Source organism: Petromyzon marinus, chromosome 22 (genome assembly GCF_048934315.1).
Source record: "Petromyzon marinus isolate PM22_M1 ecotype Great Lakes invasive population chromosome 22, UKy_Petmar_22M1.pri1.0, whole genome shotgun sequence".
In the NCBI taxonomy this organism is placed as follows: Eukaryota; Metazoa; Chordata; class Hyperoartia; order Petromyzontiformes; family Petromyzontidae; genus Petromyzon; species Petromyzon marinus.
The window spans coordinates 19104650-19636501 of NC_133688.1; the positions used below are offsets into that span (position 1 = coordinate 19104650).

The 531852-nt window shown below is 50.5% G+C and overlaps 7 protein-coding genes and 2 long non-coding RNA genes across 27 annotated transcripts; 4 read left to right on the forward strand and 5 right to left on the reverse strand.

Moving 5' to 3' along the window:
- Nucleotides 1-1253: 1253 nt before the first annotated feature.
- Nucleotides 1254-114270, forward strand: LOC116944866 (tenascin-R-like). Of its 6 annotated transcripts, none has more exons than XM_032958705.2 (27): nucleotides 1255-1461; nucleotides 65052-65348; nucleotides 68127-68439; nucleotides 71284-71562; nucleotides 73542-74156; nucleotides 77956-78219; nucleotides 82921-83036; nucleotides 83388-83532; nucleotides 93718-93984; nucleotides 94535-94729; nucleotides 95171-95260; nucleotides 96202-96465; nucleotides 97565-97864; nucleotides 99770-100111; nucleotides 101658-101780; nucleotides 102196-102342; nucleotides 102640-102762; nucleotides 103690-103845; nucleotides 104501-104623; nucleotides 104728-104871; nucleotides 105556-105686; nucleotides 106282-106414; nucleotides 106826-106977; nucleotides 107609-107705; nucleotides 108432-108593; nucleotides 109013-109176; nucleotides 110062-114270. In XM_032958705.2, exons 2-27 carry the CDS (start codon nucleotides 65241-65243, stop codon nucleotides 110164-110166), a joined length of 5058 nt encoding a protein of 1685 aa, XP_032814596.2. In that variant the 5' UTR covers nucleotides 1255-1461; nucleotides 65052-65240; the 3' UTR covers nucleotides 110167-114270. The 6 variants fall into 6 exon arrangements, with proteins under 6 accessions (XP_075924938.1, XP_032814596.2, XP_032814599.2 ...); XM_032958706.2 differs by lacking the exon at nucleotides 1255-1461 and adding an exon at nucleotides 61512-61743; XM_076068823.1 differs by lacking the exon at nucleotides 99770-100111 and having other exon boundaries at nucleotides 1254-1461.
- Nucleotides 114271-115183: 913 nt separating this feature from the next.
- LOC116944796 (uncharacterized) lies at nucleotides 115184-120776 on the forward strand. The gene is made up of 2 exons (XR_012942595.1): nucleotides 115184-118252; nucleotides 119688-120776. It is a non-coding gene; the product is annotated as an uncharacterized LOC116944796 (long non-coding RNA).
- A 7788-nt stretch (nucleotides 120777-128564) lies between these two features.
- On the reverse strand, nucleotides 128565-175451 carry LOC116944865 (tyrosine-protein kinase ABL1-like). Of its 2 annotated transcripts, none has more exons than XM_032958704.2 (11): nucleotides 175220-175451; nucleotides 144711-144884; nucleotides 143806-144101; nucleotides 141908-142180; nucleotides 139479-139563; nucleotides 138878-139055; nucleotides 138373-138557; nucleotides 137533-137685; nucleotides 136952-137041; nucleotides 136314-136469; nucleotides 128565-136048 (listed from the first exon to the last, which is right to left on the reverse strand). In XM_032958704.2, the coding sequence occupies exons 1-11, from the start codon at nucleotides 175449-175451 to the stop codon at nucleotides 134325-134327; spliced, it is 3546 nt and encodes a 1181-aa protein (XP_032814595.2). In that variant the 3' UTR covers nucleotides 128565-134324. The 2 variants fall into 2 exon arrangements, with proteins under 2 accessions (XP_032814595.2, XP_032814593.2); XM_032958702.2 differs by having other exon boundaries at nucleotides 144711-144887.
- A 4121-nt stretch (nucleotides 175452-179572) lies between these two features.
- TSC1 (TSC complex subunit 1) lies at nucleotides 179573-205040 on the reverse strand. 4 transcript variants are annotated; one of them, XM_032958692.2, is made up of 25 exons: nucleotides 204934-205040; nucleotides 201412-201611; nucleotides 200641-200744; nucleotides 200343-200495; nucleotides 198686-198830; nucleotides 197796-197950; nucleotides 197118-197191; nucleotides 196210-196367; nucleotides 195534-195652; nucleotides 194742-194889; nucleotides 193837-193937; nucleotides 192751-192826; nucleotides 192316-192387; nucleotides 191503-191625; nucleotides 190445-190631; nucleotides 189379-189669; nucleotides 188937-188980; nucleotides 187602-187768; nucleotides 186733-186915; nucleotides 186078-186188; nucleotides 185373-185495; nucleotides 184262-184449; nucleotides 183765-183896; nucleotides 183346-183497; nucleotides 179573-182614 (listed from the first exon to the last, which is right to left on the reverse strand). In XM_032958692.2, the coding sequence occupies exons 2-25, from the start codon at nucleotides 201518-201520 to the stop codon at nucleotides 182286-182288; spliced, it is 3444 nt and encodes a 1147-aa protein (XP_032814583.2). In that variant the 5' UTR covers nucleotides 201521-201611; nucleotides 204934-205040; the 3' UTR covers nucleotides 179573-182285. The 4 variants fall into 4 exon arrangements, with proteins under 4 accessions (XP_032814583.2, XP_032814582.2, XP_032814581.2 ...); XM_032958691.2 differs by lacking the exon at nucleotides 204934-205040 and adding an exon at nucleotides 204778-204922 and having other exon boundaries at nucleotides 183346-183479; XM_032958690.2 differs by lacking the exon at nucleotides 204934-205040 and adding an exon at nucleotides 204778-204922 and having other exon boundaries at nucleotides 179573-182611.
- A 207-nt stretch (nucleotides 205041-205247) lies between these two features.
- On the forward strand, nucleotides 205248-215054 carry LOC116944864 (torsin-2A-like). Of its 2 annotated transcripts, none has more exons than XM_032958700.2 (7): nucleotides 205248-205926; nucleotides 206121-206403; nucleotides 207233-207364; nucleotides 208974-209248; nucleotides 210801-210967; nucleotides 212333-212460; nucleotides 213256-215054. In XM_032958700.2, exons 2-7 carry the CDS (start codon nucleotides 206148-206150, stop codon nucleotides 213498-213500), a joined length of 1203 nt encoding a protein of 400 aa, XP_032814591.2. In that variant the 5' UTR covers nucleotides 205248-205926; nucleotides 206121-206147; the 3' UTR covers nucleotides 213501-215054. The 2 variants fall into 2 exon arrangements, with proteins under 2 accessions (XP_032814591.2, XP_032814592.2); XM_032958701.2 differs by having other exon boundaries at nucleotides 206124-206403.
- Nucleotides 214679-236554, reverse strand: LOC116944862 (tetratricopeptide repeat protein 16). Of its 5 annotated transcripts, none has more exons than XM_032958696.2 (14): nucleotides 236061-236554; nucleotides 229969-230037; nucleotides 228573-228769; nucleotides 227743-227833; nucleotides 226757-226900; nucleotides 225822-225922; nucleotides 224260-224389; nucleotides 222976-223190; nucleotides 221952-222199; nucleotides 219687-219828; nucleotides 218918-219083; nucleotides 217056-217243; nucleotides 215839-215968; nucleotides 214679-215633 (listed from the first exon to the last, which is right to left on the reverse strand). In XM_032958696.2, the coding sequence occupies exons 2-14, from the start codon at nucleotides 230017-230019 to the stop codon at nucleotides 215484-215486; spliced, it is 1953 nt and encodes a 650-aa protein (XP_032814587.2). In that variant the 5' UTR covers nucleotides 230020-230037; nucleotides 236061-236554; the 3' UTR covers nucleotides 214679-215483. The 5 variants fall into 5 exon arrangements, with proteins under 5 accessions (XP_032814587.2, XP_032814584.2, XP_032814588.2 ...); XM_032958693.2 differs by having other exon boundaries at nucleotides 229969-230040; XM_032958697.2 differs by lacking the exon at nucleotides 236061-236554 and adding an exon at nucleotides 235810-236054.
- An 858-nt stretch (nucleotides 236555-237412) lies between these two features.
- Nucleotides 237413-319182, reverse strand: MED27 (mediator complex subunit 27). The gene is made up of 8 exons (XM_032958687.2): nucleotides 318635-319182; nucleotides 315799-315943; nucleotides 268028-268158; nucleotides 254266-254359; nucleotides 247057-247164; nucleotides 241737-241778; nucleotides 240505-240582; nucleotides 237413-239665 (listed from the first exon to the last, which is right to left on the reverse strand). Exons 1-8 carry the CDS (start codon nucleotides 318835-318837, stop codon nucleotides 239531-239533), a joined length of 936 nt encoding a protein of 311 aa, XP_032814578.1. The 5' UTR covers nucleotides 318838-319182; the 3' UTR covers nucleotides 237413-239530.
- Nucleotides 319183-329578: 10396 nt separating this feature from the next.
- LOC116944859 (netrin-G1-like) lies at nucleotides 329579-424175 on the forward strand. Of its 5 annotated transcripts, none has more exons than XM_076068825.1 (9): nucleotides 329579-331677; nucleotides 346225-347319; nucleotides 349004-349478; nucleotides 370937-371580; nucleotides 380387-380559; nucleotides 381723-381743; nucleotides 396767-396934; nucleotides 405845-405979; nucleotides 416322-424175. In XM_076068825.1, exons 3-9 carry the CDS (start codon nucleotides 349164-349166, stop codon nucleotides 416603-416605), a joined length of 1740 nt encoding a protein of 579 aa, XP_075924940.1. In that variant the 5' UTR covers nucleotides 329579-331677; nucleotides 346225-347319; nucleotides 349004-349163; the 3' UTR covers nucleotides 416606-424175. The 5 variants fall into 5 exon arrangements, with proteins under 5 accessions (XP_075924940.1, XP_075924941.1, XP_032814576.2 ...); XM_076068826.1 differs by having other exon boundaries at nucleotides 329579-331667; nucleotides 346216-347319; XM_032958685.2 differs by having other exon boundaries at nucleotides 329579-331667.
- A 33019-nt stretch (nucleotides 424176-457194) lies between these two features.
- On the reverse strand, nucleotides 457195-474223 carry LOC142925644 (uncharacterized). The gene is made up of 2 exons (XR_012942596.1): nucleotides 474061-474223; nucleotides 457195-463542 (listed from the first exon to the last, which is right to left on the reverse strand). It is a non-coding gene; the product is annotated as an uncharacterized LOC142925644 (long non-coding RNA).
- Between the last annotated feature and the right edge of the window lie 57629 nt (nucleotides 474224-531852).

The following is a 531852-nucleotide window of genomic DNA, read 5'->3' on the forward strand; positions in this document are numbered from 1 at the left end:
GTTAACTCCCATTCCATATTCGTCAGTTTCAGACTCAGGTGAGGGAGTTATGCTAGAGGGTGAATGAGGCGCCCTATGATTCTTCCAAGAGCTCAGGATGGTGTTTCTCACCGAAATGTTAAATGCTTGGGGAATGGCGTGTTGGTGCCTGGTGATACCTTGGGGTTTAAGGCCCAGGAGGGAGGATTCAATGGGAGTCAATATCTCGGTGCCACACATCACGTTGAGAACCCGGTTTAAGCACGGGGGGCTGAGACCCGGATTTGAACGCAGGGTCACAGCGGTGATGGCTCAGGACGTGTTTCCTTGAGCCCGTTCCTTCGTCAAAAACACGGGTCTTTAACATCCACCTAACAACAGAAGGCGAGGCATTTGCTCAGTTCCCTGCAGAAATCCCTGGCAGCCTGCTGGGATAGAACCAATCTATTTACGAAACTATTTTAATGTTACCAGGTAAGGCCTCACGGAGCTACATAGCTCTTTTTTCAGAAGCAACCCGGCTACAAATTATCGTGGCTTATCATGTGGAAATGCATATCAGCCAAATACTCTAAACGCGTGATGTTGATTCTAAATGTGGAGTGGAAACCCGGACGACCCGGGAGAAAATTCCACGCGAGCACGGGGAAAGAGACACGCAAACTCCAAATATACAGCAGCAGGCGTCAGGGTCGGGGTCGAACCCACGACCTCCTGTATACCAGGCGAGGTAGTTAACATCCCACCACCGTGACGCTACCGATCGAGGTGATTCTGCCAGGTAATTGGTGACCATCGTGGATGCTGCCTCCATTGTTCTGGGAAAGGAAGAGTGGGAGTTCTCGTGTAGAGGTGGAGTTCATGTTGGATATTGAGGGGGGATGGTGGACGATGAGGTAAGGGAGGTGAGTGAGATGGTGAGTGAGAGAGAATGTGAGTTATGGGGGCAGGAGTGGGGGGATTCGGGGTGGGTGGGTCGGTGAGCGGGTGTGAGTAGGATGAGTGAGTGGGTAGAAGGGTGAGCAGGAGGATGAGTAGGTGGGAGGGTGAGTATGTATGACGGTTTAATTGGTGTGATGGTGAGCGGGCGTGTGGGTGGTGAGCGGGCGCGTGGGTAGTGAGCGGGCGCGTGGGTGGTGAGCGGGTATCAGGCTACGCAAAGGAGTGCGAGGCGGGGTGAGCGTTTAGGGAGGAGCCCGCAGTGCTGGATATCGAGTCGGACTCGCTGACCCAACTGCATCGTTTGCTGCTGCTACTGCACGGAGCTGGTAGCAGCAACATAAGTGGGGAGAGAGAGAGCGGGAGAGAGAGAGAGAGGGAGGAGGGAGAGAGAGAGAGGGAGAGAGGCAGGCCGGGAGAGGAGAGAGCTTGAACGGAGAAGGGAGAGGGCTGGAGAAGCAGCAGCAGCAGCAGGCGGGAGATCACTCATCGTCTCGCCGCCGCCGCGTGGGCTGCTCGTTACAAGACCGAGCAGGTGTAAAGGTGAGACTCACTCGCTCACTCACCTGCCTCCTTGATTCACCTGGGGTGCAATTTGATGAAGCGGATTAAGTGCAAAGTTTTGCTATCGAGTATTGCAGATGTGTGCGTGTGTGTGTGCTCGCTGACAAAGCACTTGGTCCAAAAGTCTGCTCAGGCTATACAGGGGATCTCTGTATTTGTCTGGTGTGCAATGGGTTGCGCACTGCGCTACGGATCCGCAGACCCCAGTTCGATTCCCAATCACGAGATCAGTGATTATTTTCACCTGTCATCATACGCTTTCCCTCGGCTAACCCAGCCTTAAAAGTACTAATTATATTCACAATAACCGTGTAATTTATGGATTAAAAAAAAAAACTTCCCTGAATTTCGGTACGTAGTTTCAGAAGGGTGCTGTATCGAGATTGACGTCAATTTTATTTAAATCTGCACCTTTGTGTGTGTGTGAGAGGAGACAAAGAATACCACGAGTAAACCCATGGGCAGAACACGCACAGGGCCGCACAGATGGGTTTGGCGATGCCCCAGTGCAGTGTGCGAGCATCAGCGCTAAAGGCAGGGAGACAAAGGCGGCCCTGCGTGGCGCAGCGCTGGCCAGACCAGCCCCTGCCTGGTGTGCCGCACTTGCCCGATCATTGGTGTACGCGAACAGTCCTTGCCCCTGCAGTCTGTGAAACAAACGTGGGATTGCGTGTATGTAATGCTGTGTCTCGTTGCCATTACCGTGTATGATAATACATCACATCGGTCGTGATTAAACCACTGCTGCATGACGTCGAGTTACGCGACGATCGTGCGTCAGTACGAGGTGAAGTTTTTGCTTAGACCGGGTGTACGCGTGTGTGAGTGTGTATCTGTGTGTCCCAGTGTGAGCGTGTCTGTGTGTGGGAATCGGTGGTGTAGCGGTTAGCGCGCTGCGCTACGAACCCGGCGACCCGGGTTTGATTCCTGCTCACGGTCAACATCAGTGACGATTATCTGAACCGGTCCTGGGCCTTCCCTAGGTCGATTCAGCCTCAAATGAGTACCTGGTGCGATGTGTAAACATCGCCACTAGGGAGACGAAGGCCGTATCGGCCTTCATAGGTGCTCGCTAACAGCACTTACCCCTACAGTTTTTTTAAGGCTATATGGGGGATCTTTGTCTTTTTAAAGCGGTAGTGTAGTGGTTAGCGCACTGCGCTACAAAACCGGCGACCCCAATTCGATTCCCGCCCCACGGCCAGCAAACATCGCTGGCAAATATATCTGAACCGATTCTTGGCCATCTATTTCGTGATATAAAGGCGGCCGGCCGTGGGATTAGCCACACCACCCGTTTTCCTTGCCGACTTTCAAAGGTGCTCACTAACAGCCCTTGCTCCAACAGTCTGCATGGTTCAACGGGGATCTCCGAATTTGCGTTACAGTGTGTTTGTGTGTATGCATGCGTGTGTGTGTGTGTGTACGTCTGTCTGAATGGTAGTTTCGTGGTTAGCGCACCACGAGGGAGGCAAAGGCGGCCGGGCGTGGTTCTGGTCAAACCCTCACTCTTCGTGTACCTTGCCGGCCTTCGTAGGTGCTGCTCGCTAACAGCACTTGTCCCCAAACAGTCTGTTAGAGCTTCACGGAGGGCGGGGGAGGGGAATTTCTTTTCAATCTTTGTATGTACACGTGGTGGTGGTGAGCTCATTACTCGATTTGCGCACGGTAATAAGGAGACGATAAATAAATGAGCGGAGGGATTACGGAGGAAGGAGGAACGCTAACCGATGGAGACCCGCGCGAAGCACGGGGCGAGCCAAGCGCGTGGGTGGGTGGGAGGCACTAAGCGCATTGTGCATTGAAACCGAGGCACCCCACTCACCAAATAATTGCCTTGCGCGACAAATTAAAGTGCCATTTGCATCTCTCTACCCGCCCCGTGTTTTATTTCTCGCCGAAAGCCCCATTCATCGTGCCCTCAGGTAAAGTGCCAATTCATTGGTCGATGTCGCGAATAAAAGGGAAAAGCTTTGGTAGAGGCGCAAGCCTCTACCAAAGCCGCTGATCGCAGAAGCCTCCTGCAGTAGACGGAGCTCCATGGCGCCCCCCCCTTCTCCTCCTTTGGTCTACTCTTCCACGCTGGAAGAGGTGGGGAAGAGTGCTTCATTTATTCTGCTGGGTAGACAAGAGGGGGGGTTTCACTGCCTCTCCCGGGAGGTCGAAACCACCCGGACTCGACATTGCAAGTCCGCTGCGCTGACCCCGCGTCACCCCACGGTGACGGCTCCCCCGCCTGATCGTGACGAGTACTCACGGAGCGGTGGAACAGCAGGCGACAGCGCGTTCGTGATTGGTCGCGACGGCGTCCGTCTGCAACGCTGTCATCTCTGGTGCGTGCAATGGCGCTCTGAACGAGCAGATGAATGTTAAAGAATGACAATACAAGGACACTGATTAGGTATGCTCGTGCGTGGATTGTGTAACGCTTGGGGAGAGTTTAATTATCGCTCGGAATTCTCCGTGAGTTGCTCGCTGTGAATGATTCTGTCGCTCTGATTTGTGTTTGCGAGGTTTGGGGCCACCCTGTGTTTTTTGAAGTTGGAAAGCAATGAAAAAAAATGAAGTCTGTCTGTCTGCATTAACAAATTTAATTTTGGATTGTCCATCAGCCTACTGGTCTTCCAGACCAGTGATTCATCGCAGAATTTGTTTGTTGAAAAGAAGACAATTCTGGGGCTGGTTTCGACATTTTGAGTCTCATCAGGAGTCAGTCCTGATAAAAGAAAAAGCTGTTACGTTATGGAGCCAAACCAAGTTAGGTTCACCTCTGGCATGTCAGCGATGCTGAACTCTTGAAATAATCATAAAGCGTAACCTTAAATAAAACTGTCTGAACCACCACCTTAATACTGAATATAGAATTTTGAAAGTAAAATCTACATTTTGGACAATGGATGTCCTGCAAAGACTAGAAGAACAAAAAAGTGAGGGAGATCATTTTGGCAATTACAGTCCGCGGTGGCATTTCAAGAGCTATGAATTGTGGGTAGTTCATATTGAGGACTGCCAGAAATTTACGACAATTGCCAGCCCTTGGCAATCTAAATCAAACATTTGCCACGGTTGTTTCTTTGTCCAACTTAAAAAAAGGATAAATCCCCCGCCAGATTTTGTGGAAATTCGTCGGAAAATAATTACACGCGCAAAAAAATAAAAAAGCCTGATGTTATTTCATTTGTTTGAGCGAATTATCCCTTAAAGCCCTCCCTTTGTGTGCGCGGCCTCTGTGAAATGAAAGTAAATACCGCAGATGAACGGGGCGAATAAAATAAAATAGAAAGAGGAAAGAGAGACCGACAGAGGGAGAGAGAGAGAAAAAAAACCACGCCCAGCCAGGATAAGCCGAGTGAAGGCTTCTTCTCATCACGGCAATGGGAGATAAATGGAGCTTTTGAGACCGCGGCAAGCACGGTGGCTTTGTGATGGAGATTCCATGGCGCGGCTCGCGAGCTCCGCTGAGCCGCGCCTGGCGTTTGGAGTGAGAATTGGCACCAACGTGAGGCCGGCTTCTCCCCCGCCCGCCCTCCCCTGCCCCCCACCCCACGGCCCCCACCCCATCCTCATCCCAACCCTCAACAGAACTGAAATAAGGTCAAACGTCTTCGCCCTTTGACGTCGTTTCGCAAATACGTCGTCGCTTTATTAACACCGCTAACCGATGTGGCGTCGCCTCAACCCCACACTTACGTCGCTGACAGCAGCATCATCATCCGTCCTTTCTCGTTATCCGTCGCCTCTCAGCCTTCGCCCCCACCTACTGCCCTGTAAATCGCTTCGACTTACGTCGTTTCCGACATTCGTCGTCGCATATTTCAGGAACGCATCCCCGACGTAAAGCGGGGTATTACTGTAGAAAATATTCATGGAGCATCGGTGCAAACTCTGGACCGGTTTGCACAGTTGCGAGTCTCTTCGGCAGAGTCATGCTTGTTCAACGAATGCATCACCAGACCGATGAGGACATCTCCTTCATGAATGGAAAATGAAAGACAACGCCCACAAGCAGTGCGATTGTGGCCATGCAACTCGAACTGTGGACCGTATCGTGAACCACTGCACAGGCTGGTCCAGATGTCTTGTGACCCCTTCATTTAATTCCCGAAAATGCAAAAATAGAAATATAATTTTCAAAGTGAGGTTTATTTAAAACTAAAATGAATGTGCAGAGGAAACAAATGTTCGGGGTCAATTAATTGGGGGGGGGGGGGGGGGAGGGGGGAGGATCACAAGAAATCTGAAGCACCCTGTAGTCTGCGCTCCTGTCACCGACGAATAACGAAACCACAACGAACTCTCTCCTGAAGCCCTCTCGCGGCGAGCAGACCTCGACACTGGCATCAGCTCCCGGACCACACTGCCATCACGCGCAACAACAGAACAAATGCTGCTGAATTGTCAGATGATGATGGCAGGAGCACCCCATTTAAACCACAGGGTGCCGTTCAATGCAAAAAAAAATTGTACTCGCCAGTAGCAAGGATAAAAAAAAAATGCAGTGCCGATTCTCTGTATGTACGTTGAACTTCTTTCGCGCCGTACGTAGCCAACCGTCCCTAGCCAACCGAGGTGCGGGGGAAGGACAACGAACTAATCACAAAAAGCAGTTCTAAAGAAATTAGTTTTCATTCTAGATTTAAAAGTGCATAGCTCCGGTGGCTTCTTAATATCGGAAGGAAGAGCGTTCCAGACGGCCACAGAAGCGCATCTGAAAGCGCGCGATGCGGTGGCCGTCTTTGTTCGGTGGCTTAGCCAAAAACCGCTGCTGCGAGGATTAACGGAGTTCGCGTGCTGATGATTTATGCACCTTGAGATCAGCGAGGGATTGTGGTCCATTTGTGGCAAGCACTTTGTGTGTAATGAGTGGTGGTGGCGGCGGGGGGGGCTGATGTGGGGTGATGACGATCGCTGACCATGTTCTAGCAAATTGAAGAGTGGAGAGAATTAAGCGGTAACAACAGCGCGGCCACGCACCGCAGCAGCAAGGCGTCAATCGCTGCACTCTCCCCCTTCCTGCCCCACGGGAGGCGATGGATGTTGTTGACGCCTCCTTTGGAACCGCATTGAGCGAGTTCCTTGAGACGCACGCGCCCAGCTGCAAGATTGACCACGAATCCCCATTTGGTAACGCTCACAAGTGCCAATGCCTTGCGGGAGCGGAATTCACAGAACTTGCTTCCCGTTTCCCTTCAAGCGACCTCGCATCCACACCGTGGCGAAGCATTTTCTCACCCATCCCCGCTCTAGAAAGAGAGAGAGAGAGGAGTGTTTGTCACGCGACAGTCAAACCGATTCATTTCATTCTCTCAAAGCTGTAATTTGCAATGCCAAATCCCATCCTCATTGTGATTGATTATTTTTCGCGCAGTCATTTGTGACCAAGCTGAGACCGTCAGTTCCGCTACACGTGAGAATCCGGTTTAGTCACAGGAGGCTGAAACCTGGATTTGAACCCAGGACCTCCGCAATGACCCCTGACCCATCCGACTTCATTGACCTCCCGACAGAGGGCGACTTTGATCTCTGGTGATTGGGCGAGCGGTAATCCTCTGCACCCCCCCCCCCCCGCCGCTTCTGTGTGGCCCTAAGGTCACCTGAATGGAGGGATCTCAGGAGTAGTTCTGTGGCATCAACTTCTGCCGGTCGTTCTGCATTGACGAGGGCTGCAACTGCTCTGCGAGAGATCCGAACGGATTCTGCATCTCGTGATGTCACACCAATCGGGATAGAAATTGGTGAAATGTTTGTTTTTATTATTCCGGCATGAATAATATATAATCAATCAAGCAGGCAGTGCATTGTGCGTTAGTAAAATGACAGATTATTAAACAAATCATTCGGTGATACCGCGTGGGCAGCAATGCACAAGCACGGATAAGAAACCCACTCAACGCATTTGTCAACACCACTCTGAAGTCATATGTGTGCTATGAAGAAGGTCCATTGTCCGAAACGTCTTAGGGCCACAGTGTTAATGACGACTGTGTCAAAAGGGCCACCCTGTTTTCTTTGCGTGACGCGGCGCACTAAACACACAAAGCGAGCTACGCCCTCCTCCGCCAAGCTCACAAAAGACTTCTTTTTGAACGACGAGGACGAGGAGGATCAGGAGGAGGCTCGCGCACCACATTCTAGTGGCAACCACAAACCTCCCTCTTGTGCCACGGCCCCACAGGGAGATGGGGGTGCGTCAGATGGTTTGGGGGAGAGGCCACGGAACGGAGATCCCATTATGTCCTCGCAGCACCTTGACCGTTTTGAAACCAGAAGCCACCACAGCTACCGCCACCACCACTGCCACTGGCGCCCTCCCAGAAGCTGTCACGGTGTGTGGCAGTGGAAAGGATTATGGGGATGGTCAAGATGAGGTGCCGGAATTACAAGTCAGTTATTACTATAAAAAAATATATTGTTGCAAAATAAATACGGTGCGTGAATTAGACTGAGTGAGCGAACCCGAACAGAAGACGCGGCCTCATTTTGCCTACGGGTGCCTACGCAGAGGGACGTTGCCTTGTAGTGAGCCCATATTTCTGCGCACGGCAAGCCAGCGGTTTAATGGTCCACGCGCTGCTGATGGGAATGACAAATTTGAAACCCGTCCAGGGCGTGAGTGCCTGCAACAAACCCTGCTGGAAAAGGTTGCTTCGGAAAGCTCAGAGGCTGATGGGTGAAATATGTTTGTTTTTGTGTGTGAAACAGGCTATTGTCTGTGAATGCCATGAGCCGGTCAGCTGAGTTTGATTCCCGGCCACGGCGACCATCAGTGACGAGTGACCTCTCGATGTCTTCCATGGCTCTCGTCTTAGTCAACTGGCTCTCACCGACTTGGTGAAGTATGGTCAAACAACTCTCACAACCGTCACAGAATGTGAAGGCTGGGAGCATCGCTATGGGAGTAATAGTACAGCACAACAAATGCATTTGGATCAACTGTCCTGTGATACCCACAAATTAGTTCCGCAGCAGCCTATAACACCTTGGTATGCACGGTGTCCCCCCCCCCCCCCCCCATCCAAGCAATATCCAGGCTCAACGCTGCTTCGCGTCCGAGATTTCAACGAAATTGGGGCGCGTTGCGTGTGATCTGGTGACATATATGCCGCGAAAGGTTACGTAAATAAACATAATTGCACGCGTGATAGTAATGGTTATTTGCAATCCTCATTCTATAGTCACACTGCTCTGCTCGGCGAGACGACACCTCCGTGAAGTGCGCAGCATCACTGACATGTTATTATATAACCCTATCGAGTTAAGCCCTTCCTGCGTTCGCCGAGCACCAGCAACATTTATTTATTTTCTTTGCTCATGCAAAGTTGGGTGGCAAAGCGGATATTAGTTTATATGCAGGGTACCCTGGCGTCTATGCGGCGGTGGTGGTAGTGGTTTGATGCGTTCCAACATAAAAGGGCGCACAAAGCGAAATCGCACGAGGAGTGCACACAGTAGACACACAGTACACACACACAGTACACACACACAGTACACACACAGTACACACACAGTACACACACACAGTACAAACACAGTACACACACAGTACTCACACAGTACACACACACACACACAGTACACCCACAGTACACACACACAGTACACACACACACAGTACACACACAGTACACACACAGTACACACACACAGTACACACACAGTACACACACACACAGTACAAACACAGTACACACAGTACACACACACAGTACAAACACAGTACACACACAGTATTCACACAGTACACACACACACACAGTACACACACAGTACACACACACAGTACACACACAGTACACACACAGTACAAACACAGTACACACACAGTACACACACAGTACTCACACAGTACACACAAACAGTACAAACACAGTACACACACAGTACACACACAGTACACACACACAGTACACACACACAGTACACACACAGTACACACACAGTACACACACACAGTACAAACACAGTACACACACAGTACACACACAGTACTCACAGTACACACACACAGTACAAACACAGTACACACACAGTACACACACAGTACAAACACAGTACACACACAGTACACACACACAGTACACACACAGTACACACACAGTACTCACACAGTACACACACACAGTACAAACACAGTACACACACAGTACACACACACACAGTACACACACAGTACACACACAGTACACACACACAGTACAAACACAGTACACACACAGTACACACAGTACTCACACACAGTACAAACACACAGTACAAACACAGTACACACACAGTACACACACAGTACACACACAGTACAAACACAGTACACACACAGTACACACACACAGTACACACACACACAGTACACACACAGTACACACACACAGTACAAACACAGTACACACACAGTACACACACAGTACTCACAGTACACACACACAGTACAAACACAGTACACACACAGTACACACACAGTACACACACAGTACAAACACAGTACACACACAGTACACACACACACAGTACAAACACAGTACACACACAGTACACACACAGTACTCACACAGTACACACACACAGTACAAACACAGTACACACACAGTACACACACACACAGTACACACACAGTACACACACACACACAGTACAAACACAGTACACACAGTACACACACACAGTACAAACACAGTACACACACAGTACACACACAGTACACACACAGTACAAACACAGTACACACACAGTACACACACAGTACTCACACACTACACACACACAGTACACACACAGTACACACACAGTACACACACACAGTACAAACACAGTACACACACAGTACTCACACAGTACACACACAGTACACACACAGTACACAGTACACACACAGTACACACACACAGTACAAACACAGTACACACACACAGTACACACACAGTACACACACAGTACACACACACCACAGTACAAACACAGTACACACACAGTACACACACACAGTACACACACACCACACAGTACACACACAGTACACACACAGTACACACACACAGTACACACACACAGTACAAACACAGCACACACACAGTACACACACACAGTACACACACAGTACACACATACAGCATACAGTACACACACCACACACAGTACACAAACACGGTACACACACACAGTACACACACAACACACACAGTACACACACACCACACACAGTACACACACACAGTACACAGTATACACACACAGTACACAGTACACACACAGTACACACACACCACACAGTACACACAGTACACACACCACACACACAGTACACACACAGTACACACACACCACACACACTACACACACACAGTACACACACACACCACACACAGTACACACACCACATGCAGTACACACACCACACACACAGTACACACACACCACACAGTACAAACACAGTACACACACAGTACACACACAGTACACACACACCACACAGTACAAACACAGTACACACACAGTACACACACACCACACAGTACACACACAGTACACACACACAGTACACACACACAGTACAAACACAGCACACACACAGTACACACACACAGTACACACACAGTACACACATACAGCATACAGTACACACACCACACACAGTACACAAACACAGTACACACACACAGTACACACACAACACACACAGTACACACACACCACACACAGTACACACACAGTACACAGTATACACACACACAGTACACACACAGTACACACACACCACACAGTACACACAGTACACACACCACACACACAGTACACACACAGTACACACACACTACACACACACAGTACACACACACACCACACACAGTACACACACCACACACACAGTACACACACCACACACACAGTACACACACACCACACACAGTACACACACAGTACACACACACAGTACACACACAGCACACACACAGTACACACACAGTACACACATACAGCATACAGTACACACACTACACACAGTACACAAACACAGTACACACACAGTACACACACAACACACACAGTACACACACACCACACACAGTACACACACACAGTACACACAGTACACACACACCACACAGTACACAGTATACACACACAGTACACACACAGTACACACACACCACACAGTATATACACACATACAGTACACACACACAGTACACACACACAGTACAAACACAGTACACACACACAGTACACACACAGTACACACACACAGTACACACACACCACACACACACCACACACACAGTACACACACACACCACACACACAGTACACACACAGTACACACACACCACACACACAGTACACGCAATGTTGTCCCACGTCGGACCGCATATGAGTTAATTTTAAGCCCCATAATATTGCGATTTTTGGGTAGAAACAGGTTAGCCGCATATACAGCGTTACATAGCACGAACCGAAACTGCGTAAAGCGAGGCCAACCCATACATTAATTATAATTATCAATAATCTATTAATGTTTTCATTTTAATCCTACCCCACCGTCCTCTCGAATCGCACCGCGTTGTTTTTTTTGTGGGTCATCTTGGCAGTGACCTTTCTTAATCAACAGCCGCTGTCGGAGGTCCAATGTGGTCGGGCCAGGCCAAAAAAAAACCCAGCCTCATCCGCGCTCGCGAATTCATTCAACTCCGCTTCTTTAATTGTTAATTACTCACGTGGTGGCGATGTGATTACAGCTGCTGCGACCGCGAGATTTTATTGACTTTCTCACAAACCGGGGGACGCCGCTGTATCTTCATTATAACAGCACTGCGGCCGGTGCTGTGATAAAAAAAAAATAATTGGGCCACGCTGATGCTGACTGGGCCGTCGTCTCTTCTCAAATTACGCCGGTAGAAATAACGAAGTGGGAGTTTTTTGTTTGCTTGTTGTTGGAAATGAACATATCTACAGGGTGCTTAAAACATATATTATTTTTAACACTTCTGAGAATTTGCAACAACACCACTCGAAATGTGCCCCCGGGGCTCTTGAGAGAACCTGGAGAAGATTCCAGGCCACGTGTTGACAACGATGGCGAACAAGTGGGAGACTCTTTGACTTTTTGAAGCTATTAACATTACATTTGTTATCACGTTACAGTGTATTACTATCCGTTCTTTTTCCATTAAGTGTTCACATTTTTTTGAAGCACCCTGTATTTATATCTCGAGTGCAGGAGGCGTTTCCACTTAAAGCCGCCCCCAATCCCACACGAACAAAAAAACAAATTCCACACCGAGGCAGCTAGCGAGCACCGCTTCAAGTCCGGCACGATGCAGCGGTGTCGCCAACACCACGCCCGGCCACCTTTGTATCCCCGCTGGGGGATTGTCACACACCGCGCCTGGTATAATACACACTGATCTAGCGGAAGGCTCGGTAACTGCAGATATCGCTCACCGTTCGTGATCGCGGTGGCCGGGATCGAACGCGGTTCGCTTGATTCTCAACTTGATGCCGCTAATGACCGTGGCAAGTGCTGTTTGCGAGCATCTTTGAATGCCTGGACGGTACACGAGGGGCTGGGTGGCCAACATCAAACACCCGGCCGCCTTTGTCTCCCCGCACCAGTAATACACATTTAAGGCCGAGTCGTCCACTGTTATTGGTCATGATCGAGAATCGAACTCCGGGCTGCGGGTTCGTAGCGCGCCAACCACTTACACTACCGCTCCCCACAATGTCAGGGCACACACGCGCGACGTCCTACAAAGTTCACATTTTCTCTGTGGATGACATCAGCCAGTAGCTACGTGCTTATGAACCACGTCCGCCCCCCCCCACCTTGCCCCCCCCCCAAACCATTCATCCCGCCCCTCCCCCCCAGCCATTGGGTGCGTGCCCTGGGCACGGTCCGGAGCATTCTGCGCCTGTGTGTGATGATGCCTGAGCTGACCGGGTCGAGGCTCGGGGCGAGCACGAAGGTGTTTGAATCATCACCGCTCCGCCGAATATTTCGCCCCGTACGGACTTTGCGACAGGCTCGAGCGGCAACCCACAATGCGCCCTACACACACACACAGTGGTCGCCCGAAAGCGGGCCACACGCTGTGGCACCTGCGTGACCCGGGCCTTCCCCGAGGTCGACTCGGCATTAATTAGTAGCTGGTGCGATGTGTAAACATTGGCACTGGGGCTGGGGGTGCGGTTATACGGGCATGGATCTGGCCACGTTAACCCATCTCGCGCTGTGCCAGCCTTAATAGGTGCTTGCTAACAAGACTTACTCCAACGGTCTGTACGGTACTTTGTCTTTCGTCGAAAAAAAATTGGGCTTAACGTGTGCGTTTTAATTGGTGCCTTGCGACAGTTTGGTCGAGATATATTACCGCTATAAGCACAGTAATGGGATTATTACCATCGCTGGCTTTCTGATTGGAAATAAGCGAAATGTCTCCCCTTTTACTGGTATAAATTACGTGTAATTGTCTCATTTACTAGACGATATATTATTCAATATTGTATTGTCATTCAAAAAACATTACGTGTCCTGGTTTGGAGTGGGATAAATGCGTCAGGGGATGTTGATAAAGGCGCAGCCCTCCAATGACTTACTTACATCACCGCTGGCGGACTACAGTACACGATGACCATCAATCGTATAATTTCTGCAAAAATATTTAATTGGAATACAAAAGGCGATTGTTTGAACAAAATAAAACTATTTGGAAACCGGATGAGTGACGCATAAGGGGCGCTACTACGGCATCTAATCACCGTGAAGCACGCGAGCGATGGAGCATGAGAGAATCTACGGTCGACGATTCGTCTATGTTGTATGTGATTGGTTCACGATTCGTCTATGTTGGATGTGATTGGTTCACGATTCGCCTATGTTGCATGCGATTGGTTCACGATTCGTCTATGTTGTATGTGATTGATTCACGATTCGTTTATGTTGCATGTGATTGGTTCACGATTCATATATGTTTGATTGGATTGGTTCACGATTCGTCTATGTTTGATGTAATTGGTTCACGATTCGTCTATGTTGCATGTGATTGGTTCACGATTCGTCTAAGTTGTATGTGAGTTGTTCGGGAATTCGTCTAAGTTGTATGTTATTGGTTCACGATTCGTCTATGGCGTATGTTATTGGTTCACGATTCGTCTATGGCGTATGTGATTGGTTCACGATTAGTCTATGTTTGATGTGATTGGTTCACGATTCGTCTATGTTGTATGTGATTGGTTCACGATTCGTCTATGTTGTATGTGAGTTGTTCGGGATTCGTCTATGTTGTATGTGATTGGTTCACGATTCGTCTATGGCGTATGTGATTGGTTCACGATTCGTCTATGGCGTATGAGATTGGTACACGATTAGTATATGTTTGATGTGATTGGTTCACGATTCGTCTATGGCGTATGTGATTGGTTCACGATTCGTCTACGTTGTATGTGAGTTGTTCGGGATTCGTCTAAGTTGTATGTGATTGGTTCACGATTCGTCTAAGTTGTATGTGATTGGTTCACGATTCGTCTATGTTGCATGTGATTGATTCACGATTCGTCTATGGCGTATGTGATTGGTTCATGATTCGTCTATGGCGTATGTGATTGGCTCACCCGACCCCTTGAATTCAGTCGGGGTGTTTATGTTAAACACCCACGTTTGCATAGCACGTAACACTGATATCAACATACTCACGGCCACCAGTGTCATCATCATCTTTGGCATCGTCATCATCACGAGCACTACCGTCATCATCATTGCTATTATCATTGTCATCACGACCACCAACACTTTTAAATATTCATTTTACAAGGTAAGGCCTACTGAGCTACTATGTAGCTCTTTTTCAGAAGTGACCTGGCCACAAATGATAGCTCAACGAAGTGGCGTATCACGTTGAAATGTATAGCAGCCAATTACTCTAAACGGACGTTTCAAAATTAAGTGGGAAGAACCGGAGGACCCGGAGAAAAATCCACGCGACCACGTGGAGACACATTCAAACTCCAAATATACAGCAGGCGTCGGGATCGGGATCAAACCCATGATCTCCCATGATCTCCTGTATAGCGAGCGAGGCAGTTAACATCTCGCCATCGTGGCGTCATCATCATGATCATCATCAATCACAAGTTTCACCATTTTCTTCATCACCACCATCATCAAACCTCAGTCGCGTCATTCCCAAGTGGGTCCACGAGAGCGTGTTGCGTAATTATTCATTCGCATCAGCATTCGCGTGGCATGCGCTCTGCTCCGCGTCGCGTTAATCTCAAACTTTCATCTCCGGCTCACCACCGAGCCTTTACACAGGGCCTCTGAATACGCGCCACCGTGCTGACCCGGGTCGTGAGCGTCCTGTTGGCAGCGGCACTCCACGATCCGAAGAACTATGTCCCATACCTGTCAACCCCTTAGCAGTGCCTACCTTATGACAGACCAAGTCAGACCTTATTGGTCACCTCGTGCCCTTATCAATCGCAACGTTCATCCAACAAAGTCCCATCGCAAGGGAGAAACACATGCTCTCCTTTGTGAAACGGTTGTACGCCGTATGGACCTGAAAACATAATTTCCAGGGAACAAGAATACGGGTAAACCGTATGGGTTGACAGCTATGGACTGTCCATGTCTCGATTCACAAGCGAATTCACCACGAAGCCCGCCACGATTGGCGTGCCAAAGTATGGAATAACATTCAGGGTTCCCTTCGCTTTATGCGGTCGTAGTAGTAGATGCATTCCAAGAAGAAGTCGTAAAAAGCGAAACCGCACGAGGAGACAGCTTCCTGCCGAGCAGCCCACGCAGTCCGCACAGAGTACACGTACGGTGTTGTCCCACGTCTGACCGCATAGCCGCATCTGAGTGAATTCAAACCGCATAGTACAGCGATTTTTTTTTCTGCATAAGTATATTAGCCGCATTTACATCGACAAATCGCGCCAACCGAACTCGCATAAAGCGAGGGAAACCTGTATAGCGACATAATGACAGTGGCAGGCTAGGGAGGGAGCGCAGCAGAGAGGACGTCTGTTGCACAGATGGAGCAATGATGATAGCTCTCGCGCAATGATAATAATAATAATTAATAACTCCTCTTCTCAGCTCTGTTACAATTTCTAGATGATCACCATGACCATGAGGCATGGTCTATCCGCTGCTCGATGAAGGGCTCACCATACCGCCACCATCCCTCACTGTCCCTATGATGCCCCAATCCGGGCACTTTACCTCGTCGCTTCCACCCCTGGAGTGGTCGCCCTCTCGAGGTGCCTCCTCTCCTTTGTGATCGCCGTTCCATGACCAGACTCGTCTACCGCCCATCGTCCCTCATAGGGATTCATTTTTAAACGGTGTCTGTCAGGGTTGGCGACCCAAAACGTATATCTACTCCCGGCACACCACATCCGGTATGCATCTCGCAACAGGCTCCAATTACAAATAACGCGCTTGCTGCAGTCCACTGGTTACTCGCGCAATATTCACTGAGAATATTAAACTAAACTATATTTTTTTACCAGGTAAGGCCCACTGGGCTATATGGGTTTTTTTTTCTTTCAGAAGCGAGCTGGCCACAAACGATGGGGAAATGTGCAGCAGCTAAAGACTCTAAACGCACGCTTTTACATAGCGGAGAGAAAATAACCCAGAGAAAAATCCACGAGACCAAGGGGAGAGAGAGAGACACGCAAACTCCGAATATACAGAGCAGGCGTCAGGGCCGGGGATTGAACCCACGGTCCCTGTATACCAGCCGAGGTGGTTATTAAAGCCCTGGTCCTACCCGAGTCCAAAACAGAACGCGATGCCTTCTGATTTAAATTGGTGCCCTGATTCACGCGCGCTCCTCGTTTTTATTACACCGAGAGCCATTCGCGTCACTGAACAGGACGGTCCCTCGTCGTGACGGTACGATGAATAACATGCTCATGAATATATACACATTTACATAAAGTGTGTGTATATATATCCGATCAGATGGCTCAGTGGTAGAATGAGCGGCTCACAATCCGAAGATTTTGCGTTCAAATCCTGGTTTTGGGGTGGACTCAGCCCATCATTCATCCGGGGTTGATAAAGTGAGTACCACTTTGATGGAAAAGCCAACAGCGGCTGTCCTATAGGTAGGCTCGCCCAAATCATAGGAATGTGGCATTTCCACCACTGTTTCAGGGCTCTAAACGGAAGGTGAGTGCCACCTCAATGCTCATCGGAGCAGGAAATGACTGACTTTTTTCTTTTTTTATATAAAATTTTTGATTGTCACTGCAGGGAAAAACATATCTTGATGTATCTGTCGGCTGACTGGCTTTCTTCAGCAAAAGATTGAGATTTATAGCAGATGACGCTTAAAGATCCATTTGTATAACATGACTTATTCAAAGTCCTGAAAGTTCGAACGTTGATACATTCTGTGAAGACCTCATCTTCAGAGAAAGTGGCAGTTTCATTGATTGTAGGGTTTTTTTTATTTAAATTACAGATCTGTGCCTTGGCTTTTGATTACGCATTTCATGAAGCATATGTCACAGGTTCTCAAATAATGGGAAAAATCAGGTGGCAAGGTTGCATAGCGGTAACTTGCGCGCCTCGCAGCTAGAAATTTCTGGGTTTGGTTCCTGACCCGGGCGCCTTTCTGCGTGGAGTTTTGTTTGTTTCCCCCCTGTTCTGCAATGGGTTTCCTCGGGCTTTTCTGGACTCCTCTCATAGCTAGTTCCGGCCGTTTACCCTGCAGGTTCTGTTTTGTTTTCTGCTTTACATACACGGCGCGCATCGTCGGGATCTACGGATGAAATGCACTTTGCAGACGTTCATTGTTATCATTGCCATTTCACTGAGAGGCAGAGGAACGCGTGGGATATGGATCAATCCGAGGTTAATGCCATCATTGGAACTGTTAAGAAATGTTGACAGAGCTTGGGCAGCACACGTCACGAGAAGGGACGATGGGTGGCTGTCGAGAGCACTCGTACGTACGTGTGTCTGTTGAACTTCTTTCGCACCGTACGTAGCCAACCGCGCTAATCGGAGGTGCGCTGAAGGAGTGCCAGCCAAGGAATGAAAAGTGTCCCAGAGGGCGACATATGGAGGAGATGGAGCAATTAAATGAGCCTGTGCGCAGGCTCTGGGTGGATTGTCGCATAATGGAATCGCGGGGGGCAGGTGAGGGGGGCGGAGGGTAGTCTTCATCCAGCAGTGGATGGACCATGGCTAGGATGAATGCTGTGGACACGTTCACGTGTACCCGTGGATGTATTCGTGGGATTGAGTCGTGGTCGGCTACCACGACCCAACGCATTTCACTCAAAATTGCCCTATTTCAGTTTTCTACACTGAATAAACTTCTCATTTTGCTAAAAAAAAAACCGTAAATGGAATATTTCTGCCGTCACAGCCTCCTCGCGTCATTAGTCTGTGATTTATGTTTAACTATTTTTTTCAATAGCAGCCTTCCGATTGCAGACGTCTGTGTTAGGGTGAAATTTATCAAACGCAGCCGACTTCGCCCTGCGTCTCACTGACCACATCCTAAACGCATTTATTAAACTAACATACGATGAATTAAAATCTCCTTCTTTAATTCTTATCGTTTGTCATCATTGTCACGAGTAAAACAACGTTGTTCTCGCAAAGGACGCATGCATTTATATCCATGTTATGAAATCGCAACCAACAAAATCGTACTTAAATAAATGAGCACTTATTAAAAAATAAATTTAAATTAATGTAATCGTAAACCCGCTATGTGACGTTGGGTGATCACACCCCGTGACCCCCGTCACCTCCATGGTCCCGGGTCCCTGCTGATCAGTCACGCTTCACGCTCTGATGCTGCCCCCCCCCTCACACGCTCCCCCCCCCCCTGCTAAGGAATTGCTCCAAGGCCTTTGGCCGCTACTGTCATTAATCGGCACACCACTGCGTGGGAGACCAATGCGACGTTTCCACAGCGCGCTCGAAGGCACACGCAGGCCGTGCCAGGGGCCCTTCTTTGGTAAGGCCCCAGGACCGCCCGTTTCTTGCAACAAAATCTTTACGAGCCATGCAGCTCCGCCGTGGATTCGACCCTCTCCTGCTCTAACCCCCCGCTCCTCCTTCTCCCAACCCCTACACGGCTCGAGAAAAGCAATCGCTCTCAAAGGTTCAAAAATGTGCTTGAGTTGGGTTGCACCATCCCGAGCTGAGAGCTCTTAGTCTGTTGTAATGTTACGTCACTGTTTCATTTAAACAACAACACCAACAAACAAACAAACAACCCCTGCCGCGATATTGACATGAAGCGAGAAGATGCCGTGAACCTCAACATCCCGCGTCTCCGCGTTGACCCCGTGGCACCGACCCCGATCCTGACGGCGGCCCCGGGTTGAACGCTTCCAGCTCACTCACGGGTAGCGAGCCACGTGGCCCAGGTGCGAATGTGAACCACGTGGCCTGTGCGGTGGCAGCTTGGCCCGGCAAGGCTGCCTTGGGGAATGTGGACCGGGAAAGTGGCAGAAGGCAGCGGGCTGGCTTATTCATGACCCACCCACTCTCGTGCCACGTTTAATTACAGACCCGCCTGCCTGACGAATCGTTTACTCACTTTACTGGGTGGTTTTTGCATGTTTGAGCAAAATCTGGGTACTTGAAGTACTTGTGTGAATAGCACTCAAGAAATCCATATGGATCAGTCGGCATCCCCACGATGTTTTATTATCGCCTCCTGATCACCTCGCCTCCCCGGAGGTTCGAAGCCTCATGCGCATCCTACACCACCACTGTCCTCCCTCCCTCTGCCTTGCGTGACTTCATCGCTCCCTCCAGACCCGCAAACATCTGGCCTTGCTCAGAACAATGCTTACGTGTGAGGATTCAAACGTCTGCCGGGCCGCGAGGTGGTCTGTTGATGGCAGTACAGCAAGTAGGTGTTGTTGCGAAACCATCTTCGCCGAGCTTTGTGGTATATATCCCATACGTGTCAACCCATATTGTTTACTCCGTATTCTTGTACAGGGAAATTTAGTTTTCAGGTCCATACAGCGTACAGCCGTTTCAATACGTGCAATTTTTTTGGTCTATTTGTTTGTGTTTCTCCATTGTGATAGGACTTTGTAGGATGAACATTGAGATTTGTAAGGGCACGGGGGGGCCAATAAGGTGTGAATTGATCTGTAATATTGTAGGCACTGATAAGGGATTGACGGGTATGATATCCTCTATGAGTGAGTGCTTCGTGGATGTCCTTGCACTTACCCCGGTTTCCTCCCACGTGTAAAATTGTCGTCGACGTGGAACTGGCCAAGCATCTCTCAATGCAGGGCCCCTTCTGAAAACAGACAAAAAAAAAGCTAAAACAATGAGGCTTGGCACACAGCGAGGCATTCCTCCAGAAATAAGTCGCGAAAACTGCACGACATTACGCTCGCCTTAACCCACTCAGGAATGCCGTCCATAAAACACACCGGCACAAATATGCGTGGCGTGTCGTCAGCCATCCTCTCTCTGAATTTCGCTTAAAATTCAAACGAGGGGGGCGCCGGGTCGGTAACATGGAATTCAACCGAACGGAGAAACATTTAGCGGTGGAATGAGACGCGAACCTTCATCCACCCGCCGGTCTCATCCTGCACTCCCCCCTCCCTGCACTCCCCTCCCCTGGCAGTCCCAAAAGCAGTAAAGGCATTCTCATTTGCATTTTAATCAAATTAACATGCGTCTGCAATTGATCCGGGCTCTCGTACACTGACAGGCTCGTCGCTCGTTCGCTGGGTGGCTCAGCGCTGAGTTTACAAACAGATTAAGCCCGGGTTGGAACTCTCGTGTCAAAAATAAAGCTGCGAATTAATGTTGGCCTTACACGACAGTTTAGTGGTTTTCGCAGCGTCGCTGTCCAGATCTCCCCGATGTGTTTTCGGGTTGTACCGCGTGTTGTACAACAATTGCGATGATGATGATCAATGGCGGAGCCAGGATTTTCAGGTAGGGGGGGCAACCCCTCCAGCAATGAAAAATGATAGAGGAGTTGTTAGTAAGTAAGGAGTTGTTAGTAAGTAAAGAGTTGTTAGTAAGTAAGGAGTTGTTAGTAAGTAAAGAGTTGTTAGTAAGTAAGGAGTTGTTAGTAAGTAAAGATTTGTCCCTTGCTTTTTATTCGACGCGTGTGCGGCGATGGCGCAGCGATCGATCGAGGGTCGAATTCGAACCGCGTTGTGTGATCGGCATCGCGCTCGCTGGGGGTGTTGATGCCTTCAGGGAAGTCGTGTGCTGTATACGCAACTGCGCACAATTCTGAGTCACTTATAACAACTGCTTTGCCGTTACTTATTGCCAATTATGGACTCTTGTCCTATCATCTCATAGAGTCCCTGGCACGTAATAATATGCTACAAAGTGGCAGTGGGGGTCGCAAAATGCCGATTTATTACGAATAAACCCAATGATCCGATCGAAATTATGGATTTCGATCGGATCATTGGGGGGAACGTGCCACTCCCCCCCCCCCCCACTGGTGATGATGATTCTAATAATTTGTATGAATTCATGGCGTTACAGGAAGTGAAACGCGCTCGCACAATGGCACTGCTGAGGTTGGTGGATCACGTAGGTTTTGTGAAGCTCTCTGAACCCGCTGGCAGCGAGACGATGGTGGTGGTGGTGATGGCCAGGTGGCAGTGGTGATGGTGGCTAGGTAGTGGTGGTGGTGGCCGGGTGATGGTGGCCAGATGGTGGTGGTGGCCAGGTGGTGGTGGTGGCCAGGTGCTAGTGGTTGCCAGGTGATGGTGGCCATGTGATGGTGGTGGCTAGGTGGTAGTGGTGGCCACTTGATGGTGGTGGCCAGGTGATGGTGGTGGCCAGGTGATGGTGGTGGCCAGGTGGTGATGGTGGTGGCCAGGTGATGGTGGTGGCCAGGTGGTGGTGGTGGCCACGTGATGGTGGTGGCTAGGTGGTAGTGGTGGTGGCCAGGTGATGGTGGTGGCCAGGTGATGGTGGTGGCCAGGTGATGGTGGTGGCCAGGTGGTGATGGTGGTGGCCAGGTGATGGTGGTGGCCAGGTGGTGGTGGTGGCCACGTGATGGTGGTGGCCAGGTGATGGTGGTGGCTAGGTGGTAGTGGTGGCCAGGTGATGGTGGCCATGTGGTAGTGGTGGCCAGGTGATGGTGGCCATGTGGTAGTGGTGGCCACGTGATGGTGGTGGCCAGGTGATGGTGGTGGCCAGGTGATGGTGGCCATGTGATGGTGGTGGCCAGGTGATGGTGGTGGCTAGGTGGTAGTGGTGGCCAGGTGATGGTGGTGGTGGCCATGTGGTAGTGGTGGCCAGGTGATGTTGGTGGTGGCCATGTGGTAGTGGTGGCCAGGTGATGGTGGTGGTGGCCATGTGGTAGTGGTGTCCAGGTGATGATAGTGGTGGCCATGTGGTAGTGGTGGCCAGATGATGGTAGTGATGGCCATGTAATGGTGGTGGCCAGGTGGTGACCATACAGAAAGTTGGTCCAAGGCGGCCTCTGTGGCCACCTCCGAGTGCTGCGTTACTCTGCGCCCAGTGGGGCTTCCTCTGTGTTCCACGTGAAACCAAACACTCATCAAAAAAATACATGTGCGTATGTATGTTGAACTTCTTTCGCATCGTACGTTGCAAACCATGTTAATCGCAAGTGCGGGGGAAGGACAACAACCATACATAAGCAGGGGCCTTCTTGAAAACGAGTCATGCTAATGCCATGTATAAATCAATGACATTTGCTGTATTATTAGTTGCCTATCTATCCCAGTGATGTATTAATGTCCTTATATGTCTGCTGGAATATTCGCTGCAGAAACTTTAAGCAGCATGGAGACATTTTCCACGATGTCGGCACCTATTGTATCCCACAGGGTACGTGATTTATGGAAGGTATGCGATCTCACTCCGACTAAAATATTAATCAACGAGATGTTTTTTTCTGCCACATTTCAAAAAAAGAAACACGATAATGAGCGCTAATTACTCCCGCTCGCGTGTGACCTTTAACGGACTGCTGGCGGGCAAGCGCTGTTGGCGAGCGCCTATTACGGCCGGCAACGGCGCACGAGTTGGTAGTGAGGCCCAGAAGCTCCACGCCGGACCGAATTTATCTCCCCCCCCCCCTCCCAGATATCCCCCCTCCACATATCTCCCCTCCCAACCCGAGCAATCAGTTGCACAAGCAAATTCGCTGTCGAAATTGCGCAGCTTCAAAACAAAAGTTCAAGTTGACGGGATCTCCTCCTCAAATGATCCAGTGAGGCATGAGTGCTCATCTCCAGTTTACAGCCCCGAGCCAGTGGTGGAAATTTCGCAGTCCTCCGGCGGGGTCGAGTCTATCTGCAGGACCACCACCACCGTCGAATTTTCCGCAGAGCGGTACCTATTTTATCGACCCACCCAAGCCGGTATTTGAACTCGCGACCTTCCACGATCGCGAGCAGCTCGTTCTACCGCTGAGCCACGAGGCCGGTGGCTGCGTTTTCCAAATCGTGCAACTTAATCAGCCTGCTAATGTCGCGAACAGCCTCCGGTTGCGTAGATATCCACGTTTAAGCGATTCCGTTGCGTGCAACTGAATTTCCTGCGCGTGGACCGACCTTTTTTTAGACGTAGTCCAAAGCGTCGGCATTTGGCGGACGCGCGCTGGCTTCAGTGATTGAGTTTGTTCACCTTCCGGTGGCGCTCCTTGAGCGTCGTTGATGGAGCGCAAGTGACGATACATTTCAAGTTGCCCCTCAACCCCCCCCCCCCTTCTCGTTAACAAAGTCACACGGGAGCTCGAGACGCGCAGTGTCACCGAGCACGTGCCCAAAACATCAGGCGGCCGGCCAGCAACAAACGGCACCGTCGAAGTTGCGATAGGTATGTGTTAACGCTTTCCTTGGCATGTGGCTACAAGGTAAGAGCCGGGGGCGGGGTGAGTGGGGGGTGGGTGCTGCGTCTCACCTGAGCCGCGTCGCCCGAGAGGCACGAGGAAGGGGATCGATGGAGCGGGAGAGCATCGCAGCGCATCAAGGGCAGTTCTCGCAAGGCCCATTGTGACGTCTCGCTGACAAAGACCCACGTGGTCAGCGCTAAGCCGACGTTGTCGATACCCTGGCGATGGAAAATTAACACACACACACACATATATAAAGTGTGTGTATAATGGGAGTCGTTATTGGGCAAATGGCCCTTCTACGACACGGCGTGGGGGGAGACATTCATCCAGCAGTGGACGCGCGTGCGCTTTGTTTATTTGAAGGCGTTTGAGTGTTGAGTTAATTTCGATTTGAAAACGGAATGGAACGCACGCGGATCGAAAACAGTCGCACACCTGACGTCAGAGTCAAAAGGCGCACGGGAAAAAGCGCGCGCTAGGTACAAGGTGCAAGTAAGTTTAACACGCTGTGGGCTTTCGCGGCCAATATCATTGACAATACGAAGGCTTTTGGGTTACATCTCGTGAATGTAAATGCGTCGTGAAACCCGCCACCACCCGACACAGCCAATTAGTAAGGTTCGTCGCGTAAACATAACGTGCCAATTCGTTACTCGTACAGCAACACCGGTGTGTTGGAGAGTAAACCCACAACATTTTGTTACGTTTTGTTCACGTGACAAAATCTTACTAATTGGCTGTGTCGGGTGGTCGCGGGTTTAACGACACATTAATATTAACGCGATCGAACCCAAATAACTTCTATTGTGAATGTCAAAGTAAGCTACGAGTTTTGGTTGAATGGAGAGTAAGGGAGGGTGGCGGGCGGTGGCGGAGTACTATAAATCTCATAAAGACGATCCAAGCTTTGGTGAAATATGGACAAGCAACTCCCACGGTCAACAAACCCCGTGGAGCGGCGAGAAACCGGACTGGACGGGGAACGTCTGGCCCGCGGGCCATATAAGGCCCGCGAAATCAATTGGTCTGTTTCAGCCATCACACTAGGGGTGAGTTAATTAAACGTTTGACCAAATATAATAGGCTAATTTGTAAGTTGATAATTTTGTATGGCCCGCGAATGATGTTATGAATATCCAAAAATGGCCCTTGGCAGAATAAAGGTTCCCCACCCGGGTGAGTTGAAGCATAGATGGTGAACAAGGGCTGTAAATAATTATTAATTATTACGCTATGCAACTCACGAGGGGTGTCCAGGGTACATGGCATTGCGATTGTCATTAAAATCTCGCCGTCAAAAACTCACTGACCCAAATTAGCTTAATCAGACGTCGTCCTCAGGGCGCAGACTTTCTTTGCAGAGAGGCAAATGTAGGTCGCACCACGGTAATTAATAATTCACAATTTAATTGTGTTTTTTTTCCTCAAAATTAGAAGACATAATCAATGATGGAGGGCGGGCGGTCGTGGCACAGTTTGTCTGAGCAGTGGACGGTGGATTTGTGACAATTTTTTTACGGTCAAAATTCGTAAAGCGTTCGCTCGCCAGCCCTGTGCACATTCTGTTCGTAGAGAATAACGTCTCGGCTGAGAAGCATTCAAAGGTGTGCAGCGGGCCTGGGTTCGACACCAGGTTTCGGACTGGGTTCTCAGGTGTGTCGAGGTTCATCGCCTCAGTCTCTCTGTGCCTTCCTGTTTATTATTTGTTCTTATTGTGAGTTCATCTTTGGGTCTTTCTGTCTGCTTTCTCTCGTCATGTCACCGTGTCTCGTTGTGGTTGTCAGTAGCGACCCTTTTGCCTTCTATACATATGTGGCTGTGTTTCTGTCTCTCTCCACGTGTCTCTCTATGGCTATCACTAGTTTCCCCTCTTCCCTTGTATATGTCTGCCTGCATGTGTGTGTGCGTGTCTCTCTGTCTCCGTCTCTCTGTGTGGTTCTCTCTCTCTCTCTGTCAGTCCCCATGTGTCCCTTGCTCTTTCCATGTGTCTCTCTCCAAGTCTGCGGCACACTTACCGCGTCCTGCACGGACCTCGCCCAGTACTGAGACAGCTCTGCTAATTCATATGAAGCTCCGCAGAGTTCGCAATATTCCTGTAATCATGGGTTCGAATCCATGGTTTTTGTGGACCCATGATTTACACCAGGAGCTCAAGTGTAGCGAGTTGGTGGTCTGAGCCCAGTCCCTATTGACTGCGGAAAAATCCATCAAATTAATTGGGTTTTTTCCAATTAATTCAGCCTGTCGCATCGTCGAGTGCTTTGTGTTGGGTGATTGATGTGCGGCAAGCCGCTGTTTATAAAGCTCAAAACTCTGCTTATTCTACTTTCAAAAGTATAACAACTCGGAGCGTTATGGGTAATAATGAAATGTATGCATTAACAAACGGCAGATCGAAGCTGGTCTAGAGTTTGGCAGTTTAAGCAAATGCCGTAATGAATCACTCGTGCTGACTGGATTTTGTGCTGGTTGAATGTAGTTTATGATGCAGAGAGACAACCTCCTCTCAGCTTTGTTACTCTTAGAGGTAGTCCCATCGTGTCATCTGCAGACTCTACTATCCAATGTGCGGCAGCCAGACGGCCCGTCAAGCGGTCCAGTCATCGGTAAGCTGGCTCGGGAGAGAGAGAGAGTAACACAAAGACAAAGATCCCCCGTATAGCCTTAACAGACTGTTGGGGCAAGTGCTGTTCGCGAGCACCTATCAAGGCCGGCACGGCACACGAGGGGGTGGGGTGGCCAGCACCACGCCCAGCTGCCTTTGTCTCTCTAGTGGCGATGTTAATACATCACACCACATACTCAGTTGAGACTGAGTCGACCTAGGGGAGGCTCAGGACCGATTTAAATCGTCACTGGTGGTGGCCTTGAGCGGGAATCGAACTCGGGTGGCCGGGTTCGAAGCGCAGCGCTTTAACCGCTACGCTACCGATTCCCACACACAGAGTGACACACACACAGTGGCACACACACAGACAGACACATACAATTCTGGGAGTTACGTAAAAAAATTGTGGGGGGCCCTGTTTGCGCATGCACACTGTTTTATGGCGCGATCATCATCGAGCCGCAGTGGGTTATAATAGTGCCCAAAATAAATCTTCAGCGTCTCGTATAGGCAAGAGGCGGCGGCGGCTTTGCGCAGGCTACTTTCCCTCGACGCTGGGGCCCGTCTGCCTTTGCGACGTTCGGTGCGTAGCGGACGCTTTAATCTCTCGCGCTCGAATCCGTGGTGGTTCCGCACTGCGACGGCGCGTCCACGTTTGGCAAGACCCCGCTTTAACGAAGGCGCCACCGCCACTCTCCCACGGAGGGCTGGCGCCCGATTCCAAGGTTTGATGAATTAAATTTTATTGAAGGGGGGAAACAACAACAACAACAACAAATGGCTTATTGTGGCTCCGGTGCAAGGGGTTAATCGCGGGGCTTCTGCCGCGTGGCAGCCCCTTGACGCTTGTGGCCTTTGGAGGTCGCAATCGGTCGCGATCGACGAGACGCGGATCGTTGGCATGTTCACCGGGAGGCCGACTGCGGTAGCGGATGAACATTTCCCCAGGCAAATCCGTGTGTGCGTGTGCGTTTTGTTTCAGGACAGTCAAGGTAGCACTTTTTGGGGGTTATTTTGGCACTCGCTAAATGTATCCATTTATTAATTTAGTTATTTAGTTCCGTCCCGGAAAAGTGCTGAATCGCTTCCTCTCGCCGAGAAGAGCGCGATATCGATTTTTAGATTTTTTTTGTCCCTTTCCCCTGTTGAGTGCACAATCTGAAAAATTCGTATCACACGGTTCACTCTGCGTACAATGAATCTTCCGATAGCGTCAAAGCGTTCTGCGCGTGTTACGCCCCCTGGATTGTGCGGTCTGTCTCGGCGATAATATATAATAAAATCTCGCACGCATAGAGAAAAATAAAACGAATAAATAATCCCACTCAGGCGCAGAAAAATTAAGAACACAAACGCAAATGAGAGACATTTTAACCTTTGTTTTAAACACAATGAGCGGCTCTCAGCGCCACGGCCGATGGGTGACACCCCGTGAAGGAATTGCGGCCAAGGGAGGCAATGCGGGCAGGAGGACAGTGGACGTGGAGACGGAGCGACGAGTTTGGCTCGCGTGCGGAGAGTGAGAGGTGGATCGCGATGGAGGACCGTGAGGGACTGGGGTAGTGTGGTTTAGGCATTCATCCAGCAGTGGATAGACACTGGGTGATATTGATGATGATGGGTTTTTAGTGGTAATTGTTGCACTTCTGTGGCTGTCTTAGAGACACGTGTTATCGGAATTTGCACAATGCAAACTTTCCACGTGTATCTGTACTTCTGCGGCTGTAGAGTAAATAGCTCTAGGTTAAATTTTTATTTAAAGCTTTCGTGACTGCAGGGATTCATATTCTTGGTTCTTTCGGTAAAGTCACGTAGAAGGGAAACAATAAAATAATAAAAATATAAAACAATAACATTTTCACGACGTTTCGACTGCAACACCTGATGATGATTGCTTAAAAAAATAGTTGAATTTTATTGTTTTATATTTTTATTATTTTATTGTTTCCCTTTTACGTGACTTTACCGAAAGAACCAAGAATATAGCTCTAGGTTACTTGATATTTCAGGAACAAGAGAAATGCAGCAACGCAACGCTGAGTTCCAATGCACAAAGGCGGCTGAAAAGGTTAATAAGGCATTGCTGTTGCATTATATGTATGTATGTATTATAACTTCTTTCGTACCGTACGTAGCCAACCGTGCTAATTGGAGGTGCGGGAGAAAGGCAACAAACTAAACACAAAAAGCAGTTTAAAAAAATAGTTTTCGATTTAGATGTAAAAGTGGAAGAGCGTTCCAGACGGCCGCAGAAGCGCATCTCAAAGCGCGCGATGCGACATTATTAACTGCCCACACCGAAGTGGTGGTAGCATCGGTGCCACTCACACTCACCTCTCCAGCCCTTGTGTTCACACGCTGCACGTTGGTGTAATAATTACCATACTTGTAATGTATAAAGCGCCCAAAAACAATCGTTCTCAGGGCGCTATGCACGGAAAGGCGGAAAATTGTTCAACATCAACCGAGGAAAGAAGGAGCGAGAAAGACGTTTGAAAGAAACTAAACAGAGAGAGAAAGCCATTTTAAACGGGTACGTTTTTAGTTGAGATTTGAAGATTTGTAAGTGTCTTGGAAGTCCCCTGGCCTCGTAGGGCAAGGAGCTCCAAAGTTTTAGGTACCGCAATTGCAAAGGCACCGATCACCCCCAAATGTGAAACCCAGACCGTGGGATAGGGAGCAATGCACGAGTCCATCATGTTCATGCTGAGTCAACCTTTGACTACTTCCAATATCACTCTCCAATGATGTTAGCCATGGCAAGGGTTTGAACTCAGGCTGCAGGGCTCATAGGATAGTTGGCCCGATTACATGGTTAACCACGGTCGATCCACTGCTGGATGAAGGCCTCCCCACGTCGTCCCCATCCCTCTTTAGCCTTGTGATGCCGCAATCAATTGTTGCTCTCGCACGTGCACTTATCGGATCGCTCCTCTCCCAGCCTCTCAGAGTCATTCCAAGAATGGATCTCTCCGATACATTTTCTTAATGTTTCCGGAAATAACAATAATAAACAATGGCTTGTCGTTATAAAGGAAAGCCTCGCTAGTCTCCAGACTCAGAAAGCTGATGCATTGTGAAGTTTGGTCATTTATATTCACGAATGAGTGATATTAATTGGCGCTCTATAAATGTAAAAATCGATTTAAAAAAACAATATTTGGTAGGAAGCCGCACAGATGGGGTGACTCTGAAACCTCCACACAGATAGCTTGAAGAATTCAGTGCGTGTACTACCATCTCATGGCCACCTTGCAGCCCAATCTTACAACGATCGCTAGCTATGCTCATCCAAACACCAACCAGGCTCAACCTCCTGCTTAGCTGCTCAAGTCTGGTGAGGGCCTTGCCACCCACCGAACAGTCGGAACCCGCAGTATCCCCATGGCCCATCTCGCACTCTGCCTTCCACGAATTCTGGCCGTCTCTGCAATGGCGAGGATCATGGTGGTGATGGGGAGACCTCGCTCCCCGTCACCACCATCACGGCTCCCCACACACACGCGGACACACACACAGACACACATGCGGCTGGCTTTTCATTAGCGAGTGGCAGATATAACATATCTGAGCTAAGATTGCCCTATTCATTATTCATACACGTTGTCTAACTTCTCATTTTGCCGCATGGAATTGTTTGATGTTTCCCGAGCAACTCGCCTGCGCGAGGTGCTGCGCATTTCCTTGCCGGATTTGTCGCCGTCAGCTGCTTTGGGGTCCGAGACATCTGCGATTGGATCGAATTCATTACTTGGCGACTCAATTTTGTTCCTTCCCTTTTTTGTCGTTCGCTGGCGTCCTGAAAAAATGAATTTCGTTCGACTAATAATTGAATACGCCGAGGACACGCGCGTCTTTCATTCCGTTCTTGCGCAAGGCTTTGTTTTGTGGCAGGGCGAATGCATTGTAGCGCACATTGTCACAAAAATAAACAAACTATAAAATACATGCATTAATAATAATTCATCAACCGGACCATCCTGTATACGCTCAATCTCGCCAGATCGTTGAACGCGAAGCAAATCTGGGCCTGGTTAGTACAATACTTGAGTGGGTGATCGCCCGGGCTTGCCAGGTGTTGTAGGGTTTGACAGCGAGTTGTGGGCCAGGAGGTGGCGGTGCTGAGTCTCTCTCCCTGGCATGCCTGGTTTGGGGGTTTCCCCCGGATTCTCTGCCTTCCTCACCCACGCGAAGCCAGACGCTCACTGCCGTCACGTGTCTGTGTGCTAACATCAGCAGCGAGCGGTGTCAGAACTTGTCCCGTGCCTCCCTTAGGTCCACTCGGCCTCACACGACGAGTGCACCGTTCGTTGTATAAACTTCGCCACTGGTGGAGGCAAAGGAGGATGGGAGTGGTGCTGATGGCCTCACCACCTTCTTGTGCGGGGTGGCAGCCTCAATAGGCGCTCGCTAACAGCACTCGCCGCGACAGTCGACATGGCTAGTGGTGGGGGGTGATGTCTTTGTTTGACCGAGCGAGCACGATGTGCCTGCGTCGTGGACATAAATGGAATTTTTTTTGTTATATATAAAGTCGTAAAAACCCACGTGAGCACGTGCGTGCTCGTTAATGCGAGGAGTGGCTGGGACGAAGCAGGCAACTGCTTCGGCAGAGGTGAAGTTTCGAGTCAATCTACGCCCAGATTCTCATTCTCGCTCGTCCGCTGTCGCTCATCAAACAACTCCCGCGCGGCGCGCGCCACGCAGACGAGGCTCGGTGGATCGCGCGGATTTGTGGACACTCCTCCTCCTGCCGAAGCCACGAGGCTGCACGGTGGCCAGCAGATGGCAGCGCAACGAGAGGATTGATCTATCCATGCCGAGCTTGCTTCACAAGCCCCTTCCTCACCACCCACTGGCTGTTATAGGCGCGCGTGGGTGTAAGCACAGGCAACCCGGACTCTAACCCACGCAGAGATCTCAGCGGTGCCGGCAAGGCGCCGCTGAGACCTCCTCGCTACGTGACCACCTCGGCTTCCAAACCGTAACGCATCGGGGGCCTCTCGATATTGCAGGGGTAGGAAGTCACCACCCCCCCCCTTCCTTGCCTTTCGGGGGCCACCCGCATCTGTTGGCGACACGCGAACAGTCACGCTCAGAGTCACGATCGCCAGCCGCCCCGCTCGCACTGGCCCCGTGCTCGCTCACAGCCGTGCCAGGACCGCGGCACGAGCACTCTGTATTCTCGCCGGGCCTTGCCGTATCCTCCTCCCCCTTTGTGGAGTACGGTGAACTTTCCTTCGCACCGTACGTAGCCACTGTCGTGCAGATCGGAGCATGCGGGGGGGGGGGGGGGGAAGGACAACACACTACGGATGCAATTTGTTAAAGATATATACGATGTTTCAAGATCTTAAAGTGTGGCCCAGCAACGTCACGTCTCCTCCTCCTTATAGAGAGGGTTTCAAGACTGTGTGCCCACTTGGGGGGAGGGGGGTGGGATTGCTCTCTGTAAATTGAAACACGTTCAACGAAACGAGATGCAGAGGGCCCCATCGGACTTCCCATTTGTCTGATTACTCGCGTGGCCACTTTAGGTTATTTATGGTGGGGGAATCGAATCGGGATTTGCGGGCGAATGAAGCAAAATCAACACTAAAGATGGAACAGGCCCCTTTTTGTGCATTTGCGCTCTGTATATATATTTTTTTAAAAGTGGCGATTTTGTAGCTCCTACTTCTCCACTGACATCATCCCATCGGGGTACGTGTAGAGAGTGGGTTTGGCATGTTACTAGCTGATGTCACGTATAAACAAATTGGGTGAACACAGGCCGCTGGTATAAATTAAGGAAAGTTTCCGACGACACGCTGTTAATTTGAAAAATCTGGATATTTTTTTCCTCCTCCTCCTCCCCTCTCCCTCTCTCTTGTTGCTGTTGGATGAGAATGAGCCGGTTGGTCGCGAGCGCAAATCAGTAGGAAGCGAGTTCACCTCTCTCCCTACCCGTGCATTTGTTCATCGCGCGCGCGTGCGCTCTCTCTCTCCTTCACGACGCAACGGAGAGCGAGAGAGGCGACTGTGATGCCTCGCGAAATGATGAATCCGCCCGTCGCCCTGAAGATTCATCGCGTCCGCAGCGCGCGGGGCGGCGAGACGCGGGCACAGTTATTCGTCGGTGTGTGCGGCAGCTGTTTGTAATATCCACCGCATTTCATTACAAAAAAATATATAAAGTTAAATATAGTAAAAAATATATATACACACACCCATAACACTGCAAGCAGTGTGCGTGCGGATCAATGCGTGGATTAACGCCGTGCCTTCAAGACGTCTGATTTACAGGCTGAGTTGAGCCCGAGACACGGAGCAGCAGGAGGAGGTGGGGGGGGAGAGTTTGTGGCGGGACGTGAACAAAATATACATTTAGCAAACATAAATAAAAAGCCCGAGACTTGACACACACACGCTACTGTCACTTCGATGCCGGACAAAGACAAAGGTCCCCCGTGTAGTCCTCACATACTTGTGGGGCAAGTGCTTTTAGCGAGCACCTGTGAAGGCCGGCACGGCACACAAAGGGGAGGGGGTGGCCAACGCCAGGCCCGGCCGCCTTTGTCTTCCCAGTGGTCATGTTTACACACCGCACCAGGTACTCATTTGAGGCTGAGTTTACCCAGGAGAGTCCCAGGAGCGGCTCATATAATCGTCACTGGTGTTGATGGTCGTGAGCGGGAAATGGACTCGGGTCGCTAGGCTTGTTGCCGCACGCTAACCACTAGGCCACCGCTCCTCAAGTTCCAGACAGCACAACCACCACCACACCCAGTCTGTCTTGGGGGTCACTTTCGCCGACAAGACTTCATCAGTGTGAGGACCGCCACACATCTGAAACCATTGGAGGTTTGACAGCAGCACGGCGATGATGATGATGGTGTTGGTGTGTTCACGCGTTGTGTATTGTCGGGGGCCGCGCTAAAGGCCCCCAGGGGTAGCCAGTGGCCCGCGGGCCTTGCAACGAAGAACCCCGATTCAGAGTAATACAAATGAATGCCATCGCCCAGCAGAGAGCCGCTTTAGCTGAGGCGCTGGGTTCTAAACCACGAGCACCGTTGTTACCTCGGCTACAGCTCCTCCACCTAGCGGCGGAGGGGGGGGGGGGGGGGGCTCAGCTCCACTGTCCTGGCCCCCAATCCCGCATCCCCCTCCTTCTCGTAGTAATCATGATAATAATTTACATTCGCAAGGCGCATTTCATCCGTAGATCCCACCAAGAGCGCTCCCGTGTATGGAAGGCAGGAAAGATACAGAACCTGCAGGGGGGGGCAGTTTACAGAAGTGAGTTTTCAAGACAGATCTTATATATATCTCTAACGACTCTGATTGCCTTACTTGCAAAGGCAAAGCTTTCGAAAGCTCGGGAGCTGAACTGCCAAAAGCCCGATCACCCCAAGGAGATGGGGTGATCGGTAACCGTTTTCAGAACGATTACCGGTTTCCAAAGTCAGGAACCGCTCACCGATCACTGTGGAATGTCAGTGCAGTAGCGGGGATGTACCGATTGAAACTTGCCACCATCGCATCAACTGCTACGCCAGGGGATGGAATCGAACCGACGGCGACTTCTGGGTGCCAATTCCAGCGCGCAAACCATGGCACTAACGCAGCAGCATCCCTACGACGTTCGAATCGGTAAACATTTACCGCCTTTTTCTTGCGGTCACCCGTAATGCAAAACAAAAAAAAACCCAAATTTTGCTACGACCAATTATCGTCTTGGAATTTCGCCACCGACATTTGCCACCGTGCAGGAATCGCCGAGTCAAGTGACCAGTTCGGTAGCACGGTGCGCTAACCACTGCACCACGGCTCCCACCACGCATAGATAGCTGCCGGCGCATGCACGCGCGAGCGCGTGCTTGTAAATCGCGCGTTGGCGCCAATGTAGATAGGGTCTAGATGGGGGGGGGGGGCGCGGAGTAGGTTGGGGGGGATAGATTGGGGTTGTAAGAAATTACCCGTGTCCTTGGCTGGAGCCGAAGTGCATCAAACCCGTTGCGATCAGCAGCCATATGAATTTTATAGCTTCCGCCTGGCCAGCGTTTTCATTTACCCTCCAAGGAGAGTTACTCGAATATTCCTGCAGTTCATAAATAGCTCTGTGTGCGTGTGTGCGAGCCGGCAGGTACAGTGAGGGAAAAAAAGTATTTGATCCCCTGCTGATTTCGTATGTTTGCCCACTGACAAATAAATGATCAGTCTATAATTTTCATGGTAGGTTTATTTGAACAGTGAGAGACAGAATAACAACAACAAAAAATTCCAGAAAAACGCATGTCAAAAATGTTATAAATTGATTTGCATTTTAATGAGGGAAATAAGTATTTGACCCCCTCTTAATCAGAAAGATTTCTGGCTCCCAGGTGTCTTTTATGCAGGTAACGAGCTGAGATTAGGAGCACACTCTAAAAGGGAGTCTTTTATACAGGTAACGAGCTGCGATTAGGAGCACACTCTAAAAGGGAGTGCTCCTAATCTCTGCTTATTACCTGTATAAAAGACACCTGTCCACAGAAGCAATCAATCAATCAGATTCCAAACTCTCCACCATGGTCAAGACCAAAGAGCTCTCCAAGGATGTCAGGGACAAGATTGTAGACCTACACAAGGCTGGAATGGGCTACAAAACCACTGCCAAGCAGCTTGGTGAGAAGGTGAAAACAGTTGGTGCGGTTATTTGCAAATGGAAGAAACACAAAAGAACTGTCAATCTCCCTCGGCCTGGGGCTGCATGCAAGATCTCACCTCGTGGAGTTGCAATGATCATGAGAACGGTGAGGAATCAGCCCAGAACTACACGGGAGGATTTTGTCAATGATCTCAAGGCAGCTGGGACCATAGTCACCAAGAAAACAATTGGTAACACACTACGCCGTGAAGGACTGAAATCCTGCAGCGCCCGCAAGGTCCCCCTGCTCAAGAAAGCACATATACATGCCCGTCTGAAGTTTTCCAATGCACATCTGAATGATTCAGAGGACAACTGGGTGAAAGTGTTGTGGTCAGATGAGACTAAAATGGAGCTCTTTGGCATCAACTCAACTCGCCGTGTTTGGAGGAGGAGGAATGCTGCCTATGACCCCAAGAACACCATCCCCACCGTTAAACATGGAGGTGGAAACATTATGCTTTGGGGGTGTTTTTCTGCTAAGGGAACAGGACAACTTCACCGCATCAAAGAGACGATGGACGGGGCCATGTACCGTCAAATCTTAGGTGAGAACCTCCTTCCCTCAGCCAGGGCATTGAAAATGGGTCGTGGATGGGTTTTCCAGCATGACAATGACCCAAAATACACGGCCAAGGCAACAAAGGAGTGGCTCAAGAAGAAGCACATTAAGGTCCTGGAGTGGCCTAGCCAGTCTCCAGACCTTAATCCCATAGAAAATCTGTGGAGGGAGCTGAAGGTTCGAGTTGCCAAACGTCAGCCTCGAAACCTTAATGACTTGGAGAAGATCTGCAAAGAGGAGTGGGACAAAATCCCTCCTGAGATGTGTGCAAACCTGGTGGCCAACTACAAGAAACGTCTGACCTCTGTGATTGCCAACACAGGGTTTTGCCACCAAGTACTAAGTCATGTTTTGCAGAGGGGTCAAATACTTATTTCCCTCATTAAAATGCAAATCAATTTGTAACATTTTTGACATGCGTTTTTCTGGATTTTGTTGTTGTTATTCTGTCTCTCACTGTTCAAATAAACCTACCATTAAAATTATAGACTGATCATTTCTTTGTCAGTGGGCAAACGTACAAAATCAGCAGGGAATCAAATACTCTTATTTCCTCACTGTATGTGTGTGTGGTGAGCCGTGGTGCCGTGGTTAGCGCACCGTGCTACCGAACACGACGATCCCTGCACGGTGGCAAATGTCCGTGACGCATTTCTAAATGTATCTTTGATGCGTGTTATTAAACGTCGTCACTGGGGAGACAAATGTAGCCGGGAGTGGTGCTGACCCCCCCCCCCCCCACCCACTGCAACTGGTGCTCGCTCGCTACACTTGCCCCACAGCAGTCAATGACCCCAGCAAGAAGGTGGGGGCACCCACACTTTACCCCACCACTCGCGATATGCGGACCGACCAAACGTGGTTGAACCCATTTACGCTGCTGGGGTGTGTGTATGTTGAACTTATTGCGCACCGTACGTAGCGAACCGTGCTGATCGGAGGTGCGGGGAAGGACAACGCAGTGGACAGGCGGGGGCTGGCGGGATGGATTTAAGAAACGTGCCGCGCTGTGTTCCACTGCCGCGCCGCGAGATCGAATCCAACCGCCGGCGACGTCTCGATCGCTCTGGGGCGCGTGCATCGTCCTCCTCCTTGTGAGTCTTAACGAGTCCCGCGCCGCGTGAATTATGGCCACGCGTGCTGCTGAGGCTGCATCTGCACCCTCGCCACCCACCGCTCCTCCCCCCCCCTCCTCCTTCCCCGCCCTCCTTCATACAAATCCCAACCCCGCCAACCCCCTCTCAGCCCCCACCGCTTCTCAACCAGAGACTACAAAGCGCCCGCTGTGCTTATGGGGGCATCAGCGATGGGTCTGGTGCATACATAGCAGTCGGCGGGCATTCACCCGCCCCATCCACCCACATTATTGATGTTAATAGCAGAAGCCATCACTCGCCGGGTTTTAATTTAGGAGCGTAAGATAATATTTCTGGCAAGAGGGGTGAGTTGGTGAGAGTTGTTTTTAGTGTAATATATCTTTGTTGTACGAGTCACGTGTTTTATTTCGTGCACGTGAAGGAGGAGCCCTCGATAATAACGATACATCTCGACTCTTTGTCATCAGTGAAGTAACCGCTCTACAACAGTGACAATTTTATCTGGAGGAGAGGAAGGACTGAGGGGGGGATCCCCCCCCCCCTACAATTCAGAGGCAGATCTTCAGAGTGGATCTTGAGGTTCTCAAGGTCAAGAGGTCATCGCAGCTGGGCAGTGCCACTGATGATTTGACGCCGGGGGATTCCACCACACGCAGGGGCTGATGGGAACACACGCGTTTCCTAAACGAAGCGCTCCTGCAGCACTCGTGTTAGCACAGAGAACACTCGTGTTAACACACAGAGAACACTCGTGTTAACACAGATAACACTCGTGTTAACACAGAGAACACTCGTGTTAACACACAGAGAACACTCGTGTTAGCACAGAGAACACACGTGTTAACACAGAGAACACTCGTGTTAACTCACAGAGAACACTCGTGTTAACACACAGAGAACACTCGTGTTAACACAGAGAGAACACTCGTGTTAACACACAGAGAACACTCGTGTTAACACACAGAGAACACTCGTGTTAACACAGAGAGATCACTCGTGTTAACACACAGAGAACACTCGTGTTAACTCACAGAGAACACTCGTGTTAACACACAGAGAACACTCGTGTTAACACAGAGAGAACACTCGTGTTAACACACAGAGAACACTCGTGTTAACACACAGAGAACACTCGTGTTAACACAGAGAGAACACTCGTGTTAACACACAGAGAACACTCGTGTTAACACAGAGAGAACACTCGTGTTAACACAGAGAGCACTCGTGTTAGCACACAGAGAACACTCGTGTTAACACACAGAGAACATTCGTGTTAACACACAGAGAACACTAGTGTTAACACAGAGAACACACGTGTTAGCACAGAGAACACTCGTGTTAACACACAGAGAACACTAGTGTTAACACACAGAGAACACTCGTGTTAGCAAAGAGAACACTCGTGTTAACACAGAGAACACACGTGTTAACACACAGAGAACACTCGTGTTAACACACAGAGAACACTCGTGTTAACACACAGAGAACATTCGTGTTAACACACAGAGAACACTCGTGTTAACACACAGAGAACACTCGTGTTAACACACAGAGAACACTCGTGTTAACACACAGAGAACACTAGTGTTAACACAGAGAACACTCGTGTTAACACACAGAGAACACTCGTGTTAACACACAGAGAACACTCGTGTTAACACAGAGAGATCACTCGTGTTAACACACAGAGAACACTCGTGTTAACTCACAGAGAACACTCGTGTTAACACACAGAGAACACTCGTGTTAACACAGAGAGAACACTCGTGTTAACACACAGAGAACACTCGTGTTAACACACAGAGAACACTCGTGTTAACACAGAGAGAACACTCGTGTTAACACACAGAGAACACTCGTGTTAACACAGAGAGAACACTCGTGTTAACACAGAGAGCACTCGTGTTAGCACACAGAGAACACTCGTGTTAACACACAGAGAACATTCGTGTTAACACACAGAGAACACTAGTGTTAACACAGAGAACACACGTGTTAGCACAGAGAACACTCGTGTTAACACACAGAGAACACTAGTGTTAACACACAGAGAACACTCGTGTTAGCAAAGAGAACACTCGTGTTAACACAGAGAACACACGTGTTAACACACAGAGAACACTCGTGTTAACACACAGAGAACACTCGTGTTAACACACAGAGAACATTCGTGTTAACACACAGAGAACACTCGTGTTAACACACAGAGAACACTCGTGTTAACACACAGAGAACACTCGTGTTAACACACAGAGAACACTAGTGTTAACACAGAGAACACTCGTGTTAACACACAGAGAACACTCGTGTTAACTCACAGAGAACACTCGTGTTAACACACAGAGAACACTCGTGTTAACACAGAGAACACTCGTGTTAGCACAGAGAACACTCGTGTTAACACAGAGAACACTCGTGTTAACACACAGAGAACACTCGTGTTAACACACAGAGAACACTCGTGTTAACACAGAGAACACTCGTGTTAACACAGAGAGAAGACTCGTGTTAACTCACAGAGAACACTCGTGTTAACACACAGAGAACACTCGTGTTAGCACAGAGAACACTCGTGTTAACACACAGAGAACACTCGTGTTAACACACAGAGAACACTAGTGTTAGCACACAGAGAATACTCGTGTTAGCAAAGAGAACACTCGTGTTAACACAGAGAACACTCGTGTTAACACACAGAGAACACTCGTGTTAACACACAGAGAACACTCGTGTTAGCACACAGAGAACACTCGTGTTAGCACAGAGAACACACGTGTTAACACAGAGAACACTCGTGTTAACACAGATCACTCGTGTTAACACACAGAGAACACTCGTGTTAGCACAGAAAACACTCGTGTTAGCACAGAGAACACTCGTGTTAACACAGAGAACACTCGTGTTAACACAGAGAACACTCGTGTCAACACAGAGAACACTCGTGTTAACACAGAGAGAACACTCGTGTTAGCACAGAGAACACTCGTGTTAGCACAGAGAACACTCGTGTTAGCACAGAGAACACTCGTGTTAACACAGAGAACACTCGTGTTAACACACAGAGAACACTCGTGTTAACACACAGAGAACACTCGTGTTAACACAGAGAACATTCGTGTTAGCACAGAGAACACTCGTGTTAACACACAGAGAACACTCGTGTTAACACAGAGAACACTCGTGTTAACACAGAGAACACAGCGAATAAGAACGTTGAGCGAGGTCGTAGGATCTTGCTGCTAACGAGACGAGACGACGGGAGGCAGCTACACAGTGGAGTCGTGCGAGCAAATCCAAAGGAGTGGCAGGAGGAGGAAGAGGAAGAGGTGGCGATGTAAGAGGGAGGCAGCTCAACGCCTTCCTGAAGGCGCCACAGTTGCGCTGCCTGGCGCGGTTGGCGCGGCGTGAGCCCTCGACACCCTGACGCTGACTCGGCGTGCGCGGTGCCAGCTCGCTCCGGATCAAAGGGCGCACTCAGCCGCCACCCTCCCCATGGCTGGGGTCCTTTCTCGCCCAACCATGCGTGTGTGCGCGTGCGTGTGCGCGTGTGTGTGTGTGCGCGTGTGCGTGTCTTTGTGTGGAGAGCGGTGGTGTGGCGGTTAGCGCGCTGCGCTATGAACCCGGCGACACGGGTTCGATTCCCGCTCACGGCCAAGACCGGTGACGATCATCTGAACCGGTTCCGGGCCTCCCCTGGGTCGACTCAGCCTCAAATGAGTACCTGGTGCGGTGTGTTAACATCGCCACTGGGGAGACAAAGGCGGTCGGGCGTGGTGCTGGCCACCCACCCCCTCGTGTGCCGTTCCGGCCTTCGCAGGCGCTCGCAAACAGCACTTGCCCCTACTGTCTGTTAAGGCTATACGGGGGATCTTTGTCTTTGTATGTGTGCGTGTCTTTGAGTGGGGAGCGGTGGTGTGGCGGTTAGCACGCTGCGCTCCGAATCCGGCGTCTCCAGGTTCGATTCCCGTTCACGGCCACCAACACCAGTGACGATTATCTGAACCGGTCCCGGTCCTCCCCTAGGTGGACTCAGCTTCAAATGAGTACAGTACCTGGTGTATAAACGTTGCCACTGGAGAGATAAAGGCAGACGGCCTTCATGCGTGTTCTCGCTATAGCTCGCAACAATCTTGGAAAAAACTTAAGTTCGTGACGTCACTAGCATGTGGCATCATTGGAACCTGTCCCCGGTCTCGCTTTGATCAACTCAGCCTTAAACGAGTGCCTCTTGTTGCGATGTACAAGCAACAACGCTCTGGAGACGAAGGCAGCTTGGACGTGATGCAGACCATTCCGCGATCTGATATGCCATATGGGTTTTTATTAAATGCTCGCTAAGAGGCACTTACCCTAGAATAGTCTATCGGACTACACGGGGTGGGGGTGGGAGATCTTTGTCATTGTGTGTCTACGTTTATATCCTTGCCAAACTGAGAGAAGGGAAATCATTTAAATGGAATAATAATCGTATGCTTAAATATGTTTCTGATTTAACATAAAATTCAGATTTTCAGATGACCAGCAATATACGACAATAACAACATTGAATTTGTACTTGTTATACCGGTGTGTGTGTGTGTGCGACAATTGTCTGAACCGGTCCTGGGCCTCCTCTAGGTTGACTCAGCCTCAAATGAGTACCTGGTGCAGTGTGTAAACATTGCCACTAGGGAGACAAAGGCGGCCGTGCGTAGTGTTGGCCACCCACCCCCTCATGCGCAGTGTCGTCCTTCAAAGGTGCTCGCTAACAGCACTTTCCTCGACAGTCTGTTCAAGGCTATACGGGGGATCTTTGTCTTTGTGTGTGTCGAGTTTCACGCCAGCCTCAGTCGGTGCTCACTAACTGCGCTTGCCCAAACAAACCCACTGCTGCGTGAATGCCTTCCCAAGCCGTTGTCGGCCACGGCGGTTGTTTGACCATACTTGACCACAATGGTCAGTGCGGGTTGGCGAAGGGTACGGGGTGAAGTGAGAACAAAAGTCTGGTTCAGATATCGCTCGACACTGCTGTCAGTATGTACGTTGAACTTCTTTCGCACCGTACATAGCCAACCGTGATAATGGGCGGTGCGAGTAGCCATGGCCGGGAATCGAACTCAGGTGGCCGGGCTCATAGCGCGATTCGCTAACCACTTACAACATTAACAACTGAACAAAACCGGAACAGAACCTGATACGTGCACAAAAAAATCGTGGAGCGGGGAATACCTGGAAATACATTGAGAGACGGAAGGGGAACGCGTGGATTACAGGGGACATCCTATCGACTGTTACGCAAAGTTGGATCGGGCTAGAACACGCGGCGGGCAGGTACACGATGGCCCAGACAAACGATGGAACGGCAGCCAAAGGCGTGACCGCTCCAGAGGTGAAGCGACGAGATTGGCCTCGCGTGCCAAGCGCCGGTTGGATCGCGCGTTGTGAGCTGCGGATGAACTTGGCCTTACGAATATTCATATATTTTTTATCGTCATCGTTGTGGCCATCGCAAGACCGTAAGAAACGGCTGACGGCTCAGGGAGGCTTTCATCCAGTGGCGGATTGACCGTGGCTGATTACGACTTTGCTCAGGGACACCTGAGCGGTCTACGCGTGGCGCGCACGTGCGCGCGGCGCTCGTGCGCGCGATCCGCTCATGTGCGTGGCGGAGTTCCCGTGCCAGGACTTCGGTGGCGGTCGGGAACTGGGGCCGCTGGCGCTTAAATCATCGCCTTGAGATGCGGTGACAGCTGCGATCCAATCGCCGTCTTCTAATTAAATCGGCACGGCCCTCCTCCACCCGCAAGCCTCCCTGCCACTACCCCCTCTCGGTCCACGTGGAGTGGCGATGCCTCGATTCTTGCCGAGCCGCCGCGTGCCGTACGCCCCCCCCTGCTCGGCTTTACCGAAGAGCGCTGCCCGCTGCTGGGTGGACCTTGAAGATCGCGCGTGGTGCCCACATTGACAGAGGCGCCATGGCGATTGGCACCGTTTAAGTAGAGGGGAGACTGATATGTCCATGGCAGGATATGGTGTGGGAGGGAAGCGGGGGCGGGGGGAGTGTCGGGGAGAGGAGCTGAGTTGACGCTTGCGGTGTTAAGTTGGTCAAAGTCATCGCCCAATACAAGGAGCTGTAGCCGAGGAGCCGAGGGGATTGGGACAAACACGAAGTGGTTTAGTACAACTCCGTGGAGGAGCTGTGGTTGACGAGGGGATAGGGCATTGGGATCTACGGATGAAATGCGCCTTACAAAAGGCAATGATGACGAGCTAAAGTCTGTTGTGAACCGCCCGCTAAGCAGCCAGGGGTCAACAGTTCCCGTTGCTGGCGTCGTCGTGAGCCCCACCTCGGGATGACACCCTGGCTGGCCCAGACGCGACTTGTCACTAATTTACAATCACAGTCCCTACAGCAACACTGGCAAGTCTTCTTTGGTTCTTTCGGTAAAGTCACGTAGAATGAGAATAAAATAATACAATAAAATAAGACAATAAAATTATCACGACGTTTCGGCCACAACACAAGCGGCCTTCCTCAGGTGAAGAAACAGGTCTATCCAGGAGACAGATCCCGAGTGGACCCCGTCACGCAAGGACTGAGTCTCATTAAGGCTGTGTGTGGGCGGAGTTTATTCTCATTCTACGTGGTGACTTTACCGAAAGAACCAAAGAAAATGAATCCTTGCAGTCACGAAAGCTTTAAATCGAAACACTGGCAAGGTTAACCTCGCGATAACTTCTTCTTATTCTTCCTCTTCTTATTATTAATATTCTCATTCTTGTCGAAGTCCTTGGGGGACGTTTCACACCGATGATGACGACTCCAAAAACCTCCTCTGCCGTGGCCTCAGCGTCTCACTCGATACGCGAGAAATGGCTCGGCCTGTTTATTGCCCCTACACTTCGTTGTCACGAGTAATCTTCTCAACGCAAGCTGCGTTTTTTTTTTACATCGCAACGGTCTTAAACAAAAACAATAGGATAACTTTGCAATGTTGCGACTTGGGAGGGGGAGGGTGGTTGGTGGTGGGGGGGGCGACAAGAACGGTGAAAATCAGCAGGGGTCAAGCCCCCAGACGTCGCTCCCGTGAGCGTCTCGATGCTGACGAACGGTGACGCGACGAAGCCGTGAGCCCATAAAGTCCGCCATGGCGCGTAGTTGTTGTTGTTGTTGTTTTACACACGCGTTCATTCTGCGCTACCAACCCGGACACCTCGATTCGATTCCCCGTCGTCGCGGCTAACGTCAGTGACGCCTGAGCCGGTCCCGAGCGCTCCTCCCTCCTCCTTCACCAAGTGGCACTGACCGCTGTGGTGATGTCCGGATAGCCCAGAGGTGAAGATGAAGTCAGCATAGCCCAGAGGTGAAGATCAAGTCAGCATAGCCCAGAGGTGAAGATGAAGTCAGCATAGCCCAGAGGTGAAGATGAAGTCAGCATAGCCCAGAGGTGAAGATGAAGTCAGCATAGCCCAGAGGTGAAGATGAAGTGAGCATAGCCCAGAGGTGAAGATGAAGTCAGCATAGCCCAGAGGTGAAGATGAAGTCAGCATAGCCCAGAGGTGAAGATGAAGTCAGCATAGCCCAGAGGTGAAGATGAAGACACAAGCGGTCTTCATCAGGCGGATGAAGACCACTTGTTTTGCGATCGAAACGTCGTGGGGTTTTTTTGCTTTTATTATTTTCAATTGATTTTAAAATGTTTACGTGACGTTACCGAAAGAACCAATAATATGCTGTACTATACTTCTAAGCTCCTACGTCTATGTTCACCGCTTTCGCAAAACTCCATTGGCCACCGTGGTGCAGTATAGTCAACCAGCAGTCATGGCCGGCAATGACATGGGGGCAGACATTCATCCAGCAGTGGATGAAAAACAGGGGCCCCAATTTATTTTCTATTACGTTGGGATAGAGTTTCGTGCGAACAGGCACGGCTTCTGCGGAATCTGATTGCACGTTTTGACTGAGCCGATCCATCCAGGGCCCTGTCAAGGAACTAAGAAACACATGGTAGCAAAGGGTTGTTGTAGCCAGGGCGGGCTCTGCGCTCGTTAGGGTCAGAGAGTAAAATAGTGAAAATAATTTGGCCAGCGAGATGACGTACAAGGAATTTGTAATCATTACTAATCAGCGGGCAGGAGAGAGAGAGAAAAAAAATAGAGAGAGAGAGAGAAAAACACCCCAGAAACGCGGCAGGAAATCTTTATGGAAATTGAGCACCAATTTACTGGCGCAGTGAGAATGCCAGACACAGCAATCGAGCGACAGCCTCCACCTCCCATTCGCATGAGCTCACGGAACCCGAACGTCGCTGGATATCGTCACGGCTTCTGTGCGAATTGAAATGAACGATTAAGGCGCGCTGCCGTTTGAGTCTGCGATCTCGGCGATACGCCCGTCGAATCGCCGTGGGTAATCATCCCTAATGTTTTTGTTGTTTTCGTTGTTGTTGTTGGTAACGCATTCCATTCCTTTTGCTCGACCAAACACTGCGGGGTTCTCGAAAACTCTGGTGCTCGTTTTATCAACCCCCCCACCCCCCAGAGGGATGATGGGCTAAGCCGACCCACGTGACCAGGATTTGAACTTCGAGCCCCCCTAACACTTGGCTGCTTGTGCTCATCTTCAATCCACCCATTGTGTGTTCGCTGTTCTAAGGCAACGATTGTGTCGATTAAAACAGTAAGAGGGCAATTTAATGAAGTGAATTCGGACTTTATTACATCATCAGATCTCAGAAGCTCAGCATGCTTTTAAGCCCGCAGGGTGCTTTGGCAGGTGACCACCATGCATAACAAGTGTTCATTAATTAGGTTTGTTTTGTTAACTTAGATCGCGTAAATGTGTCGTTAACCCGCCACCACCCGACACAGCCAATTAGACACATTTAAATTTACCCGATCTAACCCCCCAATAAAACGTTATTACAGCTAATATTGGTCGTGAAAGCCTCCGACGCGTTTTAACAAGTATCGCAGGCTGCTGTGGAGCAACGTTGTCAGCAGATGGCAATGCAGATACGTCAATGTCTAAGCTTCATGAACCTCCGACCAGCGCGGTGAAGTATGGTCAAACAACCTCAACGATGACCCGCACAGGACGTGGGGAGATCCCCATCCAGCAGTGGATTGACAAAGGGGGCTGTCCAGTGGTTGCTGTATGCAACTTTGGTTCACCTGACCCCTCCAACCCCAATGGAGGCCACTACTGGGTCACCTCAATGTTGATAACGCAACAGGAATCTATTCTTGAACAGGAACCGTCACCGTGAATCGCTGGGACAGAGGCCAACCGCTCCACCACTCCCGGGTAGGCGTTCTGGCATCATGAGATGCGGCCGGCTCCAGAGGATCCAGCTGTAGACGCAGCGGTGGCTAGGAGATGTTAACTCCCTCGCCTGGTATGCAGGAGGTCGTGGGTGCGATCCAGATTCCGAGCCCTGACACCTGTTTATTTGGAGTCTGCGTGTCTCTCTCTCTCTCTCCCAGTGGTCGCGTGGCTTTTTCTCCGGGTCCTTCGGGTTTTCCCTTCACATTTAGAATCAACATCACGCGTTTAGAGCATTCGGCTGCTGTCCAGTTTAACGTCATAAGCTACTTCGTTGAGCTATCATTTGTGATAGCCAGGTCGCTTCTGGGAAAAAAAAGAGCTGTATAGCTCAGTGGGCCTTACCTGGTAAAATAAAAAAAATAGATTGAGTTTAGACTGAGCATGCATGGTTGATTGCGACGATCATTATGGGTTATGCATAATGGCTTGTTTCGCTGCTTTGATTGATGCGTTATGGAAGGAGCTCCTCACGTGCGATTTGGGGGTGAATATTCCGGGGTTCTGCAAGTGGGGAAGGAGTGGGGGAGGGCTCCCCTACGGAGGAAAATCTTGATTTTGTTTCCCGTTATTGATTCTGGCTGTGCGTGAGAGCATGAATGAGCTCTGCTTGGAGGGAGGGGAGGGGTGGAGGGAAGGTGGGAAAGGGGAGGGAGGGAGGCTATGGGCTGGGCTGCCTCGGGCAAGAGTGAGTTTTCCCAAGGACACGAGAGAGTCAAACAGTTTTGAGAAGTGTATTTACATGTACAGCCTTTGATCATTCATCGCATTACTCGGGAGGTGAATCATTACGTAGCCTATTGTATTATGGGAAAGACTGGTCCCTGTCATGGGAATGTGGAATTTCCACCACTGGCTTATGGGTGCCAAGGTAGACGAGCGCTACCCGATCCTGATGCAATGTGTATGTGGTCAGCACACCCTGCTAGAAACCTGGCAACCGCGAGTTCGAGTCCCAGTCACGGCTAACATCCGTGCAGCGTGATCTCAGAGCCGGTCCTGGCCCTCCCCTGGGTGGACTCAGCCTTAAATGGATACCTGCTTCTGTCCGTCTACACACAACCAACACTCGAGGGGGGTGGGGAGGGGGGATAAAGGCACCCAGCCGCGCATTGTTCCGACCACACCATTGTCCTGACCACACCATTGTGCTGACCACACCATTGTCGTGACCACACTATTGTCGTGACCACACCATTGTCCTGACCACACCATCATCGCCTTGTGCGCCGTACCGGCCTTTATATTTTCATATAGCCAATCGCGACCAGCACTTGGCCCCAGGGCTCTATGGGAGATCTTGGGTGGGGGTGTTTTTGTGTCTGTGATCAGCATCTGTGTTGGCTACCGTTCGTGAACATCATTTCCTGGAGGCCCCCCCCCCCTCCAATCCCCCCGCCCACCATCCTTGCCCCCCCCCCCACTCCCCACCCACCCTGGTAGCCCTCCCAGGGCCACAATGGCCCAGCAATATTTTTGGTGGAAGTTGAGACAATGCTTATTCATCATGAGAGTTTACGGCACACACGCCAATCGAATTAGCGGGCAGTCCCCATAGATTTCTGCCAATATGCTACCCGGGCTTAAATAACAACACACACACACACACCACTTTGGCTGAGAAGTCACGAGGTTAGCCTAACGTCTCTATACTCCCGTGTCTATAAAAGGCTCTCGTTTCACCAGCAGTACTCATTTGTTTGGCTTGATTAACGCGAACATTAGTTGACAGCTCTTAAGCGGGGCGAAATGAGCTCATGTGCAGGTGGGTTCTTCGATTCTATTGGCGAGCGGTGGCGCAACGGTTAGCGCTAAGCTACGCTACGAACCCGGTCGACTCGAGCTCAATTCCTGCTTACGGCCACCAACACCGGTGACGATTATCTGAACCGGTCCCAGGCCTCCCCTAGGTCGACTCAGCCTCAAATTAGTATCTGGTGCGCTGCGTAAGCATCGCCACTGGGGAGACAAAGGCGGCCGGGCGTGGTGCTGACCACCTACCCCTTTGTGAGCCGTTGCCGGCCTTCTTAGGTGCTACTTCGCTAACAGCACTTGCCCACAAAAGTCTGTGAAGGCTATACAGGGGGGGGGGGGTTGGGGGATTTTTTGTCTTTGTTCTGTTCCACCAACGGACGATCGAGAGAGCATCTCGCAGCGCGAATTTTCGGTCACCGGTTTCAAACGGCGGCCCGCGGAGTTGCGCCACTGCCAGGGCCGTCCATAAGGGGGGAAGGGGGTGTGGGGTCCGGGCCAAACCCCACTGTGCGTGGGGGCCCTCTGACGCCTTATCACTAAAGCGGAAGTATTACATGGGACTCCGTGACATGGAAGCGCCCCCCCGCCCCCCCAGGGCGCGGGGCCCGAGGCAGTCGTACCCGATTCGCCTTACCACAGGGACGGTTCTGCCCACTGCCTGCCCACTTCGATCGTTCGCCAGCAGCGTTTCAGATTCATTCGGGTTTTTTCTCATGGGGGTTGGGTGGGGGGGGCTAGTCGTGTCGGTGTTGTGTCAGTTAAAAAGTATCGCCCTCTACCAGCCGACAGAGCCAATCAAGTCTAGTTGTCACGTCACGTGAGAAAATGTCGCATTTGGTTTGATTTTTCAACAAAGCGGAGGAAGAGTGTTGAAAAGTTAGCTAAACAGTTTTTTTTTTTACAAAATTATACGAAGTTTCGCTGGAGATTGCATCCAGAATCACGAGGTGTTAACAGAAGATCAGCTCTCTGGCGTGAAACAGAGCTTCGCGGTCAGAGTCCTGAAGGCATTAACGAATTATGACTCGTAATAGTGTCCGTAAAAGCCCTCGCATGCAACGAGCACTTCCAATATTCGACATGAGGCTATTCCGGAGGCCGTCGGCTGGCTCTCACTCACCAACCTGGACACGAAGTTGCCACCCTTGCCGATTGATACCCCACCGCACTGGGAGAACGAAAAACGATACACTTTTTATATGTTACCACGTCAAAAAGGCCCACTGAACTATGTAGCCACGTTTTCAGAAGCGACCTGGCGCTAAACGATAGCTCAACGAAGTGGCTTATCACGTGGAAATGTATAGCAGCCAAATACTCTAAAACGCGTTATGTTGATTCTAAATGTGGAGGTAAAAACCGGAGGAGCCGAAGAAGAATCCACGGGGCCACGGGGAGAGACACGCAACGTGCTTTGGTAAACATTGCAAGCGCATGTGAGATGGCGAAGGCTTAGGGAGGTCTCAATGCATCAGTGGATTGAGCAGAGCTGCTGCTGCTGATGAGGAAGTGGGGGAGACTTTTACATTCGTAGTAAAGGATAAAGGCGCAGCCCGGAAAACGCCCACTCATGCGCCCACCACACTGCACTTCACCACACTTCACCACACTTCACCCCACCACACGCAACCTGCCGATGAGCTACGTAACTGTGGTGTACCCATTTATTATTATGCTGAGTTGGGCAGAGGCGGAGGAGGAGGGAGGGGGGTGTTTTTAATACAATCGTCCAATGTTTCAGTCGAATTCATTCTCTTTCGTCTGCACACGTTGGGCCGCTTCGAGTTTGTCTGAGAATGTGGGCCACATTTCGGGAGCCGCTTACAACTTTCCCCGTCCGCTGTGAGCGGGTGGCGGTGTGGCTGGATGCCCCGGGTAAGTTGTCTATGTGTGCGTAAACCTCCTCGTACGCCGACTTTATATTCCGGAAACACAAGGCGCACTTGGAACGCGCAAGTGCGCCGTGCGAGACGTGCGCAATTTGTACGTAGCGCTCGAACTGTCAGAAGGCATATCCGCGCAGTTGGCCCGCTTTTCATAATCTCGGAAAGGGAAGAGAGAGAGAGAAAAAAAAACCCCGGTAGAATATTAAAATTCTGCTAGAGACGAGTTGTAAGGCAGAACACGCAATCCCGTCGTCATTCAAGGGCTTGTCTCCCCGCTCTCGGCCCGGGTCGGTGGCGGCTGCCAAAGGGTGCCCCGCGAACGTTCGGCAGCGATTTCGCTGGCATCTTCCCCCACGGTGACCTCTAACCATAAATGACCCCCGAATGCAGACCTCGCTAAAGCTAAGCGGCCTTCGAGCCTGCTTTTGCTTCGGTCGGCACGATGCGTCAGCGGGTGTCGTGAGCTGTGAAGGCCCCGAGATCCATCGTTGTTGTTGTTGTTGTGTTCTGCACTTTTGCTCAAACCTTATGTGCTCCCCGTACCCACGCTCATCAGCGTGGTGTAAAGTTTGGATTGGGGTTAACGTGACGGCTCCCATCAGACCTCGGGGGGGTGGGGGGGGGGCTAAGCACGGTTCAGCCTGGGTAGTGCTTGGGTGGTCGACCACGGATGTGGGCAGTGGGGCGCGCAGTGCCGTAACCAACCCGAACTGACAAGCGTGGTGAAGTATGGTTAAATAACCCCCTCCGCCTCAAATCACTGCACCTGATGAGTTAAAATGATGACGTCACCCTGCTGCTCTATTTAAGACCGGGAGCAAGTGAGGGCTTTACCATTTTGGCGAATTGCCCGATGATACTGGATGTAATTACCAGCGAAACGTCGTACTCAAATTTTAAATGATGTTGATTCACTCTTCAACACACCGGTGGGCTAAAGTAGTGAACTATTTGTCCTTTGTAAACGTGACACATTTTTTACTGTTTGGCCGTGTCGGGTGGTGGAGGGTTACGACAAATTTCTAAATAACGCGATCTAACCCAAAACCCTTTATTATGAATAATATTGGTCGCGAAAGCCTACGTGTTAAACCCCCTCGCTGTCTGCACGGCGTGGGGGGGGGGGGGTCGGCCCTCATCCCGCGGTGGGGGGAGGGGTGACACGCGCTCGGTATACACGACACGCACGCGCGGAGTAATCGTGGTCTCGGCTGCAGCGAACATGCCCTGGAAACCGTTCACTATTCTCGTTTGGAATTGGGATGCGTGCGATGCGAGCGCTTCGGGGTGTCCCCGAACAAACGCTCTTGCCAGAAACTCCCCCCTCCCCACCACCCCATCCCCCCAACCACCCCGCCCACCACCCCCCACCGTCCTCCCCGCCCACCTTCACCGTCTCCAACACCAACGCTTTGTGTCTCTCCCGACGGACAGACGGGGCAAAAAAATATATAATCCGGTCTCAAGGACCTCAGTTGACCTTGGCTTTGCTGACCGAAAAGCACGCGTGTTTTGGAAAGCACGAATGACTTCAGTTTTAACCTGAATGAGAATGCGCGGGCAGAGTGGCGTCAATGATTTAAAATGGGCCTCGCCATCGCAAAGAAGAGCTCAAGTGGCTTATCATCACGTGGGGAGTTTATAACAGCGGCGTGTCTCCTCCTCTCCGCGCTGCCTCTGGTGGTGGTGGTGGTGGTTTCAGCTCGCTCGCTCGCAGGGCGATCATGAGTGGGAATACAGAGTTACAGTCAAAGCAAGGTTCCCTCTTTAACACGGGTGGGTGGTGCTTAGGTCATCTTTCCAGCCCTGGGCAATTGGTGGATATTCCACAATCTTATGGCGGGGATGAGTATGCAAGAACGAAGGCAGAACATGTGTTTAATTGCGTGGATTTTTGTCTGGGTTCTCCGGTTTTTCCCTCCACATTTATGATTAACATGCGTTTAGAGTATTTGGTTGCAATACATTCCCACATGATAATCCACTCCGTTGAGCTTTCATTTGTGGCCAGGTTACTTCTGAAACATATCTGTATAGCTCAGTGGGCTTTACCTGGTAAAATAAAAAGTTTAGTTTATTATGTAAATTCGTAAATAAATCAGATTTTTTGCTTCGACCAATGGCTTTCAGTTTTAATATTTGTATTAGAGATATACGCGCTTAATGTATATGGGATTAGATACAGAGATTTGACATTAAAGTTATTACTTTATATTTGAAACACAGTGAGTGAATGTAAATTTGGAAAGATGATCGAGAAGGGCTACAAATGTGAGATTCGGCTCATTACAACAACAACATAAATCCAAAATCCCACATTTTCGAATTTGCATGGTTTCACTCACATGGGGCTCGGGTCAGCCGAAAGCTCTAAATGCCCTCGGTTTCGCGCTAACACTTGTACATATTAAATTCGCATCGTCACTGAACCAAGTTCATCACCTCCCGTGAAGTGTGACGCCAAGGCTGTTATAAAGGGAATATTAGTGATGATCTTTGTTTATAGCAAGCCTCGTACCACGACGTTCCAGATCACTTCAAACACGCTCAGATAAAACGCAAACACTTACAAAGATAAATGCTGTTGTGAAAACACTCGTGAAATATTGAACATGCATAGACGGAAGGAAAACATGAATGCGTCAGTAGAATTATCATAAAATGCCAGGACAAAAACAAAACGCTAAATTATAGAAATAGGCCCACTCCAGATTACTAATATGGTATATTGCACTGTTGTCGTATATTAACAATAATATTATTTTTCCGAACATCTAACGGCAGATCGTTTATAAGATGTGACGCTGGAAGTAGGGGGTGTAATTGGTCTAACAGCTGAGACATCTAGCAGAGGGAAAGAAGCGATGGCGGTGTGCGTGGTGGCGATTAACAGCATAGTGGCCGTGGTGAACTCTCGCCGTTGGCTCAGTAGTTTGTGACAAGACTGAACACGTTGTTGAACACATTATCTGGAATATGAATGCGTCTTAAGACTCGCAATCGGTTCAAAGACCCTCACGAATGCATTCCTTCCCGCCTGTCTTCCACGTGGGTGGCCGCATCAGTGGACTTCCCACTGGTGGAAGTTCGTGGATCCGGGTTGAGAAGGCTACATAGTCTGCCATATGCAGCGCGAGAATGTGTGCAGGTCGACTAATTGATCCTTGTAATACAAAGGCTTTGCACGCGGTGAGCGAGTAGCACCACCACGTGTCATCCCAACACGTTTGTAAGGGCACCCCCAGTGGTAGCTGTTCCTCTGCAGCACAATGCGGCTCGGCACGTGACCTGAAACCTGGCCAGTAGCGTGACTGTGCGGAATCCCGGTTGAGTAATGTGCAGCTCTTCCTTTTGCAAATGGCAAATTTGGACCATGAAGCGGGCACACGACGGACCCGCATTACTTTTTTGAAATGACACCAGCTGCAGCTGCAACGTCCGCTGGTCAAAGCCGGGGCAGCGCGTAATCTCACGATGAAGACGCCCGCGTGTATAACCGGAGCGGCCCCGGCGGATTTCGAACCGCGTTAAACCTCTGCAACGGGCGGCCGACGAGCGGCTGCCGCTGGGTCGCGTTCACCGCCGACCCCGAATCGAAGCCCTCGTCTCGAGCAGCGCTGTCGGAAAAATGTTTTGCGCCATTCGCCGACGAGCGCCAATTCGCCGTGGATGTCCCCGGGGGGGGGGGCCCTTGTCGGCTCAGGGAGGTCCGAATGCGCCTCCAGAAAACTTCGCCACTGCACGTGCGCGGAGCGAACAAAAACAATAAAGAGTAAAATAAATAACAATAAAATTAAAACAGCGGAGAATAAGAACACCCCCCACCCACCCACCCCTTCCTCCTCCTACTCCCCCCATCAACTTTGCCACGAGGCCCCTGGGTTTTAGCAAAAATCGGCGTAGGTCATGTTTCCCCGCGGCCAAGGATATGATTTCATCGGGAGCAGAATTCGGACAACACAAAAATGGGGGCGAGGACTTTAGGAGAACGGCGCACAGGTGCTTGTGATTAGCGTGACGTCGGGAATTAGGAGCTTTCCTCCAACACGTTGTCTTGTGGGATAGCGGCTAAGAAAATAAACCGCGAACCCTCGGCGTTTAACCTTTGAGGCTAAGCAATGATGTTGCGTACGGAACAAAAATGTGATTGCACGAGTATATTCAAATCTCTGCATCCACCACCGAAATCGCGCTGGCGTAATGGTTAACACACTGCCGGACTACGAAATTCCAGAGGTCTCTGGTTCGATTGCATCTCATGGCAGTTGAAATGACTGTGCGGGTTTCTTAAACCCACACCACCCAGAAGTATAAACGGGTTTACACCAAAGTGAGTCGATCAGCAGGTTTCCGTGCGGTGGGCTAAAGCGCGGGGACTCCCAGCTCTTCCCAGACTTCTGGCCATCGCGAAAGAGCGTGGGGTATAATGCACCGCAGAGTGGCTCTCCAGAGCTCCGTCTAGTGGAGGCCCTCTCGCCCGCAGAACCGTGAGCAAGCACATGCAGGGGCTGCACCTTCACAATGTTGGTGAACGGGCGCCACGGTGGCTAGGAGATGTTAGCTACCTGGCCTGGTCAACAGGAGGCCGTGGGTTCGATCCCGACCCTGACGCCCGCTGTATATTTGGAGTTTCCATGTCCTCTCTCCCCGTGGTCGCTTGGATTTTTCTCCGGGTCCTCCGATTTTTCCATCCACATTTAGAAACGTGCGTTTAGAGCCTTTGGCTGCTATTAATTTCCACACGATAAGCTACTTGGTTGAGCTATCATTTGTGTCCAGGTCGAGTCTGAAAAAGAGCTATATCGCTCAGCGGGGCCTTACCAGGTAAAATAAAAAATCTAGTAAAAAATAATATATAGAAAGCAAGCTGAACAACCAAGCACGTAAGCGAGCCTCTTTTTAACATTACGGATTGAATTGCCCTCTCGTGCGATATTAAGTGTCCGCGCGTCGATGACACGAGGACTGGCTTTTTGAGAATTTCTGTTCTGCCCATTCCGTTTCATTTCACGATGTTTTGGCAACGCACCATGAGTGGCACCAGCACCACGACCACCACCGCTGCCATGTCCGGCCGATTGGCATTGGCACAGCACCCACCTATTGGCACAGCACCCATCACGTAAACAAGCGACCCACAGCAGATATTTCACTTGGCGGGGACACTTCGTGGGGCTGGCATTAACGTTATCGGTTCTAATTACGTGGCCAGTAAAAGTGGAATAAGTTATAACGTTGTCAAATGAGTTAGTTAGCACATAATTCACTTTCACTGACCGCATTTGGAAATCGGTACTACTAAAGTTATACTGCCATGAGCGATAACCGGTTTACGGTCTACACCGTCCTTGGACTGTCGGGGTCGTTTTTAGGTCAAGTTGACTTAGGCGAGGGATGCAGCGGCGGGGCTGTGGTTAACACACTTCGCAGTCAGGAGTTGAACTCCTATCCACGGCTAACTATACACCAACCTTGTACCGCTGGCGATGTGGATGCAGAGCAAACAACTACAATTTCACATTCAGGCGATCAAGCCCAGGCAACGGCGCTCAGGAGCAGCGGGAGTAGCAACAACAACAACAACCACAACAACAACAACAAACCAACAACGGTTGGGTCATGTCCAGCGCCCTGGTCTCACCCGTCTCTACCTGTCCGAAGGGACGCGGGGCTCCGCGTTGCGATGAGCGATAGCTCTTTGTGGGCGGCTTAGCCGGGAGATGGGGTGGGGGAGAGATTTGCGTGCCTCCATGAATCTTTCAGCGCACGCCCGTCAATCTTCCTCCCCGTGCCAAGCACGCACCTCGTATCGCGTGTCCTTGCATCCCTCCCCGCTTACCTGCGCTTGAGTTACAGGTGGCCGGGGAGGGTTAGTGTGGATGCTGTGTGTGTGTGTGTTTAATAAATGATGAAAAGGAGGGAGGGATGGGGAGAGGGGAAGGCAGGAATGGAGGGAGGATGAAGGTGGCGATCGAGGAGGAACGTGACGAGAGGTAGGTGAGGTGTATTGCGTCCGCTGCGTAGGTTTACATTACGTTGTATGTATGTATGTTGAATTTATTTCGCACCGTACGCAGCCAACCGCGCTAATCGGAGGTGCGGGCGAAAGACAACGAGCTGGCGCACAGAAAGCTGTTCAATTCAGATGACGATTATTTAAAAGCGCATCGCTCCAGCGGCTTCCTAACATCGGAAGGAAGAGCGTTCGAAACGGCCGCCAGAAGCGCGTCCGAAAGCGCCATGCGACGGTGTTGCGGTGATCTCCGTCGTCTTTGCTCGATGGTCCTAGCCGGACGCTAATACCGCAGCGTAGAATGGTGAGCGGAGTTGGACCGGAAGGACGCCAGTTGAAGGAACGGGCAAGTTGATTAAATCCTGCAGAAAGTGGGGTTTGTGAACGCGGACATATATATAAAGCAGAGCTTTGAGCGTTATTTCATCGCTTGCGTGGTGGGTCTTTAACGGGGTACTCTGGTTTCTTCTCGAAATGGAATCGGCCAAACGTGTCAATGCAGGACCCTCTTTGAAACGTGTCTTGAGACTCGGCGAGTCCTCGCTGCATTATCACAACCGTGACCATAATATCTTGGTGGCCAGACAATGAATACCGGCTTGTTGTAAATCAGCAATGATTGTCTTATGCTTATCCAATTTCTGCCACGGGAATGTAGGATTTTCACAAATGGGTCTGGGGGTTCAGCAGAGTTGAGTTCCTCCCGATGTCTTGTTAGCCAGCAACATACATACCTACCTACAGCTCTCACCCTGAGCGTCAATCATCGTAAATCGAGGTCTCATAATAGATTTGGGTCAGATCGTGTAAATAAAGTGCGTAACCCTCATCCACCCGAAACAGCCGATTAATCGAGTTGTCTCGTCAATAAACGTGCCAATGTTTCAACAGCACCACCGATGCGTTGTTGTTGTTGTCGGAGAACGATCCACTCAACATTTAACAATTGGGTGCGAACGTTTCGCTGATACAGTAGTTCCAAACAACATCATCAGGCAATTACCAAAAAACATCGATTACGAATGATAAATATGGGTCTCGAAAGCCAACGTGTAAAATTTAGTAAATTAAGATTTTTGTTCTAATTATATGTACGGGCGAACACGATACCATGCTTGTTTGTTTTTACATATTTTGTACAAGGTTGCCACTGGTATATTGGCTCCACCTGCACTGAAATGGCAAAGCACGGCTCCGCTTTCTGGCTCAGGGCCGCTGTGTTTGCCGCGGTGATGTGCGTGCGTGTGTGTGTGCGCGCGTGTGTGTGCGCGCGTGTGTGTGCGCGCGTGTGTGTGCGCGCGTGTGTGTGCGCGCGTGTGTGTGTGTGCACGTGTGTGTGCGCGCGTGTGTGTGCGCATGTGTGTGTGCGAGTGCGCGCGTGTGTGCGCGTGTGTGTGTGTATGTGTGGGGAGCGATAGTGTAGCGGTTAGCGCGCTGCGCTATGAACCTGGCGACCCGGGTTCGATTCCCGCTCAAGGCCAACACCAGTGACGATTATCTGAACCGGTCCCGGGCCTCCCCTAGGTCGACTCAGCCTTAAATGAGTACCTGGTGCGGTGTGTAAACATTGCCACTAGGGAGACAAAGGCGGTCGGGCGTGGTGCTGGCCACCCACCCCCTCGTGTACCGTTCCGGCCTTCATAGGTGCTCGCTAACAGCACTTGCCCCTACAGTCTGTTCAGGCTATACGGGGGATCTTTGTCTTTTGTATGTGTGTGTGCGTGTGTGTGTGTGTGTGCGTGTGTGTGCATGTGAGTGTGTGTATGAGTGTGTATGTATGTGTGTGCGTGTGTGTGTGTGCTTCTTTGTAGCAGTCTCGGCCAGGTGACATTCCCAGTGTTTGATCGGACCGAGCTGGGGATGCACAGGGGAGTGAGTGTAGGTACGCTATTAATTATTGGAGTGTAGGTGTTAGGGTAGGTGGACTCACGGGAGATGGGAAGGGGGCTGGTGGAGAGTTTGGGGGGGGAGATGGGGGCAGAGAAGCATGGATGTATATTTGTTTTGTAAACCAATCTAAATTGATTCCCAGTCACGGCTTGCATCAGTGGCGAGCGATATCTGAACCGGTCCTGGACCCAATCCTTAATCAACCCGCACTGACCAGCGTTGTGAAGTATGGTCAGACAACCCCAACATCCGAGACGGTGTCGGGAGGCCTCATCTGGCAGTGAATTGACAAGGGGCTGGAAATGTGCAGCGTGTTGGGGGAAAGTGCGAGATGGAGACATTCGATAGAGAGGGGTGGGGGGGGTGTGGAGATACACCCACGTGCAAGACGGAGAGTGAGCGTGTTTGTCTTCATCGGCGGCGTCTCCACGACTCCGCGAGTGGCTGCCTGATGTCTCGCGTGGCTCCATTCGACACGCACGCAGGCTCCCTGGTGTCTCGCTTCACCACCCACGCCACGACGCTTCTCCAAAGCTCTGCAACCGACACACGCAGCAGATCCCGAACCCCATACACAGCCCACACACCCCACACACCCTACACCCCCCACACACCCTACACACCCTACACCCCCCACACACCCTACACACCCCACACACCCCACACACCCTACACCCCCACACACCTCACACCCCCCACACACCCTACACATCCTACACCCCCACACACCCTACACACCCCACAGACCCTACACACCACGCACACCCCACACAGCCCACACACCCTACACACCCCAAACACCCCGCACACCCCACACACCCTACACCCCCCGCACACCCCCACACACCCCATACACCCCACACACCCCGAACACCCCCACACACCCCACACACCCCACACACCCCGCACACCCCACACACCCCGCACACCCCAAACACCCCTCACACCCCCACACACCCTACACACCCTACACCCCCCGCACACTCTACACACCCTACACACCCCGCACACACCCCACACACCCTACACACCCCGCACACTCCCACACACCCTACACACCCTACACACCCTACACACCCCACACACCCCGCACACCCCACACACCCCCACACACCCCACACACCTCACACACCCCCACACGCCCTACACACCCCACCCACCCTACACACTCTACACACCCCATACACCTACACACCCTACACACCCCCACACACCCCACACCCCCGCACACCCCCACACACCCCGCACACCCCGCACACCACACACACCCTACACCCCACACACCCTACACACCCCACACACCCTACACACCCTACACACCCCACACCCCCCGCACACCCCCCACACACTCTACACACCCTACACACCCTACACCCCCTACACACCCTACACCCCACACACCCTACACACCCCGCACACCCCACACACCCCACACACCCTACACACCCTACACACCCTACACCCCCTACACACCCTACACACCCTACACACCCTACACACCCCGCACACCCCACACACCCTACACACCCTACACACCCTACACACCCGACTAATTCCCAGCCAATTCAGTGCCCATTGCTTGGCCATGTGAGATGCACGAGACATCACGTGGTTGCTCAGTTGAATCGGGGGGGGGGGGGGAGTTGGGAGTGGGGTAACTTGAAAAAATATTTCCGTAATTAAGGTTTAAATTTACACGGATGTAATTGGATTGCTTATTGTTGAGTGGTTTTCACATTGGTCTCTATAGCAACCGGCTGTACAATAATGTAATTTGTTTGTCCAGGAACGCCTCCAGGAATCTCACGACCCATTTTTAAGAGGGTCCTTCTACATTTGGGATGTATGGCCGATCCCATTCATGTGGATTTGGCATCACCGCAGTAACCCGAAGCAAACCCCCCACCGCTTGCGTACAAAGGGCTGACACTCCAAGCTCCGTACAGATGGATTTAATCATCTGTCCGTTATACAACTTTCTGGCCACCTCAATCATCGTCATCAGCAGCAGGAAAGCTTCACTGAGGGCCACATTCTCCTGAGTCCTACATTCTCCTTAGTACGGCATTCTCCTGAGCACGCGGGTCCCTTACAGGGTCAAGTTGGTGGCATTGCGTGACAGCCTCTGCGTGTGCGCGCGCCCCGTGCCAGTCTCAACGAGTAGTGCCAGCAGCAGGTTGGGGGTACCTGCAGCCTGTAGGGACTGTGTGTGTGTGACTGTGTGTGTGTGACTGTGTGTGTGTGACTGTGTGTGTGTGTGACTCTGTGTGTGTGACTCTGTGTGTGTGACTGTGTGTGACTGTGTGTGTGTGTGTGACTGTGTGTGACTGTGTGTGTGTGACTGTGTGTGTGACTGTGTGACTGTGTGTGTGTGACTGTGTGTGTGTGGCTGTGTGTGACTGTGTGTGTGTGACTGTGTGTGTGTGACTCTGTGTGTGTGACTCTGTGTGTGTGACTCTGTGTGTGTGACTCTTTGTGTGTGACTCTGTGTGTGACTCTGTGCGTGTGACTCTGTGCGTGTGACTCTTTGTGTGTGACTCTTTGTGTGTGACTCTGTGTGTGTGACTCTGTGTGTGTGACTCTGTGCGTGTGACTCTGTGCGTGTAACTCTGTGTGTGGGTGTAGTTTCCGTGGCTGTGCTTTCTGTGTCACCTAGCCATGGCTGTAGGGTATGGCAAGGTGAATTCCAGAATCAGAATATGTATCTATACTGGAGACATCCGATAAGCTATAAAGCTATTTTTCACAGATATCCAGAAAGTAACAGGTCAAAAGGTTACAACACAAAACATGATGGGGAGTACAAAGTATAGAGATGGTGAGCAAAGCACTAAACACCTAAAAAAAACTATTTAATTTTACCAAGCAAGGCCCACGAAGCTATTAGTTTCCTCTTCAGAATGCGACCTGGTTGTCACAAATGATTGCTCAACGAAGTGTCTTTTCACGTGATAATTTATATCAGTCAAATCACCCAAATAATCTCAACGCATGTTTCCAGAATTATCTTATCGCTCAAGAACGCGAGCGTGGAGCGCGGTGTTGGGAGGCGAAGAGGGATGTTGGATTGAATGGGGCTTGAGCCATGGACCTGTTTTTCGTTATAATTGATGAAATACGAGGGACTGTGAATTGAACGAGAAATGCATTGCATTCATTCGCCGCCGCATTGAAGCAGCGGATCGGAAACCTCTCATGACGCGCGACTGAAAAGCCGGCGAATGTCACCGCAAGCCTTCGAGTGAATTCACGGCGAGCGGTTAAGGAATTTAAGGGGAATGCATCAAGTTGAGCCGATCGTGTCTCTTGGCGCCACCCACGCCAAAGGAGTGATGTCAGGGCGGTGTGTGAGACCCGGGGGGGTGGGACCGGAGACCTTGGGTAGGGAGTTGACCGGCGGCTGTCGGGTATCGGGGGGCTGTCTCTCAGAGCTGTCGTGCGACTGAGCAGGAGTGGGGAGGCCACTGGGAAGTTAAATAGTTGGGAGAGAGAGGGAACAAAAACGTGGGGCACGCACTGACGTCCTCGACACTGGGACACCGCTTTAAAAAAAAAACCCTTTGTGATTGCGGGAGGAGACTTGCACTGCCTGGAGGTACGACCAAGCACGGAGCTCCATCGCAAAGTAAGTGCAGAGCTCCGTCAGAGGGCACAACACCGCGCTCCATCACAAAGCGTCTATTTATCATCCAACGCAGAGTAAATTGACGGGCTCCATCACAGACCATGCATGGAGCTTCTTCGCAGATTAGGCATGGGGATACATTATAGAGCATCCATGGAGCTCCATCTCCAGCACAGAGCGTGGACGGAGCTCCGTGAGCTGCAGGAATTCAGAATACCCGCAGCTATTGTCCACCCGACGGTAAATTCTGTGATTCTGGTGATGTGGAACAAATTTCTGTAATACATCTGCACAGAACGGCGCGTGTGTAAGATTCACGCATCACGTTCTTGTCCGTTGCAGCTACTGCTGCTGCTACTGCGGAAACTAGGTCAGTGTACCTTAGTTTGGCTCTATGAGCCCCGGGCGCGTCCATCCACATGCATTGAAGGCTGCGCCGCGTCGCGAGTGCGATTTGTGTGCGTATCGCGTGAGAGTGTGCATTGTGTTGTCTGTGTAAGTATTGTGGGGTCTTTGTCTTTGCATTGTGTGGGAGTCGTGCATTGTGTGAGAGTGTATGAATGTGGGGAGCGGTAGTGTCGTGGTTAGCGTGGTGCGCTACGAAGCCTCCAGTTCGATTCCCGGCCATGGCGAACATCATTAGCGTACATCTGAAACGGCCCTGTGCCTCCCCTAGGTCGACTCAGTCTCAAATGAGTAGTTGGTGCGGTGTGTAAACATCAGCACTGCGGGGAGACAAAGGCGGCCGGGCGTGGTGTCTTCCAAAACCATGCGCTTGTGTGCCGTGCCAGCCTTCATAGGTGCTCCCTTAACAACACTCGCCTCAGATGTCTGTGAAGGCTATACGGGGGATATTTGTCTCTCTGTGTATTGTGTGTGCGTGTGTATAACACGAGTGAACGCGCGTGTGTATAACACGAGTGGACGCGCGTGTGTATAACACGAGTGAACGCGCGTGTGAATAACACGAGTGGACGCGCGTGTGTATATAACACGAGTGGACGCGCGTGTGAATATAACACGAGTGAACGCGCGCGTGTGTATAACACGAGTGGACGCGCGTGTGTATAACACGAGTGGACGCGCGTGTATATAACACGAGTGAACGCGCGTGACTATAACACGAGTGTACGCGCGCGTGTGTATATAACACGAGTGGACGCGCGCGTGTGTATAACACGAGTGGACGCGCGTGTGTATAACACGAGTGGACGCGCGTGTGTATAACACGAGTGGACACGCGTGTGTATATAACACGAGTGGACGCGCGTGTGTATAACACGAGTGGACACGCGTGTGTATAACACGAGTGGACGCGCGTGTATATAACACGAGTGGACACGCGTGTGTATAACACGAGTGGACACGCGTGTTTATAACACGAGTGGACGTGCGTGTTTATAACACGAGTGGACGCGCGTGTGTATAACACGACGAGTGGACGCGCGTGTTTATAACACGAGTGGACGCGCGTGTGAATATATAACACGAGTGGACGCGCGTGTTTATAACACGAGTGGACGCGCGTGTGAATATATAACACGAGTGGACACGCGTGTGTATAACACGAGTGGACACGCGTGTGTATAACACGAGTGGACGCGCGTGTTTATAACACGAGTGGACGCGCGTGTGTATATAACACGAGTGGACGCGCGTGTTTATAACACGAGTGGACGCGCGTGTGTATATAACACGAGTGGACGCGCGTGTTTATAACACGAGTGGACGCGCGTGTATAACATGAGTGGACGCGCGTGTTTATAACACGAGTGGACGCGCGTGTGTATAACACGACGAGTGGACGCGCGTGTTTATAACACGAGTGGACGCGCGTGTGTATATATAACACGAGTGGACGCGCGTGTTTATAACACGAGTGGACGCGCGTGTTTATAACACGAGTGGACGCGCGTGTGTATAACACGAGTGGACACGCGTGTGTATAACACGAGTGGACACGCGTGTGTATAACACGAGTGGACGCGCGTGTGTATATAACACGAGTGGACACGCGTGTGTATAACACGAGTGGACGCGCGCGTGTGTACCCTGCGTTCTGTACACTGCGTTGTGTACACTCATCCAGATGGTTAAAGAACGTGGGCGTATGAATGATTAATGCGGAAAAGTGGAGATAATTGCTGGATAATTTCCCTAACCTTGCAAGCCGCCACTGTGTAATGTATCTCTCTATTTGATTCGGGTTCAACACAGGCCAAGTCAATGCATTTGTTTTGAGACTCAGAGTGCAGTACGTATCGAGAGTAATGTTAATGTGATTGAGGCTTACAAAGGTATACAGTATATACGCAGTACTTAAATACCGCTCAATCCACTGCTGAATGAGGGCTTCCCCAAGCTGGGCAAGTTCGTGGGGTGAACGATGATGTGGCCATACTTCACCAAGGTGGTTTCAGCGGATGGATAGGTGAATGTTGGGAGCGTGGTCATACTACGATGCAACAGTTGACTTCACTGCACTGACCACCACGTGCGACTCACCGCCTATAACACCTGCAGTGCAGGGTGGCCGCTCATCCAAGCACTAGCCAGGCTCAGAGATCCGAGATCTGACGATACCCGGACGCATTGCGGATAATTTACTCACAATTATTTGTTTTACAGTATTTGTTAAACTATCCAAACACAGTCATTAATCCATGGGTTAATTAGCAGGTTATCAATATGCAATGTGTTGTTGTCGTTGGGTTGAGTGTAAATAGTTGCTTTTAACGGGTGACCGCCATGCACGCCAGGTGCTATAGGATGCTGCGGAGCTACATTGTGGGAAGCGCAGGGGCAGTGCAGCAAAATGCATTGTCGTACGGTACCTCTATGCTCCCGTGTCTATGCACCTTGCCTTCGCCCCACCCGCAATGACCGGCGCGGGGAAGTATGATTAAGTAGCCACCACGACATGCGTGGCATTTGGATGCCATCATCCATCGCACGGATTGAACCGATGGGGCTGTGCTTTTACATGATCTTTACTTACACATGATGATGATAACGATGCTGGTAGGGATACCAACTTTTACCACTGTGAACCAAACCCGCGAATACTTCCGAAGTGAGCACCAGGTCTATAATCAACATTGTGCAGGTCACAGTAAAAAAAAAATCAACACAGCAACACCGGTATCAATCAAATCTCGGTACAAATGAATTCCTGCCAACACGAACACAGACGCCAATTCCCAGAATGTCCCGATCAAACCCGGGCAGGTGGCAACCCGTTCACGGGGATGACTGCGGTGACGGCGATGGTGATGTCGACGTGTTTGATGTTCATTGCCTCTGTACAGAATCACTGAAGTGAGCCAGAGCAGCTGAAACACCCAGAGACCTCGAACCTCAAGCGGGGAGAAGCCAGCCGCTGACCAAGGAGGTGCACGAGGCGATCCGGAGTGAGGGAGAGGTGGCCCAGGGGGGTGGGAGGGAGGACGCGTGCGGGGGGGGGGGGTGTGACGGAGAGAGAAAAGGAAGAGTGCGGCATGGGAGGCAAGGACGGCGTGGCGATGGCTGTGGTGGTGGCGACCACAGTCACGATGGTGGCAGTGCTTGCTCAGCTGCTACCGACTGCCGCGGGAGGAACTCTGGAGGTGCCATCCTCGTGCCCACCCTCGTGCCCACCCTCGTGCCCGCTCACGTGCCCACCTGTGTCTGTGTGCGAATGTGTGCACCCTTGACGGCCTTAACATGCGCCTCAAATTGTTTGTTGAAGCTATACTCAGGATCTTTGTGTGTACGCAGGTCTCGACGTGTGTGTGTGTGTGTAGGTCTCAACAGGTGTGTGTGTATGTGAAGGTGTGTGTGTGTGAAGGTTTTCAAAGCTGAATTCACGTGTGATTATGTTGTGTACAGGTGTTAGGGTGCGTGCGTGAGTGTAGGTGCACGATTAAAGGCGAGTGCAGGCGTGTGCAGGGGTGTGCAGGCGTGTGAACTCGTGCAGGCGTGTGCGTGTGTGAACGTGTGCAGACGTGTGCGTGTGTGAACATGTGCAAGCGTGTGCGTGTGTGAACATGTGCAGGCGTGTGCAGGCGTGTGAACGTGTGCAGGCGTGTGCGTGTGTGAACGTGTGCAGGCGTGTGCGTGTGCGAACTTGTGCAGGCGTGTGCGTGTGTGAACGAGTGCAGGCGTGTGCAGGCGTGTGAACTCGTGCAGGCATGTGCACGTGTGAACATGTGCAGGCGTGTGCGTGTGTGAACATGTGCAGGCGTGTGCAGGCGTGTGAACTTGTGCAGGCGTGTGCGTGTGTGAACGTGTGCAGGCGTGTGCGTGTGTGAACATGTGCAGGCGTGTGCAGGTCGTGTGAACTTGTGCAGGCGTGTGCACGTGTGAACGTGTGGGCGGGAGTGGTAGTGTAGTGGTTAGCGCGCTGTGCACGGATCCCGGCGCCCCGGGTTCGATTCCCGCTCACGGCTATCACCAGTGGCGATTATTTAAACCGGTTCTGGGCCTCGCCTAGGTCGACTCAGCCTCAAATGAGTACCTAGTGCTGTGTGTAAACATCGCCACTGGGGAGACAAAGGCAGTCGGGCGTGGTGCTGACCACCCACCCTCTCCTCTGCCATGCCCGGCCTCCATCGGTGCTCGCTCAGAGCGCTTGCCCCAACTATCTGTTACAGGCTATACGGGGACTCTTTGTCTTTGTTATACAGGTGTGTGTGTGTGTGGTGCTTCCCGGGAGGGGTGGTGATGAGACCCCGGAAAGTGATGTTTTTGAAAAAAAAAATTATTCGGGAAAATAAGTTGAAATATTTTCTATTATGGTGTCCGCAGGTTTGCGAAGGTGTGTACCTGTGCGTTTGCATATACAGGTGCCTGATAGAGCGCGTTTACAGGCAGGAAATGGGTGCGCTGTCATCTCCTTGACCGCAGCTTTGCCCGCGGCAGTCAACCGCGATCCAACTTCTCTGCGGTCAATTCTTTACTCTGGGGATTTACGTTAGGCGGGTAGCAGGGGCATTTCCCGTGCAGAACACTGCCCAGTTAGGTCAATCCCCAATTGCCCAGGTGATGTACACACTTTCGCTCACCCTGCCTAACAGTTCCAACGTTCATTTTTTATTCCCTTCATTTCAAAACGAGCGCAGACACGTGCAGCTTTCGCGCCTTCTGGATTCCGCGTGTGCAGGCGGCTTTGCCCGTGTGAGCGCGGCTCTTGGTTACATCCTGGAGAGAGAGAACACGCGGCCTCTGCTGCTTATCCTGCATAGCGGCAAAGCCACCGCATACCCGCAGCCTTCCATTACGGGATCACCAAGACCCCTTCCTAGCCAAAGAGGCATCCCCATCAAATAAACAAACAAACCAAAATAAACCCAAGTAAATGTAGGGAGGTTTTTTTTTCTTTTCTCTCCCATTCAATTTGGTTTCAACCACCCGCGAACGCCTGACATCACATCGGGCCGATGTCATTCAAGACGCGTTGCGCTCAATCTCGTTGGACGGTCAAGATATGCTCCAAGCAGGAGCTAAGCCCCGGAAGATCCCAGCCCGCCCCCCCCCCCCCCCCTAGGCACCACGGGTTGTTGTTGTTGTTGAGAGGCCACTACCGGGGCGACGTGGCGGGCAGCAGAGGGCGGTGCAGGCGCCGCGGACTCAACTCGGGACTTGTGCCGCTTCCCACCACGCCCTGGTCGCGCCGCCTTCACCGACCAGCGTCGATGGAGGCCCTCATCTAGCAGTGGAGTGAAAATACGGCTGCGCGCGCACATAACACGCGCGCACGTAGGTTGTGTGTGCCCCGAGTCTTTTTGCGACGCAAGTTTGAGGCATCATTAACCAGAAGGAGAAGAAAAAAACATATTCCTGAATTACAGTCCGACCACACCATTGCGTCCATCTGTGAGTCAGCCTGTCAGTCACGGTGATGGCGAGAGTCGTTCTCGCCGGCCCGGCAGCGTTCGAGGGACATTGTGGAACCTGTAGATGGGCATGGTTGTCATTAATCCGTGGATTAGCACGGTTGGCTACGTACGGTGCGAAAGAAGTTCAACATATGTACACACATACATACACACACACGTGCATCCACGCACTAGCCAGGCTTCAACCCTGCTTGGCTCCTGTCATCTCAAGAGCCTGGGTGCTTTCCGCGCGTGAGTTGCTCAAAGTCACGCGTGAAGGTGCTGTCTGTTTCTACTCTCGTTCGGAAAGCTTCGAATGGAGCGGGGGGGGGGGTGGCAGCCCAGGTGGGGGGGCATCCCAGGGGGGGGGGGGCAGCCCGGGGGTGGCGCCCAGGGCCACGCGTCCCGCGCGTGCTTCCGAGGCGCACGTTGTGTCTAGTTTGTCGTCCTTCCCTCCCACCCGCCACCTCCCTTAAGCACGGTTGGCTACGTGCGGTGCGAAAGAAGTTCGTCGTCTTGACGCCGCAGGTGCTCACCGAACGGCTGAGGCGCGACGTGGACTCGAGCGTCGAGACCAGCCTCGAACTCGGGAACGACGACGACAACAACAACAACGGTGGTGGTGGTGGTGGTGGCACCAGCAGCAGCAGCAGCGGTGGCGGTGGCTCCCAGCCGGTCCACGCGGGAGGGGGGCGTCACCCCCACGTCTACAACCACGTGTACACCATCAACATGCCGCCCAGCGCGCTCTGCGGAGCAGCGCCCCAGGATGGAGACGCCGCTGCCGACGGAGACAGCGCAGGTGCCGGGTCGGCGCCGATCGACGCGGGAGGTGCAGCGGGTGAGCCTCGGGGAGATGGGTGGTGGGGCTAAGGGGGCTACGTGGATCGTGTTTTCGTGTGTGTGTGTGTCTGCATGTTGTTGTATTTACGTTGTGGGCGAGCGGTAGTGTAGTGGTTAGCGCACCGCGCTATGAACCTGGCGACCTGAGGTCCATTCCCGCTCACCGCCCACACCAGTAACGATTATCTGAACTGGTCCTGGGCCTCCCCGAGGTAAACTCAGCCTTAAATAAGCACCTGCTGCGGTGCTTAACATCAGCACAGTGGCGAAGTGCTGGCCACACCACCCCATCGTGTGCCAACGAGGACCTCAATACGTGCTCACGAATGGTGCTTTCCCTAACAGCCAACATGGCTATATGGGGTGCACCTTTGTCTTTGTGCGCGTTCCTGTGTGTGCGCGTGCGTAAATGTGTGCGTGAGAGGGAGGAGAAGAATGAAATTCATACAAATAATAACATGTGGGTGGGTGAAGCGAGAGCAGTGAGGTCAGGGTGAGAGGTAGGGATGGGATAGTGTTACTGGATGGCTGTCGAGTGGGCTTCAACAAATGGGTGGAGTGGTGGCGCAGTGCTTTGCGCATCGCTGACGGCAGTGGCGAGTGATGCCTGCGCTGAGAACCTGCCTGGTTCTGGTTCCAGTTAGTTGGGGAAACCGTGAAGGGATTGGCATTGCATCGGCAGTGTCATTGCCCATGGGGGTGGACCAGCACAAGCAAGCAGTGCCGTGTTAGTCTAATCCACATTGGCCACCAATCGCTGCCCTCAAACAGAAAACAAAACGATCCTCCGCTAATGCAGCACTGTGGGGCAGCGACTCGCTGGTTAGCGCACTGCACTACGAACCTGGTGACCTAAGTTCCCTTCCTGGCCACTGCTGACATCGGTAGCGAGTGATATCTAAACCCGGTGCTGGGCGGTCCCCCCCCCCCCCACCTGCAGGAACCGCGTGTCGCCATCCCACGTGGTGAAGTATGGCACAACAACCCCGGGGTTGAGGCACGTGGTCAGTCAAGGGCGATAGGGTGGTGGGGGGAAGGAAGCAGAGGAGAGCGAGCACGTGGTAGTCGGTTACGAGCATTCCCCACGGTTCTCACTTCCACGCTGCAGAGCCCTCGTTAGCTGGTTGATGGGAAGCAGCCTACTCGTACCCCCCCCCCCCCATCCCCATGGGGTCCGTGGCGTAGCGGCTGCTGTCCCCCAGCCCTGCTCGCTACGCCTCGATGCACCACTGCTCACCTGACCGCACCGCAGGGACACAGCCCCGGGCTTGCCATTAAAATGACATTGGGTCATATTTTCCATCGTGGCTGTGTACATATATATATACACACACACACGGTATACAAAGACAAAGATTCCCCGTACAACCTTTAACACACTGGAGGGGCAAGTGCTGTTAGCACACGAGCGGAGCTCACCGGAGCGTTCCCTCCTCCGCTCGCCACTCCCTCCTTGCTCCTCGACCTCTGGCTGTCATCACGACTCGCAATGGGTGCTTTGCCTGCGCGCTTGATCGAGTAATCAATTGCTTCCTGCACCGGTGCCTTTTGCCAAATGCCTTCACGCTGAGCAGAGTGGAAATCAATTGGGGGATGATGCGGCACGAGGCGATACATTGGCGGAGTACACAAATCGATGCTGTTGTTGTTGTTGTTGCGAACGTTTGTCGCCATCGTTGGCGTGGTCCGCATCGCAGCCGGAAGCTTTCCATCGGGGGGGGGGGGGGGGGGGGGAGCCTTACGGACACCGGCGCGGCTCCTTTTCAATGGAAGCTTCGGTCGCAGCGGCCAAACGGGTCGAGAGAACGTGGACAGCCAATTGCGTAACGGGAACACCGTAGCAGCAAGGTGCCACGAAAGGAGCCGCTCAAGAATGAATTCAGGTCAAAAGCACTGGGGGCGGGAGAACAGTTGCACGCAAATCCGAGAGACACGAAGAGCGATCCAAAACGGGGGGGGGGGGGTGGTGGTGGACCGGCGTGGGCCCGAAATTCGCTCTCAAAGTTTCCATCGAATGGATCCAGCTGACCTGCGGAGGAACGTTGGAAAAGCAAACAGATGTTGGACGTTGAACGGGACGCAAAGGTTGCTTCCAGTTTTGCCAATTGACGCGCGCCAGATGCAGAACTCTCCCAGCTGTGGTCGCGTGGGTCGCCCCGTACCCGGCGTACCCGTCAGGACGGAACCTTGAAGGTCGCCGCGTCTGCTGCGCGTCGGCTCTGGCGGTCTGGGAGCGCGGGTAGAAGGCGAGTTGTGGTGACCGCTGTGGCTCCCTGATCTGGTGCAAAATAAGGGTTGAGCTCCATCTCAGAAATGTGAGCGCTGAAGCCAGTACGAGCTCACCATATATACACATACACACACGTAATCATGACGAATACATGGCCATTATTTCTCGAGCAAAGCCTTGCTGGGTCTAAAATACGGAGTCTACAATTCAGGAGGGCCCTGCACTTGGACGTTTGGCATTTTCCGTGCATGGATGATCCATCATCCATAATGAAGGCAGTGCTCATCATCCATTTACAGCCCTGAGCCAGCGGTGGAAATTCCACATTCTTACGACGGGGGACGAGTGTATCCATCAGACAATCACTGTTGACTTCCCCGCAAATGTGGTGTAAGTTTTATCGACCCCAAAATGATGGGCTGGGTCAACCCCCAACCAAGATATGGCCTCACAATTCAAGGATTGCGAGCCGCTCGCTCTACCGCCTAGTCACCGTTACTGTGGTGCATTCCCTCAATCGCTCCTCACTTCGCCCCCGCCCCCACCCTCTCTTACGAACCCCCACACCACCCCCCCCCCCCCACCCCCTCGACCACCCCCCGCTCCGCGCAGGCTCGGCGATGTTCGTGGAGCAGACAGAGGACTCGGACAGCCAGATCGTGTTCACGCACCGCATCAGCATCCCGCGCAAGGCGTGCGGCTGCCGCGGCGACCACGCCGTCGACCACGACGGCGACTCGCCGCTGCTGCGCCAGCTGCTGAGCCGTATCGAGCTGCTCGAGCACCAGGTGTCCGCGCTGCGCCAGCAGTGCACCGCCAACGGCAACAGCAACGGCTACGGCTGCTGCGGGGGCGGCGCAGGCGGTGCCGGAGCCTCGGCGGCCGCCGCAGGTAGCGGACGACGGCGACGCGAGCGGAGGGACAGGACGGGGAACAATTTCGATCGGGGGGGGGAGGGAGGGGTGGGGGCCGTTTTGCAAAAACCCGGCGCGCCGCATCCAGTCCACCGCTCGCCGCGGGTGAGGTTTGTCACTGGTTGTGGATCGCGTGCCACTTGCTCCAGACCTACCGGCAGCGCCGGGAAAGATGTTCAGTGAGAAACTGAGCCCTTCAGACAGAAGGTGGATGGATGCTCTGGGACGCCAGATCTAGGGTCTCTTAGGTCCAGGGGTTGAATATTTCCGATACCTCTCCCTTGTCGTCTCACCCTGCTGCCCGCCACACTCTCTCATATCTCTCAACTCTCATCTAGAGGTGTCAGACTAGGCACCGTACAGGCGGCGTAGACCATGCCCCATCGATGCTGCCATTGTCTCTTACTGGTGCTAAGGATTTGAACTTGTACCAGATACTAATTCGAGGTCCAGGATCTGATATTGATAACACGGGAAGACATATAACCAGGATTGTGTTGCAATGAACTACTTGGTCGTACAGATGTATCCGAGTTGAGTCACTACACGTACACACAAAGGTGCGGTTCCCACATATAGCCCAAACAGACTGTTGGGGCACCTATGAAGGCCGGCACGGTACACGAGGGGGTGGGTGGCCAGCACCACACCCAGCATCCCCAGTGGCGATGTTAACACACCGCACCAGGTACTCATTTGAGACCGAGTCGACCTAGGGGAGGCCCAGAATTGATTCAGATTATTGTCACAGGTGTTGGAGCAGAAATCAAACTCGGGTCGCCGGGTTCGTATCGCAGCACGCTTACCATTGCACGGCCGCTCCCCACATAGATACACACACCCACACAAATACAGACGCACACACAAACTCACACACACACACAGGAGCGCGCACACACACACACACGTATAGAGGAGTATAAACACCGAACACCCACAGTGACCTGGCGAGGGCTTCGTCTGGAGAGGAGGGGACTGATGCTCTGCCAGGCGTCCCTCTCGGGTTGCATTCCCTCGGCGAAACGCAGCAGCTCCCCGGGGTGACGGACATGGTCGACGCACTCCAGATCGCCGCTTTTGATTTCGCACCGGTCGTGCGCGAGAGTGGGCCGATGACAGCGCCCCCAGGAATGCAACTCCTGGGTCCCGTTGTGCCCGCCGCTGGAGCTCGGTGATGAGCCCGCGTGATCCGCGTGCGTCGTTCCAATACAAGTCCGCTCCGGTGGTGCTCGGGGGGAGTCTGAGCGCAAGTCATGGCTCAACTTTAGGTGCGTGTGTGTGTGTGTTTGTGTATGGTGGTGGTTATTGGAGGGGGTTATAGTAGTAGTTGTTACCAGCTCTATTCACTTTGCAGGTCATGACACAACTTGTGCGTACGTGTGTATGTTTGATGAGCATCAGTCAGTAAACCTATGGAACATGGGTCTGCCCTGTGACCTCCTTCCCGCGGGCGTTCGACACTTCACGTGGCCTTAGTGCACATAGACTGGCACAAGCGCCATGATGAAGTCACCGCCAGTTCGTGGTGAAAGGCGGTTGTTGTTGTTGTTGTGTAATCAGCAGTATCGTGGTGGTTATTGGAGCGGGTATACGAGTAGTTAGCGCATTGCGCTACAAACCCGGCGACCCGAGTTCGAGTCCCATTCACGACCAATAACAGTGGCGGACATTTGAGACCTAGAAAACTATATTTTATTGATATTTAGCAGAGAAAATACATTGAATGATTAATGTCGGGCCATATAAAAAAATGTACATTTCTGGACCGCCCCTCCCTCTGGGAAGTTTCTAGATCTGCCTCTGTCAGCAACCAATGATTAAACAAAATTAACCCCAACAACAACAGCAACAACATCGACAACACCGAGAACACCACCACTACCACCACCACCAACAACACTTACCCCTAACGGTTCTCCCCAACGCCCCCCCCCCTACCGACCGTCGCCGCCGCAGGCAACGTGGACTACCTTCCTCCGTGCAGCGGCCACGGCAACTTCAGCCTGGAGACGTGCGGCTGCTCGTGCGACGACGGCTGGGGCGGCGCCAACTGCTCCGAGCCGCTGTGCCTCCCGGCCTCCTGCGGCGACCGCGGCCGCTGCGTGGACGGCGAGTGCCTCTGCCCCGACGGCCACGAGGGCGACGCGTGCCGGCTCGCCGGCGCCCGCTGCCCCGACGACTGCGGCGACCAGGGCCGCTGCGTGGACGGCGAGTGCCGCTGCTTCGAGGGCTTCGAGGGCGACGCGTGCCAGAACTCCGCGTGCCCCGACGGCTGCAACGACCAGGGCCGCTGCGTCGGAGGGGAGTGCCGCTGCTACGAGGGCTTCTCGGGCGAGCGGTGCGACGTGGCCGACGGCCGGGAGGAGCCGGAGGAGCCGGAGGAAGAGGAGAGGGAGAAGCGGAAGAAGGATGAGGAAAAAGAGGAGGAAGAAGAGGAGGTCGTGGTGCGGGAGACGGATAGGCAGATCTTGGGAAGCGTGCTGTGCACCAGAAATTGCAGCGGCCTGGGCGCGTGCGTCGGCGGCGCGTGCGTCTGCAACGAGGGCATCCTGGGGGAGGACTGCTCCGAAGGTGAGAGCCACGGTGGGGGAGGTGCGCGGGTTTGGGAGCTTGGTCGACCCCGTGGGGGCGGGAGGCAGGGTAAAGGATGTGTGGCGTAGCTGTTGCAGGGACTTTTTTCAGTGATCTTTCATAACGGTTGTTATTATTATTATTATCATATTCTTGGGTCTTTCAGTAAAGTCACATAGATAGGTTCAAAGAAAATAACAAAAAACTACGACGTTTCGATCACAACACAAGCAATTGTCATCAGGAGAAAACATAGCGGGAGAGCTGCTGAGGCAGGCTGTTTTAAAGGTTTGAAATGGGTGTAGCCCAAAGGTCATAAGTGAAGTGGGCGGGGCTAGTGATGTTAAAGTGAGAAATTTGCATGTCAATGTAAGATCTCAGAGCCACCGCCACATCGAGGAAAACGCGCAACGGTGGCTGTGTTAGTGAGACATTTATCCTGTTAATGTAAAGACATTTGACCTGTTAATGTAAAACCAGAGAGTCGAAAATAACTACTAACATCGGGAGGTAGGATAGAAACATCACAGCCAGTTATGACTTAAACTGGTTAATAACGTCGTTCCATTGATTGCTCAGTTTGTACCGTTCTTCTTGGTTGAAATTGTCTGTGTCTATTATCATCATCATTATCATCAACGGGCTTTATCTGTCTGCTGCTGCATGAAGGCCTCTCTAAGCTTTCGCCATTCCCATTACTATGGCAGGGGTGAGTGTATCAATTGAGTGGTTACTTATTTTATCGACCCCAAAGGTATTCTGGGATGAGTGAAATCCAAACCAAGACTTGAACTCGCAAACATTTCGATGGCGAGCTGCTCATTGCAACATCTTATCACTGATAATCTTATCATTGAACATATACAGTAAACACTGAACATGTTATCACTGAACATCTGACCACTGAACATGTTATCCCACCAGGCCAGCTCGTTTAGAGCCTCGTGAATAAGGCGTACCACATCAAACTTGATTCACTCAGTCACCGTGCAACCAGCGTAGTTCACATTGAACGGTGAATCAGGAAAGGCACGCCGTGGCGAGGGGGAGTGCGTCACAAGAGACCTGGAGATCGGGGGACATTGTTCTTAACACGTGTCGCCTATCGAGCGTGACGGTAATTCTCGACCGAGGCTCCTTGGAACCACAGTGAGGCATTCGCTCGCTAAGCATCGCGAGTTGAGCGCTCGTTCTCAAACGCAAAACCACGCAATCCGTCAGCAGGTCACAAACCCGCTGCTTCGTCACGCAACGTACGGCAGGAGTTTGATTAGTAGCAAGTCCCATTATGTATTTACGTTTATAGTGGGGTTTTTTGTTGTTATTGCGAGAATCATCTGTTATCGTTGCAGCCACCTGGGATGAGCGGCAGTGGCTTTGATTGCCGAACGCGGCGACGGGAGTCCATCGTCTAACGATGACGATTTCCACTCCCCCCCCTTGCTCCCCCCATGCCCCCCCCCATCCCACGCTGTGTGCTTGCAATTTTGCGAGCCAAGCGTAAGATGAAAGCCGTCTTGTACTTTTGCCAATAGATATTTTTGTACAGCTAAATAATCACTTGTCCCCGAGGTAGGCTGCTGAAGGGGCAGTTTGCTGGTTTCGGCAGCATTCCGCTATTGTGAGCCGACCCCCCTCTCACTTTGTTTTGTCTGTTACGATGGGGGGGGGGGGGGGGGGGTGTTGGGGTTTTTTTTGTCCTGCTGCTTCTAATCCTTGAAGGATATTTTTTTTTTACGTGCACAATCAGGATAATTTACTGTTATAGAACACTGGGCCATAATGTGCCTCATTGATGGGTCCCGCCAGCGATTACGTAGTGGCACCCTCCCCCCCCCCCCCGCCAAAAAAAAGAAAGAACTATATCTGGCAGAGTTACTCGAACAGCAAGGAGCCACGCCGCCGGCTTCACACACCACCAGTAGAATCATAATCAGAATTTAGACTGGAGGAGGAATCCGATGAGCTGTGAAGCTCTTTTTCACAGAAATCCGGTAAGGGCCACGGGGTCAGCAGAGCCCTACGAGCGAGATTATCTCAAGTTCGGAAACGACGTTCACTCATCCTCCCTCCTCCTTCCGGGGTTGCTGCTGTTGGTGTAAACGGTCAGCGAGCTGGAGGTCACCGGTCCGATTCGACCTCCCCCTATCCACCGCCTCTGCCAAATGGGTTCTCCGCAGTTGGCCGACCCAAGGTCACACGCCGTGGGGTCAAGCCGTGGGTGTTTGCCACCTCTTCCGAGATGTATTCCCGCCTCCTCCGAGCGTGGAAGAGTAGGCCAAATAAGCCGCTCGGGGGGGGGGGGGAGGGGGGGAGGGCTCTCTTTCGAGCGCCCTCTATGGGAGGCGGTCCTCCCACCACAAGTCGCCACCGCGGGTGCTCTTGTCCGCGACTGGCGCACACCACCCGGCGTCGCCGTGGAAGCGCGACTCCTCGGGCAGGAGGCGCGCGATTGGCCCGCGGTTTGGCTGGGAGCGGTGCGTGCCGGTTCGCCAAGAATCTTCTGGGGTCGCCAGCCACCTCCCCCCCCCCCCGCCCGGGGAAACTGAGCGGTCTAATTAAAGGCACGCGTCTCGCTGGGGACGCGGGACGCGTAGGAATTTCTCGACCCATCGCCTTAATTGCGAGTCGCGTCGTGGCGTCCGATCCGCCGGCGATGAGCGATGGGGTCGGTGCACGCGTGGCATGGCGAGCAATTTTTTATTTTTTAATTTTTTACGGAAAACCTGCGCGGTGTTCGTGCGGCGGGCCCGGCCCGGCGGACCGGACGCGGTGGTGGGGGTGGCGGGTGGTTGGGGGGGGGAAGTTGCGACCTCTCAAACGGCACGCACTCTCGGGCGCCGCCAGGGAACGTTCCACTTGTGCCCCCCCCCCCCGTGCCCCTCCGGTAATGGCGCGCACCTGCACCGCTCGCCGAGCCGGCAGCTTCGCGGGGGACTCCACGCTGCTGAGTTGCGCCGGCTCTGCCGAGGAGGGGGAGGGGGGAGTGGGGGGGGCGATCCTCGGCCCAGAAGGTCGTAGCCCCAGGCGCGTTCCATTGTCAGACTTTGCCGATGTTCAATTTGGTGGTGGTGGTGGCGGCCCCTTCTATTCGGAACGGGGAGTACGGTGAGAAGTGTGGTGTGGGTACGGTCACTTAGTCTGAATGCCCGGCCAGGCGGTTCCGTTATTATGGGTTTCATCGCCATGCAACAAACACTTTTGAAGGGAAATGATGCTGACAGCACAGCTGGAGTATAAGTGGGGGACATAAACTAATAATGTCAATAAATGAATGCACATACACACACAGTGTCCCTGTTTCGCTTGTTCTCCTGGATTCAGACTCATCTTACAACAAAAAGAGTCCTGACCACTGCTTCCTTTCCTCGCTGAGAAGGGCACAAAGAAGCATGGAGGAGAGAGGCTTGAGCTGATCTAGCAGAGAGGTGATATTTAGATGAGAGAGGAGGGATTCAGGGCAAGGGGTGGCCACACAGATTTCCAGGTGGAGGCTTCGGCAGTTTTAGATGTCTCCTATGTATGTATGTATGTTGATCGTCTTTCGCACCAAACTAAACACTAAAAAACAATTCTAAAGAAACGAGTCTTCAATCTAGATTTAAAAGTGCAGAGCTGCAGTGGCTTCCTCATATCGGAATAAAGAGCGTTCCAGACGGCCGCTGAAGTTCGTATCGACGATGATGATGATGATGGCGATGACAACGATGATAATAATTGTGACGACAATGACTACGACCTCACTCTCTCCCTCTTTGTCTGGCCGTCCCCTCCCCCCCCCCCCCCCCCCACCGGGCAGTGCCCCCGCCGCGGAACGTGACGGTGACGGGCGTGACGGACCGCACGGTGGACCTGGCGTGGGCCCACGACCTCGTGGTGACCGAGTACGTGCTGCGCTACTCGCCCGTCGCCCCCGGCGGCCTCGTGCTGGAGGTTCGCGCGACGGGCGACAGCAGCAACGCGACGCTGCGCGAGCTGGAGCCCGGCGTCGAGTACCTGGTGACCGTGCAGGCGGTGCTCAACGGCCTCCTCAGCGTGCCCGTGTCGGCACGCGTGCACACGCGTAAGTGAACTCGGCTAAAAACAACCGAACCCTTATTTTATTTTTAACCTGGTAAGGGCCCAATAAGCTACGTAGCTCTTTTTGCATGAGCGACCCGGCTGCCACAAATGACGGCTCAACGAAGTGGCTTATCATCATGTTGTAGATTAATAGCGGCCAAATGCTCAAAATGCGTGACGTTGATTCTAAATGTGGAAGGAAAACCCGGAGGAGCCGGAGAAAACTCCACGCGACCAAGGGCAGAGAGAGACACGCAAAACTCCAAATACACAGCAGGCGTCAGGGTCGGGATCGAACCCACGACCTCCTGCACGTCATTGGGAGACAACTGCGACCTCATTGTCCATTCTCATTCCCAATGTGTTTTGCGTGCGTGTTCATCTGCACCCTTTTCTACGATCGTCACACGCAACAACAACAAACAACAACAAAATCCATTCTTCAAAACTCCCCCCCCCCCACCCCACTTTATCTCTCTCGCCGCTGCAACAGACGCAATCGTTTTCGCGCTGCGAAGTGCGATGATTGACGCTAACCGGCTTGGAAACAGGGCAAGGGGTTTTGTTTTTGTTGTGGAGGTACGCAGGGGGTGTGTGTGGGGGAGTAGGGCGGGCGGGGTGTGTGTGGGGGGGGGGGGTTAAAATTCGGGAAGCGAATGTCGTTAACCGCGCTTGCCCAAAGCCTCGCTTGAGTAGCCAGCGACGTGCGGGGGGAATCGTGACCCCTCGAACTCCGGAGTGTTTCATTACGATCCCGCCCGCCGTTTAAGAAAAGTGTCACAAGTAGAGCCATATGCCTGCGGGTCGCGGGGTCGCGTCGCGTTGGGAGTCGGTCGGTGGGGTGGGTGGGTGGGTGGGGGGCGTTTGTTCTCGTTAAGAAACGAAGAGAAGGAAAATTGTTCTCTTGAGTCCTGCGCTGAGGCCTTGCAGGCTTTTTCTGTTGAGGCAGCACCGGGCGGCTTAGGGCCCTGATTGTGAGGGCATTGTAACAACACTGGCCATCGCAGGGCTCTGCGGAGGCCGATCTAGGAACCTCCCAAGGGGCAATGGATTGGTGGGGGGGCAGTGATCTCGAAATGTCAAGCATTCTAAATGGGGCCCTACATTAATGCAAACACATTTAATGTTTTATTTTATATCTTTTCAAGGCCACGGATGTGTTTCTAAGCTCGTGCGCCACTGCTCGACGCAGTGTCACCAAAGCAATTTGTTTTCTCAGAGTCTATAGGCTTAGTTCGGGCTTTTCTGGGTAACGCAAAAACAAAGACATTATTATTATTATCCTTTATGTGGTATTAGCGTCCTCATGTGACTGCAGTGCAGGCTGGTAGTGATAATCCTGGGCTTTACAGACTCCGTCTCCTGTGAGCAGTGGGACAAAGCTTACATTACAATGTTCATACAATTGGATTAATATAGTGCCTGAACTCGCCCAACGGGAGGAGCCGTGGCACGGTCGTAGTTAGTGCACCACAACTGCTGCGACATGAGTTTGCTTCCCAGACGTGGCTAACGTGAAGTGATGTCTGAACCCTGTCCTGGTCACCCCCTTCACCAGCGTTCCGTGACCAATGTGGTGAAGTATGGTTAAAGCAGCCTCCATGACCAGGGATCGGCAACCTGCGGCTCCGTAACTTCGCGACATTATTTATCCCAGGACCACCGTCTCGTATTCACCACAGTGCGTTGCGACTCTTTAAATATTGAGGGTTTTTTTTTTCCTTCGAATTCTAACAAAAAGGTTCTCCTTGTTATTTTCGTTGCCCATGACCGACACGGTGCGGTGAGGCCCTCATCCGTCAGCGGATTGCCAAAGTGGCTGTAAACACGCAGCCGTATCATCGCACGACGCTGTACAAACAATCGGCGTCATACACATACACAAAGACAAAGGTTCCCCGTGTAGCTTGCATGGGCTCTTTGGGGCAAGTGCCGTTAGCAAGCACCAATGAAGGCCGCCTTTGTTTCACCAGTGGCAATGTACACACACCTGCGCTAGTCGACCTAGGGGAGGTCCAGTACCGGTTCAGATAATCACCACGAGCGGGAATCGAACTCAAGTGGCCGGGTTTGTTGTGCATCCCGCTACTCACTGAAGTAACACTCTCTACAGCAACACAGCATCATCGCAGCATCATCGCAGAACACGGGGATAAAGACAACAATTTTTTTTTGGAGAGGTGGAGGGGGGGGTCTCATCAGCAGTGTCAGCCTTATTTTGAAAAGTTCTTTTGAGGTAAATAGTTTCCAGACAGAGCCTGGAGATACGATCTCAAACAAAGTTGTTAACTTAATGTACGAGGTTAAAACAAACACGTATATATAGTTTTTTTTTGCGGAAGGTACAGCGGACCACATAACTGCACCGTTACGCGCCGCATGCATTTGCCCGCTGTAGAATCGCGGCGGCCGTAGCTTCGTGGCGGCTCTGACCCAGGCAGGAAAAAAAATACACAAAACTAATCCGACACGGGCAGCGTGCGTGGACCCCCCCCCCCCCACCAATCGGTCTCGTAATAAATATCCCCTTCCTACAGTCATCAAAGGCAAGTCTAGCTTATTATGCCTCGATGAAAAAATATAATCGGAGGTTAAAATTAATCGCGTAAGGCTGCTGCTTTTTCTCTCTCTCTCTCCGGATTTGGATGCAGAGAGGTCTGAGAAGTGTTGGGCAGCGTGGGTTTAACCGTCGGATGCAGATCTCAAATTTCCCACCAATTCCCCACCCTCGGCCCCCCACAAAAGACCCTGTCAGCCGTAACGACACACGCATGCACACGCACGGGGGCGGTGTTACATTTTGTAAGTGGACAAAGTGGTGAAAATATCCGTCGGCGAGTTTTTTTTATTTTCTTGGTATCAACGTTGACAATGAGGGGATGGAAATCGCCAAATCGTAACGATGACTGCGACCACCGTCCACCAAAACGCCGCGGCGCGACGGACCTTGACGACACGAAGCTAACGAGTGAAGGCGCAGGCCGAGAACGGCTTAGTAGCATTACTAGGGGCCGCGGTGCCCCGCGGAACACCACTCGTGGCAATTGGCCGTATAAGTCGATAGAGAGTAGAGTCTATAGAATTGATGACGTTGCTGATATCCTGACCCGATAGTTAACGATGGGGGGAATTGAAAAAGCTCCTCGCACTTACATTTGTACGTACGTTGAACTTCTTTCGCATCGTACGTAGCCAACCGCGCTCACCGGAGGTGCGTGGGGAAGGACAACAAACTAAAGGACAAGAAGCAGCTCTAAAGAAGCGTAGCTACTAAGTGGGCTACATTTTGACCGCTTTAGTCAACTAGGCTTGAGAGAGTGACGAAATGAAATCCACAGAGTTGGACTAAAATATGTCTGCCGTTGTCCTCGACTGGACTGAGACTAACCTCACAGTGGGTCTCGCTCGCTCGCCAAGCCCACAGAGGTCGTCTGGAGGTTTTTGGGTCTCTGCGCTGGATCATTAATGGGGGGGGGGCGCAGCGTTGTTGGCATGAGTACCTCTCAGCTAGACATTAATTTCGACGTTGAATCAGCATTATAAGTTAAAGAAAGCGAAATGTGTGCCTGTTACATAACAACTAATAAGCAGCAAATGCATTGCTCCCTCTGGGCCTTGTCCCTGTTGTCCCGTGCAGCTGGCTCGTGCCCGTTCGTTACTCGCCGTTTGTGGCCAGGTGGCGTGGAGGTTCGAGAGCCGAGCTGGCCTCGGAGAGAGCCTCAGTTCGAATCGCAGGCATCTGCCTGCGATTCGAAACGGGCTTCGAGAGCCGAGCGAGTTTATGGCTTCAGCCTGGTCACCAATGGCTGCACAATAAACAAATCGCAATTAAATGTGGTTATGGGCATAATTTGGCCAAACGTCAGCTATCAGAATGAAATAAAAATTACGGGGGGGGGGGTTGGGTCGGCTGTCACGTGACAAATATTTACTCTGCAGCAGCGTGGGGCGGGAAGTGCTGACCTCTACCGTGTGGATCAGAGGTCACGCAAAGTGACCTCGGGAAATGGTTCTGAGAGATCCCCTTCCGCGGGCCGTTGCACTGCTATGGGAGAGTTATGAAAGGATTCTTCATCTTGCGTAATGACTCTGACAGCACAAAGAGGATAATATTTAGGGGGTGGTGGGGGGAAGACAACAGAGAAAATGTACACACAGCGAACACGATTTAAACTAAACTATTTTTTTTATTTTACCAGGAAAGGCCCCCTGAGCTATATAGCTCTTTTTCAGAAGCGACCTGGCCACGACTGATAGCTCAACAAAGTGGCTTATCGTATGGAAATGTAAACTGGCAAAATACTCTAAATGCATGTTTCTAAATGTGGAGTGGAAAACCAGAGGACCCGGAGAAGGTGGTTGCATTCGTATATAAGGCCCTTTAGAACCTGACAAAACCCCAAACTGTTGCCAGTTCATTACGGCGGCCCGACTCAAATCAATCACGATTCGTAACGTTGCCTGTGTGAACCCAACTGTTAAAGTAAGACCCGTTTCACTTTCGTTGAGCACGTTTATACACGGTGCCTGCGTTAGACTTAAAGCAAATGGTCGTGCATCGCAGGGGACTACCGCAACCGCACGGAGAAAGCGGGAGCGAGAGCGGGAGAGAGATGAACCCCATCACGTCGCTCCCACTCCCCACGCGACGTGACCTCTCCCTGTGCCCCCCCCACCCCGCCCTCCCCGTGCGTTGCCACAGATCTGTCGAAGCCCGAGGGGCTGAGGTTCAAGTCCATCGACGAGACGGAGGTGGAGGTCGTGTGGGAGCCCTTCTCCATCGCGCTTGACGGCTGGCAGATTACGTTCCACCACGGGGTAACCGCGGCCGTCGGTCACTGCGCGTGACCCCTCGTACACGTTCCACCTGTCACGCAAATGCACAACCGTCCCTCCGCATTCCACGTAAAGCTCGATGCGTTTCAAAATATTGATTGCGTATGGTGTAAAACATATATATCATGGGCCCGTCATCGATAGTGATAATAATAATAGAGATCCTCACGTGTAGAAATTAAAACTTTTAGTCGGGAAAATATCTCGGGTTTAATCGGACCGCACCTTTGCATAAAAAATTTCGCAAGGGACGGAAGACTGACCATGAAGGAAAACCAACGTCTCCCCCCACGGGCGTCTCTCTCTTGCTCCTGCTCCCGCGCGGGCGTGCAGGCGGCGGACGTGGTGACGGACCTGCACGGTGGCGCGACGTCGCACTTGCAGAGCGGCCTGCTGCCCGGCGAGGAGTACGAGGTGCGGCTGGTGGCCGTGCTGGATGGCGCGCACGGTCCTCCCGCCGTCGCCACCCTCGCCACGCGTGAGTGCTGCCGTCCAACCGCCCCCCCCCCCCTGCCACCCTCGCCGCCCATTCACGGTCGCGTTCGCAAAACGATCACGGGGAAAATGTTGGGGGGTTTCGCTGAAATCCTGACACCCCGCGCGGCGATCCGCTCCGGGCGGCAGCGCGTGATGCGCGGTGGGTCGGAGGCGTAGCGGTCTGCTCTCATGATCATCGCGCGCACAAACTTGATGGAAACATTTACATGTTTTGCCGCCAAGGCAAAGCCACGAGCCGTTGCGCTCCCGCGCACGTGTTTGGCCGTAGCGCCCGTGTGTGTGTGTGTGTGCGAGACTGTCTGTGCGTGCACCAGTGACGATTATCTGAATCGCCACGAGGGGAGAAAAAATGCGGCCGGGCATGGTGCCGGCCACCCACGTGGTGCCGGCCTTCGTAGGTGTTGCTACTCGCTGACGGCACTTGCCCCAACAGTCTGCAAAGACTGCACGGGGGGAATCTTTGTCTTGTTGTGCGGCGCCGCACGGACTGACCGCGGCAAGCGCTCGTGCCGCAAAACCTAGTCCAGGAAACTCCGCGCTACGGGCCAGCCCCCCATTACTATGTAACCCACACACACGCCCGTGTACGTGTGTGTGGGGAGCGGTGGCGCAGTGATCAGCACACCGCGCTACGAAACCAGGAATCCGGGTTTTTCGATTCCCACTCGTCGTCTACATGGGTGGGGGAATATCCGAAGCGGTTCTAGGGCCCATGGCCTTAGGTACCTGGTGCGGTGTGAAGTAAACATCCGCAATGGGGATTCAGAAGCGGTCGGGCGTGGTGCTGCCCACCCTCCTCGGTGTCGACAGGTGCTCGCGAACAGCACTTGCCCCAATGGCCCATTAGAGGCCACGTGAGGATCATTGTCTCTATGCGCGTGCGAGCTCCCGCACACGCACGGAGTAGAGTCGCGCATAACGTACGAGCTGTGCCTGCACCGTCGGAATGTACCCCTCTCTCTGCCCAAAAACGTCAGCCCACCTTATATTTTCCTGTTACTGACGGAAGTTTATTTTATTTTCGTGAACAACTACAACAGCGGCCTTTTTGCCACTGAGCTGCGATGACGTCACCGCGGCGCTTGTGCCAGGCTCGGTGCACTTTGAGGCCACATGAGGTGTCGAAGGCTCACTGACAGGCGGTCACGGAACAGACCCAGGTTGCCATGGGGTGACTGACTGAGATGACCAGTGGATGCACCACCTGTGCTCTCCACTGCGCCAACTTGCTGCGTTTTAGCCGCCCGGCTATCCCCTTGCTGTTGTGAGCGTCGCTTCTCCGCCCTCCGTCGTTGCTGGAGGGCAACCGCCTCCAACTGCCCAGTGGCGTCCTTTGCTAGCCTCCTCCACAGACGCCAATCTGTAAACTGTCGGTAGCAGTCATTGGCAAGTCTATTCAGCTCTGAATCCTTCCCTTCCGCATCAGAACCATTTCCTCCTTTGCCTGTGCCGCAGTGACTTATCCCTTCTTTCCAGCCACACAAAGGACAGAGACAAAGATCCCCCATATAGCTTTGACAGACTGTAGGGGCAAGTGCTGATGGCGAGCACCTATGAAGGCCAGAACGATCCACAAGAGGATTGGTGGCCAGCACCATGCTTGACCACCCTTGTCTCCCCAGTGGCGATGTTTACACACCGCACCGGGTACTCATTTGAGGCTGAGTCGACCTAGAGGAGGCCCAGGGCCGGTTCAGATCATCGTCTCTGGTGTTGGCCATGAGCGGGAGTCGAACTCGGACCGCCGGGTTTATAGCGCGGCGCGCTAACCACTACACTGCTGCTTCCCTCTCTTTGTCCGGCCGCAAACGCGCGCACACGCGTGGCAAAAGGTGCCACGTATGTGATCGCCCATCCAAGCGCCGCTGTCCAGGTTCAAACGCCGCTTAGCTTCGGCCGCATTCCGGGTGATTATCCCGTGGGCGAGGGCACCTTAAATGGGCGCATTTGAGAGCTGCACTCTCCGGCTGCGTTGGAAAAACAAAGTTTGCCATCATATTTCGTTTTTTGGGATTTGCTACAAATCGCCAAATTACAAGATTGCCCCTCGTTAACCGCTGCAACAGGCACGGACGCCGCCGTGTTCAGCTGCTGCTGCGTACGTACGTATGTTGTACGTACGTTTGTACGTACGTTGCACTTCTTTCACACCGTATGTAGCCAACCGCACTAATCGGAGGTGCAGGGGGAAGGATGACAAACTAAACACAAAAAATACATTCCAAAGAAATTCGTTTTCAATATCTAGATTTAAAAGTGCACAGCTCCAGCAGCTTCCTAAACACCGGACATTCGTATTACCGATATTACATATAAAGTTCATGATGTTGTCACGGCCAAAGCTGCTGACGCCACCGCCCCTCATTGCCAACTCTTCATACCCTCCGCCAGATCCCGCACCTGCAGCACCGTGGCGACGTGACCTCCAACATATGCCCGAACAGTGTCCAACCAACATCTGCTCTCAAGCCCCCCTTTTTCTTCCCGCTGATCCGCCACACTCGAGGAGGCCGCTCCTTTTCCCCCGTCTCGGCAGTAAACCGCCGCTGCTGCGCGCACGCACGCACGCACGCGTTTGTCCGAACCCAGCGCAGGACAGCGCGCTTACCCAGCCCCGTGTTCACGACAGCACTTGGCGGTGCGAAAGAAGAAGCCGTGAAATTCCCAGCAGCCGTCTCCGGCGCCCGTGCTCAAATGCCGGTGACTTCCATTGCAGCTTGCGTATACTTAGGGTCCGGCACTGGTTCGTACAGTGACACGGGTAGCACTCCCGGCTCGAACGCCTCTGTTTATTTACCCTCAGACTTTACCTCTCGTCTCTCCCCCTTCCAGAGTGGTTTCCGGAGCCCTTTATTGCGGCCACAAGGAGGCCCATTTGATCCCAGCGGCCGAGAGCGTGGTCACGACGACACGGGCTTCAAGCCTTGGGCACGTTGCGGTTTGCCAAAATTTTAATCAGCGTGCCGCGCGGTCAGCGCTGCCTTATTTGTCAAGGGTAATCGCGGGCCGACGTCATTGGCGGCTGAATTTTCCACTTAGCTTTGTTTTTTATTTTTACTTCAGAAAACGAGGGTCGGGGGTTGCGTGGAGTGCGGCTGTTGGTGGGGGGTGGGGACAAAGTGGGGGGTGGATCAAGGGCCTGTGCCCTCCGAGACTTCCGACCTCAACTGCTCACGTCAATCCCAGATCTCGCGCTCGAGCCCGGCCTTGCCAGGCCCCGACTTCTCTCACGTTCACTTGGCAAACTGGTGGTGGCCCCGGGAGGAAATGCGAGTGGAAGGTAGGAGGCAGAGATCGCTCCTGCATACAGCGGAAATCGTTGAACCGGGGCAAGGGGGGACCGACTCCTCCACCTTGGCCGGATGAGTGGCAGGAGTTGGGGGGGGGGCTGACCCCCCCGTGTCGCCGTCGCTCTGTGACTTCAAACGTTGAGGAGGCCACAAATTCCGCCTCGACTTTTTTCAGTCTTAGATGGCACGTGTGGTTGGATTCGTTGATCGAAGCAAGGCGAAGGCAAGGGTGTGGTGATTATGATGATGATGCACCCGAGCTGGGTTACCACCACAACAGTTCATCTTCTTGGTTCTTTCGGTAAAGTCACGTAGAATGGAGATAAAATAATAAAAAAGAAAACATAATAAAATAAAATAAAAATTCTCACGACGTTTCGGCCACAGCACAAGTAGCCTTCTTCAGGTGAAGAAACAGGACTGTCCAGAAGACAGCGCTAGAGTGAGCACTGCCAAGCAAGGGCCACGTCTTTTAAGCTGTGTGGACGGAATTAACATTTGAATTGGCATGTTACCCAACCCCACCTCCGGAGGTGATGAGAGGGGGGTGCCCAAGGGCCAAAGGGGAAAGCCGGACAGCCAAGGTGCGCTGCTATGTCCTGTGCTATAAACTGGACTGCTGTGCAATGCAATATTATGCCTTCCAATCTAAACTACATGGTATAATATCATATCCATAGAAAAAAAATCCACCTTTGAATTATACAATGCGTTACTGTACACTACCCTATACTTTAGACTATAAAATATTAGACTTGTAATATTACATTATGTCTTATTCTGTCAACCCTAATGTATGACACACTGCTGTATATTCACTATACAATTACGATACTATATATTGCCTTATGAATTATGTTAAACATTACGATGCTGTACTATTTATTATTATACCACATGCTATAAACCATACCATTGACCGTGGTGTGAAAGATATCAAGAGGCAGTGCCAGCGAATGGACTGCGGTCTGAAGGTCACCATAAAATACAATCAATTAAGAACCGAAATGGTTTATAACATCTTTCCAATCGTTACTAAGCCAGAATCCATCTTCTCGGTTGAAATTGTCTCTGTGTTTGTATATGTGGATAGCCTCATGAACGAATCTCTCATGGTAGCCAGATGGCTTGCAAATAACCTCTGTCTTGGAGAAGTCAATGTCATGTGAGCCCACTGAATTATAACAATGATCTGCCACGGCTGAGGAGTTAGTCCTACCGTGTTTCAGGTCTGCTTTATGTTCGTGGATGCGGTCCAAGATATGTCGTTTGGTTTCTCCAATGTAGCTGCTACCACAAAGGCAACTTAGTTTGTAAACGCCTGGGTACTGTATATCTGGAACCACATCTTTTACAGACGGAACCAGATCACGGATTTTATGTACTGAGTTGAATCGGACCTGGATCTTGTGTTTATTCAGAATTTTGGAGATCATTTGTGTGACCCCAGCAATGTAGGGTAAGGTGATGGCTCCTCTAGAGGAACCTTCTTCGTGACTGGAGTGATGGCTTTGCGGATTGTGTAGTCGGAGTAACCATTAGCCTTGAGAGCTTGGTATACGTGTTTGAGTTCACTGGCAATGTGATCCTGATCGGAAATGCATTGGGCTCTATGGTATAGAGTCGGGATGAGGGAGTTCTTCTGGGATTGGTTGGTGGTGTGCATCCGGTTTTAAGTAAGCATCCGTATGGGTAGCTTTCCTGTAGACAGAGTGGCTCATTGAACCATCAGGTCTCCTTTTAATTAAGACATCCAAAAAGGGTCGCTTGCCATCTTTTTTGACCTCCATGGTAAATCTGATGGCTGGGTGTATGGAATTGATGTGGTCGAGGAATTGGTCTAGAGCAGGCAGGCCATGTGGACAGATGACAAAAGTGTCATCCACGTACCTCTTCCATACGGTTGGGCGTAGAGTGGCAGTCTGGATGGCGTCAGTTTCAAATTTTTCCATGAACACGTTGGCTACAACCGGAGATAGGGGGGAGCCCATTGGGGTGCCCTCAGTTTGTTTGTAGAAAGTTCCATTCCAGGTGAAGTATGTGTTGGTTAAGCAGTGTCTCACCAGGGGGGTACATCAGTGTGCAGTCCTTGATGAACCAAGTCTTCAATGATTGAGATGGTGTCAGGTACTGGAACTTTGGTGAATAAGGAAACCACATCAAAACTGACAAGCAGGTCGTCTGGGGACAGGGAAATGCCCTTGATTGTCGATACGAGGTGAGTAGAGTTTAGTACCGCAGAGGTGGTTTTTCCAGTAAAAGGTCGCAGGATATCAGACAGAAAACGAGCTAGTTTGTAAGTGGGGGAGTTGATAGTGGAGACGATGGGACGAAGGGGTGTATCTTCTTTATGTATCTTTGGAAGGCCATATAATCTTGGTGGTCTGGCTGCAGAAGGTTTCAACGAGAACTACTCTTTGGTTTTTTAGGTAAAGTCACGTATAAATAAGAAATAATAAAGTAACATAATAGCGTACGACGTTTCGGTTGCAACACAAGCAGCCATCATCAGTAACAGAAGAGCTAAATGTACGAGAGAGGGGAAACACATAACCTCAGATGTATATACAGACACCTAAGTAGGGGGAACTAACACAGATACAACAGGGGACACAGAGAGAGAAGCATACCAGACAAACAGGGTTTAGCAAAATTTTGTAAACCATATAAAGCAATACAGACGGTCAGTCAAAACACAATTAACGCATAATCCGGTTGATCACGCTATTTAAAAGATTGCTAAATTGCAAGTTAAGTATGAACTTCAAAATACAGACCGCACACACACAGACATCCAAGTAGAGCGCACCAGCACAGAGACAAGCACACAGTGAAGTCGCCTTAAATAGGCAGAGAAGGTAAGGCTGAGAGACAATGGGACAAAATTAGCATGAGGTATCATGGAGCAAAGTGGGGCGCGGCAGCACCCACTCAGAAGCAACAAGGCCCACACACAGGCAGAGACAGCACAGAGACACAAATCCAAGCCAAGACACAAAGGCAGACACACAAGCAGAGACAACACAAAGACACAGACCTCATACCTCCCCGAAGAGGTGGTTCAGACTTGATTTGAAGCTTTCGTGACTGCAGGAATTACTCTTTGTTTCGGTAAAGTCACGTAGAAATAAGAAATAATAAAATAACATAATAGCGTAATTTCTGCAGTCACGAAAGCTTCAAATCAAGTCTGAACCACCTCTTCGGGGAGGTATGAGGTCTGTGTCTTTGTGTTGTCTCTGCTTGTGTATCTGCCTTTGTGTCTTGGCTTGGATTTGTGTCTCTGTGCTGTCTCTGCCTGTGTGTGGGCCTTGGTGCTTCCGAGTGGGTGCTGCTGTGCCCCACTTTGCTCCATGCATACCTCATGCTAATTTTGTCCCATTGTCTCTCAGCTTTACCTTCTCTGTCTATTTAAGGCGACTTCACTGTGTGCTTGTCTCTGTGCTGGTTCGCTCTACTTGGATGTCTGTGTGTGTGTGTGCGGTCTGTATTTTGAGTTTCATACTTAACTTGCAATTTAGCAATCTTTGAAATAGCGTGATCAACCGGACTATGCGTTAATTGTGTTTTGACCGACCGTCTGTATTGCTTTATATGGTTTACAAAATTTTGCTAAACCCTGTTTGTCTGGTATGCTTCTCTCTCTGTGTCCCCTGTTGTATATGTGTTAGTTCCCCCTACTTGGGTGTCTGTATATACATCTGAGGTTATGTGTTTCCCCTCACTCGTAAATTTAGCTCTTCTGTACCTGATGATGGCTGCTTGTGTTACAACCGAAACGTCGTTCGCTATTATGTTATTTTATTATTTCTTATTTATACGTGACTTTACCGAAAAAAACAAAGAGTTATTCCTGCAGTCACAAAAGCTTCAAATCAAGTTTCAGCGATAACTGTTTGGTTTGATCAATTAATGCTGTTGAATCAGAAATTATTTTGTTGGTTTTGAGTAGTTCCTGAATTTTATTGCTGTATTCTATTTTGTCCATGACAGTGGCATTGCCCTTGTCGGCTGAGAGGATGACAATGTCATCTCTCACCAGAACAGTTCTTTAACGAAGCTGCATGGATTGTGTGCTCTCCCTTGCAGAAGCAATTGCTGCCTTAATGAGCTCTCAACCGACTAAAGTACAGTTGCAGATGTCGTATGTATGTATTATGCATACGCATGAATGTATGTATATGTGTGGGAATGCACACACCCATACATACATAGGGAGCAGTGGCACAGTAGTTAGCGCACTGCGCTACAAACCCAGTGACCTGAATTTGATTTCTCCTCACGACCAATAGCAGTGGACTGGTCCTGGCCTCCCTGGTGTGGTGTGTAAAAATCAGAAATGGGGAGACAAAGGCGGCCGGCAATGGCGTTGGCCACCCCCTCTGTGTCCTGTGCCGGCCTTCATAGGTGCTTGCTTAACAGCACTTGGCCTAACAGTCTGTTGGAGGTTATACGGGGGATCTTTATCTTTGGCTTTGTTTGCATGTGCCGCACTGGTGGAAAAAGCACCGATGATGGAGCATCTGCCATTGCATGCCAGTTGCTTTTTTGTCAATTTGTGGTGACTGTGTGTGAGAGTATGTGGGCCTCCGTGCGAGTCTCCGGGTCTCAATGTGAGGGGGGACACTGCCAGCACATTCCAGTTTCTCACACGGATCCACCTGCGTGACGGGAAAACCGCGTGGCATCCCCAAACGAAGGCAGCAATCAGCCACTGGCGGCTACCCACATTTACCCACGCACTACCCACGCACTACCCACACACTACCCACGCACTACCCACATTTACCCACATTTACCCCCGCACTACCCACGCACTACCCACATTTACCCACGCACTACCCACGTACTACCCCCGCACTACCCATGCACTACCCACATTTACCATCGCACTACCCACGCACTACCCCACATTTACCCTCGCCGCAAGCGACCCGGGCCAGTGAACTGACCGAAGCTTCACACCCATCTTGCCGCGGTGTTGAGAGAGGCGATGTCAGACGTCAGGTAAATCATCTTTCCCACAGGTTTTCCATCTCTTTGATAGATAAATCAGGAATCTAGCCCGGCAACCGGAGGGTGAGGGGGGGGGAAGAGGTCATAGAAGTACAATAAACTAGAAAAAAACAAAGATGACCTCGATTCACCGCCGGCTTTCATCTTCCACCTAAACACGAGACGAGCGGCGTTCACCTCCGCTCGCTCGCTCGCTCGCACCTGCGACGCCATGAATCACCTGCGCGCCCTGGAATGCGATCACGATACGAGCCGTTGATGTCTTTTTTTCCATCATCCGACACATCAGGCGGATGATGGACCCCGGCCCGCCCGCCCGCCCGCAAACTTTTCCGTCTCTCATCAACTTTTCGGCAGCGCTCGCGTGCCGTGCAACGGCGAGCCTTCTTCAGTCACGATAACAACGGTGCCGTGACAGCGATGGGACTTTTTCAGAATTCTCCGACTTTTTCCACCCCCGCTAACTCCCACTCGCTCCAGCTTACGAGGCGATTCAGAAGAAAAAAAACGACCTCGCGATGCGTGCAAAGCTGAAAACGAATCATAACGCGCACAAAGATGTGTCCCTTTAAAAGAAACAATACCATGAATCCCAGCATGCTTTTGCACGTCTAGACGGCGTCACCATTCCTGTGCATGTTCCACGCACATCCTTGGACCGTCCACCAGTTCGCAAGAACAAACTGGGACGCTTTTGTCGTCGTTGTTTTAAATACCAGCATGCTTTGCACGTCTCGATGCCGCCACCATTCTTGCGGACGTTCTGAACACAACTTAGCGGTGGCCATCACAAGGCTGCAAATGACAGCCGAGATTCCGACCATGTCCTAGCTGCCGAGGTCACCTTTTTTTTTTATTTCGCGTACGTGTTATCACAGTCGGCTTGAGCTGTTCTACTGCTTTGTCAATGACTTGTAATGTATACTGCTCATGATACGTATGCATCTATGCCAGTCTGTGCTTTAAAAAAAAAGTAAATATAACTAACGGCCGTGAATTCTCTCTGTGTTCAAACTCCCACTCTTACCTGCAAACCTGAATCCCCATTTCCTGCCCTCCATTGTTCCCACTCACACCTCCACCTGCTCCGAGTCTTGCATCGGCTCCCTTGCCCCGAGCTGCTCGTGCTCGCGTTCGCTTTTGCCGCTACCCGCCTGGAAAATGATCGCGATCCCCCTCCCCCATGCTTGGTAAACAAACTTCACCGATAAACAACAAACTCCACCGGTAAATAAACTCAATTGGTAAACAAATTCCACCGGTAAATAAAACTCCACCGTGGCGCGCGCTCCCTGCCGGTCCTGATTCCCGTTTCTCCTCCGTGCTACTGCCTCGCTCCGCGTCCATCCCAAGCGACGCTCCCCCCCACACGTGTAATCATCGCGTCAAAATCCCCTTCCGTTGCCTCTGCGAGCCCTTTCATCTCCTCTCGCCGCATTCCACACCTGACAATCGCCGTCCATTTTGAAACCCTACCCAATTCCACGGGACCCCCTTTGTTGCGTCGATCCTCTGAATCCCACCTCAATCCTCAAAAACCATCGTGTGTCTCTCCTTCAGAGACAAAAATCCCACGCCGAACATCCCACCCTTACACATCCATCATTAATTTTCCCTTCCGATCCCAGCCGTTCCTCAATCCCCTCTCTGAAACAAAAATCCCCAAAACATTGATCCTTTCTCCACCCCAAAAATTCCACCCTTATCCAAATCTCTCCCACCGCTGGCCTCCTCCCCATTTCCAATCCTGATCCTCATCCCGATCCCGGTCCTGATCCTCACCCCCTCCCCCCCCCCCCGATCCCAATTCCCGATCCTGATTTTAACCCCGCCGCTGACTCGATGCACGGACGCGTCAGCGATCGACGGCCCTCGCGCCTTCGAGGTGCGCGAGGTGACCGACTCGTACGCGCACCTGTCGTGGGAGCGGAGCCGCGCGCGCGTCACCAGCCTGCGCCTCTCGTACCGCACGACGGGCGACGCGCGACCCACCGAACTGGGCCTGCGGCCCACGGCCACCGAGTACACGCTGCAGGGCCTGCGGCCCGGCCGCCTCTACCACGCGATGCTGCGTGCGGAGCGTGGCCTCGCGCATAGCGGCGCCTTGCACGCCAGCTTCACCACAGGTCGGTGCGCGCGGACCACGGACGGACAGATACGGACGGATGGATACGGATGGACAGACTGATGGATAGACGGACAAATGGACGGTCAGATGGGTCAACTGATGGATTGATGAACGACCGGACAGACAGATCAACCGATGGTGGACGGTAAGGACTGACCGACGCATGGACCGACGGATTGATCGACTGATGTGGCTGTTGCCGAGCATTTGATTTTTCACAAATATTTTGTGGGGAAATAAAACGTGAGAAACAATGAGCACCCTCTAGTTGACGGTTAGTGCCGCTACGATGCTGCCAGTCGTAGGCCTCACGTGGCCACGAAATGAAAAAGAACGAAGTCGCGGGGCGAATTAAACGCTGCGCACGGTCTGCTACGTACGGCGCGAATGAAGTTCAACATGCATGGACACATATACAAGTCTCGGGGCGAATGAAACGGAGTTGCGGCTCGCTCATGGCTCACGCGCCGTAGGTTCCCTGCCCCGTGCTCCCGGAAATTACTTGTGACGGCACCCCCCCGGCTCCCCCCCCCCCGCTCTGTCCCCAGCGCTGGACGCGCCGCGGAACCTGAGGGCGAGCCACCAGGGCGAGAGCGGCGGCGGCCTGCTGCTCGAGTGGGAGAACAGCCGGGCCCAGGTGGACGGCTACCGCGTCGTGTTCGCCCCCATCGCCGGCGGCCCCCACGGAAGCGTCAACGTCACCCACCAGGGGCCCGACCTCACCTCCGCCGTCACCATCACCGGTGCGCGCCGACGCCCCGGCCCGCGTGCCGTACCGGGGAGGCCTTCGTTGGCGACGCCTACAGCGTCCGCAGCGAGCCTCGACCATTTCAGGATCGACATTTGGGTCGGGGCCCCCCGTGACGATCTGGCCCAGGGGTCGGCAACCTGCGGCTCCAAAGCCGCGTGCGGGGAGCTCTTTGGCTTCCCCCCTGTGGGGCTCTTTGGCTGCCGCCCTTGCGGGCAACCGTTTAAAAAAAATAACGAAAATTATTTAACGTAAACAGAATTTATTAAACATGCAAGGGGATGGGTAACTATAGAATGTCTCGGTGACGTCAAAATGTAACAAGTAAAACTGCATTGTCAAACTGCATTGTGTAATAGTGAGTGTAACTACTGTGACTCTGAGTGTAATGCTTCACGACTGAGTGTCACTGCTGTGAATGTGAATGAGCGTACAGATCTGATGCCCGGGACAGAGTATGGCGTCGGGGTGACTGCATACAGGGGCGACATTCAGAGCAAACCCTCGACCATCAACACCCGCACAGGTGGGGGGGGCACTCACACCATCCTCCCATGACCCGCTCCCCCCACCGTGGTCTCTCAGGAGGGCCCACCAACCCCCCCCCCCGCCCTCTGATACGAGTTGCCGTGGGCTGTAATCCAGCGCCATGCCATGGAGGCTAGGGTTGTGTGGGTCGGACAAACTCCAGAAACTCTTCCCGAGGGCATCGATGTCCTCATCGCCTGGCTTGCCCGTGTGCGGCAGGTGGGACGCATTCCGTTTAGTATGGGGATGGAGCGTTGTCTGCCTCGCCCGCGTGGATCATCTACGGGCACTTTGGTTTCCTCCCACGTGTGCAATGCGCCCGTCAGTGGTCGCCCTTGCAAAAGAGGCACGTGTGTATGTTGAACTTCTTTCGCAAAGTACGTAGCCAACCACAACAAACTAAACACAAAAAAGAGTTTCTGAAGAAAGGAGTTTTCAGATGCTGTTTCGTCTCCTGGTTAAATGATGGGCATGATAATGGATTCGTCAATGATTTCTGGGTTCGGCCACTCAATGCATTTGGTGAAAACAAAAATCTATTTTCGAATCGTAATAATTGGCTGTGAAAAGGCAACTGTTAAGTTTAATTATTTTTGGAGGTGGCCCAGCAACTCAGCGGTGGGAGGAACCTCAGGTTAAGCTGCCAGGCCATGAGCCGGCCCCAACAGTTGCCCAAGCCCTGCGTTTTACGATGTTTTCAGCCAATTAATGAGTGTTTAGATATACGTGCGGGAGGAAACCGGGCCACATGTAGAAAACCCACGCGTGCAAGGGGGCAACGCTCTATCCCATACTGGTGAGCCAGGGTAGTACGGTGCCCACTGGATGGGTTTTCACAAGAATTCCTAGAGGTGATCCACCAACCTTGCCACTGCCGCCTCCACAGCGCGTAGCCACCGCCGCCCGGCTGACCCTCGACCTTTGCGCGCGTCGTTGCAGAGATGGACAGCCCGCTGAACCTGCACGTGACGAACGCGTGGGACACGGGCCTCACCGTGCGATGGGACCCGTGCCGGGCGCGCGTCGACCGCTACGCCATCATGCACATCTCGGGCACGGGCGCCATCGGCGAGCTGGCCGTCCCGGGCTCCGAAACGTCGGCCAACCTGACAGGCCTCCGCCCGGCGACCGAGTACACCGTGGTGCTGCAGGCCGAGAGCGGCCTCGAGAAGAGCCGGCCCGCGACGCTGTCGGCGAACACAGGTGATGGCGAGACGCGCGGAACGATGCGGAACGGCGCGGAGCGGCACGGCGGAGCAGCTTTCCGTGAAGGCAGCGGTCGCCCGCTCAGCCTTAAGGGCCCGCGGTCGGTTGGGAACAATATCTTTCGTGCCGTTGTTTCCTGTAGTTTGCGACGTAGGTCAGTGTTGAACCGTCGAGGGAATTCTCTCCTCAAGGAATTGTTTGCAATCGATCAGAGCGCTTACTTTGTACATACGTGCGTTTGTACATTTATCTTCTTTCACACCGTGCGTAGCTAACCACGCTGATCGGAGGTGCGGGGGAAGAAACTTGTCACGTGATGTTATCAAGAGCAGATCCCCGGACTGCCCTGGGATGAAACTTAGGCCCTGTTAAAAGGCCTTGGTCAGGGTCGTAAAGAGTGTGTCGCCGGTGGGACAATTTGCCTCGGGTCCAGAGATACCCAACATTGTCTGCACTGCCTCCTAGAGACACCGTCTTGTAATAGCAACCTCTCATACACTCGATGGGTTTGCAATTGAAATTCGGAGCAGTGAATTGCCTTGACACGGTAAATGCATCTTGACGTTATTTAGCTTATTTTCTCATGAAGGAGTACATATTTGTCCTAATCCTGAGTGAGATAAAAAAAAGTATTTCCATTTAATTAAAGGCCTTTAAGTTTTTTTTTTACTCAATTAGGCAGCCACTTATTCAAGCAACACAATCCCGCCGCAGCTCAGGAGAAGCCCCGGTCGTTTTTTCCACTGCAGAAGCCGAGCCGTGCTGCTAACAACGCGCACAACGAACACGTCGGGACAGGTGTAAGTGACCCAGTGAGGGTGCCACCTCCTCACGCTGCTACCGCTTTACGTCAAACGCAGTGAACTTCGTTGCTGGGCCTGGCCCTGGCCCTGCTTGGCCCCCGAGCCAGATTCAGATGTCTCACGAGGCCAGCGAACCACGGTTTGATCCCGGCTCGTTGGAAAAGAACAAACAAACAAACCCCGTACCGCTATGGCCGCCGCGCTGGCTCGGCTCAGATGTAACCGGTGGAACAGAGGTGCGGCGAGGCGGTTACTGATCAAGCGTGGCTCGCGCCCTTGTCGCGCCGCGCCAGGCTTCCGCCCCGTGCAGACGCTGCACTTTTCCGACGTGAGCTCTAGCGGCTTCCGCGTTGCCTGGGAACCGCCCGCCGTGCCGGTCGACGCCTTCGTGCTGCGGGTGTCGGAGGCGGCGCCGGGCCCCGGGGAGGGCCCCGGGGAGGGCCCCGGGGAGGGCCCGCGGGTGGTCACCATCGACGGCGGGCAGAGCGACGCGCTCGTCTCGGGCCTGCTGCCCGAGCGGCGCTACGACGTGTCGCTGGTGGCCGTGAAGGGAATGAGCACGGGAGAGGCCGTGCTGGGAGACGTGGCCACAGGTACCCGGCGTGGGCCTACCTGTGCCGGAGCGCGGTTTCTTTGAAGCGTGCGGGGGTCCCAGCGGACGCCAGAAGCGAAAAGCGAAAGGAGGGTGGAAGGGGACTCATCGTAGTGAAGGAGCCGGAGGTGGGGTTAGCGGTACGGTGAGGGTCATGGAAGGTTAGTACTCGTGGTGTGGGTTGGCTAAGTTGGTTTAGGCGAGGAATAGTGGGAGGGCGAGTACTAGTGGTCGGTGGGATAATTGGTTTTAGTCAAGGTTAGTGGTATGGATAATACTAGTTGGTTGGGTGGATAGTGTTAGTAGTACTGTCTGGATGGTCAGTTAGGGTCAGAGTTAGTAGTATAGCCAGTAGTAGCTGGTTGGTAATTTAGGGTCAGGGTTAGCTGTCTTGCTAGTAGTCGTGGATGTTTGGTAAGTTAGGGTCAGGGTTAGCGGTATAGCTAATAGTAGTGCCTAGTTAGCTATTATTCTGGGTTGGGAGTAGGACCAGCCTTTGGTTGGATAGTTCGCTCCACCCAGCCCACGCTGCTGTCCTCTCCTCCTCCACCTCCTCCCCATCGACAACAAATGTCCCTTCCAGTCTTTGGCCACTTTCGACTCCTGGTGTTCACAGCGTCCCACCGTCGTGTTTGAAGGAAGACGCAACCCAAAACCCGACAGCCCTTGATTCTGATGTCGCTGCATCCGTTCACAACGCCAGGGACGGAGTGGGGGGAATCCTTAGAGAGCCACCCAGAGCCACGTCCGCCACAGCTGTGGTGACGCTCGTGAAAGTCAGGTCTCCGTGACCCCCGATAAAAATTTTGTTTATTTCACTCCCAAAACTTCCCAGCTCGCGTAAGACAAACTGGGGGCACGCGGTCAGAGAGCCGTCAGCACCTGGGCCCTCTGGATTTTATTTTGGTTGCGTCTCCCGTCAGCGTGGACACTGACTCGCATGCGGCAAAGGTCAGGTTGGTTGTGCATTGTAATCTTCTTGGTCAGTGTTTCTCAACTCCAGACTCCACCCCCACCCCACTACGTAACACGGTACAACTTTCCGTGATTGCCGTCCTTCAACTGCGTGCAGTGCGCAGTGGCTTAACCTGTATGTGAAAGTCCGGTCCGTGGAGCGGGGTTCGTCGGAGCTGGAGTCGAGAAGCGCTCACGTAATTGAACGGTTCTTTGCATGCACAGCGCTTACAATGTGCGTGCACGTGCGCGGACAACGTCCCGTGCGTATGGAGAATGTGCATCCATCGTTCAGTAAGGCAAGAAGAAACAACAGAAACAACATCCGTAACACCGTTGCATGGAGGATAACCGCAGCACCCTCCCGGCGCGAGCTACCCGCGACGGGACCGTCGTGACGCGCGGGCTTTCTCGACCAAATGTCGTCGTCAGGTTCCGTCGGGAAACATTGCGTGTCGTACACCCTCCGCCACCTGACGCCAGCCTGTTAATCAACTTGCCACGTGGTGAGCAAACGTGCGTCGGGCGGAGGTGGGAGGACGAGACTTTTACATTCACGCGAGCAGAAAAAAACGTTATCATGAATCACATTGGTCGCGAAAGCCTACGTGTTCAATCTATATATATAGCGTGTGATGCATGTTCAACTCATTTCATACCGTACGCAGCCAATCGTGCTAGGCTCAGCCGTAGTAGGTATAAATGTTTATTACCCACAAATTCCCCGCAACAATGACCAATTAGTTCTCATTCAATTAGTCTACGAATGGCTTGGCGTGCGAAGGTCGCGAGTCGACCCCAGCCCTTAATCCCGCTGTGGTTGATCAAAAAAAACTGAGCGATCGCTTAAAAGCGGCGATCGCCTCTGTGGCACCGAGCCCGGGCAAACGCGACGGGCTGCACCTCCCACGATCGTCGGCCTCTGCCGCTCTTTCCCCCCCCCCCCGCGCAGTTTCGGACGCGCTGCAGGGGACATTGCAGGCATATGACGTGACGTCTGACAGCCTTAAGATAACGTGGCCAGCCCAGGAACCGAGGCCCGACAATTACCACATCAAGTACCGGCCCATCGGGAGAACTGCCGGCGCCGCCGGTGGCGGTGCCGGCGGCAGAGGAGGAGGAAGAGGACCCTCCAAGGACATCCCCGGCAAGTCGTGGAGCCTCCTGGCGCCGGCCTCGGCGACCCGTGCCAAGCTGACGGGCCTGCAGCCCGGCACGCGATACGAAATAGCGTTGCACGGCGTGCGCGGCTCACAGCTCACGAAGCCCCTCGAGGTTGTGGCTCGGACTTCAGGTAACCGGGCCGACGTGGAGCGCATGCCCAAGTCCGACCGCGAAATCGCCCGCCCGCCTGCCCGACCCGCCTGCCCGCCTGCTGCCTGCTGACTGCTGCCTGCCAGTCAGCCGGCCCCATCAGCTGAGAACGCCTGTTTCTCTCCGTCTCTCTCTGCCTTGCGTGCTTTTCTTCCGTTCTTCCATCCCGGGCTCGGATCGGTGCATCGGCAGGGCGGGGGCTTGCGTAGTGCGCTGTGCGTGAGTGGCTGCGTGACATCTTTCAGCTAAAGCTGCCATTCATCGACGACATCACCGTCGTCGTCGCCATCATCGCCAACAACGATGAATGCTAACGCATTGGGACGATTCCGAGGTGGGGGGGGGGGGGTGGACTAGAGTTGCCACCTTAAGGTACAAAACCAACCGGGAGACATCATCCCTGGAGGAAGAAGAAGAAGAAGGATGTCTCGCAATGCAGGACGAGTGGAGAACCGCGTGTGAACAGTGGTGCAGGATTATGATGATGATGATTATTATTATTCCGCAGCTGACACAAAAAAACCCGACGATTTTTAACGTCCTTTAGGAACACTCGGATATTTCCAAGGGCAGCTGCCACCTTAAAGAGGAGGACGATCCTGTGAAAAACGGGACAGGTGGCAACTCTAGTTGTGACGTGACTGAAATCTTGGTCTCTTGAGAATGGCTTGGGTTCGTCTGTTTGAATAATTCTCTGTTTTTCTTTTCTGTTCTCAGCATGGTTTGCATTGCCTGTCTGGGACTCGTCTGGGTTTTTATTTTGATTAACTTTGCTCACCATCCAACCACCGCCGCTGCCTTGTTCATCGCATCGCAAATGCCGCGTTCATTTTCATATTTTTTCTTGTGTGCAGTGTGTGGTTACCCGAGCGTGCACACTCGGGTTTTGTGCCCCGAGATTTGTCTTGAGGTTTTTTATTTTGAACAAAACGAAAAAAAATAAAGAAACCATTGGTTGTAGTCGAGTGGGGTGGGGGGGGCTTCATTTGCCACGGGACATTTCCCAGCTTGTTGGTAGGCTGTAGGCGAGGGAATAGGCCGCGACTTGTAGCCACAGCCAGGGCGAGAGGTACGGTGGATGTGGAGACATCTCAGCGTCACGATGTGTGCTCGGGGTGGTAAAGGCGCAGAGAGCGAACGGGTCTCGATCTGCCGGGTTTGGAAGTTCGAATCCAGTTTGGGGGTTGGCGCAGCCCATCATTCTTCCATGATCGGTCAAAGAATTACCACTTTTGTTGGCAAATCAGCAGTCGCCATAGAAATGTGAAAATTCCACCACTGACTTTCTTTTCGGTATTACCAGTTGCACATTACCTACTGCATTTTTGGATAGAAAGAAATACGCTTGTTCGACTTAGAGAGAGGGACACGTGTCCATATGCATGGTGGACTGTCCCATATATCAGCTACTGCCTGTATATACAATCTGCTAAACAATGCTTATTTGACTCTATCCATTCCGATCCTGTTCACCGTCCCCTCCCTCCCCGCTGTCAAATGCCCCGTCACCTCCTCCCCTCCCGTAGCCCTGAACCCGCCGATGAAGCTCTCCTTCTCGAATGTGACCCAGACGAGCGTCACGGTGAGGTGGGCTGCCAGGGAGCCCACCCCCAGCTCCTACCAGCTGTCCTACGAGCTCGCGGGCGGAGGTGAGTCGGCCAACGCCGGCAGGTGAACGCCGCAGTTGGTGCAACCCTCGTGACTGCTGCCTCCATGGCGCTGGATTACAGGCAGCCACGTGCAGCGGCGAAGCCGCCACCGTCATCACCGCCGCCACCACCACCGCCAGCACTACCACCACGACCGCCACCACCGCCGTCGCCACTGCCACCACCGCCACCACCGCCACCACCGCCGCCACCACCGCCGCCACCACCGCCACCACCGACGCCACCACCACCACCACCGCCACCCCTGCCACCACCGCCACCACCACCACCGCCGCCACTGCCGCCACCACTGGCATACAGCAAGATAATTCCTTGTAACGCTCTGACAACGACGATGATTGGAACACAGCGAGCCTGCTCATTGTGTCGCTTACGCCGCCCCTGTCCCCCGTAGATGGGGATCGTGAGATGGTGTCGCTGGCGGGCGGCGTGACGGAGTACACGCTGCAGGACCTCACACCGGGCACGGAGTACACGGTGGGGCTCGCCTACCTCCCCGACCCCGACAACAACGACGCCTCCACGGGGAGCGTCACCACCGGTAGCGGCGCAAAACGGAGCACCGGGTCCCCCCTCCCCCCCACGGCCACGTAAGCGTCGGGATGGCCCGAGAGGGCTGAGCCCCCACCAGCCCACGCTGCTTCTGGGAGGTGGCGGTGGACGATTGAATGAATAACGAACGAATGAATCTGACATTTCAGAGTTTTTGCTGTCTGCTCGGTTTGTGCTTTCCCCCTCCTTTCCCCCCCCCCCCCCACCTCCCCCCCCCCCCCGTGCCAACTCGCCCACGCTCCACCCACTCCATCCTCTCTCTCTCACGCCACCGCCGCGACCCCAGTGCTGGACAGCCCCGTGGCGCTGCTCGCCGTGAACGTGGAGGCTTCTGAGGCGCTGCTGGTGTGGCGTCCGGGCCGGGCGCCCATCGACTCCTACATCGTCACGTACTCCACGAGCGGCCACCGTGAGCTCGGCCGTTGAGTGCGACTTGGGGGGGTGGTCAGGGGAAGTCGGGGTGTTGGGGGGCTGGGCCAGGTTTGGTTGGGGGTCACACCAATGTCTTCTGGGAGGGGGGGGGGGGGGTGTGGGGGAGTTTACCAGATGCGCCGCATTTCCCGCAATGGAAAATAAGTAGAATATTGTACCGCATCGCGATCCCGCTTCATAATTCAATGAGAGTCCTGCAGCGGTTGCGAGATGTTAACTACCTCGCCTCGTATACAGGAGGCAGAGAAGTTCGATCCCGACCCTGATGCCTGTAGATTTGGAATTTGCATGTTCTCCCTGTGGTTGTGTGGATTTTTTTCCGGATCCTCCGTTTTCTTCCGGTTTTCCCCCTCCAGATTTAGAATCGACATGTGTTCAGAGTATTTGCCTGCTAGGAAATTCCACATGACAAGCCACTTCTTTGAGCTATCTATGTAGCTCAGTGTGCCTTACCTGGTAAAAAACATTTGTTTAGTTTCTATTTTACATAGCAATCTGTGGTTGCGCTGTACCGTATACAGGGCCACCACCGGTCCCAATGGAGACAAAACCCAGAGACATTTCTCAGTCGGCACCAGGTCTTTATGAACAATTGGAGAATCTGCTCCGAACGTTATCGCCTTTTCTCCCCCCCAAGTAAGTTAAGTGCTCAATCCGCTGCTGGTTGAAGACCTCTCCAAATGTGTCGGTCGTGGGAGTCGTTCGACCATACTTCACCACGCTGACCAGTGGCGGGTTTTGTTAACGTTTGGGCGTCCCCCGTCACACGGGTTCAAGCACGTCCCTCTCGTGGCCACGGCGAGGGATCAAACTCTTCATGGCGGCGCTCGTCAGCCCGCCGCACTTTAACCGCGTCGCCACCGCCCAACGACACGACCACGGTTCGCGCGTTCTGTTCCGGCAGCGGGCGGAGAGGAGGAGGTGGAAACTCTCAACGTTCCGGCCCCCGCCCTCGAGCAGCAGCTGACGGGGCTGCGTCCGGCGAGCACGTACCACGCGACGGTTCGCACCGTCAAGGGGGCCCTGGAAAGCCCGCCCAGGGCCACCACCTTCACCACGGGTGAGGAGCGCGAGGCCCCCCCCGGCAATCGGAGCCACCCTCACCCCCCTCCACCCCCACCGCCCGCCGCTCCACCCCCACCCACCCCTCTACTCCCCCCAACCCCTCCCCGCCGATCCTACATGGTGATGCCATATCCGGCCCAGCTGTAGAGCGAATAGCTCTCAGTCATAAGGTCGCGAGGTCAATCCCTGGTTGGGTGGGTTGACTCAGCCCGTCATCTTTCCAGGGTCGATGAAATGAGTACCACCATCGGGGGAAGGTAACAGCACTTGCGCTACGGATAGACTCGCCCACGGCCATATGAATGTGGAATTTCCACCGCTGGCTCAGCAGGGCTGTAAGCGGGAGATGAGCACCAAATGCCGTGACGCGAATTTGAGCGGCAGGAGCTTTATTGTGACTTTCTCCTGATGTCTTGATCGTCACTGTCATCCGTGCATGGGCAATGGGCGAAAAATACCCTTTGGGAGTACTTGAAGTAACTGTTCGTGTACGGTAAAATATTTGCCACCTGTATGTATGCACGTTGAACTTCTTTCGCACCGTACGTAGCCAACCGTGCTAATCAGAGGTGCACGGGGGGGGGGGGTGGGCGCTAATTGGAGGTGCAATAGAAGCGCTGTCAATGCCGTGTGACCGCCCTCTCGTGCAGCCTCGGGCTCCCCGCTGGCGGTGACCTTTGGCTTCGTGACGGAGAGCACGGTGGAGGTGAAGTGGCTGAGCCCGACCCCCGCGCCCGACTGGTTCATCGTCTCCTACGTGCCCACCAACGGGGGTGAGAGCGCCGTCGTCTCTTTGCCACCGCCCCTCCCCGCCCCCCTCCCCCCCGCGGCATGTTACGTTGACCCCTTGTTGACCCCGGCGTTGCTGCTGTGTCAGGCGAGGTGGAGAGCGTGACGGTGGCGGGCGCGCTGGTGAGCCACACGCTCACCGGGCTCTCCCCGGGCACCGAGTACGAGGTGAGCGTCGCGTCGCTGAGCGGCGCCGTCGAGAGCGAGCCCATCTCCTCCTCCGTCACCACCGGTACGTGCGTGTGTGCGCGTGTGCGTGTGCGCACGTGCGTGTGTCTGTGTGCGTGTGTGCATACGCTCGGGTGTGCATGTAAGTCAGTGCACGTGTGTACAGTGCAGCTTGCGTGCCCAAATTTCCCGAATTCGTAAAACGACCCACAAATTGCTAAATTGGGATAAGTCACCTTGTGCCGCTGGGGGATGCCCTTCCAATTGTGTTGAGATGAGACAAAGTCACTCTGAGCGGTCACGTTGCCTCCTCTTCTTCATCGGTCGTCCATTCACTAAGGAGGTGACCGCATCTGCTGTACTTCGGCAAAAGTGTTTCTCGCCAATAGGCCCCCATCGGAGAGCCGTACAGCATGACAGCTAAAAACCTACACGTTCCTAGCTCAGCCATCCTTGTGTTCACTTTTACTAACGCAGCACTAGCCGAATCTGTTATTCCCCCGCACCTCCGATTAGCACGGTTGGCTACGTACGGTGCAAAAGAAGCTCAACATACATAATTTACATAAATACGACCCCGTTCAGATCATCGTCAATGGTGTTGGCCGCAGCTTGCTAACCATTGCGCTGCCATTCCCCACCCGCCCCCCCCCCCCAATACACGCACACCCCCACACCCCCACTTTGCACCTCCTCGCCGTCCCCTCCGCGTGTCTGCTCCCCGGTCTCCGCCGCCCACCTCCTGCAGCGATCGACGCTCCGCGCGACCTGGCGGCCGTGGAGGTGGCCGGGCAGAGCGCGCTGCTCACGTGGCGCCCGTCGCTCGCCAACATCACGGGATACACGCTGAGGGTGCAGGGCCCCGATGGCGACATCACGGTGAGCGACGCCGCGCCTCCTCCTGCGCCGCACGCTCGGCTCACCGGAATAAAGTTATGTTTTTATAAACTGAACTATTTTCTGGTATTTTACCAGGTAAGGCCCACTGAGCTATGTGGCGCTTTTTCAGGAGCGACCATCCTGGCTATCACAAATGATAGCTCAACGAAGTGGCTTTATAGCAACCATATACGTGAAATGCCTGTGTTCATTCTAAATGTGGAGGGAAACACCGGAGAACCTGGAGAAAAATCCACGTGACCACGGGGAGAGAGAGACACGCAAACTCCCGAATATACAGCAGCAGCAGGCGTCAGGGTCGGGATCGAACCCACGACCTCCTTTATACCAGGCGAGGTAGTTAACATCTCCTAGCCACCACGGAACCCTCGTATCAGGCCACCTAACGTACCGTGTGGCTGTCCTCCATTCGCTTACAACTTGCCCCGTTGATCAACTTTCTCTCGTCGCGTCCGAGACGGGCGCCACCAGCGTGTTGACGCGGCCCAGCGGGATCACCTCTGTCGATCGTACCAGAGGCTCACGGTCCACGGTTGTGGGCTACACGGGCGACCTTCGTATCGTTTCCGTGCAGGAGCTGCAGGTGGACGCGGGGGCCTCGTCGCGGCATCTCGACGGCCTGACGAGGAGCACGCCCTACAGCGCTAGCCTGTACGCCCTGCGCGGGGACGAGCGAAGCGCCGCCGCCCTCGCCGACTTCACCACCGGTACCGGGCGCGTGTGTGCGTGTGCCTGGTGCTGGCCACCCACCCCCTTGGGTGCCGTGCGAGCCTTCATAGGTGCTGCTCGCTAACAGCACTTGCCCCTACAGCCTGTTAAGGCTACACGGGGGATCTTTGTCTTTGCGTGTAGGTATGTGCGGGGATCGGTAGCGTAGCGGTTAGCTCGCTTATCTGAACCGGTCCTGGGCCTCCCCGAGGTCGACTCAGTCTCAAATGAACACCTGGTGTGGTGTGTAAACTCCGTTACCAGGGAGACAAAGGTGGCCGGGTGTGGTGGTGCTGGCCACGCACCCCCTTGTGCGCCGTGCCAGTACTTACCCCCAAAAGACCGTCAAAGGCTATACGGGGGAGCTTTGTTGTGTCTGTATGTCTTGGCGTGCGTGTGTCCCACCACAGACGGGCGTCTGATCCAGAACCCCCAGGACTGCGCGGAGCAGTCGCTCAATGGCGAGACGGAGAGCCGCGTGTACACGGTGTACGTGCGCAACAACGAGTCGCAGCCGCTGCTCGTCTTCTGTGACATGAGCACGGACGGGGGCGGCTGGATTGTGAGTAATGGTCGCACACGCGCGTGTGTGCATGCGTGCGTGTGTGTGTGTCTGCGCGTATACACACGTGTATGCGCCCTATACATGTCGGCCCTAGCTAGGATTCGTAGCGCAAATTAACCAACAACATTTTTGGGTGGGAAAACAATATATATGAAAATGTTCCCCTTGTTATTATAGATGTGGAGTATGGATGTGTATTATAGTTGTGTAACTCCATTATTGCGCACAATGGTAGCGGCAATGTGTTTAGGAGCCAGATGCCAATGTCGAGGTTTGCTGGCCACGGCAGAGAGAGTTCGTGTCATTTTGCTGTTCCTCATCCTCCGTTGAAGCAGCGTAGGCTACAGTGGGTTTACTGTGCGGGCCATAGTTTGGCTTGCATGGCCATTCAAGAGACCATGATGAGTCTTATTTGCCAGAGTGACCTGGTTCACAAAATTGACAAAAGCAAAAACAAATAAATTCTAGATATTAGAAATGAAGCAAATATAAATCGTAGCGAAAAGCAACTGCGTCACATGGGAAACTCACATATTTTTCACGGACTTGAATCGACGTGAATCAACGTTCAACTAACGGGGTGGCGTTGACACCCCCCCCCCGCCCCCCGCCGTGCCCGTCGCTATAGGTGTTCCAGCGGCGGCAGAACGGACACACTGAGTTCTTCCGCGATTGGAAGTCGTACGCGCGGGGATTCGGCGACCTCCGTGATGAGTTCTGGCTCGGTCGGTTTAAGCGCAGCCACCGCGGGTCACCGGCATGGCCACTGCTCCAACCGCGATAACAACAACAGCGAACAGCCATCAACAACCACCAAACGCGCACGCACGCACGCTCACGCACACAACCACTGAAAAATTCACGCACACACGCAAATACCGCTGCCACGGCCAATTATTTTCATAGACGGAACTCCACGGTCACCGTATGCTGTTGCTGTTGCGGGTTGCTCGTCACAAATAAAAGTGTTGCTGGCGACAATTGCTAGTGACGATCGCCATGAAGTTGAGAGTTGCCACCCGGTACATCAACCGTGTGGACAGCGCGTAATTCATCTGGGTCTCCCCCGCGCTGTTTTGCCTCTTTTAAACAGCGCCCGTGAATCGACACCATTCGTCGCAGGCCGCTGTTTGCTCCGAAGTACACCGCCGGCATGCGCGCTGTCTTTGTTCGTACTTTGTTAAAGTCAGGGGTGGTGGCTTGACGTAAAACTAACCCCAAGATCACTCCATTTGCACATTTTCATTACCGTCCTCACCACTACCGCCACTCTATTTCCCCATCAGCACAAGCCCGACCTCACTGACGAGAACGCTGAACGTCGAAACCGGCCCAGACTTTGCTTGTCTTGAGTCAATGCTGCTGAAACGACGCACTCCCAGAAGGAAGGCCGTGCGGACGAAGGGTCCTGTGCGACGTTCTGACGGCCGCTGGCGATCGCCGTTCCCCAGGTCTGGACAACCTCCACCGGCTGACGCAGCAGGGCCGCTACGAACTGCGCGTGGACCTGCACGACGGCCCCGAGGAGGCCTTCGCCCTCTACGACCGCTTCGCCGTGGCCGACGCCGCCGCGCTGTACCGCCTGCGGATCGGGGCCTACAACGGCACGGCCGGTAGGGGGTTGGCCCGGCACACGCACGCACCGCACGGCGCCACGGGCACGGCCGGACGTGGGTACGGCCAGACCCACAGACCCGGACGAGGCAGATAAGTTGATCAAGGTGTTTGCCATGGGCAAAGCTGCTAATGCCACCGCACCTCGCCAATATAAAACGGGCACTGCTGGATTGAGGTAACTCTGACCCTGGGATACCGGAGCAGACGAGAACGCCTCTCGGCGCACGTTGGAGAGCGTTACAGAAATCCGTGCGACGCGTGGCTTTAGATTGTTTAAGCGCGCGTTCAACGTGCATCCGTTTGTGACCCTCAACCTGCCCCCCACTGCACCCACTGCCCCCCCTTCCGGCGCTCCCTCACCTCCCGCCGACCCTTGACCCCGGATGATCCCCGGCGGGCCGTGCCGCGCCACCAGGCGACTCGCTGTCCTACCACCAGGGCCGGCCGTTCTCGGCGCCGGACCGCGATAACGACGTGGCGGTCACAAATTGCGCCATCTCCTACAAGGGCGCGTGGTGGTACAAGAACTGCCACCGCGTCAACCTCAACGGGAAGTACGGCGAGGCCAGCCACAGCCAGGTACGCGCGCCAACGCAGCCCGCACAGCGCGTGCGGGGAAACGCCCCTTGTGTGGCGCGTATGTTGAGCTTCTCTCGCGCCGTACGTGGCCAGCCGTGCTAATCGCAGGTGCGGCAGTGGGGAAGGGCAACAAACTGAGGACAAAAAGCAGTTCTAAAGAAATTCGTTTTCAATCTATCCACAGACCCTTATATCCGCCCCTAATATCCGCCAATTCTGCTATACCGTGGATGCCAGTCGACACGCGGATTCTTCCTGTTGTCGGTGTTTATTCGCGGGTAAGAAGAGTCACCCGGAAGGGGCTGCGGATTCTTCCCGTCTTCCCGTTAACCGTGTCCATGTACGGGTAACCGCACATGGACACGGTTAGCTGTGCAGGTATCCGTGGACACGGCGCGCATTATAAGATACGCCAATAGCGCCCTCCGTATCAACGCGGAGAAGGGTAGATTCGCTCTAATAATTATTTGTTCCACGTTTCGTGCGTTGCGCGGCGTCCCACGTTGAACAATCCAAATTCGTCGCTTCGGCAATGCAACGGAGTTGCGCATTCCTTAGCCGTCGTGCCCCGGACAAGGGTCCACAACTTGGGCGCGTCTGATCCTCCGCCCTCTGCTCTCAAGAGTTTGAATGGAGTTGCTCTGCGTCACCGAACCGCGTGCATCCTCCTTTCCCAGGTGTCGCGGCCGCCTTTGGCGGAATGGAGAAACGCGGTCCGCAAATGTCGCTGTGGCCGTCCGTGAGAATGACTTAACCGTGCTCGCGCCGGGCCGGTGCGCGCGACCGCATTGCTGCACGCGCGGATTGCGACACCGCTGAGCCCCGTCGCGAGAGCTCGCGCGAGCGCCGTCGTGACGCCGTGTCCGTGTGCGTGCCCCTGGGCAGGGCATCAACTGGTACCACTGGAAGGGCCACGAGCACTCCATCCCCTTCGTCGAGATGAAGATGCGGCCACACGGATACGTGCACCCGCCCGGGGAGCAGCGCTAAGCGCTCCCTCCTTCCTTCCCATCCCGACCCCCCCAGCGGAGCCCCTCCCCTCCCCCTCCCCTCCCACCCCCCTCCCCTCCCCATCCTCCCACTCACCCCACACTGGCTAGAGCACGAACCCATTCACCCAAAGGCAGGTGCACACCTGAGCGATCGTTTTTATTTTTTACTTTTGTTTAGCCATGGTGAGCATTCGGGAGACCAGGCGAGAGTCTCATTCGCCGAGAGTGACCTGGGGCATCAGTCTGCCGGTCGGGTTGTGCGGCGACTGCCGCCGTGTGTCATCCCAATTGAGCAGCGTGCGGTGTCATTTTCCGATTGAGGCAAATTTGTACCCTGACGCCGGCACTCGCGATGGCCTTGCTCTTTAACGTCCCACTTTGAGCGAAGCGAGACGGCGGCGTTGCAATCGTTACGGTCGGCGCGCACCGCCGCAGCGTTAACCAGGGTGGCCCGGCGGATTCGAACCGCGAACCTTCACGGCGAACGCGCCGCACGCCCGCCCGCCTGCCCGCGTCACCGCTACCAAAGTCGCGCAACTTGCGCGTCTCTGCGACCAGTTGCGAACAGTTGCACGCAACCGGGTTTCCTCGCAGTCATGACGGACTGGGTTTCTGCTCGGCGAACAGGGCAGCGAGAGAGAGCGAGCGAGCGAGAGAGAGGGAGCGTACGGGGCGAACGATGCAAACGGAGACGGTGAATAGACGCAACGAAAACTGTCGAACGCGTTGCATGGGGATTGTGACGATCCGTAAGTAATTGTGACTTGTGGAAGGGATGCACGGCCTAGGGTTTATTTGTAACTGCTCCCATATTTAAGTGGCATGCTGTGATTACAACTTCGTGGGTTTTTTTTAATTTGCGAATGCTACATGGTTGGGATACTCTATTATTCATCAGATAGTTTAACGGTTTATTCAGTAAATGAGTGGTCATGCATCTTTCACGACAGGTTTAGAAACACTTAGTCTATGGCATTATACAAATCCCATGTTGTCTGTGAGTGTGTGTGTGTATATATAATATACAGTCACAGAGCACTGCTGCCACTCGCCTATAGATTAAAAAGATAAAATCCACTCTCCATTGTCATTTGAATTCGAAACCAAAACAGGTTCCCAGTATGTCTCTTGAGCCAATGGTACCAATAACCCCTTATCGGTACGACCTAGGCTGGTAAATGCTAACAGTGATTTATTGCAGCGTGCGATCTCTAGATCACAAATATGTATGATAGCAAGGTCGACGTGGTAGCTTTTTTTTAAACGTGTTGTTAGCAAACGGTACCGTAGTACGTTTGAGAACCCCCCAAAAAACGAATGTGATGGTAATCATCCACGGAAGACGAAAATAAACAGGAAATGCATCTGCAAACGAGACGGGATCACGGTGGACACTGCCCATGGTGGACACTGGTAGTGTTTGTCACCCCAGGTGGTACCGACCAACCCCCATTGGCTCGTGGTCTAACGTCGCAGCCTCTGCGAATGAGTTCGCCTTGGAGGTGGGCCGCACGATGCACGGTGTCACGTTGCCGATATCGCCACGCGCGCTCGTCACTTCGCTTCGTCACACGCGGTGAAAGAGGATTCTCAACTTCGATACGGCGCAAGAACTTATTAGAAGTGACGACACCGATGATGATGACGATGATGATGACGATGATGATGACGCCGTCGGCATCGTGCACGACAATGTCCACTCGGAGACTCGCGGTAACTTGTCCCGCACCAAAGATGGGCGAGTGGTCATCGTTAAGTTAAAACCTGCACGCGTTGATTGTCCTGGAAAGTGGATTTGTTGGTTAGCGGTAAGGCGCATCGTTAGTTTATGGTGGAGGTGTATCTGTGAAGACTTTGTGTGTGCCCCAGCAAGCACGTGTGTGTGTGTAGCTTTTGCACGCGGTCGCTACTTAAAGCTTGGTTAGAGCCGGTGTTTGGTTTTTGAGCGAGGCGTCTGAATCAGTCTTCGGGTTATTCCGTTACCGAATGTCGGCTGTAGAGCGGGGCGTTATTTGTTTAGAGGGCCCGCCGATGCGCAGCAGATACCTCGTTGCGACGGGTTGGTCAACAAGGCGGCTGGACGTGACCTGGGTTTCGCCTGATTTTTTTCTCCCAGAACTCAAGTTGGAGGGCAAAGTAAACTGCTGCCCTATGAACAGCATAAGAGGAATGCTGCCCTCAGACTACGTGAAATAGCTGTGGACATCATCAAAGAAGCAGGAACCAGTAGGTGGAACAACATTTTAAGGACTTGTTTGTAAAATATTTACACAGGAAACAAAAGCAGTGATTCTTTGATTTTTCAAGTTACTCAAGTTCCTTGCGAGTCAAATATCAAGACCTTGTTACTGATGAATATGAAATCTATTCGTCCCTGCCTGGATTCTGACAGAAGAAATTCAGGCTAACCCGCGAATTTAAATGTCCCATGATATTTTGGGATATCGTCCAACATTCAAACTCGAGTTGACAAATTCTAGAGACACATGCCGCTGAGACGGAAACTTGAGCTTCAAACTCGTGTTATGTTGTTCATGGAAAATAGGCACTGGGTTAGATTCCCCTTTTTCTGGCCGTGATATAGTCAGGGCCAGGCTGAGATTGATTTGTACCTACCGCCAGCCCAATATTTTACTATCTTAATGATGCAGACTCGTCAAGTCTCGTCAAGTTTCCCAATGAGCTCGAATGAGCGTTCGGCCGTGGGCATCTGCTGTTGTCGTCAGTGCCGAGACATTTGTGGAAATTCCATATTGCTATGGCAGGGCCTTATTCTCTCCCTAATTATAAACAACCACTTTTGACTACCAGACGATAAATCGTTGAGAGGATGGGCAGCTTTCCTCTGTCCTCACATCCGAGGGGATATCTTTACCCCAGGTCTCCAAAAACCTTTCTGCTTCCCTGCCCAAAGAGAAGATGGTCCGAGTTTGACACAGACAAAGATTACAATTTGAATCCCTAAGTCCTGGCGACATTGCTAATGTCACATGGAGTATTCTCTGGGCCAGAGACAGTTTGGGAAACTTTTTTCTTGTGATGTGCATCAGCTACATCTCTGCCCTTTGAACTGATTCCTGCTTTGACTCGTCCGCGTGAACAATTAAAAGTCTTAAGCCTGTTATAATCTAGTAACACGGCACAAAACGAAACTCACAGTGACGTGAGTTTCGTTTTTTTCCCCTCAATCCCAGTTTGGACGATTTAATTTTGACCGTCATCAGTGGGGACTGTGCTTCATGTGTGCCGGGCCCATGTATGAAATGTATATACCGTACTCGATAGATTCTATCAATGCTCCTGCATCCTCACGAATACAGCTACGAGGATCTTTCTGTTACTTTTTTATTATTACTAGACTTAACTTTTTATTTTTTTAGTGCTTAGAGTTTATCACAGTTACACGTGTATGCAGTAGAGTAGAAACCCCAGGGCATTTTTGGTCATAGCGTATTATATTTAGACCATGTAACCCAGGTGTTGCTATGGCAAATGTGGTTGTCGGCCCTCAGAGGGAGTGCAGCAGGGGTGAGGGGAGCTCAGTGGAGGCTTGGGTCTGCGTCCCGGAACGTCTAATTATATTTCACGACTCGCCTGGGCAGTAATAACTCGCGCAAATGGTCGTGATTTCCCCTTTCTTTTTTACCATAACAGCCTCACAGCAATGGGACTGGTGTAATTCACTCGCGCCGCGTGTGTGTGTGTGTGTTTCGATGTCTCTAAGTCAAAGTTTAAACAACAACAACAACATCTCTGCTCTGACGTACAATGGAGGCTGCTCTTTGAGCCAGTGGTGACAATTACACATTCCCATGGACGGTGCCAGTCCATCCGTAACAAGAACCGACTTTGCAATTTCACCGGAGGTTGTGATGGGCTCAGTTGGATAATACATGGGATGTTTGTGTTGTCGAGTTAAACAGAAATGCCTCCCAGTGCCCCCCCAACTCCCTCCTGCCCCCCATCCTCGCCCCCCACGACCCTGCCGACAGGACAATTCGCCAAATGACGACGCGTCTCTGTGAAATGCTGCCGCGTTTTCCCCCCCGAGTCGTTTGGTGTCAACGGTGAACCTTGTGACGAAATAAAACGGATGAACGTACCAACTCTTCCCTCTTTCCGCGCGCTAACGCCGCCGCTGTGGTGGTCTCGTTCGTCGTCGTGAGCCCGCGGTCTATCCACTGCTGGCTGACGGCTTCCACGACGAGCAGACGGACAGGGCGATTGGCTGCGTTCTCCAATCCTTCCCCTGCCGTTCCTTCACCAGTCTCGACCGTCGGTCATGCATCGCGATCGTCGTCATCCCTTCTCGCCGCGATGTGCACCGGCTCACAGCCCCAATAACACTTTGCCGAAAGATCGATATGATGTCTATGCACTTTGGTGGCATGAAACTGCAATGAGTTGTTAATTTACAGCACGTACACACATACAAAGACAAAGATCCCCCGTATATAGCCTTGACAGACTGCAAGGGCAAGTGCTGTTAAGGCCGGCGCAGTACACAAGGGGGTGGATGGCCAACACCACGCCCGACCGCCTTTGTCTCCCCTAGTGGCGATGTTTACACATCGCACCAGGTACTCATTTGAGGCTGAGTCGACCTATGGGAGGCCCAGAACCAGTTCAAATAATCGTCACTGGTGTTGGCCGTGAGCAAGAATCGAACTCAGGTCGCCAGGTTTGTTGCGCAGCGCGCTAACCGCTACACTACCGCTTCCCAGTACACACACACACATGCACACACATGCACACACATGCACACACACACATGCACACACACACATGCACACACACACATGCACACACACGTGTACATCTTGCTCACAGTGTGCTTTCCCCTTCAAGAGACAACATGCAGATAATGATCTTTCACACACACACAAAACAAACTATCGTTCAATTACCCTAAATGTCAGGCTCGTTTGTTAAACCATCTTCAGTGTTCACCTTCGTCGCCACGGGTGCGTGTTTATTACTTACGAGCGTTTACTGCACACATACACTCGCTGCACCTAATGGGTGCTGGCCAAATTGTCTCTCGAATAAAGATCCCCCGCATAACCTTAACAGACTGTTGGGGCAAGTGCTGTTAGCGAGCAGCGCCTATGAAGGCCGGCACGGCAGCACGCACGGCCGCCTTTGTCTCCCCAGTGGCGATGTTTTTTACACACTACTACAGGTACTTATTTGAGGCTGAGTCGACCTGGGGGAGGCCCAGGACCGGCTCAGATAATCGTCACTGGGTGTTTGCCGTGAGCGGGAATCGAACCCGGGTCACCAGGTTCGTAGCGCAGCGCGCTAACCGCTACACTACCGCTCCCCAAACACACACAGACACATGTACACGCACACAACAACAACAACCGCCATTCGCCACTAAGTGGCGGTGACGTCACCACGACGCTTGTGCCAGGCTATGTGCACCCTGAGGCCACGTGAAGTGTCGAACGCCCGCTGGCAGGAGGTCACGGGGCAGACCCAGGTGCCACGGGTCGACTGACTGAGATGACTGGCTGATGCACCACCTGTGCCCCCTACTGTGCCAAACTGGAGCCAGTCATAAGCACACTGCCCAGGTATGGGAAACTCTCCACTCTCTCCACAACTGCCCCATCACCGATTGGGAGTTGTGGGGGTGGAGTGTCCGATGGTACAAAATACCCAGGCAGGTGCTTAGTTTTGGTGGGGCTGATGGTAAGGCCCCACCTCTTAGTGGCACGCTCCAGTCTCAGCAGCAGCGTCTCCAACTCCTCCTCTGACTGAGCAGCTATTACCAAATCATCAGCATACATAACGTGGTTGAGCAATAGGGAGCCATCCCTTGACCGCACCCGGGCATCGATTAGCCTCCCATTATATCTGTACCATATGGAGATTCCCCCGGTACAGCTATTGAAGGCTTCACGAACTACGTGGTCAAAATAGATGTTAAATAATGTGGGAGCCAGAGGACATCCCTGTCGCACCCCAAGGTGTACAGGGAATGGCTCTGACTCCCGGCCACGTAGTTTTACCCGGGCCCGCTCACCATCATGAAGGTCCTTAATGATCGTGAGCAGAGGGTCAGGTACTCCAAAAGCACGAAGAACGACTCAGAGCCCAGGCCTACTGATGGTATCATAGGCCTTGACGCACACGCACACACACACACGTACACGCACAAAGATAACGATCCCCCATATAGCCTGTAACAGACTGTAGGGGCAAGTGCTGTCAGCGAGCACCTATGAAGGCCAGAACGGTACACGAGGGGGTGGGTGGCCAGCACCACGCCCGACCGCCTTTGTCTCCCTAGTGGCGATTTTACACACCGCACCAGGTACTTATTTGAGGCTGAGTCGACCTAGGGGAGGCCCGGGACCGGTTCAGATAATCGTCACTGGTGTTGGCCGTGAGCGGGAATCGAACCCGGGTCGCCAGGTTGATAGCGCAGCGTGCTAACCGCTACATTATCGCTCCCCGACACACACACGTACACACACGCACGCACACACACGCACAAACGCATAAGCTTTTTCAGAACTTTCTTAATGGAGGGGACCCACGTGTTAATAATCCTTGCGCTATGCTCACAAATCTGGTCGACCCGATAAAAACACGCAACTCAATTCAAGTGTTCAACGCTGCCCAGCTTGAATGTGTCATCGGGCGACAATAACGGGACCCAGGGCCAGAGCCTGAAGCGATAACGAGGGGCCCAACGACACGCACGAAGATATAGACGAAGGCAAAGATCCCCCGTGTAGCCTTAACAGATTTTTGGGACAAGTGCTGTAAGCGAGTGGCGCCTATGAAGGCCAGGGGCCGGCACTGTGGCACACGAGGAGGTGAGGGGGGAGCATTTGAGGCTGAGTCGACCTAGGGGAGTCCCAGGAGGGGTTTCGTAGCGATGCGCGCTAACCGGTACACCACCGCTCCCCCACAAGTACACACACACACACACCCGGTGACACACACAACGCAGTGACACACACACAAACATAGTGACACACACACAAACACAGTGACACACACACAAACACAGTGACACACACACACAAACACACACACAAACACAGTCACACACATAAACACAGTGACACACACACACAAACACAGTGACACACACAAACACAGTGACACACACAAACAGTGACACACACAGTGACACACACACATAAACACAGTGACACACACAGTGACACACACACATAAACACAGTGACACACACACAAACACAGTGACACACACATAAACACAGTGACACACACAAACACAGTGACAAATACAAACACAGTAACACACACACACAAACACAGTGGCACACACAAACACAGTGACACACACAGTGACACACACACACAAACACAGTGACACACACACACAACCCTAGTGATGATCCCAGTTTGTTCCCATTAAGATGCTTGCGAGCCCAACGACCAGTGATTGTAGTCACTAATCGCATTGAAGCGGACATATCCGTTGGGCTACTTGTCCAATTCTGACTTGTGCTCGTTATCGCCATCATTATTGTTGTGTATTGTGTACTCAACATTTACTAGCGCCTTTGCAGTAAGAATAACAACAGCACTTTCCATAGTTGAGTTGTGAATAACATTGCACGCCGTAATATTGCAATTGCACCCTCATCTAACTCGCAGATCATAGTTCATATCTGTGGACACAACCTCCAACCCAACCATCCACGACCTACGATTAGCACGGTTGGCTACGTACGGTGCGAAAGAAGTTCAACATACATAGCACGGTTGGCTACGTACGGTGCGAAGGAAGTTCAACATAGACACACCACGTGATGGCGACCTCTATGGCATTAGAATTTGGGGCGAGCGCCCCACCCCACTCCCCCACTCCTCCCCCCGCCTCCCGCGGCAATTATCAGTGCTGTGTGTGTGTATGACATACACACACACAGCACTGACACACACACAGCGCGCGTGTGTGTGTGTGTGTGACATACACACAGCGAGATATATAAAAGGAAGAGGCTCGTGAGCGGCGTTGGACTTCGCGCCATGTAATGCAACAAACCACTTTGCCGGACCTTGCTACACCCCCGCAACTCTCCATCGGAGTACCTGGTGAGTGGGGTGAGTGAGCGAGTGGGGTGAGTGCCTGGTGAGTGGGCGAGTGGGGCGAGTGGTGTGAGTGGGGCGAGTGGGGTGAGTGGGGTGAGTGGGGCGAGTGGGGCGAGTGGGGCGAGTGGGGTGAGTGGGCGAGTGGGGTGAGTGGGCGAGTGGGGTGAGTGGGCGAGTGGGGTGAGTGGGGTGAGTGCCTGGTGAGTGGGGCGAGTGGGGCGAGTGGGGTGAGTGGGCGAGTGGGGTGAGTGGGCGAGTGAGGTGAGTGGGGTGAGTGAGCTGAGTGCCGGGTGAGTGGGGTGAGTGAGCGAGTGGGGTGAGTGGGGTGAGTGGGGTGAGTGGGCGAGTGGGGTGAGTGGGGTGAGTGCCTGGTGAGTGGGGTGAATGCCTGGTGAGTGGGCGAGTGGGGCGAGTGGGGTGAGTGGTGCGAGTGCCTGGTGAGTGGGGTGAATGCCTGGTGAGTGGGCGAGTGGGGTGAGTGGGGCGAGTGGAGTGAGTGGGCGAGTGGGGTGAGTGGGGTGAGTGCCTGGTGAGTGAGCTGAGTGCCGGGTGAGTGGGGTGAGTGAGCGAGTGGGGTAAGTGGGGTGAGTGAGGTGAGTGGGGCGAGTGGGGTGAGTGGGCGAGTGAGGTGAGTGGGGCTTGACTGCTCGTGTGGGAGCGGTAGTGTAGTGGTTAGCGCGCTGCGCTACGAACCCGGCGACGCGAGTTCGTTTCCCGTTCACGGTCGACACCAGCGACGATTATCCGAACCCGAATTGGGCCTTGCCTAGGTTGACTCAGCCGCAAATGAGTACCCGGTGCATCGCCACTGGGGAGACAAAGGCGGTCGGGCGTGGTGCTGGCCACCCACCCCCTCGTGTGCCGTGCCGGCCTTCAGAGGTGCTCGCTAACAGCACTTGCCCCAACAGTCTGTTACAGGCTATACGGGGGGAACTTTGTCTTTGTGACAGACTGCTGCCAAGTGTGACGAGTACGCTGGCACAATTAGCTCAACGTACGGATGTTTTAATAACACCCCCCCCCCTCCCGTTTCCGATTAAGTCCAGGTTTGATGACAAATAATTACAATCGTGTGCTGCCGCTACCTCTGTGCATTAACTCTGTTGCATCACTCTGTGTGTTCAGCGCTTCGTCCGTCGGTGCTTGTCGGGACTTGTTTTCTACTTGGCGTGATGTGAAGTCCTGTACTGCGATACATGTTGAGCACACAGAGAACCTACACAAGTCACACGGCTGACCTATAGACCCGCACAGAGATCTGTGCAGTCACACGGTGGACACACGAACTCGTAGACTCCCACTTAGACACAGACTCGCACAGAGACTCATAGATTTACACAGAGTGGCAGAGACCCAGAGACTCGCATTGAGCGTAATGTGATGGTAAGTTCGCGCACGTTCTGTTCTTATCACCCCGAACACGTGTGCCCCTTTCCAGCAGCAGCAGCCGCAGCCATGCACATCCACACGCACCTCGCCCGCATGGCTCTCCTCTCGTTCGCCACGCTACCGCTGCTGCCCTCTTGCTGCCCTCTTCGCCTGCCCGAGCCCCTGGGCTTCCGGGAATGTTTCCCTGCGGCCGCAGTTGCGACTCTCTCTCGCCAGCAAGGGGCAGTGATCCCGGGCGGTCTCCTACCCTCCTCGTCCACCTCCTCGTCGTCATCTTCCCCGGGGCATCACGCGGCCCGCTCCGTGCAGCAAAGCGAGGAGCCCTTGAACCACATCGTGAAGGAGCTGCGAGGGGTCGATAAGAACAAGGGCGGATTCAGGTTCCGCTTCGGCCGTGGAGGGGACAGAGATGATGATGATGGTGGTGGTGGAGGGAGCCGTGGCGGAGGAGGAGGAGAAGCAGCAGCGGGAGGAGAAGACGCCGTGATCCAGGCGTGGGCGACACGGCGAGGGATGAGACGGTGTCTCATGGTCCTCCTGCTACTGCTTGCCGCCAGAGATCGGGTGGCGGGGAGGAGAGGCGCGAGAGGGAGGAGAGCCAGGGACGAGTCCCTGGGATCCGTGGTCGGGTTCCTGAACCACAATCGGCAGAAGGGAGGGTTCAATTTCAGGTTTGGTCGAGGGGCTGTGATGATGGGATCGAGGCATTTCTGAGTGAGAGAGAGTAGTGTGGTGTGCACGCACGTACACACATGCATGCATAATTGAAGACAAATACAAAGGTTCACCGTGTCGTCTTAACGGACGTTTGGAGCAAGTGCTGTTAGCGAGCACTTGCCCCAAAAGCCAGCACCACTCCCGGCCGCCCTTGTCTCCCCAGTGGCGATGTTTGTACACCGCACCAGGTACTCATTTAAGGCTGAGTCCACCTAGGGAAGACCCAGTACCGGTTCTGATATTCGCCACTGCTATTGGTCCTGAGCGGGAATCGAACTCGGGTCGCCGAGTTCGTAGTGCAGTGCTAACCACTGCCCCACCGCTCCCCTATACATACACACGTACACACAAATGCAAAATACGCATGCACTTGCATGCAGTCTGTTGTCAATGATAAGTAATAAAACATACTCGACTTAAAGTGCCGTCAAATGAGTTTTATTGTTGAACGCAGTTGCTAAGCACGTGCACAAAACGCCAAGCGGTCAGCAACAGTCGGCCGTGTCAAAGTTCACAAGAGATACGACGAGGAGCTCCCCATCACAACACAAAAAATCTAGTGCAGGCACGAGAACGGGCCTTTTCCAAACACGTGTGCCACTGCGTGTGCACTGAAGGTGATGCCAAACCACCAGTTCCTGAAGAATTGCATCATGGCCATCACGTTCAAGGCGAGAGCTGTTTGTACTGATAGTGACCGGTATTTGTGTCTTTTGTTGAGACTCTCAAAGAGTTGTAACACGCCTCTTGAACTGAGCAGGGTTCGTTATGCTAACAGATGGCAAAGGAGACGGCTGGAGGAAATTCCAACGCCGAGCAGTGCGGTGGAAGAAGCGCAACGATAAGGGTTTGACCCGCAGTACGCCGGTTGGGTGGATGAGTGAGCGAGCGAGTGAGTGAATGTGGGTGAGTGAGAGAATGAGTGGGTGATTGAGTGAGTGAGAGAATGAGTGGGTGTGTAAGTGAGCGAGCGAGTGATAGAATGAGTGGGTGAGTGAGAGAATGAGTGGATGTGTGAGCAAGAGAGTGAGAGAATGAGTGGGTGTGTAAGTGAGAGCGAGTAAGAGAATGAATGGGTGAGTGAGTGAGAGAATGAGTGGGTGTGAGAGTGAGCGAGCGAGTGAGTGAGTTAATGAGTGGGTGAGTGAGTGAGTTAATGAGTGGGTGAGTGAGAGAGTGAGTGGAGTGGGTGTGTGGGTGTGTGAGTGACCAAGCGAGTGAGAGAATGAGTGGATGAGTGAGCAAGTGAATGAATGAGTGGGTGAGTGAGTGAGCGAGTGAGAGAATGAGTGGGTTGGCGAGTGAGAGTGTTGTTGGGAAAGTGGCATCACTTAAGCGCTTGTGCCAGACTAGGTGCATGTGAAGTCAGAATCAGAACATGTATTTATACTGGAGGAATCCGATGAGCTATAAAGTTCTTTTTCACAGATGTTGTCGAATGCTCGCTGGCAGGTCCCGTGTAGTGTTGAGGGGAGCATCGAATATCTGTGTAGAATGCGTCCACGATAGGAGTGGGCAAAACAATAAATATATATTTTGGTTGATATCAGTGTTTTGACATCGATGTGGCCCGCTCCAATAACATTTTAACATCGATTTGTTTCCGTTCCAAATTTTGCTATCGATGGTCCTTTCGGTAAAGTCACGTAGATATAATTTTTTTAAATAATAGAATACGACGTTTCGATTACAACACAAGCACAAGTCGTCAACAGGTAGAACTAAATTTGAGAGAGACAAAACACAGACACGGAGACACACAGACAGACACAAGCAGAGAGACAACACAGAGACACACAGAGAGAGACACACACAACATAGACACATAGACAGACACACAAGCAGAGAGACAACACAGAGACACAGAGAGAGACACACACAACATAGACACACAGACAGACACACAAGCAGAGAGACAACACAGAGACACACACAGAGACACACAGAGACCGTGTCTGTGTTTTGTCTCTCAAATTGAGTTATACCTGATGATGGTTGTTTGTGTTGCAATCGAAACGTCGTATTCTATTATTTAATTTATTTTCTAGCTACGTGACCTTACCGAAAAAAACAAAGAGTAATTTCATTCCACTTTTTAACATATTTTGAAAAAAAAACACTTCAGATTGCATTTTAGTGTTTGACCCTTCAACAGCAGCTCTGCGCCGTTATTATTTTAAACAAAGTTATTTTAATCGCAACTCAACGTAACCTGGCAAGTACGGTAAGTAGCGTAACTTAAACGTTTTTCAGACTTTAGATGGATCTGGATTCACAAACGAGGTGGTCTGGCCACAGCTGTCGCCGAGTTGGACAGTTTTCAGGATATTCCAGTTTCAGCAACAACAAAAAACCCATCACAACAATGTGGCCTTCGAAAATAATACGCATAAATCGGCGACGTTTCGGGCAATAGCCCTTCTTCTTGATCGCAGATTATTTTTTCCCTTCCTAATTAAGTGGGCCACGATGGATAACACAATGGTCGGACTCGTTTTACTCCTCCCAAACCATTGCTCTATATTCTATGCGTAATTAGGAGAGCATCGGTAGGCACCTCAATTGATTGAATGTGGGTGGGGGGGGGGAAGGGCTGGCAGCACCCATGGCGCTGTCTGTATATGAAGGTGAGGCTCTCAGTGCGCTACGGAGCTGTGTTAGGCCCATGGTGTTCCGTGTTGAAGCCCCCCCTCACCCACCCACCCCTCTTCTCGATGCAGGCTTGGCCTCGCAGCAGCGCTCTTCACGACATTTCAGAGAGGGGTCCCGCTTTCGCCGATAAGACATCTCCAATGTGTGAGAACCGCCACGCATTTAGAACCCAGTGGGGGTTTTCACATGTTGTCTTGTCGAGGGGGGGGGGGGGGGGGGGGGAGGGCGGAGAGCCACACTAGAGGCCACCAGGGACCGTCAGTGGCCCGCGGGCCTCGCAAATGAAGAACGCCAGCGCCTGAACGAGGTACGTGCGGGCTCAACCGGTCCAGACTTGGCCTAAGTTTTCGAGTGTGCGCATTTAATGGCGTTTTAAATAAAATGAGAAAAAAAATCGCGTGACGCTGGCAAACATTGAGGATTGATTGCAGGAGAGTTTCAAGAGTAAGTTGTGAAATGTACTCCGCAGTATAATTACACATTTGTAATTGGGTTGGCTGGTAGTCGCTAGCTCTTTACTCTGATTCTTTCGGTAAAGTCACAAACCTTCTGTCTACCATCAAATATTTGTCGATGAAGTCATCCAGATATATAAACACGGAGACAATTTCAACCGATAAGATGGGTATAAGCTGAGCAATCATTGGAAGGACGTTATTAACCAAGCAACGTCGTAACCAGCTGTGGTGCTTCCATTCTTCCATGCCGTTTGGCTGTTTATCTCCGACTCTCTGAGTTGCATTGCCCTGTTGGGTGCGTCTGCATTAACGGGCTGGGGTCTCACTAACATGGCCACCTCTGTTCCCTTAGCCTCGATGTATCGATGGTTCTGGCTGTGTAATGGGCTGTGTGTCTCACTTGCGTGGACGCGCTTGCCTCTCACAGCGCAGTTGGCAGCGCCGCAGCTTGTGTTACACATAGACATGACATTAACTTGTTTGCAAAAGCAAAACATGAAAGTAAGATTTGGTACAGTACACAATTCAAAAACTAGCATCTTGCACTAAAGCCGAATTGCCTAAATTACTAACAGAAGGTGTATATCGGATTAATTGTTTGTGTGGCAGATGCTATATTGGTCAGACGGGACGTAACATCAGCGTAAGACTAAAAGAACACCAAATAAATATTAAATTATCTCAAACACAACTGTCGGCAGTGGCAGAACATGCTTGTCAACAAGGACACTCAATTGATTTAGATAATGTTGAAGTGTTGTGTCAAACTAATTATTACTGGCCAAGACTAATTATAGAATCCATTGAAATTGAGAGAAATACAAATAACTTTAATCGCTCTGACAGCTACAGGCTTAGTGCGGCCTTGAAGCGTATTATTAAATAAAATATATATTACAATTCCTTATAGGGGAAAAAATACTAATTTATAACAATGGAATGATTACCAATCTATTATATAATTACAATACCCTCCCCCTCTCTGCCTCAAAGCACTGCACCTGATTTATTTAAATGATGACGTCACCCTGCTGCTGCTCTATTTAAGACCGGGAGCAAGTGGAGGGCTTCACCATTCTGGCAAATTGCCCGATGATGCTGGATGTAATTACCAGCGAAACGTCGTACTCAAAAAATTGTAAATGATGTTGAATCACTCTTCAACACACAGGTGGACTAAAGTAGTGAACTATTTGTCTTTTGATTTAAAGCTTTCGTGACTGCAGGGATTCATATTCTTGGTTCTTTCAGTAAAGTCACGTAGAAGGGAAACAATAAAAAAATAAAAAGAGCTCCAAAATCTTGAACAAACACAAGATCCAGGTCCGATTCAACACATTACATAAAATCCGTGATCTGGTTCCGTCTGTAAAAGATGTGATCCCAGACATACAGTACCCTGGCGTCTACAAACTAAGTTGCCTCTGTGGTAGTAGTTACATTGGAGAAACCAAACGCCATGTCTCGGCGGACCGCATTCGTGAACACAAAGCAGAGCTGAAACACGGTAGGACCAACACCTCGGCTGTGGCAGATCACTGTTATAATTCAGTAGGTTCACATGACATTGACTTTTCCAAGACAGAGGTTCTTTGCAAGCCATCTGGCTACCATGATTTGTTCATGAGGCTATCCACATATACAAACACAGACAATTTCAACCGAGAAGATGGATTCTGGCTTAGCAATCATTGGAAGGATTTGATAAACCATTTCGGGTCTTAATTGATTGATCACACTTAAGGTGACTTTCAGACCGCATCCATTATTTTTCGTCTCCCCCCTCCTCTTTTCCGAACATAGATGGACTCTTGATTTAAAGCTTTCGTGACTGCAGTAATTCATATTCTTAGTTTTTTCGGTAAAGTCACGTTGAAGAGAAACAACAAAATAACAAAATATATATAAAACAATAAAAAAAAAATTCTCACGACGTTTCGACCATAACTCAAACGGTCATCATCAGGTGTGTCGAAACGTCGTGAGAATTTTTTTTATTGTTTTATATATATTTTGTTATTTTGTTGTTTCTCTTCAACGTGACTTTACCGAAAAAACTAAGAATATAGATGGACTCGTCCATCTGAACAAACTGTTAAATCGCTCTCCGTGGTGCTAACCTTAAAAAACGCCACTTTTTTAATTTTCTTGTTGTGGGTTTCACACCTGATGATGATTGCGTGTGTTGCAGTCGAAACGTCGTGAGAATTTTATTATTTTATATTTTTATGATTTTATTGTTTCCCTTCTACGTGACTTTACCGAAAGAACCAAGAATATTTGTCTTTTGTAAACGTGACACTTTTTTTTTACTGATTGGCCGTGTCGGTTGGTGGAGTGTTACGACACATTTATAAATAACGCGATCTAACCCAAAAACGTTGATTATGAATATTGGTCACGAGAGCCTACGTGTTAAGCTGACATTAACTTGCTAATCCCCCTAATCTCCCTGCCTAATCTCCCCCATCAACATAGCGCTAATCTCCAATGAACACTGCTGTTGTGCGCATATGTGGGGACGATACTCTTATGCGGCGACGGAAGCTCATTTAATGCTAATCTCTCTCATTAATCATCCCCCATTAACACAACTGACGTGTTTGCGTCCAGAGATGGAAATCCTTTCCAGCTCAGGCCCCGCTTGCTTGCCCATCGCCACGTAAATAACCTCTTGTTGTTGTAACAGCTCTCGCTCTGGTCCAGCAGTTCCACTGCTGGATTATTTTTGTCCGCCTGAGGACGACCGCTTGTGTTGCGATCGAAACGTCGTGATACATTATTTTCTGTTAAATTGTATTTTTCTACCTACGTGACTTTACCGAAAGAACCAAAGAGTATGGATTCCTGCAGTCACGAAAGCTTTAAATCGATAGCTCTTGTTAAACTAATTTAAGAAACATCGTTCATCTTGCGTGTAATCCTGTAACTTAAAACAAATAATTGTAGCATACCATTTGCGTAAATGTTACGCGTAAAATATGATTCTGTCGTTTGGGAAGTTTCGTGGTTTTTTTAAAAATAAATTATTGGGTTTTGTTGTGTCGCCTGCCAGGAGGGGGGTGGTAGATGGGGAGGGGGGGTAGATGGGGAGGGGGGGTGGTAGATGGGGAGGGGGGGTGGTAGATGGGGAGGGGGGGTAGATGGGGAGGGGGGGTAGATGGGGAGGGGGGTGGTAGATGGGGAGGGGGGTGGTAGATGGGGAGGGGTAGATGGGGAGGGGGGTGGTAGATGGGGAGGGGGGGTGGTAGATGGGAAGGGGGGGTGGTAGATGGGAAGGGGGGGGTGGTAGATGGGTAGGGGGGTGGTAATGGGTAGGGGGGTGGTAATGGGTAGGGGGGTGTGGTAGATGGGGAGGGGGGTGGTAGATGGGGAGGGGTGAATGGGGGGGGGCTGCACGAGGAGCGGCTCGAGCCTCTGTGAGCCTCTGTGAGCCTCTGTGACTCAACGGAGCTGGGGAGGTTCCCTTCGGCATGCGCGGCTGTCCGTGGGGGCCGCGGTGCGCAGATCTCAAAGGGAGCGGTAGTGCAGCGTTGGCGCTGGAACGGGATGAGATGAGTCCGTGTTGCCTCTGTGTTCGAGCATGGATCGACCTTTGTATCGTTTAATAATCGGTCTGTTCCCGTTTAACGGAGCATTGGATCCCGTTCCAGTGTTCATTGTTATGGACAAAGGCACGCCAAATTACTCGGTGTGGGCCTAAAACATGAACACAATGTATCGTTCATTCTGTCGCGGATTCATCGTATTCTGAAGCGCAGTGCTACAGAACACTTGCGCGGATTTTGCGAGGGGGGGGGGGTGCAACGCCCCCCGTCCTCAAACTGGACACTTATTCAATAATTTTCAGTAGTTTACCATTAACATTAGAACATACCTCAATTAAATGCAAACCCCGATTCCTAAGGGACAAAGCGTACCCCCCCCCCCTCCCCCACACCTATGTCGGAACCCGATGAACAGAGTTCGATTCCCGCTCACGGCCAGTAACAATTATCTGAATCGTTTTCGGGCCTCCCCTAGGTTGGCTCGACCTCAAATGAGTACTGTACCGGGTACGGTTTAAACGTGGCCGGATGTGGTGTCAGCCCCACCGGCCGTGGCGGCCTTCGTAGGTGTGGTGCTCGCTCACACAGCACTTGCCCCAACAGTCGCCCACGTTGAGGCTGCATGGGGGGTGATCTTTGTCTTCCGTGCCGCAGATCTATTTGTGGCAGCCATCCTTGTCCGCGTACACGTACGTGGCAAGAGGACCACGATTTCATGGCTCGTCTGGAAAGTGCCTAGTTCCACAGGGTCCGAGTTGACCTGTGACATCTTACCGTGGGGCCTTGTTCTGAAGTTGTACACTCTGGGCAAATGTGATCGCGTTAAGGTGTGGAGGCGGCATAAACCACGACTTGTTACGATTGGGGAGTTGCAAAATGCAAGCTTGGTAGAATAACTTTCTATGGAACGTGTCACTGTGTAGCATTGCTTGATGGGTTTGTTGTTGGGTATCATCGTAATTATGTTCTGATCGCCCGGCATCTGTTCATTTAATCATTTTTAAAGCCACAGCTTTGCCTTTAAAACCCCGGGAGGAGAAAAAACTCTCACCAGGTTCTATGGCAGGGATGGGGAACGTCCGGCCCGCGGGTCGTATAAGGCCCGCGAAATCATTTGGTCTGTTACAGCCATCACATTAGGGGTGAGTTAATTAAATGTTTGACAAAATATAATAGGCTAATTTTTAAGTTGATAATTTTGTATAGCCCGCGAATGACTTTATAAATATCCAATTGGCCCTGCAGAAAAAAAGGTTCCCCACCCCTGTTCTATGGGAACGTGGGTCAAGTCATTCACTTTCATCACCCTCGGCAATCAATCCTGCAACCGCGGGACCGTTGCTATAAAAAATGCCCCCCCCCCCCTCTGGCCTACGAACTTAATAGGGTAATTTCCCAGGTAAAGCCCATTGAGCCAACAAGCGCTTTTTTGTTGTTTAACGGCGACTTCGCCGGCAGACAACAGCGAAACATTCCACAATGACAGACTTGCTTTTATTGATTAAGCCATCGCCGCCGATAATGAATGACAAAGGAGCGCGCAGAGACCAGTTGGGCTTTCCGCGTAGTTTAATTTATATGTACACTGACAGAAGGAACAGGGGCGGCGACACGCGGCTCGCCCGGAGTACATATCCGGGCGACCTTGTAAGGCTGCTGTGGGGTGCAGTGCGGGAAGGGAGTTGCAGTCCGTACAACATAATACTCTCGAGAAAACTCACTAGGAACTGCACCCTGGAGGTTTAGGGTTGAAATATGGATCGGGGAGGGTAATTGGGAAGGTCAGAATGTCCAAGATGCACACGTCTCGGGAACGTTGGATTTCTTCCGCGGGTACAGATTCAATTAATTTGCTAATTGGGACTTGCATGTCGTGCCGTGGGTGTGCATGTGTAATGTAATGGGGAGCAGTGGTTCAATCACACGGTGACCCGGGTTCAACTCCTGGCCAGGCAGCTTAATGGGGGAATCCGTTGTATGTACAGGAGTGCAGTGTGGTGCACGGTATGGTGGTATTTGGTGATGCAGCAAGTAGGGTCTAATATACTGAATGGCACTGGGGTATGTGTGTGTGTATCTTTACTTTAAATGTACAACGTACCAAATATTTTTTTACGTGTACGAATATGCAATAACCGATAAAAGGCATGAATTGTAAGTGTACAGTATATAACCTTGGCTATATTGGATGTGTACCAGGTAATGACAAATTGGTTAACCCAAAACATTTAGATTTGTCCTGGGAAGTCCTATGTAAATTTATGTCTGTCCTGTGAACTCCTATGGGTGAGCTTCATGTGGCCTTTAAGTGCACCTAGCCTGGCACAAGTGCTTTGCTACTTGGTGGCAGTAATATAGCTGCAGGCAATTGGGGGGGGGGGTCCTCAATCTGTCGCACCTGCAGGAAAAAGGATTATGCATCATTGGAGCTATCCAGTATGAGGAATTGAAAATCAGATTCTTACATGCATAGCTTGGCTAACAATCTCTATCATTGTCTATTGTTAAACCCACAATGGTTACCGCAGGGCGAAATATAAGTGGCATACTGGAGATGGGATATGCAAACTTGTCCAAAAGGAATTAAATCCAAGCCTCCGTAGACGTGGGAGCAAGGGCAGTAACTCTTCCATCACACTAACACTGACGCGTACCAGCAGTTTCACTTACACAACAATCCCTCGACACAATCGAATGATCGCCACGCGCTCTCAGTTATACACTTTAGCAACGATGAATTGTAAACCATACCGAAAGTTTAAGTTAACGCTATCACTCACACTAAAAAACAACATGTATAATACACAACCCGCAAAAACGAATTAATTAGGACAAGGATATCATTAGGCTACAGACAAGGATCAAAGCAAATGTACATGAAGTAGATGGAGCAGATTCAAACGTGTGCTTTCCTCTGAAACATCACAAAGTGGAGAGCTGCAGTCAACACTGAACTTGTGATGTCGTGAAAATCCAAACTCGCTTCCTAAAGGCGCAGACCTGCAAATGCCACCACTGCTGGTGGAAAGGCCTCCACCATAGGGAGTTAAAAAGCCCCCTCTCCCTGGCGTATATTTTGGCCTACTCTTCCACGCTGACCAGATATCTTGGAAGAGGCGAGTACCCACACTTTACCCACTAATTGACTGTCATTTAAACACTTTTTATACTTCTGGGTAGACATGGACAGAGGAATTTAAGATAATTGCACCATAGTTTGAGCTACCGCGCCTGGAGAATCAGACTGGCGCTGCCAACCGCCACACCGCTGCTGCAGCAGCGCGTCTGAAATTGGCTACAAGGCAACAACAATAAAAAACAAATGCAGAACCTTGACTACAAAGATGGCCCTCCAAATTAATCAAAGTCCGGGTACGCCAGAGAACTTGGGTGGTGTTCAGTGGTGACACTGCAGGGCAACGCAGTTATAGGCTGTCTGCAGAGGGCAGCACGGCAACTTAAGTTGCACTGTAGCATGCTGTCATGTTAATGCTCCCCAACCCTTCCACTCTGCATTTAGCAGCGTGGTGAAGTATGGTCAAATAGGCGTAATGTGACTTTGTAAGACGACCAATTCTCTTGATGGGTACAGCGTCGTGTTTATTTATATAAAGGAAAATGTTTTGGCCCTGCAATGGGGCTACGGAACTAGTAGTATGCTGTGCTATTTAACTTTGGCTTCACAACAATGCACACGCGCTGTGCTTGTATTTGCTTTCAACTCGAGCTGTGGGTCCGTGCGTGTGTATTTATATAATCCAACATTTTGTGCAGTCGATTACTCGGAGTCCTTTACAAGTAGCGCAAGCCACAGGAAAACTCCACGCGAATCCACGCCCAAACATGAGGCCGATGCCGAGAACACCACAAGGCCCTGCCCATCACCTCCCATCCAGTAGCGCACGTCGTGACCGTGGGGATGAGACTTTCCCCCACCCCTGCCCAAATATATGCATGTTTTTTTTCTCCCGATATTTAGCAGATCAGAGCCTCTGTAACTGATAATGGCTCAATGATTGGCTAGTCCAGCTCTACTGTCAACAAAGGGTGCATAAAAATGTACCACACTAGGTTCACGCAGGCGCAGGGTTCATTGCTTGGGTTCCGAGTAATTTTTAAACGGCGATAAGTTGCACAAACAGCGCCGTATTGGATGTTTGTACGATGAAAAGTTGTATTGGCTGTATAAACCCCAGACTAAAGGATATGTTGGTCTTTAAGTATGCACTTTAGGCTGATTGACTAACACTTCAATAAATCTTCCATAAGACACTATTTGCCGCCAATGACGTTCAACATGAACATTTCCAAAGCGCCCAATTACTTTCTGAAAGATATATCTGAGTTTAATATGATCCCGTTGCGTTAATTACCCACGCGATCTTAAGTCTAAACCAAGGCTAAAATAATTAATACCATTAACCTTAAGCTAATGTTAATCAGGGTTACTCGTAACATTATCCCAGACTTGTGGTATTTGCCATCTGAATGTCCATTGCGAAACCTCTTCCACAGCTGCGCTGAGTGTACACCTGCCCAAGGCACCGTCGTTCTTCAGACACAGGAAGCGGTTCTGAGCCAAATTGCCACTGGGCAACGCCAAAAAACGACGACAACAGAATTACCCCACATTGGGGCTTAGTAGACCAAAGCTCACCAAATCCTCAACCGGTGTTGCATCAATCCAGCCGTTCGGCGCTCTGGAGAGTAATCTGCTGTTGCGTTCAGAATGTCGCAGTTCGGATCCAAAGTCGGGGGTCGATTCAACCCATCATGCTTCCTTGGGGTTAAAATAAGTAATGCTTTGTGGGAGGTCAGAATTGGTAATCCCATGGGGATGCTGGCAGCTGCCATTGGAATGCAGAAATGTCACCAGTGGCTCGGGCGCCACCAATGGAAACGGCTCTTTGTTAATTTAAAATTAACTTTTAATTTAGTTTTCAGCCATTAGGGCACAAGGCTTGCAGAGATGCAACAGAGAGGGCTGGCACCACCTCGGGCCCCACAACAGGTTACGAACGCATTTCGGCTCAACATAGATTAAGGGATTATAAGTACTTAATTATTACGTTGTCATTTTCAAAAAGGCAAGGCAGCTCAAGGACGACGAAACGACGACGACGACAACAAAAATACCACGAGAAAGTCACATACTGCGGGAGAGAACTGGCGCGGAGACAAAACGGCGAGCGCAGTTAACGGGTCCCTGAGTTCGGGGTTGAGACGGCGGCGCCGCCCCCGTGCATGGCTATCGGCGTCCCCCAGCAAAAACATCGCGCCAACGCAAAAAAAATCGCTACTCCGTAGGCTGACTTAAGCGGGCGAGACTACCCCCCCCCACAACCACCCCTACCGACCTCCGTTGTGCACGGCGCAGCCCAAATTGCTTGTCGCTCTCCGATGTGTTTCTCGCTTCGGTGTTCAGAATGAAAGAAGCTCCTGACCAGGTGGAGCGAAACTTCTGCAGTTCCTGAAAGTGCTCGGCGCACGGTGCAAGACGACTGACATGGTGCCGGCTAACACGTCGCGGGAGGTACAAAACCGGACTAAACACTTGCGCTGTAATTGCTCTTATTGTCGAGGCAGGTATCTAGCATGGCGAAATATTGTCAAATCAGCCCCATGGGGGACTGGGGCGGTCCTCGGTAACAGCAACGTTTTAGGCGCACCACCATAGAAACCAGTGGTGTCACTGCAGTGTCGGCACGTAAAACATTTCTTTACGGGCATCGTACTGCAAAAACCTCGACTGGCTAGGGTAGAGCACCAAGAAAGTCACCTAAACAGGTTTCCTCTCCTTAATGAAGTATACATTTGAGGGATAGCCCAGGACACAGCCTCTGTTGTTTGGGTTTCGCCATGATCCAGCCAAGCATTGGGACAGATCTGTTCCCTAGTTGGCATGTGCAGGTGTGACTTGTATACCGGCCTACCCACCATAAGGTATTCAGTGTCCATGTGCTTATATAATCACAACTACAGTATCTGCTTTGTGCTACAGCCCATTATCCATACCCTAGGGGTGGCGGTGTCTGACGGATGAGTACCACCTGGGAAGTTTCTGCGTGAAGGATGGACGAGGCCTTGCCACAGGGAATGAGGGATTTCCACCCCTTGATGGTTATATAACCATGAAGGGCAAATGAGCACGGTCCAAAAGCTTGCTAAAGCTTGGCACTGCGTTAATGTTTTGTATTGTGTCAAAATGCGCAGGGCCCACTCGGTGTAGAGGGAGGCCCCTATTAATTCGTATGCGGGTCTTGAAGTCTGGCCCTCCATGGGTATGTGCAGCAAAGCATTCTACGCCTGGTGTACAGTCGGGAAAGCGCCGGCAGGCTAATCGCATCTTGCAGGAGTGAACCAAGGAAGATGGCACACCATGGATGTGCCTTAGGGAAGCCCGCACAACAAGCACTGTTCAGTACCTATTATTATATTTGTTTCTGTTTCCTTTGTCGAAAGGCAACTTTGTACCCGGCAGGTTTTTCCACGGCCGAGGTCCCAAATCGCTGCGTTCTCTTTACAATGTACCGGGCGCGCGCTTACAAAATGTAACATCTTCCAAATCATTTTGTTTTTGGCAGAGCACACCCCACGCATCACAGTACACCACGCACACCACAGAGCTGGGACGAACCCAGGCATTAAAACACGCATGCTCGTCTCGCTCGCAAACGCACACGCCCGCAGTGTTCCATACGCTTGCCGTTATTTCTGGGAATGCCGCAGGGTCGCATTCACGTGTAGGACCACAGAAGAGGCTGACGTGTACCACGTACCATCGCGCTGCCCTTTGCCCGTCTTCTCGAGTCAATGCTAGGCACAGCTGCCCATCCCCGGCACGTTGGTAACCGCGCTCACTGGCCTGCTGCTCGCATTGCAGTGCGTTCCACGGGAAGCATTCGCGTGAACAGTTTGAAAGGGAAAAACAAACTAATTTGGTACAGCAACGACAATTGCAAATAGCAGGGCGCAATTTTTGCTCGCACCGCGTCCATCAAGTACCAACAAATCGCCGCGTGGAGGCTCTCGCACTTGTACCAAATTTTCTGCTGCTGCTGTGGTCACGATGGCTTTCACAACCATGGGTTTGCGCCACCCACAGCAGCGGTGCCGTGGCTAGCGCAGATGGTCACCTGCAGTGATGGCTCTTGGGGGGAAGGCAGATGGCCCAACGGGCAAGTTCTTTGGGGCCACTTGGAGGTTACAGAGAAAGCTTGCTCACTCGCAAAGCCATTGGCTCAATCGTACAGCTGCAATTGTGCAGGGACCCGAAACACATTTGTATAAAAGTACAATGCACACAACCAGCTACCTGTTCACAATGTCCCGAATTTCCTTGGTGCAAGCTAACAAGCTTGTGAGAGCCTGTGAGCCCGTACCACCCACACCACCACCACCCTGCAGCTCACGCAGGCCGCTCTCCAGCTTGCCCAATGCGGTCAAAAGCGCAAACTTTCTTGCAGGCTGCGCCAAGTCCGCGTACAGCCGGCACCGTTCCGACAGCTTCTGCCCAGCCTCTAATATCGCCTGCGCTTGGGTCGCGCCGGTGGACAGCGACCTCTGCAGGCCGTCCAGGCACTCGACGACTCCCTCCTTGCTGCTGGCGGGCGGCACCAGGGTGGCGTCGCCAGCGTCCGGGCTGGGTGATCGCTTCTCGGGCGGCCTTGCGGTCCTGCGCAGGGTTACGAGCGACGCCTGCTGCTCTCCAGCCGCCGACGTCCCGGGCGGTTTTAACGGGAGCGTTGGCTTGGTGCCCGGCGGCATCAGCGGCTTTTTCACACCGCCGTCGCCCGAGGCATCGCCTGCAGTGTCCGCGCGCTGGGGCGACCTGGGTTTGACAGGGGCGGCGCCCGCGCTCTCGCCTGCGGTTTGGCCTTCGGCGCCGGGACTGGCTGGCGGCTTGCCGACAGGTTTGGTGGCCGGCGAGGGCGGCGGGGGCGGCGGGTGGGACGGCTTGGCTTTGTGCTGGGGCCCCAATGGCTGCGCTTTATCCCGGTCTGTGTGCGGTGGAGACTTTTCTGCGGGCGGCCTGGCCTTCCTCTGCAGGGGCTCTGAGGTGGGCAGGAGGCGGACGGCACCAGGAAACGTATTGTTGGTGGGGCCCCCTCCGGCCTTCGCGACGCCACCCGGCTGGGGTTTCCCCGCGGCCTCGTCGCCCACGCGCGGTTGCTTAAACTGCGTGCCCGGCTGCTTGCGCGTCACTTTGGGCGTCGTCCCGGGAGCGCTGGCCTCCCCGTCCCTGAACAGGCCGTTCTCCCCGTTGTCTTGGCTTCTCTGCTTCTGCAGAGGACATCGGCTGAAGAGCGCCAGCCTCTCCGCCAGGTCCCTGCACTTCTTGACCGGCTGGACCGCGCTCTCCACGCTGTCGGAGGCCCTGGCGCCGCCCACGCCCGGCGCTCGCTCCCGCTGGCCGTCCAGCGGCAGCGTGTGACACTTGCGCTCCATGTCGCCCGACCCGCCCTCGTTGGAGAACGACATGGATGAAGACCTGGAAAAACGGTCGAGTGATAAAGTCGCAACCGCCTGCTGCTGCTGCTGCTGTTGCTGCTGCTGTTGTTGCTTCTCCAAACGCTGCTGCAGTTGCTGCTGAACCACATTGTGCCGCGCCTTGCCATGCGGCGAGGCCTTGGGCAGCGGCCGCAGAGTGCAGAACGGAGAGACCGGCGCGAGCCGGTTCTCCTTCTCCCTGGCGTCACCGCGCGTGAACGTGGCGCGCGCGTCCAGGAATTCCTCGGACGAGCAGAGCGGCCCAAAGCTGCCATTCTCCTCGGCCCTCTCCGGCTGGCCGTCCGCGTCACGGAAGGAGCTGCTGCGCCTGGGAGGAGCCGGCGCCGTCTTCTTCTTCTTGGCCTTGAAGGACGGCAGGAAGAAAGAGGAGGCGGCGGTTGACGACGGCGGGAAGCCCCCGCCATGGACGTCGGAGTCGTCCAGGGTCGCCCCGCCTATTGTTGCCGCGCTGCCGCCACCACTTGCACTGCTCAGGACGTCGCGCATCTTCCGCGGCAGCTGTGGCGAACTGAAGCAGGCAGGGTCTGCTCGGGCAGGGCGGGACGACGCGGCACAGACAACGCATTACGTAGCTGTGACGTGGGCGCGCGCGTTGTCTGTCGGGGGCACTGTGGAGGTGACTCTAGGTGGATCGCACAATTGCTGCGAAACTGCCTTCCCACGCACGTTGACATCTCATTTTTAGAAGAGTTAACGCGTCTTGTGACTAGTTCAAGGTTCTATGTAAGAGCTTGGGGTGGGGTGGTGTGGGGGGGGGGGCAGTTGGTGTTGCTCTCGTGGTGGTGGTACCTCGTTTGGGGATGGTCTCTGAGGACGCCAGAGAGGCGCCAAGCGTCACGCCGGCGTCTCCACGTTCGGGCGGCCTCCTGATGGACCCCTTCTTGGCAGGCAGTTTGGGTGCCTGCATGCACGACGATCCGTTCCTCCCCAGCTCCTTCTCCACCTCTGCGCGCCACGGCGGTTCACAAGGGTGAGGTTAATCGCACAACGCCCGCGCAAAACCTACTTGTTCTCAAGCGTGCAAAAGTCCCGATAATTCTTCGTGCTTTGATTTTTGGCTGGACGGATTAGGAAGGTTAATGCCACGCCAGGAGGACTCTGTACCTCCATGTACATTCACAGCCCTCTGGGCAATCCACTGCTAGATGTGGGAATTTCTGCGCATGTGCCAATTTGAGGCTCATTTGACCACACTTCACCACACTGGAAAGTGTGGCTTTGAAGGTATGGTGCGTGCACAGACGTATGGCCCAACTGATGTTACTGCACTGCCTTCTACCAAAGGCTTAGCTCCACATCTTATTACCTATTACGCAAGGTGGCCACCCATCCAGCCTCAATGCTGCTTTAGCTTCAGAGATGTGACAATTCCGGATGTGAATTGTGGTCATCGGCAAGTATACGAAAGAAGAAAAAAACCACTGTACCTTCTGAGATGCTGGAATCATGGAACATGGTCTCGAACGTCTGGTGAATCTCAGCAAAGGATGGCCGGTCTGCTGCGTTCCACTGCCAGCCTACCACACGCACAATAAGGCTCACCCACCTTCTACAACCAACTCCAGCCCAGCAAGTGAAACAATAAAGATCCAGCACTTGAGTGAAGTTTGTCACGGGACCTACTTCTAACCTAACCTTGTCACTAACAGCAACAGAGATATTAAGATGTCGTCACCTCCGATCAAACTGCACACGAGTGAACCATTAGCGTTATCTGACAGTCGTGCAAAAAAAACAATCATTTTGAGTAAATACATTTCACTGTAGTTGTTAAACCATCGTGGATCAATGTCATGAGTTATCGTTTGGACAGAGCGTTCATCAGTGTCCTGGTCTTCTATTGGGCAAGCCCCTGCTCAACAACTTTTCGCGTTTTTGTTCAAACTGAATCGTTATTGCGAAAGTTCTGGCAAACCTTACCCCCCCCATACACCACCACATTCCCTCCTGTACAGTTTGTAAGCACGGTGTGGGGGGGGGGATGGGGGGGGTGTGTGTGTGTGCTCACAGGCTTGCATGAGCTGGTAGACGCGGGGTGGACATCCCTCGGGTTGCTCCATGCGGTATCCGCGTTCCAGCCGCTCGTAGACCTGGGAGAGGTCGACGCCGGGGTAGGGGGACATGCCGTAGGTGGCGATCTCCCACAGGAGCACTCCGAAGGCTGAACAAGAAACGGGTGCACAGACGGAGAGAGGGAGCGAGAGAGATAAAGATATATAGATCAATTGCCGAGTGCCTTTTAAACTGTTGAGGGACGTCCGCGAGTGGCTGTAAACGCTGGCACTGCGCACGTATTAGGGTGTGGTGGCACAAGCGTCGTGCCCGTAAGGTATATATTTTTTTTCTCCCCCCAGGGGGTGATGTTTGCGCTCCGCACCAAAAACGTATTCAGGCCGAGTCAACCTACTGGAGGTTCCAAGATCCGATCAGATATTTGCTGGTGATGTAAGCTGTAGGTCGATTCTCACTCGTGGAACAAACGCAGGGAGGCACGCACGCCGAGATGTAATAACCGGAGGAGATCTTCTTTGATTCTATTATTTTATTCTCATTCTACGTGACTTTACCGAAAGAACCAAAGAAGATGAATCCTTGCAGTCACGAAAGCTTTAAATCGAAATTTAACCGGAGGAGATTCGCACGCCGCTCACAGCAACATTTGCTGATGGAGCGCAATCGATGTTCCGACAGCTTTAGCCGCATTAAAACTTAAGAAAATGGACTACAACAAATGCCGGAGGCCTTAACAACCGCTAAATATAAATTATTTCCCAAACCTCCGATGAGCACGGTTGGCTTGGGAGGGTGCAAAAGAAGCTCAACACATATACATGCTATGACAACCCACCCCACACGTCGGACTTGATGGAGAACTTGTTGTAGGCCAGGCTCTCGGGTGCTGTCCACTTGATGGGGAACTTGGCGCCGGCGCGTGCCGTGTACGTGTCGCCCGTCATGAGCCGGCTCAGCCCGAAGTCGGCCACCTTCACCATGTGGCTCTCGGCCACCAGGCAGTTCCTCGCCGCCAGATCCCTGCGACGGAGACGGGGACAGGCCGGGTTTCAGCTGTGTGGTGGTGGTGATGACGATGATGCTGGTGATGACGATGATGGTGGTAGTAGGGGAGGGCCTGGAGGTGGCCACGTTTCTCTAGGCGGTCAGATGCGGATCTGGCAGCAGCTGTGATCCTAATGTTTAAAAGTGGGCACTTTCAAACATTAGGTGGGGGTGGGGGGGTTGTACAGCTGTGCTATAGCGAGAACTATCAGGATACTTCGTCTCACAACACGCACCAGATTACATTTTGTAAATGTGCCCTCCCCTTCCATCGGCCAATCACGGCCCTCGCCTACCTGTGAATGAAGTTCTTCTTCTCCAGGTATTCCATGGCAGAGGAGATCTGCGTGGCCATGTGGAGCAGCACCACGGCTGTCACCTCGTCGCGGTTGCACTCGCGCAGGTAGTCGAGCAGGTTCCCGTGCGTCATGAACTCCGTGACGATGTAGAAGGGCGGCTCCCGCGTGCACACGCCTGCGTGCACACGTGTCACAGGAGCAGGCATGCGCTCGTCAGCGGGGAGAAACGCAAGCGCCCAGGGACGCAACGACTCCACTCGTCCCGCCACTTTGCATGTTTACCGATCATTTCCCACGTGCAGCGTGCAAGTACATCATTTGCATGTGGTCAGGTGAGATTGGCGTTCATGCAAACCACGTGGTGTGTCACAATGCCAACCGTGCTGATCGGAGGTGCAGGGGAGGGAGAACAAACTAAACGCACAAAGCGGTTATCGCGTTTAAAGCACTCAAGAGTGTCTCGCCGCAAAGACTCTCATTGTTAACATTTGAAGGTGACATTCTGGTAAAGGCGAGCGTGACGATGGTGGTGGTGAAGGTCGTCCCGTCAGTCACATTTTTAAACACGATCCCGAGCGGGAATCGTCACATTGCTCACCGAGCAGCTGCACCAAGTTGGGGTGTTTGATCTCCTTCATCATGGCAGCTTCTTTGAGGAACTCCTCCACCTCCATCGTGTCCTCCTGGGAAAGAATAACACGGAGTGTTCGAGGTGGATGCATGGTACTGACCTCGCGCGTTACCATCGATACCCAGGAAACTCTGAAGTGAGCAAACTCATTCTCTGGAAGGTCCCCGCTAAGTTTTAGCAGTAGGAAGGGGGGGGGGGTGCTATGATTACATATATGTAGATTCCAGTTGAATAATATGCAGGTGATTTTTCAGCATTTGGATGTGTTTGGCCAATACCAGTTACATTCTAAGTAGACATATTTTTTTAGCTTTACTACCGTGATTATTGCAGCTCATTTTGAAAGGAAGTAAACCACAGAGTCTCTGCTGCTCCCAACAGCAACACCACTCTACAGGCGCCCTCACACAGGCCCACCTTCACGAGCGTTATGGTGCGCCGCGAATGGGCGCGCAGAGAATGGTTTAAAAGCTTTCAAGCCTAGTTGCGATGCATTTAAGTGTACATGTACAGCCCCATTGTCAATCCAGGGCTAGATGAAGGCCCCCCCCCCCACCACGCCCTAGGTGGGGGTCATGGAGGTTCTTTGACCAAACTTCACCATGCTGGTCAGTGGGAGGGGGGGGGGGGGTTGGTGACACGATTGGGGGCACAGATGTAAATGACAGTGTTGGTACAACCAATGGGTTTGGCTCCAAACGTGTCCTCTGCTGGCCATCAAGTAGTACCACAGTGGCCAATAGTAAACTGATATGCACGGTGGTTACCAATCCCAAAATTATCCTGGCTCAATCCTGCTTAACTTCCGAGGTCTAACAAGTTCGGGCGCATTCATGTAATTTGGTCACACTCCTGTCAGACTAAGGAAACAAAATCGCACGGTTGCGCTGTTGACACCACCATCACTATTCAGATGTCCACACCAATGCGACACCGTCTACGAGCGAGGATAACAGCAGCAGTACCCTCGCGAATCGCTGTGACCAATGTGTCAGCGGATATGACTTATCTGCCATACACGGGGCCTTCCGCAAGCCGACACGGATAAGAATGACTCAGTCGGGGGCATGTCAACGGCAGCAGCGCAGAGATGAAGACAGTTGGGGGCGTGGTGCTGAAACCGTCGCTAAGTCTCCTTCACGTTATGAGCTGCTAATAGGTGCTCGCGAAAACATCACTTGCCCCGACAGTCTCACTGTACCGAAAGAATGAATGGAATGAATAATACACATGCTCTGTTTAGAAAGCTGAGCCAAGTTCAGACAATCTCTCTTTTGAAAAGGAGGTGTTGGTATGAAAACGGTACATTTGCCAAACCACAGTTAGTCACCAAAAACCATATGAAAGGGTGAAGACTGCAGGAGCAAATTCCTAGGCAAGTCAACATAGGTAGTCACAAATCTGTGTCTGTTTGACACTTCCTAAAAAATGCCACAATTTCGGCAAATGAGATGTAATATAAAAGCCTGCCACTATTAATTAATGTGAACGATGTAGACATTTCAAAGAAAACAAATTTGGCCTTTAACCCAATAATTTGGCTTATATGGACGGACATACTTGGCGCCTCGCTTTCAATTCCCGACCACGGCTGTCAGTGGCGAGCCATATCTGAACAGCACTCCCCCTTCACCAACCTGAAATGACCAACGCGTAGTGAAATATGGTCAAATCCCACCCCCTTGACCAAAGTGGAGATGTGGTGAGACCTTCACCAAGCAGCTGACCGACAAAGGGAACTGTAGATTATTATTATGACTGCTTATTGTACTGAGCAGAGCTTAGGGGCAGTGACTGGTCTAGCGGGAGGGTGCTTAACACTTGTTGTAGCGGTTCACAGTTTGAATCCGGCAGCTGCCCAGGTTTGTCACTGCGGGTGTAGGAGCCGTAAGGTCCCCCAAGACTTAATTTGCAAGAAGTAGGCCATAGTGTGCATTCATCATGGTCCACATTTACAAAAATTACCCACAAGTTACTCAATTGGGCTTACAGGGAGCAATCGTCATACCCTACTGGGACATTTGGCAGGACCCTTTTAAAAATATACTTTATGAGACTCAATGAGGCTTTCCTAGGTAAACAAACGTAACAATTCATAGTAAAGTTTTATTGGGTTAGATGGTGTGAAATAGAAGTGTCACAAACCCACCTCCACCCAACATAGCCTATTAGTAAGGTTTGTTATGTGAACAAAATGCACCAATTAGATACTACTTCCGTAACAATGGCATGTTCGGACAGCAAACCCACAAGTAAAATAAAATGAACAGCCAACAAAATTTAAAACACATGTAATTATTAAACTCCCCGTCTACCAGCGACCCAGAAGAAGCTATTTCTGTGAGAATTGAATCTTCCCCCCCCCCTTCCCCCCCCCAATGCTCTGCCTCCCTCACCTTGAGAGTCTTGACGGCCACGGTGCGGCTGTACTTCTTCCAGAGGCCCTCGTACACCTCCCCGTACTGCCCTCCGCCGAGTTTGTGTTTCATGGTGATGTCGGTGCGCTCGATCTCCCAGCGGTCGTACGTGGGCGACACGCCGTACACCGTCGGCTTGGTGCGCTTGGGTGCCGGGTAGTGCAGCGGCACGATGAGGCCGTCGGCCACGCTCGAGTGGTGGTGCACCAGCTCGGCCAGCGTGCTGAAGCGGCTCTCCGAGCTCACGAAGTACTGTGGAGGTGGAGAGGTGCAAGGGGGAGGGGGGAGGGGCAAAAGCAAAGGTGCGCGGGTGAGCCAGACGCACACGCGAAAAGACAAACAAGGCCACAGACGCATGTGTGCACATCCACGTATAATAAATGCGATAATACATACACGCTTGCAAAAGGATCTTGACACTCAGCTCTATGAAATTCTCTTATGGCCCCACATGAAGCCACTATTTTACTATTGATAAAAATAAAAATTGCACTGCAAAAGTTTCCAAACATTTCCATTGATATAGTTCTTTATCCAGTGCAGGATATTACCTTGCATTGCAAAGTTTGGCCAAATTAATTTTTCAGCAGCGTTGTGCTTTGCTTTGAAGAACACCAAGATAAGCGGGGTGGGGAACCCACAAGGGAGGATGAGGCTCAGAGGTCCACACAGATGGGTTTATGAACCCACTTGCTGTCACAGCCTAGCGGGTTTCCGAGTTTCACAAGTCGGCGTGTAAATCCACCAACCCTACCCACCACAGCACTGAATTACAGGATGAGGCTCAGAGGTCCACACAGATGGGTTTATGAACCCACTTGCTGTCACAGCCTAGCGGGTTTCCGAGTTTCACAAGTCGGCGTGTAAATCCACCAACCCTACCCACCACAGCACTGAATTACAGGCGTGCGCCACCACGCCCGGCAGAACGTCAAAAGACAAATAATCCAGCTGCGAAATGAGCAATTTAACGTTACTACCAGCAAGGCATGCCTTCCCTTGCTCGGAGCCTATGATCAGCTAGTTCACACATTCGCGCACCAGCCCACGGCTGCAGGCCTGCACCGCGTGTCTTGAGACAAGCCACGACGAGCCTCCAAACCCGCGGAATTCATCGCTCACCCCGCGCCCAACAAATTGAAAGCCCCGCCTCTGCAGCTGCTCTGTGCAGCAAATGACATAGCAGGCTATCTCCTAGCAGCAGCAGGCTATCTCCTAGCAGCAGCAGGCTATCTCCTAGCAGCAGCAGGCTATCTCCTAGCAGCAGCAGGCTATCTCCTAGCACCAGCAGCCACATTCATCTTGACGTTTCCATGGCTTTGCACTGCTATACATCTTAACATTATAAAGTCCAATAAAAATTATAGCTACCACATTTGCAGTGAAATTCCACCCCCCCCACCCCTCTCTTGAGTGTGGATTGAAAAGTAACGCCGACTCTGGGAGTTTGACTCAAGGCTAAGAACGATGAATGCCTCTCGCGCCACTCTGCAGACTCTGAACTTGTTTGACCGTAAACGTGCGTTCACAAATTTGCGTTCCCACAGCCAGTGTCGGGTGGTGGGGGGGTTCGTGTCGGGTAACACTACTACGGAGGTGCGGTATACGTTTGGTAGATGTGTGTTAGTGCAGCACTCCCCGAAGATAAGTACAATACACACGAGTTGATTAATGGAGAGCAAAAGGTGGGACTGTGACCATAAGGTGGGTCCCTTGCAGCATGCCTTACAAGTCGCACACGCGACATCACCACACTGCGTGTATAACTGTCGCGGTGCTATTGTGGTAGGTGTCCCACCTTGCCATAGCTGGCCGTGTTGATGCGGTGATGGTAGTGGTCGTGGCTGTGGTGGTGGTGGTGGTAGCGGCGGCCTCACCTTGCCGTCGCTCGCCGTGTTGATGCGGTAGTGGTAGACGCGCCCCTCGCAGCGCAGCGAGATGGACAGCTGCCCGGGGCTGCTCTCCGACTCGCGCAGCAGGAAGGAGCCGTTGATGCCGCTGCTGAGCAGGTACTCGGCGGCGTTGCGCGAGATGGGGCCGTGGTACCACGAGTGCTTCTCCAGGCTGTTGACGGGCGTGATGTAGTTGCTGGGCACCCAGCCCTGGCCGTTGCGGGAGTGCACCTCGCACCACTCGCCGTTCTGGTTGTAGCCGAGCACGCGCAGCTTCTCGCCTGCAGGGGGAGGGGTCAGGAGTCGGGAGAAGATGGGAATGAGGACGGGTGTTTTTGACACTTTACTGTTGTGTTTTTTTTTTCCCCCCCATTATCGCTGTCTGTCCGCCAGTAACGAAAGGGACATAACTCTCGTAAAAGATTGTCCGATGTAAACAAAACCTTTGTGCAAAGTCGTGTCGCTATTTGGGACTTGGGAGAATGAAAACTGGCCACCTTCATAAAAGAAAGCGTTGTCCATATTTTGGACATGTAAGCCAGACCAATAAGGAATATTTGCAAATATGTCAATGCATTCTGCCTAATCAGTAACCTTTCCATTTTCGTAATGCTAATTAAATAGTTCCAAAGGAAAACCCACGCTGGTAAGTGTTACATAAGCCAGGCTTAATGCATGTGAAATCACCACAAGCGATACATACAAGTTGAAAGCGCCCTGCACTGTAGAAACGGCGTAAATACCAAACGCACTCCTGTCCTTGCTTGGGATCTGACTCGAACCCTTGTATGTACGTTGAACTTCTTTCGCACCGTACGTAGCCAACCGTGCCAAATGGGAGGTGCGGGGAAATGACAACAAACTAAAACACAAAGTCAGTTCTCCGAGACCTTTGGTGATGCTGAGCGTGTTGTCGCCACTCGCCACGAAGTCATAGAGCGCCACGAAGAGGTTCGTGTCGTCGGGGTCCCCGGGGACGGAGAGGAGGTTCTCCTTGGAGTTCCAGCGCACGGCCTCCCGGAGGCTCGGGCCGTCTCCATCCCCGTCGCTGGGCTGGTGCAGGGCTTCTGGCGGAAGAGAATGCGAAGGGGGTCAGGGGGCCACAGTGAAAACGCGGCGCGGTACACGGGGGAGGGGGGGGAATCGTAAATCGCCGATAACGGTTTGAGGGCCGAAGGAGGCGCCGTAGCATTGGGTGCGAGTCACAATGTGACTTCATGTCAAGCGGGTCTGTCCGTGTCAGCGATCCGGGAAAACAAACTTCCTCATCCTGCACACCACCACCTCTCGCTCTGGGTTGTGGCAACTAGTCACGTGCTCACTCCTGCCTACCGGTGACCTGTAAAATTTTCAGAGAAAAACGAATCCCCGGTCATAGGCGACGGTACAGCAAGGAGTTTGCCCACCTACTGTACCGCATTAGCCGTGTAACGATCCGTCTGAAAACAGGATTAACTGTTGCATCGCAAGTTCGTGAGACATGGCTACGACATGGAGGGCCTTCATGCGGCTGAGGATGATGCTGAACGATGCATCAATTCGTAGACCGAAATGAATCATTACACTCCGGATGTATAGATCGGGTGCGTGAGAATCGATGTATTATTTACGATTGCAGCGACTATATGGGGGTGATACACTCTTGTTACATTTAGAATCCGTGAATGAACCAAAGTGTACATAAGATATGAAAAGACAATAAAACAAGACATGGTGTAAATTCAACAAAATAAATGCTCAAATGTCAGCTTAATTTTACATTTTCTCTTATATAGCAGCATTAATGACCAATTCAGTACAGGCAATACGCCTGGTAGCTGCGTTCAAACTCCACACTAAGCAATCTCCACTTTCCACGACGCTATTTTTGTTACCTTCCTTCCTTCTTTTCCTTGAGGCCACCGGCGAAACCTGATAGGCGCTCGACTTTTTCCGAAACAGTTTCTTAAAGTAGTTCGACTCCAGCCTGGCTTTTGCGCAGCAAGACGGCGATGGTAGGAGTAGCCGCTGCCTTAACCTCATTCCCAGTGCAAGCTCCGCTCGACAGAGTTCCAACGGAGGTGCGGGCGGGCTCGCTCGCAGGAGAGCGGAGCGGCGTGACACGAATGGAGCGAGTGAGCTCGCTCGCATCCCTCGAATACCTAATACCTCACACAGCTAACGTCAAACCCACCCCCCCCCAACCTTCCGGCGGTACGCCCGTCGGACGCTGGCCAGGGACGGCAACAGATGTGGGACTTTTTCCATGGCAACCGGGTCAACACCGCCGTGCTCGTGGTTTATAAAAAAGAAAGACCTACCCACGCTCGCCCACTCCACCCTAAACCAAACCGCAAGGCCACCGCAGCTTGCAGAGGTCCACAAATCATCGCAGCTTGCGGAGTTCGACAAGCCAACCCACGCAGGGAAATTCTCCCTGGAAGTTTCACTCGGAAGCTGTGACATTATTCACTCCACCTTGCCGAATGGACTGTATTAGACGGTTATTTTCTCACCGCGTGGAAATGACTCCTGCGCACAAACCAGCCTTTCCCCAGGGTCACAAGGAAATAAAAAGCCTCCTACTCAATGGGCAGTCGTCGATTTGGTAATGGACAAAGAGAGGGTGAACGTGCAAAATATCCATTCGGGGAAACTTCATTCTGCATATAGAAACCGAGGGTCAGTTGCACAATTATATTGGCAACTGTTGTTTGCGAGCACCTATTAAGGCCGGAACAGCACGCAAAGGCGTTGGTGTACCCAACACCAAGCCTGGCCGCCTTCGTCTCTCCAGTGCCGATGGTTACATACCACACCAGAGACTCATTTCGGAAGTCACTGGAACTAAGCACTTTTAAATCGAGATTGAAAACTAATTTCTTTAGAACTGCTTTTTGTTCAAAAGTTTGTTGCATGTATGTTGACTTTCTTTCGCACCGTGCGTAGCCACTGTACCTAGTCAACCATGCCAGGCTAGGTGCACCGAGGCCACATCTCGCTGGCTGGCGCGCCTCCCCCGTCCCTTGTCTCGGCGCCGGCAGTGGCAGCGTTGCGGGGCGCGCGCGTCAAGTGTCACCGCATGCCGGAGCGCGCGGCATCGAGTCGGCCGCTCCCCGCACAAACCACTCCCTCCCGGGGAACACGCGCGCACGGACACGCGTCGCTCAACGCCCACGCTCACCGTCACACGTGCAAGCATCGCGACGCCAACGTTGACGAACTCTTGAACGCAGCCGCCAGTTTTTGTTTTCCAATCGCATATTTGATGTTTACGACGCGAGATAGCCGTTATTGGTATTTTGCTGCTTTGGTTTGGGAACTTAATGTTTTTGGCTGGAGAGTTCAGTAGCGGTGCAAGAATGCAGGGCTTTACGTCATACCATTGTTGGTTTCAAACAAGGGAGTCCGCGTCGATCGAGCTGGCAGCACGGGACTGGTTGTGATATCACTTGCCACCGGAGTTACAGCCATCGCTGGATATTAAACTCGCATCGCTGAGTTTGCAGAGCAGTGCGGCCAGCACTGCACCGTCGCTCTCACACGGCACACAAAAATAAAGATCTCCCGTATAGCCTGAACAGACTGTTGTGGCAAGTGCTGTTAGCGAGCACCTATAAAGGCCGGCACGGCACACGACGGGGTGGGTGGCCATCACCATGCCCAATCGCCTTTGTCTTCCCAGTGGTCATGTTTACACACTACATCAGGTACTCATTTGAAGCCGAGTCGTCCTAGGGGAGGCCCAGGACCAGTTCAGATATATAATCGTCACTGGTGTAGGCCGTGTGCGAGAATCGAACTCGGGTGGCTGGGTTCGTAGTGCAGCGCACTAACCACTAAACTACCACTCCCCACACATACAACAACAACTGCCATTCGCCACTAAGTGGCGGCGGCATCACCACGGCACTTGTGCCAGGCTATGTGCACGTTAAGGCCACGTGAAGTGTCGAACGCCCGCTGGCAGGAGGTTACGGGACAGAGCCAGGTGCCATGGGTTGACCAACTGAGATGACTGGCCGATGCACCACCTGTGCCCTCTACTGTGCCAACTAACCCCACACAAACACAGACACACGCGCACATCAACCCACCCACATGACGTCACCGACGCATACACACAAGTGTCACACTCAAATTGCACACCAACACACAAGCGTCCGGTCAATTCAGCGTGGTGAGCGAAACACAAATACCCACCATTGACGAGTGATGTTACTGAACACGAAATGAAAATCGTGTTAGACATCCACTCTTGCTTGAGCAACTTTAAACACCGCTCGGCACCTACGCGACCCCCCCCCCGCCCTCCCTTGTTTCGCATGATTCTCCCCGACAAATCGAGCGTGGTCACACAAAACACACGCATGCCCCGCCACTTGCTCAGCAACGACCCCAACGCTGGCCCCAAATAAATCAGTTTTCGCCTGGCGGGAAATAGCATGGCTCACCATCACATAATAGTGTCAAGAGAGCACTCTTTTTTTTTCCATATTTATTTCATCCGAATGGAATCTCCGCAGTGAAGTTTGCTTTCACAGAACGGCGGTTGTGTGAAACGGGGGAGTGGCGAGGGTGGAGGAGGGGGGCGAGAGGCAGTGGACGGGGGTCGATACACGAGGAGTCGAGTTCGACAAAGATATTCATTCATGGGCCAACGCAGCGCTCACGGAGCGGACAGACGCTGCCGGCAATCCGTCCGAGAGGGAATTCCGTTCAGTGAAGCCAAATCGATGAAATCGCCTATAACGAGGTTAAAATCTCATTGGAAAAATGTAGCCTCTATTGCAATCGTGTCCTAGATATAAAGACAACGTGTATACGTATGTATGTGGAGCTTCTTTCGCACTGTACGTGGCCAACCATGCGAATCGGAGGTGCGGACTGAGATCGTAAAGATCGATGGCTATCCCTGCAAACATTATTTTTTCCATGAATAATATAATATATTTTTTGGGTAAAATTCTTGTACCACCTCATTCGTATCGTTTCTTCTAACATTGTATCCTGTTCGTATGACGCTGTTTGATTCAGATTTACAAGTATGTTACATGAGCACATACTTGTAAATCTGCATACAATTTGCACGGGCGGTAAATAGTTATTTACAATAATCGATTATAATCGAATCAATTATAATCGATTCTCATGCTTACGAATCGCGAACGTTACATTTTAGGAACGTGGAGATAAACCATCAATTCATAATTTGCGAAAGCGAATTGGGAAATTCATAGAATCGCGGGGGGGGGGGAGGATACTAAACTTTTTATTTTTACCAGGCAAGGGCCACTGAGCTATATAGCTCTTTTTCAGAAACAACTTGGACACAAATGATAGCACAACAAATTTGCTTATCATGTGGACATTTATAGCAGCCAAACACTGAAAACGCGTGTTTCTAAATGTGCAGGAAAAAAACCCAGAGGACCCGGAGAAAAATCCACGCGACAAAGAGGAGAGAGAGAAAGAAACACGCAAACTCCAAATATATGGGCGCAGGGCCGGAATCGAACCCACGACCCTCTGTATAAAAGGCAAGGTAGTTAACATCTCAGCTTGGTCTTTGGAAACCCACCTGCTGTCCTGCTAGTGGATTTTTATGGGTGTACCATGCCACACGATACAATACGAACGATACCAATGGCATAGCATGGTTGCCATTGGCTCTGATGCAATGAACCAAGCCAGGCCCTCTGTAGCCCGGCACCTGGACCCCCCGCCCAGCACCCAAGGCCCATGGGTCCCAGAGTGCAGTCGCAACCAGCTAGACACTCGATAGACGATGCCACCGAGTGAAAAGTGGCCCAGGCCGCTTCTCGGCATCGGCCAATGAGGAGAGGACAGAGCCATATTAGGCGTTGCGCAAAAATTTAACCGGCTTCGTCAACGGGGCTTAGTCACAGAATCAGAGGGGCGAGGGAGGCTGACGACGGACGGAGTCACGCATCACAAGGCCCTGAGCAACGTTCGGACCTCCCCTCCCACTTCTGCTCGCTATTGGTGGTGGTGGCGTTGAGAAATATAAACATGAGCGACAAGCAGGGCCCTACATTCTTGGTTCTTTCGGTAAAGTCACGTAGATAGAAAACAAAATAAAAAATAATACTTTGGAAATAAAAGCAAAAAACCCACGATGTTTCGATTGCAACACAAGCGGTCTATGTGACTTTACCGAAAGAACCAGGAATATGAATTCCTGCAGTCACGAAAGTTTTAAGTCAAAAGCAGAGCCCTCTTGGTGGCAGCGAAGAACACGTGCAAAATTTGCGAGCTTACAGCTGCTGCCGAACGAAAGGCGTTCCCGACGAGCTTCCTTGCCAGTTTAGTTTCGGTTGCCGAACTTCATTATTGACAAGTAGTGAGGGTGCTGTACGTTAGAGGTTAGCTCTGCGTTTTACAGTGAACAACAATTACGATTAAATATTAAGTCACGACGACGGCAGTAATGTTCAAGTATAAACCAAAATATAATTTCACCCATGTTTTGCAATGTTAGTGCCTTAATCAACAAAAACATAACAAATGCACTCTTGTTCTTTCGGTAAAGTCACGTAGAAAGAAAATAGGTTAAATAATAGAATACGACGTTTCGATTGCAACACAAGCAATCGTCATCAGGTAGAACTAAATTTGAGAGAGAGACAAAACACAGACACGGAGACACACAGACAAGTAGAGAGAAACAAGCAGAGAGACAACACAGTGCGTGTGTGTATATATGTTGTGTGTCTCTTTCTGTGTGTCTCTGTGTTGTCTCTCTCTGCTTGTGTGTCTGTCTGTGTGTCTCCGTGTCTGTGTTTTGTCTCTCTCTCAAATTTAGTTGTACCTGATGATGGTTTCTTGTGTTGCAATCGAAACGTCGTATTCTATTATTTAACTCATTTTCTTTCAACGCGACTTTACCGAAAGAACCAAAGAGTAATTCCTGCAGTCACGAAACCTTCAAATCAAGTTTATAAGAAATGCAGGCTAACAAAACATTCATCTATACATTTCTAATCATTACAACCATTTAAAGACACTGCAGTGTAGGCAGTGCTGCGGTTAGGACACTACACTACGAACCTTGTGACCCGAGTTCAAATCCCAGCCACATATAACATCAGCGACGAGTGATATCTTAACCGGTCCTGGCCTGCCCCTGTGCCACTACACCAACCGGCACGGACTAGCATTGTGAAGAATGGTCAAACAACCACCATGACTTTAAGGGCATGGGCAGGGCCTGTAGAAAGCAACGAAATGACAGAGCTGCATAATAAGCAGGACTTCATTAAAAGCCAGGTGTATCTTTGTCAACGACACAGAATATCATTAGGCGCACGGCACTCCACATCCAGCACTGTACAGAACACCTCTGGCTCTGGCTGCCGTCTCTCGCCAGGTGCTTGCTCGTGTCCACCATCAACTCGAGAATATTCGGCGAAACAGAGACCGCACGTGAAAGCTGAACGCAAAAAAGGTCCCCGGGGTGCCTCTTACCTCCAGACTGCTGCGAAAACGACAAATTCCTCATGACACAAACTTGAACCACGTGCCAGCACAGGCCATGCTCCCCCACAAGCGGCTCCACACGTGCCCCAACGCGCGACCCGTCAAGCCCGCTGGAAGCTTTTGTGCCACGGCCAAGGGGAGAGTCACGTGCGCGGCAGACCTCCCCCACCCCTCCCCACGAGGGCCACATTGAACCCTCGCAAAGACCATCAATGGGGCCGCACGCTAATAGAGACACACACACACACGAGTGTGCGCAGTGACTCAAGGGGAGGGGGGGTGAGTGGAGGGAAACGGGAAATTTGAGAAGGAATTTTTACATGGGCCCCTACGGAATGCACCCAAAGCTAACAGGCATCTCATTCCGGAAACTAACATAACTTGATTTTCAGCAACGGTTACGGCTGAACAATGCGCGCCTCTGTCACGCTTTCTTTTATTTATCATCCGGGAAACATCGCTGTACTTACATGAATTAATAATCACGATTCCTCGTTCTCCGATTCACATTAAAGTCCACGTTAAGTCGTCGAAAAATATTTTGAGGAAGTGTGAATGTACGCGGCCGACGACCAATTCACCTGGAATGCACCCGGTTTCGTCGTATGTGAGATGCTCAGCAGGGTTTTTGTTTGGTATTGCAATAATTATTACATCTGCTTGTCCCCCTCCCACCCCACACCTCCGATTAGCCCGGTTGGCGACGTACGGAGCGAAAGAGGTTCAACGTACATTACCCAGGCATGCCTCATCGAGTCTCGTGGCTCTATCAGTGGGGTCCTCCAAAGTTCTTCGCACTCAGGGGAGATGCTTGCTACGTACAATCCCAAATGAGTCATTTGCAACCAAATAGCGTTTAGCGTCGGGACGTTTGGCCAACACCAGTTTACATCGAAAGTATATATATTTTTTATATTTATCAACGTGATCACTGTAGCTCATTTGACTCTATTGCCTGACAAAGTATTAATGAAATAACAAACTCGATGATTAAAGTTGTAAAGGATTCACTATTAGACAAGAAATTCACACTATGCTAAATGTTTTATCGAGCAATTTATGGCATGGTGATTATATTACACATAATAGAGGTTTTTTTTGGGTTAGATCACGTAGATATTTAATGTGTCGTTAAAACCCGCCACCACCCGACACAGCCAACTAGTAAGGGTTGTCACGTAAACAGAACATGCTAATTCGTTACTAGTACAGCACACCGGTGTGTTGGAGAGCCAAGCCACAACATTTACAATCTGAGTACGACGTTTGGTGGTCACTGCATCTCCGCCTCTACATAAGGAACGGAACAGCAAGACTTCTCCACAAATCTGGCTGTCGTCTGATGAAGCTAGTTGTAATTACTGGCAAAACGTCGTACTCAGATTATAAATGTTGTGGCTTGGTTCTCCAACACACCGATGTGCTGTACTAGTGACGAATTGGCCACGTTCTGTTTACGTGACAACCCTTACTAGTTGGCTGTGTCGGGTGGTGGCGGGTTTAACGACACATACATTTACGCGATCTAACCCGAAAAACCCTCTATTATGGAGCATGTGCATTATAAGTGTTATAGACTGTAACGATTAGAAACAACATTGAAGGCTTAAGTTGTCACCTGCCGTTAAAGAACTTTGCACACCGTAATATGGAGTGTATTCAGACGATAACGCCAATGAACAATCATAAATAAATATGAAAGATTTGAAAAGTTATGGGAAAATTACATCATTATTATCGTCTTATTGAAACATTTCTAAAATTACATCGCGTCGACTCTCGTGACCACGCTTGCAGGGCTTTTTTACGGTGCCAGAGGGCGGTGCTGATGTACAGAGTCGAATCGACCAGCAGAGGGCGCCCTCGGCCCAGCTAAATTATATTAACGTCAATTTCGCCTCGATGATGACGGTAGCAGTTGTGATTAAGGTGGCACGAAAACACAAGTGGTGGGCCACTGGGAGAAGGCTACAGTCTCCCATGCATGCAATATACTTATTGGATTTATGTTGAACTTATTTTGTACCATACGTACCCAACTGTACTAATAGATGCGGAGAAATAGCAATAACTAAACAAACTCTCCTGAAGACGTCGTCACGGCCAGCAGACCTCGACATTTAGCCCCTCAAAGTATTGCTAATCATGCTGAAAAATGGATGAGGAGTAGGAATTCTAGGAGTCCTTCAGTTTTCCTCCCACACTGAAAGCAACTCCTTGAGAGGGAATTAATTAAATAGCCCCGTGTAGGACGATCCTGACACTGCCCTCGAGACTCAGAGCCATATAAACGTTACATTAGTATCATGCTATCATTCATTAAATTGTCAAAGATCTTCATATACAGGGTGTTTTAAAGTGATGGACCCAATTTCAAAGCAGTATATTTCACGATGGCAACATGTTACAATTACACACAAAGTTAGAAACGGTTTAATGAACTATCAAGTTTTACTAACCATTTTATAAATGCTCTGTGTGCCCTCCACCTGCTGTACGGACAACATCGAGACGATAGTTGAATTCGTCCCAAACGCCTCTCAAAGTGAAGTCACCGCTGCCGTGATTCTGTTTTTGAGGTCATCCACATTAGTCGCTAATGGTGGCACAAAAACCCCACGGGTCTTTGACGTATCCCCACAAGAAAAAGTCGCAGGGTGTGATGTCTGGGGATCTTGGGGGCCAAGAGTGTAGCGCCACATCTTGTGGTCCCGTGCGACCTATCCAACGTTGAGGCAGTGTTGTCTTGCGAATGACTGAGGCTAGGGGCTGTTTGTGCACTGGGAGAGGTATCTCGCGGTAATCATTTGAAACTCTATGCCCCGCCCTTTCAAGTGGTAAGAGTTTCATTCATGGGCGATTTGTGGTTGCAGAGATATAGCGATTTCAAATCGGGTCCATCTTTTTTAAACACCTGTATAATAAAAAAAAACATCTTTTCCCAACTGAAAGATTTTTTTTGTTGAGAGGGCATGCCCCGACTTGCAGATCGAGCAATAAAATGTAACGGAGAGAAGGAACAGTTCGGCTACTACTGCCTCACTGCCATCTGCGAGCCACAAAGCGACAACGATTGTACAGAGTATACCGTGTACATGGCCATCGTCGTGACATGCCACATTTCCGAAAAAAAACATAACTTGGGTCACGGGGCGGCAGGTGCAGTGCATTATTATCCTTAAATGGGTCTAACTCCAAACAGTTCCATCTGAAAGGGGACATTTTTGGTAATCTAAACTAAAACATTAGTTCCTTGTACTTGAATTGCGTGTGTTTGAACTTCCACGTTCGCAACGCTCGGTTCTCCCATATTGGCAACAAACCTGATGTTTCCTACGAGCTACAAGTTTGTGCTGCAAGTTACCAAACATGCCAGCAACACGCCAGCTACACACAACTCACACACAACCTTGCATGCAACAGACACGCAACCCATGTGTATTCTAGATTTAAAGCTTTCGTGACTGCTAGGATCCATACTCTTTGGTTCTAATGGGTAAAGTCACGTAGGTGAAAATAAAATAACAAAAAAATCACGACGTTTCGGCCACAACACAAGCGGCCTTCATCAGGTGAAGGGACGAGACTGTCTGGAGGACAGCGCTGGAGTGAGAAAAGCCACGCTTAGATCACGACCTTTAAGCTGTGTGAGAAGAAAACAAAGCGCCTTGACAAAGGAATTAGCATATAATTTAGCATTGAAATGGCTCATTGAAATAGCTAAGTTAAAGTATACACATCTGCAGAGGCACCCCTTGACAAAGGAATTAGCATAGAATTTAGCATTGAAATAGCTGAGTGATTAGCTTGTAACTGGTCACAGAAATAGCTATGTTAAAGTCAGAGCATATACATTCACCGAGGTACCTAGTACAAATCAAACAGGAGAATTTAGCTAAACACAACCACGCTCAGACCGCGGACCTTTAAACTGTGTGCGAGCAAACAAGTTGTTCTGACAAAGAAATTAGCATAAAAATTAGCATTTGATTGGCCGATTTTAGAAAAGAGGTGGTGTACGTGCCGGTGGACTTGCCGTTTGGCGCGGGGGGGGGGGGGGAGAGGGGGGGTTTACCTATTGATGGTGTGAAAAGGGAATTTATAAGAGCTGCGAAAGTTTGGGGTACCACTACTTGAAAAATATACTGTACCATTGAAATTAGTTTAATGTTTAGTTCGATTTAGAACATCTTTCCAATGGTTGCTTAATTTGAAACCATCTTCTCGGTTGAAATTGTGTCTGTGTTTGTAGATCTGAATTGCTTCATGAACATATCTCTGATAAAAACCCGTGGGTTTGCAAAGAACCTTGGTATCGGAGAAAATTATATCGTGATCCCCCACAGCGTTGTAACAGTGATCAGCCTCGGCAGAAGAATTCGTTTTGCCGTGTTTCAAATCTGATTTGTGCTCGCGAATTCGGTCAGAGACATGTCGCTTTGTCTCCCCGATATAGCAATCACCGCAGGTACAACTCAATTTGTAAACCCCGGGGTACTGTAAGTCAGGAATGACATCCTTCACGGATGGGATCAGATCACGAATTTTGTGTACTGTATTGAACCGGACCTGGATCTTGTGTTTGTTTAGAATTTTGGAAATCTTTTTAGTAATGCCTGCTATATATGGTAGTGTGATGGTTTTGACCGGAGTATAAAGTGGTTGTTTCTGTATGGAGGGAGAAACAGCTTGGCGGATGGTACGGTCAGAGTTACCATTCCTTTTGAGGGCCAGGTGTACATGTTTTAATTCACTGGTCAGGTGGTGTTGGTCCGAAATGCAATGAGCCCTATGGTATAAAGTTAATGTGTAATCATACATGCTACACTACACGCAACAATCACACACAACCAACAACAATAATCACGAACCTACACACAACCTCATCCCTGATTAACACCCACGAACAGTTGGAATCCACTTGTATCGCGCAAGGCTGCTTAACATTACACCCACACGATTTAATTATTAGTGCAATCGCCGCTGAAGCATCACTAACGGTGTGCAAATAAATGCACACAGGCTGCCTGAGCAAAAAACGATGTGCTATATATTAACTTTCTACCTTTTCCCAGAAACGTTTCGTTCGTCCAGTCCGAGAGAGGGTGGCTAGGCGACCCCCCCAGCCCCCGCCGTGCTAGAGAAGGCCACGTGGCTAAGAGAGCAGAGGCGCTGAGCTGGCAGCTCTTGAAATTCTGCTGGGTCGGCATCCTATAAACTACATTTTTTTATTATTTTACCAGCTAAGGCCCACTGAGCTATACGTCTCTTTTCCAGAAGCGACCTGGCTGCCACAAATGATAGCGCAACAAAGTGGCTTATCGCGTGGAAATTTATAGCAGCCAAATACTCTAAAAGCACGTTGATTCTAAATGTGGAGGGAAACCCCGGAAGACCCGGAAAAAATCCATGCGACGACGGGGAGAGAGACACACAAACTCTAAATATACTGGCGTCGAGGGTCGTGATAGAACCTCCAGTATAACAGGTGAGGTAGTTAACACATCTGCATGTGAATAATCTGGGTTCTCAAGTGTTGTGAGTTGATGGTTTCAGCCCCGGCTAATAGTGACTGTACAAAACAACCCGTCACGATATGGGTGGGGGACATTTTCAGTCCTGAGATATTAAAGACTCGGTCATGTGATGAACATTCCTTTCCAGCAGGGTGGGTGGGAAAGTGCTGTCCCCTATTGTGTGTGGATTGCAGTATCACCATTTAATTGTCGTGGACCAAAGGTCATTTGAAGGGGTCTCAGTAGTTCTGTGTGCTAATTATATCCGAAGTGTGCTTGTTCTAGAAGTTGTCCTCTGGCTTTGTTTCTTTAAAGGTTACATAATATTGCATTAGTAGGGTAAAGTTTTTTTTTGTAAGTTGTACATAACATAATTTGGTAGAGATGTAATGTCTGTTATCATAAAGATCAGAGATCTGTGTTCAGTCAAGCAATGAGAAGGTGCATGTGGACGATACAAGTGATATTCATTGAAGTTAATAAACTTGGAAGTTCGGAATGAAATGTGGCAGGAAAGCATTGTAGGTCTAAGCATAAAAATGAGATTGCGATATGTGGGGCAAAGTGTGCATGGAGGGGGGCAGGTTCTTGAGACAACCAAAGGATTGGAACCCAGAGGTCAGCAACCAAGGGGAAGACCTGAAGCGAGATGGTGGGATATTGTTATGGCGGTACTTCAAGGTTGAATGCTAATGTTACAACTCCAGCATCGAGCATAAGCAAGCAATGTCGAGGTAGGTGCCATCAACGCCAATGGCCACGATGACTTGACCCACCTTGACCTCTGCTTAATGGACAATGCAAATGTGCCACTATGCATGGATGCAAAGCGAAAAGTAAAAAAACACTTAGTGCTGCATTTCCCTTCCGCCACGCAAATGATTTCTTAAAAAAAGTGAGCAACTTAACCGCCAAAGAACCAGAAAGAGTAAAATGGCATCCGAACAAAAACGAGAACTTCGTCGCAATCTGGGCCGAGCATTTCCATCCTGCCTCGCACCGCCACCTTCTCTGGGCAGAATTTGCTTCGACTGCAAATGTATGCTTTTCTAATGTGGGGCCATCATAGTCAAACTTGGGCACGGGTGCCTGACTGCATTGCTTCCCGTTTATGCTCTGCCAAAACAACGTCTCGGTCTCTTTGCTTCCCATTATCATCACCACCACCATCACCACCACCACCACCACCCATGATCTAGCCACTGTTCCAGATTCGTCGTCGTCGTCATCACCACCGGTCGGCAGCGCACAGCGACCTGATCGTTCAATGCATCGAGATGAGGCACCCACAGTTTTGCGGTGTTGGGCCAAACTGCTCAACCACCCACTTGCTTGCTCGCTCGCCCACCGACCTGCCCACCCACTCGCTCGCTCACTCGACCACCCACTCGTTCAAGCTACTTGCTGTCTGGGCCACCTATGCGGAACTTGCTGCCAATCATCTGGGTCACTCCTGCAAATGAGACTATCCTGGTCTCTTGAAGTCTAAGTTGGTTAAACAAATAAACTTGACAACTGCCAATCAGTTGCCAGTGGACTGAAAACGGAAATGTTCTGCAAAGCTTTCAAAGCATAACCACAGCGCTTCAAGTGAGAGCCATTGGGCTCTAAGAATGGTGCGAGTACCAAAAACGTAGTTTTTTTAGTTATGTTGGTTGAAGGCCTTGCCAAGCAACTCGTCGTTTGCCAAGGTCTCACGATGCCGAGTGGCGATTACGTCATTCCACCTCTGTAGGGAATGCGTTCCCTCCTTTGGCTGCTCTCAGGCGCTCTGTTACAGCGGCCGAATGATGCCTCCGTCAAGTCACTCTCATATAGTTTAGTTACGAACGAAGTGATTCACACCCACGGTGATTTCATGAAATGGCACACGATTCACGGCCGCGATTTGAAATAAGAATTGGTTGTTTTTGTCTTGTTTGTACCGCCTACTTTCGCTTTTCGGCCTGCATCATTTACATAGTTGTATTGGCTTCACCAGATTCAATGTACCACAAATTGCATACAACTTGCTAACAAAAAAATAACGATTCTCACGTGCGCAATTGGACACGTCTCTCACGTTCAAAAGCCAATTTGAATCAACCAATGAGTGCGTAATTAATATGCGTGCTTGCAGTGCACACGATGCTTAGTTGCTTCTGAATCCATATCCATATGCTTCGGAGATGGGCGTCAACGACGCCAAAGGCAGGAACGCGCCAGAGGACGTCCCATCGGGGGAGATGGAGCAACGAAATCAGCTTCCTTCCACAGTGCTGGATAATAAGCCACCTCCGATTAGCATGGTTGGCTACATACGTACGGTGCGAAATAAGTTCCAGATACATACATACACGTGCATAGACGTCACCGCCCAGCTAAAGGCGGTCGAGCTTATATATTATGACCCATAATGATGCACAGCAACACATCACGAGTTACTATGCAACGGCCGTTTAGTTTGGGGCCATCCATTGAGTACAAACGCATGGAGGGAGGAGGGGGTAACCCAAATGCGTACGGAGAGTCTACTGACAATGTACGCATAGGAAACGGGGAGGGGGGGGTGAAGCGTCGATAATAATTTGTCTACATTGGCCTTCAAATAAGTTAGATAGTCCGGCGGTGGACTGTTTGCTTAAACACGTTAATATTATTAATCCTTTATCGTTTCTGCGTGGATTAAATATCGGCCGTTCTATAGGATTCGGGGGGGGGGGGGGTGGTTAGGGGGTGTGTCAGGCGTACATACGCAGGTGTGGGGGGGGGGGTGTAAAAAGTACGCGTGCGTACAGGGAGGGGGGGAGGGGTCAAGTTGTCACAGATTTTTGCGTACCTACTAAATGGATGGCCCCTTTCTTGGTCTGCATCTTGCTTCAATACGTTTCACAGCAGGCTCCGAGCAAAGGGCGGTGGTGGTCCCAACCCAATCACAAAAGGCATGCCGTCTGCGTGAATTATATTTTTTTAACACTGAGCCATCTGCGTGGTCATCAGTGCATGTCTACATCACAATAGGGCGGCGTTTTGCAATTCCCAGCTGCCTCAATGTGTGCAGTCGCATTTCCATCATGAGCCCTTGTCAATCCACTGTTGGATGAAGGCCTCCCCAAGCTGCCACCACTTCATGATCCTGCGACGTAAGAATCCATCGAGTACCAGCACGAGCGCTGATTGCATCGCCCCATCTTTTAAATCGGATTTTTAGCGCACCAAAATTTTACAAAGCGTATGAAATTAGTGAAATATTCTTCGAGTGCTGATCAAAAACTGTTCGCAAGTCACCTGTAATTTGCCACTATTAGCAAGAGAGCACGAATGAATGGCGTATTCATGGTGGGCGCTAAGTGGCCCATCTGTGTCGTGTTTCCTGCACGCAAGTTTAACACGGTTTCATAATTATTCCTTTCTGTCCTTTGTCAGTCTACGGCTGAAGGCATCATCACGTCGTGTTGGTCAGAAGCGTTGTATTTACCATACTACGCTGGTCAGTTCGGATTGGTGAATTCCGGCACCATAAAAGTGAGGACAGTACAGTTCAACAATGTATTTTCCTGCACTCTTTGTGTATGGTGGCCAGCCACCCAAGCACCATCCAGGCTCAACCCTACTCAGCTTTTGAGACCCGATGAGATCAAATATAGGCAAAATTAAACCTCCTTGTTCATTTTTTTGTTCAAAGCTTTCGTGACTGCAGGGATTCATATTCTTGGTTATATTTTTATTATTTTATTGTATCCCTTCTACGTGATTTTACCGAAAGAACCAAGAAAATGAACTCCCTTGTTTATTGTTTAAAAAAAATTCTACACAAAATCAGAACATTTTTTTTTTATAATACAGGAATAAATATACACAGCCTTTGTTAATATGATGCAGGATGAAGTCCTACCCAAGCCGTGTTGGTCATTTCAGATCGTTTGACCGTACTTCTGCACGCTGGCCAGTGCGGATTGGTGCACGAGCCACTCTGCCACCACGAAGCCCTCCGCTTTCGCAAACCGACACAAATCTGCAACGGTTTGCGCCCTTTAATTGTTTGCTCAAAAACGCATTTGCACGAAGCTTGGCGTGTCTGCGAGGAGCCACTGGCAGCAGAGTAGAAGATTACAGGGGGGGGTGGGAGGAGGGGTACGCGGGGGAGGGGGGGGGTGTAGCGGCTGTTGACTGAACGAATACCCTTTGTCATCTTGTCATCGGTGAAAATAACGATCACTACAGAGGACTCTCACGAGCTAATTTGGGCTCCCCCGCGCCGAGCCTGGGAGAGAACCACCGACGACGACGGCGGCGGCGCTCTTAAGCGGTGCCCCCGCGGCGTCGGGGGGACCTTATGGCTCGGCGGGGGGGAAATCAGCCTCTCGCTTTGATCTGCTGGCGAGGCCCTCCCCTTCACCGGTCGGCGGCTCGCGGGCGCCATCCTCACTCAACGGCGCTCGGTCCGCTTGGGCGGCGGCGTGACAAGCGAGCCAACGGTGCTCGCCCGATCCTTGGTTCGCGCATGCCGGGGGCTCGCGTTGGCCTTGAAGTTCAAACGCTTCGATTTTCTCAACGTTGGGGTTAGATCTGCAGGCGACCGGGTGACGGCAGAGGTCACAGCGCTGAAGAAGCTGGCACTGCTTAAGTCATGGGTCTGAATCAGAATTATAGCCACCCGTAATGCCTCGGCAAGGTAAGGTAATTTACCCTTTTTACCGGGTAAAAGGGTAAAGGGCAAAGGGGTAAGGTAAAGGGTAGGGTAAAGGTAGCTCGGAAGAATTACCCGGTAAATGTGGTGCCTTGTTTACCGCTAAAAGCTCCGTGGCGCAGTCCGTGGCCTCCAATTAATAAGTAATATTTTTAAACACAACTTTTTTAAAAACACGCTGTTATGAAATCTACGTGTAATGGCAGAACTCCACGACTCCAGGAAGTGGACCCGAGCTTGCCACAACGTAAGGGACCGTGGGAAATTACAGCCAACGTCAGTTGACAGTGGACAATTAGACCCAAGCCGAAACATAACATATAAAAAAGAATGTTTAAAAATATTTGTATTTTATTTTTAATGATAGAATATAGTATTGTCATCAGTATGACATACGTATACCAAGTTTGCAGTCGATACCACGTTGAGAAGTGGGTTAAAATTGAGATACAATATTTGAGGATACGACAACAGAGTGAGTTTAAATAAAGCGTGTAAAATTGGAATAATCGAGAGTATTATATATGAATAAAGCACTCCACCTAGCATTTACCTGCTATAAACCTTTTTCATGTGTAGTACCCCAGTAATTACCCTGTAATCGGGTAATTTGTATGGGGTAAAGGTAAAAGGTAGGGTAAAGGTAGGCTCGTTGCTTTTAACCTTTTACCTTTTACCTTACCTGCTGAAGGGTAAAAGGTAGGGTAGAGTGATTGTATTGTGATAAGGTAAAAGGTAGGGTAAAGGTAGACTCGTTGTTTTTACCTTTTACCTTACCTTGCCGAGGCCTAGCCACCCGCGTGATTAAAGCGGGTTCTTGCGGAGCTGTACGTTTGATGGTCTCAAATTGGACTGCACAAAAAGTCCATGACATAAAACAAGAGCTCACTTTTAATTGAGTATATTACAGCTGAGGATTAATCGTAATTTTAGTTACATCGCCATGCAATCAACTCCTCTGACAGGGCATGTGGGAAGGTTCACCTAATGTGGATAAGCAAAAGGCCCTCAGAAGTAGTTATATGAGATCTTATACAATGAAATCACCCCAAATGCACCCATTCTCATCAGTTGTCCAAAGCAAAGCAGGGGCAAACCTGATTAGCACTTGAATGGGAGACTGCCTGGGGATACTGCGAGGTGTTGTTAGGCTACAGCTGCGAGGTAGCCAGGGGACGATGGCAGAGTGATCAGAGGATTATTGATTCGATCTGTGCAGAGATGTTAGTCTTAACCCTTTTATAAGAGTGGTTGGGTTGAGATGTCTTCCAAACAAGCAGGAATTGCCAAATAAAAAAAAACCCATATCAATGATGGACCCCTGAGGCTCGGTGAGCCTTTCTTGGATGAATAGAGAATGATTATTTTTTGCGATGATGGTAATTATCTAGCACAGGGTGCCCCTTCTGCATGAGTTGAGAATGGATGTTTATATTAATCTCGTGCCAACATGATACAAACCGGGCACATATATATTTAACAAATACTTCCAATCAACCCAATTGCTGCACAGTACACAACAGCAGTCTAGTATGCATTTATCTAAGCTGTTTAATGATTTAGTTTCCCCCCCTCCCCCAATAATGCATAAAACGGATGCAATAGGCTTCTGTGGGGCTATTTTGTGGGGAGCACAGGGCAATGCACCAAATTCCAATGTTGTACTGTACTAGATGCCTATTGCCTCTGGTCCGCCCTGCCTTTTTGTGCCAACCCACATTGACCGGCATGGTTGAGGTATGGCCAATAAACCCCCATGTCCCATACCGCCTGGGGGAGGCCCTCGTCCAGCAGTGGATTGCATGGCCGACGATGAAAGATTCGGCGAAATCTACGACTGTCTTAAACGAGAGCGGCGAACGTCCTCTCATTCAGCAGAACAGGGGCTGGCAGACCGCACGCTCGCCCTGCCACTCATTCCATCGGCGTCCTACAACGGGAACGGCAAGGCGAACGGGTGGAAACCTGCAAATTGAAGATAATGCCCACAAACAAATCCTCACGGCAGCGCCGCCGCCGCCGCCGCCGCTTTCGCAGCACACAAGTGTGCGCTGCAGATCGGTTTCACACACACAACCGCTTCGGCAAAAACGGCACGGCGTGGGCGCAACCGTCGGCAGTCGCACGCAGCCGCAGGCAGGGTGGGGGGGGGGGGTATACGGCGCTCGGGGTGGCGATGCGGCCCAGCGGGAGGGAGCGTTCGCCGCTCGTTGCGGAGGTTCGCGGTTCGAATACGACCGTCAAATACAGCTCCTCGTCGGCTTCACTCGCAGTGGACGTTAAAGGTTCCCGTGACGACACTCGTAATGGACAGGCCATTCGTGTGCCGGTTGTCATGGTCCTAGGTTGGCAAATTAGCAAAATTGCCAGCAAAAAACATCTCAATCGAGATTGCACACAGGATCATAGGAACTTCGTGATAGCTTTGCGCTATAAGAATGATACGAACACCAAATGCGCTTAAACTCTCGCTCGCACGTACAAGACGGCGATTCCCCATTCAGCCTTTATCATCATTCGCCATGATCGATCCACTGCTGGATGAAGGCCGACCCAGGATGCCACCACTTCTCACGATCCTGCGATGGAACAATCCACGCGGCACCTGTACACGAACTCAACTCCATCTCCTCGGTGGACTCTCTCTCGGGAGTGTTCATTTAGCATCACAGCACACGTATGACTTGCACAAAACGCAAACAAACAGGTTCTTACACACACATACACGCTTGGACGCGCAAGTCTTGTGAGCCAGGTGGCACAGCGGTGCTGCAAGGGCGGCTCGCAATTGGAAGGTTACGAGTTCAAGTCCTGATTGAATAGGGAAACCGTTTGACTTCATCCATTTTGTGAGCAAATGAAATTGAATGTAATGACGTACAGTATAGTTACATGTGTATATCTAATACATAACATCAGGGCAGGTGCTGTTTGCAAGCAAGCCATTAAGTCCGGAATAGCGTGCAGGTGGCTGGTGCAACCAACAACACGCGTGGCTGTCTGTCTGCCTCACCAGCAATGATGATGTTAAACAAAAGCACTGGGTACCCATTTAAAGCTCAGTCCACCTAGGGGCGGTCCGGATCTCTTTTACTGCCGCTGCCGTTGGTCAACGATGCCATCTTCATGCCTCGATACTTCCACCCATTCAAGTCGAGGGGTCGTTCGACACGACCGGGGGGTTGGCAACTTGCGTCTCGGCTCCGAGGCCGTATGAGGTTTTTGAAATTGGAAAAAGGCGCTTCTTGTTATTTTGGTTGCCCACCCCTGACCATGGAAGTCCAGTTCACCGTGGAAGTCCAGTTCACCGTGGACGTCCAGTTCACTGTGGAAGTTCAGTTCACCATGGGCAGGAGCCGCATTAGGCTCAAGGACTGCTGCTTCGTGACGTAAATTGAGGACCACCGTCTCATATTCACGTTGCATTGCGGCTCTGGAAATATTGGGTTCCTTACCAAAATTCGAAAAAAATGGCTCATGTTGTTGCTTTGGTTGCTGACCCCTGAACTCGATTGTTTCCTATCATCACCGCTACGTTCAAAATACAGTACAGCATCTGAAATACAGTAGAGCAAGGGATGTTTCGACGTTTCCCTCTTGCTTTCCACATCACAGCTCCGCAGCCTATAACACCTGTTATGCATTGTGGTCACCCATCCAAGTACTTTATAGGTTCAAGCCGGTTTAAGCTTCCAAGAGATGACGACAAGAGAATGGCGAACTGGTCATTGGAAAGTTCCGGTAAACTCGCTTGATGCAAGAGACAGACTGTTAACTTTAAACGTGCGAGTTCTTATCAGCTGCGCTTTCCATTCGTGCTCCCCTCTTGCCGGTCACGTTGCGAAACGGACCTTCAGGCCTGTGTGTAGCAAGCTGCGATCAAAATGGTACCGATTTCCGTCTCTTCCTAAACTCCATGGAAATGGAACGAGTCGTAGATGTAGAGAATAAATCGACGGTTTCTAAGTCATAGAATCCATAGACAATAAATGGGATTGATTTATAGACATCCTGCAGCCACTGCAACGTCTACATTGACCAGATCAATTCTTAAACAGATCCGTAAGCGGTAAGGGCAGAGTGGGTGTAGGCGGGGGGAGGGATGGGCGAGTCATTACATGCCTACTTGCCGCCGAAGTGGCACGTGGCCAGTAATTGAACCCAGGTCGCAGAGGTCAGAGCACAGTAAGCGAACGACGACATTAAGCAGATGGATAAAAAGGACGGAAGCGGTCCACTTCGTTCAGCCCAGTTAGTATAAATGTACGTTGAACTTCTTTCGCACCGTACGTAGGCAACCGTGCTAAATTGATTGCTGCTGTTAGCGAGTACCTATCACTGCCAACAGTCCTGTAACAAACTGGCCCACCATCCTCGCGAATGCACACGAATTGTCACAATTTGGGGTGGCGATTCGAATTGAGAATCGTTGACTTAATGAATATGGTAGCAAATGGTTAGTTCCTTCTTGTTGACTGCAGACATCCCGTTCACTATTTTTGTTTTCCCTTCCATGTGTAAATCCACTGTTGGATGTTGGCATCCGCAAGCCGAGGTGGTTGCGAGTGCCTGAAACATGTTTCACCACACGCTGGGCAGCGCGGATTGGTTAACAAGCGGTTGCCCCGGGGACCGGTTCAGACATAATTCGCCACTGATGCTCGCCGTGTCTGAGAATAAAACTCAGGTTGCCAGCTTCAAAGCGCAGTGCGCTATCTATAGCATCACACCGCTCCACCAGAATCCATTACATGCGAGATGTAAAAAAAGACTCGTTCGCATGCAGCATGTATTGTGAGCTTATGAATCATCGTCACACCCTTAATGGTCTACATGACAAACAAGCACATGATGAAGAATGTACTTCCCGCAAGACCACAACATACGTACGATATCTCTACGCTGCTGGCATAGATAGCTGACACACTACACTGTACCTGGACTGAGGCAAACGAGAGGGGTACCCATCCCAGATGTGGATCCCAATCTCAACGAAGAAGTATCAAAGGTATATCTGGGATCGTAGCTCTGTATGGGCTGGTACATGTAACAAGAAGGCAAAGATCTTCGATTATCCTCACAGACTGTTGGAACAAACGCTTTTAGCGAGAACCTATTAAGGCCTACAGGGTGCATGAGGCATTGGTGGACCAGAAACACACCCTGCCTGACCATTGCTGGTGTTACAACACAGCCCCGGGTGCTCATAAAGGTTTAGTCTGAACAGTGGGAGGCCGGGGAGAGATTTCCACACCTTTTGCCACTGATATTATCAGTCCCCGCAATCAGGGAAGCCCAAGGCAGGTTTCCCTGTTCACAATGCACTAACGACTGTGCCACCCATGCACCCACGCACCCACGCACCCACACACGCGCACACAAAAAAAACAAAGATCCCCCGTATAGCCTGAACAGACTGTAGAGGCAAGTGCTGTTAGCAAGCACCAATGAAGGCAGGAACGGTACACGAGGGGGTGGGTGGCCAGCATCATGCCCGACCACCTTGGTGTCCCCAGTGGCGATGTTTACACAACGCACCAGGTACTCATTTGAGGCTGAGTCGACCTAGGGGAGGCCCAAGACCGGTTCAGATAATCGTCACTGGTGTTGGCCGTGAGTGGGAATCGAACCCGGGTCGCCGCTCCACGCGCACCCACACACACAAACACACACAAAAGCTCGCTGCCAACACACAAACCAGCAAACGCGTGCTTCGGCAAGCAATCTCACTACGATACCCCTTCACAAAAGGCAACATGCCGAGACCAAGCCCCCCCCACCGCACGAACGCTGTACGAGCCCCGAGGTGGGAAACGGCCGTGCCATTCCGTGCGAGTCCCGTCGTACAGGCTGCTGTTACACATGTATGATTAAAAGTGAATTACGGCTAACAGCAGCCAAGGGGTAATAAAGCACTTTAATGCTGGGGGCCTGCGGCACAAATTGCCGCTAAATTATTCATGCGGAACAATAATAGCGACGTAACGGGAGGACGAGCTGCCAAAATGCGCCGCGTCAAGGATCTTTATAAAGCCAGTGAGTAACGCGCCGCAGCCTTCGCGGCTCCGTTATGCATCCGGCCCATTGGTGGCGCGTTAATTAACGCAGGAGCGGTGTTAATAATGAATTTACTCGCCTTGTTTTTTTCGGTAAAGTCACGCAGAATGAGAATAAAACAATAAAACAAAATAAGACAATAAAATTCGCACGACGTTTCGGTCACAACACAAGTAGCCTTCTTCAGGTGCCAACACAAGGAACAGAACTGTCGCCCCGACAGTTCTGTCAGTCACCAAAGCTTTAAATCGAAATGAATTTACTATCGAAAAGAACGCCACGGATCGGCGTCATTAATACTGCATGGGACGAGGCCATAGGCAAAAACTGTGCTCAGACAACTCTAACGCTTTAGAGTATTTTTATTTTACCCTCCCCGAGCACGATAGTTTTAGTTTTTTTACACGTTAAGATGTAAACCATTGCACACCCACCCCCCTCAGCTTGCGTGAAATCGGTAAGTGGACTGGGAATCTGGAAATGGGCAGAATTAACACTTTGCATAACTCTCTCAAGAAGAACCCCCCCCCCACCCCGGGAAAACGACCCATCTGTGCTGCCGCGATCTGCCAGTGTCTCGCACACAGCCTCTCTCTCTCGGGCTCAGAAAGGCTCTAAAAACCTTTGGTGTCCTTTCCGACCCTCTGAATACAACCCGAGGGGGGTGGGAGGGGGCCTCTACTGACACGAATCACAAAGTTCTTAATCCACTCCCTAATCCAGGCCACCTTTCATTGACCACCCAACGCTCTCCACCTCCCCACCCGCCCCCCTGCACGAGTGCTTCAAGCGACAATGCGGCTTCAAACAGCATCGGCGAAACTTCAATGGGGTTTTTGTTTTAATGTAACGCTCATTGGTTTGATAGGAAAACTGCCAATAAGGACCCTTTAGGAATCTGGCTATTGCCTTTGTGTGGCCCTCACATGTAAATTAAACGGACTGAATTCTACTTCTTCTTTGGTTCTTTCGGTAAAGTCACGTAGAATGAAAATAAAATAATAAATTGATAAAATAAAATAACACAATAAAATTCTCACGACGTTTCGGCCACAACACAAGCAGCCTTCATCAGGTGAAGGGACGAGACTGTCTGGAGGACAGCGCTGGAGCGAGCAGTGGGGGGGGGGGCGGGGGGGTGGCACGTCCCCCCCCCCCAATGATCCGATCGAAATCCCTCATTTCGATCGGATCATTGGGGTTTATTAGTAATAAATGGGCATTTTGCGACCCCCACTGCACTGTGTAACATATTAGTATGTGCCAGGGACTCTATGAGATGATAGGACAATAGCCCGAGTCCATAATTGGCAATAAGTAACGGCAAAGCAGTTATAAGTGACTCACAGAATTGTGCGCAGTTGCGTATACAGTCCACGACTTCCCTGAAGGCATCAACACCTTCAGCGAGCGTGATGCCAATCACACAACGCGGTTCGAATTCGACCCTCGATCGATCGCTGCGCCATCGCCGCACACGCGTCGAATAAAAAGCAAGGGACAAGTCCTGACTTACTAACAACTCCTTACTTACTAACAACTCCTTACTTACTAACTCCTTACTTACTAACAACTCCTTACTTACTAACAACTCCTTACTTACTAACAACTCCTTACTTACTAACAACTTCTTACTAACAACGCCTTACTTACTAACAAGTCCTTACTTACTAACAACTCCTTACTTACTAACAACTCCTTACTTACTAACAACTCCTCTATCTGTTTTCATTGCTGGCGGGGTTGCCCCCCCTACCTGAAAATCCTGGCTCCGCCATTGGTTGTAACTATGCAGATTCACACAATGAATCAAGATTATCAAGTGTGCTATGGCGTCATGCATCGATTTCGTGTGTGAACAAAAAATTTATATTCAAATAAATTCACAACGATGAACCACGACAATTCATCGAATCGCCAGAGAGTGACGACTCATTGGTGGCAAGTCCTTAGTTCAAGATAGAAAAGCTGGAATTTATATAAAATCAAACCATCCATCAGTTTAACACGTAGGCTTTCGCGACCAATATTATTCATAATAAAGGTTTTTGGGTTAGATCGCGTTTATTTATAAATGTGTCGTAACCCTCCACCACCCGACACGGCCAATCAGCAAAAAAAAGTGTCACGTTGACAAAAGACAAATAATTCACTACTTCAGCCACATTTACAGTTTGAGTACGACGTTTCGCTGGTAAATACTTCCAGCATCATCGGGCAATTCTGGCGAATTGCCCGAATTCTGGCGAATTGCCCGAATTGCCCGATGATGCTGGAAGTATTTACCAGCGAAACGTCGTACTCAAACTGTAAATGTGGATTAACTCTTCAACACACCGGTGGGCTGAAGTAGTGAATTCTGGCGAATTGCCCGATGATGCTGGAAGTATTTACCAGCGAAACGTCGTACTCAAACTGTAAATGTGGATTAACTCTTCAACACACCGGTGGGCTGAAGTAGTGAATTATTTGTCTTTTGTCAACGTGACACTTTTTTTGCTGATTGGCCGTGTCGGGTGGTGGAGGGTTACGACACATTTATAAATAAACGCGATCTAACCCAAAAACCTTTATTATCAAACCATCCATATTTAGATTGCTTTATGTTTTACAATATTCCTTTAAAAAGGTTCGACATTCCTCAACGACAAAACATCTCATCCCTTTTGTCAATCCACTGCTGGATGAGGGCCTCCCTACGCCGAGTATCAAGGGAATTATTTGGCCATACTTCACCACGGTGGTCGAGGGTTTGGCGAATGCATCGAGCATAAGCGTGGTAGCACAGAAGTATGGTACAACAATGGATGTTGCAGCACTGCCCTCTGCTGCCCACCACATAGTCCCTCTGCAGCCTATAACACCTGTTATGCACTGTGGGCGTACATCCTAACAAGCAAAAATTACATAACCCAATAAACAACAATGTGTTGAGGTCTATTTCCCAAAATCACAGGTGCATGGTTTTTATTTTTTGAAGCAGTCAATAAAAATGCACAGACACATGGAAATATTACACTTCCCTGTTCCAGCCATCACCCACAAATAAAATGTGCAAACCGCAACACAGTTTTCCAAACATAGCATATCTGATTTTTTGTCAGCTGCTAAGTTTTGCTTAATTTAAAACGTGTAACCAACTGAGAACGAGCAAAAGGTTAGTACTCATGTGCAAGAGTGGTCTGGGCCAAGGATGTAACAGAAAGGCAAACAAATACTGTAATGTGGCCTTTGGTTGACATTTCATATTCTAAGGAAGGAAATAAATTTATTTGAATATAAGTTATAAAAATGTAATGTTGTGGTGTAAAAGAAATTCCGATGGAAGTACAGATATTCGACGAGTCATATGAAGGTTGTGTTTCAATTTGTTGCGGCTACAACTGCAATAAGTAAATTTTAAATGTTTAAGTCGTTTATTCTTTTTTTGGTTCATGCCTTTATTTTCGCCAATCCAATTGTCGGAAAACATCCACCACCATCTCTGTGACTAACTTTAGGGGAAAGCGTGTCTCCCAACATGAAATCTCTATCAGGCTGTTCCATAAGAGGTTGTTTTGGGTTAAATCGCGTAAATATAAATGTGTCGTTAAACCCGCCGCCACCTGACAGCCAATTCAGAAGGTTTGTAGTTGGGTTTTAATAACGATGAAATACCTTGCCAAAGGAGGCTGGCAGCGTTGGGAAAGAGACACGTTGTGCAGCAAAACAATACGCACGTACGACGAGTTCACTAAACAAATGAAGACCTCTGATGGAGTGGCAACCAAAGGCGAGAATACGCCAGGGGGATGATTACTGCAGAGAACGGAGTGATGCAATCAGCTCGTGTGTGCGCGGGTGCTCGGTGGATTGTTGGCACCCCAGGACTGCGAGCGACAGCGCTGGCGTGGTGAGGCCTTCGGCCTTCAGCAGTGGATCGATGATCATTGCTGATGACGATAATGATGAAAATCCTCCGAGGATTCATTTTCAAGCTGCCTGTCCTTGAACTCACAAGCGGGCGTGCACACAATCTCATTTCGCACACTGTAGTCCAGCTATCTAGTATCCCCCTTTGTGAATGCTGATAACGAATGGTAATTTGACACTGGGGATTCGCGGACCATCCCGGAGAGCATCCAGGCACAACAGTGACCTCACTTCCCCTTACTTGCTCGTACCTCTCAATCAAATTCGACATCGATAATAAAGTAAGGGCCCCATTAGAAGGCGCAATGTCTCTTGCAAGAGGCATGAAACTTTAGTAGTGCAGCACTGTGAAGCCCTATGTGCTGTCTGCCAGCATCAAACGCAATCTCTGAAGCAGCAGTAGCAACAGCAGCAATTAAGGCGACATATAAAAGGGATCAAAACCTTTCAGAATAATCAAGCAGGTAATAGCCTATTGGGATGCAGTGTCTCTTCTAAGTGGGAGAAATAGTCGTGACGAGAGACACAATGTGTGACATACATTATCAGCCTTACTGAAACAACAGGAAACGCACAAAGGAAATGTAAGGAAAATTCACGAAACCTATACTGAGCCCATGTGGACAAGCTCTCTCGTTAGCGGAGAGAGTGAGGCAGGTGACTTACTCCTGCTCCATGTCTTCGTCACGCAATCAGAATCAACAGAAAATACTGCCAACAATGAGTACAAAATAAGAAAAGTAAAATCACTAATAATTCGCCAGAAGAATGTCTCTTGCAAGTAGAATACAGAAGCTCAGTGCGAGCTCAGTGCTCACTCAAGACACGGGTTGTAATGCCACATTATCAGACATGCTGATGCAACAGCACACACACACAAAGAAAACATATATAGATATAGAATACATACATCCTACATTGTGAGCCCATTAGGACAACATGTCTTGCAAGTGGAGACACAGGCAGCTGGCTTAGTACTGCTCCATGAAGCCAGGTCGGCTGTGGCACATCTTTATGCTATCTGAATCGACAGCAAAATACAAAAAGAAAACAAATAGTAAAAATAACAAAGGCAACATCAATTATGATTAGGCAAGCACACTGTGTCTCGTAATTGGGATATAGAAGCTAATGTAACTCGATTGTGATTTGAGACAATGTCTGCTCTCACTGAATATCATTCGAGTTACTGCACAAAAAGAATAGAGAATAGCAGAAACTAATCAGAAAGAAATAATGGTCAATTGGAACACAATGTATTTTGCATGCTGAAGGCGAAAGCCCCGATAAGCTAAGTACTAGTTAAGACATGATGTCTGCTGCTACATCATCAAGACTCAGTCAAAAGCCAGAGCTAATTAAAAAAAACGCAAATGGTAAGTTACCCATGCCATATTATGCAGAGGCAAATTTTGCAGCAGTGGGCAATTGGTGACGATACTGTGCTGATGAATCCTAATTTGGATGACACCGGTCCACAGTTATCACAGCTGCTCTCAGTCGTCACATTTGCTGAAACTTAATTGATGGTGATCTAAGAAAAGAGGACCACAAAGCACTTCTTTAAAATAACTCTAATAGCGTTTTGCATAATGGACAATGTGTGGCGCTGTTAACACATTTGACACATTCGCGTCTTGTTTGAAACGTATCGTCCATGCCTGTGCTCGTAAGAGAGGTATGGCTGAACATGTACAAGTTCTTGGATGGGTGGCCACACACAAATAGGTTGCTGTCGTGGGACTTCCAGGGGTAGATTGGTTGGCAGTAGAGGGCAGTGAAGCAAAATCCACTCTTGCACTGTACTTATATGCTTCCATGTGTGCATGCACATTGGTCATGATGACGATGATACACAGATGTTGTTGCTGCTTCTGTTAATTGCTAAGCAGATGCTACTGCTGCTGTAGATGATACAATATGCAGATGATTTGACTGCAGATATATTATGCCAGGTGTCACACACTTCCACAACTTCGAATACCACAATGCATAACAATAACAAAACCAACCAAGACCACAACAAGTGAGACACCACCAACACTTTTATCTTATCACCTCCGAATATCCGCTCCGCGAGGTCTTTCCAACCACAAACATTTTCTAGTCCCTCAAAGACCAACTCAAACCATAACCTTTACCCTGTGGTCAGCGGGTCTCCACTTTCATGTTCGTCAAAGTCTTAGTTTGGTTGAGACCCTGCAACATTTTCGCCGAGTCTTAGTCTGTGGGTGTAATTGCCATACTTTAAGAGTCTTAGACGGGCACGCATTCCCCCCCCCCCCCACCCCCTGTCAATGTTATCGGGACGGCTAATTAGTTAACTCAGTAAATGTTTTATATACATATACAGTGTAGTCAATGTGCTATGCTTGGTCTTCCTCAGTGCACTGCAGTCTCGAATAAAGTTACTTCATTATCTTCTTTGGTTCTTTCGGTAAAGTCACGTAGAATGAGAATAAAATAATAAATTGATAAAATAAAAAAACACAATAAAATTCTCACGACGTTTCGGCCACAACACAAGCGGCCTTCATCAGGTGAAGGGACGAGACTGTCTGGAGGACAGCGCTTTCCTCCAGACAGTCTCGTCCCTTCACCTGATGAAGGCCGCTTGTGTTGTGGCCGAAACGTCGTGAGAATTTTATTGTGTTATTTTATTCTATCAATTTATTATTTTATTCTCATTCTACGTGACTTTACCGAAAGAACCAAAGAAGATTAATCCATGCAGTCACGAAAGCTTTAAATCGAAATTTACTTAATTATCTCAGTCTGCATCTTCATTGCGGATAATTAATTTCATCCCGTCGCGCTTAGGTCTTTGGTGGATAGTCGCATTCATCATCATGCACGATAACTTTTCATGCACTCAGTCTACAGTGACTAAAATAAAAAAAATATATACGGTTGCCACCTCTTCTGGTTTTCCCAGGATCGTCCCTTTTTTATAAGCCAGCTTGCCCTCCGAAATCTACATTTCTTTCCAAGACATTAACAAGTCTAGATGTGTTTCGTCACTTGCATGACAATACACCACTCAAGATAAACACATGTACATGTGTAACTCCGTTCGGTATCTCCACATACAAATAAAAAATACTTGTTTAGTCAATCAGCCGATTGGCTTTCCAGATCAATATTATCCAGCAGGTGTGTTGAAGCAAGCAAACTCGAGACCTTTTTCAACATTACGCGTCTCACCAGCAAGTAGGGCTTGGCACAAACACACATGCTGCTGAGTTTTGGAACGCCAGTAGGCTGACGAAACAAACCAAATATTGGTACTGTGTTTATACGGAGACAGAAGAAGAGTCGTGTTTAGATTTCATCCACAATGATCCATAACCACGCATGAGTTTATATTCATGTAGAATTGCGGTGTTTTTGCGGCCTTTTTTTGTGTTCCTCTGAGGTGGAAATCCTAAGCGTGGCTAGTGTTAGGGCTAGGGTCGGGTTGACTCGTGTGGTTAGTGATACGGCTACGATCTGGTCGGCTAATTTAGTTACTGTTAGGGCTATTGTTTGGTAGGCTAGCGTGGCCAGTGTCAGGGCGAATGTGTTGTTGGCTCGTGTTAAAAGCTATGATCTGGTTTGCGAGTGCAGTTGCGTTAGAGCTTATGGTGTGGGTTGGCAAGTGTTTGTTGCCGTTAAGGTTACGACTACCGCGAGACATTTCCTCTTCCCAGGACATGTCTAGCTCGGTTCGCGTAGGACCCCTGGAAAGTCAAGAAGAACCCCGCTCAACTCGCCCGGGACCACTCACCATGCTCCTCGAACACATTGCACGGCGTCGCGGCTGCGGAGTGGCGCCCCGTGGCTCCGGGAAACAAGGAGGAGGAGGACGACGAGGAGGGCACGACGACGACGACGGAGGAGCACGAAGACGGGGTGATGATGAAGGCGGACGAGGCAGCCGCTACGTCTTTCCTCGCTTTGAAGGGCCGGGGCAGCGTGGCCCTGCGCGCCTCGCCGCCCTTCGCCTGTTGCTGCCCCATGCGGCCCCGGCCCCCGTGTTAAACGCCAGCAAGGATGCCCACCGCCGCCCTCGTCGGGATTCCGCGGTCGCCGCGGGCTTCGTAGCCGCGAGCGGTGGCGTCGCTTCGCGGGCAGCGGAGCGGAGCGCAGCCGTCAGCCCGACCTGCTGCGCGCCGCCATGTTGACAGCGCTCGCCGGACTTCCGCCACGAACCGGATTTCCGGTGCGGACCGCCGTTCTTGGAGCGTCGGTGACGTCCCGGAGGTGCAATCTAAAAGTCACCCCCCCCTCTCTCTCTCCCCCCGCCCCTGTGCCCCCGTCCCCCAACCCCATTCCCCCACCCCCTCCCCCCCAACCCTCTTCCCCCACCCCCAACCCCCTCCCCCCTATCTCCCACCACCCAACCCCATTCCCCCTCCCCCCCAACCCTCTTCCCCCAACCCCCTTCCCCCAAATCCCCCTTCCCCAAACCCCTTCCCCCCACCCCCAACCCCCACCCCCCTCCCCCCTATCCCCCACCACCCAACCCCATTCACCAACCCTCTTCCCCCAACCCCCTTCCCCCACCCCCCAATCCCCCTTCCCCCACCCCCCAATCCCCCCACCCCCCTTCCACCACCACCAAACCCCATTGCCCCACCCCTCTTCCCCCACCCCCCTTTACTGTGACCCCCCCCCTCTCACCGATGCCGGCATTCACAGGTCCTCGCTAGCAGCACTCGCCCCAACAGTCTGTTAAGGCCACACAAGAGATCTTTGTCATCGCAGCATCGGGAGACGCGAGTCGATCCACACCGCACGGTCCTGCGATGCCACTCTCCCTCCCGTCTCCGGGGCTGTCACGCTCTTTGGGGGCGCACGTTTCCCTTACTTTGACTGCCATTCCGCCACCAGTCTCACACCCACTGGCCCGGCATCTCCTCGGCAACGTGGTCCCCTGACCAAGGACACTTTTCTCAAGTCGACGTCTCGCTGCTATTTGTGTCTTCCCCCCCCCCCCGAGCCGGTATTGTTCCTCTCCGTAATTCCATTAATCTTCTTTGTGCAACCCTTCAGCTGGTTTACATATTAATACTAATAATACCTTTATTTTATTTCACGTCATGCCAACAGCCATCCCACAACGCTGTACAGTAATTATATTAAGGACCAAATCTCATATACGCGGTTGGCTATGTACGGCGCGAAAGAAGCCCAACACACATACCGAAAGCCTTCCTAACCAAGCAAAATAAACAAATTAACACACAAATTAATAAATGGCACCAAAACAAAAAGCACGAACAAAACGTTATCAAAGCAAATGAGTCCATTAGGTTAACAACAACGCAGACCGCAATTGCAACTTCCCAATATGAACGCATCATCACGCGCTCAACGATGGAGCATCATCACGTGGCGTCTCCTCCGCTACCCGAGTCGCCGTCTGTATTTCATATGTAGTGACATCGAAGCATTTAATTACAAACCCATCTCATAGGCCCTACATACGGTCGTGATCGTGGATGGAGCGAGACAGTTTTCCACATGGGGAGATGATTCATGGACGAGTGAACGCTTAATTCGGTGAAATATTTACGTCTTGAATTTATTTCCTTTATGTTCCGTGCACTATTTCTCAACAACATTTGGCAAATATAAATTGCCAGGAAATTTGCACAACGCCCACTTAAAACGACACTTAGTTCGCGGGCGTAAACATATTCAACACAACATGTTTTTCAGCCGTCACGACCATCAGATATGAACGCTCCACTCCTGGATGAAGGCCCCCCCCAAGTTGCCATCTCCTGGTCGTGCGATGCAACAGGATGTGCAGCGCCCACAAGTTGATTTAATTCACTCAATCTCAAGGATCATCCTCTGCGCTTCCTCCTTTAGCTAGGTGGCACTCCGTCGTAAGGAGTCTACACGACACAGACCGGCAACCAAAATGAGACAAGTCATTTTTTTTTAATTTGGTAATAAAAATAAAAACCCTCAATATCAAGAGCCGCAATGCATGTGAATACGAGACGGTGGTCCTTACAGAGCCGCATGCAGCTCCCGAGCCGCAAGTTGCCAAACCCCTCATCGAGACCATTAGCCACCACGCCAAAGCCAACGTCAGTCATATTCTTTGGTTCTTTCGGTAAAGTCACGTAGATAGAAAAAAGAATACAAATTAAATAAAGTGAATAAAAATAACATGATGTTTCGATCGCAACACAAGGGGTCGTCATCAGGAAAAGGGGTTAGCCTCTAAAGGCAAATTGTTCATAAAAGTTTGGAGATGGGCGTAGCCCAAATGTGTCAGCAGCAATGCATATGCAGCAGCAATGCATATGCAGCAGCAATGCATATGCAGCAGCAATGCATATGCAGCAGCAATGCATATGCAGCAGCAATGCATATGCAGCAGCAATGCATATGCAGCAGCAATGCATATGCAGCAGCAATGCATATGCAGCAGCAATGCATATGCAGCAGCAATGCATATGCAGCAGCAATGCATATGCAGCAGCAATGCATATGCAGCAGCAATGCATATGCAGCAGCAATGCATATGCAGCAGCAATGCATATGCAGCAGCAATGCATATGCAGCAGCAATGCATATGCAGCAGCAATGCATATGCAGCAGCAATGCATATGCAGCAGCAATGCATATGCAGCAGCAATGCATATGCAGCAGCAATGCATATGCAGCAGCAATGCATATGCAGCAGCAATGCATATGCAGCAGCAATGCATATGCAGCAGCAATGCATATGCAGCAGCAATGCATATGCAGCAGCAATGCATATGCAGCAGCAATGCATATGCAGCAGCAATGCATATGCAGCAGCAATGCATATGCAGCAGCAATGCATATGCAGCAGCAATGCATATGCAGCAGCAATGCCAATGCAGCAGCAATGCCAATGCAGCAGCAATGCCAATGCAGCAGCAATGCCAATGCAGCAGCAATGCCTATGCAGCAGCAATGCCAATGCAGCAGCAATGCCAATGCAGCAGCAATGCCAATGCAGCAGCAATGCCAATGCAGCAGCAATGCCAATGCAGCAAGGGCTGCCAGGAAATCACTGCACCCCGTTCCACACTGCTGAGGGTGGAGGTTAATTGACAGAAAACACAAGACATGACCCAAAGTGGTTGATGACATCTTTTCAATGATTGCTGAGTCTATAACCATCCTCTCGATTGAAATTGTCTGTGTATATATGGATGGCTTCATGAACGATTCTTTGATAGCTAGTCGGCTTGCAAAGTTCCATCATCTTAGATAAATAAATTTCGTGCGAGCCAGCCGCATTAAAATAATTATCAGCCACGGCAGAAGTATTGGTCCTACCGTGTTTCATGTCTGCCTTATGCTCACGAACACGATCCGAGACATGTCGCTTAGTTTCCCCAATATAACTTCTGCCGCAGATACAGCTTAGTTTGTAGACGCCGGGATATTGCATATCAGGAATCTTGTCCTTCACAGATGGGATCCGATCACGAATTGTATGCAGTGTTAAATCGGATCTGGATCTTGTTTGCTCATGATTTTGGAAATATTTTTGGTTACGCCCTATGTATGGCAGGGTGATGGTTTTGATTGGATCCTCAGATGGCTTCTTCCTCACGGTTGCGGTGATGGCTTTGCGGATTGTGGAGTCAGAATATCCATTCGCCTTGAGAGCTTGGTGTACGTGTTTGAGTTCACTGGTTAGGTGTTCATAGTCGAAGAAACATTGAGTTCTATGGTGTAGCGTTTTGATGTGGGAATTCTTCTGCGAATCAGGTTTTAGGGAGGAGTCAGTATGGGTTATATTCGTCCGTTGAAGGGGCACAGACTAGTGGTCTACGATATGGTCCGTCATTTGGGTTGCACGGCCAATCGCACCACTTGGTTTGTCTTTAATTTTCTATTTAAGATTGGCACATCAGCTTCTTGATGTTCCGATGCAGTTGATGGTTAGTGCCTCCTAAAATGCATGGCTCCAAACACTTCCACCTAATAAATTCAAATATCACTTAAAATTACGTGAAAAAAACAAGTCATACCGTACTGTAAAATGTATTGTAAAATGTAAGTTATGGTCCAAGCGCTATCTAAGAGGGATGAGTGCAATTTTCCAAGGGCGAACTGAAAAAGGCTTTAGCACCACACATGACAATTCAATCTTTATTTCAGCATCTCCAAGCAGATCAGTCGTATAAACACGTAAAAGTGCACGGCGTGTATTTCGTTTATTGAAATGCTTCCTTTCATACTGTGTGGGGGGGGGGGGGGGGGAGACTGATCACCGCCAGATCAGGTTTTTGAAAAACCAACAAGGATTGGGCGTGCAAAAAGGAAACAAAGAATTTAACACAAAAACGCAAACTGTCCACATGCACAAGGTCCGGTAGCAAACCACGTCCGTTATTTTTCAATCCCTGGACACGCTCAACTGCCAAAACGCAAGAGCAGACATTAAGCGACACTTAATAAGAGACCTGCACTATTGCAATGTGAACCTCCTGTTATGCAATTGTTCCGCACCAGCTCTGCTGCTCTACTTCCGTTGCTTGCTATCGCTCCCAAGTCTGCGCGTATAGCCGAGTCAGGCAGTGGTCCTGGATATGCTTTATCAACACAAAATGTCTCGGAACAACAATTTTCCCTGGACGCTTCAAACACCAAAGCAAAAACAGCTAATTCAAAGGTGAATAAGGGGTCTCGGTAAAAGTGGCAGAGGTCGGGCTATGGTTCGGGTTAGAACTTGGTTAAAGTACTTCACCCAGTATGTTTTCACCACCCCACCCACCATTCAAAAATAAGACTCACGTTAATCTTTTTCTACCCTGCTCCAATTTTGATCGCAACTGCGCTATCGGTAAGTTATGAGACAGAGGCCCATTCATCTGAAAGAGTAAGAATAAAGAACAGTTCCGAAAAGCGGATATCACATAACTACTTGAGATCTCTTCCAAGAAGTGACCTCCGGACCATGCACTCGCTAGATCACTGGAATTGAAGTTCATCGCAGGAGTTAAACAAGCGACCTCGATTCCACCTGGCCACCTTTTCACAATCTCACTTTTTTTCGTCTATACGAGAGGCGTTCACTTCATCACGGTTCTTTAATAAACGTACATCACGTCACGCGTGAGCGGTGGAAATTGCTGTGCCGAGGCAGATCGTGCCGAAGCACGGCAGCAGCATTTGCTCTCCTTCGCGCTCCTCCACGCACACGCAGACATCGCCGCGGGCCACGAGCGGCGGACCGTCCTGCCGGAGGCACCAGCAACTGGTGCACGGTCACGGCATAAAAACGGCCACGCAAAGAGCTATACTAAAAGAAGGCACTAACCACTTCCAGGCCCCGGGTTACTGGTCGGTAGTACAGCGACAATACCTCGCACACACCCTCAGACCTGGCTCTTGCATATCGTCGAAGAGGACACGTAAGGCCGAGTGAGTACGCCTGCTACACTAATTTTCCACGCTGTAGCCACGCACGCTTCACGTTCTCGTGATATACTGTCGTCGAAACAACTGGACGCCACTCCAAAGCCAGTAGAGGGCTCGTACGAATGGAAGTACTTGAGAACTGTCGTGTTGGACATAAGCCTGTGACGCTACGAGAGAAAAAAAATGTTTAAAGTGCAAAATCTTTTCGGCTCAGTCATCGACTAAAAGTACGTGGAGAGGCATTTTTTTTCCTTTAGCTTTTTTTTTGCTTGCAAGAGTTTGGTCGCCATGTGATGTGCAGGGAGGAAAAAGCAACATCAGGCAAACGGCTGCGCGGTAACCACTCCCGCGTTACGGCAGAACAGCAAAATATTAACGACACTGCAAAAAAAAAACAGCCAGCGCTTTAGAGATGACCCCCCCCACCTCCCCCGCAAAAATAAAAAAAAACATTAAGCGCACATCTTAAATACCGCCAGCCCAAAGTGAACAAACCCCCCGCCCCCCCCATCATCATAAGGAGAAAAGTGACCAACATTTGTAGAAAGCTGCATCTCTTGTACACAATGCGCACCCAAGGCGAGCCTTAGTGTTCAGAACACAAGGTCAACGACAAACTGCAGTCTGTTCCATTAACCTCCAGGGTTATCGTAATTCACATGTGCAATAAATATCTCCAGACACCGAGTTCAGTCATGTTATAAAAAAAACCCCCATCCTGACAAAAAAAAACAGAAAATCACACACAACCAGAACAATGCACCAGGTCATTACACCTTCACGTGTAACGTAACCTTTCCAACACAATTTTGGCACTTTCCTCCTTATATCAGCAGCATAAATGTTTTTCTAAACTTTTTTCAGTTTTGTATTTTTTTTTGCTTTTTCTCGGGGTTTTTTTTTTGGCAATTATTTCTACACAAGGTTACACCCCATTGGCGAGTGCATGCAAAGTTGGGCGCGACTACCGTAAAGGCTACGTCGAGTCAGGCATATGCGAGTGCGCGCGTGTGCGCGCACTGCGAGATCCTGCACGTTTTCCGAGCTGTGGTGGCAGTACCTCGGGAGCTACATTTAGTCAGAATGCCTCTTTAAATGCACCAGCCGGGTTAAAATTAGAAGCTTGGTTGGCAACTTCAACAAAATCGAGGTGGGGGAGGGGCACCACCTTCATTTGCCCTCAAAGAAGGGACAAGATTGGGATATTATTCCAAAATACAAAGCATATTTTACCGAGTTTTTTGTCGTTGTTGTTTCGTCATCAGTTACGGAGTGCGCACAGAGCACCTTATTTGTTCGTACCATTATTCGACAATGCCGCTTTTTAACGAGCAGCGCGCACCAGTAAAAAAAAAAACCCACCAATGTATTCCATCAATTTGCCACGAGGGAGACAAGTCAGGGAATGTCTGATGGGGCGCCGCTCGCTATTTCTCGTCGTAGTCCATGATTCCCCGCTGCTGAAGAATCCTGACATTCAGGGCGTGCTGCTGGTGCTGCCCACCCCCGCCAAGGTTCCTGGTGGTCCCGCGAGCGTGCGATGCGGACGCTGGCGCCGCCATGGAACTGGGCGGCTCACGAGGCACGCCGGCCGCCGACGAAGCGTCCGCGCTCGCGTCGTCCTCGCGGTTGTCATCGCAGCCGCCACCTCCTCGACTGCGTAGCAGCTCCCGCGCGTGCTGTCCCAGGAAGCTGCGGGACGGAGGGTATGGGTTGCTCGCGGCTACCCCCATCAGGCCAGCGGACGGCGGATCTGCTGGAGTAGTCGAGCAGACGCACGCACGCACGCACGCAAATATTAAACAAATAAATTAATGCGCATGTGTGGATTCTGTCTTGGTATATTTGTGCAGTCTTTGGTATCTGGGCTGAGAACATCAATTGGTTGCAACCGAGAACACCGTTTCATAACATTTGGCTGAAACCAATATTCGAACCCAGGATGTGCCAGTTCAGTACTCCCTCTTCTATTGGCACATCCAATCTGAGTATTTTTACAAAGGCTATATACCATGGCTTCACAAGACATGAGAATCTTGTTTTGGGGCAAAGTAGGACCTGGGGCAGGGATAAAGGGACATTATGTCAGTTGGTGCGCTGCGAGGCTACACTGTAACCACGTCATCTACATGCATCTTGACTTGTTCATTGCATGCCACGTCAGCAGCACGCTTGCCTTCTGAAGTTGAAAAAAAAACACCTGGAGCCTCCAGACTTGGCACGGCCTCGGCGTGGTTTGGTTACACAATGGAACAAGAGGTATCTGAGCAACATAACCACGTCCACTACAAGTTGTCGCTGGTGTCGGTACACCATGGTCCAGTCAACGCATGGCACCTGGGTCCGTCCCGTAAACTCCTGTCAGCGAGCCATCCGACACTTCACGTGGCCTCAAAGTGCACCTGGCCTGGTCCAGGCACCGCTTAGTGACGTTAGCGCCACTTAGTGGCGAATGGCGGGTGTTGTTGTTCGTTGTTGTCGTCCTACCGCTAACGAGGGGCACACGGGCATCGATGGGCGCGCCGGGCAGCAGGCTGGCCGGTCGTTCGGGTCCAGCGGCGACGGGCAGCGGGGTCGCCGAGTCTGCGTCTGCCACGTTGCCTCCGAGCGCCCTCTCCTTCCTGCACAGCAAACTGAGGCTTTACGATGACGACGAAGCATGCACGCCATCGCAAACAAAATGCACGGGGAGCAAAAAATAATAATAAAAGACAGACATCACGCGAAAACAAAACACAATGACCCAGAGAAGTCCCGTTAGAGCCCTGTTATAGTTATAGCAGCTTATGTTCACTACGGTATACAACTCAATGATTACTGCTCGTTTTGTTGCCGTCCGCTTCATGTTTTGGGGCCTTTGGAGCTGTGCTCAGGTGTTCATACGCATGTATGAACGCGAGACTCACGGGCGGTCTGTAAAACCAGCGGGCGATTCCAGCACCTCCAGGCAGCTGTAGAGTTCCAGCATGTGGCTCTCCAGCGCCTGGTTGATCCTCTTCTGCGCCTTGTACTTGCTCTCCATCGCCTGCTGCTGGCTCCTGCGAGAAGAGAGCAGCACCGCGCACTGAGAACCCTCCGCGCTCGCAGAGACGGTCAGTGTCTGAATCCGAGTGTTATTTAAATATGGAATTAAATTACATTTGCGACTTGTAATTAATCAGTGCCGAATGGATTGAAGCATCATGAGAGATAGTGGAAGCTTGGCTGAAGCATTCCTCCCAGCAGTGGATTGATCATGGCAGATGATATTACATGTTTGTGTATGGTTATTGTGGCCGAGACCATCAAGCCACTTCAGAACCAAGTTTTTTTATTACATGCAACCGTCCCGGATTTGAACCCAGGTTCTCAGTAGCACCAGCTCAATGCCCCGACTTCCGAGCCACCCGGGACCCCACCTCACCTGCCCTGGTTTTTGACGTTCTCGAGGAAGCGTTTCTGCTCCAGGAGGAGGATGTCCTTAGCCATGATGCTGTTCTCCAGGTCATTGATGCGCCGACTCGCCGCGTCCACACGCTGCGCCTGCTGCCGCATGCACTGGCGCGCCTTCTCCAGCTCGCGGCGGTGCGACAGCAAGCACATCTCCCCCTCCTGAGCAAGGCCAACGGCAGGAGGGTGGTGGTGGTAGGGAGCGGTAGTGTAGCGGTTAGCGCGCTGCGTTAGGAACCCGGCGACCCGGTGTCGATTCCCGCCCACGGTCAACGCCGGTGAGGATTATCTGAACCGGTCCTGGGCCTCCCCTATGTCGACTCAGCCTCAAATGCGTACCTGGTGCTGTGTGCAAATATCTCCGCTGGGGCAACAAAGTCGGCCGAGCGTGGTACTGGCCACCCGCCCCCTCGTGTGCCGTGCCGGCCTTCATAGGTGCTCCCTAACAGCACTTGCCTCTAGTCTGTTCAGCCTTTGGTAGTAGAAAACCAACTTTGATTCTTACCTGTGTATCGATAGCTCAATGTTCAGGTGCCATTTTATTCAGGGATGTGTAATTTTTGTGGTGTGGGACTATTAAATCACACTTTATTTCTATTTAGTCACTTGTTCACTTTTTTAAATCTATTTTGCACTCGCATCTTTTATTTGTATTGTTTGTTGTTGTTGTTGTAGTAACTTGCCGACCCGCCCATACTGGACGTCTGAAAAATATTTTCATAGCCCACCGGGGTCTTCCTCCTGCAGTCTAAATAAACATTACGATTCTTAAATAAAAACATGCGCTTGTCAACATCTGTTTGTTCAATTTACATGCTAAACATCCAAGCTGGACTCGAGTAACAGCTGGAATTATTCAGGACAAGCTGGAAAGGCTACCCGAAAGAAATAAAGCCACCACATTTTGCACAGGAATGGAGTTACTGACGTTTTCCCAACGCAGCTTCCGGAGGAGTCCCTCTAGAGCCTCCCCTGTTAGTTGACCCTTCCGCCAAGCAACATCACGAGCAAGCAATTGTTAGGCTCGCCTTTACCACGACCTCATTTATTAAGATGATTATTACGTACAGAGTGTGCGCGCTCACCTTGTCCGCGTAGTGGTTGATGTTGTGCAGCTCCTCGCGGTAAAGTTCGTTGAGCTCGCCGAGCACCAGCAGCTGCCGGTTGAGCATGTCCGCTTGCTGGCTCAGCGTCTCGCTGGACTCCAGCTGCGAGAGCAAAATCGCACGGTCACGCACGCAAGCACGCAGGGCAGAACGTGCGGTCACATAAAGGAGGAAAATCCCGGGCTCAAAACAAACGGCTCCTTTTTAAAGCACGAGACTTAAAAAAAAAATCGCAGTGTCATTACGGCACTCAATGCCACGACAACGGGTTTTGATACGTCAATGCACCGATGTCTTGAGCACTACGACGGTGTGCTCGACTGATTATTCCTGCTTGTTAATGAAGCTGCTTTACGCTCATCAGACAGCCTACGACTCAATGTAGGTAAGTAGAGGGCTGTTTGAGAAAAATCTGCCAATTGTCGGTGGCTTTCATCCCAAAAAGTTATGCGCCAATTAATCTTCTTCTCGGTGAAAATGCCACGTTCTTACGACAGATTCAGTTAATCCATAAGACAACCACTGCCGACTGCCCACAGTGGTACCTCGCTTATAATCATCTTGCTGCCTTTTGACTGCGAGCCATGCGCTCAACCACCGTGACCAATACAGTCCGGACACGTCTGATTAGACAAATTGTGCCCGACACGACATGAAACGGAACCTGCTGCTGTCCACACCCACCTTCTCCTGCAGACGCTGGAGCTCGTGGATCGTGTCGTACACCTTGCAGTTGGCTTTTTGCAGTTCCACTTTAAGCCGAACCACATCCCTGTAAGTCTCGTCCAACTTGCACTGCCAAACATGCACCAAACACGACATACTTTTTAGTTTCTCCCATAAGATCGGTATGACACTTAAGAGAACGGCAAACAGAATTAGATATCACAGAGCTGCCTCTCGGATATGGGATCCCGTCAAGCGAGCTCTGGTTTTACAAATATGTAGTTAAACCCGCCACCATCCGACAAAGCCAATTATGGGAAAATATTGGTCACGAAAGCCTGTGTGTTAAGCTAAGCACTGGTCTAGACAGTAGGGGTAGCAATTTTCCACCAGAATCAGTAAAAAAAAATAATCTCAGGACCTGTAATTCAGCCAAATTAAGTATTGGTTTTGTGCAGTAACAGCAGACTGGGATGAACCCATAAACTCACCACACTTCAGAAGGATGAATCAATGAGTGAAGTTTAAGGGGCACAGTAACCACGGTAGAAGCAATAGGAGAGTGATAATGAGGCAACTGACCGCCGGTGAGCAAGCGACTCTAAAAACGACGAGAAACTCTGGACATAAAAGTGCATGCAGGCTGGAATTAAATCAATCGATCATCGCCTACCTGCAGTTCACGGTTGCTGGCAGACAGACTGTCACGGTCGGACTGCAGGGAGCGCAGCTGCACCTGATAGAAGCCCATGTTCTGCTCCTTCTCCATGCGTTGCTGCTGGCTCCTCTGCTGCTCTTCTGTCAGGCTGCGACGCAGCACTAAGATCTCCTCGTCCTGCAGGCGCAGCTGGTCCCTCTGCAGGACGCGGTGCCACACGGAAGGGGTGGGGAGAGAAGGAATTTACGTACTTATGCATATTTATTTTTAGCGACTTGCTGACCTTTTCGATAATTTGCACTCCTGCAGTTCTTGTTGTACCTTGGAGGAATCCGATGAGCTGTCTAAATAAAGTCCGATTTTAAGCGCAGAGACAATAAAAAAAAACACGCAGATGCATGGTTTTGTAACGCCATTAAACATTTAGTTAGTGACGGCAATAATTGTAGCGCTCCAGCACAGGTACGCGCACAGGAAGGAGAACGTGTCGGTCACCACAAAACAGCAGAGCTCGGATAGCGGTCTTGTAGCACTGTTTTTTTTTCTCCAAGGGAACCGTTCCACGAATTGAGCAAGTTTTGTTCACGGTAAGACCTGAATAGCAATACAACTTTACGCTAACATTTTGTGCAGAATGAATTCTCTTCACAAGAGGTATCGTGAAGAGAGGTATTGTGAAGACGCCTCTCATGGTTGGGACAGAAAGAGCTAATGCATCATGTATGCGAGCTGAACTTCTTTCGCACCGTACGTAGCCAACCGTGCTAATCGATTGTAAAGAAATGAGCTCATGTATGTATAATCACTTTCAACTTCCGTTGGAAAATCGGGAGGAAAAAAATAAAGACTTCTTCCTATGCGTCTCCACGCGCTGCCACTCTTACCATGGCGGCGTTCTGCTCCTGCAGCGCGGTTGCAGTGATGACCTTGCGAAGCAGGCGACGGTTGCGCAGGGCGTGCTGCTCGCGCTTGTGCCTCTCGTAGAGCAGCTGCGCATGAAGCAGGTGCAGGCGGCTGTGCAGAAGGTGCATCTCCTCCGGGGGAACGGAGCCTGCGCGAGTCACATCGGCAACGGTCTCAAGTTAGTGATTTTTTTTGGTTGAAATTTTTTGTTGTTGTTCGTGTCAGGAAATGTACCCTCAAAAGAAAAAATACAAACATTATCTTGCAGCAGACACACCTAGGCAGCGTGTCTTCAGGCTGTCCAACACAAGTTCGAAGCTTGCTGAATGAGAAGAGCTACTTCTCAATGGCTTTCCGGTGTGCTACCGTAGTCATCACCATCAGCAGCAGCTATAATCAATCCACAGCTAGATGGTCTTTTCCAAACCTCCTAATGATCCTGCAATGTAAAAATCAATCTGGCACCTAGAAACAAGCAGATTTCATTGCTCCATCTTCCCAGTGGACGGCCTCTTAAATGTTCCATTCTCGCCATAGTACTTCGGTGACATTATCCCCATACATTACTTATTGAAGATGCAAAAAATAAACTACCATGTCAGAGTGTGCGTGGCTTCCTCCTCCAGAAGTTGGGAAAATGTAAGCAGTCGTGCGGTAAAGTGAAATCCACCACTTGCATCGACCAATCATCGCCCGCCACTTTTTTTGCAAAAGGTACAAATGGAATCCGTCTGGCGATCCCAGATGCCAGAGTAAATTTCCAAGCTCAAATTGACAGAACTAAATTCATCCACCGATTTGAAGATGCCGTACAAAACAAGAAGGCTGCCGTGTATTTTAACGCAACCATATTAAATTTTTATTTAAAGCTTTCGTGACTGCAGGGATTCATATTCTTGGTTCTTTCGGTAAAGTCACATAGAAGGGAAACAATACAATAATAAAAATATAAAACATGTTTATTATTGTATTGTTTCGCAACCATATTAGTTAGCGATGTCACTGAAGCACCGCTTGGTATGCCTCAAAGAAACTTTTAAACTCTTTTCTCTTCCTCACTTAGCTTCAAACTCGTCTTGGACAGCCCAGCAGAGTACATGGCGAAGGTATGCGTCGACGAGATCTAAATCGTTAGTTTGGCTTGTGTCTTTCGTTTCCACCACCGCCTACATCAATTATTACACTAGTCTAAACTCGGGAGATTAATATTCAAAAAGGCATTACACGTATTTTGTACTTTGCCATTTTTTTTGTTGGTGCCACGATGCATTTGCCAACATGTAGCTTTTCATTGAAATATATTCATCACGCCGCACCTCCAAAGTGTGTCCAGTCTGCCGCTTGGCTGGGGAGAGACAGCCTACAGGAGCCAGTAACAACACGAAATAAAAAAAAATTAGAAAAAAGAAAATATCCGGAGTGTAAAAACGTCATTTATCCATTGCAATGTGTGGCTAATTCAATGTACAGCAGTGTTTTGTGCCACATATGGGAAGGAACTGGAAGTACCTAAAGAAAACGACAACAATACAAGTGGTCAACAACATTCAAAAGATCAGCCCAGACAAGTTCACAATACACATTTTCTATCATCGACATCTCCTCGCCACCTCGCAGCCTAGTAATGAGTTTGGGAGTTTCACAAATCTGCACGCGATCCACCACCGACCACTGCCTTCCGAGCTCTAGGACCACAGGGCGTGCCCACGACCATGCCTGGCATTTAGCGGCGCTCGGGGCCAGCGCCGGAGCCCTCACCGGCTGAGCTCCTTGGCGTGAACGTCGCCACCCCTCTGCATGAGCACATCGATGACGTCGAGTGGCGACGGCGCCACTCCGCAGGGAGAGCCGCTGTGGTGGGAGCCGTCCAAGCCGCGCAACTCGGCCGACTTGTGGTCGACAAACGCACCCACCGCCGCTCGCGGGAAGGCGAGCGCGAACAGGTGCTCGTACGGGTAGCATGTTGCCGACACGGCCGCCGCTCGGCCACAGGCCGAGGCTGGGGTGAGCGCAAAAGAGGAGGTGGTTGACCTGTCCTGTGTCTTGTTACTGGAAAAAAGGAAATATTACAAATTCAAATTTCAGATGTTGCTTACCAAGATTTAGGAAATGGTATTCAAGCGTTCAACTGCCTGTGCATTTTTAAATGCGTAATAAAAGTTAACGCAAACTTAAAACATTTTAAAAAAATATGCCGATAAGCAACGATTTACCTCCCACCTACGCAATTTGAAAAAGGCTAGATTCCAAAATCACTGTCTGCTCTCACATGGTGTCATTACGCAGTCTCACCTTCGATGCGCTCCAGCTTTCTCCAGCTAAATGTTCTCATATCTTGAAGTGCTCCTCAATGGCAAACATCCTAACTTACCAAAGCCTCCAGTTTGAGCGAGCACCCACTATAAACAGATGTTGCACTGGCGTAGTGTGCACAAACTTGGAGTCAACTTTTATCCCAAGCTTTCATTCTCTTCACATATCTCAATTCCATAGGACCTCCAATCTCTATCCGCACATCTCACAACCACCACTTTTTTGCCATCGGCTCTTGCTGAAACCATCATCCACATCAGCCTCACATTCTGACTTGACAACTCCCCCATCGACCTATCCAAATCCCCCACCTCCAAACTCCAGATTGTCCAAAATACTGATACGAGAGACTCTTCGTACTACAAGCACATTAATGCATGTAGAACTTATTTCGCACCATACGTAGCCAACAGTGCTAATCGGAGGTGCTCATCTCTCAAGCGTCGTCGAATTTCTATAACCGAGAGCCGATAGAGCAAGAGAACATCGAGCGCGGCTCAGCGGGCTTCACCTCGTGCTACGAGACGTCTGGTGCACCGCCTGCGTCACGGCCGCCTCCCCGCCGTGGGTGCCCGGCACGGCTTGCGTGCCGGGCGGCGCCGCATCGGCGCTGAAGAAGGGCGAGTCGAAGCCGCCCCGGTGGTCGGCCGGCGCTGGACACATCTCGTTGATCTCCGATACCTCGTTGTTCACCGCCACTGCCAGACACGGTGAGGGGGGAAAGCGGTGCGATTCCGTGAAGAGAGGCCCTCGAACCACGCGTTTCTCAAAGAAAACATCCTGCGGCGTGGAAAATACATGGCACTACCAATATGCGTTGCATGCACATGTAGAGGACTTTGTCAATCCACTGCTGGATGAGACTTCACATCCCACAGATCGTAGGAGTTTTTTAATCTTACTTCAGCACGCTGATAATGATAGCTGCACTAGAATGCGAGGCATGGCGCAGGCATGGGGAGGCCTTCATCCAGCAGTGGATAGAAAATTGGTGATGATGAATTGCTGTTTGTAGGAAAGGAATAGAGTAACAGATAAGGGAGTAACGACATACCAGTTAAATGAAACGGCATTCTAGTTTGTAATATGATTGACTCGGCTAAAATATTCGTCAGTAGTATTTACACAAGGTGTACACGTAGAGCTCTTTTCGTCATCCACTGCTGAAGGAGGCCTCCCCGCGTCATGCACGTCATGGACATTCATTGATCATATTTCACTTGCAATAATCAGTCTGGGTTAATGAAAGTGTGATGGCAGCACAGATGTGACAGCAAAGAAGCACAGTACAACATATTATCTTGTGTGCACTACCCTCTGCTGCCCACCATGTAGCCCCACAGTCGATAACAACCAGCCACACATACAGCGTTCACCCAATTCAAGCTCAACCACTTCTACGATTCAATGCCTACGGTTCCCACCATCACAAATCCGCCATCACAAACCCGCACTGACTAGGGTGGTGCAGTGTGGTCAAATAACATTGACGACCCGCAAGGCATGCGGAGGCATGCTCAGGTTAGCAGAGGCATTCGCTGTGGGCGGGGATAGGAGCGGGGCACCCACCATCTTCACCATCCTTCTCCGCAGGGGCGCAGGAGGCCAGGTTCTCGATGACCATCTGCAGCTCTTTCAGGGACACCTTGCCCGGGCTGCCCACGGCACTCTCCCCTCCTCCTTCGCTCTCCGCTGCTCTCGCGTAGGCACAAACACAGCGACAAGCGTGGTCAGGCTGCTCGAGTGCAGGTGCTGGCGGAAAACAAATGCCATAGGCGGGCGTGGCAGCACACACACACGGCTGTGATCGGCGCTTTGACGCTTTGGCGGACAGTCAGATTGTGATCACAAATCTGGCTGTCCGCCTGATGATGCTACTTGTAATTACTGGCGAAGCGTCGTAAATGTTGTGGATTCTCTCCGACACACCAGTGTGCTGAACGAGTAACAAATTGGCCTGTTTTTTTCACGTGTCAAACCTTACTATAATTGGCTGTGTCGGGTGGTGGTGGGTTTAACGACATTTATATTTACGCGATCTAACCCAAAAAACACTATTATGGATGATATTGGTCACGAAAGCCTACGTGTTAAACATTCTAATGCAGAATTCTCACCGCTTGAGACTCAATAATAATAATGCAACTACATTTTACATTGGTCCATTGCTTTTCAAATGCCATGTGAAAAAATAAGACTGTCAGTAATTAAACCACATGGACTGTTGGGATTAAACAGCAGTGTTCTAGCCACTGTGAGACATGCAGTCTGCAATAACCGAGTTCCAAAAGCCACTCAACAGACAATTCCCAAAAGCCAATATCACCGTCACCTCCGATTAGAACGGTTGGTTATGTACGGTGAGAAAGAAGTTCAGCATACCTTGCTTTCCCACTTCAACGGCACTGCTCTTGGCAGCGTGGCGCTCAGCCGCAGAGTTGTTCAGAGATCTGTCTGCAGGGCCGGCACGGGAAGGCAAACGGACTCAGCGAGGAGGATGTGAGATGTAGTTCAGAGGCAGCTGTGCCGCAAAAAACAAGTTTGTTGCAGCAAACACTCTAGAAAATTATACAAAAATATATTTTTTATTTTACAAGGTAAGTCCCACTGAGCTATAAAGCTCTTTTTCAGAAGTGACCTGGCCACAAATGATAGCTCAACGAAGTGGCGGCTTATCATGTGAATATTTAATCGCAGACAAATACTCTTGAGCGCACGTTTATAAATTTTGAGGGATAAACCAGAGGACCCGGAGAAAAATCCATGCCACCAGTGGCGAACATGCAAAATCCAAATAAACTCCCAGTGGAGGCTTACCAATGGAGGGGGCAGTAACCTTGCCTGCACTGCCTGTCTCACTGACGCCAGGCCTAGGCTTTTCTTGTTGAGCATCCTGAGCAAACAAGAGTGAATCAACATCAGTGTAAAACGACACGTGACAATAACCGCACACAGGCAGCGTAAGAGATGCTGCAGATAACTATTGTGCACTCCAATGGTTGGTGGGACAGGTGGGTAGGGAGCCATGTGATTTGTTTCACAATTTGTTTTATTTCAGTTGCACATTATTTGCAGAAATATTGAAAAACGGGCTTCAGCATGGCCATCACTAAAATAATGAAAAAAATAGCATTTTGTTCTAACATTATTCCTGGAAACTGCATCTCACAACGCTGCACAATCCAAAACACAAAGAGGAATATAAATCAAGACGTTGTTAGCTAATTAATTCGTTGTATTTAATTTATTAGAAGTTAATAGGCAATGGTCGACACCAAAGAGAGAGTGGCAGCTAAAGGATGACTCATACCCAAGGATGGTGCACAACGTACAGATGAACTAATGAAAACAGCTCATGTGCAGAAGCTATACAGCTCATTGCAATGGGAGACCGAGAGATTACAACTAAACTATTTTTATTTTACCAGCTAAAGCCCACTGAGCTATCTAGCTATACTCTTTGGTTCTATTGGGTAAAGTCACGTAGGTGAAAATAAAATATAGGTGAAAACGCTCCCCATAGAGGTTATCAATTCTAGATTTAAAGCTTTCGTGATTGCTAGGATCCACACTCTGGATCCTAGCAGTCACGAAAGCTTTAAATCTAGAATTGATAACCCCTATGGGGAGGGTTTTCACCTATATGTTATTTTCACCTACGTGACTTTACCCAATAGAACCAAAGAGTATGGATCCTAGCAGTCACGAAAGCTTTAAATCTAGAACTATCTAGCTATGTTTCAGATGCGCCCTGGCCACAAATGACAGCTGAGCGAAGTGGCTTATTAACGTAGAAATCTATAGGAGTCAAACACTCAAAACACGCATGTCCATTCTAAAGATGGCAACGGATGGAACATGTTGCATGGAATCGAGGGGACCTCTGCTGCTGTGTGGTCTCACCGCGCAGGAGCCGGTGCTGTCGAGAGAGATGTGAACGTACTCGTCCGAGGGGGTCGGTCCAGGGGACGTGGTTGGGGTCGCTAAAGGGGTCCCCGAAATGGCTGGGAATAGAGAAGTTAACGCATTGGAGGGACAACTAAAAAAAAATAAACAGCTTTCATCTTGAAGATCCCTAGCTAGAATGTGCACTCCCCACCTATCTGACAAGCCTAAAGCACTTTTGTTTAACGGGCATTTCACAAGTTGATTCAAATGAATTCTTATGCTCAAGATACACAAGTCCAGTCATGCATGTGAGAATTTATTATTCGAGTCGTTCGCATTGTATATCATGCGTCACGTGACATCTGCAGCGACTGGCAATGCTACATTCAACCACGGAAGCAGCTCGTAATTGAAATTGAGAAGCGGAAAAAAATTGCACTGCAGATCGCCCACAGACTCATGTCCCCTTGCAAGCATGTATGTTGAACTTCTTTTGCACCGTACAAAGCCAACCGTGCTAATCTCAGGTGCGGGGGAAGGAAAACGAACTTAATACAAAAAAGTAAAGCAGACTCTGTATGCACACATACATGTGCACCACATGTGCACCAAAGGATACCATCCCAGACGATAAGCGGAAGTGACAGCGCAATGGCACGATCCCCATCGCCAGGGCCCCCCAAGGGCCCCCCCACCTCCCTCCGTCAAGACAAGGTAAAACATATATATCTGGTAGGATACTTAAACATCTAGCACACTTCCTGCTAGGGCTGTGGCTACCCGCCAACTCCCTGCACCTTGCAGCCTTACCAGGCGGTGCGGAAACATTCGGCGCGAAACTAATCTCTGCCTGCCACGTGCCCATGCGTTCTACTGCGTCCGCCCGCGGTTTCCCTCGCGCTCTCTCGTGCAGTCCGTACCATGCTGCGACGAGCTGCCGTGCGCGACGTCGCTCTGGTTGTGCACGGGTGACATGCCGCGGGACGACGGCGGCGTGCTCATCCCGCACACGTTGGCGGGGCTCCAACCCACCTCGCTGCACTCCGCCGTGGAGCTCAGGATCCCCTTCTGTGCCCCCCGCACAAACAACAGGGGCGACGTCTCGTGTCACTATCGGAGGTCACTGGAAGGGAGCTAAAGGAGGAATTTTACTCGATAGAGCAGTGTTCTTCATTGCAAGGCCCACGGGCCACTGGTGGTCACTGGTGACAGTGCGGCTCCTGACGGGCAGCCCCTGACAATACACAACATGTGAAAACACCCTCCATTATAATCATCGTGCTGTCAAATGTGTGGCAGCTCTCACACCGATGTCTTATGCGAGGTCATCGGGGAACGGTATCTCAACCACTCTTGGCCCCACCGCCTTCCCCCCCTCCCCCCACCCACCTTCTTCACCAACCCGCAGTAACCAGCGCAGTGAAGCATCGTCAAACGTGCATCACGTGGACGTGTCGCTGGCACCACGACGCCGATCATGACCGAAGGCGTAGCCGCAGGCCAACGGGATCAAGGTCACCCAAGGCATGGCAACACGATGTGAAAACGCGGACCGGTGGGAATCATGTCCAGCTGAAGCGACGGGGGTGTGGCGCAGACATGGCTGGAGAAAGCACACTGCCAATGGGTTAACCTGTCAATCTACCAGTTAATGGAGGGGAGCTACTGAATTAATGTTGCGTGTCAGGCCTGCATGAATGTTCATTGGTCACCTGGTGGCCCCTGACATCGCCTTCTTCCATTGAGAGGCGGCGCACCCTCATGGGCGTGGAGGAATGAGACATCCGCGACGATGTAGGTGTCGTGGAAATGGAGCCAGAGAGAGACGCTCCTGCGAGGGAGGGAGGGAACACGAAGACCCTCAGGCTTGTGACGATTCATTTATTGAAATCAATGCTTGCACCAGTCACTTTGGCCACTACTTATCGGCTTACGTCACACTCTACGCAAGGCCAATCAGTTACGAATGATGGAAGGCCTACATGTTAATGTATACTATAAGACTCAAAACTAATTTGAAATAAAGGCTTACTCTGCTCTACGAGTGAAAACAAATAAATCTCTGGGCTATAATTTTTGGGGGTGCAAATTGGAAAATGTTACCTTTTGGATTTTTATAAGGAAATGGGGGTGAAGTGGCAGCATAGTTGTTGGCGCATTTCCTCATGAACCCAAAATCTGATTAACGACCACGACTAACGTTCGCGGCGGTCCTTGGCATCTCCCCACGCCACTCCATCATTCCAATGACCAGCATGGTGAAGTATGGTCAAACAATGACCATAAGGAGTGGGAAAGGCTTTCTTACCCGGCAGTGGATAGACTATGATGGCCATAAATTATTTTTTATGTTGCCTTTGCAAAAGTAATCCCCAAACAGCGCCATACCCGACTGTAAGGAGACGTCGGGTGTCGCCTGGGACAGGCAGTGCAGAGGCAGCTGATCAGGGACGGGGCAGAAACCCTCCTCACTCGACGCCTCCTTTGAATCGAGCGACACTTTGGCGCACTCGATGACCACGTCCTGAGTTTCATACTTCTTCCACCTCGGAGAGAAAGCGGTTTTAGATGAACGTCAAGGGTTTTGTCGTTGGCGACGATCGTGACAATGACGATCACCGTGCGTGTCACAAGTTCAAATTATCGTCATTAATTAGAACAATTTACAGTCTTCTCGAACTTGGAAAAATCGTAGGTGTGTCCGATTCAAATCATCAAACACCATTTTCATCATTTTTCCTTTGTTCTTGAGGTCTGCATTGAACAGGAGACTTGCATTCCACTTTTTAACTTTTAAAACTTTCTTTCAATAGTAGGACACCGGCCTAACCTTGCAGGCTTTCTACAATGCGGCGAAACATGAACCACTGCTTGGCGCAACGACTCTTCGTCAGTTTAATACGTAGGAGTCTTACGTGACCAATATCATCCATAACAGGTTTTTGGATTAGATCCCGTAAATATAAATGTGGCATAAACCCGCCACCACCCGACAGCCAATTAGTAAGGTTGGTCACGTAAACAAAATATGCCAATTCGTTACTAGTACAGTACACCGGTGTGTTTGAGAGTAAACCCACAACATTTACAATTCGAGCATGACGTTTCGCCAGCAATTACAACTAGCATCAGCAGGCGGACAAGCCAGAGTTGGAGAAATCCTCCGGCTCTTCTTCGCCTACGCATTTCTGATGATCGCGAGTTTCAAAATATCGTGCATGCGTACCCGACAAACCAACTCCCAATGGACAGCAGCATTGTGAATGAAGGTGCGATGACAGCAGGGATAAACTTACTTGCTGGTGTCCATCTCGTACTCCTTGGTCCCCGTGACAAGTTCTGGATGTACCCGCACGCGTTCCACCATGGGCTGAGAAAACACAGTGCAGAACATGACAACATGGTTGGTGTTGACTCAACCCCATTATCCCCCCCACCACCCAAGCCCCCTGCCCCAGCTGTCATAGAAATGTGGAATTTTCACCACTGTCTCAGGGCTGTAAATGGAAGAGGCGCATTGCCTTGATGCCTTGACTTGAGTTTATAAACCATGTCTGCACTGGAGCCACCACGCCCCTGAATTAGCCCGGTATTGAGGACAGTGCACATTACAATGCATGAGACATCCATGAAAGGCTCGACAGGTGCCGTGTGTGGGCGCGTGCGTGGGGAGCGGTAGTGGACTGCACTACAAACCCAGCACCAGGGTTTAATTCCCGCTCATGGCCAACACCGGTAACGATTACCTGAGTCGGTCCTGGGCCTCTCCTAGGTCGACATAGCCTCAAATGAGTACCTGGTACAGTGTGTAAACAACGCCATTGGGGAGACAAAGGCGGCCGGGCGTGGTGCTGGCCACCCACCCACTCGTGTCCCATGCCGGCCTTCATTGATGCTCGCTAACAGCACTTGCCCCAACAGCCTGTTAAGACTATACGAGGGATCTTTGTATTTGTGCTTGGTAGCGCACTCACCAGGATGACCTCCGTGAAGAGGGTGCTGTTCTCCCGCATGCTGTAGTGCGCACGCAGGTACGACAGGAAGTTGCATGGGTACATGCCGTAGAGGCGGTGGAACAGGGCGTACACGCCGGCATGCAGGTGCACCACGCACACCTCCGGGACGTGGCCTGGTGGTGGTGGCATTAACACAGGCAGGATTTATTACGTAACTCATAATCATGTATCGTGCGTGTCATGTATTATACAAGTCTGTGTCAAATTAGCATCCCCCCACCCCCACCCATATCATAAGAACAGGGCCCTTGCCTGTAAGTGCAGCAGCTTCCCAAAATGGATTCAAGCAAAACAGACTCTGCCGATGAGGCAGCGAATGTCGAAACCAGTTCAGTTCGCTTTTCTTGAAACAATGCTGCCGCCTGGAATGCTATTCCTTCCGATATTAGGAAGCCACTGGAGCCATCCATTTTTAAACCAAGATTGAAAACTCATTACTTTAGAATTGCTTTTTGTCTTTAGTTTGTTGTCCTTCCCAAGCACTTCGAGTTACCATGGTTGGCTACATCAAGTTCAACATACACATATACAATCCAATAAAAAATGGACGCATAGTCGGTTGGCCAATCGGCACCGACTGCCACCTGATTCACAAATGGAAAATTAAAAACTCCAGTGTGCGACCGAGGTTGTCCAAAACAGACCACATAACATAACGATGCAATGCTCGATCGACAAATATGAAGGAGACGTCAAGGCGATACAAGTCCGTTGTTCCTGACGCGGTTATCTGGCTCGACCACCGAAATGTGAGATTGTAGTTGTCGATCTGCATCTACATCAGCCGTACGACAAGACGACCGCCTGGCACCTTGTGGTACAGCTGGGAACGGGGGGCGGGCACACACCGGCATTTTTGAGCCCCCACGAGGCGAGGCGGCTGAAGATGTCGAAGATCTCGTGCACGTGCTGCTTGACGGCTTGCGGGATCATGGGAAGCAGCGTGGCGAGCACCAGCACCCCCGTGGTCAGCACCACCTCGTTGGAATCCGTCTGCGGAGAAAACGTGGGTCGGCGTAAAATAAGAGGCCGCCTTGTGCAGCTAGGTTGCTCATAACAACGTTCGTCATTAATTATAATCAGGTAGGTTTCGAACTTGCGCAATTATTAGAGCAGTGTTCTTCATTGCATGGCACGCGGGCAACTGGCAGATCCTGGGTCGCCTTTAGCGCGGCTTTTGACGTGCAGTCCCTGACAATACACAAATGTAAAAACACCCCATCGTGCTGCTCTCAAAACACAATTGTTTAACATGTATTACTGGAAAAAGTGGCCCCCACCTCTGAAAATTATTGAAGAACACTGTTTTAGAGCAAGGCTACCACCAAGGTGCCATGGTTTGCGGACACTGTCCAGTCGTTTAGCGGAAGGGGACGATGTTGCTTACATGAAATTCAAATTGGGCAATTTTCAGGCAATTGCCAACATTTAACAAAATATTCACTGTCGCTCGGCACTCAATGCTTCACCAGGCCGGTCAGTGCAGGCTGGTGGGGGGGGGGGGGGTTGGGAAAGTGATGTTTGAGCATTGTACAGCACAATGATTAATTTTTCCACACAGATGAGATGGGGTGCATTGCAGGTGATGTTGTAACAGGGCCACTCGTGATGCGTATTTTGATAAAAACACAAACATACTTCACATGTACATCTCAGAGGTGGTTTATCGTTGCTATGCCGATATTGATTCTGGCTTTCAGAGTTTGGCAAACCATTCTATCCAGGTTTTGGCGCTGTGTTCACTCGAAGATGCAGCGACTGTGAATGTCAACATACCCATTGATGTTAAACTCTAAACACGAAACAATAATAGCTGTGGGCCGTTGATGTCACATGCCATAGACTGTGGCGATAGTGGCAACTTATTAATAGAGGTGATTGTCACGTGACAATACAGTGCAGCTTAATAATAATTTTCAGCCCTTTGTCAATCCACCTCTGAATGCAGGACTCCCCACGGGCAGCCTACATCGATCGTAGGGGTTGTGTTTTGACTGTACATCACCATGCTGGTCAGAGTGGGCTGGTGAAGGGTAGGAGTCTAGGACCAGTTCATAAATAACGTGCCACTGGTGTTAACCATGACCGGGAATCAAACACGGTGGCCCGGTTGGCATTGCAGTGCTCCATCCACTGCGCCACCGACTCCTACTTGGATACACTTACTTAAAAACACAATAAATGGAAGCAAGTAAAATTAATTAACTTTCACGGACAGAACAATATATCTAGCTCAACTACACAGCGTTACAGAGTTTGTGTTGAACCATTGCTGCTGAAATTATGCACTCCCAGAAGGGGCTTTGTGGTTCATGGGACATTGTAATAAGTGCTTTTAATTATTACATGGAGAGACAGATGTTGTGGAGGTATATTGTCTGCTCATCTTATGTTGTCACAGACCAATCGATCAACCATTGCACAACACACTGCAGTCCCCTCCATCGGAGCACAATGCCAATGTTCCGACAGCCTTGTTATTTCCTTCTGTAGGCACGTGCTTGCCTTTAGGCACTTGAGCAGCGACGCAAACACGGGAGCCCTGTAGATCTTGTGGATCCAGGACGGCTGCCTCCGCACGACATGACCCAGCAAGTTGAGACTGGGAAGCCGAGTGGCTGCCCGGGCCATGCACTCGTTCAATTTGTCCAGGAGATGCTAAAACACAGGGATGACAAACACTACATGTGGCTGTTGGACGGCAGGGTGGCGGCACAGTGGGTAACACTCGTGCCTCGCAACAAGGAGGGACCTGGGTTCGATTCAGGGGGGTGGGGGGGAAGATCGCCTTTTGCAAACCAACCTTGTCATGCGGCTCACGGACAGAACAGAGGATCTGCAGGGCCTGGTCCGAATTGTGGCTCATGTAGTAATCCACCAGGCTGTTCATCAGCCACGGACCACGCTCTGCAAAGAAAATCCAACGGCAAACACTTTCACACTCACATTCCACTGCGCAACAGCATAGCAAGTAACCACATTTCCCAAAGATGCTTCGATTACACTGCCCAAAAAACAAGTCACCCGGAATGCGTCCCGATCTCGTTTGATCTCAGAAGCTGGATAGCGCTTTCATGGGTGACCACTATGTAGTCTGCTGCAGGGCTGCATTGTCGTCAGGGGCAGTACAAGAAAATGTACCACTCCAATAACCCATGCTCTCTACTTTAATTACTCAGCACTGACCAGCAGTGAATTATGATCACATAAAAAATTGGATCTGCACTTAAATTGCATATATTCCCGAACCAATGTGACTAGACAAATGACTCGTGCGACGAACACTTTTCCTTGATGGGAGAGCAGGTACGTACGTATGTAATTTCTTTCGCACCATACGTAGCCAACCGAGCTAATCGGAGGTGTGGGTGGGAAAGTTCTTCCTTTTTAAACGACCGGTTGCACTGCTCCGAACGGATTCTTCGTCTCATGATATGATAGCACAATCGTGATGAAATCTTGGATTTTTTTTTAATCATCGAAGGCGGCGGTGAATCGCTACCTCCCGACAATGGATCAAAGTGGCCCGTGTTAAAAAACTCTGCTCGCCAACAGCACGACGCGCACCACTCACCGACGTTGAGGTTTTCGACGAGCAGACTGCGCACGTCCTCCGCTACCTGCAGCTCCGAGGACTCGAGCAGGCTCAGCAGCTCGGTGGCGTTCACCTGCTGTGTCGTCATGATGCCGTCCAGGGTCCAGCGCTTCAGCCCCACTCGGGTCAAATAATCCTCCCACGCCGCGATCACCTCCTCCGAGGGCACCCGTTCCTCGCTGCCGGTGACAACAACACCTCTTTTTCCAACGTACAACCAAGCTGCACCGGGGCCGTGCCACGTTGGCGTGGCTACGGCGGCACCCGGGGTTGTTTTCCCATTGCAGAAACCGAGTCGTGCCACGGACGTGACACGCAATAAACGCGCAATGTCGGCAGCACGTGCGCAGTGTATCGACCGATGTAACGCGTAACAAAAATGGATAAATCCTGCCCCCAGTCCTGCTTGGCGCCGAGCCAGATTCAGATGTCTTGTGTGGCCGGCATATGGCAATTTGGTTCTGGTTTGGGGAATAGCCAGTAGAAAGCCATTGGTGTAAGGGCCCTGCGCTGGCTCCACTCGGGATGGGCCAGTGCAAGAAGTACAAGAGTGCAGGAGGTTGGGATAAGGAGGGGGGGGGGGGGTGCAGTGGCAAGAAGCGCTCTACGACCTTGCCTTTCGGACGACCTTGCCATTAGGAACTTGACCATGTACAGTTGTTTGTAAGATTGCTTTTTTTGTTCGTGTTCTTTGTTGTTGCTGTAACCAGGTTTATATTGTGTAACCAGGTCCCCTATCTAAAATGAGCATTTATTTCCCAATGGGTTTTACCCGTGGAAAAAATAACCCAAACCAAATAAACAAAATGACGCGTCACTCCTGGTTATGTGCAATACAATGGAGACCGTAAGAGCCGCTCGCAGAACAAAGCATTGACGAGTTGCGGTGACATCGATGGCACTGGCCACCTAGACCTCTTCGCTTCACTTGCCTTGCAATCGACGGCTATGGAAAATTAATGTATGCCCCCCGTGCCATCCGTTCCACCATAAATGGGTCTTGTGATGCAAATGCGAACGGACGCTATACACATTTCATTGTATTACCTTTCCTACACGGGTGACCTTAAAAACACCCGTCTTACTGGAGGAAAGAAGCTTTATTTACTGAGCGCGACTGCCAAATGAGCAGCGGTAAGGTCGGCGCGGTCATTCGTAGCTGCACGAGAAGACAGTAAGTCCACGGGGCTCCTCATTTAAATACCAGGCTGAACTGGGAGATAAGATCAGTGCTCAAGAAACAGGCCGAGTTTTTGAACAAAAATTACATCCAAGTGCAAAAAGCCGGACTTTGCCCTTAAACTAAAACGGCAAGTGAGAATCGCGCGCTCGCACATATTAACCCAAATGCATACTTGAAAATAAAACATGATATTCAAATGCAAATAAACAGAACGAACACAGAATAGACTTTGCTTTTTTTCATTTGCCGCAGACTATCTCTTTCTAAAAAATAAATGTGCTCAATTTCTATACAGATGAGATGCGGTCACATTTAGAGGCTATATAAATCCAAATTGTATTCTAAAAATAATATCAAAAGCATACCAAATGCATCATTAACATTGCCTCGTAATTTTTTATAGATGTTTCAGGTACTGACCCTTCCTCACAGCTGAGAATGGGCAGAGAATGACTTACATTTGGAAGTGCATTTCAAAGATAGAGCGTTGGTGGACTGTTATCCGGCGATAAACGTTTAACATGTAAGGCAAAGTTACTGACAATGTGGGGAAATGTTATTCACGGGCACCAACGCAAATACCGCCGCAATTTTTTCTGTGTTAATGACGGTCACCGCTGTCGATTTGAACATCAAAAGACCCAAAAGAATGTGGAATCACCCCCAATAAAGGAACTCAAAAGCCACCCCCGGCACCGCTGAATAAACTAGTCCCCCCCCACCAACACCACAACAGACTTCACACAATAGTATGGTGGTGCACAAGCAACTGTACTCGGATCATGTTGTCGATTTGCTCTCCAACACACCGGTGTGCTGTACTAGTTGGCATGTTTTGTTTACGTGACAATCCTTACTAATTGGCTGTCAGGTGGTGGCGGGTTTAACGACACATTTATATTTACGCGATGTAACCCAAACAAAAACCTGTATTATGGATATAGGTCACGAAACCCTACGTGTTAAACTGACAAGCAACAACATTAATACTTTTAAACAAATGAAGCACCGGAGTGCAAGGACCATCACCGAATGTTTAGTGTCAGAATTGCAGTTTGTAGCGTCTATCGATTTGGAGTGAAGCGGTGGAAGTGGTTAACAATGTCGCTAAAACCCAATTACACGAGTTCGATTCCAGGCCACAGCTTACATCAGTGACGAGGGCTACCCGAGTGGGTCCTTCCTCTGCCCCGTCTTCACCAACCTACACTGACCACCATGAAGTATGATGAAACAACTCCCATGTGTGACGAGGCGTGGAGAGGCATTCATCCGGCAGTAAACAAAAGGGCTGCACGTGCATTGCAAATGCTGCAAAAAAAACACTTTGGGGCACAAGACCTCTACCTACCCTTACTTACTAATATACAAAACAATTGGTATGGTGTTACTGCCTTGTCTACAAACCACAAGTCACCATCATCATCTAATATCTATCCACTGCTGGATGGCTCCTCAAGCAACCGCTCTCTCTCTCACGAGCATGCGATGTTAACGATCTACCAAAACCATCCAAGTCAATGCACAAATGCGGCACATAATATATTTGGCAAATCAACAAATACTTAAAGAAAACACACTTTACGAACTACGGCTAACAACAAACTACAAATTAGACGTTGAGAAAAATATTTCCCTCTCCCCTCTTCCCCCTCCCCCGTGTCCGCCGCGGCTTGGACGCTTCTCCTGACGCAGGCGATACAAACACCAGTGAGCCGTGGTCAATCCACTGCTGGATGAAGACCTCAAGAAGACGACGTCATCTCTCACGAGCCTGCTGCGATGTAGCGATCTCCCAACCCACCCATAGCAGAGCACAAGCGCATCGCTTACGAATGTACACTCGGTAAAAAAAACGAAATCAGACTTTCAAACAACGCACACATATACCGAATTAACACCTTTGACTTGTTAAATACTGCCAATCTGCATCGTTCTCTCTCCCGGGGTGTCTCTGGTCGCTTCTGCTGCACCGCTGCCATCACCATCACCATCCACTGCTGAACGAAGCCCTCCCCAGTAAGAGACGTTCTAACAACATATATAGAAATGTATCAAACAAAGTCTCCGCTCTCTCGCCGCGTTCCCTGCGGCCTGGCCGATTCTGCTGCACAGCTGACTCGACTAGAAGACACAGGCGCGAGAGACGGCGCCGCCGTTACCTCAACGCGGACATCTCGATCGCACTCGCAGGCTGTCCGAATCGACTCGGTGCGCTCTCGAACCCAACTGCTATCCGACGCCGCGGCCCGGAACGTCGGGCACCGAGCAAGAGGATGAACCGAGGGCAAAGGAGCCGCGACGCGCTGTGGCGTTACCTGCACTCCGGGACGCGGCCATTTTCATAGGCAGCTCACCGCACGGATCCCTGCGCCGGCCACTGAGGGGGCAAAAGTGACGTATTTTGATCTCGCGAGCAGCGGAAACTTGCTCCGTCGCATGTGCTGTAACGCCCCAAGCTGAGCCAAGTTGAGAAAATGCTCCGAGACGCGATGCACTTTGAGAGAAAGTTGCAGAAAAACAAGAAACTAGTTTTCTCCCGCGGCGCGACACGCGCGAAAGGTGGTGCGTGAAGTGGCTCCCGCATGACTTAGTTGTCCGTGGCGCTGCCTGATCGCACGGGCGCCGCTAGGACCCCCGAGAGGACCCCTATATCCCAAGCATGCATAGGCGGCCCGATAGTTGCCTACTCGGATTCACTCATTGCTCAATTTGCTCCGCACTCCGGCGCAGTGCAATCACCCTAATTATTTTAAGGCCGATAATAGCACTAGTTCGTCATTGCGCGAAAAGTGTGGGAGGGGAGGGGGACACACACACAAAACACGCGGTAACAGCCGCACTACATTTCTCCGCGGTGTTCTCTAAAGTTGCGGAAGTAAGTTCGGGTGTCAGAGAGCACGTGGGCGTGCCACGAGGTGTTGGCTCTGTCGCTCGCCACCGGACACTTTTCAATCGCCCCCGAATCGCTTCCCTCGCAGTCTCGTTGGTGCCGGCTTCGGTTCCCTGATCCCCGCTGGAATCCCGAAAGAACCCCCCCTCCCCCCCAAAGATCAACGCAAGTTCTGCTCGAGTTTATTTTAAAGCGCGAAAAGCCCGGGGCGTCGTTTTATTGCCCTCCAGCTCCGTGTGGTCTTAATCACGGAAGCCGGGCCGCTTAGCCCCCCTTTTTATTTAGAATCCAAGAAGCCTCCTTCGAAGACCGGACCTCGCACCCACGGAAGGCGGACGACACCAGTAACCTGAGCCCTGAAGCCTGACCTTCGACCACACGGCCCCCTCCGAAGCCAGAACTCCGAAACATTGCACGCGTAAGCCAGCACCCCCTCCCCCCCGAAGCGGAAAACAACAGCAGCAGCAGACGTCGAATCGGATGTCTTCGAGTCCTCCCCGCAAGCCGAAACGAAGGCCCAAAATCGGACCCCGCATCCAGGAGATCGTCGACGGTCCGACGCTCGATTGGGAATTCCAGGACTCCCCATAACTCTCCCCTCCCTCTCCCCAGCAGCAGGAGCATGCTGGGCATGCAGCGATGACTGCTCGCGCGCTGCTGGCGCTGGCGATTTTCCCGTCCCTGTGGAACCCCTCGGCGGGTGGCGAAACGACCCCGGGAGCTCCTCACTCCACGTGGGCCTGGACCGACCCCGCTCTGTGGTCCGGAGCCGTGGCCTCTTGGTTCAATGCCGTGCCCCAGAATGGCGTCGTCTACAGCCGCCTCTACTGCGGGGCGCGGGACTGCGTGGACATGGACGAGAGACGCTGCCAGATTCGCGGACACAACATCACGGGTAATCGATCGCTTACATCACTGGGGGGGGGGGTTGATCGGCCACTACTAACATCGCTTTGTACCGCATCATAGTATGACAGCACCACTGGTAACCTAAGTATATTAGGAGCACAAGCACTGGTATGGTAAGCTAAGCTTGTCATTATCACGAGTAGCTTCCCACGTTACATTTAACTCGTCGTCACATCACGGGTGTGAACCACAAAAGCATGGGTCTCTGATCTATATCATCATCATGATCATCTCCGCACCATGCAATACGTATGTATTATCAGACGCGTTGACTGCGCAACGACTGATAATGCACGCTTTCGTTTGGTAATTATGAACGGGGGGGGGGGGGGTGGAATTGAGAGAACTTTGGCCCACGTGCTTTATCTATAAGCGCAAGCACATTTAGTACGTTGGGTTGTACCTTCCTCTCGACCACACTTATTTAATCTAGCTGTGCAGAGCTTTTGAGTGTTTCCTACCCCGCCCCCCCCGCGTGTGTGGACTTTCTCTGTACATTATTCAGTTTGCTCTTTATTCCATTTGCCTTGCGTATGCCAAGCACTGATGCATAGAATTGGCCCAACATCCTATTTTTCTGGGTAAACCAATGACATTCAATCGTACCCTATTCACCGAATCTTGATACTGTACACACTCATTTCGTGTATTTTAAAGCAAAAGTTGGGACTTTTATAATTCGGTGGGCGTGTGGCCAAATTTGTATTACTGTGTACAGGTTTGGGGTGCGTCCTATAAATCCGGAGAATACGGTAAATCAGTACAGCGTGCTGCATGCTGGCCCACGTGACAAGCCCCCACCTGTAATCTCACAGTCGAGGTCCTGGCGGACAATGAATTGCGAACCTCGCCGTCGGAGACCTACCCCAGCTTCCTGCCGGCACCCAGCCTTCGTACCCTGCTCGGCTGCCTGGACCACGACTGCCGCATCAAGTCCGACCTGCCAGGTGACACGGCTGCTGCCTTCTTCAACAAGTCAAACCGAGCAATGGAGGATGACACATCCCCATCAATACTACACCACCCCCCCCCTCCCACAGCCAGGGGTTATTTCACGTTCCCCCACGGTGACAATTTCAATTTCCTGATGTTTAATAATCCTGAAAGCGTCGACTTCCATCATTTTCAAATGTCTCCAATGTATCGGTGTCTTTAAGGCATCACATTCTCAACCTGTCATCAGCCGTGCTCAATCCTCTGCTGGATGAAGACCTTTCCGAGTTGTCGACATCAGGCGACACGGTGGCGAGATGTTAACTTCCTCGCCTGGCATATGCAGCAGGTGGTGGATTTGATCCCAACCCTGACGCCTGTATATTTGGAGTTTGCATGTTCTCCCCGTAGTCGCGTGGATTTTCCTCTGGGTTTTACTCCATATTTAGAAACCATGCATTTAGAGTATTTGGCTGCTATAAATTTCTACATAAGCGACTTCGTTGGACTACCATTTGTCACCAGGTCACTGCTGAAAAAAGCCATATAGCTCAGTGGGCTTTACTGGTAATAACAACGTTTATCTCCCACCGTCTTGTGATGTAGCAAACCATCTAGCACCTGCAGACAAGTTGAATTCATAGCTCCATCTCGGCGGTGTACGTTCTCTCAGGCTAGCTGCCACTCTGATTTAGCGTTGACCACTGTCCAACATCCCTTCTTTGCGTAGTGTCTTGCGCAAGCTTCACTTGCTCTTCTTAGAACAGTCTCCAGCTATAGGTTGGTTAAAATATTGTATTTGGTTCTTTCCCATCTGAAGAAGCATTTCACATATGGGCCAAATGCACATATTGCTGAAATGGCTGTAGAGAATCAAGATTGCCAGAAGATGGCAGTGGAAGGCAGTGTTCGTATTGTTGTTCAATTATCACATTTTAAAAAATATTTGAGTGTTATTCCCCTCCCTGTGCATGCAGCTCGCCGAGTTGCATTGGCTTCCGGTTGCCGAATGAATACATTATAAGGTCGCACTCATTACAAACCAAGTACTTGTCACTAATGAAGCACAATACCTTGCTGATCTCGTCAAGGAGCATAAACCATCACGCGAACTTCGGTCATCCTCGCAGCGGCTTTTGTTTAGCCATCAAACAAAGACGGTCACTGCATCGCGCGCGTTTCAATGCGCTTCTGCAGCCATCTGGAATGCTCTTCCGATATTAGGAAGCCACTGGAGCTATGCACTTTTAAATCTAGCTTGAAAACTAATTTCTTTCGAACTGCTTTTTGTGTTTAGTTTGTTGTCCTTCCCCCGCACCTCCAATTAGCACGGTTGGCTACGTAGGGTGAGAAAGAAATTCAACATGCATACCTTTTTCCGGGCACTCCAGTTTCCCCTCCATGTCCCCAACGCTCATTCATGGAAATGGCCTAACAACGAACGGTGATGCTGTCATGCCTGCAGCGTGAGCTCCACCGCAGGCCGCACGGGCAGCAGCACCGTGTGCACAAATTAAAATTAGGACCTTAATAAATAAACAGGGCTGCAAAGTGGGGCTCAAGATAAAGAACCAAAAAACAAGAAACCCACTGTGTGACGTTTGTTCGCCTTGCCCGTTTCAGGCCTGCGGCGTGAGCTGCACCGCAGGCTCCATGGGCAGCACCTCGCGCGCAGCTCGCTCGAGAGGGCAGCGTGGCGATTCTCGCTGGCGCGCAGGGACGGCACGAACGTCGGGCCCCGGCTGCTGATGCTGTTCGGTGGCAGCGGCACAGGGAAGTCGCACGCGGCTCGCACCCTCGCTCGGCACCTTTACAGCGACGGCATGAGCAGCCAGTGCGTGCACGCGATAGTGCCCAGCCTGCTGCTCTCGGGGACGGAGGATCGCCACGCACACCGGGTGAGAGGAGCGGTGTTTCGGCACAGGTCGGCTATGGCTAGCAGAGATGCAACGTTTTTACATCGATTCGTCAATTTTATTAAGAGAGGCATAGTGCCGCTGTTTTTAAATACATTGTACTCACCACAGAGAACTGTAGCGACACGACCGCACTCTACGATAGCTGGCGCCCAACTCCGCCACACGCTCTCCCGCATGGCCTTTTTTTTACTTCCGATTCCGTTCCGATGATGTACACATGCGTACACGTACATCATTGGAACGGAATCTGGTTAGAACAAGCATACCGTATGTGTACATTGCAATCTTTTCTTACGTGCCTGATTCGACGCGTGTCATAAACATGAGAATTAATTATGATTCATTGATTCTTACGCAAGCGATACATATACAAAATTTCGCAAGTAATAATAATCTTTACAATATAAATGTGTTGCTACGTCGAAGTGGACTTGGGAACAACTAAAGCCGAGAAACTACCAACGATACAAATTATTTAAGGAATCCTTTACTCACGGTGCACGCAAACGTTATGCAATTGTGTGCATGCTTCCTGGTACTAATTGGTTCACGGAGCAGACAGTTGTACACAGCAGTTAGAAATTGAGAACCATTCTACACAATTACATGGAGTCAAGTGGAAATGCGTCATGCATGGGCCTTCAAAATAACGGAGATGTACAAACGTATGGGAGAGAGAGTGGACACCGACCTTGTGACAAGTGAAACAGAAACATCGGCGCCGTACGTTGGTGTGTGTTGTATCCATAGGGGGCTGCCAGCGGGGGATGGGGGGGCAAGGGTGGGGGCAGGGGGTGGATAGCAGGAATACAGGAGGAGGTCGGTGCTCCCCATAATTGTGTTTTGAGTCAAAGGTCGAAGCGACGAGCGACCACGTGCAGCGCAACCGAGACAGTGAAAGTTGAACGAGAGGGACTTAATTCTCGCGTGGAATGGTGACGTTTATTCTAATTGCTATGGGGCAGAATCGCTGTTACATTCCAAACAGTAAGTATTTGTGGGGTGTTTGTCCCCCAAGATAATTAGGTAATTGTATTTTGTCAACATTTAAATCGATTACCACGAACACGGGAGCCAAACTTGTCAACACGTGCCAGTTAATCACACTCCCTGTTAATGTACAAATAAATACATGCCTGTGTAACACCGCATGTAAACAACATCAGCCACTGTTTTTCATCGTTGGCACGTGGAATTTCCCTTGTAATTGCCCACGAGATTCGTCAAAAGTAATTATCATTACCCACCCACGAGTAGATTATTTTAAAAGATAATCCTCAAAAATGTCTTGTCATTTAATTTACTAACAGAAACTGAATATGCCCGTACTATTTTATTTCACGGAAATATATCGAGTCCTCAACACGGGTGGAGTACGTTCACAGGAATAGTAGCCATGGACGTTAGCAATAGAAGAGTGATAAGGGGACAACTGATCGCCTGTGAGTGTGTGTCGAGTGTGAATCGGCGAGTGCTCGATCGTCAGACCTCAGTGCAGTGATGTGGAATTCTATCTTCTCCCATGCTACAGGAAAGACTTGAGACTCTGCTGTTGGAGGGGGTGCAAGTCTGCGAACATTCGCTCTTCATCGTGGACTCGGTGGAGGAGCTGTCTGTGGGGCTGTTGGACGATCTGCTGTTGCACATTCTGGATACCCCACAGAGCGCCTACAAAAAGGCCTTGTTCATCTTCATAAGGTTCGTTCGTTTCTCAGTCCCCTTGTCCTGGTGAGGGTCGCGGCGGCAGCATGTTGAGTATGGTGGTCCACACCTCCCTTTCCCTGGCGACAGACTCTAGCTCTTCTCTGGGGAATTCCCAGACATTGCCAGGCCAGCCGAGCGACATAGTCCTGTCAACGTGTCCTGGGCCGGCCTCGGGGTTTTCGCCAAGTGGGACGTGCCCAGTAGAGTTCCAGGGGGAATCTACCGGGTGGGGGGGGGCATCCTTACCAGGTGCCTGAACCACCTCAACTGGCTCCTCTCGATCCGGAGGAGCAGCGGCTCGACTCTGAGGCTCCCCCCATATTACCGAGGTCCTGACCCGATCACGGGACAGTGAGCCCGGCAACCCTGCGGAGAAACCTCATTTCGGCCCTTGGTACCCGCAATCTACTTCATAAGGTTTGAAGTTGAAATCGTCTCTCTCTCGTTGCTTGTCCTCACTTCTGAAAATGGATGACTAAATGACCATAATATATCCGTTTAATGTATCTGTTACTTAATGTTGTAATTTTACTCTGATCAGTCCAACAATAGTATGCCAGAGCTGACTTGAGCTGCAGGGAATTTAATATTAAACTTTGATGGAACGTTAATTTATATTTGTGCAATATTTTACATTTTTCGCTTGACAGTTTTATTTTTTTCCTGATTTATTTTTTCTTCATTGTTTTACTTTTGGCATTTTGGTGACTCGGTCTCTCTCGCAAACTACTCTACCTTGGTCTCTCAAGTTCTCTCACCTGGTGAAACAAATTGAACTTGCAACTTGTAAAAGGGCTGTTAAAATAATCGCATGTGTTAGCAATTTATTTTTGGGGTGCCGCGGTGGCGAGATGTTAACTACCTCGACTGGTGTACAGGAGGTCATGGGTTTGATCCCGACCCTGAAGCCTGCTGTATATTTGGAGTTTGCGTGTTCTCCCCGTGGTTGTGTGGATTCTTCTCCGGGTCCTACGGTTTTTCCCTTCACATTTAGAAAAACAAGTTTTTGGCTGCTGTAAATTTACACGTGATAAGCCATTTCATTGGGTTATAATTTGTGACCAGATTGCTTCTGAAAAAGAGCGATATAGCTCAGTGGGCATTACCTGGTGAAATATAAAATTGTTCAGTTAAATAGTTTATTTTTCATAACAGGGAGATGTTTTGGGGTTAGATCGCGTAAATATAAACGTGTTGTTAAACCCGCCACCACCCAACACAGCCAATTAGTAAGGTTTGTCACGTTAACAAAACATGCCAATTCGTTACTCGTTCAGTGGTGTGTTGGAGAGTTAAACCCACAACATTTACAACTAAACGTTGTGGTTTGAATTTTTTTGTACGTTTGGCTGTGTGCAGCAGTAACATCGGGACGTCGTTGATTAATACGCGGACACTGGAGGTGCTGCAGAGTGGAAGGGGCCGTGCGGAGATAACGATGGAAGAGCTGCCGGACAAACTAAGGCAGACGATGCGACAGCACCTCGGTAAATGGCGTGTCGTGCGTGTCGTGCGTGCGTGGCCCTTCAGTCCACTGCTGGATGTGGCACAACATTAACGCGTGGACAACTTGCCACCTCTGCGGTGAACACTGCCTTGGAGGAGGAAATATATGGGGCCGTGATTTGGCGGGCGGCGGTGGCACGTTTCACCGCTCGATGCGGAGGTTTGCGGTTAGAGCCCCACTGGCACATTATTAACCGTAAGAATATACGCGCCGTCCACTTCACAGTGGACGTTAAAGATTCCGTGACGTTCAAAAAAGTGTAACGTCAATTTATGTTTGCGCAATATTTATGATATTTTTTTTTTACCCGGTGACGTCAATTCGATTGCCGTTCACGATTCGCAGTCGGCGGTGAGATGGTGCCTGAACCAGTCCTGACATCCCCCCTTCATCAGTCGGAACTGACCGGCGCGGTGAACTCAAACACATCTTGTCGAGGAGCATAGACCATCATTACGTGAACTCCGGCCATCCTCACAGCAGTGGCTTCCGGCAAACCGTCTGGAACTGTCTTCCTTACGATGTTAGGAAGCCACTGGGAGCCATGCACATTTAAATCAAGATTGGAAACTAATTTTTTTAGAACAGTTTTTTCTGTTTTAGTTTCTTGTCCTTCCCCTGCAACTCCGATTAGCACAGTTGGCTACGTACGGTGCGGAAGAAATTAAATATACATGCATGTACACACATCGCGATGCTCATCTTTAAAACACCGGCCTGGGATTTCCGCTGCCCTGCGAGTCTTGACGGGGGTCGTCGCTTCCGCTTGCAACAGGTGACGACGCGAAGAGCTTGCCGCTGCTCCGGCTCGTGACGCCGGTGGTCTTCCTGCCGCTGGAGCCGCGTCACGTGCAGCTGTGCGTGTGCGACGAGTTCCTGGCGCGCGGGCGTCACCCGAGTCCCGACCTCGTGTGGCGCCTCGCCTCCTCGCTCGCCTACTGGCCGCAGGGCGAGGGCCTCCTCGCCGTCGCCGGCTGTAAGCACGTGGCCCAGCGGGCGGCGCTGTTCATGCACCAATGACCCCACCCCACCACTCCCCGCCTCGTCGCTGTTACCTCTTCTCCAACAACTTCATCGACTGATGTTGCTGTTGTTGCTTAGTCAATCTCTTTGACCGGTCGAGAGCTCCGCGACGGACGATGAGTGTTCTGCAAATCAGGATTGGGATTTTAAACTGGGGCTAAATGACCCCCATCGCCGCTACTTCACGTCACTGATTCTCCGTTCAACCAAAGGCACGCACCGTAAAGATGAAAAACAAGTGTAAGCAGCAATAGGACTCTTCGATCGTAACGGTCGCACTGTCAGAGTAGACTCGTCACCACCGGGAACGGCAGCTCAAAAAATAAATCTCTCTCCTGCCACCATCGCTGTTACTCTGCAGCGCCTTCAACCAGTCGAGAACTCGGAAGAGCAACGCGTGTTCTGCAAGTTGGATGCAGGACGTGGGATTTGAACTTGGGTGAAATTGCATGTGCATTGCATCGCTACGACACAGTGTCTCCAATTCTCTGATGAACCAACACTTTGTGAAGACGAACAACTGGAGCAGAGAAAATAGCATTCAGAACACCCGAGGTGTTCGAATAAAATTTGCTCTTGACTGATTAATTACTGTGATCTACCAGTGGCAGAGCTGCATAACTCTATGGAGAAAGTCTCACTGCTGCTGTTATGGCTATGAGCACTCTAAAGTTGAAAGGTACATCTCTTTCATTGAGGCTTGAATGTTTTTGGTAAATCGCATGCTAAAACTTGAATCAATCACTGTGATTACTTGGTGCATAAGGGTATCGTAGTTTATACACTTGCAATGCAACAAGACGCCTCTGTGGCAAGATGTTAACTACCTCGCCTGGTTATACAGGAAGTCGTGGGTTCGACGCCTGCTGTATATTTGGAGTTTGCATGTCGTGTGGATTTTTCTCCGCGTCCCTCCGCTTTTTCCTTCCACATTTAGAAATATGTGTTTAGAGTATTTGGCTGCTATAAATTTCCACAAGCCAGTTCTTTGAGCGATCATTTGTGGCCAGGTCTCTTTTGAAAAAGCTTTATAGCTCAATGGGCCTTACCTGGTAAAGTAAAATGTTTAATAGTTTAGTTTTTAGTTTAAAGGCAAGTTAATATACTTTAATGGAAAGTTGATGTTTCTGGTTAACTTGAAAGCGATGGGTAACAATGAATTTGAGGAAATGATATCTTTCGCGTACATTTATTCATTGTAATACCATAGAAGGATAAAAACAAATGAAATAACAATCCGTTTCGCAACAAATTGCTAGATAAAATTGCTCTAATTTGTTTCGACAGTTCTTGAAAGTCTGTGGGATAGCCTCTTGGTGAGAATTGCCATTGTTTCATCAGCTGTTCTGCTTACCCTTGCATGGCCAGAGAGGAAGTGGTCAGTGGCCCAGAGGTCTGGGTCAGAGCGCCGCTAGGATTCTGAGTTCGATTCCATGAAACCGCCTGTGATTAAACATGGGTACTTGATTCAAATGAATTGATGGTTTCAGGCTGGGTACGTATGATTCCACACCAACCACAATAAAGATCACACTACGTTTGGACCTGCAATTTTGGTGAAATGCCTCTTGAGAATTAAAGATTGGTTTAGCTGTTGTACAATGAACGCTGCTATTTTGCACAACAGGTGGGACAGTCCTGTCCCACTGCTGTGTCGAACTGTTGAGGTCACCTGCAGGGATCTCACAGGGAGCTCTTTGGTGTCCACTTCCGTGGGCCTTTCTGTAACAGGAAGAGTCGCACTGCTCTCCGACAGATCTGAATAGTATGACGCCAATGGCACGAAGGTACAATTTGAAAAGAAAAAGTGTTTTGTTGTACCGTGTGTTGAACGGCCTGCCGTTTCGCTCCACCACCTGGGAGCTTCATCAGGAACAGTTGCGAGAATGCATCGGTGAGCTATACGGCACGAGCGCGAAAAATTGAACACGGCAACAACAAAAAATCGTCCTACACTTTGAGTTAAGTGAGGCCTGGCCTTCAGCGGTGCTGGCTGAAGGTCCTCCACATGTACGGCCGGTCGGTGCCGCTCGCTTGCGTGCCGCTTGCTTCATGCACGACCCTCAGTCTCGGCACCGCGGGGCTCAGAGATGCTCTCACCATCAGCGCTCTTCTTACGTCCACATCTGCCTGCAAAGGATGGCGATCCCCAAGTTGATTGATTACAATTTAAAACGGCTCAACAGCCGAACACGGTGAAAGTTTGCGCGAATATATATTTTTTGTATACCGTGTCCATGCAATACCTGCATCTCTCAACTGCGTACGAAAAAACAGCAATAAGAAAAACCAAAGCTCGTGATGCAATGTGAAAAAAAGATCCCCGTAAAAATACCTTTTTCTTCTCCGCCATCAGTTTGCGGATTAGGCGAGAGTCCGGAACGCGGGAGGTGACGCCGTTTGTGGCGTCGCCCGTGCCAGGCAGTTGGAATGTTTGGGGAGTTCCTTCCCCCGTTGTTAAACCGCTGACAACGACAGGAAAAGATGTAACGCGATGCAAGCTGCTCTGTAGCTTAACACTGGAGATGTACAGCGGGAGAGTTGTTTTGTAAACCCGTTTCCCCGGACTGAATGTCATTTTTCCCCCACTCAAAAAAAAATACACTGCTCTGACCCAAAGCCAACAATTTATACACGTACAGGCCTTTTGCCAATCTACCGTCGGTCATGGGGGTTATTTGACCATACTTTACCGCACTGGTGAAGGCTGAAGGAGCATGTATGTGAGAGCGTGGGAGTGCAGTCGAACAATTCATTTTGCTGTACTGCCCTCTGCTGACAAACCACATAGCACAGCCTTCTGACGAGCCTTGCTATGCTCGGCGGTCGCCCACCCCAAGCACAGCCCGGGGACTCAACTTCTGAGACCACCGAGCGCATTGTGATGGCGAAATGTTAACTACCTCGCCTGGTATACAGGAGGGCGTGGGTTCGACCCCGAACCCTGACGCCTGCTGTCTGTAGAGTTTGTATGTTCTCCCTTTGGTCACGTGGATTTTTATCCAGGTCCTCCGGTTTTTCCCTGCACATTTATAAGTAACATCACGCGTTTTAGGTTATTCGGCTGCTATAAATTTCCACGTGATGATGATACGCTATCATTGTGATTGCCAGGTCGCTTCTGAAAAAGAGCTATATTGCTCAGTGGGCCTTACCTGTAAGAGGTTTTTGGGTTCGATCGCGTAAATACAAATGTGTCGTCAAATCCGCCACCAACTGACACAGCCAATTAGTAAGGTTTGTCACGTAAACAAAACACTCCAATCCGTTAGTAGTACAGCACACCGGTGCGTTGGACTTTTAAACCACAACATTTACAATCCGAGTACAATATTGGTCGCATACGCGTTAAACTGACGGGCCTTACCTGGTAAAATTAAAAAAAAAATCTTTATTACGCGTGGGTTTGGTCATCCGTGCCACCGTACGTACAACAAGATCCACTCGCTGCCGACCGACCACATTCAGGATGGCTTATGAGACGCTGTGTTGGTAGGAGAATGGGATTGGTGGGGGGGGGGGAGTTGTTCGGTCGCTGTGAGTTGCATTTACGTGCGATGGCCGCGTGGTGGCGCCAATGCTCTGTCCGTGCTATCGCCCGGGCCAGCTGCTTCTCGTGCAGGGGACCTCGCGGTAGCTGCAGTGGCTGCTGCTGCTGCGGCGGCGGCGCGAGCGAACTCGCTCGCCATGACGTCGCCCACCGACTTGCCCGGAAAGAGCTGACTCAGCATGGGCAGTACCTAGCGGGGACCCGGTCGGTGCGAGGACAATCATCCACTCTGGTTTATTCGGGGAGGTGGGGGAATGGGCAAGACCTGGCGGTTCATCATGTCAGTAAAATCGACTTTACACAGAGAGAAAAAAAAACTAACATTCATTCATAAGGCTGTGGCCTTGTAAAGTATATAAACGGGTGACGTTTCGGGCAATGACCCTGGCGGCCACCTTACGGCTCGGTGACGAACGCAGGTCCTCCGTGCAATCCACCGACCCTTGTACTCCGCGGGAGTGGATTCCTGGATACGCGGCGCTGCTAATTTTGGTGCGGCCGTCGTTAACTTCTCACGTTAATGCGTTGCACGTCGCTGTGGAACGTTGCGTTTTGTTAATGAGCCAGCAGATTTGTTTTCCCTTAACGAGCAAAACAACGTCGCTCGTTACTCTTCCGTGCGCGCGCGCGCGCGTGTGTACGGACGCAAATAAGCAAACGACGAAATGCGTTACCTCGAGGGTGGGAGAACGCTTTTCCTCCCATTATCGATTACCCATTTCACTGCAGCAGAGATAACCTCGGCTCATATGTACTAATCGTTGCACAAGCAACGGAGAGCCAAAAACAAGGCGAGAGAGAGAGAGTTCGGTTCAGTGCGTGTGGACGTTAGGAATCCTCCGGACGTCAGCGTACACGCAGGAGGAGTAGGCCATTGCGTGCCGCCCCCACGACCCAAAGTTGCCAATTTTTAATAATAAAAAAAGTGCCCGCAAATGATACAATTCGACCTACACGTGGCAGTTGTCACCCCACACTGGCTCACAGACGAATGCCTGATTGCAGTCCAGGCGCTACATCACCTTGTGTCCAAAAGGGACAACTTCCCACTAAGGGGGGGGTGCCCTTTAAATTATTTGAGGTAAATATACGTGATGCAAGTCGCGCGTGTTGCCTGTAAAACACTACGAGATGTCCCGGCGTAAAGAAGGGCGTTATGTAAACAAAACAAATCATTATTACTATGATTAATGTAATTTATTAAATACATTTTAAGTGCGCCAGAGGTGGATCTAGAAACTCCCCAAGGTGGGGTGCTCCTGAAATGAAGCTTTTTTAAAAAATAGGCCCTTACATGAATACTAATAAACACAATTGCATGCATTTTCTCTGGTAAATATCACTAACATACCAATTTTTTTAGGGGGGGGGGGGGTGGAAATCTCCCCCATGGTCCCTCCTTCGGTCCACCATTGCATGATTGGGGCGCGATGGTGGCAAGATGTTAACTACCTCGCCTGGCATACAAAAGTTAATGGGTTCGATCCCGACCCTGACACCTGTATATTTTGAGTTTGCATGTTCTTCCCGTGGTGGCGTGGATTTTCCTGCGGGTCCTCCGGTTTTTCCCTCCACATTTCTAAACGTGCGCTTACAGTATCTGGCTGCTATAAATGTCGACGTGATAAGCCACTTCGTTGTGATAGCCAGGTCGCTTCTGAAAAGAGCTATATAGCTCAGTGGGCCTTACCCGGTAACATAAAAAAAGTTAATCGTTTAGTATTCTAGAAGTGCCTCCATCACTATAAAAGCTCCACGTCTCACGAATCAGTCCGGCTCGGGCGAGGTTTCATCTGCAGCCTCACCTTCTGGTTGTAGCCTTAAGTCGTCCCGTAGGGTATAAATAGAGTAAGTAAGTAGTTACCTTCTGGTTGCTGGGCTGGATGAGCAGGGCTGTGACAACGTCGAGTCTCGCTCCCGCGCTCTCCTGCATCATCTGGCGCGCCATCGCACGCTGCACGTAGGCAGCGCCCAGCCCCGGGTGGTTCCGGATCGCTTCCGTGCAGCGCCGCTCCGCTTCCGCGTATCGCCTGGGCAAAGGAGGAGCAGCGGTTTTGAGGCCAGGGGTAACACGTGGTGGTGCTGGATTTTTAATATCCTATTACTTGAGGTAGTTGTCGTGGGAAAATCTGTCTTGGAATCAGAATCAGATTATTTATCCCTGAGAAATCCGATGCTCTTTTTCACCGGTGTCCAGTAGGGGCGAGTCACAAAGTTACAACAATAATCAATACAAATAAATGAAAGGAGTGCAGAGTATAGGAAAGGTAAACAAATCACTATAAGTCAGCTAAAACTAAAATATTTGGAGTTATTACTTTTTAGAAGCGGCCTGGCTACAAATGACAGCTCAATGAAGTGGCTTACCACGGGGGTGCTCACACTTCACCTCACCCCGCCACACGCGACCTGCCGATTGACCGTGGTGGAGCCACATAGTCCACTGGGATGGACAGAGGAGGGGGGGGGGGATTTAAGAAACCTGCACCGCGTCATGCCGAGCAGATTGAAACGGCGGCCCCTCAGTGCGCCAACCAATTCGCTGTGGCAGAACAATTAAGGGGAAACGCCACGACGCTAAGACTTACCTTTTTTAAATACTGACCGTGTCACCACCGATGCAACCGACTCACTTTTCCTGGTGGTCCATCACAGCCAGGTCATGGTGCACCAAGGCGATCCTCTCCCTCAAGCACGAGTCGCCTGGGTCCAGCTCGTAGGCCTGCTGGTAATCGGCGAGCGCAAACCCCAGCTCGTCCATCTTGTAGAAGCAGTCTAGCGGTAGGCACAGATGCACCAGTTGGGCACGTGAGCAAAACCAAAGATCCCCCCGTATGGCCTTTTTAGAATGTCGATGACAAGCCCCGTTAGCAGCATGTGTGAAGGCTGGCACACCGCACGAGGGGGTGGTGTGGCCAGCACCATGCCAAGTCGCCTTTGTCTCCCGAGCGCTGACGTTTACATTTTGCGCCAGTTTCTCATTTACGGTTAAGCCCAACTCGGGCAGGAGCGGGACCATATCAGATAATCGCCACCGACGTTAGCCGTGGCCGGGAGTTGAACTCGGCCCGCCGGGTTCGTAGTGCGGTTGCCCTAACTGCTACTCTGCCGTCGCAGCACACTCGCGCACGCAAATCACATGGGCGCGTTCCGGTGATCCGCGGACAAACGCCGAAGCAAAACACTTAACATCACCGCTACTCACGTCAGCCTCAGGTTTGATCGCAATGAAAAGTTACGCTAATGGATGTCACGGTGTTGGTCTGACTCCTTTTAGTGTCAAGTTTACTCTTCTTGGGTTTCTTTTTGAGGCTGAAAAACAGGAGTGATGTCAGGAAGGCTCAGCTGTACTCGCACGGAATATGCGGACAACACAACGCGCCTTCATAATTCATGAAATCCCGTGCTTGTCAACGGAGGAGACACATGCACAGCACGCATCATCCTTGCCGACTTTCAAAGCTTTTTCCCCTCGCGTGGTTTCCTCCGTACATCCAATTCTTGCCTACGTCTGTGGAAATGTAAATTTGATACGGTGCGCCACACAAGCACACGCATGCGAAAGGTGAGCGTTTGCTTGCATTTAACCTCCGCAATGAGCTTCATCGCCAGACGATGGGCTTGATAATTAAGAGCAGCACAATGATGTGCATGGAGAAGATCGTTTTCAATCTGCATACCACCCAGCTATCGTATGCGTTTGCAACATGGAAATGGAACGAAGGCTGAAAAGAGAGATGAAGCATGGAAAGATGCATTCTTGGAATTGCACTGAGAGACAAAAAAACAGGGTAGCATGTGAATTGAGTAACAAAGGCAGGTGGGTTTGTGTAGGACTCATTTCTAGAAGGGATGATGACCGATGGACTTGACTGGAGACTTAACAGCAGCCACAGGAGTGAACAAACCCGAGATGACAATCACTGTGGAGATGGGAGCAATTCTACCAGTTCGTGTGCAGAAGATAGATGAGCACATAGCACAAGCGCCGTAGCCACCTATGACAAGCTGGTGTGCATGGGGGTCACCCATCCGAGCACTGAAGGCTCAACCCTGCTTAGCTTCCGGGATCTGAGGATAATAAGGCGCATTCCAGGTAAATTGATTGTAGGCAACGATGATGATCATAATCACAAAGATCGTCACGAAACTTCATCTGTGTGATTTGGCGATGACATGACCCAACGGTAGCTCGTTCGCTACTTGTTGCAGAATTTTTTTACGGTTCGAATCCGACAGGCCACCCTGGTTATTACTGCAGGTGTATTAACCGTAAAAATACACAATATACAGACTACAAATGGCGCGAAATACTCCACATACTAAATAATCATTACGACCAGTGGGTCGGCCATTTATTCGGAGCGAGGCTCTAGGCCAGAGGTTGGCAACCAAAACAACAAGAAGAGCCATTTTCGAATGCGATAATAAAAACAACTATTTCAAGAGCCGCAATGCAACGTGTATACGAGACGGTGGTCCTCAATAATTAATGTCACGAAGCAGCAGTCCTTGAAGAGCCGCATGCGGCTCAGAAGCTGCAGGTTGCCGACCCCTGCCCTGGTAAACTGGACTTCCATGGTCAACTCGACTTCCATGGTGAACTGGACTCCCATGGTAAACTGGACTTCCATGGTGAACTGGACATCCATGGTGAATTGGATTTCCATGGTGAACTGGACTTCCATGGTGACCTGGACTCCCATGGTAAACTGGACTTCCATGGTGAACTTGACTTCCATGGTGAACTGGACTCCCATGGTCAGGGCTCGGCAAACAAAATACCAAAGAGTATTTTTTTCGAATTTCAAGAGCTGCACTGCAGTCCTTAAAAAGCCGCATGCAGCTCCAGAGCCGCAGGTTCCCAAGCCCTACTCTAGGGGTTTAGGCAGACCGACCTCCACGGTTTCGGTAGAGACTCTTGGCCCCTTTCTCAGCGCGGATGGCCCTGTTGAGCAGCACCACCGCCTCCTGGAAGAGGCCCCGGCGGCAGCAGTGCACGGCGAGGTCGTTGTAGGCGATGAGGAGCTGTCGTTGGGCGGCTCGCTGGGCCGTGCTCTCCGGGTCGTGCCCCGCCGCCTCCATCCCCGCCAGCAGCTCCTCGGTGGCGCCTGCAAAGTCTTGCAGCTGGCGCAGCAGGGCGGCCCTGCCGCGTGGCAGAGCGTCACGCCAGCGTTAAGCCGGGTGGTTTTTTTGGCGAACCAAAAGCACGGCACAACTGAATAACAATACCTTGCTTGAGGAGCATGAACTCGCAGCAGTCGAACAAAGACGGTCACCGCATCGCGCGCTTTCAGATGCGTTTCTGATATTAGGAAGCCACTGGAGCTATGCACTTTTAGATCACCTAGATTGAAAACTCTTTTCTTTGGAACTGATTTTTGTGTTTAGTTCGTTGTCCATCCCCCACATGTCCGATTCACGCGGTTGGCTACATATATACAAATCTCGCCCGACCACATGTAGACGATGTCCTTACACGCTGCACGTGGGAAATGATCGGAAAACACGAGCGACGAGTTTGAAGCTTTGTTAATGAGAAAAAAAAACCTCTTAAAAATACATTTATAGCACGATAGTGATGTCACGGCATTGACAATGTATGAAAATATAATGGACTCACTCGGTGTTAAGAAGTCAATACTGATCGAGTTTAAATTCGTTTTCTTACAAGTGAAACTTCACACTTGTCAGAGACAGCCTCAGACACAACCTTGGTGCAAATCAACAGCCAAATTAACGTTGGGTTACATCTTCCGTGGATTAACAGCAAGTACACGCGTACACCACACCTCTTTAAAATGCATTTTCTAACGGGCCACTTCATAAAAAAAATTAGCGTGTGTTGGCGGGCCACGTGATTGCACAACACGTGCTAGGACCCGCGACGGTCCCGGCAGCGAAGCCAAAACGACGGCTCACCGCAACACGCGGTGCTCGGGTGCTCCGGGGTCGCTCTCGACGGCGAGCGAGATCTTGGCCAGCGCCTCGCGGGGCCTCCCGCGCAGCGCCCCGGCCACGGCCTGCGCCCGCGCGTCCTGCGCTCGTCTCCGCAGGCTCTCCAGCAGTGCCTCCGCCTCCGCGCGGCCCGGCGCCAGCCGCGCCGCTTCACGAGCGTCCTCGTGGCACCGGCTCGGCTGCGGAGGGGAGGGGGCAGAAGCGTGACTATCTTGGGGGCAGGGGGTGCCCTGGCCCCCGCTGGTGGCCAACGCTACGAGTTGGGGCGCCCATGACAGCCAACATGAGATATTTTGTCAACGGTGGAAAAGAAACGTAATGTAACGAAGCGTCATTTGCTTTGAATGACAGTAACTTGAGTCAAAGAATATTGGGCATTGAACTCCGTTTCTGGAATATTTATGTCATTAGATACGCATCGATTATATTGCAAAGAGGCACTACTACAGACCTGTTGTGGCTGCATTTTGCAAAGACGGAGCACCCCTACAGCCACTAAATGTTCGAGACCGTGAGCGTAATGACGTCATTAGGCAAAGAGGAGCCACGATATAGCCTCGGTACAACCGTACGAGACAAATCAGATATTGGGGCCCCACCTGACCGATTGCCATATCCCCCTGAGATAATGGAGCTACCATGCCACTGGGAAGAGGGCCAGGGCAAGGGGCACAGCAGCAGAGTTGGCCAGCGCCAACTGGCTGTGACTGCTTGGCAGGCGTGTGGTTGTTGCAGCGTGCGACCGTGAAGGTGGTGGCCTTAATTCAGCGGTGGATTGATAATGTACGTGTATTTATGTATGTTGAACTTCTTTCATACCATATGTAGCCAACCGTGCTAATTGGAGGTGTCGGGGAAGAAAAACCTAAACAACAAAAATGTTCTAAAGAAATGTGTTTTCAATCTAGAAGATTTTAAAGCGCATAGCTCCAGTGATATTCCTAATATCGGAAGAGCATTCCAGAGGGCCGCAAAAGCACATCTGAAAGCGTGCGATGCACTGACTGATGATAATGCTGCAATGTTGTGTCAGGGGTGGAGCTCTAGCGCAGTGGTTAACCCACTACGTTGTGAACCCGGTGATCTGACATCAGCGGTGAGTCATCTAAAGCGGTCCTGGGGTCCACCCTGCTTCACCGACCCGCACTGACCAGCACGGCATAGTACGCGGTTGACCTGCACGGCGCTGGGAGGTCCTCATCCAGCAGTGGATTTATACAATTCGCTGGGCGCGCGCTCGTCACTTGCATTGTTGAAGCGGTGGTGCAGGCGCGCCCGCAGCACGTAGAGATCGGCGTTGTCCGTCTCGGCCAGGAGCCAGCGGTCCACGAGCTCCAGGCAATCGCCGTAGCGGCCCAGCGCCGCCAGGCACGCCACACTGCGACGCAAAGGCGCTACCACGGGTTAAAGTGGAACCGGCGGCCCCTAATGTTTGACCAGATTGGCTCCCGCTGAGGTTGGGGCCGCTTGCAACACCCCGCAGGATTGGACCCTCATTACTCAGCCCTCGGGGATCATTTCTCTTGCTGCCAATGGTTCCCCAAATTTCCCTCCACCCTCCTGACTTTTCAGATATATTCGCTTATTCATTCGGACAGGGTAGACCCATTAAAACTGCACGGCTAGTCTTCATGGCGTTGCTATTTTTAATTTGGGGAAACATTTAATTAGTCTGATACTGCAGGCAATTCATTTAACTATGACATGCAATCATATTGCCATATTCTTGTTGAGAGCATTGTGGGGATTTTGAAAAGAGCTGATAGGCTGCTCGTTTGCTATACCTGGGAAATATTTCCTGCGTCCATCTATCTGTCTGATGACCCTTCATATACTTTAATGAAAACTACAGAATTCTGCAAAACTCTTAGACCAATCGCCATGGAACTTGCCACACTGCTGACGAATACCAGTTCTTGGGTTAAAATTGGCAGCAAAATACTTTCACAAAGTCATTTTTAAGAGCGACACTGTGCTGCTTGCTAGCGTAAATTAGCACACATCAGTTAGAATTTAAGCACACGGGTGTGAGCGTGTACACTTGATGTGCACCTGTACACGTGTGTGTGTGTGTGTACTGAAACGCTAGCATAGTGGTTAGCGCGCTACGAATCCAGCGACCCGGATTCGATTCCCGCTCACGGCCAACACCAGGGACGAATTATCTGAACCGGTCCTGGGCCTCCCCGAGGTCGACTCAGTCTCAATTGAGTACCTAGTGCAAGGATGCTGGCCACCCACCCCCCTCGTGTGCTGTTCCGGCCTTCACAGGCACTGCCCGCTAACAGCACTTGCCCCAACAGTCTGTTAAGGCTATGTCGAGCAGGTGCCATACCAATACCCTGGCTTGCCGGAAGAAGGTGGAACAGTAAAGTGAGGATTGATATCATCCAATCCACCCACGTGTACGAACACTCATTAATGAGCTAAAAACATCTAAATACATAGAGGACCATAGAGCTCGGGGATCTGTTGGCACCGGATCACTGCCCTGGCTGCTGCCTTCCAGCTTGTCTGTGAGATTCAATTGGCATGAACGATAATGCTATACAGTATATATATTTTAAAAAACTAAACATTATTTTCAAACTCAGATTCGCACATGGATGGAACTCCTGCAAAATCCAGGCGTGTCAAAGTTAGTCCTCTCCATTAAAACTACAAAAGCTTTGTGCAACTTAACTGCTGTTGCTGCATTATAATGGATATCTCAAGACGTTTGAAATAAAACACTGATGCACAATACATACAATATTAAAAGATTCCATCATGAGCATAGGACATGGTCAGAGAAATTTCAGTCAATGTACCATCTCATCTCGATGGGGAGGCTGCTGGGTTTGAGCTCCGTGGCTCTCGTAAATGCCTCCAGAGCATCCAGATACAATTTGTGCTCAAAAAGGCCTTGGCCCTGTTCACAAATACAAAAATGGGACATGCTCATTGTGTCACGCACACCCCCGAGTTAAAATATTAACTTTAAGCACCACACACACACGCACACCTATAATACACAGAGATGGTGGGTGGATCGTGGTGAGATCGCTATTTACAGAGAGACTGCCAAAAATGCTCGCCTCTGTAAAGGTGGCCAGATGACAGTTGAGCAAACGGGTTCATGAACCCATCTGTGTGAACCCATGAGTGTTATCTCCTCGTATGCATGGGTTTTTTTTTCTCTTTTCCAGGTACACCGGGTCCCTCTCAAATGCAAACACGCATTAAATGTAAAAGTGGCAAAAAAGAGTCTTAAGACTCAGTGACGTTCTTCCGGATGAATAAATCAATAGCTGTATTACAACAAAAAGAGATTGACAATTCAATATTAAATGTTTGCATGTTGAACTTCTTTCACATGTCACGTAGCCAACCGTGCTAATCTGAGGTCTGGGAGAAGAACAAACTAATTACACAAAGCAGTTCTACAGAAAACATAGAGCACGAATGTGTGTAAAGCATTCTATAGACTCATATTTACTATCTGTGTTGTATATTCTAATTATATTAGCTACACAACATATCCATTTATTGGCGTTTGTATTGATGAAAAATGAAAATTCCCAACGTAACGTATGTGTACGTTTAAAACACAAAGCACAACACAGGTCAGAATTGCATTCATTAAAGTCGACCTCAATTGCTTGGCACAAATTGGGCTCGTGTGACATTGATCCAGCTTCAGCTGATGCTCAAAACGGCATAATCAAGTGGCGTGAGATCTTAACACGGGGGGCGACAACCCTACGTGTATGCAGTAAATGCTGGCCAGGCGTCCGTGGATCGGAGCTTGACCCCGAGAGACGCTCAGTGCCTGCTTGTATCCCAGGATCGCCGACTGGAAGTCGCACAGCTCGAGGTAAGCTTCGGCTCTCTTCACATAGAGATCCGTCTGGGGTGAGCACACAAAGATCAAGGATAAAGATACCCCCGTAGAGCCTTTAACAGAACTGTTGGGGCAAGTGCTCTGAACGAGTAGTATGTTGAACTTCCTTCGCACCGTACGTAGCCAACCGTGCCAATCGGAGGTACGGGAGAAGGACAACAAACAATGCAAAAAAGCAGTTCTAAAGAAATGTTTTTTCAATGTAGGTGACGATTTAAAAGTGCACAGCTCCAGTGACATCCTAATATCAGAAGGAAGAACGTTCCAGACCGCTGCAGAAGCGCATCTAAAAGCCTGCGACGCAGTGACCGTCTTTGTTCCATGGTGTCGGTGGCCAACACCACAGTCAGCCTCCTTTGTCTCGCCAGTGCTAATGTTTCCACACCGCACCAGATACTACTTTATAAGGCCGAGTAGACACAGGAGGGGGGGGGGGGGGGGGCAAGCCCAGGACCAGTTCAAATACTCGCCACCATTACTGGCCGTGAACAGCAATGGAACTCGAGTGGCTTGACTCGTAGGGCAGAGTGGAGCTCACGGCCGCGCCGCACACACAAACTCGCTACGACACCGACATGTGCACGTGTAAGTAGCAGATAACGTTTGTGGATCATGGGTGGAAGAATTTCACACCAATTTCAGAATGTTTTTTTTTTTTATAGCTTTATACATCGCTCACTTAGCCATTATACCGCATTCATCTTTGTCGGCAAATGCAATGAACATTACTTTTAAAGAGCTAACTTTTTTTACGATAATTAAATGCCACGAAAATTATCGTTGAACTTGAAAAGTGAGAAAGTGTGTTCCCGAGAAATATATTCTTATGTAAATGGCGAATTACTTGCCTGTTGTGGGGTGAGGTTGATAGCTTTTGTAAAACACAGGACAGCCTTCTCATACTCCCCATGGTTAAATTCCTCAAGCCCCTTCATGTAGCTGCAAGAGACCGATAACAATTGAACATATGGCATGGTGAGTGTCTGCAGAGTCGTATTTTTTTAAAGTGCCATGACTAAATCCTGCATTCAATAATGAATGCAATGTCCTGATAGAACTAAAATATTTTTAGTGAAAGAAGTGCACTCATATATGATTGCATAAGGTTGTACCTTCTATATCCTTAATTCAGCACAGAACGTTTGTCAAGTGCACAAATGTTAACTTGAGTTTGACAAAAGCTGCCATTGGCTATTACACTGGGTTCACGTGTATCGATTTAAAGCTTTCATGACTGCAGGGATTCATCTTCTTGGTTCTTTCGGTAAAGTCATGTAGAAGGGAAATAATAAAATAATAAAAATAAAACATAATAAAATAAAATGTTTTATTTTTATTATATTATTATTTCCCTTCTATGTGACTTTACTGAAAGAATCAAGAACATGTATTCCTTCTTGTAGCTGCCAACACAGGGATCTCTTATTGCCTTTTACTCAAGGTCTTTGCATTCCCTTCTTTCATGGATACTTAGGCGACGTAGATTTCAAAATATAATACCTCTACATAACGTAAAAATAACAACACCTTTTCATTCACTGTGTCTTGGCACACGTTTTGCTTTGTAACCAATATTATAAACGCATAAGGGGCATTGGGTATGCAGAAAACTGCCACGCGAGATGTACATTAAAAACGAAATCGTGGGGAAATGTACGATACCAGAAACACAACTCACTGCTGTCTGGCCTTTTCTTCCAAGACGTTCTGCATGCTGGGTCCTGCCCTTTGACCTCTGCCATCATCCAGCAGGAAGACAGCCCCGGAGCCGATGAACTGCAGGCGATTGCGAGCCCTTTTCCTTGCTCCCTCCAGCTGCTCCTCAGAAACCGCCGTGGGGAAAGTGCATGGCGGGGCGCCTTGTTCGTCTTCAGCCTCATGATAAACAAATAAAAACAATCAAACATAGGCTTACACAAAATCGTAATATAACATCGCAAAGTAAACCCGTAGTAGTAATATACATACACACGCACAGGAGGGTCGTGCAGAAACATCCATTTTCGTGCTGTACCTCTATGCTCTTCGCCTTCAGCAACCCACGTTGAACAGCGTGGAGAAGTATGATCAGATACCTCGCATGACCCTCGCGGTATAAGAACGCTCGCATCCAGCAGTGGACTGACACTTGACAAATGCCTAAGAGGTATATATTGTGTAGAACGAACTCATCTACTCATATTCATTCTGGAAAAAAATACCCACTTTTTGCGAAAACGTAATATAAGGTTTCAAAACACATTTGCATGCGTGTAGGTGTACGCACAGGTAAAATATGCTAATAGTCACACGACACTGACAATGTGTATGCTTTATATTCTTGATACAAAACATAACATTGTATATTTTGCAAATAGGAGGGGTCACATAACTCGCTGTTATTTTCACATTTTAACACATAACTCATACTATTTGTAGTGGATTCATTGGTGAAGTTTAATTTGTGAATGTTTTTAGCGAGAATATTAGATTTGTTTCTGTGTGTGTGTATAAAAGAGCCTCATTTGTACCATGTAGGATTCAAAGGAAAAGTGGCTAATTATGTCCTTAATAGCCTAATAACTTACAGAAATGTCACATTGAATTAATTCTATTTGGTCGTATCTGAAAGTGACAACGCAAGAAGTCCAGCCACTACACTTAGATGTACTTAAAAAATACGTTTGAACTAAGTGGAAATATTGAATATTTAATTAATTAAATCATTATGAGAAACTGATTTTTACTTAGGATAACGTTCATTGGACTTTGCATACATTGAATTCACCATCGTCAGTTATGACCAATGCACTGCTAGAAGCCATTGCCATCACTCACTGTCTAGCGATGTAATAATACACCAAACATTGTAACACGTAACTCATTTAGTATGGAAATAAGACATCTATTTTGGAATTAATGTGCGATAAACAGATAATTACAGTGGTTGGAAACCTGTCTACATTTCTTCTGTCTTTACAAATGCAGCTGGGATTCATGGAGCCGCCGTGTCCATCGGCCGATGGATCTACGTTGTATTTTTATTTTAAGGTGCTGAAATGTACCCTCGCACGATTATTATTTTTTACACATACCTGTGTACTGCAGCTCTCCTCTCCATTGTCCTGACGGCGATCCACATCCATAGACAACCCTGGTACGGCCTTCTGCAAAATGTTCAAGTTGCTTTTAAACTCGAAGTCAGTGATTTCTTGCTAAAATGAGTATGGAGGTGGTGCTCATCTCCTGTTCACATACCTGAGTCAGTGGTAGAAAATTCTGCATGCCTATGGTGGGGGCATGCCACTCCATAGCACAACCACGGTTGACTTTCCCACAAAGTAGTACCAAATTTACCGACCCCGGAAGGATGATGGGCTGAGTCAACCGACCCAACCGGGATTTAAAATTGCAACCTGATTGCAAGTCACCAACTGGGCCGCTTTTGTTCCTTGTCCACGTGGCACGCAGCCAGCACCGCTTCGACACTCTCAGTCGTGGTCATCGTCCAGCATGGGAAATTAACCTTATCAACGGAGACCCTCCAACAACTCATGTTCAATTAAGTCACACAAAGGCAATCAATTGTTGCTATTGACCAATTATTCCGACTACATGTGGGTTGTTTTTTTGCGTGCTGTGCAATCTGGGCTTGGTCATTCAATTCTCACAGCTGTTGGTGTGAAAAGCTAAAATGCAGGTGCTTGGGAAAAAAAATCCACTTAACTAATGCAAACGGACATTGAGGCCAAGGAGTAATCCGTCTCGTTCACACGACGCGCCATCAATTAATCAATTACTCTATTTTACACTCGTCCATTCTAATTAAACCAACAATAACCATGTACAGGGAGGCACCCGACTTAAATTAACGAGATATATTCCGCAAATTATTGAATACATACTTTACAGACCCCTATGTTGATTAATCGACGGCCGTGAGGGTTACCATACTTCACCACGCTGGCCACAGATGAGATATCACTTCGTCACTGATGCGTGCACGGTGAACTTCTTTCGCACCGTACGTAGCCAACCGTGCTAATCGAAGGTGCGGAGGTGATGCTTGCAGTGATCTAACCACCGCTCTACCGCTCCCCTCCCCCACTAGTAGATAGAATACGGAACTGTGTTGCTTAAAAGTAAACTTACACAGACAATTCTTTGCATCTTATTTGTATATTAACGATATACTTTTGTATTCTTAGCTCTTTCGGTAAAGTCACGTTGAAGGGAAACAACAAAACATATATAAAACAATAAAAATATATATTTTTTTAAATATATATTTTGTTGTTTTGTTGTTTCCCTTCAACGTGACTTTAGCGAAAAAGCTAAGAATATGAATTACTGCAGTCACGAAAGCTTTAAATCAAGATATACTTTTGCGTGGAAACTCGGACCCATATCTTCAAGAAAGGGGCCTTGCTCATATCTGGCAGTTCACCCGCATTGATTCAAGCTAGACTGACATAATGTATGTGCTATTATGATACAGTATATCATGTTTTTGTATTGTTTGTTGCAACGTTTTTACCCGCCTCTGCTGGACATCTCTTTAAAAAGAGCTTTATAGCTCATCGGATTCCTCCAGTATAAATAAGTATTCTGATATGCACCATGAATTACATGCTATCATTTACATGCAATGAGGAAGGGCCATAGCCCGAAACGTCGTTAATTAAATGTGTTTTATTATTTATTTTAAAGCCACGGTATTATTGACGATTGTGTTGCGTGTTTTGTTGTTGCTAACAGCAGAGGGTGCTGCTGAGTCGTTCAATATCAACAACTCTTAAATTTTGACTTAAAAACTTTCGTGACTGCAGGAATTAATATTCTTGCTTCTTTCGGTAAAGTCACGTAGATAGAAAATAAAAATAGAAGATAAAAAATAAAATGAAAAAGTAAATAAAAATAAAAGCAAAAAACCACGACGTTTCGATTGCAACACAAGCGGTCTTCATCTGGCGGAGAGAAAAGAGGGGGCAAGCCTCCAAATGCAACTGCTTCTAAGGGCTTTCACCGTGAGCAAAGCTGTGTGGTGTAAACAGCATGGGCGGGGCAGCCAGCGCCAATGGAGGAGGAGCAAAGCACCACAAGTAGCACAAGTAAAGCGAGTGCGTTAGACAATGGGGGGAGGGAGGGCGAAGAAACCAGATCCAAACATTAAAAAGTTAGACGTTGACAAGGTTAAATTTCGATTGAAAGCTTTCGTGACTGCAGGGATTCATATTCTTGGTTCTTTCGGTAAAGTCACGTAGAAGGGAAATAATAAAATAATAAAAAGAAAACATGATAAAATTAAATTCTCACGACGTTTCGGCCACAACGCAAGCAGCCGTCCTCAGGTGAAGAAACAGAGCTGTCGGAAAGACAGCTTGTTTAGCAGTGTTCATTAGCTGTATCTGCGGCAGCAGTAACATCGGGGAAACTAAGTGACATGTCTCGGACAGTCTTCGTGAACATAAGGCAGATCTGAAACACGGCAGGACCAACACTTCTGCCGTGGCTGATCATTACTTTAATGCGGCTGGCTCACGTGAAATTGATTTCTCTAAGACGATGGTACTTTGCAAGCCGACTGGCTATCAACAAATATTCGTTCACGAAGCCATCCATATATACAGACACAATTTCAACCGAGACGATGGTTTTAAACTCAGAAATCATTGGAAAGATGTCATCAACCACTTTGGTCCATGACTTGATTTGTGTTTTCTTGTCAACCTCTTTTCTATTCTTGGTTCTTTCGGTAAAGTCACGTAGAAGGGAAACAATAAAATAATAAAAATATAAAACAATAAATAATATAAATATTGTTTTATATTTTTTATTTAGTTTTTTTTTATTATTTTGTTTCCCTTCTACATGACTTTACCGAAAGAACCAAGATTATGAATCCCTGCAGTCAAGAAAGCTTTAAACCAAAATATATTTTCTCTCCGCCTGATGAAGTCCGCTTGTGTTGCGATCGAAACGTCGTGGTTTTTTGCTTTCATTAAACACATTTTTTTTAATCCACGTGACTTTACCGAAAGAACCAAGAATATCAACAACTGTTGCTCGCTGGGCAATGTGAATTCAGAGACGAATACTCTTTGTCAATGCAAATAACCAAGCTTGTCCGACATATGCGTTTCCTACACCAAAACATAGATTTATGTACAAATATGCGTGTGTGATGATGGCTCTTGATTGGAATAGAGCACGACCACTCAAAGGTTGTGCATAAGAAGCATGGCCAGGTGGATGCATGCTCAGAACCATAAGCAGGTTACAGACCTAAAACTATTCATCATAATGTATGTTTGTACTGGAGGAATCCGATGAGCTGTGAAGCTCTTTTTCAGAGTTGTCCGGTAGTAATGATAACAGTGACCGTGCTTGGGACAGGCCACATCGCCAGACGGAATGACGATAGTCAAGAATTATAACAACGGAGTGACAGCCAAAAATGGAACGCGTCCGAGCACGAACTACCACAGAGATGTAGTGACGAGAGCAGTTTGCGTGCTATGTGTGTTGAACTTCTTTCGCACCGTACTAAGCCAACCGTGCTATGTTGACCTTCTTTCACGCTGTACATAGCCAACCGTGCAATGTTGAACTTCTTTCACGCCGTACTAAGCCAACCGTGCTATGTTGACTTTCTTTCACGCCGTACACAGCCAACCGTGCTATGTAAGTTGAACTTCTTTCACGCCGTACTAAGCCAACCGTGCTATGTTGACCTTCTTTCACGCCGTACATAGCCAACCGTGCTATGTATGTCGAACTTCTTTCGCGCCGTACTAAGCCAACCGTGCTATGTTGAACTTCTTTCGCACCGTACGTAGCCAACCGTGCTAATCGGAGGTGCGGGGGAAAGTCAACAAGGTGCTAAATGGATCGTTGCATTGGGCCATATCGTGAGATGCCGGCAGTGGTTTGTTAGGGGGCTTTCATCCAGCAGTGGATTGCTCATGGCTGATGATGATGATGAAATCATCCTACTGCGAAGTGAATTTACGAACCCCGGGAGCGGTTCAATCCAGTGCAGGTCAAACAATTTAAAATATATATTTTTAAATTCAAGTTTTCAAGTTTCATTTATTAGGTGTGGCCCTGTGAGCAATGCGGCTCTCGAGTCGGGTACAACCGCGACAAACTAAATATGAACAGATAACGTCTTAAAGCGACGACGCGCAACAGCAACATCCTGGATAAACCAGCAAATCTTCCAGAAAAAAAAACCCACCGTATTACAACGCTGTGTGCAAAAATCCCAGTGTGATGCAAGACAAATAATAACAACCATAAGACAATTTAGATTCAAGTTATCAGGCCAACTCCGCACTTCCGCACGAAACATGGCTTAATCATGTTTTAGAAATCACCAAAATAAAGCTATAAAATACAATGTAACAACAGTAATCATAGGAACTTTTGATTCAAATTTAACAATAAACGATATACATAATATGTACGAACAAACTTGCAGCCATATCTGTCAGCATGACACTCCCCGTGTATGATGTGTGAGTCAATGGTAGTGAGTGTATGATGTGCGAGTCAGCGTATGCTAAGTGAGTCAGTGTATGATGTGTGAGTCAGTGGTAGTGTGAGTGAGTGTAAGATGTGTGAATGAGTCAGCGTATTATGAGTGAGTGAATCATTGTATGATGAGTGAATGGGTCAGTGGTTGTGTGAGTGTATGATGTGCGAGTGAGTCAGCGTATGATGAGTGAGTCAGTGTATGTGTGAGTCAGTGGTAGTGTGAGTGAGTGTAAGATGTGTGAGTGAGTCAGCGTATTATGAGTGAGTGTATGATGAGTGATTCATTGTATGATGAGTGAATGGGTCAGTGGTTGTGAGTGTATGATGTGTGAGTGAGTTAGCGTATAAGTGAGTCAGTGTATGATGTGTGAGTCCGTGGTAGTGTGAGTGAGTGTATGATGTGTGAGTGAGTCAGCGTATTGAGTGAGTGTATTATGAGTGAATCATTGTATGATGAGTGAATGGGTCAGTGGTTGTGTGAGTATATGATGTGTGAGTGAGTCAGCGTATGATGAGTGAGTCAGTGTATGATGTGAGTCAGTGGTAGTGTGAGTGAGTGTAAGATGTGTGAGTCAGCGTATGATGAGTGAGTCAGTGTATGATGTGAGTGAGTCAGTGTATGATCAATCTGTGATATGCAGCATGGATAAGTATGAACGTTAAAAAAAGACTTTCGCTCCCGCCATCAATGGGAAGATCGTGCTTGGCGAGAGAAGCGCGTAGCGGTTTGAAGTCTTATCGATGCTCACTTGTGACAGTGCTGTTTCTTACTGGCGGCTTGGCGTTTTTGAGCCTTTAGGCCTGTGCTTCAGCAACTCTTTAGAACAACAGCCCAGGGTGCTTTGTCAAAGTATGGTCAAATGACGCCCACTCCCAGGGTGCTTTGTCAATCCACAAAGCACCCTGGGGGAGGTGGGCGTCATTTGACCATACTTCACCACGCCGGTCAGTGGCGTTTGGTGACGACAAACGGCACGTAGAAGTGCAGTACAACGATGGATTTTGCTGCACGGCTCTCCGCTGTTCCACAACTTATCCCCCCCCCCCCCGCAACATTTAACGCCTGTTATGCGCTGTGGTGGCCCTTGATAAAGGCACGGCTCTACGCAGCCTTCAACCACGCCGAGCTTCCGAGATTCGGCAACATCGGACACACTGTATCGTCCGCGCGGTGCAATAACAATTACAGCCTTGTATCGTCTCCACTGCTGGATGAAGGCGTCCCTCCGTAACCTTCCCGAGCAAATCGGCGACACGGCCACGCGGCGTTGCCATCGTCCAACCTCGCTCCCTTTCCTTCCCGCACCGCGGCTGATTTTATCGCTCCATCTCCGCGGTTTGTACGTCTAACACCCCTGCGCCCCTGCCTCTCTCTCTCTCAAGACACTGCCACTCACCGAGAGATTTTCTTCTCGTTAATAAATGACGACAAAACCCCGCGGGCTAAGCGCGCAGCAGCATCGCAATCTTAAAAAAAAAACACGAGCTTCGAGCGCCGCCGACATGTCACCGCGTCGAATGCGCGTTGTCGCCCTACATGTGGTGTACGTGCGCGACGATAGACAGGCCCTCGCCCCCCTAACCCTTAACAATTTAATTGCTAAATTGTAGAATGTGTGCGAAGTAAGAGGAGGGTGCGTTTACTTGCCCGCTCGAATTGCTAGGCCGCGCCGCCTTTCTGGTCGCCATGGAGACCGCCAACAACCACGGGGAGAGCAGCGAAACGCGTTTAGCTTTTTTATAATTATTAATTGCTAAGGGTTTATTTTTATTTTATTTTCGGGGGTTGCGTCGCGTACCGAATCGCGATCAGTTGTTTAACCAGAGCCAACACGTTTGTCCACAACATTGCGTGTCCCTGGCCTTTAAAGGGAGTAAAATATGTAACGCGGGGCGACGTTTCGGGCATTGGCCCTTACGCGTGTTGTGGACGATCGTGTTGCTGTTTGTGTTTTTTTATGCCCCGCTGTGTATCACCACCGCCAGGTAATTTGTTTGTTGGTGACCCAGGTGAGAATTATCTCACGTGGATAAACAAATTACCTGGTGGTGATGATGTAACACAAATACAATGGAAACCTGCAATCAGAATCAGTATTTATACTGGAGGATTCCGATCAGCGACAAAGCTCTTTCCCCCCCCCCCCCCCCCCACAGATGTCCAGCAGACGACGCAAATATACATCAAGAGCGGATCAGAATTAAGCGTAAACTCTGGCTGCATTCCAAGCCCAACAAGTGTTTGCCCAATTATTTCTGAATATTCATCCCGTTGTGCCTTCACAAATGAGTCTAGATTTGTACAAATATAGCTCTGTGGCTGTATCCCTCAAACACAGTTTATAATCAACTTCAATGCGACTTGTTTGACTGTAATAGGCATGTAACGATGAGGATAGATTATCCGTACGATGCTTGCAATAAATTACATGGCCCGTATCAAGACTTGCACAAATTGTGTGCATTTAGCCTAATGGTCGGAAATTAATGATACAATATGGAGCGAAGCTTAATCATTATTAGAATGAATTGTAGTAATTTAGGGGGGGTCCTGAAATAATGTTGATGGCACTGAAGTACGTTTTTAAGTATCTCCCCCATAAATTACGCCTAATTTACACACTCGACAATCCACTGTTGATAGTTGTATCGTATATCCGCCACAGATGGCCAGACATTTAACAATTCTTTAAACTTTTTATTTTACCAGGTAATATACCCACTGAGCTATATATAGCTCTTTTTAATAAGTGACCTGGCTATCACACATGATAGCTCAACGAAGTGGCTTATCATGTGGATATTTCATCGCAGCCTAATACTCGAAACGCACGTTTCTAAACGCGAAGGGTAAAAACCGGAGGACGAGGAGAAAAGAAATCTCACAGACCACGGGGAGAGAGAGACACGCAAACTTCAAATATACAGCAGCAGGCGTCAGGGTCGGGATCGAACACACGACCTCCTGTATACCAGGCGAGGTAGTTAACATCTGCACACTCTAAACAAGACCTTTATTTTGTGAGACAATATGGTACACTGTGTGTGATAATTTGTTTTCCAAGACACTCGGCTCAGTGACTCCCCATGAAAGGATTTGATGGATTGACACGATTCAAGGTCACAATGTGATTAACTTCCCCACCCAATTATTTTGGCATTGTGATTCATGTAGAATCCATAGTGGTAGCAATAACGGAAAGATTTTAATAAACAATGATCGATTCTTACACCTAACACAATGTCCCGATTATACGATTTAAATTTTTTTATTCCCCTCTACTTTTAATTTAAAAAGTTGGGGGTACGAATTATAATTTCGGTATGCATGCGAGTGTGCATGTGACCCGATATTTGTATAACTTTATTGATACGGGCATAAGTTTGTGCATCTCATCATTTGGTAAAAACGCGTGTACATCATCAGCATGTCGCAACATTGGAGGTCACATCCAGCCGCCCAGTCGTCGAGGACGTCAGCCATACGGACGCCTCGATGGCAAATGGTTAAAATTCAAGTGACTGCGTTCGGGGCGAGCGTCGGGCTGGGAACGCAGTGTCAGCGTTGGGCGTGATTGGCACGGCGGTTTTGTGTTAAATTTAAAAAGTGTGCACGCAGTAAATGGACAGCGATTGGTAAAGCAAGGGCGGAAATCACGTAGAATTGGTCAAACAAGAGGGAGGGGGTGATCATTTTGGACCCAGGAATGCAACCCTGTTTTTCGCATAGGGTCTAATATTTGTCAAACGTGGTTTTGTCCAACACATCATTTTCCAGGAATGTAACCTCTGCGTTCGGTGAGGTTTGCCTTTAATATTCTGTGCAAGACCACAAAACAGGTTATACGATTGCTCAAACCACTTTAATAATTCATGCTTCATAAAGGAAATCACACACAGAAAAATATGGCCACGTGGTATATTTATTAAATGCAGAACGCTGCCTACAAAATATTAACAATTTGAAAGACCCAACTCCCCCCCCCTCTCCCCATCTGTTACTAATTGAGTGGTTACCTAATTACCTCCAAGACTAACAATTCCCTATCACAATTACTACGCGCTGCCGTGCCAGGCTCCAATGTGAATGCATGCGCGTCAGTTTCTACGAGGATCATCAATATAAACCTCAAGTTATTGTACATTGCTTTAAAGTGGATGCTGCCGTGGTGTGATGGTGAGCGCACTCGACTTGCGATCCAGAGGTCGCCGCTTCGATTCCATCTCCCAGCAGCACGGCAGTTCAAGCACTGGGCAAATGTGTCTGTACCACAGCTTGACGATTGGTATAGGTAAGGTAAAAGTGTTGAGGTACTCCCACATGTTATAGCGCACTGTGCCAAATAATGTGCTATGAAACTGGTTACTTTAACCAACAAGCACTGTGGTCAAGTTATGGTTAAATAACCCCAACGACCGACAAGGCGTGAACAGGCCCTCATCCAGTAGTCGGTTGACAAAACGCTGTACATGGACAAAAAAAATACAGTAAAACCTTGGACTGCGAGCATAATTTGTTCCGGAAACGTGTTTGTAATCCAAAGCACTCGTATATCAGTTGTGATCACGTGACGCTCGGCAAACAAAGCGTATACGTACTACTCGTACTGCAAGACCTCGATCGTTTATCAAATTCATATTTACTTAAAATTTTTGCTCGTCTTGCAAAACACTCGCAGACCAAGTTACTCGCAATCCAAGGTTTTACTGTACCAGAAAGTACAACATTTACCGCGTAGGTTTTATGCGGTTGTACCTTATAGGTCTCCGATGTGTTTTTGGGTTGTACCAAATGTTGACTGGCATGATGCCCGACGTTTCCGTGCACCAGCTAGCGAAATACGCCCACTTGCCGGCCATACGTCAGAAAGCTGAGCTCAGCGAAATGGAACCAGCAACTTCATCAACAATGGCCAACACTATACGACTGACGGTGTAGGTGGGCTGCTCAATTCAATTCCCCAAAAAAATCTCCCAGCAGGTGGAACGAAACATCGGGACATCGCGCTGAACAACACTCGGTACAACCTGAAAACGACATCGGACGGCTGAGTACAAACGTATCTAACCTGGGTTCAACATTCTACCCCAGAGTCCTCCCAGACGCTCAGGTGTGTGCTACTGGCGGCAGGTGTCGTGGAAAGCCTCGAGGGTGCGGAAATCTCTCCACGTTGGCGGAAGACCATCCTGCAGCTGCTTGCCGCAGCGTTGACACGTGCTTTGGAACAAAGAGATGTAGCTGTGCATCCACATCTGCAAGAAACAGGATACAGGTCAAAGGTTATCTAAGCGAGCAGGTACAATCGGAGCTTAATTTCCCACTCGAAATTTTCCGAGTCACTTGAGAGAATAGTCAGCGGAACGTGACGAAAGTAGCCACTGCCCATAGCGAAAGGTATACTGGATGTGGTGTGCCAGGTGCGGAAATATTTTTAGGATCGTCAACCCGACCGAAATGTATGTTACAGGGGTTTAAAAATATATGCAGGGTTGTGAAAGTGCTATTTGTAATAATGAAGAGAGGTGCAGACCTGGCTAGGAGGGAATTAAATGGGATAATCCAATCGGCATTCACACCCTCATAATACACTACGCCAATGTTTGAAGGTGTCAAAATTAAACGAGCAACAAACATTATGGAAAGCACATAGATTCGGTAACGCCTTCCAACAAGCGTTTGCCCTCGGAAGTATTTAATTAGCGGCAATAATTATACTTCACACCAGCACAACGAGATCACGTTGCAAAGATGGCTTAACGTGCAATGACGTCATCGGGAGGTTAGGAGCGTGCATGATGCGTGACAGAAAGATGATATCACCTGCAATGATGTCATTGCCTCAACTGATAAGGATAATCCTGGATTTTTTTTATCACCAAGCTTTGGACAATGCTTCCATCAATTCGGTCCTGTTTTCTTTCGGAGACGGTGCTCATTGGTTAACAACTTTATTCTAAAATTCTGTTCATATTGGTTAATCTTTATGAGAGTTGTCTTGCTTACCCACTCTATAGACAGATGGATGGACGGACAGAGCTTATGCATTAATGCTCTCAACCTTCATTAAAAAACTGTTAAAAACATTCCTTACCATGAAAGAGCGGATGACTACTTCTGGCAAATGTGGGAGCTGATAGTGCAGAGAGGCAGCTGTGGCATGATCAGTCACCTGAAACGATAATGTTAGGGTTAGGGAAAATATATTGACTTTGTTTCCAGGCACTGCTTATCAAAATAAATTGGTTACCAAGCCAACACCAACAATCCAAAAAAAATCCCATATTACAAGACAGACACGGCAATGATTAAACATTCAGTGTGTTGACATTTCCAACAGACATATTTAGCGCAAGGTCTGCAATCCTTTTAATTAAATGGACAAGCAGAGTGAGTTTTTGAGCACAATGAACAAAAATAACCTGAGTGCCTGAAAATATATGAGCGTTCTCTTTTGCTTAGCAAGGAAATTGGTTGGTATCTGTTTGATTTTTTCATTCAATTAAATGTTCGCATCTAAAGCAAGATGACACATTAATAGAAGCATCGTCCGACTTTGAAAAAAAAACAGTTGGTGCATCTCCAAAAGGAACTTTAAAGCTGGACACGGATAAGCCTTCTTTTAATGCATAACACTTAAACTGTCTCCGCAAACCCGCACGAGAGTAATTATGGAAATAAAACGATGTTTCCATTGTCAAAATATATTCTCACGCAAAATGTACACCGTGCTTCCGACAGCTATAAATATAGCCGAAGGAGATTTTTTTTACAAAGCTACAATCCATAAATTACATTTTCTTGTGTGTGTACGGCAATTTCTTTGAAATGACAGAATATTTCAAAGGGCTTTGCAAATGAGCTGAAAGTATTTTAAAAGTGATGCAATGAGTGGCAGCCGCAATAATGCATGTGCACAAACACAATATTTTTACAGCGGTGGAAGTAATAACAGACGCGTCGCCAAGTCACAATCGCACGACGTCTTTTTCCTCTGGATTTTGTGATAAATTAAAACTTCGAGAGTGACGCACAGCATTGCCTCCATAATTACACCGCCGGAGTTGCAATTTACGAAAGGGAAGAAAAAAAAACTCCGCTCTGCCCTTCTGCCGCGAGTGCATTGTACAATTTTTCCGGCTTTGAGATAATACGGACACTTGCTCTTTTAACACATTTTCTGAAATGTAAATGTGTAAAATGTGTGTGTGAGCTCAGGCTTTTGTTCTAAAGATCAGCCGATACTATCTGCTGATCATCTTCTCTCAAAAAAGTGTACACATAACGGAAGAAACGTTTGAGGAAAGTCATAATAAAAAGGCATACCTTTTGAAATACCAGGTAACGCGATTTGGACCACAAATCCAACTGTGGTTGGGGCGGGGGGGGGCGATAATGACAGGGTTCACCGCGGGGAGAAGCAATGCAAACAATGCAGACAAATCAGCTGGGAGAAGCAGCCACTCCGGCAATCAGTGGCATCGTTATCGAGCCAGATTACGCGGGGGCCAGTTTGATTCCTGCAGCCACTCGATAATGTACGGACACTTTTGAAAAAAAACAAGAAATAAATAACACCCCCATCTTCTTCTGAAAAGTGAGCACTTAACAGGTGAAAATATAAAAAAAACACAATCTTCCACTGTGGCGTGATCGTTTCAAAGTCAAATATAAAACTGGGAAATAGCTGGCAGCTAAATTACGTGCCACACGAAACGGCTTTTTCGTGTAGAACAAAAATAAACAATAACCGTAATGTGTTGGCTGTGGTTTGCCAGTGCAAATTAACGGGAAAAAACCTCCACCTCACTCGGTGTGTCGTTAACACTGCCCCCCCCCCCCCCCTTTTGACAGAAAACACAGTCTGGTAATATTTTGAGCTGTAGATGTTCTTCACATTAGATAGATAAGGTACATCTTATTTACTTCAGCAGGAATGGTTCAATAAGCTGTTAGGCTCTATTTGATGGGCATACTGCGACATTCACATTTTTTTTGCCCTTGGGAGGTCAGGAAGTTGGCGACGACGAAGACGTTTAAGTCCTGGCTGAAGACCCCCACCACCTGTTTAACACGGACCCTCTCTCTCCTCTAGATCCTATCTCGTCTCTTTTGCTTTCTCTCCCCGGTTACATCTCACCGATTTTCCTCCTTCATACGCACGGTGCTCCGAGATCAATTGCTAAAATGGCGCCTTATGAATTTAATTCAGAATCAGAATCTTTATTTCGACTGGAGGAATCCGATGGGCTATGAAGCTCTTTTTCACAGATGCTCAATAGGCACGGGTCAGCAAGATATAACAAACAATAAAATATTATAACAAGGTACTGTAGTGTTAATGACATGCATTGTGTAAGTTTTTTTTTAAAATAGATAGCCAAGCCTCCCTCGTAGAACATAAACAGTACGTTAAATCAAAGGCACAGGTTATATTTTGATTCATTGTTTTTTTATAGTTTAAATCTCAATTGAAAACGCATTTCTTTACAACGGCTTTTTGTGCTTCGTTTGTTGTCCTTCCCCGATTAACACGGTTGCCTACGTACATTGCGAAAGTTCAACTTACATACATACATGAATTCTTCACTTGGGTCATGAAAAAGTGGTTTAGTTACAGTGAGGGGAAAAAAGTATTTGATCCCCTGCTGATTTTGTACGTTTGCCCACTGACAAATAAATGATCAGTCTATAATTTTAATGGTAGGTTTATTTGAACAGTGAGAGACAGAATAACAACAAAATCCAGAAAAACGCATGTCAAAAATGTTATAAATTGATTTGCATTTTAATGAGGGAAATAAGTATTTGACCCCTCTGCAAAACATGACTTAGTACTTGGTGGCAAAACCCTTGTTGGCAATTACAGAGGTCAGACGTTTCTTGTAGTTGGCCACCAGGTTTGCACACATCTCAGGAGGGATTTTGTTCCACTCCTCTTTGCAGATCTTCTCCAAGTCATTAAGGTTTCGAGGCTGACGTTTGGCAACTCGAACCTTCAGCTCCCTCCACAGATTTTCTATGGGATTAAGGTCTGGAGACTGGCTAGGCCACTCCAGGACCTTAATGTGCTTCTTCTTGAGCCACTCCTTTGTTGCCTTGGCCATGTGTTTTTGGTCATTGTCATGCTGGAATACCCATCCACGACCCATTTTCAATGCCCTGGCTGAGGGAAGGAGGTTCTCACCCAAGATTTGACGGAACATGGCCTCGTCCATCGTCCCTTTGATGCGGTGAAGTTGTCCTGTCCCCTTAGCAGAAAAACACCCCCAAAGCATAATGTTTCCACCTCCATGTTTGACGGTGGCGATGGTGTTCTTGGGGTCATAGGCAGCATTCCTCCTCCTCCAAACACGGGGAGTTGAGTTGATGCCAAGGAGCTCCATTTTGGTCCCATCTGACCACAACACTTTCACCCAGTTGTCCTCTGAATCATTCAGATGTTTATTGGCAAACTTCAGCCGGGCATGTATATGTGCTTTCTTGAGCAGGGGGACCTTGCGGGCGCTGCAGGATTTCAGTCCTTCACGGCGTAGTGTGTTACCAATTGTTTTCTTGGTGGCTATGGTCCCAGCTGCCTTGAGATCATTGAAAAGATCCTCCCGTGTAGTTCTCGGCTGATTCCTCACCGTTCTCATGATCATTGCAACTCCACGAGGTGAGATCTTGCATGGAGCCCCAGGCCGAGGGAGATTGACAGTTCTTTTGTGTTTCTTCCATTTGCGAATAATCGCACCAACTGTTGTCACCGTCTCACCAAGCTGCTTGGCAATGGTCTTGTAGCCCATTCCAGCCTTGTGTAGGTCTACAATCTTGTCCCTGACACCCTTGGAGAGCTCTTTGGTCTTGGCCATGGTGGAGTTTGGAATCTGATTGATTGATTGCTTCTGTGGACAGGTGTCTTTTATACAGGTAACAAGCTGAGATTAGGAGCACTCCTTTTAAGAGTGTGATCCTAATCGCAGCTCGTTACCTGCATAAAAGACACCTGGAAGCCAGAAATCTTTCTGATTGAGAGGGGGTCAAATACTTATTTCCCAAATTAAAATGCAAATCAATTTATAACATTTTTGACATGCGTTTTTCTGGATTATTTTGTTGTTATTCTATCTCTCACTGTTCAAATAAACCTACCATTACAATTATAGACTGATCATTTCTTTGTCAGTGGGCAAACGTACAAAATCAGCAGGGGATCAAATACTTTTTTCCCTCACTGTACGTTGATAATATAATTACTATTTTTGGCCACTGGGTTTTCTCTTGATTGCTTAAAATTATTGCTCCCCGCTTTGTTCACGTGTAAATATACAAACTGCCTCGTGGATGCATGTCATCAATATCAGCTATGATCTATCAACCGCTGGTTGAAGGCTTCTCCCAGGCCGCCGCCATCTGTCGTGGTCTTGCACTGCAACAATCCAATCCAACACCTATCTACACATGAGCCAAGTCCATCGCTCCCACCTCCACGACAGACACTCTGGGGAATGTTCCCCTTCCTTGGGCTGCCTCTCCGTCACTAGCATCGACCACCGATCAGCATCCTTTCGAGCGACGCAATCCTGCCCAAGCCCACTTACTCTCAACCAGTCGACATGACGTTTATAGCTTTCGTATGTTCTCTAATTCATGCGTTCCACTTCCTGTCTCTCGGTGGAATTCGTATAATTTTAGTATATGTATAAGTGCAATAGTAGATAATGAAGTGAGAACAACGACGATGATCATGATACCTATCGCATTGTTTCTCATGTGGCTGATGCTTCTCTAATTTGTATTTACACTGTGTACGTTGTTATTTATTTAGGATTAGTGACTTGCTTACCTCTTCTCTACTTTGCACTCCGACTGTAATTGTTATATTGTTTGTTGTTGTAACTTGCTGACCCAGCCCTACCAGACATCTGTGAAAAAGAGCCTCACAGCTCATCGGATTCCTCCAGAATAAATATTCCAAATTCCGAAACGAGCCACTCAATTCCCGTTCGGCCGTGATGCAGGCACGGCCAGCAGGTGGGGGCAGGGAGTCGCCATCGAGAGACGGGCTATCGCCTCCTCAATAAAGACCCAAGGGGAACTTCCGGGCGACAAAAAGGAGGAGCGGGTGGCACGAGGTCATCTCCGAGGCGCCAGAGGCCACGCGGCAAATTCCTCCCGCGAGCGAGAGGAGAAATGGCCGTGTTCGCAAACACGGCGGAGTCGCTACGCAGAGCGCCCACGAGGAACCCAGCTCTCCCATCAATCAGCTGCCCGGAGGATAAATATAAATACTAGGAAACCCCGAGAGGGGAAGAGCCCTGGGCCAAAGCTTAACCTGCATTTACAGCCGCAGCGCCTCCTCAAAGCTACGGCGGCACGCGCTGAGTGTATTATAATTTATTTTAAAGTTAATCAATTTCAATTTAGCCGCTACCGCAAAGGTAACGGGGCAGCGAGGGCAAATGTTGGATGTACGAGACGCGCCGGTGGGTGGTGTGAAATGAAACGCCGTCGCTGAAGCGGGGGTTGGGTCTGACTTAAATGGTCTGTGCCATTACAACGATAATTGGTGCTAAACAACTTGTGTAAATCTCTGGGACGTGGCGGGAAATTTATTGCGGGCAATTTTTCATTTTAAAAAACATCGCAGCAGGCATGCGCCCAACCTGACAGATGCTTGTCTGGCAATGGCACAATATTTGCATGACCTTGATATGGAGGTTTTTCACTCCAACTCCAAGCGTTAACCCCTTCAACTCATGCCGCACGGAATGCGGTGTTTAAATTTTTATTAGCGGTTCTCCGCGTAATTATTTTTCCTCAATAATATGTAGCGTGCAGCGATTAGAGTGCAACACTTCAGATAAACCGGTGACCAAATTACCATTCAGAAACGTGCAGAAAGCACTCCACTTGCAAAAGAGGCAGAAATTAGCTTCTATTCAGGCCACCCAATACATTTTACAGATTAATTTTACAGGGCACCGATACATACGTTTTTGCTGTGAAGTTGACTAAAAAGACCCTGTGAAATTATCTCTAGAATCAAGATTGCATGTGTGTGTAAGTTATAATCAACATACCAATTGACATTTTTTCAAAACAAATTTGCAAACAAAAATTTATAACTTCCCTCGCATATCCACTCAAGTCTCCTTAGGAAATCAGCTCTCGCCTGGTTATTGTGCACCGCGTTCATATAAATAACTCTACTACGCGCACAATCGGAAAACAAATTCTCCCAGTGGCAATAACACAAAAATCACAAACACCATTGGTGAATGGCTTAGGAGATTAATGCAATCACTCTCATCGGACCTCTTAATTCGTTTGCTGAATGTGACACAGAACACGAAGGCGAATGGCGTGTGCGGTGCGGGACTGGGTGCAAAACAACGGTGGCACTGGGCCATCGGAGGCTTCCACACGAGTGCAGCCAAGGTCAAAGTTGTTGCACACTGGGCCGTGAACCTTCAAGGGCTTCACGCCCACGTCAACGAAAGCTGCATTCACAAAATTGACCTCCTGGCCACCGAATAGCTTAGTCTAGAAGGGCCCTCCCCGACAGTTCTCCCTGCCCCTCTGCCCCTCACCCCTCTCCGGCTGGGGTAGAAGGGCCGGGGGCAACGTTGGCCTCTTTGTTAATGCGGCCCCGGGGTCATACCTTGCCATCTTCGGTTTGAATGTTCTCGTGAAGAGCCTTGACAACGACACGCTCCAGGATGAGGCTTCGCATCACCACCAGCGCTCGAAGCACCTTCCCCAGGGAGATCTGCCGACGCACGTGCACACACGTCAGTGCGCACGTGCATAGGCACACACGGGTGAGCACTCGCATGCTCCCACGCGCAGGTACGAAGACAAAGAACCCCCCCCCCATAGTCTTAATAGGCTGTTGGGGCAAATGCCGTTAGCAAGCACTTATGAAGGTGGGCCAGCATCACACGCCTGGCCGCCTTTGTCTTCCAAGTGCTAATGTTTACACAAAGCACCTGGTATTCATTTAAGGCCCAGGCGACCTTGGAAAGGCCCAGGATGGTTCAAATATTTAACACTGTTTGTCATGTCCCACTCCACCCATACGCACGTACGCACGTGCCAGCACGCATCCACACACGAACACATGCGGACATGTGACCGCCAGCGTGCACCAGTTAACATGAAGTAGAATTCATCACAAAGGCCAGCGGCAGCCTCTTCCCAGAGGGGGATGAGGTGCACCTTGGATTGGCGAGCATGGATAATTCCCAGCCACGGCCGCTACCCACGGCAGCAACTCCGATAAACATTCGGCGCAGTTTTAATGCAGCACGAGGGTGCATTCTAAAAATAACTTACAAGGTTTCCCAAACACGCAGTTTCTCATTCCCATTTCAGATGAAAGCACGTACGATGCAATTCGAATGATCGTGCCCTTTGACGCAGCATTACTTCGTGCGAAATTCATTTTCTATCCATTATGCTTCCCGTTCGGGACTTTAAATGCAGGTGTTTTAGCACGGATGACCTTGTCCCTTAAACAGACTGCACGAATGAAGACGTGATGAAATACAAAAATATATACGTATGTAAATATGATAACGTGAAGAACACAGCGGTGGCAAGGCCAACTCAATTTGCTGCTGCTCCCTGTGAAATCTGCATGCGCATAACACATCCACCGTAATGATCGGTGAAAAACGAGTATCAGAAGTACTTAGTTTCATACAGATTTTAAACAGATCCCAGGGCTAACGTGTGCATCGTAATATTTCCCATTTCGGCACAGCTACACGGGAGAGCACGCGCACCCACACGTGGTCCCAGTAATTGCCATAATTGTGATGCTGCCGATCCAGCCAGAGGGGTAACATACCAAAAGGCGTGCACATAATCGTAGAATGCACACACTCAGACTCGTAAAATGCTGCGTAACAAGCGCAGTCCCTCTCGTCGGCTGGACCAGTTGGTAAACAGACGGTCGTGGGATTTTAGCGGCGCACGCGTGCCAAAGGATGATTTCGAAGAAAAGATACAATTAAACAGGAACGGAGTTTTGATTTAAAGCTTTCGTGACTGCAGGGATTCATATTCTTGGTTCTTTCGGTAAAGTCACGTAGAAGGGAAACAATAAAATGATATTGTTTTATATTTTTATTATTTTATTGTTTCCCTTCTACGTGACTTTACCGAAAGAACCAAGAACAGGAATGGAGTTAACGAACAAAAAAAATATTCATGAAAAGGTCTGGCGGATTTCCACAACAGCGTGGTGGTTAATTTAAACAGGGTCGGGGGGGGTGGGTGGAGGCGCTCCGTAATAACGCGCAGCTCTATTCAACGCGTGGCCTGTGCTGCCAACCGGCGCGAGTAATAATAATAAGCTGTGCCGTGAAGGCGAAAAAAAACCCACCACGACTTTGCCAGGCTTGCAGAAGGTCACGCGGTAATCCGGCGGAGCTTGCCTCGCTACGCCCCCGTTATTAGCGGCGGCGGGCGGGGGGGGGGGAGCATTGCGCTTGGCAACAATGCGCCGTGAACCGTGACAAATCCAAACGCTTCCATTATTGGAGAGATTACGCTGCAAAAGAATTGTACTTGCTTATTTAAAAAAAAACGCAACAAGAATAACAAAAAAGAAACCTTCAATTGACGAGAGGGGCCAGGACGATGTGCAAATAAAATTTCGGGGAGAGATAGCCGTGGCACAAAATGCAACCTCGTTGTTTAGCCGATCAAATCACGCGCAAACGATAAGCCACCCCACGTGTCGCGCTGAATACATTCTCCCCCACATTAGAGAAAAGCGGGGTTAAAAATGGAGACGGGTGCAACAGCTGCGTAATTATTCGCAACAGCTGTCTGTTTTCTTGCGTATTTAATTCAAGGAGGGCGCGTTATTCTTCGACCTTGTAGGGCAATTAAAACCTCAACACTTTTGACGAACAAATTGATTCGTGGTGCCGTGACGATTTGAGAGGCGGTGACACGTCCGTTACGTGAAACGTCACAAGTGGCGGACCGCGAGAGCCGGCGGCGGCTCGGGGAGGGCCTTCATCCAACAGCGGATTGATCAAGGCTGACGACGATGGCGTGTTCAATGCCGGTGTTGTTCAGCGACTGCAGCACTCTTAATGTGCCCCCAAACGACCAGACGTATCAAACAGAGAAGGGTGCTCTCCCATTAAGGGTCTATCTGGATTATAATGTCTATTTATGCATTTGTAGTGAGTTCAACTGAGTCGCAGACGCACTTCTTGGAGGCAACACATTAATTAATACCAACACACGGGGTAACTGCCTCTTAACAAGATAACAACCTATGGTGGTGGACCACCAGGCTAACTGCACTAATTTACACAGTAACTATCAACAACGGACCAGACCACAGATTGGGTCCAGGTCCAGGTGTTGGTGACCCTGTAGGACGTAGAACGCAGAATTAGATTCTTCAGGATGAACAGTAGCCGGTCGCTCTCGGGGACCCGGCCTACAGTGAGGGGAAAAAAGTATTTGATCCCCTGCCGATTTTGTACGTTTGCCCACTGACAAAGAACTAATCAGTCCATAATTTTAATTGTAGGTTTATTTGAACAGTGAGAGACAGAATAACAACAAAAATCCAGAAAAACGCATGTCAAAAATGTTATAAATTGATTTGCATTTTAATGAGGGAAATAAGTATTTGACCCCTCTGCAAAACATGACTTAGTACTTGGTGGCAAAACCCTTGTTGGCAATCACAGAGGTCAGACGTTTCTTGTAGTTGGCCACCAGGTTTGCACACATCTCAGAAGGGATTTTGTCCCACTCCTCTTTGCAGATCTTCTCCAAGTCATTAAGGTTTCGAGGCTGACGTTTGGCAACTCGAACCTTCAACTCCCTCCACAGATTTTCTATGGGATTAAGGTCTGGAGACTGGCTAGGCCACTCCAGGACCTTAATGTGCTTCTTCTTGAGCCACTCCTTTGTTGCCTTGGCCGTGTGTTTTGGGTCATTGTCATGCTGGAATACCCATACACGACCCATTTTGAATGCCCTGGCTGAGGGAAGGAGGTTCTCACCAAAGATTTGACGGTACATGGCCCCGTCCATCGTCCATTTGATGCGGTGAAGTTGTCCTGTCCCCTTAGCAGAAAAAAACCCCCAAAGCATAATGTTTTCACCTCCATGTTTGATGGTGGGGATGGTGTTCTTGGGGTCATAGGCAGCATTCCTCCTCCTCCAAACACGGCCAGTTGAGTTGATGCCAAAGAGCACCATTTTGGTCTCATCTGACCACAACACTTCCACCCAGTTGTCCTCCGAATCATTCAGATGTTCATTGGCAAACTTCAGACGGGCATGTAAATGTGCTTTCTTGAGCAGGGGGACCTTGCAGGCGCTGCAGGATTTCAGGCCTTCACGGCGTAGTGTGTTACCAATTGTTTTCTTGGTGACTATGGTCCCAGCTGCCTTGAGATCATTGACAAAATCCTCCCGTGTAGTTCTGGGCTGATTCCTCACCGCTGTCATGATCATTGCAACTCCACGAGGTGAGATCTTGCATGGAGCCCCAGGCCAAGGGAGATTGACAGTTCTTTTGTGTTTCTTCAATTTGCGAATAATCGCACCAACTGTTGTCACCTTCTCACCAAGCTGCTTGGCAATGGTCTTGTAGCCCATTCCAGCCTTGTGTAGGTCTACAATCTTCTTCCTGACATCCTTGGACAGCTCTTTGGTCTTGGTCATGGTGGAGAGTTTGGAATCTGATTGATTGATTGCTTCTGTGGACAGGTGTCTTTTACACAGGTATCAAGCTGAGATTAGGAGCACTCCCTTTAAGAGTGTGCTCCTAATCTCAGCTCGTTACCTGTATAAAAGGCACCTGGGAGCCAGAAATCTTTCTGATTGAGAGGGGGTCAAATACTTATTTCCCTCATTAAAATGCAAATCAATTTATAACATTTTTGACATGCGTTTTTCTCGATTTTGTTGTCATTCTGTCTCTCACTGTTAAAATAAACCTACCATTAAAATTATAGTCTGATCATTTATTTGTCAGTGGGCAAACGTACAAAATCAGCAGGTGATAAAATACTTTTTTTCCTTCACTGTATATCTTCTGTGGCGTGGCTGGGCCCCGCCCTTGGCCACGACCACCTTCTAGAATCCTCGAGCAGGATCTCGACCCTGACACGTGACCACCCCTAGCCCCCACCTGAGGGCCCTGTGTAGACTTGACCGGTCACGTCTCCTTCGGGGTCAGCCAGAGTGCCATGGCCCTTAGTAACCCCATTTCCGTGGCCGGCACTCTCACATCCTATCCTGTCGGGGTCGGCACTGCACGCAGAGCGTGGCTCCATCCAGCACTGTCAGTCAGCGCTCACCGAGCCCCTCTAGGGCCGGTACTGCACCCACATGTCCGTGGTGCCTGCGATGTCAATACATCGCACGCCGTGCCTCTCTCGGGCCAGCATTACACAGTGACATCCGCGATGTCACTACACATTGACTTTCTCATGGGATAATGATGAGCTCCAATTTAGGCAAACGTAGCATTTTATATGAAGGTGGTCTTCTTCAAAAGCAACACAGATTAGGCACAATGAGTCAATCCGCCTCCACCACTCCCAATTCGATGAATTTCCACGTTCGATCCAATAACCAATTCTCTTTTCCTCTATGTTGACATTCTATCTGAATGTAGCGGTCACTGTTGGCTACAGAAAAAACACCGATTTATACGCACGCTACCCGCTTAATGTATCGTGAGCTTAAGCATCGGTATTAATCAACGAATCGTTACAATCTTACCAATAAATATCACTGATCAATCAATCAATAAGGAGGTCTCAATTTACTGCAGCTCGGGCCACAGTGGCACAGAGGTAATGCTTGTGCCTCATAGCAAGAAAGTCCTGGGTTCGATTCCCCATCAAGAAACATTTTTGCATGGCGTTTGTACATTCTCTCCCCCTGTGTTGCATGGGTTTCCTCCAAGCATACCATGTTACTGGTATTGGCCAAAAAAACACAACAATGCTGAAATTTTACCTGCACATTACTCAACTGGGATTACACATAACAGCGATATCTCTCCCCCGACTACAAACACTTGGCAGGACCCTCTTAAAACAGAAACCTGAGACTCGGTGAGGATTTCTAAGCGTAATATTAATAATAATAGCATCGCCTGTAAAATGTGTTCTTCAAATTTCATTCATTTTAATCTTCCAGCCAGTTTCCGACAAAATCTTGGAGCACGAGTTTGTTTTTGTCTACCTTGCATTCTCTTACCATTTACCATATTTCACCTCTCGAGAGTGACCATTGCATTGGTCTCTATGGATTCCTTGCCCCCATTTACAAACAAATCCTTAATTTCGTTCCAAGCGTGCGTGTCCCTACCTAATCATCCGCGAGATAAAAACAAACGCGGTGCTCCTTATAATAATAAGCCCCGTTACACGCGGCTCTCGGCCGAGGAAGGCGCCGGCTGACGTCAAGAAATTTGCAGCTGGAAGCTCGCGGGTCGTACACGGAGGAATTCTGCGAACTGCGTCATTTCAGTCGATGCTCGGGTCCAACCGTACGAACGGTCAGGCATCGCGCAGTCCAAACCCACCGGGACGGCACGGGGAAGGGGCTACCGGCCCACCAGTCGCGCATCTGCCACCGCTACCTGCCACCCCTGTGTCTTGCTTAATTAAAGGCAAACTCACCACCGTGACCAGACTCGACAATACAGCGGCTCAACTTCCATTCTCATCTCGGGAGGGATTTATTTCTTCATATATATTGTATATGATTTTTTTTTTTGCTTTGTGTCCCTCCACTTTAATATGGCATGGTCTTTCTTTTATTACAAAAGGACGCAGGGTAAATAATGAAGGGACTCGGGTACACAAAGGTCGTGTAGCCGCACTGATTGCATCCACACCTTGGCCGATACACAAGGGATGATGAAGGTTAACGCTTCCGTAACAATGTTCTCGCACGGTGCCCAGGCCATGGACAGAAGAGCAGGAGGGGTGGGGGGGGGAGTAAAGAATGAGAATGAGGAAGAGAAGAAACGATAGCGGTGGGCAACAAGCAAACGGCCCACGAGAGGTTTGTAACAGCCACCTTCCCCCATTGGCTGAATTGTCAATTTAAACGTAGCGTTCGCACGCCATTTGCCTAAATCGCACACATCACAATCTTACATGCGCGATTTAAACACAGGCCTCGCGAGCGTCACAAACCAAAAGTGAATCGATGAAATCGATGTAGTTACGAGGAAGCATTGGCCCCGCTCCAGCGATTCAATGAGTTTATTCAGACTCGTGATTCAATGCAAGAGTCAATAATTTAGAATCGAAAATATTCCACCTCATTTGTCGTTGCTTCTTCTCTCCGTCCGGTTCGTACAGGCTGTATTACCCTCCGCTATCGAAAATGTATCATTTGCACACCATTTTCAGAATCTCTGCAAGCATCGTAAATAAACTGACTTTCAACAAATGCGATTTCAGTGGACGCATCTCTTCAGCTGCCCCCTCTCACAACATGGAACTGCCTTACACCCCTCATCCGTGCTGCTGACTCCATGCTCCTGTTCAATATATACGCACAATATAGTACCGTCTAAATGATGCAAACGTCAGCCTGTGGTTGTGACCACATCTTGAGATGTAGTTGTATTCAGGCACCATATAAATACAAATCGTACGAATCAATTTAAATCGGCGGATCGCGGCATGGCTGCTGCGCTGTGCCCTGCGTTAAGCGACGTTAATGGTTAACGAGTTGCCGATGACACCACGAACGCGCCCAGCGATCCGAGGAGCTGACGAGCGCTGGATTTGGGCGGGCGGTGCGCGAAGGGGCGCTCTCGGCCTCGGGGACGCCCCCCGAGAGGAGTGGAGCTCACCACAACGATGGCCGATGTTCCGCTGGGCCTCGACAGCGTGAAGGACATGTCGCCGAACAGACGATCCATGCGTGTGATCACCTCGTCCACGTACCTGACCGCGCAAACGCGGCGCACGCACAAAGACAAAGACGAGCGCGCTCGCACAGACGTACAAATGCAACGACTGTCATTTCGCCGGTAAGCGATGTCACCACAGCGCTTGCGCCAGGCTACGTGCGTTCCTTTGTGGCTGTGGCAAGTGTCAAAAGTTTGCCGGTAGGAGGTAGATGTCACACTCAGGTGTTATGGGTTCAGCGGTTGACAAGGCTGGCAGGGACGTACACGCACATGTGCACATACACGCACACGTGGATAAACGCGGAGACACAGGCTCATACACAAAAATGAAAAATACACAGAACACTTGCAGACACACACAAATTTGCAATGCAGAAAGCCACAGTCACAGACACACATATACACACACACAACACATCAATAACCAGTTCCCAGTTGACCCCATCACTACCATCTCCTGCCTGCCCATAACACCGCAAACCAAAACGGGCTGAAAATCAGCTCAGTGCCCACTTCAATCAGATTTAAATTCATAACTGCACCCTTTCCTTCCCAATCATGCTGTTCGTGGTGCCTGCCAGCAAATTGGAAGCTTACGGGTGGACATGCGCGGGCCATTAGAAGTGCCGGCTCAAAAGATTCTTGCTCGCGGTTTCCAGGGCCCGTCAGTGCGGTCCGTGGGCCGCTGCCAGGGGAACACGGAGGCCGCCGGTCTGTACGGGGTAATGGGTAGACGCACCAAACGCACGTCGCAACTTCTATTTTATGAAGGTCGCCCCTCCCCATCCTGGGCAAGTGCTTGGGCGCAAAGTTCAACAAAGCCCCGTTAATCGCCATGCCCTTTGTACCACTGCCCCCCCCCACTCCTCCTCCCGCCCTCTCCCACCAGTTCCCTCATTTCCACCATCAAATGAGAGATTTCCCCACCCCCCCCTTTGGAAAATGCGGCAAACTTCTCAGCCGGACCTTGACCCGAGGGATAATCGAGCGTGGAGCGGAGGTGTCCTCTCCCCCGGTGCAGACTCAATCACAGGCATCCTTAAATATTGATGAACGCCCGCAGGGGACTGCGAAGGGGTTTGAAGGGGGTGCGCGCACGTGCGTGTGTGCGTCGTGCAGGGGGATGCTGGAAGAGGAGGCGGCAGGGTGGGCCGGAGGGTGGCACGGGGGAAGAGCCCCGTAAGAGATGGGAGTTGACGGGAGGCGGATAACGAGGGGAGTTGTCGAGCTGAGGATGTTTGGCATGGGGACGCCGCGGGACACGGTCCGGAAGGCTCGGTTCCCGCGGGACTCTGTCTGCGTGCGCGCCTGCGACCCACGGCGCTGAACGCCTGCGACTCGCCGGCACGTGAACAACGACGGGAGACAGACGGGCAAGGAAGGAAACCTGCGGAGCCAGATTTGATTTATATATATATTTTTTACACATTTAGAGATTCTGTATTGGATGCAAGTAAAAAAAAAAGTGAGTGGGCTTGGGAAGAGCAACACTGCGAGAAGGGATGATGGTCGGTTGTCGAGACTAATGACGGAGTGGCAGCCGAAGGAGGAAACGCACCCGAGAGCACGTGCACCACGGAGAGGCAGAGCTTCGAAATCGGATCGCGTGCGGGGAGCTTGGTGGATTATTGCATTGTGGGATCGTGACAGATGGCGACGGGCTTGGTGAGGCAATCGCCCAGCAGTAGATCGATCATGGCCGACGCTGATGACGACAAAATCTTTTTTTTGTGCGCAAAATAAAACTTTTGTGCGCGCGCCTTTCGGCGTGACCCCGGTGGCCTCTGGGGAGTGGGAATGAGAGGCTCAGCTAAACCCGTGGGGACAAGGCAATCTGGGATCTTTAAAAAAAAAGTTACTAAAATCCATCAAAATCCAAAGCAATTAACCCTGGGGTCCGCCCCAATGCCGCCACTCAAAGTCACGCGCGATGCCGCATCCTCACGAAAGCTGTCGTTTGTTTCAAGGCGCACGCGGCGCGTGACAATTGGTGATGCGAGGAAGACATCTTTTAAAAAATGACGGTAGTCTTCCGAGCACCGCTCCAGAGGCGACATATTTGTGGCCCTGCGCTTCCAACGATGGCATCACGAACCGCTCGGAGGAACCAACAACAAACGGACAGCATTTTTATTTTTTATCACGTGGCATTTCTCACCGTTTCCTAGATCGGTCAACTTCCCAATCGATATAGCATACAGTCCCCGTTTTGTCAATTCACTGCTGGATGAGGGGCCTCGCCACGCCGTGCGCGAATCGTGGCGGTTATTTGACTATACATCACCGTGCTGGTCAGTGCGGATTGGTGGTGAAGGCGGGGAGAGCATAGACGTGGGCAGCATAGTAACAAACTACGGATTTTTCCGTTCTGCCCTTCGCTGTGCGCAACGTTGCGCGGTCGGTCACTTTCCAACGAAACGAACTTCCTTTCGCCCATGTAGCTGACATTCCGTTTCCGTATCCGGACATTGTGACGCGTCGTCGCACGGGAGCTCTGCTCATGAAGAGAGGCGAAACCAAAGTTTCCGCGACAGCGAATTAGCAACAAGTGCGGACGCGTGTAAATACCGTTCTCTACATAATACAGTTTTCTTTGGGTTAGATCGCGTAAATATATACATTTGTCATTAAACCTGCCACCCCACCCGACACAGCCAATTAGTAAAGCTTGTCACGTGAACAGAACATGCCAATTCGTTACTAGTGTAAAGACAGTACGGAGCGATAGAGGGACAGTATGGTTCCCCGGGACCATGGATACTAATGGACGTGCCGATGATGATTGGCGGGACGAGCGTTGACAGGGTCACGTGAAGGGGAGCACGGGATCCAATGGCGAGAAAGTGTAATAAGGGCGGAGATCGTCTCCATCGTCTTCGAGTTGTCTTGAGACTAGAGCTACGCTATCTCAGAACAGAGTCGTCTAACTACCCAAGTGTATATAGTCACTCGCGGTTACTCGTTGAGTTGTCAGCGGACTTTATTCATAATAAATATACAGAAAGACAAGACGGTGTCTCTGACAGCTACTTTACACTAGTACAGCACTAACCGGTGTGTTGGAGAGCCAAGCCACAACATTCACATTCCGAGTACAACATTTACAATTTGACAAACCTTACTGATTTGGCTGTGTCGGGGGGTGGCGGGTTTAACGGCAAGTTTATATATTTACGCGATCCAACCCAAAAAGCCTGTATTATGGAAGATATTGTTTGCGAAAGCCTCCTACGTCTTAAACTGACCGTTCTCTACGTTTCAGGAGAGTCAACCTGCGGGACACCCGGACGGCATCTACGCGACGTCGGGTGTCGTTTCACCGCACGGCTCGAGATTCCAAGTAAGCCGTCCATTTGGTGGGGCAGCGTCAGTTTTATGACAACACTTTGACCTCTTCTGCTGCAAGCCGCACAACCGGGGGACATCTCCAAAACGTCGTCGACCTCGAGCGAGCGAACGTTTTTTAGTTTTTTCAATGCGTAGGCAACGCCAACGCAAGGCGCTCGCACGCTCTCTCCCGCTCCGGTTCGCCGCGAGATATGAACGCGCACGTGTGCGCGCGTTCGCTTTTCAAGTGGCCAGGGTAGAGAGCGATGCAGAGGCAGCAGAGGGCGCTGCGTTAAGGAACGAACAAACGAACGGGATGGTGGCGTTGGCGCCGTTTGCCATCCGGTAGCGGAGGGGCGTTGGTCAACCGTCGACAGCTGAAAACGGCGGCTTTATTAATTAATGCGGCTGGATGTGCGAGTATAATTGGATTTTAATGTTTTATAAGCTCACGCCATGTTTTGACACCCCTTAAACGCGTCTTTGTTAACCGGGTGAGTAAACTGCCGGGCGAGCTTTTAATGTAAGTGCCGAGAGTGCAGATCTGCATGATTGGGCTGCTTGCGTCCTGTAAGGGAAACATTTGTTGTACATTGTACGGAGGCGTTTAAAAATATAGGGTGGACCGTTACTCTGATGTGCAGCCAATTTATTAAAATGGCACAATAAATTGTACGCGTACACGGGGGAAAACTGACGCAAAAGTTTCGTGAGAGCCACATATGAAACAACGAACAAACACGACCAATAGCCCCTTGCATTACCTGAACACGATAATTAAATTCCATCATATAATCATAATAGAGAAGGGAATTTCAAAAGCCAAGGCTAAACAATGGGTTGGTTCAACTGCCGAGAGAATCCCCCATGTGTTCAACGCTCTCCTGCCCCTCCTCCTCGTGCACGCGTACAACGGTACATCGTGAGCACGCATCCTTTTGGCCCCAATAAAGTACTTTAAGACGAGGAACGCTCCGAACCGCAATCGTTACGCACGCTACTGCCACCATTTACGCATTTGTCACTTTTACCGCCCGATAATAAACGAGACCCCATTAAATATCCAGAACGCAGTACATCTTCCCCGGCACCGTAAAAGCCACGCGCAGGCGCACGGGCGCGTTACGCTCGCCTGTACGCGGGCGCCGCATCGACCACGACCGGTTGGGAGCGAATTGACCCCCCAAAGTTTCCTCAATGACTGGGACGCTAATTGAAGTGCCGATGCCCTCGGTGGATGTCTGAGGGCGGTGGGGGCAGTGGGGGGGGGGGCAAGGCGGTAAGATGACTGTGATGTCAGGATAACCAGATAATAAACAAAAAAAACCCAGCGTAGGTCAACTCAGATGTGGTAACAAGTCACGAGCGTGCGCGCTCACACACTCACGTGCACGCTCACACACTCACGTGCACGCACACACACTCACGTGCACTCACACACACTCACGTGCACGCTCACACACTCACGTGCACTCACACACACTCACGTGCACGCTCACACACTCGCGTGCACGCACACACACTCACGTGCACGCACACACACTCACGTGCACGCTCACACACTCACGTGCACTCACACACACTCACGTGCACGCACACACACTCGCGTGCACTCACGGCTAACTAATCCCGCCTTCTCCAAACACACCCGGTGTAAATATGCCGAGCTTAATTGGCTTTTCGGCAGAAACCCCCTGCATTGCACGGGGAAGAAGGGCTCCCCCCCCTCCCCCCCCCCCTGCTCGCGGCAACCGGTGCGCGGCGAGCACGGCTGCCCGTGCCCCCGAGGTGCCTTAGGCCCCGTCCCCTTCGGTGGCCGCTCTCGCGAGGCCTCGAGCGGCCAGGCCTCGTCGACTCCGAAGCCGCCGCTTCACATCGGGGCTTCGTAACCGCGGGACTAACAACGCCCCCCCCACCCCTCACCCCCCCCGATCGCGGCACCGATCAATTTGCGGCACAGCTCAATTTGCTGCTCGTGAGCGGTTTGTGTGTGTAGCGGGGACTGCGTATTTGTATTGTTGGGAGCCTGTGCGCGTGTATACGTTTCACGGTGTTTGTGTGTGTATTGCGGGACATGCGTGTGCATCGCGGGGCATGTATTTTGTTGTTTGTGTATCGCGGGGCATGTGTTTTGTGTGTGTTGTGTATCACGGGGCATGTGTGTTTAAGTATAACGGGTGAGCGCATTGGGCTATGAACCCGGTGAGTTTAGATGCCAGGGACGCCTAACATCAGTAGCGACCATCTGAACCAGTCTAAGGCTTCCCCAAGGTCGGTTCAGCCCGAAATGAATACCTTCTGCAGGGTGTGTAAACATTAAAACTGGGGAGACAAAGGTGGCCGGGCATAGTTCTGGCGAACACCACTACCCCATCCTGCGCTGTGCCGGAATTAAATAGACGCTCTCCAACAGAACTCTCCCCAAAAGTACCATGCAGGCTACACGGGATGCATTAAAACCACGTTAAAAGCATGTTAGAAATGTGTTAGAACCACTTTAGAACCACGTTAGAACCGCGTTAAAACCACGTTAGAACCACGTTAGAACCGCGTTGGAACCACGCTAGAACCACGTTAGAACCGCGTAGATGGTGAGGAGTGGAGTGTGGCAAAACAACGGTGTGGTTCGTGGAGGTGTGACCGCTGAGAGCGTCTCCAAGGAGGGTTAATCACGAGAAACACGAGCGCATTTGGCAAACGGCGGAGCGCGTGGGAAGAGCGTTGATCTCGCTCGGCTTGTTCAGGATTAAAAACGCTAATCTGAGTATTCGTTATACTGCCAGTGTCTGTGTATAGTGCGGATAGTATAGTCATGCCACAAGACATCGATTGACAATGTTTTAACTCTGCGTCCATGCGTGACAAGCAAACTGTGGACGTTCTATGCAAATTGCATGATAACGTTACATCCATGCTAAATGGGCTGTGATTAATCATGGAAGCCACAACAGTAGATGGCGGTACCGCAATGGGTGCAGCCCACGGATTGATCTGGTCCAATCACTTGGATGGATGGAGTGTACTGGAACGTATTTGGCGGTACATCGGTGTGCGGTAAAAAAAAAAAACAGCAAATATTTCACAATGATCATATACTTTTCCGTGATTCGCAACCCCGGTCAGAAAATCTTGCGGGGTGGTGGTGCGTCAAAATCAGTTCTTGCGATGTCGGAAGATGAACGTCGGTTAAAATAAAAAAAAATTTGACTGTTTTTATGAGGACCGCTCTGTTATGCTGCACCGGTGTACCGCCAATGCATCCATTTGTAAATTATAATCTCTCTGTCCAAAGCTTTTGAGTGTCTCACCCTCGCGTGTGTGTTGGGGGTTTTCTCTCCGCTCTCTCGTTTCCTCTCACATGAAGCCGAGCTCTCACTATTGGACTTGGCCAAATATCCCCAATACGTACAGGATTCTCCGACAAAAAAGAGTCTTGAGACTCCGCGAGCCTTCCACGGGTAAGTAGTTAGCATCGTAAACAATTATTACATTCAGCCTGTCAATTAACCGACGTCGAATGTATGCGAAACATGCTGACGACTTCACGTGTAAACTGAGACCACGGAATAGAAGCCGTAGAACTAGGCTGCACCAACAGCGGGGAACAACACACCAACACGCGTTTGCGACGGGGATCAACACAGGCGCACGCGCGCACACGCCGGCAAAGCGTGAATAATCACACGCGCTTGTTGTCTTTGCAACTTTACAATGCAAAAGTGTATCACCGTGGATTGCGCCCGAAGCGTAAGCTATGTTAATTGGCAACCAGACGGGGTTCTCACCTGGCAATCCTCAAAAACGCCTCATTTACGATCAATGCCTGGCCTGCCAAAAATTAATTAGTGAACGCCGCCACGTCTTTATTTATTCACCTCCCGTACGCCGGCCCAGCAAGGAGAACGTGACGGGTGCTTAATGCCGACGCCGCCGCCGCCACCTGCGAAAAACGAAAATCCACGGAGCGATGGATTCGCGCGCGCGCGCGCGCGCGAGCAGGGCAAAGCGCGCAGAGGAACAATAAAGCATGTTTAAGTAGGCACCTCTGAGTTAGCGCCTTAATTAGTTTTAAATCAATCTCCTGAACTTTAAAAACAATCAGCTCGCGGGCTTTAGCATTTCGGCGTCGGGCTGAGGCCCATTCGATCGGACAGAGCAGGAGTGGCCGACGGAGAGCATCGGCCTAAATCAAAATGCATTTTTCCTGCGAGAAGTGAAAAAATCCATTAGCGCCAAGTCAATGCAAATTTACTTTATATGTAAATAGCATTACGGGCTGCCGTGTGCGCGAGCGGTGTGCGGTTTAAATCTTCATTTTGCATGAAGGGTGACAGCGGTTAAGTGAAAATAAAATTACGCGATATTAATGCATTTGGTTGAAAGCAGAGGTGGGAGCGTGGGCTGCGACGAGAGATATGAAAGCAGTCGAGCAAATCGGATAAACTCGAGAGCTCCTCCGGCTAAATCGATTCACAAACACTGCCCAGCAGTTAATAATGTTTGAAAGTACTTAACTTGCACAAGCGGCTTTTTAGCAGCCGTGTATTATTACTGATGGAGGCCCTGTGTGCGCACGTTCAAATACTGGCCACTCTCAATCGACTGCAATATTACAAAAATGTTAACTTGTAATGCGCCGCTGTACGGTATATCGCTAACGTATGAAGAATGCAGAGACAGAGGTACCAAGGAACCACAGGCAAGGGGGATAAACAGCCAGGCGCTGAGCTGGCGCCAAATTTCCACCCGCCCCCAAGTTCTACGGTCCTCTACAGTGAGGGAAAAAAGGATTTGATCGATCCCCTGCTGATTTTGTACGTTTGCCCACTGACAAAGAAATGATCAGTCTATAATTTTAATGGTAGGTTTATTTGAAGAGTGAGAGACAGAATAACAACAACAAAATCCAGCAAAACGCATGTCAAAAATGTTATAAATTAATTTGCATTTTAATGAGGGAAATAAGTATTTGACCCCTCTGCAAAACATGACTTAGTACTTGGTGGCAAAACCCTTGTTGGAAATCACAGAGGTCAGACGTTTCTTGTAGTTGGCCACCAGGTTTGCACACATCTCAGGAGAGATTTTGTCCCACTCCTCTTTGCACATCTTCTCCAAGTCATTAAGGTTTCGAGGCTGACGTTTGGCAACTTGAACCTTCAGCTCCCTCCACACATTTGCTATGGGATTAAGGTCTGGAGACTGGCTAGGCCACTCCAGGACCTTAATGTGCTTCTTCTTGAGTCACTCCTTTGTTGCCTTGGCCGTGTGTTTTAGGTTATTGTCGTGCTGGAATACCCATCCACGACCCATTTTCAATGCCCTGGCTGAGGGAAGGAGGTTCTCACTCAAGATTTGACGGTACATGGCCCCGTCCATCGTCCCTTTGATGCGGTGAAGTTGTCCTGTCCCCTTAGCAGAAAAACACCCCCAAACCATAATATTTCCACCTCCATGTTTGACGGTGGGGATGGTGTTCTTGGGGTCGTAGGCAGCATTCCTCCTCCTACAAACACGGCGAGTTGAGTTGATGCCAAAGAGCTCTATTTTGGTCTCATCTGACCACAACAATTTCACCCAGTTATCCTCTGAATCATTCAGATGTTCATTGGCAAACTTCAGACAGGCATGTAAATGTGCTTTCTTGAGCAGGGGAACCTTGCGGGCGCTGCAGGATTTCAGTCCTTCACGGCGTAGTGTGTTACCAATTGTTTTCTTGGTGACAATGGTCCCAGCTGCCTTGAGATCACTGACAAGATCCTCCCGTGTAGTTCTGGGCTGATTCCTCACCGTTCTCATGATCATTGCAACTCCACGAGGTGAGATCTTGCATGGAGCCCCAGGCCAAGGGAGATTGACAGTTCTTTTGTGTTTCTTCCATTTGCGAATAATCGCACCAACTGTTGTCACCTTCTCACCAAGCTGCTTGGCAATGGTCTTGTAGCCCATTCCAGCCTTGTGTAGGTCTACAATCTTGTCCCTGACATCCTTGGACAGCTCTTTGGTCTTGGCCATGGTGGAGAGTTTGGAATCTGATTGATTGATTGCTTCTGTGGACAGGTACCTTTTATACAGGTAACAAGCTGAGATTAGGAGCACTCCCTTTATGAGTGTGCTCCTAATCTCAGCTCGTTACCTGTATAAAAGACATCTAGGAGCCATAAATCTTCGTGATTGAGAGGGGGTCAAATACTTATTTCCCTCATTAAAATGCAAATCAATTTATAACATTTTTGACATGCGTTTTTCTGGATTTTTTTGTTGTTATTCTGCCTCTCACTGTTCAAATAAACCTACCATAAAAATTATGGACTGATCATTTCTTTGTCAGTGGGCAAACGTACAAAATCAGCAGGGGATCAAATACTTTTTCCCTCACTGTATATACTCAGGTGTTATTGCCAAATTAATGAGTGTTTATTTTATACCTACGTGACTCTACCGAAAGAACCAAAGAATATAGATGTTTACATGCGGGAGGAAAACAGAGCACCCGAAGAAAACGCATGAGTGCGGGGGTCGGGGCAATAATGTATTTCATGCAGACGGAAGAAGTGGAGTCCACATTTGCCAAACCACCTTCTCCTGGTGAGCCAGGGTATGGTACCTCGAAATCAGTGGGAAGGGAATATGACAACATTTACGCGAGTCATCGACCCAAGGTGAAGACCTGTCTACACCAATGTGACAAACACAAGATTCTACACGTCTGCAACCGATATCATATCGCAGGCCCACACCAAATGTGTCATAATTCCATCTCCCCTTTGGTTGTCTGTTCACATGCGCTGCATCACTACCTCGGTTGGTTTTATCGAACCAGCTGTCCGACTTTAACAGCCTCCGCGTTATTCAAACTGTGCGTCGTAGTGACTCAACGTTATTCTGGTTGATGTGTAACGGGTGATATCTTTAACCTGCGAATTAATGTTCTCTAATCCACTGGGCTCCTCTTGCTGTCTCTCAATGTAATTCCAGGGGGTGCGTCTCTCTCTCCATGCTTCATGCAAGTCACAGGCAACGTACTGAATGTTAATAAAAAAAAATAAGGGGGGCTTGGGCAGGGCATATGGCTTGGAAAGGATGATGAACAGTGGTAGAGAGGCAGTCAAAGGAGAGAACATGCTCGAGAGAACGTCCACAATGGATACGGAGCAATGAAATAATTTTGTCTGAAGCAGCTGGGTGGATTGTTGCATCACGAGACCGTGAGAAACGGCTATGGCTTGGGTAGGCCTTCATCCAGCACCGGATAGAACATGGCTAATGATGATGATGCAATGGTTGGCATTGTGCACCAATTAAAGTGTTCTTCCTGGTTCAGCAGTTCTACTGCTGGATTAGTTTTTCCGCCTGAGGATGATCGCTTGCATTGCGATCGAAACGTCGTGATATATTATTTTGTATTTTATTTTTCTACCTACGTGACTTTACCAAAATAACCAAAGAGTATCTCGTTTCAGATTCCACCTTGGAGGGGGGGGGGGGGTCAAGATTTGAATATTATATTTACTTGTGTTTTCTTTGCAACTGTACCATTTACCTGTGCCATCTAATCTGTATTGCCTTTTTCATTTGTACGGTCAACTTCATTCTGCTCGTTTTGAAAACTCATTTTTTGCACAAAGCGAGCACCACAAGCGCAATCATAGTCAGCCATGATCAATCCACAGCTGCATGAAGGCCTCACCGACCCGTCACCATCTCTCACGGTCCTGCGATGTTGCAATCCACCTAACACCACCTGCTCCAGAGGCGATTGCATCGCTCCATCTCCGCGGCGGTGGCGCAAAAATCATTGAGCGCCCACGACCAACTACAGTTTGCTCTCAATAGCAACATCCACTTTCTCCGCCACGCACTGATGCTCCTGCTGATTTCATTACTGCAGTCCAGATCGATGTCAAACATTTGTCCTGCTAGACAAACACTGCTGCACTCTCCATATTTTATTTCGATTATATTATGTATTACAATTTAGAGCCGTTGAGGGTACAGCTGTTACTGGCATATGCAGAGGCGTTCGGCTTTACAATTTCGCAGGGCTGAAAACTAATCCACCGCTGGATGACGGCCTCCCCAACGTCTATGTTAGACCATGTCGGTGTCGTTGCTGCTGCTGCTGCGAACAATGACATTTTTAGTTCATTGCACAGATCTATTTTATTTCACTAAAACAGAACTTGCATCCTTCTCTCGGCCTCCACTGTGAGAGATATTTGTTGTCTCGATGGGCTGACATCATCATCGCCGGCCATGATCGACCCACGGCTGAATGAAGGCCTCCCCCAGAGCTGTCGCCATCTGGCCATCGAACAAAGATGGTCAGTACATCGCGTGCTTTCAAATGCACTTCTGCAGCCGTCTGGAATGCTTTTCCTTCCGATATTAGGAAGCCACTGGTAGATGTGCACCTTTTAAATAATCATCATTTAGATTTAACTAATTTATTTAGAACTGCTTGTCGTGTTTAGTTTGTCGTCCTTCCTCTGATTAGCACAGTTGGCTATTTACACGGTGCAAAAGACGTTCAATATAAACTTCTTCGGGTCGTGCGACGTGACAATCCACCCGACCCCTGCGCCCTTCATTGCGATGTGGCTATCCCCAAACCCTTCTTCTTACAACAAAGCCCCGCGCGGCACGCGAGACCGGGCGCCGACAGTGACGTGACGAACGTTAGCCTGGCACCGGCGATTGAGCGCGGGGGTGGACTGGGTTTCCAATCCATGACCTTTCCTCCCGCAGCAAGCCACCCTCTGGGCGTCACTGCCACCGCAGTGAGGGCCCATCAGCCAAATGGTCGAATCATATCAACCGTTTTATCTTCAACAGAACCCCCCACCCCGCCCTGGATAATTTTGCTGTCCTTCTATCTGAATGCTTTTAATGTGGCTGTTTAAACCGACCATTGAATCATCACCGTTACCAACAGGCCGTATAAGGGATTCACGGCCTACCTCGAAGATTGGGTGAATTGTCACAATTCAGGATCGCGATTTGATTCAAGAATCCACTACTTTTCCATCTCATTTTAATTCTCATTATATTCTCCGTAATTTGTTTCATTTCAGTCACAAACTTGTTACGTGCCGTCATGGGGCATTATGGGTGAATGCGTATGTTTAAGATGGACTCCGTTCTAGTCCGTATTATACAGGCATATATTATCGAGCAGCATGTGTTTGGGAAAGCCAACTCCTGACCGGTATTTTCAACATTAGTCCGCCTGGTTAGCACTCAGAATGTCCGCCATATGCAAGGGAAGTGCAAGGAACCCTGGGAAATCCACGCAAGCCAGCGAGGCGGACATTTTGTTTTGCTCACAACTTTGGCGGCAAGGCCGGGCAAGAGTTAAGAAAGGGTTCCGCGTTACGGCGTCGGGCCGATGGGCCGGCGTGTCGTCCGGGCGTGGCCCCGTGCGAGCGGGCAGAGCGGATGGGACAGCTGGGGATGGCACGGGTGCCCCCACGCTAATGAACCCATCAGGACGGACAGGCCTATTTGTCAAATCACACCGCGGCGATCGATGGGGCATTGATCGTTTGCGCCGCTGAATTAACGGTGTGACGGCCTTCCTCCTGACGGCCCTCAGCGGTGCTCACCCAGCCTCTATCTCCCCCACTTCATGCTCCTCCCCCCCCCTCCACCCCGCATGCCCCACCCCCTCCCCGCAGCCCCTCAAAACCAACCGGACTTGCCACGCGTTTTCACTCGCAGCAAAAAACGTACATCACTTGATTCAATTAGGGCTCATTAACCTTTAGCGCATTAGCCGCGAAAGCTTGCGAAAGAGCGCGTATGTGCGCGGTGGTTAGCACAGATATGCGCGAGCGCGCATGTACGCGTGTTTGCACATGAGCACAATGTAACGCGAAGACGTTTGCGTTCGTTCGAGGTTAAGTGGCTTCGAGTAAGCGGTAATCAATGCTGCACGCTGCCAACACCGCGGTAGCAGGAGGGGTACTCTTAGGCTACGTGCGCACACGTGGGACGACCGATAACTCCGTGCGCGTGTGCGGTAAGGAGTGCCCTGAACCCACCGGCCCAAGTTCGATTCCTGGCCATGGCTAACATCATCTAACGTCAGCCCCCGAATGGCAAACTAATTCCGAGTTGCAAGCCGGTGGTGCCGAGTCACCTTGTGCAACACAGGGACAGCTGCCGCCCCGGGGTGCCCTTTTATGGTGCCTCGGGACCTTATGTCAATTATAACAATAATTCAGGCGCTTGATAATAAAAAAAAATATTCATAACATGCATTGTTGCTTGAAGCATTTAGGCAACGCCACACGAACGCATACAACTGCCATAAAACCGCACCCAACATGCGGAACGAAGCATCGGCTCCCTGCCCGACGGAGCAGCTACTCACTGGGTGGGCATGGTGAGGCTCGTCGGCTGCACCTTCATGCGCCGCTTGGCCGTGACGATGATCTGCGCCGAGGAGCGCTTGAGCGACTGCTGGTTGAGCAGACTGCACGCCAGGTTCGCGTGCCACTGGAGCTGTGGACACAGAGGGGCGGGCGGGGGGGGGGGGGGGGGGGGGGGAGAACCGGCACACGCGATCGCCAACGCGCACGGGACGACACGCGCCTTCGATTAGCACGGTCGGCTATGCACGGTGCGAAGGAAGGTCAACTTGCATACACACGACCCGACACTGCACGGTCAGAGTCTTAATGAATACGAGCTAACGCATTTCCAGGACTGGAGCTGGGTTGTAAGCGCTTGGGGAGAAAAGGAACGAATGCGAGGGGATACCGAAGTGGTGCAGCGGTGCAGCCGACCAACCTTCCCTCATTCGTTCACAAAGAGAATGAACATTGTGAGAGACGCCATGGCTATGGGCAAATATGAAGAGAACAACGTTCTGCGTTGCCACCTATAAGGATGCACACTTTCGTGGATCCACCTATTGTCTTTGCACACCGATATTTGCAACCGGCATTTGTTCAAGTGAGCAAACGCTCGACCGGTTTCAACCTTCTGGGTCCCTTCAGCAGAGTTGGGCCGAGAACGAGGGTGGCTACGGGGGTGGCTACGGGGTGGCTGCTGCCGAGCGCCGCCTGCACCCCCCCCCCGCCCCCCCCGTGTCCTCGACGTCGGCATGGGCGGCTATGTCAGAAGGTCGACGCGTTTTTTTTACGACGGCAATTAAATCACCGCGCGAGTTTGAATGGCGTGATAATTTGACCCCAGACGGTTTACACGGCGGGTTTAATAGCGCGAGGCACGGGTGCCTGACCCCCCCCCCTCTACTGACATGGAGAGGGAGCGGCTGGCGTGCGGAGGGGGGCCCCCGGTGCCGCCAGGCGTGCCGACGAGCTAGCGCCGCTGCTGGTGGCGTGGTGGGGGGGGCGGATACGACGAATCAATGGCAGCCGCTCCGAGCCGCGCGCCATTCTCTGTGCACTGCTGGATGAAGGGTTCTCCGCGTTGACGCCGCTCCGCCCGCTGCGCCGTGCGGCTTCAAGCCAAACTTATCGTTGTCAAGCGCCCCACCGATTTTGCCATTCGAGGAGCGCGGTTTTCATCACCGGTGTCAATTGATCAATTAGAATTGTTTCGCGTGCTCGTGATAATTTCTCTTGACAGCTCTTGTTCAATCCACTGTGGGTTGAATGGTTTCCCCGTGCCGTTTCGGTCACGGCGGTTCTTCGAGAGTACTTCACCACGCTGGTCGGTGCAGTTTGACTCAGGAAATGGGGGCCCGGGACTGGTTCAGATATCACTCTCTACTGACGCTAGCGCGGACCACACAACAAAGGCTGGATTTGCTGGGTTCACATCGTAGTAGCGCTATTGCACCACCACTCTACCCTGCGTTCACGATACATGCGTTGAATCGTGCGCGGAGGCACCAATTATTGAAAATGTATGTAAATTAGACGCATTTGTAATGCAACTTACGGAACAGGAAGGAACAAATGAGAAACAAACACAGGTAAGACAAGAAGCATTAATTCCTGAATTGAATCACAGCTCCGAGCTGTGTCAATTCATCAAATCGCAGTGGTGGGGTGGATAATTGCCAGCCCAATGACCATGTGCTACGGTCCGTGACTTACGAGTGAAGTGCAAGACTCAACAATAATTGCACACACACGCACACATCTGAAAGGTGTTTAACACGGCAGCGACTACGACACGACAGCCGGCACCTTTAAAATGACCGTCTCGCTTAGAAACACAACATTTTATTGTTTTTGCTCGCGGGGGAAACACAGGGAATAAAAAAATATATATATTCCGCGTCACGGATTCGATCAGAAAAACGCAACGGTACACAATGTTCCACCCCCCTTTTTATTTCTTAAAAAAAAAACAAAGAGGCACACTTGGGCTCAGACAGATTCCTTGCAAGAGGTTACCACTACTGTCGTGCCGTTTTGTGCAAATGAGGGCATCGGAGGTCGTAAGAGGCTATTACTTCGGCTGCTAAACAGCCGCACTAAATCCACATTAACCCAATGTTGAAACGAGGGAGGGGTGGGGGAAAGGAGGCGGAAATAAATATGCTCACCAGTGCTCAAACCTTAGCGGCTCAACAACCCCGTTCGGTGACCCCCCTGAGCGGATCTCCCACGCCTCTCTGGACGACTCGCCCGACCAAACTGCTACCGCCCCGTGCCCACCAACGCGCCTTAATTGCTTCCTGGCCGGCGTCTGTGGCCGCGAGGTTAATGAGGCGAGCGTGTTGTTAGCGACGTGCAGGCCCACCGGCATTTTGCAGGGAAAGCCCCGTGGCCCCGTGAACGTGCCAACGCGGGAGAGCCTGCATCTCTAAAAACGATTAAACTACGCCATTTTTTATTTTACCAGGTAAGGCCCACTGAGCTATAATAGCTCTTTTTCAGAAGCGACCTGGCTATCAGAAATGATAGCTCAACGAGGTGGCTTATCCCGTGGTAATTAATAACAGCCAAATACTCTAAGCGCACGTTGATTCAAAATGTGGAGGGGAAAAAAATCGGGAGGACCCGGAGAAAAATCCATGCAAGCACGGGGAAAAAACGCAAACTCCAAATATACAATTTAACACGTAGGCTTTCGTGACCACTATCATCCATAATAGAAATGTGGCTGTCGCCTGATGAAACTAGTTGTAATTACTGGCGAAACGTTGTACTCAGATTGTAAATGTTGTGGCTTGGCTCTCCAACACACAACCGTTGTGCTGTAGTAGTGACGAATTGACACGTTCTGTTTACGAGTTGGCTGTGTCGGGTGGTGGCGGGTTTTAACGACACATTTTAATATTTAAGCGAATAAAAAAAAAACCCTATTCCAAATATACAGCAGGCATCAGGGTCGGGATCGATCCCACGGCCGCCTGCATACCAGGCGAGGGAGATAACATTTCGCCATCGTAGCGCCGCGCAGCGCGGGTAAAGTATGTCAGGCGGAAAGCGTAACGGACGAGTCGATCCCGCAATCCGAGTGGACCCGTGCCCTCGCGCAAGGCTCGCGCTGAATTCCGTGCGTTAGGATGATTTGCAATGCATCCTCAAACATATGCTAATTCTATGCTAATTATATTCCCATTGCACGTATGTTGAATTGTGTTTGCTAGAATCATTTATTTTCGGTTTATGGAAATGTTATGCTTATTAAATGCGAACGTTAAGGCTAATGGTTGCTAACGTTTAGCCTAATGGGGCAAACAAACCTTTACAAATGACATAAAATAAATTCAATATAATATTCACAATACATGGACAGAGAATTGTTCTTTTCTATTCATGTATGCTTATATACATTATACTATTATGAAATGTATACATTTCGCATCTCTGCGAAAACCCAGAATCGATTCATTATTAGAATCGTGAGAGTAAACTATAATGCATCGACTTCTCAAGAGAGTGCTCATGAGACACTGTATGTTGGCACCGTGGGGAGCATAGGTCGTGCATCTGCCGTCTGTCAACCAACCCATGGAACCTGGATGTGTCCCCTGACCTCCTGCCAGAAAGCCTTCTACACCTTCACGTGGCCTCAAAGGGCACCTAGCCTGGCACAAGCACCGTGGTGATGTCACCGCCACTTAGTGGCAAATGGCAGTTCGTTGTTGTTGTTGATGAAACCAGAAGCCCCCTGCGTGGCCGATGAGTTGAGGAAAAACAATTATTTGTCATACGGAGAGACAGATACATGTAGACATATTTTGTCTGAATATCGACGTCTGACAGAAATTATTTGGTACTGCTGCATTGCCAGTGGTACACAAGCACAAATAACAAAACAACTCAACACATTTGCCCGATGTTTCAGGCAAGGGCCCTTCTTCATGGATGTGCTATAATGAAGGGCCAATTCCAGAAATGTTACCTATTGTATATTTTCTTTTAAAGCAGTCTTATTGACGAATGTGTTGTATTTCATAAAGTGAAGTGAATCATTAAAATCCCCATTCATTATGTGCATAGATGCACCGCCCTTTATTTCAATCCACTGCTGGATGAGGGCCTCCCCGTGTCGTGTTTGTCATGGGGGTCATTCAACCATACCTCATCACACTGGTCAGTGCACGTTGATGAAAGTGGGGAGAATGTGGCAGCATAGAAGCTGCCCTCTGCCGCCCACGACCGTGGTGGTCACCCACCCAAGCGCTATCGGTCATAGGCCGTCGCTTACGACCCAGGCGGAAAACAGGGTCACACTTCAGGAACGAAGTTTCAAGGCGACAAAGTTGCTCCGTGACTTCGCATCACTTCACCGCATTCTGGCAAGTCAGTTGCCTGGCGATGGCGAAAGAGGGACCTATATTAAGGAACGATGCCAGCCGACCGGTGTTTGTCAAAAGCATTAATCTCATCGTGTCCTCACGCACGCACGAAATGCGAGTCGCGCAAATTGGCCGCGCGCCCACGTTATTTTTGAGAACATTTACAGTTCTTAATTAAACTGCCAACACTTTCCGAAGATGTGTTTTTTTCTCCCCCTAAACCCCCGTTGGAGATTTTGTACGCTCTGATTAACGGGGGCATCACAAACTAGCAAAAAAAAAGTGTGCAGCCAGCAACCTTGGCCCACGAGAGGCTCTAATGGTAATACACTAAGACGCTGCTCCTGATATGGTCAAATTGCCGTGTCCTCTCAGTCGTGTAACCATCCCCGACCCTGAGACAGTCAAACAGGCTGGGCACGTTGCCTGCCAAAGCGGTCAAATCTAAACGAGGAGCGATGTGTGGGGAAAAAAAAAATCGATTCCGGTTACCCAAATGCCTGTGAACTTTGGTTATTTATACCCAGGGCACTGGAATTACCGGGGCAGCCTCAAGAATCAAAGCGTGAGCTCCAAGCAAATCTCAACATCTCCAAGGTCCCACAAACCAAAACTCCAGCGATTGTTGGAAGCACAAAAGGAATCCGTGATTTGACACGCAATTTGCTACTGGCCACCGCAATGTGGTATGGGTCAGTCCCGTGAACCTCCTCGTCACCGAGCCTTGGACACTTCACGTGGCATCAAAGTGCACCTGGCCCGGCACAGACGCCGTGGTGACGTCACCACCACTTCGTGGCGAATGGCGGCTGTGTTGTTGTTGTGGTACGGAGCAGTGTAGGCCGCAGAAGAGATGTTGCTAACACCGGGGATTGCTTTATTTTGTCTATTTTCCCTTCATTTATTGGAGCTGTAATCAGTGAAAGTGCTCATTCGGAAACACTCACAGAGTGAGCAGTGCATTACACTATGTGTTGGAGAACAGCCCAGAGAAGGAGATATCAAACTACTTCTGAGATCCCTTTAAGCGACCTCTTTTGTCCATAAACTACGGGGGTGTTGCACTTTCCTTCTGTTCGTAGCATGGCAGTCAAACTGATTTGACTTCTTACTTGAACTCTCACGCGGAATGCAGCAAAGTAAAAGCGCAAAAAACTGGATATTGAACATCGGGAGCGTTTCTCCGAGCGGCCATCCGCGACTGGGCCGAAACCGTTCCAACTCATGGCACCTGAGAACTCGGGTGAATGGTGGGCGGCTGAAAACCTGGACTCATACCCAGCATGTCAGTGGTGCCGCCTCCGAGCTCACGACTCCTGATCCGCCCGGCCAGTTCAGCATCAGGGACCGGCAAACGCCAGCCCTCGGAGTTCCCAGCCGTCAATGGTCTCTCGCGCCGCGGTCACATTCGTCCATTTAAAGCTACTGGCGCCGTGACGATACTACAGAGGGGATGTAACAAGGGATCCATTTATCGCTTCAAGAAATTTTAAGGATGCGCATGCATCAGGCCACGCACATATGAATCGATCCATCTTGAATCCACACGTGTTTGCTGTCATAAAGTGATCTCTTGATCGAATGAGCATTGAGGCGGTACTCATTTCGTGTTTACAGTTCTGAGGTCAGTGGTGGAAATTCCTCATTCCTATGCGAGGGCCGAGCCAATCCATAGGCAAACACACGTGTGTTGATACCACTACAGATGTAAGAAATTCACACCACTATATTCTACATTGCAACCAGAAGGGCAAAGAAAAAAAATCGATTCGTGACAATAAAAAAACGATACGATTCAATAAATCAAGGAAGCGGCGAATTCGTTGCATCCATGTTGCGTGGCGCGACACGCGTGCTGTTGGCATGAAGAGAATGATTGCGGAGCGGAGCGTTGATTGCATCTCGAGCATCTCGACCCAGCGTCGCGTGCAATGGGACAGGAAAGCCTTTTCCCCCCACCAACATGATGGAGCTGCCCCCACCACCAAAGCAACCCCTGCCCACCCCCACCCCCACCGCCTCCCCCCACACCCCCCAACATGCCCTACCTTTTCTGCGGAAGCTCCCACCAACGATCAAGGCACAGGACCCTACGGAGGGAAAATTCTGCAACTTGTGCGAAGGCTTTTGAGGCAGTATTCTTCGCCCCCCTCCCACCCCCCCCCCAAACCCTGTCCCCCCCCCACCCCCCTCCACACCACAGCCTACTGCCTCCTTGCCGACACAACTGCAGTTGTGTGCTATTTTGGAGGGAGGTCCCTTGAGGTGCAGGGGCTGGGTGGAGAAGGAGGAGGGGTGTTTGTCATTGTTCCAATTGCTTAAGATTCTTGATTTTTTTTCCCCCTTTCCTCTCCGGAGTCCCCCCTGAGGGTCTCTTCTTTCCCTCCATCACGTACGGCGAGAAATAATGGCGATGGCCAAGGGTGCCGCAAGGTCACCGCGGCTGCTATTGGAATGAAAGCAAAATGCTCGCGCGCGCACGCACGCTGGCAAAATACGCACACACGCGGGACAAGTCGCAGGCAATTAACAAAAACCGCACAATTGCAAAGGAATATAAATGCAATAATATCATGAACCAGAACGACTTTCACGAAACTTCAGAAGGGTACGAACGTCCTACAGCAACTCAGGCCCTTTACAAACATGAAAGTAAGCTGCCAATGTGCAGCTTTGGGGGGGGGGGGGGAGTAGGGCGGTGGGCGGGGGGGTTTCTGCCTACCTCGGGCACACACGGACACACACACGCACACAGCCAGGCACAAAAACATCCAGAATTCTACATTTTAAGCAGAGACTTGGCAGACATGTGGGACGGGTGGGGGGGGAAGTGGGGGGCTATTGGCTGCGGGCAAATCAGGGCCCTCGATCAATGTGCCTTTTTAGCCGGCGATCCGGTGGGGAGCGGAGTCATGAAAATTCATGTGCGGTGGTGGTGGTGGGGGGTGTGATAGAATTAGCATTTCAAATCATTTATAAGCCAGCACACTCGACCCTCTGCAAAGGCCACCTTCTATTGACACAAAATGCGATTGTTGCTCCCAAAATATGCCGCCCACCCCCACCGCAGCCCCGCACACATTCGGGAAAGGTTGCAGAGGGCAGGCGATGCATTTAGTTATTATAATTGGCCCTTGTTAAGATCGTTAAACGGAAACCTTGAATCCGCCGCTAAGCAGCCGCGATGGAAGCCGATGTCGGCAGTAAAAGTTTACGGGTTGTCACGACGGTTTAATGGGTTTTTACAGTTGAGGAGCACCATACAACACTGTAACGTTATTAAAACGCATGCAAATTTGGCCGCAAATGTTATGAATTCTGCCAGACATCTGCGCTCTGCCGTTTTACAGTTTATTACTTGTAGGGCCAATAAAACCCTGCGAGCCGTATGGACGGATCTTGGCTGGGGAGTCGTGGGGGTGTGGTGGTGGGGGGGTCTGAACGAGAGGGTGAAAAACGAGATGAAAAAGTGACGACTCTTGGAACGGCGAGCGACAATCGTGGCAACCAGTCGGACCGCGAGGAAGGAAAGCATCATTGCAGGCCGAATACACACACAACACAAAGATCCACTGTCTAGCCTTACCCAGACTTTTGGGGCAAGTGCTGTTAGCGAGCAGCACCTGTGAAGGCAGGCGTGGCACACGAGGGGAGGGGTGACTATCACCACCCTTTGTCTCACCAGTGATAACGATTAATCTTCATGTAATTATTCAAATTTGGCCAAAATTTCGACCACGACGCCGGCAATCCTTTTTAACGGCGACGCTGCAGTATTTATTTCACGGTTAACGCACCTGCTGCAACGAGCTGCGGACCTCTGCAACAAGCGGCGAACGCACCACCGCTGGGCAGCGCCACCGCCCCAAAGCACACCTCACATTTCGCACGCTTCTCATATAAGCAACGCGTTACAGTGGTCGGCGTGCTGGGGGTGTGGGAGGTGAAAGGAAGCATACTCTGGATGTAAGCACTCCTGGCCTTGCTCCCTAGGGGTGTTATTATAATCCAGCTTCAGCTAAAATCAAAACACACATTTCGACTCGCGCGCTGCTCGCACGCGGCTATATAGCACACAAAAAACAAAGATCCCCCGTATAGCCTTCATCAGACTTTTGGGGCAAGTTCTGTTAGCGAGCACCTACTAAGGCCAGAACGGTACACAAGGGGGTGGGGGGGTGGCCAGCACCACGTCCGACCACCTTCGTCTGACCAGTGGCGATGTTTATAAATCGCACCAGGTATTAATTTAAGGCTGAGCCGACCTAGCGGAGGCCCATGACCGGTTCAGATAATCGTCACTGGCGTTGGCCGTGAGCGGGAATCGAACTCGGGTAGCCGGATTCGTAGCACAGCGCTATAGCACACACGCACACACACAGACATACATGACCACCGAAAAACAAAGAAACGTTGATATACACAAGGTCAAAATCCACGGTAGCCGCACTACGGAATGGGGACACAGAAGCCGTCTCCCCATAAAACGAGCTTCATTTTGGCTTTAACACTTTGTAAATGGCCTCGCACAGCTGGGCGGCGCAATATACGAGCGGCTATTCCAACACCATGCTTAATGAGCCTGCGTTGGTCTTGTCACATTGTCACTGTGTAGCTTCGTGCACATCGAGAGTAAAAAGTTTGTACAGTGGAAGCAAAGCACTCTTACTTAAAGCCATGGAGCGACTCATTGATTAACATTGATTCTTAAGCGCACAATACTGTACGTATATCCAACAACGCGCGCAAAAATCGAAATTTCATGAATTATGCCAATTAAACGCCACTTTTACCGTCAAGCTTATGTGGCGAATGAGACCGTGCAAAAAGTGAAAAAAACAGGTACGATGAAGACAAGACAAAATGTGAAGATATAATTGAATCGAAACCCTTCCACAACGTTTCGATCGCAACACAAGCAACCGTATTGGAGAAAGTAGGGTGAATCATTACCCAAAAGCCTGTTTAATTAGATTGATTCATAATATAATTGCATGCATCAGTTTATGTTTCATCCATGTTTCGGGAACGTTTCCCTGCCAGGTTAGCCCAGAGGGGACCTCTGGGGGATGGTTAACCCATTCAGTCAGAAAAGCCAGCAATGATGGGAGACCTCGAGGCTGTAATTGGACACAAAATTAGCTGCTTATTTCCAGTCCGCGCACGCCGCCAAATTCACGGATTCAATCTGCATCGTAATGCAGTTCCGAGCTCTCTTCGGGTGGGAGCCGAACAAAGTTTCACTTCGACACCCCGCTCAAGCGCGTACGCGAGTGTCACAGACTTAGTAGCTGCGAATAAACGTTAAACCATTTACTCGCTCCTGAATATTTAATCTCAAAGATTACTTTTCTCTCTCTCTCTCCCCCTCTCGCTCACTTGCGCGAGTCGCACGCATGGACGTAAATGACGGAGCTCGCCGGTGACGACGGCGGCGGCGGCGAGGATGACGGAGTCGCCATGGTGGCGGCCGCGACCGGTCGTGGGGAGCGCGCGGGGGTCTCGAGCCACTCGCAGCGGCGCTCGCGGATTAACCCTTTCCCGTTCCGATGACGTACGTGGTGCAGGTCATCAGCTTTTCTTCCGATTCCATTCCGATGACGTACGTGCACGGCATCAAAACGGAACCGGAAGAAGAAATCAAATAAAATTACTTTATCGATACCGAGACTCCCACAAGGCCAAGGCGGGAGGGCTTATGGCACAGTTTGGCGCCGGCTATCGTCGAGTGCGGCGGTCGTGCCACTGCAGTTCTCTGCGGGGAGTGCAATATCTGTAAAAACAACGGCGCTACGCCTCTCTAAATAAAATTACCACCGAGCCGCTCGCGCGTTCCATCTCGGAGAAAGGGAGAGCGTTAACGTGTTCACGCACACGGGACGGAGATGAAGCATTCGCCAACAATAAAACAAATCCACCTTCTACACAGCAGGGGCGCGGAGTCGACAGCGAAAGGGCCGGACGCGGCCCGCAACTTCCTGGTTTGCAACGCAGCCCGGAAACGATAATCATCCATTTAATTGAAGAGGCTATGAAACAATTGATAAATCCTACGTCTTCACCTATATTATATGCAGTTGAATAATTACCCCCAGACAATCGACAGCCTACTGTGCTATGGCAGTTTTAAGGGCTCATCTATGGCACAGTGCTAAAACTCGTGGCTCACAGCAATACGGGGCCTGGTTTTGATTCCCGACCCAGGAACGTTTCCGCGTGGACTTTTTGTACATCCCCCCCCCCCCCCCCCCTGTTCTGCACGGGTTTCAGCCTCGTTCCCACAGCTAAGTAAGACACACAACATAACTGGCGTTGGCCAAACATTCCAATGCTGAAAAATGCAAGTTATTTATAACTCGGGGGGGGGGTACACGTAGCAACATCGCCCCTCTGCTGCAAAAACATGGCATGTGTTGTAATTGCCGGGTCTTGAAAATTTAATGAAAATACTAAAAATGTAATGAAATTTAAAAAAAAATGCGTAATTGTCTGAAATTATGTTAATTGATGAAAGTATGCGCATACATTATGCTAATTAGAGAGATATTCGTATTTAATGTATGTGAATGTATGCGATTATGCTAATACTCACCGTTATGATAATTAAGCCCTGCCTCGTTGTCGAGGGTAGTATTATCAATCGGGATAAGACAATGAATTGTATGAAGTTATGCAGGTGTGCTGTAAGTATGCTAGATTAAGCTCGGCTTCGTCGTCTAGGTTGGTAATATCAATCGGTATAATACAATTATTCTCGCTTTAACATTTACTGATTATGTATTAGTGTGTTTATGTCAGCTCTCCAAATTCAAATCTAACCGCAGGATACAGTTCTTATAAATAAGATTGTTACGCATGGACTTAGGAAGGTACCATTCTGACACTTCTATGTTAAGCAATTTTAATTTCTAAACAAAACCTTAACTCTCTAATATGCAAACTCTCATGCTTGCAATTGTCAACACAGTACTCCTGAAGATGTTCCCCTCATTGATCCATACATTTAACCCTCAATGATCACGTTTGTTAACTGGGTAACAGAACAATTGATTACTTCCTCAGAGTAACAGGAGCATATACGGCGATAGGAACAAAAAGTCCTTAAAAATGCAACGATATTCATACGAAGGCAATAAAGAAACATGTCCCGAAGGCAAGAGTAGTTATCAATTAATTAATTGGTAAGATTACGCAATTAACGAAAACGAATGAGTAAAATACTTCTAAATGACTGTATTCATGTAACTCGATGGGCAGCAATGTTCTTCACGATCAGTTGATATTTAACGCACCACCTTGGAACGGCAACCCTTCTTGAAACACAAAGATAACTTTTTGGAACACTATTATTTGTCCCGATATGCGTGTTGTGTGTCTCCTTTGCCACTTGTTCAATTCTTTGCGTAAAGCAGACGCCGGGCGATGCGTTGTGAGGGTGTGAGTGTGGGGGAGGGTCGTACAAACGGCGTCGTTCTCTCTCTTGCTCGGGGGCGGCCACAGTTTTGTACCACAGCTGGCTGGAAGAGTCGGGACGACGCTCGCCGTCGGTGCGCGATGATCCGTCGTCAGATAGCGCCCGCAGCTCGTCCGCTGGTCGCCGTTCCTCACTCTTGTCATGGTTCCCAGCTGGTGCTGGTCGGTGTGAGCGTGGGTCGAGCCCACAGCGCTCTCGCCGGCGCTCTCCTCTTCCTCACGGGCGGCTGGTCAGGCTCTTTCCCCTGCTCCATGCTCTCTCCTTTATCGTGCAGTTTCCAGCTTCACATGGACAGCCGCCCTTAATTCAGGGCTGCGCTGGCTCTCAGGCTCTTTCCACTGCTCCGTTCTCTCTGGCGATGCACGATGGCTCTCGTCGCTCATCCGCTGCTGCTGGTCCTCTGCGATGCTCGCTTGGTCGATGCTTGGCGCTTTCCGCCCTTTCTCCAGGTTGATTGCTTGTCGTCGCTCGGCACTCTTTTTCTCTCATTTCTCTTGCTCTCTCCTTGATCGTGCAGCTGCCAGCTTCACACGGACACCCGCCCTTACTTCACGGCTGCGCTTTGTCGTTGCTCAACTTTCGTGCTCTTCACCCCTCTTCCAGGGGGGCTCTTGCTGTGAGCTGCTCGTCGCTGGCTGGATCACTCACTCTCAAAACTTGAAAATTGTATTTGCACACCTCTTACACAACTCTGATAGCTCAGTACAATACAGCTTATCGCAATCCTCGATTCCGCAAGCGACTCAAAACATCAGAATGAATGTAGAATAAAACTTTCAGCGATACTCTGTCGGTTCATGCCGAACTCAGCTCTTAACAACGCATCGTCCCTTCTCTCTGTGAGACACGACACCCATGGTTGATCTCGAGGCCATGCCCCGGAGCCAGCCTGCCCCTTTGCAAGACTCTGTCGTTCGCAGCGCTCCTCCTTGCAGAGCTGTCCCAAGCCGAGCTTAATATTTGTGTGTCGTGTTGCTGTTTATATCTGAAAATGTCTTCCGTCTGCACGTCTCTTGCGAGAAAAAAACAGATGCTTACTCCGTCGTGCTTTCCTCTCGTGGCCGCGCCTGATTGCCCCCCCCCTCTTCCCTTGGTGACCCCGGGCAGGCTGCTTTACATCAAATTGATGTTTGTTTGAACTCCCAACCCCTCTCTTCGTGGTGTCTGCTAAGGGAGGGGACGCACCTTTCATACGTATTTATGGCTACCATGTGTTTGTGTCAAATTGTTGGAAGACAAAGGCGGCCAGGGAGGCTTTGATTTCATGGAATACATATTATCTTGTTTTGTGTGTTTGACCTATTTTCTTGTATCTCTTTTGAATTACCCTTGGTCTAAATTATTGTGATTATTATTTGGTTTTATGTTTAACCAAGATTTGTGATGTCATTAGATGTTACCTCCGGTATTTCAAGGGTTTTATTACTTTTTGCTCCCTGTCTGCATCCAGGGATCCGTGCTTTTTATTCAAGGTCAGAGATATAGCTTAGTTTGGACTTAAGTTTTCGTGATTGCAGGAACTCATGTACTTTGGTTCTCTTGGTAAAGTCACATAGATAGAAAGATATAATAAGAAATAATATAAGGAATACTGCAGTCTATAATGTCGACTTATTCTTATAGCCAAGCTTCAACTTTTTCCGTACAAAAAATATATATTAGTTATAATGTCCGTTTGCCCTGTGCTCTGTGTCCGTGCCTGTGATTCTGGATATTTGTTTGTGAACTGTCCAAAGCGCCAAGCAGGTTATGGCATGCGGTCCTTTGGCAACCTGGAGATGTTGCAGATCGTCGTCGTTAACCTCCTTTTGCCCCGAGTTTATTATTTAATGACCTTTTACGACCTCCAGATGCTTGGTGCTTGTGGGAGGTAGCGAGTTTGAGGGTGTTTTATTAATTTATTTTATCGATTATTATTATTAAACAAATGGCAGCATTATTGTTAATATTATTTTTTGGAAAAAGGCCTATATATACAACACATGGCCCTCTTGGAAAGGAGTCTTGAGACTCAATGAGACTTTCCTGGGTAAACAAGTGCAAAACAAATCAATAAATATGACTTTTATTTTCATTTAAAGCTTTCGTGATTGCAGCGATTCATATTCTTGGTTCTTTCGGTAAAGTCACGTTGAAGGGAAATAATAAAATATATATAAGACAATAAAATTCTCACGACGTTTCGACTGTAACACAAACAGTCATCACCTGATGATTTTATTGTTTCCCTTCAACGTGACTTTACCGAAAGAACCAAGAATAATAATAAACATGACGTTTGTGATTAGGGCACCTTACATTGCAGGATGTCTACCGCATCTAAAATAAATAATAATAGTAATAATAAAAAAGGTATGCAATATAGTTGCACCAATCGCAGTGACAATTTTGAAGAAATCCATAGCGTCTATCCCTTGGCACATTTGATGTAAACAGCCCATGCGGGCAAACATTCACCCATTGACGTAACGTCAGAGATCAAAGGGAGGGTCAGACCTGTCACCATCTGGTGATCAAAACGCAGATCCATCAACCATACTCCGGCAGAGGAGAAATGCGACACAAAAAGTCAAAAGGTGATTGGATTAGAGATCCCAGCCGGTGAGACTGCCAAGGATTACCAAGAACAATTGATTGTCCTAGTACTGCACTCCAAACGCCTTCCCCAGACACACACAACTGTGCCGAGATGAAACAAACAGCACCACCCCCACTATGTGTCTGCTTTAGGCTGCGCTGCACACAACCGGGAACAAACACATGCAAACTCCCCCCCTCCACCACCACCTTTTCGCCTTGCATGTGTGTTTCTAGACCGTGAAATTCACTCACATCCAAAGCCGATAGGGAAATGTTTTGATAGCAAGATTTGTGGTAACCATTGTTTCTTACTTAAAGCAAACCAGCAATCATTGTAAACAACGGCATGCGCTGCAGGAATCGTAAGGGATTTAGTGGATGCAGCACGCACCGGCCGGCACTTGTCAATTCAGTGAATCAATTAGGTCATCTCGAGCTGTATTGCAGGGTGATGTTAACAAGGAGACAGATCGGCAAGACAAGCCTAATATGACAGGACCCGCACGGCTTGTTAGAACGCCATTCTCAAAATTTCCCGACTGCCCTTAATGAGTATCACACATTGTTTTTCCTCTTAACGAATTTTCCAACACCATGGGAATGTGGAATTTCCACCACTGGCTCAGCGACGCTAATGGGGGTTGTGTGTCCACCCCACTGGTTGTTTGTTGTCATCGCTCTGACCTCTGAGGCACCCGGGGCCACCTTCCCTGCATTGACTGATTGACAGCTGGACAGTGACATTCACTACATTGACCACCAGCCAACGACCCCCCCTCCCCCCCTTTCCTTTCATAGCGCCACAAATAAATGACGAACACCCACACGCCTGACGCGAACGTTTCAACTGGCGTTCCCGAGCGAGGCAGAACATTCCGGCAAGGAATAATTATTCAACGTTTGTCTTGCAGAATGCAAATGGAGCCCTGCTCATGAAACCGGATTGAATCGTAATGTCATCGCGAACAAACGATGGATACCAAATGATTCTAAATGCCACGGAAGGAACGGGGCAAGGCCACCATAAATTATTTAGTTGCCGTTTAAGACGAATTTAATTAATCCTCATGGCGCGTAGCCAGCAGTCTCCCAACGTATGGGGTTTTTTTTTGACACTCGCGGTGAAACGCTGAAGTTAAGCGAAGTCCAATCAGGCGGCAGAAACAAATGTGTTCCGCAAAAAAAAGGTCGGCTTTGGGGTGTTTGTTTTTATTTCAACAGAATCCGTGGAAGCTAAGTAGGCTCACAGGCTTGTCCGCTCGCACATGCGTTCGAGGAGCCATTCATCAAACACACTGGAGGCCAAAAAATTACCAAGCCTTGTGGTCTTTGCAGGCGTTCGGGTTGAAAGGTCTGCTGCTGCACAGCGAAAAGAAAATATATACATATAAATAAATAAAGTTTTGAAAACAAAACAAGCTACGGTACCTATACAAGCGACACGAAACGCGACCTGCAATGCGATTTAATCATTACACGCCGCTCGCAACTTCGTTGGTAACACAACCAATAAGCTAATCTAGTGCGATGGCGTGTACGGCTGAAGCACAAACCCCACCAGCACTGCACGGATTGTTTGAATAATTAACAATGTTACCACGTCCGACAGGGAAAGAGACCTTTAAGCATGCACATTTTGTACCTTGTCACAACTTAACATTGAGTTATGCCTACCATGAGTTTAACTAAATATATACAGTGAGGGAAAAAAGTATTTGATCCCCTGCTGATTTTGTACGTTTGCCCACTGACAAAGAAATGATCAGTCTATAATTTTAACAGTAGGTTTATTTGAACAGTGAGAGACAGAATAACAACAACAAAATCCAGAAAAACGCATGTCAAAAATGTTTTAAATTAATTTGCATTTTAATGAGGGAAATAAGTATTTGACCACCTCTCAATGAGAAAGATTTCTGGCTCCCAGGTGTCTTTTATACAGGTAGCAAGCTGAGATTAGGAGCACTCCCTTCAAGAGTGAGCTGAGATTAGGAGCACACTCTTAAAGGGAGTGCTCCTAATCTCAGCTTGTTACCTGTATAAAAGACACCTGTCCACAGAAGCAATCAATCAGATTCCAAACTCTCCACCATGGCCAAGACCAAAGAGCTCTCCAAGGATGTCAGGGACAAGATTGTAGACCTACACAAGGCTGGAATGGGCTACAAGATCGTTGCCAAGCAGCTTGGTGAGAAGGTGACAACAGTTGGTGCGATTATTCGCAAATGTAAGAAACACAAAAGAACTGTTAATCTCCCTCGGCCTGGGGCTCCATGCAAGATCTCACCTCGTGGAGTTGCAATGATCATGAGAACGGTGAGGAATCAGCCCAGAACTACACGGGAAGATCTATCTTGTCAAGGCAGCTGGGACCATAGTCACCAAGAAAACAATTGGTAACACACTACGCCGTGAAGGACTGAAATCCTGCAGCGCCCGCAAGGTCCCCCTGCTCAAGAAAGCACATTTACATGCCCGTCTGAAGTTTGCCAATGAACATCTGAATGATTCAGAGGACAACTGGGTGAAAGTGTTGTGGTCAGATGAGACCAAAATGGAGCTCTTTGGCATCAACTCAACTCGCCGTGTTTGGAGGAGGAGGAATGCTGCCTATGACTCCAAGAACACCATCCCCACTGTCAAACATGGAGGTGGAAATATTATGGTTTGGGGGTGTTTTTCTGCTAAGGCGAAAGGACAACTTCACCGCATCAAAGGGACGATGGACGGGGCCATGTACCGTCAAATCTTGGGTGAGAACCTCCTTCTCTCAGCCAGGGCATTGAAAATGGGTCGTGGATGGGTATTCCAGCATGACAATGACCCAAAACACACGGCCAAGACAACAAAGGAGTGGCTCAAGAAGAAGCACATTAAGGTCCTGGAGTGGCCTAGCCAGTATCCAGACCTTGATCCCATAGAAAATCTGTGGAGGGAGCTGAAGGTTCGAGTTGCCAAACGTCAGCCTCGAAACCTTAATGACTTGGATAAGATCTGCAAAGAGGAGTGGGACAAAATCCCTCCTGAGATGTGTGCAAACCTGGTGGCCAACTATAAGAAACGTCTGACCTCTGTGATTGCCAACAAGGGTTTTGCCACCAAGTACTAAGTCATATTTTGCAGAGGGGTCAAATACTTATTTCCCTCATTAAAATGCAAATCAATTTATAACATTTTTGACGTGCGTTTTTCTCGATTTTTTTGTTGTTGTCATTCTGTCTCTCACTGTTAAAATAAACCTACCATTAAAATTATAGACTGATCATTTATTTGTCAGTGGGCAAACGTACAAAATCAGCAGGGGATCAAATACTTTTTTCCCTCACTGTAAGCACCACGAAATATGCCTTCTTCGTACATTTGTCCCTCCGCATAAAATATCGATGTTTTTGTTTTACGCATCCCATCAGCCTCATGGCCTTCTGAGCGTGAATAATTTCAGCAGCATTGGTTCAAAACAAGCAAACTCTCCCACTGGTTTCAACACACATTGTCCAGAGTCGATGACTAGTTTGTACCGTGCGTGGAGGTGAACGCGAAACCAAAATGCACGCATGGGGGGGGGGGGGGGTTGGGGGGGCTCGTTAGCCCGGGCGTCAAGAACACGGAGGTCCCCCGGTGCGAATCCGTGTTTCAGACAACCGTGATTGAACTGGATTCTCAAGGTGGGAGCAAAGTTGTAATGCATGTGTGCACGTTGAACTTCTTTCGCACCGTACATCGCCGACCGTGCTAATCGGATGTGCGGGGGGGTGGTGGGGCAGCAAGTCAAACACACAAAACAAAGTTGATCGTCTCCAATTACTGCACAAAATTCACATAATTGTAATGGAGTGCTTTACTTAAAGTGGCTTATTCCAGCTCCGACAATTAAAAAGAAATGTTTTTTATTGACACGTGTCGGCATTAGGGTCCACATTTTGCCAATTAAAAAAAAATTACCCACAAATTACTCAACTGGGAGTATACACAGCAACCATCACCCCCGACTGGTAGACCAATGCCCCTGTTCACTCTTACAAACGAGACTCATCCTCGTCCCTTGAGCTCTCACCCGGCTAAACATAATACAACGGAACTAACGAGCTGCCACGGCTTAAATGGAGGTTGCCTCATCTCGTGACAGGATGCCGATAGCACAATTTGAATATAATTGGAGCTAAAGATGGTATGGATTATTTTTATATATATTAAAAAAAAAACGTAATAAAACTGCATAAGCAATTTAGCAAACACAGGAACCTACAAAGCTAAAGTTCCCGGAAGGCCAGCCATGGCATTCCTGTCTGGTAAGATAAAAATCATCTTGCTGAGAAAAGCGTAATCTATTATGCATGGGGCTGGCATGAAATATTTATCAATAAGAGGTGGCGGAAGAGATGACCGTTTAGAATTTAGGGCCCCGTTGAGATCGCCTCGCCACGTCATTTCAATAGGGGGGGGGTCCACGGACCCCAGGGAGGGGGGCGGGGAGGAGGCGGTGGGGTGCATAGCTGCCAATGCAAGACGTCTTCCTCCTCCCGTGAGATAAGACTCGCTGGGAAGAAGAGCCCTGTTGGGAGGGCATCAAAAACACGCCCGGACTCCAGCACTCGTCCGTCCGGGAGGATTACCGTCTGGGAGGGAACAAAATCAAATAAAACTGCGTAATGCTGCTCAAGCGGTACCGGAAGGAACCGTAAAGACATAAAATAAATATATATGTGTACTATAATAATAAAGCAACACTTCAATTTGTTAAATAAAACAAACTTTACAAGCCCGCTGCAGCTTCTACGGAATGACAAGGCAAGGTGACTGATGATAGGCTCCAGCAGTTAAAGCGCACTTGTAAAACACACACAGCCACGAGTGTGCTCGCACGCATACGCCCCCTCACACACACACGATGACAAAGGCAAATATCTCCCGTATAGAAGGAACAGGCTGTTGGGGCAAGCGCTGTTAGCGAGCGCCTATGAAGGCCGGCACGGCGCTCGAAGGGGTGGATGCCCAGCACCACACCCGACCGCTTTCGTCTCCCCAGTGGCGATGTTTACACACCGCACCAGGTACTCATTTGAGGCCGAGTCGACCTAGGGGAGGAGGCCCAGGACCGGTTCAGATAATCGTCACTGGTGGTGGCCGCGAGCGGGAATCGAACCTGGGTTGCCGGGTTGATAGCGCAGCGCGCTAACCGCTACACTACCGCTCCTCACTCAAACACACATACGACCTTCACATACACACGTACAACAAAATAAATATCACATGCCATAATCCCGCAGCCCCCCTCAAGAATAATGATATTGCATTCTCCAGATTATATGACGCTCCAGAAAGTAAGACACTCTAAACTTGTGCTGGTCTTCGTAACATTAAATAAATCTGCTCTCTCACACACACACACGCAGCTACTGGATTATCAGACGGGCTCTTATACACACCCCCAACCTTCGCATTAAAGTGCAGGAAAAACAAAGTGTGTCTTCTAATCCAGAGAATACTGTTACATTACTGATGACAATTCCAAGCGTGGGACAGATGATTCCGGCTGTGAGAGTAAACCAACAAGAGAGAAAAAAACAAACAAGAGTATATTGCAGCTTCACCCACAGATGCTCACGGATATACACAGCACTTTGGGTCACACGTTTAAGCATCAGATCACTGCTCGCAGTACCCGGCCAGCCCTCGACTCCACACGCAAACGGCATAGTGAAGATACAAAGCGAGGCGAAACCAGCCAAAGGTTTGCCACATTTAAAGGAAGGCACAAATGACAAAAAAAATCAAGTCCAGCAATTTCCATATTTGTATAGCTCGTATCTTGTAGATAGGTCCCTAAAGCTGTGCGTCTGAGGCTGTGCGGAGCGAGATAAAGGCTTCATTAGGGCGCCCATGGAATGGAGCCTAGCAGCTCATTGGGTCCTGCCTGCTGAAAAAAAAATAGACTTATTTGACAAACGATACTCTCCTTTAACAGGGCTGTTGGCAAAGTGCTGCCCCCTGCTATTGTGGACCAGAAGTAGCTTGAGAGCATCTCGGAAGTAGTTCTGCGAGATCCGCTTCTGTGGGCTGCTCTCGAACACTTACGGCAGGACCGCTCGACAAGAAATGGCATCACGGCGCAGGTCTCTCCATCTGGGTCTGTGCAGGTTTGCATGTATTCAAACTCGTGTCCTTACATCTGAGGATGTGTCAACACTTTGAGTGGGCTCCTATGCCCATCTGGCAGCAACCCCCAAACCCGGTGCTAGAAATTCCAGATTTTCATGACAACATTTCCTTCACCAAGACAAATAGATGCAATATAACCATTATTTTCCTTTGCATTTTTCTTCAATACCAGCGGCACATTAACAGCTGCCTTGTGGCATGTAATGTGTGGTCACAGTGTGACGCATCCACTTAGGCCAAGCTGCATTAAATATTCTAATCACCACCGGAATCACCGCCGGCATTCTCGCAGCCTCAGCAACAGGAGCAGCGGTGGAGGAGCGGCTGCCGCTAACGCCGGCGAATACCAGACTCTGCTCGAGCGCAGTCAGGCTCAGCGCTGTTCAGAGATAAATCAAGCGGCGTGCAGGTTCGTCTCTGCCTTCTGAAACATGAAGACGACTTAACACGAGAAGGTTTTCAGAGCCAACACTGGGATTCGCAAATATATTTTTGGGTTTGGCCACGAAATCGTTTGCGTCGACAAGACCCTCCCTAACGATGCTCGATGCAGTTTCAAGCGAAACGGCGTACTTTAAAATCGCTAAATTTGGTTGTGAGCATCGCTTCAACTTTGTCGGTGCGAGCTGAAGCGATAGGAATAATTGGTGCGTTAAAAACTCTCGTACGCGCGACAATCGCATTCACGTGGCTGTGTTGGGTGTTGGACGGTCTTAAACGACACACAACTGGCCAGATCGTTACGTGGCCAAACGCGAAAATCTATTACGAGTCGTAAATAAGACATCAATATTAAAATTACACTTGAATAATTTAGCATATTTTTAAAGTACATTCATCAACTTCGACAACGTTTTCAATGCACAAACATTTTGGGGTTACGATTCAGGGTCATGACTCGAATATCGATTCCTTTTCACATTTCATTCTCACAACACCATTCAGCTCATTATCCTGAAAGGGGCCTTGTCATTCGCATACAATCTGCATAAACTGGAAGTGATTCACAATCTCACACGAACGATTCGGTACACATACCTGCATCCTGCACACGACATGCGTCACACGGTAGATGCCTCCGTAGATCTTAAGGACGCGGATCAACGTCGAAATTGTCCGATTCAACGACCGCAGATATTAACGGCGGCTCTGTTATATTTTGAACGGTGGCAAATGGGCGGTGAAATTCATGGTCACGATTCGATTTCATAATTCTTTCCTTTCGTCTCCTTTGATGTTGTGTTCACTAACCTACCTTATGGTAACAATAGCAGTACCCAGGAGAGTCTCATCGAGTCTCAAGACTCTTTTTAGGAGGGTCCTGATAGGTTTTTGCAGGAGGTGACAATCACTGCAATGTATATTACAATCAAGTAATTTGCACGTACATTTTTTAACATTTGACAAATTTGGACTGTGAAAAAAAAATGTACGTGCAAATTACTCAAAGTAGATATCATGGAGCTAACTCTTGAAGTGGCCTCTGATCCACGCACAGCAGAGAAAGCAACACTTTCCAATCGCTCTGCATGTGACAGCGATGTTCTTTGCAATTCTCAGAGCTGGAATTTATCCAAATGAAGTACAGAATAAAATTTTTACGGGGTGGTTTTTTTTTCCTCATGTGTTCAGTCATGGGTGACCAGCTGGACTGAGATCATCCACTCACTTCAGCGGCCGTCATGCATCAGAATCAGAATATTTATTTATACTGGAGGAATCCAATGAGCTTTAAAGCTCTTTTTCACAGATGTCCGGCATCGATGGGGCATGGCTGGCGATGAAGCCCGAGTGGCCCCTGATCAAACCCTTGAGGTGGCAAGCCGGGAAGATGGAAATGTGTGGGAAAATGGTGCGGAAAGCCCATGTGGCGAAGACATCACCGTTGATGACAAGGATGATAACAATAATATTAAATTAGAAAACAAAACAAAATAAATAAAGAGGCGCGTGGTGCCGATATCTCGTCGAGTTTGTGGGCGGCATGCGGTTATCGGCTCGGCGAAGGTCACGGAAGGTCACGGAAGGTCACGGGAGGTCGCCCTTCTCACGCCATGCATTCAAGGACGCACCAGGGAAACACAGAACGTCGTCGTCATATTTGAAATAAAAACAAGAAAGAATAATCAAGCATATTCGTGGATTTCGTAACGCTCTCTCCAACGTGCACTTTGTCCTCGCAAGAACTCGAATAGCGATAACGGTGGTGGATAGGGGACTGCCGTCCACAGAAAGCAGCGCGTCCGAAGACAACGATGAGATGCTTTCCACAAATAAACAACAATACCTTGCTGATCTCGTCAAGGAGCATAAGCCATCATGCAAACTCCGGTTATCCTCGCAGCGGCTTTTGGTTAACCATCGAACAAAAGACGGTCACTGTATCATGCGCTTTCAGATGCGCTTCTGTGGCCGTCTGGAACACTCTTCCTTCCGACATTAGGAAACCACTGGAGCTATACACTTTTTAATATAGATTGAAAACTCATTTCTTTAGAACCGCTTTTGTGTTTAGTTTGTTGTCCTTCTCCCGCATCTCCAATTAGCACGGTTGGCTACGTACGGTGCGAAGGAAGTTCAACATAGATACAGACCATGGGACTTGGATAGCGACTCTGCCGGTGGGAGGGCAACCTGGTAACCTTTTGACCAATGCGGCCGATTTTCAACAGGGTGGGTCCGTAACAGTAACACGACTTTAAATTAGTTTCATTCGTATCAGATCATATTTACGAACGTTATTGGGTCCCCCCCCTCCACCCCACCCGTGGCAGACATATAGACAGAGAGACGGATAGACCAACCGCATTAATGTTTTCAATCTTACATTAAAAAGTACAAACTTTTGGAATATTCATATAAATACACGGACGTGAAATGAAAGGCTGTGGCAATGTCTGACAGCTCACAGAGAGGCACTACGACAGTGTGTGCCTTCTGTAAGGTGATATTAAAAAATATATATAGAAATTAAACACAAGCAGGCAGATCTTGCCAGGAGCTGCGAAATGAGCATCATCTGTCATGGGCAAGCTTTAACCCTATGAGGACCAATCATATTGGGCATAGTGTGAATAGTTCATGTTAAACATTATAACCTTTAAATAATCAAACACCGTAACTGAATTGCTTAAAAGGTTAATGTAAACACGTAAAGGACAGAAGCAAACAATGCGCTCACCAACTCCCACCCTCCTCCCTCGGTTTAAGCTAAACAAAGCAGGGCTCTCGTTTTGGTCAAAATGTAGCCGGACGCATTGTCTGCGACTGCACGTGAGCCGGGCGTGCGATCCAGCGCTTTGGAGATAAGGGTTGGTGGACCACGCAGAGAGTTGCGGAACTCCCAAACCCGCTGTGCTGCAAAGCGTGCCCAGGATATTGTGGCAGAGGAAGCGCTTGGCAACCCTCACGCGTGATCACCCGCCTGCGTTATTGGCACACCATGGGCAGCCTGTCTCTCGAGTGACCCCTCTCATTCCACTCGCACATCCCATAAAGCATTCTTCCAGGTAAAATCCTAAAATAAAGACACTGATACCGATTCCTAGACGCTTGACGCAGTTTCACGCAGAACGTCGCGATGTATCCGACTGTTTAATGCGGTTGTGAGAATTGTTTCTTCGACTGGTGCATTATTCAACACTTGTGCGGGTGGCAAAATAATGTCTGGCTGCGTCGGGTGGTGGAGGGTTGCACGGTGAAAATTTGACCCGACCATTACAGGGCCGACCTAAAAAAAACTATTATGAAAGATATGATTAAATGAAAAAAAAATGCTATATTTACGTGATATATAAATTGGTATGTGTGTAAATATACATAGAGCAATATATATTGTGTACATCTGTGTTGGTTGACAGTTCCAAATACCTGATGCAGTGTGTGTTTATGTGACCACTAGGGAATCAACGGTGACCGAGCACAGTTCTGACCACAACACCCACTCTCGTGAGCCATGCTGGCAGTAATAGGTGCTCGCTAACAGAAAGTACCCAACGAGTCTGAATGGCTACACTCTGGTATGCCCTTGTCTTGTACATGCTTTGTGTACGCTCTGTAAAACATTTAAATTACATTCTACACAGAAAGAGTTAATTCCAGGCAGGGCACGATATCACCTCTCCATCATCATAAACAGCGAGACCTGTTTGACATTCTAATAAAGGTGCCTTGCCTTTGCTCGGCTGTGGTGGCAACCCGAGCACGCGCGCACACACACACAGACACGGCAGAAAGAATGACGGGTAGCGATCAACTGGGCGGAAAGTAGCGACCGACGGTGGATGCGTAGAGAGACAAGGGGAAGGGGCTTTACTCTGCAACATTATTATGGGCAGCGTGCCTCTCCAATACCCCCTTTCCAAGAGCAACATCCCAGTCGTGCCAGTGCAGGGCCTTTTACGGTACGGTTGTCCATTGGCTATTTTCCAAGCCGAGCCAGTAGCAAACCCAGAAACGTGTGACGTCAGCGGCATAGCTTGGGTTCTGCAGTGAAAAAACCTGGCGTGGGCCACGCTGGGCTGGCTCGGTACAGCCACAGCATAGCTCAGTACAGCCACAGCATAGCTAATTTGTACAGTGGAGGGGAATAAGGGGTAATAGAGAACAAAGACAAGCTCAACCAAAACAGAAACAAGGAAGAAAAATACAGCACATGCATGGATTCCATAAATCTTCTTTCCGCTTGCCTTCAGACGTATTTAATTGGCGATCGATGTTAACATTGTCTTCCGATGAGATGATAGCACGTGGTGCATGATGTGCAGCAGCACGAATTACGTGTGTAGGAATCGATGCGTTGAGGTCCACGTGGTGCGTTGTATGCAACGGGTTTCGTGTGGCCCCTGCAGCCGCTAGGTGAAAGCCCAATGGCGACGCGGATAATTCGAGGGGAGGGGGGGCGAATCATTACAGCGCTCACGTTAATACAATCAGTGCACGATTTTTTACAAACAATAGCTAAAGGTTCAGACTATATATTTTATAAGATTTTTGCCCATTTTTTCCCATCTTACATTCGTCCGACCTAAATTTTGACGCACGTTTTCTCACGATATATATTTAACAACAACAAAAAAAACCTTCATCATTAATCAAAATGTGAAATGCTAATTCGTCTCATCCTTCAAGCCGCAAATGAAACGGCAAGAGTGGAGCACTCATTTGCGTTTTGAACAGATGGCATCCATGTAACCCGCGTACCAATTTAAAATAAAACCTGCCTGGAACGCTCAAGACTTTAAATGCAGTCAAAATTCAATTTAAGAACCCGGTCTTAAAAACTCTATGATTTGCATGGATGTTCTAATTATAAATGCATTCCGAACACGCGTGTGGGTTTTAATATTAGAGCTGTGATGCAAGATTTATGAAAGGCTTATTAAACTGTATTATAGCTGTAACATTTTCCATTTATTTCCATATGTTCTCACTTTAGCGAAAGAGAGAGAGAGAGAGAAAAAAAGGCAAAAGATTTCTGACAGGCGATAAGGAATAAGCTCAGTTTTTCTTCTAAAGATAGAAACCTCGGGCTGCAGGTGTTAATTGGAATTGAGACAAGGGAACACACATTTGAAAGCGCAAGGAATACAATAACATTTGACAAAGCAGATGAAATGAAAGTAAACCGCGTGGTCATTTATAGTCGCACTTGCATGTTGCAAATTGGCAAGCCAATTACAGAGAAGCATCCGTTATCAGACTGTCATTACGGATTTTCAAGCGCCACCTCTAAAGTGCTAATCAAGCACCCCCCACCAAGCTCCCAAGCCTTTCCCCCCCCCCCTCCTGCCACAAAACCCTTGACTTCACAAGTCTAAATAATTGGCGGTCAAAGTTGTAAATTAAACATCACATTTTAATTGAAAAATAGCGGAGGGGAGAGAAAGGGAAAAACGGATCTCATTTGCCGAAGGGAAATAAAAAAAAACGCAGCGTGCGTGGCGCTGTAAACATTAACGGTTCTACCCAAAATGCTCTCGTTACGGTTCGACGTGCACCGCTATGGTCTAACAACCGACCTCCCTTATCTGTCGGTGGGGTAAAGTGTGGGTACGCCCACCACTTCCAGAAACGTCAATGGCCGGCGTGTGCCAAAAAAAGTATTCCAAAAATGTCCCCTAGAGCTGCCTCGCAGCGGAGGTCTTCCCCCGTCAACAGTGGCACGAGGCGGGTCACACCTTTACTTTTACCTTTATCTGTCGGAGCAAAGAACACGCGATCAAAACGACGACGACTGCTATCCAGCTCGTCGGGAAGCGTGTTAATGAGCCATCTCACACGCGTGACCCTACGAGGGCAGAGAGCAGGACGCCCTGCCCTGGCAGCCACACACACACACAAGCAAGTATACTGACTCGCGGATTACGATGATGATGGTAATAATAATAATAATAAAGGCTTCTACACCTTGGGAATACCAGGTCTTCGATTCCACGTTAAAAGAGACAACCTCCCAAAGACAAACGGCTCTTGCGTTGTTAATTCATAATACGTTTTCGGGTTAGGCCACATTATTTGTTGTTGAAAATCCCTGGATCCGCTGCCCGGCGCGGGCAAAATAAATTGTCACGTGTACAAGCGTTTAGCGTTGAAATTATGACAAATTCTCTCAGCCAAATTTTTTGTTGCGAGAGAATTGTTCTTCAACTCAAACACGACGAAATGGCGCGATATAGGGTTGTGCACGTGACAATTTAATGCGTTTGGCTGAAGTCGGATGGTGGAGGGTCAGATCTCTGCATGGCCAAACCCCGACACCAATAATGAACCAGCTGTTATCTTGGAGATACATAGCAAGGTCACATGGCACAGACTGCTTGACACAAGTTTGAAGGCAATGTTTCACCATCACCGGCTATTATCTATCCACTGCTGAATGAAGGGCTCCCGTGAGCTATTAAAAGGTCATCCAGCACCTGCGCACGAGATTATTTCATCGCTCCATCTCCACGGCGGACGTGATCGCGGGCGTTTTCCCTCCTTAGGATGCCACTACAATGTCAATCTCAAGCACCGACATGTCCTGCCCAAGCCCACTAAACATTTACCAACCGTCCATAAGATTTATATAATCACTTCATGTTCTCTAAATATAATCAATGTGTTCCACTTTTCATCACTCTGTGTAATTCCACTTCATATTATTTTTTTGGGGCACTCTTATACTTTTGTTCCACTTTCTCGGTGATAAAAAGATAAAGGCACCAGAGCTGTGTTGAAGACAGACAAAAACATTTTAGTGAACCCAAAGTGTCGTTATATTTATTTAGTGACCTGCTTACGTTTTCTATACTTTGCACTATCGTTCGGTTTTTTTTGTATCGGTTGTTGTATATTTCTTACTCACCCCTACCGGACATCTGTGAAAAAGAGCTTCATAGCTAATCGGATTTCTCCAGAAAAAAATAAAGATTCTGATTCTGAAAGATTCGAAGGAAAGTAAGGTTAACGTTGGAGGAGACACAATTGGAAAACGCATCGGAGCCGCGGGCACCTGAGGGCAGTTACCGGAGGAGGACCTGGACCAAAATAAAGAGGTGAATGAGAGCAAGTTGGAGTGATTTTGGGAAGTGCTTAAGTGATGTCATTGCCGTTTGACCGATGTGCCTTAAAACTTGCGGCAGAGCGAATTTGTGATGGAACGATTTGATGAATTGTTGCAATTCAGGGTCTAGAATCGATTCAATAATGAAACAACAAAAAATACACTTTGGTGGACAATGGTGAAACTGCTGACCAAAGTGAACTCATTGCATGCAACGTACTCAAGTAGAAACGGAGAGTCTCGCAAGATGGATTCAATTAATGTGTCACAAGCTTAGAGATTGAACGATGAAATCAGCTCGTGTGCAAGAGCTCGATGGATGTATAACATCAGAGGGCCGCGAGAGGTGGCGATCGCTTGGGGATTCCTTCATCCAGGAGTGGATTGATCATGGCTGATGGTGACGAACTGATTCTTGAATTGAGTCACGACCACGCATCATGTTAATTTGATGACGTCATTCGCAAGGGTAGCCCATTGTGCCGGCGTCAGGGTCCCAAATTCGCCAACATTCGAAATTAACCCGCAAATTATTAAATTGAGGATAAAACATCGCAATCGTCACCTCCCAACAGGCAGACTGATATCCCAGGCGACTCTTGCAAATGGGACTATCCTGGTCTCTTCGAGTACACCCCTTGTAAAAACAAAATAAACTTGAAACTTTAAGGTTTAAGGGGCAGGCATCGTGCCAGCTAAACGAAGAGAACAAATAAAATAAGGCGCATGGCCAACGGCGGCTGCGAGGCACAGGAGTGGAGAGTTTAAGTTTTACAGACAGGCAATTTCAGACCTGCCTTAACATCAGAGCCTCGGGCATCGCCCGCCGGTGCGTGTGGAACCCTCGGCACCCCTGTCACGCCGGCACGCTTTGATCGGCACGGTTCAGCAGACCATCGATCGCAGGCTGAGATCGCGGTGCGCTTGCCGATGCCACGGAAGAGACAAGTGAAGGGAAGCAACGGAGGGGCGGCGTGGGGCACGGGAGAAATCAGCGGGGTGGGTTGTACCCGGGGAAATGTCACAACACGGACGGCTGGCCGATCGATGGCACTGTCAATGGCTCGGATTTGTTTATAAAACCTAACCGAGAGGGCTTTGGAGGTGGGCAAGAACCGGCGCAAACGGTGGGAAGTGTGCAAAAATATACACGCACGCTTTATTTTATTTAAACAAATAAACCGGTGGATTGCAGATCGCCATCGGCATCTCGGTCCTCTGGTGGAGTTTAGAAAAATGCCATCGTTTCCAAGCGGCTGTTTTTTTTTTATTTAAGTAACGGCACGCGGAACAAAACCGCTGAACGGCCGCGGAACGGCCACATCAATCGGCCCCTCCGCGATACGACCGTGTGACCCAGCCGGTGGCGGCGCGCCGTTAAACCTTCACGCGGCAGTAAGCCACAAGTAGCCGGTGTTGACACAAGATCCCTGGCAGCGCCACCTCGTGCGCGCGCTCCACGGTACCCGACCGCACGCGGGTTCCAAAGGCACGACGCGGAGGCCTGCGGAGCGAGCGATCGTCCATCCAACCGCAAAGACGACGAAGCCCCGTCGCTTAGAAATAAAAAAAAACTCAGCAGCTCAGCAGGCACTGAAGCGCCCTGACATCTCAATACGGTGCTACTATCAGAAAGAACTGGGGGAAAGGCGTACGGCAGGCGAGCCGCGGTTGCCAGGAGGCAGCTGTCGACTCGCGCCGCCGAGTCGAGCAAGCCAGGCGGAAAATTCAAGTCCCGTTTGTATCAACGTGCGCAAAGTAAAAAAAATGATTATCGCCAAACAAGTCACGATGCCACCTTGTGAAGTTAATTCATTCGTGTTAGCCTTTGGATGCGGAGTGCATAAAAAATATATAAATCACGCTCTCCGTCGATAATCTGATGCCGGTAGGATTATCCAAGTGGGTGGAAACACAGCTCCCTCAGTTGGTAAATGGACATTAAAACAGCTGGGGGGATGCCTTTGGAAATGGCTACCACTGCTACAATGGTTACATAAAAACAAAGACAATTGCAATACGCTGTGCCTGACAGCCGTTGTACAGTTTATGTTTCACTTTTGAATAAAACTGTAATTCATGCACTCGAGTATCAAAACTGCTTTGAAGAGGGTCCTAACACTGAGACTTTAGGCCGATTCCTTCAAACAAAAAGTATTTTCAACGTAGCAGGAAACTCGTATAACTTGAACAAATACACCCACGCTTACAAGCATGAAGATAAAAGACACAAAGCGTTAAACACATGGATTCACAAACCCACTTGCTGTATCGCCATCTGTAGCCCAAACTCTACGCGATCCACCAACCCCCACCCTCCTCCAAAGTGGCGGATGACAGGCACGTGCCAATACGCCCGGCGAAGCCGTATCAGCCTACGAGATAAATTCGCAAAGGGACATCTTTTTTACATCATGGGATCTCCTTTGCCAGTACCAAAATGAAGAAAAGGTTTTCCCCTTTTTTCTCGCAAACAAAACTGAAACCTTTTTTTTAAAGAGACACCTTTCTTACGCGAGGAGGACAGAGTTCGGTGGAGTGCCTGTCGCACCCTGCGCGGTTCAGTGACACCACCGGGCAAATCGACGAGCGCTCGCGAGCAATGCACGTCGGCATTATTTGGGGGGAAAATCTCTAATAGGCTGATGTGGCTTTGGCAAGCCCTGTGTTCTTAAGCAGAGGGATTTCGGCCTAATCGTACTTATTGGCTGCGGGGCCGTATGGTGGCGCGCATTAAAATGCTGAAGCCTATAAAATGGCACACGTGACCCGCTCAACAGAGTATTAAGCCCACAAAGACAAAGATCCCCTCCCCGTGTGGCAAACACAGGCTGTTAAGGCGAGTGCTGTTAGCGAGCACGTCTGAAGGCCAATACAGAAACATGAGCGGGTGGTGCGGACAGCACCATGCCCGGGCCGCAGATGTCTGCCCACTGTTAATGTTTGTTTTACCGCAGCTGGTACTCCTGGGGGAGATCTTCTTTACTGAAGTTGGCCACGAGCGGGAATTGAACTCGGGTAACTGGGGCTCATGGCACCGTGCGCTGATCGCAACACTACCGATCGCCAATAAATCCTACACTCGTGTTCAAATACAGACACAAACGAACATGAATGCATGCGCTGGCATGCTGAGTGACCTCCCAGACAAATATGTTAAAGAGCATCATTCGCACAAGCAAGGGAACTCTGGAATAGTTTAGCCCCCTCTGGGGCTCATCAGTACAGTCAGGCGTGAAAAGCGAATAGTGCTGGTTTACCAAATGTTATTGACAAGGGTACTCTCTCTACACCATGGGGCTGTTAGCACAAACTCGCAACAACAATAGCAACAACGTATAAACCTTCGACGAGTACTGTAGAGGCGCGCTCCCAGCAATCACGCTGCGTGGGAACATCCTCGCGTAAAGAATCTCTTGGCCAAATCGGTTCATTTGCCACCGCAGTGTTTGGCGAGGTTTTATGTCTTGGGCTGCAAGATCATTGGCATGGAAGATCCATTAACGTAGGACTAATTTGGCATACGTTTTTAACGACTGTGCAAGCGCTTCGAGATGTAATGACATGTGAAATGTGTTTAAAAAATATTAAATTATGATTATGACAAATTTGCATGCATTTTAAAAAGTAACATTACAGTCTACGACTTGTTATGTTTATTACCAAACAAGTGTATGTCACACGAAACCAACTGGATTGTCCACTAAACATCTCATGAATTAATAATGTTGCAAATGCTTCCGAGAGAATGGCCTCCAAGGAGATGGAGCGATGAAATCGATTTGTGTGCGGTTGGTAGGTCGCTTATTACATCGTATGATTGTGGGAGGTGGCGGTAGCAGTGGTGGCTTGATGACGCCTTTACCCAGCAGCGGCTTGATCAATGCTGCCGATGATGATGATGGTGGTGGTGGCGAATACCAACAAAAACACGACCCCCTTTCCTAGCAAGCGCAAGACTTCACGTAAACAGAGAGTTAACGGCAAAATCCGAGATTTAAAATGGGAATCGTCGTCCATGCAAGGATCCGCTCGACACATGCTGCGGGCCTGTCAGGCTCGCCTTGTTTCACGTGAAGCATCACGAGCCGATGACAGGCACCAGACAGATAATTTACGAGCCGTGTCATGATTCACCCCATCCACAGTTCGATGGATTGTCACAATCGGAGGGGGGGGGGGGGGATACATGGTTAGATTGAAGAATCAATGTATGTTTTATTTTGTCTCGTTTCTATTGTCTATCTCCTCGTTTGTACCATCTGACCCACCCGTTACGTTCATTCTGTTCAGACTAAAGGTTAAAAAGCAAAAACAAGAATCAATTACATCCGTTTCATTCCACCGGTCACATTTGCTTTTATTTCCATGTAACAACAATAATAATCACAACATATTTAAAAGTCCACTCCCAGATGAAGGCGTCCCCATGCTGTGTCGGCCACAGGCAACGTTTGGTTGGTGAAGGAAGGGGACCCAGAAGTGGTTCAGATGTGGCCGGGAATCGAACTCGGGCTACCAGGTTCATAGTGCGGTGCACTCCATCACTGCACCACAATTTGCATGTGATTTGCATAGCGCATACAAATCGATCACAGCACGCACGTTATAATGGACGTACCATAATCAAACGAATCCATTTTCATTGCAAAATCGATCAATCATTTACATGTCTATATGGTGTGTACCAATGCATCAGTGAATCGAATGCGCATTGGCCGATGCGTGCAATGGGCTGATGTCACCGTGACGGCAACCGTTAGCCCTTCCAACCACTTAAATGTAAAAAAATATATTCAACACATGATTTGAACCGCGACCCGATATCGCTGGGGGGAGAGGAGGTTCAACGTTACATATTTGCTGTCTCTTAATTACTCTTCCTGGAATGCGAATTCACCCCTCTCTCTTTCTCCTCGTCGCCACAAGCATCCCACGCACCCCCCCCTCTCGGCAGAAACGATAAATGCTCGTACTGCGACGCCGGTGGCACAACCAGGAGAGCCATTCGCCACGTGCGGAGTCGACGCTCGTCACGCACGCGGCGCTTTCACGCGGCCGACTGCTCGTTTGGAAATAAAATCCTCGCAATCTGTTGACGGCAACGGAGCCATTATGGTTGCCACCTCACGGGGGGGGGGGGGGGGGGTCACGTGATAGCAAGGGGAACTTCTCACGGTACCAGAAGAGGGGAGAATTGCATTTAGCCATTTCTGATCGAGGAGGCTTGTTGTCACGCAACCGATGATAAAATACAAAAAAATAAATCACTAAACGAGGGGTTTTACTGTTCCGGGAAGACCGAGAGACTTTCCCATGGTGGCAGCTGCCTCCTCAACAACAAGTGCAGCGATCCCTCGGAAAACAGGGACGAGTGGCATCCCCAGCAACCGTGTGCTGCACGGTGGAAGGGGGGTTGTGCGCATGTGGCAGCGGCTCCAAGCGGTGCGCGAGCCTGCGGTGTTGACATTTCGGCACCAGCATTTTTTATTTTACTCCAATTAAAAGTAAGATTGTAACACGCGGAATAACAATATTAAGGAAATGCTTAAAAAAAAAGAAACATCTCAGTTTAACACGTAAGCTTTCGAGACCAATATCATCCAGAGGTTTTTTTTGGGTTAGATCGCGTAAATATATAAATGTGTCGTTAAACCCGCCGCCACCCGACACAGCCAACTAGTAATGTGGGTTGTCACATTTATATATTTACGCGATCTAACCCAAAAAAACCTCTATTATGAATATTAAGGAAACACGTCGAGTTCATTGGTGTGGGAACTCACGCCTCCCTGAACCCGCGACTTCAATTGGTACGGCCACACGGGGCCTACCACTTCGACACGACCCCGCACACAATAACTGTCCGTCACCGCAAGGACCTTATCAGCACGAATTGGGTACTGGAGGAGGAACATTTCTACCTGGCGACGACGTTGACAACAACGCCGCGTTTCTAACTCGAGCGCCTCGCCCAGTTGCGGCCGTCATCGCTGTGGCCCCTTGCGGCGGTTAGAAGACCGACGTGCGCGTCCACTGCCTCCACTGCCGAGGGTGTGCATCGCAGGCACGTCCGACACGAGTTTGCAGCTTCGTCGATGTGGAATTAAGACTTTAGGAGCTACCATCCAGTCTGTGTCTTTGTGGCACCCAAGAGACGTCACTGCCATGCGTTTCGACGTTGGCAATGCCATGATACATCTCGTGCACCTCAACCGTGATTTTAAAGTATATATTTTTTTTACATGAGCAAAACCTTCAAAAACTCGTGCTTGGACAGACCGGGACACACAACCTAGGTGTGCGGCTACAAGATAACAGCAGTTCGTCGCTTGGGTTGCATCTTCCATTAAGCCGACTTCAGGCTGACACACACAAGTCCATTAAAGGAGGGATTGAATGGCTCCCAAGTCTAATCGGTTATCACCCCACTGCACACACTTGATTATAGGAATTGAGTCATCTGATGTCTCATCAGCATCACTGCCACGTGTATAGCTATAGCGGACTCGCCGATCTGTCAATAATATTCCATCGCAACAAGTTTCATTTAGTTAGGCAGACGCGTGTTGTTAAAAAAGCTAGTTAACAAGTTCATACACCCTGGTCCATCAAGGGAGCCTCAGTTTCGTTTGGGGATTTCAGAGTACAAATAAACGTGCGCACGGTAACACACAAACACGCGTACAGATGCACGCACGTGCTCAACGCCCATGCGCTCTCACGTCCTAATGCGTACGCGATAATCGCGATGGTGCGCACCGTAACGTTATCGAATTAATTTAGCAAAAAATGTGGAAATTACCCCACAAATTAATAACCTAATTTTGCAACATTGCCCCCTACTCGGACTTTACCTGACAGCCATGCGCTGCAAGAATGGCGTGATTAACATGTGCCCAACAATTATCTATGATAATAAAAAATCAATGCCCTTTTTGAAGTTTTAGTTGGCAATCTAAAAACAGAAAACTATACGGCATTGTTCCGCTGTGTGGTAAGTTTCCAGAGGCTGGTTTCGGGCAGCACGTGCGGGCGGAAAGAGCGCAGACGCAATCAATCGGCTACTGCTTTACAAAAAAATTAAACACATGCCACGCTAACAAAACTATCGCAATAATTTTCACGAGGAATTTCAAAACGTGCATGCTCTTTGAGGGCAATTAATTTCATTCAAGAGTAGGGGGTGGCAAAAACTGTTAGAATGATTACACGAGGACATATTGGAAGGGAGGAGGGGGGCAAGATCATCATGATTTCGATAAAAAAAAAGAAAAACAAACTACAGTAAAAACCTTGGACTGCGAGCATAATTCGTTCCGGAAACGTGTTTGTAATCCAAAGCACTCGTATATCAGTTGTGATCACGTGACGCTCGGCAGTCAAAAGCGTATACGTACTGCTCGTATTGCAAGACCCTCGCTCGTTTATCAAATTAATATTTATTTAAAATTTTTGCTCGTCTTGAAAAACACCCGCAGACAAAGTTACTCGCAATCCAAGGTTTCACTGTAATTAGATCTCAACAGCGGATGTACGTCTCACGATGTCCGACTTGAGGTGGAGCGCCTTGTCTACACTTGGTGCCAAACTGTTCACCGGTAGATTTGTTGAAGAGCAGTGCGAGGTGGCTCCAGCCTACTTGGGCCATATTCTAATCACCGAATTATTATCGCTGCCGTTACAAACTGTGCAAAAAAAAAAGCGCCCTTCGTTAACGCTCAATAATGCATGCCTGCGTAATGTAAATGTGAAACCCGGACGTAAACGATGATTTTTTAACGATCTATCGATTCCCAACCCTGCGCTGCCTTCTGAGGTAGCTTAAACACCCGTTGGAAAATTGGCCCCCGGAACGCTGTACAACACCATCTTGTCTTAATAATTACACAAAGCTCGTGTAATTATTATTTACAGTTTTAATCGCGTGCATTGTTTTGCAGTACTGCCCCAGCAGCGGTGTCCCCAACACAAACAGCAAGGTATCGATAAAACCGCCCCTCCAGGAGAAGAAAAAATAACGTGACATTTCAGACAATGGCCCTTCTTCGTGGCAGAGAGAGAGGCCGTGTTATTGATGTGTTCGTTGAGTTTTCGCAACGCATCTATGCAGGTTAGGATAATTTAGGGTATTAAATTCTCGCCATGAGATTTTCTAGTCCCGATAGAGAAAGAGCATTTCACGTCTCAATTAAGCAACACAGGTAAAATATTGGAAGATACCTATTATTAATCATTTAGAAACTCGGGGACCATGATGCGGGAACACGGGAAAAACATTACCGCGGATTGAGAACTCACCATCACAGCAGACGGTCAAGACTGCGATGTGATTTGTCGAGGCAAAGCGAGAGCAGATGGCTGCGGATTTTGCTGCATGGTTATATTTATGAACACGCAGTGCATTAAAGGCGTGCAATGCACCTGAGCTTGCGCGTGCGTATACATGTCAGTGTAATTACAGTATAGATTTTTTTGAGCGCGCAAAGGACATGACTATTTTATAGAATACACGTGACTGCAGCAGGACGCGCGTCAGCGCTCGCACATTCACATTTGCCCGTTATTCCGGCGATCAATAATTTACACCACTCTTTGTATGTTATTTTGTTTAATACCTCAGGGGCACGCAGCGCCAAATATTTTAAGCTCGCTGAAATATCACCGCATTTGATTCCCACCTAAAGGGCAACGGGAGATGACTAAACTAAAATGCTTAACTATTTGACTGCGAAAAAAAATATGTGCATAATAGATTACGGCCCGTTTTTTTTTGTGTGCCCGATAAGCGATGCATTTCACAAATCTCAGTTATTTTACCCCGGGTGGTTTTACATTTTTTGGTCAAAATAAATTCTGCGCTCCCACGCCGCGACCTCACGTCGCAGTGGCTGTGACGTCACGTTTGGACATCGGGTTTCTACCTCCGAGATTGAACCCAAAAAAATTAAAAGGGGAGACGTCATTGGAAGAAGGGAAGAAGGAAGACGAAGCGTATCTCACACAAGCGTAAGACGGGAGAACTGTGCGTCTTGAATGGTGCATTATCATGCAACTGACAAAAAAAACCGCAAGTTTTAATGGCCCCGGAAATACCTACAGATTTTCCCAGGGTGGAGACCGCAGACGGGATACGATCCTGGGAAAAAAAAGAGCAGGGCGGGTGGAAACCCTTGGTTGGACGTCGGATAATGAAGCGCGTGGGGGGGCTTCGGGTGGGTAGCACGCGCTGCGATGGCGAAGACGCACGCTGGTAACACGGCGATGAGCGCCAAGCCCCATGTGCCCAATTCTTTGCTTGTGGACTCCCAAATGGCCGCATGCAACTCAAATTAATGGCCTTCATTATTTTGTTTTCGTTTGGCCTGGCCGTGTTTCGAGCCCATGGCGCTCTGGATATACCCATATTGGTATGTACGGGCCCTTTGTCAATCCACTGCTGAATCAGGACGTCTGCCACGCACAGCGAGGGTCGTGGAGCGGTTGTTGACGCTGGTCAGTGTGTGGGTTGGTGAATGTGGCAGCATAGAAGTTACGCACGCTATCCAGGCTCAAAGATCCTGCTTAGATTCTGAGATTGTGCCGAGGTCGGACGCATCCCCCCCCCCCCCCCCCCAATTCAATTAATTAATAAGAAAAATCTTACGAATGTTGATGTTCCCATGACAATCTTTAAGGCTTGTAGACATTGTAACAATAATCCCTGTAACCCACGGTGACACAAGAGAGAGGGATTTTTGCATTTTAATGTCCCAGCGGCTCGGGAGAACTTATGTGTAGCTCAATCCTACGGCTACTGAAATGCGTTAACTATTTTGTTATGTTTACACAATCTCTTGATGATAACACAGCATGCTGTGTTTTTTGTTGATCTACTACTGCTTATAATTCACAATTCAGTTTCAAGATAATTTTGTTTAACCAGGTGAGAACGCAAGGGGGCCAAGAGAGTCTCATTTGCCAGAGCATCCTGGGGCATGTCTGCCAGTAGGGGTGCGATTATTGTTGTGCATAATCCCGATCGAGTACATTTGTAGGTGTGTGATAGGAGGTTTTTTTTGGGTTACAGCACGGACATATAAATGTGTCGTTCGCAGGATGTAACAAAAAAAGCCCTCTATTATGGATGATATTGGTCGTGAAAGCCTACGTGTTAAACCTGTAGGTCATTTTCGAATTTTGGGAAATTTGGACCCCCGACACCAGCAGACAGCGGCCTACGCTTGCAAACTTGACGGCACAAGGTCTTTGGCGTCTGCTGTGACGCAGCCGGCGCGTCGCATTGTTATTACGGTTCGTAGACACACCGCCGCCGTACTAACCGGGGCGGCCGCTGGAATCGAACCGTGAACTACCTCTGCAACGAGGGGCGAACTCGCGACCGCTGGGCCGCGTCACCGCTGGAGCGCCAACCACTGTCGCCAATGACGAAATATCCACTGCAACTCACCAACAATCTCGTCTGGCCTCAGATGCTAAGCAACAATTGAGCCGGGATAGTGCTGGACGAGCGACCACCACACGCACAGCAGGCTGCGGTGATACGTCAGGCAGCAACAAACGATTTGTACATATTGTTTTATTTGTTCGATGAGCCTAAATTCAACAATTATAATACAATTAGCACAAATAGATACTGATTATTACGGACACGACGATTGTAAGCATGTATCGTGAGAGCAACAATCAATTTTAATTGATAAATGTGAAGTGTTATATTTTTCATTACTTCTGTTCCAACGTAATAAAAATTGTACCTGATCAAATGTGACTTTGACTGGGTTATGGAATGGGTTACATAACGGCATGGCCAGAAGGAGCGATGGCACATTCGTGAGCACACTGTGCCACGAGACCGGCCACCTGAGTTTGATTCCCGGCCGTGGTTAACATCAGCGACGGAGGATATCCGAACCAGACCTGGGACCCTGCCTTCGTCAACCTCCACTGAGCAGAGTGGGCTAAGTACGGCCAAACATCCCTGATGAAAGACACTTTATGGGGAGGCCTTCATCCAGCAGTGGAGTGATAAAGAGGCTTTGTAACAGCACAAAAAGAAAGCTCACGACTTCTGAACAACACCGGCAAAATTATTTTTTTAAGTCAAGACTTGAGCGTCATCTCGGTCCCAATTTTATTTCGAGCTCAGTTCTGCGTGGGCGCTTGTGGCTGTTTGGTGACAGCATACAAATTTAACAATGGTAAGGGTTAAGTGGTGTTGGATTTGCCAACTGCTGCAAGCAAAGCGAAGAGAGGAGGTGAGAAAACGACTTCATCTCGACGAGACAGATGGGCATCACGACCTGTCAAGCAAACTAACGAGATACTACGCATGGAGGGAGATGGAGGAGAGAAGAAAAAAACCCACTAAATATTTTGAAAAACCACACCTGCGACACACTCAGCGTGCAACGCTACACAGCAGAACTGACGAATGGAATCGAATAGGGAGAATCATCTCTTTAAAATGTGGACGGGCGCGTCATATACACTCTTGCGAAAACACTCCGTCGTGAACATCACAACATTCTAAACCCAATAGTAATACATTATTTAAAAAAGTAGACACGTGCGCGTCAGTACGCTCGCTCCCTCGCACGTGAAAACCCACTGAAGGAAACGCAGGCACAACATTTTAAACACCACAGCCGCCGCACATACGCTGCTGGCGCACGGCATTACAACGCACAACTCGCGCCCGCGCAAAGCACAAGAATTGAATAGTAGTGACCATAATAATGTTTAAAGTAGGCAAGTGCATGAATACGTTCCTCGCTCTCTAACACGCGCGCGTAGGCAGGCGCGTAACGTGCCGGCCCGCAAAAAAAAAAAAATCAGTGGCAAACACCGCCACCCCGCTGACAGCCACTCATGTATTTTTGATGCAACCAATAAGGGAGTGGGGTTCTCGCTTGCTGTTGACCAGCTGGAGGCCGGCATCCCGGCCAGCTGCTCTAAATAACACCACGGCAAAGAAGGAAAAATAATAATAAAACGAAAAAATTGATTGGTTTAAATAATAAATAAAATATAACGCTCACGACAGATGAGAGCAAACAGAGCAGTGCTTGCGGTATCACTCGTGCAAAAAGAGAATCGGTGAATTTCAGCTTAACCCCGCGGTTCACGGGCCACATTAGGTTAAATGTGCTGTCATGAGAATGTCGGTAATCCTTTGTGTGGCCCACTGTTAACATTATTACTACCGTTCAGGCAATACCAAGTGGTCTGTTAATGGTTAGTGTGCACCAAGAAATTCGTTAGCGGTTAGTGACCCATGCAAAGGGGTCAGTGTGGAGCAGACTTTGGTCAGCCTTATTCTACAAATGGTGAGGATTAACATTAACTCAGTTTTATTGATAAAATAAAATTCCCACATTTTTGTGATACTGCATTGCCAGCAGTGCACAAGCAAAAAAAATTATATATATAAATATATGAAAAGAAAAATAGGTGACGTGGGCAATGGCTCTTCTTTATTTGTGCACTACGAAGAAGGGCATTTGGCCGAAATGTCGCATGGTAGATGTATATTTTTAAGGCCACGGTGTTGTTGAAGAATGTGTTGAGTATTAGCAATACAATAATAATAGCAAGTATAGCAGCTCTGCAACTATAAAATGCTGCGACTTGTAACCGTTGCTCAGTATCCTCACCATCATTGCAATATCCTGTAACGCTACGGCAAATAAGTCCGGAATAAACCCCTCACTCGAGGTCCAACCATCCTCGAAAACGCCGATGTAACAATCAACCGCATCAGAACACCGACAGGCTGATAGGCACATCGCCTTCACGAATATAAAAATAAAGATACAAAAGCCACAGCAGTGTGATCGTGGCCATGCAAATCACTGAAGTCTGCTCTCTTTCAATAGAGGGGGAATAAGAAAAATTACACACTCTCCCTCCCGAAGCCCTCTTGTTGTGGCCAGCACACAACGACCTTGGCATTTCGCTCCTCAACACACTGCCACGCACGAGAATAGAATGGCATATCCCGACACGAGCGTACGACCAAGTCAGAGTTGAAAAAAAAATCCTCAAAACCTTGTACACACTGCTGACTACCGTGCGTTGGGATGTTGTGAATAACCAGACCATGTTAGCTCTGTGGAAATGAAGCGCATTAGCCAGGAGTTTGCATTTGCAATATTTAGCTTTCGTGTCAAGTTAAACTTCTTGTGCGCTGACAGCCGGTGCAAACTTTTAACTCCCGAAGGCAAAAAAAACTGACAACACCATCGCTGAATATTTACAATATAATGCTATTACCTTGTGCACAATGTGTAGCTCTCTTTAACCAAGCCCATTATGTCGCACGTGCACAGTGCAATGTGACACGGTAATTTAAGCAAAACTAAAAGGCAGCCTTTTTAAAATAAACTGCCAAACCTATCTCCTTCGTATTTGGTATTTCGCAAATCAAGGCACGCAATGCCAGTGGAAGATTTAGAAATGAACCTCAAACCTCTGAGAGCCTCGTCTGTGACACACTGGCACTGGTTATAGAAATGCAAATTAAAAATGTTTTCTCTCATTTCCAAACTTTGAACAAAGGAACATTTCATTAATTGGTCATGTATATGATCACAAGAGATCACTGGTGGGCCTGAACCAGTAAATTAAAACAGTAATAATTCCAGGTGGCCATTGAGTTCAGCCGGTTCTGGGCTAGGGTAATCCAATTAAATATAAATGCAGGCAGAGAGGAGTTTTGCAGAAGTTTCACTGCTTAAATTGAGCGTAAACATTGTATTGTAGAAGCTCGCAAACTGTGGCTTTAGATTTCAAGGTTGGATCTGTCTGGAACTTTTTGTCCGAACAGAGCTCAACTACCCGTTCATCCTCAAAGCCTCGAAATCAAAAAACAAATTTTCGCACTAGTTAAAAATGAATGGTCTGTGTGCTGGAGCCAGGCTGCTGCTGCATAACACCTCCCTAGTTATTCACACACGCCCATGATCCTCACTCACAATGAGCACTTGTTCATTGCGAGGACAGCCACAAATGCGCGGCTCATGTTATTAAAATCTGCTGCTAGCCAAAAAAATTTAACTTTTTTTTATTCTACCGCTATTAAAAAAGCAAGAATCCAGGTGCCTTGGAACACGGCTGGTATTTGTTACAGAAAACTGGCTGCAAAAACTATTTCTTACGCGCCAAGAGATGAAGTAAATCCCCCAATCTCATATTTATTTCATTCGTATGAAAGCAAAAGGACGGATGAAGCGTTCACAGGGCAATTCCACACACATCTCTCCCGCTCTCTGCGCATATTTCCTGCTCAGTGCAGTCACTTGCAGGCACGCAGCCTTGATGTGTTTTATTCACGCACAGCTTGCACGTGAGATCTGTGATGCAACGGCTTGAAAAAAAATGTAAACGTCTCAGACGAGCAGAGAGGGTGGCCAAATACAGATGCAATGGTCACGATGGGGGGTCTCTTTCGTCGGCAAGATTCACACCGCTGGCAAGTACATGGCATGCAAGGCATCACCTCCTCCCAATGTGTTGAATTGTCACTGTTCAGAGATCGCGAAGAATCAATGATATTTTTTATCTTGTGAATATTGCGCTTTCTGTGGCCACAGGAGTCGTAAGGACCGATTATGTACAACATATACAAATAGAAAATAACTTTATTATTGGGACAAAATCATTTTGTCTCGTAAGATTCCATTTTTACTGGTGCGTCGTTACATGCCTACCGAGCAAGTCGTGAGTCAGATTAAAATTGACCTTAATCGATGACATGATTTTCATTGATTTAAATAGATTTTAACTGATGACGCTTCGCATGTCTGCTAGACATGTAACGATTACAACTGATTCTCACACTCACGATGCACCCATCATTTATTGTATGGAAGACTTAATTATTCATGACATGTGCATATGACACGGATGTCATATTTAGATTCATTAAATGAGCAAGACAGCATGGAAGAGTAGGTCAAATACCCTCTAGAGTTATCTATAGTGGAAGCTCTTCTACCAACAGGGCTGCACCCTTACCTTTTCCTTTTACCTAAATGAACGCGACAGAACAAACAGCTGACAAGAGAGAGGACAACAAATCGCAGACTGTACAAATTAACCGAGAGCGAATAAATTATCGGATTAAATCGTGATTATTTATGTAATTTGAGGGGGGCTAAAGGATTACACGGTGATAGGTCTTCTGTCTGCATCAGGGAAGATTTCTTGATTAAGTCAACATTCCTCCTGAAGGCGAGAAACCCCCTACAAGCCACGCCCAGCGTGACGCAGCTGGGCGTGGTGATGACATCACCAAGCCCGGCCCATCACCTGTCGTCAACCGACGTGACACGTGGGCAGCAGAAGCGAGGTCTTTTTATAACCAACAATTTTCACGTTACTCTGTCAGCCAAGTAATTGAACCGAAAACCCGGCCGAGCAATGGACTACGTGAACCATCGGGAGAGGCTGTCCCTATCTCCGTGTACTGACGGGCATCTGCTTCAAGGCAAAAAAATGGCTCTCCACTGCGCTCTCATCCACGAGGACCGTGAAAACTGGCCAGGCCCTTCCCTGGCTGCACGTGCGAATACCTGCGTGACCATCCCACGGGGCTCATTACCGAAAATTTCCCAGCGCTTAGCAGCCATCATTTTTCTTCTTACGGGGCAGCCCCCTGCTCGCCTCTCCTCCTATCTCGGCATTTTGTTCAAGGGGCATATCGAGTTGTCCCTGCGCCCGTCCGCCCGTCCGCCCGCCTTTTTAAAACATTCAACTTTAATTAAAGGCCACACTCTTGGCACGTAAAAAAAAACGTTAACCCTTCTGTCAATACTGTTATGAATGCTCGCGTTACGTTCAGTAGGTGCGAGGAGGATTTGTTTTTCGGGATTCCCACCCCCCCCCTCCAAAAGCCAATTTATCAATTGAAGTTATTTATTTGTTCATTAAGTATTTAACAGGGAGAAAACATCCAAACTCATTTGTAGGTGAGAACAAAATTATTAATTGATTTGATTCCCACCACCATTAGCTTCATCTACACAAACACCCGTGTCTCTTTCAGGTGTCTGCAATATTCTGCACGTAATTTTCACCCTCTTACCAGCTCTACTAACTTCCCTACAAAAACCACACAGCTATTGATGTGTGACACCTTCAGATAAGTCAGCTGTGTTTACAACGGACACTAAATGAGTCCGGAAGTGTGTTCAAACTAATGCCGCCGATTAATGTGTCAAGTGCAAATATCACCCGATGGTTCAATGCAGTCTTTTAGGGGGGTTATTATAGATGGGTCAAGTGTTACGAGCAGAGGTCAAGGGTTCATTTGTTCCTGCAAGCTCCTTCCCGATGCTTTGCCTTACTTGCCCCAGTGTCACTTGAAACGATTCGGCGCTGCATAATCTGAACACATTTGGTCAGCTGCAGTGGGTAATTGTATTCAATATCCGGAGGGAATAATAACTAGAACTTTATACTTAAAAATTTCGTGACTGCAGGTATTAATATTCTTGGTTCTTTTGGTAAAGTCACGTAGATTGAAAACAAATCCTAATTAAAAGCCAAAAACCCACGACGTTTCGATCGCAACACAAGCGGCCTTCTTCAGGTGGAGAGATGAAGACCGCTTGTGTTGCGATCGAAACCTCGTGGGTTTTTTGCTTTTAATTTCAGTTTTCTAGCTACGTGACTTTAGCGAAAGAACCAAGAATATAACTAGAACCTTTACAAATGATTGTAGTAACAGGGTGATGAAGATTAATATATTTCTATACTTTACATACAGTAAATAAAATGTTTTTGAATCTTCAGAATCAGAATATTAAATCTACCCTGGAGGAATCTGACGAGCTAAAAAGATATTTTTTACAGATATCCATAGCCACGAAGACTCGTTGGCGCAGTTGTTAGCGCACTATGCTATGAACCCAATCACCTGAGATCGATTCCCAGCCATGGCGAACATCAGAGGCGAGTGATATCTTAACCGATCCTGGGCACCAACCCTCCACTTCACCAAAACCCACAACGAACAGCGAAATATGGTCAAACATCCTTCAAGGCCGACTAAACGTGGGGAAGCCTTCATCCAACAGTGGAGTGACTAAAAGACCACAAATAACATATCGACAATAGTATAATCTAACAGTTACAGCCCTGAATAAGCTGCAATTAATTAATGCATAGTTCAGGGCAGTTGGCTTTAGCTCTGCCCCAATCTCTATCAGTGGCAGTCGTAATTCCATTTCTCCAAAACATTAAATATCTACATACATATCCTATTCAACTAATCATGTAATGGAATTATTTTCTCGACTTTCAAGCGCACAGCCGTGTAAAAATGTTACGTGTTTTTTTTATGCAAACGCAGCAACTTTCCAAAACACAACTTGGGGACGTCAGCATTATTTTATTTCCCGGATGCCAAAGCAAAAAAGGAGCGAGCGGCTGGGCGGGCGAGCACATTCTGCGCACGTGGCCACCGTACTCGGGCCAAATTAACGAGTCTCTGTGGCTGTCGGCGACACCCCCCCCCCCGTCACCCGACCGGGGCCAGGATGATCAATCCCTGGGAGGCAGCGAACGCTCGTAATAATGGTCGGGTTAAAAAGGGCTTATAAAACTACTACGCGGTGCAATAATTCCGACGGTGGACCCAATCCTTCACACTAGGCCACCTGTTTGGTACCACTGTCAAGGGTGGTCATTGATCCGGGGAAGCTGGGGGGCATCGATCCACCCATGTCAAGACGACCGTGGTTGTGGGGGGGGTAGCAGCTTCTGCATGTAAATGATGAGGAGGGTTTCTGTTTCAGCTATGCGTGCCCCTCAGCACAAGCGGTGCGCGAGGAATACGCTTGTACAAGCGCGGCTGCCAATTATTAAGGTGGTGGCGCTGCAAAGAATCTGCTTACAACCGGAAAAGCTCATTAGCGACATAACATCCCAACAAAGCAGCATTAAAAAAAAATGGGACAAGCGTCTGCTGAGCGCGTTCACCGAGAATTATTTAATATGGCAAACGAACAAGCGCAGTGTTGTTAGATGGCTGCATGGGTACCGCACGCTGCTGGTTGAGCTTTCCCATCACTTTGCAGAAAGATATAATGCAGAAAGGGAGCTGCAGGATTTTTGTTATTGATGTTTAAATCCATTCGTACGCAACCGTGAAGAATTACAGCGACGTCAGGTCAGTGGGTTTTGCAAATAAAACGTTCATATGTGTTCATGCGCCAGACACAACAATCAACAATCCTTAATAAAACATTGGCGTTCGGTCAAGCCGCATTTTACCAGCTGAACGCATTTATCCAGCCCGTCCGTCGACATGCACTCCCCCCCCCCCGCGTCACTGAATGGATTCACGTTTATTCGTCGGCGTGAAAAGGGGTTAACGCGCGAGCGCATGAAACACGGCAAAATTATTAAGCATCCGAGACACACGAAGCCGCGGCGCCGCAAGTGTCTCTGTTACAGGAGCACACGGTAAATTAACTTCGGGAGCAGCGACTTCTCCCACCCCCACCTTCTTCTCCCCCCAAAAAACAGATTATGTGCTTTTGGAATACTTTTTCTTCTTCTATTGCCGGACAAGTGGTTTAATAAGTCCCCGATATTTATTGGCCGGACACCTTTTCTCATAAAACATATCCCCCCGGGACACCCTGCCCTGCGAATATCAAGTTATCTTGAACCTTAATGCATGAGTGATGTTTGAGAATGTTTTCTTGTTTGTAAAAAAATATATATACACGTGCACTTCAAAAAAGGAACCATATTTATATAATACTACTTTGGGTAATGATATATTTATTCTAAATAGGCACGAAATGATTGTTGGATTTAAAATGACAACGATCACGATAACCACGCATGTGAGATTCAGTAATTTTAAATGTACGCAACTTAATCGCTCAGGGTAGGTCGAAGGATAATGGAACAGATGAGACGGAGGGTACCAAAAGGACAATACAAACGAGACAAACTAAACAAGTAGTCAATGACGAAACCGATTTGACCTACGAATAAAGATAATTCACCAACCTGTGGGATGTGGGGTTGTTACAAGGTTTCTTCACGCTACATTTCCACCACAATCACAGAAGCCGAGCCACGGTGAGCCATTACCAAAAATGACTGAGCATGGCTCATTTCTTCTTCTTCCAGCGCTTTAAGAGCCACGTGGGATCATTGGTTTCCAACCCGCCCACCCCATCCTTCGGTGCTCTAAGCCTTCCCCCTTTCCTCTGCAGGTAAGGGGATTGTAAACGTTTATTTTTTTTATTAACATTTAACATATATACTTGGGATGGATCAAGCTATCTGAAGCACGAATATTATTACTTCTATAATCAACCACGGCGTTCTTACACAAACCACAGTCCTGGAACGAGAATTGCCGCTGAACACGAGTCTAACCGCATGACAATTTAGGGCCAAATCAGAGGCCTGTTGGGGTGCTTGAAGCGTGAAGCACCCTCATAGAAACGAACCAGGCAGCCCAGCTAATGAGAGCCGCAGTGCCAGCTCGGCACTTGTGCCTACCTACCGTGGGGAATCCAGGCCAAGACCACTCGCTAACCGAGCTCTACTTTGCCTTCCAGCTGTCAGGGGAAACGTGGAATGTCATGGAGCAACATGGCACGTATGAAGTGACGGGTCTGTCCGTACCTTGTTCGACCACTTGTGAGCCTGCAGAAGTTGGCTGTAGATAGGAGTCTTGTCCTGCACGGGATCAAGGCTGAGGAGGCCACTGTTGTGCAGGGGGTGGCTCTCCGACGGACGGCCGACGAGGTTGCACAGACGGTCCAGGTCACTGTCAGAACGCCAAGAGCGACGCGAACCGTGTGACAATCTCAAATAATTTCATTAAAATCGCGATCTTAAACATCACCTTCTTCTCTTCATCTATCGATGAACGGACAGTTGGGCAACATTAGTCATTGAATGCTCACATCATTACAAAATAGTAATAGCATGTTTAAAATACTCAGTGATTAAACAATAAACAGGTACAGTATCCATCATCATCAATCATATTCCATTCACTGCTATAGAATGTTCGAGCCATACCTCATTTTATATTAAATTAAGAGCCTTTAATGTTGAAAACGTTGTAAATGATTTCCACCGAGGGCAACCCCTTTGGTGAAAAAGCCATCATTATTATTTATCCAAAATGTCTTAAGGCTTGTTTTTATGACGGGTACTGCATAAGGATGATTGTCCAATACCATTATGGGAAGAAACTCGAAAAACCAGAAAAAACCCATGCATTTGGTGGCGAGATATGAACTACTTTGCCTGATATACAGGAGGTCCTGGGTTCGATCCTTACCCTGATGCCTGTATATTTGGAGTTTTAATGTTCTCCGCGTGGTCGTGTGGATTCTTTCTTCGGATCCTCCGGTTTTTCCCTCCACATTTAAAATATTTGGCTGCTTTAAATGACCACATGATAAGCCACTTCGTTGAGCTATCATTTGTGGTCAGGTCGTTTCTGAAAAATATGTAGATAGCTCAGTGGGCCTTACCTGGTAAAATGATATAATATAAAGGAAAATAATAGTTGGGTGACACTCAGCCACTATCGCCTCTGTCGCCACATCTCGCAGACCAACATCTCGCGAGCCCTGGGAGTCACTCATCTAAGTGCATAGTAAGTAACCAAGCTCAACCATGCACAGCTTCCGAGACCTGACGAGATCGGGAGAATTCATGGCAATTTGGTCACGCACACATTATCTTAGGTAACAAATAAAACACCGCCACTGTCTGGACGTAAACATACCGCAGCCTGATATTCGCATGGATGTGTGCCAGAGGCGCCACAGCCGGAATGTTAAAATGGGTGGCCCCTCTGACATAAACACTTGACTCCCTGAACTTAAAAGCAATATAGGAGGCAGGATGGTGCTCAGGGCCATCACTGATCCCCGTGTCAACCGGATAAACGGTTTATATCGAAATGAGCGCCTATTTCACATTTTCCTCCAGGCGAAAAAATATTCTTAATAATCTATATGTATCATTATCACTGATCGCTTGAGCGCAATAATCAATTGCAATAAACCAATCAATTCCGTCGGGTCCTGCCCTAACCTTCACACACGATGACCTTGCGGCTTCCAACCCACTTTGCGGGCGTGAACCCTTAAAGATCCCGTTAAAATAACTGTAACGGGGCCACGGCCAACGAAGCCAGTGACACGTATTGTTTACACAGTACAAGACTGCATAATATCTGACCTGTAAATTTGGTCCTGTTTGTGGACACCATATAGATCTGAGAAAAATGTAAACAAGATTTTTGTTTGTTTCTCTCTCAACTAGCTTTAAAGGGGGCCGCTTACTCGAGATGATGGATTACATTTGTAATTTCATAAACAAGTTCATAAAGCCTTTCATCGACGACAGACAGAAGTTTTGCAATAAATATAATAATTAACCTGTTCTTTTTTTTACAATTTCTATCTACTATCAGACACTAACAACTACTCCAAAAATGTGTATTTTTTTCTGCAAAAAAACGAATTGTTGAATTGATCCAATGTGTTTTATATTTAAAGACGTACCCATCGGAAACCGCTCAATTTAAAGATTCCGTTCTTTTTTTGATTAGAGAGAACAAACATTTATGAACTTAATAGTCTATGAGGGGAAGCTCATAAAATGCGTATTTTTTTCGTTCAAACCCGGTTGAATCCGAAATATCTCAAAAACAATAAAAGATAGAATGGTTCTCGCTTTAATAGTATTTGCTGTTTAAGGCTCTATCAAACGAAAAAAACCGCAATATATTTTGAACGGCGGATTCTGAATGACACGCACATGTTTATGGGGCACTTAAAATCGAGATTTGAGGGGCTTAAAATGAAAAATCTCGGATTTTCATATTTATCCTGTTCTTTATGTCCTAAAAACTACCTCTGAACCAAATTTCAGCTTCATACCTCGTCGAGAAGTACCCTAGAGGTTGTTGAGACGTCCAGGTTAAGGTCTTCTTCATTTATATAGAAGACGGATACTCAAAGTCAGAGTGACTGGGGACTTGTATCGGAATTATGGATGTTGACCGGTAACCGTCAAACTGATAACCGTTGTAACAATCGATCACCCAATCTCGAGATTCAGGCAGCCCGTAATCATTATTTACAATTCAACGTCAAGTTATGAAGGCGCCGATTGGCACGCGCGAACGAATGAAGAAACCGCACGGGTGCCTAAGCCACCGCGTGGTAAATCATCTGCCTTCGTTTCGGAGTTTAAAAATTACAACGTTTTAAAAAGTGTATTATTGATAGACGGGGGCGGGGGGAGGGGGAACCGGTAGTTACGGGTCACGCAAAACAAAACAACCCACACGACTCTAAACAACCTTAATCTAACCCAACACACCACAAAGCACATTCACAATTCGCATCTCTCGCCACGCACTACGGCGTCGTCAACTTGAACGAAACGCTGCCACCCCCCCCCCGCACCCCTCCCGCCTATCTGGACGCACTTGAGGTCTCTGTTGACCCCGTTGAGGTTCTCCTGGAACTCGAGTGCGAACTCCTTCTCGCGTTCCTCCAGCGTCTCCCTGCTCCTCATGCCGTCCTTGAGGCTGCTGAAGAGGCGGCTCACGCTGGAGCGCAGCTGGTGCACGGACGCGATGGCCTGGGAGAAGGCGTCCAGTCCGCCGGGGACGCCCAGCTGATCGCCCATTGCCTCCTTCCTGCTCACGATGAAGACGATGAAGTCGATGATGATAAGGAGGAGGAGGACGACGCCGCCTTACAGTTGCTTCTCCAACTTCCTTCTAGCTGCTGCCGCTCTTGCTTCTCTAGAGCTGTGGGTCAGACTACCACTGTGGCCCCTGCTTCCCACGTGGCTTCTCCCGCTGCTGAAGATGCCTCTCCTGCTTCTCGTCCGCCTGCTTCTTAACCCTGCTTGTCCCTTCTACTTTGCCCGTTGTCTCCTGCTCCCGCTGTTTCTCCTGTAATGTACCGCTTCTCCTACTTCCCGTTTCTCCTGCGCCTTCTCTTGCTTCACCGTCTGCTTCTAGTGCTGCTCCCTCCCCTGCTTTTGCTACCCCTGGTTCAAGTGTCTCACCTACTCTCCGCTTCCCACCTGCTGCTCTTCCTGCTGCTCTCTGTTAATATCACCCCTGCTGCTGCTCTTCACCGGTGTTGCCTCCTGCTTCTCCTCTTGCTGCTCCTACTCCCCTTGCTCCTCCTGCTGCTTCTCCCCCTGGCTCCTGCTCCCCCTCTCTGCTGCTGCTCTCTCCCCTGCTGCTCTCCTGCTGCTGCTCCTCTCTCTCCTGCTGCTGCTCCTCTCCTGCTCCCCCTCTCTGCTGCTGCTCCTCTCTCCCCTGCTGCTCCTCCTGCTGCTGCTCCTCTCTCCCCTGCTGCTCCTCCTGCTGCTGCTCCTCTCTCTCCTGCTGCTGCTCCTCTCTCCTGCTGCTGCTCCTCTCTCCTGCTGCTGCTCCTCTCTCCTGCTGCTGCTCCTCTCTCTCCCCTGCTGCTCCTCTCTCTCCCCTGCTGCTGCTCCTCTCTCCTGCTGCTCCTCTCTCCTGCTGCTGCTCCTCTCCCCTGCTGCTCTCCTGCTGCTGTTCCTTTCTCTCCTGCTGCTGCTCCTCTCTCCTGCTGCTGCCCCTCTCCTGCTCCTCTCTCCTGCTGCTGCTCCTCTCTCCTGCTGCTGCTCCTCTCTCCTGCTGCTGCTCCTCTCTCCTGCTGCTGCTCCTCTCTCCTGCTGCTGCTCCTCTCCCCTGTTGCTCTCCTGCTGCTGTTCCTTTCTCTCCTGCTGCTGCTCCTCACTCCCCTGCTGCTGCTCCTCTCTCCTGCTGCTGCTCCTTTCTCCTGCTGCTGCTCCTCACTCCCCTGCTGCTGCTCCTCTCTCTCCCCTGCTGCTGCTCCTCTCTCTCCTGCTGCTGCTCCTCTCTCTCCTGCTGCTCCTCTCTCCTGCTGCTGCTCCTCTCTCTACCCTGCTGCTCCTCTCTCCTGCTGCTGCTCCTCTCTCCTGCTGCTGCTCCTCTCTCCTGCTGCTGCTCCTCACTCTCCTGCTGCTGCTCCTCTCTCCTGCTGCTGCTGCTCTTAACGTTTCTGCCGCCGGTTCCTCGCGGCCTACTCGGCCCCGCGTTATATTTCCCACTGCGGATAAACGCGCGCGCCTTCCTTCGTGATTGCCCATTGGCTCTTGGGTCGGGACCGCTCTGACCAAGCCAACCAATGGGGTCGCTTCGTTGCGCATCCGCTCTAGCGAATGCAACGGGCCTTCCTACTCGGCTAGATCGTCCCCAGCGATCATCCTGTACGCGGTTCAATAGACTTAGCTTGAATATTAATACACTCGGGGTTACGTCTTTTATATCTTTGCTGCCTTAACATAACCGTTCTATTCCCGGCATAATTACCACGTTTTTTGATAACGAAATGGATCGTAATTGCGGGTTGTAAAATATATAAATTGTTAATGAAATGCCACGCGGTGACGTCACTCGCGGCACCTTTAGCCCAAGTTAAAGTGTAACAACAACAAAACATCAATGAACGTTTAACTTTTAATGCATAACTGTCAACCCTTTATCAGTGCCCCTACCTTATTACACAGGCCACTTCACGCCTTGTTGGTAACCCCGTGCCCTTATAAATCTCAAAGTTCTACATTGGGGCAAACTTAACATATCTTAATGTTCGACGGCTTGTGCACCAGATCTTATTTATTCACGATGTACTTACAAAAAAATCCGCAGACTACCTGCTGGATCTCTCTGTTTCAAAGAACAAATTTGACCTCAGGTCTTCGCTCATCTACCAGCTTCACATTCCTTATTGCCGTACAAAAACCGGAGGAAGGGCCTTTGCTATTGATGCCCCCAGGGTCTGGAATGCTATTGCCAATAAACTGCAACTTGAATCACTACCTATGAGATCTTCACTCAAAACTGCTCTAGAGGAGTTGTACACCCCTGCTGCCACTGCTATTCAGTGGCCTAAAATAAAATAAAATGTTTCGCTCCGGATGACCGCTGCAAAGTATTATCTGTATTTTGATTTAGTGTGCTGATCTTAAAGGTGCATTGAACAATGTGATACTCCGACTGGTGCTCCTGTTGTTTGTGGAGTGACTCATGCAGCCAGCTGTGGCTCTAGGGTTTGGTGTTACATGCTATTTATGTAGTTTATTGTTAAAAATTCGGTCACTGTTCCTATGATCACTGTTACATTGCATTTATGGCTTTATTTTGGTGATTTCTAAAAGTTTTTTGGTTTGGCCATGTTTTTGTTTATTGTTGTACGGAGTTAGACTGATGGCCTTAATCTAAGTTTTCTTGTTGTTTGACTTGCATCCCACTGGGATTTTTGCACACAGCGTTGGTGCACGGTGCTATTTCAGGAATATTTTGATGTTTTTTCCTGGATTTTCTGTTTGCACATGCACAAAGTCACTTTAAGATGTTTCTTGTTCATGTTTTAGTTTTTTTGTTTGTTGCGGTTGCACCCGATTCAAGAGCCAAATGGCTCACAGGGCTATACCAAATAAATTAAACTATGAAACTAACTAAACAAAGTCTCATCACAATGGAGAAACACAAACAAATAGACACAAACAATTTTTTTGGGACCTGAAAACTCAATTTCCCTGTACAAGAATACGGGGTAAACCGTATGTGTTGATAGCGATGTTAACGGGGTAGACGCATTACATTTCACACCTGATATCGCGTCTCCATTATTAAGTACAGTATCTATATTACTCTTTGGGTCTGAACCATCTACGTGACTTTACCGAAAGACCCAAAGAATATGAATTCCTGCAGTCACGAAAGCTTTTAAGTCAAGATTTAAGTATAATCTATTTTAACTGAGCTTGGAATCATAGTTGTTGACGCATATTTGTGTTAAGCCGTTCCAAATGTCTAATTTTGCCTCTGTGTGTTATACTTTAACACCTGCTATTGACGTCTTTGTTAATTGCGGAGAGTGTTTGGTAAACCCAAACCCATCATTCCTTCGGGAAGGATAAAATAAGCACCACTTTGTGAAGTCAACAGTGGTCTTGTGGACAGACTGACCTCCCGCCATATGAATGTGGAATTACCACCACTGGCTCGGAAGCGCCAATGGAAATGAGTGCCTCTTCTGTACTGCCGCATTAAATGATCTGCGTGCCCTAACTGTGTGGGTGGGGAGCGGTGGCATAGCGGTTAGCGACCCGAGTTCGATTCCCGCTCACGGCCAAACACCAGTGACGATTATCTGAACCGGTCATGAGAATCCCCTAGGTCGACTCAGCCCAAAATTAGTTCCCGGTGTGGTGTGTAAAAACATCGCCACTAGAGAGATAAAGGCGGCCGGGAGTGATGCTGACCACCCACCTCGTGTACCATGCAGGGCTTCATAGGTGCTTGCTAACAGATATATGGGGGGCTGGGGGGGGCTGGAGGGGTATTTTTCTTTGTGGGGAGCGGTGGTGCAGCGATTAGCGCACTGCACTGAGATCCCGGCGACTCGAGTTCGACTCCACCACCAATTGCAGTGCCAGCGAATATTTGAACTGGTCCTGAGCCTCCACGAGGTTGACTCAGCCTCAAATTAGTGAGTGCCTGGCGTTATAAGTGAACACCGCCACTAGGGAGACAAAGGCGTCTGGGCGTGGTGTTATTAGGTGGCACTCTTGAGGGCCAAAAATCCAAGCGGCCAGCAACAAACAGCGCTACGCATGTTGTAAGAGACCAGGCGTCATCGGGATTCTTGTATGGAGCAAGGTTCGAGAGCGTGGGAACAGAGATGATGAGGATGGAATTCCTAAGCGGAGCAGTGCGAGGGCAGAATCAGAAAGAAAAGGCCGTGGACACCTGCAGTGTGGTGCGTGTGTTGTTGTGGGGAGCGGTGGTGGAGCGGTTAGCGCGCTGCGTTACGAACCCGGCCACCCGAGTTCGAATCCCACTCATGGCCAACACCAGATAGATTATTTGAACCGGTCCTGGGCCTCCTCCTTGAGTCCACCAACGGCGATGGTTGTGCCGTTCAGACCTTCATAGGTGCTACTCGCTGACAGCACTTTCCCCAACAGTCTGTCCAGGCTATACGGGGAACCTTTGTCTTTGTGACCTGCAGTGTGGTGGTTGAACAGAGTGCGGATGAGACGAAACTGGAAGACCAAGCCCTCAACACGGGTGGAGGAAGCAATGAGTGAATTTCACAGGAACGGTAGCGATGAAAGAGCCATAAGCAGGCGACTGACCGCCAGTGAGCGAGTGTGACAGAGCGAATCAGCGTTACGGATCTATAATTCTCTCATCAAACTGATGATGTTTAATAAGAGCGGTGATGTGTGTGCTTATTGGCAGAATTGATCGTGCCATGCAAAAAAAATGTTGCAGGGCCGATAGCTTATAAGGGCCGCCACATTACGTGAGCGATTCATTAATTTTGCAAAAAAATATATAAATTACAAGAGAAGGGTGTGTGCAGGGTTGAGGTTGGGGGGTGGTGGGTAATGTGCACTAATGTGACTTTGTAAATTTTAGCTTGAAGACTTGTCATTAAAACGCAGAGATAAATTAAAGTCAGACCTCTCGGTTCGCATCCCGCCTGCCTACGTAATAGCGGCCGGTCCTTTTTTTTTCCTTCTCCAAATGACACTTTGCGTGCCGCGTGTTAACAAGAACGTGATGAATTGTGCATCGATTGCTTTGCTGCGCGTCCATTAATCACAGCACACCGCACTTTGTCATAAAACAATACACTGGCCCTGACGTGTGAGTATAATGTTTTTTTTAAATTCAAGGACGACCAAAAGCCAACCCTGCCAAGAGACCTCCGGTTTGGTAGAGGTCCCCTTTGCCCCAAAGGGCTGGAAGGAATGTTTGCTTTCAAAAGCAGAGGAACAACTCAAGGACAAATTCAGTACTATTTGGTTCTTTCGGTAAAGTCACGTAGATGAAAAATAATAATAATGAAAATAATAATATGAAAATAACTAAATTAAATCACGACGTTTCGGGCGCAACACAAGCGTCCGTCATCAGGTGGGAAAGCATGGACTGCTGCTGATGCAGACTGTTTTAAAAGGTTTCAAATGGGTGTAGCCCAAGGGTCATAAAGAAGTGGCTGGGTCTAGTGATGTTAATGTGAGAAATTAGCATGTAACTGGGCGCGGAAGTAGCTATGATAATGTGAGAGAATAGCATGATGTTAATGTGAGGAATTAGCATGCTTTCCCACCTGATGACGGACGCTTGTGTTGCGCCCGAAACGTCGTGATTTAATTTAGTTATTTTCATTATTTAAAATTTTCATCTACGTGATTTTACCAAAAGAACCAAAGAGTATGGATCCTTGCAGTCACGAAAACTTCAAATCTAGGACAAATTCAGTGTTTATTTATACAAAGAATAACAATATATTTTTGTTCAAGTAAAGGTAAAGGTGCAGGGCTGAAATTGTTTTGTCCAGAGCACTGATTTCATAGAGGCTTATAATTGAGCTCGATATACTCTTTCATGCTGACCGGATTTCTTGGAAGAGGCAGGATTCCTCACACTTTCAGAATCAGAATATGTATTTACACTGGTAGAGTCCTATGAGCTATAAAGCTCTTTTTTGACAAATATCCAGTAGGGGCTGGTCAGAACGTTACAACAACAATGCAGAACAACACGATATGAGTGCAAAGTATAGGAAAGTTAAATAAACAATGCTGCTGAAATCATGCAGTCCCATAAGGTCTCGCAGCTAATGGATTGCGTAAGAATTTGTGTTTTTACTTAGAGAGACCTGATATGTGAAGCAGACAGTCTGCCTGTTTCATTATTTTATTATTCGATGTCGGGATTGCTTGGCTTTGCTTTACATAATTTTAACATCGAGGTTAGCGGTCGTGTGCACAAAAATGCCTTAAGTGACAAGCTCCCACGGTCTTTAACCTTAAAGAGAACAATTTATTGTCGGAGGAAAATGTCACATGTGAAGGGGTTTAATGTAGCTGGCCAAAGGGCTTTGCCGAGCTGTTACACTGAACCCTACTTAAGCGTTCAAAAACTGCCGACTCGCTCCGGAAGATTAAAGGACAACATCGTGAAGTGAGAGAGTTACCTCTTCACCTCGCCTCTTCTGGAAGAGGCGAGGTGAAGAGGCGAGGTGTACGCAGAATCGCGCTCCGTGTCTCGACTCACGAATACAAATATGTTTTGGTCCATCAGCCCCTTGCCTTTCCAGACGAATATAACGCAGCATTTTGTTCAAGCAAGCAAACACTGGAGCGGGTTTATTTTTACCTTCCAGGTCTCATCAGCGGTTAGGCCTTGTCCAACAAATGCTGCTGGATTACCAGATGTGATTGGCAAGAGCATTCCATATAAGCTATGTGGTTCCGTTCAAGGCGAAAAAACCTCCAATACCGCACAAAGCAAAGAAGACAAACCTTTAACATGACCGTTCTTGTCAATTTGAGTGGCAGTCTACATACATATACTCGTAACGGTAATGGGCTGTGCCCATTTTATATCGGCATTAGCATCACAAAAGTGTTCAGAAATTGAGCTTTCGGAGAATTTCGACGTCATACTTTGAGTTAGCTATGCCATATGTATCAGAAACGTAAGCCCTGACATAGCATACGGAAGACAAGCCGAAGAGTGCAGAGAAAGCATGGATAGGGGGGCATTCCTGCAGGAATTCCACTGAGAGACAAAAAGAGGGAACGCGTGGAACAGGAAACGAACACAAATTCGAGACACCGTATTGAAGATGAAGACAATTGGGGCTTGGGTAGGACACGTCGATAGACAGGATCATGGCCGATTGGACGAAACTTGAACGGCAGCCAAAGGAGGCAAACGTGCCGAAGAACACAGCCAGCAAGGATGTAAATCAAGAGATGATATCTGCTCACGAGAAGATGCCAGGCGGTTTGTGGCATCGTTGGGACCGCGAGAAAGTATGTCTGTATGTAAGTATGTTGAGCTTCCTTAGCACCGTACGTAGGCAGCCGTGCTCATTGGAGGTACGGGGGTGATAGTGTGGGAAGGCCTTCATCCAGTGTTAGATAAATAATAGCTGCTCGTGGTGGTTGCGATGATGATGTTCACAGGAGGGGAAAAGTAAAAGCTCAGATGTGGCAGCAGATGAGAGTACGCACGCACCAGCAAACACCGAGCTGGCAGTACATCATCCCACTTATTCATTATTAATTGTGCTTGAGTATTCATTCATCTGTCCTGTAGATTAAAATAACTTAAAACGCACATGCACGCACACATATACACATGCACGTGTGCATACAAAACACACACGAGGACGCTTGTTTCACTGCGTATGTCAGTATTGTTATTGGGTGGAGCGGTGGCTAAGTGATTAGCGTATTGCGCTTCGAGCCTGGTGAGTTCAATTCCCGGCATTTGGTAGCAATAATTTGAACCGCTGCTGGGCCTCCGCTAGGTCTACTTAGCCTTAAACGAGTACCCGATATGGTGTGTAAACATCAGGAATACAAAGGCGGGCTTGCGCGTGGTGCTGACCACACCACCATCTCATTGCACCATGCCGGTATCCACAAGGTGCTCGCTAACAGCACCTTGCCCCAACGGTCTGTTGTGGACTATACGGGGTATCTTTGTCTCCGTGACTACAAGCGCTTGCCCCAACACACAATGCAACCGTGTATTGTGCTGTGTGCACGTGCTGTCGATCATCCAATTATTACTTCCACGGGCTCAAGCCTGCTCAATGTTTGAGTCGCACCTCCCACGAGCACGGTTGACTACGTACGGTGCGAAAGAAGCTCAACATACGCGTGCATACAACACGGATCGGATTTTTTTTTATGCGACGCATTCCAGGCAGAAGGCTCTGCGGTGCTTCAATAGTTTTAGATCTGTGCCACTTCCCGCGAGGTCACGCAAGTTGCTAATGACGCCTTTTATTATGTACTAGCTTCACTACCCGGCTACTTGTCTTGGATTAATACACGGCGTACGCGGGTGCTTGACGTCATCAGGCACACTGCGTGACGCTGCCGCATGCGGGTGACATCACAGATGTGACGACACCGCCCACTTGTCGTGCATAATATATCCATTATTGCGCCCCCCCCCCCCTCCTAAAAATAAATATATACAAAAGTGTATTTTTATAATGTTTGCATTGTGTACATTCTGGAAGCTACCCACATGCCAAATTTCAAGTTTGTTGCATGTCAGGAAGTACGCTAAACATTTTTAACAGACACACATATTCACAAATTCCCTTTTATATATATCGATGATGCTTCCTGGTGACATAATAGCACGGGTGCTTGTGATGCAGTGGTTGGTGGGCTCTTTAACGAACGCTTTGCTTTTGAAGCTCGCGTTCGCAATGGACAGAAATGAGGTGTCTACTGCGTTGTAACCGATCATTATCGCTCAACGGTACGTTGCCTTGCTCCTTCCACTGCTGGTAACGCTGCCTCGTGCGTCTAACCTTCCACACATCGTCTCCGATGCTGTTTCTCGTGTCTGGAAGCGCCTATTGCTATGCGGATTATTGACGGCGGCATAACAAGTTGGATCATAGCACAGTACAATTATGGGTTCTACAGCATTGCCCTCTGCCGCCCACAATGTATTCCCGTGGCAGACTATAGCACCTCTTAATGCAAGTCGTAGCCCATTAGAGTACCACCCAGGTTCAAGCATGCTTAGCTTCAGAGACCTAAACGACTTGAAGCATTTCAGGTGGCTGAATTGATTCGTCGATATAGAGAGACACGTACGCCCACGATACTCACCCCGCATAACGCGCGCAACAATTATAGTATTTGCGACTTGTGCAAATGATACAATATTGTTGCAATTAGCCTAATGGCCGTTCACAAAATGTACATTTGAGCCAGAATAATTTGATAAATCATGTAATTGAGATGGTAACAAACATTGTCAAAACATTAATTAAGAATGGAAGTGGAACCCTGAATCATTATAATTCATCACATCATTGGGTGGTGGGTGGAGTTGTTATTTGCCCGGTGTACGTACACCAAAATCTGTGACCAAATCAACCAGAATCTGCCTGCTCAGACCCCTGAAGCTCAGCAGGTTTGAGCCTGGATAGTAACTTCGATGGGCGACCAGCCGTGCACAAAACATGTGTTAAAGTCTGCCCTGAGGCTACCCCGTGGGCAGCAGAGTGCAGTGCTGCAACCCCCATTGTTGTACGTCGAGAAGTCCAACGTATGTTGAACTTCCTTCGCACCGTACGCCGCCAACCGTGCTAATCGGAGGTGCGCGGGGGGGGGGGTAACAACAACAGACTAAACACAAAAAGCAGTTGAAAATAAATTAGTTTTAAATCCGAATGATTTAAAAGTGCACAGCTCCAGTGGCTTCCTCATATCGGAAGGAAGAGCGTTCCAGACGGCATCAGAAGCGCATCTGAATGCGCGCGATGCAGTGATCGCCTTTGTTCGATGGCGAGCCAAAATCCGCTGCTGCTGCTGCGAGGCTGATCGTAGTTCTCGCGATGGTTTTCATTCCTTAACGTCTATGCTCCGTGCCCCCATCACTCGCTGAGCTGCGTGGTGAAGTATTGTCAAATCGACCGCCACCACCCGCATAGCGTTGGATAGGTGCTCCCCATCCAGCGATGCATTGATAAAAAAAAGGCGGCACGTGCACGAAGGCAATAAACACGCCACGTGTGTTTATTGCTTGTGTTGACTTTGGATAATCCCCTCTAAACCCATGCATGTCATATTATCACCCAACCGCGGGCCACACAGAAGAGATTGCGAAATTGTATTTTCAACTGACGGCTCTAAAAGGAAAACACACTCAAGTGCTTTATATGGAAATTAATTATATATATTTTTATATATCTTTTATTTTTTATTTTCGGGAGTTGAGATTTGAACTGTATTCACTCCGCAGGGCCAACATCGTATCCCGAACTGGAGAGAAAAAATGGTAAAATAACATGGCCGAGATTAAAACATAGCCGACCTTCCCACTGACACGCTCCCAAGGTTATTATTTTAAATTGTCAACTCTCGTGCCGGCCACCAGTCCAGCCTTGGGCGCGGTTTCACACTCTCTGCGCTCATCAGCAATTCCATGGCTTGCTATGCAGCATATGCACGGTTGCCTTGTTTGCACCTCCGATGGGCACGGTTGGCTACGTACGGTGCGAAAGAAGTTCAACGTACATACCTCTACGATTGTGTTCCTCATTAAAATGCTTTATTAGCCAGCGTATGGATCAGAAACAACGGACCATAACAAAGTAAAATTGAACACAAGCTGAAAAGTGCGCAAAAGAAGCATGGTGAGAATTGCTGTTCGCAATTATGCTAAGAGCCAGCGAGGGGAACGCTTGGATTATGTATGCAAGCAGGATGTTAAAGACAACCATATAGTAGTGACTTACACAAAGTGGGCTTGGGGAGGAAACCTCATGGCCGTAAGACATGGACTTGCAGTCAAGGGAGAGGGACGCTCCAAACTTACGTCATCTCTGGGGATGGAGCAATAAGAATTAGTCAGAATCGTTATTCATACTGGAGGAAACGCTTTTTGGTGATCGGGCTTTTGTTAGCGTGACATCCAGGCTATGGAACGCCTCAGTCAAGGGAGAGGGACGCTCCAAACTTACGTCATCTCTGAGGATGGAGCAATAAGAATTAGTCAGAATCGTTATTCATACTGGAGGAAACGCTTTTTGGTGATCGGGCTTTTGTTAGCGTGACATCCAGGCTATGGAACGCCTCACCACTTGAAATCAGACAATCAGAGTCGGTAGATATAGTCTGCTTCGAAATCCCATCTCTTTAAAGTGGCCTTCATTCTTTAGTCTGATCGGTTGCACTGGTTATGTTTTTGTTTCCTGCTTTTCATGCATTGTGCATTGGCATCCAAGTGTGGAATGCGCATTAGAAATTGGAATTATTTATTATTACATCTCTGAGGCTGGACCGGTGTGATTATTATATGGCAGGAATCGCGATAGCGACGGCTTAGGGGGGAATCCTTCATCCAGCAGTGGACCGATCATATCGGACGGCGATAGTAACGCTTACGCCAATAATGAAGATGTTAGGCTCAATGGGGGCCTTACCAGTTGAAATAAAGCCCGAGGCTGTGTGGGAACACTGGCGGTGAGCACGATGGAACAACAGCCAAGCCTCCCAACATCGACTGCGCACACACACGCATCTTTAAGTGCAATTCTCCAGCCACCACTACAGCCAGTGTTGCAAACACTCCAAGAAGATTATCTCTGCCCTACTTGCAGCTACAGTGAAATGCGTCAGAGGTGCCGACTCATCTGGTGGCTGAGTGTTGTGGGCGGGGACGCACGATGCTTTGGGAATAACGGGGATGTGGAATAAGAGCTGACATGGCACGTGGCTACATAAACGAGGATTCGAGTGGGTGATGGTGGGAGTTATGCTCGTGATTTTTCGTCTCCATCCTCCTAAGCGAGACTTCTGTCTGTGGAAGGGAAGAACCACCACCACGCCCTCCCTCCTCCCTTGCTGTCACCCCAGTCACCGCTGTGTCTCTGTGTTATCCTTCCATCTCATCGCTTCGGCATTTCTTCTATTCCTCTGATCTCCGTGGTGATGTTTCATGATGTTTCCCTCCTCGCTCCGCACCGTACGGCTGTGGTAATGAGTGGTGACGCACGGCAAGATTAGGTGGAAGGGCGAACTGGTGCTGATGGTGTTGGCTGATGGTGGGTGGAGGGGCGGGTGTGTGTGTGTGGAAGATGAGGAGGAGGAGGCTATGGGCTCGTAGTGGGTGGTAGCGGTGGCAGGTTGACCAAACCTTAAATGAATGCCTGGTGCTGCGCGTAAACATCAGTATTCGGGAAGACAAAGGCGGCCGGGGGTGGTGTTGGCCACTCCCCCTTCGTGTGCTGTTCCGCCCTTCACAGGTGCTCGCGAACAGTGCTTGCCCCAACAGTCTGTTAAAGGCTATACGGGGGAATTTGTATTTTTCTTTGGTAGTCGTGGTAGTCGTGGTCGTGGTGCGAGTGGTACTTGTTGTGCCTGTCTGTGTCACGGTGGAACTAAAAGGAAAGGGTGTGGGGTGGGGGAGGATCACGGTCGAGTGCTGCGGTTGTGGCGGCTGGTGCACGGTAAGACGAAAGGGAAGGGCGAGTGATGGTGCCGGATGATAGTGGGTGATGGGTGCAGGGAACGTGTGGGGGAGGGGGAGGGGAAGACGAGGAGGGAGGAGGAGGACAGGGAGGCGGAGGAACGCTCCAAATTAATCACTCACTTTGTGCAGCGACCTGCCTGCCTTGCCTGCTGCCTCGTTGGCGTGTTTGCGTTGCATGCCAGCATCACGCGCACGCGCACGCACACACGCACGCCGGGAGGAGAGACACGATGCAAGTCCGGCAGCTTAGACTCCCACGTGCGGTAACCCCTGAAGGAGGCACACACAGGCTTGACCGTCACATCCATCACTAGTGGCTCTTTAGCGAGGCGGCCAAAGACGGCTCCTGTGTGGATAAAGGGCGCGCGTAATGCCACCGTCAACGGCAGCGGCCACGGTGTCAGAAGAGCAGGTGAGTGTAGGTGAGTGTGTGTGTGCATTCTGTGTGTGGCCGTATGTGTGAGTGTGATGCGTATAACACATCGGAACTCGGGAGACAAAGGCGGCCGGGCGTGGTGCTGGCTACCCACCCCCTCGTGTGCCGTCCCGGCCTTGATTGGTGCTCGCTAACAGCACTTGCTCCAACAGTCTGTTACGGCTATACGTGGGATCTTTGTGAGCGTAGGTGAGAGTGTGAATGTGTGAGCACGTGTCTGTGTGTGAGTGTAGGTTCGAGTGAGTGTGCGTGTTGATACCTGTGCACGTGTTCGTGTGAGAGAGAGTGTGTGTGTATTGTGTCTGCGCACGTGTGAGCGTGTGCACGCACGTGTGTGTGTGTACGTGAATGTGCATGGGTATGTGTCTGCGTACGTGTACGTGTTCACGAGTTTACGTGCATGCTCACGTGTGTGCACGTGTATGTACGTGTGTGCACGTGTATGTACGTGTGTGCACGTCTATGTGTGCGTGTGTGCACGTGTATGTGTGCGTGTGTGACCCGAGTTCGATTCTCGCTCACGACGGCCAACACCGGTGACGATTATCTTGAACATGTCCTGGGCCTCCGCTAGGTCGACTTAGCCTCAAATAAGTACCTGATACGGTGTGTAAGCATCGCCCACCAGGGAGACAAAGGCTGTCGAGAACGGTGCTGGCCACCCATCCCCTCGTGTGCTGTGCCAGCCTTTTCCCCGCACCTCCGATTAGCGCCGTTGGCTACGTACGGTGCAACAGAAGTTCAACTTACACAATGCATACATAAGTGTTCGCTAACAGCACTTGCCCAACAAGTCTGTAAATGCTATAGGGGGATGTTTGTTTTTGTATTGTAATGCACCCAACAGAGTCATGCTAAAAAATATACTGTCGAGGAATTACTTAATTGTAATGAATTTCAGTGTATACAGAATACTGTCTGCAGGGTGTGTATGGCGAACGTGTGTCTATATAATACTCCAGAACAACGCCTTAGCCTTAACCGTAAAAAAAAACCATGTAATTGGCGACGTTTCAGGCAATGACCCTGCTTCAGAGCATACTTTATGTGCTACATGAATAAGGGGCATAACTCGATGAAGGGTGATCGCTTGAAACGTCGCGTTTAAAAAATTCTTCTAAGGCCACAGTGTTATCATTTAAGAATGCGTAGTTTGTATTTGTTATTTGTGTTTGTGCAGCAGCAGCAACACAATAAGTTAAATTCTATAGAATATCGTAACCGCGTAAGTAACCGATTATAATGATCACGGTCTTGAAGGGCGAGAGATTTCACGCGTATTTTAGTTTAATCGTTTTCATAATCGATGACCGGTTCCGAGGGCCGGGAACCGGTCATCGACAGTCATCACTTCCACAGATCGGCACGCGAGAAGCCGACAAACCGCACGGCGGCCCAAGTTTCCGTGGTTTCTCAGTGGCAAGGTGAAGGTGCGAGACGTGCGATCGCTCGCCACGACTGGGGGAAGCTCGAGAGCGGCGTTTCTCGACTCATTTTCAGAGGCGGGATGGGGCCACTTTCGCCGATAAGACGTCGTCGAGGGCCAGGGCCGCCACACATTTAAAACCATTTCGGGTTTGGACGGCAGCGCGATGGTGGACAGCATCACATTTGTGTGGATTGTCGCGGGCCGCACTAAAGGCCACCGCAGGGTGCCGTCAGTGGCCCGTGGGCCTTGCAATGAAGAACCGTGCCCTCGAGGGTGTTTGGTCTACTCTGCCACCCTGACGGGGCTGTCTTGGAAGAGGTGGCCGTACCCACGCCTTACACCACCACACGCGACCTGCCGATACACAAACTGTGGTGAACCCATCTGCACTGCTCGGTGGACCGAGGCAATGTAAGTTGGAGGGGGGGGGGATTTGTTCAGCTGCCGCATCGGAAGATAGGAATCGAACCAGGTGGCTGATGTTGTCAGTGGACGTGAGCGGGATTCGAACTCGGGTAGCCGGGTTCGTAGCACAGTGCCGATCCCCATCTACTCCTACTCACACAAACACACACGTGCTGTACACACACACGTGTTGTACACACACACACACGTGCTGTACACACACACACATGTGTTGTACACACACACGTGCTGTACACACAAACACACACGTGCTGTACACACACACACGTGCTGTACACACACGTGCTGTACACACACACACGTGCTGTACACACACACACGTGCTGTACACACACACACATGTGTTGTACACACACGTGCTGTACACACAAACACACACGTGCTGTACACACACACACATGTGTTGTACACACACGTGCTGTACACACAAACACACACGTGCTGTACACACATACACACGTGCTGTACACACACACACGTGCTGTACACGCACACATCGGTCAATCCTTCTGTTCAATCATCTCCGCTTTGATTAAGGCCCATTGCCCGAAACGTTAGCCCTCGTGTGTTATATAGTTTAAGACACATTTTGTTATACATAAATATATAACTGTTGCAGAGCAGTAGGCGTGCAACAATTTACTTTCCTGACGATTCGATAAAAAATAACTTTCTCACAGTTCAGAGTCGCGATTTGACTTAAATATACCAATGATCTTTTTACACGATCCTTTTTTTGTTGTTCGTTTGATTTTTAAACCACAGCTGCTGAGCGCGGTGCCCAAAGGCCAGCAACAAACAGCACCACCAGAGTGTTGACGGAGAAGAAGAGAGTGAACGACGCTTCTTGTAGTGAGCAATGGTTGAAGTGAGCACGCTTCAGGCAGAGAGAGAAAGACGATGATGGGAGAAGGCGAGAGGCAGAGAGAGAGAGAAGCGGTTGTGCCATACTCACACCATCTATCCTGAACGCGAGTTATCACTTTTAATCGACGAGTCGATGCATTGTGACGTCAGTGCAATGCGGTCATAATGGCAGCTGCTGCGGTTTTATTTATGTATTTACTTCATGCGCGTGGAGTCGGTTTAATATCAAATTTCATGTGAAAACTCGTCCCAGTTTGGGATTAGGAGATAAATGTAATCCAGTTCGTCCAGAGGCCTTCATTGCAAGGCCCGCGGGCCACTAGCGGCCCCTGGTGGCCTTTAGTGCGGCCTCTTAGGTGCGGCCCTCCGACACGATGCAACGCGTGAACACACCAACCCCATCACAGTGCTGCTGTCAAACCCCCAATGGTTTCAGATGTGTGGCGGCCCCTCACAACTGATGATGTCTCGTCGGCGAAAGTCACCACCCCCACCCCTCTCTACAAATTGGTAAAGAGCGCTGAGTAGAATCGCCTTCACTGAGTGCAGTGAAGGCGATTTTACTTCCCCGTTCGTGTCACGGTTAGGGCAAACGTCTGAATATTTATCTACAAAATGTAGGAATCCGATGAGCTATAAAGCTCTTTTTCACGCATGTTAGGGCGCTGCGTTCAATTCACCGTCACCACGCATTCCACCAACCCGCACTGACAATCGTCGTCTTCTTCTTTCGTACGGCTGATGTGTGTTGAACTTCTTTCGCACCGTACATAGCCAACCGTGCTATGTATGTTGAACTTCTTTCGCACCATACGTAGCCAACCGTGCTATGCACGTTGAACTTCTTTCGCACCGTACGTAGCCAACCGTGCTATGCACGTTGAACTTCTTTCGCACCGTACGTAGCCAACCGTGTTAAGCCGAGGTGGGAGTAGATGCAGACGCTGAGCGACAACTACAATGTCACATTGAGGTGGTCAAGCCAGACAACCGCGTCAGTAGTTGCCGAGTGTATCGTCGCTGTGATGTCCCCTTCTTCGTATTTGTCGACCGGGCATTGCGTCGTTACACGTTGTACGGTCCGTTCTGGATGACCACAGTGTTTAATTTCCAGTTGTGCATCAGGCATCCACATCTACCACGTTTTGTGTAGTGGGTGCGGCTTCGGGTGGACCAGGGGCTTCGTGTAAGATCAGAATCAGGGATCTTCTGCCTTGGGTCTTTCGCAAGGTGTGTTTTTGTGAGTTATTCCATTCAGCTTGCTGGTGGAGTCAAACAACTCCCATGACCGATACGATGTCGGGAGGCGGCTTCATATCAGTGGGTTGACAGAGGGATTATGCACGGCATGCGGTGTTGTTGGGGGTGTAGTCATGCATCGATGCATGACTTCATATCGATCCCGAAGCTCGTGATACATGCATCACATTGCACGCGGATGCATCGACGTTGTCAGATGTGTCTCTGTTGTGCACACGAGATTCGCGTGACCCCTGCAGTCACGAGGTGCTGCTCAATCCACTACATTCACTGAACAATGTTAGGCAACGCATTGGTGTAGCGGTTACGAACCCCGCTCACGGCCACCGACACCAGTGACGATTAATGATCGGAATTTGTTCCTAGGTTGACTCAGCCTCATATGAGTACCTAGTGCGGTGTGTAAACATCGCCACTGGGGAGACAAAGGCGGCCGGGCGTGGTGCTGTCCACCCGCCCCCTCGTGTGTTCTGCCGGCCTTCATAAGTGCTACTCGCTAGCAGCACTTACCCCAACAGTCTGTCAAGGCTATACGGGTGATCTTTATCCTTGTGTGTGTGTGTGTGTGCGCGAATCGATCGGTTGTGACCCAGAGGGCCAAGTGGCCCCGCGGGACAGTCGCTCTGCGGCTCGCGTCGAGGCGGGGGCGATGGTTGCGTATGGGCGATCAGCAAATAATTAAGTTGGCACAGATCGAAAGGATCGTTATTTCTCTGGGAGACGAGCTTGAGAATTCTGCCGTGAGCCGTTTTTGCCTCTGCTCCACCTCCCCGCCACGCCACTCCACCTGCCTCCGCGTCCCAATCGGCGTCAGGCCACGTGGACGCAACGCAAACACCAGTAGCATGTATGTATGTGTGCTGAACGTCTTACGCACCGTACCTAGTGTCCGTAGCCTGGTGAGCAGGGGCGTCCAAAGGAGGGGGGGGGGGGGGATGCGGGGCCCGAGGCAAACCCCACCGTCGCCTTCAAATTAAACCGAGAGTATCACTTCAGACACCGTGACGTCCAAGCGCTCCTCCCCCCCAAAGTGCGGGGCGCGGGGCGGCTGACCCCAATTCGCCGTGTACCCTAAGAGACGGCTCTACTAACGGGTATCAGAAGATTGCGCGTGCTTTAATTGGGGGGGGGGGGGGGGTGATACGTTCAGGCAAGCTGGCCACTCTCACCCCGACGACCCAAGTCCCAGACAGGCACAACATCTTCCACTCTTGCCTATGATCGACATTGCCTCTTTTAATATGGACGAAATAAATAAACGACGTTGGCGTGTCCTTGTTGTCCCCCAGGCATAAGCCCGCGTCTCGCCGTCACGTTCGGCCATGGATTCATTTCTCGCTGAATATATATGATGTGTTTGTTTGTTTCTCGGAGAGGAATGGAGGAATGCGTGCTGCATAGGTGGGCAGAACCCGACTTGGTAGCCACAGCCGTACAGAAACAGGTACACTGGGTGTGGTGTGCCGGGCACGGAAGTATACATTCATCACTGGCGTGCATTTTGAAATCCACTGCAATTTAGCGATTTAAATTTTAAATGAAACGGCGTTGTTTCCTCCACTACCGTCAACATTAACCATGTCATAGCCACTGCATACAGAACCTCAACGTCCCTCTGTCATGTAGTAGTAATAATAATACGGCTGCATTCAAGCAATCAGGAGCCTAATTAACGTCCTTTGTAAAATATGGCCCCACAGGACACGGCAGTGTCATAAATAATGACAGGGCCTGGGAACGACGGCAGCTGTAGCCGCAGCGATAACAGTTGTAGCAGCAGCAGCAGCAGTTGTAACAGGAGCAGTTGTAGCAGCAGCAGTGGTAGCAGTAGCAGTTGTAACAGCAGTAGTTGTAACAGCAGCAGTTGTAACAGCAGCAGTTGTAACAGCAGTAGTTGTAGCAGCAGCAGTTGTAACAGCAGTAGTTGTGACAGCAGTAGTTGTAACAGCAGCAGTTGTAACAGCAGCAGTTGAAGCAGTTGCAGTTGTAACAGCAGTAGTTGTAACAGCAGCAGTTGAAGCAGTTGCAGTTGTAACAGCAGTAGTTGTAACAGCAGCAGTTGAAGCAGTAAAATTTGTACAGTGAGGGAAAAAAGTATTTGATCCCCTGCTGATTTTGTACGTTTGCCCACTGACAAAGAAATGATCAGTCTATAATTTTAATGGTAGGTTTATTTGAACAGTGTGAGACAGAATAACAACAACAAAATCCAGAAAAACGCATGTCAAAAAAGTTATAAATTGATTTGCATTTTAATGAGGGAAATAATTATTTGACCCCCTCTCAATCAGAAAGAGTTCTGGCTCCCAGGTGTCTTTTATACAGGTAACGAGCTGAGATTAGGAGCACACTCTTAAAGGGAGTGCTCCTAATCTCAGCTTGTTACCTGTCTAAAAGACACCTGTCCACAGAAGCAATCAATCAATCAGATTCCAAACTCTCCACCATGGCCAAGACCAAAGAGCTCTCCAAGGATGTCAGGGACAAGATTGTAGACCTACACAAGGCTGGAATGGGCTACAAGACCATTGCCAAGCAGCTTGGTGAGAAGGTGACAACAGTTGGTGCGATTATTCGCAAATGGAAAAAACACAAAAGAACAGTCAATCTCCCTCGGCCTGGGGTTCCATGCAAGATCTCACCTCGTGGAGTTGCAATGATCATGAGAATAGTGAGGAATCAGCCCAAAGCTACACGGGAGGATCTTGTCAATGATCGCAAGGCAGCTGGGACCATAGTCACCAAGAAAACAATTGGTAACACACTACACCGTGAAGGACTGAAATCCTGCAGCGCCCGCAAGGCCCCCCTGCTCAAGAAAGCACATATACATGCCCGTCTGAAGTTTACCAATGAACATCTTAATGATTTAGAGGACAACTGGGTGAAAGTGTTGTGGTCAGATGAGACCAAAATGGAGCTCTTTGGCGTCACAACTCGCCGTGTTTGGAGGAGGAGGAATGCTGCCTATGACCCCAAGAACACCATCCCCACCATCAAACATGGAGGTGGAAACATTATGCTTTGGGGGTGTTTTTCTGCTAAGGGGACAGGACAACTTCACCGCATTAAAGGGACGATGGACGGGGCCATGTACCGTCAAATCTTGGGTGAGAACCTCCTTCCCTCAGCCAGGGCATTGAAAATGGGTTGTGGATGGGTATTCCAGCATGACATTAACCCAAAACACACGGCCAAGACAACAAAGGAGTGGCTCAATAAGAAGCACATTAAGGTCCTGGAGTGGCCTAGCCAGTCTCCAGACCTTAATCCCATAGAAAATCTGTGGAGGGAGCTGAAGATTCGAGTTGCCAAACGTCAGCCTCGAAACCTTAATGACTTGGAGAAGATCTGCAAACAGGAGTGGGACAAAATCCCTCCTGAGATGTGTGCAAACCTGGTGGCCAACTACAAGAAACGTCTGACCTCTGTGATTGCCAACAAGGGTTTTGCCACCAAGTACTAAGTCATGTTTTGCAAAGGGGTCAAATACTTATTTCCCTCAATAAAATGCAAATTAATTTATTACATTTTTGACATGCGTTTTTCTGGATTTGTTTTGTTAGTCTGTCTCTTACTGTTCAAATAAACCTACCATTAAAATTATAGACTGATAATTTCTTCGTCAGTGGGCAAACGTACAAAATCATCAGGGGATCAAATACTTTTTTCCCTCACTGTAGCAGCAGTTGTAACAGGATCAGTTGGAACAGGTGCAGTTGTAACAGGAGCAGTTGAAGCAATGGAAGTTGTGGCAGCAGCAGTTGTAACAGGATCAGTTGTAGCAGCAACAGTTGTAGCAGCAGTAGCAGTTGTAACAGGAGAAGTTGCAGCAGTAGCATTCGTAACAGCAGCAGTTGTAACAGGAGCAGTTGTAGCAGCAGTAGCAGTTGTAACAGTAGCAACAGCTGTAGCGGCGTTTGCAGCAGTAGTCGTGGCAAGAGTAGCAGCTATAGCAGCAGTAACAGCAGCCGTTGCAGTATTAGCAATATCACTCGCAGCAGCTGCAAAAGCAGCGTCAAAAGCAACAGCAGTAGTTGTAGCAGAATGTGGCAGCAGCAGCAGCAGCAGTTGCAGGTCCTAGCAGAAGCCGTAGTAGCAGGTGCAATAGACGCAACAGCACTAGCAGCAGCGGTAGCAGCAGTAACAGCAGCATTAGAACCTTAGGCGGCAGCAGCACTAGCAATTGTAGCAGCAGTATCAGCAGAAGTTGCAGCAAGCAGCAATAACAGCAAAGTCAGCAGCCGCAATAGCAGAAGCATCATCATCATCATCAGCTATAACAACAGCAACGTGTGCATCAGTTGCAGCATCAGCAGCAACTAAAGCAGAATCATAAGCGGAGGCAGCAACAATAGTAGCAGCAGCAAAGTCATCAGCAGCATCGGCAGCAGACGTTTTCAAATCTCACATCTTTGTATACGTCTGCGTGTGTGTACATTGTGTGTGGGGAGTGGTGGCGGAGTGGTCAGCGCACTGCACTACGAACCCAGCCGCCCTAGTTCGATTCCCACGGACGAGCAATATGTGGTGAATATTTGAACCGGTCCTGGGCTTCCCGCAGGTCGACTCAGCCTCAACTTAGTGTAAACATCACCGATGGGGAGACAAAGGCGGCCCGGCATGGTGACGACCGCCCGAATCCCTCGTGCGCCGCGTTGGCCTTCATATGCGCTCTGAAAGAGCACTTTCCCCAACATCCTGTGCAGGATATAATGGGGATCTTTGTCTTTGTGTGTGTGTATATATATGACACTACCGCACCCCATACAACACTCTGGCTGCATTCGCCACGTGCAATCCATCATTTCGTAAGCCCACCCCTATAATGAGAATAGAATGTACACACACTGAGCACACAGTGGCACAACGCGAAAACAGCTGATGTACACAAACTGCACCAGGCACTCTTTTGCGGCTGAGTCGACCTTAGGGAGACTCAACGCCCGTTCTGATGCTACTGTAATTGTCACAAGCCGCCGATGTGAGCCTTACGCTGGGAAGCCTCACCAGACTTTTTGGTGCAAGTGCTTTTGAAGCGAGCGCCTATGCAGCCCACCCACGAGGGGTGGACTGCACACGAGGGGGTGGGTAGGCCAACGCCACGCCCGGCCGCCTTTGTCTCCCCATTTGCCGACGTTCACACGCCGCGCCAGGGAACGCACACACGCGCACGGCCGCTATCAGTGCGCCTCTATCGCCGCCTCCTTCGTCGCGAGTGGAGCGGCGGAGATGAGAGAGAGAGAGACGCCGTGCGGTCCGCACAGCAGCGCGGGGCTGGGGCGCTCCGCGCTACCGCACGTGGGGGAGACAAAGGCGGCCGGGTGTGGGAATGGATCGGGCCACTCATCCACCGTCGCGTGTCGTTGGATCCGGCCTTCGTTTGGCGCTCGCTACAATCATTAGGCAACGGACATTCTGTTTAGGGTTATAAGGGGTTGGGGGGAATGGTCGTGGACGTGGTCTGTCCACTTGTGGTATGAACCCCGGCGACCCGGGTTGGTATTCCCGCTCCTCTAGGTCGACTCAGCCTCAAATGAGTAACCTGGCGCGGTGTGCAAACATCGCCACGAGGGAGACAAAGGCGGCCGGGCGTGGTGCTAGCCACCCACCCACTCCCTTCGTGTGCTGTGTCGGCCTTCATAGGTGCCACTCGCTAACAGCACTTGCCCCGACAATCCGTTGAGGCTATTCGGGAGATCTTTGTCTTTTTGTACACATCACCTGTTGCCTGAACGAATTCACCCGAATGTGCAGGTGAATGAACGAATGAACGAACGCGCAGACGAATAAAAGCGGACCGTTGAATGATTTGCCGGTTGTATGAATTAATTAACGTGGTGACGAAGGGTACCGACAGACGCACGGACGAATTAATAAACAGTCGGACAGACGAATAAACAGGCGGACATACGAATAAACAGGCGGGCAGATGAATAAAGAGGCGGGCAGACGAATAAACAGGCGGGCAGATGAATAAACAGGCGGTCAGATGAATAAACAGGCGGGCAGATGAATAAACAGGCGGAAAGTTGAATAAACAGGCGGACAGACGAATAAACAGGCGGGCAGATGAATAAACAGGCGGTCAGATGAATAAACAGGCGGACAGACGAATAAACAGGCGGACAGACGAATAAACAGGCGGGCAGATGAATAAACAGGCGGGCAGACGAATAAACAGGCGGATAGACGAATAAACAGGCGGACACACGAAAAAACAGGCGGGCAGATTAATAAACAGGCGGGCAGATGAATAAACAGGCGGATAGACGAATAAACAGGCGGACAGACGAAAAAACAGGCGGGCAGATTAATAAACAGGCGGGCAGATGAATAAACAGGTGGGCAGATGAATAAACAGGCGGGCAGATGAATAAACAGGCGGACAGACGAATACACAGGAGGGCAGATTAATAAACAGGCGGGCAGATGAATACACAGGCGGGCAGATGAATAAACAGGCGGGCAGATGAATAAACAGGCGGGCAGATGAATAAACAGGCGGACAGATGAATAAACAGGCGGGCAGATGAATAAACAGGCGGGCAGATGAATAAACAGGCGGGCAGATTAATAAACAGGCGGGCAGATTAATAAACAGGCGGGCAGATGAATAAACAGGTGGGCAGATTAATAAACAGGCGGGCAGATGAATAGACAGGCGGGCAGATTAATAAACAGGCGGGCAGATTAATAAACAGGCGGACAGACGAATAAACAGGCGGGCAGATGAATAAAGAGGCGGGCAGATGAATAAACAGGCGAGCAGATGAATAAACAGGCGGGCAGATTAATAAACAGGCGGGCAGATTAATAAACAGGCGGGCAGATGAATAAACAGGTGGGCAGATTAATAAACAGGCGGGCAGATGAATAGACAGGCGGGCAGATTAATAAACAGGCGGGCAGATGAATAAACAGGCGGACAGACGAATAAACATGCGGGAATATGAATAAACAGGCGGGAAGATTAATAAACAGGCTGGCAGATGAATAAACAGGCGGGCAGAAGAATAGACAGGCGGGCAGATTAATAAACAGGCGGTCAGACGAATAAACAGGCGGGCAGATTAATAAACAGGCGGACAGACGAATAAACATGCGGACCGACGAATAAACAGGCGGGAAGATGAATAAACAGGCGGGAAGATGAATAAACAGGCGGACAGATGAATAAACAGGCGGGCAGATGAATAAACAGGCGGACAGATGAATAACCAGGCGGGCAGATGAATAAACAGGCGGGCAGATGAATAAACAGGCGGACAGACGAATAAACAGGCGGGAATATGAATAAACAGGCGGGAAGATTAATAAACAGGCTGGCAGATGAATAAACAGGCGGGCAGAAGAATAGACAGGCGGGCAGATTAATAAACAGTCGGTCAGACGAATAAACAGGCGGGCAGATTAATAAACAGGCGGACAGACGAATAAACAGGCGGACAGATGAATAGACAGGCGGGCAGATTAATAAACAGGCGGGCAGATGAATAAACAGGCGGACAGACGAATAAACAGGCGGGAATATGAATAAACAGGCGGGAAGATTAATGAACAGGCTGGCAGATGAATAAACAGGCGGGCAGAAGAATAGACAGGCGGGCAGATTAATAAACAGGCGGTCAGACGAATAAACAGGCGGGCAGATTAATAAACAGGCGGACAGACGAATAAACAGGCGGACCGACGAATAAACAGGCGGGAAGATGAATAAACAGGCGGGAAGATGAATAAACAGGCGGACAGATGAATAAACAGGCGGGCAGATGAATAAACAGGCGGACAGATGAATAACCAGGCGGGCAGATGAATAAACAGGCGGGCAGATGAATAAACAGGCGGACAGACGAATAAACAGGCGGGAATATGAATAAACAGGCGGGAAGATTAATAAACAGGCTGGCAGATGAATAAACAGGCGGGCAGAAGAATAGACAGGCGGGCAGATTAATAAACAGGCGGTCAGACGAATAAACAGGCGGGCAGATTAATCAACAGGCGGACAGACGAATAAACAGGCGGACAGATGAATAAACAGGCGGGAAGATGAATAAACAGGCGGGAAGATGAATAAACAGGCGGACAGATGAATAAACAGGCGGGCAGATGAATAAACAGGCGGACAGATGAATAAACAGGCGGGCAGATGAATAAACAGGCGGGCAGATGAATAAACAGGCGGGAAGACGAATGCACAGGCGGGCAGATTAATGCGAGGGATGGGTGACGAGCCCAACGGACGGCGAGGCGCGCCCATCGATCGCGGGCGCGGTCAGAGAGAGACAGCGCGTGGCGGCTTTGCGGATGAGTTCTGCTGAGCTACACAAAACAGGGACATGTAGGGGGGGGGGCACTCCTTGTTTGTATTCATTATCGCGACACGCGCTCCTACCCCCCCCCCACCGCGTCGGCCTATTGGGATCCGTGGCCGTTTGTAGTCCGCCACAGCGCGCGTGGCAAGACGCAGAGGCAAAGGGGACGCTCGCCGTGTAGCCCTCGGTAGACTGTTGGGGCTAAAGTCAGTGGCGTAGCTGCATTAGCAGCTCAGGGGGTGAGGCAGTCGGCCAGGTGGTGGTGCCCCAATATTTGATTTGTCTCGCACGGTCAAATGAATTGAAAATTAAACGTAAAAAAATACCTAAATCAAAGCATTTTCGTAATAAATAAAAAAAGGAAATGTCAACCGCATTTTTAGATTTTGTTGTTCTTTTAAACTTGAAAACAAATCTCATGGTGGTTGTCAAGGAGGCCCAGACTCGTAGCCTTGCGCAGCAGGGGGGTGGGGGGGGGGGCAAGGCCCCCCCTGCCTGCCCCTACCCTAGTCACCCTTCTCGAGCATAGTCTGTTAGCGGACACCGATGAAGGGTCCCGAACGGCGTACGTGGGGCGTGGATGGCCAGCGCCACGCCCGGTCGTCTTTGTCTCCCTCGTGGCGATGTTTACCACACACCGCACCGGGTAATAATTTTGCAGGGTTGCTGAGAGACTGCAAGTAGGTGGTACGTGCCGAGTAGCCACGGCCATGGCGACTTGTATCCTCGACGTTGCGTGCCGAGCACGGAAATATTTTACAGAGTTTCTGCTACTCTGCATGTAGGTGGCACGTGTCTAGGCGAGATGTGCACTCGACGCGGCATTCCGGCTGCGGAAATCTAATAACCCTGATCCGTTCCAACTGCAATCGTGCTCTTCGTCGCTGGCCGCCTGGCGCGGTTGGGGCCTTTAAGCCCTCTGTGCCTCCGCAAACCGTGATTTTTAAAACAAAAATAAGATAGAGCGAGTTGGTGGTGGCGGTGGTACGCGTCGTTCCGGAGCCGCCGAGTAAGTCTCGGCGCGTCTGGCTCTGTCCGTCCGTCCGTCCGCCGCGGCCATGCGCTCACGCGGCGCTCGCGACGTTGCGGGCGAGAGACGGGCTGCCAGGATTAATTAAACAGCATTGCATCTCATGCATTAATAATGATAATAATGACGACGATGGTGATAACATAATTACTGACCCCCTCCCATTAGCCCCCCCCCCCACCTCCTCACTCGACTCCAACCAACCTCCCACTCCCCATAATTCCTCCGGATCGCCGGATTATCATCCCTCTCGAATTTGCAGCCCTGGCCACCTTGTGCCGGCGAGCGTTCAGGTCGTCTTCATATTCTTCCCCCACACTCCTATGGCATCTGAACAAAACACCAACAGCAGCAACAGGGATACAGCTGCATGTTAGATGCTGTAGGCCATTCTGCAGGGCTTCAACTACACGTTTAATGCTGTAGGCCACTCCGCAGGGCTACAACTGCATGTTTCATGCTGTAGGCCATTCTGCAGGGCTACAACTGCACGCTTAATGCCATTCTGCAGCAATCCCCGGCCTGTTAGGTGACCGCAGTAGTCGGCTGGTGGCCACGTTTGCTGCTGCACGTGGCTGCCGGTAATCCTCCAGCACTGTGGGGGCAGCAGAATAGGGTTGGTGGATCACGCGCAGACGTGGCACTGAAACTCCCTTTCGATCCGTGGGCTTCCAGTAGGTGCAATACCATTGGCTCGCCAGCAGAGGGCAGCAAGTGGACTGATCACCATCTGTTTCCATCGGTAAAAGGATAGAGTGTTGCTTCCCAGTGCAGGACCCTCTTGAAAAGGTGTCCTATGTCTTATAATAATTGTTATTATTATATAATAAATTGTGTGCTTGATGCTGTAGGCCATACCACGAACTCTGGGGTGGTAGCTGAGTGGAGAAGTCCGCTTGTTCCAGCTGAATACTGCTCCTCATTTGAGGCACCAACTACTCATTTGAGGCTGAGTCGACCTAGGGGAGACCCAGTACCGGTTGTGATAATGCGTCACCAATGTTGGCCGTGAGCAGGGGAATCGAACTCTGGTCGTCGGATTCGTAGCGCAGCGCACTAAACACCGCACCACCGTTCCCCTAATCAAAGCAACCACACATATACTGTTCACGGAACATCGAGTGGGTGGGCGGATGATGATAATGACGATGATATTGACGGATGGTGGTGATCTTGATGAATGGTCCGTGCGAGTGTCGACAGGCCGGAGAGACCGAGACAAACGCGACAGCCGCCACGTCCGTGACTCCACAAGTGTCGGAGAAATTCTGCACGTGTGGAAGGAAGGTTGCCCTCTGACCCGACAACTGCCGGGACTCATCCTTCGCAGTTGATTATCACCATCATTAGCCAAGACGGCTGAAGGAAACAAATTAGCCTATCATTTGCATTCACACGCACACACACACGTAAACACTAACACAGACAAAGATCCCCCGGGTAGCCTCTAACGGACTGTTGGGGCAAGTGCTGTTAGCGAGCACCCGTTCACTCTAAACACTAACAAACACTCGCGCGCACACACACACGCATTCATACATTCAAGCACTCACACACACAATCAATCACAGGTCTACACACACACACTGACAAACACAAGCGTACATACAACCACAGACACACACACAATGTAAACACACTCATACACACTTGTGCACACACACTCAACAAACACGCACGCAAACACCCGCCCCCCACTCTCACTCAACACACACACAACACACACACAACACACACATCACACACATACACACACAACATACACACAACACAACACACAGCACACACACACCACACACACAATACACACTCTCTCTACCCACCCCCCCCCCAAAAAAAGTATAAAAAAGTCTAAACAATACGAACTCTGCCCTCACTTTGAAAATCAGTGACCTATCCATAATCGCAGCTTACATAAGCAGTCTTAAACGTGGATTTAGGAACGCTGGGCTTGTGGCAGTGCAATCTAAACCACCCCCGCCGCCTCCCTCCTCCGTTATAAAGGCAGCCAGCCCTGCTCCGGCTCTAGGTAACATCATCATCATCATCGTCGTCGTCGTCGTGGGCATGCACTTGGATATTCCAATCACGGTAATGGGACTCGGATCCTCCCGCCAGCTATAAGGGGGTCAATTGGCACGAGACTTCATCATCCCCCTGGGAGCCGGTAATGGGGTCAGTGGCCAGCAGGAGCACTCTCGGCGGAGGGGAGCCCGGCGCACGCGCTCAGCCGCAGCAGCAGGAGCAGCAGCAGGAGCAGCAGCAGGAGCAGCAGCAGCAGGAGCAGTCACACAGCAGGTAGAGCCAATGGAGCAGCATCACGCACGCCGAGGAGTTGAGACGGCCCACATGTACAGAGTGCTTAAAAAAAAAATGTGAACACTTACATGGGACTATCGTCTTCTTATGTAAAAAGAACGGATAATACATATACACTGTGACGTGCTAACAAATGTAATGTTAATAGCTTCCACTTGTTCGCCATCGTTGTCAACGCATTGCCTGGGATCTTTCTCCAGGTGGTCTCCAGAGCCTGGATGCACATTTCTAGTGGTATTGTTGAACATTCTCAGAATTGTTAACATTTTTGAAGCACCCTGTATATGTTGAACGTGTCCATAATATACATGTAAGAAACTCAACAGGTCTGTCAATAACGCTGCGGCCTTAAAAGGATAAATGTTTAAGACCGAAGCAGGAGGATTTTCTCCGCAACTCTGGCTGTCGGCAGATGATGCTCGTTGTGATTGCTGGCGAAACGTCACGGTACTCGAATTGTAAATGTCGTGGGTTCACTCTCCAACACACAACCGGTTAGTGCTGTACTAGTAACGAATTGGCATGTTTTGTTTACGTGACAACCCTTACTAGTTGGCTGTGTCGGGTGGTGGCGGGTTTAACGACACATTTGTATTTACGCGCTCTTACCCAAAAACCTCTGTTATGGATAAATACGTATAATAGACAATGACCCTTATTCATATATATGTACTGTATGTTGAACTTCTTTCGCGCCGTACGTAACCAACCGTGCTAATCGGAAGATGGGGAAGGACAACAAACTAAACACAAAAAGCAGTTCTAAAGAAATTAGTTTTCTGTCTAGATGTAAAAGTGCATAGCTCCCGTGGCATTCTAAGGGCACACAATGTGCTTGTGTGTGCTGTGTAGAAGAGCAATTTCCAGAAAAAAGTCGCCTGTTAGACTTCATTACTTATTTTTCCGCAGAAATTTGCTCTTCCACACAGCACATACGAGCACGTCACGTGCTCTAAAGAAGGGCCATTGCACGAAACGTCGCCTGTTCTATTTCCGCGGCAGTCTCTTTGACGCGCATGTTGAGTCTTTGCTTGTGCACCACTTTCATCGCAGCCTCTTTGTCGCACGTCAAACTTCCTCGTTCGACAACACGTGTGTGTCTGTGTGTCTGTGTGTGTGTGTCTGTGTGTGTTTGTGTGTGTCTCTGTGTCTGTGTGTGTGTCTGTGTGTGTGTCTGTGTGTGTCTGTGTGTGTGTGTCTGTGTGTGTGTCTGTGTGTATGTTTGTGTGTGTCTGTGTCTGTGTGTGTCTGTGTGTGTCTGTGTGTGTGTCTGTGTGTGTCTGTGTCTGTGTGTGTCTGTGTGTGTGTCTGTGTGTGTGTGTGTCTGTGTGTGTGTCTGTGTGTCTGTGTGTGTCTGTGTGTGTGTCTGTGTGTGTCTGTGTGTGTCTGTGTGTGTGTCTGTGTGTGTCTGTGTGTGTGTCTGTGTGTGTCTGTGTGTGTGTCTGTGTGTGTCTGTGTGTGTGTCTGTGTGTGTCTCTGTGTGTGTCTGTGTGTGTGTCTGTGTGTGTGTCTGTGTGTATGTTTGTGTGTGTGTGTGTCTGTGTGTGTGTGTCTGTGTGTGTGTGTGTGTCTGTGTGTGTTTCTGTGTGTTTCTGTGTGGGTCTGTGTGTGTCTGTGTGTGTCTCTGTGTGTGTGTCTGTGTGTCTGGGCACTTCTTCAACAGAACTCTACGACTCGCAAATCGCTGAGACCACCACCACCACCACCGCCGCCACCACCACCACCATCACCGCCGCCACTGCCACCACCGCCAAAACAACCACCACGAAGCACCACCACCACCACCACCATCCTGGAGCCGTAACGCTGGCGTCCTCCTCGTGATGCTGGGAGTCGTGGCCAACACTGGACCTCGAGTCCCCGTCGTCCGGGTTCGAGTCCCGGTGCGGCTCGCTGTGGCTTGGCCCACGCTGCTGCTGCTGCTGCTGCTGGGTCTGTGTCTGTGCGGCCCCCGCCGGGCGCTGGCGCAGTACGACGTCTGTAAGAGCACCGTGAGCTGGGACTCGAAGCTGCTGGCGCCCGCCTGGGAGTACTCGGCGTGCCAGCCGCCCACCGCCGACCTGGGCCGCTTCGTGCGCGTCAGCCTCGAGCCGCCCGACATCACCTGCGGGGACCCGCCCGAGCGCTTCTGCACCCTGGTGAGGGGGCGGGGGGAGAGGGCGGGGCTGGGAGGGGTGGGGGGGGGCTGGGAGAGGCGGAGGGGGGGGGCGGAGGGGGGGGCTGGGAGAGAGTACCTGAGAGAGCGGGGGGGGGGCTATGAGGGGGGTTGGGGGAAATGCGCGCGCTGACTTTTAGCCCGGCTTGTTTTGTTTCTCCAATATATGCGGCTGGTTGTCTGCAGGGTAACAAGAAAAACCCCGAAATCCCTTTTATAGCAGCAGCGCAACTTTATACTTCCTTAGTATTGTGACCCACCTCTGCCGCAAAGCATTCGGAGAGGACTCCCTGTCCTGTGTACGCTGCTGCTGCTGCTGCTATGAATATTGGACTCGGGGGTGTGACGGCGAGGGCCGAGCTGAATGTGGCCCACAGGTGTCTCGATGGTGCAATCGCTCTCAGCGAGGGGAATAACCCCAGCACGCCGCCCTGCGTTGATTTCCATATAGAACCCTAATGGGCGAGTGAACGGGTCAACACACACACACGTGCACACACACACACACACGTGCACGCGCGCACGTGTGTGTGGAGTTGCGGGAAGCCGCGCTACGAACCCGGCGACAGGAGTTCGGTTCCCGCTCACGGCCAACGCCAGTGATGATTACTTGAACCTGTCCTGGACCTCCCCTAGATCGACTCAGCCTCAAATTAGTCCCCGGTGCGGTGTGTAAACGTCGCCACTGGGGAGACAAAGGCGGCCGGACGTGGTGTTGGCCACCCACTCCCTCGTGCGCCGGGCTCGCCTTTCATCGGCGCTACTCGCTAACAGTCTGTGGAGGCTATACGGGGGGGGGGGGGGGGGGGTTCTTTGTCTTTGTGGTGGAGTGTGATGGCTGCAGACCCGGGGGGTAAAACACGTGGTGTGAGTTCACCTCCATCGCTCGGTTCATCGGATGGCGCTGATAACACTGTAGCAATTTTTATTCTTTTTGTTATTGGGTAGTAAGTGTTATTTCCTAATTGCTTATGCCTCAAAAGTACAGAAAATTGCTATTATTCCCCACAAACTTTGCTTTCGTGACCATATGTTGATTCATATGTTTTGATTAGTTTGTTGTTTTTTTCTGACTTTGTGAACGCAAAAACACAAATTCACCCGTTTTCTCATTGAAAAGAGGTCAATTTCTATACATCTCTGTCCTGGTCACAGAAGCAAAGTTTGTGGGGAATAAATGCAATTTTCTATACTTTTGAGGCATAAGCAATTACGAAAATAACACTTACTACCCAGGAACAAAAATTGTGTTACCAATTATAATTGGTGAGAGTGGCCACCACTCGGCCCCCCCCTCCCACCCCCCCTCCCTTCCACCCCTCCCCTCCACTGGGGGGTTTCGCAATCCTGACGAGGACGATAAAAGGGTACCGGCGAGTTGCGATGATTGCTCCCAGGCTCCGAGTTTGGCGTCGTCAGCGCAGATTATCGGGCGCAGCTTCCTAATTGACGATGCACGCTTCTATTACGGGCTTAATCGCGTTAGGAGAGCGCGTCCTGCGTGTTTGCCAGATGCGATGCCTCATGCCGCGCGTGTTGGTAGCGGAAAACAAACACGACGCACGGTACGATACACTACACGCAGCACTATACACTACTACAACAACAACCGCCTTTCGCCACTGAGTGGCGGTGACGTCACCACGACGCCTGTGGGCCAGGCCATGTGCACCTTGAGGCCACGTGAAGTGTCGAACGCCCGCTGGCAGGAGGTCACGGGACAGATCCAGGTGCCACGGGTTGACTGACTGAGATGACTGGCTGATGCACCACCTGTGCCCCCTATTGTGCCAACCTGCTGTGCGTTAGTCACCCGGTGCTCCTCTGCCCTCCGTTGTTGTTGGAGGGTGCCTGCCTCCAACTGCCCAGGAGCGTCCTTCACAAGCCTCCTCCACAGAGGCCGATCTTGACACTGCTGGTACCATTCATTAGCAAGTCCACTCAGCTCCACATCCTCCTGTACCACATCACTCCAATTTTTCTCTAGCCCGTTTAGCCTTCTCTATCCGGCCGAACAAAAGCTGTTACGGCATGCAGTGGCTGGGCATGTGGGCTACATAACCCCACCAACGCAGCCTTGCCTGCCAAAGGAGCTCACCGATGGGACTTTGTCCAATTCTTTCCAGTATTTTTGAGCTCCTCACACATTGCAGCCTGGTTAAACCCAGGATGGATCGTCGACAGGCCAGCCTAAATGTTTCTGACTGGCAAAGATGTTTCATTCGGAGGGTCCACAATTCACAAGCATAGAGAAGGGAGTGCATTACCGTGGCCGAGAAGACCCGAAGCTTCGTGTGGAACGACAGATCAAGTAACCCAAATAAAACCTCTATTATAGATCAGGTAGCTTCCACACATCGTTACATAGCCAATGAAAATATAATGCCGCTCGACTGATTCGGAGTAAGACCTCTGCTGTCAAACTGGAGCTGGTCATGAGCGCACTGCCCAGGTATGGGAAACTCTCCACTCTCTCCACAACTGTCTCATTACCAATGGGCAGTTGAGGGGGTGGAGTGTCTGATGGCACAAAATACCCAGCACCTGGTAGGGGTGATGGTAAGGCCCCACCTCAAAGTGGCACGCTCCAGGTTCAGCAGCAGCACCTCCAACTCCTCCTCTCAGTGAGCAGCAATCACCAGATCATCGGCATAAATAACATTGTTGACCAATAGGGAGCCATCCCTTGACCGCACCAGGGCATCGATCAACCTCCCATTATATCTGTACCAGATAGCAATTCTTCCGGTACAGATATAGAAGGCTTCATGAACTACGTGGTGGAAAAGATGTTGAGTAATGTGGGAGCCAGAGGACATCCCTGTCGCACCCCAAGGTGAACAGGGAATGGCTCCGACTCCTGCACACGTAGTTTTACCCAGGCCTACACACACAACACTACAGACAGCACAATACACTACACACACAACACTACAGACAGCACAATACACTACACACGCTACACACAACACTACACACATAACACTACACACAACACTCTAAACGACAAATACACTACTGGATGCGGTGTGCCGGGAGCAGAGATACGTACTGCACTGTGCACTACAACAGCGTCCATCGGGAATGAATCTCGGTTGGCTTTGTATCAGCTCATTCCCTCTCATCTCTCATTGTTCGTCCGTTCCCCCTCTTGTGTGGCGAGTGTGCATTCTAGAGATTGCATTGTGGATTTGTTGTTGTTGCTTTTCTAACAAGTAAACAAACAAACATAAGCCCGTCTCTCCTGCTAAATGGATAACTCAATGGCAGCGCATCGACCTGGGTCTTGCGTCAGGGATGGCAGACGATGTGTATCTAATACAGCGGCCGAACAGGACCGTGTCTCTTGACGCTGTGCCGAAATAGTTGGGGCCATTTGTGCCTTGGAGAAAGAGGAGGTCAGCCACGGGGGCAGGGAGTCGGCAGCACGGACAGCCGGGGGTGAGGGCGTGATGTGAAGGGAGTTATAGCTAAAAGAGGCAGCGGTGGCGAGATGTTGACTACCTCGCCTGGTATACAGCAGGTTCGGGGATTCAATCCCGACCCTGACGCCTGTTGTACATTTGTAATTTGCGTGTTTCTCTCTCCCCGTGGCGGCGTGGATTTTTCTCCGGGTATTGCGAGGTTTTCCCCCCCTCCACATTTAGAAACGCGCGTTTAGAGTGTTTGGCTGCGATACATTTCCACACGACCATCCGCTTCGTAGGGCGATCGTTTGTGGCCAGGTACCTCCTGAAGAAAGAGCTACACAGCTCAGATAAATCCACGCGACCACGGGGTGAGAGACACGCAAACCCCCAATATACAGCAGCAGGCATCTGGGTCGGGATTGAACCTACGACCTCCTGCATACCAGGCGAGGTAGTTAACATCTCCCAGCCACCGTGGGTGCTCACGGTGGCGACAACAGCATGTTGTTGTTGATGTTGTTGTCGATGTTGTTGTTGTTTTGACGGCGCAGGGTAAATGGTCACGTGGCGGCACGGTGACTGTTTACTGCCTGCAGCGTTCTAGAGGAGGCAGGGCAGAAACATTACTCCCCATTTCCCTCTGAGAAGTGTCAGGCTCGGCGTATTAAAATGAACGACCCTGCGACGGTATTTGTTTTATGCCGTCGTAGGTGTCACGCAACGGAGCCCTCCTCGATGCCGGGGAAGAGAAAGGAGGAGGCTTAAATAACTATCTCCCTCTCCATCCCCTCCGTGCCGCATGTCACACAGCTCTCGGGTGACGAAGCGCAACGAACGGTGACTTTCAGTCGGGCAAAGCATAGGAGAAAGAGGAAGGGGGGGGGATTGGTGGTGGGATTCACGCGAACACAACAATCTCACACGGTGGTGGAGTTTCCAAACCAAAGCGCCGGCGACAGCAGAGAGAAGAAGCGGTTCGCTCCCCGTCCGTCACGGCCGGATCGCGCGTGCCGACGCAAAAAAAAACTAAAAAAAAACCAACAACAAAAATGACATCTCCCGTACCGTTGTCGCTTCCAACTATAAGAAAAAAAAACAGATTGATGGGCGAGGTGTATTGTATCGGGTTTTTTTTGGAAAAAAAAACACGAACAACATTTTTTGCGCCACGCTAATAATCCGTTAAGGAACACATATCAGTCGGCTGAGGGGGCAGCATAGCCCCGCAAATTATTTATACCGCTCGAGACAAATTTGCCTCCAATACGATCGTCGCTTAATTGCTGCGTGACAAATTAGCCGCGTGGGGGAATTTATTATTTTATTATTTTGTACTCTTCTTGTTGTATTTAATGCCATGGGGCCCCCGCGTTTGTGAGACGTTTGAAGCCGCGAGCGCCGGGAGTCGGGGGAGGGGGTCGGTGGGTGGGTGGAAGGGGTGGAGTGGGTGGAGGGGGGTGATGGAGATTGGGGGGGGGTGTTGGTGGTGGGGGGGGGCGAATCTTTGCGTGATGGCGCCACGTGTTTATCAGCTCATCCGTGGGGGGGCTGTTTAGGAATCTGTCTCTACTCATTTTGCCGGCGCGTGCAACCCCCCCCCTGCCCGCTCCTCGCCGGGTGTTTATTTATGAAACTAAATTTGGCAGATGGGGCACGGGATATCGGTGCAAATTGTGTTGGGAGCTTCCTGTGTGGCATTTGCAACAACAACAACAACAGAAACATGGAGCTGTACCGTCGTTTGCTCCTCGACAACGCCACCTTCATCGTGCAATTAAGATCGAGGTTTTCTTTGTTCTTCTTCTGGTAATGGATTTAGAGGGTCATGAGAACGAACTCACACAGCCGGAGTCGCCCACAATGCCACCTGATCTCGGAAGCCAAGCAGGTGAGAGCCTGGTCAGTGCGGCGTTTGGATGGGAATGGCAGACGTTGTATAGGCATGGGCCACGAGATGAATGAGAGATGCCGGACGGAGGCAATTAATTCTTGAATCTGTCTGTGCGGAGCTTTGAGCTTTGAGTATCACTCGTCTCGTATGGGTGGTGGGCTTCTATCCGTGGGTTTCCGCCCGCACTGAGTCACACTTTCATCAGTCAGTGCATGGAAGTGGCCAAACATCCCAATCAATGCGGCAGGATCCTCTCGAGATAGCGACTCAGCGGGGGGGGGAAGCTATTTTCGGTACAAAAGAAATCGAACTTTACGGATAAATTCAGAGCCCGTTACTTTACCTGTGCAGGAGTTTGCCGAGAAGTACTTTTTCGTTTCACATAGAAGTGATGTGGGTCACGCCGTGGCACGCGCCAGCATGAGATACAAACACTTAAGGAAAAACATAAATCGATGTCGTGGCCACGGAACATCGTTAATCAGTCGTGCGGGCTGCAGCGCAGCGCAGCGTTTTTACAAAATACCCAGCCGAGTGCCTCGGGCGCTCGGGCGATCGGAACGGTCGCGAGTTCCACATCCCGGTTGTGGTGCAGGCGGTTGACTCAGCCCAACGCCCCCTTCGGGGTCGATAAAGTGCGCACCACTTTGTGGGGAAGGCCAACAGAGGTTGGCCCTATGGATATACTCGTTCCCTGTCATAGACATGTGGAATTTACATCACTGGCTCAAGGCTGTTAACGCGAGATGAGCATTACTCAATGCTCATTTGAGCGCACGGTTTTCATTTACTCTCAGAGAGAGAGAGATAGGGAGAGAATGGTTCGGGGGCATGGGAATCCACACGCAAGCGGATAGGCAGCCAGACCCGGCACCAACAATTGCCCAACCTCTGTGATCCTATATTGAGATGTGTGGCCCACTCCATTAACGAGTGTTTATACACGTGGGGAGTAAAACTGGTGCACGCGGAGTAAAACCCACGCGTGCGAGGATGAGTTAACACTCACTCCTCGGTACAGATGGAAATCACAAATGGAAATCAACCCACGTGGTTGCACTGCCACCCATACCCTGGCCGTTCAGCCACGAGACGGCAAACGGGATGCTCACGGGGCAGGCAGTTTCACGAATGTGCGTGCGAATCCACCAACCATCGCTGGGCCTCCACACGTTTCTGGATGAGAGTCCACGTGTGCGGCGGGCGTGCCGCTGTTAAACCACGTGCTGCTATTGCTGCTGCTTGGCGCAGCACGCGGGCCGCGCCACAAGGGAGCGTGGGGGAAACAGACCCCCAGGGCGCAGGGCGGCTACGCGTCGAGGGCAACTCGAAAACCGCATGCTCTCGTCCCAACACGGCGCCGGATCGATGCTGAGCCTATCCGTCAGCGTCGCGACCCCACCAATAGCACGCCGCAAGCGGATGAACGATATTCAGTGGATGAATATCGAGCTTTGTCCAACGTGGGCCTGCAGCCCACAACACGCAATCTTTTGTATGGCGTAAGCAGTAGCAGCAGCAGCAGCGCATCATTAGCCAGAACAGCTGCTCCGTGTCCTCCGAAATTCCCGAAGTAGTGGCTTTCGCCTGTAAACAAACCGAAACTTTACTTGCCAAAGGAGACACAAACCAAAGCGATGATAATGATAATGATGATTATAGCCGTTGCTTTAGCTAAACGCCAGTGTTGAAATTCACGTTGCAGCCTAAAGCACCACGTGCCACCCCCCCCCCCCCCCCTCGTGATCTACCACCGTGTCCATGGCTCCAAACGACCAAACTGATTCCATGTTCAAATCATCCGTGAGCCATCCGTGCTTGTCTCCTCTCCTGCTCACAGCCTTCCGCCAGTAGTGGAAATTCAACGTTACTATGGCCCGGAGCGAAAGTTTATCCATAGGACAACCGTCCACGATTGACTTGCCCGTAAAGCGGTACTTTATTTTATCGACCCCCGAGGGAGGGATGTTGATGATGATGGGCTGAGTCGATCCCCCTACCCCAACCAGGAGTTGGACTCGTGTACCTTGCGGTTGGCAGACGATCGCTCTACCGCTGAGCCACTTGGCCACCGCAACAAACAAATAAATATATTGGCTTTAAAACAAGAGAGGCTATATATGTATAGAGCCGTTGTTTTAGCTGAATGGCAATTTGAAACTTCACAGGCGCTGGCGAATTGACATCAATAATGCCCGTCGCAAAAAAAATAAAGAGAAAACTTTACCAAACAATGCCCCGGGTGGAACAAACGCACGGTGGGAACTCCACATTAAAAGGGAAACAGAAGGCGAAGGCACGTGTGATGTCGGGAACGCGTAGCCTCTGCTCATCAGCAGGCCGCTCGCATGGGGGGGGAACAGATTGGTGGGGGGCTGGGGGGGCTCACAGCCCCTCCACTCACATCCCTTCCCCCTGCACCACCCTCGCTCCCCGCAATTTTAATGATTCAGGGTACGCGATCCTGAACTAAAGTGCACACTTTTTTCTTTTTTACAAGATAAGGGCCCCTCTGAGCTGTGCAGATCTTTATGCAGATGCGACCCGGGTCACCAAATGATAGCCCAACGAAAGTGGCTCGTCATCACCACGTGGACATATAGAGCAGCCGAACACTCGAAACGCGTGATGTTGATTCTAAATATTGGAGAGGAAAAACCGGAGGTAGTTGCACGGATGATGATGATCGTCCAAATTCAGCCATTTGCCCGACTATTTTACACAGGTCAGAGGTGCTGTGCAAGTACAGCACCAACAGCAGCAGCAACAACAACAAAGGCAACATCAACAGTGCAGCAAACAAATACAGCAGGGTCCCGATGGAATATTGTACAGCTAGCAACTGAGGTATTTTAACGAATCGAAAACAACAACAACACTAAACAACACTAAACATTAATAATACAAGAGCAAAGAGGAGCCAGAAGAAGTGTTAGCCCAGATGATTTTTGATTGTCCAGAGCATAGCTGGGACGCAAGCCAGCACTGTGGAGGCAGCAGCGGGGATTGGTGGATCACCGCACAGATGGGCTGTGAAACTCCCTTTCCCGTGGGCGTCCAGGAGGAGCCGTACCCTGGCTCGCCGCGAGAAGGCGAGGCTCCACGGAAAGATGTGGACTAATCTCCATCTGTTTCATCTGTCTGGGTTAAGTGGGGACGGCTACGTGTGACTCATCATCTATCGGCGTTTCGAGACCAACATTACCCGGCAGAGAAATGTTTGTGTAGGCGAGAAAATCCTGGACTGGTTTCGACTTTAAATTGTCTCATCGGAAAAGTCAGGCTCGTTAAGCAGATGCTGTTGGCTTTGCGGGTGTGAATGGCAGAGAGCGCTCCCTATAAACTCTGGGGCCCTGAATTTGTACACCGAAAAAAGAGAGGCTAATCTTTGGGATAGCAGGACGGATTGGCGAAATCGTAAACATGTCCCCGGACGAAATCGTCTGCTTCAAAAACCGTCGCGGGTCAGTTTCACTTCCCCGGATCACAGATGCTTGTCATTCGGGACGCCGTGGTGGCGAGATGTTAACTACCTCGCCCGGTATACAGGATGGTCGTGGGTTCGATCCCGACCCTGACGCCTGTATATATGGAGTTTGCGTGTCTCTCTCTCCGTGGTCGTGTGAATTTTTCTCCGGGTCCTCCGGTTTTCCCTCTACATGTAGAATCAAAATCACGCGTTTCAGAGTAATTTGGCTGCTAGAAATGTCCACGTGATAAGCCACTTCGCCGAGCTATAATCTGTGATCGCCAGGTCGCTTCTGAAAAAAAAGAGCGACGTAGCTCAGTGGGGGGGGGGGGGGTCTTACCTGCTAAAATAAAATAAAAAAAATCGTTGAATTTCGACGTCTTTTTTGGAAAGTGGCAGACGCATTTCGACGGCGCTCGCACTTCAAGGGGCTTCTCGCGACCCCTCCGCCCTCCCCCCGCGGAGCGGGCACACGGGAATTACCCGAGCGCCACGCTGAGCTTTGACGACAAACTTCCAGCGGCGTCTTCAAGTTCGCCAGACGAGCTTTTTTCATTCCTTCATTCCTTCATCCGGCAGAGTTTTTATTGGCACCCGCACAAATCAATGACACTGCGCGGCGCTGGCGAAGCGATGACGCGCGACCCCGCGCCAGGTTACCGTCGCCCCCCCCCCTCCCCTCACCGTCCGCGCCCCCTTTCGCTCCTCAAATCACTCGGGAGGTGGAGTTGGGTCAACAAAGGTTTTCACCCTCCCCTCCAGGGTCGATTCATCGCGTCCTGGTTGGAGAGCGGTCGTGCCACGTGACGCTGCGGGCATTCGCGACCGGCGATTGGGCGGCACGTCGATTGACGTCACACCACACCTATGGAAGGCCCGAGACCGAAAGACGTTCGCAGGTTTTTGGCCACCGCCTGACGATGCCGGTTGTAACTCAACAAACGAAACGTCAGCACCGAAATTGTCAAACGTTGGGAGATTGCTCTCCGACCACACGGGCAGTGCTGAAGCAGGAATTGGAGCGTTTGTTCATCACGTGGCAACACTATGAATTGGCCATGCCGGGTGGAGGAGGGGTCTACGACACACATTTAACTTCCGCGATATGACCCGAAAAACACAATTGTGAATCAGTGGTCATTTTATAAACAGACTGTCCCTGCCCACCCACCCCTACCCCCACCACAATAATGTGGAATTTCCACCGTTGTATCAGGACCGCCAGATGAGACGATTGGGCATATGTGCAGGAGGTCACTGTTCTAAAGCAGGGTCGTTGCCCGAAACTGTTGACAATCCTTCCCCCACACCACCGATTAGCACCGTTGGCTACGTACGGTGCAAAAGAAGTGCAACATACCTACGTACGATCCGGTTCGATCTCAGTTCGGGATCACTCTGTTATCGCCAAAGCCACTGATGCTAGCGTCAGAGTTTGGACAGCTGAAAACCCGGATTCGAACCCAGCGACTCCGCCGTCGCTAGCTCACGTACTGCCGTTTGCCGAACGGCAGCACCGGCGTGGAGTGGGCTCAGGGCTAGCAGGGAGGGCGACGCGGAGTCGCCGAGTGGGAATTCTCGAGATGTGAAATGCTGAGCAGGAAAAAACCCCAATCTCATGAAGCTATAGCCAATAACGGATACAGCCTTCAGGCTCTGGGATGTCAATTCATTCAGTCACTGGATCTATCTTTTTAGGACTTGTTTGTTTATTGGCTATTTATTTGTTTTCATCCAGGCCGGGTGGCCCAGTGTTAAGAGCTTGCGTCTACCAAGCAGAAAAAAAGGCAGTGAGTTCAAATCCTTGGCAGGGGTCGAATCGTAATCATCATCCCTCCATGGGTGATACATTACAACTGCTTTGTGGGAAGCCCGAGGTACTGACTGCCCCCCACCCAAGGAATGTGGAATCTTTCACCACTGGCTCAGGGGTCGTGAACGAGAGACAATCGCTACGGGACATCTGTGAAAAAAGAGCTTCATAGCTCATCGGATTCCTCCAGCCTAAATACAGATTCTGATTGATTGTAATCGCTACCCTGCGTTCATTCGAGCAGGAAACCACTTGGATATTGATGTCATAATCACAACAGCTAGGTACAACAGCCCGTTGTCGATCCACTTATGAATGTGGGTCATGGGGCTTGTTTAAGCATTCTTCACCACATTCGTCTGTTCGGGTCAGTGAGGGAGAGGCCCAGCACTGGTTGCCACGCCGCGCCCGGCCGCCTTTGTCTCCTCAGTGCCAATGTTTACACATCACACCGGGAACTCATTTAAGGTGAGGCCCGGGACTAGTTCAGATAATCATCGCTGATGCTAGTCACGGCCAGGATTATAACTTAGGTGGCCTGGGTTCATAGTGTAGTACGTTAACCACTACACCTCTGTTCTGCACAAAGATCTCCTGCATAGCCTTTGCCAGACTGTTGGGGCAAGCGCTGTTAACGAGCAGCACCTACGAAGGCCAGCACGGCACACGTGGGAGCGGGTGGCCAACACCACGGCCGACCGCGTTTGCCTCCCCAATGTCGATGGCTACACACCACGCCAGTTCCTCATTCGAGGCTGAGTCGACCGAGAGGAAGACCGGGACAGGTTCAGATAATCGTCACCGGTGTTGGCCGTGAGCGGGAATCGAACTCGGGTCGCTGGGGTTCGTAGCGCAGCGTAGCGGTTACCGCTGCCGTCACACACACGCATACTTCACTTCCCCCGATCCTTCATCGTTTTCCCTTTTTTCAAGTGGCCTAATAGCATTCCACTCTCCCCGTCTCACTCCGTCTCTCTCTGTCTGTCTCTCTGCTGACGGCAGCGGAGTAAAAACACCGATCTCGTCATCACGGGGGATTCATTATCTGCGAACGAGCTCCGGGTTTCTTTTCAATTTCACTTTGTTTAAATCTCGCCGCTCAAATTCTCATTCAGCAGGCGTTTCCATGCCCCTCACCCCCCTCACCTCAACCACCCCCCCCCCTCCGCCTTTCAGACGTATTAATTAGGCTATTTATGCAAATTGTCGGAACAGGATGGAGTAGGCAGCCGAATTTACCCAGTGGCAGATTATTATTTAATGGGGCCTCTTGGGGGTGACGGAGAAATGTTCTGCCAAGTCCAAAGTTGTTCTACTACTCCGGTTGGAGGATGCAAGGATGAAACAGAAGAAAAAATCCGTATATTTTAACCGCATTCCTCCACGCTTCCGTATTTGCTACTTGTTGCGCTCCAAGAACGTGGCGAAATATTTGCCCTTAAAGCGATTTTTAACGTTGCCCCTGATGAGTATATTTACTTATATATTACTATTAAATAATTATAATAAAAAAAACAGTTGGGACCCTTCGGACTAAAATGCCAACCTTTTATTTCACTCATCGCAGGCAAATGTCACTTAGCCAATGAGATTGCGGCGCAATGAAGGGCGGTGGCGGTGACGCTGACGGTGGCGGTGACGGTGATGGTGACGGGCATTCGTCGTAACGAGAGGCGGCATGGCGAGCCGCTGCATGTCGCGCGGTTGGCACGGGTCCTGGGGCGTGGGGTTAGATGTGTTGCGGGGAGGGTGGTGGGGGTGCTCCGTGCCAAATTTGACCCCCCCACCTCCCGCTGGTGCCTCTTCCCACCAGGGGGTACAGCCACTGTGGGTTTAATGGGGGTCCGGACACCCACCCCCCCCCCCATCTCTCTCTCCCCGCCAGTATTTGAGATCCGGCTAAGAGAGAGACTCCACCAGGATATTGCGACAGCGATGATGGCAGTGCGGTGTCCGTGTGCGGTTTTTATTCTTTGCTCAGACGCGGTTGGTCACAGGGATGCTGATTGTTTTCTGCCGATGGCAAAAACTTTAAATACACAGTGGCGCGTTAACAGGGGTCTCCGTAACGGGTCAGCAGCCGGTCGTGGCGTAGATTTAATGTAGAGAGCACGGTGGTTCATTTGAATTATGCAAAGGTTGTTAATTATTACTTACGAAAAACACATGTGCTTTTTTCTGGTAAATACGGTGCTCTAATAAAATACCAATTTTCGGAGTCTCAAGGTGGGAGCCGGAGGGCGATCACCCACCCATCCACCCTGACCCCCCCCCCCCCCCCGCCGATGCCTGAAGGCCTCCCACCCGCAGTCTGACCCGGGTCAACCCTGCTCGAATGAGATTGGGCTCATTGTGCCGCCGAGAGAGGCAAGAATTATCATGTTATTAAATAGAGGGAAATACAAATGTACGCCACACAATGGAGATCATGGTTCTCTTCTTCTTCTCCTCAAAATGTAGTTAATTGGCCTTTTGAAATAAATTTAAATATTGATGAATACCGTGCATGCACAACAACATGACCCACAGTGTAGCGTTCATAGTGTGCAAGTGCCGTTAGAGAGCACCTATTAAGGCAGCTACGGCAACATGGCGTTACGTTTCGAGAACAGGGGAGGTGCCAGCTGACCGACCGTGGCTTACGATAATGGCCAAATCGAGGGTGTTGTGGCAAGAACCACACCTGGCCGCCTTTGTTTCCCCAGTACTGATGTTTCCCCACCTTGTCAGGTACTCATTCCAGATTTATTTGGTCCGGGGGAGGCCCAGGGCCAGCTCAGACATCACTCTCCACTGATGTGTCAGCTGTGGCCAACTGCTTGGTGAAGCAAAGATGCGGGAGTGCAGAAGTACAGTTCAACTCTGCATTTCACTGCAACCTGTTGTGCGTGGTGGTTGTCCATCCAAGCCCTGTCCAGGCTCAAACCTGCTTAACTTCCGAGATTGGGCGCAGTCCACGTGATTTGCTCTTCCACTTTTGCGCATCTTATGCTCTCTGTTGATATTCATTTTCGGTTGACTACGTTCATCCATTGGCTGTTCCTGTAAGTTCGATTGGCTATTACCCACACCGTGAGTGTAATAATAATGACTACCGACGGCTTTTAACGTAGCGTCTCTGTGTTCTGTCTACATCGCGAGTGTAGTCACCAATGTTGTCATCGTTTATTTTTTCAGATATTTCAATAGGAAAGGCGCCGTAATAAATAAGTAAGGATCGTCGTCACGTGATTTTCCACGGGGCTTGAGTTCAGGCTCTCAGTCAGAGCAACGAGTGCATATTTACACGTTTAACAAAAGTGCTTATTAGCCAGTTTAGGACGAAACAAATCACAGCACTTAGTTTGAAACAGCTCCGGTAGAATTATAGAGCAACGCGTGGATCAGAGAGAACGCACGCGGGCGGGTTAGAGCCATGATTCAGGCTGTCAAGAGGAGCAGAGTTGTGCTCGGGCAGAAGGGATGACGACCGATGATGGACAGCGGTGACGCAACGCCGCATCGCGAGACCGCCATCCGCACGAGGAGGGTGGAGCGATGAAATTGGTCGCGTGCGTGCGAGGAGGGAGGAATTCATCCAGCAGTGGATCGACTACGGCTGCTGCTGATTGATCGTGATGGAAGTATATGGAGAGTGCACCCCCCCCCCCCACCACCTCGCGCCCCCCGAAGGAGAACATGAATTGCTCGTGGCTTTAGCTTTTTGTTTGCAATTTGCGGATTAAGTTGTCATTTAGGGACACCGTGGCTCGAAGTTCAGAGGGCCTTTACGGCAGACGGCGACAGCGAAGTGGATTGTTCGGGCAGTTATTTGTTGCCCTGAAATTGATTTCTCTCGAAAAAAATATAAACAACGGCAGTTTTACTTGGCAGTGCCGTGCGTTAATTACGGTGATGGCTACTCCGCTGCTGCTGCACGCTGTTGCCTCTAATCATCCAGCACTGCACAGATAGCAGAAAGGGTTGGTGGATCACTGCACAGATGGGGTTGTGAAACTCCCTTCTTCCCGTGTGCGTCGAGGGGATGCCATCCCCTGGCTCTGCCAGGAGAAGATTGTACGGCAACTGTGGCTCCACACGTTCTGTCGGTATGGGATAGTTTAGCGGTGGCCAACTGGCGTCTCCCGAGCCGCATGCGGCTCTTTAATCCACAGCACGCGGCTGTATCGAAGGGGCATAACGTAGAACGTACTTTCACAGGAGTATCAAACAAAAATGAATGTCTCCCGTGCTGTGCCGAAAACTGTCAATATATGCACTTATTCATAAAAAATATGTACACTTTTCAGAACTTTTTTGGCTCTTGGTCCCTTACAGGTTGGCCACCCCTGGGATAGAGCGTTGCTCCCTCGCTCGCGTGTGTTTTCTCCAGGTGCTCCAGGTTACCCCCCACATGTAAACACTCATAAATTGGATGAAAACATCTTCATATATAGAGAGGATCGCAGAGCTTGGGCAATTTGTTGGCACCAGCTCACCCCTAGCTGCCGCCTTTCCAGCTCGCCTGTGGTTCCTCCTCGTGCCCGTGAGTCATTCGGATACTGTGCGGTGGCACGTTACGCGCTGCAATTATCACTGAATAATAACCCGAACTTACGGCTCTTGATCAACCGCTAGACGAAGGCCTTCTCCCCTCGTGTTCGTGCGAGAGATTGTTTTAGCCAGACTTCATCACGCAGGTCAGCGTGGGCCAGTGTACGGGGAGGTGCAAGGGAGTGGCCCGAACGGACCGCGCCACTGATGTTAGCCGTGTCCAGGAATCGAACGTTTTTTGGGTTGTCGAGTCCGTGGCGCAGTGCGCTGACCACTGCATCACCGCTGACCACATCGCAGAGCACCCACACACAGAGCTGAATTCGTCGCTCCATCTCCTCGACAGACGTACTTTCGGACACGTTCCCAGCCCTCAGCTGCCACTCCGTTATGATTCTGGATCATCGGCCATCGTTCCCTCTGGCGCCACATCCCGTCCAAGCCCCACGTACTTTTTCTCGACAAGTCTGCGCGGTGATGTCGCTAAACCTGCACGCGTTCTCCAATCCACGCGCTCCTCTCTCCGTCTCTCGATATGATTTCAAAATCGTGCACCTATCCCTCCGCACTTGTTTTGAGGCACTTCACGTGGCATCGCGCAGGGCCGCACCCAGAGGCATTGAATGGGGAAATTTTCTCCGAGCCCTATCGCACTAAAGGGGGTACCACAGCGGCCCTGTTCTCTTTGTTGGTAATGATGGAGGCGGCTCCAGGTGGTACCCTGCCCCAGGCACCTCCTATTAGCACGGTCGGCTACGTACGGTTCCAAAAGGAAGTTCAACATACGTACATGCAGGTCCTCCAAGGCACACTCTGGCCAATGTGCTCATGAAGAAAATGCCATAGCGTGTAACGGTTGCTCCGCCGTGGTGCCGTGGCAGGGCCCAGTGCTCGAATGTTTGCCGCTTGCCGCAGAGGTTCACCGTTCGAATGCGGCAAGCCACCCTGGTTATTACCGGGCGCGTATTAACTGGAGCCACGCGCGCCGTCTAACTCACGAAGGGGGACGCTCGAGATCCCGTGACGTCGTTCGAAACGAGTGGGCCGTCGCGTGGCCGGGGTCACGAGCCACATAAAAAAAAAATCTGGAAAACTATCCGCAAATGACCCAATTGGGATAAAGCGTAGAACTCATCTTCTCCATGCTGGCAACCTAGCGCTCACGCTCAGGCACAGGAATAGCTGCCGGTGGGGGTGCCCCTTTCAAGATGCGTTGTGATGAGAAACGACGCGATGCGGGTGGCTTATCGGCGTGGAGGCGGGCGGCTCCGTAAAACCACAACATCATTACTAATATTATTACTCTTATTATTATTGTTTCATGCCCCAGCTGCCATATGTCACCAGTGGGGAAATTGTATTTCGGCTCAGCCGCTTAGAAATATAAACCGAGCCGGGGCTGAACTCCGCCGTTCCATTCACTAAATTGTATTTCGTGCGATGCCGATTGTGAGTGGGAGCACGACCAGAGAGGCTCTGATGCCCAATGAACCCGCTGTTAATCTCCACGCCCTCGACCGCCACTTCGTCACTGCGGGAGCTATCGCATGTCGCGCTCGGGCCGCGTTTAGCCGATGATCTACGGCAAATACGTTACGTTCCGTCAGATAGCTCGGCGGGCAGGAAGTGTTTAGCACAGCGATTCTCAATCACTCAACGCCCCCCCTCCTCCTCCCCCTTCCCCCACAGCGCCGTGAGAGCAACGAAAGTCTTTGAAAGGGTGCAGGCTACGGAATGGGTACCGTGCAGGATAAGTGCGCGGTTGGGGGTAGGGGGGGTGTTAGGGTCACGTTGGGCCGACGAAACACACGGATTGACGAAATATGCTTCACCACCAGCAATACACAATGTGAACCACGTGCCTGGCGAACACGCCGCTAATGCGCGGTACGAAAAGTGACGTCTTTGTTAACCACCGCCTTAACTGGAGGCGTGGACACATTCGCCAGTGTTCCGCGGCCTTGGAAACGGCGAACGCTGGACGAACTTCGCACAAAACGTCGTGACACGAAACAGCGCTGGGTAAGGAAAGCAATCTTGCGTTTGCCTACCGTGCGTTCCGCCAGGGAATCTCACATCACCCCCCGTGTGCGTTGCAGGATCGGCCGTGACACACATCGCTTCATTCGACTCGTGTTGCGCATTCCGCTGGGCCCCCCCCCCAAGCTATCGCTCACACGGAGTTCACAGCGTCACGTGGAGCAGCTGGCACGTTACACGAAGGATAACGCGGCAGGAACCTTGCCCCGCCTAAGCTTGCGTCTCTCATCTCTTAACGCTTCGTCCCACCGTGCCCTCTCCGCTCCCAGTCTCTGCTGTCCCTCTCTGAGCCTCTCTCGCCCTGCTGCGCCCATTCTTGTTCTCTCTCCCTTCTCGCTCCCCTTCACTGGAACCAACTCCCATACCCCTATCACGACCCTTACCACTGCGCCTATCACACCCCTAACCCCTATCACGACCCTTACCACTACCCCTATCACACCCCTATCACGACCCTTACCACTACCCCTACCACTCCTCAACCCCTATCACGACCCTTACCACTACCCCTATCACTCCCCAACCCCTATCACGACCCTTACCACTACTCTTATCACTCCCCAACCCCTATCACGACCCTTACCACTACCCCTATCACTCCCCTACCCCTATCACGACCCTTAACACTGCCCCTATCACTCCCCAACCCCTATCACGACCCTTACCACTACCCCTATCACTCCCCAACCCCTATCACGACCCTTACCACTACTCTTTTCACTCCCCAACCCCTATCACGACCCTTACCACTACCCCTATCACTCCCCAACCCCTATCACGACGCTTACCACTACCCCTACCACTCCCCAACCACTATCACGACCCTTACCACTACCCCTATCACTCCCCTACCCCTATCACGACCCTTACCACTACCCCTATCACACCCCTACCCCTATCACGACCCTTACCACTACCCTTACCACTCCTCAACCCCTATCACGACCCTTACCACTACCCCTATCACACCCCTACCCCTATCACGGCCCATACCACTACCCCTATCACTCCCCGACCCCTATCACGACCCTTACCACTCTCCTATCACACCCCTATACCTATCACGACCCTTACCACTACCCCTATCACACCTCTATACCTATCACGACCCTTACCACTACCCCTATCACACCCCTACCCCTAACACGACCCTTACCACTACCCCTATCACACCCCAACCCCTATCACGACCCTTACCACTACCCCTATCACTCCCCAACCCCTATCACGACCCTTACCACTACCCCTATCACACCCCAACCCCTATCACGACCCTTACCACTACCCCTATCACTCCCCAACCCCTATCACGACCCTTACCACTACCCCTATCACTCCCCAACCCCTATCACGACCCTTACCACTGCCCCTATCACACCCCTAGCCCTATCACGACCCTTACCACTACCCCTATCACACCCCTACCCCTAACACGACCCTTACCACTAGCCCTATCACTCCCCAACCCCTATCACGACCCTTACCACTCCCCAATCACACCCCTACACTTATCACGACCTTTACCACTACCCCTATCACTCCCCAACCCCTATCACGACCCTTACCACTACCCCTATCACTCCCCAACCCCTATCACGACCCTTACCACTACCCCTATCACTCCCCAACCCCTATTACGACCCTTACCACTACCCCTATCACACCCCTACCCCTATCACGACCCTTACCACTACCCCTATCACACCCCAACCCCTATCACGACCCTTACCACTACCCCTATCACTCCCCAACCCCTATCACGACCCTTACCACTGCCCCTATCACACCCCTACCCCTATCACGACCCTTACCACTACCCCTATCACACCCCTACCCCTAACACGACCCTTACCACTAGCCCTATCACTCCCCAACCCCTATCACGACCCTTACCACTCCCCAATCACACCCCTACACTTATCACGACCTTTACCACTACCCCTATCACTCCCCAACCCCTATCACGACCCTTACCACTACCCCTATCACTCCCCAACCCCTATCACGACCCTTACCACTACCCCTATCACTCCCCAACCCCTGTCACGACCCTTACCACTACCCCTATCACACCCCTACCCCTATCACGACCCTTACCACTACCCCTATCACTCCCCAACCCCTATCACGACCCTTACCACTACCCCTATCACTCCTCAACCCCTATCACGACCCTTGCCACTACCCCTATCACACCCCTACCCCTAACACGACCCTTACCACTAGCCCTATCACTCCCCAACCCCTATCACGACCCTTACCACTCTCCAATCACACCCCTACACTTATCACGACCTTTACCACTACCCCTATCACTCCCCAACCCCTATCACGACCCTTACCACTACCCCTATCACTCCCCAACCCCTGTCACGACCCTTGCCACTACCCCTATCACTCCCCTACCCCTATCACGACCCTTACCACTACCCCTATCACACCCCTATCACGACCCTTACCACTACCCCTATCACTCCCCAACCCCTATCACGACCCTTACCACTACCCCTATCACTCCCAACCCCTATCACGACCCTTACCACTGCCCCTATCACACCCCTACCCCTATCACGACCCTTACCACTACCCCTATCACTCCCCAACCCCTATCACGACCCTTACCACTACCCCTATCACTCCTCAACCCCTATCACGACCCTTGCCACTACCCCTATCACTCCCCTATCACGACCCTTACCACTACCCCTATCACTCCCCAACCCCTATCACGACCCTTACCACTACCCCTCTCACACCCCAACCCCTATCACGACCCTTGCCACTACCCCTCTCACACCCCAACCCCTATCACTATCCCAACCCCTCCTTAACCACTCCGCCTGTTCTCCTGTCACCATGACTACACTGTTAATATCCCCATTCTTTAGAATCTCAACCACTGGCATCTTAGGTACAATTTTAGAATTGTTGTAAAGCACCTCCGATCGAGGGGCTATATCAATCGAAAAAAATCGGTCATCACGTGGCCGTTCCAACTTGTGGGCAACGTTTGATTTTAGCGGCGCTAAGGGTGTTCGCAAAAACCGGTAAACTTTGAAGAATAACCTCCACCGCAGGTCCTAAATGTCACACCGACATTTAATTGTCTCGACGTTGTGACTTTCTTCCCACGGGGGGGGGGGGGTGTTTATTTCACGTGACGGGGTTTCTCCGATCACGAGGACAGCGTGGATTTGATTTGGTTCTAAGCGGGGCTTCTCTTTCATTCCTTCGTAAAACATTCATTTCTGTTTTTAGCTCTGCACGGCACCTTGCGACCTCCAGGTGAAGGGTGCTTCACAACAGTAAATTATTGTTGTTGTTGTGATGAAGAGTTTAGAAGTGGGTGGGCAGGAGTGCGGCACCTAGAGCTACGCTGCGCTTCAAACCCTGCGACCCGAGTTCGATTCCCGCTCACGGCCACCAACACCGGCGATGATTATCTGAACCGGTCCTGGGCCTCCCCTAGGTTGAATCAGCCTCAAATGAGTACCTGGTGTAGGGAGACAAAGGCGGCCGGGCATGGTTTCGGCCACACCAGCCCCTTTGTGTGCCATTCCGGCCTTCACAGGTGCTGCTACTCGCTCGCAGCAGTTTCCCCCGTAATGCTATACGGGGGATCTTTGTCTGTGTCCAGGGTGGTCGCCCCGGTGACCCCCGCTCCTGGCACGTCACCCGCGTGGCAAGGCGGCCGCCGATCGACTCTCCTGCCGCGGCGTGTCAGAACGGCGCTCCGCTGTTGCTCTGCTCTGGGCCTCTGAAGCGCTAAGTCGCCTGATCTGAGAGGCCACTCAGAGAGAGGAAGACAGAGAGAGAGAGAGAGACATAATCTACCGACGTCAATCCGGACCGTTCATTCGCAACGTCCGCCCGACACTCCGTGCCTATCGCATGATGTGTACTTGCGTATGCATGTATGCGAACTTCTTTCGCACCGCATGTAGCCAATGGTGCTATAAACTACAGTTATTTTGTTTAACAAGGCAAGGCCCACCGAGCTAGATAGCTCTTTTTCAGAAGCGACTTGGCGACAGGCGATAGCTCAACGAAGTGACTTATCACGTGGATAATTATTTATAGTAGCCAAACATTCTAAACGCGTGTTTCTAAAACCAGAGGACCCAGAGAAAAATCCACACGACCACGGAGAGAGAACGTGCAAACTCCAAACACACAGGCATCAGAGTCGGGATCGAGCCCACGACCTCCTGTATACCAGGCGAGATAAGTCATCAATTTGACACCGTGGCGCCTTGACCTTCTCCGCCCTCCTCCCACCCCCCAGGAGAACCCGTACATGTGCAACAACGAGTGCGACGCTGGCACGGGCGACCTAGCGCACCCCGTGGACCTCATGTTCGACTACGAGGGCCGTAACCGGCCCACGTACTGGCAGAGCGCATCGTGGCGGCACCACCCGCGGCCGCTGCAGGCCAACCTCACGCTGTCGTGGAACAAGAGCGTGGAGCTCACCGAGGACGTGGTGGTCACGTTCGAGTACAGCCGCCCCAAGGCCATGACGCTGGAGAAGTCGCTGGACTACGGGCGCACGTGGCAGCCGTACCAGCACTACGCCGACGACTGCGTCGACGCGTTCGGCATGGAGGCGCGCAGCAGCCGCGAGCTCGACAAGTCGGCGGTGACCGCGGTCATCTGCACGGAGGAGTACTCGCGCGCGTACGTGTGGGAGGACGCCAAGACGGTGCGCTTCGAGGTGACGGACCGCTACGCGCTGTACGCGGGCGCCGACATGCAGAACCTGGCGTCGCTCTACGGCCGCCTGGACACCAACCGAGGCCTGCGCGACTTCTTCACGCTCACCGACCTGCGCCTGCGGCTGCTCCACCCGGCGACGGGCGGCACCTCCGTGGACACGGCCAATCTCAGCAAGTACTTCTACGCCATCTCCAACCTGCGCGTCAGAGGCAGGTGGGTCCTTCTTCCTTCTTACCGCCCGCCGCTTGGAAGCGGTTGGCCATCGCGGTCGGTCGACCAGTTGGCGCCTGCCGGGTCCGTTCCGTGACCCCCTTGCTGGCGGGCCTTTCGACCACTTGGCGCGATCGTCTCGAAGTGCACCCTCGACTGGCACAAGCCCCGCGGCGACGTCACCGCCGCTGAGTGGTGGAACGGCGGTTGTTGGTGTTGTGTGGTGGTGGTGGTGGTGTGACGGTGGTGCCGGGTGCTGAGACGGTGGGGAGTGATGTTGTTTTGCCTGCTCAGACCTGATGCTGCCGTCGGCAGCGGTGCATAAGCACTCATACTAAAAGTTCAACACGTCCATCAATAATCCTGCCTTAGAGAGGATTGTATATAATTGGCGAACGTTTCGGGCAATGGCCCTTCTTCATGGCAGAGAGAGATGAAGACGAAGGGCTGTTGTCCGTAATGTCGCCCATTACGCGTGTTGCCTTGTTTGTGTGGTGTTAATGACGTAATGCGTTTATTTAGAATTTTATTTATTTAATTTAGTTTATATTTTTCTTCAGGGGAGCCACACTGGGTCGTAGGACACTTTTCTAGGAGGGTCACGCTGCTGCTACGTTAATATTTTACTCGTTAGGCGTTTTCAACCAATTCATGTTTACAATGCGCTTGCGAGGAAACTGGAGCACCCAGAGAAAACCCACTCGTGTGAGGGGGCAACGCTCTATCCCCGTATCGATGGAATAAACAGATGGCGATTTTAGTCTACTTGCTGAGACAGGGTTATGGCACCTCCTCGCAGCAAACAGGAAGGGAGTCCCACAACAAAACCAGCGTGCGGTGATCCACCAACCCTCGCTACAGTGCTGGAAGATTACATGCCGGAGAATTACATAGTGCAACCGCATAGAAACCATCACCACTGACCCGGCTTGTGCACCAACGTCACGAATCATCGTTTCTAAATTGTCGCCAGTCGCCCAGACAGCAGCAGCAGCAGTTCCTTCCGGGCCCGCCGGGCCAGTAAAATGGAACAAGTTCAGTTGACTCCCCCCACCACCACCAAACTCGACCCTTGGGTCAGCACCACCTACCCGGTTTACTATTCAGTTCGGCGCGCGCGGATTATTCCACTTCGTGACCGGAGGCTTGAAGTGACGCCGACAGCCGCGCTGCCACTCCTCCTCCTCCTCCGCCTCCCTCACCCAGTCTTGAACCCGGACACCCCCCCCCCCCCTTATCCATATCTCAAGTGCCGCTTTAATCACACAGTTCCCGGCTGCTGGCAAATACTATTATTCCACGAATTAATTGACTGTTTTCAGAAAACATTTAATAGGCGTGGGGATACCAATTATCCAACGATCGTGTTAGGCGACACCTCAGAGGCCGTGGCAAATCTTTCGCATCACGGTTCCCGTCCGAGCGCACTCGATGAGACGCGCGTGCCGAGGATTTCCAGCGGAATTAGCAACGGAGACGGCGCCTCCTCTCGCGACGCCGTCCGGCGACACCCGAAACTTTTGCACGGGGCCGTGGCGGAGCGCTTCGACGAGCCCGGGGAAAGAGGGTGGGGGAGGGGGGGCAGATCGCGATGCGATCTCAGCGACGCACAAAGACGAAAAGTCCCCCCCCCCCATCCGTGTAGGCTTAACAGGACTGTCGGGGCAAGTGCTGTGAGCGAGCAGCTACGAAGGGCGGCACGGTGGACGACGGGGGCCGGGCCAGCACCACGCATGCCCGGTCGCCTGTGTCTCACCAGTGGTGATATCTACACACCGGCACCAGATACTCATTTTAAGGCTCAGTCGCTCGAGAGGGGAGGCCCAGGGAGCGGTTCAGACACTCGCCACCGTTGTTTGGTTGTTAGCGGGATTTTTGAAAAACTCGCGTTGTCGGGGTTCGTATCGCAGCTCGCTGACCGCTGACCACCGCCCCCCCCCCCCGCACATGTCAGCGATACGCAGGCCAAGCGTGTAAGACACCAACAGGAGGGGCCTTTCGACATCCATGAGACGCCGTATTAATCTTGCCCTGATGCACTTCCCTAATTTGGAATTAGAGGATTGATTTTTTTGCGTGCAAAAGAGAGTTTTATCGGATTTCTTCATCCCGAAATCTCTCTTCATTTACATCGCAATATCCCGGGTTGCATAAAATCCCATCAAATTAAAATAGACTGCACAGGATGGGTGGTGCGCCAGTAGTGGGGGGAGTGGGTGGGAGTAGGGGGAGGGAAATAGGGGAGGGGAGTTGTGAAGGGGGGTGTGGGGGGGAGGAGTGGGGGGTGGGAGGTTGGTTGCGAGACCTCTCCTGTCCACACTCCACGTTTCGACCGGTTTTTGAAGTGGTGGCCCAGATTGAGAGAGAGAAAGAGAGACATCGATTTGCATTACTTAAAATAATTATGATCACTTTTAATTACGGGAGTAGCCAACGCCCTTACTCATGAGTAGGAACGTGGGAGGGGAAGACCCCACACGGACACGTGGAACCGATGGGGACCGAGGTCAAATCACGCGGTTTGAGTGGGCCCGACTGAAAAGCGATGATGTGTTTTGACCGCCAATTATAATCTCCACAGACTTGACTCGATACGTATTTACGGGCACGTGAATATACGTGCGTGTGTGTGTATTATATTATATTGTGGACATATGCCTTTGATCTGTGGAACAATCGCTAAGCTCAAAGCCCTTTAACTTCCATGCTAAATCCCTGCCGGTGATTGTATTTGATAATGCTTTTTTAGATATATTTCACACACTCGCCTTGAGCTGTGTACCCGACAACTGAACCAGCCGAGCACACGCGGTGCAGGCTTGAACAGACGACTGAGCTGTCAGCGAGCACCCATTGAGGCCAGTACGGCACGCGACGGGGATGGGTGGTCAGCACCACGCCCAGCCGCCTTTGTCTTCCCAATGCTGATGTTTTGTACACGTAAAAAGGCGATGACCCCCCGTGTAGCCTTAATGGACTGTTGGGGCAAGTGCTGTTAGCGAGCACCTGTGAAGGCCGGCACGGTATAATGAGAGGGTGGGTGGCCGGCACCACGCCCGACCGCCTTTGTCTCCCCAGTGGCGATGTTTACACACCGCACTGGGTACGCATTTGAAGCTGAGTCGACCTAGGGGAGGCCCAGAACGGGTTAAGATATTCGTAACTGGCGTTGACCGTGAGCGGGAATCGAACTCGAGCCGCCGGGTTCATAGCGCAGTGCGCTAACCGCTACACTACCGCTCCACTAATGGTAAGAAAAGCGATTCACCCACACATTGTCATGCATCCCCCATACACACGCACATACACGCAACACACACGCACACACGCAACACACACTCACACGCAACACACACGCACATACGCAACACATACTCACACGCAACACACACGCACACACGCAACACACACGCACACACGTGTTCGTCAACTAGTTCAAAGTAGATTTCAATTAATTTTATCCTCCGGCTAATTCTCATTATACTTGCATCTTCTTGGAAGAGTGCAGAGTGTGTTTGACCTATTTTATTTATTAACAAGATTATTAGTGTTGAGGGGTTTTTGTTTCGTGATGACCGTGCTTGTTCACGTGATTGTTCACGTGCTTGTTCACGTGATTGTTCACGTGCTTGTTCACGTGATTGTTCACGTGCTTGTTCACTCTTTCGAACATCAATCTCCTCTCGAACATCAATCTCCTCTCGAACATCACTCTCCTCTCGAACATTATCTCTGCCTGAATGCCCGTCCTCTTGAACACGTCCTCCACTTTGACACGACTATGTATAACGCCAATGTATTTACCAGCATAGCCTCACCGAGCCCCAGTGCGCCTTTAGCCGGGGGCCAGTGGCACCGCACGTGGCCTGTAACCCAGGCGGCGTAGGGGCGAGTTAGAGACGTCGTCCTGACCCAAGGCGAGGTGGCGAGCCTTGGGCAGGACGCGCCACTGGGGCGGGGTGGTCGAGGCTAAGGCTGCAGCGACAGCCAAAGGAGGGAACGGCGACTGAGAGGCCGCCGCACCACGCAGCGTGGAGCGCGCTGGGTGGACCGTGACGGCGGGAGGCCGTGAGAGATGGCGACGCCTCGGGGAGCCTTCGGTCCAGCAGTTGATAGAGCACGGCGTATGATGATGATGACGACGACGATAACAAATCCCATCTTGCATTGTTCTGCCATTGCTACTGCACCGGCGTTATTAACTGGTGTTATTCTTACTTAGTGGTCATAACAATATGAGGTCCCATGAAATAATATATAGTGTTATATTTACATGGCGTGGCTGCGCGTGATACGTATGGCTGTGAGTGCGGTGCGTGGGAAGGGTTAACAGTAATTATTATTTTGCATCACGCAGAGTGCTCCTTTCTCATTAATTTTCACCGTGACTTCGTATTCCAACCAAAGCCCTTTCCTCGGCCATCCATTCCTTCCGATCCGTCTGTCCCACCACCTCCTCATCCACCCTACACTCTCGACCCCTCCCCTCCCGCCCCCTCAACACCACCCATAATGCACAAGCACTCCATGCTCGAAGTAGCGTTTATTAACCAGCCTGTTAATATTAAGGCGACTAAGGCCACCCCGAGCAGGGGGCACGGCGAAATCTAAAGACACTTGTATGGAGGTCAAAACAAATGGAAAATAAAACCTTGGGCAAAATAAATTTCTCCCGGTCTCCCACCACCCGACTCTCCATACCAACCACCCAGCCACTCGGCCACCCCAGCCACCCACCCAGCCACCCAGCCACCCATCCAGTCAAACGCCTATCCACCCAGCCAGCCACCCAGCCACCCAGCCACCCAGCCACCCATCCAGTCAAACGCCTATCCACCCAGCCACCCAGCCAGCCACCCAGCCACCCACCGCTATCTCTACCTCCCATTGCCACCGAGCGTATGTCGTGCTCAGGATTTCTGCCGCTGGGTAACGGTTCGCACACCGCGGTGTCACAGTTCACCCACCGCGGTGTCACAGTTCAGAGGTCACCGGTTCCATTGAATCTGCCGGCCGCGGCAGTTAGAACATTGAGGCAAAAGTCTTCAACCTCCTACCATCCCTCTCTTGTCCGCAGCTGTCTTCATTACTCATCTGACGCCATTTCTGTCTCTTGCCCACATCGCCCTCATTTCACTTCATCTCTATCTCGTCTGTATCGAAGAGTTCATGCATCGACGGCGGGAGGTTCCCAAAAAACGATTTCTAAACAAGCCTCCACTAACCCCCACCCCCGCTAGCACCAGCGCCTCCCAAGCACAGAAACGATACACGGACACCTCCTCCTCCTCCTCGTCACTCACCTCCCGTCCCCCGATGCCACTAATGGCCGGGTTGGCCACGCGGCAGCAGCGGAGGTCTCTGTGTCAGTCGATTGCTGGGCCGTGATTTGTGCAGCGTGCCGTAAACCGGCTTGGACGTCGGGCGGCATCGCAAGATGATTTTTTCCTGAAATGCTGGCGGTGCAAACGTGGAATTTGCGTGATCATGAGAAGCCCTCCTGTTAGCGATGGGGTGCTGATAATTATTTATGGATGCCACCAGAGTGGCGTGACGGTCGATTGCGCTGGATTTCAATGCAGAGCTTCGCCGGTTCGATGTAATCTCCCGGCTCGGCAGTGGAAATAATGAGGCGAGTTTATTAAATTCCTCTCCCTCCCCCTGCCAGCCTCTCCCTGATACCCGCTATTCACTACCGCCTCTGTCCAGCCAGCAGTGTAAATGTGTACACCACTGTCGGTCGATCGACCGGTCGAATGTGGCCAGTCAGAGCATGCCTCTACTCCCGTCTCTCTTCGAGGGGCGCTCGAGCACTGCCTCCAGTGGAGGCCCTTCCGCCAGCAGTGATGTGAGCTGGCAATTGCAGGGCTGCGCCTTTGCCGTTGTATTATTATTGTTATTTTGTATTTCACCCGACCCTGGTTATTATTTGAAACACAGTGCACGTGGTTTCAGCTACCTTAACAACTACATTTACGACAGCAGCAACGACGTTAAGAAATACCAAAAAGAACAATTGAGAATTTATGAATAAGTACATAGATTTTTATTTGCCGTAAAAAAATTAACTTGTTGGCAAATTTCATCTGCGCCAAATGCACATGTAAATCCTTAACAAGGGAAAAAAAATATCAGATATTTTATTTGGTTAAAAGTGATCATAAATCCACGAGCCAACCTTTGTCCCTCTGCTATGCATAATGCAATGGATTTAAATTCCGAGCGCTCATCCACAATTAGGAGGCGTTATGCCCAAAGTGAGACGTCCAACTTGCGAGAGAGGGAGGGAGAGAGAGGAAACTGTCAGTCTTTTTGTTTTTGTCCAGCGTGGCCCCCACTGCGACTCCCCCCCACGCGCATACCTCTACACGAAAGACAAAGGTCCCCCATATAGCCTTAACACACACAGTTGGGGCAAGAGCTATTAGCAAACACCTATGATGGCCAAGAAAGGCACACGAGGGATTGAGTGACCAGCACCACCCCAGTGGCGAAGTTTACAACACCACACCAGGTACTCATTTGAGGCTGAGTCGACCGAGGGGAGGAGGCCCAGGACCGCTTCAGATAATCGTCACTGGTGTTGGCCATGAGCGGGCATCGAACTAGGGTTGCTGGTGGGTTCATAGCGCAGCGCGCTAACCACTAGACTTCTGCTCTCCACCCACTAATACAAAGACAAAGATCCCCCGTATAGCCTGTAACAGACTGTTGGGGCAAGTACTGTTAGCGAGAACCTACGAAGGCCAGAACAGCACACGAGGGGGTGGGTGGCCAGCACCACGCCTGGCCGCCTTTGTCTCTCCAGTGGCGATGTTTTCACACCGCACCAGGTACTCATTTGAGGCTGAGTCAACCTAAGGGAGGCCCAGAACCGGTTCAGATAATCGTCACTGATTTTGGCTGTGAGCGGGAATCAAACTCGGGTCGTCGGGTTCGTAGCGCAGCGTGCTAACCACTACACTACCGCTCCCCACCCACTAATACACACACACACTCACACACACACGTGCGCTACCTGATATTAACATGCAGGGCTAATTACCGCCGGTTTCGAGAGAAAGGCTGTGGCGGCTGTGTCCTCTGACCCTTTTTTTTTAGAATATAAACTCTCCCGGTGAGAGATTACATTACCGTCTACGCCAATTTGTGTCAAACGCATCACAAACACAGCCTGGGGCTCTAACCTTCGTATTATATATATACATATATACGTATTTTATACAAAGCACATTTTTTTTATAATTAGTCTTATTTTCTCTGAATAAAAAACGTGTGTGTGTAGACGTGTGTGTATTTTTACTGATGACCTTGAAGGTTTATAATTGTCTGGCAAGAATTTAAATTAGTTCTGCTGTTATACACGCACGTGGGTGTTTTGTGTGTGTGTGTATATAGAGGGTGGCCCAAAAGTCAGGACACATATGGTAATTATATTTACTATCGCAAATGACAAAGGGTTATTTAATTTATTTTAAACCTTGTTAAAACTGGCTGCCAATAACATGCACACATTGTCTTTTGAAATTAATTAGGACTTTGTTTTAAGGACTACACGTGCAATATTTGAGCATTCGTCAATTGTGTTTTAATTCATTAAGGGTTATTGGTCGGGTTCCTAAACACCATCTGAAAAGGAGGAAGATTAAAATGGTTATTTATAAGGATAAAAGATAAAATATTAACTTAAATAATAAATAATTAAAATGTTTGAATGCCAGTGTTAAAATACATGTAAACCATGTGTCCTGACTTTTAGGCCATCCTGTATAGTAACCCCCCCTATGTGTCCTAACTTTTGGGCCCCCCTGTATAATAATCCACCTATGTGTCCTAACTTTTGGGCCACCGTGTCCTGACTTTTGGGCCACCCACTATAATAACCCCCATATGTCTCCTGACATTTGGGCCGCCCAGTATAATAACCCCCCTGTGTCCTGACTTTTGGGCCACACTTTAAATTGCCGTAAATCTGCTCAATTCTGACGTTGTTCGTTTGAGCCGTGCTGCTATTTTCGTGGAAGAGGCGAGAGCTTTGGGGTCAAGACCGCCCCTTGTTCGCTAATCAAGTGAGTGAAGGAGCGATCAGGATGTGATGAGAGCAAAACCAGCCATGCCCTCCCTTGTAAAGCTCTTGCCCCCTCTGCCACACATTCTTGGTTTCTTACACACACACACGCACGCATATACATATCGCGAGACAAACGCGAACACTCACCCACCACCTCGTGTGCCGTGCCGGCCTTCATAGGGGTGCTCGCTAACAGTACTTGCCCCAACAGTCCGTTACAGGCTATGCGGGGGATCTTTGTCTTTTTGTGTGTTCCATCCTCACCTCTCCCGGTTTGTCCGCTGACGCTCTCCGTGGCGGCCTCGTGTGTCTGTGTGTTCGTGCCAGGGGCACAAGCAGCAGCATAGCAGTTAGCGCGCTGCCTAACGAACCCGGCCATCCGAGTTCGATTCACGCTCACTTCAAACACCGGCGACGATTATCTGAACCGGTTCTGGGTACTCCCCTAGGTGGACTCAGCCTCAAGTTATTTTTTTCAGAGTTATTTCGTGTAAATATATATGTGTCGTTAAACCCGCCACCACCAGACACAGCCAACTATTAAGGGTTTGTGACGTAAACAGAACGTGCCATCTAGTAGAGCACCACCGGTGTGTTGGAGAGCCAAGCCACAACATTTACAATCTGACTCCGACGTTTCGCCAGTAATTGCAACGAGCTTCATCAGGCGACAGCCTGACGGTCTGTCGAAGGCTACCACGTGGGGCGGATCTTCTTTGTCCTTTGCGGCGCGCGCAGGTGCAAGTGCAACCTGCACTCCAACACGTGCCTCTTCAACGACGGGCGCCTCGCGTGCGACTGCGAGCACAACACCATGGGGCCCGACTGCAGCCGCTGCAAGAAGGGATTCCGCGGCGGCGCGTGGAGGCCGGGCTCCTACCTGCCCTACCCATCGGGCACCGCCAACCCGTGTGGGTGCCCGCACGGCGCACCGCGCCCGCTGCCCGCAGCGGGCGGCGGCTGTCCCGAGCAGCCTCGACGGACTGTTGAGGCTGCGCGGGACACGCCGGTGCAAGCACACGCACACACACACGCACACACGCACACACACACACACACGCACACACGCACACACACGCACACACACGCACACACGCACACACACGCACACACACACACACGCACACACACGCACACACACACATGCACACGTGGGTACACGCATGGAGATTATATATATGGACACGTGGACACAAAGACTGAGATGTCCCGTACAGCCCCGACAGGTTTTGAGGTTCGCTAGTAATATGTTGTTGTTATTACGATTGTGAAATGTTTTATTGTGTGGCGTTTACTCTGGAGGGATAAGCAGGCGACGTGGGATATTGTTGCGCAATGACTCCCCGTGCAGCCTGTACCTCCCTGTTGGGGCCAGCGCTGTCAGCGAGCACCTATTAAGGCTGACACAGTGCACACGAGGTGGCGTGGCCGAAAACTACGCCTGGTCATCGTGGCCTCCGGAGTGGCGATGTTTACACACCGCACCCGGTACTCGTTTAAGGCTGAGTCGACCTAGGGGAGACCCGAGAGCGGTCCAGATAATCGCCACTGGTGTTGGCCACGAGCGGGAATCGATCTCGGGTCGCTAACCACTACGCCACCACTCCCGACGAGTCTCCTACTCCAAAAAGACAAAGATCACCCGTATAGCCTTAACAGACTGTAGGGGCAACACCACGCCCGACCGCCTTTGTCTCCCTATTGGCGATGTTTACACATCACACCAGGTACTCATTTGAGGCTGAGTTGACCTTGGAGAGGCCCAAAATCGGTTCAGATAATCGCCACTGGTGTTTGCCGTGAGCGGGAATCGAACCCGGGTCGCCAGGTTCGTAGCGCAGCGCGCTAACCGCTACACCACCGCTCCCCGCTCTCTCCTACTCCACACACACAAATACAACTGTCCCCCATATAGCCTGTAACAGACTGTTGGGGCAAGTGCTGTGAGTTACACACACAGATAGATATCCACACACCCGCACATGTAAACATGTTTGAACCTATAAACAGTGTCTGCCGTAGCTCACGATGCATTCCCCCCCCTCCCTCTCTCCTGTTGTTGTCGTGGTTGCAGGCCAGTCGAGTGACACTAAGCGTGAGTACGTTTTAAGTCTTCCTAATTGAGTTGTAGAATCAATGTTCACGGCGTGTGCAGCCCCGCGGAGGTCTCTGTCACCCGGTGAATCCGCGACTGGTAAATGGGGGATCTGGTTCTGTTCCGCGTCTCCACACGGGTACAGAACATGTGTCCAGCGGAGCAAGCGCCTGTTCACGCGAGCCGACTCTGTATCGGTTTCGATCTTCTGGCTCTCACCAGCTTGCCAGGCGTCGTTAAAGGTAACGCCGCGGGATTGCCACCCGTCACGGCTGTCGAAAGCGTACACGCTGCGTGTTGTTGTTGTTGTACTTCCGCGTGAAATTGGGGCGCGGCGGTGGCGAGGTGTTAACTACCTCGCCTGGTGTACAGGAGGTCGTATGTTCGATCCCTGCCCTGACGCCTGCTGTATACAGCATTTGGATTTTTCGTGTTTCTCTCCCCGTGATCGCGTGGATTTTTCTCCGGGTTCCTCCGGGTTTTCCCTTCCACATTTTGAATCAACATCACCATGCGTTTAGAGTATTTGGCTGCTAGAAATGTCCACGTGATAAGCTACTTGGTCGAGCTATCATTTGTGGCCAGGTCGCTTCTGAAAAAGAGCTACATAGCTCAGTGGGCCTTAGCTGGTAAAACATTTTTTTGAGTTTTAGTTTAACTAGTTTAAACGTTCCTGTAAAATAATTATTAGTAGAAAAAAACAGTGATATATATCACGCGTTTGTCAATCCGCTAGATGATAAAGGATTCCACGCATGCTGTGTCAGCAGTCTTTAGGGCTGTTTGACCATACTTCACCACGCTATTCACTGCATATTGGTTCAGGAGAGAGGGAGCTTCCAAGACAATGGGGTTCGAATGTCACTCGCCACTGATGTGAGTCGTGCCACCCATGAATAGCGTGTATTGTGCGAACCGCTGCTCCACCGCTCTACCCCCAGTCCACAACAACAGGCGCTGCGTACAACAAAAGGCTCGCAGCCTTAAGCGTCATTCAAAACCACCAGTTCCTGAAGAACTGCATTGGAATGGTGGGGGGGGGGGTAATTTTTCCCTTGAAGTCACCATGAATAAATTGAGCCAGTGTGACAAAAACAACAAGCAGTAATGTCATACGACAGTAGAACGGTTGCATACCATTTTATTTTAAACGTTAAGGACATTCATCGATGGTGACTTAGGACAAGATGACCACAGTGCAGTTCTTCAGGAACTACCGTAGTTGTTTAATTGGCAAAATCCTTGGGGCCGAGAGATTCTGAGGGCATGCAACATGAACGTGTGTTTGTTGTTGGCGTCGTCAACATTTCTCGTTCTCCACCCTGCACTAGTTTTCTTGACTATTTGCTGATTTGAATCAACACCAATCACGACAACAACAACAGCCGCCATTTGCCACCCACTCAGGGGCGGTGACTTCACCGCAGCGCTTGTGCCAGGCTAGGTGCACTTTGAGGCCCTGTGAGGTGTGGAAGGCTCGCTGCTGACAGGAGGTCACGGGAGAGACCCAGGTGTTATATGTTGACTGAGCGTGATGACTGAAAGATGCACACACATAGACAAAGATTTCCCGTGTAGTCTTAATAGGCTGTTGGGGCAAGTGCTGTTAGCGACCATCTATGAAAGCTGTCATGGCACACGAAGGTATCGGTGTGGCCAGCACGACGCCCAGCCGCCTTTGTCTCCCCAGTGGTGATGTTTACACATCGCACCGGGTACTCATTAGGGCCCAGACGACCTAGGGGAACCCCACTACTGGTTAAGATAATCTTCACGGATAATCGAGTGACGGATAATCGAGTTTGACTGCAGGCCTGTAATTCAGATCGAAATTCTGGACGGATGGAGAGGTGGGGGGGGGGGGGGGCAGTGCAAGGGGGGGGGGGAGAATGGGGGGGGGGAGGAATTAATAAAATTGCGACATCGTTTCAACTGCCGCGCCGGGCGATACAATAAAAATCGAGCCGAGGACGTCGGCATCGGCACGTCCAGTGCGCTCACCGTTACAACCACAGCAGCATCCGTCGCCTAGATAGAAATATTCCTCGCAGAAGTGGATTTCTATTTTGCCGAAATTTTCATTTAGAAAATTACAGCTTTTAATTAACCGTGATTTGCTGTTGTTGCGGGTGCGAAGTCATGGAGTGTCCGAGCTGGGATCATAAACCCGACGCACTCGAGAAGCCGGTTGGACAGAGGTGGCTTCCCAGGTTCATCAAACCCTCGTACTCCATGCTGGTGGCAACAGCTCACTGAGCCACACGATTCACCCCGGCTCCTCTGTAATTCTGATTTGTTAATTAGTGCACACTGCGCGTTTCAAATTCGGTAATGAATGTAATTTTTTTTCCTTCCTTCCCGTCAACAATTTCCTGCGCTGGCTTGAAATACTTTCATGGGAATAATTAGCGGTGGGAACTAATGAGCAATGTTAGTTTAATTTAGCTGAATGTGTGTATTTAGGGGGTTTGCGTAAATAGCTAAATAGACGGACTTTATTTACGGCAACGCAAGCGCCCATTGAGAGTGCAAGTCTCTTATTCAAGAGAGACCCTGGATTTAATTAAATACAGCAAAATCAGCACGGACTTACGCAAAGATACATTGACCTACAGAGACCCCGTATATTTACATAGACACCCAAAGCCTTACACAGAGACCCACGGCTTTACACATAGACCCATACATGTAAATTGAGAGCCACAGACTCATACAGAGACTTACATAGAGACCCACAGATTTGTACGCTGACTGACGTAGAGACGTATAGACTCACAGAGCAGAATTACGCTACAGTATTACACAGAGACCCATAAACTTACATAGAGATCCTTCGACCTACACAGACACCCATAGATTTACACAGAGACACATAGATTTACATAAAACACCATAAAGCTTATAGAGAGACTCATAGATTTACATAAACACAAGAGCTATATGAAGAGAAAATAGACAATTAAGATGAGGGAGAGCTTAAGTAAGTAGAGCAGAACAGCACCGCCAGTGTTAGTGAAGGGCCCTGGAAGATAACATCACTGCACTTCTTCTGAATTGGGACATCGAAGCGGTGCTCGTTTCTCGTTTACAGCCCTGAACCAGTGGTGGGAATTCCACATTCCTATGGCGGGAGCGAGTTTCGTAATAAAAAAAAAACACTTTTGACTTCCCAACAAAGTGCCACTACTCATCGCATCCATCCTGGAAGGATAATGGGCTGAGTCAACCCATCCAACTGGGATTTGAACACGTGCGGCCTTTACATTGCGAACAGCTCCACACCTTTTTATTCCGTCTTCGACGAGGTTAGAGTACCCACGCTCTACCCCACCGCTAACTGTGGTTGCAACCATTTACACTGCTGCGTAGAGAGATGGGATAGAACCGGAGACATTTCGATTGCAAGTGCAGAGCGCTGACCATCACTCCACGGCAGCGTTCTCACCGTCTGAAGTTCTAATGAGTTTGCAGGCGGTGCCATTTGTTGACCTGTGCCACTCTGAACCTCCTCCCCTCTCTCCGCCCGCTGTGAAAACAAACACCGCTCCTCTGTAGCGTGGAGACCCTGATGCAGCTTCTTCCTCCCTCGAAGCCTTTGCCCCGATTCTCCGTTCCTTTCCCTTCCTTTTTCTCTCATTCCCCATTCATTCTCGTATCTCTCTCTCTCGTTCCCTTTGTCTTTTCCCCCATACATTACGTCCTTGACTCTACTCCCCTTCACGTGGTGTAGCCACGGGTAGCAACGCCTTGACGTTGTTTAATTTTACAGACAATGCCAGTCTGGCCTTTCTCACCCAGACCACTCGCATGCCCCATCACCGTTAAAGTTATATAAGCCTGTCAATTATTACATTAACGAATGCCCTTGAAATCAACTGATGCCCTTGAAATGCAAATGTATTCCTGGTGGGTGGAAGACAATGGAATTAAATATTAGTATTTGTGGTGGAGACCGTTATTGGCTATTGTTCAACGTTAATACATTTTCAGACTTCATTGTATTTAGTTAGAACAGAGCATTCAATCGTGCGTTTCAATGAACACTTCTCTTGGCCCATTAACGACTTGTAGTCGAGGACAAACTCTGTCACGTCAAATAATAACACAAACAATAGGTAAATTAAACCTTGATGTACAATCAAATAATTACGTAATAAGTATTCATACAAGACTTACAAAAAACATTCCAGTTACGAATCATTACAATATGAATATTTTTCGATGAGCAATTCAAAGATGAATAATTCGATTATCTTGCAAAAATATGTACAACCCTTTGTCAAATCGCTAATACACGAGGCGTTTCAATATATCTCTACTCTATCTCATGAAAAACATAAAATATGTTTTTAATTCACAAATAAAGTATCGTTAGACTTAACATGAAGCAGGGTCGCACATTCACAATCGATCTTGGGATTAGGCCACGCACCAAACTGGCCAAATTTACGTTGTTGAGACCTCCACCACTCTTCCAGCTCACCGGTGAGTTGAAGAGCAATTCTCAGAACCACACTGAGCAGCAATCGGATGCGCCGTTTCGCTTGAAGCTGCGCCAAGCATCATCAGCACAAGATCCAGGAAGTCCGAATGATTTAAATCTGGAGGGTCTTGGGGCCTCACTCAAAAAAATCAATGACAAACAAAGCATTGTTGAGTGAGTTGTTTTTTTTTTCTCCTCCAATTTTACTTTCTCTTTCGAAGGGGCCAGGAGTTACACCGCCCCTAATCCCCGACCGCCACCACACTGAGCCAGTGCTCGTGACTTGGCTACGCGACGTAAACTTTCGCCCGACGCAAAGCGGAGGGATTGGCGATGAGAGCCATTGGAGCGCACGAAGCAATGGAGCAATCATAACCCGCCTTCAATCGATGCTCACCCACCGAAGCGAAATCAAACGCCACCCGTAACTACGGCCATATGCTGCGGAGCGGGTCGCCCGGGGGAAGTTTTTTTTGCCTTTTGCGAGAGAGAGAGAGGAATTCACGAATTTATGGATGGGTAGAGCATCACGGGGAAGTTCACGGAATCAGCCACCGTCGACAACTCCGAGCCGCCGTACAAACTGAATTTTGGCGGTGGCCAGGCAGGCGCTGACGAGTACCTTGGGTTGGAATCCAGGCAGCCAGCCAGCCAGCCCCCTGTGACCGGGGCAGGTTCTCAAGTGCAGCGAGTTGATGGTCCGAGCGCAGTCGCCAACGGTTGCACAGTGCCGCAATCGTATGACACGCGGTTCTGCGCTTAGTTTGCCAAAGTATCGGAGAGATGTAACATCTGATCCGGTCCTACCCTCCACCCCACACCCCGCCACGACCTTCACCAGCATGGCGAAGTATGGTCAAACAACCTCACCACCCACGACTGCTATGACGTGGGGATACCCTCGCCCAGCAGTGGATTGCCGACAATCAGTAAAATACTATTCTTGGTTATTATCATAATAAAACGGTTGCAATTTATGATATTGTAGGCCTGTTGTTATTGCTGTGCTGTATGGTGAAAAGTTTGGGCTGCTATCGAGCGATATCGGAGTGTTAATGAGCTGGCTCCCCCCCCCCCCCCACGAGCCCCCCCTCCAGGACCCCCCCTCCACTAGCCCCCCCCCCCATAGAAGAGAGCCCGTGGAATTATTCTTCAGAAGATCGCAACTTGGAAATACTGAGCGCTCAATTCGGAAGCCAGCGCCAGGCCAGTCCTAGACAGCCCCCCCCCCGCTCCCGCCCCTCCCCTCCCACCCCGTGGGAGATGGAAATTCAGCACGCCAGAGGCTGCCTTTGCCTCCCAGGGGCTGTGGAAGCGCACGCCAAACATTGGGCTCTGACTCCACGACGCCTTTGGCCTGGAAGCCGCATGGGTGCGTGGGAGATGCGCAGTCCTTCAAAATAGAATAATAATAAAAAAATAAATACAAACTCTTACGTTAATTAGACGTAACTATTTACATATAAAAAAAATCCCCGTGATATTTACGACACACAACTCTTTATACGTAACATATGTTTGCATATTTGTAGCGTAGCTGAAATTTCGAGTCGCTTGCGGCATCGCAGGCGACCGGCGCGGGGCCGCGCCTCGATCGTTCGCGTTGCGAGCGCCTCGATGGCTCTCAGGCGGCGGACTGAACCTTGCAAACGAGACGGGGAGACAACAACAAACAACAAACAACACGGGAAGCGACGCGGCAAAAGAATCGTACGACGCACAATTGGTTATTCATCTAATCGCCCCCGAGCTGTAAATGTGCTGGTACGTGCATTGGGCTTTGTCCTGGTCGCCTTTCGGCGTTCTCTGGTCCGACACTGGCAGTGAGACTGGGCCATCAGGAAGGCTGTCCCTGGTGCAGGCCAATAACTTTCAAAGGCAATGCCGAATACTATATCATCAGGCTGCGTGTGGTCAATGCGAACTCGATTCCTTGCAGAAAGGTTTCTATTCGGTGTTGAAACATCTTGCCACCTGTTTTATCGCCAGCGATTGTCATGACAACCACAGGTCGAGGAGGGGAGAAATCGTCGCACGCGCGCAGTGGTCGCTGTTGCTGCACGTGGCTGCTGCCTGTAATCACCAAGCACTGTGGAGGGTTGGTGGTTCACCGCACAGGTGTCGTGAAACTCCCTTCGACCCGTGGGCGTCCAGGAGGAGCCGTTACCCGCCTGGGTCTTGCCAGGAGAAGGCATTTGTTTCCATCTGTACGGGGATCGAGTATTGACCCCTCGCGCGGATTTTCTCCAGGCGCTCCGGTTTCCTGCCACGTGTATAAGCACTCATTTATTGGCTGACAATTCCTTAATGTATAGGGGACCGCAGAGCTTGGGAAATTGTTGGTGCCAGCTCCCCGCCTGGCTGTTGCTGCCTTCCAGTTTGTCTGAGATTCCTCAGCGATTGTGAGATGCACAAACGACGACACTATAACAACAAAAAAGCGAAACATGAAACATCTCTTAATTTAAAAAAACAACCACATATAGCCGTTGAGGCGGTGGGGACAGGGGGCAGGACCGGTTCAGATATCACTGAACCACGCATGTCATCCGTGGCCAGGAATCAAACCGAGATCACCAGAATCATCGTTGCAAGCGCGCTAGCCCCCGCGCCCACCGCCACTCCAACCGCACTCGATACGAACAAATGTTCTCGCTTTGCGGAGAAAAAAAATCCTGCCGGCTCACTATAACCACCGCACCGCCAATTGAAAAGCAATTACACTAACCGCACTCGGGGCTAATTCCGTGCACAAGGTGGGGGGGGGGGGGTGCGGAATAATTCAACGATGACATGCGCAGGTCGCGGAAGAGGGCTTACGGTTTGCCGAATGCGAAAGCGTCACCGCTCCATCGCCGCGAAGCTCGTGGGCCAGGGGGGAAATTGATAAATAAAAACAACGGATAATAACCGAAAGAAGCAACTACTTTAGTCGTACGCATTTATTAACACGGCTATGGGGAGTCAAGTACGTTGACGGTGATTTGAAATGAGCGGGCGATCGTACACCTCGTTGTTTGTTCGGCTCACAGAGACAGACAGAGATATAATCTGGCGATCGCTCCAGTGACGCCAATCCCGGCGATGTCACCCCCAGGTGGCGTCGCTGGTCTTATGATCATCTCGGGGACGAGTGAGATATCTGGACACGGCTCACGGGCTAAACAACGAGGCATCGCATGGGAGAGCTTCGTGGCACGGGATGATCATTCAGAGCTAGCACGGGACCTTGCTCAATTCAAGAAAGATATTAACTCCGAGCGATGACAAATTAGATAGTGCTGTTTGTCGCTGGCCGTTCTACGTTTTGGGGTCTTTGGAGGACCTGTGCTCAGGAACGGTTATTTACGAGAACTGACTCAAACACAAACACACACACGCATGAACGCATAAACGATCCAGCGCAAACAGACACAAAAACAAAGACCCCCCCGTATAGCCTAAACAGACTGTTGGGGCAAGTGCTGTTCGCGAGCACCTATGAAGGCCGGCACTGCAAACGAGGGGCTGGGTGGCCAGAATCACGCCTGGCTGCCTTTGTCTCCCCAGTGGCGATGTTTATACACCCCACCAGGTACTCATTTGAGGCTGAGTCGACCTAAGGAAGGTCCAGGACCGGTTCAGATAATCGTCACTGGTAGGTGGCTGTGAGCCGGGAACCGAACTCGGCTCGCCAGTGTTCGTAGCGGACTGCACTGACCACTGCGCCACCGCTCCCCCCAACTACTGCTCTCTCTCTTTCTCTCGACACGCATGCACGCACATACATACACACGCACGCCGCATCCATAATTCATGGATGTTCACCGGGGAGGGTAGGCAATCGATTCCACAGGTTTGCCCGCGATGGTCCTTGAAGGAGAGATGTTAGAGCTAACATGATCAATCCTCGGCACCAAAAAAATACCGGGGCTGGAAAGGAGCAAGAGGAGGGAGAGGAGGCACATCAGCTGGGGAATCGGACTGGATAGTACAGGGGCGAGGTAAAGGTGCAGCCCTGCAATAGCTCGCTCACGCCACTGCTGGCGGAAGGGAAAACCACGAGAGGGAGCTTCAGCGAGCGCCGCTTGGAGTGATTTGGTCTACTTCTCCGCAGCGGTCTGACGTCATGGGGAGAGGTGGGAGTGCCAACACTTTACCCCAACACACGCGCCCTGCCCATCATATAACTGTGGTGGGCCCACGCATACTGCTGGGAGGACACAGACGTGGGGAAAGAGGGGGGGGAGGGGATTGAATAAACTTGCACCATCGTTTCAACTCAGAATATTTATTCATAATGAAGGAATTTGAGGAGCTATAAAGCTCTTTTTTGCGTCACAGATGTCCAGTATAGATGCACTTTGAACTTCTTTCGCACCGTACGTATCGACCCGTCCTAATCGAAGGTGCAGGGGGGGGAGGACAATGGCGTTAGCGTCACTGCCGTGCCGCATGGGAGATCGAATCGAACAGGCGACCTGTGGGTTCGTAATAAAGGTGTTTTTGGGATAGATCGCGTAAGTTTGAATGCGTCGTAACCCTCCACCACCTGACACAGCCAGTCAGGTTTGTCACGTAAACAAAACGAGCCAATTAGTTTACTACTTTTTAGCCTACCGGCGTGTTGGAGAGTAAATCCACGACATTTACAATGTGGGTGTTGTGACGTTTCGCTGCTAATTACATCCATCCAGCATCATCGGGCTATTCGTCAGAATATTGTTCACGTGACAAACCTTACTTTCTGTGTCGGGTGGTGGAGGCTTACGACGCACTTAAACTTACGCGATCAAACCCAAAACCCCTTTATCATCAACAATATCGGTCGCGATAAACCTACGCGTTAGACTGACCTGCGGATTGCCAGTCCAGAGCGCTGGCCGCTGTCCACGGAGGACGGATTGGATAGCGGATGGGAGGAATTGGAATAGAGGTGTGGATAGCGTGGGGCTGTATCTTCACTTCGCCGCCGCTATTATCTTCAGCAGAAGATCTCCGGTCAAAAGATATAGCGGTGGCGAAGTCGAAGCGACAGTGCGGGGGACAGATTATCTTTTTTTAAGAAACGAGATGGATTGAGATGGACAGATCCCGAGAGAGAGACGCTGCGGTGTTGTGTGTGTGCCCCTCCCCCCCCCGCCTGTGCCCTTCACCTTCTTCCACTTCCCATCGTTTAAACTTTCCCCTCTCCCCTTCTCGATTCTTTCCTTTGCGGTGCAACGCCTCGCACAGCGGGGCTCGCGGTTCCAGACGCTCTCCGCTTCAAACCTCCTGGAGCGGCACTTCAAATAACGAGCTGGGGTTCTCGAATTTCTCCCACGCCCCCTGACTCGCCCGGCACCCCCCTGGTGTGTCCACGTGGCACCACAGTTGGTTTGATTGGCAGGTCGTGTGTGGTGGGGGTGATGTGCGGGTACTCCAACCTTTTCGAAGACTACTGGCCTGCGTGGAAGAGTAGGCCAAATACCCTCCAGAATTGTCTAGAGGCACTTGTGTCAGCAATGGCATGAGCTGGCGGTAACACTTTGGAATTTCCTCTCAGGCTATTATAATCTTTCTGAATTCAAAGAAACGCATCAGCCCTCATCTATTAGTGCTGCTCGTTGCTGGCCGCTTGATATTTTAGGCCTTTGGGCCCCAGTGTAAAAAAGAACAATTGCAGGGCTCCACCTTTATCTTTCTACCTTGTTCTCTTGAAGTCGAATAATAAATAATAATACTGCAAACCTCTTGCTCCGCCACCCCCCGTCTCTCGCCTTCCCTCCTTCCTCGCTCGATCCCCTCTCCCCGACCACCACCACCACCACCACCCAATCGCGCCATCGATCTGTGTCGGGGCTGCTGCGAGGGCACGACAGGGCACACACACACACACACTGGTGTATCGTTAGTGCCCATTAGCTGGCGGTAACGGCTAGGGCAGTGGTCGTTGGTTCACAACAGCGCCCGCCCGCCCGCCCACAAAGGAAGACCGCAGTCCCCCCCCCCCGCCTGTCTGCGGGCTCGGCTCCGCGAACACAAACAAGCGGTCTGGGTGGCTAGGGGTGCGGGCTACAGTCTACCAAGCGGGCAGTCCAAAGCGGTGCCTCCACCCCCGCCCCGCCCCGCCCGCCCCCCCCCCGGGCGCATCAATCATTCACGGCAGAAAGGAGCGTGCCGAGACGGACACGGAGAGAATATTTCCGCCTACACCGAGGAAAAGTCCCGTGTGGAAGGAGGGGGGGGGGTGCTGGGGCTGTCGGGAAAGTGACAATGGAGTGCAATTATATAAATGATGATCTTCTTCTTCATCATCGTGATGATGATCAACGTGATCAACATCACGATGGCAATGATGATGATCATTGTCATCGTGATCATCATCTGAATCATTAGCCGGGCGGTGGTGGCTATCCTAGGGTTGATGGATCGCCGCGCCGATGATATTGTGAAACTCCCTTACCGTGGGGGTCCAGGGTGGCGAAGTATGGTCAAACAACAACAACATGTGGCGGCCTTCATCCAGCAGTGTATTGACAAAGGGCCGAAACATGAATTGTTATATATTATCATGGGTAGTACATTATAGTTGTGCGGGAAGGACATCAGGTGCAGCGTGTCAAACATGTCAACGTCACGTGTTGACATCTGTCGACACGTGACGTGTGGTAGCGTGCTTTCACGTTTACGCCCGCGCCGATTGACACGGGGGGGGGGGTGGGCCGTGACGTGAACGCCTGCGACAAAACCAACAACAACATCGACAACGACAAAATTCGAAATTAAATTGCGCGCTCGTAAAAATTAAATCGGTGGGTGGAAGATAGAACGAGGCGCCGCACGCAACGCAGCAAAACCGAGGGCGGCGGTGATGGCGGTTTCGTGACGTTCGTTTCAAAATCCTCGCTGTGAATCCACGCAGGGCTAAAACCCCGGGACGAGAGCTTTGGGATGTTGAGCCGCTTGCTGCGCGCAGTTGGAATTTGCAGAGCGTTCTCTCTCTCTTTTATTCTTACGTAAACCCCCCCCCCCCCCTACGTCTTTGTCCGTTCGCGGGGTTGAAAAAAAGGAAGCGTCAAATTACTTCCCCACCGTCACACTCGCACCCAGCCGCCGCCTCTCTCTTATCTCTCCGCTCGTAAAGCGCCCCCGAGGCCCGAAAGCCCCAGCCCTGGATCGGCACAGATCGGCCCGGCCCGGTTTAACCCTCTTGAGCTCTCTCTCGCCAGTTCGACAAGTTTGTCACGATGATGATGGTTATCATCATCATAATCATCATCATCGTCACATAGTAAACCACTGTAAGTCTGCGCTCCTTCAACGAAGGAAGAGGAATTCCAAAACGACACGAACTCTCTCTCTCGCCCGTGAAGCTCCCCTCGTCGTGGCTAGCAGACCACGACTTTGGCATGGAACACCTGGACATCTTGCTGCCAAACGCAAGAATAGAATCGCCAACATCATCATCATAAGCAGCAGCAGCTGCTATCTTCTATTCACTGCTGGGCTAAGGCGTCCCAAAGCCGTCGCTATCACTCGCGCGGTTCTGGGGATGCCGATGATCCATCGAGCTCCTCCTAGCTACACGCTGAATTCAACGATCCATCTCCGCGACGAACGAGCAAGTGATTGCAGACCGCGCTCGCTCCTTTGGCTGCCACTCCGTCGTTAGTCTCGACCAATCGGCCACCGTCGCCCCTTCTCGCTACGTGTCCTGCTCTGTCCTGCCAAAGCCTGCTCAGCTTCCTTAAGTCAACGCGTTGTCGCTGGCACGTGGCATGCTTTGATCCGTGCGCTCCGCTGCCTGTCTCGGTGTAACTCAAAACCACGAACCTCAACCAGTTCGCTTTTCCTTTTACACCATCTTAGCCGGTTTAAAAGTCCCGTATAAGCTCTCCAAAAACAGACAGCTCTTAGTTTGTAGTTGGATATCTAGACTGCGTGTACTGGATTTGTCTGAAAGTTGATATGCGGATGATTATGCATACTGTAGTTATATTTTGACGAACGGAGGGAACACGACTGCACAAGCCAGACAGGACGAATGGGAAACAATACAAATGAGAGACGTTAAAATGAATCAAACAGGAAAACAGTTCTGGAATTGAAGTTCAGTTCAAAGAGTTAAGGGGGTGGGGTGACTACACTCCTATTTTGTAAGTATCAAAGTATGAAACATTAGAATAGGTTTTACCCTTTCTGATAACAATACAACAGTTGTTAAGATGTGCAAACACCGGTGAGACAAGGCCGTAAGGAAGACTGTCATCTGGTGTGGGGCAAATCAGTTTCAAAGACAATGCATTAATAATAATTATCAGAGCATGTTTGTTTGCATGCTCACCACAAGTACGTGTGGTTAATGGAGACTTCATTCCTTGCAAAAGGTATCCATTTGGTGTTTGAACATCTGAACACCTCCTGTTGTATTGCCAGAAAGGGTAAGCCCGATTCGTATTCTACATTCCTACTCTTTACCATCGCTGCGTTCATCTCATTGCATCAGCGCCCTCACTCAATTCGCTGCGAGTGACGCTGGCTCCGGCCAGGGTGACTCAGCAGTCGAGCGAGTGGCTCGCGATCGGGAGGGGTCGCGACTCCAGGATCGATAAAATGAGCACCACTTCATGGCGAGGCCAACAGTGGTTGTCCTATGGATAGACTTGCCCCCGCCATAGGAATGTGGAATTTCCACCACTGGCTCTGCAGGGCAGTAAAACGGGAGATGAACACCGTTACCTCAATGCTCATTTGAGCTGAAGGAAATCGATTTTAACTTTGTGACTTTGCTTAACAATTCAAATCGATTTGATTGACCCACCCCATACGCCCCAAGTATTTCAGAGACGCGGTCTCACTTTAGACGCTTTTCGACGCTGAGCCCGTGGTCTGGAACAGCCTCCCACCATCCCTCCGTGCTGCCCGCACCCTGCCCCCCGTTCAAGATTCCCCCGCCTGTCACTCACTCTGCCCGCTGTATTCTAACAAGCAGATTACCTTCGCGATGCACGCATACCGAGATTGGTGATGCAGGCGGGGGGGGGGTGCCTTTTGAACCGACGAGGACAGCAGAACAATCAATGGGTGGAGAGCAGAAACAAGGAAAAGTTGTGCACGCAATTCCCTTCATGCCACGCACGGCTGAGCTCACTCGCCAGGCTCCCCTCCTCCCTCCTCCTCTTCCTTGCGTCAATTTAATCTCAGAGTCAGAATGTTTAAGCCGGCGGCGGGGGGGGGTGGAGTAATTTTGTCGTTTAAAGTAAGTTATTTATTCGCTTATTTAATTTATTTAACGCAGGTGCTGCCCGTTGGAAGTATTAGCACAAAGCTGCGACTCAAGGTCGTTTTGGTCCGCAAGGGAATTTAAACACAAACGCAGCCTGCTGGAGCAAGGGGAAAAGCATTCGCGTGGATGGACTGCGATCGTCGCAGTGGGGAAATTACATCAAAGGGATGAATTATATTATGTTGTTGTATTTCATTCATTTATTCAGATTGTACGCACAGGTGATTGCAACAATAATAATAATGCCCCTTTATTTATCAAGGAAAGCCATCACTGAGCCTCCACACATGTGAGGCAGAGTGCATGTTGCACTTCTTACGTAGCCAACCGTGCTAATCGGAGGCGCGAGGTCCCTCCACACGGATGCGCTTTGGGCCAAATGCGTTAATCGGTCTTCGTGTGGGCGGAAACGGGAGAGCAGCCGGGAGTTGGTATTGGTGCACAAGCTCAAACAACGACAACAACAACACACTCAACACGTTCCGTGTCAATAACGCCGCTCTCTAAGGGCAACACATTTATAATAGGCGGCGTTTCGGGCAACGACCCTACTTCCTAGCAGAGAGCTCCGTTACAAATTGCTTCAAGGGTTCCATTGTTGTACTGTACTGCCATCTGGTCACCTGGTAGCCCAGATGTGGGATACGTCGCAACCCTATGAGAAAAGAGGTGTTTAGACTGAGTGAGGCTGTTCCTGGAATACAAAGTATCAGCATTATTGTTATAATTAGTAATGCTAATTAACAATAATTCATATTAATCTACGTGCGATCCCTGTATCAGTACCAATCTAATTCACACACATATATCATGTAGAAAGTAAAATCCCGCTTTGTGTGTGTGTGCGCGCGTGTCCCCTATGTCTGCGTATGTCTCTGTGTGTGTCCACGCGCGTGTACGTGTGTCCGAACACGTACCCAAGTCTACTCGCGCGCACGTGCCTGTGTGTGCGTGGGTGTGTGCACGTGCCCGTGCGCGTGTGTACCTCTGTGCACGTGCCTGTGTGTGCGTGGGGTGTGTGCACGTGCCCGTGCACGTGTGTACCTATCTGCACGTGCCTGTGTGTGCGTGGGGTGTGTGCACGTGCCCGTGCGCGTGTGTACCTCTGTGCACGTGCCTGCGTGTGCACGTACGTGCCCGTGCGCGCGCGCGTGTGCGCACGTGTGCGTGTGCGCGCGTCCGTACGTGCAAATGCGTGCGGCGTGTGCGTGCCTGTGCCTGTGTGCGCGCGTCTGCCCTCCCCTTCCCTTCGCTGGTTTGCGCCACCCGTCGTGTCTCCCCTTCCTCCTAAAGACTGCGAATGCCACGGCCACTCGGAGCGCTGCAGTTACATCAAACTGCTAAACCTTGTCGTGTGCGTGAGCTGCAAGCACAGCACGCGGGGACAGCACTGTCAGTACTGCCGGCCGGGACACTACCGCAACGCGTCGCTCCCGCTCAGCCACGAGAACGTGTGCATCGGTCAGTTTACCCCTCCACGGGAGTCCAACTCTCGCCCTCACCTCCGCCTGCCTTCCCCATCATCGCTTAGCTCGCTCAGCTTGTTAATAGGATTCATAAATTACTATTCATATATTTTTTAAATGGTTAAAATGGGATAACGGATGATTCGGAAATATATATATAAATATATTTTATTTTATACCTACGTGACTTTACCGAGAGAACCAAAGAGTATGGATCCCTGCAGTCATGAAAACTTCAAATCTAGAGTGATTGTCCTATGGACAGACTCGCCTCCCGCCATAGCAATGTGGAAACGTCACCGCTGCATCAGAGCTGTAAATAGGCAATTAGCACCGCCTCAATGCTCATTTCAACATGTAATCACATTGACTGTGAAGGTATGTCAGTGGGCAGGCAGGTAGGTGGATAGATGTGGAGGTGGGTAGGTGGGTGGGTAGTAGGCATACAACGATTCATCAACCCCTACCCACCCCCCGCACACTCCTCTTTACCGGCGCACGGCTTTGGGTGAACTGTCAACATTTGTGGTTGACGATCCAAATCGATCGTGGGCGTCTCTCTTCCCGCCTTGCTTTGTTCACATCTCATTGGTGTTGCTGTTTCGCGCATCTCGCTCGGCCTGCATCGTCCGTGCCACCCCGTCTGCTTCATCGGTCAACACGCCACATTTGCACGTGCCCTCATTGTTTTGCTGCATGCACGCGACTTGCACAAACCGTAAATAATAATCCCATCTAGCGTGGGCGATTTCCGCGGACGCATCGTGGGTGCGAGTACTGCTTTTAGTCGGTGGATCTATGGCAGGGGTGGGGAACCTTTTTTCTGCCAAGGGCCATTTGGATATTTATAACATCATTCGCGGGCCATGCAAAATGATCAACTTAAAAATTAGCCTGTTATATTTGGTCAAACATTTAATTAACTCACCCCTAATGTGATGGCTGGAACTGCTTCTCTTTGGTGAGGCGTGTGATGATGTTAGCTGGTGTTGATGATGTTGCTACTCGCAACTGCTTTTCCAGGTTTGCTCCGAGATTTATTTAATTTTGAGTCCCGCCTGCGGTTGCCTTGGCAGGGCCAGAGACCAAATTATTTTGCGGGCCTTATACGGCCCGCGGGCCGGACGTTCCCCACCCCTGATCTATGGCGTCGTTACACGCCTTGCAGATAAGCAAGCACGTAGGCAGGTAGCAGGGTAGGGAGGTAGGCAAGGTGGGTGGGTAGGTAGGTAGTAAGTAATGGGTGGGTGGATATGCATTAGGAGGGTGGCTTGGTGGACAGGAAAGTAGGCAGATCGTGAGAGAGGCTGGTAGATTGGTGGGAAGGTAAGTAAATAGGGAGGTAATTAGCTAGTTAGATGGGTAAGTAGATAGACATTTAGGTAGCCCCTTGGGAGGTTAGACAGGTAAGTTGGTAGGTAGACAAGCAAGTAGGCGAGTAGGTAGTGAGTTAGGCAAGTCGGTGAGTCGGAAGGTAAGAAAGTACATAGGTCGATAAGTAAATAAATAGATGGGTAGGCAGATAACTAGATATATGCGTGGGTGGGTAGCCACACGGATTGGCAAGTTGACGAGGTTGGAGAGATTAATGAAATGTGGATTAAATGACCGAGTCAGACTTGCAAATAAAACTATGGGAAAACCGCCAGGGCAAATGGGACAAGAAAACACAACCGAATTGTACCGAGCGAGCCTGACCTGCCGAGAGTTATTCCTCGCTGGCAATACCTGTATTTTATTTTTATTAAATGGAATAACAAAATATAAAAACATTCGTCAATAACACCCTGGCCTTGGCGGTTTTCCTATCGTTTCCCGATCTTAACAACACACGTGGCCCTACTTCACAACACACGTGGCCCTACTTCACAGCACACGTGGCCCTACTTCACAGCACACGTGGCCCTACTTCACAGCACACGTGGCCCTACTTCACAACACACGTGGCCCTACTTCACAACACACGTGGCCCTACTTCACAACACACGTGGCCCTACTTCACAGCACACGTGGCCCTTCTTGACAACACACGTGGCCCTACTTCACAGCACACGTGGCCCTACTTCACAGCACACGTGGCCCTTCTTGACAACACACGTGGCCCTTCTTGACAACACACGTGATGCTGCTGCTGCCATGACGGTGACGGTGTTAGTGGTTTAATGGTTCAAGAACCTGACTTGAAACGCGGAGGTCGCCGGTTCAATTCAGTCTCTCGGCGCCGGCAGCCGAAACAATAGGGCAGGTTTCTCAGAAAGCCCCTTCGCCCTGCCTCGTTCCACCCAGCAGTGGTAAATAAGTTGCGCCACGCGTGGTCGATCGGCAGGTCGCGTGAGGTGGGGTGAAGTGTGGGTACACTCCCATTTGAAGAGGAGGCCGAATGCCCCTTGCAGGGGTTGTTAATCGGGAATCGAACGTGGGTTGCCGGGTTCATAGTGCAGTGTGGTCACCGCCACATTGCCGCTCCCCAAAGACAAAGATCCCCCGTGTAGCCTTGACACACTGTTGGGTGCAAGTGGTGTTAGCGGGCAGCATCTATGAAGGCGAGTGTGGCAGAGTAGGCCACATCGCCCAACAGGAGGAAGCGCAAAAGATTTCCAAAATCATGAACAAACACAAGATCCAGGTTCGATTTAACACAGTGCATAAAATTCATGATCTGATCCCATCTGTGAAGGATAAGATCCTGACATGCAATACCCCGGCGTCTACAAACTACGCTTTGTCTGCGGCAGCAGTTACATCGGGGAAACTAAGTGACATGTCTCGGACAGTCTTTGTGAACATAAGGCAGATCTGAAACACGATAGGACCAATACCTCGGCCGTGGCTGATCATTGTTTTAATGCGGTGGGCTCACACGAAATTGATTTCTCTAAGACGAAGGTACTTTGCAAACCCACTGGCTATCAACAAAGATTCGTGCATGAAGCCATCCATATATACAGACACAGACACAATTTCAACCGAGAAGATGGGTACAAACTGATCAATCATTGGAAGGATGTTATTAACCAGTTTAAGTCATAACTGGCTGCGATGTTCCCAGCTTACCACCTTCCGATGTTAGTTGTTATTTTCGGCTCTTTGAATTTTTTACATTAACAGATTAAATTTCTCACTAACCTTATGCACCATCCTCGAGGCTGCTGCTTCACGATCTGCCATTAACATGTTAATCTCTCACATTAACACAGCCACCTTGGCGCACTCGCTGTGAAGGATGCTCGGCGATCTTGCATTGACATGATAATTTTTACCTGGCAGCCCTCTGATTGGTGGAAAGCCTCCACCACCACGTCGGTCGCTGCCCACCACTTGCATTGACATTGGCTGCTGACATTTGGGCTACGCCCATTTCAAACCTTTATAAGCAGTTTCCTGATGACGAACGCTTGTGTTGCGATCGAAACGTCGTAATTTTTTGTTATTATGTTATTCTCTTTGAACCTATCTACGTGACTTTACCGAAAGACCCAAAGAATATGAATAGGAGGAAGCGCGCTTTAGAGCTCCTTCGAAGCATGTGGGCCCTTCCGCCAGCAGTGGCGTGAGCGAGACATTGCAGGGGTCGCGCCTTAACCTTCGCCGTGAGCATCGCCTGACCAGCAGCCACTGAGCCACGGAGCTATCGCCCACCCCCACAAGCACATTGCGCGCACGCAGCTCACTGAGCGCGAGAAACGCTGCAGCAGCAGCCGCCGCTGTCACAGTATTTTAACGTGGCAATTTTCAACTCTGTTTGCTCGCAATGACGCGATTAAGGCGGCTCCCCTAGAAGCTGGGGCGCGGGGGGTGGGGGGAGGTGCACTTCGCTAAGAAGCCAACAGCGGGGCCCCATCACGTCTCCCAATACCCCGGCAGAAGCGTCTGGTTTTTAGTCATTACGCAGTTTGTTTTGTTGTTGTTGCTGCAGCTGCTGCTGTTGTTGTTGTTGTTGTCAGCCAGTAACTTTCTACTACTTGGCAAAGGCCCCCCACCCACCTTCCCCCTATTCTCTCCCATTCATTTCCTTCGTTTCAATTCGAACAAAAGAGCCGCACGAACGACGCCACGCGCGGAGTGGACGCGTGGCGGTGTGCCCGTGACGCCCGTTAGGCGCCATCGAGATACACTTGGTGGAAAGTAAAACGAAAGTTTCGATTTAAAGCTTTCGTGACTGCAAGGATTCATCTTCTTTGGTCCTTTCGGTAAAGTCACGTAGAATGAGAATAAAATAATAAATTAATTCATAATAAATGTATTCATTGAAGCTCTGTCGTCCCGACAGGTCTGTTCCTTTCACCTGAAGAAGGCCACTTGTGTTGTGGCCGAAACGTCGTGAGAATTTTATTGTGTTATTTTATTTTATAAATTTATTATTTTATTCTCATTCTATGTGACTTTACCGAAAGAACCAAAGAAGATAAAACGAAAGTGTCAGACGTCAAATATTTGGTTCTTCGATCGAATCGTGACCATGAATCATGACAATTGATCGAACCATTGGGTGGGTGGGTGGCTGGGTAGAATTGTTACGTAACTGACTGCTCTTAGTTCGACATCGGCTGCTACACGCCTTGGATGAGGGGCGGGCAAGGAGGGTCAAGCAACTTAAGCGATTTGTGTTCCAACCCTAAGTCAAGGGAACTTTCCTCAGTTTCAAGGTTCAAGTTGAACTGGTTGAACAAGGCGAAAATTCAAAAGTCTTGTTTGCAAAAAGTGATCTGGCTCACCCAGAATGGCCAGAGAACAAAAACAATTGTAGATATATCACGCGATGACACAATCCTGGGCACCTGGTAAGGATGCCCCCCTATAGATTCCCCCTGGAACTCTACCAGGCAGCAGCAACGTCCCACTGGGGGAAGACCCCGGGGCCGGCCCAGGACACGCTGCTGCTGGGGGTGGGACGATGTCGCCCGGTTGGCCTCGGAACGCCTGGGAATTTCCCAGGGAGAGCTGGAGTCTGTGTACAGTAGTCGCGTAGTGTATAGTGTATATTAGTATAGTGTATATAGTAGTGCATCGTGTAGTAATGTAGTGTATAGTATATAGTAATGTAGTGCTGGAGTTAAAGGGAGGTGTGGGCCACCTTACTCAACAGGCTGCCGCGGCGACCCTCAACAGGTCAAGCGGATTGAGAAACGAACGAAACGAACAATTTCCCCGCAGCGCAAATCGGCTCGGGCAGATCACCTCCAAATTGAACGTGGCACAAATGACAACTCAGTTGCGGACAACATTCACGTTAAAACAGACAGTATTGTGACGATACGTAGTTCGACTGTTTTTTTAGAAATTTGGAATGCTCTGGAGCTCTGCACTTCTAAATCTGGATTGAAAACTCGTTTCTTTCGCGCTGCTTTTTGTGTTTAGTTTGTTAATGATCGTGGTTGGCTACGTACGGTGCGAAAGAAGTTCAACGTGCATAAAAAGACAAAGATCTCCCGTGTAGCCCTACAGACTGTAGGGGCAAGTGCTGTTAGCGAGCACCTATAAAGGCCGGCACGGCACACGAGGGGGTGGGTGGCCAACAACACGCCCGGCCGCCTTTGTCTCCTTAGTGGGGATGTTTACACATCGCACCAGGTAGAAATTTGAGGCTTAGCCGACCTAGTGGAGGCCCAGGACCAGTTCAGATAATTGTCACTGGGTGTTGGCCGTGAGCGGGAATCGAACCCGGGTCCCCGGGTTTGTAGCGCAGCACGCTAACCGCTACACTACCGCTCCCCCCCCCCCCCAAACATACACACAGACATAACCAGGGATAGAGTGTACGTCAGTTGCTCCGGTCCAGTCGTAACCTCTGAACTCCGTCGTCCGCATCTCACTGCCGCCTCACTCCGCGCCTTTCTCTTCCCCTTCTCTCTCCGCCTCCACTCCGCAGTTTCTTTCACATCCCCTACCCCCTGCCCCTCCTCGTAAGCTGCTCTCACGACGCTGCCCCCCAGTCCCGCTCGATTTGCCTTTTCGCGCTTTAACGGCAGCGTCGGTGTTGCCACATTGTCGCGCTGTCCAATGTTTCTTTTTCATGAGAATTATTATTTGTTGTTGTTGTCTGTGTGTGTTGGGGAGAGGAATTAATTTCGTTGTTGTCATAAACCGAGGTGAGCACCTTGAAGGATTTCTCCGACATTAATTTCACCGCACCGTGAATGCACCCATCAAAGCGCACGTGTTCTTTGTTAAATTAGGAGTGATTCGAGACGTTAAGTATGTAGCCAGACTAAACTATAAACTATTATTGTATTTGACCAGGTAAGGCCCACTGAGCTATGTAGCTATTTTTCAGAAGCGATCTGGCCACAAATGATAGCTCAACAAAGTGGCTTATTCACGTGGATATTTATAGCAGCCAAAGACTCTAAACGCGTGATGTTGATTCAACACGTGGAGGGGAAAAAACGGAGGAACCCGGAGAAAAATACACGCAAACTCCAAATATACAGCAGCAGGTGTCAGGGTCGGGATCGAACCCACAACCTCCTGTATTCCAGGCCAGGTAGTTTAATCTATCACATTAACATCATGCTAATCTCTCACATTAACATCATGCTAATTGCTCACATTAACATCACTAGCCCTGGCCACTTCTTTGTAACCCTTGAGCTACACCCATTTCAAACCTTTTAAAACAGTCTGCCTCAGCAGCAGCAGACCATGCTTTTTCCCAACCCGATGATGGACGCTTGTGTTGCACCCGATACGTCGTGATTTATTTCATTTTATACCTACGTGACTTTACCGAAAGAACCAAAGAGTATGCAGGTAGTTAACATGTCCTAGCCACCGTGAACCTGCCAGTTCACCACCACTACCGTCTCACGGACTCCATCCGATCTACACCTACTGGCCCCAGTTCGTGTATGTGTAGGGGATTGGTGGTGCAGCGGTTAGCGTTGGCTGCCGCTATGAACCCGGTAACCCGAGTCCGATTCCCGCTCACGGACAACACCAATGCACGATTATCTGAACCAGTCTCCGGGCCTCCCCCTAGGTCGACTCAGCCTAAAATAGGCGACGTTTCGGGCAGCGGCTCTGCTTCATAAAACGTGTTATTGATTAATGTGTTGAGCTTTTTGCGTGTTGTTTGTGCTTGAACACCACTACCAATTCAGCAGCAGCATCACGGGATAACGCGTTTGATTCTGCAGTAGGATAAGTAGTTTGCTAACTCGCGATGGGCTTCAAAGTTTGGAATTTTTACTTTTTGAGGACGATTTTTAGTCTTGGGTCACCTCCTGCAGTAATGCAACACGTCTTCGTGCTGACAAAAGTGAGGTCACCAGAGGCCACAGGATATTACCCCCGTCGGTGAAAGCACGGCAGTGATGGAATGTGTGATGTCATTTCATGTGACGTCATACATTCGGATCCGAAAACAAAATATAACTTTTGGGATCACCTGACAGATTATCGTGAGGCCAGATTTTTTCAAATTAATACAGAAAATTGGGACCACATCCCTTTGGCTAACTTCTCCGTACGGAGTTTAAGTGTTATCCCCTCTTACCACGTACGCGGGTTTTCTCCAGGAACTCTGGATTCCAACCCAGATGCGAAATTGTACTCGAAAGAGGAACTGGCCAATTACGCCCAGTATTGATAAAAAAATCAGTATGTTTTAATGGATCTGACGGGGTGTGATGTTCACTGTATAATTAAATAATGTATACGTTTTAGATGTAAAATGTTTGCAGAAGTGCCATTACGTGTTTGCTCAGTACGTATCAATCAGCACCCTCGACACTGACAAATTGAGTTGTTCCATCTAAAGACATTATACAGGTGAAATATTTGAATTCATATACACATATATATTGATCAATTCATTACCTTAAGGGCTCCGTGGGGTTTTTTTTTGCGGTTGCGCCGCTGTCCGCGCAGCTCTCCGATTTGCGTCGTCCGGTCGTAGCCGCTCGTCGTTCGGCACGGTGTCCGATGTTTCACTCCAGACGCCGGGGAGGTGGGGGGGGGGGAAGCTTCTCCAGGAGCCGCGTAACGTCAGGCACCGGCCAGGACCCGCGTGCAGTGCGACCTAAACCGTTGTCGGGAGAGCTCTTTCCCATCAGACCTCTCTTCTGAACATTTTCTCGATACTCGGCAAGGCTCTCTCCCGGCTGAGCAGGGATTATTCTTTCGACGATCATTCGTCCCGAGTGTGAGAGCTCTCTGGACGGCTGCAATAAGCGAAACGTTCCCCGTGGGTCTGTATCGACTTAGGGTAGGAAAACAATTCGCTTAAGTTGCTTTACCTCCCCCCATCCCAGGAGTGTAGCAGCTGATGTCGAGCTAAGAGCAGTGAGTCATGTAATAATCCCACCGTGCGACTTAGCCACCTACTCACCCACACATCTATGCACCCACCCACCCAATGGTTCGATCAATTGTCATGATTCAGGGTCACGATTCCATAGAAGATTGTACTACTTTACTTCCGACATTTTCGTTTCATTTTCAACCTAACGGGTGTCATGTACACGCCGCCACGCGTCCGCTGCACGGTGGTATTGTTCGCGTCGGCTGTTTTGTTCGAGTCAACACGCAGTCGTCTTTCGAAGCCAACGTTCGCGGATTTTAAAACAATGAATAGCTTTTAGACCCGGGGGGGGGTGGGGGTGGGAGGGGCGCGTAAGGATTTGGCCAGGTACAATGCACGTCCTAAGACACCTCGCCCACCAAACCAACCTAGACAAAGAACAAACGGAACGCGTGTGTGCATCCGTGTGCCTGCGTGCGTGCGCCACCCCCCCCCCCACCCTCCATTATTGTTTCAGCTCATTCATTCATTGATCACGCAGAGTCACCGAAGGACCGTTGCGCCAAATTTGTGACCTCTTTGGACAGCGTTCGCATTAACCGCTCTTGCGGAGGCGGAACCGGCGATCGGACGCTAACCGCCCTGTGTCTCGCGCCGTTGCAGCGTGCGAGTGCAACCCGTTCGGCTCGGCGAGCGATCGCTGCAACGGCACGGGGCAGTGCGAGTGCAAGGAAGGCGCGAGCGGACTCAAGTGCGGCGAGTGTCTGGCCGGCTACTACTGGAACCGCGGCTGCCAGCGTGAGTCTCTGCCCCATCGCACCGCGGCACCGCGCAGGCAGACGAACGCACCGCGCGCACCACCGCAGCACCGCACAGGCAGACGAACGCACCGCGTGCACCGCCGCAATGCCGCACAGGCAGACGAACTCACCACGCGCACTACCGCGACACCGCACAGGCAGACGAACGCACCGCGCTCACCGCCGCAACGCCGGGGGGAAGCGGGGGTCCCATGGCGAGGCCCTGGGCCGACGCCGCGCATCTCTCAGCGGTGTCGAGGAAGGGGGCATAACGCGCGCATTCTGTGTGCCGGAGCTGCAGCCGTGGTGATAAGACACTGGGAAGCTTGATTTAGTAAGCAAAGGGTTGAGAATCGCCACCTCAAAAGTGAGGTGGGGGGGGGGGGGCAGGTTGGTTCATCCCATCATCCCTCCGGGGTCGATAAAATTAGTCCCGCATTGTGGAGAAGTCAAGAGTGGTTGTCTGACGGATAGATTTGCCCTCTCACCATAGGAATGTGGAATTTCCACCTTCGGCTCTTGGCCGTAAACAGGAGGTGCCAACCAGTGCTCATTTGACGCAGGGAATCACTTTGTTTTTTTTTTATCACGAAACACTGCACCAAGTTGAGTGTCCCTCTGATGCAGACCCTCCCCTTGGAGAGGAGACGGGCAAACCAGTGTGAGGAGTCCCTCCACAGTGACTCTGAGCCAGAGGGACTCGGCAGCTGAGTCATCGCCCACCTCTCGATCCCAGCGCTGCGTGACACTCGAGAGGAGACGGCCAACGCTCTCACCCTGTCACTCTCCCCCAGCCACCGCTCTCCCGAACCTGCTCGCGATGCCAGCCGCTCGCGTTTCCCCGAATGCTTCCCCCCTCCCTCCTGGAATTACCTTCGAGAACTCACGCCCGTCACGTTTGATCTCCCACACTTTTGTTGTTGTTTAATAAACGCGCGTGTTTTTTTACTTGACGTAAAGGATGCCGTCCACCTCTACTCCTACCATTGCCTCTCTCCCACCCCCCCCACCCAAACTCGCCTGCTGCCGCTCGCTCGCCTAGTGCGTAGATTTTCGTTGACGGAATCGTCGGTCCGCGAATGTTGCTCCTCTGCATCTAGCGCTGAAGGTTACATAGTGGGGCCCCGCGGAAGCGAGATGTTAACTACCTCGTCTGGTATGCAGTAGGTCGTGGCTTCAATCCCTACCCAGACGACGCTTGTATATTTGGAGTTTGCATGTTCTCTCTTCCCGTGGTCACGTGATAAGCCACTTCGTTGAGCTGTCATTTGTGGTCAAGGTTGCTTCTGAAAAGGAGCCACATAGCTCAGCGGGCCTTTACCTGGTGAAATAAAAAAAATAGTTTGGTTTTAGTTTATACATCGAACCCAGACTCTGCAGAGCGAACGGAAGACCGGGGTGGCAGTGTGGGAAAGAGTCCGTGGCCAAATATTTGTTTGCCGTGAGATTTGCAAGCTACCATCCCGTGGCCCGATGCTGCCCATAGCCAGCGGTGCGCCTGAAATCCAAAGAGGTCGCCGGTTCAAGTCGATCCGTCCGGCACGTGGCGTGCACCGCAGCCGAAATAGGAGCTTGCAGACGGCACTTGCGCCAACGGTCTAAACTGCAGGGATGGGGAACGTCCGGCCCGCGGGCCGTTTGAGGCCCACAAAATCATTTGGTGTGTCCCTGCCAGAGCAACCGCAGGCAGGACTCGAAATTCAATAAATCTAGGAGCAAACCTGGAAAAGCAGTTGCGAGTAGCAACATCATCAATACCAGCTAACATCATCACACGCCTCACCAAAGAGAAGCAGTTCCAGCCATCGCATTAGGGGTGAGTTAATGAAATGTTTGACCAAATATAACTGGCAAATTTTTAAGTTGATAATTTTGTATGGTCCGCAAATGATGTAATAAATATCCAAATGGCCCTTGGCAAAAAAAAAGGTTCCCCACTCATGGTCTAAAGGGTTGAATCGGGAAGTGTGGGGAGTTGGTGGCAGGGTTGGGAGGAGCGGGGAGAGAGGGGGGGGGGGCTCTTTGCCGGTTGTATATACTGTATAGTACATCATGAAAGGGACACACTGCATGAAAATGGGAGGCCTAAAAGTTTTGGCAACAGAATTTAGCAAGAAATATTCAGCAGCCCAGGGGATAATAACGTCTCAGCTGGCGAATGGAAAGGTGATGGTTCTCTGGGATTTTCGGCCGGGCGACGCGGGTGTCTGGGTGTTTCATTTGTGGTGTCAGAAGTCGGGGAGGAGGGGGGGGGGGTGAGGACGATGGGAGTGAAAGCTCCAGATGGAGTATCCCCGATGCTTGGACTGGAGTAGGAGCGGCGACCGAATGCGACAATTCCCGAGCTGCACGTAACTAGAATTAGATTTGATAAAAATCCAATCGCACCTTTTGGCGTTTCTCACTATTGCCCTCCAATGGCGCTATCGTAGTTGTGTCACGGGATGATGCGTCTGCTCGGAACTCGTGCAGTCCAGCGCATCGCCACATGTTGGAGAACTGTCCGCGCAGGGAGATGTCAGAGAGCTGCTGCTGAGTTCCCTTCAAGTGACTTCTCATCCACACTTTGGCACTACTGGCTTCACGTGCTAATTATTTTCCTTACGATCACCATCATTGTCATCAGCTATCCACGATCAATCACTGGACGAAGATCTCTCCAAGCTGTCGCCATCTGTATCACACGTTTGTACTGTACACGTGACAATTTCACCTGTTTGGCTACGTAAGGTGGTGGGTGGGCCAAGACACAAATAACTACGCCGGCCCAACCCAAGGACCCTGCATGAATTATAATCGTGGCTCCAACAAAACGCGCACGTTCGGTTGAAACTAAACCAAACTTCTTTTTTTATTTGAATTTATTTGACCAGGGAAGGCCCGCTAAGCTACGTAGCTCTTTTTTAGAAGCAACCTGGCCACAAATGATAGCTCAACGAAGTGGCTAATCGCGTGGAAATTTATAGCAGCGGGATACTCTCAATGCACGTTTCTAAACGTGGAGGGACAAAAAACGGAGGACCCGAAGAAAAATCCACGCGACCACGGGGAGAGAGACTCCAAATATACAGCAGCAGCAGGCGTCAGGCTTGGAATCGAACCCACGACCTCCTGCATACCAGGCGAGGGAGTTAACATCTCACCACCGCGACGAGGTGCTCACGTGGCGACACGTCGGGTTCCAAAACAAAGCAGATGAAGAAGTGGCTAGGCTGCAGATCCTACACGAGTTGCCTGCGGACGCAGCGTTCGCGATGTTTGTCACGCCAGGAGTAGTTTGCAGAACGGCTGGCGACGGCCAGCGCTGAGCAACCCCCCCCCCCCCCCAGGCTATCCCCCCCATCCGGGGAACGTGTTTTGCGCTAATTAATGAGAGGGCGTCGAAGCAGGAGGTGCCCCTCCCCCCCTCCTCCCCCCCCGTCGCAGAGTCTGACACCTTTGTTCTCCGAGTCCCAACGTTGACGCGGGCACGTTTCAGTTTTTCAGTTTTCAGTTGATTTATTTTGGTATAGCCCTGTGAGCCATTTGGCTCTTGAATCGGGTGCAACCACAACAAGCAAAAAAAACACGAACAAGAAAACATCTTAAAGTGACTGTGACTGTGCAAACAGAAAATCCATGAATAAAAAAACAGCAAAATATTCCTGAAAAAAGCATCGTACACCAATGCTGTGTGCAAAAAATCCCAGTGGGATGCAAGTCAAACAACAACAACAAGAAAACTTAGATTAAGGCCACCAGTCTAACCTCGTACTACAACAAAACAAACTTGTCCAAACCAAAAAAGTTTTCGAAATCACCAAAAGATAAAGCCATAATTGCAACGTAACAGTGATCATAGGGACTGTGACCGAATTTTTACAATAAACTACATAAATAACATGTAACACCAAATCCTAGAGCCATAGCTGGCTGCATGAGTTACTCCACAACAACAGAAGCATCAGTCGGAGTATCAAATTTTTCAATGCACCTTTAAGATCAGCACGCTAAATCAAAATACAGATAATACTTTGCAGCGTCATCCGGAGCGAAACATTTTATTTTATTTTACGCCAATGAATAGCAGTGGCAGCTAGGGGTGTACAACTCCTCTAGAGCAGTTTTCGGGGGCCAGTTATTTTTCCTCGCAACTAATTTGGCGACGCATCGCAATCCCGCACTTAGTCATCCCGCTGACAGTTTTCAACTTACGGTGGAATTTAAGGGACATCTGAAGAAGGAACGCGTTTCCCATTTAGTTGGTCTCCATTCTTTTTTGTTACTCAAAAAAATGTAACACAACACTTGAATGCGTGCCGCGGTGTAAACGGATAGCGACCAGTTGAAACGATGGGGGCGAGTTTCTTAAATCCTTCCAACCGTACCAATGGGTACCCCGCTGTTGATGGGCAGGTAGCGTGCGGTGGGGTAAAGTGTGGGTACTCCCACGTCTTCTGAGATGTCTAGCTGACGCGGAAGAGTGGGCCAAAATAGCCTCTGGAAGGGGCATTCTAGAGCTCCCACGAGTAGAGGCACTTAACGTTTCTGTGGCAGACCACTCTCACAAAAGACAAAGATCCCCGTTATAGCGTTAACAGACTGTTGAGGCAAGAGCTGTTAGCGAGCACTTATGAAGGTCGGAGCTGCACACGTGAGGGTCGGTGGCCAGCACCACCGCAGGCCACCTTTGTCTCCCCAGGGGCGATGGTTACATACCGCACCAGGTACTCATTTGAAGCTGAGTCGACCGAGGGGAGGCCCAGGTCCGGTGCAGATAATTGTCACTGGTCTTGGCCGTGAGCACGAATCGAACTTGGGTGGCCGGGTTCGTAGCGCAGCGCGCTAACCGCTAGACTCAAAGACAGACAGACACCAGCCCCGAGGACATCAGAGGTCAATGGACAGTTCTGGTGGACTATCCTGCATACAGTCCACATGTGGCATCACCACTCTCACACTTATACCTGTGGGGCCCTGTGAAAGATGGCCCACGTGGGGGCGAGGGGGGGGCATTCGTGAATATCACGACGCCGTTATAGACGTTCGCAACTTGCGCACTATACTTGTAATTATAATCGCATTTATAATAATAAAATAAGGAGTTCCGCATTATTAATTCACCGCGATTGAGTTACGCGCGCATTCAATAACTTAAGCAGACAGACGCAAAAAAACGCATAGTTTAATTTGATATTTAGTCTGTTGCTCGCCCGCTCATAAAATGTCGGGGGCCTTTATCACAAAATGCAAATGACCTCAGGCCAGGGAGGAAGGTGTCTCTGGGAGTCTCGCCTCCGCTCCTTTTGTCCGGACCGCGTCGCATCCTTTGCCAATTTTCTCGCCGACCGATAATAGCGGAACGGGCGGTCAAGTAGCGACGACGGTGGTCATAATTTGCATGACGATAAACGGTTGTGATTCCTCGCATTTAGTTTTTGTTGTAATTTGTTCCTAATCTCCGCCAAGGCAGAGGAGAGGCCCCCCCCCCCCTTCTTCATTTTGCCCCCACGCTTGCGCTGCACAATGGGGCGGCGATGGCTCGATTTGACCCAAAAGAGTTGTCATTGTTTGCAGGCAATGTGGACGCATGGATTAAAATATTCCTGCCGACAACTACACAGATGCACACGGTCAGCCTCGTAGATTACAGAGAGAGAGGCAAGCGCTCTTAGCGTGCGCCTATGAAGGCCAGCATGGCACATGCTGCTCAAATGAGCACCGAGGGATTGGTGATCATCTCCCGTTTATAGCCCCGCGGAGCCAGTGGTGTAAATTCCACATTTCTGTGGCGGGGGCAAGTATTTACATCGGATAACGACCGTTGGCTTCAACGAAAAAGTGGTACTGAGTTTATCGACCCCCGGAGGGATAGGATAATTTCCCGAGTCTACCCCCCCCCCCCCTCTCTTCCGCACCACAACCTAAACCTGCTTCGAAATTCGCAACCTTTCCGATTACGAGCCGTTCCCTGGCTAGCCCGCCCGCCCGCCCGCCCAGTCTCCCGCTGAGGCTCCCCGCGGGACCCCAAATATGGATTGGGCCACGTCTCTTGTTTTGTTTGCTCGGCGACAAAAGCGGTAGCCGCAAGACGAGGCCCCATCGGGTGTCTGCAAGAGCGAGCGAACGAGCGAGCAGCGCGCGCGCGGGGGCGACAATTGCGTTGGGCAACTGCCCTCGGTGGGTTTCCGAGCACGGGCGGAGAGGGCGCGAATTGTTGATCTTGCGGACCCACTCGGCTGGCCTCCCGGGAGGCGTTTTGTGTGCGGTGTGAAGGAACGCACGGCCGCGGTCAGGTGAGAAGGCAGCGGGCGGCGCAAGGTGTACACTGGACGTCTGTGAAAAAGGGCTTCGTAGCTCGTCGGATTCCTACAGTTTAAATAAATATTCTGATTCTGATAAGGTGTTAAACAATACAATGGTACGGATTTTTAGGGGGTTTCTTTCACACGCGTGGATAGTGTAACACTTCACAATGCGCGATTTTTTTCTCGGAAATGTTTGATTGGCAGTACGGAAGTGGACGGGTAGTGCCGTGAGGACAAAACTGCATTTGCGTGCTTGCAAATGAGTCTCTTTAATGATGTTTAGTTTTATGTAGGCGCGCCGTTCGTAGCAAATTGCATCTCACAATCGCCGAGGAACCACCAACGAGCTCCCAAGTGCTCTACAAGTTACGATGTGTTCAGCCAATTAGCGAGTGTTTGTACAACCTCCTTGGGTCTACAAGCTTGTGGCCAACCCCCTTTTGATCAATGTGGCCAGATTTCAATCGGGCGATTACCGAATAGCAGCGTAAAATGTACGCTCAAGTTTAGTTTGTATTGGAGCATCGTCACAGGAGTTGCTGTGCCCCTCCCCCCCCCCCCCCCCCAACGTTATAGGCGAGATGGACAGACAGCCGGACAGATAGACAGACGGGGTTAATGCGTTGAGCAAGCGCAGAGCCTTTGACGTAATCGACGTCTCGCAAAGGCAGTTTCCGTGCGCGGGTGGACTCGTGTCGGCTTAGATTTTATTTTTTCTATTTTACTGGGTAAGGCCCACTGAGCTACAGAGCTGTAATTACCAGCGAAACGTCGGTCTCAAATTGTAAATGTTGTGGATTTACCCTCCAACACACCGGTGGGCTGAAGTCACTATCTAATTGGCACGTTTTGTTTCAAGTAATAACCTTTACTAATTGGCTGTGTCAAGTGGTGGCGGGTTAACAACACATTGAAATGTACGCGTTGGAACACAAAAAAACTTTATTATGAATAGTAAAACTAAACTATTTTCATTTTTGACAGGTGAGGCCCACTGACCTTTTCTCAGATGCAACTGGCTACAAATGATAGCTCCACGAAGTGGCTCATCACATGGAATTTTATAGCAGCCAAATAACTCCAAACGCACGTCGGTTTTAATCGTGGAGGGAAAAACCGGAGGGACCTTGGAGAAAAATCCACGCGACCACGGAGAGAGAGAGAGAGAGACACGCACACTCCAAATATACAGCAGTGTTCAGGCTCGGGATCGAACCCACGACCACCTGCATACCGAGCGAGGTAGTTAACAGCTCGCCACAGCAGCAGCACCCCCCGCGGCTGCCTGGGTGACGAAGGGCGACCCCAGGCCCTTCTCGACGGTGCTCTCTCGGGGCGGACACGCCCGCGCGGCATTCCAGGGGCTCAGGGGGATGATGCATTTGTCTCGTAGAGCGTGGGCCGGAATCTATTCATTTATTTATTATTTTGAGGCCGCCAGATCTTGCTCGCTCAGCCAGACGAAGTGCCCTCTCCTTTTTTTTTAAAAAGGGGAAAAAAAGTGTTCGGCGAATTAATTTATTTTGCTCTCCTCTCCGAGATTTAAACAAAGATGACGCAAAAGACGTCCAACGTTGCGCTTCGAAAATGTTACGCCATATTTATTTATTTATTTCATTCCGCGCAGCGGGTGAACGCCGGAGAAAACTGCAGAGATTGTTGAATAAGTTAGCGGTTTATATAGAAAAACAATGTGGTGCACGCGGCCTCGCCGCAGCAGCTCCGTGGCGGTGAGCGGCGGGTCGCGCGTGGTGTGTAAAGTGTGGGTAACCCCTGCCTCTCCCAGCACGTCTGGTTATAGCGTGGACGAGTAGTCCGCCCCAGCCGATTTGCACTGGGGGAAGGGGTGGTAGGAGAGGCGGGGGGGAATTGAATATTCGGTTTTGCTTTCACGTTGATCGACGTTTGCGATATTTTCGACTGCTTTAGCTCAGGTGTCAGCAACCTGCGGCTCCGGGACCGCGTGCGCCTCTTTAAGGACTTTAAGGACTGCCCCGTGACGTTTTCCGCGTGTGTTGCGGCTCTGGAAATATTGAGATTTTTTTTAAAATACCGAATTCGAAAGAAAAAAAATGTGCTTAGTTTTGTCATTTTGGTTTAGTGTTTGGTCTCGTCGCCGTTCACTTCATCGCCGCACTTTTATTTGTTTTTGCTTTCGTCAACTTCGTGACCCAGATCACCGTTGCCAATGAGACTCTACCCCGGGTCTCTTGAGTTCTCACCTGGTTAAATACCCCCCCCCCCCCCCACTTGAACTAGAGAATGCCAAATACTGCTCTAGAGGGGGCTCTCCCGAGCTCCATTGAGTGGAGGCTCTTTCCGCTAGCATTGGCCTGAGCGAGAAATTGCAGGGCTGCGCCTTTGCTTTTATAACCTTTATTGCTCTGTTTATATCAATTCAAGCTCTGGGGGAGGAGGAGGAGGGAGGGAGAATGTTTGCAAAACCTAACACCGATAACTGCAAAGTCGACACGCAACATCGCGTGACATCGTCACGATCTACAAGACTGAGGTCGTTACGTTGTGTGTGTGTTGTAACAAAGCCCCAAATTAACAAAAAATAAAATTACCACGAAATATCACTCGAACAAGATACCGTATCGGCCGTCCCCTGAGCGACGCCAATTACCCAGATCTCATTGCAAACGAAAGCCACTACATTGCACCGGGTTAATTAAAACGCCGCTAACAACACGTAAACAATCGACACCTCCCTTAACAACAACAATAAATAAGACGGCGATAGCGCCGTCGGGAGCGGCCAGCGGAGTGCCACGCGGAGATCGGTGAGCACAGCGAGCGGTGACCCGAAGCCAGAGATGGTGGCTTTGATGAGAGCGTGAAGGTAGAAACGGCGACTCTGTAAACGACAGGGTGTTCGTGACCATCGCAACGGTGGCTACGAGATGTTAACTGCCTCGCCTGGTACACAGGAGGTCGTGCGTTCGACCCCGATCCTGACGATGCCTTTATATTTGGAGTTTGTCTGTTCTCCCCGTTTTCGAGTGGAATTAGAAACACACGTTGAGAGTATTTGACTGCGATACATTTCCACGCGATAAACCACTTCGTTGAGCTATCATTTGTGGGCTGTTTGCTTCTGATAAAGAGCTGTATAGCTCAGTGGGCCTTACCTGGTAAAATAAAACATAGTTCGTCATAGTTTAGTAGCCTAAAACTCTCCACACATTCGTCAATGACACCGTGTGTGGCTGTAAAAGGAAAAGTATATAATAGTCGACGTTTCGGTCAAGGGCCCTTCTTCATGGCACGTAAAATAGAGTGGCCAGAGGGGTCGAGTGGATAGGAGTTTGGGACTGTATTTTATACAGTGGGTCCCTAATGAGAATTACATTTTAAATTATGTTTTTTTGATTAATAGTAAATTAAACAGTTACCTATTATTTAGTAACAGATACATAATTTTATTATCGAAAACGTATTTCTAAATAAACGTATTCGCATTGTAAGTCAAATTATAACAATTTCCTGGCACATTGTATTATGGGTAGAACTTCTGTCGATTGTTAATTGAATCCACAATTAGCATGATCCACGTAGTTACACATTCATGGGCCGAGCTACAGTCCATCATAACTACATAGTTGCAGCAGATATGCGGTGCTGCTGCTGCTGCTTGCTGTATACTCGCTTGTGTAACATCGCAATGTCGCAGTATTTATAGGTGAGATCAGCATCCGGTGGCAGCACAGGGGAAGTCATTCTGGAACGCGGCGGCAGCTTTCATCTCTAAGGCGACCCCTCGCGAGGATCTCCTTTGTCTCCAACGACAACCGTCCCGTGTAAATTATACATCACAATTAAATAGATATTATTATTATTATTGATGAGCGACGCCGCGGGCACGCTCGCACGCGGCCAGGTCGGACGAGCCCCTTGCTCTGTGGCACTGAGATCGCCTTCGGGGTTCACTCTGTTTGGCCAAATCGTTCCAAGGCAATAACCGGCACTTGAATATGCGTGTGAATGTCCCTCCCTTCCTCGTCTCCCTCTCTCGTCTCCCTCCCTCCCCCCGTCTCCCCCTCCCCCTAGAGAACGCGTGCGACGAGGAGCTGCTGCGCTGCCAGAACGGCGGCGAGTGCCGCGACCGCCAGCGCTGCGCTTGCGCGCCCGGCTACTCGGGCGCGCTCTGCGAGGAGCGCAGCGGCTGCCGCGGCCGCGGTGCCGGCTGCGGCGGCTCGGGAACGACGCCGCGCCCGGACCCCGGCGGCCTCCTGCTGGCGCTGCTGCTGGCGGCGCCGCTGCTGGTGGCGCTGCTGGTGCAGTCTACGACCCAGGAGTTGCCGCGCGCCGCTGCTGCCCCTGCGTCGGCCTGAGCGCCCAGAGGCACGAGCGAGAGGGCCGCGAGTGAGCGCCGCGCCCGCTGAGAGGCTGGGACGCGGTCGCACGGACGAGCGGGGTTCTGAGTCAAGCGGAGCCGCTGAGAAGTCGCCACTTTAGGGCTCCCCAGCTAAGTGCTCCCGCTGCCCAGCCCGGGGGGTTGTACGTGACAATCTGCCCCTCTCCTTCCCCCCACCAAATCCAACAACCCCCCCCCCCCACCTACCCACCCAAGTCCCAAATACCACCAGGGAATCGCGCTCGCAGAGTGTGGCCGGTTCATATCAGGGTCCTCTTAATGGATTTTCTGTGTTCTCCAGCCTACGACGCAACCAGCGAGCGACCGAGCGAGCGAGAGGAAAAGAGTGAGAGAGGTGACCTGGAGCAATGTGGATCGCAAGGGCGGGCGTTAGTTCGGCCGAGTGTGGTGCACGCAGATGTGGCCTAGAGGAACGTGGGGGTGGGGGGGCCCAGGGAAGAGGGTGTCCGGGTTTGAGTTTTTGCTGTTGTGTGCCCGGCGCTGGCCACGGTCGGTGTTCGGTCGAGGAGACGGCTTGCGAATGGCTCCGAGAGGGCGGTGGGTCACTCATCAAGGGGGTTGCGTGCGCGCGCGTCGCCTGTCACAACCGCGACAAAACTACGGCACCTCCAACCGTAACCTTTAACGCACCGTTGGGGCAGGAGCGGGGACCTGTTCGCGAGTAGCGCCGATCGAGGCCAGCATACGGCACGCGGCGGGGATGGGTGGCCAGCACCGCGTTTTCTGTTTTCTTCCCGAGAGACTGTTCGGGTACGCGGGAGGCCCAGGGCAGGGCCACATACTGCCAGGGATTGAACCTAGGTTGACGGGTTTTGGCACAGTGCACCGACTGCCAGGGCCAGACAAGGGCGGTGGGCGGGGGGGGGGCAAGGGGGTGGGGCAGTTTGCCCCAGGCCTCGATCCAAAGGGGGCCCCGAAGGAAGTCTAATCCGACATTTTTCATCGGGCCTCCAAAAATCTTTTGGCCGCCCTGTTAACCAATGCACCACCACTCCAGCGCGCGCGCACACACACACAAACGTGAATACATAGACAAAGATCCCCCTTGTAGCATTATTGACTGTTGGGGAAAGTGCTGTTAGCGAGAACCTACGAATGCCGGAACGGCACACGAGGGAGTGGTGGGGTTAAAACCACGCCCGACCGCTGTTGTTTACTCACCGCACCAGGCACTCACTTAATGCCGAGTTAACCTCACACACTCACACGCGCACACAAGAACATCATCCGCCATTTGCCACTAAGTGACGGTGACGTCACCACGGAGCTTGTCCCAGGCTAGGTTCACTTTGAGGTCACGTGAAACGTGAAAGGCTTGCTGGCAGGAGGTCACGGGACAGACCCATGTGTTCTGGGATGACTAAGGTAACTGGCAGATACACCACTTGTGCTCCCCATTCTGCCACCCACCCACCCGCACACACATGTACGCACAAATGCATATGCAGGTAAATATCTCCAAATAGCCTACAAAAGCTGTTGGGACAACTAATGTTGGCAACCTATGAAGGCCATGTACACATAGACATGCACGCACAATGACAAAGATCTCCCGTATAGCCGTGACATACTGTCTGGGCAAGTGCTCCTAGCGAGCACCTATGAAGGCCGGAACGGTGGGTGGCCAGCACCACGCTCGACCACCTTTGTCTCCCCAGTGGCGATGTTTACACACCACACCAGGTACTCATTTGAGGTTGAGTCGACCAAGGGGAGGGCCAGGACCGGTTCAGATAATCGTCATTGCTGTTGACCGTGAGCGGGATTCGAACTCGAGTCGCCTGGTTCGTGGTGCAGTGTACTTCACCGCGACAACACGGCACACACAAACATCCACCACACACAGCAATTGCACAGCAGCAGGCTGCACACTCTTGACAAGCCGTGACAGTTACACATCAATACTGTAGCAATGCTGTACAGATCATTCATGAAGCCCACTTCTTCCTCCCCTCCCTCTAACAACTCTTTGACTTTCTCTTCTTTCTCATTTTTTGTTTTGTAAAATAATACGAATTAAATATATATTTGTTACTCCCCCCCCCCTCCCTCCTCCCGCAACTCCTTTCGATTCTAAATCTGCAAAATGCCAACGCCAAAAAAAACCCTTGCTGCAGCAATGTAAAGCCATCGTTGGACCCCCGGTTACTTGGAGAGGCGAGGGATGCGGCCCGCACTCCGTGGGCAAAAGTCAAAGTCGAAGACGTTCGCTTTGTTGAAACCGCACGGAGAATGAGGGTGACGTCGTCGCCTTACAGGGGACGCATCCGGTGTAACCATCATCCGCGTTAGAACATCATCATCATCATCAGCAGCAGCAGCAGGTCCATGCGCACATCATCTTCGTGGATGGCAAATAAAACGCAAAGAGCCTACGGTTGCAGTGCGTTTGCGGCCACGCAACACAAACATATGTGCCGCGTAGTAAACCCATTCAGACCAATAGAGATGCACAGTGACCCGTGGAGACACATTAAAGGCAAGCCACGGTCGTGTGATTGTGGGAAATACGACCCAAACTATGGGACCACATACGAAACCCATAGAGACGCACGGAGATATTGAGGGACCCACAGGGATACATAGAGATAGAGACCCGTTGAGAGACATTAGAGGCAAACCACAGTAGTTGCGATTGTGGCCCTACAACCCACACTACGGACCACACAGTTCAACAGAGGAAGAAGATGTACAGCGGACACGACACGAGCTCTCTCTCTCTCTCTCTGCTGAAGCCCTCTCGTCATGGACAGCAGCAGCAGCAGCAGCACCAGCAACAGCAGACCTCGGACATTGGGGATTCAGCTGTCGAGGCACTTTGCTTGCTGCCGTCTTGCGCTATGAATAGAAAAAAAATGGAATTACATCGATCGGGAGCAGCTGACCGTCGTGGAATTCGAGCCGCGGGTAAAACGAACGTCCGCACCGCTGGAACGCGGCAGGCCGCTCGGGCGCCTGCCAATTTTTGGCAATTCCACTCGCAAGCACCTTCCTTGTGTCGCCGCTCCCAGTTGTAGCGCTTAGCCTATAAACTACCGCCAGCACGGGACACGAAGGGGCGAGGTTAGGCCAGCGCCGTGCCCTGCCTGCCTGCCTGCCGTCGTCGTCGTCGTCTTCTCCCCAGCGCTGCTGTTTACACGCCCGCACCGGATACATCACTTGAGGTTGAGCCGTCTCGTATAGCGGAGGGTGGTAAGGGCGGTTGTGACATCGCCCGACCACTGATGCTGGCCGTGGGACAGGAATCGAACTCGGCTCTGCTGGGTTCGTTGCGCAGCGTGCCAACTATTGCACCACCAACTCCACGCGTCCACGTGAAACATATACAACATACAAAGGATCCCCCTATAGCCTTAACATACTTTTGGGGCAAGTGTTGTCAGCGAGCACCGATACAGCATATGCACACACACGAACATGAAATAGCAGCAATGTATTTTGAATTTATAAATAGCAATTTGAGTCCGTGTTAAGAGTGTAAAGCCGACTCATATTTTACGTGTACTCATGTTAAATGTTAGTATGTTTATTATTATATTATTCCATTTAATATATTTTATCCGAGTTGTTTGCTTCACGTAGCGAGTTATTTTAATCTCGGCCGAGAAAAGACTTTCCATGGCCAGCGTGCTGTGACCCCGAGGCAACCAAGGGATCTGCTTGCGTGGCGTCAAAAGTTGTTTTTACTGAATATTTTCAGGGCCACTGGAGTAAGCGGCAGGTAGCTCGTAGCCGCAGCCATAGCGAGAGAGGCATACTGGATGTGGTGTGCTGGGTGCGGAAATTATTTTCCGGCTTGCTGAACTGGAACAGATTCAGCTCTGGGCTCAATGTTGTTTGTGATATGTTCGCAATTAAACACAATTCTGGCAAAATCGCCCGATGATGACGCTGGATGTAATTACCAGCGAAACGTTGAAAATGTTGTTAATGTCGTGGATTTACTTTCCAACCCACCGGTGGGCTCAAGTTGTAACGAATTGGCACGTTATTGTTTAAGTGACATACCTTACTCATTGGCTGTGTAAAAAAAAAACTTTATTATGAATAGCAAAACTAAACTTTAATTTTTGACCAACAATAATGATATTCTATGTTTTTAGCTGTGGGAGAAAGTCGGAGAATATGGAGGAATCCCATGAAGTACAGCAGATCACATACAAACTTCACGCGGATAGGCTCCCGAGACGGGAATTGAACCCAGGTGCTGGTAACATTGCCGCTCGATCAGAGTAAAGGTCTGCTCGCACACCTGCACTTCCTACATTTGTGTGTAACCACTGAGCACAGGGCTCAAAGGCGCACAGTTCCAAACGTCCAGCAGTAAATAGCAATATCGCAGTAATAAATACGAGTAAAAAAAAAATATTGAAATGAATATTGGCGGCTATCCGGCTGCCCATCTCCCGATCATGCCTCCTCTTCCTGCCTCTTTCGCCTCCTCCGTCACCTCGTTCCCTTCCCAGTGACGAATCCAAGGTGGGTGGGGGGGGGGGGGCTATGATGGCGATTACCCCCTTCCATGTGACTCCGACAATTGGTATGCCATTGCTATTCACCAGAGAGGAATACACTGAAAGTAACGTGGTGCCCTATTTAAAAATCATGAAATTTCGGAATCGCTCCCGTACACCCCCCCCCCCCCAACCTTCCCACCCTGGGAAGTTTCCAGACCCGCCTGTGTGCCCCCACCAATCCACCCCCCCCCCCCCTCAAGCCTCTTGGTTTCACGGTGCAGATCTCAACTGCGCCACATCGTCGAGTCATCGCGGCGCGACCCCGCGGCGCGTGTGAAGTTTATTGTGACAGACGAGATGAATGGACGCGATTGCGCGCGGGTCTGAAGTTGTGGGTGGGGGCGGGGTTGGTGGCGAGGAGGTCGCCGTGGCTTCTGATTCACGGGTGACCCCGGCGAGACGCACTTCTGTTTGGTTACCTGTGAAGGACTTTGCCGTGGGGTTGCCCTTTTTCAGCAGAGCGAGGGCGAGCGGTCTTCGCGTGATGTCGGCGCGACCTTCCACCCCCCCCCCCTTTCAAACTGCACCCCAGCACGGCGATCCGAAACACAAACCAATTCCATTAGCGTCGCATCGCACGCGTGCACAATGTACGGGCCCTCGTCGGCAAGCGGCCGCTGCTTGAGGGCCTCCCCCCACGCAGTCCAACCTCCCGTCAGTCGCTGTTCCAGAGAAGGGGGATATAATGTGGGATATGATGTGGGATATAATGTGGGAGATGTGAAAGGTGGGAGATGCTGTGACAGGTGGGAGATGCTGTGGCAGGTGGAGTTTAATGCGAAAGACTGGAGATGTGGAAGGTCGGGTAGGTTATTGAGAGGTGGGAGATATTTCGAGAGACCTGGAGATGCTGTGAGAGGTGGGAGATGGGAAAGGTGTGAGATAGTGTCAACGGTGGGAGACACTGCGAGAGGTGGGAGGGGGGGGGGGTCAAGAGGTGGGAGACACGGACAGTGGAGACACGGCGAGAGGCCGGATTCGCCGAGAGTCAGCGGGAGACAGCGAAACAAGAGACGGGAGGGAGGGAGGCACGGCGAGCTACGGCAGACGAGGAGGAGCAGAGGTCAAGGACGTGAAGTGAAGGGGGCCCGAGCTGGCCACGAGCGAGGGGCCACTGGAAAGCCATGCAGAGGAGGACAAATGGCGCTGCACGACGATTTGGGGAAAACGACGAGCGCAGTGTGGTTCACTCCTTTGATGGCCGTGGTTCAACCCACAGACACATCCACCACGCGCATCTATAGTCCGTCATGCGTGCGTGTGCGTCTTAAAGGGCGAGCGACAGGTAGAAAATTATTATAGCTGCAAGAGTAAAAAAAGCAACAGCAGCGTGCGTGGCTCGCGTTCGTTCGAACACCTTCACATTTCGCACCTCCAATTTGCGCGTAAAGCAGTTCAACATACAGTCCATACATAGCACGGCGGCTACACACGGTGCGAAATAAGTTCAACATACAATCCATACACACATAGCACGTTTTGATCTGTACGGTACGAAAGAAGTTCAACATTACAGTCCATACATCCATAGCACGGTGGGCTACGCACGGTGCGAAAGAAGTTCAACATCACAGTACGCAGACGCCAGTTCGCCACCGCCTTTAGGCTCGTCCGAGAAGCCCCGAGCAACGCAGCCCTGGGCCGGGCTTAGAGATCGCGCCTCGTGGGGGGGCTTCGTCCACCTCGCGGCCGTCTGCGCGAACCCCGCGGGCGCCTTCAGATTCACAACGTCGTCGCTATCCCTGGCAGCGGCGATGTCGCTCGCCAAGGGGATTGCCGGCGGAGTTTCAGGGCCGTTTCGTTGCTCCGCTGCCCCGCACGTGCGCGCGAGTGTGGTGCGTGGTGTGTGGTGTGTGGTGCGTGGTGTGTGGTGCGTGGTGTGTGGTGCGTGGTGCGTGGTGCGTGGTGCGTGGTGTGTGGTGTGTGGTGTGGTGTGTGGTGTGGTGTGTGGTGCGTGGTGCTTGGTGCGTGGTGCGTGGTGTGTGGTGTGTGGTGCGTGGTGCGTGGTGCGTGGTGTGGTGCGTGGTGCGTGGTGCGTGGTGTGGTGTGTGGTGTGGTGCGTGGTGTGTGGTGCGTGGTGCGTGGTGTCTGGTGTGGTGTGTGGTGCGTGGCGCGTGGTGCGTGGTGCGTGGTGCGTGGTGTCTGGTGTGGTGTGTGGTGTGTGGTGCGTGGTGTGTGGTGTGTGGTGTGTGGTGCGTGGTGCGTGGTGCGTGGTGCGTGGTGTGTGGTGCGTGGTGTCTGGTGTGGTGTGTGGGGTGTGGTGCGTGGTGTGTGGTGTGTGGTGTGTGGTGCGTGGTGTGTGGTGTGTGGTGCGTGGTGTGTGGTGCGTGGTGTCTGGTGTGGTGCGTGGTGCGTGGTGTCTGGTGTGGTGCGTGGTGTGTGGTGTGGAGTGTGGTGTGTGCATGGTGTCTGGTGTGGTGCGTGGTGTGTGGTGCGTGGTGTGTGCATGGTGTTTTGATTGATTCCACTCCCCCCCCCCGCCCACAACTCCCCAACTCTCCAAAGCCGTGTTATTTTTTTTGTCATGTTTCTTTTTCTCTCCCCATTTTGTCACCGATGAATTGTATCTCTCTCCCTTCGTTAGGCTTCCTCTGAAGGTCACGGAGCCGCAGCAATTCCCGAACATTGTTGCGATCGCTGTCTGTTGCGTGCGACGTTAGGGGAGGGGGTGGTGGTGGTGGTGGTGCAGGGGGGGTGGGGGGGAGCACGTTCAATCGGGGGACCGCGTTCGTTCAATCGTTTTCTCTCGCAGTCAAAGATAACCGCGGTTCCTTCGCGCAACGCGCACGCGAACTAATCTGCGCGCAGAGTTTGTATTGAAGTTCTATTTTTATTTCCGTTCTTCAATTTACGAAGCTGAAATTCTCAACCCCCCCCCCCCCCCTTCCCGCCCGCCACTCCCGCGACGGCCCCTTTTTTTTCCTAACTAGAAGCGGCCGAGGGCGAGGCAATGGGTTTGCAGCGTGAATTTTCTGCAAAATAAAAGAGTCGCGGTTTGAGAAAACTTCACCACTTCGCCTCCGTGTCAATTGCATTGTTTCTTTTGTTCGACTCATTTTGTTGTTTGCAAGCAAATGTAGCCGACAAAACAGCCGTCACTTTCCCATCAATATGCAGCCTGTGCCTCTGTCGCAGTCTCTCCAACTCTCCCATCTTGCCTGCTCTCATCAAGCTCCGCCTGTCTGCCACGGTTGCGTGTTTGTCAATCCGCCTGCCTGCTTGTCTTTCTGCCTATCTGGTTGTTTTTGCCTGCCAGTTTGTCTGTTGAAGGGCCACTGCCCGACATTTCGCCCATTGTATATTTGTGTCCATTTGGAGGTCGCAGTGTTATTGAAAAATGCGTTCTACTTTGTGTCTGTTTGCAGGTATGATTGGCTATCTATTTGTCGGTCTGTGACCCTGTCCCAGTTTGCCTACCTGATTGACTATCTGCAGTCTACCTGCCTATCTACCTTTCTGCCTCCTGTCAATCTGCCTACCTACCTACCGACCTGCCCACTCTCTGTGTCCGCCTACCTACCAACCTATCTCCCTGCCTGTCTGCCTATGTCACCCCCCCTCCCCACGAACCCCCCTAGCCCATCCGCGTGCCCTCGCTATCTCTCCGCACATACATCCCCCTTTACCCTAATCCCGAGCCGCGACGCCACTGCGTGGCAAAAACCAAATATCTGTGAGGATCGCGCCAGCTTATCGGCCCTGAGTGGCACTGATGGCTTAGCCGACGATGCATGGGCCATGCCACTACCCAGTGTTCCACAGAGATTCGGCAATCACGCGCTCACATCTCCATCAATGTGACCATGTCACTCTTTATATTATTATTACGAGGACTATTATTTCTGGGCGGCGCAGCAGCTCGGCAGGGTGACCCGCACGTGCAAGATCATGGCCCTGATAACATCACAACAACAACGTCACAACAACAACGTCACGACAACAAGGTCAAACATGAGGCTGGAAGAGCCACAGAGCGCTGAACGTCGACCACAGACCCGATGGGTCTTCCTTTTACTCGCTGGCAAAATGCCACCATTTTGTCGTCTCCGTTTTCTGAAGCAAAACTTCACGAATTTCACGCCTCTCCTCCGGTCACATGCTTGCTTAGATGTGTGGTTGCGTTGTTGCTTGGTTATGTGGTCGGTTTGCGTGGTCGGTTTGTTGTGGTTGGTTTGTTTTGGTTGGTTTGCGTGGTCGGTTTGTGTGGTCGGTTTGCGTGGTTTATGTTAACGAGTGGACAGTGCGTGAATGTGTGTGAGTGCAGAGGAGCGATGCTTACAACAACGAGCGGAGTGCCGGGAAGCTAAAACACAGCAAGTTAACACAGTAGTGGACACAGGCGGTGCATCTCAGTCAGTCAACCCATGTGCACCTGGTTCTGTCCCGTGAGCTCCTGCCAGCTAGCCTTGGATACGTCACGTGGGGTTAAAGAACACCTAGCCTGGCACAAGCACCATGATGATGCAACCGCCACTTAGTGACGAATGGCGGCTGTTGTTGTTGATGTTGAGTGCCTACATGAAAGAAAAAAGCAAGTGCTGAGTGTAAACACCCTGCCAAATATAATGCCTCGATAATTAAAGGCAAAATAATTATTCTGCCTTTCAAGCATTGACCAGACGCAGGATTTGTGGGACTTCCTTTCACAAGACGTGGTGGCTCTGTAATCAAAGGCGCTCCTTATCCATCGAATCCAATACATTCCGTCACATCCCGAGACCCCCATGACCTTATTCAGTCATTGATCTCCTCGGCCATTCGTATTTGCTGAGAATCGCGCGAGTGAGCCCGGCATGGCGAGTCCCACAACTCTCCCTGTCAGCGCCTCGTGATGGTTCAAGTGCGGCTGAACCCGTGAGCAGGTGCCTTGAACATTCATCCCATCCCATCCTCGACCGCTCCCGATCACTGCTGTCCCTCTCTGGGCGTCCCGCGCACCGCTACGCCCAATGTCACTCTCTCGCTCCTTCTCCTTTCTCGCTCCCCTCCACTGGAACCAACTCCCACTTCAGCACACACAGAGAGCGATCGCCTTCACTTCAACCGGGTTCCATTCCTCCCTTAAACAACCCCCATCTCTTCTCTTCTAATCCATCATCCTGCAACTCCCTGCCCTAACTCCCAGCTACGACCAGGTCTACCTCAACCCCTGTCACTATCCCTATCACTTACCCCCAACCCCTATCACTACCCCTATCCCTATCACTACCCCTATCACTATCACTACCCCTATCACTACCGCTATCACTACTCCAATCCCTAACACTACCCCAACCCCTTTCGCTACCCCAACCCCTTCTGAACCTCTTCCACCTGTTCTCCTAACTGTCACTATAATTACCCCACCACTTTTAATAAAATAACCCCACTCTTTATTTTAACCACTATCATCTTACGCGCAATTTTCCAACTACCATAAAGCGCCTTGGAGTCAGGCGCTTATACATCTAAGATAAGATAAAGGGAGATTCCTCTCTTCCCTCTCAATCGGGTGCCACTCTTTAAGGACTGCATTGCAGCTTTTGACCATGAAAGTCCAGTTCACCATGGAAGTCCAGTTCACCATGGAAGTCCAGTTGACCATGGGAGTACAGTTCACCATGGGAGTCCAGTTCACCATGGGAGTAGAGTTCACCATGGGAGTCTAGTTCACCACAGGAGTACAGTTCACCATGGGAGTACAGTTCACCATGAGAGTCTAGTTCACCATGGGAGTACAGTTCACCATGGGAGTACAGTTCACCACAGGAGTACAGTTCACCATGGGAGTACAGTTCACCATGAGAGTCCAGTTCACCATGGGAGTACAGTTCACCATGGGAGTCCAGTTCACCATGAGAGTTCAGTTCACCATGGGAGTCCAGTTCACCATGGGAGTCCAGTTCACCATGGGAGTCCAGTTCACCATGGGAGTACAGTTCACCATGGGAGTCCAGTTCACCATGAGAGTTCAGTTCATCATGGGAGTCCAGTTCACCATGGGAGTCCAGTTCACCATGGGAGTACAGTTCAACATGGGAGTACAGTTCACTATGGGAGTCCAGTTCACCATGGGAGTACAGTTCAACATGGGAGTACAGTTCACCATGGGAGTACAGTTCACTATGGGAGTCCAGTTCACCATGGGAGTCCAGTTCACCATGGAAGTCCAGTTCACCATGGGAGTCCAGTTCACCATGGGAGTACAGTTCACCATGGGAGTCCAGTTCACCATGAGAGTTCAGTTCATCATGGGAGTCCAGTTCACCATAAGAGTCCAGTTCACCATGGGAGTACAGTTCAACATGGGAGTACAGTTCACTATGGGAGTCCAGTTGACCATGGGAGTAAAGTTCACCATGGGAGTACAGTTCACCATGGGAGTACAGTTCACATGGGAGTCCAGTTCACCATGGGAGTCCAGTTCACCATGGGAGTACAGTTCACCATGGGCAGGGTCTGCATGCGACTCATCAAGGACTGCTGCTTTGTGACGTCATTTATTAAATAACCACCATCTTGTATTCACGTGCATTGTGCGGCTCTTGAAATATCGATTTTTTTTTTCATAGAATTCGAAATGTGGATTTCTCTCGTTGTTGTTGTTGTTATCTCGGTTGCCGACCCACACCCCCCGGTACTCGTGGGACAACAACTGTCGACGGCCTGCAGACCGTGCCCGGCACACACAGAGACTTCAGATGGCGGCCCAAGCGCCGTGAGGTTGGCCCCGGATAGCGAACGTCGTCGTGACGCGACGATTTGATTTGTGTGTCTCTTGGTGTCACGTCATCGCAAGAAACTCGGGTCTGCGTGCGAGCAGTACACTAACCTTGTATGTAAATTGAACTTCTTTCGCACCATACGTAGTCAACGTGTGCTAATCAGAGGCGCGGGGGAAGGACAACAAACTAAACACAAAAGGCGAGTTCCAAAGAAATTGAATTTAAATCTAGATAATTTTGAAAGTGCACAGCTCCAGTGGCTTCCTAATATCGGAAGGAAGAGCGTTCCAGACGGCCGCAGAAGCGCATCCCAAAGCGTGCGACGCGGTGCCCGCCTTTGTCCGATGGCGCGTCAAACGCTGCTGCGAGGATCACCAGAGGTCCCGTGATGGTTCATCCTCCTTGTCGAGATAAAGAGAACGGTCAAAGGCGACAGCGTCACGTGACTACCTCTGAAGTCGCTGCGTAGGGTGCCAAGGCATCTTGGGTTCGGGTATCACTCGCCACTGCTTTTAGCCGTGGCCCACAATCGAACTCAGGTTGCCGAATTCTTAACTCAATACGCTAACCACTGCACCCACGTTTCCAATCTCTAATGCAGTAATACTAAAATACTTTATTTACTCGTAAAAAAAAGCTTCACTGATATTTTAAAGGCTCCTTTTCAGGAGACTCCTGCATTGGAGAAAAGTTAAGACTCCGCGAGGAAGCTAGGAAATTACATTAAATAATATAAATAAAAGACACTAAACCGTGCCATGTGTATAAGCATGCCGGCCATACCGCCCCCTATGCCTCACCTTGTCGCTCTGCACGAGCTCTCTGGACCAATCACGAACCCCGATTTCCAAGCACTGAATTGAGCCACCACGCACAAGTTGTCACTGGCACGATCGTGGTGCGGTCTTGAATATGGACATGAGCGCTTGCTTACCTACTACCCACAAAATATAATAATAGGTTTAACCCTTTCTGACAATTGAACAGTTTGTGTTAAGATGTTAAAACACCAAACTGAAACCTTTTGCAAGGAATCATGTCTGCATTAACCACACGCAGTACTTGTGGTGAACATGCAAAAAAAACACATGCTCTAATAATATATGCATTTTCTTTGAAACTGATTGGTCCACACCAGAGACAGCTTTCTTTAGAGCATCGTCTCAAACAGTGATAGACGCAGAGGACGCCAAAAGGCGAACAGCACAAAGACAATGCACTATCAGGACATTGAGAGCTCAGGGTTAGCAGCTACAGGGAGGTCCTATGATGAACATGCTACCCACCTACCCAGGTACATACCTACCCATCCACCTACGTACTTACCTATTCACCAACTTTTAGCCTGTCTGTCTGCTTGCTAGCTAAGTGACTAACTTACCGACCACCAAACTATTTACCCACCCACTCATTTGCCTCACTGCCCACCTACTTACCTACATACATACCTACCCACTCACCACCTCACCTAGTTACCTGCCGTCCTATCAACCCACTTACTCCCCAGCCTCCCACCCGCCTTGACTGCATTCCTAATCAGATAGGTAAATGTTGTACCTACCGACTGGTCTACCTTTCTACCTATCCACCGACCCACCTACAGCAGGGTTAGTCAGTCCCAAGAATATCAAACTTTTTATTTAGGGCCCTACATTGAATGAAAAAAAAAACCCATCGTCAATGTATTTTATATAGTTTATTATCAACACGATGCCAATGTTTGAGGGCACTCACCCTTCTACCCCACCTATCCCACTCGCGCACGAATACAGCCCAGCCAGCCAGCCAGCCGGACCCGCGATGATACTCTTTGGTTCTTTCGGTAATGTCACGTAGGTTGAAATAAAATAAAACAAATCCCCTGATGAAGATCGCTTGTGTTGCGATCGAAACGTCGTGATTTGTTTTAATTTTACTTCATTTCTACCTAGGTGACTTTACCAAAAAGAACCAAAAGAGTATGGATTCCTGCGGTCACGAAAGCTTCAAATCGAGATTGGATCTGCGACTGCTGTCACGCTCTCGGGCAGTGGTCGCGCAGCGGTGGGAGGGCTGCCACAAGGACGCTAAACAATGGTAACATTGGGGGACAAAATGAGCGCGGGCTCCGAATGCTGAGAAGGCAATGAACACAGCGAGCGGGCGGGCGAGCGAGCGGGCGGGCGGGCGGGCGGGCGGGCGGGCGGGCGGTCGCGGGCGACTGCTACATCCATCAATTCCATCGAACGCGTTTCGGGGTTGTGTCTTCGCCCCCTAACCCCTACCCACCCATTTTAGTCTCTCTCGCTCTCATTCTTGGTTCTTTCGGTAAAGTCACGTAGATAGAAAAAACAAATACTATTAAATTAAAATAAAAAAATAAAAGCAAAAAACCACGACGTTTCGATAGCAACGCAAGCGGTCTTCATCAGGCGGAGAGAAAAGAGGGGGGCAAGCCTCCAGATGCAACTGTGCCTTGACTGCATTTTGAAAGTTTAATCACACCTCGCTTGGAACGGAGGCGTGGGGGGGGGAAGCATCTGCCTCCCGACACCTCGAGAGAGATGTTGCGCGATGTGTCGGCACAACCGGCGCACAACCGCGCGACACCGCGGAGAGAAAGCGGGAAGGGATGGGGAGGGAGGACGGGGGTGGCGGCAGCGGCTGGGATTTCGTATCGGGGAGCAGTTGGGACCTGCATGGGAGACATCGGCAGGAGGGAGGGAGGGAAGGGGAGGGGGGAGAGTGGGAAATTGGGCCGGAAAAAAAATGAAAAAAATGTCATCACCCCACTACACACGGAACGGAGAGAAAGGGAGAGACGCCGGGGTGGGAACGCAGCGATGGAGAAGAGGATACGCGGGCACAGCGCATGCATTTTTAACGGCGCAATAAACACTGCTGATGGCTGTCACGATCGGTTGCTTAGATTGAAGTGCATCGCCATGAAATATTTATCTGCTGCACGACCCGCCCAGGAAGCTGCAGACCTGTTGCATCGATTGCCCACTGACCTGGCATGGAGGACATCTCGGAGTTAAATAAAAAAATACAAAGTTCCATTCGAGAGGAGAAACTTTGACCGCTTGTGCGGGGTGGGGGGCACTTTAGCCAAAGCGCCCCCCACCCCCTGATGGAGCGATTCGTGGTGTTTTGTCGGCCCTCATGTTACGCCGCCACACCGTTTCACCCCCCCACCCCCGCCACCCTCTGTAATTAAAAACCATTGTGCAAAAATGTAATTGGAAATTATGATGTCTCGTAATTATAATTACGATAAAGGATGGTTATTTCTTTTAATAGAACGTGAATGCCGTGTGGCCGTCGTCTTGTCATGCGCGGTGGTGTTTAATTAAAACGGGGGGGGGGGGGGGTAAATCTCAGCCGCTCACCTCAGCTTCCTTCCTGCTCTTATTTCGATTTCCTTGCTGACAGCCGCGCGGTCTCTGTGGGCCCCAATACATCTCAGTTGTTGTTGTTGTTGTTAAACTGAGAGATTCTTTCACCGTATAAATGAGCAAAAAAATACTATTTTTCGCACACACACACAAACGCGCGAGCATTCAAATAATTTAAATGGCTATTTCTGTGAAGTGCAAACGCACGGTATTTTGGAAAAGTGCCGCGTAGCCTGAATGTGAGCGTTAGTCTTTGTAAGTACAGTAATCTCCTTTGTTGTTTAAATGTTGACTAACAGCGTCGCAGAAGTTTGCTTCTCGCTACCAAACGGGACAGCTTAAAACACAGCACCCAATAAAGCAAATCCTGCGCCATCCCACGCCGAGCGCAAACAAACACTCCACGTCCTCAACCATCGATGAAATGCGGGTTTCCCTCGGTTACATGCGGCTATTTCCACCCGAAAAATGCGGTTTGAAATCACTCCTACGCGGCCATGCGGTTGGCACGCGGGACAACGCTGTTCGTGTACCGTGTGCGCTACTTGGCAAGCGGTGCAGTGTGGGTTTGGGTGACTGACTGTGCAGTCCACGGTTTCGCTTTGTGCGCATTTTTTTTTTGGGACGTATTTACCGCATACAGCGAGGGAAACCTGTCATTCTGCCCAGTCTAAGACAAGGATACAGGTGCGCAGCCCTGCAATTGCCTGTTCAAAGGGCGCCCACTCGAGTTCTAGATAGGCCACGTGGATGCTATTTTGGCCTACTCCTCCACGCCGGCCAGACGTCTTTGTAAGAGGTGGGGAGCACCCACACTTTACCCCACCCCCAACGTTGCCTACCGCTGCCAATCGACTAACTGTGGAGAACCCATGCGTACCGCTGGAATGTCTTTGAAACGGGCGACCGCTGTATTGCATCTGCAGCGTGCTAAACTAAACTTTTTTTTCAATTGTACCAGGTAATGCCCACATTGATAACCATTAAACTACCGTCACAGCATCTCCATTCGGCCGGTCTGCACCGTACTTCATGCAAGACAGTCCCGCTCGTCTGAACACAATCTGAACAAGAGCTTTCTAAATGAAAATAAAAAAATCCCAACAAACCAGAGCATGCTTGCTGAACTCCTGTGGCTACGAAAAAAAAACGAAAAAAAAACGGAAAAAGTAAGTTATCCTGCTCGGTCAGTCCAAAGGTGACCAGTGCAATCTTGTTTTGTAAATGACTCGTGACTTAATGATTCTACCCGGCGTGGTGTGCCGTAATTTCGGGGGGGGGGGGGGTGGGGAGGGCCATAGCAGGCCAAAGGGACTCCCGTCTCAGTTGCGGCGAAGCAATCACGACCCTTAGCCTCAATCATTTCGCACGCCGCGGCGGAAAGCTCAATTGGTGAAAATGACTGCCGCCCTGCGTGTGCTCCATTGCCAGCGAAAGCTTCACCACTTCAATTTGCAACTAAAAACTTAAGGGACCGCCCCTCGACCCACTCGCCACCTCCATCCTCTACCACCAACACCGCCTGCCTGTTGGCAGTGTCAGTTGAATGAGATAACGGTGAGAAGCGAACACGTGGGGGATTAGGCCACGCAGTGATTCGGGCAAAACACATTTGTGTCGTCAAGACCCTCTACCACCCGACGGCAGCCAAAACAAATCGTTACGCGTGTGTATAAGGGTTTACGGAACGTAAATTATTACTGTCATTTATCAAAGAACAAATCCGACACAACGTAACACTTAAGATACAAATTTGATGAATGTTACAACAATTGGTTAGTGTTGCAACAATCGGTCGTCAGATTAGCAAAAAATGGACAATATGATCATCTTTGGACCCTCGTTGCATCGTGCGATACATCGTAGCGTATCGCCATATCGCGGCGACCCCGGTCATAGCACACAGCGCTGCCACGGGTGGCGTTCCATTCTGGATTTGGGTGGTCGGTGATTGAAATGGGGACTTCTCGCGCGTAGGGACACGTGCATGAGCAACACCTTCATTTACACCGACAGTACGGCAAAAGTGCATTTTTTTTCACGACATACGATAGAATTGCGCAAAATAAATGATCAACCTTACGGGAGACCCGATATCGCGATAATCGTAGAATTTCACATCCTACCCTTTACGTCAACCAGAGTTTATTTTTAATTTAACACAATTGCGGAACGCACGGTCCAAACTCCCGAAACGTCAGACGCCCAGCTACAAACAGCACTGTAACATTTTTCAAAGAGACAACACCCAAAGTAAGCATGGAGCTTTGGCGCAACCTTGTTCCAGCGGTTCAAAACCACATGCCAACAACGTTGGACCGACGTTGCTCCAACGTTCAAAACCACATGCCAACGTTGGGCCGAAGTTGCATGTGTCCTTGAAAATAACATCCTTCAAGAAGGGCTTCGCGAGTGTTTGGGATGATGATAATGATGATAATGATGGTGATGATGATAATGATGATAATGATGGTGATGATAATGATGATAATGATGGTGATGATAATGATGATAATGATGGTGATGATGATAATGATGATAATGATGGTGATGATGATAATGATGATAATGATGGTAATGATAATGATGATAATTATGGTGATGATGATAATGATGGCTTTATGCACCTCCTTCACACGCACGTGGCAGGGGAGTCGTGATGAATACGATGCCGGCGTTCACGCGGCACTCCGCCCTGGGAAGGTGATGTACAATCCGGGACGACGCAGCCACGGCCCCTCCCGTGGAAACAAAAAATCCACACGATGAATTATTCACGGTGGTAATGCCGCAGTATATTTAACGGTTTACAGGTGCGTAATGCGACTCATCTACACCATCACATGTTTTTAGTTTTTGTTGCTTTTATAGAAAGAAGCGATTTTATTGATACAAAACACATATATATTAAAATATAAAATAATGAAAATTACTGCCCACAATAAAAAAAATAGCTATATATATGAAGAAGTGCAGAGAGGACCTTTAAAAAAATCCAATATGCACACGCGACAGAATTTGTATTCAGCTTTTGGGTTTACGAGGTGCAAATGGCCAGACGCAGCTCTGCAATGGCTTGCTTGCTCAACGGCCGGATGACTGAAAGCAGCTAAAATTGCCCGTCTAGCATTGTATTTTGGCCTACTCTTCCAGGCTGGCCATGCATCTTGTAAGAGGTTAGGAGTACCCACACTTTACCCCACCACACGTGGTCCTCGCTACGACTGACTGCCGTGTACTCATTGCGCTGGTGGAGGGAAAGAGGCTGCCACGCTGGGAGATCGGACTCAGGTTTAATTATTTCAGCCGTTGAGGCCCCATTGAGCTAAGCCGCTCTGCTATAGAATGACGACGACAGTCCAAGGCACATCGGCAGTGGCGGCTGTAACAGGACATTGCAGTTACATAAAGAGCCATAGATGTCCATAGCGTTACATAGAGATCCATATAGTTACATAGAGAGCCATGGTGTTAGAGATCTATAGAGTTACAGAGAGACTCATTGAGTCAAACAGAGACCCATATAGTAACATAGAGAGCCATGGTGTTAGAGATCTATAGAGTTACAGAGAGACTCAGAGACCACAGCCGAAAAGCGTCGGCAGTGGTGGCAGACAAATATACCACGAACACAAACAACAGCAACAACAACAACAAATAACTTACACGCAAGCCACGCCACAGACAGGGTAACCGATGAGACGAGAAGAAATGATCGCACAGAGCCATTGCACCACGACAGCAGCTTACAAGGACGTTCACCAAACCAAACGCCCGCCAGCGACAACACGGGGACACGGGAACACGGGGACATGGAGATCACAGGGACGCAGGGACGCGTCGTCACGGACGCGTTCAGTCGTTTGGAAGGGAGCGGGAACGGAACGGAAGATGCAGAGCGACTCCATGGGGTTCTTGCTGACACATTGGATTAGACAAAAAACGGGGAGGGGGGGGGGGTGATGAGGGGAGATGGAGGTGGAAATAGGAATGGAGAGGACATCAAAATTTCATAAAGTATATATATTTATTTATTTACACGGAGGGGATTATATGAAATGGCAAATGGCACCTTCTGCCGTGGAAATGTTTATGAAACAGAGCTAAAGCGAGGTCGGGGCCTCGCTCCACCGGGGCCACAAACACCTGCGTGGTATTTTGCCTTCAGTCGTCATCATCATCATCATCCGAGCACTGGGTATGAGGCACTGTCCTTTGTTTGATTCCCTTTGCATATATTCTGTGCGAGTGTATTCGCGTTTGGTTGCGAGTGTGTGTGTGTAAGTCAGTGTGTGAAGCGGTGTGTTTGCGTGCTGGTGGGGAGCGGTAGTGTAGTGGTTAGCGCGCTGCGCTATGAACCCGGCGACCCGAGTTCAATTCCCGCTCACGGCCAACACCAGTGACGATTATCTGGAACGATCCTGGGCCTCCCCGAGGTCCAATCAGCCAGTAGGGAGACAAAGGCGGCCGGGAATGGTGCTGGACGTTTTTGCCTTCATAGGTGCTCGCTAACAGCAGTCTGTAATAGCGCAACAGTCTGTTTAGCATCAGTGTTGTGTGAACATGAAGGAGGATGTGTATAGAGCATTGCGTTATGAACTCTGCGACCGTCCAAGGTTAACATCAGTGGCGATATCTGAACCGGTTCTGGCCCCCTCTAGATCAACTCAGCCTGAAACGATTACTCCGTGCTGTGTGTAGATATCAGCACGGGCGACCTAAACCAGCCATCCTTTAAACACCAAACTGCCTTTGCAGTGCTGCACACACAAAGTAACAACTCATCCGTCACTAACCCTGTGGCCGTAAGTATATAATCGGCAAAGTTTGGGCAATGGACCTACTTCCCAACACATGTCGAGGCCACTATAGCATTTCTCGTTCGGCTATCACGGTTGTCTACGTACGGTGCGAAAGAAGTTTAACATACAATGGGGAATTGCGGGCCAGGAAACGTCAATTAAACCTCCAAAAAAGCACTTTCTTTGCGGCTGAACCATTTCCTTCAATTCGTATACCACTGGCAAACAGAATCAAAGCGCACAACTGCAAACTTGTAATAATAGCAGTAACAGCGCATAGATTGATGCGGCTATCTGAAGCATCGGCACACCTGGGTTGCCACGGAGTTTCGCTGGGCTCTCTGTCCAGCTGTTGCGTCCCATGCTGATGGATCTGTCATATTGTTATGGCCACATGGAGTTTCTACCCAACACGCCATTGAGCGTTAGTTAACCTCTCTCGCATTACCCGAAAGAATAACCGGTAAAAACCGATAAAAATCGATTAAAAAAAACGGTTATCCGCACGTGTTATAAATATCCGGCCAATGAACATGGAATGTTTAGCGAAGGGCGGTGCCACTGTGTTGCTCAATTGTTCGCGTTGGGCTTGCCGACCTGAGGACGCCGGTTCAATTAGATCTCCCGGCGCGGCATTTAATTACAAAAAGTCTTACCACCCAAACCACCGCCGCTTTCCACCCAGCAACGAAGACGGGTTCACCTCTGTGAGTCGATCGACTGGTATCGTCTGGTGGGGTTAAAGTGTGGGTACGGTCACGTTTCCAAAGGCGTCTGTCCAGTGTGGAAGAGCAGGCCAAGTATCGCTTTGCAGCGCCCTCTTTGTGATGCCCCTTCCGCCAACAGCGGTGCCAGCGACCAATTGCAGGGCAGCCCCTTTCGCCTTGACAACTGCGAACACAGGGCAAATGAACCACGTGGTGAGTTTGTATTCTCTCCCCCTGTTCTGCGTCGATGTTTTTTTTTCCGCGTTCTCCGATTTAATTTCCATAGTCAAACGTCACACGCAAAAAGAACGTCGCTGATATTGCTTAAATCGTAGCTCAGTTGCTGACAAATGGCCTGCGTATTACTCGAATGGGATTACACACAACCCCAGAATTGCACAGCAAGTGGCAACATTGCCCCCCACCCCCAACACACTCAACTTCAACACTTGGCAGGACCCTCTTGAAAAAAAAAACGTCTTGAGACTCCGTGAGGCTTTCCTTGGTGGCGGGGGGGTGGGAGTTCGGGTAAATAATTTAACGACACCAAAAACACACACGAGGCGTCATGTGATCATTCACGACCAACACCTCCACGCGCGAACGGGTGGCGAGAGATCGTTGGTGGACTCGTCCGAGCGCGCGCGCGCGCGCGCGCCCGCCCGCGTTGCTTTCACCTCCTCGCCGTCCCGAGGGCGACAGATTGGCGCGGCGTGGTGGTGTTTTGGGGAGATTCTGCCGGGATGTTTGTTTTTATTATTGCCTCCTCCTCCTGCTGCTGCTGCTTCGTCTTCTTGCGCGCAAAGGGCTCCGGGTACCGAGGCGCGGAGATGGAGGCGTGCGGATCGACGCTTTGACTCTTGGTGGGGGGGGATGGGGTGGGATGTGGGGGGGGGGGTGCTCGCCAATTTCCGTGCACCCGCCCAGATGGTTCTTTCGGAGTGACAGATTTAAATGTGTAAATTAAGAGGTTTTCTCACACAATGGGGCTCACCTGACGTTTCATCATTACTTGTGAGTCAGACAGGGAATTAATTTATGATTTGAGGTGTGGGCGTGGGGGGGGATGTGTGGGTTGGAGCCGCAGAGAGTTATATTATTCATGCAAAAATAAGTTGCATGAAAAATATAAAGTATATAGGAGGAATGTTTGATATATATTTTTTTGGTTTCGTAATTTTGGATTCAGAATGACGTTCAATACTAATAGGCCACGCTATCGCGTGTCACACATCTTGCATTCGGATTAGACAAATCTTAAGAGTTGATCATCATCGGCCTTATCGAAAAATCACCTTCATTGTCGTCATCATCATCATCATCATGTATTCATAACCATCATTGTCATGATCATCATCACTGTCATCATCACCATAACTATTGTCATCATCACTTGCCATCATGACCGTTATCATCTTCAGTATTGTCATCATCACTGTCATCATCAATATTATTATCATTGTTGTCATCATCATCATCCCTGTCGTCATCATCATCACTATTCTCATCATCACTTGCCATCATGACTGTCGTCATCTTTATCATCACTGTCGTCATCACTGTCGACATCACTGTCGTCATCATCATCATCACTGTCGTCATCACCATCAATGTTATCATCACTGTTGTCATCACTGTCGTCATCACTGTCGTCATCATCACTGTCGTCATCATCATCACTGTTGTCATCATCATCATCATCAATGTTATTATCACTGTTGTCATCACTGTCATCATCACTGTCGTCATCATCATCATCATCACTGTCATCATCATCAATGTTATCATCACTATTGTCATCATGATTACTGTCATTATCATCATCATCACTGTGGTATCTGGCGGCGACAAATAGATGCAGCAACGTGACCAGACCATTTCTTACAAATTGTCGCTTTGCTGAAGATCCTAGCGCTCGCTGTCAACCCGCAGACAAGTACACACATGTGAAACCCAAGAAACCCAACGTAATAAAAAATAAAAAAATAACATCGTGTTCCACGTTTCATTTTTTGGTTTCACTCGTAGGCGACAGCCTGAGATGTCACGGCACATCCAGTGGGGCATGGCTATTAAGTGTGCAGACGGTGCAGCTATTGCAGAGGCTCGGGGTTGAGGGGGGGGCAGAGGGGCCCCAAGGAGGGCTACAAAGAGTTTGGGGTAAATTGGACAGCGGGCCCCACATTACATTCCGTACACTGGGCCCACGCCAGCCACGCAACGCTGCCTCCGTTGCAGAGGCGCATACATTTGATGTGAGGCTGGAAGAAGCCGGTGAACTACGAAGCTCCATTACCCATTTGTGTTCCAGCGCTAGCCCCGGGGTCGGTCAATAGCGGAAACAAATTCGGGAACGTTACATAAGCATGTGAATAGATGAAACCCCAACGATCGTTGCGTTAACTCGAAACAAGCCACGTGCATTCGCATCTGCTGCTCCTGCCACGGTCGTGTGCAGCGGATGGCGACGTCCCTGAGGTTATGTGGGCCAGAAGCTTCGCAGCTCGAAGCCAGGGATCTTCTGCGTCGTTGGGTCTGTAGCGAGGAGGTGTCTTTTTCGTGGCTTCTTGTGATCGCCATTCGACTTTACAAGCTTTTTATTCATCATCATCAGCATCATCATCATCAGCGTTGGAGTTGTATTGTTGAAGGCTAAGCACGTGGGCCCATAAGGGGCATTGCGCGATTTCAAGCGGTGGTGGTGGTGGTGGTGCGGGACGTCATTGACATCCTGGTAGATGTGGAGACGTCGATTTTCCACGATTCACTCAGCGGCCTATGCTGCTTAAAATAACAAAACTGTCCCTCCTGATTGTCAAAACTCTATCCATCTGTGAGAGACAGTGGCGATAGCCTTGCGCTGACAAAAAAAAATGCGTGCGAATACCAAATGTGCTGAATTACCATCATCATCATCATTATTTAGGTTTTTTTTTTCTCAGACGCGAAGCTACAAAGACCAAAGCGATGCGATAATAAACATCCCCGCAGTTGCCAATGACGTACGCGTACAATCGCGAGCAATTAAAACCATGAAAAGCGATTCCCCCCTTGCGGCACAACTACTATCTTGTTTTTTTCTCTCTCTCTCTCGCGTCTTTCAGCTCGGAATTTGACTTCTGTGGAATTTCGGAATACAACGCCACGTTGCTCACAACAGATGCGACGGGGAGATAGTCGTCTGCCACGCGTGCATTGTCACCGGATTTGTTGAACACACGACATTTGGAAACATCTCATTTCCATTCCGTCTCTAGCTTGGTAAAAAATAAAATAAACCACCGTGCTCGAACAACTTTCAATTAAATAGTATTTTTACATCTACATATAAATAATCTCCCCCCCTGAACTCACACCCCGCACACGTAGGCTCACGCGGACGCACACGAAGACACATAAAGCCTGAGACAAAGACCCCCCCCCCGTATAGTCTCAACAGGCTGTTTGGGCAAGTGCTGTTAGTAAAGTCATGTCAGCTGCTGGGTCTGTCCTGTGACCTCCTGTCAGCAGTGAGTATCCGGACTTCACGTGGCCTCAATGTGCACTTAACCTGGTACAAGCGTGGTGCTGACATCACCGTCAGTTAGTGGCGAAGGGTACCTTCTCGCAATTCTCATCGCGCCTTTCCCACGGCGCTTGACATCGAGTACGCAATTGTATGGGCGATGATTGTGGTTGGAGGTGACGAATGGGGTTCTTAAAAAAAGTGGTGGTGGTGGTAATTTTTAGTGACTTCAACAACAATAACAACAACCACAGGCGCGAGTGTTAAGGAGAGGGGATCGGAGTAGTTGTGGTCGTAGCTGGCCGGGGCGAGGGGGGGAGGACGGAAATGTGTTGAGGCATCGCATTCGGAAAACAAAGGAGGGATACGGAACGGGGCATGGGAGTTGGTGGCCAGGATGCAAAGCATGGGAACAGAGAAGGGAACGGGAAAGAGACCAAAAATGATCGAATTCATTTGGATTTCAAGCGCATCAGTAGATTTAAAGGGCATTCGTCAATGCAATGATTGACAGGTTTGTATGACTGTAACGGCGATGGGGCATGCGAGTGGTCTGGGTAGGAAACGTCGGACTGGCATTGTCTTTCAAATTCAAATAACGTGGCTACATCACGTGAAGGGGAGTAGAGTCAAGGACGTAATGGATGGGGGAAATACAAAGGGAACGAGAGAGAGAGAGAAAGATAAGAGAGTGAATGGGGAATGAGAGGAAAATGATGGAAAAGGAACGGAGAATGGGGAGCAAAGGGTTCATGAGAGGTGAGGAGAGGGAGGAAGAGGCTACACGAGGGCCTCGATGATACTGTTGCTGCTGGACGAAGGAAGCGGCGTCTGTTCTCACAGGGGGCGGGGACAAGGGAGGGTCCCGAGTGGGCGTGGCCACACATCAGTCACGTGATTGACGGGATGCTTGATCTGGTTTAGATGGCGAGATGTGTACGTGCTGTGTGTGTGGTGGGGAGCGGTGGTGTAGCGGTTAGCACGCTGCACTACGAACCTGGCGACCAGGGTTCGATTCCCAGCTCACGGCCAACACCCAGTCACGATAATTATCTGAACCGGTCCTGGGCCTCCCCTAGGTCGACTCAGCTTCAAATGAGTACCTGGCGCGGAGCGCAAACATTGCCGCTGGGGAGACAAAGGCGGCCGGGCGTGGTCGTTGGCCTCCCGCGCCGTCGTGTGCCGGCCCGACCTCCATAGGTGCTAGTCGCTAACATCACTTGCTCCTGCAGTCTGTTAAGGCTCCAGCCGTATTTATACTGTGTGTAGTTTTATGTAAAACATGGAAGAGTACTGTTTGTTTACGGCACAAGTCGCAAGCAATGCATTATTCATATCCAACACGACTGTGGGCGATTGTGAACATTACGGTTCATCAGCTGTAACAGAAATAAAAGTGCGAAGCCTTATGCGTTGCTGTGAAATCTTAAAAAAAATATGACGGGGAAAAAAATAACATTATTTATTTCAGCAGCAGCCACCAACAAGAAGAGCGTTTTCACAACGCCGGCTCCAAAGCAAATAATTACCATAAGATGGATAATGTTTGATAAGTAAAAAATACTCCCCCCCCACCTCCACCACTCCTCATTAGCACAGTCATGCGTTGTGTTCACGGGGAGCGAAGTTGCAGGATCGTGACCAGCAGACTCATTATTACCTCTCGCCAGACAACACTCTCCAGTCACGATGGAAGCCACGGCTGGCGCGTGGCGGGCTGCCAATGGGTTTGCTTTTAGAGTTCACAAGCGCTCCATTTGGGAGCTCGAGACCTTCCCATTGTTTCAGTTGTGGGGAGCGGTCGTGTGGTGGTTAGCGGTCAGCGGCGCACCGCTACCAAACCCCCGGTTTCGCACGAGTTCGACTCCCCAGTTCACGACCAATAAATGGGTCTAATAAATGGGTTGGCAAATATTTTGAACCGTTCCTGGGCCGCCTCCCTCAGGGCCGACTCAGCCTTGAGTGAGCGCCGGGTATGGTGTGTAAACATCGACACGGGGGGAGACAAAGGTGGCCGGGCGTGGTGTTGGCTACCCGCTCCCCTCGTGTGCCATGCTACTCGCTAACAACACCTTCCGCAAGAGTCTGTTAAGGCTTCAACGGGGATATTTGTCCGTGTTCGGGTTGGAGGGTTTGGTGTGGTTAGCGTGAGACATTGAGTTTACAGAGAGAGAGACACAGGTGGACAGACAAACAGACAAGCAGGGGGGACATACATACAGACAGTGAGGCAAGGCATGTGGCCAGACAAGCAGATCGACAGACAGAAAACAGACATACTGCCAGGTGAACAAACAGAGATACAGATAGGGTAGACAGACGAGAGGCACCCGGACAGACAAATACGCTTGCAGACCGACAGTCAACCAGAGAGACAGGGCAGACAGAAGACAGACGGACAGACAAACACCCAGCAGGAGACACACACACACACACAGAGGCTGAGACAATAGCTAAACCCTATAGAGACAGACTGAAAAGCCCTAATCCTAGTGAGACCCATCTGGAGCCAGAGCCATTAATCTTCGTGTTCCAGAAAGCACGTGGGTAGCCCTGCTCAACTCCCTTCCGCCAATGCTAACGAGGCGACGCTGTTGCTCAGCTGAAATAACTTTTAGGCCCATCCGCCAACAAAAACAAGTGGAAGGGTTTAAAAATGTTGTGTTTGTGGGGGGACATACATACAGACAGTGAATCTTTTTGCGTGCAGAGCGGGACATCTTATGATTACACAGCCACGAGTAATAGGGTGACCTTAGGGAAAGAACGGGGGGGGGGGGAGAAATTACATCCAATTCAAAGCCGTCTTGTTGCGACTTAATTTAATCCGCACGGTGGGGAGAAGGGGAGGGGAGGGATTCCCGCGCGGAACGCTCTGAAGGACGGAGGGGGGGAGCAAGGGGATTAATTTCGCGCTGAATATTCTCCGGGTCGCTGGTATGAGACTGGTGTAGTAATAGGTGGCACGTGGCCTGTAGTAGCCAGCGCATTATTGCAGGCGGTATACTGGACGTGGTGTGCCGGGTGAGAACATCTTACAAGTTTGATCCGTGACGGTCCATGAAGGAGAGATGTTAGCGCGAGCACGATCAATCATCGGCGCAAAAAAAACGTAAACATTCGGGGTCGGAAGGGAGCAAGTGGAGGGGAGAGGACACGAGCTGGGGAATCGGACTGGAGAGTACAGGGACACAGTAAAGGTGCAGCCCTGCAATAGCTCGCTCACGCCACTGCTGGTGGAAGGGAAATCCACGAGGGGGAGCTCTAGCGAGCCCCATCCAGAGGGCGTTTGGCTTCTCCTTACACGTTGGCGGGACGTCTTGTAAGAGGTGGGAGTACCCACACTTGACCTCACCGCACGTGACCTGCCCGATCGACGAGCTTGGTGGGATTCATTGACACTGCTGGGTAGAGAGGGGACGGTGACGGGGGTGTGGATGGAGGGGAGATGTCATAAACTCGCCCCCCCCACTCACCTCCCTCTCCCTTCAATGCTACTTTCAATCATGGTGCCAAAGGCCAGAATCGCCCCGGGAATGACACCCGATCTCGCCAACATCTCGGATGCTGAGCTGCGTTGAGCCCGCGGAGTGCTTGGGTAGCGTGCGACCGCGCGTAACACAACAGGTTGTCATAAGCAGCATCTGAGCAGCAGGGGGCAATGCAGCCGAAGCCGTTATTGTCCTGCACCGCTATGCTCCCTGCACTCGCCAACAAGCCCTACAGCCCGTATTGACTCGCGTCGTCGCGTGCGCTCAACTAACCCCCACGAACTTGCGTGGTACGGGGGATGGCCTTCATCCAGCAATGGATTCACAAAGAGGCTGTAAAAAACATAGACAAAGACCCCCCGTATAGCCTTTAACGGACTGTTGGGGCAAGTGCTGTTAGCGAGCACCTATTGAAGGCCGGCACGGCACACGAGGCGGTGGGTGGCCAACACCACGCCCGGCCGCCTTTGTCTCTCTCGTAGCTTTGTTTACACAGCGCACCAGGTACTCATTTGAGGCTGAGTCGACCTAGGAGAGGATGCCCAGGACCGGTTCAAATAATCGTCTCTGGTGTTGGTCGTGAGCGGGAATCGAACTCGGGTCGCCAGGTTCGTAGCGCAGCACGCTGACCGCTACACGACACACACACACAAGTACGTACGCATCATTATCCTGTGGGTGGCAGTGGTGGCCGAGTCAAGGTCAGCGCAACTCTGCGGCCCAACGGAGCACAGGGGTGGCAGCCCTGGGCCAATGGTCGAGACTCCACATTTCCATGACAAGGACCAGTAGATGTCAATAACCCCGTACGGGGGTGGGCGGGGCCGTGGGGGCTGTTGGTGATCTTCAGCATTGCATTGACAAAGCGCCGCAGATATTGATTTTGATATATTTTAATATTTCAGGTGAAAATTACACAATCACATAAAGCGCCCGGATACGCGCACCTTGTAAACTACGTGAGATCCCCCCCACTCCCCCCCTCTTTGCCTACCCTTCGCGTGCTAATTGTAAGGATCATTCATCAACTCTGTAAAATCCCATCGATAAGCTCTGCACATAAGGACGCGCACGACCTGCAACGCCGCGCGGTCTATGCGTTGTCAGAAACAAATTGAATTACAGAGAGAATCTTTAACCAAATATCTGCTCGGGTGAAATGTTTACACGGCGCCGCCACGGCAGCCGCATCGTGCCACCGCGCTGGCATCTCTGGTGTGGACAGGAGGGGTCGGACTCTCGAGCCCGAGTGCCCAGGTGGCAAATGACCTCAAGCACCAAGACGAATGTCGATCTGCCCCGCACGCGGCCACCGCGCTCGCTCGCTACTCCACACGCCGTCAATACCGACCGATGACTTTCCCAGGATGCCTTTAATGTTTAATGAGAAGCCATCGAAGGGCAATTATGGGGGGTAATTGATCGCGGGGCGGCGGTGGGTTTGGTGGGAGGAGGTTCGTTCACCAGGAGAGTGCCGCGAGTTGTACAGAGCCTCGTTCCTCTGGTGCCACCGGTTGGCTGCAGGTGCCATGTGTGTGGCGCACGTGCTCCTCCTCCCCTCCTTATGGCGGTCGTCGACAGCGGTCCGATGGATGTTTCCAATTCGGGGTCACGATTCGATTCATCATCAGCGATTGGTTAATCCACTGCTGGATGAAGGCCTCCCCCCAAGCCGTCGCCATCTCTCGCGTGCCTGTGATGCAATAATCCACATACGTCTATGTCTCAGTGTCCATTCCTCTATGTCTGCCTCTTTCCACGCCTCTCTCTCTCTCTGTCTGTCTGTCGCCACGCCTGCGTCTCTCTCTCTCGTTCCTCTATGCGTGCGTCTCTAAGTTCATTTCAGTGTCTGTGTCTCTTTCCGTGTTCATCTCTCTCCCTCTCCGTCTCGGCCCCTCCATGAACCCCCCTCCCCTAAATGTCTCTCCGTGTGTCCCTCTATCGCCCAGTGTACCTGCATCTCTCTCTGCATCTTTTTTCTCTGTCCATCTCCGTACGTGTCTCTAATCTGCGCGTGGCTTTCTGTGTGTCTCTCTCTCCCAGTCGTCCGCGTGTCTCTCACGCGCAGCGTCTCTGCGTCTTACTCCGCGTGTCTCCGCATCCATACCTCTCGCGCCCATCTCTCCTAGCTCCCCCCACATCTCTCACTGCATATGTGTCCCGTCGATGTCCCCTTCTCTGTTAGGTCCCCAATTATGGGTCCTCTCCCCCGTGTCAACTCAGGTTTCGGCTCATCGCCGAGACGGCTGCAGAGGTACCAACCGCACGTGCCCAGCCCCTGGCACCAGGCGAGACCGCGCCATTTGTCATCGGCTAGTTTTGTATTTAGCCCGCAGACTCCCCCTGCTACGCTGACGCAGCTGGTAAATGCCATACGGGGCGGCTGATGTAACGCTGGCAGACTCCGCCACCGGCAAAGTGCCACTTAGAATCGCCTCGTCGGCCGCGCCTGTGGGCTTCACGCCGGCCAGCCGCCCGGGGCTCCATTAGAGCGCTTCTCCTGGACTCCCCAATCCTCCGGCATCGTCAAACCGCCCGGCGCATCTCCTCCTCCCTCCTCTTCCGCTCTCCTCTATCTCGTCAAGCGAATTGCATGAACACATCAAGACAAAGATAACCGCCCACCCCCCTCGCCCATATAGCCTACACGCAATGGCTGCTGGGACAAGTGCTGCTAGCGAGTACCTATGAAGACACGAGGGAAGGGGGGGGGGGGTATTGCACTCTCCTACCTCCCCCACTCCGCCCATCTCTCTACCCCGCTGCACACACTCTCCTACCTCTCGTCTCGCTCTACCCCCCTTCACCCACTTTTCTAGCTCTCCCCTCTCATCTCACTTTACTCCGCTCCACGCAACTCTCTGCTCCAGCAAGCAAGGCTCTTTGTGGAAGCCCTCACAAAACCTTCGCTCGATGGGAATTCGCTCATTCTCCTCCGCTGCCCCCCTTGTCGGGACCTCCCTGGCCACAGCCTTTCATGCTATCAGATCCCTTCCGCTGTTCAAATCTAGGCTCCGGATCTTCCTCTTTACTTCCGCCTATGACTGACCGCCTCGTTTATCTCCATACAATAATTATTCCCGCTGTTTTTTTTACAATGTCTTCAAATGTTGTCGCATTCACATGGCATGGAACTGCACATTTTATTTCATAGCCACTCACCCATAGACTCAGAGACCCAGAGAGAGACACAACACAGGTCCCAGTTATCCGCCATAGACACAAATGGCCACACAAGAAACCCCTACACTCGCATAGCGATCAACGATCTATGCAAAATAAAATAAAAATGCCCACTATTTCTGCAGACTGTCCCAAATCCACACCGTGCTGTAATTGCATTGGACTGCTTTCAACCTCCTGACCAAGGGTCAACGCTTCATCGTTGACCAGATCCATTTCCTCGCTAATGGCCCCCACTGCTGTGTGGGTGCCGGGTGTTGAATCGGGGTGACTCATTCCCTGCTTCGTCCCGGAGGGAGAAAGAGTAAGAGAGAGAGGAAGAAAAGAAGAGAGAGACAGAGTTTGTGTTTGCGCCACTCGGCTCTTCCCCAGAGAGCGGGCGGTGAGCACGGGCAGCTCAAAAACTAAGTCGAAGCGGAGAACTTAAGAAAGAAATAGACACCAAATAAATAAACAATTGCCAGTCATTGCACTTGTGACAAATGCTCCGTGAGGGAATGACACTTGACCAGGGTGCAAAGGCGAGAGAGAGAGAGGCACTAACGATATACAGACGTTGAAAGAGATGCCTAATTGCTAATGTAGTGACATAGAATGAGTCACTGGAGCGCGTAGCGCTGGGGACTGGTAGAGAATGGGAGTGGGGGTAGCAGCTCGTTCTACCAGTTGGACCCGTGGGCGAAGCCCGGAGCCTTCTGGGGGCTCCAGAAGGGTGTGTGGCCGAGGGCAGAGCCTGGCCAAGCTGGGGAGGATAAAAGGTGAGCTCCGACTCATAGTCGGGGCTGCTGCCATCGGGAGTGGAACTCGTCATGCTGCCGTCGTCGTGGTCTTCGCCACTTCGAAGCAGTGGGTCTGGCAGCATGTTGGCTGTCTTGACCCGGTATGGAGTTATCCCCAATGGCTGTAAAGGCCGGAATAAAAGAGAGAGAGAGAGTGTGCCTCCTACTCGTGTCTCTGAATGAGTACACTACATTTGGTGTCAGGAGTGTTAACAAAAAAAATATTTTTTTTATAGTGTAGGATTGTTATGCTGGCTCTCGCCAGCATATCCTCGTGCGAAGAGGGCACAGCGATGAGGGTTCCCAGGCAGCCGGGACCCCGGTGGGGGGTTCCGAAGAGGCGATCCCGGCGGGGCAGCGGGCAGAGGACGACAATCTCGCGCCGCCACCGGCTGACGGAGGGCTGCGGGCACTCAGCGCGCACATCGTGGAGCTGCTCTCTATGGTGACAACGGAGGAAGGGGTTGCGGCTTGGGGGCAGCGAGCGGGCGACTCCGCCATTACGGCCGACCGAGGGCAGGAATCGGGTCCCGCCGAATTTAACCTGTCGCCGACAGCTCATCTGGGGGCGCCTTCCCTCATGCAGCGGCTGCTGTTTATCAAGGAATTTTCGGCTGCGGGGGGTGATTGGGTGGCCTTCCGGCGGCGTTTCACCACCACTTGCGAGCTCGCAGGGTGGTCCAATGCAGAGGCGCCGCGTGCTCTTCCCACTGCGCTGTATGACGACATCTTGTCGGCGTTCTTTGCCATTCCCCCGGTGGACAGGGTGACGCTGTGGCAAGCATACGCCCAGTTGGCGGCGATTTTTGACACGCCGTCAAACGCGCGGCGGAAATTCATGCTGCGGAATTGGGGGGAGACCGAGACGACCCCGCTCACAGATCACGCGGCTTTGCAATATGCGCTACGAGTTGACCGGCCGTCCGCAAACTCTCGCGATGGTTGAAGATTCTGCAAGATTATTCGTTCGTAGTTACCTATAGGAAAGGGTTGCGCCGCTGTAATGTGGATGCTCTGTCACGGTTAGCACCGAAGAGGCAGTGCGCGTGTTTTATGGGCGCCTGCCATTGCGGGGGGAGCTGGCACCGTTGTCGCGTCAGTGGACCCTCCGCCACCCATAATGGGGGTGGCACGCGATAATACTATTGGTCTTGCACACGAGCAATGGGGGTGCCTCCAGGTGGAGGACGCCTCCTTATTAAAAATACGGTGCCGCATTGGTGCACCAAGCGATGGGAAGGGTCGAGGGGGTATACCCCCCGTGGTCCTCCGAGATGGGTTACTAATACACTGGGGTACAGAGGTGCAGCAGTCCTGTATCGTTGTGTCAACTGCTCTGCGGGGTAGGGTAAAGAGAGCTGCCCATGTGCGATTGATGCACCTATGGGTGCAGAAAACGTTAACTACGTTGAAGTGTGACTTATTTTGGCCCGGGATGTCGGAAGACGTCCACAACGTGCTTAAAGGATGTATGAATGTGCTCGCCGGAAGCCCCAGCTCGTTGCCTTCGACGTCCTCGGGCCATTTCCCACCTCTCCGAAGGGAAATAAATTCTTGTTGGTGGGGGTAGAGTACCAGTCATGGTGGCCGGTGGCATGGCCCCTGCCGGATCAGTCGGAAGGGGCCATTCCGGACGCGTTCCTGCATGGTTATGTATTAGATAAAGGGGCCCGAAACGTCTCCTTACGGACCAAGGTCGAACATTTTCTTCAAAATTGTTACACGAGGTATGTGATTTGTTGGGTACAAAGACAATTCGGACTTCGCCCTACTATCCCCATAATAACGGAATGGTAGAGCGTTTGCATAGTCACTGGAGCGCGTAGCGCTGAGGACTGGTAGAGAATGGGAGTGGGGGTAGCAGCCTGCTCTACCAGTTGGACCCGTGGGTGAAGCCCGGAGCCTTCTGGGGGATCCAGAAGGGGGCGTGGCCGAGGGCGGAGCCTGGCCACGCTGGGGAGGATAAAAGACGAGCTCCGACTCACAGTCGGGGCTGCTGCCGTCGGGAGTGGAACTCGTCGTGCTGCCGTCGTCGTGGTCTTCGCCTCGTCGAAGCTGTGGGTCAGTAAGCATGTTGGCTGTCCTGACCAGGTATGTAGTTATCCCCTATGGCTGCAAAGGCCGGAATAAAAGAGAGAGTGCCTCCTACTAGTGTCTCTGAATTAGTACACTACACTAAATTTTAATTCCTGTTGGGTGGTATTTTTTTTGTCGTTGTTGTAATCTTTACAACATTAAAGGTTTCTCTCCCGAATTCATTCATTCAAACGTCACACACGTGTTGAGAGAGACACCGCGATTCGATGCCGTGGAAGGGAAAAGTGCTGCTGCCCGCGACTCGCTAGATAAAGGCAAGGCGGGCGCCTCTGTTCGCTCTCTGAAGCTCGTTCGCGGACACATCTTCAAAAAGGCCATCACAGCCTTTGAGAGCAACAGAGGGCATTAGTTCCACAAAGAAAACGACGAACAGAGGCCAGAGGAGATGTGGGGGGGGGGGGGGTGTAAGAAAAATAGAGAAAGAAAACACGGAAGTTAAGGAAGAAGGGGATAAGCAGATGACTGACGCCGCCTTCTGTAACTCTTAACGCTAAGCGAGCAGATGGACGGCCGCTCAGAAAGGGAACTTCAACAGCGTGTGTCCGTGCTTTTGTTTTGTGGAGATTGTTTTCTGCTGTCCGTGCTGCTTTGTATCGCTTTGTTTTGCCTTTCAAGACCTATAGGTCTCCCTTGAGAAACTAGATTTGGGTCTTTGACTGTCGCTGCTGCAGTGGCATCAGCAGCAGCGACAGGAGCAGCAGGAGGGCAAAGCGACGGTAGAATTTTGTTTCCGCGCAGTTTCCTGCGCAGACTTCGCGCATCTCATGGCTATCATCATGAAGCAGGCCATGACCCGAAACGTCGCGGATTATATGTTTTTTTAAGGCCACACACAGTGTTGTTATTGACCAATGTTTTGAGTTGTTTTTCAAGTAATCTTGATTATTACCACAAATACGCATTGCAGCAACGATGCAATGACAATGCGAAATACGATTGCAAAGTTGCGTGAAACCGATATCGCGATCACCGTCATATCGTGCAAAATTGATGCATCGTGTTGCATCGGTATCTTTCTTCCGGCGGCTTGAGTAATGGGTCCGGACGGAACGTTCCACAGGAGCGGTTTGCTTCCGTGACGCACCGCATGGCACGGCTACCAGACGAAAGAAAGTATGTTGAACGGGGGCCTCCGAATCATCGATTTCACTTCCTCTTGATGTGACTTCGGGAGATATCAATTATTCAATCGGGCTGCTATCTGACGGTGACATGTTACTTTGGCTCAATATTTACACGTTTTAATAATTAAAATGAGGTGGGCGCAACTTTAAAAACAGCAACAAAAAACCGCCCACATTTAACCACTCTAACCTCTCAAATATGCATTATCGTCAAAGCGCCTCTGAGTAAATATATTTAAAGTTTTCTCAAGAGAGCCCGAGGAAGGATGGAGGAGATCGGCCCTGTCACTCTCAAAGTAGAACACTTCCTGTGCTTATTTGATTCACCTTCCATCGAGCGTAGCTCAAGCCAGAGACTCCTGTCACCTGATTAAAATTAATCTTTGCCGGACCAATTGGGACTGCTTCTGTCGAACTGACTGGTACCCCCACGCCACGCTGCAGCCTTCCACACCCATCAATCGATGGCTGAGCGCCAGGATAATTGTGACATTGCCACACGAAGGAAGAGGATTGGCAGATGCGGAGAGATGGATTGTTTAGCCAAGGTGAGGGCTCGAGGGCTGGGAGGGGGTTTGTGGCCTGCTGACCCCCAGAGGTTATTCCAAGAGCAGGGTGCCACCCCCAAATACGCGACGAAACGATGGCCCACACTGCCATTCATTTCGGCTGTTTATCAATTTCATTATTCCACATTTGCTCTCGGAGTTAAGCCACGAGGCGAAGCACCCCGTTCAGAAATCGCGCATAGGGGCGCGGCCCTGCGTGTTACAGAAACGCACCACAGAAGCGGATACAACCTCTTATCCACACACTTTATGGGTATATGTTTTACGACCCGCCCTGCTGTCGAGAAATGTGCACCACGTGATAATAATTCCAATATATAAAAAAAAACATTCAAAGCTGCATTACTCGATACCTGCCTGGGCGAATTATATCCTTACGTTGATTAGGATTCCAATGCAAGCTGATAATTTGATGTACCCTAAATATATTTGTAATGACCATCCTTGCGCCTCTTAGGGCGCTATGCTGCTGCTTGTGCCTCGCAGCCTTCAGTGCCACGACGCCCGGCGGTGCGCGCCACGCAGACCAGCGAGGCAGCTAGGCAGAAGGTCATATTCATTTGTTTCGTCGCACAGAAAGAGACGGATAAGAAAGGCACAAGCGAGTTACATTTTAGTTTGTTCGAGCGAAGTACCCCGGACGTCGAACGCAAAGACGGCGGTCACCGCATCAACGCCCGCTTTCAGGTGCACTTCTGTGGCCGTCTGGAACGCTCTTCCTTTCGATATCAGGAAGCCACTGGGAGCTGCGCTACACTTTTGAATAATCAAAATTGAATTTTTCTTCTTCTTTAGAATTGCTTTTTGTGTCTGGTTTGTCGCCTTTCCTCCGTACCTCCGATGAGCACGGTTGGCAACGTACGGCGCGAGAGAAGTTCAACGTACAGACATTACAAAATTCGAAAGCAAAACGAGCATCACCGCCGCTCTGGAGTTCGACACCGAACGCGCGATCCTCGAGGCAGTGCCGCGATTGTGACGGAGGGTGCAAACGAGAGGCACGCAAGGGAGGCAATCACTCGGTATTTCGTTAAACCCAGCAGCTGAATATCCCATTGTGAAATTAACTCCTCCGCCAAATACCCACGCAGCCCCTCCCCTACCCGCCCCTCCATCTCCCCACCCCTCTCCTAACACACCCCCACCACCCCCCAGCGCTGCAGCGAAAGCCAATTTCCTTCTCAAAAGCAGCCTAATGAAGGCAAAACAGTTATCCCTACAACACACGGTGCAGTCGGCCCTATTAAAATCCCATCTTTGTCCAAAGGTACGGCAGCAAAAATAGGCGGGCGGGGGGAATTCGGTGAAAGAAAATTCCATAATCATCAGGAGCGCATTTCCGAATTATCACCGTGGCCCAAATGTACCTCCACGCATCGCAATTGGTCACGGACACACTCTGTCACGAGTCATCTGCTCGCCGCGGCCCATCGGCCCTCGCCCCGGCGGTCGGCGGGGGACGAATCTCTGATTGGCTCTCGGACACGCGAGCCCCTCTAATTTATTGTGCGCTTCACGGCTGCCGGCTCGCGTTAACTCACTCACCCGCAGTTCCTCGAACGCACGGCACGAATTAAAATACATAAATACATGGCTCAAGGTGGGGGAGGGGGGGGGGTTCTTTAACCCTACCTCTCCACCCACCCACCCAATATGCTATTGTTTGAGCTCTGCCACGCGGCGTGGATCGGGGTTACGCAGTGCGATCCATTGGAGCGTGCGGAGGAAGCGTCGTGAGGCTTCTTCAGGAACCACCGCATCCAAGGCGCCCCGCCCCCCATCGCCCCCAGCGAATAACCTCCGCCAGCAGTGGCGCGAGAAAAGGGTAGAAAAAAACCCCCACAGGGCTGCGCCTTTACCTTGCTGCAGGAGTAAAAATTTGTTTTCACTTCCGTCAGGCTTTGGCCACATTCTGGCAGCGAAACGCCAGCGCGTCCCACGGAGCGACGTCCAACGATCTGCTGATGGCACCCAGAATTGGGACCCTCTTGGCTGAGCACCGATCGTCTGGAACTCTCTCCTACTCTACTGCACATTCACAGCATCCAAGCACCATCTCATCTGGTCCAGGCTCTCACCTGTTCAGGCTCCCACCTGTCCAGGCTCTCACCGCTTCAGACTCGCACCTGTCCAGAATCTCAGCTGTTCAGACTCTCACCTGTCCAGAATCTCAGCTGTTCAGACTCTCACCTGTTCAGGCTCTCACCTGTCCAGGCTCTCACCCCTTCAGACTCTCACCTGTGCAGAATCTCAGCTGTTCAGACTCTCACCTGTCCAGAATCTCAGCTGTTCAGACTCTCACCTGTTCAGGTTGCAAAAGGAGCGACTTTGAGCTCTGGCTCCCCACCTCCGGGTTCTCGATCGAATATTGCGTCCGTTTCCACAAATACGTGCGCGTTACAAGTCGTGTTTATTATTAATGTTTAGCGTCACACTGCACGGGAGGTGCATTATGACTCGGGTTACTAACGACGAGGGAATCTTATAATTCGTCAGTGTTTAACTTGAGACTTAAAAGCAGCGGATTACTCAAGGATGCCATCGATCGGCAACGATGTCCGACGTTTCGCTGCTCATACAGGTGTGTGTGAGCTTCGTCGGGCGGGAACTTAGTTGAGGAAGCTCCCAGCACGCGGAGCGAAACGTCGGACAACGTGCGAGTAGGCACAGCCCAACGACGCCCCGGGGAGCTTTACAGTGCTCTCTAAAACCCAACGCATTCGGCGCCGTTTGACCTCTTCAAACATCTTGCAGCCGCATCGCTCGCGATTTGTTCGCCCGCCGCTTCTCGCGACGGGAAGAGAGAGACGGAATCACGCGAAGTCTGCCGTAAGTGGGGGAACACCTCCAGCGCGCTGGGGGGGGGGGGGGGGGTGGTAGAGAGACCCCCTGTCTCAGAGTGCTGTCTCTGTAGCCTGCCCCCAGCGGTGGACGGTTCAGAGGTCGCCTTTTCAGTCTCCCCGCGCCAGCAGTTGGACAATCAACGTTGGTAACGTCGGCCCGCTTCTATCCACTGCAGAAGTGTGAGCGGGTCCAGAGCACAATCAGCTGGTACTGCCGCCAATCAATAATTGCCGCGCCCGTCACCATCATCATGAAGATGTCACCACCACCATCATTGCTGTGAGTATCATCATCATCGTCACCACCAAAACACTGCCACTACTACTACCACAATCAAGATACGACCACCACGGCCGTGACTGCCACCATCATTATCAGCATCAGCACTACCATAACCACTCCCATCACCACCAACATCCTCAGCATAATCGCCACCGCCACTACGACCATCAAAGCACAGCCACAACCAATACGACAATCAGGATACCACCACCACCACCACAGCCGTGAGAACCATCATCGCCAGCACCACCATGACCACCACCACCAACAGAACCGCGATGCACGGATACCACCCCCGTGCCACCGCCAAATTAACCGGCTCCTTCGCTCGCTCGCTCGCTCGCTCCCACGTCGCTGTCGGATTTAGCGCCCAGTAATTAGGCTGTCAGTAGCGATCAAAACATAATTAATCTACAAAATGATTCGTGCACTGGGGCCGGGGCTAAATTGGTGGCCTAATCGTACGGCGGCGGCGGGGAGGGGTGTTGGAAAGAAATGTTAATTATTCTAAAATAAAAAATATAGGACACAAAAAATATGAGATGTCTTTAGAGAAATATGACTATTTTCTCTGCGCGTGTGCATTTGACCATGTGTAGGAATTTGCAGGTCTGTGTGTATGATGACACTATATGTATCTCTCTCTCGGTTTTAGCGATTTGTAATGAAACACCTTTTTGTGAGTTGCTTTTCTCTTCACATTTGACTTCATTGTTTGCTCTAGAGGGGAAGGAAAATTATTCTTAAATCGCAGGGGTAACTGCCCCTATTGGTGGCTCACGCCACCAGGTAGTTGGCATTTGGCCCCTTCTCTGTCACGTTGGCCAGACGTTTCGGACAAGATGGGAGTAGCCCTTCATTTTACCCCGCCTACCTACACGGGAGATCGCCCAGCATGCTCACCATTACACCGCTACCATCCACCTTGATACCATAGGTTATACAAAGATGAAGCTCCCCCGTATAGCCTGAGCAATCTGTTTCGGGAAAGTGCTGTCAGCGAGCACCTCTGAAAGTCGCACGTCAGGTACTCATTTAAGGCTGAGTCGACTTAGGGGTTTAGTTAATAGTCCCCGGTGTTGGCCATGAGCAGGAATTGAACTCGGGACGTCGAGTTCGTAGCGCAGCGTGCTAACCGCTACAAAGACAAATATCCCCCGTATAGCCTGTAACAGACGATTGGGGCAAGTGCTGTTAACGAGCACCTATAAAGGCCAACACGGCACAGTCGACCTAGGGGAGGCGCAGGACCTGTTCAGATAATCGTCACTGATTTTGGCCGTGAGCGGGAATCGAACTCGGGGGGCCAGGTTCGTAGTGTAGCTAACCGCTACACTACGGCGCGCACACACACAAAGACGAGCATAGACTTATAAATACACACACACAGAGACACACAGGCACAACATACCATCCCCGTCACCTGCAAATCCATAAATTCTGCCGCAATGAAAGCCGCGGAAAACATTAAAACGAGCGCACAAAACCGCAGAGGTTCTTGCACCAACAGTTTTAGGGAAATCATATCGACGCTAAAGAGTCAGATCTCGCAAATCTGAGCAGCGTTGAGCCTGCATCGCTGGCTCCGGCTGCTGCTGCTGCCTGTTGTTATTAAAGAGCTGGGACGAGTGACCACCATGCATAAACCAGGCGCTACAGTCGGCTGTGCTACATGATGCACAGCAGACGGGCAATGCAGCCAAATCCACTGTTGTACTGTACGATGTTCCCGTGTCTACGCTCCCTGTCCAAGGGCGAGTAGAAGGCATGCGGGGGGAGGAGGTTCGTGCGATCACACGATGCGCCCCTTTCCTTCCACCGTCGCTGGTTGATCCCATATCCTGGACGTAATTTTTAATAAGCGCAACAAACATGACAAAAAAAGAAAAGCGATGCTCTGATTTTGCCAAATTATATTAGAACTGTAACGCAGCGTGTGCAGTGGTCCATTTCCTCCGAGCATGCCACTACCTGCGGCACGCTCTAGTGCCGTCGCTGGGAATGAGGCGCGGGCCAATAACGATCCTTGCATCGTATCAGCGGGACCGCGAAGTCGACGCAGGCCACTCGCCGCGCGGCACATTCGAATCGCGGTCGCTCGAAGCGATTTCCTGCTCGCAGAGCATCTGCGGCGGCGCTCGTCCTCCTGTGTTGAAGCCGCTGAGTGCCGCGGTGGGAATTCCACGTCGCCCGCGGTGGGGGTGAGTCCCATGCGTAGGTGTTGGGGAGACTGGCCCCCGTGACCCACCGTCCTCCTGCTCTCCCCCCCCCTCGCTGCTGCTCCTCGGGGCATGATTTAACTAGCTGCACTAGCCAACTCGCAGATACGCCGCGGTGCCCTTCTCGTACACGCCAACCGCGAGCTGCGCAGCGGCGAGAGTGCCCACGCGTACAGAACACGCGGGGCACCACAACGCACGGGCTCACAGTTAACGTGCACGGCGAGCGCGCACGCGATGACAAAATACACGCTCGTGCGCAAACACAAGACACCACACAACGCACAGGCTCACCACACCACGCACCCCCTCGCTCCCCGTACTCAGAGAGACAACACGACACGGTTTAATGTCTACTGGTGGTTTATTCTCTATTTAACTAGAATGATTCTACTCGTGTTAGTGCGGGTCAGCAGGGCAGGTCTGTCCTATCTCCCGGCTGTTATGGGCTCAATTTGCCTAGTCTCTCCCTACTCACCCCTCTACGGGATTTTCTCCTCGGACATACCTCTCCACTCTATACTTATGCTCCGACCTCGAGGTGTAGGAAGCCGCGGAAAGGCGAGGCTGCACGTGGCTTTGGCTGGGAAACTGGACCCGGCTGCTCTCTGACCCGTCTCACGGGCGTTCGAGTAGCAGGGGGATGACGACTCCTCGATCCCTCTCTCCATTTGACCCCCGGCGCAAAGAGACCGAGCTTCCCAATTTCACCCCTTTTTATGCTGCAAATTCAAAGCCTACGTGCCGCCAATCCGCTGGTCCCTGGCCAATCGGGTTATCCCCCTCTCCGACGCCCCGCCCCCCATTGTTTAACCGAGTGCACGACTGAGAGGTCCTCGTCCTCCTGCCCTACCACCCGTCGTGCCACGGCGAGGTCCCTGCACGTGTCGTGTACGCACCCTAAAGGTCAACCCATGCCGTCCCCCCCCCCGCCCCGCCCCCTGCTGGCCTGCCGTTGCGTGTGTACTTTTTGGCGATTTCCTCATTACGGTTCTCAGTGATCCGCCGTGGCTGTGCAATTTTAAGTCAATCCACGGCGCTGCAGTGTCATTCGGCCTGGGAGGGGTTCTGCCAATTCCCTGGCCCTGAGAAAACGTAGAGCACCCCCACGAGGGGGGCCCTCGGGTGAAAACTCAGGGGCAGGTGACCCCCCCACGAGGCCCTACGTGAGTGCACGTGTGTGTTTATGTGGGGGGTGGTGGGGAAGGTGCTGTGACGGAAGCCGGGTGGCTTCTCTGCCGCGGCAGCACAGCGGCGGTCCCGGCTTCGGCGGAGCGGCTTCGCTGTCGTGGCATCACATAGCCCCCCGAGGTGCCAGTCCCCGTCCCGGGTTGACTGGAGCACCTCGCCTGGGTTGCTCCCACGAGGTAGCGTCGCAGGGTCCGCGGGACTCGTCCAGTCCTCGTGGCCGGCCTCGGGGGTGGTGGCTTCGTCTCCCGGGGTTCCGGCGGCGGTCTCCTCCTCCACTCCAACGGTTCTCCTCGGTCCTCGGCACCTGCGGGCTGGGGAACGAACTCAGAGGCAGTAGGGTTTAAGGGCCGTCGTCCCCGTCCCCCCCGGCCTGGGCCGGGGCCCCACGAGGCCCGCGTCCCCCCCGGCCTGGGCCCCTCGGGGCCTGGGGCCCCGTGGGGCCCATAAACCGTGCGAGGCCCCCGAGTATGGGCGGCATGGGGACCCCGGGATTTCGGGGTACTTGAACGGTGGGGTCCCCCTCCGCTGGAGCTGCTCTCCATGGTTTTAGTCGGCGGACGTTGACCACCATCTCCCGGCCCTTCTCTCTCCCCTGAATCAGCACCGTCCAAGGGGAGATCTGTCGTCCCACGGTCCAGGATCCCCGTCAGTAGGTGGTAAATTTCCCGACCTGCCCGGCCCCAACGCAAGGAGTGTGCAGCCACACTTTCGAGCCCGCCGAGTAGAAGGGGGGCTCCATACGGGGTCGGGCGCTCTGCTCTTGCCGCTGGTGCGCGGCCTCTCCTTGCGGGTAGGCCCGGCCCCGGGCCTCTCGTAGAGTCTCCATCAGGTGTTCCACGGGGCGCCTCCCCTCCTACCGTTGTGGCGGGGGGACACCGAACAGCAGATCTGCGGGTAGACGAGACTCACGGCCAAACATCATTAGGAACGGGGTCTGGCCCGTGGACGCGTGTACTGTGGTGCTGTAGGCGAACAGGGCGTAGGGGAGGTGTTCGTCCCAGTCCTGTTGATTTGCGGCCGCCATGCCTTTGAGCTTCCCGGCTAGAGTCTGGTTCATCCACTCCACCATACCGTTCGCCTGGGGGTGGTACACCATGGTTCAGTCCTTCTGGATTCCGAGCTCGCGGCACAGCGCCTGAAACAGCTCGGCCTCGAACTCACTACCTTGGTCGGTAATGACCCGTTCGGGGATCCCGTGTTTCAGTAAGTAGTGCTCCACAAACGCTCGGGCTACCACGAGGGCCGTCTTATCGGGGGTGGCCACCGCTACGGAATAGCGTGTGAAGTATTCTACTGCTACGAGAATATATCGGTTGCCCCCGTGGGATTGCGGGAATGGCCCTTGCAGGTCAATCCCAACCAGCTGGTTCGTTCGACTGACACGGAACGGTCTCAGGGGTACCTGATCTCGCGCCGGTTTCGGTCCGCACTGCTGGCACGCGCGGCAGCCCTGTACCCAGGCGGCCACGTCTTGTGCCAACTTGGGCCAGAGATACTGGCGACGCAGGGTCTCTCGAGTGTGCCGTTCCCCATCATGGCCCCCGAGCGGGTGGTCGTGCACCAGTCTCAGCAGCTGGGGTCGCACCTGGGCAGGAACACAGATGCACCCCGGCTGGCCGGCTTCGGTTAGCTCTCGCACCACCCCGTTCTGCACGCACAACCGGGTATACAAACCACTCCAGGGTCCCGGTAGGGCGCTCTTCTTCTCCCTTAGGGCCGCTGCCACCGCCGCCAGGTCCGGGTCCCGCTGCTGGGTCTGTCTCAGCTGCTCGTCGTCCAGTCCCGGGAAGGTGCAGCCGACGTCCTCTTGGATCTGCCCGGTCAGGGTGGGGTGGTCCGTCGGTTCCCCGGCTCCTTCTGCAGGGGTCCCTGTGGCGCATATCATACTTTCTCTCGGGGTGTGGGGGGTTTAATTTCAGCACGCTGCCGGGGGTCCGCCGCCTGTCTGCAACGTCCCTCCATGAAGCACGGGCAGGCTTCTTCCGCCCTCGTCTCGGCGCACACCGCGGACCGCCTCGTCAAGGCGTCCGTGTTTGCGTGTGTCCGTCCGGCTCGGTACTCGATCTGCAGGTTGTACTCCTGCAACTGCGCCAACCATCGGGCCATCTGCCCCCGTGGTTCCTTGAATGTGAGGAGGAACTGCAGGGCATAATGGTCGGTGTGTACCCGACATTTCCTGCCGTACAAATACGGTCGGAACTGTTTCCATGCGAAGATCACGGCATACAGTTCTTGACGGGTCACGCAATAGTTCAGCTCAGCCCCGCTCAGGGTCCGACTGGCGTATGCGATGACCCGCTCCATCCCACCCTGCACCTGTGACAGCACCGCGCCCAGCCCACTGCTGCAGGCGTCGGTGTCCAAAATAAAATCAGTGTTGAAATTGGGGAAAGCCAGGGTGGGGGTGTGGGTGAGGTGGTCTTTGAGGGTGGTGAAGGCCATCTAGCAGGCCTCCATCCACGGATAGGGGTTCTTAGGGGATGTGAGTTGGGTGAGGGGGCGTGCAATCTCGCTGAATCCCTTTACAAATCGACGATAATAGGTGGCGAGCCCCAAGAATGACCTGATCTCCGTCAGGTTCCTCGGCCGTGGCCAATCCACTACGGTGAGCACCTTCTCCGGATCGGTGCGCACCCCTGCCTCACTGACTCGGTGTCTGAGGTACCCCACCTCACGCTGTGCAATGTAACACTTATGCGGTTTGAGCTTGAGATGGGCTGCTCGCAGTCACTGGAATACCTCCCGCAGCCTGGACCAGTGCTCAGACAGGGACCTACTGAACACTATCACGTCGTCCAGGTAAATTAGGCACTGTTCCCACTGCAAGCCCCGCATCACCAACTCCATCAACCGCTGGAATGTCGCAGGTGCGTTAGTGAGTCCGAACGGCAGCACCCGAAACTCAAACAGTCCCATCGGGGTGGTGAATGCGGTTTTTAGCCGATCCTCCTCCGCCATCTCCACCTGCCAGTACCCGGACGCCAGATCGAGGGTGGAAAAATACCGCGCTCCTGCGAGACTGTCAAAGGTGTCATCGATGCATGGGATGGGAAAGGCGTCGCCGAGGGTAACTGCGTTCAATTTTCGGTAATCAACACAGAATCGGGTCGACCCATCCTTTTTTTGTCACTTGTACCACCGGGGCAGACCAGGGGCTCGCTGAGGGCTGGATTATGTTGTCACGGAGCATATCTACGACTGCCTCTTTAATCTGACCCCGTTCAGGTGCGCCCACTTGGTATGCGGGGATGTTAATGGGTCGGGTGGCACCGGTGTCAATTTGGTGCTTCACAAGGTCTGTCCGACCCACGTCCGAGTCGTGTTCGCTGAACACGTCAGCGTACTCCCGCAGTAACCCGCGCAGCTGATCGGTCTCCCTCTTAGGTAACTCTGTCCAGGGTACGTGTAACGCGTCAAGCAGGGGGATGGCCTCGGCTCGGGGAGTCGGGCCGACTCGCCAGGCTACGTCCTGGTTATCCTCGGGGTGACCGCGGTTCTCAACCCAGAGTGCAAACACCGAGTCGTTAGAGTGGCGCGTGTGCAGGGGGTGTATGGTGGCTACCGGGGTGCGTCGTCGTAGTCTTGCTGGGGTACTGTGTGGATTAAACACCCGCATAAACAGTCGGCCCCCGTCTGCGTTGACCAGCGTGGCTGATCCCACAACCCCGTACCGTGCCGCCAACTCCGGGTGAGGAGTTAGCATTACCTCGCCCGATGGTCGGTGTGTGGGGTCAGTGGAGGGTGTTGCCACGGGCACCAGCATCTCGGCGAGCGGGCCGATGGTGACAGCCGACACCAGGGTAGCGGCCACGGGTGTGAAGCGAGGGCGATTGGGCTCTTGTCCCAGGAACGGAATCCGCTCCCCGCTGCTTTCCACTGTGGCGCATCGCAATACACTCATGGCACAACACACTCGAGACGTATAATTCCTGGGTGCACACCTGGTGTCCGAGACGGACCTCGAGGGAGACTCTTCCCAGCAACCCCATCCCGGCTCCACTCGCCGTGTGCAGCGTGCGATCTGGGGCCTGCAGGCGGCTCATGTCAACCCCGAGCATGCTGCAGTGTACGGCGCTCACGAGTGAGGCCACCGCCCCCGTGTCCAGTAAAATCCGGGTGCGCTGTCCGTTCACCTGCACTTCCACCAGCGACGCGGCCTCCGTGATTCCCGCCACCAGCTCCCGCAGCCAGTCGTCGCCGTCCTCACCGCGTCCTTGGGTGTTGTGGTCAGAATCTGTGTGGAGGTCACTCGCTCACCATTATTATTATTATCGTCATTTTGTGTTGGGACCACGTCGATTGCACCCCTTGATGGTCCATTCTCTAGGGGGCGTTGACATTTAACCCTGGCACGTTTCTCGCGCGGGTGATCTGAGGGCAATCTCTCATGAGGTGCCCTCGACAGTTGCACAGGTAGCATGCCTGGTGGGCGGTCCCATAGGAGGTCCCTTGGCCATCCCTTCTCCCCCTTCCCGTACGCAGCTATCCAAGGTCGGCCTTAGAGGTCGCCTTTGCCTCCTCCTTATTACTCATACTCATGCCGAAACGCAGGTCAAGTTGGTGAATTAATTCTGCTAGCTGGGTTTGTGTGCCTGCGGGTTAGAGCTTTTGCGAAATCAGCCGCCCGTCCATCTAAGTGTATTGTGAGTTGCGCTAATGCCTGCGCGTCTGTCCAAGCATTAATTTTTTTAGCCCCTGTGACGTTGCGGGCAAATGATTTCCATGAATGAATCCCCTGGCCGGTGAATACATGCCTTATTTTTGCGTGGGGTAACGCGCTGGGGGTTCGTGCCGCTTCTGACGCCATATTGTTGGAGAGACTGCCCCCCGTCTCCCCGTTCTCCCGTGACCCACCGTCCTCCTGCTCTCCCCCCCTCGCTGCTGCTCCTCGGGGCACGATTTAACTAGCTGCACTAACCAACTCGCAGATACGCCGCGGTGCCCTTCTCGTACACGCCAACCGCGAGCTGCGCAGCGGCGAGAGTGCCCACGCGTACAGAACACACGGGACACCACAATGCACGGGCTCACAGTTCACGTGCACGGCGAACGCGCACGCACGGGCGAAATATACGCTCGTGCGCAAACACAAGACACCACACAACGCACAGGCTCACCACACCACGCACCCCCCTCCCTCCCCGTACTCACAGAGACAACACGACACGGTTTAATGTCTACTGGTGGTTTATTCTCTGTTTAACTAGAATGATTCTACTCGTGTTAGTGCGGGTCAGCAGGGCAGGTCTGTCCTATCTCCCGGCTGTTATGGGCTCAATTTGCCTAGTCTCTCCCTACTCATCCCTCTACGGGATTTTTTCCTCGGACTTACCTCTCCACTCTATACTTACGCTCCGACCTCGAGGTGTAGGAAGCCGCGGAAAGGCGAGGCTGCACGTGGCTTTGGCTGGGAAACTGGACCCGGCTGCTCTCCGACCCGTCTCATGGACGTTCGAGTAGCAGGGGGATGACGACTCCTCGATCCCTCTCTCCAGTTGATCCCTGGCGCAAAGAGACCGAGCTTCCCAATTTCACCCCTTTTTATGCTGCAACTTCAAAGCCTACACGCCGCCAGCCACTGGTCCCTGGCCAATCGGGTTATCCCCCCTCTCCGACGCCCCGCCCTCCATTGTTTAACCGAGTGCACGACTGAGAGGTCCTCGTCCTCCTGCCCCACCACCCGTCGTGCCACGGCGAGGTCCCTGTGCGTGTCGTGTACGCACCCTAAAGGTCAACCCCCCCCCCCCCCCTGCTGGCCTGCCGTTGTGTGTGTACTTTTTGGCGATTTCCTCACTGCAGTTCTCAGTGGTCCGCCGTGGCCGTGCAATTTTAAGTCAATCCACGGCGCCGCAGTGTCATTCGGCCTGGGAGGGGTTCTGCCAATTCCCTGGCCCTGAGAAACCGTGGAGCACCCCTACGAGGGGGTCACCCGGGTAAAAACTCAGGGGCAGGTGACCCCCCCACGAGGCCCTACGTGAGTGCACGTGTGTGTTTATGTGGGGGGTGGTGGGGAAAGCGCTGTAACGGAAGCCGGGTGGCTTCTCTGCCGCGGCCGCCTTTCGCAGCCATTATTTACGATTTTTCATGGATGTTTGGGCCTGGGCTACCGTAATGAGCTAGCCAAGTGTCTGTGTAACCTTCAACAAACACGGCAAACATTTGGCCAGAGCATTACGGTGGCCTAGCCCAACAATCAATTACGAATCAGGCAGGATAAGCACTATTGACTTCCCCACTAAGTGGGTCCTGATTTGTATCGACTCCGGAGGCAATGATAGGCTGAGTCAACACCCCCCAAACCAGGAGATGAACTTGCAACCTATCCGATTGGGAGCTGCTCGCTCTACCGCTGAGATATTCAACTCACAAACAGTTCCAAAAATATGGCCCTGGTCGCACCACGTCAAACACATGCCGGAACGGATTTACGAATTGCACCGATGGAAATTCCACCTTCCCCTGATGGGGACGCTTCTGTACCCAGGACGGCCACTGTTGACCTCCCCGCAAAAAAAAAAAGTGTAACCGATTTTACAGACCCGGAGGGATGATTGGGCTGAGTCAGCTCAACCCACGCCCCTCTACCAGGTGGTGAACTCGCAACCTCTCCTCCTGCGAGCCACCATCATGCTGCAGCGACGGGTAGCGTGGGCGAATCGCTGCGTCGAGACACGGGGCGACGGCGCTCGCGTATCGCGACGCGCACGATCTTTCGCCGGACCTCCCGCGCCTGCTGAGCGATCGCTGCACGAGCGAGGCGGAGCGCCACGTGGCTCAGGTTCTCGCCGAGAGGATCCGAGGGGACGCGCAACTCGGGCGAGGCCGCTTCTCGAATGAAATAAAATCGAGTGTGCGTTCGCTCGCCTCCCATTAGCGCCGTTGGCAACGTACGGTGCGAAAGAAGTTCAACAAACATGCTTCGTCTGCTTCTTACGGAAAACACATTAACGAGAGCATCTTTAAAAATAACCCCCCAAAAAACGCATATACATACATTTCTAATAATTATTATTTTCAGCACGTTGTGAATCCACTGCTGGATCATGGGCTCTATAAACTTCTCAGGGGGGGGGGGGTGGATTTGAGGGCGGGGTGGGCGGCGGGGTGGGCAACAAACACATTGCTGAAGGCTCCCAATGAGCCAGCAGCACCGCCACTGAACGTTGGAACGGCCCCGACTGGAGAGAATCAAGTCGAGTCGGTGGCGGCCGAGAAGACTGCGGCGATATTTACCCCTGGGCAGCAGGGAGCCGCCGCGTGCGTTACTGCGCGCGCGCCGCAGGCACGGTGCGTTAGCGCGGCGCCAGGGCTGAACAAATGTGACGGCGACAGCCCTTCATCATGCAGAGGAAAGGATGCGTGGAGGATGGAGAGCGTGGGGGGGGGGGGGCGGGTGATTATACACGGGAGTCACAATTGGGGGCGCGCGGCAGCGCGGCGGTCGACGCGTAGCGCGCGCCGCCTCGATACGCGCGCGTCTCCTGCCGCCGAAAGAATGTCGACGATCGGCACGAGGAATGAACAATGATCACTCACCCACCCCACCCCACCCCTCCCCCCACCCACCCCTCTCCCCCCACCCACCCACCCCTCCCCCCACCCACCCACCCCTCCCCCCACCCACCCACCCCTCCCCCCACCCACCCACCCCTCCCCCCACCAACCCACCCCTCCCCCATACTCACCCCTCCCCCCACCCACCCTCCCCACTCCCCACCCTACTCCCCACCCTCGTAGAGACTCAAAACAATTCAACTGGGATCCCCACGCCGTCAACATCGGCAGTTCACCAGCATTGGTCCAAGGCTCCCACATTGGCATTTGCCCCAGCACAGACCTTTAACGCAGTTCGCGGGATTAATTTATTTCAGAGCGAGTATAGTTTTGGAAAGGTTAAAGTTTGATAAGTTAAATAGTTTTACTAAAATTACTTTGTCCTAATTAAACTTGTTCGTCAATTGATCAGAATAATTCGTTGTAATAATACATTTTCCTAAACTTTCGCATTTTTAAAGTACTGTATACTAATTACAAAACGGGTTATCTGGACGGGTTCAGATAATCTCAGACCGGCTCCAGATAGGGCCAAAGGTGTTACCCAATCCATGCGTACCGTGTGGTCGAATTGAATTCGCTCTGCAAACTCTGAGCATTGCGATGCTGATGATGTCTTTAACAAAGGTCCCTTTTCCTAAATTTATAAACAAAGGTTCTTCAAACTGAAGACACGATCTCACCGTTGAAGTGACGGACAGCCTCGTGATACCGCATGTGTGTCTGTTCAAGCAAGCCAGTGGGACTATAGTTGTAAAGTTAAGCCCTCTATAAAACGGGATACTATTTGGCGGATAGCCCATTGAGCCGACCGATATACAACACAGTACTCATACAAAATATGATCACAAATGGCGAACATTATTAATTTTAATAATTATGATCATAACAATCAACGCAATCCTGTTAGCTCGAGGCTAATTTGGAAAATGTGACAAGCAGTCTATGAAGTAGCTTCAGGGGGGAGGGGGTGCACGTGAACAAAGAGACGGCGAGAGAGATCCCGATCGCAATCCTCGTGGAGATTGCGATAGGGATCACTGGTCCCCTCCCCCACCACAATTAGACTCCGACGATTTCCATTGAACGTAATGACCGGCCATTAACCTTTTGACCAGGATCCACGTGCGCCTCTAATCGCCGCTGACATCTCGTTCGGAATTCTCTCCTTCAGTCGGCCCCGGGCCGCGTTCGCTCCTCGCTCATGTGCGAGGAGCGAACGCGGCCCGGGTATCGCTGAGCCGGGCAGCGAGCGGGTGGGCGAGGGCCGCGGGGGCCGCGGGAGGGGGGGAGGGGGCCGCGGGAGGGGGGGAGGGGGCCGCGGGAGGGGGGGAGGGGGCCGCGGGAGGGCGGGGAGGGGGCCGCGGGGGGGGGCCGCGGGGAGGGGGCCGCGGGGGAGGGGGGGGCGGGGGGAGGGGGGCGGGGGGGAGGGGGGGCGGGGGGGGGGGGGGGGCGGGGGGGCGGGGGCGGGGGGGAGAGGGGGGGAGAGGGGGGGGAGGGGGGGCGGGGGGGGGGCGGGGGCGGGGGGGAGGGGGGGGCGGGGGGGAGGGGGGGGCGGGGGGGAGGGGGGGCGGGGGGGAGGGGGTGCGGGGGAAGGAAGGGCCGGGGGGGAAGGGCGGGCAAAGGGGGTGGGGGGGGGGGGGCTCTCCGGACCCTGATGACGCGTGGTGCGCGCAAGCCGCCTTCAACCGGATTATAAGACGCACCCCCCCCCCACCATCCCCACCTTGCCCAACCCCCACCCCGTACCTCCGATGAGCACGGTTAGCTCCGTGCGGTGTGCGAACGAAGTCCAACATAAACACATACCCCGCCTCTACATTTGACATGGAAGCGAAATATAAAATAGAAACTCCATCAAATACTCGCGAACGTTCGTCGAACGTTCGCGCGGAGCCACACCGCCGGCACCCTCGGCTGCGCAACAATTAAGCGGCGCCCTTCCTTTTTTATTCTGCCAATTTAAACGCGAAGGAAGCTAATGAGGCACGCGGAGAGTCACTCAATCATTAAGCCGAGCTCACGTTGTTGCTGCTGCTGCTGCTGCTAAGAGAGAAAAAGTTCCGACACAACAACCGACCCCGTGCCGAAAAGGCGCGCAGTCAACGGCAGCACGAGCCAGACGTTAACAAAGAACGCCGTCGTGAGATTCATGATTCTTTCTGTTCTTCCTCTCACCCACCCCGGTACAGAATTCAAAGAAACTAACAATTAATGTAATAATAGGGGTTTTCCCCTTTTTCCTGGCAACAAAACTGAAACCTTTTCACGATGAATCATGGTTACTGCATTAACCAGAATACCTGCAGTCAAAATGCAAACAAAAAACACATACTATGATAATATATGATGCATTGTCCTTGAAACTGATTGGTCCACACCAAGGGACGGCTTTCTTTTGAGCCTCGACCCAATTGGTGCTCGACCAGATGACGCCAAAAGGCGTACAGCTAACAATTAGTGTTTATTTTTTAACAATGATTATTCTACACGGATGGGTGTCACTCAACAGGTACGCTTTGCTGGGCGACAATATCACCCTCTATACTCAAATAAACAAAGCATTGCGTGCAGGCCACACGTAATGATCTGACGACATTATTCCGTGAAACCCTCCACCACCCGACAGAGCCAAATGTATTAAATAGTCACGCGCACAAGGGTTTAACGCGCCAATGGATCTATTTGTTTCGTCCCACGGGTAAGTTAAACATCTGAAATCTACACGCAAAGGTGTTATCAACATCAAAACATAACAGACAGGAATAGCAGCATGATTCTGCATGTTTTAGAAAACATTATGCTGCCTGATGTCCGTATTTTATTTTATTATTTTTGTTATCCACTCTACAGGGAAATTCAACCTCTGTGGGCCCCATCCCTTCCTCTATATGCCCCGCCCCCTTCCTATATATGCCCCGCCTCCATTAATCATTAGGCCCCGCCCTTTGCTGATCAGGCCCCCACCCTTTACCGATCAGGCCCCTACCCTTTCCCGATCAGGTCCCCACTCTTTCCCGATCAGGTCCCCACCCTTTCCCGATCAGGCCCCCACCCTTTCCTGATTAGGCCCCCACCCTTTCCTAATCAGGCCCCCACCCTTCCTCGATCAGGCCCCCACCCTTTCCCGATCAGGCCCCCACCCTTTCCCGATCAGGCCCCCACCCTTTCCCGATCAGGCCCCCACCCTTTCCTAATCAGGCCCCCACCCTTCCTCGATCAGGCCCCCAACCTTTCCCGATCAGGCCCCCACCCTTTCCCTAATCAGGCCCCCACCCTTTCCTGATCAGAGCCCTCTTCCTGATCCATTTTTAGCCCCCCCCTTATTCGTTTTGGCCCCGCCTCTTTCTATTTAGTCTCCGCCCCTTCCCCCTCCCCCTACCACACACACAGCGGTTGGGGCTTGTGTTGGTAGTGGCGAGGCGTTGTGAGAGAGCTGCTGCGGGGGGTAGCGGTGGGTGGAGGGCAGCTTCAGGACGATGACGACCACCAAAATCCCTCATGGAGCAGCAATAGAAGAAGAAGAAGAGTGATAGATGTTGTTTTTTCTCTCGAGGGGCTTTTGAAGAGAAACTTGCAAAACATTAAAAGCGCTTGTTGAGTTTTGCTAATCCATCCGATGGGCATCGCGAGGTGCATGATGTATGTCAGGGCGAGGGCATCTACTGATTTTGTATTTAAACTCCCCCCAAAAATAAATAAAAATCCCAACCAAGATGAATATTTAATGAATTTCAATTATTTTCTCTGCTTGTTAATCAACAAGGCTGATGATCCATGGCTTTGTAAATTTGCGTGGGGGGGGGGGAGGTTGTAACCTCTAATTCTCAAGTCACCTTGAGGCAGAGAATGTCAGCTACGGGGGTGGCGTAGCAATCATTCATCGGGCCTTATCTATCCACTGTTGGACGAAGGCCCCCGACAGAACGAATGAGCGAGGCACACGACACGTGCCGGATTGGCGATCCATCATTCTCCCCCAACCCGATATCGCCCCCCTCCCCACCGTCCCCCCCCCCCCCACCACCACCCACCACCACCCACCACATCAGTCAACCCCATGCCCCCTCCTCGCCCCTCACATCGCCCATCTCACCGCCGCCACAATCCGCTTGACCGCGAGCGGGATCCCATCCATACTCGTGACCGATCGCTAATTGCCCCGCGCCTAATTGACCGCGGGCTACCCATAATGCACGAGCCCGAAGACTCGAGTCAAGGGGCCATAATGAGAATAAAGCGTCCCGGGCAATCAATTCAGCGATTGGCGCGAGCTGACAAACGGCTCTTATCTTGTAGCTGTATGGCGCCTGCCTAGGCTGCGGTGCGTGCTTCCCCTGGGCTTGCCTGCCACAGGTTTAAAAGATTCGTCAGGAAGGGACGCATAAATGTTGCAATGTAAGGCGAATTGTCGGACGAGCGCGATGTCGCTGCACAGGGAGGCCGCCGAGGCGGAATAGCAATCCAGAGGTCGCCGGTTCGATTTGATCTCCCGGCATGGCAGTGAACCGATCGCTAATTATTGCCCCCTCCGCCTCTCCCGCTCCCCGCTCATCATAGTTGGTCGGCAGGCTGCGTGCGGAGTGGTAAATTGAGAGTACGGCCACCCTCTTCCAAGACGTCTGGTTCGCGTGGAGGAATAGGCCAAATACACTCCAGAGCTCGCTCTAGTGGAGGCTCTTCTGTCAGCGGTGGCGTAACCGAGATAATTACAGGGGGCTGTACGTTTACCTCTTTACTGTTTTACACCAAAATCTCAACACATTTGTCGTCACACTGCCCTGAACGAAAAACACATTTCGCATGGCACACTGTCCGACAAACGGGCTTTGAGCAACGCACCACCCTGTTACAGGGGTTCAATCTTATTTTGTTGAGCCACGTGAGACCAGGAGGGGCTCTACCAAAATGGCCAAACAAATAAAACGAAGTATCGCACTTAACCAAGTAAAAAATGGGCACATAAGACAACTGCGTCACACGAGAAATCGAAAAATAGTGCAGCTCAAAGTTAATGAACACATTCTCTGCAGAATAAGTCGGCTCAGCAAGATTGCTTCCAGACGGATCGAGTCACGAGATGACATCACGGGTGTCTGATATCTCGGCAAAGGGGCGCATCTTTTTATAATGATGTGCGTGGGGTTTGTTGTTGTTGTAAACACCTCAATCGAATGCACGTTGTTAATTCTCAGAGTGAAAAGAAGCAAGCATTACGTTAAAAAAATGTGACAACATGGATGACCGGCCAGAGACCATCAACGCACTCCGCGTGTATGCACGTGTGTGTATGTTGAACTTCTTTCGCACCGTACGTAGCCAACCGCACAAAACTAAACACACTACACTAGAAAAGCCAGTTTAATCACGTGTGGCCGGAACCTGGATTCAAACCTCACAATGTACGTATGTGTTGAACTTCTTTCACACCCCAGGTAGCCAACCGTGCTAGTCTGAGTGGTCTGACACGGCCATTATGAGCCATCTGAAATGAGCCACTCTACCTTCAGGGGTTGCCACTGTTTGCACTGTAGACCAAACCCGTGCGTGTGCATTTCTCGTTCAGCCTTAGGTCTATCAAAGCCGTGCAGTTTCCTGTCAATAACGTGCAACACAATACCACAGGATCTGGGCGCAAATCGATTGTTGCCACCTGAGCACAGATGCCAATTCCCCGACTGTCCGGGTCAAACCCACACGGGCAGCAACCCCTAGTGGGGAGGGTAAGTGGGTGAGCGCGTGACTGAGAGAGTGCAGGAGTGGGTGAGTGACATGGCAACATTAATTAGTGCATGAACGAGTGGGTGAACGAATGAGTGGATGAGTGGGTGAGTGATACGGAAAATAAATAAGCGAATGAATGAGTGGGTGAGTGAATTATTAGGAGAGTGGATGAGTGGGTGACTGACGCGGGAAATGAATTCATGCATGAATGAGTGGGTGAGTGGATGATTGGATGAGAGAGTGGGTGAGTGGGTGAGGAACATGGCAAATGAATTCGTGAATGAATGAGCGAGTGACTAACTAAATGAGAGAGTGGATGAGTGGGTGAGTGACACGACAAATTAATAAGTGAATGAATGAATGAATGGGTGAGTGAGTAGAAGGATGGATGAGAGAGTGAGTGATTGTGGAGAGTTATACGGCAAATGTATTAGTGCATTAATGAGTGGGTGAGTGGATAGATGAGAGAGTGGATGAGTGGGTGAGAGACACGGCAAATGAATTCGTGAATGAATGAGCGGGTGAGAGAATGAATGGGAAAGTGGATGAGTGGGTGAGTGACACGGCAAATGCATTAGTGCATGAAAAAGTGGGTGAGTGAATGGATGGATGAGAGGAGTGGGTGAGATATACCGCAAATGAATTAGTGAATGAATGAGTGGGCAAGTGAGTGGGTGGGTGATTGAATGAGTGATAGCGTTCCCACATTTTCCCATCGCAGACCAAAGCCCAGACAAATGTCTCAGCCTGCGACCCGTCTCTTATCAATAGGGTGCATACATTACTGTAACATAGATGAAAACAGAAACGCCGGTACCAGATTTCGGCACAACAACAAAAAATTCCTGCCACGTCGACACACAAATGCCAATTCCCACACTGTTCGGGTCAAAACTCGAACAGGTGGCACCTTGAGCCACCATCGCCTGTGATCCCTGGCGTTCATTCTCTTCGTCTCTCTCTCTCTCATCCTCTCTGGCGCGCGAGAATGCGTTGTCGCTACTCGGTGTGACATTCCCGGTTTAATTTGATTTGTTCGCTTATTGTTTCCTTCCTTTGTTTTGTCTCCACGCGCGGGGTTTGCTCTGTGAACCGCACGGATGAAAGCCGCCGTCAGATGTGAGTGACATCTCTGTCCCTACCCCGTCGCTGACCCCGTGGCCATACTTGATGTCTATGACAAAGAGCTTCATAGCTCATCGGATTCTTTCTCCAGTCTCAATAAACACTCTGATTGCGTCGATGGGCTCGCACATTCATTCTCGAGATTGTGTGCGCGCGCGTGACTTTATATATATGACACCAACAGCAATTAAATAATTTTCAGTTATATTTTTTATTTTATTTTACCAGTTAAGGTCTACTGAGCTTTTCAGCTCGCATTCAGAAGTCACCTGGAGACGAATGATAGCTCAACGAAGTGGTTGATCGTGTGTAAATATATAGAAGCCAACCACTCTAAACGCATCATGATGTTTATTCCAAATGTGGAGGGGAAAACCGGAGGGCCCGTAGAAATATCCACGCAACCACGGGGAGAGAGACTGGGGCAGAGACACGCACACTCCAAATAGACAGCAGCAGGCGTCAGGCTCGGGATAGAACCCACGACCTCCTGTGTACCAGGCGAGGTAGTAAACATCTCCTAGCCACCGTGATGATGATGAGAGAGAGAGACACGCACACTCTAAATAGACAGCAGCAGGCGTCAGGCTCGGGATAGAACCCACGACTTCCTGTGTACCAGGCGAGGTAGTTAACATCTCCTAGCCACCGTGATGATGATGAGAGACACGCACACTCCAAATAGACAGCAGCAGGCGTCAGGCTCGGGATCGAGCACACGACCTCCTGTATACCAGGCGAGGTAGTTAAGACAAGTGAGTGGGTGGGTTTGGGTGAGTGGTGAGTGGGTGGGTGAGTGGGTGGATGAGTGGGTGAGTGAGTAGCGAGTGGGTGAGTGAGTGGGTGAGTGAGTCGGTAAGTGAGTGGGTGAGTGAGTGGTGAGTCAGTTAGGTGGGTTTGGGAAGGACGCGCCGGCTGACGGAACGATGGCCGATTGTCAAGAATAATAACAATCGGATGGCAGGTAAGGACTGCAACGTGTACGAGAGGGCACGCATCGAGGAGATGGAGCGACGGAATCAGCTCGTGTGCAGGTGGCTGCGTGAATTATTACATGGTAGAATCGCATGCCTCCATCCAGCAGTGGATAGACCAAGTGACGCGTGCACGATGGGCAGCGCTGTGCATCGAGATGGAAATGCGATTGTGTTGGTTTGTAACACCGCACAGCTCGCTGCGATGATCTATCTACCGCTGGACGAAGGCTGCCCCCCGGAATCAGTCGCCACCTCTCATTGGTCCGACGATGCTACGGCGGCAGAGGGTAGCCGGGTGGACTAAACACATCCCACGGGCCAAAACGCTGCAAGGAAACACGAGCGAACGTACGGCTAACGGTGCTTACCATGAATACATTTATTTAGTAACATCATTTATATATTTACTTAACGAATCATACGGCGTGATGTCCAACTTCCGTGGCACGCCGCCACCTATAGGGAGAGTCCAAAATCCCAATCTAATTGTGGACGCGGGCGAATTATTTTTAATAGATAAATACCATTCCAAAATCCACCCCCACACCACTCCAATCCCTCCACTCCCATCACCCCTCCACCCCCTCACCACCCCGGGCTCTGAGCGCACTCCGCTCGCCGCACACGCCCTGCAACTCACGTGGCCATCAAACACCCCGGGCACCGTCGCTCGAGAGAGAAAGAGAGGCGCGCTCCAGGCGTGCCACGGGAGAGACTTTGCGGCGTTCGCGGTGGGCCCCCTCCAGCGTCGTCATTGTCGTGGTAGATTTCGCTGGAAACATTCTCGTCAGATGGTTCATGAAGGGCGTTGCTCCAAAATGGGGGGGGGGGGTGGGGGGGACGCAAATCCCCTCCCTCCCTCCCTTCTCTCTCACTCTCTGTCGCTCTCTGTCGCTCTCTCGCCTTTTCTCACCTGCGACCACAAGGTGGAGTGTTTGGGTTCAGAGCGAGGTCTTTGTCTCAGGTCCAAAACGACGAGCGGCCAGAGGAGAACAGCACGGTAAGAAGAATTGTCATCGATCCGAGTTCACGCATTCCAATCCTGCACCTCCACTTAGTGCGGTTGATTTCGTACGGTGCGAAAAAAGTGTTACGTATAGTCGACGCGTTTCTTGAATTGAGAAAGGTTGCTCTTTGTAAGTACTAGAAACAACGAGACGACGTGGGGGGAGGGGGGGTCGAGTTAGACGTGGAGCTGAAAGAGGAGAGATGTGTCCTGCAGTGCGGTGAGTCTGGACATCGGTGGGTGAGCGATTGGGTGAGTGTGTTGTTGTGGCCTGCGGTGTGTGTGGCGAGTGAGTTGTGAACTTGAGTTGTTGAGTGAGTGAGTGGTTGAGTAAAAGAGTGTACGGGCGAGTGAGTGTGTTGTTGCGACCTGCAGTGTGTGTGTGGTGAGTGTGGGATTGGTCGGTTGGGTGTGTGTATGGGTGAGTGAGTGTATGAGTGGGTGAGTGAGTATGTTGTTGCGACCTGCAGTGTGTGTGTGGTGAGTGTGGGATTGGTCGGTTGGATGTGTGTATGGGTGAGTGAGTGTATGAGTGGGTGAGTGAGTGTGTTGTTGCGACCTGTAGTGTGTGTGGTGAGTGTGGCATTGGTCGGTTTGGTGGATGAGTGCATGAGTGTAAGGGTGAGTGAGTCTATGAGTGGGTGGGTGGGCGAGTGAGTGTGTTGTTGTGACCTGATGTGTGGTGGTTCAACACGGTGTGGACGAGACGAAACTGTTAGTTCCCCAAACACTGATTGGACAGCCGCAGACAAAAAAGGTACAGAACCGATTCTGCCCAACCCCCCGATGTAATCATGCGCTGGGCATCATCTCACATCCAGGATAGCCCTCGCTATGGCTCTGGCTTCTCGTCCATGACGTGTTGAGTGATTGACACTTGCTCCACTCTCATTCAGTAAACCAGAAAATGTGGAGGATGAAATTAAGCCCTGGTGACATGGTATACCCTAACGGGAACAATCGCTGCAAAGTGCGCAGAGAGAGAGAGACAGAAGAGGTGCATGCCGGGTACACAGAGAATGTACTGGGCGGGCTGGAGCAGGCCACGATGACGATGATAGTGATGGTGATAGTCGTGATGATTGGTGATGGTAATGATGGCGATGGTAATGATGGTGGTGGATGTGGTGGCGATGATTGTAGTGATGGTGATGGTAGTGATGGTGGCCAATGCTTGTGGCTAACAACAGAGTGGAGGCTCAATGAGGGAGTGTCCTGGAAGAATAAAAATCTCTAAAAGGTAATCGTCCATAAAATATTTTTTTGTTAATTGTAGCTTAATTGTGTGTACGAAGTGAGTGAATTAAGTTTGTTGTGCTGCCTTTCTATGGAGGATATCATGCAGAATCTGAAATGGGTCATCGCGTATTTAATCGAGACCAACCTGGTTAAGTTGGTACACACAGACACGCGGCTTTATCAAGTTGTCCCAACGCACCTCAACAATTGATAGCCTTCGTGGTTTCCCTGGGCTCTTCCACGTGGCCGACTCCCGCATGGCTCTGCGGCCCCATGAATTCGAAATTACTCCCACGTGGCCCGCTGATTGTGGCTGTAAAGGGCTGTCTGACCTCCCACGGTTGATTGCCAGCGCCAGGTCAACCGACTTTGGAATCCCACGATCCCTCGAGTACAATATTGTGTAAAGAAGGAAGCTTTTGTCTTCGCAGCCGCTCGCTTGAAGTGATTCTAATAATTACTCGCAGCGAGCGTGTGAGCGGCTGTGTGAGCGTCCCCGATTGCATTCCGTCTATCTTCGCCTCCCCCCATCCACAGCTGCGTCCCGATCGTGCGAGATCCGTTGTCTTCTATGTCACCTCCTCTGTCGCGTACGGCAGAACGTAGAAAGTCAATCGCGAAATTGAGATATTTTAGGTCGAGTTTATCGAGCCGATTTTGCTGGCGGGTTTGTTGGAGGTCGTGCGTAGCGCGAGCGACCTCTGTACGCCAGGGGTTTGGGGGGCACGCACAGATCGCGTGAAATATCCCCCGAGAAACGAACGAGAGAAAGAGAGAGAGGAAGAGAGAGAGAAAAGAAGGCCTCCGATAGAGAGAGCTGTAGTCCCCCCCCACACCTCCTCCTAGAGGGAATGTTTGGCCTACTCTTCCACGTTGGCCAGACGTCTCGAACGCGTCGGGAGGTACCCACGCTTCACCCCACCACACGCGACCCGCCGATCGACGGGCTACGCTGTAGTCACTCGCACCGCTGGTTCCACTGAGATGGTGGGGGGGTGAGGGTGCGGGATGGGGGATATGAGGGCATAGGGAGGGGGGGGGTGAAGGTGCGGGGGATGTGAGGGCACGGGGGGTGAGGGCGGTGGTGATTTTAGAAGCTTGCACCGTTAATTCAACTGCCACGCCGGGAGGTAGATGGAACCACATCCCTCTGTATTGCAAGTCAAGTCTGCTGCTAATCCACGACAGCATCCGTATGTATGGTATACTGTACACCAACAGAAATCATCTTATAGATGTGTACATAAAAATGCTGTTAAGTGTCCAATTTAAATTCCAATTATGCTCAGCAGCATCATGTGATGAGATGAATGAAATTTCAATTCGGAGATCTCACAAGCTGGGGTAACATCACCCCGCATTAGACAGCGGCCTGTGGAAGATGACATGCCAGCGCTACTGCCGAGGGCCTGTCACTGGGCTCTTATCCACACTATAAGCATACATTTTACACGCTCAGAAAGTAATATTCATTGCCTGGCAATTACATTTTTAATCCTCAGAGCTAGAACGTGATAAATTAAACACGACCCAATTTTAATACGACTATTGCGTGGTCATTCGTTGGTAACCAGGCCGAGACCATCGGCGTGCCATGATTGAGTTGCCGGTTTGATCATCGGGCAGCTGAAACCCGGATTCGAACCCAGGTTCTTTCAACGGTATTGGCTTAATCCTCTGCCACAACCATTATTATCATCCGACCGAGCCACCTGGCCCGTTTATACATGATGCTTTAAAAAAATGTTAACACTTAAATGGGACTATCGTTTTTAATGGAAAAAGAACGGACAATGCAAATGTATATTGTCAACACATGCCTCTGGAATATTCTCCAGGTGGTCTCCAGAGCTTGGAGGCACATATCTCGTGGTGTTGTTGCAAATTCTCCGAAGTGTGAACATTTTTCTGAAGCACGCTGTATTTAAAGATGCAATCGTTTTTGCTTTCACTTCATCAGTGGCTGTATTTAATGGGTTGCTCCGACACGTAGTGTGGACTACTCGGCGACGTCTGGCCAGCATGGAAGAGAAGGCCAAATAACCTCAAGAGGAGCCTCCCTGTCGTGGAGACCCTTCCACCAGCAGTGGTGTGAGCAAGCAATTGCATGGCTGTACCTTTACCTCGTGCATTTTTTTTTAAACAATAACTTCAACAACAACAACACAGGGTGTTGTACTGAGTTTACTTTTCATCACCAAACAATTACAGCAGCTGATGTGACAGTGATAGTACCTTTAAATACACAAGGATCCCGTGGCCCAGGAGACCATAATGGGCATGTCAGAGGACAGGGCCCGCATTGCTGAGAGCCTGGGTTCAAATCCGAGTGTAAGTCAGCTTCGGTTAAACAAGTGGTTGTTTCTTTTTCTTTCAAAGGTAGCGAATGTATGATCCCAGCCATATATAATCGTCGGAGTCCATTATCTAGCACAGGAATGGTGCACTGAATATATATTTAACCACGTAATAATTGTAGCAACTGGAGTCAAAGTGAAAACGACCACACATTTCAAGCAATATGACGCCTCAGCGTCTAGGAACGCCCTTTCTAATGAACTATTGAACTAAAATTAACTTTTTAAATTTTTTACCAGGTAAGGCCCACTGAGCTATACAGCTCTTTTTCAGAAGCGGCCTGGTTACAAACGATAGCTCAGCGAAGTGGCGAATCGCGTGATCATTTATAGCAGCCAAACACTCTAAACGCGTGATGTTGATTCTAAATGCGAAGCGACAAACCCGAAGACCCGGAGAAAGATCCACGCGACCACGGGGAGAGAGACACGCAAACTCCAAATATACCGCAGGCGTCAGGGTCGAGATCGAACCCACAACCTCCTGCATACCAGGCGAGGTAGTTAACATCTCCTAGCCACCGCGGCGCACAGCAGGTCCCTGCAACAATTGTCAGAACGCAGGGCGGACCATCCGCGATCAATAGCTGACCCCCCCAACCCCCCTCCTCTCTAAGGACACACTCGGGCATTTGAAGGGTGGCAAAATCATTTGCGGCCCTGAAAAGCGCTCACGGATAAGCAGGGGTGTGTGATGGTTTTCTGATCTTCCGGGAAGAGGAGGAGGAGGAGGAGTAGGAGGCCACGGCGCCAAACACCCCCAGAGACCTCGGCAGGCGCAGTGGATGCCGGCGAGATTTGTTTTCGATGCGGTGTCTGCCCGAGGCCTCGCGCGAGTCCCCGATAAACGATATCCGCCGCCTGTGGGCGCGATGTTTTGCGGGCGCTGATCTCCTAAGGGCGAGTCAAATGAGCGGCGTTTAAAGGAGAGGAGAGAGAGAGAAAAAAAAAACGTGATTTGAGAAGCGTCACTTTTTTAAGGGGAGGTTTTGTGTGTTTGTTTTTATATTCTTTGGTAAAAAAAATAATAATGTGTGTGATGTGTTTGTCACATCGCGGAAATGTTGGCGCAATGTTTGAAAAGGCGTCTGAGATTAAATGATCTCCGTCTCGCACCCCTCGACTCGTGGCTCTGCGACCCCTTTCGCCGCCGCTCGTCGACGCGGCTCGGTCGGTCCAGGTGACTCCAAAAGGCGACGCTCTTTTTTCGTGCTCATAATCATGGGTTTTTGGGTTGGATCGCGAAAGCATAAATGTGTCGTAACCCTCCACCACCAGACATTTACATTGTAAATGTTGTGGATTTACTCTACCTTGTTTACGTGACAATCCATGCTGTGTTGGGTGGTGGAGGGTTACGACACATTTATTCTTACACGATCTAACCTAAAAACCTTTATTGTTAATACTATTGGTCGCGAAAGCCTACGTGTTAAACTTTTTGGTGCTTTTAATATATACGACAAACGTGTGCTCAGCTGAGCGTGATATAGAGATAAAGATCCCCCGTATAGCCTTAACAGACTGTAGGGGCAAGTGCTGTTAGCGAGCACCTATGAAGGCCGGAACGGTACACGAGGGGGTGGGTGGCCAGCACCACGCCCGACCGCCTTTGTCTCCCCAGTGGCGATGTTAACACACCGCACCAGATACTCATTTGAGGCTGAGTCGACCTAGGGGAGGCCCAGGACCGGTTCAGATAATCGTCAGTGGTGTTGGCCGTGAGCGGGAATCGAACCCGGGTCGCCAGGTTCGTAGCGCAGTGCGCTAACCGCTACACTACCGCTCCCCACTGAGCGTGATATATACATATATATCACTCACATTCGTGGAGCACGTGCCCAAAACGTCAAGCGGCCAGCACCAAACAGCGCTGGTAAAGTTGTAATCAGTGAAAGTAAATACGTTTATAGAGTTGAGGAAAGTTCTGTAAACAGTTGTGAGAACTCGGGAAATCCAACTACTGGGTGGGGGATTCCAACAGAGTGGGTAGTGTGAGGAATATAACAAAAAGTGGTGTGACCTGCGGTGTGGTGAGTGGGTGGGTGAGCGAGTGGGTGGGTGAGCGAGTGAGTGGGTGGGTGGGGCAACGGGTGGGTCAGCGAGTGGGTGGGTGACCGAGTGGGTGAGTGGGCTAGTAGGGTAGGTGGGCGAATGTGTGGGTGAGTGAGTGGGTGGGTGAGTGAGTGGGTGGGTGACCGAGTGGGTGAGTGGGCAGGTGGGTAGGTGAGCGAGTGTGTGAGTGAGCGAGTATGTGGGCGAGTGTGTGTGTGAGCGATTGTGTGGGTGAGCGAGTGTGTTGGCGATTGTGTGTGTGTGTGGGTGAGTGTGTGTGTGGGCGAGTGTGTGTGTGAGCGAGTGTGTGTGTGGGCGAGTGTGTGTGTGAGCGAGTGTGTGTGAGCGAGTGTGTGTGTGGGCGAGTGTGTGTGTGGGTGAGTGTGTGTGTGGGCGATTGTGTGTGTGTGGGTGAGTGTGTGTGTGAGCGAGTGTGTGTGTGAGCGAGTGTGTGTGTGAGCGAGTGTGTGGGTGAACGAGTGTGTGTGTGGGGGAGTGTGCTTATGACTGGCTCCAGTTTAACAGCAGAGGTCTCACTCCGAATCAGTCGAGCGGCAATATCTTTTCATCGGTTGCGTAACGCTGTGTGGAAGCTACCTGGTCTGTCGCTCCGCACTAGGCTTCAGGTCTTCTCGGCCACGGTCATTCCCTCCCTTCTCTACGCTTGCGAGGCGTGGGCCCCCCTGGTGGAGCATCTTCGCCGGTTGGAAGCATTTAGGCTGACCTGCCTACGATCCATCCTGGGTTTGGCCAGACTGGATTGTGTGAGGAGCTCACGGATCCTTGAAGGATCTGGGCGGGGTCCCGTCGGTGAGCTCCTCCGGCAGGCGGGGCTGCGGTGGTTGGGTCATGTAGCCCGCATGCCCAGCCGCCGCATGCCGAGGCAGCTTTTGTTTGGCCGGATTGGGGGGGCTGGGCGGGCGCGGCGCGGGCTAGAGAGGAGATGGAGTGATGTGGTACAGGAGGACGTGGAGCTGAGTGGACTTGCCGATGACTGGTACCAGCGGTGTCAAGATCGGCCTCTGTGGAGGAGGCTCGTGAAGGATGCTACTGGGCAGTTGGAGGCAGTCGCCCTCCAACAACAACGGAGGGCGGAGGAGCGACGCTCACAACAGCGAGCGGAGCGCCGGGTGGCTAAAGCACAGCAGGTTGGCACAGTAGGGGGCACAGGTGGTGCATCAGCCAGTCATCTCAGTCAGTCGACCCGTGGCACCTGGGTCTGCCCCGTGACCTCCTGCCAGCGGGCGTTCGACACTTCACGTGGCCTCAGGGTGCACATAGCCTGGCACAAGCGTCGTGGTGACGTCACCGCCACTTAGTGGCGAATGGCGGTTGTTGTTGTTGTTGTGTGGGGGAGTGTGTGTGTGTCGGCGAGTGTGTGTGTGAGCGAGTGTGTGCGTGGGCGAGTGTGTGTGTGAGCGAGTGTGTGTGGGCGAGTGTGTGTGTGTGTGGGCGAGTGTGTGTGTGAGCGAGTGTGTGTGTGTGAGCGAGTGTGTGTGTGGGCGAGTGTGTGGGTGAGCGAGTGCGTGTGGGCGAGTGTGTGTGTGTGGGCGAGTGTGTGTGTGGGCGAGTGTGTGCGTGGGCGAGTGTGTGCGTGGGCGAGTGTGTGCGTGGGCGAGTGTGTGTGTGGGCGAGTGTGTGTGTGTGTGTGACATGAGTGTGTGTGTGGGTGAGTGTGTGTGTGACATGAATGTGTGTGACATGAGTGTGTGTGTGTGTGACATGACTGTGTGTGTGTGTGACATGAGTGTGTGTGACATGAGTGTGTGTGTGTGTGTGACATGAGTGTGTATGTGACATGAGTGTGTGTGTGTGAGTGTGACATGAGTTTGTGACATGTGTGTGTGTGACATGAGTGTGTGGGTGAGTGTGTGACATGAGTGTGTGTGTGTGTGACATGAGTGTGTGTGTGTGTGTGACATGAGTGTGTGTGACATGAGTGTGTGTGTGACATGAGTGTGTGTGTGTGACATGAGTGTGTGTGTGACATGAGTGTGTGTGTGTGACATGTGTGTGTGTGTGAGTGTGACATGAGTGCCTCTGCAAAGTGATTTGTGTGGGTAAGAGCTCTGCTCCCTTTGTCTCAATCATCCTCGCCACGATGGGGACTGGGGGGAACTGTGCTGAGAAAACAACATTTTATCCTCGACAGCTTATTGCTTATTTATTAACAAGATATTCTTTATTGTCACGCGGCGAGGTTGTTTCAAGTTCAATTTACAGGTGGCGTGTAGGCTATTTAGTTTAATGTTCTACGCTATAGTGGTATTCTTCTTGGTGTGGCTGATGTTGTTGCAGAGCGCTGTAATTGTATATTGAAGTGGTTAATGAGCCACGTGATTGTGTTAGGAGTAGCGAAGTGGTGAATCGCTGCTGTGATGATGACGCCTCCTCCTTCGTATTTGTGCATAGGGGCATTGAGTCCTTGGTTCTGGTTCGTCGTAGTCACCACAATGGACTTCATAGCGGCACATCGAAGCCAGGGATAGCCTGCGTCGTCGGGTCTCGCACGAGGAGTTTGGTGGTTTGTTTGTGACGTCACGCGCGCGTCACAAAAACATGGACGGGCGCGGAAGAGAGCGCAGAGAAGCGCGGAGAGACGCCTGCTGCGGCGAATCGCACCGATAGTGCTGCTGCTGTTGTTGTTGTTTGTTTGTTTAAAGCACGGTGATGACTCGAGAGTTTGCGACGGTCCCGCTTAGCCAGGAGTGGCCTTAGAAGCGGAGGAAGACGTTCAAGAAAGCAAAAATTACAAAAGAGGCGACGCTTTGAATGATTCGTAACTTAATCTTGGGCGAGGCCCGCGTAATGGTCTGGCCATTTTTTTTTGTTATGTCGTCGTGTAACCCTCCGCCACCCAACGCACCTCCGATTAGCACGGTTGGCTATGTGTACGGTGCGAAAGAAGTTCAACACATACATGCAAATAAACTCAATGGTCACGTGCACACGCGTTTAAAGCGTCAATTATTATTGGTGAGGCTCACTCGCTGGCAAGTCGATTGAAGTATCATTCCATTAGGCTGCGAAATTCCCTCCTACGCGTTGACGCATATTGCATCGGACACATTCCGTGCATCGCCTAACCAAAACAAAGCAAACACAAAAACCGGAACCGAAATAACCAAAGTGAATTACAGCGGAGGCGTTTGGTGTGGGGCATTGGGTGATGGTAACACAGTCCAGGGAAAGAATTTAATTTACAAAGAGACCCACCCCCCACAAGCCACAAAACAACAACAGCCCTGAGCCACCCCCACTCATCCCTCACCATCAAACTTAATACGGTCCCTGAGCACAGAGGCGCAATGGTCACACGTCGGAGAGGATGCACTTAGTTGCGTGGGTGGTCGTGGAATCGCGTTACTAACGAACGAGAGAGAGAGCGGCTCACGACCGGCGAATGCCTCTGCCTCGGTTGTTTATATTGCACTTTAAACAATTGTGACCCATCACGTTTAGCAGCCCCGCGGAGTCGACATCAACCCCGCATGCATCAGGATACGGTGTTGCGCTCGTTGACTGCGAATGCGGTTACGATCGGCGGGCCGCGTGTTCCTTCCCACGCCGTCTCCCCCCCCACCCCCAGAACGCGCGCATCCACTCCAGGCTCAGCGAGGTTCACAGTTGAGCGGCGGCGGCGTGAAACGGAAGACGCCGCTCCTTGCCGACAGCCACTCCATCAGAGCGCGACGACCTTTTTATTCTTCCCACAACCACCGCTTGAATGCGTACCACCAACAACCACACCCACCACCACAACCACCACCACAACCACCCCCACCACACCCCCACCACCACAACCACACCACCACCAACACCCCCACACCCACCACCACCACTCCCCCACCACCACCACCACAACCACCACACCCCCACCACCACAACCACCACACCCACCACCACCAACACCCCCACACCCACCACCACACCCACCACCACCAACACCCACACACCCACCACACCCCCACCACCACCACCACACCCACCACCACCAACACCCACACACCCACCACACCCCCACCACCACCACCACACCCACCACCACCAACACCCACACACCCACCACACCCCCACCACCACAACCACACCCACCACCACCACACCCACCACCACCAACACCCACACACCCACCACAACCACACCCACCACACCCCCACCACCACCACCACACCACCACCAGGGCTTCTCCGCGCCGCTGGTTGAGACGAGAGTTGTGACACGTGGCGATTCGCCACGCTCCATAGTCAGAGCTTTACTGGATGTGGCGTGAGGCGTTTGGAACGGGCTAAAAAATATATTTAGGCCGGCTTCAATTTCATCTCGCCTGCTCTGCTCCGCAAATCAAGTCCCGAGTCAACTTTAGCTCGATGGGAGGTCGCTCCTTCTCGGCTGCTGTTCCCGAATGTCTGCAACTCACTTCGTCTGTCCGTCCGTCTGCACTGCCGATACCATTCCCATGGTCAAGTTCAGTCGCTACAGCCTTGGTGACTGTTCCTGTGAACTTGACTCATTGATCCATCCTCCACCCGTGTTGAGGACTGGGTCTCATCCACCACACGGTGTTCAAGCACCACAATAACACTCACACTCACCCACTCTTACACTCGCTCGCCATTACACACACAATCACTCACTCACACACCAAACCACTCATTCTTATACAAAGAAAAAGATCCCCCCGTATAGTCTAAACAGACTGTAGGGGCAAGTGCTGTTAGCGAGCACCTATAAAGGCCGGAACGGCACACGAGGGTGTGGGTGGCCAGCACCACGCCCGGCCGCCTTTATCTCCCCAGTGGCGATGTTTACACACCGCACCCAGGCACTAATTTGAGGCTGAGTCGACCTAGGGGAGGCCCAGGACCGGTTCAGATAATCGTCACTGGTGTTGGCCGTGAGCGGGAATCGAACCCGGGCCGCTGGGTTCACAGCGCAGCGTAGCGCTAACCGCTGCACTACCGCTCCCCACTCTTATAAACTCATCGACTCACTCACACCCAAGCACTAGCTCACCCACCCAGCTTCAAACTTCAAAACAAAGTCTTTCCATCTTCTCCCCTGCTTCTGTGTCCACGAAGTCTCCCTTCTTCGTTCACACAACGTCGTATTGCCTCGCTCTCTCGTATGTAAGCGCCCTCTCCTTACCTGGCTAACAAGCGCCATGACCTCCCCAACTTCGCCTGTGCTGAGGCGAAGATGGCGGTGTACAGAACGAGGAAAAAGACGCTGGGAGGTGACACTGACGGCTGCTCTGTGCTGCTTCCAGTGTTCAGAGGCCTGCTTAAGGCGCGGCTCCGGCTGGAGCACGCATACCACATACATGTCGGTGATGTGCACGTCTTCTTCGAACGCTGAGGAGCCGGTAAAGCCCTCTGTACTAGCGTGGACGGCACCCTCATGTTCACCTTCTGAAGCGCTCGCTCGTCACCGTGCCGTGCGCGATGAACACCACCACCACGTGACTTTTCTTTCGTGTTGTGCGCGGTGCTTTTAGCGCCACAGCGCGTGGACTTATATCGTTTGTTTTATTTGTTTGCTGGTGACTTTGTGTGTTTCATATCGGAATCGCCTCCAGTGCTGTTGCTGCTGGCAGCAATAAAAGTTGTTTAAAAGTCAAAAGTCTGTCAATGTTTCGCGACACGATCCTTTTCCAGTGCAAGCAACGAGTAGAGGCTGATCGTTCAAAGCTGGTTGAAGATAATTTGGGAAATGTAGCGTCTGTCCGTATATACATTATATGCATATCAATATATATGTGTTATTCGTCTGTATCTCTGCATATGTAGCTTTGCATGTATACTCTAAGTCTATATACCTAGCTGTTCGTCTAACCATAAATCTGTTTAGCTATTTATCTGTATATATGTCTTAAACAAATGATGTTGTTGACGCTGCGTTGGCAGTGGTGCACCGTCACAATTAACACAATAAACTCGACACTTGTCAACAACGCTGCCGTAAAAATAAAACAATCGCTATACAATAATTATTGTAGAGAGATGGTTTAATTTAATCGGCGACATTTCGGGAAATAATGTGCTGTGAGAAAGGGCCATTGCTCGAAACGTCGTCCATTACGTATTGTTTCCTTTTGAGGAAGTGTTGTTGACGAGTGTGAGTTATTGTGTGTATCCCTGTTTGTCTGTCTGTCTGCATTTACGCCTATCCAAAAATCTGTCCATCTGCCCACCTTTACCTATCCATCCATCTCTGCATATATAAACATCGCTATATATCAGGCTCTATATCTGTCCCGTATTTATATCTTCCCCTCGACCAACACAGCCCATCAATCACTTACAATAATTGTCCAGTGCTCCGCGCGAGACGGAGGACGAGCGAGCGGATGCCTCTGCTGAACCCCTGCAGATCCCTTTGGCGTGACCCCCTCCGCCCTTCCCAGACCCAGCCCTGCTCATCTCACCGCCCCCCCCCCTCTCTCATCTGCCTGACCCCCAATGACCCTGAGTCACCCACGGCTGTCAAAGCAAAACACCCCCGTGGCTCGACCGAGCTGAGCGAGCGAACTAACGAGCGAACCCTCGGCTCAGACTCCGCTGGAACTCTTAACGCAATTACGGAAGGAAAAAAAACTCAAAAAACGAGAACGCCGCAGCATTACAAGTTTTCGTCGTTCGTAGTCGTCGTGTGTTTTTTGTCTTCCCCCACCCCCCCGCGGCCGTACCGACGGATATTTAATTAGGCTCGTAACGAGGGCAAACAGCGTAAGCGGAGAAAAGGGCAAATTAGTTTACGCGTAGCGCTACGCGGAGACCATAATTCAATGATTGACTTTACAATTATCTCACTGCAGTCGCAGTGGGACTCCGGCTAAGAGAGGCGGCGTGAGAGTGCCCCGGTGGAGAGGGAAGGGGGAGAGAGGGGGGCGTTACTAACGCCCCCCCCCTCTCTCCCCCTCCCCCCCACACGAGGTTCGGCTGCCCGAGAGGTGGAGGTGGGTGCCCTCCCCCTACCTCCTCCGACCCCGCCCGCCCCACCCTGGAGGTTCGCGACGTTCCGTGATCGCGCACCGTGGCAGCGTGGCGCGCGAGCCTCGCCCTATAACTGTATACAAATACAAACAAATGGCAAAGGCGCATCCGTGCAATCTCTCGCTCACACCACTGCTGTCGGAAGGGCCTCCACTGTATGGGGCCTAATTTAGAGAGCCCCATTTTGACCTTGCTCTTGCACGCAAGGCCAGATGCGTCGAGAGAGCTGTGAGTAGCCCAATCGCGCGCGCAGATCGTGTCTGCTTAAACCGCTGAAAATGTAGCGGTGGGGATTTGAGACACTTTGCCCATCGTTTTCAGATGCTGCCGCGCTGGGAGATCGAACCGGTCACCTCCGAATTCTTCGCTACTTGAGTATGCTGGATATATTGTTCTTGGATGTCAGCAAGCAGGCTGAGTGAGGGCCAGAATTCGCATGAGACCGTTACTCTGTCCTATCACGAGGCAGACAGACGCAAATATATATATTAAAAAAACAATATGAAAAAATACCCATAGCTTTAAAATGCCGCGCCCGGAGATGGAATCGAACCGGGTGACCTCTAGATTCGCAAGTCGAGTGCACTAACCATTACAACCACCATCGCATCCCTCCTGTACATAACGGGATTTGTGTTTTTTTATTCTCCCTGGCAAAGGCAAATCTATTCCATCATTCAGCAGTCGAGTCGGGCAACAAGGCAGTTACTGCGTGACCACGGGCAGTAAAGCCACGAGTGCTGGTAATGGATATTTACGCCGGGTCGTTTAGCCGCACTTAAATAAACTGGCAGCCTCTGCCTTGAGCCTCGTACGCCCTACATCACACTGTTTGTCATAGCGGCGGATAATTTTTTTTATATGTGTGAATTGTAAAAGATACGCAAAACGAGGGCGTGCAGGTGTATGCCTGGATTGTGTTTCCCTTTCTGTACTCCACAGCCCCCGTGTGTGTCCTCGGTGCTGTGATACGATTCGGGATTTTCGCTTTGCACAACTGCATGCTGAGCACAGTGCCCAAAAGGCCCCAACACGTTGAGCGGCCGGCAACAAATGTAACAGTCGCAAAGAGCTGTCGTAGATAATAAGTGTAACGCGAGTTGGGTTGGGCGGGGGTTAATGACGATGATTGGGAGGGAAGTGCAAAGTGGAGCAGTGTGGTGAGTGGGTGAGAGTGTGAGTGGGTGAGTGAGTGGATGAGTAACCGGGTTGAGCGGTGTGTTGGATGAGACGAAACTGTTAGTGTCTGGTCGACTCAGCATGGGTGGAGGAAGCAATGGGTCAATTTATCGCGAACAGCGACCATGGTAGTAGCGATAGCAGCGTGCTGAGGAGGTGTGAAACCAGAGTTGATGGCAGATGGAGTTTTTTTTAGATAATGCTTTCTCATTGAGTGAACATATGTGTTAAGGGAACTCCTGTTCTATTTACAGCAAGGCACATGCACAAAAAACAGCGCCGATAGTGTGGACAACAGATAACTGTGTCGGGACACTCAGAAGTGGTTCTGAGATGACATCACTTTCCACGTGCCGTCCTCAGGCACGCGATGACGTCACAATGCCTCACCCCGCGGCACGAGGCTGATGTCACCATTGGAATTAGATTGTTGGGAGTGAGGGAGGGCGGGGAATGAAATGTGTGTGTTGGGGGGGGTTAAGGAAAAGCTCATTGGGGAAAAAAATTGTAGAAACTTTGCAAATTTCTAATTCGCAGTCACGTGGGCGGGAAGCAATGGCGTGCATTGAAATTCAGAGTCCATCGTCAAGCTCTCCCCGTCGAGCACATCAGAGGGATGATTTTCAATTGCCAATTCATCGTAAAGAATTCCTCCCCTGGCACCCCCTCCTCCCCCACCCCCCCCCCCAAAAAAAAAACATCCACATTTTTTTGTTGAGCTGCTGATTTTATGAAAACGTCAAGTGTTGAGCTCAGTTGGGTCCTCTTTGTTATCAACGCCCAACAGAGATCGCGCATCGTGAAGCCATTCGATATTACTGCCTTTCGAACGAGCTGGCGAGGAAGGCAGTAAGTTCGGCTATCGCTGCACAGCGTCGCATACCCCCACAACTCGGTGGGAGCTGAGATAGATTTCAAGACGTCTGGTCAGCAAAGCAGAGTGGGTCAAATACCCTCCAGAGACGATTAAACCTTCCCGTGAACGGATCTCCCTTCTGGCAGCAGTGGTGTGAGAGAGAAATTGCAGGGCTGTCCCTTTAACCCCCCCTCCCCACGCCTTCTCTCACCCCGCCGCCCCCAACCCCCCCCCGCCCCCGAAAGCTGCCTACCCTTAAGTTTTCGCACTTCATTCATTCCGAGGCGCCACTCGCAGCCGAAAGGCAAACCTCCTCCCCGGGGTTGCTAAGTGACGCGGGGGGGTGGAAGCGTAATGGGGCCTCGTTAGTCCCTTCATTTGTGTTTCATTAGATCCGTGTCGGCGGATCGAGCGCGGCGCGTGCCGTCGCACATACAGATCGCGTGGCCCCCCCACGTGGCCCCAGACGAGCCGAGCGCTGTGCCCGCGAGAGGCGATAGGCGCGCCGCGGTTTCCGATAGACGAGCAAGCAGCTGCTGACTGTAATTTACAAGCGGACGGGATTTTTCCACCGGATCAAAGAACTTCGATCGGTTGATGCTGCGGTCGAACACTGAACTGCATACTTACACTTTACACGACACTATTTTTTTTTGTTTTACCAGGTAAGGTCCAATTCGCTGTGTAGCTCTTGTTTCAGAAGCCACCTGGCCACAAATGATAGCCCAACGATGTGGCTTATCACGTGGAAATGTATAGCAGCCAAACTACTCGAAACGCGTGATGTTGATTCTAAAGGTGGAGGGAAAAACCAGAGAACCCGGTTAATTATCCACGCAACCACGGGGAGAGAGACACGCACACTCAAAATATACAGCAGCAGGCGTCAGGGTCGGGTTCGAACCCACGACCTGCATATCATCGCTCAGTGGGCTGTACCTGGTTAAAATAAAAACATATATAGTTTCATATTCTTGGTTCTTTCGGTAAAGTCACGTAGAAGGGAAATAATAAAAATATAAAACAATGAAATTCTCAAGACGTTTCGACTGCAACACAAGCAATCATCATCAGGTGTGAAAACCACAGCAAAACATTTTGAAAAAAGTGGCGGTTATTTTTTTACGTTAGCACCACGTCGTGAGAATTGTATTGTTTCATACTTTTTATTATTTTATTGTTTCCCTTCTACGTGACTTTACCGAAAGAACCAAGAATATGAATCCCTGCAATCACGAAAGCTTTAAATCAAAATATATAGTTTCGTTTAGTTTCAGTTTATTTGGGCGTGACACACATACTTTAGACCTCCACACATCACCGACTCGAACCACCGCTGCACAGCGCCGTGGCGTGCCCGGAGGCCTCTCCCAGCGGTCCAGGCATAGGGACGCGCGCGGCACATCGGGGGCGCACGCTCGGTCGGCGATCAAACGAATCACCCAGGAGAGGCGGCGGGCAAGGGCAGCGACACTCAACGAGGATGGGGGGGAGGGAGGGGTGGGGAGGTGGGGGGGCGTTAGTGGCTGCGCGTGTCCCGGGCGGCCCTGGGATGGATCGCGGTGGAGTTGCCCGTGGCCGTTCCCAGCAGGGCCAGGCAGTACCCACCCCCCCCTCGCCTCGCCTCCTCTATACCACCAGTCGAGCGCATTGATCGCACCACATCCTCCTCGTTCCGTTAGTTTCGGGATCGATCGCGTCTAATTAAATTGTCTCTGTCGATCGCGCGGCGCCCTGCTTAGCATCCCTTCTTAAAAGTTCCCAGATTAAGTTTTACTATTTGTATTTTTTTTAACCGCTACGGGTTTTTTTGTTTTGTTCATCGTCAATGTTTTTTTTTCTCTCTCTCTAACGAATGGGTTGAAACCGTGCACGTGTTCGGCCCGTCCGTCCGTCCGCGGTCCGTAACGGGGAGACGTTGCAATTCTCGTAAAGATGATCTATGAGAGGTGACTACCGTGTCCATGTGCCTATTTATAAATTAAAAAAAAACTGCACGGTCATCATAAAATATCTTGAAAAATAATAATTCTCATCAGGCCCCATGGTGTAAGCAATTGCAGTTTTCAACTCTCACTATTAACTCTGTCTACTGGCCCATCTATTTACGTGCTATGAAGGAGGATCATTGTCCGAAACGTCATTGTTTTCGATATTTGTGTTTTAGTGTTTTAACATCACGGTGTTAGTTTGGCAAACGTGCGTTGCGTTTTCTTTGCTATTATGAAGGTGTATGCGGTACAGTATAAAGATGTGTTGCTATTCGGGACTTGGCCTTTTGAAAACGGGCCACGTTGATCAGAGAGTGACCCACAAATACATCGGAGACCTAAACGAAAGCAAATAAGAACGATTCACAAACAAACACGCCTCACATTTGTATGTTTGTTCGCTTCGACCACGACGGCTGACCTCGCCGCCGGCTTCCGCACAGCGAAACGAATCGAGGAAAGCGTTAAATAATCCTCGCGTAAACCCCTTAATTATAATTAGCTCCCCATTCCAGCTCGTTTAGAACATTGTACGGTGCTCACGTCTTCTACAAATTAGTTTTTAATGTCTCCCCCCCCCCCCCCCCCACCGGGAGACTTGCGTTCCCGTTGCAACCGTTTGGAACGGCGGGCCCGATTTTGTGGAGTCAGCAGGTGCAGTGGGAAACAACAACAACAACAACACAACAACAACACAACAACAACACAACAACAACAACACAAACACTTGAAGGAAATTTGCCGGAGCCAGGAATTTTGTGGACCAAGAGAAGAGAGACCGCCCCCACCACCCCCCCCCTCACCACCCCCTACTCCCCCCACCCCCCTCACCACCCCCCTTATCCAGAAGTGTAATCGAATTATGAGGTGGCATCGGTGCACAGGACACCAATAACAACACACTTCCATCAATAACACCGTGGGCGCGATATAAATTAAATGCACTATCCGATGTTTCGGGTCATGACCCTTCTTACATGCGAATGGTTTGCTGCGAAGAAGGCGCATTACCCGAAACGTCAGCTATTATATTTGGTTATATTTTTTAAAGCAACAGTGCTGTTCAGGAATGCAGTGAGGTTTTGGTTGTTGTTGTCAGATGTGTGTAATCAATTGTGTGGGTGCAGTGAGACATCTTAATCCAGTGCGGACGGGGTATCGCATCCGAAGCTTCAGGCTGGGCTTAGGAAAGCTCAGCGTTTGGAGAGCAACGCACTTCACCTTGCAGTGACTTCATAAAATATTGACGATATATAAATGCATCCAACAGCGTGTCTGTCCGGCCCAATTCAACTTGCAATGTCGAGGGGCATTTGCTAGCGCGATATTTGTTCGACACGAATTGCTCGTGCCACGGACGGCAATATTAGATCTGGACCGACGGTTGACAGACAAACACATTGTAAACACACAATAAAAGTTTCAGCCACTTTTAATTCACCGACGGATGAAGGCCTCCACGCGCCGCGTAGGCCATCGGAATTGGTCTCTTGACCATACTTCACCACCGTGGTCAACGCGGTTTGTTGAAGAGCTCGCCGCTGATGTTTGCCGTGGTCAGCGAATCGAACTGTGTTCGTCGCGCGGCCCTCTAACCGCCGTGTCACCCCTATCGTTTTGTTTATTATAAATTGTCTACGCTGTACTTTATACACTGACATTTGTATAGTGTCAATCACTGGCGTTACATTTTGTGTCGTTGATACATTCAAATGCTGATAATTCAAGTAATGCAAATTCGAAAAAAATTGATTGGGTGGAAAGTACAAAAATAAATCTGATAGACCCTTGAAAAATCAAAACCCATTCAATCACAAAGACAAATTATGTTAAATTTTGATTTAAAGCTTTCGTGAATGCAATAATTCATATTCTTTGCTCTTTCGGTAAAGTCACGTTGAAGGGAAACAATAAAATAATAAAATATATATAAAACAATAAAAAAATTCTCACGACGTTTCGACCATAACACAAACGGTCGTCATCAGGTGTGTCGGTTTGCATAAATTTATTTATTTTTAAACGGTGTATTTATTTATTTATAAAAACCGTCAGCGCCACGCGCAGCGATTTGGCAGTTTATTTAGATGGACGAGTCCATCTATGTTCTGCACAGAGGAGGGGGGAGACGAAAAATTAATGTATGCTGTCTGAAAGCCACTGTAAGCGTGAACAATCAATTAAGACCTGAAATGGTTTATCAAAACTTTCCAATGATTGCTAAGCCAGAATCCATCTTCTCGGTTGAAATTGTCTCTGTGCTTGTATATGTGGATAGCCTCATGAACGAATCTCTCATGGTAGCCAGATGGCTTACAAAGAACCTCTGTCTTGGAAAAGTCAATGTCATGGACCAACACCTCGGCCGTGGCAGATCATTGTTATAATTCAGTAGGCTCACATGACATTGACTTTTCCAAGACAGAGGTTCTTTGTAAGCCATCTGGCTACCATGAGAGATTCGTTCATGAGGCTATCCACATATACAAGCACAGAGACAATTTCAACCGAGAAGATGGATTCTGGCTTAGCAATCATTGGAAAGATTTGATAAACCATTTCAGTTCTTAATTGATTGTTCACGCTTACAGTGGCTTTCAGACAGCATACATTAATTTTTCGTCTCCCCCCTCCTCTTTTCAGAACATAGATGGACTCGTCCATCTAAATAAACTGCCAAATCGCTGTGCGTGGCGCTGACGGTTTTTATAAATAAATAAGTACACCGTTTAAAAATAAATAAATTTATACAAACCGACACACCTGATGATGACCGTTTGTGTTATGGTCGAAACGTCGTGAGAATTTTTTTTAATTTGTATTGTTTTATATTTATTTTATTATTTTGTTGTTTCTCTTCAACGTGACTTTACCGAAAAAACTAAGAATATGAATACAAATTATGTTGTAAAACAATGCATTCAGGACACAATGTAAAGTAATAATCCCTCCCTGAGGCCCAGGAGTAGAGCAAGCGGCCTGGGATCACGATGCTGTGAGTTCAAATCCTGGTTGGAGGTTGACTAAGCCCATCATCCCTCCTTCCGGGGTCGATAAAATCGTTAACCACTTTGTGGGAAAGTCAAAAGTGGCTATCATATGGAAAAAATCGCCCCGGCCGCAGGAACGTGGAATTTCCACCACAGGCTCAGGGGCTTTAAAGCGATGAACACCTGCCACAATGCCCATTTCAAGCAGCATATAACTCTGAACGTTTTAATATTAAAAGAAGAGGAGCTTTGACGGCAGGCGGGACACTTGAGCTCGTAGGATGAGGCAAGCGTGTCCTCCTCCCCACCCCCAAACACACGCGAGACACACGCGCTCACCCCCCTCTCCCCCTAGGGGGGGGGGCTGGGGGGTTGGGAGGGGTGGGGAAGACGACTGCTGGAGGCGGAATTCACCAAAGCGTGGCGGCCGTTTCTCATCCCGACCGTTCCGCCGTTGCTCTCCATCGCCGTCGCTCCGCTAGGAGGCAATTCCTCAGCTTTAACTGCGGCGGGAACTGCCAGGCGCCACGCTCCCGCCGCCTAAGAAATGCAGGTTAAGCGGGTTTTTTAGCGCAATTCATATGCTTTACGGAGACGCTCGCAGAAGAGTATGGGTGGGGAGGTGGGGGGATGGAGGTGAAAAAAGCTTCTTACGCCGGCATCTAAATAATTTCCTCCTCCGTCGCCGCAGCCATCCATCAGCGACGCAATCAAGGCACATTTTTTATCCGTTGCCTTGTAACGAACTGCCGGTCCCCTTTTATCACAATCTGCTCACGACGCGGTAACCTCTATGGCTTGTTAAGATAAATGTCACCACTCACCGTGGCCCACGGATAAATGAAGTGTGCCCCCCGCCCCTCTTCCTCCTCCCCCTGCCCCCCACCGCCACCGCTCCCTAACTGCCCCCCACCCCAACACGGAGCATGTCGGTTCGTATGAAGCCCCATCCGAGGCGGGCGGGGGGGGGTCATTCCGCGCGAGTCAGCGCAGGAGGGTGTCGGCTACATCACTCGGGCCCTGCGATTCGTCAACTAATAAATTGACGTTTCACCGCAGCGACTTCTGGGCAGCTACGTGGAGAAGGGGCTGGGGCGGGGGGTCAGTAGGGGGGTAGTAGGGGGGGGTAATAGGGGGGATAGTGGGGGGAGGGTAGTAGGGGGGTAGTAGGGGGGTAATAGGGGGGATAGTGGGGGGGGGGGTAGTAGGGGGGTAGTAGAGGGGATAGTAGGGGGTAGTATGGGGGGTAATAGGGGGGATAGTGGGGGGGTAGTAGGGGGGTAGTAGGGGGGATAGTAGGGGGGTAGTAGGGGTGGTAATAGGGGGGATAGTGGGGGTGTAGTAGGGGGGTAGTAGGGGGGTAGTAGGGGGGTAGTAGGGGGGTAGTAGGGGGGGTAGTAGGGGGGGGATAGTGGGGGGGTAGTAGAGGGGTAGTAGGGGGGGATAGTGGGGGGGGTAGTAGGGGGGTAATGGGGGGGTAGTAGGGGGGTAGTAGGGGGGGTAGTAGGGGGGGATAGTGGGGGGGGGTTAGTAGGGGGATAGTGGGGGGGTAGTAGGGGGGTAGTAGGGGGGGGCGGTAGTAGGGGGGTTAGTAGGGGGGGTAGTAGGGAGGGGAATTGTGGAGATTTGTAGCGAGGCTGGGTTGGAGTAACCGCGTGGAGAGAAAGACAGCCTGTGCCAAGGCAGTTAAAAGTGCTCGTGAAGGATATTAATTAAGAGCGGAGCATTCACCCCGCTTGGGTGAGCCCCACCCCCCACCTCGATCCTCCACCCCCCACCCCACCGCATTGAGACGATGAACACGACGCTCACACAGAGACAGCGCCAGCGGACCTCGTGGATGATGGCTCCCGGCGTTGTTGCTGATGACACTGATCAAATAAAATTGAGAGAAAAGACGGCAGGCGATGTTGTCTTGGACCAGCCTCATGGATGTGACTTCAGCAGCGCTTCTGTGGCATCATCTTCCGCGGTCGCTCTCTGCGACGTAGCACTCGCCCGAGAGCATCGCCATCACGACGGAGGTGCTGGTGATGATATCGCAATTGTAATATCATTCGTATAAAACCATCAGCATTATCACCAGTCATGATTGATCTACTTCTGTACTTTCGAATTATCTGATTAGCCGAGTGATCGATTTGTAGAGTGATCGACTACGACACCCGGCCCAGGTGTCTCAGTGGCTAAGCGAGCGGCCAGCGCGCGATCGTAAGGCCGCGAGTTCAAATCCTAGTTGTGGGGGGGGGGGGGGGGGGGGTTGACTGCTCATCATCCATTCGTGGGTTGATAAAATCCCTACCACTTTGTGGGGACGTCGACACCGTCCGTCCGTCGCCCGCGCCTCCGATGAGCACGATTGGCTACGTACGGTGCGAAAGCGAGTTCAACGTGCACTGCCCTACGGAGAGATTTGACCTCACCGCGGCGATGTGGAATTTCCACGAGTGACTCGGGGGGGGGGGGGGGTGCTGTAAACGGGGGATGAGCACGGCGGCGTCGAGGCTCGTTTGAGCAGGGAACGGCGTCGACTTTATTTGAATCGATCACGATACTAATCGGATTAGTCCGCCTCGAACTCGAGTCGGCTTGTGAGGCGAGGAGGCGGCGTCTTGCGTTGGCCACCTCAACGCGCGGGGCAGAGGGAGACGCACGGGCCCAGTGCTTGCTCAGAAAATCAAATTTAATGAAGGCCTCTCATCACGGGGAACGTCGATACTAAAATTAACCAACCCTCCAAGCCAGGCACTCAAACGCGCATTACGCTTGGCCGCGGGGTAATGGAGAGGCGGGTGGCGGTGGGGAGGGACGGGGGTGTAAGGGGGCCTCTTACATCTCTCTGGGCCATGACCTGCTTTTGTTCCTAGGGGGTCGGTCAATTTGGGACGGAGACGCCAAGTGAACGGCAACGGGAGCAGCGCGCTGGCGTCCTCGCCGCGCGCCGGCGCCGCTGCCGCTGCCCGTGACCCCTTTCACGGCTGGCGGCAGAGGAGATCGGCGATTTTAGAGTCCTGGGAGTGCAGGGGGAGAGCGGGGGGGGGGGGGGCAGCAGGGGGAGTGCATGGGGACAGCGCGAGGAGCGCGGGCAGAGCGGGGAGAGCGCGGGGAGAGAGCGGGGAGAGAGTGGGGAGAGAGTGGGGAGAGCGGGGATAGAGTAGGGAGAGAGCTGGAGAGAGTGGCGAGAGCGGGGAGAGAGTAGGGAGAGCGTGGGGAGAGCGGGGGGGGGGGGGCGCAGGGAGAGAGCGGGGAGAGAGCAGGGGGAGAGCGGGGAGAGCGCAGGGAGAGAGCAGGGAGAGAGTGGGGAGAGCGGAGAGAGCGGGGAGAGAGCGGGGAGAGAGCGGGGAGAGAGTGGGGAGAGCGGGGAGAGAACGGGGAGAGCGCAGGGAGGTAGCAGGGAGAGAGTGGGGAGAACGCGGGGAGAGCTGTGGGAGCGCGAGGAATAGATCGCGCGGGTACGAGGGGGAGCGGTGGTGCAGCGGTTAGCGCAGTTCGTGGTGTGAATCCGGCGACCGGAGTCTAATCAATTCCTTAAACAGCCGGTTAGGCCAACTCTACATTCGCGTTATTGTCCCAGGCTCACAGAGGCAGACCAAAGCAACTATGCCATTCTTCAAGATTCAATGCTTTTATCCGATGCTCACCGAACCAGCGGCAGGCACCTCTGGGATTCGCAGGGGTGCAGTGTTATCGCTCGACGCTCACAGCGCCAGAATGAAGCAAGCGTGGAATTTAGAAAAAAAACATATATTCATCGTTATTTGTCCGCACCTCGCAGTGCAAACCCATGGCATGGTCCGAATTATTTAGATAAAATATAAATTGTTAATGCGCGAAACTCCGAAAAGCCGGAATCAAGAGTGGCACAGCTCTTAAGTGGTGGTGGTGGTGGGGGGGGGGGGGGAGACCGCTCGGTTTATTTATAAACGTCTTAAAAGCTCATCCACCCCATCTCGCCCCCCGCGCCCACACCCTGCGCTGTGCCAGCCCCCACATCCCCTGCACCCACCCCTACGGTCGTTGGGGGTGATGCCGCGGAAGCTCTCGATCCGCCGGCGGCTGCTCGGGAATCAGTGGCGGCCCCACGGCGACTTTTACTGAGTGCAGACGTCAAGTGAGCATCTTGGTCGAGAGGCAAGGTCACGTCGTGTCGTGGAGCAACCGCTGAGAAACAACAGCATAGCCAGGCGGGCATTAGCGCTAACCCTAACCCTAACAACACCGGCTAAGCAGATTATTAGAACCTAATAACAATCGCGCTCGTCACAAACCACACGCGCCAACCAGAGACTAAAACATAACCACCTCACCTCCGAGAAGCACGATTTGCTACGTACGGTGCGAAAAAAGTTCAACACACATACATGCACAGCCACCTGAGCCAGACAGACTCGAGCTCGAAAGCACAAACACTCGAGACAATCAGATCCCAGCCTTACCCCTACCCTGAACACGAACCACGCACTAGCCAATCAGATCCCAGCCTTACCCCTACCCTGAACATGAACCACGCTCTAGCCAATCAGATCCCAGCTTTATCCTACCCTTAACACGGACCCCACTATAGCCAATCAGACCCCAGCCTTACCCCTACCCTTAACACGAACCACGTTCTAGCCAATCAGATCTCAGCCTTACCTCTACCCTTAACACGAACCCCACTCTAGCCAATCAGATCCCAGCCTTACCTCTACCCTTAACACGAACCACGCTCTAGCCAATCAGATCCCAGCCTTACCTCTACCCTTAACACAAACCACGCTCTAGCCAATCAGATCCCAGCCTTACCTCTACCATTCACACGAACCACGCTCTAGCCAATCAGATCCCAGCCTTACCTCTACCCTTAACACAAACCACGCTCTAGCCAATCAGATCCCAGCCTTACCTCTACCCTTAACACAAACCACGCTCTAGCCAATCAGATCCCAGCCTTACCCCTACCCTGAACACGAACCACGCTCTAGTCCAGTGGTTCTTAACCTGGGTTCGATCGAACCCCAGGGGTTCGGTGAGTCGATCTCAGGGGTTCGGCAGAGCCCCCGCCACGGAGGTCCGGACACACTTGAATTATTGTGTAAATTTGTGATGACACACACGGCCCGCTTGGCCATCACTGGCTGCAGATGATCATGCTACACTGCTTGGCCAATCAGCGCTGCGGGGAATTTAGTGCGTACTCAGTAGTCAACGTGGGACTGTTGTTGTCGTACGTCGTGTGATTTCTTTAATATTTTATCCATACTAACTATGTCGGGCAAAAGAAGAAAGTGGTCGGACGAATATGTACAACATGGATTCTCATGTATCACGGAACGTGATGGGAGTGAGCGTCCTATCTGCATGATTTGCAACGCCAAGTTGAGCAACTCTAGTCTTGCACCGGCAAAACTAAAGGAACACTTCTTGAAGCTGCATGGAGACGGGGAATACAAGAACACAACACTTGCTGAATTCAGGGTGAAGAGAGCCAGATTCGATGAAAGGGCCACTCTGCCTGCTCTTGGATTTGTACCTGTTAACAAACCGATCCTGACAGCATCGTACGAAGTTGCTTACCTGATCGCAAAGCAGGGCAAGCCACACACCATTGGTGGAACACTTGTGAAACCAGCTGCATTAAAGATGGCGAATCTGATACTCGGAACAGCGGCCGAAGCTAAATTATCCCAAATTCCCCTTTCAAATGACACCGTCAGTGACAGAATAGAAGACATGAGTAAAGACATCTTGGCTCAAGTAGTCGCGGATCTGATTTCAAGCCCGGCAAAATTCAGCCTTCAACTCGACGAAACCACAGACGTTTCTGATCTAAGCCAGCTTGCTGTTTTTGTACGCTATGTGAAAGACGACATGATAAAAGAAGAGTTTTTATTTTGTAAGCCTCTTACAACAACAACGAAGGCAGCCGATGTGAAGAAGCTTGTGGATGACTTCTTCAGAGACAACAATCTTTCATGGGATATGGTTTCTGCAGTTTGTACGGACGGAGCTCCAGTCATGCTGGGAAGAAAGTCTGGTTTTGGTGCGCTAGTAAAGGCCGATGCACCACACATCATTGTGACGCATTGTATTCTGCACAGGCATGCGTTGGCAACAAAAACCTTAACTCCAAAAATGGCAGAAGTATTAAAAACTGTGGTGGAATGTGTGAACTATGTGCGAAAAAGTGCTCTGAGGCACCGCATCTTCAGTGAGCTGTGTAAAGAAATGGGCTCTGAATTTGAGGTACTTCTGCTCCATTCTAATATTCGGTGGTTATCCCGGGGACAGGTGCTGAATCGTGTTTTTGCCATGCGTGTGGAATTAGCCCTGTTTTTGCAAGAGCACCAACACTGCCATGCAGATTGCTTCAAAAATCCTGAGTTCATTCTCATTTTAGCGTACATGGCTGATATATTCGCAGCTCTCAATCATCTCAATCAGCAGATGCAGGGTGGTGGAGTCAATATCATGGAAGCGGAAGAACACCTGAAGGCTTTTCAAAAAAAGCTACCGTTATGGAAACGACGAACAGAGAACAATAACTTCGCAAACTTCCCGCTTCTGGACGACTGTGCAAGTAAGATCGAAGATGTGTCTGGAATCGGATATATTTCTGTATCCACGGAACTGAAGCAAACAATTGCCACGCACTTAGATGAGCTTGCAAAGTCTCTCGACGGATATTTCCCTACAAGAGAGTCATATCCAGCATGGGTGAGACAGCCGTTCACGTTTGCTGTTGAAACAGCAGATGTCAATGATGAATTCCTCGACGAAATCATTGAAATTCAGCAGAGCCAGGTTCAACAGCAACTCTTCAGAACAACAACGCTCTCAACGTTTTGGTGTCGACAAATGAACAAGTATCCAGTTATTGCTAAGAAAGCCCTGGATTTTTTTATACCATTTGTTACAACATATCTTTGTGAGCAATCCTTTTCGAGGATGCTGGACATAAAAACGAAGAAAAGGAACAGACTTTGCTGTGAAAATGACATGAGAGTGGCACTTGCCAAGGTGAAGCCACGCATATCTGAACTGATCTCTCAAAGGCAACAGCAGAAGTCACAATGATTTCCAGGTATGTAATTTGTTGTGAGTTTATGCATTGTGTTGGTTTTATTCTTTGAACAAGGTAATGTTCATGCACGGCTCATTTTGTGTACCAGTAAAAAACATATCTATGTCTTGAATTTGAAAAAAATCACATTTTATTTTTCACTAAAGAGGGGTTCGGTGAATGCGCATATGAAACTGGTGGGGTTCGGTACCTCCAACAAGGTTAAGAACCACTGCTCTAGTCAATCAGAACCTAGCCGAACCGTGCTCTGTAACCACGCTGATCACAAATTATCGGGTCGTCCGCACCATAAAACGTGATCTACAATGCAATAGAGTTCGCGCGTGTCGTCAAAATGTGTAAAAATAAACATTATTAAATCATATCAACTTAATAAAAAGTGCACGTCGGACTATAATGGAAATGTGATATATTTAACGATGACAATCTGTGTGTTTTTTGTTCTTTCTTATTATCACTTCAATAACACGAGATCAATGGCACGACAAGTGTTTTTTTAATCTTTATTTTTAGAAGACATCACCCACCCACCCATCGCTGTGCTGTCTTCACGCAGAGCCTGTGTGTGCACGTGCGTGGAGGTCGACTCACGTGGAAACATCGCCATTGGGGAGACAAAGGCGGCCCGGGCGTGATGCTGGTCACCTAGCCCCTCGTGTGCCGTGGCGGCCTTCACAGGTATTCGCTTACACCACTTGCCCCGAAAGTATGTTTAGGCTATACGGGGAGTCTTTGTCTTTGTTTTTCGTGTATGTGTGTGTGGAGCGGTGGCGCAGTGGTTAGCGCACTGCACTATGACCCGAATTCGATTCCCGCTCAGCCAGCATCGGTGGCGAATATCCCAACCGGTCCTGAGTCTCCCCTAGGTCGACTCAGCCTCAAATGAGTAGGTGGCGGGATGTGTAAACATCGCCACTGGGGAGACAAAGGCGGCCGGGCGTGGTGTTGGCCACCCACCCCCTCGTGTGCCCTGCCGGCACCTTCATAGACGCTCGCTTACAGCACTTGCCCCAACAGTCCGTTAAAGCTATCGCGAGAGGTGGGGGGGGGGGGATATTTGCCTTTATCTTTGTGTACACATACGTGCGACCTAATTCACTCTCATTTGAAATCTCAATTTGTGCTTTAGCGAGGAGCACTGCAGGCGGAATGGGAAGTGACAAATGCTGCTCAATTGTAGAGAGAGAGAGCGAGAGAGTTTGAGCGCTCTCTCTCCTTAGAGCGCATTCCAAGCGCGTCTCCCCTTTGTGCCACCCACGAGAGAGAGAAAGAGATCCTTTCGCTTCAACAGCTTGCTTCATCCTCTAATTGCCTTTAAGCGAAGCCGCAGCCAATTCTTCCCATCTGCCCAAATTAAAATGTCAATATTTATTAGTGCGCTTTAATTTAAAAGTGCTTGCATACCTCTGGAGGTCTTTCACCCCCCCCCCCCCCTTCCCGGCTCGCCTCCCGGTGGGATTGGCAGCTAATTAATGACGTTAACACGAGCATAAAGAGGGGAATATTGCACAGATTTGAATTAATTTGAATTTTTCAAAAGAACTCGTTCAAGAGCACATTAAATAATGAATGAATTGTGCAATCTGCTTATTTTCACACCAGTGGCAGAAATCGTCGCTTTGCAATGTAACGCAATGGCGAAGGATATCTCACACACGCGCACACACGAAGACACGGGTGCCCCATGCAGGCGACACAGCCTGTTAGTGCTAGTACTGCTGGTGAGCGCCTATAAAGGCGAGGACATCGCATGAAGAGGATGGTGGGAGGGGTATTGCGGCCAGCTGCACGCCCGGCCACCTCATGTCATCAAGCCACACCCACAGCTGGCCATCGCTTCCTTGCTGTTGATAGATCCCACAGCTGTTACAAAGGCAGCACCATCTCACCTCCACGGTCTGCTCTCAGACCACTGTCCCACCATCTGAACTTGGTTGCCGATTGCTCGGTGCCACTCCAAACGGTAGTCTGGCCTCCTCCACCCCGCACACGCGTCCAACCCACCGTCCCACCCATCGTTGCAACCCATCGTCCCCAGCCATCGCAACATCCACTTTCGTATTTCCCAACCTGACAGTTGCTTACCCGATCCTCCTCTAACCAGCACATGGGTCCCACCCGTCACAACCTCCTGTTGCTGATTACATCGATAACGCTCAAATGTTCGAGGCACATTGAATTGAGACTTCAGAAGTAGTTCTGTGATATTAACTTCCAGAGTTTCTTCTCTATCGTGGTGTGACGTAATACTGCTTTCTAGGAGCGTGCCGATTGGCCTCCTTTGATCGCATCGCATGATCCCTGTAGGTAGAATCATAAACATCATTTCCAGAAATATACAAAGAATTGCAAAACAAAATAATCGCACGACAGTTGTTTACCACTTGTCATTCTGAATGTCCAAGTGGCTCGACACGTACCTCCCCGGAATTTTTGTTTTGTTTTGTCCAACGTGCTCCGCATACTCGGATGGCGCACGCACGTGTTAGGGTGACGCTGCGTGGTGCATGCGGCCCCAGCGTTTACAATGAGCGTGGTTAGAAAGAACGATTTAGCTACAATCTGATTGGCTAAGAGTGGGTCGTCTTAAGGGTAGCGGTAAGACTACGATTTGATTGGCTACGAGTGTGGTTCGTGTTACGGGTAGGGGTAAGGCTACGATCTCATTGGCTAAAAGTGCGGCTCGTGTTAAGGGTAGGGGTAAGGCTGCGATCTTATTGGCTAAGATTGGGTCGTGTAAAGGGTAGGGGTATAAGGCTCGTATTTTTTTAATCGATATAGTTCCTGAAGAAGCTCCGAGCACGTCGAGGGAAACGTCGGACATCGTACAAAACACAACGCGGTAGTATATCCCGAAAACGCACTGGAAAGCCGAACGACGAATCTTACGAATCTCCCGCATGAACTATACCGCTCAGCTTTAATCCTACTAGTAGACTCGCCGTTGCCATAGGAATGTAGAATTAACACCATTGACTCAGGGCTGTGAATAGGAGATTAGCACCGCATCAATGCGCAATTTGAGCAGGAAATCACTTTGACTTTCGTCCCGCTTTTGCTGGGTAGCATTAACGTGATCACGTGACACGTGAACTTCAGCAAACAGCCACAGCTGTGGCACTTCCCATCCTCCCAGAGCCCACTAACCCCAGTCTCAGAGCACTCCGCAACTTGGTGAATGTACTCAGAATTTAATTTATTTAAAATATTTTAGTCGTAATCTTAGTCTAGCCAATGACAGCCTCCGGGACTTTAGTCTTATTCTGTGGAGCTCATTTATGCATTCCCTTCGCCGAGGCAGCTAACCAGTCATATGGCCGTAAATCTATTGATATATAAATATTGTGTACAATTATCATGTTTTGGTCTTGCAAAGTGCATAATGGTCAAACAAAAACTTCGAATTAATTTCTCATGGAATATATATATATTTTTTTTAATATAATGTCATGGAATATTTTCTAAAACCACCCAAACTCCAATGCCACGCGGGGCATAGTTCATAGTTCATTTATTTGGTATAGCCCTGTGAGCCATTCGGCTCTTGAATCGGGTGCAACCGCAACAAACAAAAAACATGAACAAGAAAACATCTTAAAGTGATTATGTGACTGTGCAAACAGAAAATTCAGGAAAAAAACATCAAAATATTCCTGAGATAGCACCGTACACCAACGCTGTGTGCAAAAATCCCAGTGGGATGCAAGTCAAATAACAACAACCACAACAACAACCACAAGACAACTAAGATTAAGGCCATCAGTCTAACTCCGTACTACAATAAACAAAAACATGGCCAAAACAAAAAAAACTTTTCGAAATCACCAAAATAAAAGCCATGAATGCAATGTAACAGTGATCATAGGGACTGTGACCGAATTTTTAACAATAAACTACATAAATAAATTATAACACCAAAATCTAGAGCCATATTTTAGGCCACTGAATAGCAGTGGCAGCTAGGGTTGTACAACTCCTCTAGACCAGTTTTGAGTGAAGATCTCATAGGTAGTGATTCAAGTTGCAGTTTATTGGCAATAGCCTTCCAGACCCTGGGGGCATCAATAGCAAAGGCCCTTCCTCCAGTTTTTGTACGGCAATAGGGAATGTGAAGCTGGTAAATGAGCGAAGACCTGAGGTCAAATTTGTTCTTTGAAACAGAGAGGAGATCCATTCTAGATTTAAAGCTTTCGTGACTGCTAGGATCCATACTCTTTGGTTCTATTGGGTAAAGTCACGTAGGTAAAAAATAAAATAACAGAAATCACGACGTTTCGGCCACAACACAAGCGGCCTTCATCAGGTGAAAGGACGAAACTGTCCTCCAGACAGTCATCAGGTGAAAGGTGAGACTGTCCTCCAGACAGTCTCGTCCCTTCACCTGATGAAGGCCGCTTGTGTTGTGGCCGAAACGTCGTGATTTCTGTTATTTTATTTTTTACCTACGTGACTTTACCCAATAGAACCAAAAAGAGGAGATCCAGTAGGTAGTCTGCAGAATTTTTTGTAAGTACATCGTGAATAAATAAGATCTGGTGCACAAGCCGTCGAACATTAAGAGATGTTAAGTTTGACCAAATGTAGAGATCACAGTGGTGTGTCCTATATGGGCAGTTCAATGCAAATCTTAAGGCCGAGTGATAGATGGAATCAAGCCTCTTCAGTACAGTACTTGGGGCTGATTTATACACGATGTCACAGTAGTCAAATAGAGGCAGTATGGTACCTTTTATCAATTCCAAACGGAACATTGGGGGGAAGCAGTGCTTGTGTCGATACAGAAAACCAATTTTTATTTTTGTCTTTTTACCAATATAATCAATGTGATCTTCAAAACTAAGTTTTGAATCCAGGATGACCCCAAGATACTTATAGATCTTGACTTGCTCTATTTGATAATTGTTCAAGGAATGTAATTGGGGAAAAATAACTTCCTGCTTTAGTCCCGGAGAGAAGCATAGCACCTTGGTTTTGGAGGTATTCAGGACTAGTTTAAGATAAACTAGCTGATGTTGTAGTTTGTTGAAATCACCCTGGAGCTTAGCAATCACGTCATCCGGAGAGCGGCCAGCAGTAATCAGTATCGTGTCATCTGCAAAAGATGTACCCTGGCATTGCCCCTTCACCCTGACAGCAGAGTACGGCGAGCGGGCAGGGGAGGGGGGGTGCGAGTAAATGTTTTCCAGAGCTCAGCCCTAGATAGCTCCTGTTAAAATTAATCCCCGCTGGCAACATCCACCGCGACGATCTCAGTCTGCGTCTTAGATGAGGCTCTCGCTGACTCCGCCGCGAGGCAGCTTAGTCTCTCGTGTGGTGATCGTAGCCACGTGTAGTTTATATATCACTATGTAACACCATTTTTGTTCCTGGTTAGTAAGTGTTATTTCGTAATTGCTTATGCCTCAAAAGTACAGAAAATGGCTATTGTTACCCACAAACTTTGCTTTTGTGACCAGGACAGTGATATTTTGACATTTGCCTATTTTCAATGAGAAAACGGGCGAATTTGTTTCTTTTGGTTCACATTAAGTCAGAAAAAAACTACATATGAATCAAAATTAACATGTATTTATACTAAAGTAATACAAAAATTACTACTAAAGATTCATAGAAGTGAGTAGTTTTTCGAGATTTACTATTATACTGTAAATTACTTTCACGAATCAGCCCCCAACTCTAGTCTCCCATCATGTTCTCGTTATACTGTTCTTGGTAGCGGCATTCAAAGTCCAGTATATCTTGGTGGAAGCGCTCGCCTTGCTCCTCCGAGTTCGCTCCCATGTTCTCCTTGAATTTATCAAGATGAGCATCAAGGATATGGGCTTTGAGAGACATCCTACAGCCCATTGTGCCGTAGTTCTTCACCAGTAAAAAACAGCTCCACATAGTTTTCGACCTTGTGATTGCCCAGGAAGCCACGAACCACTGCGACAAAGCTGTTCCAAGCCGCTTTCTCCTTACTAGTGAGCTTATTGGGGAATTCATTGCACTCCAGGATCTTCTTCATCTGTGGTCTGACGAAGATACCGGCTTTAACCTTTGCCTCAGACAGCTTAGGGAAGAAGTATTGAAAGCTGCCGACTCCTCATCTACAGCTCTGACAAATTTTTCATGAGGCTCAATTTGATGTGCAGAGGTAGCATCATCACCTTCCGGGGGTCCAGTCCCGCCTGTGGTAGTGCGCCTTGGTGTCCCTGCTGTCCCAAAGGCAAAGATTGCAGGGAAACTTGGTAAAACCGCCTTGGACTCCCATCAGGAATGCCACCATTTTGAATTCTCCGATGACCTCCTAGCCGTACTCATCATGCGTCAGCAAGGTCTTGATGCTGTTGTAAGCCTCTTTGAGGTGCACCGAGTGAGCCAGGGGAAGAGACGGGTACTTGTTACCATATGGAGCAGCAGCACGGCTTTGAGGCTCCTGGATGAGCTGTCAATGAAGAGGCGCCACTCATTCTGGTTACAGGCGATTCCGATTGCCTCGAACAGACTGGTCACATTGTGGCAGAAGCAGAGCCCATTTTGACGGGTGAAGAAGCTGAAAAAAGGTTGGTGACGCTTCCTCTGATCTGCGTCTTGCACGCTTGTATCCAACAAGTTACACTGCTTGAGCCTAGACGTCAAAAGCTTGGCATTGGACTTGGTGAGACCAAGATCTCTGATCAAGTCGTTGAGGTATTTTTGGTTGGGGTAGCATGGGTCTCTCTCCTCAGCTCCACCTCTGAAATTGTCATCTGGATCTACAACGTCTTCCTCGCTTTCTGACATGCTCCTCTCTTCTAAAGACGGCTGCTCTCTCTACGGAGGAGTGGGTACGGGGAGCTCATGGCAGTGTGGCCCCGGGGCAATGGATGAAGGAAGGTCTGGATACGTGATAGCAGGTGTATTCTTGCCAGTCCGACGTTTGGAAGGGTCCACCATGCAGAAGTAGCAGTTGCTTGAGTGGTCAGTGGGTTCCCGACAAATTCTTGGGATAATGAGCTCCATGGCTCTCTTTACCCCTCTGTACCATCCTACAAAAAAACATTTATTTCACCCATGACTAATGTGTAAGAGATTCTCGCAACATTTGTCATATATGATATATATATTTTTCAAAAGATTGTAAATTTTAAGACATTTTAAAATTATAAACTTTATATTTTTTTTACAAATTTGATAACATAAAATTCCGAGCAACAATTGTCCATCTTACTTTCCAGAGTTTTTTGCATTGCTCGCAGGTGAAATGAGGTGCCTAGGGTTTTTCTTGATCCCCGATAGGCATGCCGAAATATGCCTTGTAGGCCTCACACATCTTAGCAGATGCTTCTACGGAGTACTTTTTCGCTCTTGTCTTGATAAATTGGCCGCAGACATAGCAAAATGTGTCTGCCAGATGCTTGCAGCCTCTTGATGCCATCTCAGAAACAATGTAGATATGAATCCACTTAGGCAGCTGGAACTAAACTGAATTGGTGGGCTTAAGGCCCCTGTATTTATACTAATATTTATATTACTGGAAAGTTCTAGAATGTTCTAGAAGTTATTCCAAGTTTACACAGCACTGAATCTATTTGGAATGTTCTAGAAAATAGGTAAATTTCAAAATATCATTGTCCTGGTCACAAAAGCAAAGTTTGTGGGGAATAATAGCCAGTTTCTGTAATTTTGAGGCATAAGCAATTAGGAAATAACACTTACTACCCAGGATCAACATTCGTGACTCAACCAAAACAATCCATTGGTCGACATACATTGCCGTCACTAACGTCGCAAACAAAATTAAGGCGAATCCAAACATAGTTAACACACCATCCCCATCCACACGCGGCCATCCCTCGGCCCCCTCCGGCCCCCCACCAACAACCTGCCCCCCCCACCCACCCAGCCCTCCACTCCACCCATCGGCGACCCCAGCTGCTAAGCGCCTCCGACGCAGATGGTGGCACCGCTCCCGATGCGCAGCCCCTCCGCGTTGGGAGCCAGCCGGCGTGCCACCGAACACGTGCTCCCAACACGTGTCGACAAGCGGCCCACGCGCCCAATTACACGGCGAGTTCACCGCTCCCGAGCACCGCGACGCGAAGGAGGCGCGCTCTGTCTGCGAAGCGAGCCCGCGGGGCAGTTTAGCGGCACTCCGTGTTTCGCCGGTTGTGTTGTTGCGCAACCTTTCCGACGGTTTTTTTTTTGCGTGTCTGTGTGTTTTTTTCTCTCCCACGGAACGATGTCAAACGTGCTGGAAGCATCTTCAGGAAGGAGTGAATTGTTCTGGACCTCTGCCTGGTCTCCCCACTCTCTCTCTTTCTCTGCGTCCAGGCCTCTCCTCGACACTTTCCTCTTCCACCCTGGGCATTCGGACCGCATTCATTGCTTTCGTTCTCTCCTTCTCTTGAGTGGGTCGGTGAGTGCGTAAGTGGGTGAGTGAGCGGGTGATTGCATGAGTGAATGGGTGAGTGTTGAGTGTGTGAGTGGGTTAGTGTGTGAATGAGTGAGTGGGTGAGTAAATGTGTGAACGAGTGAGTTGGGTGAGTGTGTGAACGAGTGAGTGTGTGAATGGGTGAGTGTGTGAATGACCGAGTGGGTGAGTGTGTGCATGAGTGTGTGAGTGTGTGAATGAGTGTGTGAGTGGGTGAGTGTTTGAATGAGTGAGTGTGTGAGTGGGTGGGTGTGTGGGTGAGTGGGTGCAGCACGCGCTTCTCCGTGCGTGTTTCTGCGATCTCCGATACTTGCTACCTTACGGGCGAATTGCAAATATAATTTGTCGCCGTTACGAATCGTCTTCACTTCGCATGCTGCAAGCTTTTTCAGCGACTGAACGGTTTTGAATGAGGTCCTTAAGAATCTCTGAGAACTTGGAGCGAAACGTCGGACAACGTGCTGAACAACGGAGAACGTTGTTGCTCGTTCATTTTTTACGCCACTTTGCGTGCATTTGACGATGCGTCTCAAAGTCTCTTCGAAGTCGCTTGCGCAATGCGCCAATACTGTGTCCGCTAAAGGCGCCCGTTTAAACGGAGTATTCACATTTTAAAAATAAAAAAAACGAGACAGAGTAATTATTATACGATAGGTGAAGATCCGGACGTCAAAAGCGAAAGGGCACTTTTATCTTGGCTGACGAGGGCTCTTAGTAGCGAACACTAAAGCTGGTTTCTCCTCTTGAACTTCAGGCCAGAGACAGATCAGATGTGTCACTCACCAAAGCCGCGTAGGGGCCTCTCCTCACCTGCCCCACCCGCACCCCACCCCCTATACCCCCCCCCCCACTTCTGCCCCCCCCCAAAGCCTGCAACCACCGCCTACAGCCGTCACCCAGAGCGCGCCCGATATCACATAATTTCAGAAGCAGGCTAAGCAGGCTTTGAGCCTGTTCAGTGTCTTTTAGACGTGGGAGCGCCTGCCCCAGATCACCGGGGCGTTGCAGGCTTGGGTTGTGCGCTGACCGGGCAGTGAAAGTACATTGGATTACTTCGGTAGGGTACCGCGATTTTATTTACGTAGCAGGTAAAGCCCACCGAACTATTGGCTATCTTTCAGAGGCGACCTGGCCGCACGTGACAGCTCAACGTCGTAGCTTATCATCTTCATCATCATCACATGTCGGAATGCATAGTAGCAGCCAAATGATCTAAACGCATGTCCCCCTGCTCCTGTATATTGAATCTATCTGCGTGGAGCATTGAGTGTCACCCTCCCGTCTACATGGGGCATCTCTGATGAACTCTCCGTACAGGTCAAAAGTGCCGCCCGGTGTTGTGCCTAATGTAGGTGGTGGTGGTCTAGGAGATGGGAATGTTGGACGGGGTCACAGATTTGATCCCTACCCTGAGGCCTGCTGTATATTTGAAGTCTGCATGTCTCTCCGTCTCTCTCTCCCTGTGGTCGCGTGGGTTATTCTCGGGGTCCTCCGGTTGTTGACTCCACACTTAGAATCAACATGCGCTTCGAGTATTTGGCTGCTATACACTATCACACACTCCGGTGAGCTATCTTTTGTGGCCAGGTCGCTTCTGTAAAATAGCTCTTGCTCAGGGGGCCTTACCTGGTAAAATAAGTAAAAACAAAATTAGTAAGTCGTTCGATGTTTCAAGGTTGACGATGCTTCCTCCAAGGGTCGCTGGCAGTGTCTCCCCACCAACACCTGGCTCGACGTTTTCCTAAAAGGGCAATAACGCGGTAGAGCGGTTCAAACGCCAGCGGCCGCCCTGGTCAATACTTGCGGTGTGTGTGTGTGAATTAACGCTACGCGCGCCGTCGACTTCACCAGTGGACGTTGAAGAGCCTCTGACGTCATTAGCAAGAGGAGCTTACCATGGGCCCGCGTCGCGGGTCCAACGTGGCCAAATTTGGCAGAAAAAAATTACACCGCAATTTTACTCAATAGCGATTAAATTACCCACATACACAGAGCATTGATAATTCAGACATACACACACAGATAATCGATTACACACACACACGAGCGATTATACACACACACACAGAGGAGCGATACACACAGAGCATCGATTATACACACACAGAGGGCAGCGATTATACACACACACCGATCAGCGATTACACACCCACATAGAGCATCTATTATACACACACACCGAGCATCGATAATACAAACACAGAGCATCGATGACACACACAAAGCAGCGATCATCACGCCCGACCGACCGTGATTTTTCCAGGATCCTTCTGAAAAAAATAAGCATTCGACTCGGTGGAGCTTTTCTGGGTAAACAACCAAAATCCTCTGCGCCGGGGGCAATCAAATTAGATTTTAATAAACACAAATAAATAAAAATCCGCATTCAATCGCCCCCCCCCCCCATGCAAATGAAAAGATTCCTGCTGACAAAGAGAGCAACTCTGGTGATTTAGCAGTCACCTCGCTGCGCCTGATGCGTTTGGCTAATGTGGGGGTGGTGTGGGGAATATCGCGGCAGGAACTATCGCGCCAGTCGCCAGAGATGACTCAGACTCATTATCGACTCACCAGGAGCCGGCGCTTGACGCTTCCACACTCCACAGAGTTGGGTTTGTTCATCAGAAAGAGGGGGAGAGTGAGAGACCACGCGCCACGCTCTCGAAACTCCGACGTCGCCGCGTCTCGCACGGCAGGCGATTGGTATTGAGTCCTTTGCGTAATTCTTATATGAAGTAGTAATCGTTATAATAAAAAAAATAATTTTGGAGTATGGTTTTCAGCTACCCGGCAACGACAGTTAAGAACACAATAAATATTAAGATAAAAAAACTAATAATAAAACGCAATTAAAAAAATCTAAATTTTACAGTTGGGAAGCAGAAAGAGGAGGTTGGTGAGTGGCGAATGACGAATCGGAATCAGTAGTTTATTCTGCAGAAGTTTATTCTGCAAAATCAAAAGTTTATCCTGCAGACGTTAATTCTGGAGAATGAGAAGTTTATTCTGGAGAATGAGAAGTTTATTCTGGAGAATCAGAAGTTTATTCTGGAGAATCAGAAGTTTATTCTGGAGAATCATAAGTTTATTCTGCAGAATCAGAAGTTTATCCTGCAGACGTTAATTCTGGAGAATGAGAAGTTTATTCTGGAGAATGAGAAGTTTATTCTGGAGAATCAGAAGTTTATTCTGGAGAATCAGAAGTTTATTCTGCAGAATCAGAAGTTTATCCTGCAGACGTTAATTCTGGAGAATGAGAAGTTTATTCTGGAGAATGAGAAGTTTATTCTGGAGAATGAGAAGTTTATTCTGGAGAATCAGAAGTTTATTCTGCAGAATCAGAAGTTTATTCTGGCGAATCAGAAGTTTATTCTGCAGAATCAGAAGTTTACTTGCCGAGCAAAGCCCGTAAAGCTAAGAAGCTCTTTCAAGGGCGACTCAGCTGGAAGACAACATCCAGGCATTCCAAAATTGCATAAAAAACAACACGCTTAATAATAATAGCAATTATGTTGTCAAATTACATTCACACTTAGACTTTAACGATTTCATAGAGCCAGTTTAAATGAGGACAGAGATGGCAGAATGGAAATGCCAAATGCTGGAAGCAAGATCGAATCCATGGCTAACGATAGAAACAGAACGCCACGATTGTAATTATTCCGCGTATTACGAGCATAAATGTCTTCATTAACATCAGTATCACGAGTGGCTTTCATTGCACTTCGATTGGACCGATAGATCGCAAGAAGACGCAAAGATGCACAGAGACGCACAGACTCACATAGAGACCCACGTACGCACGCACGCACGCACATAGATACAAACAGATTCAGATAGAGACCAATGGGGAGCAGAGTGAGGCCGAAAAACAGGTCTAGAAGAGTGAGGGTTGAGGCTTAGTAAAGCTGCGATACTGGCTACAGATATTGTCTACAGATATTGTCGACAGATATTATCTACAGATATTGGCTACAAATACTGTCTACAGATATTGTCTACAGATATTGTCGACAGATATTGGCTACAGATACTGTCTACAGATATTGTCTACAGATATTGTCTACAGATACTGGCTACAGATACTGGCTACAGATATTGGCTACAGATATTGTCTACAGATATTGTCTACAGATACTTCTACAGATATTGTCTACAGATACTGTCTACAGATTTTGGCTACAGATATTGGCTACAGATACTGTCGAAAGATACTGGTTTTAGATATTGGCTACAGATATTGGCTACAGAAATTGTCTACTGATATTGTCTACAGATACTGTCTACAGATATTGTCTACAGATATTGTCTACAGATATCCTCTACAGATACTGGCTACAGATATTGTCTACAGATACTGTCTACAGATACTGGCTACAGATATTGTCTACAGATATTGTCGACAGATATTGTCTACAGATATCCTCTACAGATACTGGCTACAGATATTGTCTACAGATACTGTCTACAGATACTGGCTACAGATATTGTCTACAGATATCCTCTACAGATACTGCCTACAAATACTGCCTACAGATATTGTCTACAGATATTGGCTACAGATATTGTCTACAGATACTGGCTACAGACATTCTTTAGAGATACTGTCTACAGATACTTGCTACAGATATTGGCTACAGATATTCTCTACAGATACTGCCTACAGATATTGTCTACAGATACTGTCGACATATACTATCGACAGATATTGTCTACAGATACTGTCTACAGATATTGGCTACAGATATTGGCTACAGATACTGTCGACATATACTATCGACAGATATTGGCTACAGATACTGGCTACAGATATTGGCTACAGATATTGGCTACAGATATTGGCTCCAGATATTGGCTATGAATATTGGCTACAGATATTGTTGACAGATACTGTCTACAGATATTGGCTACAGATATTGTCTACAGATAATGTCGACAGATACTGGCTACAGATACTGGCTACAGATATTGGCTATGAATATTGGCTACAGATACTGTCGACAGATACCACCTACAGATACTGTCTATGAATATTGGCTACAGATACTGTCGACAGATATTGTCTACAGATATTGGCTACAGATATTGGCTACAGATATTGGCTACAGATACTGTCGACATATACTATCGACAGATATTGGCTACAGATACTGTCTACTGATATTGTTGACAGATACTGCCTACAGATACTGGCTACAGATACTGTCTATGAATATTGGCTACAGATACTGTCGACAGATATTGTCTACAGATATTGGCTACAGACAGTGGCGGAAATATATTCGGTCCCATCCGTCGCTAATGAGCCGACAAAAGAGTCAGATGATGCTGATGATGACGGCGACGATGATGACGATCATGACGGCAATTATGATGACCATGATGATGGCGACGATGATGATGATGACTACGATAATGACGATGTCGCTGATGATGAGTGCGCCTAAACACGATTCATAACGCGGCACGCTGATGGAGGAGATTCACACGAGTGCGAGGGGGGGGGGAATCGGGGAGGGGGTGTCGAGGGGAGGGGGTGGTGTGTAAGGCAGCCACACGACAGACGAAACAACTAACTCACTTTAGTCCACAGCAAAGACTCTCTCTGTCTGCGTGCCGCGTACGCACACGCGAGGCTAATTGTTCGGCGTTATCCGCTTTTCTGCTCTGCGCTGTCGTGTTAACCTTGGGGTCTGCCCGGGGCCGCCTGGCTGTGAACGGAATTGTGCGCGTCGTAGGTTAGCGCCTCGTGGCTCGGAATGGGGTTTGTTGTTGTTGTTGTTTGAGGAAGAGCGGTCATGCTGGCAATTAGACCCAAAGGCAGGAACAAGGAGGAGAACACCTGCGTCACAGAAGGACACATCGGAGACATTATGTCGACATCAGGAAGATAAGCGGCCTTGCGCAGAACACTATGGGTCATCACAATAATAATCATGATAATGATTGGCAGTCATACGGCGCCGTTCACAAAACGTCTTAAGGATAGATGGGATGATGGTGGTGGTGGTGGTCAACCAATGAGATTGGTGTTGGAACGAGAGGATGCGCTCCCACAGAGACGGAGCGATGGGGTCCACGTGAAGGAGTGAGATGAACTGCAGTGGATAGACAATGACTGATGGACGAATGATTGATAATCACAATCATATCTTGGCGGGTGGCTTGATGATTCGCGCTCGAGTTTCAAATGCTGGCCGTGGGTCGAATCAGCCCATCGTCACCCCGAGTTCAATTAAATAAGTGTTGCACTGCACTAAATGGTGAAGTATGTTCAAACGACCTCCATGACCCACAGGGCATGGCCAGGCTTGGCCCTAATCCAGCGGTGGATTCGCAAAAGAGCTGCGCGTGCACATTATTCTCCCTTGTGAACGCGTTCCAACTCAGGTTAAAAGCGTGAATGAATTAGCTCTGTCCGTCCCTCTGTGTGTAACACGGGGTCGCTGTAACTCTTCTAAAGATTATCCACAATGCATACAAGATGAATTCAGGGTTGTTGTTTTGCTATGAGCGATTTACCCTGGAGGATGAGGCCGGGCACATTCGTGAGAGTGGTGGAGACAAGAACAGAAAAGCAGATCAAGATGCACTACTTGGGATAGTTAAAATGTGAAATTTAATTATTAAGAACATTCTGATGATACACGCACGCTGGGAAAAGTTGCATATTGCATGCATATGCACGATTTTTCTTCCTTGTTTTGCTTTGTGTTTTACTTTGTTTGGATTTCCTTTTTTTCCCGACGCAGGTGTCTCCCTTGAAACGACGAGAGACAGACGCGTCTCACCGGGCTGCACAAACCTCACTGGAGTAATAATAAAAAAAGGCAAAATACAGAACTGTATTGATCGATTGATTTGATTTTCTGCTGCACCAAAAGCAGAGCTTGCCACTGGCAGTCTCTCCCCCCCCATCCTCCTTGTTACGCACCAGCGAGCAAAGCCACCGGTCAGGACCGATCGGCCTACCGATGGACGCGGATCAAGGAACCGCAGGGAGCTTCGTCCGCGAGGCCCTCTGATCGTCAATCAATCGCCGCTCGGGCTTTCCGGCTCATCGCGGGCATCCACTCTCGTGCAGGCGAATCGCAGCCACCGCCGTGCCTCTCCCGTAGTCTGGTGAATCTCAGTTAAAGGCTGAACGCATAGTTGTAGCGAGAGGGGCGGAGGTCGGCTTTGTAAAAGAAAGAGCGGTTGCTGAACACAGTGCCCAATGGCTCAGAATGTCAAGCGGCCAGCAACAACCAGCACCGTAAAGTTGTAATCGATGGCAGTTAACGCGCTCATTGAATTGAGCAGCAAGGTTATTATCGTTAGAACGTCGGGGGAGCAGAGACGATGATAGTGATACTGTTGCTGCTGCTGCTAGGAGATCATTCCTAAAGTGGTGGAGCAGTGGCGAGGGAAGAAGCAGCAACTAAAGAGAAAGCGCTGTTAGCTGCAGTGTGGATGATGGAACACACACAGCGTGGGAGCTCCGTGCATTATTTCATAGATCGACTGAATATTTGTGAAAAAGAGCTTTATAGCTCATCGGATTCCTCCAGTATACATTTTCAGATTGTGATTGTGATCAGGGCTGTGAAACCGATGGCTTTCTTAGCGCGGCTTCATTTCAACCCGGAGCTATATGGTGCCACTTGCTCGCGGAAAAAGCCTCCGCTAGAGGGAGCTCGAGAGAGCCCCTTGTACTCAGTGCCTTGGCGATTGGTCCAGGCTGGTCAGATGTCGAGTAAGAGGTGGGAGTACCCACACTTTACCACACCACTACATGTAACCCTTCCCATCGACTAACTGGGATGTGTTCCGTTGCTCGGTGGACTGAGTTGGGCGGGGTGCGGGCGAGGGAGAGGAGGGAGGGGAGGGGAGGGAGGGAGGGATGGAGGGAGAAAGGGAGGGGAGGGGAGGGAGGGGAGGGGAGGGAGGGATGGAGGGAGGGAGGGGAGGGAGGGGAGGGATGAGGAACTCGCCCCATGTCCAGACATCAAATGTCGCTGGCAGTCTGTGGGCTGGGTTGGCCATTTGTGAACACCATGTCGACACAAGATCATCACTCTGAAGATGTCAATATTGTGCAGCGAATCTCAAGGAGGGTTAACAAGGCTCGCGGTGACCCCGTGCATCCAATTAGTGCCCGGCCGAGCAGTTCTTTGTCCGATTCATGCGGTCAGCTGAATTCAATGCATTCACGTACAAAGCTAATGCATTATCGGCGGCGGTCATTCTCGGTCCACTGCTGGACGGAGCTCTGTCCACTATGGCATAGCCAATACAATTGCCACGCCGCTTGCTGTATCCAATTGCGTGCTGTGAAGAAAGACCATTGTCCGAAAAGGTCGCGTGTCAAATATTTCATTAATATGTATATATATTATTTCAAGGCGGTGCGATTGACGAAACGTGTCTTGCCCTTTGCTTTGCGTGTGCCACTGCAGTCCGTCTCGCACGCACGGGTGCCCGGATTGTCGTCGCCGCTCCATCTCCACTCTGGTCGTCCTCTTCCGTGATTCGCCGCTATGCTCGCTACCTCCCATTGACAGCCCGGTCCATCTGCTCTGCATGCGAGAATAATGTTCGACTGATCGCTCCTTCTAAAGTCACGCTCCTCAGTCGTGGCGCCTGGTAAATGTCGCGAGACCACGTCTGCTAGGTGTGTCGGGGGGGATGGGGTAGTTAATCGGTGTGTGCATGTGAGGGCGGGTGGGTGAGTGAACGAGTGGGTGGGTGCGTGGGCAAATGAGTGGGTAAGTGAATGAGTGGGTGCGTGAATGCGTTGGAAGGCGCGTGGGTGAATGAGTGGGTGAATGAGTGGGTGAGCCAAGTGGATTAGTGCGTGGCTGAGTGGGTGGTTGAGTGTTTGAGTGAGTGGGTGGTTGAGTGGGTGAATTAGTGGGTGGTTGAGTGGGTGGTTGAGTGAGTAGTTGAGTGGGTGGTTGAGTGGGTGTAAATGGGTGGTTGAGTGGATGAATGAGTGGGTGGAGACTAGGCTCTAAGAAAAGCCGTCTCGGGTGTGGACCAATCAACTTCAAGGACAGTGCATTATCAGAGTTGTCTCTTTTTGTTTGCATTTTGACTGCTTGTGTTGTGGTTATTGCAAACATGATCCCTTGTATAAAGGTGTCAGTTTTTGTGCCAGTTAAAAGGGTATAAACCTTTTACAATGAGTGGGTGATTGAGTGGATGAATGAGTGGATAAATGAGTGGGTGGTTGAGTGGATGAATGAATGGGTGGTTGAGTGGGTGAATGAGTGGGTGGTTGAGTGTGTGAATGAGTGGATGGTTAAGTGGATGAATGAGTGGAAGGTTGAGTGGATGAATGAATGGGTGGTTGAGTGGGTGAATGAGTGGGTGATTGAGTGGGTGAATGAGTGAATGTTTGAGTGGATGAATGAGTAGGTGGTTGAGTGGGTGAATGAGTGGGTGGTTGAGTGGGTGAATGAGTGAATGTTTGAGTGGGTAAATTAGTGGGTGGTTGAGTGGATGAATGAGTGGGTGTTTGAGTGGATGAATGAATTGGTTGAGTGAGTGAATGAGTGGGTGGTTGAGTGGTTGAATGAGTGGATGTTTGAGTGGATGAATGAATGGGTGGTTGAGTTGGTGAATGAGTGGGTGGTTGAGTGGGTGAATGAGTGAATGTTTGAGTGGGTGAATGTTTGAGTGGATAAATTAGTCGGTGGTTGAGTGGCTGAATGAGTGGGTGGTTGAGTGGGTGAATGAGTGAGTGGTTGAGTGGGTGGTTGATTGGGTGGTTGAGTGGGTGGTTGAGTGGGTGGTTGAGTGGGTGGCTGAGTGGGTGGTTAAGTGGGTGGGTGAGTGGGTACATTTATTGGGTGGTTGAGTGGGTGAATGAGTGGGTGGTTGAGTGGGTAGTTGATTGGGTGTTTGAGTGGGTGAATGAATGAGTGGGTGAGTGGGTGGTTGAGTGGGTGAATGAATGAGTGGGTGAGTGGGTGGTTGAGTGGGTGAATGAGTGGGTGGTTGAGTGGGTGAATGAGTGGGTGAAAAAGTGGGTGGTTGAGTGGGTGAATGAGTGGGTGAATGAGTGGATGGTTGAGTCGCAGGGATGCGGAGGCAGCAGTGTCAGCGATTGTGTTTGTTCAGCGCAAGTGAAGTGGCAGCTGGCATCGGATCGCTGCTGTGGATTAAAGGGCAATTGAAATTCCTTGCGCGCTGTTTGTGTTTGGCTCAATACGCAATTCACAAATCGGGGTCGATACATGGTAATCAAGGAGCGCTTGAACCCTATTTTGACAACTTTGCAGCGTTTGCAAACGAGGAGAGAAGGGTAAAGTTAAAAACACAAAGTTAAACTTTGGACTTGGGACACCAGAGGTCGCCCATTCCAACCGATATCCCGTCGCGGCAGTTGCAACAATGACGCCAACTTTGTTGAATCCCCACCCATCCCGCACCCACAGACCCCGCACTCACCCCGCCTCACCCCGCATCCACCCACCCACCCACCCCGCACTCACCCCGCGCCCACCCCGCACTCACCCCGCACCCACCCACCCACCCCGTACCCACTCACTCACTCACCCACCCACCCACCCCGCACCCACCCCGCACCCACCCCGCATCCACCCACTCACTCACCCACCCACTCACCCCGCACCCACCCACCCACCCCGCATCCACCCACTCACTCACCCACCCACCCCGCACCCACCCACCCCGCATCCACCCACTCACCCACCCACTCACCCACCCACTCACCCACCCACTCACCCATCCACTCATTCACCCCGCACCCACCCACCCACCCATCCTTCGTGCTTAGACGGGAAACTGACTGCACACGGAAACCGGGGGTTGTATCGGCTGCAAAGGTGGCCAGGCGATAGCAGAAGAGTTAAAGCGGGTTCGTGAATCCATCTGTGCGGACCCTTGCTTCTTATCCCTGGCTTGTCTCCGGTCACTCCGCGTTTTACTTTCGCTTCACTCCGACAAAGCCGAATACAACTCATTCATGCACGCGTGCCAAACGTGTCCTATGCAGGACCCCCCTGAACAAAACAAAAATCAATTAAACTCGTGCGAGGCTTTGGCCGGAGAAACGCAACATTGCATTGTTCTAATCGATATAATTACTATAATTGTAATTGATTGTGACGGCCTTGAGAAGAAGACAACAAACTAGAAGCAGAGTGGCATACGAACAAGGATGTAAACAAAACAATCTTATTAGGGACCCCCCCCCCCCCACCGGCACTGTTTAATTAACCACGTTAACATTTTGCAAGCGTGCTTCCCCCTCCACCCCACCCCATCTCTCTCTCTTGACATAACTTCATTAACTACAATATATATCGAACGAGAGGCTGCATCCGAGATGTGATTTCAGGATTGGCACTCCGCGCTCGCGTGCCGCGCGATGCGAACGTGAGTCCCGTCGATGCCTGCCTAGGGGGTGGTGCAGTGGGGGGGGGGGGGGTCCATACCGAGACGATCAGAGACGGGAGGGGGGACTCCGTTAATTACATTCCGCGATCCAAGGCTGCGATCAACAACACCAACGTTCAAATATTTACAACTTCCTTGAAACTCAATAAGAACGGGTGGGTGGGTGGGGTGGTGGTGGGGTGGGAGCAAGTCTGGTGCGATGTCATTGTAACAAAGTTTGACTTTACTTTGTCACGTCGTCTGTGTGTTGATGAGTCGGGGTGGCCTCGTGCGTGTGGAGGAGGGGAGAGGAGGAGTGGTAGCGCAGTGGTCACTATATATAGTTTACACTATTTTTATTTTACAAGGTAAGGCCCACTGAGCTATAGATAATTTGTTTTTTTAATGTAACCTGGCTATCACACATGATCGCTCAACGAAGTGGCTTATCACGTGGAAATGTATAGCAGCCAAATGCTGTAAACGCGTGTTGACTCTAAATGTGGTGGGGAAACCCCGAGGACCCTGGGACAAATCCACGCGACCACGGAGAGAGAGAGACACGCAAACTCAAAATATACAGCAAGCGTCAGTGTCGGGATCGAACCCACGAACTTCTACACACAAGGCGAGGTAGTGAACATCTCACCACCGTACCGCACCCAAGCCTCGGCTTTGGGAGACGTAAGTCCAGCAGTACTTAGAACACAACTGCTGCTGCTGATTATACATTATCTCATTACAGGCCTGTGTCAATCCACTGCTGGATGAAGGCCTCCCCATGCGGTGTCGGTCAGGGGAGTGACATCGAAAGCCGCACTGACCAGCGTGGTGAAGTATGGTCAAGCAACCGTCAATGACTGACATGGCGTCAGGAGGTCTCCATCTAAGCGGTGGATTGAATAAAAAAAGCTCTTTACATTATTATTGTTAATACTGCTGTTGATGCATCTCAAGTAATAAATATTCAGCAAACAAATCTAATGTAGTTTTCACAAATCAGTGTGCTTCGCCAACATCATCAACGCCACACTCGCGGGGCTGCTTGTGATGTAATTTCATTATAGTGTCCACAAATATCAACCATAGGGGTTCTCTTTGGATCAACGTACAAACAACCCCCCCCCACCACCACCACCAAAATCGTCAATAGACACACCAACAGAGATCGATACTCAAACCGACACGCACGCCAACACGTGACGCCAACCCCCACATAGCCTTCACAAGGCTTTTGGGGCAAGTGCTGTGAGCGAGCGCCATGAATGCCGGAACGGCACACGAAGGACTGGGTGGCCAGCACCACGGCCGCCCGTCTCCCCTACTGGCGATATTTCACACCGCACCAGGTGCAGTGCTCATTTGAGGCTGAGTCGACCTAGGGACGGCCCATGACTGGCTCAGATAATTGGCACACAAACGCACACGCGCGCGCACAGACATGCCAACACTCACACTCGCCATACACAGAGTTAACAGGCTACCATTACCCACTTCATACAAATGGACAAAGATCCCCGTATAGCCCAGACAGGCTGTTGGGGCAAGTGCTGTTAGTGAGCACCTCTGTAGACCAACACGGGTGGCGGGGTGTCACCACCACGCCCGGCCGCATTTGTCTCCCCAATGCTGATGTTGACACACCACAACAGGCACTCATTTGAGGCTGAGTCGACCTAGGGGAGGCCCATTAACAGGCTCAGATAATCGTCACTGATAGCCGGGCTCGTAGCAAATGCAGTACAGAAAACCACTGGGCTACCGCTCGCCACAAACACAGACACACAAACCCACACTCAACAATGACACGGCCAATTGGCCACTCACAAAAAACAAAGACACACACAGAGCCAACTGGCTACGAACACACGCAGACACACACACACGCAGACACACACACAGCCAACAGGCTAGCGCTAACCATTACGGAAATCGGCTGCTCATCACTTTGCAGCCAGACAGGGTTTCAATGCCGCATGATTAAAGCGGCGGCATTCGATTGCTCCTGGCGGAGCCCAGAACAGACATAAAGTTGCATGGGAGGTACGGGCGGTGGCGGGGAGCAGGCGGCAGTGGATGAGGATGGGGGGATTATTTGATGAGGAGGAGGGTGGGGTGAGGGAGGGATGGGGGGTGGGGATGAAGGTTGGGAGGGGAGAGATCTGTGGGCGCGTGGGGTTTACGTGATGAAGCTATGGATGGGATGGGATGTTGGTGGGAGGTAGCTGGGATACGCGAGGAGGCGGAGGAGGAGGAGGAGGTGGAGGATGATTAGGGGTGGAGAGGGCGGATGAGGTTACAGGGTGTCTTCAAAAATCAGCACATTGATCGCCGCGGGAAGAACGCGGGCTGCAAGAGAAATTAGAAATGTCCTTGAGTCGGGCCCGCCCGTTCTATCGATGGACGGCGTGTGGGCCAATTGCTTCATTAGTAGAATAGCGGTGTCAGTTACAGGGGCGCTATTAGGCAGGCAGGCAGGCAAAAAAAAAATCTCACGCATAACAAGAAAGTCTCCGAATATCGACAGCCGCAGGAAAAAGGTTGCGTTTTAAATATAATGTACCCTGCTCTATACGGTTCGTGGGATACGCCGTTAAACACTGTGGATTGTAATCTGTAGTTAATTTGGGTTAAGCAAACGCGGTGTGCTTGTGCGTTCAAAACTGAGATGAGATGTATAAATGTGCCCCTATGTAAACGGATCATTAACCTGAGTATGCTATTGCATTATTTATAAACCTATTAATACGAGATGCTTATAATTACGCTTCTAATGTAATAATTATTATATTTAAATAAACATTACTGAAGGATTCGTTTTAATATAGTGCGTACAATGTTGTTGTTATTATTATTATGTTTAATGCGATTCCATTTATTCAAGACAGTCTCTAGACGCGTTTTCAGTAAGTGTCATCTGATTTGAAAGTGGAATAACATTGGAGTATACTTACCTAGAATAACATTTTTTTGTAAATGTATCACTACGCACGCTGAAAACTCCGCACGCATGGATTCAGCTCACAGCTCAAAGCCCAGCAACACTTCGCATCCCCAGTCTGTTTCTCGTGTAAAGTTGTGCAACAGTTATCCGATACAATTATTAATGCACGCGTAATTAATTAATGTAAGGATATTGTAAAGACATTGCTATCAGATAGGCTATGAATAATTCAGTTGAAGTGAAAGAGAACGCTGTCAAGCATATGCTATCTGTTCATCTTAGCTTATTCCCGTGTGTTGATTGTCATTGTCAATACCGCATTGTTTGTGGATGCATGCATATGTTGAACTTCTTTCGAACCGTACGTAGCCAACCGTACTAATCGGAGGTGTGAACATGGAGTTTGGTCGGCAATCACTCCCCTAACTCAGCAATGTTCTCAAACACCAATTTGTTCTCGAACATCGACAAGCACGTAACAATAGTCATGGTGATGCGATTTCTTTTAACGCGCACAATATCTACACGGACATCATAGACGCCCGTGGACCGAAGTTCACAAGGCGTTCGGGAGCGAGGCGATAGAGATGGGGGGGGCGGGGTGTAATAAAGAGGTGGGGGGGGGGGGTGTAATAAAGAGGTGGAAGGGCCCGTAATAAAGAGGTGGAACCTCTTAGAAAGAGGTCGAACTTTCAAGTGTCTCTCAAAGTTAGGTGTATATTGAATGCTGTTGCAAATGTTCAGGAAGGTTTCGGTAGAAATAAAGAGGACGCCACGGTGTTGAGATGTTAACTACCTCGCCTGGTATGCAGGAGGTCGTGGGTTCGATCCCCACGCCTGACATATTTGGCGTTTGTATGTTTTTTTTTTCTCTTGTGGTCGCGTGGATTTTTTCTCCGGGTCCTCCGATTTGATTCCGCACACATTGAGAATCAAAATGCGTTTACAGTTGCTGCCTGCTCTAAATTTCCACATGATAAGCCAATTCGTTACGCTATCACATGTGGCCGGCTCACTTCTGAAAGAAAAAAACAAACGCTATATAGCTCCGTGGGTCTTACTTGCCTGGTAAACCGCAGGCTCAACCCTGATCATCTTTCCGAGATCCGATGGGGATCATGCGGTGCGATTTGCAGCCCTGCAAAATACAACGGATTCGAACGCACGACCAGCGGACCGGGGCATGAGACGAGTGCACACGGCAGCGGAATTGACCTCCGCGGGAGGCTAGGATCGACAAGCGTTGCAGCCGTCCGTCGCTCAGCCCGAAACGTCGGCGCGTAAGTCAACGGAGCGGCCGCTGTAGGTGACAGCGCGCAGCGGAGCGCGATGAGTTAACAGCAGCGGCTCGCAGAGAGCTGTGCTCGAGCACAGCGAACGCCGGCTCGGCGCGACGTGTTGGGGGCCCCGGTATAGACAGAGCGAGTGAGTGAGATGCAGAAAGAGAGAGACGCCGAGTGACGGAGTGAGCTAGAGAGCGAGAGAGACGCGCAGACGTAGGGACGGACAGGAAGCGGCAGAGACTTTTGACTGTTAAACAACTTTTATTGCCGCCAGCAGCAACAGCACTGTCGGCGATTCTGATATGAAATACACAAAGTCACCAGCAACACAAATAAAACAAACGATATAAATCCACGCCCAGTGGCGCTAAATGCACCGCGCACAACACGAAAGAAAAGTCACGTGGTGGTGGTGGTCATCGCGCACGCCACGGTGACGAGCGAGCGCTTCAGAAGGTGAACATGAGGGTGCCGTCCACGCTAGTACAGAGGGCTTTACCGGCTCCCCAGCGTTCGAAGAAGACGCGCTGCACATCACCGACATGTGTGTGGTACGCGTGCTCCAGCCGGAGCCGCGCCTTAAGCAGGCCTCTGAACACTGGAAGCACGGAGCAGCCGTCAGTGTCACCTTCCAGCGTCTTATTCCTCGTTCTGTACACCGCCATCTTCGCCTGAGCACAGGCGATGTTGGTGAGGTCATGGCGCGTGTTAGCCAGGTAAGGCACCACCCCATATACGAAGCTGCTGTTGTAGAAGGGCACCCCCAGTTTCCTGAAGATGTCCCCCAAAAGGCGGAACATTGGTTTGAGCCGCTGGCAGCGTAAATACTTGTGGGGCAGATTCTCCCTGGCAGAGAGAGAGAGCTCCACATCAAGACAGAAGGAAGATAGGCCCTTAGAGATACAGACACAGAGAGTGAGACTTGGAGTGATGGAGAGAGATACAGGAGCAGAGAACGAGAGACACAGACGGAGATGGAGTGAGGCAGAGAGAAAGAGAGATGTACATGGAGAGAGGCAGAAAGAGATGGAGGGGGGGGGGGATTGATGGATACTGTGGGAGAGTGGCAGAGTGATGCAGACACAGGAGACAAGGAGAGGGACAGGTTTGGAGAGACATCGATACATAGAGAGAGACAGAAAGAGACGGGAGAGACAGACACGGACAGCTGTGATCAGACGGCACAAAGTGATGAAGAGAGAGGAGCAGGCACACAGGGGCTGTAACTGATCATTTGGAGGGGGGGGGGGGGGCATTCCTATGCATGTACACATGTTGTACACGTGTCATACACATGTTGTACACGTTTCCCGAACCTCCGGGTAGGCACGGTTGGCTACGCACGATGCGAATAGAAGTTCAACATACGTTACATACGTATTGTAGAGACGGCACTAACCACGTGTAAAATCATGTTTACATCGCAGAGCGTGAGAGATGGCCTTCGTCCAGCAGTGGATTGATCCTGGCTGATGGCGATGATGGAAGTGCCCTGGAGCTCACCCGTGACCCGAAAGGAACTCTTGGTGCCCGGGTGAAATTGTTGCTCCTAATTTCTGTGGGGAATTGCTAAAGTGCCGGCGTGATCGTTTTGCGAGAGTTGGACATTGTGTGTGCGCCTATACACATTTTTATAGTCCGTGTCCCACTTGGTGGGGGGGTGGGGGGGGTCTAATTGAATCAGATCGCATTGATTTAACGAGCACCCATTGGGAGAACGATGATATAATGAATCTCAATTGGCGATCACGTGACTCGTTACTACTATCACTACTACACTACCACTACTATATTACCACTACACTACTATACTACACTACCACGACTACACTACCACTACTACTGTACCACTGCACTACTATACTACCACTACCACGACTACACTACCACTACTACTGTACCACTACACTACTATACTACACTACCACGACTACACTACCACTACTACACTACTACTACACTACCACTACTATACTACACTACCACTACTATACTACTACTATACCACTACTACACTACCACTACACTACTACACTACCACTGCTACACTAAAACATTACAACACTACACTACCACTACACTATACCACAACCCATTACACCACCACTACTACTACACTACCACGACACCACAACATTACGCTACCACTACACCACCACTACACTACCAACTACACCCACTACCACTACCCCACCACTACACCACCACCCACACCACCACCACTCCACCACCACTACACTGCACCACGACTATGCTACACCACCACTAACACTACAATTGAGCACCACTACAAAAAGAACGTCACGATTCTGGGTCGTGATTCAATGCAATCATTGTCTGCTTCGCATTGCAGTGGATACAGCGGCCACTGGTGGCTGCAGATGTTACGTGACCCCATTAGGTTTCACACGGACACGCATTGAAACATTTTCTTAGATACGCGAATCGATGCATCACGTACCGTTAATTTCAGAGCCAATATCAATCGCTAAACCCATGCATTTTTTTGCAATACCAGAGTGAAGAAATACGTATGATAAATAAAATTATTAAAATTAAATGCATTTATTTATTGAATGCATTAAATAAATGTATGTAAAATTCTAATTACCAAGAAAAGTATACTTTAGCCCTTTTTTATTTGAAGCTTTCGTGACTACGGTAATCCGTAGTCTTTGGTTCTTTCGGTAAAGTCACGTGGCTTTCTCTCTCTCACCTGAAGACGGTCGCTTGTGTTGCGATCGAAACGTCGTGATCTATGCATTTTCTATCAACGTAACCAAAGAGTATAGCCCCTTGTTAATCCACTGCTAGACGAAGGCCACCCCGTGTCTCGTCGGTCATGGGGGTTGTTTGACCATACTTCACCACGCTCCTCAGTGCGGGTTGGTGACGACAGGGGTTCAGGACCGACTCAGGTATCACTCGCCACTGATGTTAGCCGTGATCGGCAATCGAACCGAGGTCGTCGGATTCAGAGCGCAGTGCGCTAACCACTGCACCACCGCTCCGTCACAATTAAATATACTGCATCAAAATCGAAAATAATGACTTCTGAAAACATTGCTGTTGCATTGGAAATGACAGAAAATACATCGTGCCAAAGGTAATGGCCATGACCCTTCAGCCCATCATCCCTCCGGGATCGATATCATGAGGACCACTTTGTCGGGAAGTCAATAGTTGTCCGATGGATAGACTCGCCCCCAACACAGGAATGTGGAATTTCCGCCAACTGCTTAGGAGATGAACAACAGCTCAGTGACCATTTAAGCAGCATGAAATCATACTCTTGGTTATTTTGGTAAAGTCACGTAAAAAAATAATACAAATAAAAAAATTATTGTTTTATTTCTATTATTTTATTATTTCCCTTCTACGTGACTTTATCGAAAGAACCAAGATTATGAATCCCTGCAGTCATGAAAGCATGAAATCACTTTTAACGTCCACTTCATTCGTGAATATTGCTCCACCTTAGTCGGGTTTGCTCACTGACAAGGCTCGAGCCGTTCACGAGCTTGGCGCTATCAACGTGCCCCGAGCGGTTTGATGAGTAGACAAAGACGCTCCGTGTAGCCTCAACACGCTGTTGGAGCAAGTGCTGTTAGCCAGCACCAATGAAGACAAAGACGGCCGGCACATGCGGGTGGTGGTGCGGTCAGCGCCACGCCCGCAGCCGCCTCTGTTCCTTGCCGCCAGTGGCGATGTTTTGCGCACCGCACTTGAGGAATTAATTTAAGGCTGAAACGACCGAGGAGAGGCCCGGAACCGGTTCAGATAGAGTCGAGAGCGGAAAGCGAACTCGCGGTTACTCGGTTCGTTGCGCAGGTGCGCTAACCACTGCGCCACCGCTCCCCGCTGAGTAGACACACAGACACAAAGATCCCCCGTATAGCCTTAACAGACTGCTGGGGCAAGTGCCGTTAGCGAGTACCAATGAAGGCCCGTACGGCGCACGAGGGAGTGGGTCGCCTTTGTCTCTGTCGTGGCGATGTTTACACACCGCACCAGGTACTCATTTGAGGCCGAGTCGACCTAGAAGAGGCCCAGGACCGGTTGAGACAATCGTCACTGGTGTTGACCGTGAGCGGGAATCGAACCCGTGTTGACTGGGTTCGTAGCGCAGCACGCGCTAACCACTGTGCCACCGCTCCCCGCTGAGTCGACGCACTGACTACGCACACAGTCACGCGTCTCAAGGGTGCGGAGCCTGCAGTTGGACGCGCGGGCGAATCGAGGGAGACAGGCAGATCAGCTCGGGGCGATGCCAGTGCGAGCGATGTGGTTGGTGGTGGTGTAGAGGTAATAACGATTGCATCAAATGTAATGCGAGACGAGACGGCGAGAACCTCTCAGGGCCGCCAACTGGATTTGTCGAACTCGGCGCGGCTGAAATGATCACACTCCCAGAATGCCGCGTGGCTGCTGCGATGTAAAATAAAATTAAAACAAACTTTAGAGATGTTTTCTTTTTCTTTCTGTCTTGATCTCACGAGAAAAATATAGGAAGGAGGCGTTTTTGCCTGCCTAGCTATTGTGTAATTTAATAAAATAAATTAGCAATGTCCCATTGTGACACAACCTATCAAATATGCGGCCTTCTCGGAGTGCATACATCCAGCGACATTGTTTAAAAACAACCAAACTTCTGGACCGGTTTCGACACGCGGTGTCTCATCAGTTGGGCTTGCTTGAACCAGTGCTGGGGAGCTGCCCATCCTACGGGGCAAGGGGAGCCTCGATGGACGCTACGGGGTCCTCGTGTCATCCAAGTATCATCGTCCTTACTTTACTGAACTCGAGTTTGCATGCGAATTTTAACCACGCCGCCCTTCCACTTACGGCGCGAAAAGAAGTTCAACGCGAATACCTGCCCACGTAAAAGCCAGGATCACGAAGAGAATGGCCCGTAAAGTGAACCCACTTGCTGCTGGTAAATGATGTTCACGTCGCTCGCACATTGTACGCGCGTTCGGCATTACCCGTGCAGCCGCCGTCCCCAGCACCACCCCGACTCCACCTCCATTGACCTGGGTAACCCACTGCCGTGACGACCGTGGTGGACAATGATCACAGAACGCGTGCCAGGGCGAAGGAGGAGTCACAGCAGCGGCGTGCAGCGAGGAGGCTGACGCGACGAGCCCGACAAAGACGTGGCGACCACTCACGCAGAGCGCCCCCCCCCCCATCAGTCACACAGAGCGCCCCCCCCACTTACACAGAGCGCCCCCCCACCCCACTTACACAGAGCCCCTCCTCCCCCACCTCGCGCCTCACTCCACCGCGAGTGCGGCACCCTCGCTCCCACGTCCCGGCCAACGCGCCGCCTCTCCCTCTTCGTGTCTGTCCCCACGTCTGCCTGTCCCCACGTCTGCCTGTCCCCACGTCTGCCTGTCCCCACGTCTGCCTGTCCCCACGTCTGTCTGTCCCCACGTCTGTCTGTCCCCACGTCTGTCTGTCCCCACGTCTGCCTGTCCCCACGTCTGTCTGTCCCCACGTCTGTCTGTCCCCACGTCTGCCTGTCCCCACGTCTGCCTGTCCCCACGTCTGTCTGTCCCCACGTCTGCCTGTCCCCACGTCTGCCTGTCCCCACGTCTGTCTGTCCCCACGTCTGCCTGTCCCCACGTCTGTCCCCACGTCTGCCTGTCCCCACGTCTGCCTGTCCCCACGTCTGTCTGTCCCCACGTCTGCCTGTCCCCACGTCTGTCTGTCCCCACGTCTGTCTGTCCCCACGTCTGTCTGTCCCCACGTCTGTCTGTCCCCACGTCTGCCTGTCCCCACGTCTGCCTGTCCCCACGTCTGCCTGTCCCCACGTCTGTCTGTCCCCACGTCTGCCTGTCCCCACGTCTGCCTGTCCCCACGTCTGTCTGTCCCCACGTCTGCCTGTCCCCACGTCTGTCTGTCCCCACGTCTGCCTGTCCCCACGTCTGCCTGTCCCCACGTCTGTCTGTCCCCACGTCTGCCTGTCCCCACGTCTGTCTGTCCCCACGTCTGTCTGTCCCCACGTCTGTCTGTCCCCACGTCTGTCTGTCCCCACGTCTGCCTGTCCCCACGTCTGCTTGTCCCCACGTCTGCCTGTCCCCACGTCTGTCTGTCCACACGTCTGTCTGTCCCCACGTCTGCCTGGCCTCCTCTCTGTCCCCACGTCTGCTTGTTCCCACGTCTGTCTGTCCACACGTCTGCCTGTCCCCCCGTCTGTCTGTCCCCACGTCTGTCTGTCCCCACGTCTGCCTAACCTCCTGTCTGTCGATCTGTCCGCCTGACGAGTCATACGTCTCTGTGTACGCCAATCTGCCCGTCTTCTGGTCTTGTTGTCTATAAGCCAGTTCGTCTGTGTTTGTCTGTCTGACTGTCCTACTGGTCTGTGCCTACTTGTCTGTCTGGCTGCCTTCCTGTCCATCTGTCTGCCCGTACACCTGTCAATTTGTCTCTCGGTTGTGACTATTCATCTATCTACAGTCTACCTGTTTGCCATTCGGATGACCCTGTCCATCTGTAACTCTGTACCTGCATGCCACTTGCCTGCCTGTCCATCCGCCTCCCTATCTGTTCACCTGCCTATCTTCCCGCTGTGTCCATCTATCTGTCCACCAATCAATCCGTCTATCTGCCCATCTCCCCGCCTTGCCTGTCACCTGTCCATCTATCCTTCCTGCGCGTCCGTCCGTCTGCCCGCATGCCTCTTCTTCTC

Coding starts and splice junctions, on each gene's coding strand:
- LOC116944866 (XM_032958705.2), top strand. CDS start 65,241: ATGGGAGGCAAGGACGGCGTGGCGATGGCTGTGGTGGTGGCGACCACA. Junction 93,985..94,534: donor GCACGCCAGCTTCACCACAG/GTCGGTGCGCGC, acceptor CTCTGTCCCCAG/CGCTGGACGCGCCGCGGAAC. Junction 106,415..106,825: donor CCTCGCCGACTTCACCACCG/GTACCGGGCGCG, acceptor GTCCCACCACAG/ACGGGCGTCTGATCCAGAAC.
- LOC116944865 (XM_032958702.2), bottom strand. CDS start 175,451: ATGGGGCAGCAACAGGCGAAGGGCGGCGAGGCGCGCAGGGCCACGCTG. Junction 144,888..175,219: donor CAATGTGTTCGAGGAGCATG/GTGAGTGGTCCC, acceptor CTCTTCCGCCAG/AAGCCCTGCACCAGCCCAGC. Junction 138,558..138,877: donor AAGAAGAACTTCATTCACAG/GTAGGCGAGGGC, acceptor TCTCCGTCGCAG/GGATCTGGCGGCGAGGAACT.
- TSC1 (XM_032958688.2), bottom strand. Junction 198,831..200,342: donor CGCTGCTCAAGTGCCTAAAG/GCAAGCACGTGC, acceptor TTTTCTCCGCAG/ACGGATTCCAACGAGGTGGT. Junction 192,388..192,750: donor GGTTACTGCCCCCTCCATTG/GTAAGCCTCCAC, acceptor CCGGCCCTGCAG/ACAGATCTCTGAACAACTCT.
- LOC116944864 (XM_032958700.2), top strand. CDS start 206,148: ATGACTGCTCGCGCGCTGCTGGCGCTGGCGATTTTCCCGTCCCTGTGG. Junction 206,404..207,232: donor TCGCGGACACAACATCACGG/GTAATCGATCGC, acceptor GTAATCTCACAG/TCGAGGTCCTGGCGGACAAT. Junction 209,249..210,800: donor AGGATCGCCACGCACACCGG/GTGAGAGGAGCG, acceptor CCCATGCTACAG/GAAAGACTTGAGACTCTGCT.
- LOC116944862 (XM_032958696.2), bottom strand. CDS start 230,019: ATGGATGTGGATCGCCGTCAGGACAATGGAGAGGAGAGCTGCAGTACA. Junction 225,923..226,756: donor CCAGCATTTACTGCATACAC/GTAGGGTTGTCG, acceptor ATTTGTGAACAG/GGCCAAGGCCTTTTTGAGCA. Junction 215,969..217,055: donor CCACCACGCGGCCATCGCAC/GTAAATGCAACT, acceptor TGTCGTTGTCAG/CGGTTTAACAACGGGGGAAG.
- MED27 (XM_032958687.2), bottom strand. CDS start 318,837: ATGGGCGATCAGCTGGGCGTCCCCGGCGGACTGGACGCCTTCTCCCAG. Junction 241,779..247,056: donor TTCAAACCGAAGATGGCAAG/GTATGACCCCGG, acceptor CCCCAACCACAG/TTGGATTTGTGGTCCAAATC. Junction 240,583..241,736: donor GTTACCTGGTATTTCAAAAG/GTATGCCTTTTT, acceptor TTATCGTTTCAG/GTGACTGATCATGCCACAGC.
- LOC116944859 (XM_076068825.1), top strand. CDS start 349,164: ATGCTGGGAGTCGTGGCCAACACTGGACCTCGAGTCCCCGTCGTCCGG. Junction 349,479..370,936: donor CCGAGCGCTTCTGCACCCTG/GTGAGGGGGCGG, acceptor CCCACCCCCCAG/GAGAACCCGTACATGTGCAA. Junction 381,744..396,766: donor CCAGTCGAGTGACACTAAGC/GTGAGTACGTTT, acceptor TTCCTCCTAAAG/ACTGCGAATGCCACGGCCAC.